The sequence below is a fragment of the Sturnira hondurensis genome, unplaced genomic scaffold, assembly GCF_014824575.4.
Source record: "Sturnira hondurensis isolate 20B ecotype Veracruz unplaced genomic scaffold, ASM1482457v3 Scaffold0002840, whole genome shotgun sequence".
NCBI classification, from domain to species: domain Eukaryota; kingdom Metazoa; phylum Chordata; class Mammalia; order Chiroptera; family Phyllostomidae; genus Sturnira; species Sturnira hondurensis.
The window spans coordinates 23,821,770-24,260,524 of record NW_028075471.1 but is presented as its reverse complement, the minus strand read 5'-3'; the positions used below and the strand labels follow the sequence as shown (position 1 = coordinate 24,260,524).

At 49.5% G+C, this 438,755-nt stretch overlaps 2 protein-coding genes and 1 long non-coding RNA gene across 5 annotated transcripts; 1 reads left to right on the top strand and 2 right to left on the bottom strand.

The window, feature by feature from the left end:
* Positions 1–6,933: 6,933 nt before the first annotated feature.
* DOCK4 (dedicator of cytokinesis 4) lies at positions 6,934–321,727 on the bottom strand. The gene is made up of 51 exons (XM_037041295.1): positions 321,365–321,727; positions 175,993–176,076; positions 173,936–173,976; positions 171,752–171,807; positions 167,819–167,915; positions 164,965–165,113; positions 159,569–159,653; positions 150,093–150,244; positions 137,199–137,280; positions 136,030–136,090; positions 132,431–132,563; positions 130,369–130,457; positions 120,780–120,905; positions 113,314–113,438; positions 112,395–112,557; positions 110,711–110,817; positions 102,235–102,391; positions 98,036–98,133; positions 97,834–97,917; positions 97,571–97,671; positions 95,552–95,633; positions 94,169–94,339; positions 89,934–90,126; positions 84,888–85,015; positions 82,660–82,794; positions 77,031–77,129; positions 71,617–71,711; positions 65,712–65,787; positions 63,570–63,670; positions 63,086–63,144; positions 56,297–56,445; positions 54,244–54,329; positions 49,558–49,653; positions 48,708–48,768; positions 44,892–44,985; positions 36,224–36,372; positions 35,802–35,888; positions 33,815–33,919; positions 30,226–30,367; positions 28,709–28,875; positions 26,533–26,619; positions 20,613–20,789; positions 19,849–19,932; positions 19,056–19,175; positions 18,657–18,778; positions 18,231–18,351; positions 17,303–17,384; positions 17,099–17,208; positions 15,621–15,693; positions 13,786–14,029; positions 6,934–9,632 (listed from the first exon to the last, which is right to left on the bottom strand). The coding sequence occupies exons 1-51, from the start codon at positions 321,399–321,401 to the stop codon at positions 9,125–9,127; spliced, it is 6,030 nt and encodes a 2,009-aa protein (XP_036897190.1). The 5' UTR covers positions 321,402–321,727; the 3' UTR covers positions 6,934–9,124.
* On the bottom strand, positions 52,612–54,219 carry LOC118983514 (uncharacterized). Its single transcript, XR_005065732.1, has 2 exons — positions 53,378–54,219; positions 52,612–53,071 (listed from the first exon to the last, which is right to left on the bottom strand). It is a non-coding gene; the product is annotated as an uncharacterized LOC118983514 (long non-coding RNA).
* A 237-nt stretch (positions 321,728–321,964) lies between the features above and the next one.
* ZNF277 (zinc finger protein 277) lies at positions 321,965–397,428 on the top strand. 3 transcript variants are annotated; one of them, XM_037041122.1, is made up of 13 exons: positions 321,965–322,087; positions 361,509–361,710; positions 368,855–368,943; positions 369,228–369,310; positions 383,193–383,284; positions 383,965–384,075; positions 385,877–386,009; positions 391,112–391,179; positions 392,197–392,293; positions 394,678–394,720; positions 395,547–395,721; positions 397,095–397,286; positions 397,322–397,428. In XM_037041122.1, exons 1-13 carry the CDS (start codon positions 321,997–321,999, stop codon positions 397,398–397,400), a joined length of 1,455 nt encoding a protein of 484 aa, XP_036897017.1. In that variant the 5' UTR covers positions 321,965–321,996; the 3' UTR covers positions 397,401–397,428. The 3 variants fall into 3 exon arrangements, with proteins under 3 accessions (XP_036897017.1, XP_036897015.1, XP_036897016.1); XM_037041120.1 differs by having other exon boundaries at positions 321,966–322,087; positions 397,095–397,428; XM_037041121.1 differs by having other exon boundaries at positions 322,003–322,087; positions 361,513–361,710; positions 397,095–397,428.
* Positions 397,429–438,755: the final 41,327 nt, after the last annotated feature.

The window sequence follows — 438,755 nt, the reverse complement described above, 5'->3', positions numbered from 1 at the left end:
CGTTTCAGCTCCTTGAGGTCTGAAGATTCGGATGGACCACACACATTCACGGAGAGGTGCACCACCCATGGGAGGTTCCATGACTGTCTCTCTCCTTGGCCTCAACTGCTGAGGTAGTTTTAAAGAAAAATTCGGTGGGCACACTCCTGAGCAATCTCACACTGTAATAGAGATAACTTAAAACATACTGACATGCATCTAAAATACTAGTGCCTTTCTAATGTAAGTCCGTGGCGCTGGTGGGACGAGCAGACGCGGGTGTCCCGTGCCCTCTCTACTACAAAGCATTCAATCTAGACTTTAAGGACTTGATGAGATACACCCATTGGTCCTTCCGATCCCCGTGAAATGAAACACACCCACTCTTCCTCACCTCCCTGAAGAGAGCAGGAACCAAGCTTTCTTCTCGGCAAGTTGAGGCTAAGTTTTATTCGACTTATGCAAATTGATGTTTTAGATGAAGATGTCTCAAGAAAGGCCCAAAGAAGGCCCCAAACTGAATTTGGCGTCAAAGGGCGTGTAGGAACCTCAGACTCATATACTTTCATCAATACTTTGCAGCGCCCATGATGCACTCGAGGTGATCGGACCCCATCGGAGCAGAGCAGCTGGCCCACGATCCTTGATGTCGTGGGGCCTGGCTGCAGGGTTGACGGTGGCTCACCCAACACACTTGCTGTCCCCCTGCCATCAGTCACCAGTTCATCCCAGTTTGGGAAAGTAAAGCAAAGCTCAGCTATGCCAGTTGTTAATGAATAATGCAGGTCATGTGATCGTAACTGAGTTTTGGGCCACTGAGGCTANCAGGTCATGCTTCTAGGCCCATTACCTGACCCGATCTTCTTTTGCCCATTTCAGCTCCTTGAGGTCTGAAGATTCGGACGGACCACACACATTCACGGAGAGGTGCACCGCCCATGGGAGGTTCCATGACCATCTCTCTCCTTGGCCTCAACTGCTGAGGTAGTTTTAAAGAAAAATTCGGTGGGCACACTCCTGAGCAATCTCACACTGTAATAGAGATAACTTAAAACATACCGACATGCATCTAAAATACTAGCGCCTTTCTAATGTAAGTCCGTGGTGCTGGTGGGACGAGCAGACGCTGGTGTCCTGTGCCCCCTCTGCTGCACCAGGAAAGCTCGTTCACTGCACGCGGGGTCGCACAAGAGGGTAGAGAAGCTACTGCAAAGCCTTCAATCTCGACTTTAAGGACTTGATGAGATACACCCATTGGTCCTTCCGATCCCCGTCAAATGAAACACACACACTCTTCCTCATCTCCCTGAAGAGAGCAGGAACCAAGCTTTCTTCTCGGCAAGTTGAGGCTAAGTTTTATTCGACTTATGCAAATTGATGTTTTAGATGAAGATGTCTCAAGAAAGGCCCAAAGAAGGCCCCAAACTGAATTTGGCGTCAAAGGGCGTGTAGGAACCTCAGACTCATATACTTTCATCAATACTTTGCAGCGCCCATGATGCACTCGAGGTGATCGGACCCCATCGGAGCAGAGCAGCTGGCCCACGATCCTTGATGTCGTGGGGCCTGGCTGCAGGGTTGACGGTGGCTCACCCAACACACTTGCTGTCCCCCTGCCATCAGTCACCAGTTCATCCCAGTTTGGGAAAGTAAAGCAAAGCTCAGCTATGCCAGTTGTTAATGAATAATGCAGGTCATGTGATAATAACTGAGTTTTGGGCCACTGAGGCTATAGAACAGGCTTACTAACGATGGTCCATCAGGACCAGGTAGATTTCTCGACAGCGGAATTTTCCCTGACAGTGTGTGTAAAGCCTTCAATCAGGTAAACAGCGCAAACAAGCTGCCCCCTGACCTGCTGGCACTGCTCTTCCTGGCTGGGACATTTCAGTCATTGTGCATGAAATTGGAGACTCTGTTCCACCGGCCCTGCACAGAAGTGACCGGTCACCTGTCGGGACAGCAGCCGGGTGGCTGGGTACCTGTCAACCCACCTACAGCCCCAGGACCAGACGTTTCCAAAACCATTGATAGGGATCTACGAGATTCCACCCTCACTCCAAACCAAAGGGAGAAAACCCACCCCTTTCCCTTTGGTCCCGTCAGTAACGAGCTTCCGAGCAGAGAATCCTGAGGCTTCAAGAGCTTCTTTGCTGACAGCTGCAATGACATGGTGTGATGATGGCAGTGATTCAGTGACACAGGCAGAGTAGTCAAGCTGCCACCCTTCCAGGGAGGACGGCATGGAGGCCTCGCAGGTGTGTCCCCCTGCACCCCCACCCCACCCGCAGGAGTTGCCCTTGGCCCAGGCCAGCAGCCCTCTCTCAGTTCCCTGACCGCTGCTCCGATCTCCCTGCAGATCCCCTGATGCCCTGGCCAGGGCAACTCAGCTCAGCTTCCCCTCTGCCCGCCTGCTTCCCCGTGGACTCAGCACTGTCCTGAGTTCCCCAGCATAATCCCTGGACCCAAGCCTCTGCCCATGCCTTAGAGTCTGCTTCCCGGACACAGGCATGACAACACACAGCAGTGACTTGGGGGCTGTCATTTGGTCCATGCAGCTCATTTCTAAGCCAGAAGTGCTCCTCCACTATTTTTTCTTTGATTAGTAGTTGCTTATTTTATATTTTTATGGTTTATCTTTTATAAATTACCTGTTTACTTGTCTATTAACATATCTCCTCCCTTCCTTTCTCGTGCTTATCCCTCTTTTAGAAAAAATAAAAAGGATTGCTTATTTAAAGATTTATCTATTTTTTTGGCCCTGGCTGGTGTAGCTCAGTGGATTGAGCACGGGCCTGCGAACCACATGATTGCGGTTCGATTCCCAGTCAGGGCACATGCCTGGGTTGCAGGACAGTTCCCAGTAGGGAACTCACGAGAGGCAACCATACATTGATATTTCTCTCCCTCTCTCCTTCCCTTCCCCTGTAAAGATAAATAAATAAAATCTTAAAAAATAAAAAAAGAGAAAAAAAAGATTTATCTATTTTTAGATAGGGCAAGGGAGGATGAACCAGAGGGAAACATCAACATGTGTGGTTAACTCTCGCACACCCCCTACTGGGGAACCAGCGCACAGCCCTGGCATGTGCCCTGACGGGAAATTGAACCTGCGACCCTTTGGTTTGCAGGCCCTCGCTCAATCCACTGAGGCACACCAGCCGGGGCTCCTATACTTATTCCTCTTAATAGTGCCTTATTATTTTTTCAAGCAATTCAGGGGAATTCTGTAAAATGATACTAACATTGTCATATTTGGTGCAAATGAGTTTTTTTGTCTGTTTACTTTTTTATTTTGGCTATATTTTTCTTTGACTTACAGAGGTTTTTGAAATGTAACACAGTGAATTTTGCTTACTTCTTAAATAAATTCTTAAGCTCAGAATGTTGCCTTACCAGAAGGAATAAAAAGCAGAGAAAGACAGGAAAGGAAACTCATCTGAAGTTGGCAGGTACCCAGTTGTATTCGCCCAGGTTTCAGGCCCCACCTCACAACCAATGTTGGATAAACCGGGTCAAGGGTCACAGATGCCCCTCCCCTGCTCCTCCCTCCGCCTTCCTCACTGGAGGAGGATGAGGCGGGATCCATCCACTGGGGAGAGCTGAATCCTGCTCACGGAGGAGAGTCCCTCTTCCTCTGGGTTAGGAAGGAACAAGGGTGTAGGGATGTTGTGGACGGGGAGACCAGAGACGGAGGTCCGGGGAGGGAACCGGCAGATTTCCAAGTTATGGACCCGAAGGCCACGTCATGCTCGATGTGCGGCACCCAGCCGTCTCCTCCCGGAGGGAGACCGCCCCCCAAGTGAGCCACACCAAGGCCTGTGTGTGTTCTTCCTCCAGTGAGAAAGCTCACGCATTGCCACCAGGAGCCTGAACAATGGTGACATTGCCGAGCCCCTTTCAGAGCCCTGTCTGGAAGTTGCCCCTGGCTGCTTCATGCTGCGACCCCAAAATGCAGAGGAGCTCGCCCCTCAAACCCGTTTGCCGAGCTCCCACCAACACTCCACTCCGGGCCGGGAGGGGGTGGTTTCAGATGCGCCCAGACTCCCCACCCTTCCCTGTTACCTGCCACACGCTTTGACTCGGACACTCAGCTGCAAATGTGGCTTCCCCAGGGGCTCCGGTCCCCATGGTCCTACAAAGGACAGAAATGCAGGCAAGAGGAGTGAAACGGGGGCGGGGGAGGATCTGACTGACAGGGAGACGTGATTCAGTCTCTTACCACACAGCCCAGCTGCGCATGTGCACAGGTCTGTACGGGGCCCCGCAGCGCCCCCCCGCCCCCCCCCGCCCCCCCCCTACACCGTTCCGCCCCAGAGGCAACTACTCTCAGCTTTGAAAGTTATTACTTGGTGTTTACCCTTATTTTGCTCAATGAAAAGTATCTTGAGATGCTTATTTAAAAAATGTTATTTATTTACTTATTTATATGGGAGGGAGGGGGGCGGAGAGAGAGGAACATGTATCAGTTGCCTCTTGCACGTCCGCAACTGGGGACTGAACCTGCAACTCATGGGTGTGCCATGACCAAGAATTGAACTGGTGACCTTTTGCTTTGTGGCAGGATGCTCAACCATCTAAACCTCACTGGTAAGGGCTTAAATTGCTACTTTAAATTTTAGGCATTATCTATTGCCATCTCTACAAGGAAGACGAGAATCTATTCTCCACACACACACATTCCTTCTTACACTCATCCTTTCAGTATAATTACGTTGTGATTAGAGTTGCTCCCATGCCCATGTAAACACTGTATGTCACTGACCCCACACAGTCCACTGTAACCACACTTACTTTCTCATATAAATGTGCCTTATTCTCTCTTGGGCTAACTTCTGTCACTTGTACAGCTGCGTAGGTGACTGCCTCATCCACCCCTCAGCTCTCTTACAGAAGTGGCATTTCCTTTCAGTAAGTCCGGCCACGCCCGGCATTCCCTCAGCCTCTTCTCTGGGCCAGTGCGCTCAGCAGACTGGCCTTCCTGCTGTTCGGCTCCTTCACTGTTTGTGCACGAGAGGGGGGCCCTGGGAATAGGTGAGCTTGTGCTTATGGTCCTGTCTCGTGCTCTGTGCAGTCAGAGCGCCTCAGGTGCCTTCCTATTGACTTGTTTCTCCACTACTTTCGACCATTGTGTGCTAAGTTCCGGTGCCTGTTACTTTGCTGTCTACTTACCTCCTTTCCATTTCCGTTAGCAGCACATCAATTTCCTTAGCACAAGATTTTGCAAAAACACTTCATTGGCTATTAACATTTTCTCAAACTTTGGGCAAGACAGCCACATTTGCTTCCCACGTAGTGAAAAACACTGCATCAATATCCACATCCAGTCTTGGAAAAAAAATTTGCTGGTGGCCCTAAAGTGGGTACAACACTTTTGGGAAATAGTTTGTAAATATGCAAGAGAACTACAAAAATCATCATTCCTTTGCCTTTGCAATTTTAGTCTAGGAATCCATTTTAAGGGAATAAGGCGAACCACAGAAAAAGCTGTATCTGAGTATAGTCACCAGGGTATCCTTGGTATTAGTGAAAAAATGGAAGCAATGTAATGTCCATTAATAGGGGAATGGCTAAAATGTGGAACACATCTCTACTGTTTACACACACATGCAACACTATGAAAGCCAGGAGTTACTGTAACAGTAAACGAAAAACAAGGGTAGGGCATCCGGGCGCCCTGCGACGCCGGCAACAGTGGAAAAGGCACCTGCTGAGAACTGAGGCACCTGCCCCCTCCAGTTCACCTGCACAGGAGTTCGACTCTCCAGGGCTCTCCTGGCCAGGCAAACCCCTTTCCTGTTGGTAACAGGAACTTCTCCCTAGACCCATCAAAATACCAATAAAAGCATCAATTAACAAACAGTCTAAGTCCTAAGATTCTTTGAACCCCTCAACTCGAAATTCCTGCCTTGCTCTTTCTACCCACCCTAAATCACATCATGATCTTTACCCAATCGTGAGGTCTGTTCATTACAACACCCATCTGAAACAAAACCTCTGCATTTCGATGAGACCTCGCCCTCTTGCCCGGCCAACCAGCTCCCCCAGACGCTGCCAAGCCGCGTGGACGGGAGCCCCTCCTGCAGCAGACAGCGGCGGGTGGCGGGTGCAGATGAAGACAAAAAGTGATAGTTACCCTAGGGAATTGGCATCCTGTCTTTCAAGCCCATTCCATGGTGTCCTCATGCAATGGGGGCGAGGTTCTATCTCCATCAGTAACAAAGAACCCACCTCGGCACAAGCCACCTCTGAATGTGTGAGGCTCAAATGAAGGCAGAATGGTGTGACTTGTCGTTCTCCCTGTTGACTTTTTGTCGTTGTTGCTGTTGAGCAGTCAGGATCCGTCTGGGGAGAAGACTACTCAGAGAGCAGGGAGTGCGGTCGGATTGCAGTTTTGCTGGTGAGCTCAGCTGTTATGAAAATGACCCGGGAATGCTCTACCACCACTTCTCGCGTGTTGGGAAGCTATCAGGAGGCCGCTGAGCATGGCCTTTGGGTGGGCTTTGGTATTTCATGGGACAGAGGCTTTAGAGAGTGGCTTGCATGGCACCGAGTTACATAAACGTCATAGACCCAACCCAGCAGAAGAGCATCACACCACAGCAAAAGCCAGGCTTTCGGAACAGACAGTGCGTCGTGCAGTGTTGCTCGAATACGGTTCTTCCCTTGGGCGGTTAATCTGCTGCAGACTTGGATGGTTTGGCTTGTTAAACTGGTTCTGGTTCGACCAATTCACGGCCAGCCCTCCTGGTAAAGTGTCACCTTCCCTACTGACATTAACCCCCACCATTACCTTTTCAACCTCTGTTCTCCCCACACAAACAAACTCTTCCCACAAGGAAGCGGGATCTACCCACAAGGACGTCTGAACGTTTCTCTGTGATGTGACCAAGGGACTTACACAGCTTCTGTTCCAGGTCCAGGGGTGCGATGACGGGAAGGAGGACAGAAGTATCAAGATTAATCAGGTAGTTTTATTTAAGATTTACCCTCCAGCAGCAACCAACAGGGACACCTGAGCTCACAGAATCTCCTGGCGTGTCCTGCTTTCCAGCTGCTTCAGCAGTGCACGCCCCTGAGCAGCTGCTCGGTGCAACAGTCTCTCTTAAAAAATGGCTTCGAGAGCGGATAACACTGATTTATGCTGCGCCCAAGCACTGTCCGCAAGTCTGTTAAATCACAGAGGGGAAGGAAAGCGGGGAAGCTTTGTTACCGTATGTGTGTCACCTTATGTAAAGGGAAGGCTTCGCTCCTTTAGAACAACAGGAACGCGGAGCTCCCTGTAGATAGCTCTCTCTGTTTTTTAAGGAGGTGATTACAAACACCAAGTGTTATCATCAAAAGCAAAAGCTAGTTCAAGAAATTTCTGACGGCAAAACTCGCAAGATACAAAGCTAAAATTTATAGGTTCCTTTTTCTCAATTGTGAATACCTTCACTAAACATAAATATTTTAACATATATTAATTTTTCTGACATTCAAAATTGTAAAGTCAATATGGCAGAATTATTGTTAAAAGCACATATGTACAAATATTCTTTTTCCATACATAAAGTATTTGGCATAATTATAACAATTATACTGCTTCCACAACTGTTTGCTTTTATTTTTTACTGTTTTTTTTACACATAATGGTATCTCTTATTAAAATTAACCAGTTATGTACAAAAATACTTGAACATTTATTATAGAAAACCTCTATAGCCAGCCTCAACAGCGTGTACCTGCTGAATGGTTTCATTGGGGGGTCTATATAAAAAATGGTCACTGCCTTCCGGGGGAACTATCAACAGCAACGCACACAGGTCAACTGAGAGGAGCTTCCCAACCACACAGGGAAGACATGTAACAGCATGATTTCAAATACAGCTCCAACCTACGGTCCATTGAGTGTTACAAACAGTAAGTAAAAGGAAAAACAAAGATACAAAATACATTACTACGTACAAGGTGCTTTGTTCATACTCCTATGGCGGTGGCATTTGCCTCCCTACCTATAGATCTAAGATGCGGTATGCTAGAACCTTCTACAGCCGTCCTCCTCCGAGGAAAGGGTGACGGGGACAGCCCGGAAGACAAGCTCCACTGGCAACCACGGGCAGTTGGGAGGAATCTTTTATTTTGTGCAGGATCGACCGTTAATGCCCTTGCCTTTTGAAAGTCCTTCTGCCATTTAATCATGCTAATATATTTTCTCTAAGGTTTTTTTTTTCATTTGCTCTATTGATTTAACACTGTCCTGTATTGATTCCTGAACTCCTGTTAATGGGACACATTAATTCGTCCCTGTTTACTACACGGGTACCTGCTCTTCTTCGATGACAGGTCTAGGGGAGGAAACGACCAAGTGGGGAAGCCCGAGCTTCAAGTAAACATTTCTCCTGGGGCTGCTACTAAATCTGCCGGATCTCGCCTCCTTTCTGCTCTGAAAGCAGGTTGCACCTTGAAGGGAAATACAGTAGATACCATGGTGTCAGAGAACGGAAGGGCTCACCGAGCAATTCACAAAGCGGGGTCGTGTGAATGCAGACAGCCACCGTGGGTCAAAGGCGACCTCCAAAGGGCATTCTCTCTCACGGACCAAACAACGTCTGGCCCCGTCCTGGCCGCCCCTGACATACATTGTCTGGACTGCCCGCTTTAACCTTTAATTCTGGTGATGCACCTGGGCACGTCTGCCTCCCCGGGGGGCCGGAGACCTCGCCTCGCTGCCAACAGTCTTCCAAAGGGCGGGCCCTGGAGCGCGGATGCGCGCCGACTTAATGAGCTTCCTCAGAGCATCAGGTATTCAGTAAAAAATAGGCAACACCATCACACGTCATGTTGCTCGACAATACTGGATTGGTTTGAACATTAAACCAAGTAAAAAAGGTGAACATAAAAAGATACAAAAGACGTCTCAACCGCCATTGACCACTGTCACATGAGAAGCGTGTGTAATGACATCCGGCCACTCTTCCCGTCACGCCTGGCGCTTCCGGTCAGTAACTGAAACGCTGTGCAACACGGTGTCAACAAGGTTTGAATTCCACCCAGGTAGAGACAGACCTAAGGTTTAAAGTGCCTACACTAAGTGTCTTCTCGTCATACTTCTTACTCTCCTGTAAACGGCAAAGAAGCCACCGCGGGTCAGTGTCACAGGGACTCACAGCTGGGAGACCTTCCTGGGCAGGGGCCTGGGCCTCGGGCCGGGCTCAGTCCTCCTGGTGCCATTCTCCAGGTGGCTGGAGCGCACGGCCAGTGGCTTGGGGGGCAAGGCGGGTGGCTCGGGGGCGACGGGGATGGAAAGGCTGTGAGGTAGCGGGATGGGACGTCGAAGAGTTCGCTCATAGACACTGTAGGGCGGCGGCGTCTTGCTGTCCTTGCGCATGGGCTCCTCGGGCCCGCCGTGGCCCGCCCCAGCCCCGGGTGCTGGTGGCTCCGTCACCTGGCTCTCGAAGCCTGAGGTCTCTGACGTGCTGCACCGGCTGAGCGATGAGATCCCACTGCTGCAGCTGCCCGACAGCGCAGGGGAGTTGGCGAGCAGCCCCGGTGAGTGGTACTCCACGGGGGAGGGCGTGAAGGACTGCCCAGGGCCCTGCACAAGGGGACAAGGAAACAGAAAGACAAGGGGACATAGAGCAGAGTCAAACCCTGGGATGGGCTGTCGGCCACCCCACCCAATTCAGAGGGTGAAGCCCCACCTGTACCTCCAATGGGGCTGTATTTGGGAACGGCCTTCGGAGAGCTGGTGACTTTAGCACGAGACCCCAGGGTGAGTCCTAATCTAGTTGGACTCTTGTCCTTACAGGGAGAGGTTGACTTGGGCACATAGATACCAAAGGCACAAGCACACTGGGAAGAGCCCAAGTCTCAAGGTGGGGCAAAGGCAGCCTGGAGAAGCCCGGCCAGACCTTGACCTTGGAGGTGGAGCCCCAAAACAGCAAGAAACTAAATATTGCTGTTTGAGCCAGATTCCTGGCATTTCATAAGGAACTGGAAGATCTAGCAAGGATGGCTTGGTTTCCCTCGGTCTTTTAGCAGGGTCTGTTCCCTTCAGTGGGTCGTGGGCTCTTCTCTCGGGCACCACAAAGACCCCCGCCTGCCTCTCACGCCGGCTGTGTGTCCTGCTGGCATCCAGACCTGCCCCTTCCCTGACTGATGTCTCCAGAGACGCACTGTGAACAGGTGCTCGCCCTGGGAGAGGCTGTGCACTGCGCACATCTCCATCAGCAGCTTCCGGTCTAACAGGGAAGGGGCCTCAGGGACTTTGGTGGGTGCCCCATTTTCTAGCCCTGGGGACCACAGACCTTTTTTCTCATTCATCATAAAATGGCCTATGAATCTAGCATCCTATGGAACACACACTGTATGTTGCCATATACAATGCGCACTTTTCGGCCCAAATTTTTTAGGGAGAAATAAGGATGTGCTTTATCCATGGGTAGTACCCATTCTGTATCTCTATAAATGTTCTTAATTCTTTTATTTGTGCTTACGAGTTAAAAGTATAACTCTAGAAAGTAATGATAATACCTGTGCAAAATAATACCATGGAATATGAAAACTGGTTTTGTTTCTAAATATAAATGGTTTAATTAAAAATGAAAATAATTTTCTCTTGAAAGTTTGGGCCAAAAGCATGAGTGTGCATTATACACAGCAAGATGGGGCACTTCCAGAACTCTTCCTGGACTCACCTCACCGTGGTCTCTCTTTGTAAACAAGTCAGTGCTGGCAGACACAAACCCCTGCACTGAGCGGGAGCCTAAAATTCCCCATGGCCAATTTGGAGATGCAAGTTCACTGCCGTTTTTGTCAAAAAATCAGACCCCATGTTCAAAAGGAGGCCGGCAGGCTCAGACTTTTCCACAGGGTTAACCCCGTCGTTCACTTGCTGAAACCAAAGGGTCTCAGTTTAAGGCGGAAAACTGCAGCCTGGTCACCACGGAGCGAGGACCCCATCGCAGGGCGGGCTCGCCTGCGACCCAGAGCCCACACAAACGATCGCCCCTCCCTCCCCCGCCAGTCTGGCCATGGCAAGAACCTGCACAGGTCTGCTGCACAGTAGGGCTCTTGGCAGCTAAACATCCGCATCGCTGTAGTTCCTGTTATGTCTACGAGCCGATCTCTTATCGTCTTATTACTACTCTGCAAAATCCAGTTGAACAAAGCAGGCATCACCCCAGAGCACCAGGTGGGAGCCTATGGTCGGCGAGGGCAAGTGGAAAGCTCGGGCAATGCTGCGGCCACATCACTGTCCCTCCCGTCCCACGAGGACGGCAGGCTCAGGCTGGGGAGCAACCCCAGGCCCAAGGACTTGCTCACAAGGCAGCAGCCCAGACTGACAACAATCCGCCAAGTACTTTGCACTCGCCGGCAAGTTGGTTCGTCAGACACATGGGCAGCGCAGATGGAATCACATGCCTTTGCCATTTCCTCCAGCTTTTCGGTTTTGTTTTTCAGAGGCTGGATTGCTGTGAGCAGCGGCTGCGTCACACGGCTGCGTCACACGGCTTGTGGCCTCCCGTGTTTGCAGACGCTAGGGCATGTTTTCCTCTCCTATGAGCCAGAGATACCTCAGCAACCAAAAGGACAGGGACCACATCACTCAGGTAGGAGGCCATGCTTTCGAGCTCACACTGGCCTCTGGCGGGGCGGCTCTGACCCTCACTGCCTGCATGGATGGACCGCCCTGCGGCCAGTGTGATTTGCTTTGGAAGGCGGCTCATTCCCTTCGAGAAGGGTTCTGTGTGTTCGGAGAGGGCAAACAGCCTGCCTCTATGGACCACGGGAGGCATCGGATAGTTATAGCTCTCCAGGTGGCTCCCTGCAAACTAAAACTCATTTCACTGCCTTGTTTTCCAGCCCAGGAGGGCTCCTCTAACAGCCAAGGGAAAGCTGGGTTCGGCGTTCGGCTTTGTCCACACCGGTGGGGCGGAGGGTGAAGGCATGAGGCACAGGGTGACAGCTGGCACATTGTGACCGATAAAGACCAGTTAAGGTTCTGTGCTTTTTATTTTTTTTAATGTCCCTGAAACCAAAAGGCCAGACCGGAAACGTCCTAGGAGAGAACACTGGGCCCCTATTTTCTCCCCTGGTACGTCTCACCCCCCCCCCCCCCCCCCCCCCCNGCCCAGGGAACCTGGGTGAGGGCGCTGGTGGGGAGGAGAGGGTCACCCGCCCCAGGGATGGCAGCACCAGGGCTGGGGCAGCGAATGACGTGTCACCCGCATGTGCCTAAGTGACAGGGCCCCGTACGGGACCACGCCCTTCTACATCCGCTTCTTCGCTGCTTCATCTCCCAAAAGGTGCTGTGAGGGGCGGGGTGCCCGGGAGCTGTCCTGGCAGTAGCTGCTGACCTCGGGTCCCCGGGCGTGTGAACTAGGCCCAGGGGCACACATTTGCTCCCGCCTCCTTCTGCATGTCCCCGACACAGCCCCACCCGGCAGAAAACCCTTGGCCACGTCCCCCCGAAAGGTGGGAGGTGAGAAGTTTTCCATGCAGCCCCTAAAGCCAGTACTTGGGGCACCCCTGTGTCCCAGGGGCGGGGGAGAAGGGACCTAGGGTTCATCATGATGGCAGACAAGTGCAGTTCCTCGGTTTCTCCCACCAGGTGGTCAAGCCCCACACCCAGGGCGCAGCGTTTGCGTGCCAGGGACCTGCTCTGGGAGCGCCTGCTGGGGCCAGGCCAGCTCTGGGGAGCACAACCCCACATGCTAACCGCCTGCGCCAGGGCGTCCTCACGGTGGGCGTGGCCACGCTTCCTAACCCCACCCACATGGGTTTCAGGCCCTCAGGGTTTGTCCCGGGCTACCAATCACCAATCTCCCACTGTCACTGGGAGGGTTGTCACTCACAAGGAAACCACAGAAAGGCCGAACCAAAAACAGACAGTGACCACAGATGAGGACAGGGGACAGACGGGGACAGCAATCAGTGCAGAAGGGCAGGCAGCCCGGCTGAGCAGCCTGGCGGCGGTGGGGTCACCTGTGTGCTCTGGGGTCTCTGGTTCTGCTGCAAGACCTCAGGGGCCTTTCACACCCACTGGTGCCTCATAGTTTGGGCCATTGTAAAACAAACTGGGTGGCACGTCGTTTATTTTAAAAAGAAAGTCACTTTTCTCTTCTTAAGAGAAAAGAAGATGGAGAAGATGCTCAAAGGCAGCAAATGAAACATGGTCACCCAGTAGAATCCACGAAGGAAGCTGTACCCTACTTTCTCCTGCCGCTCAGCCAGTGGTGTTTTCAAAGCTTTGAAACTACTCTTGACACGGGTAAGTGCCGAAAAGACCGTCCCCATTCCCAGGGCATGTAGAGTGGGCTCCGTCCCTGTTAGCCACTGACCACACCATCTGCAGGTCACCACGCGGGTGGCTCGGTCAGGAGGACAGGGGCCCTGTTACTGCTATAAACTCACAGAGGAAATTTCTTAGGAATAATTTTTAGTGGTTCTCAAAATCAAAGACAACCCTTTGAGAAATGACTTGAACGCAGCCCTCTCTCAGCGACCGTCGACCGTGGGTGGGCGGGCAGGGGTTCCCCACAAGCCTGCCGGAATCGTGGCATGGGGCTCCTATCTGGGGGCACCCCGCCGCCATGGCCTCAGCTCTCAGTTGGATGGAAAGCAGCAGCAGGTCGAGGAGGAGGAGGTGGTTTGAGGGGGACCACCTGGGCGGGGGTCAGCAAGGCCAGAGTGCCTGCCCGAGTCTGGGGGACAGTGCCCAGCAAGACACCCGACAGACCCTGTCTGTGGGGTCGAAGAGGCACGGAGCCCCGTTCGACTGGTGTTAGCGGGAGTTGGGCAAAGAGTGCGGACGCTGTCGACTAGTTAGGCAGCGGGGACAGTGTCCACCTCGGACAACAAAAGCCTACCTCGCTCCGAGGGGCCCCCAAGTTGGAGCAGTAAGTACACATTATTTTACCCAAGTGATGGTTCCAGTGCGCCAGATACCCACCGGTCTGCACGGGCCTTGGGGGGACCGGCGGGGAGAGCAGTTTGCTGCTCTCCGCCGCACTCCGAGCCTCCTTCCCACTGTCCAGGCTCCAGCTGCTAGGCGTGGGGTTCACAGCTGGAAGGGAGGGAGAGCAAGGCTGAGACACGCATGACCAGGGCCATGAGAAAGCCTGAGTCATCCAGGACAGAGGAGTGACCCAACAGGAGGGCTCCTGAATGTTGGCCCTTCATGGACTGTCTGCTTCCCGGTGACCGCTGACATTTAATTAGGTGACACCACGTCGGTTGCTCGCTCTCGAGCAGAAAGATGGGTCTCTGCATGCAGAGTGTGTGTAGACACTTGCTGAGAACAGCCATGTGTTGGGACGCTGGACAACAGATGGGAGACGCTGCCACTCGACTATGTTAAAACTTGGTTTTCGATGGAAATTTCTGGACACGTGGCACTGAAAAGGGGGAGGCGATGACAAGTTGACATTCCCACTGTCAGGCAGCCTTACAGGAAGGAACAGCCGTACCCCACGGTCCTGTCAACTGACTCGGGGAAAGGCCCCTTGCTCCTGAAATCAATGCGTTCTGCTGAGGTACATCCTCAAAAATAATTTAGAATGCGAACACGACATTCCTCTTCCATAATTTGCCTGTTGCACGCTTTAGAAAGAGGCAGAAATATGGCACAGCCCTGCCAGGTATTCGGGGCCTGAGGCAAAAGGATATAAATAGCTTCCAGGCAGCGAGGTTTACAAAGCCAGGCTTAGAGTTCCCAGGCTTGCAGCCTGCTCCCTGAACAGACACTGCCATCTGGCGGCCATGTCTAGGATTTCAACATTTTGCCACTAAATTACAGCGCTCACTTCATTTAATGGGATGAAATTACTGCTCTCAAAAATAACTTCTTTTGGTTCCTTTTACATTCCTAAATTCTGCAGACAGAGATCAATGTTTGACCTGTACCATCAAAGCAAAATTTGTGTTTTAAAATAATAGGGGCTACAAGCTCTCTGCTGTTGATCTGCCAAGGCAAGTATGAATGTCGATCGACGGGTCGGTCCTCCTCTACAACACAGTCGGTTTCCTAAAGGGGGCGATTTAGGTGCACCTGACGGGGAATTCCACGAGTGACTCCCAATTCGCTGGCTGTGGGACCGCAGGGATCCGTGAAGCCGGACCCGGAGAGAGGCCCATGGGTGACTGGCTAACCCCCCTGCCCCCAGGCCCCAGAGGAAGTTGTCTGCGAGCTACACCAGCTAACCAGAACTGGCTGCTCACGGAAATGCCTGTGAGTGCTTCCCCTGGTCTGCACACCTGGAGGTGGGCACAGTCCCTTCTGCGCTGGACTGCCATGCCAACACAGTGCCCGAGTCGCCACACACAGGGGGTGTGCTGACGGAGGGAGCTGTGTGAGGATGCGGGAGGTGGGGGGACAGGAACTCTCCTGGGACAGTGGCCCAGGGGGCTCGGCGAATGACGCCAGAAGCCGGTGAACAGAGGGGTGCTCAGGTTCAGCTGTGGAATCGATTCCACAAGACCACCATCTTTAAAGATGGAGTCCCAAAGGGCTGCCTTTCATTCACCCTTAAAGGGCAAGTGTGTCAGGAACGTCAAAGACCAGGAGGCCCAGCTTCCACTTGGACACACGGACACTGAGAAGACGAGGACGGGACACACCTCCCCGCTGCCCGGGCTGGGGGGAGCGGCTTCCCTACCTTTCTCAGGCGCAGACAGGTTCGGGTCGCTGCGCGGCAGGGCACCATCTCCAACGTGATTGAACAGCAACCTCTGAAAAAGGCGCAAGAACCTGTTTTCACGGCTCCACACCGGGACATGCGAAGCCTTCCAGAAAGTGAGATCATCACAGGACTGAAACTTTTGTTCAGAATAATGTTTCTAGGGCATCCGATGCCACTAGAAACAATTTAATTATACGTAAGGGAAAATGGAAGAAGAGCCTTAGATTTTGAGAAAGAAAACACAATGTTTCAAAAGTGCGCCTCGGATTTTAAGTAGAAACAGGAAATGACTTTCCATAATGAAGTGTAGGGGGGAAAGTAACCGGCAAGGGGTTGGGCTGTCGTGATGGGGGCGGGCTGAATGCAAATGAGAATGAGACAGAAACCTGGGCTCAACATCCCCAGGGCAGGGCCTGCACTTCCTAAACCCTGGGTTAGGTTAAAATGCGAAACCGATGGTCGAAGTTCCACAACGTTTAAGCCAAAAATTGTGCCCGTTGTACATGGTTCTACCTAATATAAGGAGAAAACAGGAGCAGGTCCTTCAAGGCAGATGCTCCACGGTGGCGCGTGTATTGCTGAAGTTTTAGCAACATGCACCTTGCTTCAGGTTCCACCCAGGGCTGGCTGCACGCTCTCCCAGAGCAGACCGGGACTGTCACGGTCCCTTACAACATCCCCTTGCCACATCAAGGGACAACGAAATCACACAGGTCAGCATGCGGAAACACCATCTGCTAGGGAGTAGTGCCATGCAGACCAGGTGTCCCGAGGCTTTCTGGCAGATCACACCCCCAGCAAAGGAGACCAGTCAAGTGCCAGCCACTAGCTCTCACCCTTTTCTGGAGCAGCCCCAGACCCCTGCCCAGATGTGCAAAAAAACAAAGTCTCTCCCAAAGGCAGAACGAGCCCTGGAAGTGCCCTGAGGGCCAAGCCCAGGCCAGCCCGCACTCTGACTTAGAGGGATCACTCCAAGTCCAAGTCCAGGGGGAGGTGAGGGCCCAGTCCCTGCCTCCCAGACCTCCTGAGGAGCAAGGAGCTCAGGAAAGCCCAAGACCCACACCACCGTCTCCCTCGGAGCATTAAAGAAGGACAGAGGCAGACAGAAGTGGCCCCGCCCTCTGGGGGCTGGGGAAGGCAGGGACCGCAGCTGCCTGGCCCAGGCACAGGCCAGAAGGAAAACCGCTGGGCGCCCCAGGCCGCTGCATGGGGGCTGCTGCACATGCGAGGGGCGTGTATTGGATTCCTGCACCCCCTTCTTCACCCACCTGCCACCCCCAGTGACGTTTGAGCGGCAGCCACGCCCATATGTCTGCCCCAGAAAATGGCTCAGGCAGAAAGCCCCCACAACAGCCCCCCGACCCCCGAGGGCCGTGCTGTCAACCCTGCACTGTTTCTGGGGAGACATGGAGTCCTCCCATCTGGCTTCCTAGGGTCCGTGCCATAGGGTTTACCTGCGAAGGTTCCACAGGGGTCGGGTAGATGGCGCTGCACGGCCTCTCCCTTGGGGACAGGCAGGCGTTTTCTCTGGAATGCTTGTGTTTGTCAGACAGCAGAGGAGAAGCTGCGAGGGGGAGGAGAAGGAGCGTGGGGGAGAGGAACCGTCAGCGTGGCCTCGGCTTTCGGCACCCTCAGCCGACCCCTCCCCTGGCACCGACCTCTGGCGCTGGAAGGAGCAGAACTGGTCACGTTGGGCGAAGCCGAGTGGGTGGAACTCAGGCTCGAGGAAGACGGGCTTGGCTGCAAAGACAGGACGCTGTCAGTGTGGCTGCCCAGAGCTCGCGGCTCGGACCCTCTGGGGACAACGTCACCCATGTGGTTTGGGGTTGTTTTTTTTTTCCCAAATTAGCCAAAACAGAAAAAAGGAAGGAAAAAGGTCATCTACAAATGCAGAGAAGCTCACTAACTCAGACTGGTAAGATCTGTCCGAATTAACCGGGAATCGGGGATTTCTCCGGCGGCTCCATGCTGTGTGCTGGTGCCCGGCCCAGCTGAGCAGAACGCCCCAGCCGGGGGCTACGGGGTGAGCGCCTCGAGGGGGCAGACGTGCTTTCCCATTGTCCCCGAAGATGAGCCCAAAGCCTGCACTCAGCAACAGGTACGAGGCCTCCTCTCCAGAGACAGTAGTGAGGAAAATTCAGCCATCTTCCTAAACTCTTATAAATGCCACATGAGCAGTGTCTAAAATTTTTTTGGTCCAAGAGACAGTGACTCTAAAATCCCATAAAACTATTATTTTTCTTTGGCAAAAAAAACCAATACACTCTTTATTACAGCGACTGCTTGACATGTCCCTAAACACAGAGACTTTACAAGGGACCCGAAACCATGGATTCATAAAGGAGGAAAAGCCACTGGGAGATGCTAAGAGGCAGCTGTGTGGTCCTGGGGGCCTCGGAGCAGCCCTGCCCTTGTCCCCGCTCTGTCACCTGCTCAGGGCGTCTTCTCTGACTCAGAGACCAATTGGGGCGCTTAAAGGTTGGCCCTCTGGTCAGACGCCCCCTCAGCACAGCTGAGCGGAAGCAAAGGCTCAGAGTGGAGGCAGAGCAGGCGCAGCCGTGGCCGGACAGGACAGCTCCCCAGTACCTGCATGTTGAAGACCTCGTCCGAGCTCTCCGACTGCCCCGTGAGGTTGCTGACTTCGGCAGAGGCCTGGGAGGACAGCGAGGAGGAGGAGTAGCGGTTGACAGCCGGGTAGCTCAGCGGGCTGTTTTGGGGGGACAGAGGATTGTTAACGCAGCCTGCGAGTGGCCCCTGGTCCCATGTGGGCTTGGTACAAAGCAAGGGAAAAACCCACCCATCCTGTTTGCCTCACTCCCATCGCACGCTTGCATTTATTTATTTCTCATGCCGCGGGTGCTTTGCCAGCGGCAGATGGAGGTGGCGGCCTCGTGGTTAACTATTTCATTAAAAATTAGCAATTTGACAAACTGTGCCATAAAGAACAAGAGGATGATCCCAGATCACCTCGTGGAGAAGCCGCGTGGTAAGGTAATGGAGAGTGTGCCTTACCTACGGCGGGGAACCACCCGGGCTCCCTCTGGGCTCATGGCAGCAGGCGCCGAGTTCCGGCAGACGCGGGGGCTCCCGTTGGGGAAGTGCACTGGGCTGGCTTGGAGGCAGGCAGACAGCTCCTGCAGAGGCGGCAGGGAAAACACGTGGCAGGGCGGTGGGCAGGCGTGCCCACAGGCTCGAGACATGTTCTAAGCTCCAGGAAATCTTTACAAAGGGCCATGCAGATTAAATCTCAGCGCTGTTAAGCTCTCTCTCCCTTACACTCTCGTTTTCACAGAAGCTGAGCACAGCGAAAAGAAGACTATGCCATCAGAACTTTCAGATGAAATGGTGAGAAGGTGCCGTTTGGCAGAAGAACCGAAAGATGTCACCGTGGCACACGTCAGGGACACGCACCTGAATCCCTAGGCTTGACTTCATCACGAAGAACTGGTCGACCAGCTTCTTGTGCAGCGGCCTCATGTCTTGAGGCACAAACTTCTCGTGCACAGCCAAACCGAACTCCAGAATCTGGGCCTTGAGGAGGACACACGGGAAAAAGCCACATCAGCGAGCATCTCCACGGAAGTCCCTCCATAATCCTAAAAACTAGATGACCTACACGGCTCACTTCTAGTATCTTCCTGGCCCCGAGGGTCACGGGGCGAACTTACCATGTTCTCCCTGCTCTTGCAGGTCAGTTTCTGGTCACTCCCTTCTCTGTTCCAGAAGCTGTAAACTGACCTTTCCAGCCCCCGACCCTTGGCTGCGGCCATTTCCTGTGCCCAGAACTAAGATCTGTGGACTAGGCCCACACAGCATATCAGCTATGGACCAACCCAGACACGGCCTCACCAATCTCTAATCTGAGAGGGCGTGATGCTTTCTGTCGCTGGCTTGTTATTCTGGTTCTATTGGGGCGGAGAGAGGCTTTGGTCACCCGGTCCCATTCACGTGGGTATACAAAGTCTGCATTGCCTATTTAGCCCTGCCTCCTGAACATCAGGTCTCCCCGCTCTGAGCAACCATATCCGGGCCACAAGCTGTCAGGTGACTTGAATAAACTGACCTTCCAGAGTTGAAAACGATGAGGCCGTGTCTAGTTCTGTCCAATCTACAGGCTTAGTCTGCAATACGTGGTACTGTTTTCCAGCAAAGTCTATCGACCGTTCACTCCCTTACTGTAACATTTAATAAGGAAGACCCTTACCTGGTCGAGCATCAGCTCCCGCAACCGCGCGATTTTCTCCCCATCTTCAGGGTGACTCAAGATATAGTCTTTGACGAAGAAGGCCTAGAGGGGGAGGGAGTGATCGGCTTACTTCAGGAGTCACAGAGGCTGTGGAGGCCACTGTGGTTTTCATACACCCAGCATCTTGAAAGAAATGACACGGTCGAAAGCCAGGTTTGAGTGGCACACAGACAGACTCCTAGTGTGGGCAGCTGGTTGGAGGGGGAATACAAGGAAGATCGGAGACTGTGTGAGTTTTTGGTGGAACGAGCGGCAAATCCAGGTGCACACGCTGCACAGGACCCCGATCTCAGATACCCCGCCACGCCTTTCGGTTCAGTAGGGCCAAGTGGGGCTTTGGCGTCCGAGCTGTTGTGCCTTTCTGTTCAGATCTGGGAGGGCCAACAAGCAGCCTGCTTCAAGCATGTCCTGGCCAAGGCCAGACTTTTCTGTGCCCATGAACCCTGTGTTCAGGGAAACGACTTTAGGTGCACGCTCACCAAACAGCACCTCACTGCTTGTGTTCCTGCAGGTGCGTGCACACACACTCCCTCACCCTCACAAGGGCGAGAGACCTGGAGCGGAGTGGGTTTGCACCACAAAGGATGACTGCACCACTTCACGAAGGTCCACGCCTGGGCCCGTGGTGGCCCCGTGTGAGTGTGCTCCCATGTGTGCATGTGACAAAGAACAGATTTCTGAAGCCCCGAGAAGCCACACCTGCCACAACACGGAGCCCTCACCTCCTGGTACCGGGCAACCCCGCCGTTCACGGCGGCGTCGATCACCCCGTTCAGGCACATGGTCAGGGGGTTGACGTTCTGCATCTGCCTGGCCTGGCACTGAGTGATCAGCGTCTTCAGCTGCTGGTTCTTGTTCTCCAGCACCTCGATGGCGTTCTCCAGAGGACTCATCTCCACCTGGGAAGCAGGGGAGGCGCACGGAGGCTGGTTATCACAACACTCAGGAAACAGAGTAGATCACCTGGTTCCGCGTTACCTGTGCCCCCTGCCTGCCCCCTGCCCATCGGTCTCTCTACTAGGGGCTGTCCAGCAGCACAGACAAGGATGCTCCTTCATGGGGTCTGCAAAGGGATGGTGGTGACAGCCATTGGCTGTATTGCGGTTTGGGTCGCAGGGACCCTTAATTATCTATTGGCCCCATGACAATCAGTGTATCCTTCGTGACTGCTGAAACATGTCCGTCTGTCCTTCACCTTTCTAGATGCTAACTGAACGCAACGTACACGGGGGACGCAAAGATGCCTTTATAGGTGCTCCGGTGCCAAGGCGCCTGCAGCCCCACTGGACAGACGGGACGGGGACATGTACTGACCACAGGTGCCTGTGTGCCATCGCCACAAGGCAGCACAGGATGACTGCCAACTCTGCAGGGCTGTGGGCTGGAGGACAGCCAACCGGAATCACGATGAGCACAAATGCAAGGCTCTGCGGAGCACCCCATTGTGAAAAATGCGTGGGCGCCTGTCATTGAAGTGCTCCTCCCAGACCAGGTCGGCCAAGCTGTTCCTTGCAGCAAAGTGATGCGAGCTCCCGTTAGGGAGACAAACAAGAGTTTTCCAAGGTCACGGACATAATTTTAAACCAACGGAAAACCACTAGAATAGCTGGACTGTGTCAAAATTAGGACTGCACCTCCATCAAAAGACGCTACAGAGAGAAGGAAAGAAACGCCAGAGAGCTGGAGATAATTTGCCAGAGGCGAGCACGGGGGAAACAGGAATCGTTCCACGGGTCCAGAGTTTCTGTTTTGCAAGACAAACACTTTGCGTGTGTTGCAGAGTGCAGGTAGTCACCCCAATGTGCCCTACACCTGAAAATGGTCAGCAGGGTAAATTTTATATTGTGTGTTCTTGAAAAAAATAAAAATAAAAACCTCATGCTCACTTTTACACATTCCAATGCCACCAATATGAAAAAAAATCGAGGTAAATAAAACAGCCACGGGGAAAAAGATAAATGACGACTTGCGAAATGTTTCCAACCTGTATTCCAGACAAATTATCAGTTTCTCCACATCGAAGAAAACCACGACCAGTGCCCCCCCCACCACATGAGATGGAAAGAACAGACACAAGAAAACATCTCTTCCCCATGGGCAGAGATGGTTGCCATGGGCAACAAAGGCCCCCAACCAGGTCTGGCAGGATCCCATTAGTCTGTTCTCTGGGAAGACTGAAATGACATATGACACCCCGTGCTAGAGAAGATGCTGGGGACACGGGTGTCCCCGAGAACAGCTATCCCTTCCAACGGATGCATGCCCCAGCTGGCCTGGGAACCACAGGTTGCACTGTGGACCCTCTGATAGGTCGATTTGCTTCCAGGAAAGTTATTCTGAGGAAACAGTCAAAGAAGCGTGCAAAGAGTGATGTGTAGAGTGTTCATCCAGCACTATTCCCCCCAGCCCTCTGGGCTGCGATCTTTAAGTACCGCTCACCCCTAAAAGAACTGGGAGTCCCCAGAGCCGGGGATGCTCAAGGGGCTGAGGCATGCGGGTGAGTTGGGACTACCCATCCTTCCAGGGAGCGGGGGGCAGCTGGGAAGAAGTGAAGCCAAGCAGCTGGCCTCTGACCCACCCTTTCCTGCAGCAGCGCCCTAGGGGAACGGCGGGAAGACCTGCTCTCCTTGTCAGCAGAGCTTCGGGCAAGCAGGCGGAGACTAGCTGCTACTGGGAAAAGATACTCTCTGTGGGTTGCCCTCCCGGGAAGCCCCCGGCTGAAGGGCTGCTGTGGTCAATGAGCCCAGAACCCAGGAGGAGGCAGACATCCCTGGAGAGCGTCCCAGAGAAGCTTCCCAGCCCTCCAAAGTACACCACGGGATGTTTCGTGACTTACACGCACTCCCTGCATGAGGGACCCTGTGAGGTCCACTTCGGGACTCCCGTATGTTATCCTGAATTACTAGTGCTGATGTGGGACCGAAGGAACAGGAGGACGGGCCGAGGTCTCAGATGTTTGCCTGCTTCAGCCGAGACCTGAGCCTGAGCAGACAGGGCGCTGTCAGAAACATAACCCAAGGTGACCTCACCGGGGTTGGGTGGGGGGTCTGATCACAGAGTCCTAACTGTGCAGGGCGTGGGGGGCCGTCACGCCCAGGCCTGTAACATCTTTACTAAAAGGCTCACCTTTGCCGGAAGCCAGCCCTGTCCATCCTTTCTGCGCATGTAGGTTAGCGCCCCTTTGAAATGAGCTCTGACCACCCTCAGGAAAGCAAAGGGTGGTCAACTCTGCTGTCTGATCCCCCCTTGCCTCCTCCAGCCTCCCAGTCTCCTTCCTTAGTTCCCTCCTTCATTCCAAATGCGTAAAACCAACTGCATTGCTTTGGTAAGTGTTCCTAGTCTTGTGATCTGGCTTCCAGGCACAGCCTCTGTTTGGCTCAAACACTAATCAACCCATTAAAACTCTGTACAAGTTTGGACGTGGTTAGGTGACAAGTCACGAGTAAAGCCTGCTGCTGACCTCGGTCTGAGCTGACACCCCGCCCGCCCTCTCTGTCAGCGCAGAGACAGACTGCGGAGGAGACACAGGAGCTGCTGCCAAGCGGCTGCCGATGGGCAATGTGGGGCCACTTGAGAACGAGGACGAGCAGTAGCTGTGAAGGATAGATGCGAGGCAGTCACGCTCAGATCCACGAGAGACTCAGCACCACAGACAAAACCAGCCCAACCAACCCGCTCCTGGCCACTGTTCTGAAAAAACTGGTCAGTACAGGGAAGGAGCAGAGGTGTCCCTCCTCTCCCACGCCCCAGGAGGCTGATGGTTCTGGGGGACAGCACGCTGTACAGAAGTATCCCCAGGAGGACACAGAAGAGTGACAGAGTGTCCCCGCCGTGCCGTCCCCAACAGATGCATCCCAGTGCCTGCCCACACCCCCCAAAAGAACCAGACACAAATAACACAGCCTATGAAGCCGTCTCGCAAAAAATAAATAAATACATAAAAGTACACATCTCATCACCCCTTTATAACTAACTGCCGGTTTATAGAAACTACAGGGACAAAGGCATGTGTTAAAATCGCCCCACCGGTCTTCCATGTGCAACTTCCAGAGTGGAGGCAACATTCCAGGGCAAACCACCTCGTTTCTTCAACAACAAAACACTCCAAGGAAAAGAGCGATGGGGGCGGGGCTGTGGATTGAGAGAGACTTAGGAGACCCCTCGGCCAATGCCAACAGAGGGCTCTTACTCGGGTCTGGATGCAAACAACAAACAACAAAATCCCAACAAACGAAACCCCTAAGGTGAACAGACCCTTGGTGAAGTGTGAATGAGCAGTGACTGGACACTGTGGATCAAGGGACGACTGTTAATTATTTTGATGGGACACTGGATGCTACTGTGGTTGTGTTTTTGTGTTAATAGACACACTGAAATATTTACGGACCACATCACGTGGTGCCTGAGACTTAACAGGCCTGCAGGCTGCATGCAGCCCAACACAAAACTGTAAATTCCCTGAAACATGATGAGATTTTTGTGATGATGTGTCATAATGTATCTTGTGTGTGGCCCAAGACAACTCATTCCAGTGTGGCCCAGAGACGCCAGAAGGCTGGACACCTTGGGAGCACAACAGAGAAAGGGCAAGGGTGCAGAAGAAGTAAAGCGCGCCTTTGGGATAGCTGTGGAAGTGCAGAGTGGATAAAACGAGTTACTGTCTTCCTACTTTNCTGAAACATGATGAGATTTTTGTGATGATGTGTCATAATGTATCTTGTGTGTGGCCCAAGACAACTCATTCCAGTGTGGCCCAGAAACGCCAGAAGGCTGGACACCTTGGGAGCACAACAGAGAAAGGGCAAGGGTGCAGAAGAAGTAAAGCGCGCCTTTGGGATAGCTGTGGAAGTGCAGAGTGGATAAAACGAGTTACTGTCTTCCTACTTTCTTGTCTGACCTAACGCAGGTTTCTCTGTACAGAGGGAGGGCAGGCACCTGCAGAATCCAGGCACTAGATGGCGCCAGCAGTGGGCCTGGTGAACAGCAGGAACTATTTTCAAAGTGGAGCCTCATGTTGTCCTGATGGACATGTAAGCGAATGCTCATGATCGTCAGGTGGAGCTTTAAAAAATCATGTATAAATTCTATTTTATAGGTTTTTTCCATCTCATACAAAATTTAAAGGTAGGGTTACTTTCTAATCAGAAAAACAGTGACTTTGGTTTTAAAGACAGAAAACGAAATCGATTCCCAAGGAGCGGCAGACAGGCTCAGACGCGCTGGCACCCAGACGGGAGGGCGGGCAGCAGGCCTGTGCGCCAGCCTGGGCCTCACAGAAGGATGAAGATGGAGGCTGCTGAGCTCTATGGCCAGCACCCACTGGCCTCCCTCGGGGAGCCCAGGGCACCTGCACCATGGTGCCAGCAGTGGCATGCGGACCCTGGCCTCAGACCCGACAAGAATACACGGCGCTGGATTTGTTCAGGGCGCCACACGCATTTGTGCCACTGCAAAATGAAAACGGCATTAAATCCTGAGCCTGACTGAACATGATACGCTGGGGGAGACTGGGAGGGGGACGCAGTTGACACTTAGGTTTCTGGCAGGACATGGCGTGCTCAGAAGACCACCCCACTGGGGTGGTCTTGGGCAGAGGCCACCCCACTGATCTACTGGCCGAGTGGGCCTGCTCGCCAAGTAAGCAAGAGGGTCGGCAATGTCGTCACGGCTGGCACGCTTCCTACCACGAGGGGGTGGGGGGCCCACAGGGCTGGCTGCGGCCTTTGTGATATGCTGGGGACAGAAGGGCTGCTGCAGATGGCGGGGCTGCATCTGACATCCAGGGGGTCCGAGGGGCAGCCAGGGCAGCGGGGTGGGCTCTCACCCAGATGTGACCACCGTCAGCAACTGCTCTCCCTATCCCTACCACTGGGGACCAGAGCTGGGGGGCATGATTTTCACCCCGAGAGTTCCTGGGTGCTGAGGTTTCAGGTTCTGTAACGACACCCCGAGCTTCAGGTGGTGTTCCCCTAGGATCACCCGGTGTGACTGACACACCGGCGTCCTGTCCCTGCAGCCTCTCACCTCATGGACCTACTGTGCACCCAACACTGTCCTGGGCCTTCCCACGAACCTCCGACTCCCCTCTCACTGTGTGGACCTACTGCATGCCCGACACTGTCCTGGGCCTTCCCGTGAGCCTCTGACTCCCCAGAAGGAAACTGAGGCTGCACGAGATGAACCCACTGGCTTTGGAGTCAGAAAAATCTGGGAGCAAGTCTGTCCTTTCTCGGTGTCTCACTGTGGGACCTCTGGCAAAAGCCTGTAAAAACACGGGCAGGAGGAGTGAGCGCACACAGCTTAGAGCTGGGGCATGGCCACAGCCTTCCCCGAGCAGGCCTGGCACACACCCATCACTGCTGGGCGCACGGCTGCAGCGATGGCGAGGGACGAACCCAAGCTCTCCAACTCTGGGCCTGCCCACTCAGGCCCAGGAGCTCCTGAGGACTCCCGCTGGCTGGCTGGACGAGGACACAGGAATGTCCTCCTTCAAGCTGTGGTCCTGTGGTCGGTACCACACACACGTGCCAACTCCCTCTGAGCGGCACTGTGGACCTGGGTCGAGGGCAGAGGCCAGTGACCGAGGGTGGGACTGCAGTGGGCAGCTGTGCTGAGGGAGCACTGGGAATAATAGGGCCTTACCACTTCGCGCTTGTCCACCTCGAACCAGCGGGAAATGCCGGGCAGGCTCTGCACCAGGGACAGCGACGTTCTCTCCACCCAGAGGCTCTGCGAGACACAAGACAAGTCAGACGACCCAGAGAGGCGACGCCACCTGCTCTAGGCAGAGCCCGGCCCGGCCACTGGAACCCCCCGACCTCTCCTGGCTCTGCTGGGGGTGCAGTGGTTCCTGGGCTGCGCTGTGGTCATGGGGCGAGTCTGTGTGTCAGGGCCGCTCTCTTGGGCCAGGCTCAGTGTCCCCAGGACACCTGGGACACGGCTGCCTTTGGTAAAAGCTAATGTACCTACGCCTCCTTCCTCTCATTTAAACATGGTCCTTTCCCAGGGGGATAACCAACTGTGTGACATTCCCGAAACAGTGCCATTTACTCAGCAGCAGCAGCAGCGGCAGTGGCAGCAGCAACAACAACAAAAAAGGGAGGGACTTCTGTGAGCCAGCGGAGGTGTGCTGAAATGAGCAGGGCGGTGTCCCTGTGAAGGGGGCTGGACGTGTCCTGGTGGTGACAAGGCTCAGCCCGTACATACACGGGCTCAGGGCTCAGAGAGAGGGCGGCTCCAAGGGCTGAGAGAAAAGGGGTGGGCAGGTTCTCAAAGCAGGTGACAGCAAGTGGGATTGGGAGGGAGGAGGCGGGAGTCTGCCAGGTGGGGGTGGCGGAGGCGCAGCAGGGCAGCAGGCCCAGAGAGGGGACTGGCCTGGGAAAAGGCTCGGGGAGACCTGCAGGGAGAAGTGGGGCGTTGCTGCAGCTGAGGAGGGGGTGGTTGTGATGCCGCGTGCCCAGGGATAAGGAGCCACACTGATGATGATGATGACATATTTAGGGGATCGGCTACACCACCGGCAAACATTTAAGGTGACGATGACGATGACAGTGGTGGAAAGAGCAGTGGAGCGGAGGTGTGGGTTCTGGGGCTGGGTCCCCGGTTGTCTGAATGGGACTCCAGGCAAGGCAGCAGCCTGACTCGCGTGGAGCAGGACTCCGTTCGCTGGAAGGTCCTGCAGTGGAACTATCGCATAAGCTCTCGATCTTTAAATGGTTTTGGAGGGCCAAAGGGAAAACGTGTGTCCCGAAGGACTAGGAAGGAATCGCAGCTCTTTGCAGCAACATCCCAGAGCCACTTCTCCAAAGATCTCCCAGCCTCACTATTTAACCCACCAGCTCCCCTGGCCCCCAGGGCTGGTCTTTGATCACAGCTCTGCGAGACGGTCCATCCCAGCCACCCCTTCCCTGCTTGGCTGTGACTAATCCCTGGGTTCTTGCCCAGAGCGCTGGGCATGGACACCTCGGCAGAGGTGACAGGGCGACTCAGCAGGAAACAGTCACTGGGACAGGGTTAGGTTTCGGCTCAAGCACAGACTCGCTGGGTGGGAAGCAGCTAAGCCAGGAGCCTACAGCAATACACTGGTTTTGCTTCATTCAGAAGAGAGAATACAGACGACCTGGGGACCTGTCTGGCCTCCCCACGTCCCTGCCGTCAGGACCATGCAGAGCAGATAGTAATTCATCTCCGCAGTGACCCTTTACCCCCAGCGGGGCTCTGAGAGGTCACGGTCCTCCCTGGCCGAGCGAGCTCTGACTTTGCAGGCATACCGAGACCTCCGAGAACAGAGGAGAACAGCCCGTGCAAAGGGTCCACAGCTTGCTGCTCACCTGGGCCCTCTCCGAAACCCTAACAACACGCCGTGCTGACAAGAAACAGCAGCAGAGGACAGGGCAGGGTTCCCCCCACCCCCGCTCACTGTGCTCTGCCCGGAAGTCCTCTCTGTTCAGCATCCTTCACTCATTGCCCTCAACTGCACCTGGGAACACTTGTCCTGAGCCTCCCAAGGTAGGCTCACCTCAAATGAGTAAGAGGACTGAGCTCAGAGACTGGGTGTGGCCTGTGGCCACAAGAACTGTGACAAGCAGCAGACGCCAGGGCTCGCTCTCAGATACACCGGGTTAGATTTCCTGGGCTGGGGGGCCAGGGTTCGTCCCCATCAGAAAGTGCCCCCTGCCGCTCTGGAGCCCAGCAGAGCTCGACCACCACCAGACTCCGGGATTCCCACACCCTCCCAGTCCTTTCACCTGAGCCCACACGCGGGGAGGGTCCAAGCCCAGCGCTCCCGGCCCGGAGGGGGAAACAGCACCCCACCTACCTTGAACTCATTCTCCTTGTCCTTGGCGCCTCTGTGAAAGGGGCGGTCATAGCGGAACTTCCAGATGTGGTTCACCCTGTAGAAGCTTTTGATGTTGTCCGGGACGCCCTCTCTCTGCAGCACCTCCTGGCTCTCCGGGATGGGGGTCACGGCGTAGATCTGCAGGTCTGGGAGGGAGGGTCAAGGAGGACACCAGACGTGCCAGATGCCACGCAAGTCTGGCTGCAAGTCTGGCTGCGGCTGAGCTGGGTGTGGCGGAGAGGAGGGGCTGGGCAACGGCGGGCATTCATCCCGCTCTGGCTCAAAGTCATTTAAAACATTCCCAAGGAAGTGCCCAGAACTCTGTTCATACCAATCACTTCTCCAATGACAGGTCTTGAGTTAGTTTTAGGTAGGCAATTCTAAAAATATATCATTTTAAAATTCCTATGACCCATGAACTTATCACTGATTTTTTTCTTTTTGGCGGGGTGTGGGAAGGGAGTGGGTAGGAACTGCTTGGATGGTAGGTACTCAGGATGGTATGAATTCTAACCCCTGTATCTTATCTTCAGTCACTGTAGGAGACGCACTTGTCTTTGGTCCATGTGCGCCCCTTTTTACATTTATCTGTTTAATAATGTATCAGTACTCACGCCTGGGACCAAAGACCTGAGACAGCCCTGAGGGTGACAGACATCGGCCTGTGCCAGGGTCCAAGTTGCAGCCTTCCCGCCTTTGTGCTGCCTGCTTTCCCGAGTCTTGGGCCGAGAAGCCGAGGTTTACTTGTAGCTGTTATTTTAAAAATTACAGGTACTATAATTGCATCTCTGCCTGCTTTTCTCATTCCAAGAAAGATGCAAAGTAGCTTTCTCTACGTTTCTCTACGTTAGCTTTCTCTCATTCCAATCAAGGATTACTGGCTTCTGATGCATTTTAGGTTCTACTTTGGAATGGCACCCACAGTTATCAGGGGTCTTTGGGGTCTGTAAGACCCACCCACCGTTTTGGGAAGAGACCGAGGGAGTCAGAAAATCCCAGCTGGGGAATGTCCTTTGTCTGTACCACCTACGTGACTCCCTCCGAGCTGCTCCTGTTTGGATGCTGTGGCCAAGGGCCCCCAAAGCCACTGGGGGACCTCTTTTTCATTCCAAAATAAAAGTGTCAAGGGGAAAGGGGGCGAACGATGCATTCTGGTAAACACGCAGCTGTGACTTCCTCAAACTGAGGCTGTTTCCATGGGGTATGACAAGAGAAAATTTCTCTAAGGGAAATCACTATAAAGGGCTTTGAAAGCAGAGCTAGAGACAGAAAAGTTTTAAAGAAAAGGAAAAAAAAAACTAAACAGGATCTTTAAGAGATTTCAACTGACATCAGGATCATAAACAGAACGAGTGTGCTCAGAAGAATGTGCGTGGAAATGAGCTGACAGGACAGAGGGAGAAAGAGGACCTGGCGAGGGACAGGACCCTGAGGCCCAGCGACCCGGCTGGGACGGACCGGCAGCCACGCATGCGCATGTGCCCAGGGGCGGATACACTGCGCCTCCGCCTGGAAGATGGTCTCGTCGGGCTGGTTGGCGTGCTGCATGGCGATGGCGTGCGGGAACTCGGTCAGCATCCGCTGCTGGAAGGCCTCCAGCCGCTCATAGTCGTGTCCACGGCACACGAACTCCTTGTTCTGCGGGCGGGTCGGAAACGGACAAGCTGAACGGATGGAGGAGGAACCGAAACAGGTTGACAGCTGTCAGCGGTGAGGGGACAATGGGGCTGGGTGAAAGGTGAAAAATTAAGTAAAAAAAAAAACCAAAAAACAAAAACCCCCCAAACCTCACAGATGCAGACAGCAGTGTGGTGATTTGCAGAGGGCGAAGGGGGGACAAGCGGTGATGGAGGGAGACCTGACTTGGGTTGGTGAGCACACAACACAGGTTATGGAACTGTACACCTGAAACCTGCATAATTTTATCAACCAATGTCACCCCGATAAAGTCAATGAAGAGGAAAAACAATCAGGGCTATAGAGCCGAGCGCATCAGTCACAGAGAGAAACCAAAAGGTACGGCAGCTCTGGCAATACGTGAGCCCATGACCCCATCCCTCGAACAGCCTGAGAAACGCACCCAAACACCAGCAATGCAGGGCAGTGTCCATGAACTTCTCACCCTGGGCTTTCGGTGAACCCCAGCAGCACACCCACCCTCCCGGTTCCCCTGCCTGAGGAGGCAGAGAGGGTCCTGCCTTCTCAAAGCAAGGCGATCATGCCTCTCCCCTCATTCACACGAACACAAGCTAAAGACGTGTGCTGTAAACCGATACCGAGTTTCTCCCAGAACGCGGAGGAAAAGAAGTAGTGCCATCTCTGAAGACACAGTGCGCCCCCTCGGAGAAGCTGCAGAGCTCAGCGGTCCTGCGTGAGACCCTCCGGGAGCAAGGCGGGCTGGGTCCGCCGCAGCTCCAGCGCCATTCGGCTTGTAAAGGTTGAGGGTGTTCAGGGGCTTTGGAAATGCTGCACCCCTTTTTGCTGTTTTCTGTTTTGTTCTACAACTGGTGTGTCTCCTGTGGGTCAGGGCTGCCTGGCACCAGGGAAGAAGGGAGAAGGTGGCCCTGGAGGTAGACTGAGATCTGGAAAGATGGGCTGTTTCCGAAGAGCACCTCTGTGACTGGGGTGGAAGCGAGGGCGCTGTCACAGGTGAAGGACGGTGCCACTATGACTGACCTGGCACTCTGCCCCCATCTTATTTAACTCCCAAAGGAAACGCATACTTAGGTGCGACCTAAAGAGCATGGGGTGTCACTGAGAAGTGACTCTGCCCCCCATCCTTGCCCCTAGTCATTCTCCTCGGTGAAATGGTTCTTCGGATTAACACACTGTCAAGGGAGAGGAACATTCTCCACGAGGGTTAAAAAAAAAAAGCTATTCAGATCGTTCAATGTAGTAATTCATCTGAGCTTTAAAAATTACCTTGAAATTGATCAAACAATGAGAGGAAAATTTAATGTTGTTATGTGTTTTTGAATCGAATAATAGACTACAATCTAGCCCAGTGATTCCAAAGGGTGCAGTGCCTTTAAAGACCAATAGAGGGCGACCCTTCTTCATTTTGAAAGAAATGCCATTCCTATCCAGAAAGGCTGTTTTTAAAAGCCTGATGGTGTAGAGAATTGTTTATTTTAATAGACTTTTTAAACAAAATTTATTTTATTAAATGCTAAATTCCATTTAAAATTATGGCTCTCCAATGACTTTGGTTCTTTTAACTTCACACCTTTAATTCACATCAATTGCGTATGTTAGGTGGCCATCTAGGATGCCTTACAGAGGGCTCGCTGGCTGAACTTGAACTTGCTCAGGACACATTATGACTTCTGTGAGTCCCTTAGCCATAAACATGTTAGAGATCTATTGTACGTCTGCTTTGGTATAGTACAGGCATGCATTTATCAGCAGTAACTGATGTGTAACACAATAGAATATATAACAACTTTTTAAACCTCAACGTTCACTTTTTTCTTCTGATTCCTTAGAAGAAATTAAAAACAGATTTGTGGACCACCTAAAATCATCCTGCCTCAAACCACTACCTACTGTACATAATGGGCCCGTGAGCCCTGAGTCTAACATGCAAGGAAATGCCATCTCTTACTTTGCATGATTCTGAGCTAACAGGAAGTGGGTCTGCTGTAGCAGGGTCACCTGGGAACCCTCGTGGGGGTCCCCCTGGGGCCTCAGACCCCTGTGCTGCTCACGGCCTTAGCATGCCCCACCGAGTGTCTCAGAGCCAGGTCCCAGCCAGGAGCGCTGTGCAGGGGTGCCAGCCACAGCCCAGGCCTGCAGCAGGCCCGCCCTGGGACTCGGTCCCATTCTGCAGCTGGCCATGGTTTCTGCTCCAGAATGAAGCTTCCCCTGTCCTCAGGCCACCTACCTTCAGGGTTAGCTTTGGGACCACCCCAACATCGCGTCTCAACCCAACAAGGAGAATTTACCTGTGTCTACGTGGCACAGGTAAAACCCAAACACACCATCACTGCAGTCGGTGAAAGAAGGGGCCAGCCTGTCATTTGATGTCTATGCCATGTGACGCTGGAGTGAGTCTGTGTCTGTGGTGTTTGGATATTCTAGAATATGTATACTGTACACTCGCCTGAACCAGAGAGAAAACAGTTGGTTCAGGGACACAGAATCTTAAGCTCTGTAAGCTCTCAAGCACTAACACCTTCTACCTGAAAGGCCGATGATTGTTTGCTGAGTGACCATGAACTAGTCAATGTTCTCCTCCCCCTGGCGTCCCAGCATCCCCCAACCTACATCTACTTCTGCGTGCTGAGGGCAAAGCAAGGTTTGGGGACACACAAATACAATCTTTGTTCTGTACGTTGAGACTTAAAGTTCGTAATGAAGTCATTCCATTTAAAAAATTATCCCAGGCATGTCTCTTTAGCTGCTTGGGGAGGCACGTGTCCTCTCCTGACCAAAGCTTTTGCGCAAGTAAGACGTTACACACTGGAGTGTTCGGCAAGCACCAAGCACATAAGGCACTACTTGGCACCACGTGAAAAGTGGAAGGAACGGAGCCAAGTACTTTATTATCCAGCAGGCACCTCAGAGCATCTGGAAACCTGCCTTCTGTAAAGAGAGTCTGTACTGGCAATGAGTGGGCTCCCTTTGCTGGGTGACGTCCACCTTTTCGCAAAGGCGTGCGCTGCCCCACCCCGCTGTCCCCCGGTTCTGCAGGTGGGTCTCCGGGGGCTGTGGAATCGCCACGTTGTGACAATGCAGAACCCCCACCCCTCTGCCCCCACACCTGGCCTGCCCTTTTCTCTGATGCTAACTCTGAAGAAGAGTGACTAGCAGTCACACGAAAGAAATACCTCTAATGACCAAAGACTGCTTGTCCATACGGCCAACTTCGAGACTTAGGAAACAAAATCAAAAGGTTGTTGGGTGTCTTGGGACATTGATCAGAACAAGGCCCTCCAGGTAAGTGTGGGGTTTGCAGGCTGAAACGTGAGAAGAGCGTCTCGTGACGTTCTTGTGTCTGAAAGGGCAAATGCCACGGGCATCTCCCCTGTTCGGATGGGACATCTGCTGGGACTGTGACAGCATATTACATAGCACATTACTTACTCTTAAGAAAAACGGAAACTTTTTCCCATAAAACCCGACTCTGAAGAACTCTGGTTCAAGCCGCTGCTGGTCCATAATTTTGTCGTACAAAGAGGCCTCCATCATCTGCAAAGGGAGAGACACCTGCTCAGTCCTCCGTCTCTCAGCTCTAAGAAGTATGAAGAGGGCGTCTCATCTTGGGAAAGGAGACCTTGCTCTCTTTCTCAGGTGGCTCGAGGGCCCCGGCCATAAAGGGTCAAGTGCATTCTTCCGTGTTCTTGCCAGAGAAAATGATTTTGATGTGCACCATGTACAGGCGAATATTTTCCTCCCAATTAAATAACATCAGCATGAAGTGTGAGAAGCAGCCCTTTCTGGAGAAGTCTCGGGCCAGGCGTGCACCCTTGTGGGTCCGCCTGCCCTCGGACCGGGCCACTCGGGGCAGAGGGCAGGTGCTTACTGGCTAGGGATGGACAGGGATAACCTGAGCAACCCCCCCAGGGAGGCCCATGGCGCCAAGTGCTGTCTGAGCTGGGTGCTCTGAAGTGTGCCTTTAACGATGGTGGACTTTAAATCACTGGACACTTATGGCTCCCATTGCTGGTATTATTGTCCCCAGGGGTTCCAGAAAAGGATTCCTATTGTACCAGAAATCTGCCCCCCCGACCCCCAGGCACAGCACCTGCAAGAGCAGTTGGCCTGAAGTGCGATGCCCCAAATCTGTAAAAATCTCAGTGACAATGGCACCCATGGGCTCTGCCAGGAAGCACCATAGCCTCCCCCTCTCACAGGACCAGGATGTCAAGGGCGGCAAGAGACGGTTTCATGTGAAACCGCAGGGCCTGTGAGAGCCAGTGTGGTGGATGGGAGTTTCAGTCGGGGGTGTCCTCGCCAGCTCCCAGGTTGGAAGAGAGAGATCAACACCCCACTGAGGAGAAGTACTGCCAGTGAACTGGGCCTGCTCCCGCCAGCTGAATGAGTTACAGTGGGAGGGGACGGGGGTGACGAGGGCCGTTACAGGTTGGGATAGCATCTCTCCAACTGCTACTGCAAAATCCCAAGGCAACATCAGCGCCTCTTTTCTTTCTAAGTGAACGCTGGTGACCCTGTTTTAGAAACATGGAAGAACTTAAGGACATGACTCACAACTCTAAAGAGCACGACTCGGAGAGCCCAAGGGACCGGGCTGAGCCTGAGAGAAGGGGAGGCGGCGGCCCTGGCCTCGCCGACACAGGACATGAAGCTTGAGCTCTTGGGTGGGCCCTGGTTTCAGATGGGCCAACACAGACGCGTTTCTGAAGCTAAAGATGGGCGGTGCCTGCAGAATTGAGCCCCCAAACATTTAAAAATGGGTCTGTGAGCCATTCCTGCTATTTTGCTGCTCAGACTACGGCACGAAGAATAAAACGTGGTTACACAGCTGTGTGTCCAAGTGGGAAGCCGCTCCAACAGTGTGGGGTTTTCCCTGATAAAGTAAAAGCACTGATCCCAGCTTTGACTGTGTGTTTCTGGTGGGGTTTTCAGCCTACACCAGCGATTTTTAACCAGTGGCCACAAGAGTGTCTAAAACACACAAGACCTGGCCATTTCGTCAGGGGCACTGACCGCGTCTCCCTGAGACTGTCAAGTAAAAAAGCAACAACAGCCAATCAATAGCTGTCTGGCGTGAGTGAATCAAAATCATACCTTTTATTTTTTGGTCAGATAGGCAAAAAATATATTTTTGGCGAGCCAGGGAGTTTTAGTAATGTGTTCACGTGTGTCGTGAGATGAAAAAAGTTGAAAGCCGCCAGCCCAGCTGAAGGGCTGGCTCACTTTTTGCATCCTCATCAAAAGCATCACGCAGAGCAGTTCGTTACTGCCTGGTATGACAGCCGAGCGGGCTCCCAGGGGGGCTCCTGGTCCCAAGCTTCCCCCTGCAGGACCCGCCTGGAGGCCCGCAGGGTTCATTTCCTACCGGGATGCTCCCCGGCCCGGGGTGCCACATAGCAGGCTGCAGGGGCCTTACCCTCATCTTGCTCAGGTTTCTGTAGTCGTAGAAGCTCTCGTACTGCTCTGCCATCTTCCGACAGAGGATGACGCCGTTCTCCCAGCACTGCGGGCCACGAGGGACACCAGTTAACAACCCCCCCACCACATTCCGCACTCCCGCCCAGAGGTCAGAGGGGGCTGCAGTTGGGTCACGGGACTCCCTTCTCCACCCCTACGACCTGCCTCTACGAGGACCCCCGCCACGCTGAGCATGAAGACAGCATGGAACCAATGTGGACATTAGGAAGTTGGAAATGACGACCCCCGCCCCCTGCAGACCCCTCGATCAGAATGCCTAGGATGGGCCTGGGAATCTACATGTTGACAGCCGCTTGGGTGCTTGGAATGCACATCAGCATGCGCAGGCCCTGCTGGGGGCGGTGCTTCGCGGACGCCCACCTTGCCCCTGTCGAAGTTCTGGATGACGGCCAGGTGCAGCTGCTCCTTGCGCTGGCCCTCGGTCTGCATGGGGTAGCCGAGGAACTCGCGCAGGGGCCGGTCCGACCACTCCAGCAGCTCGTCGTACAGCAGCAGGGTGTAGGCGGCCTCTGCAAGTCAAGGGGAGGCGGGTCGCACGGGGCCCCGCCCGGTTGCCCCTGCAGCAAGGCTGCTTCCTGACAACCAGCAGAGGGCAACTTCCTGCACCCAGGGGACTGCAGAGGATGCCCAGGACGCAGGCAACTGCAGGGAAACGGATGGCGACTTCCCGGAGAGAAGGGACCATCAGGGGCTTGCATCTAATCGTCTGGCCCCTTGTTTTCCTTTTTTTCATTCTCTCCCTGACTCCCCTTCCATTCTTTTTTTCTACAAGGCCCGAATGTGAACATTATCATAAAAATGTCGAGGGACCTGCGTTTCAGGAAGATGCACCTCTGTCTGCAAGGGAAGTTCATGATGAGCCCCACCTCGAGGTGGGACTAGGAGCATGTTCCCAGGGGCACGCGTAGGAAAGCCAAAGTGATAGCTCAATTCTCCTGGATGGTCAAGGGCTGCGAGATCGGGGAATGGTGCTGGGGAGAGTCAGGGCGCAGGCAGGGTGCGGGAGGGGCAAAGAGGCCGGAGAGCAGCTGAGAGCACAGGAGAAACCAAAAAAAACTCTAGGGATAAACGCAAAGTTAGAAAGCACAGTCGTGTTTGGTGAAGAGAGTGTGTGCACGTGTGTATAAACAAACTGTTGTGGGCTGAGTGACGCCACACCCTGGTTGTCCCACAAATCCTGTGACAGCAGCTGAAGCAGTCACGTGTCTGGTGTGGCTGGAATTTTGGGGGGAAACGGGTAAAGGGGTGATTTTCTGTACACACGTGTGGAAACGGTGACCTGTGCGCTTAAGCATGATTGGCAGACAGGGAGCATGCTTAGCACATGCATTCGGCAGCCTCTTCTCCATGAGCCATCACTGCAGCCAGGCAGCTCAAGAAGAGGAGGGCCCGGAGTTCATCATCGTGGATTAAAGACTGTCGCATCGGTCCTGGCTAACACTAACAGCCAACTCATTTGCTAAACTGCATACAAGGGAGAGACCCTTGTGTTAATTACCCATGGAACTACCGCCCCCGCTGTCTCTCCCTTTCACGTCTCCCCTGCAGCCCTGGACTCACAGACTTGGGCCTTCTTCCTCTTTAATGGCCCGTGGCAAGCCCAGTCTCCTGGCTTCTGGGACATGGTGAAGCGTTCACGGCCCGCCGGCAGTCCCTCCCCACTCCATCAGTCTGCGCAGTTACCAGGACGCCCTCTCAATGCGAATGGCTGTTTCTGCCCCCCGATTAAACGAGCCCACGAGGCTCAGCAGCTACCAAATACATTCAGGCTTCCTACAGGGATGGTGAAGGCTGGGTACAACCTGATCCCCACTGACTGCCCCACTCCCATTTCCCGCTGTCCCTCCCCAGAGAACAGGTAAGAAGGAGCCGCCGCTGCTGCTTCTAAGAAGCCTCCAGCCCCACAGTGAAGCCTCTGGACCCGTCGGCAGCTCTGGTGAATGAAGCCGATGTGCCCTCATCCAGAGGCAGCTGGGGACAGAGGCGCCTTCTGCCGCATGGGCACTGGCTAGCCCCATCCTTCAGGTGGATAGAGACTCCACTGGAGTGTGCTGGTTGACTGGTGGATGCAGAGCAGGGCTGACTGGCCACGATGTGGCGGGTGGCGGGGAAGACGCTCTGGCCTGGGCCGAGTGGGGCTGGTGACCAGTCCACAGGGTCCGTGCTCGTCGCCACAGCCTCCCAGTGTCTGTGGCCTCCTGAGTTGGCCTCCTGGTCTTCAGTTCCCCACCTACCCTCCTAATAATGCCAAGCATTCAAGAAAACTCCACGCGTGCCTCTGTAGCTCCAGCCGCACTCTGCTCCCACTGTGGGCCCCCTCACATGCCATGTGGACACGCCCACGGGCCCTCACACCTGCAGCCCTGGGCTGCGACTGGCTCCCACCTTCTCCTAATGAAGCAGCTCAGGAGTCACCACCGTGATCTCTCAAAAGTCTTTTGTGCACCTGTTCTTTCAAATCAGGGTCTCTCTGGATATATACCCAGAAGTGGGACTGCTGGGTTGTAAGGCAGTTCCAGTTCTAATTTACTTTTTACAAACCTCCACGCTATGTTCACAGCAGCATTGTTTGCAATAGCTAAGATATGGAAGCAACCCAAGGGCCCATCAATGGATAAATGGATAAAAAAGTTGTGGTACACTTTTTCAATGGGATATTACTGGCCATGAAAAAGATCGCCATCCTACCATCTGTGACAGCATGGATGGATCTCGAGGGTATGATGCTAAGTGAAATAAGTCAAACAGAGAAAGGCAAGTACCATATGAGCTCACTTATAAGTGGAATCTAAAGAACAACATAAATGCACATACAAAGCAGGCATAGACTCACAGTTGCCAGAGGGGAGGTCGGTGGGGAATTAGGTCAAAAAGGTGAAAGGAAGAGAAGTACAGACTGGTAGCTACAGAACAGTCATGGGGATGTGAAGTACAACACAGGGAATAAGGTCAACAACATTGTAACAACTATGGATGGGGCCTGGAGGGGACTGGATATTGGGGGGAACACTTTGTAAAATATATGACTGTCTAACCACTATACCATACACCCAAAACTTAATACAGAATAATATTGACTATAAAGTAAAATAAACGAACAAAAAATGTCTTTTGTGTCCTCTCCCACTCCACCCATCCACCTCCCACCCTCTCCCCACCAGCTCCCAAGCGCTCAGAAAACACCCCGGAGAGGGGCCACTTCACACAGAAAAAACGCGGAGGCCCAAGGGCAGTCTTTCCACAGAGGGAGCCCGCGGCTGTCCCAGGGAAGGACCGAGGGGGCACTGAAGGCCATGTCCATGGAGACAGGAGGGAGAACGGTGGTTCCAGGGACTGGGGGCTTAGGCGGGGTGGGGGTAAGTTATGGCTTCACAGGCATGGGGTTCAGTCTGGGAAGACAAATGGGCTGCAGCTGAAGATGGCAGTGTCTGAGAATGTCAGTGCACCTCGCGCCGCTGACCTACCCAATGAGCACCGGAGGGGACGGTCCACTTTCTGTCATGTACATGTTGCCACACAATAAAAAAGGCAGAGAAAAAAATGACAATAAAGGGTTTCTGGCCCCCAAACTGTTCTCCAAACCACGCTTGCCCTGAGTGATCCAGGGGACGGTTGAAAGGTGAAGTGTGAGTTACCCCCAGAAAAGTGTGGGAAACAGGTAGCTGCAGGTGGGCCGTCAGGGCAAGCCGACCGAGGACTGGGGGTGACATGGGGAAGGTGCGAAGACAAATCACACCTCTGTAAGAATTTAATTTGGCAAAATGAGGATGGCTACCTGGGGTAAACAGTGTTTGTAAAAAAAAATCATACAATTTTTCATTAACTGAAAAACACATATAGCTTTGAGGCACAAACAACAGAGCAGAAGATGGAGGAAGATTTTGAACTTATTAGCAAGTTGTAAATGTTTTATTGTAATATGTTGCATGTTTTTTCTGTATCTTTAGTAGATGATACTATGTATGAAAGACAGAAAAATGAACCGCATCCAAAATTTCCAACAGATAGTCTTTTAAAAAGCGTTTATGGTTTGAACCAAAGGCATCACCGCGCAAGGGGGTGTGGGCACCTCATTCCATCACGGGGAGAACCGTGCAGTGAGGCTGCCACTAGACAGAAGAAGTAATAACGCAGGGGGAGGCTAAAGGGGAATTAGGAACGAAGACCCTGTCATAACAGGCTACAGAGGCCTGTGCATTTCAACAGGATCCTATAAAGAAGAAGAGTTTCTCCATCAATTTCACTTCCTCTGAGGACACACAGAAATGAGAACAGAAGCAAGATGAATAAAATGTCATGTGGGGAAAGGACTTCTTTCTCAGGACTTTGGGGAACATAAAAACTGCAAACAAATAAAAGAAAAAAGATTTCCCGAGTACTATGAGATGGATTTGGACTCTGCTTTGGAGAATCAAAACAGAACAGCGGTGACATATTGGAAGAGCTGGTCCTCAGCTGCTCCTCTCATTTCTTTTTTGTCTTTCTTTTTTAATGAACTTTAAATAAAACAAGCCTGCCAGGTTTTTCCCCACAGATATAAAATGGTTTGGGGGGTCAAAGGACGGGGGGCAACTGGGACAATTGTAATAACATAAATGATAAAAAAAAATTAAAGCTAAAAGCGATGCATTTACTTAGACCTCCTACTACCAGGCACCACTCTAAGAACTGAGAAGACTAAGGAGAATACATAGTCTCTGTCCTCAAGGAATTCGCCCTTTAACTAGAGATAAAGCGATTTTCCTGTCTACCCACCTATCCACCTACCTAGGCACATGTGCATCCAGACCTTATGTAACTGTTAACAAAAACGGTATGAGGGTGGTGTGATTGAAACGTGGAAAGTGGCCACAGAAAAAGACTGGGAGACATCCGCTCGGCTCGTCAGAGACGGGTGGTGAGGGGGAGGGGAGGAGTCGTCCCGGGAAGGCGCAGCCTGCACGGATGACCACAGGGGCTGGCCCGGCAGGGTGGACAGGAGGAGGGCTATGCCAGTGGGTGGGCAAGGCTGCACAGACAGGGGCTGGTCCACGACCACTGGTCTGGAACAGAGAGCTGGGACTTTCTTTTGTATGAAGACATAGATTGGCAATGGAATTATATCGAGAGGCGAGGTTGGCAAAATTTTCTTAAAACCCAGATGGAAAATAATAGAGGCTTGCAGACCATATGGTCTCAGTTCGGCCACCGTGGCATGAAAGCAGCCACAGGCAATGTGAATCCAAGTGGGCCTGGCTTCTACAGACACACTCTTTCCAAAACCGGGCGCCTGGTCCAGCTGGGAGAAGGTGGTTGGCGTTGCTATAGGGAGTAATTTTGGCGATAGCAAAAAAACCAGTCCAGCTGAGAGATGAGAAAGGCTCGTTTAAGGCAAGAAGTAGGAACAATGGAAGGAAATTATTCTGAGAGAATTTTTAGGAAGCCACAGCAACAACCCCTCATGAATGATGACCCGAGGGAGGTGAAGAACCGGAATAGCCAAGATGAGCTCAGCTCTCCCGACTGAGCAGAGACTGATGCTCTCGGTGGACAGAGCGGAACTGCAGCTGGAGGCACACGTAGATCCTGGGGACGCGGGCACCATTTCAGAAAGGACCCCATGCCCTTGGAAAGGTGAGGGAGTGGCCACAAACTCAGGTGTTCCCTGGAAGAACAGTGTAACAAAAGACCAAGATCCCCAGGTCCAGTGAAAGGGTTCTGGTAAGATGCAGTACGCGCATTCCGCCCTATTTTTCCCAGTGATTGCAATGAAAAAGCCCTCAACGGAATATAGAAAGCAACCACTGAAGGAGCCAGAAACATTGGGTTGGCCAAAAAGTTCATTTATTTTTTCCATACGATGGCTCTAGTAGTGCTTACTTGTCATTAACTTCATCTAAAACAATTTTAGTAGACTGTAGTGTAACAGCTGTCATATCAGTGTGAATTTTTAAAAAGCTTACCAAAATTGGTCCATTTTTGCACAGCCATTTTAATATTGAAGATGGAAGAAGACATGTAACATTTTTGGCTTATTATGCTTTATTATTTCAAGAAAGGTAAAAATGCAATTGAAAAACAAAAAGGATTTGTGCAGTGTATGAGAAGGTGCTGACTGATCGAACATGTCAAAAGTGGTTTGCAAACTTTCTTGGTCCTATTGACTGACATTTTGGCCAAATGGCCAAATAATTCTTTGCCATGGGGCCGTCTTATGTATTAGAAGATGTTTAGCATCCCTCCTGGCCTTTACCCACTAGAAACCAATAGCAGGATATAGCTAAAATACTCAAAATATCCAAATCAATAAAGTTCTTGGTGAAAAATGAAAAATGCATCTTTTGTTTTATAGGGAAAAAAAACACGTGGACTTTTTGGCCAACCCAATAAATCAGAGTAGGAAAATCAATCTATGATGGCCACAGAGTAGAGAGTTGCCTGTTTTCATTTTTTGCCTCTTATATCTTCCAGCTTAGATGATCGTGTCTCCCGGAAATGCACACGGAAATGACAGGAAGCCCTCCCAGAAAAGCTCCACTAGGCAGAGGACAGCAAGGAGGACCGTCTGCGGGGTGGAGCACGTCGACTCCTCCGGGCCACTCTGTGCCCCAGTATCAAAACAGCAAACAAGCAGTGGTGACAATCATAAATGGCAGCAGTAGCTTCCGCATGCTCTTCGGTGTCATAGCTCCACCCCTCAGGGTGACCAAACATATGAGGTGCATCCCAGTGTGGAGAGAACCAAGCCTCAGCTCTGAGTATTTTGGCTTTGATCAAGCCAGATATGAGGAAAGGAGCCCTGTGAGAACTGAAGACTGCAGGGAGATCTCCAGGAGAAGGGAGCTGGAGAAAGGGTCTTTAAAATCCTCCAGGTGATGTCACGGGCTCATTCCCCAGCTGCACATGGGTAGGAGGGACCAGATTCAACAAAAAGTGGTTTAGAGAGATAACTATGGCATGGGTCTCTGCCTAGGTCCCAGAGTCCCCCTGGGTGACATCATGCCGGGCAGATGAGAACAGTACTGCAAAGGCTTTGAAAACTAAACCAACACTGGGGTCCCAATCTTCAGAAGGTGGTTCAGGACATGAGGTCTGAAACAAACTGGATTGTTTGCTAACATTAAAAAAACAAACAAAAGCAAACTAAGCAAACAACTACAACAGGAACAGAACCATAGAAATGGAGATCACATGGAAGGTTAGCAACAGGGGAGTGGGAGGAGGAGAAGGGGGAAAAGGTACAGAGAATAAGCAGCATAAATGGTAGGTAGAAAATAGACAGGGGGAGGGCAAGAGTAGTGTGGGAAATGTAGAAGCTAAAGAACTTATGATACATGGACATGAACTAAAGGGGGGAATGTGGGTAGAGGCGTGCAGGGTGGAGGGGAATGAAGGGGAGGAAATTGGACAACTGTAATAGCATAATCAATAAATATATATATATATTTAAAAAGTCATCATTCTCCAGGAGATTTTAAACAAAATCCAGAGTCTCATAAGATAATATTAAAAAATGTTCAGGATACAATTCAAAATTATTTGATAGTCAAAGAAACAGGAAAAACAAACAAATCTCAAAAGGAAAAGGCAATTAACAGATGCTAACTCCAAGATGATTCAGATGTTGGAATTATAGACAAATAATATGAAACAGCTATTATAACCATGTTCCATGGATTAAAAGTGAACACTTTTTTTCCTGCAAAGAAATTGAAGCTACGAGAGCCAAATGAAAATTTTAGAACGGAACAATACAGTAAACAGAGATGAGCATGTCACTAGACGGTCTGGACAGCTCAATGGCACTGACCGGGAGTCAATGGCCTAGGAAATGGATCAACAGAAATCATCCAGTATGAACGACGGAAAAAATAGAAATTGAAAAAAAAATGAACAGAGTCCCAGGAACTTATGTAACGATATCAAAAGGCCTAGCTCTCACTTCACTGGCGCCCTGGAAGGGAGGAGAAAGATACATGGTGCAGAAATGTATTGGAGTAAACAGTCCCTGAAAGCTCCCCAAAGTTGGTGAAGGAAATTAGCTTATTGATTCAAGAAGTTCCACACATCCAAGAGGATAAACTCAAAAAGGAAACCATGCCCTTTAAGTCATAATCAAACTGCTGGAAACCAAAGATAAGATCTTGAAAAATAACAAAGTAGAGGTCACACACAGGGGACCAATTTAAATGACGACAGATCTCATACCAGAAACCATGGAGGCCAGAAGAGAGTGGAACCACCGCTGCAACCAGAGCCCAGTCTGCCCGGGACTCTGTACCCGGCAAACGGACCCTGCGGGGTGAAGGGGGTACAGGCATTCTCGAGTGAAGCAGACTAAGGATTCTCCACCACTAGATCCGTTTTAAAAGACCTTTAGGTTGAAGGAGCACGGTAACAGAAAAACTGGGAACTTCATAAATGAAGGAAGAACAGTAGAAATGGTGAATACTATCAAAGTAACTATAATTTTCTCTTAATATTTTTATCCTTCTTTAAAAGAGGTATGACTGTTGAAAGCAAAAATTATGACAGTCTTGAATGGAGCCTTCGGTGCCCATCAATATAACACACATGGCGGCCACCACACAAAGCAGGGAGGGTCGAAGGGCCTCCACGGCTGCAGCTTCCACAGTCAACGTGAGGTGGTAAAATACAAACTCTCAGCAGACTGGGAAAAGTTAGGTATGCATTTTGTAACCCCACAGGCAACCTTTAAAAAATCATGCAAAGAGATATAGTAAAAAAATGAAATACAAAAGAATAAATCCAATTAAAAGTAACTTTCAAATTTTAAAAATAGGTGGTTCTTAATCTGATACGGAGGTTGGAAACAGAGAACAACCAAAGACGGATCCATCACACACACACACAAAAATTCATTCTAAAGTAGAAATGCTTGCGTTCCCAGCCCTAACAATACTAGAAAGCAGAGAGTGTGTCCTGGTGAATACATCAGAGGCCAGCCCCCCTCCCCGCCCTGCGCCAGAAGACAGGGTTACCTGTGAACCAGCCCCCCTCCTCGCCCTGCGCCAGAAGACAGGGTTACCTGTGAAGTTCTGAGCTTTGAGGTGCAGATCGTAGAGTTTGTGAATGTAGCGTATGTACATCTCTTCCTTGTTCAGTTCAGTCTTATAGAAGTTCTGGAAAAAAGAAAGTACAAGTGTGGATAGCTCCTCAACAGTCAGGCCTGCGAGTATCTTCCTTTTACTCCACTGAAGTTTCATAAAAAAGGAATGATACTTTTTTTTCATACAAACGTCTCTAAAAGCATGAAGTCAGGAGGCCCAGGGACATTTTTTGACTCAACATTGTCTGGGTTCACTCGGACCCAACAATCACTGGATGTGCCGGAAACTTTCACAGGTGTTACTACTGCTGATCAACATTTCTTTCTTGACTTTTTATTCCTCTGTTAGTTTAACTGTCAATAGACAATCAGCCTAGAGTGAAATATGTAAAAGAGTAACCTGCTTATCAAATTTAATTAGTGATTTCGAAGGAGTTTCTTTCAAGTTTCAGACACACGTTTACACTGAGGATGAATAAGAAACAGTGTAAAAACACTTCCGCCCGAAGAACCCTGTGAAGGGGGGAGACGGAAAACCCTTCGCCGACACGGTGTCATCTGGGATTCTCCCGTGTGCTGGAGTTTCAATATTTCTACTCTACATACAAAGCACAAAGGGATTAATAACATATTTTGCTTCAAATTATTATGAGAGAGGCAAGCTTATTGAAATATTGTATTTATTTATAAAAAAAGTATCTGGATCTTACCAAACTTCATTGACACATGTTAATGTCATCAAAACTCAACTTGGACTTAACCTGGGCGTGGGATCTCCGCATTCAGAGGTGTATTATCAGCATCCACCTCTAGTTCTTCACCACATTCAAAAGCACTTCAGCCCTCGCCCAACTCAGTAAACAGAGGAGACAACGGGCGTGACACTGGATTCTAGCGAAAGCATGATCGTGCAACTCCAGTGGGCACTTCCGGGAGTGGAGCCCCGGGTGCGTCACAGCCCTGGGGCTCCCGCCCTCCCCGCTGCTGTTGTTCTGACGTGTGCCACTTGGGATGAAGGAGGAGGAAAATGATGGGGGATCTGAGGACCTGAACAGGTGACAGGCTTTTCCAAGGGGGAAAAGCCACAGATTCTGCAAGTTTTTGAAGCCGATTTGAAGCTAGCGAGGGCTTTGGGAATGGACTAAATGAGCCAATGGGCTCCTTAAGTTGTACTTGAGCTTGAAGCCTGAGCACTCTGGATGCTAGCATGCTGAGTACGTCTGTCCAGGTCCTTTCCTGATACTTCCTCCTTGGTGTCCACTCCTCAACATGAGGATGCTTCTAACCTTGAGACACTAACATGGAGTCGAATATAAAAATGATTTTTTCCAACGTATACTATCACCCTCCCCCTTTTCCTCTTGGGTTCCATAGATCTTGGCGTTCTTTAAACAGCTAAGTAACAAATGCTCTCCACAGCTCTCATTATAACCTGAATCATTTTAATTAGCAAGAACTGCTGTACTTTAACCACAAATCTAACAACCTCCCCCCCCGCCCGGGTTTTTGCGTTACTGAAGGATGGTTTGCTCTAATAGCTTCCTGGTCAGGCGCAGCCCTCTCTGATAACAAAATAAGGGACCCCTTTGTAAGTCACGATTTTGAGAGAGAGAAAGAGAGCGCTCTCATCGGCACATGAGAATATTTCACGTATCTGGAAACACTTGTTACACAAAGAGCACTCCAATAACAACATCCCCCACATGAGCTGTGGCCAAGATTACGCACTTTTACCAATTTGACACTCGGGTTTAACTCTGATGGTGCCGAGCAAGCTGAGGCTCCCCTGAAGTCGAGCTGGAACCCATCTTTCAAGAGCGAGGAAGAGCCTCTGGGAGGAAGCAAGTGGCTGAAGAGAAGGACCATAGAGCACAGCAAGACACTGCCAGATGGGGCAGAACCGAGAAAGATCAGCTTCAGTGTTACATATCTGCTCCTTTAATGAGACATGTCTGTGTGCTAGTGGAAATCAGAACAGCTTTCCAAGTGGTAACATTTTCTAGAAGAGCTATTCTCGGTCACTGCCAGCTAACTGGATAAATTCTTCGTGGGCACGGATTTTATTAAGCATTTGTTCCTTCCTACGGGGAGATGAGAATAAACACATTTAGGGCAGAGTATTAATTCCTTCATCTGAGGAAATGATCTTTGCATTATTCCAGTTGAGGCAATGAACTTGGGGGAATGAACCTGTATTTGCCTCCCTCCAAGCAGAAGGCACTGGGAAAGAAGGTGGAGGCAACAGGAAGAGACTCTTCTAGAAAACAGCACAGGCTTTCCCGTGAGGTTACTCAGGAGACTTTGCCTGGAGCTGGGGCAGAGCAGGAGTAAGGAGACATACGGAGACTGGAAGCTTAAAGCCGGGCTTTCCTCCTCGAACATGCAAGCAGGGAGCTTCGCCTCAGGATATGGACTGTAGGGAAAACCCGAGGTGGCAGGCGGGTAATCCTGGTGAAACCCAAACAGGAGGTTTACAAGTGGGAATGAGCTTAGTCAAGTTCAAGGTTAGAAATGCATGTGAAGAGGGAGGGAAACGGGCTGGCCCAGGGAGCTTGGCCCTGTGACCTGAGGTTACTGCTGAGAGTGATGACAAGTTCTGGGAGAAAGTGCACAGCAAGGTGTGGCCCGAGGGAGGATGTCCGGGTCTCACTATTCTTAGAGACCGACGTCGGAGGTGGAGCTGTAACAATTAAATCTGAGGGGAGGAAGCAGTGGGTGTGGGAAAGAATTCAGGCAATCAGAGCTGAAGACAGTGCAGTGAGAATAAGTCAGGGAAACAGAGGCAGCCAGTCGTAAGGAAGTGAAAGCTCTGAGCCGTGGAGAGGGGCTGTGTGGGGAATAAACAAAACCTGAAGAAACACAACACGACCAAAGCCCATGAGGCAGGCCAGGCGGAATCGGAGTGGGGGCGGAACGGGCTACGCCCAGGCGAGTACCGAACGTCAGTGCAGGAATGAGGTACTGAGACTTCCCTTTACTCTGCAAAACGAGACCAGGAAAGCGCGATGCTCGCAAGTTTAGAGATGGAAACAGCCCCATAGTCCTGCCTTTCAGATCTGATTACGGGAAGTCACCAAAGCACCAACTCGTGTGTTTGAACACTGAAAGGGGGGGCTGCAAGGGTGATCATTGTTGTGCCCCATGGTGAGAACATCACCCAGTTTAATCATTAGTTACGAGACATTTAAACATAAACGTAGTTTCCCCAGGACAGTTCTGGGTTAGCCTGTTAGCCTTACATAATATTTCATTTTACTCTAAAAAATATCTTGTTTGGGTGGTAGAATACATACAATCATCCTACGTATAATCCAAACCTTAACTAGTAGTGGTCTTGGGGGGTTAATGGACAAGGAAGCTAGAGAGTAAAAATTAGTGTGTTTAACAGAAAACTGTCATTTAGTCCCAAAAGAAGAGATCCCTGACAACTATTAAAGAAGGTCGAAAAGAAAAGCACAAAGTTCTCCCTGGGGACACTATGCTCTTTGCTAGAGAGCAGCAGCAGACTCTGGGGGGGACAGGGCCCGGCCACGGGAACACGAGGGCACAGGGGTCCGTCGGGGCTGCTGGGACCCTAGGGGGTTCGGCAGTGCTTGGGGCAGGTCATTTTCTGGGATTTAACTCAACCCAAAGCTCGCTGGGCTTCTTTTAGACATACTTGTAAACTCGTCTAAGAAATGTCCAGGTAGAAACACACTGTGGATGGAAACCAAACAAAACACAGTATTTCTGTAAACAAAACAAAACCCCACGTTAGGCTACGGGCAGGGGTGGGAGGGGCAGTGGACTACCAACCAGAAGGCTGACTGTGCACCCGATCTTCTTGCCGTCCACCTCCCCCATTTTCATGCAGTCCCTGAAAACAAAAAGCAACAGTCAGAACTCAGAACTCCCTCCCTAGGGGTGAGCACAGAGGATACTTTTAGGGAAACAGAGGCAAGTGGCTGCTCAGATAAAGGCTGAGCAGCTGGAGGAAGCTCCCAGGCTTTAGGATCTCAGGTGGGGCAGGGGCTGACCCCCTGAGCACCCACTTCTGCAGAGAAGTTCACCTCCAGGGGGAGGCACCCCCTCCACAAGGCCAGGGCTTGGGAGGAGAATGAAGGGGTGATGTCGCACCTGCCAGTGTGGGTGAGAAGGGGCAGGTAAGCCCAGCCACCAGCAGTGGGAGTGGGGGCCTGGTTCTCAGAGTGAGACAAAAACACCACGCATCAAAGTGGACCAAACTGTTGTTAACCGTTTAGATCATTTAAACATTTTAAAAATGACAGTTGTAAAAAGTACCACATTGGTACAATTCTCTGTTCCACTGTCTTCACCCTAAAATTCACGGATCTACTTAACTGGCCTGCCCAGGTGAGCCCAGACAAAAAAACAAACAAAAATCCCTTTGATAATGGGATCTGAGAACCCTCTCCATTCACCGAGACTTCTGAAAGAACTGCTGACCAACACGAAATCGAAAGAAAGGGGGAAAACACACATAAACACTCTGCACTGGCGAGTTCCAAGCCCAGGATCTCCGTGCATCAGGCTCCCTGGCCCGACAGCCCACTGCGTGTGGAGGAGCCCATGTGCCTGACGGCCACCGCACCCAGACTGCCTCCCCGGAGTGCGCCACACCTGAAACCCACAATACGCGGCTTACCTGTAATCCAGCAACCTCTCCATCAGCCGCGTCACAGTGGCGATCAACGAAACCCCACTTTCCCTCCATGTTTCCCGCTCGATTTTCTTCAGCAGACTGGAAAAGAGAGAACCCAGGGCATCTTTAACATGTATTTTTATCAGTCACCATGACAACCATTTTACTTTCCTCAGTACCTTAAATGCCTTAGCAACCACCGCAACATCTTACAAGGAGCACAATTTGCAAACAGCGTCTTACCTAGGGTAGGGACCAAAGAGTGGAATTCTAATCCCGGAAGCATTGACAAAGCAAACGGATTTTCAGATTATCCAAGTCATCGACAGGAACACATGCACATGATCACATTTTCAAAACAGACGAGCACCTCACAGCCCACAGACCTTTCTGTCCTGGCTCCTCTCCAGTGGGAGCAGGCTTGCGCCTTACCCCATCAGGTCATGTCGTGGCAATGGAGCCTGGCAGCACCTGTGCGTTTGCCTCTGAGCACGACCTGGCAGTGTTCGGGGAAAACGTTTTCCTACCTCTCGGTGGAATGCATCCTCGTCCCACTGCGGTGCCACAGGAAGGTCCTCGCACAGACGGCGTGATGCTTGGAGTCTTCTCTCTCACTGAACATTTGCCCACTCAATACAGACTGTACTATCTGCGCGCTCGCTCCCCAGTTTCATTCACTGCGTCACCAGCCACAGAGGGTCTGGGTGTTGTGTGCGGCGCTTGCCGCAGACTGACGCCAGGCCCCCAACCACACGTGCCTCCTGCCTGCCCCTGATCTCAGCCCCTCGGCACAGAGGCACCATGCGAACACAAAGTAACGGCAGTCACGACAGTTAGCGTCTGCTTCCCTCTCTGTCTGTTTCCGGGCAAATTAACCGTATGGTGGGCAAATCCTGTGTGACTGAATGTGCCCCGGGGAGAGGGGTCAGAAACCGGCACAGCCACATGAAGACACTTCCCTGTCCCTCCGAACCGAGTGATCGTCCTTCTGTCTAAAATCTTGTGCCTCCCTCATCTCGGTCTCAGAAATAGCCTAGGAAACAGTTCTCCCAAGTGCAGCCTCAGCCTGTTGTTCGACACTGTGCTCAATGGGAAAAGACAGAGTACAGGGAAAGAGCTACTCTGTCTTCCTGGGTTATTCTGCGCTGGGTCCTAGCTGGGGGTGGAGGCGGGGGCGGGGAGAACACATGAAAAGATGCAGCTTTCACTGACGGATCCAGCCAGGGGAAGGTCCCCTGGTTTGATTTCAATGTGTCTTCTTTAAAAACAAACATACAAACAAAAACCCCTCGGAACAGCATCTCTTTCAAGCTTCAGTGCCAACTTGGTACTGAACCAAGAAATGAAATGAAAATGCGCCTGCCAAACCAGTGCAGGGTGCTACAGAAACTCCCCAAGTGGCAGCCCACACCTGCTGTACTTTAGAGGCTGAAAAACAAAGAACTCGAGTTAAGCGATCATTCTAAAAATACATGGAGACTTTTCAGGGGTGTGAGTGTGGTTCCTTTGCACAGCCTCCTGATGCCGGAAGAAGTCAGAGCTTCTTGCAAGAAGAGGCAGAGCTCTGCAGGGCCTGCTTCCCTGACGAACCCAGCACCCATGGGTGGGGCCCAACTCATGGGCTTTCACAGGTGGTTCGTGTCAAAGCTCACCCTCCATTTGTACCTGATACAAACCTCAGGCTACCAGCAAGAGGAGTGAGGTCTCTCTAGGTAAGCTGGGGCAGGTCGGGTATTTTCATTGGGTCCATAATCAAGCCCACGTGCCCCTGTGAGCACACAGGAGACTGGTCTAACGACTGCAAGACGCTAGCTACTTCCTGTGAAGAGACAGTCAGTGGGGAATCGGCAGCACTGGGCTGCAGAGTAACGCAGTGCTCAGCAGGCCTCCTTCACTCTATGAAGGAATCTTGTGGGGGGGGGGGGTTTGACCCTCAATTAACCTCCCTCTGTGTCCAGCTGGGTTGTGCCAGGACTGTTACTTGTGCACAAAGCACCTGCGTCTGCACAATCAATCTGCAGAAAAGCGTCAGATGCCTGAAGGGTGTATCATGGAGCTAATCCTCTGTCTCCCAATTATAATCTGCTGTGATTACCAAGTAAATCTCTAAAGTGATCTGGAGTCTCACTGAACTGCTCAGAGCAGCACATGGGCAAAAATCGAGATGGAGGTTACCTCTCCTGGAAGCTCCCTCAGGACCCCCAAGGCTGGGGGTCCCCTGCCATGTGCTCTGCCAGCACAGTCCCATCAGCGTCCTCAGCCCCTGGGGTCCTGGCATGGGTTGGGCTCAGTCAAGCCCAATGAGCGCATCAGGACCACCAGGGGAATCCGGGTTCACGCCTGACCCTCTGTTCTGAGAGCTCACACTGGCATCTGCGATCCGCAACGTCAGCCCTGACCCTCGCTTCAAATATACGCAGTATGGGTAGATTGAGATGGTGTCAGGGTTGCAGCAAGACACTCGAGTTCCTGGGAAGGCACCATAGGAATGGAAGGTCTTGTTTTAAGGCAACTGTGGGGTTTCAGGAAGCAGGGAGTTGCTATCGGTTCCTGAACAAGCTTGCAGAAGTCTTAGACACGAGTTCCAGAGAGCACGTGGGACTCCGTACTGTGACGACGTAACCGTGACTCACACGGTCACGGTTGAAACTGTACTCATTCACTGGGGTTCCCACGGCCAAACAACCACATGTTCCTGCCCCCCAAAATTCAGGTGGATTTTCATGTTCTTTTCTGGGCCCAGGTAGTGACGATGATGTACTGACCACTTTAGATGTTATTTATCCCACTATGCTGATCATCTAAGCACGAAAGAAAAATGTCTATTGTAACACATTTCTAGTAATGTGCTAAAAAAATCAACACAGAATAAAAATCCCCATTGAATAAATCAGGCCCTTTAAATAGTCCTAATTACAGATGCTTAATATTTTAAACATTGCTTTGATTTTAATGCCAAGGCCTATCTGCTATTTCCAAGTCATATTTACAGACAAGCAATCCAAGTTGCTCACTACCAGGCCTTTATTAGAGAGTTACGAAGCACCACAAACCATGTATTTCTTAAGCCTGTGAATTTATTATGAAAATTAATCACAAATCTCAAGAGACTCATTTCACTGAGTGCTTTCTCATTTAGTTCTTTGTTCAAACAAAGGCCTCGTAACTGGCACGAGAGCTGCTTTCAAGAGCAATTTATTACAGCGGATGAGGTTTTAATCAGCATTCTTGCTCAACTCCAGCTGCTGTGCGAGACACATGCTCTGCACACGAGAACGAGGGCAGGCTTGCTGAATACTTATTTCAAGCGCCAGCACAGCGCAGCATCAGAAGACAGTGGGGCTGTTCGGGATTCAGTGCAAAGGGTGCATTGTGGTCCCTCCTCCTCCTGCCACCCCAAGAAATTTGGACGCCCTTTCTTGGCTTGTCTTTTCAATAGAATCTTCTTAAAAACCTCAAGAATGATTTTGAATCAGGCAAGTTGAAGTCTACCAGTCGCTAGCAATACTTCTCAAACCTAAGTGTATTCTTACACCCAGGGCNTCCAGCTGCTGTGCGAGACACATGCTCTGCACACGAGAACGAGGGCAGGCTTGCTGAATACTTATTTCAAGTGCCAGCACAGCGCAGCATCAGAAGACAGTGGGGCTGTTCGGGATTCAGTGCAAAGGGTGCATTTTGGTCCCTCCTCCTCCTACCGCTCCAAGAAATTTGGACGCCCTTTCTTGGCTTGTCTTTTCAATAGAATTTTCTTAAAAACCTCAAGAATGATTTTGAATCAGGCAAGTTGAAGTCTACCAGTCGCTAGCAATACTTCTCAAACCTAAGTGTATTCTTACACCCAGGGCTCTCACTTGTGAGTGTGAAGCAAGTGACAGAATTTCGCACCTGCCTGTCAGGGCTAAGGCACTCCTGCTTAATTCGGGTGGGACCTGGGTGTAAGAAGCACTTGATAAGTGTGCAGGTTTGAAAATGACGAAGGTGCACAGAAAGCTGCAGAGAAAGCAAGTGCTGGCCTGAGCATCCTGAACATGCTTCCATGTCCCTGCGGCCACGTCCCACGGCGGACAGACACCTGGAATAGCACGCCTCCTGGGACGGGACCCTTTCTGCTGATGAGGACGATCTTGGTCCCTGGTACCCTCCCCATCCCTTCTCCATCCTCCACACCCACTCCCAATGCGAATTTACTAAGAATGATTTGCTTCTGTGAGTCTCTAACGGGAAACTGTCAGGGAGCAATGAACGCCACTGGGGCCATTGGCACAGCAGGATGACACCAAGGGTTGGAGAGCGATGGAGACTGGGTTCGCCTTCCCCACAGTGGGGCAGCCAGGCCACGTGGGCCGTGGACAGCACCTCGCACCAACACAAAAATCATGTGCTTTTGGTCTTCCCCCACTCTCAACCCGATTGCAAATCGTTCTCCTCCGAACACGTTTTGCAAGTTCCTGGAGAGGAAGAGAGCGAGGGCTGCCCTGGACCACATGACCTGTCCAGTCAGAGGTTAAAATAAGACGTGTCTAACCAACAGTAGAAGACGACCCACATGCTGGAGTCAGGCCAGACTCCCTGATCTCACCCTCTGCACAGACAAGGTGCACCCGTAAGACCCAAGCTGCCACCACGGCACTCAGCTGCGCAACGCCAACCCCCCACGGGAACCCACGGCGGAGAGACATTACTCACATACTGTTGAAGAGCTCGCGGTAGGTCTCGTCACCTTTGCCTTCAGACATCAGGCTGTCCAGTTTGTCAATGAGCCTGGTTTCCACCTGAAACACACCGAGAATGACCCTCCGCTCCCCTCCACAGGTAGCATTTCCCGGCAGATGGAGACAGAGGGACAGCGGCAGGAGGAGATGGCACAGATGGCTGCATGTGGAAGTGACACGCGCCCCTGTGGTTAACAGTAGTCTCCCCACCCCATCCGGTGCCTCGGCACCCTCGGGCTAACTCAGACAGAGCAGGCTGGCTTCCAGCAGCTCCCGGCAGCGGCCAAAGCATCTACTGGTTGAATGCAACCCAAACACCTGTGGCCCAGCTCCAACGTTTCAACCCTTTCAGGAGCTACAAAAACTGGCAAATCCTGTTTCTTTTCTCAAAGATCAATATATATACATATATACATATTTACGAACATTAGTTAACTAACAGATCCACAAACATTAACTTAAATCTTTGATGTGTTTTCTATTTTTTTTTTTTGTCCAAACAGGTGGAGGCTGCACAGAGCCCGACCAGCAAGTGAGAGGCGCCCATCCACGCGCAGGCACCCTGAGACACTGCACATCAGCAACAAGCGGGGANAAATCCTGTTTCTTTTCTTAAAGATCAATATATATACATATATACATATATACGAACATTAGTTAACTAACAGATCCACGAACATTAACTTAAATCTTTGATGTGTTTTCTATTTTTTTTTTTTGTCCAAACAGGTGGAGGCTGCACAGAGCCCGACCAGCAAGTGAGAGGCGCCCATCCACGCGCAGGCACCCTGAGACACTGCACATCAGCAACAAGCGGGGAGAGGGAGGGAGGACACGGCTCCTGAGCATGGTGGGCAGATGGCCCTGTTTCCCAGAAGGGCAGTCCTTCAGGCTCGATGTCACCCAGAGGGCAGAACTGGCACCCGAGCCAGCGGGAGGGACAGAAAACGAGAGACCTCTCCAGCCAGACACATCAACACACAGGGCCTGCGGAAGGGTCTGACTCTGTCCCAGGGCTCAGCCCAGATGTTCCTTGGAATCAAATGTCAACAAGGGGGTGAAGACCAAAGGCAGTCAGAGTGGGTCCCCCCCGCCCCACCAGTACAGCACTTCCATGGCCTTTCGGTCAGCTACTCGCTTCCTGGAAGGAAAGACAGACACAAACATGGGTGAAATGCCAGGCTTTCAGCCACGGGACAGGTCTGTGCAGGCTCCCGGCTTGCTGGTCAAGTGGGCGATGTGTTTTCTAAGATTTGAGCAAGGTGTCTTCACTGGGAGGAGACGAAGCATGTGGGTGAGTGCATGTGGGTGAGTGCACACAGGTGAGTGCATGCAGGTGAGTGCACACAGGTGAGTGCATGCAGGTGAGTGCAGTGCCTGTGAGCACAGAAAGGAGTCCTCGTATCTGCGACCTGGGTGACATGGCAGGGCAGAAGCAGCTGATTTCTGACACAGTCTGGCTTTGGAATAAGAATATGCATCTTTTCCAAAACTGGACCAGAGCTATGAGAACCTATACCCACAAAAAATGATAGGTTCCTCTCCTTACAATTTCCTCTGCAAGAATTTCCACCACTTTCCTCTTTAAATTAATTCTCAGCGCATCAGGCAAAGAGGCATCACATGTGCCGCGCAGCAAAGGCTCACAGCTGCCCCCAAGTACCATGCGCAGACCACAGCGAGCTCGATGGTTTTAAGGCTCGTTAACCTTCTGATTCCCCTGGTGTTGTGTCCAACTGGGAGCAAAGAAAGTCTCTGCCTGTTCTTAAACACGGACATGGGAAATCACACAATTTTTTAGCTGAAATGGAATGAAATGGCTTTTCAGGGCTTCCCGGAGGCTCAGGGCAACATAGGACCAGGGAGGTGTCCGAGGTCACGGGCCGGGAAGGGGCCGGCTGGGCTGGAACCTAGCTTGCTGATGGCTAGTCCAGGTTCACACCCCGCCCCCCAGAGTGGAATCTGGTAGCCCGGCGATGCTCAGCAAGAACGGCAAGTCCCCGAGCCCTCCGAGGGGCAACCCCTACCTGTTTGAAGCTGCCGCTGCGCCTCTGCTCCCAGTCCATCATGTCGTGGAAGATGGGGATCATGACGTTGCGCAGGTCTGGCTGCGGGATCAAGGTCACCTCCAGGAAGGGGCCGATCAGGGCGGGGATGAAGTGCAGCTTGTGTTCTCCTAAATTGAATAAGACGGTCACATTTCAGGCTCGTGTGTCTTAATAGGAGTTCAGAAAATTAATGTCATATTTGTTTAAAACTACTTTAAAAGTACTGTTGTCTTCATCATAATTGTCTCCCCAAGTGAGGATACATTTTTCAAAGCAGATATGTAAACAGTAAGTTTCAATGTGCTGGCTGATATTTCTCCATTTTCATTAAAACTAGAGAATTTGTTTTTTCATAGTTACAAAAAACCCTAAGAAACAATTAAAACGTATGTGAATCACCAGGGATCGGTTGTGTATTTGCCTGGACATTCGCCCATTGGAATCTTCACGCTGCCAATTCACAAATGAGGCTAAAGGACAATGCAGGTAACGGTCCTGGATACAATGAACTGGAGAGGTGAGGCACATCCCGTCGCTGTATGTCAGGCACGCCTTCCACACAGGGGCGTCACACTCATTTTCACCAGGCACCACGTCAGCCTCATGGCTGCCTTCAAAGGGCCGAATGTAACTCTACGGCTGTGTAAATGTAGCTGCTCCTTAACAGTGAAGTGAGAGTTCGGTGCTGCCGCTGGGTGGAAACAAGGTGTCGGGCCGGATAAAACAAGGTGGAGGGCCGGGTTCGGCCTGTGGGCCTTGTGTGTGCCACCTGTGCTTTAGAACAATATGTGACAGCCCAGATGACACTCCTGGGGGCTGACCCCAGAGTAGTCGTCTCCCAGTGGGGAGACTGCAGGAACTTATACACACAAAAAAGGTGGTTGCCACCTGTATGTGTATTTTTTACATAATAAACACAGCCTAAGTAAAAATCTAAAGGGTGGTCCCAAAGAAAAGAATGTATCGTAACAAATGTCTGAAAAGACTACACTGTAACAGCAGTGAACCCAAAGTGGTGTGTTAGCAAGCGCTCAGAGGTACAGGACTACTAAGCGAGAGGGAGGGGGTGGAGGGTGGGGTGGACACGGACAGTTCCATCTGGCAGGTGAGTGTTGAGTTTGGTCCATCACCCTCATCACCTGTGTTACATCTCACGGTTTCTATTTATATTGTAAGAAACCTGTGCACTGTGGAAAACGCACAGTTTCTCAAGAGCAAACCCTCAGCCTCCATTTACAACTGCACAGGATGGAGTGGGGAGCGGGCGGAAGTCAGCTGTGCTCACAAGACAGGACGGTCCACCCTTCTGTGTCCCGCCTTCGAGCTTTGGTAATGAGGGTCGAATACACACCAAAACCATACTGTGTGGAGTTTCCTGCCCACTTTGGAATGCCGTACCTTCTCACTGATTTGTTTTGCTCTGTTTGAACTAGAAGGCATTCAGGCGGCCATGGAGCTTGGACATACATGTAAATCCAGGTGCAAACAGAGTTTAATTTTCCATTGACTTGGGGGTGTGTTAGAGGAAAGAGAACATGAAGGGAAGCGTGTGAAAAGAGGGAGAGGTGTCGGATGCGATCAGATGGCAGGCCCACGTGGGTGTCGGGGAAGCCACTGCTTTTGCGACCAGCCTGCCCTCTCAGAAGGGGCCGCACCCTCGTCCCCAATGCTGTGAGCATGTCAGCAGAACACCACCAGCAGCCCTGCCCCTCCGAAAGCCCCCTGACCATAGTCACCAAGGTCACACAGTCCCCTCCTCTCCCTCGGAGGAGTCATCAAAGGCAACTTCACTGTCTCTCCCCATCTGTGAGTGGCGCGTCCCCACTTTAAGGTGGAGGCAGGACACTGGGTAGCGACTGCTCTCGCTTCCCACCCTGAGCTTTGACCCAGGACTGCGTAGCTGGCCTCACCACAAGAACACTTTCTTACTCATCGGAAGAAGCTTCCTTAGTAACAGCACCCGTTTTTATTTTCCTCCAAAACCAGGAGCACTCGCAGGACCGACAGACAATGGCAGAATCTACACCCGTGCACGTTCCTCCACCCACACCCCCATCACCCGGTGCACGTTTTGAGCAGGTGACTAGCACCTGTATTTGCCGCTCTTTTCCTCAGTTATTTTTGTCGGGGCAGAGAGCAGAGAGCCTGAGCTCAGTGACTTGCTGTCAGCTGCAAAAGCCAGATGTGCTCAGTGGTTGTCCAAGGGGTCCTGGGAGGCACAGGGAGGGAAGGGAAAGAGGGGTGGGGCAGGGGGGCGGGGCAGGGGGCGGGTCCTGTACAGACAGAGGCCAGCAGGTCCTGCAATGAGCCAGCCTGACTCCTGCTCCCTGGCCCAGCTCCAGGAGACGGCTGCAGGGGCTCAAGGTCTCCCACCAATGTCCTGGCACTGCCACCACTGGGGAGAACCACAGATGGAGGACAGAGGCCACCTCAGCAGGGACTAGTAACTAGGACGGCCTCCCAGGACACTGTGGAGGGGGGTGGGAGAGGCAAAGAATTCAGACTAACGTGGGACTCCTGCCAGCCAATGGTCCCGCCACACCTGCGTCAGTGGGATGACACTTAGGGCCACCACTGTGCCCTCCACTTGTGACCTTTCTGGAGCCTGCCAGCCTCTGGCTTCTCTAATGAACGTCATTGCCACAGGCTTCTTTTAGTTCCCACCAGTCTCTTAAGAGTACTTTTCAATCTTTAAGAAAAAAGATCTCTTCCATCTCTAGACAGTTTATGGCCTGATTTTCTTTTCAAAACATTTTTTTACTATGAAAAATCTCAATGTATACAAAATTGCAAAGAACATACAACAAACCCTCACCTGCCCATTATCTAGCTTCGATAGTTACCAACATTTTTGACCGATCTTGCTCACCTATCAGGGCACCTCTTTCCCCCTTAGGGCGTCTTGAGTCTCAGCCATTCTAGCTGTTACTTGGACATATGTTGGTTAGCACCCCTAACAGGTGGGATGTTTTATAAGTATGGAATCACAATGCCTTTATCGCTCTTAACGAAGGCCAATGGTAATTTCTTGAATCAATCCAAAAACATGGCATCTACAGTTGGTTTCTTCCAGTCACACCCCAGAGTCCTCAGGCCGCATCTTGCGGCAGCCTTCCCCACTGGCAGGAGAGGAGCCCTGCCTACCTGTGAGTCACTGCGCAGGAACGCCTCACTTCTGGCCCCGCCAAGAACACACAGGGGGACGTGGCACCCGCACCAGCCCGCCCCAGCTCTCCACCCCAGAAAACAGGGCTCCGACCCCATCAGCAAAGCAAAACCTTGAGCAGAGCATGCACGTCGAGAGCAAAAGCGACTTCATTGAAGAGACGTCCTCCGAGAGCGAGGGCGCAGGCTGAGGACACCTCCCCGTCTCTAACCACCAGCCATGTGGACTCGTTCGGAAGAATTTAGGGTGCCCACGGCTGGGGCAGCTGGGTTTTATACATGTGCACACGGAGCAGCTGCTGGGAAAAGTACTGATGTTCCTACAGCAGTTACAAGAGGCTGTGTTTGCAAATGTGGAAGAAAGAACCCATTTATATTTAGTAAGAATGTTAGTTCAACTAAAAATAGGGAGAAGAAAATGGAACCTGGCAGAAGGCTGGAAGCCAAACACAGGACAGAGTGGTGAGGATGAAACTGTCTCTCTGCAGACGGTCCTTGCGAGTGTCTGTAGAAACATGTAACAGTTCGGGCGGCAAACGCACACCTTCTCCCCTCTCCCGGGAGAACGTTTTTAGTCCTTCGACTTAAAGAATGAAAAGACCGAGGAGTAACATTGAAGAAAAGGTGCTCATGTGTCTCTACTAAGTCTTCACGCTCGAGAACTAAATGATATGACCAAAACCACCATGAGACGCCACCTCACACCCACGGGAGTGGCTGCTACCAAAACATAAAATAACAAGTGTTGGCAAGGATGTGGAAGGAGGTGCTGGGGCCCTTGTGCACGCTGGTGGGGAGGGAGACAAGGAGGGGCGGCCATTGTGGGAACAGCGAGGCCCACCTCCAGCCTTGGACACGGAGCTGCGGCTGCTGCGGGCAAAGTCAAACAACCTGTTTAAAAGCAGACTGACCACTGAATTATAAGTACCCTGATTTCCCAGTCCTCAGGGGACACCGAACAAAGCCAGTTTACTCCTAGCATGTGGAGAATCCCCAAACTTCTGCCGTAGACACCCATGGCTGAAATCGGGGGACGGTGGTGCCATTCGCGATGCTGGGCAGCTCCTGTCTGCATTTACTGTCTTAAACTTAGCGATTTCGGTTTCTACTAACCACTACTGAGGATCTTGATTTATGAACTCATGAAAGTTTATTTGCTTTACTAAAACACATGAATTTGTCTATATCAAGCTTTTCCCCCTTATAAATTGAAGGAAATTTCTAAAATATAAGGTTTAGTAACTAAGTTCTTAATAGGCATGGACCATTTTTTTCTCATCCCCCCCAAATCACTTGCATGTAGCCAGCACTTTATGAACTGCAGTGAATTGAATTTATTAGCCTGTTCCATTAAAAAAATAAAATCTATAATTATCTAAAATATTTTCCTTTCGTATTCAAAATACTATGATATATTCATAGGTAAACTGAATTATAACTAATGCATAACTAATGCATATTCATTGATATGCCCAAGTAACAAGTTCACTTAAGGTCTGTAAGGGATGAGCAAGTCCTACCTGAATGCTTACTTTTTCTGACCACTTTATAGAATTATATATTGGCAAAGAGGCTTCAGCTTCTCTGAACATTTTCCAGTTCTGGCTGCTGCACAATAGCAGTGACCTCTGAAATGCACCTGACGCTTTGGAAGTCTCAGAAAACTTAGGACACCACTCTGGGGAAATAATGCAGCAGCCATGGAATGAAGTGACAATTGCCACTCACCAGGCCCTGACCTCCATCCTGTGAAGTGCGAGGTGGGGATGAGTCGGGGACCAGCCTGTTCCAACAGAGTGTCTCCTGGGCTGGGAAAACCAGGGCAGGCCAGTGCCACCGAACGCAGTGCTTTTCCATCAGTGACCCCATGCCCGAGAGTGGGCTGCAGCGTGTGGAAGCTCAGGGCTTGGCCCCTCTAGTTCAGCAGGTCCGGGGTGCAACCCAGATCCGCGTCTTCTACAAGCTGCTGGGAACACTTGGGGTGGGTCCCCAAGCGTCCCTGTTCTGAGTTCTGACATGGCAGTGCATTAGGGGGCCAGCGTGCACACCGACTATTACAGTCTCTAGATTTCCCAGGAAAACAAAGAAGTTATTTAGCCTAGTTTTGTTTTAAAGACAAAACAGAGAAGGAAAGTTGATGACGTGCACAATGACATCTTCTGCTTCCAGCTTTATGGAGCAAGCCGGGGCTCCTGGACCCAAGTGCAGAGATACGTCAGGCTGGGATAGAGGCTGATGCAGAAATAACCATACGCAGCAATGCTAGGACTTCTAGAACATTCTGGTCACCCAGATGACTCTGTCCTGGCCTGCTCACTGAGCCTGGACAAGAGCCTAAGTCAACAGTCCCCCCAGAGCATTGTCACGCGGCATTCTTTGGAGACCACCTGCTAAATTAATGCCCGATGCCATACGGACACTCTGAGAGCCTTGATCTACTCCTGGAAAACGAGGACATGGAGAATGATCGAGACATGACCACAGGAAGGAGTGCTGTGCGAAGGGGACAAACGGCTGCTCCTCTTGAGCTGCACCTAGAGACACACCCTGGGCCTCCCGGACAGCTGGACGCTACTCTGCGGACACACGCTCTCTTGTCCCAATAGAACCAGCAGGCGGAGGACACGGAGCCCAGTCACCCACACAGCAAGCTTCCCTGGAATTGCTCTGCGTGTGTGTGCGTGTGTGGGAGAGCTGCGCACACCCTGGTCAAACATCATTCTGACATGAATGGAGGTCCAACGGTGATGCTTCTACTCTCACGCACAAACCACAACCTGCTGCCTCCAAACTGTGCTCAGCTGAGCCCAAGGGAAAAGACGCCTTCGGGTCACTGCACATTCAACTCAAAGAAGCTCATCGTTCTAATAAGTCGCGAAGAAGAACACCATGCAGCAGCGAATGAACACTACACACACATACAGGTAACACAGCAAACAAAGTAACACACGCACCAGTGAAATAACTAAATAATAGAAACACTCTGCCAATGAGATTTTACAACAGTCTCTTCTCCAAATCCTGTGATTTTCTACATAACCAGACCTGGGGCATCAAGTTGCTGGAATAATTTGCTCTGCCTGCTGTGGCTGGTTAGCAGAATTGACCTAATAGTTTCTTAGCAACTGTAGACGCTTTTAGATCCTTTAGCTACAATTCTCATGATATAGGTCAGTGGTTTTAACTTTTTAAAAGTCATGACACTCAACTCAATTTTCATGAAGTTTAACCTACATTTGTTATGATTCACAGCCTCAATTCAGAGTTCTGGAAATTTTGAGGTGTTACAATTCCAAATTCTGACAGGTTGGTGCATTGCTAAAATTGTGTGTATTAATGGAGTGCTGCTAGATCATAAAATGCAACATTCCCTAATCATGAAACAGATAAAGATAAGGTGGCTTTTTTCAGCCAGACACCAATTTGAAGAATTAGTCGCTACCCTCTCCAATGCCAAAGTGTCCTTACTTCCTCCAGATACCTTAATTGACTCAGACACTTGGTTTCCCGTGCTGTCATCGGTAAATTGCCCACCTCACGTGGGCTCTCAAGAGCACAGTGAGAAGCGGCCAGATGCAGGTGGCATCTCTCTTCCTCACTTACCCAGATTCTGCCACATGCTGAAAACCTCACAGCCCATGGTTACCCGCATGTCACCATACCTGCAAGAGAACAGAAATCACTCCTGACACCAAGCCCCCAGAACAAAAAAGCATTTGTGTCTCTTTAGTATACACTCTCGAATTCTGAGTTAAAAGACAGTATGTGTTTAATTAAAGATGTTTAATGTACATGACTTGATGCCTCTAATTCAAACCTTCATATAAGTCCTTTAGTAAAACAAATTTGTCTCATAATTTTCACTTTGACAGTAATCTTGAATCCCAAAAGACTCAGGACAGAAAAAAAAGTTTAAGTAAGTTCAAAATACTGAAATTTCCAGAAAAGCTTGCTTCTTGTCCTCTTGGTCATTATCATCTCTCCATCGCGGACATCTGATTTATGGATCATTTCAGCTGAACACCCTTCGAAAGGCACAGCACTTGGGTATGTCTCATACCCCACCTGATCAGACACCGGTACTTACTTTTCCAATACCTTTTTCTTTTTGGAAGGTGTGAACATCTCCAACTGCAGACACAACTGGTTTATAAAAATGACAGCGAGGTAAAAGTAGGAGTCCCAGATCTGAAACAAGAGCAACATGTTGAAGTACTATGGTGTTCCAGAAATATTCACAGGTGCAGTGCCATGGATCCTGGACTGGCTCCCAAAGCGGCAAGTGGACGGGGTGTGGTTGATAACTGTGGAGGCCGGGTTAGGGTGTCTGGGGCTCCTCACACTACTCCCCTACTATTCTGTGTGCTCCAGGTGTCCTTCCACGAAGAAGGGAAGGAAGGAACACTGCGTGTGTGTGTGTTGCTGCAGCGTGGTGACCCAGCTTCTTGAGCTCTCAGGCATGTGCTTTGTTTCTCTGACAACCTACGAGTCTCCATGGGGGGAGAGGTAAGAGGCGGATCCCAGTATTCCTGTGTGGATTCATGTTGGAACACCTTTCAATGTGGAGCTCAAATAAATGTACACGCTTCTTTGGAAGTGTTGATTTTCTTAAATTCAGACGGTATATAACAATTTCCTGCCCAGACCAAGCTTCTGAGTCAAGAGTTTCTTACCCCCAAAACAGCATCAGACAGAGGTCAGAATGAAACTCCTGGCAATAAGCTCAACCAAAAACACGTAGGATCTAACCAAAGGAAACCACTTCTCTACGGACACTATGCAAAGTTAAAAATAAACAGAGGAACTATTAAAAAGAATAACTACCTTTCATATAGAAAGAGCTCACAAATAACAAAAAAAAAGTATTGCTAGAACCCCCAGGATACTGAACAGAGGTCCTGAACAGACAGTTCACAAAATATGAGTTTTAGTCAACAACTGGTCAAAAACTAATAACTAGCAATTAATCTATAACTAATAACTAGTAAGAAATGCTAATTAGAGCAAAGAAGATTTTACCCTTAGCAAACTGTCAAAAAAAAGTTGTCTCTTCCAGTGCTGGTGCGGACACAAGGAATCAAATGATTGGTATGACAGGTAAACTCAACAGCTCTGCTTATAAATATTTGTCCAAAGAAATAATTAGGAACATATGCCAAGTTTTATTTTGTAAGACTGTACATAAAAAGAGTGATTTATAAGAACAAAATACTAGAAACAACCTAAGTATTAAAAAGGAGAGCTCTAATTATGCAATTTTGATATGCTAATTAAAGTATGAGATAAAGAAATATTAAGCAACCATTAAAATTCCACTGATTTTTTACTGTTTTTGCTTTTTTTTTTGGGGGGGGGGATTCTCTACTTATCCAATAAGGACATTTTATTAAATGTTTAATGTAAAAAATGTTATTTAAAAAAGAATAAGAGTCTTGGCTAGTGTGGCTCAGTGGACTGAGTGCCAGCCTGTGAACCAAAGGGTCACTGGTTTGATTCCCAGTCAGGGCACATGCCTGGGTTGCCAGCCAGGTCCCCAGTAGGGGGTGCACGAGAGACAACCACACACTGATGATTTCTCTCCCTTTCTCCCTCCCTTCCTCCCTTCCCCTCTCTCTAAAAATAAATAAGTAAAATCTTAAAAAAAGAAAAAAGAATAAGAACTAAAGATGGCAAAAACATAGGCTCTGCCCACATTTTCACCATTCGCCATCTGCCATTTAAAAACTAGGCTATCAAGAATTCACCCAGACACAGCACATCATATCACAGATGTCCAGAGTTCTGCTTGAAAGAATGTTACTGATCTTTTTTCCCATTAATATAGTCTAAAGAGGAGGAAGATGAAAAAATTAAAGGAAGTAATGGGATTACTTTGTACATTTTTTTCATAGAAACTGTCTTTTCAACCATGTCTTAAAAACATTATGTTCTCAGTCCCCTTTGTCATACTTGGGAATCACACAGAAAAGAATAAGAAAAATTACAGCAACAGTCAAGAACTATCTTCTCCTACGTACTATGACTTCCACCACGTCAATAAGTATGACTATAGCCCTGACTTACTCACAAATGTCATGAAAACCCTTCTAATGATATTCACAATTAAAACACGTATGGCCCAAGATTAATTTGAGGTAGCTGGAATACATTTATTTTCTTATTATTAAGAGAGAAAAAAAACCTATGAGGTAATTTCCTGAGTATGACCAGTTGCATAATTGACACCTACCTTATAGTCGAAATTTTCATTTAAGAAGTTCTTACGGAGTGCGTCAGACAGGTAGAGAACCGTTGTGATGATGACGCTGGGGATCAAAGACAGTACAGACGACGTTAGGATCTTCACACCAGCAAAAATCACTTATTAGACAGGAATAAAAAGCAACCCAGATAAAGAAAAACCTGTGGGAAAAAAGTAAGCCTGTGGAACAAGATTAGGTAACTTGCATTTCAAACAAAAAAAAAGAGAGAGGGAGCAATGCCAGGTGAAAGAAAGAAGGAAGGAAGGGAGGCAGGGAGGGAGGCAGGGTGGGAGGGAGATCTATCACAGAGGCCAGGTTCTTATAAGATTACACGGGAAGAGCTATGATTTCATGATTCAGGCAGGAATATGTGGGTCTCTTGATGTTTTCTAACATTTTTACTAATTTCTGAACAAAGTAATGATCTGACACAGATATAATATTTGATTAATTAACTTCTAAACGTAAGACTTGCACACGGCTAGAGAGAGGTTAAAATCACTCTACCTCAGGGGCAGCTCACTTGCTTACACTGTCACAGCCCCGGTCAGAGGCGGCCCCACGTGCTTCCTGGGAGCTCAGTCCTGAGTCAGTTTCCTGGCACACAGACCCCCGAGCCAGTTAAAAGCATTTCTGCAGATTGCTCCTTCTCTGTAGTGGACACCTGCATTTTAAAAGCATTTCTGCAGATTGCTCCTTCTCTGTAGTGGACACCTGCGGTGTTCAGGAATCTTTCTTTACTTGTTCCAATTTATCCAAAACCATGGGGCTCCTTTGGTTTCATTCTTTGACTCATGACTCAGCGCTCAAACTCAACAGCCCAAAAAGGGTGGCAACCTATTACTGTAAATGTCCAAATGACTGGAATCTGCCACAGAAGTGCAGGCACAAGTCAGCCTGGATGACCACGCTGTGTGGGCAGAGCGCGGTCAGACGAGCACATGAAAGGCACTGGAACCCAAAGTTGCTGCCCCAAGTTTCCCTGCTGCGCCCACGCTCTGGGATGCAGGACGTATCTTAAAACTATGCTGGTTTCGCCCTGCAGAAACCTCCTCTCCTACAATCTGTGTTTTTGAAAACCACTCCGGCCCGAGAACCCAGGCAGGCCCCCCTTCTCTGCTCTCTTTGACAGCAAACTTCTTCTGAGCAGCTGCCTGTCCTGGCTGGTTTCCGATCTGCCCTTCAGCTCAGCAGCTGTCAGCCCGCATCCTCCGGACCTCCCAGCCGCTCCGGCACTCCTTCCTGCAAGACAGACTTTCTCCGCCGGATCTCATGCTCTTCCCTTCTCACCTTCCAGCCTAGGCTGCTCCTTCCTGCCTGCTCTGCCAGACGCTTCTCTGCATCCTGACTTTTAAGTGCTGGCGTGCTCCACACGAGTCCTTAGTACTTCTGTCATGGCGATCTACACTTCCTTCCTGGGTGTTTTCAAGTGCAGTCCACATGCTGGTGACCCTCACATGTCCATCTCTTGCCCCATCTCTTCCCTAAGCTCCATGTGAGCATGTCTGGCTTCCTCCTCATCTCCACCTGGGTGTCACACATCATCTCACACATGGGACTCTTCCACATAGGAATCTTCACCTGCGCTCTCCCAAAGTAGTAACACCCCCACTCCTTCCCCCCTAAATGAATGGCAACACCATATGCCCTTCAGTTCAAGCCAACATCCTAAGGGCCAGTTTCTTTTTTTTCTTCTTCTACCCAGTAATCTGCGAGTCTTTTCATTTCTATCTTCAAAATCAACCTACATTCACTGACATCCACCTGCTCCGTCCACCATCATCTCTTACCTGGTTGCTACATTAACCACCTAACCGGTCCTTCCTGGCTTCCCTTTTCTCTCCCTCCCAGTGCCTGGGCCCTGTTTACTTCCTCTTACAGCCTCGTCTTTCTTTACTGTATGGCCTTTATTTCATACAGTAGGTGCTGAATAGTTGCTGAGTGAATGGGCAGCAAAGGAATGGATGACTTCCCCTTTGAGTCCATAAATCCTTGTTTGCTACACAGACGTAATCTGAAAGCTAAACTGGTTAAAGGTAATAGTCAACTAAATAATGCAGCGTTTGGTGTGTGGGGGGAAACGACAAAAGAACATGCACGGTACATATGAAATCAACATGTGCACAAGATAAACAAAATAAGGCCTAAAATTGCAACTGCAGAGCCAAAGACTTCCTGCTTTGCTCAGGAAGCCAGTCTGTTAAAGGAGTCACCTCCTTGAAAATGTCTGCGAAGCTGTGACTTTATTTTTGTGCTGTACTTTGCAGTGTGAGGGGAAGAGGGTGAAAAGAAGCCTGTCTCAAAGTGTCCTGTATTTTCGATTCCTAGTTTTCATCTCTCTTATGTTCTCCCCCCACCCTTGGATTCAGCACTTGTCCTCATCTGAAACGTCTACCATGAGCTGACCGTGGGTGCAGCGTAGCTTTGCAAGCAAGCAGGCCAGAGAAGTCCTGTTTCTTGTCCTTGTGAGATCCCACAATATTAGACAGTCAGGTGGCAATAAACAAAAGAGCACGCCAACACCGAGGGGTCTGGATCCCACAATATTAGACAGTCAGGTGGCAATAAACAAAAGAACACGCCAACACCGAGGGGTCTGGTCACAGCTCCTGGCTGGACTCAGACCAAGCAGGGAGGCAGAGGATTTGGGACGACACAGTTTATGGGTGAAAGTTAAGGGCATTTAACTTACTTGAAAATGCAGGAAGAACCATTCCATAAAATAATATATATTTTGAGGGATGAGCTATTCTGTGGAGTTCAAGGATAGGGCCAGGGTGACTTCTCTGCTAGTTGCCATTAACTCAGCATGGATGAGGCACACAGGCAGGCAGGCAGGCAGGCAGCGCGGGAGTTGGCATCAAAATGCCTCTTTGAGGGGCCCTGGCCGCGTATTTGTCTAAGAAAGTCAGTTCCAGGGGAGAAACGGTGGAGAAATTCAGAGATGGAGACTTAGCACCTGCAACTTGTGTCTACACAGTTTAGCAAAGTGGGAACTTTTTCTTTCTGTTGTGAGCTGGTCAACATATTTAGGGTATCTTTAACATCTTTCAGAAATTTATTTTCCTACCAATCTTATAGATGTGATAGTTTTTTTGCTGATTAAGCTCAAAGACTTGGAGGCTTACTTCTGGACTACCTTGCACTTATAAAGCAAGAAAACTCTCACGTGCTTTTGTAATTTAAGTGAGATATGGCGCAGGTGGGTAAGCGGGGAGAAGTGAGGGCAGGAGGGTGTGGGACAGCCGAGACAAGCTGCCTGCTCCACCCCGGCAGGCGCCTCCCAGGCCCTGGGGTTCTGTCTGTGGCAGAACTGGCCAAGCCCACAACCAAGTGAAAAGGGGACCCAGGCCCTGTGGGTTCAGACTGGGAGGCAATGGAATGAGATCACTGCCCTTAGCAAAGGCCGATGGCCTTGCTCTTGGCTTTGCCACAGGAGCCATCTCTGTCCTGATGTCTCGCACAGAAGCCGTCTCACAGGAGCCCACACTCCTTTTTGGTTAACACTGCAGATGAAAATTTTGACCATAACGTGCTCACTCAGAAGCAGGGTCCACACTTCTAGGTCTGTTACCCACTCACGTGACCATGATGCCTTCACAAACAGAGGAGAAATTTTTTTTCAGGGGGGCGGGTTGCAGAGAGAGATGGCATTTAATATCAAAAAGCCACATGGTTGTCATGGTTTCAGGAAGCTCAGGCACAGCCTGTGTACATGTAAAACAAAATGTCAAATTCACTTGTTTGAATTTCTGCCACTGAAAATTCTAATTTGAGTCAAACTGTCCTTCCTTGCACAGGGCAGGCAGGATGACCAAGTGATGACGCTGTGTGATGACGGTGGCAGCTGCCTGGACCCCCTCCCGCCTGGCTCCCTGGGTCACTGCATGGCCTGCCCCAGGTCCATCCCCAGGAGACATTGGTAATAAGCCCAGACATGTGACCAGCGGTTCTCACGTAAATCTATCGCATCTGGATGTCCAGAAGAAGAGAGATTTGATTCCACTCACAGCAAAAGAAACATGCCAAATTCTAGAGAGCCCTATTTGAGGAGGCTCAATCAGTCTTCATAATAAAAAGAAAAAAGCTGCTTCTGTACCTCTGTAAAGTGTAATTGGCCATATTATACTATCTGTTACGTCGCAAGGTTTAAACGCTTCCTTTTCACACCTCCACAGTGGCACACGCGTGCAGCAGCACATGCCAGAATCAGACCCTATATACCTGGGCGCCTGGGGAGACACAGAATGTCTCTGGCCTGTGGATGGGGACCTGCAGTGTCCAACCTGTGCCCCGAGTGTGAGGGGATGGGGACTGGAGAAGAAGAGAAAGGGGAAGCAGGCAAAGATGGGCTTGAAAGTAAGAATGCTTGTGAAATGCAGTGAATCACGAGTGTGGAAGTAGGCCCAGGCTGGCTTCCTGAAGAACTTCATCCTCAGTCTGGATCTCGAGATGATGGGGGCAGGAAATAAGCAGCAGGTAAATCACAACCCCATCCCCAGCTATGCCTGACCTTCTGGTTGCCCCCTCGTTGGCTCTCCTGGCTCCTGCAAGCATCGACCTCATATCATTTCGCATCTTTCACCGGATATGCCTAAGGCAAGCTCATTTGATCAATTCCTGGCAAAGATGCAACTTTACACTTCAACCCCTTCCCACGTGTCTCTCTCCAGGCTGAACTTCCCTCGGAACACTATTTTCAACTCTCCACTGGCCCTGGCACTTCGATGAATAGGAGGCACTTCAACAGTCATGTGCCCTACTCAAGGGTCAAGTGTAGTCCCAGTGCTCAGCACATGGGGACACTTAACGTCATCTGCTGTGTCAGAATGAATTACGACACATCAGAAATGCCCCAAGAGTCCAGCAGCAGGGCTGGTTAAACAAATTGTATGGCACATCCCTCCAACAGAATATTGTATCGCTGTAAAAGAAAAGAAACAGGAAAGAATGAGGGGCTCTGTATGTACTAACACGGAAGGACCACCAGGATTTTGAAGGAAAGAGCCAGGTACAGAAGGGTGTGTACAATCTGCTTCCTGTGAGGCTGCCACACGGAGACCCCGACATGGGGACTGTGGAAGGACAAGCTAGAAACTAACAATGTGGTCACCACAGGCTCAGCTGGGGATACACAAGGGAGGGACGTGCGGCTTCTCAGCGCAGCCTCGGTTCTATTGTTTGATTTGAGCACCATGTTAATATATCGCCTACTTAAAACAAACAGTAATGCATTTTTAAAAAGAATGAGAGTGGGGCTGGTGTGGCTCAGTGGATTGAGCACCAGCCTGCAAACCAAAGGGTCACTGGTTCAAATCCCAGTCAGGGCACATGCCTGGGTTGCAGGCCAGGTCCCCAGTGGGGAGCAAATGAGGGGCAGCCACACACTGATGTTTCTCTCCCTCTCTTCCTCTCTCCCTTTCCCTCTGTCTAGAAATAAATAAATAAAATCTTATATAAAAAAAAGAGTGAGAGTAGGTAAGTCAGGGGCCAAAAAAAAAAAAAAGAACCCAGAACTTGGTTTTGAATATGAGATCAGATTAAAAACATCATTTTGTCCTCTGCTCTGCCACCAGACCAGCGATTTTCAACCAATGTGCCACAAAAACTTCTAAAATCTAAAGCACGCAATTCCCGACTGTGTAGTCAGGGGCACTGACCTCTTTTCCCTTAGATGGTCAAATGACAAAGTGACAACAGCCAATACAATAACTGCCATCCAGTGTGAATGAACCAAAATTATACCTATTTTTGTAAGGTTGGCAAAAATGTGGTCATTTTTGGTGTGCTGCAGAATTTTAGTGATTAGTTTGTATGTGCCATGCGGTGAAAAGGTTGAAAACCACTGCTGTAGACAATGCACTTCAAGTCCCGCCATTGTCCTTGTCTTACTTGTTGGCCACCAGGCGCATCACGGTCCAGTCCTTCGGGAACATCTCTGGGCGGATCAGTATTCGGAACACAGTGAAGATCTGCAGCAGGAAGTCCTTCGGGGAGGAGGGAACAGACCGTCTGAGTTTGTGGTTATTTGCAACACATGTGCACACATGTGTGCATACACGTGTGGGCACACATGCACCCACAAGCGCTGCTGCTGTCCCCACCTCTACTGCAATGACAGAGAAGGGGGCTGCACGGCAGTACTTCACCCCAAACAAATCGTCCCCTCCCCATCCTTAGACCTAATCGGTTGGCTGCCCCTCCTACTTGTTCCCCCCTTCCTCTTCCTTGTGTATGGAGGAAATGATTTTCATTGATTTTCACGAGGTCTGAAAATTAAGGTCTCAAAGGTAAACTAGAAGACTAGTAACAGAAGATGAGCACGCAACTATTGTCTCTCCCCCCCATTCCAGGGCTCTGAAGACGCCGCGTCAACGGGACGCCTGCAGGTGGGTGTGCACTGGGTGTGCAGGACACGCACAACCAAGACTGGGAGCTCAGTGGAGTCCAGTAACCAGTCCTGAGAAGCCGCGAGAGTACCAAAGTGTTCTTTTTTGTTTGAAATTTACTTTTCCATTACAATGGAGTGTCAAGGCGTTCTTCACAGAGACATCATGGCAGAGGGCAGTGGTATTTCCTGAGATGCTATCTCTAAGCAGATCACTGAGAAACACTTCTGACAAGAAGCTACTGTCAGACACGGAAATGTTTCTTCTTAAAATCTCGCAGGAGACAGGCCCGGACGGCTGTGGCGCATCACACCTCATCACACCTCATCACACGCCCCGGGCGATGAGCGAAAGCAAGCTTGTCCAGCTCCGAAAGAAATGGGCTCCATCTGCTGATTTAGATTTATTAATTAAAAAGCTTAAAGAAGTTTTGTTGTAATCATAAGTGCTGCAAGGAAAACATCTAATAATCTGACTGCAGGCAACTGTATGGTGTTGCCTAAAATATTTCAAAAAACCCAAATACAAAAGTTGTTATTTATCAAACCCAACAGCAGATTGTGTTAAACATGTCAATTACTTGAATATAGGATTATGATTGTCATTCAAATCATCAGAAGATAGACTCTTAAACCTAAGATGGAAAAAAACCCTAAGAGGCACATGGTGACTGTGTGTCTGTGTGAGTATTTAGATGTTCTGAGAGCTTGTCAACATCTCAACAAGAATTTACTTTAGCTTCTTTGGCATCAACATGTATGTTAATATGTACATGCCACGTAGAAGGTGCCTACTAGGTCCTCTGATGGCTCTACCATGGCTAGACGCACCACGGACACTTTTGAGGCCGAGGACACCAAGTGGGGTGAGAGACAGGCTCTAATGCATTATGCACGAATACTGATGGTGTGCCTGTGACGTGCCACACCAGACGAAGCTGAACATCACCTTTTGCCCTCTTGCGGCTCACGCTTTGGGGGGAGAGATGAATGTGAATCTAAAAACCACACAGATCTGTGCATGCACCACCTACGAGGGTAAGTCTGAGGGTCAGGTACTCCACACAGAGGAAGAGCACCCAGCATGCCTCACGAAAGTCATAGCGCAGAGCAGCCCCAATGGCCAAGGGGAAGGGCGAGGAATGGAGCTGAAAGATGCACAAAGATAAAGGGTGGATGGATGATGGATGGACGATGATGATGGATGCATGATGGATGCATGATGGATGGATGGATGATAAGCAGGGACCAATCAATAAAAAACAAATTTTAAAAAGATAAATAAATCTCATACCATTTGTATGATAAGGAGTTGGGAAACTTATCCTGAGGGCCACGTGAGGACACTGAGGGGTTTTATGCAGATACACAAGAGGATCAGACTTGTGTTTTACAAAGATTTTCTGATGATAACATACAAAAAGTTATTTCATATTTACACATGATATTATGCTATCAGGATATCACAGATAGAAATTACGAATAGGAAACATGTAGACTCCTGAGACTATGAGACGTGAGTTAAGACACCCAGAAAAGAAAGCATCGTGGGGTAGGGGACAGACCAGGACATTGTCTCTCCATCAAGGGCAATGAGTGAGACAGAGCCTTCTACAATCACATGTCCTTGACTTACAATTTAGAGTTGAATATGATTTAAAAATTTGCCACTAATTTGATATGTGCGACACCCTTGATACTGGGTTTACAGTCAATGACAGGATGTTAATAATCATTATCACCCTGAGGTTCATATCCTTAACATGGAATGCTTAGGTACATTATGCAAAAATAACTCCTCAGTGGTCTTCGGTCTCCAAGAGCTATAGAACTATTTTTCTGTAATAAAATAGAGACTATGAGTCAAAATAATTGTATAGAAAAAAATGGCTTGTGAAGCAAGCAGACATTTATTAAGAGAGTTGATCAATCCATGATTTGCAGTTGTGTGAAGATTTGGGCTCTCCGCTTAGGGCACAGTGACAGTCCCTGCTCTCACAGGACCCAGAGTGATCAGGAACACGAGGGAGCAACAAATGATCACAACACACCGTTTCATGCCACCCCCGGGGGAGGGCTGCAGTTAATAAGGGTATGAATCAGGCAATAGCAGTGAGTTGGTGGTGGAACAGACTTTGTAAGTAGGAAAAAAAAAATGATTCCAATGAATTAAAGCTTATGCATATGGCCTGTTAGGAGTATACAAACAATTTTAAGGGGACTGGAGCAGAAGGGGTTGGAAAGTAGTGGAAGACAATGGGGATGGAAGGTAGACTGAGGAGAGGGAAAGCCTGACCAAGACCTTGGACTCTGTCCTGTAGAGAATGCTTAGTCCTCGTGGTTTAAAGTTGGCTAGAGCCTTGATCAGAGTTGATTTTTGAAAGCTAGTGGGCCAGCACACAAGAGGTAACGCAAGGCTACATTGACACTGTATGCAACGTGTCCTAAAGCAGACCCCACAGTTCTGCAGGAAGAGTCGCCATCATCACCGGAAGAGACTCACTGTATCCATCTGCACAAATGCCAGCGACGAGGACAAAATGTCAGCCCCCAGGAGAAGGTGGGCATGTAATAAAATGTTCCTGACGCAGAAGGAGGAAAAAACCCTCATCATGTCTTAGCTTTTGCCTTTGTTCATTTCTGAAATAATGCCACATTCTAGAGGAAAGAATCCAACAAGGAGGAGAGGTGGCCCTCAGGCATTTCTGCTGCCGCAGTGTGGAACGGCCCCACGCCTGCAAGTCCCTGAGGACTGCAAGAAGAAATGGCATGCTGTGAAAAGGCCATTTCGAAACCACTCCAACAGGGGCCCTGGGGCAGCCAGGCCCTCTGAGAGAGAAGGCAGTGCCCACTCCACTAGCCTCAGCAGGTACTTGAGAACGACATACTTTCTAAATGCACTGGGATTTCGAGAATTATTGGAAAATGCTGGGCCACATCTTTCTTTGAATTGTTAAGGGAAAAAGCAGTAACAGTAGGACTAAAAACAGTGAAATATGAGTCTGGAAATCACAGCATATAACTCGTCAGCCTGCTCCGACTGCCCTACTCCAGGAGTCCACTCTGCAGCGACAGGGTATAAATCCGCAGAGGAACAGGTCCCAAGATACGTGTGTGCACCCGTGTCCTCTTGACCGGTGAAGTCAGGAAATCCCCCATGTCCATCGTAAGGGGGATGGCCACATCACAGAGCATCACCAAATGAGGCCAAGAAGAACGAAAGGGATAGCAGACTACATAATATACCCATGATATAGCATGGTGTGAAGAAGTATGAGCCATGTGAATAGAAGGACCGCATTAAAAGCTGTGTGCGTGTCTCACGGCACAGAGAACAGCCTCTGAGGTCTTGTGCCTGTGTCAACAGAAGCTACCCCTGGGGACGAGAATACGAGAATACGCGTACAGGGAGGAGGGACTTAATCCTTCGAGCCCACCGGGTTGAGTGAGACTTTTAGTGTCTAATTGCAGTATCGGCTATAATTTTTCATTTCTAACATCTGTCAAGCTCTAGCTTTCCTTACTGATAGTTACCTTATTTATCCCATTTTTAACCTAAATGTAGATATACAAAACCCAAATAGCTCCCCCTCTACCCACTTCCCCTTCCCCAGACATCGGGGGGCACAGCCAGGAGGTTGTTTGCACGTGTCACACTCCATACTTAATGCGTTAGCTGCCCTGCCTCACACTGAGGCATGAACAGACTCCGAACTATGATGTCCCAGGCTTCTTACGTCACACCTCACGGTTGCTCCCTGTCAACACATGTTGAAAGTTAACAACTGCACAATTATCTTCCTCCTTAACCACATGGCTCTCGATCCAAAGGGTTTGAACGCTTTTTATCCACTTTAATTCTAAACTCAAGAATGGATATGAGCATGAAAAATGTGGTATTTGCAGGCTTGAGCATACGCATGCCAACCAGGGACCAGTGGGGAGACCTGGTCTGCCCACCCCATTCCTCGTCCCACGTGACGCCGCTTCACCACTGCTCCAAGGTCCCTGACAGGTTCGTCTGAGATCGTGCACCACCCCCCCCCCCCAGGCAGTTAGGAATCAAAGAAGAGAGACCCTCACGCACTACCTATATTTTTAAGGATGTACAAGTACCCCCTCCAAAGGCACCAGGGGGGCTTCCCATTATGTACCATCACAGTGGGCCTGCACCCGCTGTCCCAGCCGTTCCCCCACCCCCGCACTTTGGTAGCCTTTCCATAATGACGGCTGATGTGTGAAGTCCTCTGGAGAACTGGGGACATGGAGAAGAAGGCAAGTAGGTAGGGACAGAATGCAGGCCATCTTCCCGACTGAGGGCAATTGACTTCCAAGCTTTCAGTGAACGCTATGAAGGAAGCACACAAGTTCCCTAAAGTCCAGCGAGGACTGGAGGATATTTAGAAACCAGGCATCGGTCCTTTTAATTGAATGTCAGCACAGTATACTGATTAGCTGGTAGCTGACGAAGAACATCAAACACAGCTCTGGCCCCCCAGTCAGAACCAGGCAGCCAGGGTTTCCTCCGTGGTTTCGGAGGGGAGACATCAGCCCATACATTTCTGTGACCTGCGGTGTCTTCCGTGGAGGTGGCACTTCCAAGCCCACTTAACTAGAGTTACTCCATATGCTCTGGTCTCGTCGGTTCTGTTACTGTTTCTGGCTTATTGCACTTTGATGACAGGTGTTTTAAGCCCTATGTCCTTGTCCAAAGTGAGAGTGAGTTACTTTGCATGAGCACAGAAATCTTAAAAAGCCCATATGGGTGAGCAGCTGTGTGGATGAACCTGAGAAAAAGTAGCTTAGAATTTAACGGAAATGGGATAAGCAACTGTAAAGGAACTATCTGCATAACGACCAAGAAGACCAAGAGAAGGTAAAAAGAGATATTTAAAAAAAAATTTTAGATGTCACTTACCCTTAGTTCTTCCTTTGTATTGAAACTATCGAGAAGCTGTTGATAATGTCTGTCTGTCATTTGTCGCAGTAGGGACAGGAGACAAGCAACAAACTCCCCCTAATTAAAAAAGAAAAAAGAAAAGCAAGCATATTTTTCAGTAAGAACACAAAAGAACATCAGCAATTTACTTTGAACTACCCAAAAATAGAACACTTGAAAACAACAACAACAAAAAAACCAGTATGATCCAAACTCACCCAGTGAAGTCTTCATAATCTAAATTGACAATATCAAAGTCAGAATTTCTCCCGGGGGTGATTACCACTTCCTGGTTCTAAGTGAATTTTTAACTTCAGAGTGGATTTCTTGACTTGGGTGAAAGCTATCCACTGAAGGAACCCCGCCCACTTCCAAGAGGCGAGGCAATGAGGCCCCGACCATTGACTAAGCATTTGCTGCATCTTCGAGCATCACCTCATCCAAGCCTCACATCAACGCCGTGCGGTAGGCGGCACAACACTTATTTAAAGAAGGTAAAAGGCAGGGTCAGTGGACTAAAAAACTCGTCCTGAGTTACACAGCTAGAAATCAGCAGCAGGAGAGTCGGCCCCAGACCTTTCCGACCACAGCTCTTCCGGCAGCGTCATGCTCCGTTTCTGAGTCCACACGGCCCTCCTGGCTCAGCAGAGCGCTCGTCCATCAACAGCAGTGTGCGCAGAAAGCCCGAGAGTACACAAGCAGCGTTCAACCTCCTTTTAAAAATACGTGCCCTGCAACCCTTTTGTGCTTGGTGCTACGGGATGGACCCCTACAAAACCCCAAATCTTAAAAATCAATAATGGAAAAAAACATATACACAGCATCATAGAGTTGAAGACCCACAAAACTGCTGTCATGTTCACTTCCTAATGCTTTTCTAATTCAAAGTATTCCTGCCCAAGGCAACCTTTGTTTGCTTGGCAAAGAATTTATATGCTCTTAATCACATTTACACAATCTTAATTATATTTACAACCATACAAACACAACAGGAGAAGCAACTGGTGGTAACTGACTGTGAATTCATGGAAATGTAGTTTAATTAGGAATTGGTTTCTTTGATATTACAGGGAAAGAGACTGCAGGGTCGCAGGTAAAATCAGATGTGAACAGCCCCGAGGAGCGGGCTGTTCCAAGGGAGACAGCTCAGTCGGGACAGTCGAATACGCCCTCCCCTACCCGGCTGCCGAGGACACCTGAAGATGCTGCTTCACCGCCATGCCTGGGTAAGCGGAGGTGTGCCCTGCCCCCCTGTGTGTGAATATCATTTATACGCCCACAGGCACGCGGAAACAGAATGATCCCTGCAAACTTATCAGAGCAAATATTGGCGAAATTAACCAGGGTGGGCGAGCAGAAATATCCTCTAAGCTCAACACATTACTTGATTAACAAACAAGGACACCTTGACACCAAACACAAGAATTACAAAATTTGGGGGCACAATTATTCATATTTTAGAGCATGGGTACAGAGAATCAACCAGAAGCTAGGCAAGGACTACCCAGTGGGGTTGGGAGAAGAGCCCCCAGTGCTCACGCAGGACTGGGAAGGGGGTGCTGCCTCTTCCCACCATGGGTGGGACAAGCCTATCAAGAGGACTTCAGGTAGAGTGCCCAGCAGGGTCTTTCCTCAGGAGCAGGGAAAAATTACTGTCAGAATAAATGCTGCTCTGATCCTACCTAAGAAAGCTCAAAATCAAGATGTGAAATGAACAGTTCCCAAGAAATTTATCCTCGGTCCACAGCAAAGATCGGCTATATGTTTAGAAGTTGGAAAAATATACCCAACCCCCTCGAGGTAAAATTCACAATGTCTGGCATTCAATGAAAACCTACCAGGCACACACAGAATAAGTGACAACGATCATATAAACAAGAAGAAAAGATAATCCCTAGAAACAGACCCAGAAATGACACAGATAACAGAATCAGCAGTCGAGGACATTACCTATTATTACTGTATTCTGAATATTCAGGAAACCAGAGGAAAAATTTAATGTGTTAATTAGAGGCATGAAAGATATCAAAAGAACCCAAATTAAACTTCCAGAGATGAAGACTATAATGTATGACATAAAATTTTATTGAGTGGGACTAGTGGTAGATTAGACAATGCAGAAGAAAATATCATTAAACTTGAAGACAGAGTTATAGAAATTCTTCAAAATAAAAAAGAGAAAAAACAACAAAAAAAGAAAAGTACATCAATGAACCACAGGACAACTTCAAGTGGCAGAATATATATACATGGAGACTTCAGAGAAGAAGAGGAAAAGAAAAAGTAATTGAAGAAACAGGGGAAACAATTTCAAGGTCTTTGAAAATGATTAACCTGTGTATCAAAGAATTTCAACCAGCCCTAAGCACAAGAACAGGAAAAATGACACTGAGGCACATTATGAGATAGAAAAAAAAATATTTACACCAGTCACAGGGAAAAAAAAAAAGACATTATACAGGGAGAAGTAAAGATTTCACCTGGAAACAACACAGGCTGAAGACAGTGGAGAGACAGCGGGCCCCTAAGCTCGGCAGGCTCCCCGCATGTTGCCAATCCCACCGTCTACGCTGCAATGCCATGTTATTTAACCACCTATTTAGGAACTCCATGCACACTTAACGCTGAAGAGGCCTGGGTGTTCAGTAATCATCTTTGTTTTTTGAGAGATTTTAAGCGTCTATGGAAACCCTATCCTCACAATTTGTTAAAAAAAATAAATCTATAAAAACCCATCATTGCCCTACATTTACGTAGTTTCAATGAGGAATCCTTTACATATAAGTCACCTCTGCAACATCCCGTAAGTCAGTGGCTTGAGTCCATTTGATGCGCAGATCAAGAAAAATAGGCATTTCTATCAATAATTGTGAATGAGAAATCAGGTGGCCACAACATAGGTGGGCAAGAAACCTATTATCCACAGGCACAATTTTTTCCAGAAAGTTCTTACACAGACCCCTGGAATGCTTTCCCCTCTCCAAACCACAAGGCTGCTGTGCACAAAATCGTTAGAGAAGAGAAACACACCAAAGTGTGAAGTATGTCTTAGACGCAGCCCCTGCTGAGTCACCTGCTTCAGGCATGGTGCTGCACGGAATTAAATACAAAGAACAGAAGCATTTATGAAGTATAAAAATCACAGGAGTCCCATGAACAACTGGTGATCCATGCTACTTTTTAAAAGCTGCCTCCGTGTACAATTAGATTTTTGTAAGTAAATGGTTATAAGCGTGTTTTCCTTTTTTCCAGCGAGAGCGAGCATTTGAAAGTTCAAAGAACAGTTGGCGGAAGAACAAGAAGTACAATCCCTGTAAGTAGTAAAAATCGGGCTGCAGCTTTCTGGAGTTCTGGGAGGTGGGGAGCAAGCCAGGGTACTTGGAATGGGAACAGCCTCATATGACAAACTGTAGGAACCACTTTACCCACAGCATGGCCACCTCCAGGGGCACTTGTTCTGTGGCAACTGCAAAGCCCTCAAGGTCGAACCACATATAAAGACTTGCCAATCCACTGAGCCCTAGCTGGTATGGCTCAGTCAACTGATAGACTGCCGGCCTGCAAATCAAAGGGTCACCAGTTCAATTCCCAGTCATGGCACATGCCTGGGTTGCGAGCTAGGTCCCCAGTAGGGGGCGCATGAGAGGCAACCACACATGGATGTTTCTCTCCCTCTCTTTCTCCCTCCCTTTCTCTCTTAGAAATAAATAAAATCTTGAAAGAAAGAAAGAGAGAGAGAGAGAGAGAGGGAGGGAGGGAGGGAGGGAGGGAGGGAGGGAGGGAGGGAGGGAAGGAAGGAAGGAAGGAAGGAAGGAAGGAAGGAAGGAAAGACTTGCTATTCAGACAGCTATTCCCTGGGAGAAAATGATGGAGGAAGTAGACAGGTCTCCCTGCCCAGAGAGAATGACTTTGGGAATGACCAGAGCATATTTCTCACCATAGAATTCATTACAACACCCCCAAAACAATTATTGCTTTGCTGTAGAAATAATTATGGTGACTCCTGCGTCACAATTACCAGAGACTGAAATGACTGAGATTGTTCGAACATTTTTGAACAGATATGAGGAAATCCTAGCACAAACTTTGAGATACGCACAATTGCTTTCCCTGTTTTAAAGACAAAGGAACAGAAGCCTAGGTAGTACCTGGCCCAAGAAGCAGGATGGGATGCAAACCAGGTCTGCTGCGCATTCTCAAAACATGTCTCAAAACAATCAAAGGTCCCAAATAGTTTTAGTGTGTGTTTCCTTAGCAAATTTTATCTCACACCCTTTCAGAGTTGCTTTTTCCCACAGCAGAACGCATGGCATAGGTGCAGGGCAATGTTTCTCTTCATGTGATTTTCCCAAAATTTAGAACACCCGACAAACACCCCAAACCCATCCACAACCTGGACTCCCTGCCTTCCCCAGTCTCCTCACCTGCACTGATCACTGTGGGGTACGGAATGCACAGAAGGCCTCGCGCATCCCGGAGACCTTTGCACAGGGCAGCCCTACCTCTGGATATGAGGCAGTTAGAAAAACTGCCTCAGCTTTTGACTCAGGCTGCCTTCAAGTGCATGCAGGCTTCACTGTGTTTTGTTTGCCGGACCATCGTCACTTTAGAATTAGGTCCGAGCCGTGTTACCAGGAAGCAGTGAGAGCAATGCCACCAAAATCGTGACGAAGGAGACTGTCTTTCTTGTTTTGGGGGAGATGGTGTGGATGTACCTGTCCCCATTCCTCCTGCTAAGCACAACTCAAAATGGCTCAAGGGCTTAAATGTAAGATATACAAGTATGATACTTTGAGGGGAAAAAAGCAGAAGATAACCCTCAGGATATAGGGTCAGACAGAAAGAGTTCTTAGCCTTGATATCAAAGTCGGGTCCACAAACGGGGAAACTCATAAACTAGACTTGATCAAAACTTTTACATTTTGCTTTTAAAAAAGACCCTATCAAAAGAGTAAAAATAACAAAACAAGCTATAGGGTGGGTGAAAATATGTGTGAACCAAGTATTCGATAAAGGACTAACACCTGGAATATAGAAAGACCCCTTAGAGCTCAACGATAAAAAGTAATTCAATTAGAAACGGGGATGAGGACGCGAAGAGGCAGTCTCCTGAAGAGGAGACCCGGATGGCAGACAGGCACGTGGGGAGGTATTCACCTGGGGGGGAAATGCAAATTAAAACCACCACGATCCTCGCTGTCTTCTCTGAGGCATCAAAGGCCGATCAGGGCAGTGAGGAACGGGATTACCCGCCCACGTGGCTGGGAGAATGTACAGTGATACAGCCACTCCAGACAATAATTGGGCAGCTTCTTAAAAAACGAAACACGGAATGAGCGTGCCACCCGGCGGCCGTCCTCCTCGAGCTGGTCCCCGAGGGAGGGACACCAGCCTGCACTCACACTGCACACAGATGGGCAGAGCAGCTTGGTTTGCAACAGCCCACATCCGGGCGCTGCCCAGAGGCCTCCCAGGCAGGGGCGCATGGAGGACTCTCCCCAACTCTGTGCAGCAGCCCCCCGCCCAAAGCGACCGACACTCAGACCGGCACCCCGACCGGCACCCCGACTGGCGGTCCTCCCGCAGGCCGTGCGCTCTGTGACCGTACCGTGACGTCCTGGAACTGCAGCCGAGTGGAGGAGCCAGACGGCTGAGGGCGACTGGTGATCTCCAAGATGGTCCTCAGCAGGGTGTCCAGCAGGCTGGCCACTATCACATCTATTTCCTCCAGCACAGACTTTTCCTTCAGTGAAAAAGGAAACACAGGGTGTCCAGGAAGTACTGGTTGCATCGGCACATCGGTCTCTCTTGAAGGGAAAAGGGGGAAGCACACTTCCAGATGCAGGGTTGAAGAGTCAGACAACTCGAGAGCTCTGAGAGGCCGGGACCTCAGTGAAGTCACCAAAGTAAATGACCTCCTTTTACAGAAAACAAAGGCATGAAGACGTTAATAGCGTGCCCACAGACACCACCTGGCTGCGCATGGCGTCTAAGAGACACCCACACAGGGAAGGCCGGGGATGAGTACGGAGTGCAGCCCAGCCGAGAACACGGCGTGGTACGGCCTTGGACCAGGCAGCCCGCCTTTCTGGGCCTGACTCACCACCGAGTGCCCTCTGGGTCCATGGCTGTTTTTCTTTTTTTAATCTCAGATTGTGCTTACAATTATTCTTCTTAACACTTGGATTGGACAGGTCATTTTCCAAAACTCTATTTTAAGTGCAAATAACTATTCCTATAAAAATGCTTTTTTTAAAGCACCTTACATGGAAACAGTAGCAAAAGCATGGAGATCAGATAAATGCCATCAGCTACCAGTGGTGCCTAATGTCAGGACTGAGGTGGGGACTGCTTTCCTGGAAAGCACAGTGAGCCCTCTCCAGGCCTTGGCTGAGAGGAACCAGGCTGCTCTGTGCGCACTGTCTATGGTGAATTTGGGTTCCTTCACACCCGCTGCCCACGATGAAGTTCTGTACAAACAACTGCTCCCAACCAAGGAGATCGGCCCTGCAAAGAAAACACTTAGGAAGTGTGAGTTGGAAAGAGCTGGTTGGCTAGACTGTTATGATAAACCTCCTAACACTTGTAAGGAAACAACCAAGTTCCCTTCCCAGGGCAGAGCTCCTGCTCTGAACTCCTCACCAGCTCAACCCAAACTCGGACCGCGACACCCACGTGGAAGCAGACAGAAGAAACTGCCAACACCCCTCCCCGACCATGGCCGTTTGTTTTTAGTGCACTGCTCACACTGTGAGGGCGTGCTGCTAGGCACTGCACAGCGACAGGGCTGGGTGGGATGGAGGGAGCTTTAAGGCAAAGCTAATGCCTTCCCTTCATCACCACTCTTTCTTCCCCAGTCCCAGACCACTTGTGGGGCCTGGGACCCTGAGGCTGCCCACAAACCCCACCCACCCAGCCAGGACCCCTTACACCCACAGACATAGGGCTTCTCTGGTGCCAGCCCTGGTCCCACGTGGCTGGGGCCTCTGTCACTTTTCCAGAGTCCGATATCAGCTGACTGTGAAGACCTTCAATTGGCTGTCACGAGAGTGACAAAGACAGGGACACAGTAGCACAGCTGTTACACAGAAGCAGAGAGACAGATGTCTCAGCAGTTACCGTCACTGGGACAGATGAGCACAGGCTCAACAGACAGCTGCAGACGGCCCTGGAGCAGGATGTCCCCTGGGTGTGGATTTCACCGCAGGCCCCCAGGCCATGGCTGTGATGACCCCACCTTACCCCCATCTACAAGCAAGCATACGATTTTTCTCAATTTGCACTCAACCCCTTAGGCAATGGCACTGCATCAAGAGCCAGGAAGTGATGGGATTCTCAAACCCCAGCCAGTCAGTGAGCCCTGGGAGGGCTGAGCAGTCACAGGACAAGATGCCCCAGGCTCCTGGGCCTTCCCTGGGCTCCATGGCCTGTGGAGGCCGGGCTGCACTCCCAGCATCACCACCTGGCAGCCTTTCACAGACCCGGCCCCCAAACCTGTCCTGGAGCACACCGGCATTTGTTCTTGCTGCACCGCCTTCAACATGTCGAGATCAAGGCACTCGTGGGAGGCTTCAAGAATTCTAATTTTCCTAACTGGGGACTCAGTTTCTTCTTCAACTACAAGTTTAGGAAACCCAGGTTATTTGGGGTTACAGCAACCCCACAAGGTTAAAAAAAAACTTCCTTCGGGGGGGGGGGGGGAAGCACAAAGTCCCACCCAGCTGGAACATGAAAGAGGGAGTGTCGGGGGTGCGGTTTCTTTGAAGACATTGAATGCTTCACTTGCTCCCAGGAGCCCTTTGGTGAAATGATTCATGTCAATCGGCATTTACTTACGGAGCTGTTCTTCTTGATGAGACAAAACACATTGCTCAGGATGCGGGCACAGGCGATCAAGTCCTTCTGCTCCTGCAAGTGCATGTGCAGGTGGTGCAAGACCACGGGCAGCAGGATGCACCTGGAATCTGCAGAGAGAAACCCTGGCATCAGCCTGCACGGCCCATGCGCCCTTTTGTCTCACTGCCAGCATTCAGATGAGTGGAAGGACTGATGAGTCCTTAAAAAGGTATTTGTTCACCCTGGCTGGCACAGCTCAGTGGATTGAGCACGGACCTGCGAACCACACAATCGTGGTTCGATTCCCAGTCAGGGCACATGCCTGGGTTGCAGGCCAGTTCCTAGCAGGGGACTCACGAGAGGCAACCATACATTGATACTTCTCTCCTTCTCTCCTACCTTTCCCCTCAAATGATAAATTAATAAAATCTTAAAAAGAGGTATTTGTTCTACAAGGCTGATGTTAAAAAATGAACATACAAACAAACAAACAAACAGTCGGTCTTTTTCCCAACCCAGAATTCCTGAACTCAAGGCTTTTTTCACTTGTACTGAAACCAGGGTTTAAAAAAATACAGTTTTACCTACAAATTACCATGCTTTTCTTGCTGTTTCCTGATTTTCCCTTGAGATAGATCAGCAATTTTCAACCTATGCACCACAAGAATGTTTAAAACATGTTCAACACCTGACTATTTAGTCGGGGACTCTGACCTCTTTTCCCTTAGATTGTCAAATTAAAACATGCCAGCAGCCAGCAAAATAGGGGTCTGGTGTGAATGAACCAAAATTACACTTAATCATTTTTGTCACATCAGCGAAAAACGTGGTTTTTGTGGGCTGCAGAATTTCAGGAATTAATTTACATGGGCCATGAGGTGAAAAGGGTTGAAAATCGCTGAGGCAGGTCATCTACTGACTTCCTCCGTGTCGGGTAAGATTTCGTTGTTTCACTTTCTTCTGTTCCCAGCTTCTCAAGAGTCGCAACACAATTTCTGGCGAAGTGAACATTTGGGGTTTGCTGCCATTCTGATTTCCATCCAACCTTTTTACCTGATCAAATTCTTGCTGGGTTTTGTTCATTTCTTTTTGAAAGCTTTTGGGAACTATTCCTGGAAATTCAAAATTTCATCCTTATTGCTTGCCTTGGTTTTTTCAACCCATAAATGCATACTCTTCTGCTCGGGGAATTCTCCTTGAATTGTTTCTGCAATTATTTCCTTTCTTTTTTTTCTGTCCTGTGTTTGGAACTTCGTCCATATCCACATCACAAATCTCTTAAACTATCTTCTATTTTTCCTGGATTTTTAAAAAGTCTTTTTGTCCAACTTTCTGGGCAATTTCCTTATTTTAGCCTCTAAGCCTTCTATTCAGTTTTCCTGTTTCTATTATCACGTGGTTTATCTCCAAGGGTCCCTTCTTCCTTCGGAGGCCAGGGTCACAGGCATGCAACCCGGACAGGTACAGGGGCGTGTACTCGGAAGGGCCCCACTTGCACTAACACTGGGACGCCTTTGTGAAGGGCCTGCCTTAGGCTAATGTAACGCTTAACCGTGAGAGGCTGAAGGCTCTCTCCTTATGACCAAGAATGAGGCGAGGATGGCCAATTGCATCTGTTCGATTTAGCACCACACTGGCTTCCCGGGGAGCATAATAAGCTGTACCCACAGGGAAAGCATGTCTGAGACTGCACCCCGATAAAAACCAGAAGGGACGCAAACTCAGAGTTCACAGCTGGGGAAGTGCCTGTGACCCTGCTGCCTTCTTGGTCTCCATCGGCACTGAGGTTTGGAATCTATCCCTTTAATGCCTGGCACGGGGCTACCAGCCCAAAGAGACAAACCACACCAGGCAGACATACTCTTCCCTTTATGAAAACAAAGAATATTAAAATTCAAGATTGTGAAACAATCACGGCAGGCTTCCTTTAAAGTCAGCATGACTAAGGAACTTAACTACTTATTTATAAATCAATTGCTTGACAAAAAGAAGGAAAAGGGAAAAAGAAAGGGTCAGGAGCCACTGCCGAGTGATGCCGTATAACCGCAGAGGAAGACAGGAATTATCTGATCCGCGCCCACAGCAGTGAGATGGGGTTTCTAAAAATTCAATTTGCAACCAGCTGTTAAGAAAATAGCTACTGTGAAAAAAGCCAGTAAGGCAGACAAATAACGCATGTGTGGTATCTCTAAAAAGAGATACACAATGAGATGGCCTGTGGAGCTGACTTTTCTGCATTATGGGGCAATGCCCACCCGTGAAATGACAGAATCAGTGAGTCTATCCAAACATGCTGACTGGTGAAAATGCTAATTCTTACCTTTAAAAGCAGGAAGGACACAAGGGAGGGAGGGAGGAAACCCACAGTTGCGCAGACATGGGTTTAACAGCAGACGCTGCTATGCAGGTGGTGGCCCCGAGGGCCAGCACACTCACGGCCATGTCTCAGACAAAGACTGAGACATCGGGTGTCCCGCTGAGTGTACAAGGGAGTCACCCTCTGGTACTTTGGGTTTTGCCAAGACTCACTTGAGGGCATGAGGCTGGCTCCTGTGTATAATCCTCAGTGGGAATGGGACTGAGAAATCTGGGTAGGTTTCTTCCTCGAGGTTCATTTTGAGGCAAGTCATAATCTTTGCTGCCTCTGTCAACAAAGCTTTAGACTAGGATCCCCGGAGGAAGGGCCTGTCCCCCTGGGAACGACGTCTGTGAACCTGGGGTGGCATGCAGGGTCGCCAGCAGGGGCCTGTGGAAGCCTCAGGAGGTGGCGGTGTGAAGGGCCGCACTGGCGGCACACAGCACTGCACAGAGTGCCGCACCCAGTGCCACACACCGCACTGCACACGGCTGGGGCGCAGAGAGGGGCCAGCCCCGCAGAACACACCTGAATCAGAAATGGGCCGCTGGGGTCGAAGCCACCAGGAACTGAACTGTGATGTCGCAGAGAGCAGCAAAGCCTGCCAACAGGCCAACCAGCCATCAGATGCTGGAGGGCAGTTAGCACTGGGTGGGCGCGGGAAGGGGTGCCAGGGACTCCGCGGCTATCACAGCAAGCAGACCGCGTCAGAATCACAGTGAAAGGCCTCACGAAGGGCTGAGGAGGACCTCGGGCACTTCCCGATCTCACCCACTGGGGCTGATGCCCGCGATGACTCCACTGTGGAGTACCCTCCCCAGAGTAAAGCCAAAGGCTGAGTCATGCCCTCAAGTGGGAAAGAGTGTAAAGATACAGAGACACCGATGACCACGCAGGTGGGGAGCTCAGGAGAGAGACCTGGCCTAGGAAGAAACCTGAGTTCCATCAGCACACGGACCCCTGACCGAAGGTAAGGGGGTGGGATGGACCCCAAGGGTCACTCTGGCCTCCCTGTGGCACAGCCCCCTGCCCACGTCCCCTAGAACTATGAGTAATGATCACATCCCATTACATGACAATCACTCATTTAAAGTCCGCTACACACCAGGAAAAAGTGAATGAACTACAGCTATGCCTAGCAGCACAGGTAAATATGAGAGTAGAGTGTTAGTAAAAAAAATAAATAAATAAAAACTCTACATGGTGTCATAGAAACACTCAAAGATGAGAAATAATATATTTTTAATAATATATTATTATTAAAGGCACAGAAAGCAGGAAAGGGACTCTCAGATAGTGGGACTTTCTCTGAGGGAAGCGAGCCTGCTCAGCCGAGCCTGGGTCGACCGATAACGAGCAACTTCTTAACAAAAGGTCTAATACACAAATACCCAATATTGCTAAAGCCTGTTAGTGATTTGTTTGTATCATGCTCTATTCGTTTGTGTATGTCTACAATTTTTACGAGAAAAAATGTGAACAAAGACCCGTTCACTGTACTTAAAACCCCACTTCAAAAGCACTCTACACCTGTGCATCCGTGCGGAAGAGTAACCCTCCACAGACGCTTGTTTTCAAAGTTGGTCATACCCACAGAGGCTGACTGGGCTTTCTGATGAGGCGCACGCAACCTCAGGAAGAGCCAGGAGGGAACAAGAGGCAGGGGGACTTAATAATAGACACATGACAGAATAATTCAGTGACTGCTAAATCAGTCACTTGCTATTAAGATGAAATGAAAAACGACAATACATCTGAACTTCCACCCAGTGTCGGACCACAGACTGACGGAGACAGACAAACTAGGATCAAATCAGGTCCCTGTAAGCTTCCTGAAAGAAAAGGTTAAAATCTGGTGAATATTAAAGAAAAACTGTAATAAGAGAATATACCATATGCCACAAATAGAGATTAAAATCACCCATCAGAAGGGTTTCTTTTCCTTGTAGAAATGAAGTTGGAATAGCCATGCTTTTGTATGGGTTGGCCAAAAAGTCCTTTTTTGCTGTATTAGCGCTTAGTGGTCTTTAATGTCATGCGGAACAACTTTGTTAGATTATATTGCGACAGCTGTCGCATCAGTGTGCATTTAAAAAAACCTACCAAAATCGGTGAACTTTTGTGTAGGCATACAGACACTGAAGATGGAAGAAGAGATACAACATTTTTGGCGTACTATACTTTATTATTTCAAGAAAGGTAAAAATGCAACTGAAACACAGAAATAAAGATTTGTGCTATGTATGGGGAAGGTACTGTGACTGATTGAACGTGTCAAAAGTGATTTGCGTAGTTTCCTGGTCCTATGAACATTTTGGCCCAAATTTCTCTACTGTGGGGCTGTCTTCTGCATTGGAAGATGTTTAGCAGCATCCCTGGCCTCTACCCACTAGAAGCCAATAGCGGGAGAGAGAGGACAACCTCAAAATATCCAAATCAATAAAGTTATTGGTGAAAATGAAATAAAGTGTGTCTTTTCTTTTGTGGAAAAAAAAACTGCAGACTTTTTGGCCAACCCGATGTTCGGCTACTCAGTAAACATATTCTACCAACCACGCAAACACACAAGGCCTTGCAGAAAGAGGTTGCCCGGTTCCTTGTTCCGACTGCTTCTGCGGACTGCTGGCGGCTGGAGGCTGGCACGGCCCTTGGAGAAGCACCGCTCCCCCCACCCACGAGGCCACGCCCACCTGGGTTCGTGTACAGCTGGCTCTCCACAGTCTTGCCGATGCACTGCAGCTTCACTGCCTGCAGCGTCTCGTCCACGTGCACGACGGTGGGCAGGCTGCCCAGGGTGTCGTGGACCAAGTTGGCCACTTCCCGGATGTCGAAGAGCTTCAGCAGCTCGGAGTACACGGCGGGGAAGGAGCTCAGAAACACGGCCTTAAAAGAGAGAGACTGGAGTCAACCCGGACGCGCCCTCAGAAACTGGCTCTAGCGTTTAAGACTGCAACAATACTTCCATGTGGCAGGCAATCAATGTCAAATGTGTCTGGTATCAAAAGCTAGAAGGCTACTGTCAAAATTAAAAAGGGCAGAAAAATCAGACAATTTCTTTGAAATGTGCAAAGATGCAACAAAAACTAGGTAATTCTGGAAAATCACTGACACTAGCAAAGCGATTGGCAAAACCCCCACAGAATCAGAAAAATACCGCGTGACCAGAGGGAGAGAATGCTCCGCTGAGCCCTGGCGTGCCCTCACCAATACATCATTTCTTTCTGGAGAAGCTCTCTGAAGTGCTTATTTAAATCTCATTTGCCTTTCAGAAACCAAACACATGGATTCCCTAGTGTGCCCACTTTAAGATTAAAGGAAAACCAGGGCAAGGCATCAGAAGACCTAAAGTATATGATTGACTTCTAATCAACTGTGTGACCTTGGACAGGTCATGCCAGCCTCCTGGGTTTCGGTTCCACCACCTGTACAACAACAAAATCATCAGAAAAACCCTGCAGGCTGCTTCCCGATTTATTGTAAGCCCAGAAGTGTGTCTGACTACGAACAGTATTTTTTTATGTAAATAAAGAAATCTGATCATTGTCTTTTTAAGGAAAAAAAAGATAGTAATATCAAACCCAAAGGGCATACCTAAATCCCAAGCTAGGGCTGAACATCAAAACAGACAAGTTCAGCCTTTTAAAATTCCACAGAAGGCGGCGGTGAGTGCAGGGGCCGCCAGCCTCACCCCCACCTGGGGGAGCAGGCACGTTCCTAGCAGGCTACGAGCTAAAGGCCAGCTGGCTTCCCAGTGAGATCTGACATGGGCGGAAAGTAGGTCAGGTCTGCAAGTGCTGATGCTCCGAACTCAGCCTCAAATTCAAATTCATGGGCTATGGTATTCACCTATACAGCTGTACCAGAAATGCCTAGCAGACCCATTGAAAAACTAGGTTTTTCTCAACTCTTAATAACTACAGACTTAATTCAAATGAATTTAAAATAAATAATCTTGTATTCCCTGCTAAAAAGTACATTTATATAACCTTCATTTCACTCCGCAAAGAGCTGAGTCATGCAGATGAAGTTTAAAAATATGAAATAAAATGAGCCCAGCTTTCTGATTATCAAAAAGTCAGGTTGATTTGCCTCAGGGATCCTTTAATTTACTCATTCATTCTTCATGTATATCTCTTCACTTCAAAAAAGCATTCGAACAGACCTGCAGTGCAAGGTGCTTATAATGCAAAGGCTGCAGGAACAAGCAGCTCGTGATGAGGGCCAAAGGACAGCTATGCCTGTGTATCTAAGCTAAGGACTTTTACTGCAAAAATTAAGAAAAAAATTCAATTTCATTTTGACCTTCCCAAGAGCAAAAAAAAACATTTTGAGAAAGATAATGACTCTACATTTAAAGCTGGGTTTGGGGCCTCAACTCCCCCTATCATTCCTCTGAGATCCCCACCTGGGGTCCTCAGGGTCGAGGCCTACCCAGGGCAGGGCTCCCCCAGCAGAGTCTCCGGTGAGCTGGGCACAGGGCAGGAGGGCTGCGGAGCCTCTGACGAGGACCAGCACGGCCAGGGCTGCGGGGCTGCCATCTGCTGAGCAGCATGAGGGGCCGCCAGGGTAGCTGCTCTGCCTGCAGGAGAAGGAATGTGCCCTGGGCTGTAGCCCACATGGAAATAATGCAGGAGGGAGCAAGAGACCGGGGCTTTTGCCTCAAGGCGGCCTAGGAGTTGAATGCCAGCCAATGGATGTTCTCGGCTCCAGACATGGTGGGCAGGATTCTAGGATGATGCCCACACCTTCGTCCCGTGGGCTGTGCCCACGAGTGCATCATACTGTGTGGTGAGAGGGGTTCTGCAGACATAACCAAGTCACTAATGAGCTGATCTTAAAATACAGAGTCATCCCGATGAGCCTGACCCTGTGAGCCCTGAAAACAAGTTTTGTCTGGATCGGGGGGTGAGGGGAAATGTGGGAAAGACGGGAGATTCCACACAGTTGCTGGCTTTGAGGATGGAGGTGCCACATACCAAGGAGTGTGCATGGCCCCTGGAAGCTGAGAGCACCGTCTCCTCCCCCGTGCCTGGCTAAGAGCCAGCGAGGAAATGGAAGTCTTGATCCTACACACACAAGCAGACTGATTTCTTCCAAAAGCCTGAAAGACCTTGACAGTGAAGGGTTCTCCACAGCCCAGCGAGGTCCTTGGAGACCCTGAGCAAAAAATGTAGCCACTCCTTCTGACCTAGAGAACTGCAGGCTAATGAACAGGTGATGTTGAAAGCCATTACGCAGGGGCACCTGTTAGGTGCCAATGAACAAGTGACACACTGGCTCAAGCACAACGTGTGGGGCCAAAAGGGAACCCGGAACGGGAGGGGGTGTCCCACTCCCATTCCTCCCAAAATGCAGGGGGACAAACTCCCCACTGCATCATTTGATCTCAATTTTCTCATAGCATTGAACTAAACTAACACGATCAAAATTCATAAGCATAGATACTGCATGGAAGGCAGCGATTCCAATGGAGTTTACAGGGTGACTCAGAAACCGTATGTACATATTTTATGTATTTCCCCTTGACGAAAAGGGAAACGTATGGTTCTATGAAGGCACTAAAGTTGCCTCACTGAGCTGACTGAAGGCCAGAGCTTTGAGGAGCAAGTCAAGATGCTGAACGGATACAAGGAGACCTGCTCCATCCCGCAGGGCGGGGTGGCCACTGGCACCCATGGGAACAGGCCTAAGGTCAAAGGGTGTTTGTCTCCCTTTGAAGAAGAAAACACTCTCTGGCTGCCCTCGGAAGGCATGGCGTTGAGAAATCATGACTCAAGGATACTCTTCAAAGAGAGGGAATGTTTGTCAGAGGGAACGTTTGTCCCCGTGACCAGTAAAGATTTAAAAAGAAAAATGAAAAAAACAAAACAAAACAAGTCAATGGCCTTTGTAAAAGTGATGAACTTCGGAGAAACCCGATTGGAAGGGCACATGGCTGGCTGGCTGGACTGCCTTCTTCCAGCATCTGGAAGCGGGTTCACCTCGTGGGCCCTGGGCCATCAAGGTGTGTGGCAAGCCCCTAATGTGCAGGGAGTGACCATGGACAACCGAGGCCAAAGGGGTATTGAAGGAGCCAGAACTGTGTCCTTGTCCAGAGGGGAGACGAGTCCGCTTCTGCCAGGAAGACAAGCGCAGCTCCCAAACAGCGGGAAAAAGTCAGGCGTTATCGCCAGAGGGCTGGTCTGCCCCTGGTGCTTCGCCATTACAGAGAATGCCTCCCACACGCCAAAAGGCACAAATCACAACAATCCTCTGTGGGGCGGAGTTTTTCCCTCTGACAGGCTTATAAGCAAGTCATGAGAGTTGGGAGCCTGTGGGAAGGACTAAAAAACATGGAGGAAGATGCTCAGCATAGCCTGTCAGGACACGTTCAGGGCCGTGCTGCTTGCAGAGCGGATGGATCCTGTTCTGCACCAACACCATGGAGCTGCTCTCCAGACAACAGATTCTGACAGCAGCCCCTCAGCACTGGTCCTGTGAGACCGGTCCCAGGACGGCGAGGGTCAAGTTCAGTAAAACCAAACAGTGTGAAGTTCAGCTGGGTCTGACCCGATGAGTGCTATGTGGACAGATAAAAGCGCAGCACAAGGCCCGGGGAGAGAAATTCCCACAGCAGTGTTCTGTCTGCCCGGCTGCCGGGGACAGCGCTTCTCACCATCTGCCTGTGTCCTGGAAACTGGGGTCAGGCTGACATGAGCCACCAGGCCCTCCACCTGGACAGGATGGTCCAAGGAAACACAGCCCACTACCCACTCTGTGGGCCCTCAGAACCTGGGGGCTGGCCGGTTGGGGCTAATCCATGTCAGCAAGGCTGCAAATGCACGCCCGGCTCTGGATTCCCCCGGGAGCAAACGCCTTCACAGAGGCCTGGAAAAACAGACAGCTGGGCTCACTTCCCCCTCCAGCAGTGACAGGGGGACATTACCTGTGACTGGGACAGCGCCCCAGACCCCTTGCTCTCCTGGGACAAGAAGAAGCGCACGGACATGAGCAGCTCCTGGATGCAGCAGCGGAACTCGTCCTCGCTCTGCCCGCCCGTGGCCAGGGAGAACAGCCTCCGGGACTGCACGATGTACTTGAACAGGTACTCCTGTGCCTGGAACGACATTTCCAGAAAGTCTCTTCCCGTGCAGACCAGCAGCACTTATCTCACGGGGCAGACGCCAGAACCCCAGCACCACGCTCGATTTTCAGGGACTGGTCTCGACACGAAGGACGTGGAGCTTGTCCAACAGCTTGTATGTCGGAGGAGAGTTCTCCTCTGAAACTTACCGAGGGAAAATGCATGGATCATCTGGAAACGCCACTGATGGGGGGCAGAGGGAATGGGGGCTGGGGGGTGGGTGAAAAGGGGGACAGGGTTGTCACAGGGGCATGAAGGGCAGTTTAGGGAATACTGTCAATAATTTTGTAATGACAGTGTGTGGTGCCGGTGGGTACTAGGATTATAAGTGATATGCGTGCCGAACCACTATCTGCACACCCGAAACTCAGGTAATACTGAATGTCAGCTGTAACTGGAAAAAAATTAAAAAACATTAAAAATACAAATTCTATGTAATGCTCCAGAGGTATGAACATTCCTCAGGGGTTTTTTAATTCACCAAGAGAGTCTGTTTACAGAAATGATTTTGCTTTGCTTGTAAGTACTCTCGCCACTTAGTGTTTTCCCTTCAACCAAACCAAAGTGGTCAATTTATAATTAACAAACTGTTTGATTTATAAAATGCACACCTGTCCCCCTTTACCTGTGAAGAGGGAATGGGGGGTGTTCTCCAACAGCAGGGATCAGAAGGTGTCCCAGGCAGGTCCTGGACACCTTTGAACCTGCCTTCTTTCTGGAAGTGTTTGCAAGTACGGGATCAGCCTCTCCAGACGCAACTAAGTGTGCGGCCCAGAGAGGTGGACAGCATGAAACCAGGCAGCCCGGGCGGGACTCAGGCTCCCTCACTGGGATCCCTGCTGAGCTACCCACGCTCTGTGAAAATGTAACACCGATCACCCACAGACGGCCTCTGTCAGGGAGTCAGAGGCAAGAGCCAGGGGCCACCAAGTCCTCAGTCCTACCCCTCCCACCTGCCCACCCCAGAGGTCACTCCCGGTGCTCTGGAGCCCAGAGGAAGAAGGATACAGCCCTGAGTGGGTGTCTGGCAAAGTCCTGTTCCAACTTCACTTGCCCTGGCACGCCACAGAGCGAGCAAGGTCCTTGCACTGGAACGCCAGTGCCCACCACCACCCAGCTCCATCTGCGCAGGGAGCCTGCTCGAGGAGGCGTTGCCAGGTGTCCCGGCACCCCAAGGTGTGTTACCTTCAGCACCTCCTGGATGTGCTCCTGCCGCTCCGCTTCCGTGACCCTGTCCACGTACCACTTGAGCACCTTGATGAGGTCTCTGCAACACGGGGAGACAGGTGAGCGAGGCGCCGTGGGCCTGACTGCCAGTGCACACCCCCAGCCCAGCCCGTGCTCCTGTCCCGAGGAGGCCACTGCTCCCGTCGCTAGCCGTGGGTCCTTCCTACCGGGCTGCTCTCGCCCGTACTTTGACCAGTCTGCAGGCTGAGGAGCAGCAGCTTGCCTGCCGCTGAGGCCCCTCTCGGTCCGGACATATTCCCCCAATCTGGCGGCCTCTCAGAGCTTCCACACAGGTGACTGCCAGCCCCAAGGCAAAGGACTCTGGCCAAGGAAGTACAACTGTCACTGTCACCCCTGAACAACTGCTGACTGGGATTTCCCCCACGACAGGGAAAGGACTGGGTGCAAGATGCTGGGGGAGGCCCAAGGTGGGCTTTCCCACCTCACATCCCGCCCCAAGGACTCGTCAAGCCGGGCCTCTGACCATGGGAAGAACAAGTTTAAGTTAACTGTGTGCCTCAGCAGGAGAAAGTCTAGAAAAGCCAAGTTTTACTTTTTGAAGAAGCAGAAATTGAACTAACACCCTCCTCACTAATTCTCAAGACTGCAGCCTCACTGCCTGTAACTCCAGCCTGTGCTTGGTTTCTGGGGAACAGAGTGCTTTGTGCAGCGCTCCTTCTGCTCGTGGGCAGTGCAGGGTGCCAGCTGGGTGCCACCTTGGGGAGAGCAGCGCTGCCTGAGGTCAGCCAGTCTCTGAGGGCCTGTGGCCTGGCACGGGCCACCAGCATCCTGCTTCCCTGGCCAACTAGAAACACTGGAAATGACACTCGTGTTCTCCAGCCTCCATGGAGATTTCTGTCAGAAGCAGGGACCCCTCATGGGAGGCCCCAAATCGTACAATGAGTGGCAGACCCCAGCCCACATTTCCGAGCCACTTCGGCTGCCGCATTTCACTCTCTGCAAAAATCCGGTGGACAGAGGGTCAGATCTTGCAAAACTTGGGCGTCCGAGCAAATGTCAGAGGCAAACATCTTCATCCACCCTGGAGGGAGTACCCAAATTCTCAGCAGCAAGCACTCACCTGATTACTGCTAGCTTTCACACCCCACACAGATGGGCGGACAGGGCGAGCCCTTACCCCGTGCCCTGTCCACACACCTGGGTGTCAGTGACCTTGCACGTATGCACCCACAGGTGCTTAAGGCGTGAGCTGAAAATATAGCAAGAGAACAGGGGCAGCACTGGAATGGGGAGACAAGGGTAGGGCCTGAGACCAGACCACCTGCAGCCACAGACCAGGTCTTCATGCTACTGGCAGAGAGGGCAGTGCCCGGCACGCAGTGGGCACCACTAGGAGATGGAGGGGTGAATGACTTCACAAAGATCTGAAGGCAAAGGCTGTCCTCCCTTCATTATTGCATCTTAATGACACCCTGAGTTGTTCAGGAGTGTGGGGACTGCATGAGGCCCTTGGCAGCCAGAGGGAAAAATAAGTAGATACTGCAGACCAAAGACTCTCGGTGAAATGGAGATGGGAAGAGCGTGTTTTAGGAATAGAGTTCCATTTTATTCTTTTGATCAAAATGAATTCCAGCCATTAAGAAAAGGTGTGTGAGGCCCTGGCTGGTGCAGCTCAGTGGATTGAGCACGGGCCTGTGAACTACACGATTGTGGTTCGATTCCCAGTCAGGGCACATTGCCTGGGTTGTAGGCCAGTTCCCAGCAGGGGACTCACGAGAGGCAACCATACACTGATGTTTCTCTCTTCTCTCCTTCCCTTCCCTTCAAAAGATAAATAAATAAAATCTTTAAAAAAAAAGGTGTGTGAGGAAGGAGGATACTGTCTCAAGAGACAGCTCAGGGGCTGTGCTGGGCGTCTCTGCTCACCCCCTTTTCCACGTCCCCACCAGGCCGGCTCTGCTCAGAGAAGCTGCCCAGGAGCCGCTCCGAGACCACCCTCGGGAGACGGGGTCTCACCTGTGCGCGAGCGCCCCGGCGAAGTGGCTCTCTATGTACGTGTCCATGACAGGCTTGAAGTGGTGAAATTTGCTGTCTTGCAGCAAGTTGATTATGTGAACCTAAAAGGACAACAGAGCTTTATAAAACCGAAGGCAAACCAAGACGTTTTTATCCTTTCTAAGTGAACTCTCATGCTAGGAAGCATACATTTCTGAAACAGCCTCAGTCGAGACTTAAGAGACAACATCGTTAAGATGTAATTACAGTGAATGTAAACTCACCAAAGAGTCAAACACTTTCGACCCATACTTTTGGGAGTTTTCATCCAAAATTCCGAATAAGGTATCCAGTGTATCTTGCAGAAACTGTCAGGAAAAGAAGGAGATGAACCTGTTGGCCAGCATCTATCCCTCCCCTCCAGATGCCCCTCATCCCGTGAGCCTCTGGGGGTGGAGGAGGGGCGGGTGACGTGGCCACGTGTACCTTCACTATCTCTGAGCCGTCGATCTCTTTTAACTTCGAGAGGCAGCCTGTGATCTTGTCTGGGTGGGTTCTCCACTTCAAAAGATCGAGCATGTCACCTTCCCAAACAGAAAAGAAATTGTCTTCCTCGAGGCTGGTCTCTCACAGCCAAGGGTTCTGCTGGTTAAAGCGAACTCTTCCACAAGGTGCCTACTATCCCCGGTCACCGGAGCGGCAGGCTCCCCCACACCATGACCAGCTCTCTGAGGTGGCATTTACTAGCACATTCTAATGACATCTCTCTCCCCAGTGGTCTGTATTTACAAACTCCCACCCATCCTCCGGCTCCCAGGTGAGCGGTGGCTTCATCTAGAAAGTCTGTCCTAGAACATTCCAGACTGAGCCAGCAGCCACCCCCACACACTCCCAGGTCACAGCAGCATTTATTCCCCTCACAGCTGTTTGTCTGTCCCACCAGACTGCAAACCTGAGACGTCAGAACCACGCCAGGCCTGGCCCTGCTGTCCTCCCAGCCCCCTGCAGTGGGCCGTTTATAAGTATCTGTTGAATCATTTTCTGCCTCCTCCCAATAACATGGGAGTTTCTTTTCTTTCTTTTTTTGTTTATTTAATAAACACATCCTCCTCATGCAAGGACAGGTTTATTGAGTTTTTTGGAGAGAGAGGAAAGGACAGCAGGGGTTTGGGGGTGGAAAAGAGAGAGAAACATCAATGTGAGAAAGAAACATCCATTGGCTGCCTCCTGTTCAATGCCCTACGAAGTATCGAACCCGTAACCTAGGTATGTGCCCACAACCTTCTGGTGCACCAGACGATGCTCCAACCAACCGAGGCACCCAGCCTGGGCTACAGTGGGGATTTCTTGAGTGTTGGGAATGTACTTCATTCACACTTGTGACCCAAGCTCTGCCTGAACTGACCAGAGCCCCCGACACAACCTGCCCACAGGAACAAACGCCTTCTTGACAGTGGACTCAAACCTGGCAGAGTGCAAAGCCCCCTACAGGGGGACGACAGGACCAGCCAGCAGTCAGACCACCTGCAGACCCTCGGACCTGAGGGCCCAGCTCCTGGCCTCCATGGCCGACTCTGTCCCCGGTTCTGTGCCTGTTCCTTGTATATTCCCTGTTACAAACAGGCTGGCTTAGAAAGAAATGTAAGACAGTCCATTAGGGTGTGAACCTGCCACCTCCTTGGATGGCCAGCCATCTGAATAAAGCACCCAGAAAGATTCAACCCATCTCTGCTTATTGGGTTTGGTACGTGACAGCCAGCGCGAACACAGGTGTCTTTTCTGGTTTCACTTGTTCTGGAGCAAAAAGAGGTGTAAAGGAGCGAGTCTGTCTGGACATAATTCATCACATAGGCAAATTCCTCAGTTAAGTCAAAACTGTCAACTCCTGGCTCTGCAATTTAGCCATTTGAGGCTACATTGTTGCACAGTGGGAGCTATGACCTACTACTGAAAACGTGAATGTTATATATTCCATTGAATATGCACTTAATGCCTAGCCTGCCGGGAGCTGTAAAATAGGTAGACAACAGGATCCTCGCTCTAATTTTTTTTAAATCACAATCACAGAAGAGATGGGATGAACCATCCATCCATCGCTACAGGGGAGCAGGGCTCGTGGGGCAGCCAATAACTGAACAATCATCAGACAACATTTAAAGATTGCTTTTTTCCCCTAAACCATTTAAAAAGTTGTGTTTCATGGCCCAAGGAAGGTAACAAAGAAGTAAAATAACTTCTTCCCTGATCCCTACTCTTCAGAAGCTTGAAACACCCACCTGACCTGGCAATGACGGAGGTCCAGCCGCTGCAAACCAAGGATGCTAACACAGAGCGTGCAGACAGGCACACAGGGGGAACCTGAAATGCAAATGTGCCCTAGGAATCGGTGCCCAGAGACCACATTGCTTACTGAATGCCCAGTGGGAATGGGGATGGGATTTGCATATTTTCCGAGTGAAATGAATAGAAAGCAATTTCCGTTTGGATCTGGATTACTTAGGGCCAGAGATGCACGGAGCATGTGAATTTCAGAAAGACCAACTGACTTCCTTCCTCCTTGCCAGCTCTTTGAAACACGCAACCCGTTTTCCTGCCTCATTTTGAGCTGTCTTACGTTGACAAGGTTAATTACAACCAAAATGATAATTAAGCACTTATACGCCTTCCATGCTGTGAAATGTTTAATATAATGATTGCACAGACAGTTTATTTACCCACATCTACCTGAAAATGTTCTCTGCTTTTTACAAAATAGCAACCTCCAACAGTCAGGATTTGGTTCTGTCTTACGTTCACAATTCCGTCTGACACCCCAAACCCAAGAACCAGAGCAGCCGAGGAGGGTAGGACTAAACATTTTAATGGCAGATGATCTCCTTTTAGGGTTAGTTGTGTGGCTGGCAGAATAATGGCCCCGGAACGCCCCAGTCCCAGTCCCTGAAACCTGTGAATATGTTTACCTTACATGGCAAAAGAGGTGTTATAGGTGTGATTGAACTTGAGTACTTAAACTGGGGGGGCTACCCGGGATTAGCCAGTGGTCCAATGTAACCAGCCAGTGTAGGTCAGTAGGTTGGGTGTCTGTCTTCCCACAAACCAAAAGGTCATTGGTTCAATTCCCAGTCAGGGCACATGCCTGGGTTGCAGGTTCTGTCCCCAGCCAGAGTGAGTACGGATGGCAACCAATTGATGTTTCTCTCTCCCTCATCTCTCTCTCAACAAAAAGCAAAAAACCCATGGAAGATGGACAGAGTCAGAGAGGTCTGTGAAGATGGGGAAGGGTCACAGGCAAAGGAGGGCAGGTGAGCCCCAAAGGGGTATGCAGAAGGTTCCCCCTTGAGCTTCCGGAAGAAAAGTAGCCCAGTGGCTGGCTCCCAGGTTTCAGCCCCAGTGAAACTACTTTGGACTCTTGACAGAATTGTAAAGTAATAGATTTCTGTCATTTTCAGCAGTAAGTTTATAGTTATTGTTACAACAGAGAGCTAACTAGTGAATGTACAAATATTGCACCAGAGACCATCAATGAAACGTGTGCCTGGGCTCCACAACCGAGACAGAGACCGCAGAGGAGGAATCAAAGCTCCGGCTGCGGGAGGCGAGAACAGGTTGACTTTGGGATCTTCGTGCACCCCAGGGGGATAGACAGGCCCCCTAAAAATACCTGAGGTCTGGGGAATGCTTTATAATCATTATGGAATTATGCCAACGCAAGTCTTATTTAAGCACGATCATTAACCACCGAATTCTGATACCGTGTGGTGTAACTTGACATATCTCAACTTGGTGATAATGACCTTCAGTCACGCTTCCCAAAAATAGATCATGCAGTTGATTTTAAAAAATACTTCTCCAAACACACTTTGGAAGGGGAGAACCCAAAACCAACACAAACATGAACGAATCATTTGCCCAGGTCCCGGGCATGTAAACAGAAAATTGTGTGAGAAACTGAGAGGCACCCTGAAAGTGGTTGGAAGGGACACGCCACATTCTGCCCGATGCCTAAGAGGAGAAACACATTTCCAGCTGCACGCCCTGCTCTGAGCCTCAGAGGCAACCCAGCAGTGCACGTGGATGTTTGGGCACAGGAGCATGTACGAGACACAGTACCTTCCCAGGACGTGATCGCCCTCAAGGAAACCAATCTGACTTCCTAGCACGGCTTTCAGGATGCTGCCAGATGCTTTATGGGGCGAGCATGAGGAACTCAAAACCCATTCAATTTACTGCCTGCGTCAGACACTGTTCTCACGACAAGTCACCGAGAAGAACCTCCTGCGTTTTGAACTGTAACTTGCTAACCTGGCATAAAAAGGAATGCTAGACTAGAAAAGCCTACCACCCAACCAAACGAAGGCAGCCTTTCCTCTAGAGCCTGCAGTGAGCTCTGTTTATGGAGAGAGGAAGCGGTGGTATCTTTGTCTTGCATTTTATTCTTCTTTTCTGTTAAGCAGCTGGGTTTTAAGGGTCAATTTGAAGAGCCATGTGCTTGGGGGCTGATGCTGAGACACTCATGCAGCCCTTACAGGACGCGCCCTTGGCAGACCAGCGGGCCACACACAAGGGCCAACCGCCTCTCCCGTGCAAGGTTTAGGACGCCGACACGGGTGTGGATTGAACGTACCTGCCAAAACCCACCATCACGCTCTTACACAGCCTTTCAAAGGCAAGAGCATCGTACATACCGTTCTGTGTGAGCTTCGTGGAGCAGAGGGAAGAGGTGACCCAAAAAGACTCCTTCGTGGCCTTCATGGCCTGACTGCTGTTCCCCAGCAGGAGGCCCTTGGAGAAGGGCAGTTTGAGGTAGCGGGCAGCATCCTGGAGGTTCATGTGTTCTTCACACTGTGGGAGACACCGACACGGGGGTGGGGACGAAGAGACCTCATGAGAATTGTTAGGCATAATTTCCAGCCCTAGTGTTTACAAACTGGGGAATGTTGCAAACAGCGTCACAGACAGACACTGGCATTTAAGGGAAATGCAACGAGAAGGCGTAAAAGGAAGGAAGCTCGGCTGTTGGGCTGGGACCACCGACTGGGTTTGAATCCCAGCCCCGTAACTTCCCACATGAGTGACTGTGCCCAGTCACTTAACCCCTTGGGACTTCGTGTCTGTCTCCAAATCCCATGTTGTCATAAGCAGAATACAAAAAAGGCCTGAACGCCGTGCCTGACACTTAGGGAGTGCTCAAAAAATCTCACTTGCGGTGATCAGAGAAGTGGGAAAAACAATGCTTCCGGTCTTTCACTGTTTCATCTGAAGCAGCATCTAAACAACTCCTTACTCAGAAAACGGCGACAACAGAAAGAGTGCTTCGGGGTGGTCTGAGAGTCCCACTACGCAAGGGGAATCCCTCGGCCATAGAGAGCGCCAGCCAACAATGAGTGTAAAAGGAATTACAGATTCAAAAAGCAAAGCTTTTCATGCCTAATGTAATTCTTTCTTTAGCCAAGGACTGTCATTTAGTGTGAAAACCAGCAGGAAAACTGTTAAGGGACATGCATGATACCAGTGGAGCAGAAGGACCAGTGTCCCCACCCAGGGGCGGGGCTCTCATTACACCCAAGTTGGGTGCGGCAAAGAGCAACCTCACTGTCTCCTCCCAGAGATGCTGACCCGGCCCCGCCACCCCTCCAGGCTCCACGTCCACCTCACAGGAAACACAAGGGACAGAGCCACAGGCCAAGTGCCCCTGTGGGGAGCCACCACACAGGCCCAGGACGGGGCACATCCGCAGGGACCGGGCGCTGTCTCCTCAGGTCAAAGGGACTGAGCAAAGGGACTATCTAGACGACACATCAGAGACAGGCACCGAGCTGCTACTTTTTGTCCCAGATCTAAACACATCTGCCAAAAGGGTTGTTTTTTGAAATTTATACATTGACTAAGTTCTAGAGGAAATAACAATTTAGTGATTGGAGAACCATTAAATGAAAGACTAGATTTTATAATATATATATATGCAGTGAAGCAACTACGATGTCCTTCTGTTGATGAATGGATAAATTGTGGTCCATCCAGAAAGTGAACAGTGTTCGATACTAAAAAGAAGTTATCAAGTCATGAAAAGACATGGAGGACACGTAAAAGCATGTTACTAGAAGAAAGAAGCCGGTCTGCAAAGGCCACAAACCGCATGACACCAGCTCCATGATCTCCTGCAAAGGGCAAATTATCGGAGACAGTACAACAGTCAGTGGTGGCCAGGGGTTGGGGGGAGGGGGATGGTCAGGCGGAGCACAGAGGACTTTTAGAGCAGTGTGTGGGGTGCTGTGATGGACACATGTCATTATACATTTATTAACTTCATGAAATTCATTAATTTGTTACAAATTAGAAAGAAGAGAGACAGGAAGGAGCCCGCGGCTTCACTGCACCAGAGAGTGGGCTCAGACTGGACCAGAGATGGGGGCTCGCTGGCTCGGAGAGAAGGACGAAATGCGGTGGCCCTCAGTCCTTACGCTCTTTGAGATTCTAGAGCCATTACGCAAGGGGAATCCCTCGGCCATAGAGAGCGCCAGCCAACAATGAGTGTAAAAGGAATTACAGATTCAAAAAGCAAAGCTTTTCATGCCTAATGTAATTCTTTCTTTAGCCAAGGACTGTCATTTAGTGTGAAAACCAGCAGGAAAACTGTTAAGGGACATGCACCAGTAGTCTTTGCCCAGATTCACGACCATTCGGTACAGCAATGAAGGATGCATTGTGGTTCTGACCACTGTCCCAGACACATGACAGAGAACTGTGACATCCGGTAACAATGCTCCAGCAATGTAACATCTGCAATAATGCAAGCTCTGTGATTAAAAGGTAGACATCCACAATGTATTCAAAAATAAACTGGCACAGAGCCCTGGCTGCTGTGGCTCGGTGGGGTGGGAGTCGCCCCACAAGCCAAAAAGTCACAGCTCCATGCCCGGTCAGGGCACATGCCTGGGTTGTGGGCCAGGTCCCCAGTTCGGGGTGTGTGTGGGGCAGCTGATCAGTGTCTCTCTCCCTCTTTCTCTCTCCTTACCTGACAAGAAATTAATAAAACCTTTAACAAATACATAACTGGTACAGAAATTAATAGTATATTAATCAGATGAAGAGGTCTGTCATTTGCAGGGAGTAAAGAATTAAATGAAAAAATACAGTCAGTTCAACAATCCAGTTGGAACGAACGTTACCAGTTCATCAAAACCAGACTGAAACTGTTATAGCAGCAAAACACCTCCTTTTAGGGAGTCTCAATACAAGTGCCCATGCCTAATGTCATATTAAGCATGTATTCAGGGCCTACTGGTTGCCAGTCCTTGAGTTCAGGGTTAAGGTTACAAGTCCCGTGTCCTCCAGTGCACTACATGTCTGACCCCCCTCCCCTGTGAGCACCGAATACCAAGCTGTGAGCAAGACTGCTGGGCTGCAGCTCTGCCAGGGCGGGGCGGTTTCATTCCCATCCCCAACTATGGAAGGCTCACCCAGCAGGCCAGGGAGGCGAAGGCACAGGATGGAAAGCAGCCACACACAGGAAGGTGCCGGGGAGGTGCATGGGTGACGAGCTACGGAGACAGGGCAGCTCAATATCACTGGACTGGCTCCTCCGACAGAACAATGACAGTAGTGGAAAAACCTGTGAAACCCCAGTTTGGCGCTCACAGTCCTGAACCGAGGTGAGTTCAGTGTCAGTAAATGTGCTGTGGTTGTGCAAGACGTTAACATAAGGAGAAGCTGGTGAAGGGCACACAGGAATTTTCTGCGCTATTTCTGCCACACTTCTGGAAGTCAAATATATGTTCCAAAACAAGCACAGGTGTATTCAGATGACTGTGTGTAGCTGAGCGTGGCTGAAGCATGGGGACTCCCTGGACCTCTCATTTAAGAGTCCCGAGGTGACCCTGATGGCCGCCTCCGATTTCAGTTCCATGAATTACAGGACCATCCAGGAGGTGAGACGAGACTGACCTGTCACACAGCCAGCTGCTCAGATACGGAGAGTGAGGTGACAAGTCAAGACGAAGGGCTGTTGCCTGTCATAGCAGAGGTGTCGGACCGAGGAGGGATAAAAGGCTCTGTTTGGGACACACTGAGGTTGAGGTGTCTCTGGCTAATCCGACAGAAGGTGTTCAAGAGGCTGGTAAGAGATCTGGCCTGGAAATGCAGATCTGGCCGCTGTGAGCAGAGCTGTGGCAACGGAACCACGGCACAGATGAGATGGTTCCCAGGTATGGGCAAGACAACCACACCAGCCTGTACGGCATAGGTGAGAGAGAAAGCCCTCCCAGGAGAAAAAGGAGGGCTCACAGGAGGACACAGGCAGGCAGGACAAGGCGTGTGAGATGTCCCAGGAGGAGGGTAATCAACACGGTGACACACGACAGGGAAGTCGGGTAAGGGCTGACTTTGAAAGGGGCTTTAAGCCCTGAGTGAGTGCCGAGGACTTGGAGGGAGAAACTCCAGTTGAGCGGCAGGACAGAGGCAGCCTGGGGAACACACAGGACATAAAAAAGTGGAGACAGGGACTGAGCGGTGGCTTTTCACGCAGGCTGTTGGTGATGGAGAGCGGTCCCAGAGGGTGGATGCTACTGAGATTTTTTTATTTTTGCTTTAAAGAAAAAGACATGGGCATGTGTATAATCTGAGAGAAACTACAGGAGAGAGGAAGTGGTTATTGACACAGAAGGAAGAGGGCATGCTGGGAGGAGCAGGATTGGGGCAGGGGTGGGAGGGAGGAGGATCCTGAAGGAAGCAGGTGGGAGACTCAGCCTTAGGGAGAAGGAGTCTTGCCCCAGCCCCCAGGACAGGAAGCAGGAAGGAAGCGAAGGGTGCAGCCACGTTTGCAGGTGGCAAGGGAGAGCGCACAGGACATTACGGATGTTCCTGTCTGGTGGCTTCTGTTTTCTCTGTGAAGTAGACAGGAAGCAGTGGAGTAGGCAGGATGGTAAGGTCCTGTAAATGGCTCTCGTGGGGACAGAGAAGGAGGGAGCTGATTAGTTTGCCTGCAGTGTTGACAATCCTGCATCTACACCCATCAGGCTGATGCTGACGTGCACAACTGTACAATCTCCCCCAGTAATGCTCAACCGCCTGGGACAGGGGAGGGGACAGGGGAGGGGACAGGGGAGCGGACAGGGCAATGTCGACAGACTGACCTAGGGCTGGTTTTCATTCCCATGCAAGTGTAGCAGAACCAAGGATCAAGGGCTACCCGGGGTAAGAAAAAGGAGAAAGGAACATCAGATGGGTATACTGAGAAGACGGGAAAAACAGGTATGGACAAAAAACTGGAAGGTTGAAAGGTCATGTCAGAATATTGGGAATTTAAGACTTTTGATTAGAAGTGGTTCTGAATAATTGTATCCATCCACCCACTCAGCCTTCCATCTATCCATCCATCCAGTATTTATTTAGCACCTAAGTGGGGGGTCCTGTTGGTGGGGGATGAAGCAAGGCCCAAGGAAAAGCAAAACACAAAGAAAGGTCACTGGAGTTGAAGTGACCAAGAAAGAAGATGTGGCCCTGGACACGTCCACCAGCAGAAGACAGCCTTGACTCAGGGGCTAAGCTGAGTGTGGGGAAGGAAACATGGGCCCACAGACTCCTGTGGTGCAGGCCACGACATTAAATGAACCCCTCGCCTCCCCAACAGGAAACAGGGTCAGCCTCTGTTTGGCTGGTTTCTTACGTGGCCCTTCTGCCCAGATGCTCTAGGTTGGGAAGCCAATAAATTGCACTATAAGGAATCCATTCTCTCATAAGCAAGACCCCAACCTGGCCGAGCTGGGACACTATGGTGATGTCACTCAACAACGATAAATGTGCAAAACCCTAATGCCTCAGAGGTAGACTGTATTACTGTTGTTATTATCAGTATCTGTTTGCTTGTTCTGTTGTTTGTACGTGTATGGCACACACATATACTCATTCACTCATACACAAATACTGGACCTGGAAGAGTCCTGAATACATTTCCAATCAAAAAATCCTTCTGTGCAAGGGGTCAGAAGGGAGACCTGAGGACACAGCTCCTCGGTTCTGCCCTCCTTTTCTGGACCCTCCCACCATTCCCTGTAGGAGACTTGACTTTTGGAAAATGAATTCTCTTACGCTCATTATTTCAGTCTCTTTTCTTAACTTGTTTTCCAGCAGGTAGCTGGAGAGGGGTCGCCAAAAATACTCTTAAAAAGTGAAAGAAGATGATTCTACCAGAATGCCGTGAAATAACTTAATAAGATGACACAGTTTTTAGAGCATTTTTCCCATCTCTTACCACCCCTTGATTTTATAGACAGTATTTGTCAACAAACAACGCAGAATATGGTGTAAAAAGATCTAAGGCAATTGACATTTCTTCAAAATCTTAGTATAAACATTAAAGTCAAGATTATATGACCGAAGAATGGTCTGTAGTTAGATAAAATTCCAGAATATAGTGGTATAGAACTAACTTTCTGTCTCTTCCAATGTTTGTTTTTTCAAAATGAATAAAAGCTTTAAGGTTATACAATAATACTTGACCACTAACAAAAAATAAGCAATGTAAAAATAAAACTAAAGTTAGTGTTAATATTTTAGGACACCCTTGCAAGCATCTATCTGTGTAAATATGTACATATTGGTGTTATTCCAGGTTGCTTATTTATACACACAAATATATCCTGTGTGCATATTTATAAACATAAGTATATGCTTCTATAAAATGTGGTGTATCAGTATAGCATGAACATTTTTCTATGCACATAAAAACATCCACTAAACATTATCTCGATCGATATACAGCATTTGAATCATTGCGTGTCACTTAACCAGACTTACGTTATTAGTAACTTTCCATGTTTTAAGGAATTTGTGATAATCATATTTGAATCATCTTGGCCCACTGTGTTGGATTATCCTCTTCCTTTAAATACCAGGATGTGGGAGTACTGAGTCCAAGGATACACACATCGGAAATGACCTACGTGCCGCCAAACTGCCCCCCAGAAAGACAACACCATTCACGTTTCCTCTGGAAAGGCACGAGGTGTTCTGGTCCCTGTAATCTCCCTGTCCAATTGTGGGTTTTAAAAATCTTTACCATGTAACAGGCCAAAAGATTTCCTATTTTTTAATGCACATTTCTTTGATTATTCATGTATTTTATATATTTGCATTGATTATTTTTGAATAGCTTGTTTGTGGCACTTCCCAATTTTCCGTTCTCTTATGATCTGTGACACTTCGAGGTGAACTGGGAATCACCTCGGTCAACTGTCCTACACTTGCTCGTCCTGTGTCTCTCAGCCTCAATTATGATGGTTTTACCCACAAAAAGATTTAAATTTGATGTAACCCAATTCACAATTTTTTGCAGTTGTTTCTAATATTTGCACCACCCTGTACAAAGTACTATAACAACGTTCACTCGTATTTTTAAGGCTCTTCTGGTTTTACGTTTTTACACCGGATCCGGAATTGGAATCCAGCTCTTCTTCCACTCTCGATGCCCAACCGGTCCCCTCAACTCCTCAGCGAGTGGGCCACACGTTTCACCCATGATTCAAAATCCACTCCTCCCTCATCTTTTCTTCCCCTAGTTTTTGAAAACACAATGAAGTTCAAAGCTGCAATTATCAGCAGGTCGTATACCTTCCTGCCACGCAGAGGAAGGCTCCACACTATGCCCAAAATCCAGTTTCCTGATCACACACCGCCAGGCCTTACACTGAGACTGAGCTCACTGGCCCAGCTCTGCCTCGGCCGGACTTGGAACAAAAGTGTTATGGTTGGCGAGTGCCCTACACCTGTTTAAATGAGCCACACAGGACAGCCCTAACCATGAGACAACTTGGGCCTGCAGGGCTTTCCTGGGACGCTAAGGCCTCCCAGGGGCCAGCACCATGCAGCTCTGCCCCAGATGGGCCAGTCGGCGGACACCACCTCCAGCCCCCTTTGAGGTTGGGGGAGGTTATTGGGAACACCTGCCCTTTAAATTGTTCCAGCTCAACTAACGTTTCCTCTGCTTTAGGGATCAGAATTTGGATCCTTGGTGAAAATTCAGGCAAAAGCTTGAGAGGATTCAAAGCTGCGTTTCTGAGAAAAGTCTGGCCCTGCTCTCGGGCAGCCAGCCCACAGACCCCTGGTTACAGGAGCAGCACGGCCCTCCGTCTGGGAGCTCAGAGCAGCCGGCCTCCTCACTGTTCCCACGGAAAAGCAGGCTCCGCCCCTGCCCGCCTGGCATTCCAGTGCTCAGAGGTCTCGGGGCGGCAATAGGACGCACAGTCACTTAGAGGTGTGACCCTGAACTTGACTGGAGACTTAGCACCTGCCCCCAAATATCCCCCCCACCCCGACCCACAGGGAGTGAGCCCACCCCTGATGTGCCGTCAAGCAGGGACTCTTTGTCCCCTGTGACACCGGTCACCTGGGCTCCCAGGGGAAAGAGCTCAGCCCTGTGTTTTCTGAGTTACGGTCCATGTTCTACAGAGATGACGTCAGACCTGTAGACAGAGCATCGCCATGTCTTCCGGGAAACTGTTCCTGAAGATGCTGCCTGTCACTTCCTACATCTCACCAAAACAGCCTCTTACTTAACAGTGAGACGACCAACTTAGGTAGTCACTCTCCAAAGCAGACACACTGACCGGTATTCTCAGGTGACATTTCAGGACCCGAGCTTTGTAAATTTTCCTTCCATTGCCTACTGTGGTGTACTTCATTCCCAATGTTCTTAGGACAAATTTTGATGCAAACAATAGAAAGTAAGAACCGCTGAAGTTGTCATAACACAGTACAGCCACCCTCTGCTTGCTCAGGCAGAGCAGCAGACAGGAAAATACACCTCCGACCTTGGAATGTGACCTCTGGGGGATGCGCTCCAGATAAGGCTGGAGATGAATAGGCTGTGAGAACTTTCTGGTAAGGCTTACTCAATCCCATCGCAGCAATGGAAAGGACTCTGAGGTCAACCCGGAATCCCTACACTTAAATTTAGACAAAGGAACAGACTGCCTTTAAAATATGTTTTAGAATATGACAACATATAGAAATAATACTTTCAAAAAAGCACTCTGCCTGCCAGCACTTTTCCAAAGGAGTATTCTGTCCAGTCATCACTGTGTCTTGGGCGGAGAGACACTAAGACAGCGGGTTCGTCACTCCGCCTGTCCCTCCGCAGCCGGCCCATCACCTGACCGCCGTTACCTTATGCACGATGAGCTCGTGGGTGCCGTCGGGAAGCGTCCTGCCGTCCTCCTGCATCAGGGGGACGAAGGAGAAACCAAACAGCTTCTTCTCGCCCTTCTCCTTCGCTGTGGGGGGAAAGAGAAAAGAAGACTTGCTTGTTTAAGCACCTGCTTACACAACTCTCACAACTCTGTCCAGAGACCCAGGTTGTCAAGGAGCCTGATTATCAACCAAGAAATAAAACCCACCTCACCAGCTCTTTTGACCTCAATGGAGCTTTGACTACAGGAGCCTCCTGCCAGCCCCACGGGCCCGCCCCTGACTCTGCAAGTTACGTTTCTCAACTAACTTCCTTCAAGGGACTCAGTATCTGAAATTGTGTGTGTGTGTTTTAATTCGTGTATTGCTGGTTATCTTCTCACATCCCACCTCCACCTCTGGATGTAAGCTCTGTGGAGGGACGGGTTCTTATCTGTTATTTCACTCTAACCTTGGTATCTCAAAGAGTGCGGAGAACACAGTAGGCCCTCAATACACGCAGGTGAATGAATGCAGGAGCAAATGTGTGTGAAATGCGTTTGGTCACTGCTCGTGGAAAAGGAGACTCTAAGCTTCGCCCTGGGAACTTCCCTCCCTAGAGCCACAGGGGTGCAGACAGAGCGCCCGTGGGCCATGAGCTCTTCTGAGCATTTGGAAGAAAGCTAAGAGCCCATTAGTCACCTCCCTCCCTTCTGAAATACCCACAAAAGTTGATTTATGGAGCTCCCTGAGACAATTCTGACATGTGCTATAGTCCCAGGGCCAAAGTCCTTCTCTCCCAGAATCCTGCCTGAGTGACAGCTTGCAGGTGACGTCACCACATAGGTACCTGGCCATGCCTCCATCCCTTTGGGACTGCACAGGGGCTTGCTACTTATGGTCACATGTAAGAATAAGACACACTTCAGTGACACAGGGAATACCAGAGGGTCCCTAGACTCGGAGGTGGTGGGGGCAAGGAGGGGACTTAAGAAGGTGGTAGTGAGTACAAAAGAATGAAAACAGAGATGACAAGAAATGGTGATTGCATGAGCAGCAATGTTCACCCAGACAAATCTCGTCACATCTCTACACCTTGGGTTTCTCAGATCTGTAAAATATGGCCATAACCTCATATCACCCGGAAGAACCATTCAGACTGACTTTCCTTGATTCTCATCTGAATACTGCCTGAGGCTGCATGGTGATGCAGATATGTGCAAATCAGATATACATCTGAGCCAATCAGAGGCCTTCCTAGTGACTTCACACACCCAGGGAGGCCCTGCTGGGTCCCCTGAGAGCTGGATGAGCTCTTGGAAGGAGAGGTATCAGATAATGCATCAGGGCTGCCTAAGACCACCAGAGCCAGTCAAGTTTTTCATGCTGTGTCTTTTCTAACACTTCTAGACTATGAAAGTGATGGGCTGATTTTAATGAAAGTGATCAATTTAAGGAACACTGTAGGTTTCCACAGGCATTTTTCCCTCTATGTTTCCATGGAAGTTACTGGTTCTTCATGAATGAATGAGCCCCCTTGTCTCTCTAGACTCCTCCAGCTCCAGGTCCCCCCCCCTGGAGGTCTCTGGGTCATCACACACAGCCTGCACATCAGCCCACCCACATCACAGCTCAGCGAGCAGACCACCCCCACACGACAGCACCAACCGCACAGAGCACTCACTGGAACAATGCCGGAACTCGAAGCGGATGTGCGCGCCCCTGAACTTATCCACAGGGATGGGGAGTTTCAGCAACTCGGACCACCGGGGACTGTTGTTGTGATACAGGACGAAGGAGTGGTACTCGCTGGCGGGCGGCTCTCCGGAGCCGAAGGAGATAGTGTCCTGCCAGAGAAAATGGGCCGGTTCATGACAGCGCCACTGAAAGAGGATTTTGAGAGCAGATGAGCAATTGCGTTGCTGAGTCTGCCTGCTCCCTGAGTAGCATCCACTTCACGGGGTGTAACCCGCCAGCCAGCTGTGGACGTTTCATTCTGAGGCTGGTGTCCCAGGGACTTCTGTGCCAAGGGTGGCCCTCGGGGGGTGTGGGCAAGATGGGCAACTGCAAGCCCCATGTGAAGGTCAAGGCTGAAGCGGAGGTCTCAACCTCCTCAGTGAGAGCCCGTGCTGTGCCTCCCTGGCACACTCCATGGGCCCCAGGGTCACAGGGCACACATCCTCCGTGAAAGGCCCTGTGGCCGTCTCTCTCACTCTTCACACCCCAGGCCTTTGCCTGGTCAACAAGAAAATACGCAGGATTAAAAGTGTGATGGTTTGGGTTTTCATTTTCACTGGGTGCCAAAACAGAGCATTCACCCCCCAAACTACTGCAGATGGAAGGGAAAACATGAAATGGCATAAAATATTGTATTTACAGAATAACCGCTATGAGAAAATTGTTGACACGATTAATTCAACAAAATACAGGAGCCTTTCTGGTTTTTTTTACTTTCCTTTGTGAAAGGCATTTTAATGATTTTAAAAACACACAAGGGCAGAGGAGAAAAATATGGAAAATAACTCAGATCAGAAATTAGCTGACCTCATTTCTGTTGGACCCAGAGCAACGAGATGGAACGGTCTTACCCCCAACTGCCGTACCTTCAAGGTCTGGCCGCTGCTCTCCACGATGAACATCGTCACTTCCACATTCCTGGCCACACTCTTGCCTCCTTTCTCAAATTCTCCCCTTTCTATGGTGATGTATAAATCATTCCTCATTTCACCTAGTGGGAAAGGAAAATTAAAACCCTTTTATATACACTCAGACGGGCAATAAAGTACTCTATGAAGGAAACTTTAGTTCATAAAATACAGTGTTATAGCATGCACATAAAATTGAAATATATTCTATTTATACATTTATAAAAGGGTTTCCACCCTCACTGCTAATCTCCAAGAAAAGAAAAAGGCCCACCTCTGCTAGGCTGAATTAACATTACTTGAAATGTCCATTTGGAAGGCAAATACTGGGGTTGAATAGAAAGGTGTTGTCAAATGTCACCATTTTTCAGTATTTCTCGTTTCATTTATGAGGTGTGATGACAGGATGACAGCCTGGCAGGGTGGTGGCTCAGAGCGACCAGTCCTGACACTTTATAGTGGCAGCACTTAGAAGAGAAGGAACATCTAAAAGGAATAAAATGACAGGGCCGCCAAGGGTCCAGCTATATGGAAGTCTTTTCCCAAATGCCTGGACAAAATGATCTCACAGCCGGGAGAATCCGATTTGTGCTTTATGGGCGCAGATGGAGAATAACTCAGTCACACAGGCACACTTGCCGAGTATTTTTTGCCATCAAGCTATAAAACCAGTGAAAGAGGCCCTGGATTCAAACACACATTCTCCATGCACACATACCATCTATTTTTCCTCTATTGGTTATTTGTAAAGCTTGAATGCTTTTTCATACCGCCCTTTCCTTATTACTGCAAGAAAAAAGGAGAAATTCATCGCCAACCAGCGAACTCAGACAGGCATGCTGACAGCCTGCTTTCCCCAGAGCAAAGAGGGAGTAAGTGGTGAGTGCACAGGGGAGTGAGAAATGAAAGCAAAGTGCCACTAGAGAGTTCTGGAAGGTAAATGCTGGTGAGAGTGGCTAGGCTGAATTTACTTTTACTTAACACAGCTTTCAAAAGCAAGTCTCTCTTTTTTCTATTAAGAAAGCAAATTACCAGAAGCAGCAACCACCACACAAATATGCATGCAACTGGGAGATTTATAGAACTTTCTGACTTAAGTGCGCACAAGAAAAAACACTCGCGCTTTCTAACCCGTGGGGGAATGGCAGTGTGCCCAGTCACCATCCCCACAAGGACCAGCTTTTTATAATGTCATTGTTCACCAATGCCCTGGGCTGGCTGGGAAACACATAAAAGAGAAATGGAGCCCCCAACAGGATGAAAATTTTATTACTTTCCAATACATTTGTTGGGGTAATAGTAGTTAATCACACTGCATAGTTTTCAGGTGTAGAGCTTTATACTGTGGCATCCGTGTACTGTGCTGCGCCCACCACCCCAAGTCTGGTCTCCTCCCGTCACCATTTACCCCGCCTCTACCCTCTGCCACCTCCCCCATCCGCTTCCTCCACGGTCATCACCGTGCTGTTTGTTGTCGGTGTCTTTGTTTGTTGCCGGTGTCTTTGTTTGTTGCTTTTTGTTTCATACCCTGTATATAAATGAAATCATAGGGTTCTTGTCCTTTTCCATCTGACTTATTTCAGTTAGCATAACACCCTTAAGATCCATCCCTATTGTTGCAAATGGCAGTATTTCCACAGAAGGATGAAATAAATCTTAACTACCCTTTCCAAGGAGTGTTTAAAAGAGTACATTTGTAGACACAGTGATCTCCATCTTACAAATGTCTAGTACTTTCATACGTGGGAAGGCAATGAACTTGGAATTGCAGAAGAAAAGCAACATATTTCAATGCACTTAAAATGATATTTGAATGCTTTGAAAGGTTTTGGTTTTTACCCATTCCATTTTTTCCAAGTTTTGTAAATTTTACAAGTTTCCAAGATTTTTACAACCTAGTTTATTTTATTACTGTATATATGTATCATTACACACACATTTTTAACGCTGTGTATTTTAACATCTTCACTATAAGATGAAGAGCAAACTCACAAACTTTGTCCTCTGAATCCACCAATTTCAACCCAAAACAGGCCTGGCACAGTGAGGCCTGTGCATGTGCCATTCCAACAGCATGTCTGCAAGGAAACTCTTGACAATGGTTTTCCTGCTAATAGAGTTGGCAGGTAAACGAACACTCAAATCAAAGCACCTTAGACCAAAGATGTCAGCCAACAATAACAACACCCCCTGCGCCTGACAGAACACCCCGCGTATAGACCATGAGCCACTCGGAGGAATGGGGAGGGGGCCACGGGGCACTGAACCTGAGGAATGTCTCTTTGTGAGTCACAAGCTCATCCACACCACAGGGGGATTAATCACCCACAGAAGGAACGGTGTTCCGTGGGAGGGGACTTCCACACGCATCTGTCGTAAGGACAGGGTGATTCCGAGTGGAGCAGAGGCAGGAGGGTCGTCTGGGAGGCAGCCTGCTTTCCTGTTTGTGGGCTGGGCCCTAAGGAGGGATGGTGGTCAGGGAGAGCCATGCACGGCCAGCGGCACTGAATTCTTTCGCGTGTAATCAATTCAGCAAGTACAGCTTGAACACCTACTGTGTTACAAGTCCTCCCAAGCCAATTCTAGCAGGGGAGGTCTTGAACAAAGAAGGAAAGCACATGGAATGCTGAATAATGATACACCCTGTGGATACAGGCAGGGCAGAGAAGGAGGGGCATGCGGTCAAACAGGGGCGGCGGGTGTGACCGAGAAAGAAGCCTCTCCAAGAAGATGAGAGGTCTGAGTCAGCTGTGGTGTGTTTTGGAAAAGGAGCAAATTAAAGATGGCATTAGCTTCCCAAACCAGCCCCCACAGCCTGTTTAGCTTGTAACTTACCTGGATTCTTCTATTTCTTCTGAATGCAGAAGTTGTTCTGAGTTCAAAGAAACCCAATGTATATATAGGGTCAAAGGAATAAGGACATTTGGATTGGAGGCTCTCTCTGCTGTCATCTACTCTGTGGGACATTAGTCTAGACAGGGGGATACAAAGCTCTGAACCCCAAGTTTTTATGTCCTTAAGATGGGGGAGGGGAGGGTAAAGGCAGAGGCAGGGCTGGGAGAGAGGGAAGGTGGGACAAGATTACCCGTACATTATGCCATTTGTATGCCTTACAAAAGGACTGCTGGGATCGAACACAATTTTAAGTGAAAACTCCTTACACATATGCTTTACTTTTCTGTCCCTTGGTTGTCACGAAGCCTGTAACCCCTTTATCTCTGCAAATCTTTTAGGCCAAAGTAAGATTTTTCTGAAAGGAGAACCCAGGGCAGGAAGAACACGGCTCTGGAAGAACGCGTTCTTCTCGCTGCGTCTCCCAGGAGTGCTGCAGCTTGCTCTGCTCCAACGGAGCAGGGTGTCGTGTTTTGGCAAAATATACTGCAGGGCAAGTTTGGAACAAGTGCTAATTAACATTGATATGCTTGAGGCTGGCTCTGGAGAAGACTTATAAGCCCAATGGCGCTAAGAAAGCATCTTGGGGAACAAAGCGGGGAAACACAGAGCATGGAATGGATGCACAGCACCCGTGCGAAAAGCGCTTTTCCCAGCAATGTTTGCCTCAGATTTGTTACCCTGTGAATCTGACCTGCACCGCACTTTCCTCTGTTTAGTGGCCCCCTGATCCTCGGCTCTGTCCCACAAATGTCCTAGAGTCAGGCAGAGGGCACGTGGTCACCACACGAAGGAGTCCACAGCGCCCAGCCCCAGGGGCTGGCCCAAGGCCTTGGCTGTGCTGCATACTTGTGGATATCTATGGGGTGGAAAAGAAGAGTTCTTGTCCTTCCATAACAAACAAAAGAATTTGTGCCCTGGTTGGGTAGCTCAGTAGGTTAGAGCATTATTCTGATGTGCCAAGGTTGCACGTTCCCTTCCCAGTCAGGACACATGTTAAGAATCAACCAGTGAATGTATCCATAAGTGGAACAACAAATCGACATTTCTCTCTCTCCCTCCCTTTCCCTCTCCTCTTCTTTCTCTTTAAAAATCAGTGAATAGAAGTTAAAAAATACTGTGTAAAAGACTAAGTTGTTTTGTTTTGTCTGTGTGTGGACTTACATGATGATGGTGGTGGTAGCAGATGGCAGTGGGTGCACAGGAGTTAGGTCCTTGGCCAAGTGCTGTAACCAGAACATCTCCTTATACCCTCACAGCAACTTTGTAAGAAGGCCTTATTATTTTCATGTCACAGATGAGGAAACAGAAGTGTCGTGACTAGGAAGTGCATTGAATGTATTATCATTATCCTCACTCTACCCACAAAAATATAATTCAACAGGACGAGAACGGCCCGTTCTCAGGAACGGGAAGCTAGTGCAACGCAGCCTTTGTCACCAGAAGCCGTGTGCCTGAGCAAGAAACGCGTCAGGCTCCCTGTGCTCTGTACTGGCTGAACCAGGCCCGAAGCCCTGATTCCGGTTCTAGGGGCCATCTTTCCAGGACAGAGATGGGCAGGAATGATATCATCCAGACCGTAAATCGGGGGGATGGACTCAGGACCCCTGAGAGGAGGGATAAGGTGAGACAGAGTTCACTGAATTTTGAAGAGGTCATTTAACCGGCTGATAGGCGAGAGTAAGTGTCCAGGGGGACAGGGCACGGGCAGGAGGATGAAGTAGGGAGAGACGAAGAAGAGAACATGATGAGAACATGATGAGAACATGCCTAGAAAGAATCATCAGCTCAGAGTCAGAACAGACCCCCGGGTGCAGGAGGGCACAGCCTGACCTCCCAGGACATTCCTGACATTATCAGCCAGCTTCACTCCAAATGTCTGCAGGCTGGAAACACAGTCCTTCCTGACACTCAGCGCCAGCCCGGGTGCTGCTTTGCACTGCGCCTGCTGAGGCATTCACAGCTGGCCACCCAGTGCGGCCTCTGCTGCCGTGGGTGGCCACTGAGCCCCCAACAAGAGGCTGGGCTGAGCAGAGGGGCCGTGACTATACAACACAAGCAGCCTGTGGAGACTCAGGTTGAAACAGAGAGTATAAAATGGCTCATTAAGACCATTTCACATGAATTACTGGCTGAAATGATATTTTGGAGGTGTTGAATCAAACAGAATAAATTGTTAGGTTACCTCCACCTCCTTCTCCCCACTCTTTTGAATGTGGCAGGCAGCGCCTTCCTGCTGGAGAGCACTGATTGTGGGTGTTTGCTGCACCCCCTCTCACGGCCCCGGCGCCAGGCCGTGGAATTTTCTGCACTTATTTGGTTCACAGGAGGTATCACAGAAAGTGGCTTTTCTTCTTTGGAAACTGAACCCCCTAAGATGGCCAACCTTTAGCCACAGGAAGTGCTGGAAGGGCTTCACAGCAGGAAGGAAGCCAATGGGCAGGCTCCTCCTATACCAAGAGAGACCAAGGTGACAATTCGTTTCCCTGTTTGTCCCATTCTGTATCCTCAAGAAGAGTTTTGTGTGCCTTCTGTTCAGTGTCGGGGCCACCAATATTCTGCTCTGCAGAGAGGCGGCGACTGCTAATGCAACTTGTCCAGCTGGTATGAGATCCTGCCTCCCCTGGTCTGACCCCTAACGGAGCACAAACGAACCCTGAAGGTCAAGTCCAGCAAATGAAAAAAATGAAAGCATCGAGCTAGCCAACCATCAGTGTGACACCAGGATCAGAGATGCTGTTGACATGCATTTCCTCATGGAACAGTTTAGCTCGTCTTCCTTAGAGCTGCCAGCGACAATGAGCTGACGCAACCAAGTTCTAAAAATAACACTGGAAAACCCAGCAATGGCCGAGTGTTGGCCAGCGGAAAACATTTCATTCACTTTTAAAGTTATTTTCAGCTGTTTAAGGAAATGCATACATCTCTCTCTTCTCCATCTAATTTGGAAAATTAAGAAGCCAAAGAAGAAAAAGAATGTATTGCTTAAAAAAAAATCCCTTGTGTTTAACGGCATTGCAGACTTGCATCTGGAGGACAGACCCCCTGGACAGTGGGGGCCTCGCTGTTAGACTATAGTGCAGCCTAATTCCACGGCAAGTTCATTTCCGTTAAAGCCAGACCAAAGCTGCCCGAGCGAGCCCGTCCCAGACGATTACTCAGCCAGCGGAGTGTCACGTGGCTTCACGCTTTTCCATTGCTCAACGATGCTGCCCAAGACCAAGCTAAGGAATTCTTCCAGCAGCTGGCTGCATTCTGTGCTAAAATGTTTTTATATTCGATTTGCCCATCAATTTGCTTCCCAGCAGGATGACATTGTGTTTTCTTTTTTGTTAAAGAGGAAATACCAGTTATTTATAGCACCTGAAGGGAAGAGGGGCCGAATAACATGTGACCAAGTTCACAGACAGGTAAACAATGGTTTTGGACAATAGTGCATGGCATGGGCCCTCAGCTGGGTCAGATCCAGAACCTTCCCAGGCCATTCTAGTCCCTGGGCAAGAACAAACTCCATCAGGAGGCGACATGCTATTAGAAGGCTGCAGCGGCCCATGCCAGGCACGTCTGCACCAGGCGAGGTCTTTCCTCCCAGCAACTCTGAGCTGGCTGAGCCCCGCACAGGCAACCCCCCACCAGCTTTTGCACATGGGGTTGAAACAGCGACTGAGAGGATCTCCTCCCCACAAAGACGACAGCAACGGCAGATGTCTTCATCTGGACTTCCTGCTTTTTTCTCTGTGGGGAGGCGGGAACACGGAGCCCTGAGAAAATACTGTGACCTGACATTTGCCTTAGGAGCACAAATCTCCTCCCTGCCTCGCTCCTTAAAAGAAGTGAAGCATGGTTGGTACACAATATTATATTGGTTGTACTGGTTCTGGGTCCCAAGGGAAATCGACATTCGAATAACCTTGTAACGTGACAAGAGTGGGAATCTCCTGAACCCCCTACCTTCTCTGCTTGGAAACACAGACACACACACACACAACCTGGTGACAACTCCCCCCCTGCTCCCCACAAAGGGCTAACTATCGCTCAATAACTGTTCTTGTCAACACTGTATGGATTTCTTCTACGCAAGTGACTGCCACTTTCTGCCCAAGGGTAACCTTTTCCCTGGACACTACCTTAGTGTTCTTTCTGACCATGGCCACAATGACAGGCAGCCACGTCACCGCAAGTTCCCTGTCCTCATATAATCAAACCGGAAAGGTTCTAAACAAACTGTTGCTCATGATCACATATAGCGAGAAGGTCCCCGAGTCATGTCATTTCATTGTAACACCGACGAGATGCCACAGAAGCTGAACTCTCCTTTGCATCCATTAGCCTGTGGTAAAACTGGTTTCATTACGCATCATGTTACTTCAAGTCACAGAACTGATAGACGACAAGGACTGAGGACTTACTGTGTTCTGTTTCATTCTTTAGCACGGCACTTTGGAACTCTTCAAAATTCAAAAAATGTCCCAAATGTCAACAGCACACAGAATACCTGTATTTCATCCTGTGGTCCGTCACAAGCCACTTACCGGGCATGATGATGTTGGAAAAGCCCAGCTTCCTCGTTACGGACACGCCGTGGGAGAACACGGAGGAGCACTCACGCCGGATCTGCTCGATGTCCCCATGCAGCAGCTGGAGGGACACGGCCAGGCCTGCAACGGTGAGAGGGCGCAGTGGAAAGCAGAGGCTGGGGTCAGCAGGGGCAGAATGGAGCGGCTTCCCCAAGCCCCGTCGACGGCTCCATTATTTTAAACTAAGGGGTCCTACCTAGACAAAAGCAACAGAGTCTGTAGGATTATCTAGGTCAGACTGTTCCAGCCTGACTCCCTGAGTTTTCCCATTTCTCAGGAGGTTCATGCCAACTGGAACGCCCTACGGTGGGACTCTAACAAGAGGAAGGCTGGCTTCCAGCCCTGACGGTCTCTTCTCCAGCACCCGATGAAACCCGGCCTTCCCCGTTCACCACTCATAGTCCCACCACGCTGCCGGCAAACACAGAGGGCAAGAACGGTGCGATCAAGCAGGAGCAAGAAAGAGGAGCCAACGCACCTACACATGTGTAGATGAGGCTCTTCCTCTCATTCAACCATATAAACGAATAACCACAAAAGCAGGGTTTCTGAGTGTGTTTGCACATTTTTCAATGGAGTCATCGAAACATCAAGAAAACTTATTTTAAAGAAAGCACTAGACTCAGAGAGCAGGCGGACCTGACCTAAAGGAGGACAGGACGGGACTGCATTGTTGTGTCCTCCTGCTCCACGGCGCTGGTGTCCAAGTGCTATGAGAATGCAGTGAAGCTTCGAGGGGACTCAGGAACTTCCATGGAGTCCGCTGCCCATTTGTACCCAACTACCCTCTACCTTCCCCATCTGAGTAGGGTGAGTGACAGCAACTGACTGGACACACGTCTGTCCTCTGAGAGCCACACGGACTAAACTAGGGGACAAAAAGGGGCCCAGATAATCCAATGGTGACAGCTTTGGGGTCTTTGTGTGCGGTACTCTGGCTTCTGTTAAAACCCGGGGATGGGAGAGGGTAGACTCACTAATGTGTGTTTCAATCGCTCAATCCCAGAGCACAGTCTCTCCCTGACTCCCGCTCCCCAACTTCCTTCCCCCCATCACTGGTATCTCTGTTCCCCTCCCATTCTGTCCTCCGGCCTTCAAAATACCCACCCACACTGCCACATCGTCACCAGCATCATTGGGAGCTGGTGCTACGTGTGCCAGACACGGCGCCTCATCCCAGCACACGCGATGCAGCATGCGGGTGACGTGTTATACAAGTGTCCACCTGAACCTCCATTTTTTACTAACCAATGTCACCCCACGAATCCAATAAAAATAGGAAAAAGACAAGGAAGTAAGATGATACATATATACATAGAATATCAAGCAGAATGGGTCAGTCAGTGTATAACAGGGATATTAAAAAAAGGAGAAAGTAGTATTGATTAAGGGAATTTGGAAGTTCAGGGAAGATATGTTTCTTTAAACAGGGATATCCAACAACAAAGAAGCTGAAATTTTCAATTTCACAAAATAGAACCATTATGTCCCATAATCACCTTTTTTTCTGGCCCGTAATATAAGTACCCAAAAGAGAATAGGTATGGGAGGAATATTCCCCCTTTATCAAAAGAAACAATCATTCAACTGAACTTTTTTTTTAACACCCTAGATGTTTAACACCCAACTGGAATGACCTGGCAGCTAATTTTAAATAAAGGGGCAGTCACTGACTGATCCACAGTTTGTCATAAACAATGTGTGTTCCATGACTCAGCTCAGCTACGGAGGCAGGACGGGAAAGGGGCTTCGTATGTGTTACAGAAAAGGGGGCCTATTATTTGGCAGCTCTAATTTCCTAGGAATTGAAACGAACTCACTCTAGAAGAGGCATCCTTTGAAATTCAGGAAATTCTGCCCTTTTACATAAAAAATGGCAAGCACAGCATGATTTATAAGTAGCTGGCAAAACTAATTTCAGACTAGATCAGCCGTTTTGCCACCAATGAACAAATCACACACAGCTGGGAATAGCTACAGAAAGGCAAAAGTGGAAAACAGTGATAAATACATAGAGTCCGTGTGACAATGAGGCGTGCAGTCTGAAAAGCTTTTTCAAACAGCTGCATGACCCTGCCTCCACGTGACTGTGGTTTCCACATCTGTGAAGTGAAGATACACCTCGTCCCAACTCCACACAACACCGTGGGTGACACCTGGCAGGTGCGCTGAACGTTAGCTGCTGCTACAACTACACTGCCTCTTCTCTTGCTAGGTATCACCATTGTTCTGTGTCTCCCTGCGACATATACCAACAAATTAGCCTCCATCCAAAAGCATGCAATGCTCTGTAAGTGCCGTTCACAAAAGCAATACTCCTTTTCATAGGCTTGGTAGCCGCGAGATAAAGCCAGCTACTGCCAATCTCCTGGGTACTGAACGATGACGTTCCACGGAGGTTCTGAAGGCAAGTCTGTCTCTTGAGAATAGCACTCTAATCTGGGAGATTTGCCAGAGATGTAACTGATAAATACAAGTAGGTGCACAGGCAGATTCGGGGAGATGGTGTAATTCCGGGGACACGGGGATGCTGGTTTTGTGCCCATAGAGCCGTAAGCCAGAGTGGGAGATTCTGATACACCGTTGGGAGGAGAGTGGATGGAATTTGATGAAGGGAAATTTGTGTTTGTCGATTGTAATGCATTTCCTTTATTTGTTTTTTTTTTCCTTTTTCATTGCTATGCTCTACATAAAGTGTTTTCTTTAGCTTCCATCTTTCTCTCTACCTGTCTGGAATTTATATATTCTATGTCTGTTTTTTTTTAATCTTTAACTAGTTCTTTCAGTGAATGTGAGTGTGAAATTCACTCCACTTTTACCTGAAAATTTCTTTATTTGAATTTCATTTTTAAATAACTGTTGGGGAAACATGAAGCTCAAAGCTAGCCATTATCCCAACAGTTTTATGATATTGTCCCTTAACACTCTGACCTCTGTCACTGCTGCTGAGACTAGGATGTCGTTTTGGGCGATCAGATTCTTCTCTCTGGTTCTTACTTTTGTCTCAGGTGTCCTAGAGTTTCCCGCAATTTCTGTAGGCATCTCTGACTTTATGCATCCTGCCCACAGAGACATTTGCCTCTTTCATCCGAGGACTGACACCCTCTGCCAAGTTCTGCAGGTTCTCAAATGCCTCTATGCAAATGCTGCCATTTCCACGTGGACCTGGAAATCCTACAAGATGCCCGCTGATCTTTTTCATTCAATCCTTTCTCCTTTAAATGTTTATTTGGATTTTTCCATTGCACTTTCACTGTGGGTTGCTTTCTAATATGTCCAGCTATGATTTTAGTTTATTGAGTCTCTTTTCAACTGTACTTGTGTGGTATTTAAGCACTCCATTAATCCTTATATTCAATGACTCCCTTAAAAGAATTTGACATTTCATTTGGTTCTTCCTCACCATTAGAATCTAAGCACCACGGAGGACAAGGATTTCTATTGGCTTGTTCAAGCGCTGCATTCCCAGTGCCCTGAGCAACGCCAGATCTACAGATGCTCAAGTAATTCTTTTGATGCACGAATCTGAAAACTCCGCTCCTTCGTCTTTTCAGGATGTTTTCTTCTTCATCATGAGTCTGTTTCGCTCCCTCTTATTTAGTCATTTTGTGGAAGTTTATTACCTAAAATTCTGGGAGGCCATCACTCCTTCGGTTGCACCTGCTTCCTCGGCCTCGTGGCGGGTGGTTTCACGTTGACTGCTGCAGCCTGGTTGTACTGTGACCCATCTCCGGTGGACACCCTTTTGTCCCATGCACCACGGGCAGGGAAGTGGCAACACCCAGTGATTACACATTAACACTATTCCAGGCTACTCCACCCAGACCATTTTTTTTTTACTTTGAATTTTATGACTAGTAGTTTTCCTCAACTGCTGAGTCAGTATAAATTCAGACTAATGGCCAAACCTGGAATTTCCATGTCTACCAGGAGAAGCACGCAGATGCAGCGTCTTTTTAAGATAGAGACGGGAGAGACAAGCTCGAGCATCCCGGTGCTCTGACCGCCATGGCATTTGACGAGAAATCAGACAAGGCTCTCACTGGGGCTCCCACGTGCGCGGATCTCTTTTCATTCATCATTGAGCTTCTTGGATACGCAGATTGACGTCTGTCACCAGACTCCGTAAGTTTTCTGTCAGTGTTTCATCTGTGTTTCCCGCCCCTCCCCTCTCTGTCCTCTCATCCGGTACTCCCACAGTGTGTATGCTGGTGCACCAGATAGTAGCTCCCATTTTCCTGAGAGATGCTCCCATTTTCTGTGTCTATTCATTTTCCTTTACTCTTTTTCCAAAAATAAACCCCTTATTGTCCCCCAAATCTCCATTGTTTTCAAGGGTTTCTATAGGCTTAAATTTCCACCTACTCTGTTTCAGTAAGGCGAGTTCCTTTCGGGAGAGCGTCTGCGTTTTCTTCTTCTGAAGGATGACGGCCTCTGCCCCCCTCAGACTTCAGCGCTTTTCTAAAACGTGACCCCCGCCAGTTCTGGGTGTTCCTATTCGGAGCAGGTCCCTGCAGCCAGCGGCTCAGGCTGCCACCCCACGGTGAAATTCTGAAAGCGTCATTTCCTGATGGGGCTTGCATGCTGTGTCTACTTTGGGGAGGTGGGCATTAAGGGCAAAAACACCATCGTGGGGAATTTTGAACTTGAACAGCAATATTATAAACATAACACGTCAGCAAAACTTCCTAACAATGGTATTATTCTTTAAAAAATTTTCTTCAATAACATCTGTTCATTTCTGAAGTGTTTAGGACCTCATTATTATCAGAGCAAAAAATTTTTCTTCTACTCCCTCCTCTGTGCTTGATTTACAAACTCTCATACCAGAGTCTGTCTTCAGGTACTATTTTATGTTTTATGAATGTTGTATGTAGCATCTACAGGGTGAGATCGCTGACTTGTAAAATGAATATGCCATAGTATATGTGTGATTTGGGTCCCACTCAAAGCCAGAACTGGCAGGGCTACGCCTGGCTGCACGGGGCGGTTGAGCCTGTGGGGTCAGGCCGGGCATTTCCACAGGGAGGTCAAAGACAGGGTCTGCGGAGCCGAGGAGGGAAGGAGGCCAAGTGTCTCAAAGGAGGGGTGCTGAGTGAGGCAACACTGTGGGGAGCGAGTCAATGCAGCGAAGGCCAGAAGCATCAGGAGAGACCCGAGTGGAGACATGAGCCAGCACAGACGAAGGAATAAAATGGCCCGCCCTCCAAGCCTACTAAATCATGTGTTAGCTACGCAGTAGAGCAACTAGAGGGCAAAGGAATCCAGGCAGACAGCTGGGGGGGGCGGGGAGAGGGGTGTATGGATGGATGTGTGTATGTAATGCTTAAGGGTTATACCAAATCAGTAATGTTAAATGTGAACACACATACATACACACACAAACTATTTTAAACCCTGTGTGTATATATGAAAAGTATGTATATGTGTGTATATATGTACACACAGACAGAAAAAGGATAAAACAAATATAGAAAAATGTTCACCTTTGAAAAGCCAGAAATCCTTTGTACTATTCTCATAACATTTCTGCAAGTGAAATTAATTGGAAATAATAAAACTTCTAAAAAGCATGGTTTAATAATCAGAAAATTCCAAAGGTGAGTGACAAAAAAAAATCAAATACTGTATTTCTAGCCAACAGGTGGCGCCAAGAAGTCCCACTTTCAATAAGGTTAGAAAGCAAACTTTCTAAAAGGCAACATTCCAGCCTTGAGCATGGGTACAACCCTTAGGAATCATACCAATTCAATAACAGTGAATTAAAGGACTACATTGGTATGTGAAGATAGGTGCTCTAAGTCTCTCAAAAGCCTCCTTTCACCTCAAATAAAAAACACTACCTACTTCCTGCTTGGAGGTGGACTGTGGGCGGAACTAGGTAATCCCCTTGCCCTCCTGCTGAGAGTGGCAGGACTGGGGCCACATACACTCAGCTTGTTAGCGCAGAAGACACTGTCGAAATGGACCTACTTAGCAGATACTATTTCTTCTAGTTGTAAGGTACACGTGTCAACTACAGGAAATAGGATTTCATTTACGCAAAATTACATGAAAAAATTTTGAAGTTTCTCTTGGGGCACAATGAACCAGAGCCAACAATTTTCACGGAATTTATTTCAAGTCCCAGAACGGAATCTGCCTCAGTAAATCATACAGGCTTTGTCTTACTTTGCATTCCTAGAATTCCCTGCTAAAGTCTATCAGAGGTGATATTTACAACAACCACTTGCTCAAGAAACCTAATCAGGACCATTTTAATAAATATTATTAGATTTTGACATTCTTAAAATATTACTTTTAGAATTTAAAATTAACACAGAACAGAGCTTTGGAAATTTGGAGTTATTCAACTTAGCTAAATCTAACCATAGAGATATGTTAATTGGATGTTTTTGTTTTGTCTTTAAAACATAAGTGCATCACTGGCAATTTTCTCCCAGTTTCTAAACTCAATGAAAACAGTGGTTAATGGCCCTTTGCAACTTAGGTCTGCATTAGAGGAAAAACCATTTAACTGGATGAACCTCTTCATGGATCCAGCAGAGAAGCCTGCAGGTCCAAGAGGCAGCGGCATCAGGGGGTCACAAGGGTCTGGAGATCAAGAATTTTCTTCCAAACCTAATTTCAAGTGATCCTTTCTTCTTCTTTTTTTTTGTAGTACCAATGACCAAAGAACAGCAGGGGAAAGCAGTGAAAAACGATACTTTGCTGAGGGAACTCCATTCTCTTGAAATTGTTTAACTGGTTCACTTCTTTTTAATCAACAATTCCATGGTCCAAGGAGAAAACAGCGGAAGCCAACACCCACCACCACTGGGGTGGGTGGGACATTAGGCACCCCAATTTCCGACCTCAATTTCGTGGACCCTGCTTATTCCATTATTTTTAAGTAGGTCATTAGAAAGCCCCCCCTTCCTATGACGACAAAGCGCAGAAGCCCCTGAACAGCTCCCCACGGGCCGTTCTTGTCGCTGCCCTTCCTCTGGGAGGGGCAGAGCCAGAGCTCCCAGGACAGCGACCTGCCGAGACTGCAGGGAAGGAGGAAGGGGCTCAGTTATTTGTTTCTCAAAGCTTCTCCTTCAGCGCTGTCTCTCTGGAGCCGTACTTTGGAGAGAGGAGGCCTAGAGTTGGACTTGCCCTGGCTTCAGAAAGCCAGAAGGGGTCAAATGGTGGGAGGGGCAGGGGGCAGGCAGAGCCTCCAGCTGGGACTCAGGCTTGAGAGGACTGGGAAGGAGAGGGGCGGGGCCAGAAGGACAGCAGAGCAGACGGGGCTCTGTCTCAGAAGCCACATGCAGACAGCACACCTCTGGCTGCCTAGGAATCTAAGCACAATGAATGGAAGCTGGACTCTGCCACAGGTGGGAGGGCTCTGCAGCCCAGGGGTTTCTTTCCCTCTTCCCAAAGACCCAGTCGTCACCTTCCCGTTTCCCTACAGTGGCTGTCGACAGAAATGGTACCACTCAGAGCATAAACTGGTTTGAACCTCACTTCCTGGTAGTCTCCCCCAGAACTCTGGAGAGAATACCCAGCAGGCGGTCAGTAAAACTGACTAAGCACGTGGAACACGTCCAAGCACCTGGGGAACCTCCCAAGCAAACAGAAGGTTCTGCCCTTCCTTCCTGGAGTTCAGTGCCATCATCATCCTTTCACAGAGAAAGAGGAGACGAGGGTACAGGACAGTTCTAAAGTACATGTAAGACTTCACACTGAGTTCCACTGCCACCTCCTGCTGGTCCTCCAGCGACCCTGCCCACAGCAGTGAGTACACGCCTCTTGCTCATTCAGAGGGAATGCCGGGCTTTGCGAGAGCCAGATAACGCCCTTGCCCCCTCCCACCTCCAGGGAGAGGGTGGGGAAAGCTGACCTCACCCCTCACCACAGCCCGGGTGCTGCCCCACATGTGAGTGGTGAGTGCTTTCGACCCTGCCTGACCTGCTCACCACGTCTGTCTGCAGCCCCTGCTTCTCTGGGCCCTTCTGGACTAGCAGGATGGGCACAGGCGAGAAGAGCAGTGCTCTGAATCTAAATGTTGGTCCTTCTCACTGCCTGGCACGCTGGACTATACCACAAATTCCTACAAGGTCTGTCCAGAAAAAATCCGACCATTGTTAATGTAACAAGAATGGTTTGCACAACATCGATGTCACCTGAGGCCAAGGACAGTGGGCTGGAGTGCACATGTGTGATCAGCAATGACTTCACTATACTAGTCAGTGGGGGTGATAGGACGCCATTGAATGAGCACGTGTACTGTGTGGCCGTTGCATTCAAAATGACTGAGTGAGCAGAGCAACAAATTTGCATCAGATTTTGTGTTAAGTTTGAACATTCCTCCATGGAAAGCTATTGTGATGACTCAGAAGGCTGCAGCTATGGGCAGCTGGTGATGGGCAGCTTCATCAGGACAACAAACCCACTCATTCATCAAGTCTCATGCACAGTTTTTTGGCAAAACAGCAAATCACACAAGTGACTCAATCTCCTACAGCCCAGATTTGGTGCCGTGTGACTTCTGGCTTTTCCCAAACTAAAATCACCTTTGAAAGGGAAGAGATTTCAGACCACCAATGAGATTCAGGAAAATACAACAGGGCAGCTGATGGCATTTGGGAAAACTGTGTGAGGTCCCAAGGTGCCTACTTTGAAGGGGACTGAGATGTCATTGCCCTATGTACAATGTTTCCTGCATGTTCTTTAATGAATGCCTCTATTTTTCATAGTGCATGGCCTCGTATACATAAAGTACTTTAGAAATCAGTCTTAAACACCACACATTCAGTTCAAGTAAAAGCTTCCTTAATTTGAAGTCTGCTTACATTAAAGAAAGCACATGACTGCGTGTTTTTTTCCAGGGAGAGGAGGGGTGTGAAAAGGGGATAGAAAACGAACAATATTCACCAAGTTTTCATCTGCCGACCAAACTGAACGGCATCACCGCATACGCTGCATCGTCTAGATACGCTACATAATGGGATCCACCCCACAGTTCGTGACTCCCATGAGGCCGTGCAGGATCTGAAACCCATGATGCCACGCCCAGTTTTGGTTCCCTCTGAACCAGCGTGCACGCATTCCATCCAAACGACACGGCAGCCAACGTCCCTGTCCCGAGCCAGTTTCCAAGTGGGGCCCACGCGCCTGTTCTTGGGACAATGACGTGGCTTCCAGCCACAGGCAGCGAGGCACGTGGGCCCTGGACCTTCCAGCTGGGTTTCAGTCACCACACCTCTTCCACGCAGAGAGTCATGACCCCCCGTGTTGTTGTCATTTGGTTCTGAGGACTCAGTAACAGCTCAGAGGTCTGGAGACCTGGCACTGTTAAATAAATCCATCTGCCTTGTTCCAAAGCAGAACAGAATGCACTTTTTAGAGAGAGCTGCAGCACAAGCCCACCTGTCACAGCACAGGAAGATGGACGGACGAGGGTGTTGACGGCACAGTTTTTAAGTGAGGGGGTGCATACAGAGAACAACAAAGGGCAGGTCATTTCCTTTCTATGCAGACAAATAGGGGAGAGGAGCCCCCCAACCCCCACGCTCACCTGCGTTGGAGCCAGTCAGATTGTAACGCGCATTCAGCTTTTTGATGATGTTCTCATGGATTTGGTACCACTCGCTCTCTGTGTTACACCTGTGAGAATGTTAACACTCTGTTAGGCATGAATGTTGCATGAGATCAAGCAATGACCTTCACGGTGCGCCTGCTCTTTGTGGCAGAACCGCTATAAAGCACTTCCTTAAACCTCCTTAGCAATCCCAAGAACATATGGCACGTGACTGCCAGTTAGCAGGGTTACCCCAAGGTGAGCAGGAGCGGCCACTGGGTGATGCTTAACCCCCAGCACCATGCCAGAAGTGCCTGGAAAGAAAAACTCACAGAGTATCATGATCACATCGCTAATGGTGCGAAAGCACACCTGGACACGCTCAGCCTGATCACCTGAGAGCTCGGGTGTAGGAGTCAGGCAGTGCTGACTTCAGTCTGGTGCTCGTCCTTACCAGCTGGGTGTCTCCAGGCAAGTTGTTTGGCCTCCCTGGCCCTTCTGGGTAAATCTGAGCCAACAGTATCTGCTTTGTGCACACACGTGTGTGTGTGAAGATAAAGTCACAGGATACACACAAAGTGCTTAACCCAGTTCTCTGCACAGTAAGCACCAGGAAATGCTGGCCATTATTATCAGCATTGTTCCCAATAAATGATGCCTAATGACCACCAATAGAGTTTGGAAATCAGGTTGCCATGGATTCACAGCCACCCCTGACACTGAGGCCTGTGCTTGATTTAAAAAAAAAAAAAAAAAAAAAAGCAGGTTTTACCACCCACTACCAGATATTCTCAAGTTCCAAATCCAGGCCACAGATCTGACCCCTCTTGAAAGAGACCAAGCGCATTTCCCGCCCTACACTGCAGGCTCTAGACAAATCTTTGCCCGCTAATTAAAAATGTGTGGCACAGCTCCGGGGGCATGGGGTGGAGCACGAATAAATCTATGCAGCCCTGCAGCAGCGATCAGAAAGCAGTTGGAAGTTCATGTCCCACAGGCAGTGGGTCACTCACGTTACCTCCACATACAGGAAAACTATGAGCTTGGGGTGGATGTATTAACTCAACAGCCAGAAGGGAGAACTAAAGCAAGCTTGTTCCTGGAGGTGGTCAGTGGGAGGTCTCCACATCCAGAACTCGGACAGCCCCCGCCCCTGCGGGTCTGCTCTGAGCAAGCTGCAGTCTGCAACATCCAAGCCCATAGGGAGGTGCCCAAAGTGGGGGGGGGGCCCAAACCATGTGCATTTTTAAAATCACTTAATGTAGGATTTGAAAGAAAGCCAGCGATTTCTTAGTGCAGTTTATGTATTGAACTTGAACTGTGTTTCCCACACCCCCAAAAAGATAATGTTGAAGTCCTAACCCCGGCACCTCAGAATGCAACCTGATTTGGAAATAGGGTCGTTATACAAGTAATCGAGTTACATTGAGGTCATTGTGGGGGGGCCTAACCCAACACAACCATGTGCTTTGTCTTTATGAAAAGCAGACATTTGGACCCAAAGACAGATACACATACAGGGAGAAGTGTCTTGTGGAGGTGATGGCAGCGAGTAGGTGATGCATTCACAAGTCCCAGGATGCTGGAGATTGCCAGCAAACGTCCACAGGCTCGGAGAGGGAAGCATGGGGCAGGCCGTCCCTCAGACAAGGAGCAGACATGGACCTGGAACTCATGCCCTCCAGAACCGAAAGGCGAGCAACTGCTACCTTGTCCTGGCTTCCTGTCCCAACACTGGCAAATTTCTCTAAAAACCATCGCTAGAATTCCTGAAGAACAGATGAATGCTCTGAAGGTGCAGATGAGTTGGATTTTAAATTCACAGGTGCCCTGCCCACCCGTGATCCTGTCCTTCTCCTGCATTCTCGACTTCGAAATCCCTCCAAGGGGCAGACAGGGCTGTGCACACGCCCCCAGTGAGACAGCAGATTTCTGAGTCTGAGGGGTGAGGCAGAATGCCGGCCCATCCCTCGCTTGCCCACGGCCCCCATGAAGTGGCATGGACCAAGCAGCACCCATGTGTCCCCCGCGCCCTCCCCGCCGTGAGCGCGCCTCTTACATGTACACTTTGAGGATGAGGTCATCCTTCGTCTCTCCCGTCAACAGGTCGGCGATGCTGAGAACTGCACAGCCAAAGGGCCTCCGGTACTGCACGCTGCAGGCGTTCTTCTTTTCTCCGGCCCCCATTCGACCTGTCCATTACAAAGCCATTCGATTAGAGCCTCTTCCCCAGACGCACACAGCAGCTACCAGAGAGCCCCCAGGAAATTTGCCGGTGGCGGAAAGGGCGCAGGGTCCCGGCGCAGAAGGCGCCCTGGGAGAGCTGGGCTCTGGTCTGCTGCGGCCATCAGGAAACATGAGGGCTGAGCCGGACCCACCTTTGGGGAGCCTCCGGAAGAGTCAAGAAGGCACCCCAGGAGGCTCAGGACAGTGTTTCTATTTTAAAAAGTATCCGTATTTAAAAAGCTAGTTTAAAGATTTCCCCTTTGGAAGGAAGCAGCTTGAGAATCCCTGGAGGCACAGCAGGGAAGCCGCGCGCTGGAATGAGGGGGCCTCTCCTGAGGGGGCGGGGCTGAGGGTGACCCCGACTGGGCAGGTGGCGGACTCTGGGGTGGGGGGTTCACTCCTGGGATTTGCACTGGTGGGAACAGTGGCAGACCTTCCAGTGCGTGGGGGAGATGCTGTCCTCATACATTACTGTATTTATTCACCAGTGGACTATTTTGAGACACAAACCAGAAAGTCCACTGGAGCTGAACCACAGCAAGTTAATATGGGGAAAAATCATTTTTTTAACAATCTGCCCATAGGTTTCTGGATTCTTGGCATGGATCGAAGCACCAGTTGTTTCCCTCTAGGGTGAAGCCCCCCACTCCCACCCCTGCTCTGGCTCCTCCCACACCCGAGGTAGAAGGGGAAAGGGGCCGGCCTGGTCCCACCCGGGTTGGATTTGAGGGAGACACAAGAGAACTGCCCCTTCCACTTGGAACGCCCACGAACAGCAGCCCCCTGACCTTTCCTTCTCTCAGTTGGAATCAAAATTAAAACACGGTCCAAATAAGTCAGCTGCTTATTAGTTGTACAAAATGTAACATTTAAATACCATGTTTCCATGGCCTGATGCTGTCATATGGGACAGAATTTCAACCCACGGTTTCATATAAATTTCATCTGCAAATCCAATACTTCTCAAAGCCATCCTGGGATTTTCTCATCAGCAAATCATACTGTTTACTTACACAACTGATGTTAACAAATTTAAAACGTAGGTCACCCAAACAGAAAAAAAGTCTAGTTTATCTCTGTATGAAATATGGTTACAGACTGTACCAGGGTGAAATGTACACACCAGTGTTTATCAGTATAATTTTAAAAGTACTTTTTCTTACTTAATCATTTCTGTGCAAATGCAAGCTGACACAGTGATTAGGAGCTTTCTGAGTGAAGTATTTCAAAGTTAGGTAACTTCATCCGAGAAGTTTACTAGGAAAAACCCCAAACTCCCCAGAGTTCCCAGGGCTCTTCCGGCTCCAGTCTCAGGTGTCTCTCGGTCACACGCCTGTCAGTCTCATCTCCCACCCTCTTTGGCTAGAGCTGCGGACAAAGAAAACCTGCGTGGCTGGAGGAGAACCACAAAGGAGGGAGACCAGGAAGTGTTCCCTCGGGGCAAGCCGAGAAGGTGCTCCAGTGCAGTGTCCCTCACCGTCCCTCACTGTCCCTTGCCATCTCTGACCCTGAGCCTCCTCCACCCTCTCAGGTCTGCACACACTCGATTTTAACTCTTCTTTCCTGGCTCTGTGGGAGCCACAGCTCTGGGTACCAAACCTGTGGTCCCATTCCCATCCTGAAACCACCACCCTGGCGTTCCCAACTCTAGGAGGAATAACGGTTCCCAGTTCTGGACAGATTTCTAGGGACAGGTCGAAGCAGAAAGGCAGGCAGGAGCAGGGTGAGTGTGACCACTTAGCCACCAGCCAAAGCCACAGAGGGACGCAGGGAGCTGGAAGGAGGGCAGGGGGACAGAATCGGCAGCAATTGCTTTCTCGTCTTTCCCTGCCTCTTTTCCAACCCAAAGTCCTGGTTTAAATTCCAAGGCAGGTGCTACTGTCCTGGTCTCAGTAACCAGTGAGGGTCAGCATGCCCTCTTCCTGCTAAAGCAGCTAAAAGGAATGTTCTGGAAAAAGCAAGTGTTGGCTCCTGAGAGACAAGAATCCTCCACATCTTAATTTTATTGCAGCAACTCATTCCAGAGTCTGCAGTCAACTCAGGGAAGCATTCACCTCACCACAGCTGGAGGGGCGGGGGCGGGGGGAGTAATTTCTGATTGACACCCATTCTGACAGCCTAATGATCACAAAATCTCAGTGAAAATTGTCATCATTGATCAGGCACCATGGATGTGAAAGGCACCCTGTGTCGGGCAATGCCACTGAAGTGGTTTCCTTGGCAACAACCCTGTAAGTGAAGGACAGGGCTGCCTGATCTCTGTGGTTTTTCTCCACAGAAACCTGCAGATACTTTTTAAAAGTCCTGAAAGCAAAAGTGGCTTACTCTTCTCTCAGTGCTGGAAAGTGACGTTTGAGTTTTAGCAGCGTTCACGTAGGGGCACCCATACCCACACTTGGCATGAACAGCTGGTACTGCACATCTGGACTGGAAAACCGCTCGGGCCCGGAGAGTAGCCCCGTCTGACACACAGCAGCCAGCTCCTCCCCACCCCGCAAGTGTTGGGAGAGGCTCCCTCCCAATTGTGTTCCCACACCCTCATTCGTAAGGAGAAAATGAGAACAAAATAAAAAGTTTACTTTTTAAAATTTCTACTACCCCTCAAATACGAAAAGAGCATAAAATGAAAATGGATTTTCAGAATGAGAAAATCTAGCAACAACCCGACTCATGTCGTGTTGGAACAGCTACATGAGTCTCCATAATTGTGCGGAGCACAAAGCACAAGACGATGAAAATGAAAGATCAGGGTGTGATATCGGCAAGGTGCTCCTCTGTGGAGATGTCCCCAAGCCAGTGGTGTGGCCCCAAGGATGGCCCGTGGGAGCCATTCTCAGTACCAGCTGCTGAGTGTCATGGAAAACCTGTTTCGGCTCCATCACCCCTCACTTTACCCAGTTCCTCTGCCGTGAAATGCCTGCTGGCAACGGGCACTCGATGTGTGAAAACGACTGAACACCGAAGCACTTTCTACAAGGTGTGCCTGTCTCATTCCACAGGTGTTCGCAGGGGGAACTCAAGTGTGGACAGAGCAGGGGGCCAAGGCGCCTGTGCTTTGTGACACGCCAGCTCATGTCATGCTCATAGCCCTGCAGGAAACCCAGCCCAGGAAAATCTGATTTGTGCTGTGAACAGAAATGAGAGCTTGCAAAGACAAACACTAAATTTCTGGATCGAATGTGGTTAGGGAGCCAGACAGGACAAGAAGAGACACTAGGAGCCAGGGGAGGACACTGATGGGGAGGGAAAGGAGTCTCTGTGAGCTGGGTGAGTAGGAACTGCCTGTGAATTTGGGAGGCCAGGGAACAATGTCCAAACTCTGTGATCCTCGGGTCCTGCTTTGACTTCTTTCTGATTCAGACAGCACACAGATCATGAGACACAGACCTCCCGCCCAGGGGCTCCCAGCACAGTGTCTGTTGTGCCACCTACCGATTCGGATGATGTGCACCGTGATGTAGATGTCCCTCCGCAGCTCGCTGCTCCCCAAATCCTGCCACAGAGAGAGTCAGTTATTGGCAAACTCCTCACTCGAATGGAAGCTTAAAGGGCACAGCACATGATTTTTGCAAATAATAGACGAAAGAGAGCTGCCCTGTGATCCAGCAACTCCACATCTGGGTCTTTATCTGAAGAAAACAAAGACACTACTTTAAAGAGACACACACACCCCTCTGTCCCCTGCAGAATAACTAGTAAGAGCCAAGACAGCGGGGCCGCCTGGACGCGCACCACTAGAGGAGTGAGCACCCAGGGAAGGTGTGGGCACACACCAACGGAGCAAGAGGAAAGAGCTGCGTGCCACCGTTGCCGGCTGCGGCACCACGGATGGACCTACAGTGGATCCTGCTGAGGAAACTGAGTCAGAGGAAACGATTACAGTGGGATCTCACGCGTGGAATTAAAGGAAGAAAACACACTGATAAACAAAAGGAACCAGAAACAGGGCTACAGAGACAGAGCAGCAGCTGATGGCGGCCCAAGGGGCAGAGGCTGGGGGACGGGAATGACAAACTACACGAACAGGAACTTCCCCATAAGACTACTATTGCCCGTAAACAGAGAACACTTGAAACTCTTTTTAGAGGCCATCATTAAGAAAATGAGAGTTGGGTTTCATAACATGACTGCTGACTTTTTGAAGATTTCTTGAACTTTCTATAAGGTTGTCATATTACATTTCTAAATAAAATGTACATGTTTGTTGCAAAAAAATTCAACATAGACATTTTCAGTGGCATTTTTGTAGCAGACGCGTGTGGTTCAAGTCCTGTCCTCCGTGTACTGTATCGGACTTCACTGCAGTTTATTGATGTCAAATAACCATGAAAGGGAAACCCGTTCTTCTGCCGCTCATTCTTCAAACGTGTTAAGTAGCTGTTAAATGCCAAAGGCCACGCTGAGCTGGTCACCTCCAGCGCACACACGGCTGTGATTGTGGGTGCCGGTGTCAGAATCCTGGGCACTCCTGTAACTGGCGTGTCACTGACAAGAGTTTATGCAAGTGCCTCTGTCAGCTCTCAGCCATTCGCTTCTCCTAAATAACATGAAGTGCACCGGGCAGACTCAGCCTCCTGCAGGGGGCGCCAGCGCCCACTTACCACAAAGAGAGAGCAGTGGCGCTCCGGTTTGTCCGGCGCTTTGGGGAGCCCGTTCCTATTCAGCCTCAAGAAGAACCTCTCACTGCAAGGGAAAAAGTAAAGTTTCACGTCTTGAAAATAGATTCACGGTTCAGGACTTAGTGCTCCTCTAGGTGCCCTTCAGCCCAGGTTAAGCTCCAGACTTATTTAGGCTACTCATTGGACATCAAAAGCGCTACTGGAAAACGGAGGCATGGCTGAGACTGCCTTTGCCTCACCTCTGCTAAAACCGGCGAAGCAGGGACTGGCAAAGGCAGAAAATGTGAATATATAGGCAAACAAAAATTAACTTTTAATATTATAGAATTGTACATTTGAAACCTCTATGATTTTATTAACCAATGCCACCTAAATACACTTAATAAAATTTTAACTTTTAAAAAGGACAGGTTTCCAGATCAGTGATATCACTATTATTTGACAAATAGAAACGAAGGCTCTAAAAGAGAAAACATGGCCCGATGTGTTTCGTGTCTTTCCATCTAGGATTTTTTTCCACATCTGGGTCACATTATTGCATTAACATCACCCACGAGCGTCGCTCTGAGCACCATCTGCCCCCTGGAAGGCTTGGTGTTTTACGCTCTCATAAGTCTACAATCTAAAACACGGGAAGAAGGCCCAAGAAATGAAACTTAAATTTTCTTTGTTCCACAAAAGAACAGGAAATCTCAAACTCCCCACAGAACTTGCATTTCAAAACACAGCACCACCCAGATTTAGTGCCAACACAAAATGCTCAGGCATTAATTCAAGTCAAGAAAACCGCGAGGACACTGTTTTGCTACAACGTTATGTGTTCGACTATTTCTTTATGTTCAGAAAAGAAAATACCAACCCAAGAAAAATTAATCTACTAGCTACCAGCAACTTTTCAACTTCAGCATCCTGGCGTTTATGATGAAATCAAACGTCCCGCTGCCTCAGGCAAAAGCACGCAGTCCACACTCTGAACGCAGAGTTAGCACGTGTTCCGGCCCGGCCAGCACTGCCTCAGCCCAGGTGACAGGCAGGGACAGGGAGGGAGGACGCCAGCGAAAGGTCCAGGATGACCAAGTGCCTATCTGTGCTTACTCACCACTCGATCTTTGCCTTAAATAATGTCCCTGTGACCACTGGGAGAAGTGAGCACCACACTCAGACCTCCATGGAAACATATGGATTTGAACTCAATGCTGTTCCAGAACACTTTTATTGTCTTTTTTGATCTGAATCTAGATAGACTGACATTCGACTCCCTGGCTTACCCCATCCTTCTCTTACACTATGCCTGCTTTTTGACCTCGTCCATGAGAAAGGGCAACCAATACTACGGGCTCATTTCCACACCTATTACCTACGTTTTTCTCCACAGGGCAGGGGCCAAGGAGGTTTAAATGAAGAGAATATAAATCGCTGCAAGCACTCTCAAAGGAATCTAAGGTTCCCATATGGTGTGATTCCATAGCGGAGGTTAGAAGTGACAGACACAACTGAAGATGTGGAGCTAAATTAACGTCACCCAACCAACTGTCATTCACTGTGACTCCAGGAACGGGGCTGGCAGGCTGTTCGTGGGGAAAGAAACTTCCCTGTCATTTCGAAGTTAAGCTATGCTAAAAGGAAAGGTTCACACACTCATCTTGGGATGAATGACTTGTGCTTCAAAAATCATACTGTTTGGTAATACGATTTGGGGGGGAAGTCACCACTGGGTGGGCACTCTGCTAAAGACTTTACCTGGACCGAGCCATTTGGACAGCTGGTACATTGCACTTGCTTTATAGATGGGAAAACTGAGAAATGGTGAACAGTCTTGCCCTAGATCACAGAGCTGGTGCACAGCTAAGTAGGGAATTCTATCCCGTATATTAATCCAAAACCCTCCACTTCATTTGCATGCTCTAGGGCAAATTCTTTCCCTGTTCTGTAGAAATACTGAGCAACTGTTTCCAGAACACTGAGACAAGGGGGAAGTCCCTCATCAGCCCAGGACCCCCCTGCCCCAGGCAACCGCAGAGTTAGGGGCTCCCCCCCTCCGGGAGAATGAAAGGGGTGGGGATTTTGATTTAGCAAGTTTCACAGCAGTCCATGGCTTAACATTGTTCCTGGATAGTTTCTTCAACGAAAATGACTTAGGAGTAAATTATTTTACTCCCCAACAAAGAACTCCCAAAATATTTAAGAACTTGGCTTCAGCTAGTCAGAGCTCCTGAGCGTGACACTGGTCCTTGGTTTTGCTTCTTAGTCACCAGTCACCTACTAGTATACAATGTTTATTGATGCTATTTTAGCTCCAAACACAAGTGACCCTTTGCCCCTCTCCTGAATCTTGGACAGAGTGCTCTATGCTTTTTGAGATGTTCCTCTGAACACCCACTGAAACGCTGGAGCCCAGATTTGTGTCACCCCCTGACAGGGCAGTCTGAAACGCCAGACGACAGCGAGGCTCACACACAACAGTCCACAGCCAGCCTAGGCATTAGCACCTGAATGCTAACGGCGAGATAGAATACGATTCCGTATCTGCAGATCTCATCCATATTCTGGCTGAACAATGCTTCCTTACGTGTTCTGCTTCGGGGAGAAATCCCTGTGGCTCTGTCCCTATTTTCATCCCACCAGTCTAGACAGAATCCTGATTAGGCAAGTATTATCCTATATCATACCCTGCTTCAGAAAGAAAATCAGTATGTGCAGAGCCAACAACACAGCCCTCAGCTGAAGCATGCCTTTAGGGGGCATCAAAATAGGTTGGAGACAGGTATTAAGGGGAAAGAAGGCATGTGTAATATTTTTAAAACCAGACTTCCTTTAAAAGGAGAAAGAAAACTTTTGGGACCAATTTTTTAAAAGTCTTTTAATTTATTTGGTGGCAAGTTGTCATGCAAATTCGATCATTTTCTCTTCTTAATTTGGTGATGTAGAGACCACTTAATCGACAAATGGTTAAGAGAAAAAAATACAAACCTATAGCCATGCCTTTTGGAATCTTTGGATAACACACCTTTCCCCCACCCCCAACACACGTTTGGAGAACACCAGACTGTATGCCTTCAAGGCTGGGGAAAAACTGAACAAGTCAACGATAGTTTATTCTGACACATCTAAAATTCTCTCAAACATCTGTGGCCACACACAAAGGCATGTGTGGCTCTCAACTGCAAGTCAAAAGCGTAGCCTCGAAAAACAAAACCTGTTTCTGTGACTTCAGAAAGTGCCCTCTTATAATGGGCGCACACGTCCATTACTACATCAGTGGCACTTTCTCGCCCCACCTGAAAAGGTCTGTGTGTGCTTCCCCATTTCCCTGTGCGCCCCGGAGCCCCGGGGCCCAGGCCCAAGCCAGGCCTCCACCTCCCACCACAGCTGCTAACTGAGATCTGGGCCTTCCTTCGTGTTTGACGAGACTGGACAAACACAATCCTCAGGACAAAACGCAAACCATCAGGAAGTTTTAACTCCCTGCCAGCTTCCCCAATCTTGCCCATAATGCCCTTCACTTTATGTGAGAGAAATGTACGAAATTCTCCAAAGAGACATTTCAGGCGGTGGTTTCTCGACCAGACACAGGAGTCACCCCATTAACTTCACGGCACCTCGAGATTCCAAATGGTGCTGAGGAACCTGGCTCCCCTCACATTCTGTATCTGTATTAGAGTAAACACGTAGCAAGAGCAAAATCTCACACGACATAGTGCTTCCCAGTAAGGATGTGGCATCCTTCTTCAATGTCGACGAATGAGTAAGCAAACAGAACACTTCTAGAAACACTGAGAAGTAAGAGTTGATATTATTCCCAGCAGAGAAAAATCATCTGACTTCCGACATAATGCCAGCTTCCCCCACTGGAGATTTCCCAGCCAGAGAAATGTAGTGTCCACCTGCATTCTGTGTAATTCCATTATAATCCCTTATGTTATAAATCAACGATGGCAGATTATTTATTTAGAAACAAAGAACAGCAGACTACAATGATTATTTATGACCCATCTCCTTTTAACAAAGATGGGAGGAAACCCACATGATGACAGAAGAATGTAAATAATAAGCATGCCCAGCATTGTCCCTGGGGAAAAACAGTCCAAGTAACTACATGCCTGTGCCAGGCACTGGGACACACAGTTTGCACAGATCTTCTCATTACATTCTCACGAGCACCCCAAGCAGCAGGAACCACGTCATCCCCACATTGCGGGGGAGGGAGTGCCGGCCTGGAGGTTTTAGGTAAGCTGGCCATGACACTGTCAGTCCAGGAAGGAGCCAGGACGTTAGCATCCACCGTCAGACCCCAGAGTCTCAGCTCTTGCCCATAATGCTCTGCTGTCTGGGAAAGAACAGAGAACTTAGAAGACAGACGAGCAAGACTGAGCACCCATGTGAACCGAGGGGTTTGTAGTGTAAATATTTTCAATAAAACAAAAATGTAAAACTAATGAAACTGAAAGAAGAAAGGAAAAACCAAAGCCACAGGCCTGCTGGAGCCCGGTGCTCAGTCTCAGTGCTGCCCCGATGGTATCCCCACAACAGCATCCCACAGGGAAGGATGTGTCAGGAGCCAGTGGGTGAACAAGTTCTAACCAGAGACATAAACAACGGGGGAGGCAGGGTGGGGACCTGAAGACCCTCACCATTTCTCTCCCGAGTCTCGGCGGGACAGGGTGCTCCCAGCACCCCCTGCCACCCCGCCTCAGGAACCGCGCGGCTCCTCCGCAGGAAAAACCCTAGCCAGGGGCCTGGGGGCCTGGGGACAGGTATGGGACAGTCCCTCCAGCCTGCTGAGGGGTCATGTGGCTCTCCCACTGAGTGTTCCTAGTAGAAGCTGTTGCCTCCAAAGAGCAATTAGGAAGGTCAAGGACAAAGGGGGTTTGTACTTCTCTGTGTGGATTCTCGGTGATCACCCCACAGCTCACCTCCGGAAAGAAGGAAAACTGTCGCGTGACTTAACGTATGTGAGAGCTGCCCAACGTGTGCTCCACCCCAGACAGACGACTGGGTAGCAGTGCCCTGGGCTGAGACATGCAGTGTGAGAGGCTAGGAGTGTGATCTGCCTACGAAAAATGACAAAGAATGCCTCTAAAATTGCTCTGGACAGTTAGGTCATCGCCATAAATTCATGGTCTCCAAAAGCACCAGTAACCAGAAACAGCAAATGTGTGTTCGTAGATGGGCACGGTCTGCTGAACTCACTGGAAAAGTAACTGCACTGGCCAGCTCTCCTGTGCTCGTAGTTTATAACCCACCCTGAGCAGAGAGCAAAGGGAGACAGAGCAGCAGCCCAGAGCAGACGGGGCCAGAAGACAGACGGGGACCAGGGAGAAGAGGAGAAAGAAGGGCTCTGGAGCCGCCACCCAAAAGGCAGTAGATACAAAACCAGGGCATCTAAATGCTTCTCCTGCATTCTCTCAAATGGTTTCTGATTGGCTAATAGTGTAGGGTGCTTCCAACAATCGGTGTGGAACAGAGACCACGCTCTTTCCTGGAGCACGTGGCCAAGGACGACTCAAAGTGGGACCACTCACGCAGCATGATAAATGGTTGCTGTAACACCCCCAGGAGCTGGTGCAGCCCCAAGCCAGGCAAGATGCTCTTGGGAAACTGGGGGAGGTGAGCTGCCTACCCTGAGCTGGCTGCTGGCCCCAGGGTGTGGGCTCCCTGTGGCACAGAGAAAGAGGAAAGAAATGCTCCGTGGTACACAGAACAGGCCTCTGGCTTCTCACCCAGGGGATCCCAGCCTGGGCTGTCCAGCATTTTCCTGGCAGCTGCACAAAGCCTGTGCCTGACCCTGGAGGGTCTGACTTCCCGGGTCAGGACGGACCCCCTCCTTATGTTTAAAGGCCCAGGTGTGTTTAAGGATTGCTGGTTTGACCACCACGCCCAGGTCTGAGAAGCCAGAAGTGCTGCCTGTCCTTTATGACAGTCCTGCGTACCAGCAAACAGGCAACCAGCACCTCAGATCTTCAGGCCAAAGACTTCACCCCATCTAATATCACCCCATCTACTCTTGACCATGGGACAGGCAGGTGGCAGAGTCTTTCCTTGGCACCAGTGAAAGCAACCCCTCGAGCAAAAGTCTTCCTCGATAAGGCTGTGTAGGAGCCTCATAGTTTTAACCCTGAAGCAACAGCGGTGGGGGCGGGAGCCCCTCTGACGGAAAGAGGAGGACCCTGGAGACCTGGGTTCCTCAGCAGTTTGGTTTGTTTAAGGAACAGACAGACACCCAGTGTCCTTGTTAAAATATGGCCGTCCGAGCCCAGGCGCCCTTTACAAACAGTTGAGTAACCAACTAAGTAACCAGCTCGCAGGATGGCTTTGTCAGGACAGCAAAGCATTCAGTTTTCATGCAACGATACAACCAGAGACAATCGTTTAAGCTGTAGGCGACTCTACTGCCAACACCAGACTGGTTCCTTCTTACTACTTAGCATGATTTAAAAAACACTTCTTTTTCTTTTCTGAGACTAAAGTTACCTGGACCAGAACTTTCTGGAAGAAGAAAAAGCTCAAGGAAAAAAGGGATGCAGTGCTTTCTGAAGTTATAAATAAGTGCCATACAGGTGACCTGCTGTTTCGCATGGTCTGTGCTAATTAACCCCAGACCAAATGCCTGACCTGACCTGACTGCTGATTTGAGAAAAACAATAAAACAATGCTCAGAAAAGACCTGGGACCCTAGAAATCCCAAGGCTAAATTCAAGTACAGTCCTTAGAAACACCTACGCTGTTTAACTGGACATTCAGAAAAATACTTGCCTGCATCTCTGTCCAAAGAACTTATTTAAGAACTTCCCTGGAAAATGAGTTTCTCAGAGAAGCAGCAAAAAGTAGGCAATGATGACAGGATCCCTCCACATGAGGTCAGATCTGCACACAAGCAGCGGGGCTCCCGGGCAAACAGTCTCATTCTTGTGGGAATTTCCGTAATCTGATTATTGCAGACGTTACATCTTTCTGTTGGGGGGGGGGGGAATCACTCTGCTCTCTCCAGGGCACCTGTCCTGACCTTCCTAACCACGCCCCTGAGTTAGAGACNACAATAAAACAATGCTCAGAAAAGACCTGGGACCCTAGAAATCCCAAGGCTAAATTCAAGTACAGTCCTTAGAAACACCTACGCTGTTTAACTGGACATTCAGAAAAATACTTGCCTGCATCTCTGTCCAAAGAACTTATTTAAGAACTTCCCTGGAAAATGAGTTTCTCAGAGAAGCAGCAAAAAGTAGGCGATGATGACAGGATCCCTCCACACGAGGTCAGATCTGCACACAAGCAGGGGCTCCCGGGCAAACAGTCTCATTCTTGTGGGAATTTCCGTAATCTGATTATTGCAGACGTTACATCTTTCTGTTGGGGGGGCGGGGATCACTCTGCTCTCTCCAGGGCACCTGTCCTGACCTTCCTAACCACGCCCCTGAGTTAGAGACGGCTTCTGTGATGAGGAACAGCCAAAGTAAAGCAAACAACGTGGGGTCACTGCAAGTCCTCGGGGTTGCAGCACGAAGCTGTCTGTAAAGGCAGAGAAACCTTAAATAAAAACAGGCTAAGTAATGAAGATCTAAAGTGATCCAAGCCCTGCAAAAACAGTAAGTGTAATAAATCATGCATTTATTATCTCAAAAAGGTGTTCTGTTTTTAAAAAAGAAAGCCAAAATCCAATTTCCATTCCAACACCTTACTGAAAGTTTATTTCATCGCAACTTTGAAAATAAAAATTAAATCATCATTAAATAGCACTTACTACCTGGAAGACACATGGACTTATACAAGGTCAAATCCTTTTTGTAACCAGGAAGCTGCAAAGTCCCTGAGCTGTTGTGCAAATACGAATGTGTATAAGAATAGGAGCATTGTTTTTGCACAGGACTGCAGTTTTCATAGGTCTGGAAGGAGCTTTGGGCCCCGGACAGGTTAGGAAGCCTTGCTTCGCATACTGCAAATACGTTTGTGAAACGAGACTAGCCTATTGGTTACCATACAGAGAGATGGTGTGGAAATCTAACCTCTAAAAACATCTTTTGACTTAAAACTTAATAGGGTTTAACTAGGAGAAGGTAAATCCTGGGAGGGCAGATATTTTTTTTTCCCCTGTTCCATTCCTCGATGTTTCCTTCCCCAACACCCAGGTCCAGACCAGTACCCGAGGGCAGCGGTAATTATTTGCTGAATGAGTGAACATCAATGATTCAACAGCAAGAGTGAGAAATCAATGATGTTCAGCGGAAATGAAAAGAAGATGCGGTCTATTTAACGTGTAGGCCGAAACCCGTACACGGAAAGAGCTGGGAGGAGATGCTCTATATATATCTCCCGCTTCCATTGACTTTTTGTTTAGCGTGACGGTTTCTGCAAAAGGTGCTCCCCTGGAGACAGGTCTGAGAGCACAGTTCTGATAAACGTGGGCCACGGGAAACGACTCTGTAAGCAATTCTGGTGCACACTTGGCCCCCAGCTTCTCTTGTTCATTAGGAAGCATGTTCCCACCGGAGTGGGAGGAGAGATTGAGACAGTAACTTGCTCTTAGGTGCCTTGTCTCCACGAGGACAGGCCCCAGGCATCCCCTCACCTCACCTCCGCACACCTGGGTCAAGCGTTCTGCTCTGAAAGGTGCTGGGGACACGAGGGCAATGAAGAGGTTCGAGCTTTATTTTTAGAAAAGGGACTAACGTATCACCAACCACTCCTGTGTCAATGTTGACTCATCTTCCTGCATAAACTGAACACTGAAGAACTCCTTGTGGGTGGTTGGTATGTGCGACTGCAATGCATTCTGTAGGGAATCTATCCCTCCAGGCCCCAGACACAGGAGAGGAGGCGGCAGAGGTGACCAGAATCCTGCCAGAAAAAATAACAATCTGGTCATCTCCTAAGATGCAGGAAGGGAGGGGAAAGAGCCTCCTGGTCACCTTCTAAAACACAGCACTATTCACTATTTAAATAAAAAAGAGATGAGTGGCCTGAATGAGTGCGCAGAGCTAAAGGGGAAAATAAAGCCAGTTCTGAGCACATTTACTCTGGGAGTTTTCACTTTCTGCCACAAGAAATTTCCAGCCACTTATTATCATAATAAGGCAGTAATTTACAATTTCAAAAATAATTGGAACTGCGTGGCTCTTAAAATAACAAGAGAAAAGGGCTGGATTCGCTTCTACCCCGGGTGTTCTCCCCATGAATAAAGTTATTTCTTGCTTGTTTTTGTTTTAATTTGGACCTTCCTCCTGGGCCATTTCTTAAAATCTCTCCCATTAACGACACCACCACATCTCCAAAGCAATTATCTGCTTTTCTGCTGTGCGACACAGAAGTGTGACGGAGGGGGAATACACCAAGAAATGGAATTAACTTCCGAGTGACCACAGTCTAGGCTTTCAGGTACCTGCTGACAGAATGTAATGGAGAAGAAGGAGCCAAAAAGGACACGAGGGAAGGTCACTGGGGGTCACTGACGTAGCGACACCCACAGTGACCCCTGCCCAGCCAGATGGAGCAGAAAGCGCTCTGGGCCCCGTGGATGGGTGGTATAACCCCGATCCATGGAGAATCGCCGAGCGCCCACGTGGCTCTGTTGGTGTCTGTTCCTGCAGGTGAGGCCCCGCGGGAGTGGCCAGCCAGGCTCTCCCAGCAGCCAGGCTTTGCTGGGAGCAGCTGCAACTTCGAGTCAGTGACACAACATGACGCTATAAAAAGAGCTCCACGCCAACTCTCTTTCAATGTTGAAAGCAATCGGAAGGGACGCTGAACACGGGTGATGAAACCACTATAAACTGTCAGTGATGTACAAAATGAGAAACACTAGCACGGTACCCAGAGAATTAAACAATCACACTGGGTTACGGACTGTGATGTATACACAGAAATATCGGCAGTTTTCCTAGCCCAGTATGAATAACTCTTCCCTCCGACAGCTGCTTTCTGTAAGTTCTTAGAAAAAACAGTCCCAGTAAGAAACATGAGTTCTTTAATGTCCCTTAAAAAATGGAAAGGCCATTGGATGATGCTGGCCTCTGCTGAGACCTGGGGAAGCCATGGTTGTCATGCCTTTGAACTTCCTCACTGTTCCACCAGGTTACCGTCTGCTCGCTTTCCCAACAGTGAGCTTCCAGCCTCCAGCACCACCTGCCTCCTGCTTCTGACACCCACGCCCTGAGCAAAAGCATCTACAGAGCCGGGCTCACTCCAGTTCCATGGGCCCCTGGCCGGCAGGGCCCCCAAAGTACTCAGCAAGTCCATTCCTTGTCCCGGACCCACTCGTCCTATCGCGCTTTTGCTCAAAGCCCACGGCCGGTGCCCCTGCAACTCACTTTTCGCACCAAACTCTCTCGTCTCCCTCCAACAGCAGATGATCTGGCTCCCCACGTCGCTTACAGAAGGTCCAGCCTCCAACCCAGCCTCTCCTCCACACTAACATTTACGCCCATGCTGCTGTCCTCGTCTCCCTTCCCCAGGGCCCTTCCTCTGTTTCAGAGGCGATTCCTCACATGTGCCTGGATCCCTCCCGCCACACGCCCCAGGTCCATATCTCATCCCTGGCCAGGCCTCGCGCTGCAGACACGCAGCAGTTATCCTGATGCACCTGTGCCGTGAGGGCGGGAGTGAGGACGGGGGCGGGACGAGGGAACACACCCTTCACGTAAGGGGGACAATCGCCTCCCCTTTGGGGGTGATGAACCTGCACTGATTCAGAGTCTCTGGGACGGTGGTCCGTATGGAGGTGCAGGGCTTTGCTGAAGCATATCAGTCATTCCCTCCCACAGATTATTAATAACCTCCCAGTTTCCTATTTTGCTGTGAGTCAGAGCTTACACTGTAAAGGTAAATCATAATACTTGCACTTGTAATACTGAATGTCCTAGACCATTAGGGAAACATTCCTCTTCGGCTCTGCCCAATACATTATCAAAAGTACCACAGGGACCCGGCGGTGTCACCCTAGGTGGAACGGATGCCAGGCCATCCATGGGGGAGCGACCACCGGGCTAATAAACCGGTCTTCTTTAAAAGATTTAAAACATGCCTGTCCTCATCGCTTTGTTGCCCACATGCATTTTTATGGGCAACATTGACCAATGTTAGGCAGCTAATTCATTAGCCATTCAGACTATATCATAAAAGGAAAACCGAGAACCCATATACATAACCCAGGAGTCCAAAGCAATAAATTTTATATTTCTTCTGTCTTTGCTTTTAGTCTCTTTTGTTCTGATGCTGAAATATTACAAAGCAAATCACCTCCCTGAAGGCATTCCATCAGCATGCCTCTCCCCACCTTACATAACTGCACTAGCATGCACCTGAAACAGCAACGATGATTCCTTAGAGCACACCGTTTCTTTAAGAATCCTAGACCAAACACCACATGCCACCTCTGTTACGTTCAAGGTTAGTTCCTGTTTGGGTGTTTACAAAGCCATCACCCTGATAGCTGAGATCCACTCACCAATCAGCTGTGTCCTCCATGACACTGTGACATGTAGGTATTATCTCATTAACCCTCCAATAATCCCATGAGGAAAGTGCTATTATTATCCTCATTTGGCAGAGAAGTCAACAGCAATAGAGAAAATTAACTGGCCCAGCTACAGAACGGCCAAGGCAGGATTCAAACCCAGGCCCTGTGACTCCACTGCCCTGGCACGAGCACACTGTACAGCGGAGCCTGTGAGAGGGGAAGGGAGACATGTTGTGCCTTGAGGAGGGAGAGAAGTTCAAACACGTTCCACAGTTCGGTGTGAGTACACATTAAAAACTATCAGTACCTCACCAATAACATAGCACTAGTCATGATTCTCTTAGTGACAGAATTGAAAGATATACTCAAAAGAAGGTGATTATAGGCAATATAAAACTTATACAGCAATAAACCATTTCAAGCAAAACAGAGAGTTCAGCTGTAGGCTGGTAGAAAAATATGTAAAGCCAGAGAAGTCTATGAATAAGGCACCAGCAGAAAGTGACTTTAATGAAGTCGCCAGGACAAGGCTCCTGTACCCGGTCACCAGGAGCACGCCTTTCCCAGCAGGCCCCAGGTGCTAGTTTCTCAGATAAAAGCTGGAGCCCACAGTGGGGCGCACAGCAGCCCTGCACAGAGCTCAGTGGCCTCGGGCGCATGCAGGTCCCAGGAGACACATTTTCTGTGGAGAATGAAGTGCAGTCTTGGGTTAGCCCCGAAACAAATTTGTAATGGGAGTTAATGAGGCTTTGGAACACAGCAGGAAGCAAAGTATCGGTCAGCCAGTGAGCTGTGTTATTTCCACTGGCCCGACTAACTCCCAGTCTGTGGCCAATTCACTGACATACACCCACTCGGGGAGGATTAGAATGAACACACGCACCCACCACGGCCGGCCTGTGCACGGCCTAAACACTAAGACGAGTTCTCCCACCTGACAGTGCAATAGCCCCTTTGAAATGCAAGCCGAAGGAGACAGCTGCAGCACAGAATGTAAAGTGTTTTGATTTCTTTGTATGAAAAACTCCAACAACCCCAATCCTATACCTCAGTTGTGCACACACACGCTTTTCTCCCTCTCTCCCCGCCTACGAGCTCCAGTCTGGGCCCTGACTCCTCTCAGAGACCTTGACACAGGCATGGTACCCCTCTCCCTCGGGTGTAGCCTCTTCCTCATTCCAGATCCTTCCCGTCAGTTCTTAATAAGCTCAGATTTCTCTCGCTCTAGTTTTTGTGAGCACCTCGACACCTGTCATCCCATCTCACACCCAGGGAAGCCTCTGGGGGCAGGAAGCTCCGACAGGGCTCCCAAGTGAGAGCACTGAGGCTGACAGAGGACAGGTGTGCAGGTCCCCTCGTCCAAAGCCTGCCAACGACCCACGCCACTTCCGCCAGGCCAGCAAGCTGGCCGCAGCCCCGTGGGTGGTTACCTGATGGGCCGGTTCTCCTTGCTGTCGAAGAGCGAGAAGATGACCTCGAGCTCCTCGCCCAGGTTGGAACACATGAGGCTCTTCATCTGCACGAACAGGTGGTGGCTGCTGGCCTGTGCCGGTGCGTCCTTCTTCCGATGTCGGTGCTCCATCTGCACGATACCCCCCAACAGAAACGTGGTGAGAAGACAATGGGACCGGACCAACTCGTGAGCTGCGGTATGAGTGTGATGTCCCCTGCTACGCAGGTGCACCTCAGCCTCTGGTGGGGTCACCTCCAATACATTCATCATGAGCGGGAAGCATGCCACGTCAAGAACGCATCGGCCAAGTCTAACCTACAGAATGTCAAGTTCAGCCCCGCCCACCGTGCATGTGCTCAAAACAAATACATTGGCCTCCAGCTGGGCCACTCTTTCGAGTTTCGCCTCAAGAGCCATCGCCTTCCTCTTCCTCTTCCTCTCCCCAGAAGAAGGAGACACAGATGGGCACCGTGGGAGGCAAAAGCGAAAACAATATCCACAAAACGTGGGCAACAGAGCACGCTGCAGGGCATCAGTGGCTGACCCTCGTGATTGCAGGGCTGACAGGCGCTGTGCCCACCGCCGCCCAGTATCATGAGAGGTGATCGTACCACCTATGGCCAGCCCAGGAAAAGAGCAAAATTCAAAATCTGTGGTATGGTTTCTACTGAATGTGTATTGCTTTTCCACGTGCATATTGTAAAGTCGAAAAACCTTAAGTGGAACCTTTATAAGCTGAAGACTGTAATTTTTTTCCTGTGGATTTGGTATCTAGTTAGATGTTAAATTTCAAATGTTCTTCCAACTTCTGAAATAAGAAACTATCAAGTTGGCAAACCATCAAGGACTCTTGCTTTAAGAATGTGGGGTTTTTTTTTTTTAATTTCATGTTAAAAGGGCACCAATGCACTAAGTAGATTCCAGCATGAAGTTCAGAGGATTCGACTGCCCCCCAGCTCACTCCCGGGGTGAGAACAAACTATTAGTCATCTTTAAAACAGCCAGACTAACTTCCCATAGATCTGACTATCATTTCCCTGATGGCGGTAGCTAAACAATGCAGCTCCAACTTCACAACTTCTCATAAGTTCTTCTGAAGTGCACTAAATTGCACAATTACGGTAGTTTTCTGAGGCAGGCAGTGGGAAATGATACCCAATTACTGGAGCAAGAAAATGTTTCTAACTTCTTGGGGTCCTACGGACACGGACCTGTGAGCTCCAGTGAGGTGTCTAAAGGCAGGAGCAGTGCTTCTGTCCACCGGTCCATCTCTCATTTCTGTCCTCAACACAGTCAGTCTCCTAGGCTACCCCTGGGGGGGCAGGACCAGGAGGGAGGAGCCTGTGGGGCTGACCACTTACTCAGCATGTGTTTGTAGAGGGTCGAGCACTGGGAAGGCTCGGACAAGGAAAACTGGGAGCAGCCCACCAGCGGGTACAGACCTCAACAAAGCGGCCACTCACCCAAACGTAAGACTTTGAGGGCAACGCACAGGCGACAGGAAGAGCTAGCATGACGCTCACACGACTCTCCACTGGGGGGGAGTGGGGTCTGCCCTGCGTCTGGACGCTCCTAGAGGCCTCCTGGGGAAGTGCCACTCCAGCCCAGAGCTGCGTGTGGGCGGGAACTACGAACCACAGGGCAGCGCTTCTCCAACTGCTGGCAGCCAAGGAAGAGGCAGATTGTTTCTCCTCCTAATCAGTATTTTCATAAAACACTAGTTCTGGGGTTTTAACTACACAATAAAGGAGTCACATCCTTTCCTTGGGTCTGAGTTTCATAACCTACTTCCACACTGGCCGCCTTTCCATGCATCAAAACATCTTCGGTAAGTACTGACTGGCTGACCAGCACCTCAGGGCAGAAATAGATCGTCGAAATTTACATGTTCAAACTAAGTTTAAACCAAACATAGCTGGGAATGCAACAGCATAAAATCACCAGAATGTTTCCTGCTTTTATCTTTTAATTTGAACTACTCAAAGAGTAAATGGTTAAAACTATAACATGGACCAAACACACCCATAATCGTCTGTCAACAGGTGTGCTGCAGACATCCCCATAAAAGTACAGAAAAGGTACATTTTCTTCTAAAGTGGCCTCAGCTTTGTGGACTGTGCTGGCCATAATTACTGGAAAACAGTTCCTATGGGGAAAATTTCTCACTATAGGAGGAGGCATGACTCTGCCTTGTTTCCTACGAAGGTTGCTCTATGTTGCGTTTTTAAAGTTCTTTTCACCGGGGCAGAGGTGACATCAGCAGTCATAAAACTACATCTCTCTAACTCACAAATAAGCTCTTCCCCCCTGAAATCGCCAACTTCCTGATTTACTTGCAGGTTAGGGTAACACCGCACAAACTACTATGGAGACACGAATGACTACTACGGGCTGGAGCCAGGGGACTGTTTTTAAAACCTGAGGAAAGGAACGGACTTCCACCAGGTATCAGGTCTTTACTCGCTGCCAAGTTCCCCGATCAGTCCTGACCTTCACTGAAAACCGAGGGAAACGCTGGCTGTTCCTCATGCAAAGCACCAGCTACGTCTAGATCACAGCGTCCAGACTCCAATGCATGCGCCATCACCAAGGGGCCCATCACAAATCCTCACACCCAGGTCCAGTCTCACATTAAATGAGGATTTCTAGGGGACGGGGCGGCAGACAGTGGTACTTTGAAAAGCTCCCCAGGTGACTTTAAGGGCAGCCGGTTGGGAATCACATGCAGAGATGCAAATCACAGCTGAATGGAAACGGCTGTCACATCTTTTGCATGATGAACAGCACCTTGGAACTGCTGGTCTCTGCGTGCACACCAGCAGCCGCCCTGCCCGAGTCTACTGCCTGTGCACATGACTTGAGGCCTCCCACTGCCACACGCCGCCCTCATCCTCCCTTCCTCCAGGGCTGGAAAGGATTTGGACTTAAGGAGGTATGATTACTTGTTTACTTCTTGGTAATTTGCTACTTCGGGGAACTATGAAAAATATCTGTGAAAATATTGCTACCATAACAAAACTCAAAAGGCATGTTCACATTCTGTGAGCTATAATTTGGGAGTTGCAGCAGAGAGACAAAAGCCCATCTCGGAAATAATTTATGGTTGCAAAGCCACCTACCAGTGACTCAGAACGTACTTACAGCTCAGCTAGAGTGCTGATTAGGAACACAAACAGATTCATTCCAAAGAGTTAAGTGACACAAATGTGTCACCCTCGACTAATGCATCCATTACTTGGTGAGTCTTTGACATCACGCTTTCCATCTTCGGCGCTAGTGACTGTCAGGCTGCATACTTCTCTGCTATGGGGGTGCCCCGGGCTGTGGAGGGTGATCAGCAGCACATGGCCCCCACCCACCAGATGCCCGAAGCACCTCTCCCCACCCCCACCCCACCCCGTCCCAGTTGTCTCCAGACACCTTGGGGAAGGGCAGGGGGGACTGCCTGTTTGAGAAGCACGGGTCTACCCTCTAAGGACCACGAAACAAGCAGGTGATGGGATTTACAAAACCACAGAAGGTTTCCACACAGACCCTGGGTCTGCACAAATGGCCAGAGCATCCAGCGGCGGAGGTTCCCATTATTCACAGCAAAACCAGGGCCCAGCTGCTGGCAGGAAGCCAAACCTTCCACAGGACATATGTTGGCACCGTGGGGTTCAGCACTTCTCACTGCTCGGATGAGCACAATTAGGCGAGAGAGATCTGCTAACTGGGCGGTCGAGCGCCTAAACCGGAGTTCTTTTTTTTTAAATGATGCAGTATGGACATAGTGAGATGCTAACACCTGTGTCTGAAAGTGATACAGAGAAGGGGGGAAAGGCAGAAAACTGTACTTGAACGACAATAAAAAATGTTAAATCTAAATAAAAGAAAGTGACACGGAGAAGATGCCGTAAAAAGAGAAGTGGCAACATCCTCCGCGGGGGCCTTGGGCTCCATACCATGGAGTCACACTAAACCACCAAAGTGACAACAAGAGGTTGGCGCAGGGAGGCGCTGCCACCACTCCCTGGGAAGTCCAGGTTGTCCCTCACTTTGATGTCGCCCAGAGAAACAGACCCAGTGTCATGAACCACGTGAGTGTCCCAGGCCAGGGTGGAAACAGGCCCCGGAAGCTGCCTTGAGGGAGAAAACAGGCCCCTCGGAATGGAGTCACCTGGGTTTTCCTTGGGCTATTTCCTTTGCTTTGGACACACAACCATGACTCCGGGGAGATTCAGTGTTTGTATGAAATCACAGCGTTTTACTTCCCTCATCTGTGAATGAAGACTATGTACTAGGAGTTGAGCTACAAAATACAAAAACACAAACAAAACCCAAGCCCTGCCAAGGCCGTCATGGCTAATTGATGGCAGTTCCTCCCCACCAATCACAGTCACTGCCCGTCAGTCACAGCCCAGATGACAACCCCACCATATGGACACGGTACCTCCAGCGGCCACCACTAACACACGGGAAATGTTGACAGAGGAAATCAATTCGCCACTCCACAGGCACCGTGAAGTGAAAGAAACAGAGATAAAATGGCTGGCACACGAAATCAGACTAGGGAAAATACAAAGCACTTGTGCCAGACGCTGTTCGTTGTTGAATCAGATGTTTGACACCCCCACCTAAATGTGAGGACATGACTGTGCTGTGGCCAATGAGATGTAAGTGCAAGGGTTGTGCAGAACTGGCAGGAAGGTTCATTGAAGTAGCTGAATCAACTGAGAGGAAACTTTCTCCTCCTTACTGCAGGACAGCAGATGCAATGGCTAGTGTTCTTGCAGCTATTTTGTACTTTGAAGCATTCCTGATGGAAGCCACATTCTGCATAGCAGGAAGATAACAACTTGTATTCACTTTGACAATGGGACACCACAAACAAGCCCAGGACTCCTTGCTTCTGAAATTGCACATTGTGAGAGATAACTAAATTCCTATCACACCCAAGCTTTTATTATTTATTTCATAAACACAACAAAAATCTAATCTTAACCTTTATCATATAAGGTACCAATTATCCCGGACATCTTGCCTATCTAATGAGAATAAACTAAAAATGAGAAAAAAAAGAAAATCAAGCGAATGCTTAAGCACTTTGCAAATATAATGTCAAGGCAATGCCTTCTACCTGTGTTTCTTATTTAATCGTCATTTTAAAAATCATAGTAAGAATTACAATCCCAATTAGCAGATGAGGAAACTGAGGTTCTGAGAGATCAAGCAGCAAGTCCAGGACCACAGAGCTGGTAAAGAGAAGGGGTAGAAGTCACCCTTGTTATTTGGGTCTACAGCCACGGTTTGTTCATGACACCATAATGACCTCAGAAAAGCTGACTGCCTATTGAGTGCAGAGCACTGTACAAGGTGGTCTTGGGTGTAATGGGAGAAATATAAGGTGCAGTGCCCACTCTAAAGAAACTTCAAACTGAGAGATTTAAAAAGAAAAAATAGTGAGAGACAAAATATAATACTCAAAACAATGGCACCTTAAAGGCTAAGATCGACAACTAAATTACATGGATTTGATTTGTTATAAAAACTAAGAGGTAATGAGGGCTTTAACTTGGAACACTCTTATTTCATTCCATCCTCCTTCTCTGCCTCCCTGCAGATAACCTTGAACTGTGTTCTCACTACACACAAGACCCTCAGCACAGCAGCCGTAAATGCGAGCATGAAATGCCACTCTAGGAAGTTCAATGTAAAGGAAATCCTCTACAAAAACATAATTTATTTCAACTGGTACAAGGAGACAGAGATGATCCAAACAGATCAATGATTAAGGAAAAACTGAAAGGGGTATGAAGAACAGCTTTCTCAAATCAGACACAAGCCCTCATGAACTTCCAGATGACTGTTCCCAGTGTGTCTCAGATCCAGCAAGCCTCAGGTCAAGGACATCCCACGGTAAACACTGCAGGCTAGGAAAGCTACCTCCAAAGAGGCAGGGTCCTCAGAAAAGGAGTCTGGTATTTACTACGGGCGTCCCTTCTAGGGACATTATGGTAAGGCGCACCCCTGCTTCCACTGCAGCGTTATTTACAACCACAACTGTGAAGGTCTGGAAGCAGCCCAAGTGCAATGAACAGATGAGTGGGAAAAACAACTATGGAATATGGACACAATGGGATTCTACTTGGCCATAAAAAAGGAGAAAGTTTCACCCTTTGCGACAGCAAGGATGGACCTGGAGAGTATTATGCTAAGTGAAATAAGCCAGTGAGAGAAAGATAAACACCGTATTACCTCACTCATATGTGGAATCTAATGAAAAAAACTGAACTAACAAGCAAAATGGGACAGACTCACGGATAGAGAGATGAAAGTTAGTGGTGAGGGGGAGGTTAGGGAGTGGAGAGTCTTAACAAAAAGGACAAAGGACTCATGGACACGGACGACAGTGTGGTGTCTGCAGGGTGGGGCGGGGGTCTGAGGAGACTAAATGGTAGTGGGAAAAATAAAATTTAAAAAATTGAAAAAATACCTTTTAATACTTATAACTGCTTAGGGTAAACACCATTCAAATAACCAAGGTTTTATTTTCATTTAAAATATTTGTTTATTTTTTGGTCATGAAATGTTTCTTGTAGAAATTTGAAATATATTTAAACAATACAAAAAAGTCACCTCTACTCTCTTCAGAAAAATACATTTTGATGGTTATATATCCTTTTTGTGTATATATTATAGTTGAAAACCTTGTTTAAAAAAAAAAGCCAGACTTCCAGCCAAGATGGAGGCATAGGTAGACACACTGTGCCTCCTCGCACAACCAAAATTATGGGCAACAAAAATTTAGAAACAAAAAAACAACCAGAGCAGACAGAAAACTGAACTGTACAGAAGTCCGACAACCATTCATCCAGACCAGTAAGAGGGGCGGAGTTAGCAGCTGGCAGAGAGGGGTCGCAGCAGGAAAAGGCCTTGGTTGGCAGAACCCCAGCACAGGGTGGCAATGGGCAGACTCAGTGAGGTGCACAAGGTGGCTGGCTGACTTTGGTCACACATTCGCGCTCAGATAAACCAGACAAAAATGGGCAGCAAGACAGACCGCGCCACCAGGGCCGCAGCAACCGGAAATAAAGCCTAAAAGCACAGGTTGAAAACACTTATGGGAGTCGAGGTGCCAGGAGAGACTCCCAGCCTCACAGGAGAGTTCGTTGGAGAGACCCACAAGGGTCCTAGAACATACACAAGCCCACCCACTCGGGAACCTGCACCAGAAGGGCCCAATTTGAGTGTGGGTAGTGGGGGAAGTGACTGAAATCCAAGAGAGCGCAGAACAAGCGCCATTGCTCCCTCTCTGACCCCGCCCCCACATACAGCATCACAACCCACTGACGTGGGTTGACCCACCCTGGTAAACACCTAAGGCTCAGACCCTCATAAGTAACAGGTGCAACCAGACCAAAAAAAATTGGCTTAAATGGAAGAACAGATCAAAGCTCCAGAAATAATACTTCTAAGCGACCAAGAGACAGCCAACCTATCAGATGCACAGTTCAAAGCACTGGTGACCAGGATGTTCACAAAACTGGTTGATTTTGGTCGCAAATTAGATGAAAAAATGAAAGCTACACTAAGTGAAATGAAGGAAAATGCACAGGGAACCAATAGTGATGGGAAGGAAACTGGGACTCAAATCAATGGAGTGAACTAGAAGGAAGAAAGAAACAACCAAACAGAAAGGAATGAAAAAGCAAGAATTTTAAAAAATGAGGAGAGGCTTAGGAATTTCCAGGGCATCTTTAAATGTTCCAACATCCAAATTATAGGGATACCAGAAGGGGAAGAAGAGCAACAACAAATGGAAAACTTATTTGAACAAATAATAAAGGAGAACTTCCCCAGTCTGGCAAAGAAAATACACTTCCAGGAAATCCAGGAAGCTCAGAGAGTCCCAAAGAAGTTGGACCCAAGAAGGAACACACCAAGCCACATCATAATTACATTACCCAAAATTAAAATGAAGGAGAGAATTCTAGAAGCAGCAAAAGATAAGGGGGCAGTCACCTACAAAGGAGTTCCCATCAGGCTGTCAGCTGATTTCTCAAAAGAGACCTTACAGGAAAGAAGGGGCTGAAAAGAAGTATTCCAAGTCATGAAAGGCAAGGACCTACATCCAAGATTGCTCTATTCAGCAAAGCTTTCATTTAGAATGGAAGGGCAGATAAAGCGCTTCTCAGATAAGGGCAAGTTAAAGGAGTTAATCATCACCAAGCCCTTATTATATGAAATGTTAAAGGAACTTTTCTAAAAAAAAAGATAAAAAATATAAACAGTAAAAAGATAGCAAACTCACAGTTATTAACAACCACACCTAAAACAAAAGCAAACTAAGCAAACAACTAGAACAGGAACAGAGTCACAGAAATGGAGATCACATGGAGGGTTAGCAACAGGGGAGTGGGAGGAGGAGAGAGGGGGAGAAGGTACAGAGAATAAGTAGCATAGATGGTGGGGAGAAGATAGACAGGGGGAGGGCAAGAGTAGTGCGGGAATTGTACAAGCTAAAGAACTTACGACACATGGACATGAACTAAAGGGGGGAATGTGGGTGGGAGGGGGTGTGGAGAGGAATGAAGGGGGGAAATGGGACAACTGTAATAGCATAATCAATAAAATATAATTTTTTTAAAAAGCCATAGCATAACTAGAATCGCACCTGAGGACGTGGCTTTTGAAAGCCCTCCCCAATCACCTTCTCTGATTTCTGGTTTTTAGAGAGCTTCGGTCATGTGGAGAATTATGTCTATTTTACACAAGTATTGAGAACACAAAGCAGATTGGACCAGATGTGAGGAACCCAGATGCCTAGAAAATAACTGGAGTATTCCAAGTTGAAGGCCTCACTACTTCTTGGGGTTTTTTGTTTGTTTTAAAGATCTTATTTATTTGTTTTTAGAGAGTGGGGAAGAGTAGGAGAGAAATATCAGTGTGTAGTTGCCTCTCATGTGCCCCATACTGGGGACCTGGCCTGCAACCTAGGCATGTGCCCTGGCTGGGAATTGAACTGGTGACTATTTAGTTTGCAGCCTGTGCTCAATCCACTGAGCTACACCAGCCGGGGCCTTCTTGGTTTTTATAACAAACATGAAGTTGGGAGACACTATGCTGGGCAATATGTTTGAGTGTTTCAGGTTAGTCACAGGCCTCACCACTGAGAGCCAACTGGGGTGTGGGAGGGCCCGGCACCAGATGGAGGCCATGGGACAGGCTAGGGTGTGGGAGGGCCGGGCCCCAGATGGAGGCCAGGGAGGCACATTCTGGCATCTGGTGGGGGCGGGGGACCCGCACATTGAGGAGCCAAGACTGGACACAGCTAGTCACAGCCTTGTCATGAGTCACAGCAGACGAACATGCAGGGCCTGCAAGCATTCCACCAGGCCAGGCAAAAGCACGGAGAGGGCTGTGGAAACCACGGAATCACAGGGCGGCGGAGCCAGCACCACCTGCACCTACCAGGCGGTAGAGTTCAGTAACACTGACATCCTCCGGGTCCACCATGGCGTACTCCTTCCTGGGTACCAGGTCCAGGCCCAGCTGCCTGCAACACAAATGGCAAAGTTTGTGAAAACAGTCACCTTCAGGGACAGCATTAACCATCGTTATTGTTTACTACGTCACCTTGGAATGAGACACAGCTTTCCCACCCCTGCGTCTTCCACGGCGCTACTTGTTCCCATATTGGGGTGGCCCCATGACCAGGCTGGGCCCAGGGCAGGGGTGGAAAGACAGATGATGATGAGAGGCGGGCAAATATGTGGGGCAGACTGGCACTGTCAGCGGGGTGATTCTGCCCCTGGGGACCTCGGCATTACACAGAGGGAGTCCTGCGCACCCCACAGAGTCCCCCCACAGAAACACTTCCACAGTGGGCTGGGGGGAAATCAGAGCAAGACGTGACTCCGTCCCAGGGATGAGAGCTGCAGAGGGGAGGTAGGCCTGTAGGATTTAACTGGGCACCAAAATACCCAGTGCCGTTCGGAGCTATCGTAACTCATTTCTAATGGGACTCACAGGCAACGTGTGCACTGGCATCATTCACTCATGGCAAGTTCTGCCACCCGTCCCTTGGAGAAACTCAGGGGAGGCAGGGACAGTGTGAGGGCAGCCCAGGTCCGGGATAGGGTGGAGAAATGGTGGAGTCCCCGGGGTCAGGTTTCACTGTGGTTGATGTGCCTCTCCCTGTGCTGAGACATTTTCTAAGGCAGTTCTGTCCAGTCTCGGGAGGATGGAGTGGAGCGGCGGGTGTGGGATGTCTCACCTCCGACAGAGGAAAAACAGCCAACTCCCTCTGGGGCCTTGACTCCCCCCAGGACGCGCACACTGTGCCGCTGCTCTCACTTCTAGACCATTTTACTCATCTCCTTAACCACCCACGACCAGCCCACGGGGTTCATGACGCCNTGGAGAAATGGTGGAGTCCCCGGGTCAGGTTTCACTGTGGTTGATGTGCCTCTCCCTGTGCTGAGACATTTTCTAAGGCAGTTCTGTCCAGTCTCAGGAGGATGGAGTGGAGCAGCGGGTGTGGGATGTCTCACCTCCGACAGAGGAAAAACAGCCAACTCCCTCTGGGGCCTTGACTCCCCCCAGGACGCGCACACTGTGCCGCTGCTCTCACTTCTAGACCATTTTACTCATCTCCTTAACCACCCACGACCAGCCCACGGGGTTCGTGACGCCTTTGTCATGCCCTGCAGAGCGAGGCCAGGACACCGGCTCTCTGCGAGGCGACCCTCAACTTCCTGGGCCCCTCCTCTGCATCCCTTTGTACCGTAACTCCACCGGACACACGGCCACCCTTCCTCGCTTCTGCGTGTGTTTCTAGCTCCCGAAGTTCTCTGCTCGCAAGGCAACCTCATTAGAGAGGTATTGTAAATAGAACTGGTTGAGTCAGCGCCTGCGTCAGCCAAGCACTGCCCCAGCCACCCCAAGGAGTGTTTGTTCTTAAGAAGATGAGGAGACCATGGCCTCTCAATGGCAGAAACCATGGTTCAGATACCAAAATAGTCTCTAAATCTCCATCAATTACGATTCTGCTTGAGAAGCTTAACAACCATTCGTTTTCAAAATACCCACGTCTCCCAGGGATGGGCTCCTCTGTGTCCTCTGAAAAGTTACACATGGAAGCCCAAACCTGCATGACTGGAACGAGGGACCCGAAGGAGGTGATAAGGCTGGGTGAGGCTTAAGGGGCGGGGGGTGGTGAACGCCACAGTACGGGTGTCACAAGAAGTGACAGAGACATCAGTGATTCCCCCTCTCGGTGTGAGCGCAGAGAAGAGGCCACATGAGGACAGTGAGAAAATGGTCCCGGGCAAGCAGGCCCTCAGCGGACACCAGTCTTGTCGGCACCTTGGTCATGGACTTCCAGCCCCCAGACCTGTGGGGAACCAACTCCTGTTGTCTCAGCCACCCCGTCAGCAGGATGGTGTTACAGCAGCCTGAGCAGATCGGCCCGGCCCCAGGGGTCCTGAGGGGTCCAGTCCCCACACCCCTGTCCCTTCCAAGGGAAACCACTGGGCTGCCACATAAGGCACAACCGGACACGGGGTCAGTGCTGCTGAGGGAAAATTGCCTAGCAACGGAGAGAGGACACATAACCACACACGGTCACAGCCTCTGCCTTCCCCAGACGCCCCCTAAGGGGAGGGGCCTGCCCATGTTGCCTTCTGGTGGTGGGGGAGGGGGGTGTGACACAGCCTAGTCTCTGACCGTCTCCTTCCCCGGAGCCACACCTGGCTGCTCACTGGCCAGACCCTGACTGTGGACAGCTCATCCACGAAGTGGCCGGCAGCTCACAGGCAGTGGGCAAGAACCATGCAGTGCGGACAGCAACAGCAGACTGGCTCTCGTGAGCTGCTTGTAAATCTGGGGATTCAAACAGCATCAGCCTTGTAGCAAAAGGAAGCAAAGCTGTGCAGGGCAGCTGGCTCACATCACCGTGGAGTCCGTGGGTCAAGGCCACCTCCAGCTACAGAGGCCCCAAAAGAGGTATGGGCTCCAGAACCTTCCAGGGCTGTGGGGCCTCGGAGCAAGTACTTCCCTCCCCTATAGCCCCAACTGCTCGGCTGTCGGCTCCCGGGACTCTCGGCTGTGCGAAGGGAGTTTTATCTGCTTCCACTTCGTTAGTTCCCTGGTGTATCCTGAGGGTAACCTCCCGCTGTTGGAGGTCTCCAGGTTCCCAGAGCAGGAGCAGAGCAGTGCTTTAAAAAGACGAGGAAGAAATGGGGTGAACAGGGAGCGGGCAGGTGGATGGGGGCACACAGGATTTGGGAAGCCCCTGGGGAATGGAGGGGCGGGTCTCTGGGAAATGAGGCAGGAAGGAGGAACCAATTCTCTGTCCCACACACTCCCTGCGGGAAAGTCAAGGGACAGCAGAGAAGTCCAGGGAACAGACACAGGGACCACTCTGGGACTCCTGCTTGAGGCTCCCAGGACAGAAAACGTCTTCGCCCAGCCCCACCAGGGAACAGGTGGATCAATGACCCCTCCACGCATGCTTCCCTTCCCCAGAGGGCGTGGCTTCGCCACTCAGCAGTTTGCTGGACAACCTGAGGTTGAACACATTCCTAACTTACAGCGATCCACGGGTCCACATGCTGACGAGTCCTTTTAGGGCAACCAGACCTAGTTTAATATGTGAAAGAATGACCTGGACTGACTTCCCACTGAGCACTCTTCAGTAAGGAAACTAACACTTCAAGGAGGAGACCCATGTACCATCTGTGTGCGGCAAGTCATTTTTCAATAGAACGTCAAAGACATTCAGAGAAAACAGAGAGCGCAGGAAACGCATGACTTCGAGGATGATCCAAATACATTCTATTGCTCATGTTCATGCACCAACGTTTTACCAACTTACTCAGCCACAGAAACGCCCAAAGCACAGGCTAGAACTACCAGAGTCAAAACGGAGTCAGGATTCAGTCACAGTCATGTTTTTCCTGCCTGTCCTCCTGGGTCCCCCCTTTCCTGACACTGGAAAAGGACCGTGCTGCCTGCTCTCTGTTTCTTGGTGTTTTGATAAGCAAACTTTCTCCAACTTGAATTCTATTTACAAACAGAGTCTTCTAAACAGGGAGCAGCATCATGACTAAGAGCCAGTACAATTTGGTGGAAACTCAGTTTAAAAAAAAAAAGGAGCACATTGATGACAGAGCGACAGGGGCACACTCAGATTCCTTTAGACCCACCCCATGTCCCCCAGGAAGACTGGGGCTCCAGGCAGATGGCTGGCAGACCTTCTCTCCCGGGGCCGGGACAAGCCGCATGCGAATCACATGGTCCTGCAGCAAGCGGGCCCCGGGCCCACCAAGTCCAGCCCACTCCCCTCTACAGGAGAACACGCTGAAGTCCAGAGGGGCTNCACATTGATGACAGAGCCACAGGGGCACACTCAGATTCCTTCAGACCCACCCCATGTCCCCCAGGAAGACTGGGGCTCCAGGCAGATGGCTGGCAGACCTTCTCTCCCGGGGCCGGGACAAGCCGCATGCGAATCACATGGTCCTGCAGCAAGCGGGCCCCGGGCCCACCAAGTCCAGCCCACTCCCTTCTACAGGAGAACACGCTGAAGTCCAGAGGGGCTCAGGAAGGTGTCTCAAGGCCTAAAAGAGCCAGTTCCTAAAGAATCATCATGGGGCCCCCGCACACCTGGATATGTTTTTCATCCCCGCCCCCGACTCCAAGGAAGGAATCAGCCAGAGATAAACAAATGAGGGCCACTCTGCTGACCGTCTGCCAAAGGATGGCATGTCTCACTCCACAAAGCGCCAGGAGTAGTGGGGGTGCCATGGGGGGGTTACGAGGTCTGACAGGCCCAAAGAGGCAGACCTGTGTGCACGAGACCAGTCGTGGCTATGAGGAGGGCCTGCCGGTAAGGCACTCGTCTGCAGGAACCAGAGGTCCAGAGGTAGAGCACCTTCCCACGGTGGGGGGGGGGGGGGGGCTCTCTGCCCCCAACTGTCCTTTCCAGGTTCTAGAAGCAGCGAACTCCCCTGTGCTGTGCCTCCTGCCATGTCCCTCTGCTATCTGCGTTTCTTTGTCACTCTAAGACCTTTGAAGGACCAAATAGCAGGGGGAGGTTTGGGAGGGGAAAGGAGGGCAATATTGAGGGCCCTCTAACTCCCTTAAAGTTAGAGCCAGACAAGCTCAGGAACAGAGTCAGAGCTGGTGTTTTCGAGTTCCTCTCCCACATATTAGCAATCATCCTTACTTAGCGCAGGATCAGCCTCAATCAGAGCTTTAAGTGATTAGATTTACTATTTCACGCGCCTGTTACTATGGTCACTTAGTTTTATTTAAGAGTAAATCTCGGTCAAGAGCAGCTTCTGAGTTCTGCCAAGCAGCTCCTCCAAGAGGCTGATCCACGTGCACGAGAGCAGTCTCAGCTGTGAGGAGGCGCTCCGCGGGCAGACTTCCCCAGGAGCTGCAGATTTCGGCATCCCTTGCAGACTGCACAGGCGACCTCTGACCACAGCACGGAGAGGTGTATGTTTGAAGGAACTACATTCACCAAACCAAAAGCCCACCTGAAACCCAGACCAGTCTGGCGGGAGCCATGTCTCACGTGCCTGTGAACAGTTCATGTTCATGAGCAAGGGCCAGCAGCGGGCCACACAGGGGACCAGCGAGCAGACAGCAGCCCCGTCCCACCCTGACCAGTCCTAGGAGGTATGGTTCTCGGCTCCGTCAATGACAGTTTGTAACAAATCCCCCAAAACAGACGACTGCAAAAGCCCTATGAAGTGTCCCCTGGAGATAATGCCACATATCAGCTCATGCTCTGTCCTGGTGTTCACCCCTGCCCCCGCCCCCCTGAGAAGGCGGCCCCTGCAGGGGACAGTACTCACTCGTTGCCCCAATCGAGGCGGGCAGTGATGTGGCGCTTCACGTCCCTCATCCGGTCGTGGGTCAGATGGCCCACCAGCACCTGCCGCCGCAAGTCCAGGATCTCGTTCATGATGTGCCACAGCCGGTGGAAGAGGTCACCTTCATTTCTCTAGGAAATACAGCCAGACTCAGCAGCCGGTCCCCAGCATGGCCACGGAGGAAATGGAGGGGCACGTCCTATGCACTGGCATCTTTGGGGACAGATTCTTCCTTAGCAGATTCTGGCCCCGTGTCCGCAAACACACTTGCCGCTCTGTCCACTGTCACTCTGATGATACTGCCTCCCTCCCCAAGAGGCCAGCGTCCCCTCTGAGACTGCCCCACATGGGTGCTGCGTCCATGTGCCCCACACCTGCGGCTCCACCCGGTCCGGTCTCGGGCTGCCTCCTTCTCCACGCAGCAGAAATGCAGTGTGAGACTTGGAGTGTTTTAGAGAACGGGGAAGTTTTTACTTGCCTACATGAAAACGGCGTGAGTCTGACAGACCCACATTCACACTCAGGCCCCCACAGAGCACAGAGCACAGGGCCCAGGACAGACCGTCTCTGGTAAGATCTGAGGAGCAGACTGCATGGCGGAGATGAACAAACTCCCTGCCGAAGGCCCCACACAGATCACCCAGGAAAAGACGGCTGCTGTACTTCTCCTACGTTTTTTGTGGTTTTACCAGTGATATGTTAAGTGACATTTTAAACGACATTACTTAGGCCCTCACCAATGTTATTCGGTAGAGTAAGGCATTTTTCAAGCATTTACCACGTGCTTCAATGCTCAGTGTTCTCCTACCAAGTGCGTCTCTCGCACTGCTCAGGATTATGAGACACAACTGGCCTCGTCAAACACCTTCCAACGGCTGAAGAACAGCATGGGCAGCACCCCACTCCAGCACAGGTGCCTTAAACTAAAATGGGCACCACTGAACATGAGTATCAGGAAGACAGAACCCAGAAGGTCCAACGCAGCCAAGTCAGCCTCCTTCTCAAGGTCAAAAATCTGGCATCTCCTGGGTGAACTCTGAATTTGTTCCCAATGTATCTGACTACCATTTCAGTGCCCCAGGAAATGGTAAATAATTCCGTCTCCACCGCCCAGAGTAGTAGGTGGTAAGGAGGGTACTCCGAGAGCTCACAACACAGGACTTTCAAAGCCCATCTAGTATGTCCCCAGAATAGATGCCGGACACCTCAAAGGCAGGACAAAATAGCCAGAAAAGGCAGAACCGAGAGGCAATGCAGCTTTGCTCCCCACACCACACACAGGGAAGCGCCGGCCCAGGTCTCCGAGTGGAAAACGCACTGCCGTTATTTTTATCCATCTCATGCTGGGTGTCAGGAGGCAGTCATTTGAACATTTCGAATAGTTTCATTTTCCATGTCACCGGCATGCACAATGTTATTTTAAGTAAAATAATACCTGGATTTTATATTCACTCCAACATATTATTTTTTTTAATCTCCAAAGGAGGCCTTTGTCCCCTCAGCAGCGTCCCCACCCAGAGCTTGATGACCTTGACCTTGCATTTACCAGATTTCTGCCCAGCGGGGACTCGGGCATTTCCTCTGAGGCTGCCCTGTGGACTCTGCTCTTGAGTCCTAAAGCCACTGGGCCCAGTCAGATGAACCCAAAACCAAAAGGGTTTGTCTTGGGGACATTTTAAGACTCTCCTGCCTCAATCAAATACCCGACTGCATTTCATGGGGAACAAACAACAAACACTGTCCCCCTGTGCCCACATCCCTCACTGATTTGGACTGATTCTCTGGCAGGCTTTTCAAATCGCTTTGTCAGGATAAGAACACCTTCGTATTTTGAACACATCTCTCCAAATCATTAAGCTGTTCTATACCTTCCTTTGAAAATCAAAAAAGAACTTAGCACCCCCAAATTTCCAGGGGTTCCGAGTAGGGGCTCTACCACGTCAGAATCCAAGCCCAGACCACGCTCTCAGCTCCCGGCCTCCCGTCCCTCACAGTGAGCTGGGGCGGTCAAGGTCATTCTTGTCTCCAGTGGGTGTGGGGATTTGGGTGAGATACTGTAGACAGGGTGCTCCCACGGCACTCACTGAGTGTGGTTCGCTCTAGTGAGTAAATCAGTACCCACACAGGGGCCCCCCCGAACACCGCATTCCCTTTTTTAATTCAAGAAACATTCCTTTTTATGGTACCTTTAGCAAATTCTCATTGATTCTGGGTAAATAGTCTAACGCTCTCAGTACATGTGAATTATGTAGCAAATTAAAATACAATAAAATACCACCAATATGAAAATTATGTAGAAAATAAGTCTGTTTCTCCCTTAAATTTAAATATTTTCAGAAAGCTTTACATTAGTTTCCCGTAAAACACCCTCTTTGATCAGATGCCAGGGAAACGATCCCTGATGTTCTTATGGCCAGAAGAACTTCCAGGCCCATGCACGGTGCACACAGGGAGCAAGCACACGCAGGCTGTCCCTCACCCTCGGTGTCCTTGACTCCCGGAGGAGTGCTGGGGACACAGAGCAGCTGTTCCAACACTGGTCCCTGCTTCCGCTTATTCAGCTTTTTTAAAAAAAGATTTTATTTACTTATTTTTAGAGGGGAAGAGAGGGAGAAAGAAAGAAGCATCCACGTGTGGTTGCCTCTGACACGCCCCCTACTGGGAATCTTGCCTGCAACCCAGGCCTGTGCCCTGACTGGGAATTGAACCAGTGACCCTTTGGTTCAGTTCTCAGGCTGGCACTCAGGCCACTGAGCCACACCAGCCAGGGTCCCCTTCAGCTATTTGTTAAAGCAATTCTCTGTTAAAAGAATCATGCCATCGGGAGGGGACCTACCACATAGAGCTGTTTCCACATGGCTCCCCAGTCTCGCAGCGTCGATGTCATTTCTGTGATGACAGAGTCTTCGGTGGGAATGATCATTTCAAATTGCCTGTGAAATTAAAAAAGAAAAAAGAAGTGCATATGCAAATATCATGGACAACCACTTTCTCTGGAACTCCCTAAACAATAAACTAGGAAAGGAAGCTGCCACTCGACTCTGGGTTCTGCAGTGACCCGGGTGGGTTCTGAACTGGTGTTTGGCAAGCCCTGTGGGTGACAGCAGTGCCATCCCAAAGGGACCAGCCACGCCACCCAGAGTCGAGGAGGGTGGTGACAAAGAGGTAACATCAGAAAAGTTCTGCTTCAGCCCCAGATGGACCACGAAACAGCAGCTTGTTGAAGTTCTCCAGGCCCCCAAACCCTCACCTGTGACATGTGGCCACCAGGCTTACCTTCCTGGGACAGGGCCTTTGCATTCCACGGCCTGCAGCCCCAGGGCCCTGAGGGTGTGACTCGCTTGGTTCACTAACAAGGACCTGATGGCTGCAAACATCCCAACTCAGGAGATGCCAGGTACTGACTAACACTGCCTGGATGTCATTACCACTTCATTTTCATTGTCTGTAATCGGAGCCCTGGAAAATGATGTCACCTATCAGCAATGTTTTCACATGCTGTCATACTTATGCAGGGCTTAAGCCCACACAGGTTTTCGAGTATCCATTACAAAATGTCTCTCTCTATGATCAGGGCAATGTATTCTCCCTATTTCTTCTCTATAAATCAGCAATTATACTTGGAAAATACTCAGCCCAGTATCTAGTAAGGTGGGGTCCCACTGTTGAGCAGATAGATAAGAAGGTTTGGGGGTGGGGCACAAAAGGACTTAATTTGTTCTCTGCGCCTAACAATAACCTTTGTTCATGGCAAGTTTCTTTTCTCAGGTTCTTTCCACTTTTACGCAAGTTAAAATGGTTAAGTGGTTATTACTACCACTTCTCCAAAGAATGCTACCGACTACATTGATGAGGATTATTTTCTTCATTCGAGTTTTTTTCCCCAAGGACAACATCTAGTACTTAGAAGATAACAGCATATTAGGCTCTGAGCCAGGAAAATGACTTCTTAGCATGAGGTCCGTTGATGCTCTGCAGTTCCTTTTTCATTTATGTCCAAAGAGGGTGTAACTATCTTTTGTTGAGTCTTTATGGGAACTGAAGTCCTGCCTTGATTTCTTCCCCAGCAGAGCCTCATCTCCTCACTCCAAGCTGCTGCTAAAATACTTGCCCTGTGACTCCCTCCCTCCTGGAGCTTAAACACAGCTGAAAATGTAAAGCTAGAAGGAAAGTAAACACCGATACATGAACTGGGACATACACAGACTTGTCATAAAGCAGGCAGATGACATTTTCAAGTGGTTGTGCTCTCATTCACTCCGCTTTTGAAGTAACTGTTGCGATTTCACTGATGACTCTCGGGAGGTGGAGGTGATAAAATGATCAGATACAAGCTCGAGGAGGAAATAGCAAATTTCCTGGAACACGCCCCGGCTCACTTCACATTCCAAAGTGGCATGGCCCTCACTGGGATGAACAGTCCAGATGGGGCCTCGCTGTTCACAAACTCTAATGCCACGTGAGGACCCCCTCCGTCCTGCAGCCCTCCACGACCCAGGCAGGCAAGAGCATGAGGGCAATTCAGTCTGCGGGTAGCTAATTTGGGTTTGTTCAACCAAAATGTAAGTTTTCCAGAAACACAAAATTGCCATTTTTAGGGGAAGCAGCTGTTTCTGGTTAATTATACCAAAACCAAAATCAGGCTCCACAGAGCCCGTCCTAAGCAGCTGCCCCAGGGATGAGGCTCTGTCCGGTGGTTCCGAGAAGCTCTCCACGGCTGCTTCACCTGGGCGAGCCTTCAGGCTGCCAGTCCCTAAAAAAGGAGGGCAGGGGATGTCCACACCCCACAAGGGCCCTCTACAGGGAAGCCCCTGGGGAGACAGCTCCTCACTGTTTTCAGGCTCAAGTTTTGCTTCCTGTTGACGGTCCTAGAATCTAGGGTTTTGATGCCAGCATTTTTTTTAAGAAAATAAATTTTGGCCCTGGCTGGCGTAGCTCAGTGGATTGCACACAGGCCTGCGAACCAGAGGATCGAGGTTCACTTCCCAGTCAGGGCACATGCCTGGGTTGCAGGCCAGTTCCCCTGAAGGCCAACTCCCAGCAGGGGATGCACAAAAGGCAACCATACATTGATGTTTCTCTCCCTCTCTCCTTCCCCTCTAAAGATAAATAAATAAATAAAATCTTTAAAAAAAAAAAGAAAAAAGAAATTTTGAAGAAGAAGAAATAGAAGAAAATAGAAAGAAATAGAAGAAATTCTACCCCAAAGTTCTCTTGTATAATGTCTTCCATGGTCAGAGTGGACGGAGGGGCTGGGTGGCCCCTTGGCTCTGCAAAACTCTGGGGTCAGGGTGGGGTTTGAGACATAGGCAGCAAAGTGGCCTGGCTGTACAGGTCTGCCTGGGGGCCCCCATTGTGGGACCAGGTAGAGACCTTGGGGTTTCCATGTGGCCCAGCTCAGATGGCTGGGGTCACAGGTCAGAAGGAAGAGCAAGCCTATGGCTGACGTGTTCTGCATACTGTCCTCTGGTGACTGCAGGAGGGCTGGGCACTGTCCCCCCATGCCTGGCGGCGAATGCCCAAAGGACTAATCACTGGTCCGGACTCATTTCTGGTGGATATGGCTACACAACATTTCTGATGAACACGTTTATTACACGAGAAGTAGCTGTGGCAATTATTAGCACAGGGCACTAGAATTACGGTTTTCATCTACTGTGTCACGTGATGACTACTGCAACTCCACTAATAACAATAATACTGCTTCCAGTGGTGAAGACACCTAGTATAAGGATCTCCTATACTCCAAGTTCCATCCATCCAGGGAACACAACTATACCACAGACCCTCGGCCACGCGTGGAAGTTACTGCACCGAACTAACATTTAATACTCTGCCTTTATAGAGAGTGGATATCAGCATCATCCATTTGAATAGCATCCTTGGAATTCTTTTGGTAAACCTCAAGTTTAAAGATCTCATTTAGCATGCTCTATAATGTGCTTTCAAAATTCTGAAAACTTGCTATTTTTTGCTATTTGAAAGAAAATGTGATTTTTATGGCTGAACCTGTATTCTTTCTTTGGTCATAAAATAAAAAAATATTCAACAATCCAATGCATGTTTCTTGTGTCACTGGCAGCTAATGCTTTGGCCCAAATCCATGGTCCTTATACTGATCCGCTCACGTTAGCCACCTCAGTAAGCCAGCACTGTGGCTTTATTCTGAGGTATTTTATTTGACTGGTCTGTGATCCTGACACCTGCCTCGAGTCCTTTGAAAATAGACTGGAAAAACTTTTAAAATATATGAAAAATCCTAGGCCATCAATGAACTCGACTGAGAAAAATATCACAGAAATGATGTCCTCTGAAGTATAATAATGCCTTTGTGAAGGGGTCACCCAAGGATAGGGCATCACCGCCGAGCAGAGAGAGACAGACTACGCTGCTTACAATCAGTGGCGAACCCAAGACATTCCTGGGGTTTGGGACGTGACTCAGCATTCGATGGGTCTGACCACCACGCTTCCCTATAGCAGAAACCAATGAGAACCAACGCCGGCTTCAGGCTGGGCTGCTGCCATGCTGTGTGGGCAGTGAGGAGCCTCCACGGTGCCTTACACGCCCCGCCGTCCAGCGCACACCGACATGGCTCTTTCATTTCCTCTGGCAACTGCTGAGTGCAACCCGTATTTATCAAACAGCACAGACAATGGCATAATCTTTTACTGTTCACCAGTCAAGACAATTACCAAGATTTTCAAGTTTCAAAGGAAGCGATGGTTCTGCGACAATCCCCCAACTATTGATAAAACTCATTCCTTACCCTTTGTTCTTGACGAAGGCATTTTTCAAGTGGACGTAGCTGGAAGGAAAGATACCCTGGAAGAGAAAAACAGGGAGGCTGCAGTGCAGGCAGTCTGTCAAGGCCAAGTTTGGTTCGCAAGTCATATGTGTGAAACACAGCCTACAACATACCCATACCAGGCCTAGGTAGAAACATCATCTCTACCACATTCCAGAGGCTAAATCAACTACAGCTCAGGCTCATTCCTTTTCTTTTCTACTCTTTGCTAGCCTACAAGTTTAAGATTCTCAAATATAATTTTAAAAATTATGGAGTTAGCCAAAGAACATATATGTATAACCCACAGACACAGATAACAGAGTGGTGATGACCGGAGGGAAGCAGGGCAGGGGGCAAAGGCAAGGAAAATGGACATCTGTAATAGGGTGAACAATAAAAATGAAGTAAAAAAGTTTAACCTCAACAATATATTTTCATAAGACAGAAGTTTAAAATTTTCTTCAGGAATTCTGCCTAGAAAGCATATTACACTGAATAAGATTTTTAAAATAACACTGCATGGTTCTGAAAAGAGGTCATTCCTTTTGTTTGTTTTGGGTGTTTTCTCCAAAGCACTCATGTGTGTATTTAAATTATACACTAAAAAAACACCAATGTGAATTTGGAGACAACGTGTGTATTAAGTGCTACTGAAGATCTTTGATGAGAATGTAGCAGTAATCAATCACCAGGGTGCCACTCCCAGGCAGCAAAAATTAAATAAAAGCAGCCGCGCCGGCTTGAAGCTTTTCATTGTTGGGAAAAGACAGGACAAGAAAATTGCCCTTCTGTGCTCACTGGGACATTGAAAGAAACAACATTAAAAAGATGAGCATCGATTTTATTGTCCATTAAATGACAATACCCTCTGAATGATTTTTTATGTATAATCAAATGACAAATTCAATTAAATATTTAGAAAAACAAATGTCATTTGAATACATTATCACCATTGTGGATCCAAGGATAACATAAAATTTAATAAGCTAATTCTGTACAAACAAACCAATAGTAAAGAGGTACATAGATTACAAAAAGCTTTTTTCCTTCAAAATTTAAATTTGTCTCAATATGGTAAAATTAATAGAGTAATTACAATTAATTTAAAAATTCAGAATTTGGAAGTAGAAGAATGATAGAAATAACAAAAGTATAATAGGTTTTTTTCTCAAACAAGTTCTAAATGGCTAATTAGATACTGAAGCTATATTTGCATGTGAGTAGCAGATGTCCAAAAATAACTTTAAATGAGGGCTACGGTATTCAAAGAAATGAAATCTGCACACTCTTTGGTCCCTCAGGCTTTCCTTTAAAATGACCTAAAATAAATAAAGTAATTAAGCAAAGTCATATCATCCAAAAAAAGGTTAAAAGGCAGAAAGACAGGCAAAAGAAAAATTACACAATTTCTTACCTACAATCCCAACAACGTCAAAATTCAACCAAAAGAGGGAATGGCAGGCAGATAAGAAAATACTAGACAATGTGGGAAGTATGGGGGAAGGCTGGGGAGATTAGACTGAAGTGGAAACACATAGATAGAGGGAGAGACCAGTGTCAAAACCATTAGCTATACGATGAAGGGCAAAACAAAGACCATACTGCTGTGATTCCTAAATATTTACACCAGGAGGGAAAGCACAATGAGCCTCAGCTGCCTTCTGGGATGGAGAAAGGCAAGCCGGTCTACGGTGGTTGCCTGCCCGCCGCCCCCTCCCCCCCATCTCAGCTGTGAAAGCCCAAAGGACTGTTACCACAACGCTGAGATAATCCCCTCTCCCCAGCCCAGTACTCTGCAAATGATACCACAGAAAAGATTAAATACCTCAATTCAGTATTTCTTTTGAAATACGTTATTTCCCTTGCCTGAAGTTTAATTTTGCCCTCTACCAAACTAATGCTTCAAAAAGACTGTTTATGTATAATGAGCTTATTAAGGTCTTCTCAGTACAAATTTCCAGCACTACATAAGGATTACCATTTGAAGCAGCATATCTTAACTGTAATCCAAGTTCAAAGGAATTTCCAAAATTATGAAAATCCGTGTTGCCATTTGGCATTTCAACTAAGAGTCCCAACTGTAATTTCAACTGGATAATGAAATGAAGTAAAATAACTTTTTAAAAATCCCACAATGGCAGTTAGAAGTAATACTTTTTTTACCTTGAGATTTGGGTTTTTTAAGGCAAATCCTCTGTACCAGCCTGTGAAGACATAATCATAGTCATCTTTAAATAAACCATTGTGATATTTCAAAGAAAAGAAATGATTACAAACCAATGTATTCTTTGCTATGTCTCAGGGAAATTTGAGAATCTGCACAAGACTTAACACATTTCCAAAATCTCTGTGCCTGGATACAAAGCCCAGTCTCTGCCACGGAAGCCGAGCTTGGCCAACAGGCACCGAGTGCGTCTGTGCGTCCTTCAGGCCACTCGCTGCCTTGGGCTGGAGTCAGTCTCTGCACCAGGTGTTGAGAGAGGCACAGGGAACACAGTCGGTACTGCTGCAGGGACTGTGTATGGGGCCAGGAGGGTGCTGGAAACATCTTTGTGAAGTACACGACTATCTAACTATGATGCTGCACACCCGAAACCAATACAAAATAAAATCAAAAAAAGAAAAACAGAGGAAGAGTGAAGCCAAGTCTCATTCATGAAGCGAAGGCATGGGTTCTCTCTTTCATCGGCTCAGTGACCGACCAACCAAGCGCACCAGCACTTCCGTTCTGTAGAAGGCCTGTTCCAGAACCTCCCAGCAACGCTGACTCAGGGCCACAGCATGGCCCTTCAGGGAGCATGGCTTTTTTATAAAACAAGCACGGGGTATGTATATATGTAAATGTAGAGGGCTAATATACAGCCCCCTATAAATGTATTATTTTCAACTTACAGCTTCAAATAGAGAAAACATTTTATTTATTGGTAAGAAATTATTTTATCATGCAACAAATTTCTACTGATTTTTTTGATTAATTAAATTTTCAAAAAGAAATACTTGAGCTTTGTGTTTAAATATTTTTGTTCCTAAGTTTTTTTAAGGATATATTATAAAAAAAAATCAGGCCTAATAGTTTTAAATTCAGAAGAAAAAAGAGTGAATAGTGAATCAGAAATTTCTATATCTTAGGGTTTATTCAATCCCTTAAAGACATATTCAAGAGATACATCCATTCTTACGTAGTTATTCTAAGAGAAGCCAAACTTCTTGAAACTGCAGAAATGTCATAGAGAGATCTGTCCAATTAGACTGAATAGAAAGTTTTTAGATTACAAAGTAGCTCCCCGTAGTTGTGAAGCCCATTTTCAGGCACTAGTTCAAAACAGATTTTATATTTATCTGTATACAAAGTAGAAACAGACAAAATGCATCTGGCAAAGCCAGAAAAAAACATTACATTTTTAAAGGTGTCGATGGCAGTAGCCAAGACAAATGCCCACGCCCCCCAGGGTCTAACTCAACATAACAGCTCTGTTTGGGGGATGCACTTTAATCAACAATGAGTCTTGATACGACGGAATATCATCATACTATAAACTTCTAATGAACACAACAGGTGAGGGGGAAAATGAAAGTTTTATGATATACTGATGGGACTTTGTGCTCATTCCATTAACAAAGAACAGTCATTTCATCTAGGCTCTTTTCAAAAATTAAAGTATAAGGATGCTCTGCAGAGCAGAAATGGAAACATTTGGGAATATATTAGGCATGTTGATTTAAGGAGTAATATAAATTAATAATAATCATATGATTTCATACACTATATTCCACTAAGACATCAAATGCGTCAAATAATTTCAGTGCATATTTGACTGCAGCCAGAGAGCTGACTTCCCGGGGCTGCCCCCCCTCAGGGGAGCCACTTCTGGGCCCCCCGTCCTGGGGAATCCACCAGTCCCTCAAGGTTCTAAGAAAGGCCTTCGAGCCTGGTGCTGAGTCACAGACCCCAACATAGAAGTCTCGATCACTTTCTATGTTGGCACTAGTGAACATAAGGAAATAATATTAGGGAGAAAATACCATCAACTTTAAAAATACCAAATGATGCTTTCCCACACAGCAAACATCGAATATGTAAGAAACAAGGCTTGCCAAAAGTGGTTCATGGGGACCCCTGGAAGAATTCCAGATTCACGGAGAGGTGGACAGAGTATGTAAACTCTAAGAACCGCTGAGGGGCTGTTCACCCCGCCCAAAGAGTCACTGTCAGCCCTTACCGTCACACTTCTCCAGGATCTGGACTGTGTCTCCAATTTCCAGTGACAGCCCGTAGGGGACGGTGCCTCGGAAGCTGGCGATGACTGTAAGAAACGATACAGAGATGAAGACGGTTGTATCTGGGGCGGGCAGAGCCGTGGCTCACTGTGGAATATTAAGTGAGCAGGACAATGAGAGCGGACCTCAAGTCCATACCTTGGCAGCTAGGAGACACAGTCACATTTTAATTTTACATACTGTCAAAGAGTCAACTTTTTACAGTTTATATACTTTGCCAACTTCTTGGTCAAAGAGTGTTATGAACATGAATTTCCAGGATGATGAATTTACTACGTTACCATTTCCCACACAGTCACTGCTACGTCCACTCCCCACCCAGGTGCCGGCTTGGTTTGCCTTTCCGCTATACTGGTTGAAGATGTCTTCTCCTTAGGTGGTAAGCTCGCCAAGAGAAGGGACTGTGTCTCTGTGCTCACCACTGCACCCCCAGGACCCAGCCCAGTATGTGGCATAAAAGCAGTCTTCTGTGTAGTGATCAATGGTGACATTTGGTCATGGTGGGACCCCTCCTCCAGGACTACATGAAGAGCCACCATGACTGTGCCTGCCCACCTGAGCCGTCACTGCCTCTGCAGTGGGTGGGGACGAGACCACCACTTAGCCCTCCCTGCTGCTTATTGGTGGATGGGTTTCTGAACCACTTTGCAGGCTGGACAGGACCAGGATGTGACACCAGAAAGAATGTGTGCAGGTCAGTCAAGGGCAGGCAATTCAAGGGATTTTTAGAGAGAATGAGTACTGTGATTCTCCCAGAAATAATAATGCTCAACTCATGAACGAGACAAGATTGGAGACATAGCAAAAATGCACCTCCACACCTGGCATGAGAAGAGACGTCTCTTAAAGATGGTGTGCGCCGAAATCGACTTGCAGTTCACATCAAAGAACGTCGGTAAATGCTTTGAGCGCTTGACTTTGAAAAGACCACAGCTTTGGAAGTGAACTTCCGAATTCTGGTCCAGTAAAGGAGGTGTTGACACAGCCCCAACCCCCCCCCCAATAAATGACTCTAAATGCTGTGAACATATTTTAGAAGCCTGAAAGAACATACAAATCTGTCAAAAATAAAAATGTACCCATATGTAATGGGTTTTTAGATGTTTAAAGCACCTTTATGATCTTTAAACAAAATTAATAGCAGAAATCAAAACACAGGACAGAAAACATAACCCCGAGTCCATGAGATGGATGAAAATAACTACATGGTAACCAAGTTAGCACATCCAAGACCAGCACTGATTCACGATGTCATGTTCTAACTATGACCATAACTATGATCACGTGGCCGCATAGTGATGTGCCAGGCATTCGCTCAAAAAATAACCGAGGGTCTATATACACCCCAGATCACTTTGAGTCACTTCCAAGACCTCTTCTTACAAGGGACTGACCACTGAAGGGACAGACACAACACAAAAGACTTCCGAACAAGCCCACACCCAGCACTGCCTTGGACACTCAGGACGTGATCTTGTGAGGCCCACGGACTCCCCAGCAAGCTCCCCACACAGCTCTCAGCACGTCATAATCCCAACAGCTGCCCGCAGCCTGCCCCATAGCCAGCGGCCCCTCCGACCCCTTGCCACCTGCCTGAACACAGCAGCGCCATTCCTGGGGTCACCCCACTTCACACCTCACTCCACCCAAAACAGCCTTCTCTGGTTCAGAAGCCACTCCACCAAAGCCACCAGTTCCCACTCTGTGACCACATTCACACAGCCTTTCAGAAGCCTATCGACTCCAGATGCTGAGGTGCAAAGGCCGGGCGTAGGAAAACAGCAGCAAACTTGGTATCGTGAGATGTGCATATGAGCCGTATCTTACTACGTGGTCGCCATAAGGCCAAGGCCATGGCCATGGCCGAGATGCCAACCTCTCAGAAACTCCACCCCCTTGCAAGGGTACCTGCAAATGGTAGTGGGGGAGTAAATAATTTACGACATGGTCCAGAATGGTCTAGCCATAAACTGCCTAAACCAGACTTTTCCCCTCCCAGTCATATACAAAGGTCTGTCCAGAACGTATCCAGCCGTGTGATATGAAAACCAGAGACATTTATTGAAGAAGATACAAGAAACTTTGTACGTAGGATGATGACACCTCCATCTCCTTCAGACTGGGCACCTTAGGCCCTCACGGTTCCCCCAGCATCTCTTCCACTGTTCAAAATACTCTGCAAAATCCTTTGCTGGAACTGCCATCAACTGCCCCATTATACTGACCTGAATTTCATTGACAATCTGAAATCTCTTCCCTTCAAAGGTGATTTTTGTTTTGGGAAAAGCCAGAAGTCACAGGGAGCCAAATCTGGGCTATAATGGGGGCTGAGGCACCTGGGTGTTTGCAGGCCTTCCAGAATGTGGATCATTTTCATTCAGCAGATTCTCAACCATCTTTCAAGCGGATATGCCACACTTTCATTTGCGTTACACTCACTACACCCACCCTGAAAGCCTTCTGAATCATCCAAATAGTTTCCATGGAGGAATGTTCCAGCTTGACACAAAATTTGATACAGATCTGTTGCTCTGCTCACTCAGTCACTTTGAATGCAATGGCCACGCAGTACACATGCTCACTCAACGGTGTGTACCACCCCCACTGACTAGTACAGTGAAGTCATCATTGTTCATGCGTGCACATTCCAGTCCACTCTCCTTGGTTGCCAGGTTACACTGATGTCGTGCAAATTGTTCTCATTGTATTAACAATGGCTGGACTTTTTCAGGACACACCTCATGCATTCTACCTATCTGGAGGGAGATTTAAAAGTTCTAGAATTACCAGTTGATAAAAGTTTTGCCGAGTCTCTGTCTGGACTTAATTTCTTGAAATTAAGGCATGAAATTAACACCAGTACCACCGTAGGAACCCTTGAGATGGATCACATGACGATGGCCCACTCATCACACCACACGAAATAAAACAACTTCCACATTTCATTTGTTTCCTAAAATGAACAAAATTAACATTTTTGCCCAATCTTGGTATACTATATGATCTCTTTAGATACTAACTGCCTTCACCAAAGCATTTGTATATGTATGTTTGGTAGAAGACGGCTTTTGAGAACAGTAACACCGAGGGCCTCCCCTGGCTCTACAGTCACACGAGCTGCTTCCTTGTCGTAAAGCATCACACCTGTACATCCACACCCTACTGGCCCTGCTCCTCTGGAGAGGACTGACTGATACATCTTCCTAATAAACTTTTACAATAATACTTCTTTTTAACCAAGGTTTTAGGCCTTCNTGGCTGGACTTTTTCAGGACACACCTCATGCATTCTACCTATCTGGAGGGAGGTTTAAAGCTTCTAGAATTACCAGTTGATAAAAGTTTTGCCGAGTCTCTGTCTGGACTTAATTTCTTAAAATTAAGGCATGAAATTAACACCAGTACCACCGTAGGAACCCTTGAGATGGATCACATGACGATGGCCCACTCATCACACCACACGAAATAAAACCTCAACTTCCACATTTCATTTGTTTCCTAAAATGAACAAAATTAACATTTTTGCCCAATCTTGGTATACTATATGATCTCTTTAGATACTAACTGCCTTCACCAAAGCGTTTGTATATGTATGTTTGGTAGAAGACGGCTTTTGAGAACAGTAACACCGAGGGCCTCCCCTGGCTCTACAGTCACAGGAGCTGCTTCCTTGTCGTAAAGCATCACACCTGTACATCCACACCCTACTGGCCCTGCTCCTCTGGAGAGGACTGACTGATACATCTTCCTAATAAACTTTTACAATAATACTTCTTTTTAACCAAGGTTTTAGGCCTTCCTGATGTTCACAACAGCTCATGAGTTACAGTTTCTATTGTACCCTGTGTTAGAACTGATTATTAAAATCTTACAATAAAACTGACTATAAACTACAGTTCATCTCTAACTTACAAGTGATTTACATTTTGGAAATTTCATAAGGCTGGGTATTTAGAATCAATGAGTGGATTCTCGAGCTACTACATAATAGCCTCTTTAATCAATTAAGTAGCTGAAATAATAATTTCACATGCAGTGGAAATGAAGGATGAAAGGGAATCACAACAGAGGAGGTATGCCAGTGGGGAGGTGGAGGATACTGACAAATTTGGACAGCTAACAGGAAGGAGCTCACTTTTTCCAAATACCATGATTCCCACCCTTGTCTCCTAGGAAACCCTAGCCCCTCAAAGGGCCACCACCTCTGAACTGAGCCACGACCTGGTGACCTACCCAGTCTGCTCAGTACCCCCAACACAGACTGTATATCGGGTGTGTCTTGCTCGTCTTCCATCCCTCCCCCAACCGCCAGGGCAGACACAGCAGCTACCTGACCCACGGCGCTGAGGGAGTGAAGGCCCAAGTCCCCTGGCCCCTGCTGGGAGCCCAGTCCAGCTGTTCTTCAGACTCTGCAGAGCGTGGGGACTGCAAGGGCCTTAAGAGAATAATCACACCATGACTATCCCTATGGCACTTGTACACCTGGCACTCACGTGGCTCATTCTCCGAGAAGTTCACCTCACCCCGTAACTCCCACTGCACAAATTCTCCACGAAGCCTTTCTGCTTCCCCTCAATGACCGTTTCTAAAGTACAAGATGTTTGGGCAGGGGGCGGGGTAGAGGAGGGTTTATCTTTGAGATTTTAATGACAAGTTAAGGCAAGACTCGTGAAACTATAATAGCCAACTCAGAGAACCAGGATAAAAAGCAAGGTTACCAACTGGGCCCTTCTCAATGATGCATGACCTCTGAAACCCTTCCCCAGGACTTCTCCATGGCACCAAGCTCCTCAGGGACCTCGCCCCGTTCTCCCACCTCTAAGTTTATAAACTGAGGCAGCAGGCGCTTCCTCCACCTTTCTCCTCACTGTAAATCTCAGCTAAGGATTGGTCCCAGATGCTTTCTAAAATAACAACGATCTGGATTCTTTGTTAGCAAACTGCTACACTATTTAAAAGAAACTTTTAAAAACTACCCCCCCCAACACACCTCATTTTTTAAATAGAGATTAAAAATCACTGTGCTTGACTAGGGTTAAAAATCTCTGTAAATATTTATCCGTTCCCTCTTACAATGAAACTTGCCAAACAAATTAGATAACTTTTCCAAAATAGCTTCAAAAATGCACAACAGCTCTGATGTGAGGTCCCAAACCAGCCATTTATTTCACAATACGGTAATTAGGAACAATCCTTCTATTGCAGTTCTGGGACTTGAATGGCAATTGTGCATTTGTTTCTATTTTTCTGCGTATCAATGGAAGTGACTCAGTCTGCTCAGGAACCGAATCGGACAGTGTGAACGCCCTCAGGGATAACGAATTCAGCCTGGGACTCTAACAACTCTCCATTCAGCATCAGCGCGGAGTAGGATAGCCCAGGCCCCCAACAGCACAGAGTAGGATAGCCTGGGCCCCCATCAACACAGAGTAGGATAGCCCGGGCCCCAAGATATAGAGAGACAGAGACATTTCAAAGAACACAGAAAATTTTACTTTTGGAAGAGAATCTCAAACTCCCCAAAATAACTTCAACATGCACAAATTAAACGGAAAAAATAAAGAAGGATTAATACTAATACTTTAAAGACTTCAAAAAATTACACTAAAGATAAAGTATATTGTTCCCACAGGTGTGTGAGAATGTAATATAATTCTGCCTAACAAAAAGAGAAATTAGGAGCTGAAACTCCTAAGCATCACTAGAAGTTACATCTACATGAAATGCACATATAAGAAGACATGACTGCTCCTTCTTTTATTAATAATCATATTAGCTATGCCTTATGAAGCATTCACAACTTACTAAAAGTTTCACTGTTCGTAGTAAATATGGGTAAATGTGGTGAATTCTTAAAGTTAAAAAGCAAACAACATAAGTGAATAATTGAACTATTTCTAAATAACAAATGGATCAGAGAGAACCAACCACAGGCTATCAAGACTCCAAAATAATATGCTTTAAAATTCTGAATTTATCAACTTCTTGTAAAATTCAAAGACAAAAATATAAACAAATAAGTAAACATCAGAAAATGTCCCTACCATCTCTTCTAACTTTAGCTCTTACAGTTGAATGAAATATTAGGAAAAGATTAAGATACTTGTTGAACATTTTTTCAATCACTTATTTTTAAGGTATTTTAGTATATTAACATATTTGTGTATTTTTAACCTTTTCAATAAATATAGAGTATCTGGTTTGCCTGGTAGGGAATGTACTTTCTTTTTTTTTTTAAGATTTTATTTATTTATTTTTAGAGGGGAAAGGAAGGAGAGAGAGAGAAATATCAATGTATGGTTGCCTCTGGTGTGTCCTCCGCCAGAAACTGGCCTGCAACCCAGGTATGTGCCCTGACTGGGAATCGAACCGCGATCATGTGGTTCGTAGACCCGCACTTAATCCACTGAGCTACACCAGCCAGGGCGGGAATGTACTTTCAAAGAACAGTTCTTCCTTAGTCTGTAAGTTCTTCCTAAACACATGGGTGACCAGGAAGGTTTTGGGGGGGGGGGTTGTGGGGGGGTGGATTTTTGTCTACCTAGGAGATAAATGTAAAACTAAGTTCTATTATGCCAGGAAATTCTAATTTATATTTAGAGGTACACAGTTAAAAATACCAAAAATTGTCCTGGCTGGGTGGCTCAGCTGGTAGTCCTATACACCAAAAGGTTGTGGGTTCGATCCCACAACCTACACAGTAAGAGCACCTGTGTAGGTTGTGGGTTCAACCTCTGGTCAGGGCGCATATGTGAGGCAACCAATCTATGTTTCTGTCTCATAGATGTTTCTACTTCTCTGTCTCACTCTCTCCCCACACACCACACCCCCACTCTCTCTAAAATCAGTAACTACATCCTTGGATGAGGATTAAAAAAAATACCAACAATTTTAGGGAAGAATATTCCTACACCATGTTGGAAGCTGTGTGACAGAGAAAAGTTTCAGTGCTTCTCCTGCCCACCGCCCCGGTTCTGACAAACCCAGTAAGCAAACAGGACACTAACCAAGATTTTATCAACACAGTCAAAATGTACCCACTGTTCCTTCCACGACTCCTAGTTTTCTGTCTTTGACATGACATTAAACCTTGTTTAGCTCCCAACACATATGTCAGAACAGCAGATCATGAGCAGTTTTCCAGAGACAAGTAGGGTTGTGTCAAAAGTAACATGTGTTTGGCTACTAAATGGGCATCGACCCAACCCCCAAGGTGGGCACGTTCAGCTTCCAACAATTCCCTAGCTGAGGCAGGTCCTTCTGTTGGCTAAAAACAAAAATAAAAACAAAAGCAAAGACAAAAACAACAGCAGCATCTCGGTGGGAATTCCTGATGTCCTTCAAGGAGTCTGCAGCCTGCACCTATCAACTTTGTTAAAAACACACTTCTGAATTTACGTGTGTTTTGGGGGGATGAGTAAATGTCAATCAAGTCTTGAAGTCTCTGGCTTCAATGCTCAAAGCTTCTTTACCCCAAGCCTGAGGGTCATGTAAGAGGTTCAGGCCCAGAAAACAGGCAGGAATTGACCTTACTTTCTATGCCAAAGAGCCACTTGTACCCACAAGTAAAAATTTTTAAAAGAACTTTAAAGAATGTGTCAAAGCTGGGCTATGGCATTGGGGGGCCAGAACGTGAGGAAGAGCGCAGGAGCCACTTGCCCCCTCCAGCAGCCAGTGGGGGTGCTGAGGTGCCTGCTGCACAGGCTCTGGGCAGCCAGCAGGAACCCCGTGGAGAACCTGGAAGGCGTGGAGCACAGGGGTCTGCAGGCCTGGGCCGCCAAGGGACAGCGGCTGTTGTCACCGCCATCTGACAAGCAGTTAACCTCAGGGACCAGTTCCCTGCTGACACGCTGCCATCCTGGATTTCTAACTCCTGTGATTCACTGGCTGTCACTTCCTACTCATCACTGGAAGCCAGAGGTGTGCAACTTGGCCTCCCTCTCCCCCAAATTCACCCACTCCCAAATCCAAGCGCAACTGCCATCAAACAGAAGCCTTTCTAAGTGGCCTTCATCCCGGCATGTCCAGAGTTGCTCCCTGGAGCCAAAGGCGGAGCCCGGGGCTGAGAAGCGCAGCTGGCACTCTGACGGAGGCCTCTGTTTCCCCTGAGAGGCTGCAGTCACCCCCGGTCAAGTTGTACAGAACATTGGAGCAGATGCGGCCAAACAAAGGGCAGCGCCGGCCTCTCCTTTAGGGAGATGTGCATCGGCATCTCCGGGCAGAACCCCAGTGAGGACGGTATCAGGCAGCACCACACCTCCCAGTTGGAGACCAGGGCTTCAGGGAACATGCTCGCTGTCTGAGACTTTGCTCCCCTGAACTGGGTCCTGGGAAGCCCGACCATGAGAACCCTAGGGAAAGCCACTGGGCTTTGCACTCCCTCCCCGCTCCCCTGAGTAATGGGGGCCGGGCTTGGGAAGTGTTATTTCTGCCACTCAAAAACCCACCAGGAAAATCCCCGATGTACCAAATTCCCAGTATGTCTTTGAGGAATTAACAAAAATAATTGTCACAGACAGGCTCCCTCTTTCATCTATATTCTAGCTCTTTTTGTAACATCCCCCAAAAGTACAACTTTGAGATTAACTGGTGCTAACGGCTGGCCAGGAGACCGAGTAACACGGTACAGAAAAGTGGGTCTCTCTTGGTCTGTCAGTAACACGCTGATCAGTCACTCTGGTTCCTAAACTGCCTCCTTTCTGCAGTTCCGAGGCAAGAAAAGGTTTATCATGGACATGTTACTTCACCTTGACTTGTTTTTCGAGAACAATTACTTAGATGTATGCAACTTTGAAAAGACACAATCAAGGATACAACGCTTTTAGTATTTTAATAAAATTACTTCATAAGAATAATCGGTAGGCCTTAAACACTTAATGAGCATGTGATTCAAGTATTTCAGGAGACCTTTCTCAGCCACCTGGCTTTGTCATCTAACTGCTGACAGTCTCCAAATTGGTATGTCTAGTCGAGGCTTCTCCCTCAACTACAGTCAATGTGGGGTTTGCATCTGCCCTTAAACTGAACTCCTTCCTCATCTCTCTTCCTCCCCATCCTTGGCTCCACAGTCCAACACCTGTTCCTCCCTCAGCCTTCTACCCCAGGACGATACCACGCCCCGCCAGGCGCTCAGGCCAGAGCCTCAAAGCCATCCTGCCTCCTCTTACCCCTACAGTGCAGCCAGTGTGCCCCCTCCTACCCCCTCCACCAATGCCCACCGGTCACACCACCGTCACAAACCTGGATTATTGCCATCACCTTCTAGTGCTCACCCTTTTTCTGATACTTTGCTTCAGAAGTCACTTGTCCACACAGTCGCCAGAGTGATTCTTCTACACTTTAAGACAGATCACACCATGCCTCTGCTCAATTACCCGGTGCCTCGCCCCCACTGCACAGTGGCAGATGTTGGTCCTTTGCACGTGCTGGGCTCTCGAGAACACTGCTGCTAGCAAGACCCGGAGTTCTAAGCTATGCTTAATGAAAAACCAGCAGAGCACTGCGAAATCTCTCCCCAAATCAGCCAAGCGATACCACTCCCTCCTTGTGATTTCATGCTACTACGTGCATTTAGAAAATAACCACATTTCCCACTTGAGAGACTTAGTTTACAGAACACAGCTGGTCACTGAAGAAAGCACTCATCAGCAGAAATGCTGAAGGCCAAGCTCAAGTATCTGGTGACGCTGAGGACAGCAGAGCTGTCTCCCAACTGCAGATGGGAGCCCAACCCTCAGCCTGCACTCGGCACCTCCAGTCCACCGGCACCTCGCTGGATGCTAGGGATCCGCGGGTGGAGGACAGGCCGCCCTTCCGACTTCCCCTCCCTGAGCTCCCAACTCAGCTCTCTTCTGCATGTGTGGAACGATCGTGGGCACAAAGACATGCAGCTGAGGACAAGGAACCCCAGGGCCAGCTTCCAGGCTGTACTATGGACAGTGCACCACACTCACTGTCTGGGCTGTCTGGGGTATTTCTTGGCTTTTTCGTCTCAGTTATCAGACCAGCCACGGAGAAGAGAGCATCTTCCAACAGCCCAGACTGCTCCTGCCTCAGTCCCTCTGATCCTCCCCCTGCACAGGTTGCCTGCAAGGTCTTCCCCAAGCTGAGCTGATCATATTTTGCCCATAAAAAGCCCTTCAGTGAACACCAACACAGCTCAGAGGAAGTTCTCACCCTCTGTGGTCTAGCCTGGCTGCTTGCCTGCCTGCCTTAGGCCTTCTCTCTCAGCATTTTCCAACCTCATCAGCAACAGATCCTTGCAGTGCCATTCACTCACAATGCTGTTCTTAACTCCACATGGCTTATGGGGGCCCTACAGCTAAGAACCGCCCTCAGCCCCATTCATGGTTTGGTCTATTCTAAATCATGATGAATTCAACTAAGAGAATGTCACCTCCACCAGGCAGCCTTCCCTGCCCACTTCAGTACAAACACAAAGCTATCTCCCCATCCACAAGGCCAGTTACGTGCCTGGTCTTGCTACTCCCACGATCCCCAATGCAAATCCCTCTGTTTCTGTATGAGCATCAATCTTCCCCATTAACCTCCAAGTTCCCAAAACTTTGTCTAATACACAGAACATTGTCTAACACATTGAGATGCTCAATACTGGGTTGGCCAAAAAGTTCATTTACTTTTTTCCACAGGATGACTTTAGTCATGCTCAGCTGTCTTTAACTTCACTCAAAACAATTCTGTTATTTTGTATTGCAACAGCTATCATACCAGCACACATTTTTTAAAACTTACCAAAATTGGTGAATTTTTGTGCAGCCATTTTAATACTGAAGATGGAAGAAGGTAATCAACATTTTCAGCATATGATGCTTTATTATTTCAAGAAAGGTAAAACACAGCTGAAACACATACAAAGAAAAGATTTGTGCAGTGTATGGAGACGGTGCTGTGACTGATCAAACGTGTCATAAGTGGTTTGCAAAATTTCTTGTACTATTGACATTTTGGTCAAATAATCCCTGGCTGTGGGGCTGTTTGAAGCATTGAAAGATGTTTAGCTGCACCCCTGGCCTCTACCCACTAGAAGCCAATAGTGGGAGAGAGCTGACATACTCAGAATATCCAAATCAATAAAGTTATTGGTGAAAATAAAAAACATGCCTTCTAATTTAAGAAAAAAAATACCCACACACTTTTTGGCCAACCCAACAGGAGCCACCACCTTCCCAGCTGTCCCTAACAGAGGTCAGCAAGCAAAGGCCCACTGGCCACATAGCCGCCTCCTATTTTGTAAGGCCTATGAGGTAAACACGGTTTTCACATGTGTGAACGCTTAGACAAAAATCAGAAGAAAAGTAATGATTTGGGACACGTGGGAATTATAGGAAGTTCACGTGTCAGTGTCCATGAATAAAGGCCCCTGGTCCCCAGCCACGCTCACTCACACGCATGCTGTCTGCTTCCTGCTGCACCCGGTGGCAGAGCCAGGCAGCTGCCACCGAGACCATGGAGCCCGGAAATGTCCTGTGAACTGAAAGCCTAAACCAGCACCGATCGGGCCCCGTACACACAAAGCCCCCTTCTGCTCTCTGCTGGAGAGCCCATGCCTGGGCCCCTCCCAGTCGCCTCAGCCTAAGCACACCTGGAACTGATTTAAGACCTGCAACCAAAGTTCCGATGAAAGAGCATCCAAAGGAGCGTGCGTGACCGAGGGTGAGATCGGGCTCCGGCTAGTAAGAGAAGAGCTGCCCACAGCGAAGTTCTGCCACACAGACGGCTCGGCCGGACAGCCGAGGGTGTTGTGGGTCTGGATGGACTCAGCTGCTACTTACGGGCACTCTCTAACGTGGGGGCCACCACTGAAAATGATTAGTGATCAAATTCAACCCCACCAACGCATAGGAAAAACTGCATGCGCTCATAGAATTCTAAAGGTGGTGAGTCACGGCGTTTCCTCCAAACCCACAGCCCAGTGGACGACAGAGCCATGACACCCAGCAGCCATGCCACGGATCGAGAAGGACAGGACTGCAGGTGTGGACTGCACGGAACACAGAAGAGACTGCTGGCAGACCTGGGAGCTGGATGACGAAGCTTCCACCACAAAGACAACTCCCGACTCAAGTCTTAAATGATGACCAGGATTGCCAGAGAGAAAGGAAGAGAGCCGGTCAGCCCACCTGGGACCCACACTCGAGGACGTGGCACTACAGCAGGAAGAGCAGGTCCCCAGCAGAAGGGACGGAGGAGGTGGGGGCAGCGAGTCAACTTGTCTAAGGGTGAAACAGGAGTGTGTTCCAAGTCCAAGGCCTATGAGGACTGAGACTCAGGCCGAGACCCTCCCAGGGGACAGCCGAGCTAAAACCAAGTGGGAGAAATGTCAACCCGGAAGGGAAACTTCCTGAAAGAACCCAAATCAAGTGAAGTGGAAGCTTAGGGAGATGGGACATCCCTGAGCACGGTCTACACAGCAAGTCACAGCAGCCCTCCGTCCTTCGGCACAAAGAGACTCCAACTGCCAGGAGAACCGCACTCTCTTGGTCCATTTCTCCCTCTGCACGGATGACACGCATTCCACACTGAATCCTACTATGACTATGTCCAACTCTGTGGGCTGGTGAGTTTGTTTGTTTGTCTTTCAGATTTCTCTCCAATTATTTAAAAACAATAATGCTGGGGCTAGCATTTTCCAACTGACTGCCTAGAACACAAAGCAGACACACAGCAGGGCGGGTCCCACAGTATCACCACACAAGGTGCATCCTGAGATTTCCCTCCTCTGTCTCTCCGCGTCCTTCCAGCTGCCCTTGAAGAATCCGTCATGGAGCTGGTGGCACCGGGCTGGGAACTGTGCCTACCAGTTCTGTGTTCCATCACGGGGGGTCATGGGACCCAGAGCGAACGTGCTAATCGCCGAGCACGCACAGGCACAGAAAGGCGAATGGCCACTGTCAGGGAGCAACGGCATTTCAGCGACAGTCTTCTGTGTGAAGGCCACACCCGCACTCCTACCCGCCGACACCCATTCACTAGGTACCCACCGAGGAAGCAGGGCACTGTGACCCCAGACAGGCAGCAGAGGGCCGCTGATTTCATCAGAAGGCCCCAGATAAGAATCTGTTTTACAAAAATAAGGATCCAAAGAAGCTGCATGAAATGAAAGTAAACAGGGAAAAATAATTCGTAAACTGTCACCACTCACTGTCGGCATAGGACCGACACAACACGTGGTGTCTGCAACATCATTTTCAAAGTCAAATTGACATTGGGTGAGAGTTGTCATTAACCTGTGAACTTCTATGCTGATGAGAAGGACGGAACTTGTCACTTTGGTTTGGATAATCTAAAATGTCAACCGGCAGCCACTTTTGAACTCCCGTGGAAATTCATTAGTTCCAACAGACAGGGGTGCTAATGAAGATGGTAATTGCACTCACTGGGTGGCTTGATTGCTTGTGTCGACAGAAGGAGAGGCTGTTATAAACCCATCTGATCCCATTTAAGCCTCGGGAGTTCACGGGTAAGCTACCAGTGCATCACAGAAAGAACTTCTTTGTCAGAAAGTCAGCTAAAACTAAACAGCATCGTGATTCATGGTTTTTCTAAACATTCATGACAATAAATAGCTGTAATGTGTCAAAAAAGGTCTGAATGTCTAAATCATTGCACGGGTACCTTTCTGCTTCAATCTGGCTTAGGGACCAATCTTCTGAGTGTACTATGAGCAACACAGTTCACCTGTGGAAAAACAGCAAGGCTCACCGGTGTCAAGAACGTGTCTACAGCCCGTCACGTTACGAGTTCCAGTGCTGACGTCAGGTTCCTACTGACCCACACAGAGGACGGGGGTGCTACTTTCAGGGTGGCAAAGTGGTCCTTTCAAGATGACCCCAGCAGTGTGGAACAGCAAGTCCCCAGGTACCTGCTGCGAAGGAGAACAGCCGTCCGGACTGAGACGAGGGCGGGGGTGAGAGCTCAGGCCCGGTACGAACAGTGAATGCTCCACTCTCGAGACACACTCAGGGGCCTGGGTACTGTGCTGCCCTGTCCTCCGCCAACCACAGAACACCCACTGGCCCATGCTCATGCTGCCGATGTGCGGCTAAGTCACAGAGTCACATTTTCTAAGGGTTTTTAAATCACAACGGCACAACAAGTATCATGAAACGCTCACCACGTGGCTGAGTGAGGGTGCTGTGAGCAGTGGGCCTTCTCTCATGTCTAGCCAGTGCCCGCAGTTTGGAGGGAAGGTGGGACATGTTTTACACCCTGGTGGTCTGACAACAAACAGGGGTCTAACAGGGACCCCCCCGCCTGGGCTAGCCAGAGCCGATGACAGTGAGGCTCTTCCACTCTCTGGGGACTCTGAACCCTAGGAGGTGGGAGCGGCAGGGACTCCACAGACGGAGCGTGCCAGAAAAAGAAGGCTGCGCAGAGGGAAGACGGGCTCCTGCTGGCACTTGAACCCCGGGAGCTGGCAGCAGCTGTGGCAGGAGCCAGCACCTCTGATTTCTTGGTTGGTAAATTTTTTTTAGCTAGTTTATATTTGAGGGGATTGCCACATGTAACTAAAGGTGGTGACTACATTCTGTGAGAAATTCTCAGAAAGGGATGCAATGCAGGGCAAGGAATAGAGCTTTTAAGGCAGAAGTCACAGGCATGAGATTGAAGGTCATCACGGTGACCCTATGCCTGTCTGTCCCCTTCATTTAGTGTCAGCAAACCAAACTAGAGCAGAGGGAAAGAAACCCAGTGGGGATGTCATATGAACAGCAGAAGCATCGTACAACCAGAGCCATCCCCTACCAACGAGCCAGGCCTCGGAATCAAGGACACCAGCAACCACGAAAAAGCAAGTACAGATGACACTGAACCCGAGGATGAGGGACAAGGGGCTGGTTTGGGATGACACTGACCCTTATCCTAGTGAGCTCGAGCTGCAGCAACAGCTAGCTTGTGAACAACAGAAATTTCCTTCCCACACTTCTGGGACCTGGGAGTCTGAGTCAGGTGCCAGTATGGGAGGGCTCTGCTGAGAACCCCGGCTCCTGATGCACACAGGGCCAGCGTCTCCTTGGGCCCTCCCGTGGCAGGAAGAGACTGGCCTAGCTCTCCGGTTTCTTCTGATAGGGCCACTGATCTCATTCATGAGAGCTGCACCTTCCTGACCTAAATTACCTCCCCGCAGCCCCACCACCAAATACCATTATACTGGGGTGAGACCACAACAGATGAATTTGGGGGAACACAACATTCAGTCCACAACAGAGCCCCCCAAATAAGAGTGGTCTTCACCCCAGTCCAACTAAGACATCCCTCACCTGGTCAATCAACTCCTTTTCCTGTCTGCTGGTCTTCAGTGGGGTTGGGATACCACTGGCTCACTTACCTAAGGTAAGACACCAAAGGGTTTTTTCTTAGGACTCCTCAGTTCCATTCTCTTACTCTTCACAGTTCTCCCCCCCTTCCTCTTCTTTTCTTTTTTCTTTTCTTACCTTTTTCTTCTTTCCTCACTCTCCCTCACTTCCTTGCTTCTCTCTCTCTCTCTCTCATATCAGTGCTTCCTCGTATAAACTTTATATATTGTTAAAGATGGATTATATCTTCCTACCAACATCTCGGAAAGGAAGCCCACCCAGTTACTATAACTCTCCATGCTTTCTCACCTTTAGTCGAGTGGCAGCCTCTCGCCCACGCCCCCACACTCCTCCTTTCCTCTCTTGAGTTGTAATTCACGCACTGACTTCTTTTCAACGAGAATTTGCTATGTGTACTTCACCATTTGCAGCCTCTTCAAATTCATCTCATTCTACCAGGTGATTTCTTGCCTCGCTCCAAACTATTCGATTAACTCTTGGAAAATAGACTTAGAAGGGAAATGCTAACAAATGTGAATTAAAGTGAGGTGAACATATAATTAAAACGTCTCCTGCTACAGTACCAAAAGATACATGCAGTGCACATTAGAAACTCAGATAATTGAATGCTCCCTGAGAGTCACAACAATGAGCTTCTCTACCAAAACACCGATGCGGGTTCGCCTGACAAGGCCATAGGGATGACCTGGGGAAGGCCGAGTGCCCATGTGAACCCACCACAGTCTGTGGGCAAAACGTACCAAAAAGTCTCCTCTTGTCATAAAACCCTTAAGTAGGGCACAGCAAGCTAAAAATCTGACAGCCAGGAACATGTGATGGTGCCAACACGTACATCATCTTGGAGGAAAAGCCAGTATTTTGTTATTCTGACTGAAACTCCATTGCGCTCAAATTATGAAATATTTAGGAAGAGGGTGTGCAAAAATATCTACTCCGACAGAGAGACTAAAAGAAGTACTATACCATTCCAACTAGGTTATCGAATAACAAACCAGGCTTAAGATGCTGCTTACCTTAAACTGGAAATCCTAAACAGTGGCTATTAACATCAAATACAATTAAGAAATAATTGATACACACAAACTGATTAAATGTTAACAAAACAAATATTTCACAGATTACCACAGTGATGCCTCACATGAACGCTGTCCTTGGCTTCTACCTCTGGGGCTGCCCTCCTCATTTTCAAAAAGGGTCTTTTGGTATTTTGGTGTCCACTGCAAGACACTGCAGTGTCTCCAGGAAGCCTCCAGCAAGAGCTGTCTGGGGCCGGGCTCCTCCCCTGAATGCCTGTTCTCTTCTGGTCACATTCCTGCACATCGTGTGAACACTATACAATACTGCAGGCAAGGGAGGGGCCAGAAGGTCAACTAGATTTAATTTCCAGCCACCCATTGTGACCCTAAATTCCTTCCTTCTATTGTCTCATTCCCCCCAATCCCCACACTCACCTACAAAGGGGGATGGGTAGAGAGGGGGTGAAAACAACAGTATTGCCTTTTATTCATAACTTCAAGTGAACATTTAAGTATCAAATGAAAAAATTCCCTAGTATGTGTTACTTTCCGTGAGAAGAAAACATTCTAATCTCCACAAAAAAAAGTATTTTATTACAACATTGTCAACAAAAAGGCCAATAGAAGTGTTAAAGTACTCCTTTATTTAGCTAACAAAGATACATAACGCAAAATTCATTAGAATCAATTCTGACATCTCATTGGAATCATTTCTGACAATAAATGCATGTGGTTATTTTAGCTGTAATCAATCTGAGCACGCAAACAATCCAATAAAACAATCCAAATAACAATGTATGTTTAATTTTCCCCATTTTTATTCTGCATGTGTTTCTGGAAAGCTCAATATAAAGTAATTCCAAAAGACATACAATGCAACATAATTCAATTATAGGTCAACTCTCTTTATCTTTTTAAACTTAATAAAAGGGGGGGCTAATAAAATCAATTTAAAAAATGATCATTTCTCTTGTTAACTACTGTTTGAGGCTTAAAGAAGAGAAAGATGAAAAAGCATAAAACTTCAAATTTAGAAATGGATTTCTGAGTGCTCCCAAACTCATCCCCTGAAAGAAAGGAAAGCCAGACAACCCTCTCGGGGGGAGGAGAGGTAGGTGCCTCTACTGTGATGTGCCTGCCATGTGACATCTCAACCATGAATTACACTCAGCAATATGTTCCAAAGTGTGCCTGAAATTTCTTTTAGAAATTCACTTGCGAAATAAAGAACTGAACTATAGATCAAAAGGGCATTCTCATACCAGGGAAAACCTGGACATATTTTTTTTTAAAGTCAAGCAATAAATTGAAGCAAAGAATTAAAAAAAAAAACATTCACATTGACAGTGAAAAGCAAATCATCTTACTAGATGGAGAAAGACAAAGCAAGCTGACTGCAGACATCTTCGCAGCAACATTGGATGCTAGAAGACAGTGGACCCACTTCTTTAAAATAGGCAACACACAACACAAGAATATTAAATCCAGCTAGCTCATGATGAGAGTGTAAAAGCAAACGGCAGGCATCTGCAAACATTTGAAAATTCAGGAAATAAGGTACCCACAAGTCTTCTTCTAAAATACACAACCACTTGACCATGAAATCTGGATTAACAAAAGATGAGTCAAAACGAAGAACTCAGAAATAGGAAAACTACGGCAAAAAGACCCCTGGTGAGCACAGAGTCTGTTTAACTGGAGAACTAAGACTAAAAAACTGGGGGTAACAACTGCAGATCGGGTAGAAATGCTGTGAAACCTGCCAAAAGGAAAACAAATACAAGCAAGACAAAGGAAGGTGGGAGGAAGCTCAAATTCATTCATCTCTTCTCATTTCTTACCAGGGAGATAATCCATCCTATCTAAGATGCTTAAATCCAGTTTGTTCTTAAGTGATTGTAGGTATTCTAGATACTTAAGTGTATGGTGTGACGGCTCCTGAAATAGACATACTATTTCACTTGTTTAACCAACACCGAGATCATCCCAGAAAGTTCCCTTTTCTGTAGGTGTGCACTGTTGGGATTTCCGAGCTAAGGTTTGCCTGTTCCTGGACGTACTATAAACGGACTCACACAATACATGCTCTTTTGTGCCTGCCTTCTCTGCAAAGCAGTGTCCAGGAGAGTCCCCCACACTGCCGCCCGCCACACAGCCGCCCGCCACACAGCCCTGCCTCTTCCACCGCTGCACACTGTCCCGTGTGCAGCCGCCATAGTTTGTTCGAGTGAACCCTACACACTTGTGAATCGATCCGAAATGAACATGCTTGCGCAAAACTTTTTGTGGACACGGGTTTTCAGTTTGCACAGATAAAAGTTAGCAGAATCACTGGATTCTAAGATAGGGGTACATTTGATGTTACAAAAAAGAACATTTTTGCCTCTAAGGTCTCTATTATTTTTCCTTTTCACCAAGAGTGTATGGGAGTTCCAGCTGTCCCCCATCCTGGTAGAAACTTTGTATTTTCAGTGTTAAATTTCTGACATTCTAATGGAGGTGTACTGGTAATACCTTCCAATGATTCTTCAAGACTCTTTTCCTTACCTGAGAGGCATTACTTTAGATATTTCTGTTTTTATGATGAAAAGACTTAATCAGACTTCAAAAACTCCTCCAGTTTCCTTTCATTAAATGCAATGCTTTAAATCTTAAAGTAGCAGGCACCGCATGACCACACTGTGAAAAAATTACCCCTTCCCTCATGTACCTCTGTTCACTCCTCCTTCTATGGAGACACTTGCAGACCCGGAAACTCCCTGAATGAGAGCATTTTATTTCTGGCAGGTCAAACTCGGAGGTGATTGTACTTATCTTTGCATTTTTCTAGATTCCTTGAATTTTACAGAAGAAGCATGTCTCCTACTTTTAAAAAATTGCAAAGCCATTATTTGTTGTCTGGTTGGGGGTGGGAAGCCATAGAAATGCACATAAAGAGAAATACGGTGTAGCAATCAAAGTGCTGAAAAGTTAATTAGCAGAGCTGTTGACAGGCCATCACTACTGCAGGGAGAAGCCCTGGAAGAGGCTCCGTAGCGATGAACAGTCACATCACGCTGTCACATAACTGGATGAGGACAGAAGATCGATATGCCCAGAGAGGTCAGGAACTGCTCGGAGGGGGCAGAACTGTCACTCCAGTGCCACCAGGGGCTGCGGAGCCTCAAGTGAACTCAGGGCAAGCAACGCCCTGCACCGCCACTGAGTGTGCATCTGGAAAACTGACACCAGTGGGACCATATTTCCCCTCCAGGGGAACAAAGTGACAAACCCAAAAAAGCCAAGCAGAGGCTGCAAAAACCTCAGAGAAGTGAGACCCTGTCCAGTCCCACGCAAGGACATCATCTTTGCACCAGCCAGGGACCGTGTAAATGCCTGCTCCTTAGTTACCAACTCGAATGCGTATGATTGATAGAAAGGATCATGTCATTTCACTCAGAAGGAATTCTTTTTTAAAGCAGGATGTGAGACCAATGTCACTGCCTTCTGGGCCTAGGAAATCGTGCATAGCAACAAGTTCACCCACGCGGAGCGCTCACGTCCACTTCCGGCTGGTGCTTTGCTCTGGGAGGCGGTTTGGTCTCTCTGACAACAGAGTGAATGACAAGAAGGACACTGAGATGGAGAGGCAGAAGGGAGAGGCTGAGAGTTGGCGTCCGTGTACCACGTACCATAATATAGTGCAGTGTGTCAGGCTCGGTGAATTTCCAAGACCCCCCAGAACCATCACGCGTACGCACACATCCATGTCCAATGCACCCCACGCTGAGTCTCTGGCCCTACACTACTGCTTCAGAAGAAAGTACTTCCTGGCTGCCCACAGCGAGACCCCTGCCTCGCTTCCCACTGACGAGGTGGAAGAACGACACACGGGCTATATTGTGCAGGAAATGGAAGGTTTTCAAGAAGATTTCACTTCGGGGCCTTAGAAATCCATACACCTTGTTGTGAACTGTTATGCATTCTTTTTTTCCTGAAGCGACGGCCACTCTAGAGCTTCTGGGTTTGTATCCATCTTTAAAACGACCCTGGAAAACAGGGGTGGAAAGCAAAGCCTTCTCCTTCTGAAAGACTGACGTCCTCACTCCCAAAGAGCTGGAGACATTCCTGGGGCAACTGCCCTCTCGGCCTGTGGGCGAGGCTAGACCCACGGGTACCTCCCATCTCCCCTGCACTGCTTTAAAATGATTGCGGTTTCTGCCAAGTCAAGAATGAGAGGTTTTCCACAAATACACTGAATTTGCAGCTTCCACAGAAAATGCAGTCACGGTGGACCCTTATCTCCCGTGATAAAAACTCGGTGGGAGTCATGCAACAGCCAGCCCTTGGGAGGAAGAAGAGAGCTCCCTGACTTTGACAGCGGCCCTTCCCCTCCTCCTGTCTCCAGTGAGCACCTGAATTTCCAGCCCCTCCCCCTTATCAGGTGTGACCCACAGTAGCTGCCTTGCTCATTCTGCTGGCTTCAGGAGTACGATGTGAGGGGCTCCAGCCCCATCTTAGGCCATCTTGTGTGCAGCCCACCCTCTGGGGAAACAAACTCTCCACGGATGTCTGCTGACCCAATTGAAAGTGAGATCAAATGTGGCACAGAGAAAATTTACTGATGTGAATATGAAATAACAGCAAGTGATTAAATAAAAAAACCCAACAGGGTTCCGAGGTGACAGGGAGTAAATGTCCAGGTTCCGGGCCATCACATCTTCCCTGCTAACTGATTAGAATTCTGGAGAGAATGGTCTTCATGTTTCAGTGACACACGGAGGGGAAGTCGCGGCACAGGCAGACTCTGCACTTCTGTCTTCAAACGTCCAAGGCTGGGGGTAGGTGCCACCACGGTGCTCCACACAGAGGGACACCAGCACCGGGAAGGGGCTGGAGAAGGGACTCTAACCACACGAAAAAGTGGCGACGGAGTCCCATTCAGGGAAAGGAGCAGGTTCTAACACTGACGTGCAGTCGTACTCTTTTTAAAAACACGTACACAACTTTACATACATGCATTAAGTAGGTACATGTGTGTACACCAGATTCCACAGACATGCTTTAAAAAGAAAGTATTTACAGTATCTAAAGTAGTGATCTCTGAGTGGTGGATTTAGCAGTAATTATTGTTTTTCTCCTTTTTTACATTTTTAACTAAATATTATATTTTAGTGAGCGAATGATGCCACACCAGCTCAGGATGTGAGGCAGCCCCAGGTTGAAAACACCTCATGAACCATTTCCTCGGGTTTCAGAGGGAAACCCGGGTGAGCACTGCCCACAAAAATCCATCCAGAGTCTCGGATAGCCGTCTCTCGTGACAGGAGGCGACAGAGCACCCAATCATTATCATTCCTGTCAGTAGAGGTGAGGCCTCAAGGTGCAGCGGCAGGGTAGATAAGAAAATACAATAGTAAGAGTTACAAGCGTACTTCCTCTGACCTCAGGGAAGAGGGCGGGGGAAGAAGGGGGGTCAGAGACGACCACCCATCCATCACCACGTTTCATCAAACCACAGTCTCCAGTGAATTGTGAGCATCAAAATACGGCAAAAGTCAACGTACTGGGACAGACGACAATTTTGGATGAAAGCAGGGTTACTGACAAACCCACCATTCCATGGATAACGAACAGCTTCAAGAACAATGAAGGTGAATTGCTCTAAACCGAGCAGCCTTTAGGTAACAGCAGCCCGGGGACCACCACTGCAGACCCGGTGTGGCCTGCACTCCCCTCCGGCACTGCTTTCTGCTCCGCCTCACCGCTGGCCACCGGAAGCCGGAAGCCCTTTCCGTGGGATTCCTCTTCTACTGGGAACTTCCAAGTTGGCCAAGGCAGTTCCCATTTCTGAGTTTCCTTTCCTCATCAGTAACGTGAAGAACCAGAGCTATGTGTTTCCATGACTACCGCAGCCCCTGAATCTTGATTTGAGGGCAGAGAGGAGACATTTCCCTGGGCCCCTTTTTGCCCTGCATAGCCTACTTCTGGAGACCCCAGCTCTGGGCTAAGAGGGCTGGTCCCTAATGCATGGTGAGCAATAGCCAGGGGCAAGATGGCACAGAGCAGCGGTCTCTGAGGATGCACATCCACCACTGTAGTGACCACCCCCAGCGCCACACCCCAGAACAGACATGGCTGTGGGCCACAGCAACCGTGGTCAGGAGATGGCGCTGTGCTCCAAGCTCAGGCCTCACCTGCCTCAGGACAGAAGACCATGTCAAAAACGTGAAAGAAGAGGCTGGACCACCAACAATGGGAAAGAATCAAGGGGTTAGCAAACACTGCTGGTAAAACTCACATCCAAAATAGCAAAGATAATAGGTGCAGTTACATGGCAAAAAGGTAGAACACAGTATATGCAGAGTGAAAATTCCGTGAATGCCACGCTACAAAAAATTGGAGAAAAAATTTGGAGGAAAAAATCAGGTGGAGGGATGGTATTGAATTCATAATGTACCTTCCATCCAAAATTAATTCTTTGCTGTCCATCTGCTCTATGAATAAGCAGTCACCTATGGCAGTCACAGCTCTGTTAGCTCACCTTACAGGACAGCCTGCTGGGCAGAAAAGGAAAGCAGGTAGGCATTATCACGCACCCAATGGGACACAGAGGGACTTTCACAGGACTTGGCCAAAGTTAAATTTCCTTTACAATCAAAAAGATCCTATTCAACAACCTCATTATTGCTTCTGAAAAACTGGCCAGATCCACACTGAATTCTTCTTCCCTCAAGAAAACTGCCACCAATCACCTCTTCTCCACAAAGGACAGGGTGACACAACAGGAGCTTACCTGTTCTGGCCCACACACAAGACACACTGATAACGAGAACCACTCCAAGGAGAGGTTGCGGTATAAAGATGCAAGACAGCACCCAAGGCAGGATTAAGGTCTCTATTGAAAAGGCGCCCACAGAGCCAGCAACCAAGGGAATGAGTGTCAAAGAATCACAAGAACGTTGACTGTAAAGGCAGATAAGCTATTCTCACAGAACACAGGCAATTTGAAAAATAAAATAATGCAAAAGAACAGAGTTTGTCACCAACCAGTTATAACAATCAGCTGAGCCAAATGTCCGGGAGATAAGAGACAACCCTGGACCAAAGAGACATGAGAAAAAGTGACTTCAGTCTGGCTTACACAGAGTTTTTGAATCCCCCCATTGTCAAGCTAATTCTGGGATCCTCAAAATTCGTAATAAAAGCTCGTAGCTTTCTTCTCCCCACCTTTAGCTTTTTTTCTGTGATAAGAACTTTAAACAACATTTAGCAGCCTGTGTTCCTTTGCATTTGAGCCACAGACACCACTTTTCAGAAATTCCATCTCTGCATTGGCCTGGCTGGTGAAAGCAGATCCCAGGTCCAAAAGCTGCCTGGAGACTCCGTGGGCGCTGCCCTGGCGAGCACGGCCCTTTAAAAGACAACAGATTCTATGTCAATTGCCATTTGCCAAAATGTTTTTAAAAGCATATTACAATTCATGCCTCATAATGTGAAGCCAAGAGAATAACAGAACTTCCATGGACCGGAAAGCCAGTTCCCCCTGGCTATCATTTCTAAGCGTACATTCATGGCATGTGGAACTAACCACTGCTTAACAAAATCACTGTTCAACACGCTGTTCCTTGCATAACAGATGTACTTGAAGTAAATGGAAAAACCTGTCAACTGAAAACCGCTGGAGCTTGTTTCTCTGCTGGATCTACTTGCAATTTGCTGGATTCCGGCGTTTTTACTAGTAGTGGTGAAAAAAGCAATCCCAGCCCATTATACCTTAAAATCTATACAAGAAACATAAAAGGCCATTACCACCTACACCCGTACAAACTGTCTTCAACCCCATGGCTGTAGAATTAACAAAAACACCAGCATTTGCCAAGGAGCAAAGTTAGCCCCTGTTAGCCCCTGTTCAAGACTGGGGCTGGTCAGAGTCAAGAACCAGAGTCAAGAATCAAGTCCAAAAACAAAGGTCTGTCTTAATTGTCTCACCTTGAAACGTTTTTTAAAAATCACACAGTTAAAAAGTTAGATTTTGGGAAATTATATCTTGTAACAAAGGATCAAGGCCAGTATTAAAAAAAAAAAGTAAAAACCAAGATAAGGGGAAATAGTCTCCCAGGAAGCTGCCAGGGTAGAAAAGAAGAAAAACATCCTTCAGGGGAAATTTATCCCTAATACTTCTACTTCCAACCAGATGGAGTAGCAGGAGCTGGATTTAACACACTGCCCAAAACCACCCCCAAACTGGCTAAAATATATGTGATAGCGGCTTTCAAGACAGTGGACATGAGGTGCCCAAGGCCAATGACCCCTGGGGGGGGTACACAGGGGGTGGGCCCTACAATGGCCCCAGTTCACTTTCTTGAGTGAGTGTCCAGGCCACAGAGCACCAAGGAGCCCCATTGGAGCCCAGATGACTCCTGGGGTTGAGAACATAGATTTGAGAGTCTTTGAAGATCAAGGCAGCAGAGAGGAGAGGCTACTAAGAAAAAGAACTGCAGGCCTTGACCAGGCAGCTCAGCTGGCTGGAGCACTGTCCCATTACACCAAGGTTGCGGGTTTGATCTCTGGTCAGAGAGAATACAGGAATCAGCCAATGAACAGGAATCAGCCAATGAACATCAGGCAAGTGGAACAACGAATCAGTGTTTCTCTCTCCCTCTCTGTGTAAGCAATCAATCAATCACTCAATCAATCAATAAAAGAACTGTAAAGGCCTGCAGAACTTTTTCCTTGAGTCCTCAAAAGAATGCACACCCTCCAGGAAACCACCTGAGTGTGCTTGGAGAACTGCCCTAAAGGACTGGAGGGACTGAGTCCTGGACTCACGCAAAGCCTCGTCCAATAGCCAGATTAAACACCTCTCAGTTCACCAGGTACTAAGTAGAGGATGGCTCCGCCTCAGCAGCAGGTCAAAGAAGCTCCTACCCTTTGCTCTGTCCCGACCAACAAACCTCAAAAGCAAGGCTCAAAGGATCCAATTAACTGCATCTCAGAATGAAGGCTGAGAATATTGATTTACAGAAATTCACAATACCCTTCACCCCTAAAAGGTAAGATATCCAATCTGGCACTCTCCCCCAAGAACTCAGAGACTCCCCCCGGAACTCAGAGAGGCCTCTCCTAAAAGTTTTTAAAATATTGCTCATCTTTGGATGAGCTTTGCTTTTGTTCAGATTTAAAGGGAGACCACCCCCCCCACCCCCCCACCGATAAAGGGAAAGTAAACGGTGGTGGCAGTTCGGTTGCAATTCAATGGCTTTATTCCTTGACTTTCAATAAACTGTCCACAAAATGTTTTTTAATCCTAAACTTGGTGTTTATTTGCCTAAAGCCCTTTTTAGCATTCTGTTTAACCCACCTAAGTTATATAATGTTCCAGAAAGAGCCTTCCATGTTGTCAAACAGCTACTGGCACTTCTGCAGAATTTCACAGGCACTCCTTGGTGGGGGTGACTGAGAAAGGTGGTCCTCAGAACACCTTTTTAACCAGGTGCCAAACGGTGGAATTCACTGGGGACTCATTAAAAAAACGGTGAGCTCCGCTTCCGGGGCACACGCCCTCCATGGCCCTCCGCCACCCTCCTCGCTCCCTGTGAGAAAACTGCTAGTGTCCGTCCTGATTCCTCACTGACTCCAAGTCCACACAAGAGTTCATGTGGTCAACACAGACCGAGCCTGCCAAGTGTTCCTAGAATCCAAACTAGGAAACTAGACCGTCTGCGGGCTGTTTCTGTGTAGTTCAGATTTCAAGTCTACAATTTTTGGTGACAGCATCAGACAGGTGGATCAATGAATTGTGACAATGCCCATTTCCTCGCCTTGGTCTGGCAGGCACACAGTTCGAAGAGGGAAATAAGGCCACTGTCCACAGTTTTTAAAAAAATGCAGCATCAGGCAGGCCCATACTACTAAATTATACAGCACGATGCTCACATCTAGAATAATTGGTATAACAATGACAAATATGGTGTAATTTTTTTAAGGTTTAGGAAGGTAAGGCAATGGAGTAGCAAAATCAAGGTGACGGGGAGTTGTCACCAAAGCTGGAAATTCCTCCAGGCTTTGGGTTAGGGGGTGAGGGGTTAAAAAACCCCGGAGGGCCAGGCGGGATATCTCAGCAGCAGGATGTATTCATATCACTGAGGGTGAGTTCAGCAGCACAGTTACAAAAGGCCTGGAAGTTTCTGCATAGCCATTAGTTACACTCTTCTGATGGAGAATTATCAATGACAGTGAATTGAAGATTCTTTTTAATGACCTGGTTTATTGAGGACAAGAGCAAAAGAGAGGAGGAAGAGTCAGGAAAAGAATGTAGAGGCTTGACACCTGTGAATGTTAATTTCGGAAATGAGATATCTAAAAACGATTGCAATCACTTTTAGAGAAGCCATTAATAGGTCAGGAAAAGAGAAAAGAATGACATTTTCAAGCAATAAAAATTTTTAATTTGCACCTGGCTGCAAATATTTTTTCAATAAAAACTAGAGAACATGAAGGAAAGACCATCTGAGGCTTGCTCAAATTACATCATTGTATGAAATGATTTGATATCACTGTAAAGAACATTCAGGCCTTTTTTAAAAAGGATGAGAAATACCCTTACATCTCCCCAAGACTATTTCAATGTATTTCTCAAAAAACTTATTTGTAATTAAAACCTTACAAAGGTCTAGAAAGATACTTATAGGTCTCTTTTATATCTCTATGTGTTTATATGTGTGTGTATATAGACAACTAGTTTTATATATTTTAAGTCTTTTAACATCCAAATCCTAATAGTCCTCGTAAAGACAGCACTATAAATACAAGTAACGTTGCATTCAGGAGACAGCAGAGGCTGGACTTCCATCAGCATGCTTTATTTCCCCTTCCTTTCCCCCTTCTGGGCATAATCCTGTGCTGGAGTTCTTTGCCCTCCTTTCTAAGGTTATGCAATTTCATTGACGAAGCCCAGGCCCATGCTGGGTCAGATCGGGTATTCCCCACCCACCAGGTCAGCATCTGTGTCTCCACACTCTGTCCTAAGGCCCTAAACTCTGAAACCCAGGCCTGAAGCTCTCCACCGACTCCTCCCATCCCCCACCCCCGACACCCACCTTCATCTGTCCTTGAGTTGATCTCAAGCTCCCCAGCATCATGAGCTCTTAATTCTTCCTCTTAACATTCTCCTCTTACAGTTTTATGAATATGGGCCCAATGAAATTTGCCTGATTTGTACCACATATAAAGTCATCCTGTTTTAGAATCAATTGACAGAACCCACCCATACGATTCCAATTCCCTGTTCTGCTTTCCATATCTCCAAACTTAGAGGAGCTAAAAAGCCAGTTAAATGCTTCCATTCTCCTACCCAGGTTTTATTTCAATTATTGTTACTTCTAAGGTCTTGTATAATGAGACTCAATGCTCTTAACTGTGCAAAGCCTAGAGCTCATTAAAGTGCCAATTCTCACTGACCAGCCATCATTCTGTGAAGGCAATGGCTGGCCAGAAACCTTACTAATTATAGCACAACACTTGGCCACCTGCAAGACCCCAGGCCGCTATTTATATCCTACTCTTCAGATCAGGTTCAAAGGTTTGAAGTTTCAGGGAAGGACCAGCCTGGAGCCACAGTCCGGCTTCCGAGCTGGTGACCGTGCAGACGAAGCACCAGGTGAGAAAAGGCATCCTTACCCACCTCGTGTGGGTGAGGTGGTACAGGTGAGGCGGTGCACATGCCTGTCTTCAGGAGGGTTTTGCCACGCATTGCACTTCCTCCCACAGCGACCCCCGTTACTCAGAGGTCCAAGAACACATGCAGCCCTCTCGTGCAAAGCACCACTAACAAGTACACCCCAGCACACACCCCCTGGGTCCCGTACACAGTGCCCCAAACATCGGAATGATGAAGGAAGGGCTCCACTCTTTCCAAACGTTTGACAGTGCTCAACTTAAGCTGAAGTTATAAGAATTTATTTCAAGAGTCTGGTTAGAATGTTGCTTGCTTTCCCACTCAGAGCTATGCATGAGATCACCGATCTTGCAAAACCAGTTACGCCCATCAGAACTGGCGGGAGGCGGGTCCCAGAATCAGCACTGTCAGCAACAGCATCGTCACCCCAGCAGTAGCCCACCCTCTGGGGGCTGGAACCCACCGTGCACCTGGAGGTGGGGCAGGAAATACAGGTGGCGAACTGACAATGGAGCCAGTCGGGGCAGGGTCGGTGGGGGCTGGAGGGGAAAACAACCAACATCCTGGAGGTCGCCTTGGAGCTCCCAGGTCCCTCTGGTTGAAGGCTCCAGGCACTTTCTAGAAAGCTCTCCTCTGAGGAGAACAGGCACTGAAGAACAAATTAATGCATGCCAACAGTTCAGAAAACGAGTACCCCACTTCTGAGAGGGGCCACACAATGAGGATTCACCCAGTATTAGGTGTGAGGCTGCTAAACCTTAGGTCCTTGGATGGAAGTATTTCCCACTGTGTTGCCATCGAAAAAGGGTCGGGAGTGTGTGGAGAGGTCCATGTGTCCCCATGAAAACTGAACCCAATTTCCAGAGAAAAGAACCTCTTTTCTCCCAAGTAATCCCAGAATTAAGGCCTGACCTTTCGCCGAAAACAACCCACAAGTCATGACTCCGTTACTTGACTTCCAACATAGAACCACAGGGCCAGGATGTTTTTTCCTGAACTAACCTCTGAATGGGGAAAACTCACGAAAGCAATCTACAAAATAATGAAACACAACTGTGTGTTTTCCAGGGCTAGTGGGAGAAAGGAGACTTTTTTAGGTGACATCAGACTCACCCATCTCTGCTCTCAATTCTCTTAACTAAGCGTAAGTCATTCACTGCATTTTGAAGTCACTATTTTATATTTATTTAGAACTTTTCTTCCAAAAATCTGAAGGTCAATTTTTGACCAACAAGAAAACAGGTGATATTTTCCATGCACATGTACCTATTCCAAAAGAAATTAATGTAATCTACCCATATAACGGGAAGTTAAAATAAATATAAGTAGTCTAATATAAAAAGAAAATCTAAATTAAAGACACCTGAAGGGGTCGCAGGTGAGAAAGGAATGAGCAGGTGCGCGCAGACGAGACTGCAGCCCCTCCAAGCTGCTTCCAGAAGAGCAGCCCTGCAGACATTACGTGCTTGGCCTCTCTGTGAGGAGTCGTCTGAAAACGAAGGTGGGGTGGCTTCACTCGGAACAGCACACTGACAGTCACTGACTGAGTCAGGTCCCCGAGGTGAGCCTGGTGGCGTGGGAGTACAGGCTAGGGATTCTCTGGGTACATGTCCCTGTTTACCTTGAAAGTAAATAAATTAAGTTCCCCTGATGCCTAAACCACACAGAAATGGAGCAGGATCCCTGAGCCACAGGGGAGAAGCGGGGAAGGGGTCTCCCGCCCTGGGCCTGGCTAAGGGACCGGCAATGGACAAACAAGATTGTATCCGTTTCAGTGAGCTCATTCACCAAATGGGCAATGGCTGCAAAAGATTCCTGCAAGGACAACATAGATTTAAGATAGCACACACAAATAAACAACAACAAAAAAGATAAATTAGACACGTCTGTGGATTTACCATAATCAGCAATATGTTTAGGTAAGAATTAAAGGTCTAATCAGATTTGAATATAAGAGGGGGGAAATCAAACAATACAACACAAGGCTGAAATCGTCAGGAAAACTATTTGAAATACGGAGTTTATATTATCATTAATAATGATTGTGTCCTAACTGTATTTCATGTATTAAAATCAGCTGTTAAAGGCAATAAAAGACTTAATTCAAAACTCATCGAACACAAGCTTTAAATTGGCTGCAGTTTACTGTACATATAATAAAAATGGGGCAAAAGATAATAAGGTATTGATACTTAGAAACCAGCCTTCAAATGCTTGTATCACAAAGAAGTAGGCTAAGGTTAAAAATGACAAAGTGTACTTAAATTACATGGTTACTTTATATGACTAAGAGGGTTTATAGTAGTAATAAAAATTAAGTGATAAAGTTTATTGCACTTTTACCTTACCCTATAAATATGTGTTTTTGTAAGTGTTTAATAAGAGTGTATATATACATAGAGCATGTGTATATAATTTGTAAGTAAAAATACATATTTGGGAAGCAGAAGCTCAAATATTTGAGCAATGCAGATTCACTAACCTAGAAGGCGCTGTATGCATTATATAAAGTAGAAAGGTCTAGAAAACGTTTGGAAAGGTACTGGGAGAGAAAGACGTGCAGGGGCAGTGAGCGCCTTTGCTTCTTCCCTCCCTTCTTTCCGTGTTCCCCCACCTCCACCCCTCCCACGGTAAATGCTTTTTCATCATGCCTGCTCGAGGTCATTGCTTTCTAATGAATGGCGAAGGCCTCTCTTACAAGGTGTCGGAAGTCGCCTCCTCGAGTCCACGGAGGCTCCAGTACCAGCAGGGAGTGAGGCAGCGGTGCAACATGCCTATGTGATTTTGGTGACATGAACTGCCCAAGCCGAAGTCCATTTCAGCTACGCTTGTGGCTTTTGTGAGCCACCCAGCTGGACGGGAATCTCAGGGGTGCCCTTCCAGCCCTTTCCCACACGTGTGCTCCCGAGTGGGGCTTCCACAAACTCAGTCTGCCAGCCACTCCCTGTTTCAGGGATGCATCACCAGTCTCTTGTGCAAAGGCCCCAAGCAGCCAGTTCTGAGCGCTTTGGCCAGGCAAGGTCTTGGACTGTGGTGGGTCTGCTTTGTGTCTTGCAGAGACAGGGACAGATAAGAAGCAAGGAGACAATGAAGTAAGTTGGAGAGAAGATGGGGGAGAGGAGGGAAGGGAAGGGCACCAGATCTGGGACTGGGCTCCATGGGCATGTTGTGACAAAGGCCAAAGCCTACTTCCTCTTCCTGCATCTCCAAGACGACACTGTGGAGCTGTCCTGGAGACGAGGGAGGGAAGGCAGGGAGCAGCAGTTCAGGGAGCAGAGAGCAGCTCTTCCCAAGTGACAGCTCACAACTCTTGCCAAACAGGTGACTTGGGTGAACGAGGCTCCACTCTCAGGGCCCCAGGGGGCGCTCTAGTTGGATCGGGCCTAAACGTCAGAGGGCTCTGGACAACCCTGCTTCAAAGGCTGGGAAGTCAGGACAACGCTCCTGAACACAGACAACAACCCCTCGCCCAACACCACACCTCAGCGTCTCAGTGGCTGCAAGGTCATCACAGGGGAGCTGGAGAACTGACTCCCTCTCACGTGTTCGATCAAGGTGCGATGGTCCTTGTCACCACGCGTTTTCCTTCATTTTCACTTAGCAGCAAGGGCCACACACAATCAGCTCGTGGCGTAAAGTCAGCAAAGAGAATTCCAGACCCAGACCCCTGACCAGCAAGCCTGTCTCCACGAAGAAGTCTCTCCGCTAGACCGACAGGGAGAGTTGACTGACCCAATATTTTTTTTTGATTAGTATAAAAATTAAGATAAACCTGGACATGTCAGTGAAAATGACAAGATCCACGGGCCAGCAGACTGACAAGCAGGCACAGAGGGGGATGCGGGCGCTTCGCAGGGGCTGTGTCCAACACCCTGAGAAACCTACGGAGACCGGCCCTCACTCACCTCCCCTGAAGCGCCCGTCTCAGAACTAACCACTCACAACACCGTTCTCAGTCTATACCAACTCCGCCGGAGAGGAAAGAACACATTTAAGAGCTGATACATTTTTTAATGTTAAAAAAAAACAACTTTACAAACAGCCCTGGGTATAATGGGGAAAAAGTGTGATTCCACCCAAGGTGGTGGCCAGAAGGTCCAGCACCTCTGTTCAGAGCAAGCCCACCCAGGCCTGGTCGCAAGGCCGCCTGCCTGCTTCTCAGCTGCCAATGGTGGGGGGAGTGGGGGCAGGAAATGGCCCCACTTACCGCTCCTCCCAGGAGGCCTTGCCCAGAAAAAGAACAGATGAGTTAGTCCCATTTTTGATTTTTAAGCCATTGACATGTCAAAAGCAAAACAACAGAAGAGTGGTCGAGTCCCTGAGGTTCAGGTGTGGTGGCTGGGCTGTTAACAGCCCCTCGGCCCCACCTGACCAGGCTTTCCTTTCACGGGCCTTTTTTTCAGGCACACAAACACGTTCTGACACAGAAGGGCGGACACGGAGTTTAGACAGGAGGGCCCCCACCCACCCTCTAGTGCCTTCCGCTCAGCGTGAGGATAGCCGCACACATGTCTACTGGCACTGCCAGGAAGTGGCACTCTGGGAGGACGGAAGGTCCCAGCAGCAGGACAGGCAGGACCGCTGTGCACCCTCGGAAAATGGCTGCATCCTGCCCTACTGGCCTGCCTGATGTCCTTGGGGACGGCAGAGACAGGTCACACAGCCAGGCACTGCAGAATTAAACTACAGAGACGGTCACAGTCACAAAGAGGACCAAGGAGAAGCACACTGGACAACACGGGGCCTCGGAGGGAGTGTAAGACCAATGCCCAGGAGGGGAGACGCACCCCAGGCTCCCTTCCTTGGAGCCTTATCCTGGGCCGGCTCCTCCCCAGCCTCTACCACCCACCTGCCATCTGATGCCACACCTGGTGGCACACCCAGCAGGTGCTTTACACACTCTCTCAGGCCTTTTAAAATGCCTTAAAAATAAATACACACCAAAGTTGGCCTTTAGAGAGAACTGTAAATGTCACTGTGACCCACAGTAGGCATTTCCAAATTTTATTTTGTGGCCTATTATTCTGAGAAGATGTTAGTAACATGTGCACCCACAAAATGGTGCTCAGGATCGATGTCAACAGCTTCCCAGTGTCTATTTCTATGTCACTCTTCACCGAGAACCTCCCAGAGCGGGCGAGGGGTGGCGGGGGTGGAGACAGAAGCGCTTACTGAGCACTCAGAGCGGGGCCAGGCCAGCCTCGTCTCAAACTGTTTTACACTCAGTAGGGTACTCAGCCCTGCAAACCGTCCTGCATAGAGTAAGCACCACAACAGAGTACAAAGAGGAGGCAGCTGAGAGGCTTGGGGAGGTCCTGATAACCCAGCTCGTGGAGAGCAGAGCAGGAACTCGAACCCAGACTTGGCTCCAGGGCCCCACTTTCTTCATTCATTCACTCGCTGGGGGACCTGGTAAACATCCACCTGAGTTGGACACTCCCAACGAATGTGCTTTGTGTCCCGAGAACAAAGTGGACAACTATGACCGCTGTCCCTCCTCCGACCTACCACATAGTTTCACACACCCCAGACCTGCGTGAGTCGGAAGGCGAGCACAGCCAACACCATCCCTCCTGCACCCGGCGTTCACTCGGGGGGAGGCCACGTAAGTTTCCAAACAGGAAAAAAACAGGAAAGCCCTGGAGCTGGGAAAAGCACGGTGAACATTCCTAAGACACTCTGGAGACGGTTCTGTCTGCAGTGAAAACAGGCTACTTGCTCAAACCCTGCATTCCACCCCGAAGGCAGGCAGGTGTCAGCACGTGTGCACCCACCAAGTGCAGCACCAAGCACAGCCCAGTGCCCACCCTGTAACAACCGCCCAGATGCACGAGCTTGTCCTCATCTCCATGTGCCTGCAGCAGTAGCACCAGGGACACCAGGAGCTGAGGGCCGCCGTGAAACATTTCCACCACAAACGCATGTGTAAATGTGCAAATGCATCCGCTGATCCAGGCCTGCCCTCCCCGAGAGCACAAGGGCTCTCAGGCCTGCACGTCATGTGCAGATCTGGGTGTGGCCGTCACAGCCGCCCCTCCCCCTCCAGGAGAGAGAGAATAAGCAGAACACTAATTAACAGGGACAGTCCACCTAACAGACATAAAGCAGACAGACTTCACTGGTACAAGGTGAAGACAGCTGCAATACTTCCACAGACCCCACAGGAGAAGACGGCCCCAAAGACCGAAGCCGTGGGGTGAGAAGAGGCCCTTGCTATACACCAGGTGCTCCACCCCAGCCTCTGACCACACTCCCTCCTCCCATCACAGTCATTCAAACACACGAACCCACCCAAGAGCTCCTTCCTGCTTGTGTCTTCTTGCTCTTACACACTCACCTGCACCCTCTCAAAGACAGAGCAGACCACGCCCACAAACCTGCCCGTTTGTGTAGACTGTGCCCAGGTAGGGGTGGGAGATGTGAAATGTGAGCCTACCATGGAAGACCAGAGAGGACATCTGTCCTGGGATACTTGTAGGCACCTAAAATCTTGTTCTTGTCTTTTTTGTAAGAGAAAGGGGCTCTCTTGGACAGCGCCCCCTATTGAGAATCGTTGGGTGCAGCTGGAGTCCAGCTGAGAGACCAGGGTCTGTCACACAGATGTGAGCTTTTGATTTGGGAATGACGTCCGTGGGGCCAGCACGAGGGTGGGTAGGGTGAGGGGTGCTGGACTCAGACTTAGTCCCCTGGGCGTGGGGGGTATCCAGGAAATGTTCATGGAAATGCAGCCTGGAGCATGTTTCTGCATCCGGAAGCCTGTAAGCCAGCTAATACCCCACAATAAACCCCACTTGAACCAGGTGGATTCTATTGTCTGCATCAAAGAACCTTGGCAGATGTGCAGCGCTCTGGGAAGCAAAGGCTTTGGAACTGCCAACGATCCCCGAAGGTCCACAGACCTGCCACCCTCCGCCTGGATGAGAGGTGCCAGGACACAAGGCCAGCCTCTCTCTAGTTTAGGGTTATTTCACCCCAAACAACAGACACAAGACCTCCATCATGGTCCCAACAGAAGGAGGGAAACGGGCCCTTTGTCATGTTAGACTCACTCCGATGACACATGGGGTATTTCGTCAACTACAAAAAGGCAGCTCTTGTGAGCTGAATTGTGCCCCCCAAAAGTTCACAGGTTAAAGGCCTCACCTCGGTACTTCCGGATGTCACTGTATTTGGGGGTAGCCTTTAAAGAGATGGTTAAGGGAAGCTGAAGACTTTAGGGTGGGCCGTGGTTTTAATGATTACTTTTTGTTTACCTGGTATCTTGCTGTCTCCCCTAATAAAGCAAATCCACCAGGGAGGAAACCATGCCTGCCCTGGTCATCTCTGTATCCCCAACGCCTAGCCAAGGGCCTGCCCCCGAGCACGCTCTCAGCAGGGATCTGACGGGCAAATCAGTGGCCCGGATCTCAGACCCTAGTCCACTGAGAGGCTCTGGGTGGACAGTAGAGTCCGCGGGGTGACCTCATCCTCCCCCGGCACCAGCCCTGAGCGTCTGGCCTCAGACGGCAGCCAGCTGCTGCAGATGCTCTCCCTCAGAGCTGGACTAGGCGACCTCCGAGATCCACGTCAGAACTGATTCATCTCCATGACAATACTTTTCATCACAACACTCCCCCGTCTTCAACTTCTCATACAAGCTATTCGAAGGCAAAACAAACGCTGCTGGTGAATTTCCTCACAAAGAGCCACCAATACAACACCAGGCTCCAGAACAGAGGCTTGTGTCCAGGGATCAACGAACCAACGGCGTGCCCGGGCACTGCCACGTGAAAAGCCAGCAGGTGTCCAGAACAGAGCTTCTGTTCAAGGACAAAACACACACACAAAGGTGCACACACCTGAGACTAGAAGCAAACAGCACAGAATGTCAACACTGCTTGTCTCCAGCTGGTGAGGTCACAGGTGATTCCACATTCTTTCTTTTTATCTCCTTAAAAATGGTACACAATAAACATTATTACATTTACAACCAGGAATGACGATCGTGTTACTTTAAAAAAAAAAAAGAAGATTCTTATTCTTAGAACCAAACGAGATCCTGCCGTGACACCGACCACACAAAGCGCAGCAGCATCCCCCTGTCGAGGGGCCACTAGAAGGGCCACGAAGGCGCCATGGTGGTCTTCCCGAACACCTGGTGGAGCAGCGGACGGCACCCTGGCTCCTCAGGGGAGAGGGGTGTGGGTGTGAGCCAGTGGGAGGGAAGGCCCAACTTCAGCTAAGCCTTGGAGGAGAGGCACACACGTGGAGAGAGAAAATAGAGCCTTTCACTTGCTCACTGGGTGATAACCAGGGGGCTCGAAAGAAAACAAAAACATGCAAACGCCATGGTCAAGTTCTGGGACAGCCGCTGCCAGCAGTGGAGAGCCTCTGTTCCCTGCAGGAAGCAGGCGGGGACAGCTCCGGGGCCAGCCCTCCCAGAGCTGAGCACTCTAACTGGCCGGTGGCACCTGCAGGGGCCAGGAAGACCCCCTGGGGCCGAAAAGAGGAACTCTGAATGCCTTCCAGGCCGATGCTAGAAATCCGCAGGCACCCAGCCCCCTTGCCACGTTGCCACGGTGGAAACCGCAGCAGACACCCAGCGGCCAGCGCAGGTCGCCCATTAGCATTCCGGGTGAAAGGCTGAAACCACGTCCCGTCCAGCTCTCTCGTGCTGCACTCAGAGTGAGCGCCTATGAGCAGGGAACCAAGTGTACAGGGCCCAGACTCTGCACGTCCCACACAGTGAGGGGAAGGAAAACACAATGAACGCCAGCCTCCTTGCTCCTGCAGGCTATGCTGGTCATGTGCTTTGATGGGTCCCGGGGAGGCAGGTGTGCACAGAGCACTGGATGCTGCATTCACAACGCGGCACCGCCCACCAGGTAGAGATGGGCCAGGACCCTGGGCCAGTTTCTTCAGCCCAGCACTTGATAGGTGTTCACATGCTGGTTGAATCAGCAGTCCCAAGATGCCGGTGAGGGCTCCGAGGGCCCTCTGATAGCAGCAGGACGAGTGTCTCCATGGATCACACCCAAGTGGTTCACCAGGGAGCCCCCACATGACACCGTTAAAAGGCAATGACAAGAGGAACTGCAAGGAATGGTGTCACAGGGCGACTTCCCAGCTTCTATCACCAGCGCCTCCCTCCTACACACACTGCCTCCTTCAAAGCAGGCAATGCGTCTGACGTTCCAAATGTGCAGTCCCTGGGACGACATAGACCGGCCGTTCTGAGTGCCCAAGAGATCATCTGCAGCCTCGGGTGAGTACAGCCAGGCAATGAATAAAGCAATACACCTGCATCCACAGGTGAACAACGGCTCGACACATCTCTTCTGAGAAGACTGAGTTACCTCTTCTGTGTGGACTAAACACATTTATAACATTTGCACCTTTGCCTCTCGCCCAAGCAGTCATGTGGCCACCGAATCACAGAAGACACAATTCCTGCTTCCAAGGGGTCCTCAGTCAAGTGAGGGACACGGCTGAGTGGCCCTGTTAAAAGGGAAGGCTCCACAGTGGGAATAACTCACTTAAATCTCAACCCCACCCCTTCGCTGCGAGACTTAGAGACCATGGCTTACCTTTTCCAACTCCCAGTGTATACGTCTGGAGAGTGATAATGGCACGGACCGACCCCAAGGCCCCATGATGAGGGCTAGTGCCTTTGTGAGAGGGGTCCAGGGAGATGGGGTGCTCTTCCTCCTGGCCGGGGAGACTGAGAGTCGAGGGCCTCCCCACAGCCCAGGGTCAGGGTCCTCCCTCAGCCCCAAGCAGGCCAGCAGTGCCTGGGGCTTACATCCCCCAAACTGGAAGGAGTATCACCGCCCTGTTGATGGCAACTCATCGCTGCAAACCGCCGGAGACACTGCTGCCACCCGTGTGGTTGGGGATGTGCAGTGTCAGAGCAGCAAAGAGCTCTGGACTCTCCAGCAGGAGAGGGACCCCATGTCCGGGAACGGGAACCACTGGCTACAGGAGACCAGACAGGCAAAGCAGGGGAACAGGAGAGGCGGAGCTCCCACGGCAGGCCCACACCCCCTGGACTCAGCTTTGAGGGGCAGCGACTGCTTCCCAGGTGCAAACAAAGCCTGCGAGGGAACCCCTGAGTGGGAAGACAGGCCAGCACACAGAATTTCTCACAGCCGAACCAACGGGATTTGGGGTTACATAACAGAAGGACAAAATAATTTGTCCTGCACAGCCACTGGGTTTTTACAATAATAGCACTGGCTAAATGTGACTGCACCACAGCCCACAATGGGGCTGCCCTCCTCCCGAAACGGCTGGCGTTTTTGTTGCCATCCGACAATGGCAATGAACATCACAGCTCTTACACAACTTTTTCTACTCTTCTGAACCTTCATTATGTGGTTCTCCCTCGTTGTCTATCTTCCTCCCACCTTGCAGCTTCAAGTGCTTCCAGGTCAGAAACGGCTGTGTCCCCGCCTCACCCCGGCCTGGCAGAGTGCACCAAACATGTCAGAAGAATCAATAATTACAGAGTCAATAAAGCTTTACCATCAGTATGAAGGGCAGGCTGACATTGAACTGACCCTGCCAAATTTAAATGATAAACCTTTATCCGTCTACCACCTGAAGCCAAAAACACAAACATCTGTTTTCTCCAACTTTATTACTACCCTAACTGGAATGAGCTCAGGAATGCCTCTCTTTCGACGGGAATGTTCACAAGTGAGAGGAGGTCACTTCCTCAGGGCAGCAGCTTCTCCAGGGGACGCACGTGTGCCCATCTGAAGTACTTTCTGACCCTCACGTTTAGTCCCAATCACCTGCCAAATTCCTACCTTCTTGCTTGCATGTCCTCGCCCTTCGCACAGAGAGCTGAAAAAAGGCGCCAGCTGTGGAAAAACGTCCCTGGAACACGAGGTAGCACTGGCGGAAATAAAGCTCCTTGGGAGGTACCCTCGGAAGCTTGACTGAGGAACACTACACCCCTCGCTCATCTTTTCGATTAGAAAGATTAGACTAGACTGACAAAACCCCAAGCTACTCGTCTTTTTACCTGTTTACAATTTCGGTGGAATTTCGAGGAGTTGACGTAGAAGGAGTGGCCCTTCACCCTGCTGAACCCACTTTACTGTAAACACATGTGAAAACCAGTGCCCCAGCCCTAACCTGCTGCAACTGCGGGAACTGTGAACACCTGCTCTCCCACTAACAAAAGCACTCCGTTTCCATTCACAAAGCTCTAATCAACCATAACATTTCTAGTGCTCGGGAGCCACAGAGAGATCCACCACTTCTTTAGAAATGCTCACTGCCAAACCACCACCCATGACCAGATTATCGGCTCCAAGACGGCCTGACAATAGAAGTCCGTCAACAATCATTCTCAGCCCGTGAGCCTTCACTGAACACCCACCTGACACTGAGCGCTCCAGGCCCCCTGCCTCCGCATCCCGGATCTGAAGCCTCAGCACTGTGTAATTCAGCATTGTCCCGGATTTCAAAAAGTAAGGCATGTTCAATACGCAGCCTTCCCATGAAAAGGGGGGTCAGTGTCCGGTTGGGATGACTATTTTTGCACCGATATGTACCCACATCACATCAACAGGTTAGAATGAGTGTTTCCTGTCCCACAAGTTAGGAAAAGGTTTATATTTCAGACACCTGGGGATGGCAGATAAGTAACACACAGTCCCTGCCCCAAGACACTCATAGACAACAAACAGGAGGAAGACACACACAGACTGATTCATCCCTCTGAGTCCGTCAAAAAGCCTTTTTCCATCAGCTCCAAATTCACCGTGTGCGCTGCTCTGGGGGAACCAGGCTGGTGTTCCGCAAGCTGCATTTCTGCTCCGCCAACTGCTGGCTTCTCTGTCTGCCACAGGGGCGCCCACAGGAGAAGGGAAGGGGGAGGAAGGAGAAGGGAAGGGGGAGGAAGGAGAAGGGAAGGCGGAGGAAGGAGAAGGGAAGACGGAGGAAGGAGAAGGGAAGACGGAGGAAGGAGAAGGGACACCATCCTCTGCTCTGTGGACGTGCCCATGTCACCTCCGGTGTGTTGGCCGTCCCTGTGAGTGTCCCCCGGCAGTGCATCCTCCCCAGGGAGCAGATGGCTCCATGGCGAGTGGACCCAGCTGGTCGGTCCCCCATGCCCCCACACTTGCAGACCCAGCCTCACCCAGAGTCCTCAGCACCAGCTGGCTGGCTGCTGCCCCACAGGTGCCCGGGGATCCTCTTGGTATTAGCCAGAGTCACACCCTCCCTCCTGGTTGGTTCTAGTTCTGTACCCGCTGTAGCTCGCAGGTTCTAAGTTTTAATAACCCAACCTCCTCCATGTGGGTGCAACACGGAGCATTGAGCATTCTCTCCTCTACTTGTCAGTCTCCTAGGCGACTCCTGAATGCCTCCATCACAACCCTTCACTAAAGGGTCACCGTTCGACTAGCCAGTGTGATTACTGCCCCTCCCTGGCTCTGGCTGACACAGTGCCCACGACGTTATAATAAATATGAGAACACAAATTACCTAACAAAGTACTGTCACACAGGAGCCAACAAAGCCGTGCAGAAATTTCATTTCTTTAATCTGATTTTTTCTCCTTCCTCTCCTTTGGACTCAGGCCTCACGCAGCCCCCCAACTCACCCACCCCCTCTCCCTTGCAGGTCCACTCCCTTCATCATGAAGCCTCAGGATGACAGGGTTCTGGTTGGCACCAATGTCAGGAACAAAGCCTCGGGTCTGCTGCCCAGAGAGAGAGAGAGTTCAGTCAAACCAGAGATGACATGGAGGCCTTGGTTTTCAGATCCAGATCTAGAAAAGGAGAACAACCCCACTGACCACATCCTTGTGAAACCAGACAGAGGGCCACCATGGCTGACATCAGGACCAGAGGCAATGACCACGCACACCCCACCACAGTGCGGCCCAATCAGTAGAAACCGCAGCCCCAGCCCTTTAGTCCCCCGTACGGCCCAGCCCCAAGAAGCCCCGGAAAAGCCAGGTCTCTGAGCATCGCTACCCTGCGACCCCAGATTGAGCACCATCTCCCTAACAGTAACCCTCTACTTTCTTGACCGCAAACTCCTGTTCATGTCTGAGTGGGCACTGACCTCACAGGCAAGTGAGCCACCTTAGTTCAGTAATACCCGGGAAGGGTACGGGGGGGGGGGGGGGGGGGGGGGGGACGGTAATGGTGGTGCCAGACCCTCAGAGAACAAGAGGCATCCACCCCAGTAGAAAATGGGAAAGGGGAATCCTGGCAGAAAACACAGCAGAAGCGGCACCCCAGAATATGTGGGGCCTGCTCATACAATGGATTTTTGTGGGGAGGGAGAGGAGGCAAGGCTGAAGGATGCTTTGCCAGTACGAAGAACTCTTTTCTGTAGACCAAATGCAGAGTTATTAGAGGCGCCCATGCAGTTCCCCGCTTTGGAGGGCACAGCACTGACGTAAGTGCAGAGGACAGCACATTGGGGAAGAGCAGCATGGGGGACTCAGGGGTCAGTGAGAAAGCTGAACTCTAAGACAGAGTCTTTCCTCTAAAGGTTTATGATTTAGCAGGAAATCAAGACACAACTCACCAAATACTGTGTCACTAGATAGAGTGAGTTCCCAAACTGTGCGACACACTCAGGTGCCGCAAACAATGGGGTGTATCCAAGTAGCATGACAACGTTCATTTGAGGACTGAGGACTTTCATTACCGCGCGCCTCCACACAGGGGCAACCATTCACCCGCACACACACAAACAGAGCCATGGTGAAACCTGTGATTGTACAAATTGTCAGGGGGGCTAAACTCTGCGTGCATTTTTTTAAAGAAAAGTTCCCAGAGAAACAAGTAGTTCAACAGGGATAAACTCCTGCAGTCCAAAGAAGGAACTGCAGGGAGTCCTGATTTCTTAACTGGATTTTCTTTGGACTCCTGGAGCAGTCCAGGAGTTTCCATACGATTATCACTAACTTAGGTCCTGGTATCATCTGTTATTTTGTCTTCTCTCTTAAGCCAGATTGTCACAGTGAGTAAAATTTTGTAAATAAAATGTGTTGCATTGTATGCTAAAAAGTACAGTGTTTTCAGCTGTTCAGTTAAAGAACTCTGAAATAATTACTACTTGAAAGTATTTTGCTAGGACAGTTCCCAGTAACTTGAGATGAATATTACTTTTATATCCCCTGAAAACAAGTACAACGCTTTGTGCACAGTAGGCACGCAAAAAAGATGTGCTGGAGTGAGCTGACTGAGGAAGAGAACAGAGGTCCTCAAGAGTGTTTGAAATCAGATTTGCCATTAATTTAGGACCCAAACAATCCAAGTGAATAAAGAAAACTGAATTTGGCAAAAATAGTTTAAATTTTTGGAGCCCATTTTCATATTTAAAAGGTTTTTTTTAAAAAAACCAGATGAGGAAAGCTCAGGACACCCTGGCACACTTCCACACACTATTTGATGATCAAAGACATCTGGCTTTTTGGATTATTTATGGAATTCCACCCGAAGGCCCACTTGGTATTTTCAAAATATGTTTTGCAATATTTGGACATCCTCCAGGTGGCTGGTTAAATTCACATTTCCCCAAACACTCATTCTTATGGGGAAGATTGATTAGTTTTCCTCTGTGGTTACAAATAAGTCCTAAATTGTAAATAAAGTGCGTTCGGTGTTTAATGAAACAAAATGAAATTTTTTTCAAAATTCCTTTTTCATTTAAAATTAAAACTAAGCTTAGGAGCACATAATGTGTTCTCGTTTTGCCATATATAATATTGGTAAGAATTAAACACTGCACAGGATTTTCTTTTTTTCCTGGAATCTAGATTTAGTCAAGAGGTAACTAAATCTACTATTTCTTAAAGATTCACAAGTACAGTACTATTATTTCCAGTAGCATAAAACAAAGAGTATAATTGGAGATTCTCTTCTACAAGGGACCTGTTAAACATTAATGCCAAGGTGTGCATGGTAAGTAGATTATTTAGGCATATTTGATTTTATATGCGAAGCCAAAATGGGAAAAGGGGAGAGAAAGGGCAGTGGGAAGGGGACAAAGCAACCATACGCCATCCAATATTCAACAAACACGGTTAACATTCGCCTGTGGTCAGAAGTTCAAAAACCAAAAGCCACACATTCTTCTGACGGTAGTAACTTTTGGGATACATCTTTCCTCCATCCCCAACACGGGTGATTAAATAGTAAATCAAGTAGTAAATTACACAGCAAAATAAGGAAAAATGCTATGAAAGTTAAATGTCGTACTAGCAAAAAAATGCAGCCTGCCTGGCTCCTTCACGGCATTAACGATGAAAATGAAACCGTATTTCCATCTGCCCGACAGGGAAACCCAAATCCCCTGAAAGAAAACCAAGTCAAAGTAGTTTTCACTCCATGTTTCTTATGGTATAAAAACATTTATAGAAATAAACACGTCCTTTAAAAATGTTTTATTTATAAAACAAAATAATGAATTTACTCTGCCACGTGCTTAAGAATAATGAAAGAAGTATTTAGAAGAAGTCTTTCACTAATAAATCATGTATAAGCATTCGGTGTTGACTGTGTACCATGTATTATAAAGGTCATGCTTTGAAGTGCGGTGCATAACAAATCATCTTCAGAGAGTCCTGTAATGTATTTACATACGTGTATACGTCTGTTTTCTTCACATGCTGTTCGCAGTATCACTGCAACATTGTAGGTTGGAAAGCAGCAAGTAATAACTTACCATTTTCTTCATTAGTCTCTCACACTCATTTTTTAAAATATATTTCATTTCAATATCTTTGGGAAATAAAAAGTATGATCAGTAAACTCAATGTATCTTAAACATGTCAAAGCGTCCCGGAAAGAGAATAACAGAAAGCACTGATCACTTTCTGCTGTGTTTTCATTCAAAGTATAAGCCTAAGTGAGTGAAATTCTATTATACATATTGAGCACATTAGCATAGATGTAACACTAATTATTGATAACATTGACAAATACAGAAAATTGTTCTGTACTAAGTAGGGTATTAATAGATCAACTCAAGATATATACAGTTACCAAATTCTTAGAATTTTAGGGCTACCAGGTATACGAATATAATTTTATCTCTCCCCCAAGTTTTTGAAGAGAAGTTAGAAGATGCTGAATTAGTTGAGAACTAAATCTGAGATTTCCCTAAAAACAAACCAAACAGCCCTTCATCTCACAGTCTGCCCCATCTCCCCCAACGTGCTGCACCCCAGATGGACCCAACTCTGCCACGCTGTCTCATGCTCTGACACGCAACAGACAGACTGCCACTGACCAGGTCGGGGCCTGTCCCAGTAACTCCCCTCCTTTGCTCACCACGAGCAAAGCACCCCGAGCAGCAGGCTTACTGTTTCGGAAGAAACTGTGCGGCTGCAAGCAGGACCTGGAACAGCAGGGACTCTGGGGGGAAAGCATACTCCCTGACCTCTCAGATCACTGCGGGCTCTCGAAGAAAGGTCACGGAGAGCTTGTAGGGTGACAGGGGAGAAAAGCGCTGCAACCGACCTTGCACCTTCGTCCCCGAAGACGAGAAAGCAGAACGTCCATGCACACAATGCCACCGTACCACACGTCTACCTGGGAAACTGGGAAGAAGGCGAGGCCACAGAGTGTCTCGGTAAGGAAGTGCCCTCACAGGTGTGCCCGCTGAGCCAGGCCTCCGCTGTCCCACCGTGATGACAGATCGAGGAGCCTGGAGTGACAGGACATGGGGCGGGCAGAGTGCGGTGGTACAGCACCTTCCCAAATCTAGACAAACACAACTGCATTCCTCTTTGTGTTAGAGGAAATTGGCAACTATTTTAAAACATAGCACAGCACCCAGAGAATGACTTGTTTATGACTTGTTTTTTGCTTCTTGCTTGCCGCCTGCAAGCCAGAGATAACGCTTTGCTTCTTTTGCTTCTCTAAGCTGCTTCCTGCTTTCAAGCCAGAAGTAAAGGTCCAAGTGACAGACCGCCCCTCACCCTATGTAAGCAACTGCTCCCCCACTACTCGGGGCCCAGAATTTGGAGTCTGCCTCCTCTGGGTCCGCACGCGTACATAAAGGATCCACTTCACTTCCTCCAGTGTTCGGCCTGAGTTCTTTCTCCTGAGTTTGGCCTTCCCATAACACTTAGTCACTAAAAGACACAACCTGCCTGTGTGCAAACCGAGGGAAACCTGGTCCCTCACCTGCGTTTGGTGTAGACAGAGAACCTGGAAGTCTCACCGGATGAGAAGTTCCATCTGAGTCAATGTGTCACACAGCGGCACAGACACCACTGAAAAGACTAACGCCTCCTGTCGCCCTTGGGCCTCTGTCAGGACCACAGCATCCAAGCGAAAGGCCATTAAACACCCCACCGTACCCGGCTTATTAACTGGGTTCCCTGTGAAGTGCACTCTTCCTCTCCGGCCACAACACATGCAAGGGCGCTGACAGCGCCCTGAGTTCAGCAGAGACGTGGCAGCCCCAGAGACCACCCCGCCCAAGGTGGGGGAGATAACCGGATGCTGGCAGGCAGCGGAAGGGGTACCACGTCCAGAGCTGAAAGGAGGCCTGGCCTGGGTTGTGCTGAGAGCACACATCCTGAGAGCACCCATCTCGCAAGGCCCTGTGAGGTCCGACAAACTAAAACAAACACGAGAGCAGTACCCAGCCCGTGACAAGCCCCAGCAAGGGCCGGCTGCCCTCAGTAACCCCGCCCTCCCCACTCTCCGCAGCCCCCCAGGCGAGGGTCAGGAGCCACCGGGAAGCACCGAGGACTGAATAGTGGTAACCAGAAAGCCTGCTCCCAGGTTTCACTAATTCCTTATCTTTTCTAGTCTGATCTAGGTCAGCTCTGGAACTCCTATGCTTTCCTAGCTAATTAAAATTAATACTCTATCAGCAGATCTAAAGTTAGTACCATAGCTTTTGTACACATGATTTACAGTTAGAAAACAATAAACACTCTTAACTTACCCATTACATCAATATGGGTCATTAAACTTTCTTAAAAGTAAAATTTCCAGGCAGAAACAGGATGCACAACTAAATATAGATTTCAGGAAAAAAATAAGTTTTGAGTAAAAATAGTTCCCAAATGTTGTACAGGACGTCCTTATACTAAGCGTCATTATTGTTTGACTGAAATTCAAATTTAACTGGGGGTCCTGCACTGGCATTTGCTAAATCTGGCAACTCTACCTCAAGGGTAAATGTTAAGAAGACTCAAAAGAACGAAAAGTGACTTTATAAAAACATTTCTGAGGAGTTTTCATCTTTTGGACACCAGAAGGAGAGTGGAGCGCGCCAGGCCCGCCACGCCCGGCCCCTCCCGCCCCACTCGGCTCCTCCTGCCCCGCTCCTGCGGTCGCGTCACTCGGCTTTCCTGTGCCAGCTCCCACTGCTCCAGAGGCGGCTCCAACCAGCAGTGTCCCGGCAGCCGCTCAGAGAGACCTCACTTCCCATTTGGCTACAGGAAGACAGACCTGATGGGGCACTTTCGTTTTCACTTCTGTTGGGCACTGATGACACAGTTCCTCCTTTCCAGGAGTGTTTCCACAAGCAAAGCGCCCGGCAGCCTGAGATGCCCCCGTTCCCAGGCTCTGCAAGCCTGCCACCCTGCCCTGGACACGGTCCACTTGAAACTGGGTAGAGGCAGCAAGGGGCTCTGACGTTTCCGCAACACGGATATTTCCATCATGAAACGCCTACATGGTGCGATGTGTGGGGTGTGAGGTGTGAGAGAGCAGATTTAAGAAGCTGTTCTCGCTGCTCAACAATGAGAAATATTATGAAGGTGCCAGGGGCTGCTGGGTCTGTTTCTAGGGGGTCCCGTGGATGGGAGGGTGCCATCGGCAGGGGCAGAGTCCAGCCAGAAAGAGAGAAGCTGAGATGTGCAGGGGGTGGCAGGCTGGACAGGGCCTGAGAAAGAAGAACTGAAAGAGGAAGAAGGAACCCCAGTCTGAAGGAACACACGTCCCACGGCAGGTTCACGGGCGCAGGAGGCCTGCTGGGGCCCGGCGGCCATTCATGAGTCAGTTTCCATGGGGTGCCCACGTCTTGGGGTCACAGGGGACACACAGGGAAACCTGTGTAAAATACTCCACATTTGACGAAGTCTCATGAGATGCTGGCCGTCGTGGTCATGAAGGAGGATGGCTTGGACCCAGCGCCAGCAGGGAGGGCAGAGTCCCCAGGCAGGGTGAGGCGAGGAGCTGGACAAAAGGCACAGGGGTGGCCCTCAGATGAGTCTTCCAGGAAGCTGATGGCCTTTGAGACTTATTCTTACCCCTTTCTTATTTCAGGCATTTTATCAACTACCACAAATGTTTTGGAGGCTGTAGTAAAAACAAATCTCTGTAGCTACAGTTCCTAACCCCGTTCCGCTCACACAGCTGACAATTCATACATGTCTATTCCATGACACAAGTCCTTAACAGCTCCTTCCTCTAAGGGTCAGTGAGGAAAGACAGCAGTTGAACTTGGGACAGGAGAATGAAGGGAGGGACCATTGTCGAAGGTACCAGAGTCCACAATACCAAGTACAGGTAGGCAGGTCACAGAGGAACCTAGAGTATGGGTGCTCCCAAGGACAGGCTGCCCTGCAAGACGGGAGGGGGGCCTGCCGGGGCAGACCACTGAGCCTTCCCCGGCTTCGGAGTCCCCGCCTGTCAAACACATTTGGCAGGGGGATTATACCTGCCGCGTTCTCGACACAGCGCCGGCAGGAAATAAACACTCAATAAACACTACTAGGATTAGCAATAACAGCAGGAGTAACGAAATACTGAAACATGAAAAAACTTCTTTTAAAAAACCCATGTCCTGCCTGCGAGGGGAGAAAATCCATGCTTTGTGAGATGTCAAATATGTCATTTTTGCCTTGAAATTCTCATAAATGACAGTAATATCTGTAGTGGGGAGAGGCACTAGCTCACCCCCATCTGGGGTTCTGGACGATTCAGGCTGTGCCAGGCAGGTGACCGGTAATTCCACGGGGGAGTAAAGGCGAGAGGGAAAATGGCTGAGACAGGGGCGATGGGCTCGGGGGCTCCGCAGCCCCCTCTCCCTTCTCCTCAGGGAACATGGGGTGGAAACCCCAACGGGACCCAGACCCAGCCCCAACCACAGGCTGGGATTCCCCCTCGCCTCACAGGTCACGAGTGTGGTTTATTAGGAAATTCTTTTCTCCTCCCTGAAAGAAACTGAACAAGGCTACAGAGAATGTGTTGGTACACTGAGCCCTTAACTCAAGTGGCGAAGGGGGCGGGGCCTTCCAGAGAGTGGCAACTTCACTTTTCTTGTTCACTCACAGCACAGGTCAGGTACATGTGTGGGCTTCATAAGAACAAAAGGGGAAGTGACAGACCAGCCCACCGCACCCCTGCTCTTTGGATGCAGAGCAGCTACTGGGCACGGCCGTGGTCTTCACATCTCAAACAGATGTGATTCTGGAAACCTGGTAAACATCCCACTCAGGGGACCCAGTCACCGACATGGTCTGAATTAAGAACACATTGACTGCAGAACATATTTAGATGGAAACCACTTCATCACTTGTGATTTATTACGGAGATGGTCAATTTCAAGTCCATTGGGTCTGCTTTGTGAATAGATAAAGCCCATTTGAAATTAGCAGTAATTATAATTAGCATTGATCATCCCCCCCAAACAAATGCGTTAATTTTTATGACATACTTTTTTTCAGCAGGTTCCTAACACTAACTAATCTTTTCGATAAGCCCTTTCTCCAGCAATTACACTAAGGTACATTTCAGTCCAGCTTAGGCAGAATGATTACAAATTAGGAACTAGTAGAACTTTATATTAATTTGATTTCACAGCAGATAAAAACAATTCTACCGAAATGTGAACACTCCACACTGCCTCTGGCTCTCCTATCTCTCACCCGCCCTGGTTTCGCTTACGGGCGCCCGGAGACCAGGCAATCTGCCCCCGCTTGTTCGGGGGGTTGGAGATAAAAGATTAGAATCTGAAAATCTCGAGTTACTAGTCGAGTGCCTGACCCACTTACTGTAACAAAATGAATCAACCTCTGTTTTCCAGAGGTTTCTTGGCCCACTGAGGGAACTCCTCCCTTCCTCCCAAAGTCGAATTCCGGGTAACACGGGAGATTCTTCAGGGCACAGACTGTGTAGGGAAAAGAAAAGGAACAGGCCACCATACATCCAAGACGCCCCTGAAAATGCTCCAGCTCCCAGGCCGAGGCCTTAAGTCCTCACGCAGAATTCGTGTACCCTTGGCGAAACGCGATTTCCGAACAGCTCTGAGGCACAGGAGGAGCGAGGGGCGAGGTCGGGCGGATGGCAGGGTTTCTCAAGGCCCACTAACGGTGCACGACATAAAGTTGGGCCAGGTGATCCAGCAACAAGCCTGGTTATGGGGACAGGTCAGGTTACTGCTCCAAGCTTGCCTCCCCCTCCCTCATCGACCACAGGCTCTGTAATGGACTCACTCTGACACCGGGGTGGACTCAGATGTGACCCCTGTAGTGACTTGGAGCACGCTTGCACAGGTGGCCTAGCTCTCTGGCATCGCTCTGTCACCATAAGCAAAGGTGCCCTGGGTGGTCTGCCCCTTCAAGGTGGGTCCCAGAACAAACATGGGGGAAGACACCTAAGCTTAATCCACAGTGAGGACCCAGGCCCCAGTGGGCCTACACCCTGGCCTCAAATGCCCGCAGACAACCGGTGTCCTGGAGAATGACACGGAATAAGAACTATGTGCGGCCACTGTGCTGCCCATCCCATAGCACCAGCTGACCAATGCATAAAGGGAAGTCAAAGAGATACTTAATTGCCTCTGCTTTAGGCAGCTGCATTTCTAGTAACATTGCTATCAGAAGCTACTAAAACATGTTAAGGTTTAGCATTTGAAGAGTGTGACATCCAGCTGGCCAAAAACCTCATTTATACAGAAAGCACCCCAAATCCCCTACTGAACAGTGTGATACACCGTTCCCAGGAATTGCGCATCTAGACAGAGAGAACAAGCACTTTCTTTAAATCCAGTCTGCTCAGCTTTGCTGACGGCTGCACTAGACCCTGTGCTGACCCTGTTCGTCTGAGGTCTCACACTGCTGACTAGCAAGGGGAGACAGTCACAAGACGCCAGGCGTTGAGAAAATGTTTCCTTCAGCTCCCACAAATACACCAGTGCAGGCAATTTGGACACCAGAAGAACAAAAACAGAACCAAATCTTTGTTTTCCTAGAAAATCCCTCCTCACGCCTGCACAGAGTGAAATAACAGGCTCACACTTAACGCCCAATACCAGGGATGCTCCTCGTGGTGCACAGCAGGCTCCATCCGGTCGGAGTGCTGGGCTGGATCCTTGAGCCTCCCGCCGCCCCGAGGGTCTGCATTGTCACCACCTTGCTGTGGGGGATGGAAAGCCCGGAGGGTAAAGTGCACGAGGAGCTGGACCCGGCTGGAGACCTAGGACTCGGCCAGGCAGGAATTTGGAGCCACCTCGCTCCAGAGCGGGCCCTTCCCCACACCCTACACACGAGAAAGTTCCAGGAGCTTCCCTGGGACCCTGGAGACTGCACAGGGACCTCACAAAGCTGCCTTCTAGTTCTCCACACCTGAGGGAGAGCTTGGTCGTGGTAATATCTGGGGGGACACTGCATGGCTCCTTCTCAAACCCAAGTGCTTACCTGACCTCCAGCGCCACAGAGCAATGTCAAAAGGCCCTTCAGACACAATGAACAAGCCTAGAGATTAAAATCCACATCTGAGTGAAGACGGATGGGATTCTGCACAAAGACACAGGGCAAAGCCGCCTGACGGAGGACAGTGTGAGCCAAAGGGAAGACGGTGCAATGGACTGAGAGAGACCCTACGTACAAAAATGAACACATTTGTAGGAACATTTCTGGGAAACCTTCATTACTCCTTACTGGGGGTTACCGGGACAGGGATTTATTGCTCCAGAAATTTTAAACAGAGAGACAGAAGCAAGCGCTTGTCCCGTCTTTTCTGTACAAGCCTCACGTGGAGGCACTCGCAGTTCTTCCCCACAGAAGGTTGGCGGTCAGTAAATGCAGGGAAAATCACCTCTCCCTAACGCCCGAGAGAGAATGGGTCCAGGACGGTGCACCTAGGGGCACCGAACAGCCCCCCATGCTGGAGGGGGTGGGGGAACCTGAGGACGGAATCCAGCTGCCAGCCCTGAGCGGGGTCGGGGCAGGGGGCCACCAGACACCACATCTTGGTTTACGGTGAAGGTACGAGCGACACCTGTAATGTTAATCTATTTTTGCCATCTAATTATGGCCCTAGACCTCACAGCCAATTTACAGTTAATGCAGGCAAGAGAGGGACAAGTGAAAAGGCAGGACACACCACGAGAAGAGCACCTCCCAGGACCACAGGAAGGCCCCTCTGTGCCTGCCCTCAAGCTCCTTCCCCAACGTCCACAACTCAGTGGTTGGGGGGTGGGGAGGCACACAGCGCAGAAGGGGGCAGAGCAGCAGGAGAGGGGAGGGCAACGGTGGAAAAAAGAACTAAGCGGCTCCATGGCCCCTGCCCAGTACTAACACTGTTCAGGTCCTGACCGAGGGGGGAAGTGGGAAGAACACCTGCCCCCAAGACCACCAGCAACACAGACTGCTGTGTCAGCTCTTAAAACTGCAGTCCATCAAGTCAGGTACGATGATGGAAGGACAGTTTGTTTATAAACTGTCCTTCTCAATAGCTAGAAGGAAGAACTTGAGGAGAAGTGACATAATAGCTAGAGTTTGCCTTAAAAGCCTCTGGGAACAGAAATAAAAGTGGGGGGGGGCGCATGGTGTTGGATAGATAAGATTGGCAAAACATAAAAATTCTTGAAGTTCAGAAGATACTTGGAGCTATGGGATACTATTTTTGTGTGCATATGTGTATAATATCCATAATAAAACAAGACAGAACGGGAAATCGAGAAAAATTAGCCCACCATAGCTAATGTTCTTTTAGATATGGGGAAAATGAGTCATGTTTCGGCCAATGCCTACCTGCTCTTTTCTTTTTCTGTATTTTTAAAATTATAGTTTCCTATTAAATAAGTAAGCTCGGGGGAGGTGGTGCCCCTCTATAACATGAGTCAATGAAACAGAAATGTTTTCTTTTTAAATTGGAACTGAGAGCACCAAAAAATTGACTCATTAAATATTCTTTGAGCTCATCTTTTCTCCTCCCAGACGAAGCCCAAAGCTGTGGAGACAGACACTCGGCGTAAAGGACACAGGTCCCTCGTGTTGAAACAGTGTTGCTAAAACTCTGACAAAGGAAGCTGCCAGTGGGGTCAGAAATGAGGATGTGGTAACAGATGCGATTTCCCAAATCAACTTAGGCACGTAGCATGCCAATAAAACCCAGCTCCAGAGTCACCGCCAATGACCCTGCCAGGGTTGGGCTGCGCCGGCCTTGCTGCTCAGACTCAGTGAACTTGAACTGCGATGGGCATGCCGCGCAGTGAAACGGGACTCCCAGAGGAGAGCATGGTCCATCTCCGTTTCCAGGGTCAGCGCCAGAGATAAGGGAGCAACAGCCCTCTGGAGGGTTGGAAGCTCCCTCTGTCGCTGCGGCCTCCCTCCGACAAAACAGGAAAGGGCAGGATGTCTGCGAGCAGCAACACTGCAAGCGAACCCTGGGCAAAGGGAAGAGAAGGCACAGAAAGAAAGAGGGAACCCTCGGGGTTTCCCGGTTCTACATTCTGCCGGCAGACAGGGCCTCGCCCCGAACCAGCACCGTGGTTCCCGGGGGCGGGCTCAGGTGCCATCTCCAGGGGCGGGTTTCCACTCCCTCGGCCTCCTGCCCTGCACCGCGGAGGATCATGTTCCTGCAGGCCAGAGCACGGGCTAGGGATTCTCGCACAGGCGGGAGCTGGGCTCTTCCAGACGGCATCCAGACCACTGCCACTGGAGCTCGTGTCTCAGTGTCCTTGTCTATAAACTGGGGGAGATACCAGCACCTACTGCTTAGGGTGACGGCAGGATTAAGTCACTTAATGCACTCACAGAGCTGACCGTGACGTCTGTCTGGCAAGCGAGCTTGTGAATGTAAAAGACACATGGATTTTGAAGACTGGAGCCTAAAAAGTAATGCAGAATATCTCACTAAATTTTATATTGTTGCATATTGAGAGGATAACAGTTGGAATGTAAAGAGCGAAGTATTATCAGAAGTAATTTCACTTTTTTAAATTTGTTACTTTTTAAGCTTTTCAGTATGGTCACTAGAAATTTTGAAAGGGCGTGTGCGCCTGCCACTTTATTCTGACGGGCAGGGCCGTCTGCAAGGCGGGTCTTTGATGCCAGAGATCCAGGCCCCTGAGCCCTCTCCCAGATTCCGGAACTGGGTTCTGGAACCCAAGCTCAGAAAACCTCCAGCACACCCCAGCAACACCGCAGTCCCCCCCAAAAGCAGAGTTGCAAGGAGTCTCAGGTCTTCACCTGGACGGGCTCTCTACCCCCTTAAGACTCCAAGTGTCAACGCACGGGCTCCTAAGACCAGAAACGAATGGTGGGCCGTCGCTGAGCCCCAGACTCAGTCCGGCACCTTTGGCGAGCATCAGGAACTGAAGGGCATCCCACCTGTCAGGTTCCTTTGGTGAGCTTGCCATCACTTCCTGAGGGTCATCAGAGCAACCCAATCCATTTTGTCTTCCCCCCAGTTGTGAGCACCCCAGTCAGCCCCCTGCATTATGGCCTCGGTGTGGGGAATGCCCTCACTGCCTCACGGAGGGACCAGGCGAACCCTCAGCACACAGCCTGAGAGAGGCACGTGCATGGCTGACGTTCCGGCTCCTTGTCAGCTCTGCTCCTTGACACCCGCCCCTCCCCATGGCGGGCCTCACAGTCACTTTGTTTAATCAATGAAGATGGGCCCTGGCCTCTGGGCTTGGTTAGTTAGAGCGTCACCCTGATATGCTAAGGTTGCAGGTTCGATCCCGGTCAGGGCACACACAAAAATCGAGGAGCGAATGCATAAATAAGTGGAACAAGAGAGAATTAATCATTCTCTCTCCTTTCCTCTCTAATATCAATGAAAAAGAATAAATTTAAAAGAAAATAAATGTGCATGCCCGGGGTTGGCACGAATCATTCCCTGCCTGCCTGACACACGATGAACACTCACACTCTGCTTCGCGTGCACCCTCACGTACAACCATTGCCGTGGGTCATGTCTGCCATCCTGGTCTGGCATCCTTAAGACAGAAACAAACATTTACTGGCTATCTATCACCTACAGACCCTATTTTAGGGTTTATTTTTTAATCCCCTCAACAACCCTGTGAGATATTTTTACCTAACTTTCCAACAGATGAAGATGCTGCAATCCGATTATACGATCACAAAACAGCTTCCTGCAGACCTGACACATGCCCACTTTTGGTGCCAGAGAAGGCTGGCCAAGGTGTGGCAGCCTCTCCGCCCAGACAGGAAGCCCTGGGCTCGTGCGCGTCCTAGGCACCCGCACGAGGACACTGGGCCCCAAGCGTGAGTCTCTTCAAAGCTACACCTAAAGCACTCTCATGAAAACGCGGTTTCTTGGAGGCTCTGGCAACGTGACACAGCTAATGACGACCCTGCCTCAGACTGTGACGTGCATCACACGCCTCTTCCTTTGCTTCGTGGACATGCCCGACAGACGGCTATAAACCAGAGCGCCTTAATCGCTGTTCCAGTTTCAAAACCACCCTGTCCCCCTGGCCCAAGGAGGAATAAAGGGCAGTCAGCAGGCTCTGAGCCACAGTAACCCCAGCCCGCATGCCTCGGGGCATCTCCTTGAACCCTGGCCGCCACAGCATACCACGATCCCCACCCACTAAGGCTCTCAAGTGTCTGCAGGAATCCAGCTCCGACTTCACAGCAAAGAACTTGCCTTTTCTGTCTTCTGCATCTTAGCATTCATCTGGCCAATCAGACCACAGGTGGAGATCGTTACATCAGAAGGAAGCAAGGACAGGCCCCCAAACATGGCGAAGGCCTGTGGCCGCATTCTCAAATAGGTGGGGAACTAGAGGATTGGTTGAAAGGGTGTGAGTAAAATGTGGCCCGAAAACTGCCGAATGGTCACTTGCTCACAAAGAACACTCGGTGGTCCTGTCACAGGTGCTCCCCAGCCAATGCCCTCCCCGGCCCCTCCTCCCCTCACATCGCTGTTCTCATTAAAACCCCAGTTCTCTCTGAACACAAGTCCCCTTCAAGCTGCTCCACACACCATCTTAGTAACACATTCTTCACAAAACATGACAACGACTTACAACTGCAGGTCACATTAAAAGCTGCACATTTTCAAAGGGGGAAAGCAGGTACATGAATGTTACACATGACCCTGGGGCGTGCTGATGAGCAACCCCAGCCTGGCTCACGTGGGCCAGCAACTCGGAGCCACAGGGCGGTTTCCCGGCTTCAGGTACGTCTGCAGGGGGCCTGGGAGACAGCCGACATGTTGCGTCTTTCAAACGAGAAATGCTACACAAGCAAAGCTGCCTTTCTGTACAGACCCTCTTACTCCCGTAATACGTCATCTCCAAGACCAGTGCCAGGAAGTCCGGGGTTTTGATCCTGAAGTCTACGAAACAGAACGTCCTATTCCCCATCTAATCTGAAATTGGCGGTATCAGTTTGCCTTAAAGGAAAAAAAAAAGATTCTATTAAAAGTTTGAGATTAAAAAGAAAATGATCTGCCAGGACTTTGGGTCTTTATTTTTAAAAAATTAATGGCTCTCTGAAATGTGAGAAAAAAATTAAAAGAATAAACTGTTTAAAATGGCTATTTTTGAAATTTCAAAAATGTCTGTTCAGTTTCTATCTTAAAAAAATGTGGTGAGCCTGCATATTATAAGACCATCTAACTTACCGGAAGCAGGTAGAAAAACATACTGAACTATCAAGGCAACTGATTTGAAAACATTTATATCAAAATTTACATCAGTGTGTTCTTTCAAAAGCACAATCAGGCCACCTTTCTCTCAGAAGATGTTTGTAATTCACTTCACCCCACACGATATACTCCTTCAAGAGCACTGGCCCATCGTTGGTTAAATTAACAGTCATCACAAGAAAAAATGAAGTACTACCAGGTCAGGGCTCAGGGATGAGCCAGAGGGAACTTCCTGTGGCGACAGTGACACGCTGCAACTATGAAAGGGGAAGACGGGGAACGGGGCGTCTCAGCCACGCCCACACCCTCCCAGACAGGGATGGCTGTAAGTCAAACGTCTCCCCAGAGATTCTGCGCACTCGCTAGTGGCCAACTGGTACTGCCCCTTGGAAAAGCCCACTTTTCAAATGATGCCAGCTAGGTCGTCGCTCACTTGGAAGACAGAAAGCTGACAAGTGTCTACTACAAAGAAACACAGAGGGAGATCAAAATACGCGTGCTAGAAAACGACAGAACCGGCGACCATGTTCTGAAGTGGAAAACAGACCACCTCCTGACAACACTGCATCTCAATGACCACAGCACAGCCTCTCGGGAACTTCCATACAGCAAGAGGGTAATCTGTCATCCTGAAAACAAATCTCTACTTCGCTTACCACTGACCTGACTTTCAATGGAACGGGGTGAGTTCAGGCTGCTTTTACACAGAACCAGAACAAGCCAGGGGTGAAGATAGGTCAAAAAGAGAAAGCCATGCTGAATTATCCAGGAATGGACAAAGACTTGCTGTCACTAAAGGGAAATAAAAGGCTCAAGAGGAAAAAACTGGGGGAGGGTAAGGGAATTCAAATATGATAGGAATATGTAGTCTAGATTTACTGTAAAATCAAAGAAGAAATGATGACTGGAACACAAAGTTTTACTCTATAAAGAGACAGACATGTAATTAAGCGACCCAGGACTTCTAAGTTCACTGGCTCCATGAGTCCTACGGCCAGTGAATTCAGCAAACATTTCACAGAAGTCTCCTTTCTCCTAATTGTTGCAGTGGTAATGCCATCAACAAAAGGTTGCATTGTTTCTTTTTTGTTTAAGATTTTATTTATTTATCTTTAGAGGGGAAGGGAAGGAGAAAGGGAGAGAAATATCAATGTAGAAATATCAATGTATGGTTGCCTCTCATGAGTACCCTGCTGGGAACTGGCCTGCAACCCAGGCATGTGCCCTGACTGAGAATCAAACTGCGATCGTGTAGTTTGCAGGCCCATGCTCAATCCACTGAGCTACACCAGCCAGGGCTGCAGTTCCTAAAACACGCATAAAGTTCACTAATGCAAAAAGGGACAAAATAAAATCAAGAAACGTTAAGAAACAAACCATGAAATAAAATCATGTCACCAAGTTCCTGTAAGAAGTTTGAATAAGCGAGTTGCATGAATTGAGGTGTATCTACAAATGAATAGTGATGAGGTCTCTCCAAAGCAAGTTCTGCCACTGATTGAAGTTGTGTGTGTGTGTGTGTGTGTGTGTGTGTGTGTGTGTGTGAGAGAGAGAGAGAGAGAGAGAGAGAGAGATTTTTTAGGCCATTCTTTTGCCAATCATGTATCATGTGCTAATTTCATTCTGTTCTCTCGATGGATTACGAGGCTCCCCATGTTGGGAGCAGGTCTCACCATCACTTGGTCATGGCACAGAGCTGCCTTACACCCAGCTGGTGCTCAGTCCATGCTTGCTCAGCTGCAGAGGACTCCAACGTCTTTGAGTCCCACCCAGTGGCTCAGACAACCCTGGGTGCCCGAAAGCGAGATCTGGGGCTGGCCTGACCCAGAGGCCAAGACACAGCTGCTTAGTGAGGTCCCAGAGGGTTCAGGAAGGAGAAGAGCCAGAGTGGGGATGGGCACCTGGTCATCCCAGCAACCGGCCACGGAACACAGCCATGGGGAGTGCGGGAGCAGGAAGGCGACTGGTGTTGTGTCGCCCCAGAGGAGCAACCAGTCTGAGAAAGAGGTAGAGTGGCGGGGACTCAGGGTCAGGATGTCAGCCCCGGGGCGTTAGCGGGGCCCTGTCTGTAGAGAGCAAACACAAACACAGACTCCCTGGAAGGCATGTCAGATGAGCACACCGAAGCAAGGCATGAGCATGGAGCACGGGCCTGGTGGGCACAGCCAGCTGGCCAACTGCTGGCCAGCAGTGTGGAGAAGCCACTGAGCCCGTAGACCCCAAGTCGCCAACCAGGAGAGACGGTGCTGGAACTGAGTCACCAGACCATTAGCTTCAGAACTCTTACACTTCCCTGGGCAGGATCAGGGTTGGTTCCAGACCCCAAGAAAGCTTGAACATGCCGGAAGGTTTAAAAAGCTCTGGGGAGCCGAATACCCTTTGGGTCCTTCTGTGCTGTTGCAGATGGTAAAATGTCATTCTTTCCGAGGCTGAGCAGGAGTTTGCTGTGTACATGCACCGCATCTTCTTACCCCCCTCCCATCTAAGGAGGGGCGTACCTGGGCTGCCTCCCTATCTCGGCTGTGGTAAATAACACTGCAGTGAACACAGGGGCACACACGTTCTTCCACATTACTGTTTTACTGGAAATGCGTCCAGCAGAGGAAGACAAATACCATGTGGTCTCGCTTATATGTGGACTCTAAGGAACAAATCGAACAAAACAGACACAGACTCACAGATACGGAGAAGAGACTGATGGGTGCCACAGGGCAGGAGGGCTGGGGACCAGGTGACAAAGGGGAAGGGACTAAGAGGTGCCACTGGTAGTCACAAACAAAATAGTCACGGGGACATAAAGTACAGCACAAGGGACACAGTCAGTAACATTGTAATGACTGTGTACCCTACTGGGTGGGGACCAGAAACACCGGGGGCATCACTTTGAGAAGTGCAATGTATGATTGTCTAACCACCAAGTCGTACACCTGAGTCTAAAACAAAACAACACTGAATGTCAGCTGCAGATGAAAAGTAAAAAACACCATCACAAAACAAAATTAATTACCATGTAATATTTTCTTAAAGCTCGAGGCAAGGAAAGGAGAAGGGTTCAAGTTGTTTCACAGGCTCTCTGTGGATGAAACCTGTGTTTCTGACATCATTTTGACAGCAGCAGCTTAGCCAGCTCACGGCCACCACTCCCATCAGCACCGTTTGCAGGGATCCCACAGATGAACAGATGGACGGAACTTTAAAGCAGTCCAGGGCCTGGGCGTTCGAGGCCGGCCAGCACCACCCAAGCTCAGTCCGGCGTATCAGTGACTTTCCCTCACTTGGCTGAGATGCAGGAGGGAGGCCGCATCTCAGAACGCGGAGGACCTCCCAGTCCTGGAAGCTGGGACACCAGAGGTTCACCCACAGGACACCAAAGTGCCCTGGCAGGGTTGCAGGGAGTCCACTTTGCATCTCAGAGCTGAGGGTCGGTCCTGGCTCCAGGGCTTTAAACGTCACAGGGAGCACGCTCTCTCAGGACAGGCCTTCGCCCTCTGCCCCCAGGTGGGTGTCCCAGGGCCTCCCAGGTGCACGGCTACTGGCAACACCTTCCATGTAAGTAAAGGCCCAACTTAAAAGGTGTAAGCACTAAAAAACACAAAGATAATCCTCATCCCTCAGCTCAAATTCTCCAAAAATATTCACCACTAAAGGAAATTTCATACTGTTGTTGTACAAATTACATACAAAGTATATATATTCTATCAATTAGTTTATAATTTAAATTATATCTAGAATTTCCTTTAGCAGTGAACAGTTTTACACATATATATTGCATAATTTGAAAAAAGGTAAATACTAGACCAAAATTAATATACACCAAACTGAAAAACCTGAGAAACACTTTTACAACACAGATGCAAAAGTGCAGATGAGATTCAAACTCCTAAAACTTACTGCCATCATTCACTGTTTCGAAAACAGGAAGTAACAACAGCCGACAGACAGTGCAGCCGATGCGGCCCCAACGGCAGTGTCTGCAGCGGGACCCCACGCACACACCCTCTCTGACAGGACCCTTCTTCTCTGCGGCAGGAGGACCATGCACGGTGCACTGCCAAACAAGTGCTCATTGTGCACGCTCTTGTCCTCATTCAAGGCCCGTTCCCAGGGTGTCATTGTCAGCTCTAGAGGTCAGCGAAGGTGACAGTTCTGTCCACCACCAAGCAACCACCACAGCCGCACACACACAGACAGACGACTCACTGAGCCCACGAAGAAACACTGTCTTCTCGCAGGGCCACAGGCCTTCAACAGACACACCCGTTGGAGCAGCCTGCCCTCCGAATCAGCCAAGAATTGGGGTGGCCAAAAAGCCAGCTCGGTTTTTCCACACCTGGCTCTAGTAGCGCTTAGTTGTCTTATTCAAGTTCATTGGAAACAATTTTGTTAGATGGCATTGTGACAGCTGTCATATCATGTGTATTAAAAAAAAACATCAAATTGGTAAATTTTTGTGCAGCCATTTTAATATCGAAAATGGAAGAATATATGCAACATTTTCACTGTATTATACTTTATTATTTCAAAAATGGTAAAAAATGCAACTGAAACACAAAAGAAACACAACTGAAACACAAAAGAAAGATTTGTGCAGCGTATGGAGAAGGTACTGTGACTGATTGAATGTGTCAAAACTGGTTGGTTTAGTTTCTTGGTCCTGTTGACATTTTGCCCAAATAATTCTCTGCTGTGGGGCCATCTTATGCATCGGAAGGTGTTTAGCAGCACCCGTGGCCTCCACCCACTAGAAGCCAACAGTGAAACAGCCGACATACTCAAAATGTCCAAATCAATGAAGTTATTGGTGAAAATGAAAAATGGATGTTATTTTGTGGATAAAACACAATGGACTTTTGGGGCAACCCAAGAGAAAGCTGACCACAGAACTCCAGACTATGTGCACACAAAGAGGGAAGGGTCATGGGTGCGATTAATCCGAAACCCGCTGGGTGGACACAACCGAAGATGAGCTGCCCCTCGCTCACCCCTATAAATGTTTGGTGGCACTTGAGTCCATTAATCTGACGTCCATTATTACTGACGTAACTGCAGATAACACATAATAAACTGTACATCAACTAAAAAGTAATAAACAGGTTTTATGTTCATGGATTTATTGCACAGTTTAAATAGTGATAAATATTTGCTAAACAAGGACTCACAAATAATATTTTGTTTTAATTCTCTGTTATTATTATAACTTTACAATCATATCTTTATTTTTAGACTCCATGAAATATTTTAACAAAAATAAATTCTGGCAATGAAAACGAGCTGAGATTCCAAGCTACATGTGCCAACTCCCATACCTCCTTCCGACTGTGCAAAAGGAATATTCTATTATGTATGACGCATTTTGTATAGTGTTTTGATATAGCTATGATTCAGGTATCAGTAACTATGTAAATCAATTGTTAACATTAGGTGTCTCCAAGGAATAAAATTACATGTAATTTCACCCAAAGATGAGCGCTCTGGCACACCCCTGAGCCTCAGCGTGGGACGCACTTGGGTTTGGACACGGAGCTGGCGCAGTTCGCGGGGCTGCCGGTCCCCTTGGGGAAGCAGACAGAGCAGCTGCTGCAAGTCCACTGGCTCACCAGCAGGCACAGTGCGCGTTCAGGCTCCAGCTCTCTCATCTGAGCCTGAGAAGACCCCTAGCCTCCCCACCCAGCTAGCTGCCTGGACAGAGAGGCTTCCTTCTTCAGATTCAGCCTCAGGGCCCCGCCCTCACTCCCACCCATCAGGAAAGCTCCTCCCTCCACTGGACACCCTCTCATACACCGGAGACTGCAGACATCACAGTGCGCAGGAAAAATGTGTTCACATCTGTCTCCCTCCTTGGACTCAGAGCTCTGTGAATTCAAGAACATGCCATCATTACTCCCATCACCCCAGGTCCAGCACATGCTGGATGGTCAAAGGTCCACTGAAGGCAAAGATGAGGTCAGAAATTATGATTAGTGAAAGCTATCTCCAGATAGACAGATATAAAGAAAGTAAGCCCTGGCTGATGTGGCTCAGTGGACTGAATGATGGCCTGTGACACAAAAGGCCGCTGGTTCAATTCCCAGTCAGGGCACATGCCTGGGTTGCAGGCCAGGTCCCCATTTGGGGGCACGTGAGAGGCAACCACACATTGATGTTTGTCTCCCTCCCTTTCTTCCCCCTTCCCCTCTCTCTAAAAATAAATAAATAAAATCTTTAAAAAAATAAAGAAAGTGATATATAGGGATATCATCAAAATGTTATCAGGGCTGAGGGAAACATTTAAGATAAATTCTACCCTTAAAGAATGGTTTATATTCCAAACTCTGAGCTTTCAATCCTCAGGGCTGAGGATTTTCTTTGGAAAAGCCATTCGGATTTGTACGAGTCTCCGAGGAACCGACCCAAGGTGTGATCTTGGAAGGGGAGGGTGCAGCCAAGCGCAGTGAGATTTCCACTTTTGGCACTGCTTCTGAAGATGAGAATCATTATGGTCAACGACGCACCGTAACACTCAGAATGAACAAGCAACTTCACCACAGGCAGACAGTCCCTCTGCGTAAAGGCAGCTCCGGCCTCCAGTGCAAGGCCACTCTGACCCCCCGTGCATTTCTCACGCCAGGTAGGAGACTCGTCTACAATATCGCCCTCAAAATGTCTCTGCAACCAAAATGGTGGTGACCCTGCCGGCACCACAGCCGGGGCCCTAGAGGGGTGAGGTACGGGCCATAAATAAGAGAAGCCTGATTTTTACACACGGTTGCTTAGCATCAAGTACTTTTATGTCAAAAGACAAATGGCACCAATAAAACAGCTTATTACAAAGGCTACCAGTCAGCCCTAGAAAAGTCACGACCCACTGCCAACTTTCCAAAGCAGCTCTCTCAGCTGAGTTTGATATTTATTGCTGCTATGATTTTTTATACAATGAAACCGCTCAGAACCCCTCCCCCTGGGTATTTTGACTTTAACTCCAGTACCTCGCTTTCCACCCACAACTTGGTGTGCCTTTCCCACACTGGCGAAGACACTTGTTTCTCCTGTGGCCCTCAAATAAATCGGAGTTCATGCCTTACGCTCTCCATTTTATGCCTGCTGACCAGTTTTTCTTAGGCTCTTTTTGCCCCACCCTAGTCTTCGCCCTTTACATGCTGACACTCTCAGGCCCTTCCTGAGATTTGCATGCCCCCCTCCCACTTCCGTGGGTCTCTGCCCTCCTCTTCCCACCTCCCCATTGGTTTAGTATTCCTCCTGATGCAGCACGGGCCTCACTCTGTGGTTGTTTACCTGTCTCCCACCCCAGATGAGGGTGACCGGGGACAGGAAATACAGTCGAAGACAACCCCTAATTAAAAGCAGGTCTCAAAAAAGGTAAGACTAGTAAGCAAGTGAAAGAGAAAGTCCTAAGTAGGTGAGGAAGAAAGAGAAAGCTAGAGGTACTGAAGATTTGAAAGCAGGCATAGCCTAATGATTAAAAAGAAAGACTCCAGAGCAAAATGCCAGGGTTCAAATCCCACCCTGCTACTTCCTAGTCGTGTGGGCTGAGGAAAGGGACCTGAGGGCCACAAGGAATAACTGAGTCAACAGATGAGACACACCTACCCAAGGGCCTTACCACATTCTCAGCACTGAGAGTGTGGAAAATTAACATTTACACAATGGATTAGCCCTTTAAGAACTCTGGTTATGCTACACTAATCACTAATAAAACATAAGAAATTTTGACTTTGTTTTAGAGAGGCAGTTTTCTCACCGAAAGGCAGCGAACAAACAGACGCCCAGCCCTCTGTTCTGCCAATGCTGACTTGTGCACGCGTGTGAATTTACCTATCGCAACAAACAACTCACCCAAAAGAGCTACTAAAGCAACTCACGTCACATGAAACAGTTCTGTTTTTCAGGTTATGAATTATACCAGTTTCCCCCCGAATATCATAGAGAAATGCCCGACTGGTTTTTCACATTGTAAGATCACAGCTTCCAAAGTTTGGAGAGCAAAAGGAAAGTAAGAGCTCGGAGGGCTTTCGAACAGGACTGTGGGGGCAGAGAAACTGAAAAATACATGGAACTCAAGCCCAGGGAAGTCAGAGCATCGCCCTCCTCTCCTAGAAGCTCCAGGCTCCCGGGTGCCAAAGGGAGAGGCCGATGCGCCACCCCTGGTCGGGGCAGGGGGGTGTGTGCTCAAGGTGGTCACGGCCCCTGAAACCAAACATCTGGGGGAGGGGAGACGGATGGAGATGGTCTGTACAGGGCGTTTATTTTAATGACACAGCAGCAGTCGTTACCACACACAGAGCTGACCCGCAGCTCTCTGCCATCCCACCCCTCCTGTGAGAGACCGGGACCACAGTCCCTGCAGCACACCACCCAGGGCCGTCTCCCTGGGACCACCTTCCAGCCAGAGCTTTGTCCCAGCACCCCATCCTCCAGTCTTCTCCCAACAGGGCCAGTGTTGGCAGGGCAGGCTCTGCAGAGAAAAACAGTCTGCACCTTTTCTTAGCGCTGCAGGCACCAGAGAGCCGGGGTGGGAGGGGTTACCGTTCTCTGGGTCTTGTACTGGAACCTGCACAACAGATGCGTTATTGCTCCTGTATGCGCTGGGATGTGAATCCTGACATGCAGCAATTACCACAGAATTACTTTTAAGTACACCCCTGAAACAGAATGCCTCATTAACCAGCCGTGCTCCCTCCATTAGCAAACTAATTATTGGAGTAGGGCCCTCCTAGAGGAAGGTGGCAAGACCCCCAACTCCAAACCTGGACAGCCTCTCTAAACATAATTGCATACCATGGCCTGTGAGACTCGGCTGACGGCAAGGGAAGCGCCCAGACTCCAAGGACTAGTCCTCAGGTGGCATCTGCTCTCCGCCCCCTTCATTACACAGCCTGACTTCGAATGCACAGTACGGCTATCAGCTGTTACAGGAGGAGACACCCAGGGCCCTCCTCTGTCTTAAAGCCGTGCGAAGGAATAGAGACGAGATAAAAAAAAAAATGTACAGCAGACATTTCAAAATACTTATCTTCTGCTGGGGAGAAGAGACAATCACTGATGGGAAATAGAAACTGATGGAAAGAGAAACTGACAGCCCACTAACACAACTCTTGGTGGTGAAATGAGAATAAGCAGGGAGGGGTAACTTGGTCATGCCGGGGGCTGGTACGTTACGACTCAAGAACAGGAGTAGATCATCATTTCAGATTGTGCCCTAGAGCCTAAAATGCTGTCGAAGAACAGGGAGACGCCAGCCGCGGCCAGAAATGCATCCACGACCAAACCGAGGACATCGTGTTGCTTCTGCGTCCAAGGAGGAAAGCTCCTGGCCCCCGTCACCTTGGAGGGTGACTGGAAACGGGTTTAGGTTAACTCAGAGGGTGACAGACTCCTGTTATTTTTCTGATTTACCAGATTTCAGTTGGTTTCAGACTTTCTCTAAATAAGTGGTGGAAAATTATAATGAAGAACATGGCGATAAGCTTAGGGAAACAAACTTTGAGATCAGTGTGAAAAATCTAAAACCCTTCCAAAATAAAAAAAAGTTATCTAAAAACATTATATCACTGGCATGGATAATAGTGTGGTGATTGCTGAGAGGAGGGAATATAAGGGGACTAAATGGCATTGTAAAAAAATAAAGATTTTTTTTAAAGGAGACACCATGACGGGCAGCTGAATCCTGGGAACACAGGGTGTCCTCGAACTATTTTTACAACTTCTTACTCAGGTACAATCCTCTAAAAATAGTTTCAATCATCTTGGGGGCAAAATCAAAATGCAAACCTTGTAGTATATGAGTTAACTTGAATAACTGTGAGAAGTTTAAAATTTGGTTCTAAATTTCCTTGAAACAAAGGCATGCAACCATCCAAGTCTGAAAGAAACTTCTTACGGAGTGCTTTGTGTGCACAGGAAGGCTGTGGAGGCAAGTCACGGGAAGCAGGCTCCCTGTACTTCCTCTCGGGTGGCTCCTGATTGCTGCACTCTCAATGTTTGTGTCCCCCCCAGCCCACCCCAAATCCTCATGCTGAACAACTCTTGGCACGGGGAAGGTCGGACCGGCAGACAGCAGGTAGGGCCTTGGTGGCGACGCTGGGGCATTTAGCAGAGCTTCCTGGAGGAAACACACACAGAGGTGGGTGAGAAAGAGGCCACAGGCTGCACAGGACCTTTCCTGGGCGGCGCGGAGACCCTGCTCTGGCACGCGGGCACATACAGAGCACCCAGAGGTCCTCGCAAGGGGAGTTACCAACGTTCTAACCTGGCCGATGAGGACTTCAGAGAGTCCCAAGGAACACCTGAGCAGCATGGCTCCCTGAGCCAGCTGCTGCTGTCACCACATGGCTGAAGGAACGGGCTTGTTAAACCCCAGCGTTGTCCACCACTTGTCACCTGAACGCGGAGAAGGGAATGACCGCCTGTGGCCGTGGGGATTCCTGTGTGCGCGTGAAACGTAAATGCATCAAGGTCTGTCCTGACTTCTGTCTCCCCTTGAGTTTTTCAGAATGAGGGGCGATGTGTATGCAAAAGAACAATGAGCTCATATGCCTTAAGTCTGAAGGAGAAGGAAAAGGAAAGGGAAGAACGTTATTCTGGGCAACATCTTGTCTTATGTAAATTACTTGGCAGCATTTGGCCAAATCCATAAAGAAAGTGTAAGTACCGTGTTTTCACCATAGATCATTTCCATAAAAGTCTAATGGCCTCACTAAATTTCTCAAGAGCTAATTAAATTAAAATTAAATTCCACAGATATTTACTGACTATTTATTATGTACGAGGCAATATTCTAACACCCAATAAGTCCGTTTGTACCAGGCTCTGCCTTCAAACACTTCACAAGCTAATGAGAGGAAGAGAAGACACTAAGGTACCCTGATAGCAATGTTTTGGAATGAACTGTGTAGCGCGCCCCCCCCCCCCCACCNCAGCATTTGGCCAAATCCATAAAGAAAGTGTAAGTACCGTGTTTTCACCATAGATCATTTCCATAAAAGTCTAATGGCCTCACTAAATTTCTAAAGAGCTAATTAAATTAAAATTAAATTCCACAGATATTTACTGACTATTTATTATGTACGAGGCAATATTCTAACACCCAATAAGTCCATTTGTACCAGGCTCTGCCTTCAAACACTTCACAAGCTAATGAGAGGAAGAGAAGACACTAAGGTACCCTGATAGCAATGTTTTGGAATGAACTGTGTAGCGCCCCCCCCCCCCCCACCTAAATGTCATGTTGCAGCCTGGTACTTTAGAACGTGATTGTATTTGGAGACAGGACCATCAAAGAAGTAATTACAGGGGTGAGCCCTAATCCAGTTGGACTGGCATCCTTCTAAGAAGAGGAGGAGATACCAGGGAGGTGTGTCCCAGGAGAAAAAGCCACCTCAGGACACCAAGAGAAGTCTGCAAGTCAGAGAGAGAGAGGCCTGGGAGAAAGCATACCTGCCAACACCTGGGTCTGGACCTGGGCCTCCAGAACAGAGATTTTGTTGTAACCTAACAGACAAACACAGGCACTCTGAGGGGAAGTAATGATCACACCACTAGGCCAAAGAGCAGGAGAGATTTCATAGAAGTTGGGATGGTACCGGGTTGGCCAAAGAGTCCATTAGGTTTTTTCTATAAAATAAAAGGTATTTTCATTTTCACCAATAACTTTATTGATTTGGATGTTTTGAGCATGTACGTGATCTCTCACTATTGGCTTCTAGTGGGTAGAGGCCACGGGTGCTGCTAAACATCTTCCAGTGCATAAGACAGCCCACAGCAGATAATTCTTTGGCCAAAATGTCAACAGGACCAAGAAACTTCACAAACCACTTTGACACGTTCGATCAGTCACAGCACCTTCTCCACACACTGCACATATTCTTTTTCTTTGCATTTCAGTTGCATTTTTACATTTCTTGAAATAATAAAGCATAATATGCCAAAAATGTTGCCTATTTTGATTTTCAATATTAAAATGGCTGCACATAAATTCACCAATTTTGATACATTTTTTTTTATGCACGCTGATATGACAGCCGTCAGCATACAGTCTAACAAAACTGTTTCAGGCAGAAGCAGCAATGGGAGAGAGCCTGGGCAGGGCTGCTCCGGCTCACTGAAAACTCAGAGAAAAGGGGTCCTTGGGGGCGGGGCCAGGGGGTTGGCCCAGGACAAGCTGCTGCTGCCCACTGCTGCCCTGGTTGCAAGTCCCGTGAGGACACTCAGAGTTCAGGAGACGCAGCCAGAGAGGGAAGGCAGGGAGAGGGAAGACGTGGGCACATTCCCCAGAGGGAGAGCGAGTACTGGGTCCTTCGTCTTGAAGGTCGGTCTGTCTGTCTGTCTCTCTCTCTCTCTCTCTCTCTCTCTCTACCAGGCATGAATCTTAAGGGAGATCTCAGGGGAGGATCTCATCAGAAGAGTCATCAGCTTTTCCAGGTGAGCCCTCTCAAGGTCCTGGTCCCCACTACTCAGCCAGCACTGGATCCAGGGAGTCTTCAGTCACTGTGGCTGGTCCTGGGATCACCCACCTGGTTCTGCTGCTTTTCTGGGCCTGGAGCTGAAACTCCAGTGAGGCCTAGATGTCATCACCAGGGAGCAAAGGCCAGGGAGGTCTAACTGCACGACCAGCAATGTGATAGGTCAGGGGGAGGAAAGGCCACCCTGGGGGTGAGGGCCTTGTTTTCCCAGTTTTCCCTATTGCTAGGCACCCGGAGGTCTCGGCCCTGTGACCTTCTGTATCTGGCTGTCAATCATTCAGCCAGTGTGTTCAGCTTTCTGTCTCGGTTTCCCCGTTGCACTTGCCCAGGAGGTTCCTAGCTTCCCCCTCTCCTGCCTCGGACTCACACATGCAGAGAAATGGTCAGTTGTCCAGCCCTTAGGTGCAACGGGGATGACAACTTCAGAATGTGGAGAAGGGCCTTGTGAGAGCAATGAAGTTAATAAAGTGTCTGCTTTTTCTTTTTCCTTAAAAAAAAGAAGCACACACTGATATTCTAAGTATAAACCAATTATGAGATCGCAAGATTAACGTAACACAATTCTGAGATTACAGCCTTGGATGTCATGGTGATATCAACTCACCACAAGCTAGTCTGAATTCTGAAGCACTTGCAAAAATAAAAGCCGCTCTCTGAGACACTACCTTGAATTCTTACTTCATGTTCACTGCATGACCCACTGGTGGTCACCCACGACCCCGCAGGGGTACATGCCCCTGAGAGATACCACCCCCTCACTGTGTGCCTTTAAGTTTCCAGTACAAGTTGGGGAGACTCTGTCCCTCAGAACTGGAATTTACACCTCAGTTAATGAACGAGAAGGTATAATATTTCACATCATTAGTTACACTATTTATTATTGACCACTGAGGATACTGTTAGATCATCATCCCAGCAGTGAGACGTCTACTTATGTTCCACTGATGTGCAGAGACCCCAGTGAAACACAGATAATTAAAAGGGTACTTAAAACTTTCATCATTAAACCCACGATGACCAAACACGGTAAGTTTCCACAGACACCCAAATAAACAAAAAACCCAGGTCCGGACCCAACCTCTAATTATGTCGTTTCTGTTTATCACAGACAAAAGTCAAAATAGCCACATTACTACTGCATGTCGATGCCAGTGGAAACCCCACAACTGCTAAAGAAACCAGGAAAACGGATGTTGCAATCCTGCTTCTTACAGATATAATAGCAGAATAAAGAAAATTTTAATTTGCAGCAAATAAAGGCAGACGCCTTATTTCTGCCGGGGATGCTGGGTGTAAGGGTAACCAGTGAAGTGCAGTGTTTGGCCAGTTTTATTCACTGAGGACGGTGAAGGAAGGAGGGAGAAAGCAGCCCAACCCTAACCCATGTGCATGGTGAATGGGAAAGGAAGCGCCTGGTGTCTCCTGAAGAGTCCTTCTCTGTAAGAAGATACAGCTTCCTGTGGCAGAACGACACTAACCCCCCAGCCGCCAGGCGACATCCCTGGGTCACGGCCAGGAGGTTGGGGCTTCCCCAGCACAGCGCACAGGGCAGGCTGGGTGCCCATGGGCAAGGCACAGTGGCTCCGACAGCCCTCCTCCTCCGTCTGCGTCCCTCCCCACCAAAAAAAGCAAAAACAAAAATCAGGTGTGAACAACAGGGGCCCTTTCCCAATGGAAACATCTTTGCGGATCAGCAGGCCTCTCTTCCCTTCCAAGAGGCTGTGGAGCAGGCAGCAGGCCAGGGCCGAGCCCCAGCGAGAAACAAAGGCGGCAAAAAATAGACGGTCAGCTCCAAGGACAAAAAGCAAGACTGCTCTTTTGAGGAAAATGCTATTTTTAAAAAGTCAGGCAATCCGCCTCTCACATAAATGCAACTAGCTTTCATGATGGAAACTCCTGGCCACCTGCTCTCTCGAGGCACAACTATTGAACTAAAAATAAGAATGCATTGATTTCTAGGGATATTGTGTCTCAGCAGAAAGGGAAGGTGCTCCAGTGCGAGTCCGCAGGGCGGCGGGCTGTGGCAGCCACGCTGGGAGTGGGCGGGTGCCTTGCTATTTATAGCAGGATTCTTCTGTTCAGCTGCAGTCAAAACCCTCCAGGAACAAAGCCCGTCTCCAACAGCAAAGCCTCTGTGGGTGCTCCCAGCGTGGCCGAAGGACACCCGCTGCCCCTGAACACAAGCTCCAGGCCTTGTGATTTGGATTCGCGTTTTTCAGTCACCATGTCACATGTTAATTTAACAGGTAACTTTTCAATAAAGTGAAAAAAAACTGAAATACTAGGACATCTTGTCTTAGAACACTGTTAACACTTGCAGCACGGAATTATGATGAGGATGAAAGTCCCCGAAAGTAAGGGGTCCGAGCAGGTCACTGCAGTGCCAGACGGATAATCCACTGGCAGCCCTGACTCTGTGGGTGGGGTCCAGGCCAAGAGCGGCACCTGCCTGCCTCTCCCCCAGTCGGAATGCACCCGTACCTCAGCAAGCAGGAGTCCCAGCCAGGTCCTATTTCCATCCTGCACCCTCCATCCCCAGCCCTCCCACATCCACTGCCGGGTCTTCACAACACAGGTGGAGATGGAGGCGGTGCAGGTGACCCATATAAGAAAAAGGGTATTGTCATTCCTAAAAAGCATTTACAGCAGATGATGTCATCTAGATCCCTGACAGCTGGCCCTGTGGTCTCCTCACACCTGGGCCCCTGCTCCTGTCGCACCTCAATAGCTGTTTCTTGACAGCCTCCGAGTAGACCGGGCGACACGAAGAAGGGGCCGTGAGGACAGTGGAGAAGGAGGGAACCATCTCAAGGGTCCTGGGCAGGGAACTCTGGAGGTGTGAGCTGTGGATGGGAGGACCCCACCTGATGTGTGGCGGAAACATGCTACTGAATTAGACACAGTGGGGTCCTGGCCCCAGTGGTGTCTCTATCAGGCTGAGGAAGAAAACTTTAATCTTAAAACTACCAGTCTACGCCGACATCATTTACCGTGGATTGAGTTTCTACCTTCCTCTAGACATTTCCCCTCATCACCAGTTAACTCTTTTTAATTCTGGCTAGTCACTTCTATTTTACCTACTTAGCCATCTTTCGCAATTTTTCATGGCACTTTTTTAATGCCTGTGAACCTTTCATCAGAAAACACATCGCTTTGTGATACTCTGTTGCCATCCTTTGCTTCTGCTCCCAGATCTCAGGTCACAGTCCCCGGACCTGGACCTGGCTCCTGTGTAAGGGTCTGGAGTGGGGTCCCCGTTCAGGACAGAGGATGACCTGCCCGTCCAACCTGCGCTCACCAGACATTCGAATCATTACGGGCTTCGCCGTCCATGGGAAGGGGAAATGAATAGTGTCCACAAAACTCCTAAACCTCTCCAAAGAGATCCATGTGTCTCCTCTGCCTGGACCCAGAGGACTGTTCTGTGTTCTTCAAGAACATTCCTTCAGAGTAAACCATAAGTGAGCAACGATGATTTCTCTAAAGACTTCCCGGGGGTGGGGGGCAGCCACTGGGCTGTGGGGCCCACAGAATCACACCGCACTCTACAGACACAGGTCTTCTCCCCCCGTCTCCAACCAGCCTCCCGCCCACACTCCATTGGCCTGCCCCTGAGAAGCCTCCGTCCCTCACTGGCTTGTGCCCCGACCCTGAGATTTCAGTTTCTCAAACTCACCCATGTGCCTGTGCAGAAAAATTTAGTGCCATCCCAGTTTCAACTCATGTCCTGGATCAGACACTGGGCCCTGCACACTGCCTGCCCCTATGGACAGGAGGGGCTGTCCCTGCAAGACAGCTAACTCTGCACTCGGAAAAGCGCCCAGTCCCCACAGCCAGCACCCACGGGAGGCAGGGACAGAACAGCAGGAGGAAAGAAAAAACAGTGTACAAGGGCAGAGCCAATAAAAACGAGCTTGCAAACAAAACCCAACATTTACACACGAGGTCAGAGGCTTTGGTGAGAGCAGTCATTATTAGGGAATTCCTGAGGCAGAGCAGGGCGGTGGCCACCAAAGAGACCTATCTGGTCCCGCCTGGTCTGGAGTTAAACACAAAGACCAGGAAGGCAGCCTCAGGGGAGCAGGACCCGCAGACACTGAGGGACTGGGGCACAGCAGCAGGGTTGAGAGAAGGGCAGTGGTGTGAGTCCAGGGCTTCTGGCAACAGGCCAGCCACCCAGAACGGGCTGATTTTTGGCACCGGAGATGATAAACAAGGACAGGAAAGGGGGAAATTATGATTAGTGAGTTAAATGTGGAAAGGGAAAAAAATCTTTGAAAACTGATTTTTTTCTGTATCCAACTCCATAAAAGTCTTCCCTGAAAAGTTTAAACAGTAAGTTCAGCTTCTTTCCCAAAGATGTGATAAAGAACTAAGAAAGTTTCCTATCAGGAGGCAGCCAGATGCCAAAAAATCACTGTGCTCTCCCCCACTCCACCAAACAGCTCCCGCCCTTGACTTCTGTGTTTCATTGAACAGGGCCTCCGCTTTCCAAGTCTGTCAGGCCCCACGCTTCCCTGTGTGTGTTGGTTTTTTGCCAGACCATCCCCCCTGCAAGGGCCAACGCTGGAAATCTGACCTGACCGACTGCCTCATGCTCCCAGAATGAAGGTGCAAACAAAGCCACGTGGCTGCAACGCTCCTGCCAGGCTCCCTCCCACAGGCTAATAATGGAAAATACGGCCTCGCTGAGTAATGCGGGTCTGCCAAACACCGGTATACTTTGTTACATGGTAGCAAAGTTCCACAGAATCCCATCGGGAGAGTTTTCAAGTACTGGTTCCCTATGAGGCTCACGGTGGCAAACGCACATTTTCCCAAAGTCTCACTTTTGCTTGACAGGGCACATTTTATCATCGGCAATGAATGCTGTCAGATGCTTGGAAGGGACAGGCTTGCGTTGCTCGTTTCTGACAATGTCCATCAGGTACCCGAGTCTGCGTTACCTATAATGTCAGTTAGTTTTCCAAGTAAAGATGGAGTCTAGAGATTGACGAAAGCTGCTATTTCGGCTTACAAGTCCAAGGTTTACCGGACTGTCTTCGTCCTTGCCACCAGCATGGGCCAACAGGGTCCCCTTTGGTCCCACACACAATGTGAAAAGGACGTGAACCTGAGGGGTGAGCTTCTTACTGCTTCATCAAGGACACTCTGGAGCAAAACTGGCATTTTTTCCTGCGGGAGCCTGGGAGCAAAAAATCCAATGTCCACGGCTGGGTGCCGCAACCTTGCCGTGCCCGAAAGCTTTCCTAGCACTCTTTTTCAGCATTAATACAAATACCAAACTCAGGGAGAGGGGCGAATGACACCTTAGTATTATTGGGAAAACAGCTTTGACTTTGCAGCGCCCCCGCCCCAGGGGGGTCCAGAGAGACCCCATGGAGCCTGAGGTTTCCCTTTGAGAGCCTCAGGCCAGACCACTGGCTAACCTGCCTTCCTAATGGGTCTCCTGCCTCTGGCCATCTACGCAGCAGATAATTTTTATCATAAAATGCTGCCAGATTCACCTAAAACACAAGAAAGATATCTCTCTAGTCCCTTCAAAATGCCGGGCGTCCTCCCTACTGGTGACGGAGTTAACTGCAGCTGCCTTGAGATGCCCCAGAGGCGGCCAAGACTGCTCCCCGCCCCCGCCCCCTGTGCCCACCCACACACCCTGTCTGGCTGAGCAGAACTGAGGGTTTCTGGGCCGGGCATTTGCTGCTGTAACTTCCTCTGTCCAGAGTGCACCTGACACTACCCAACTGTTACTCAACCTGTGGCCGGCGCAAGCAGCATGTGAGAATTGGCCGGGCAGCTTTTAAAACTTCTTTCGAAGCTCTTGCTTCCAGAGACTTTGACTGGCTTTGAGCAGGGCCAGGCCTGGACTCGGTCTTCCTTCGCCCATCCTAAATGATGCTCAGCCAAGACCCAGCAAGTCCGTCTTACATGGGCTGCAGGAAGGGCAGGGGTCCCCGCAGCCCCCGGTCTCCCCTGCTTCCCTACCTTGCATTCTAGCTGCCGTTCCATCAACCTCACCCCCAACAAGCTGCGCGGCCCTTTGAGTCAGCACTGTGCTGTACTCCCTGCTGTGTCCCCCGTAGCATCCCATCGAGCTCCAACCAGGACACAGACTCAACATGTGTGTGCACGCACACGCGTGTAGTGAAATACACATCACGGCAGGTTTACCATTCCAACCATCGTAAGTGTCTAGTTCAGTAACATGAAGTACACTCACAATGTTGCCGCCACCGCCCCACAGTCTAGTTCCGGAACTTTTCCTCACCCCAAATGCAGACCTACAGTCCTAACAGCCCTTGCCCATACCCCACCCCTCAATGCCTCATAACCACTCGTCTGCTGTGTGATTACAATCTGTACATATGTGATGTATGTCAGCACGTGTGACATATATCTAGCTAAACATACTACGCACACATCTACCTATCTATGCGCCATATAAGCCAATCAATACACGCACTGATATACAAGCCACAGGCACCAATGGCATCCCTTGGAGTTCCCACAGCCCTCTGTCCACCACCTCATGGTGACTCACAAGCTGCCCCCTCTGAAGCTGACCCCCCTTCACAAGCCAACCTCAAGGCTTTTGCAAGTGAAACCGCCACATTTATGGTCATATTTATGTATTTCTTAACCATTTAACACACATAACACCATGCTATGATTTGCATTTGGTTCCTGTTTCGTTCTTTTAAGGTGTCACCGATGACGTTTTTCAATGTTGGGTCCCTAACCCCATTTTTCCCATAAGAGCTGTGGTTTTCATTGTGCAATTCTGTGCGGCAGGGTGAGTTTCGGGAACCCAGTAGCGGCCTCCGTGCCGAACTGAATGTGTGGTTCTTACTTCCAACCAGAAGCGCAGGACCAAGACCAAGCTTTCAGGATCTGCTTCTTCCTTTCTTTCCACTCAGTCCTGGACACTGAACAAAGATGTCCCCACATGATTGAAAGCCTCTCTCCACTCCACTCCCTGTAAAACGTATTCTCACATCACAGTAGCAGGAAGGGCCGCCTCCTCCTCTGCTGTTGGGAAAACCCAGGAAAGATTTCCTGCGCGAGACACAAAGGCAACCACATAAGCGAGCCCTGGCTGCACTTGGTCCAGTCACCCTCATTCCCACCAAAACCTGTGATCCTGCAGATACCACCTGAAAGGAACAGCTAGCTTCTCTAAAAATGCCCAGAGCTTGCTTACACCGCATTCACTTTTTCTCCTGCTTGCATTTCCAAGAATTTACGGGACTTACTACGTAATGTACTGCCATACTTAACAAGACTTAATTGGGCTGCTTCAAACGAAAATCATTCCGAGAAAGAGCCAAGACGATGATCAGAGTGAGGAAGTGAGAGTTCAGAATCGTCTGGGAAAAACAACTGCCCTCGCAGTGTGATCAAGGAATACCATAAAATAAAACTCACACTTCATATAAAAAGTGATAAATAATCAATCATGCTACATTATATATAGGAGTAACTGCAAAAAGAAAAAAGCCTTCCCCCCACGCCCGGCCCCTGGGGCGGGCACTCAGCCTTCTCGGATCACTTCCGACTCCCGCTCTGGAACGCAGTCTAAGACGACCAGACCACCTTCTCCTCTAACTCTGGACCTCAGCCCAGGCCTGTCCTCGCCCCCTGAACCCAACAGGCCTCTCTGGCAATACCAACGAGGAGGGAAGATAGCCCTGGGACTTGTCAGTCCTCCACCCACCCCACCCCGCACATTCGAGGTCCCCATGGCAGAGCCCCACTGCTGCACTGACCCCCGGAGGACACCCAGAGTCTTCACTTCCCCGGGAATGGAGTGTATCTCCCTCAACACACTGATGCTCCTTCCATGCCCACAGACGGCCTATAGATATCTTCCCCTTTTCTTAAGGAAACTGCGCCTCGCTGTGAGAAACAGGGACAGGGATGGAGCCAGACCCAGTCCCTGCCATTGGTATCCTGTCTCCAACAGTTAGGGGGGCAGTAAAAACATCCTTAGACAACAAACAAGGTCTTGTGTCATTCCATCAAGGATCCGGGGGCCACACAGGAGAGAGGAATTCCCCTTGGAGGCAGGAAGCAGAAACCACAACAGGAAAAGCTCAGGGGGGAATGGCAGGAGCAGAGAAGGGTGAAGGTTCCAGAGGCTCTGACAGCACCCCCTCAAACTCCCCACACAGCCCCAACCACCGCCAGCCCAGGCCACAGGTGGATGGGTGCAGGAGAGGGTTGCTCCTGGCCCCCCACAGTTAAAAGGCCAACATGGCCTCAGGCTTTCAGCATGGGTCAATAGCCTGGCAGGGGTGTCCAACCTTTTGGTGTCTCTGGGCCACAGTGAAAGAAGAATTGCCTTGGGCCACACATTAAATACACCGTGACATGTAACCACAAAAAAATCTCATAATGTTTTCAGTAAATTTACAGTTTTGTGTCAGGCCCCGGGCTGGACACCTCTGGAGAGTGTGATTGGCACTCAGACATCTCACACACCTAGGGCTGGCCCTCGAACCCAGCAGTGTTGGAACAGGGCGTCTACGGCCACATGTGCGCCAGATCCGAGCAACCACGTCCTAGAGGAGCTTTGCGAACACGCTCCTTTCATGAGGAAGCATTCAGGGTGGTGACGAAGAGTGGGCTCTCAAGCCAGACAACCTGCAGTGAAGGTCCCAGCCCCACCCCTCTGCAGCCTCAGCTTCAGACAGTCCCCTTTTGGAGGATATGTTTAAGAATGAGCAGCTGTCACTCACTGAATATCAGACACCATGCTCAACAGTTTCTACGGCACAGCCCCAAAATCCAACTGCAAGGTTCCGTGACTCGTGCACACCGCATGTACAGGAAATGGCAGAGGCGGGATCGGGACCGAGGCCAGCCTGACTCCAAGCCCCACACCCCGACCCTGCCTCAGACAGACGCTTTCTGGATCTCTCAGTCACGGGCCTCTAACTTCCGAGTGGTCCTCTGCCCTCTGGGGAGCAACAGGACTCAGCCCGTGACCAGAGTCCATGAAGGCACTTCTGTGCTCTGGGGGCCACAGGCTCCGGGTGCCCTTCCAGGGGTCCTCATCCGCTCTCCACCAGTAAAACATTGAGTGCAGTTTCCTGACAACCCACAGGGGCTGAGTTTCTTCTCCTTTTTGTCCACTTCAAGCTCAGAGTCGCTAACTTCTCATCTCAGCATCAGGTCTGGTCCCTTGAACTTTCGGAAGCTTCTCTCCCAGGCTTCCCTTCTCTATGATGCCATTGTCCTTGTTCCATGAGAACCCCTCACCCATTCTCGTGTGAGAGAGACCAGAAACGCACTGTTCAAAGACTTCTACCCTTTACAGATTAGACCGTGTGCGCCCACATCAGCAAAGACGACTCTAGGCAGGAAGGCCCACATAAAATACCAACGCAGGTATTTTAGGGGTCCCGGGCCCCCACCCACTGAGCCTGCTCACACCAAAGTTGCTGACGATGTTCCTGGTCGAGATGATAGCTGATCTCTCATCTAACACAGATGAAGTTCCCTTCTCTTTGAACACAGAGTATAAAAATTCTCCACTGCCTCACTCAGATCCGTTTCTCCGTAACTTCTATTAGTGTTTCCCTTACACTCACTTCTGAGAGCAAATATTTATTGCGAACAGTGTTAGCTGAATCCTGCTCTGATATCGATGTTGTCACACTTGACTGCCACCTGCCACTGCTGACAGAGCTTAGCCTGTCTTTTTATCTTTGCTTTTGTTGAGTCATTTTGGGGTGTTTTTTTTTAATTGTGGCAAAAGCAGGCACAACCATGGTTTACCACCTTAACCATTATTCAGCGCACAGGCCAGAAGTGTGAAGTGTGATTCTGTTGTTGTAACACAGCCGTCAGGACTTCACCTTGCAAAACTGAAGCTGCCTGTTGACCGGCAAGTCCCTGGTCGCCCTCCCACCCTGACTGAGCCCAGAAAGCAAGGCTCTGCTCCCTGTTTCTGTGAACCCGCCCCCTTCGGTGCTGGGTCATTACACTGTAAGCCTGTCTGTTACACACAGTGCTCAGCCCGGCTTTTCAAAACCCAGTCTGAGTTGCAATCCCCGTCTGGTGTGTCCCCCAAAAGCATTTGTTTTGATGGCAGATGTGTGCACTTATGTGTGACATTTTATTTAATCCCTTTTGCATGTTTATATGTCATATGCTTTATCTTCCACTTATTATAAAGGCTGGGTTTTTGTCTGCCTGTGATTGTGTTAGTATTTTGGAAGTTTAATCTTTTTATTTTACTGGCGGCATCTTTAAGTTGCTGAATACACACTAAACCCCCGTATTTCACCAATGACAGTGCCCAGAGCAAGATCCCCTGCCATTCTTCAATACTCGGAGATGAGGAATTCAGCACCTATCACAACAGATGGACATGAGGGGAAGGTTGGGAGTCTGTGAAAACTGCCACAAATGAACCTCGCCTCAGAGTCAAAATGAACGTCTAGGTACCCAGTCCCTTTGTCCAGCAATCATTTCTGTAATTCAAGCAAAGAATAGCATCTGGGATTTTAGCCACTAAGATAGAAAGCCCCTTACCCTGTATAGGTGAGAAAATGGTTTTCTAAATGATTCCACCCAATGTAGTCACTATTTACTCAATGAGTTTTCCACTAGCTCCCCATGGAATACTCACAGCAAATTTTACATACTGCTTCCAGTATGATCTTAAACTATTTTCTTACCATGTCCTCTTGTTAGAACCCATGGCAGGCAAACTAATTTCCATTCTTCCCTAAATCAGGGGTAACAAGGAAGGAAAATCTGCTTTAGAGACTAAAGAATACGTTCTAAACGCTACTGGAAAGGAAACACCTAAATAGAAGGAATCCACCCAAAAGCAACAGAAGGGCTGCCCTCAGCCAGCGGGTCCTGTACTCTGCATACTCGGGAGTGTGCGCGGGAACCAGACACAGTTTCCGGGTGGAGGAGAAAACAGGGTAATCGGCCTCCTAAACCGCCATTCGCCACAACTTGTTCTGTGTGTGACACATCAGGGACGTGAGAGGGTTGGCCTGGATGCACTCTGCCATTTACATGTACATGAGAAGGAACTTGGCCAGAGGGGACCGCCACTGACGCTCCTGCAGCCCCACCCCTCCCCTGGCCTGGCCGAGGACCAGCTCCAGCTCGGCTTCCGTCCCTAGTGCACCAGAGGGCAGGTCACGGCCGGAACAGAACAGCAACACGTGAGGAGTGGTCTGGCCACTGGCTGGCCGTGTGACCTGGGAAACCTCGTTTTCTCACTTACAAATGGGGATAATGTCCCCGACTACTCCAGAAGAGTAGTTGAAGGTTTAAAAACAACAATGTATCATCAACTGCCCAGCACAGTGCCTGGCCCGCAATAGGTACCCATCATAAATACTATTTTTAAAAATAACATACGGCCGATTTCCTTGCTTTCAATTCAAAGAACAAACCCTCAGTCATTAAAGCCATACGTTTATGGATACACTCCACGTATGATGCCGCTTCATTTTTTCATCACTTTCCTGACTACAACCTGCTGAAGCTTTGAAAACATACGCTGGGACTCTATTCATTTGCTGAACGGTGACAAGAATCTCAGATGAGACACGCGTTACCAAAAATGAGTTTGGTTTCCAAGTATCAGCGCGTGTTTTCCTAAGAAAACTGCACGTGTGAGCAGAGCCCGGAACGCCGAGTGACGCGGGCCCACCGGGAACGCAGCAAACCTGAGGGTCCGCAGCGCCGCCAAATCTGAAACTACAACAATGCTGGTTTATCCGCGGTAAAAGCCATGTCCTGAAGAAGGGATGCGTCAGTTTGCTCCGAGGTAACTGTGCTATCTATCGCTTCCTACAATGTCTTGATGAATTAAATTACAGCCTGCAGGGAAATCATATGTCTCAGAGACAATGCCTTCCCCCAGAAGGGCGACCCGAATGAAGCCTTCTCTATCATGTCATTTAGAGTCCTTATCTTGCCTCTCAAAAATCCAAACCAGCTATTTAAAAAAAAAAAAAAGTTTAGTCAGTCGTCCTTCTGCAATGTGTGGTGATTTTGTTAGCGTGGCCACTCCTCTGGCCTCCAGACAAAGCTCAGCAGGACTTCCTGGTAGGCCGGACCCAAGGAGGGCGGCGGGGGCACCGGCCCGTCCAGCACCGTTGCTACTTCACAGGGAACCGCGCGTGGGAAAGCCACGGACACCGAGTGATTGGAGCACTAGAGACAGGCCGTCTAATCCCAGCTTCCCGAGACGTGTGACCTTCCTCAAGTCCATTAGCCTCTAGGAGTCTCAGTGTCCATCACTGATACACAGGTGTGACCAGAGTCCCTGGCCCTGGGTCTGCCGAGGAGCTCCAATGAGACGGGTATGCGGGCTTATCAAACAGGGCAGGGCACTCAATGTGTCATCAGTAAACGGCAGGCGCCTTCTTTCTATTATTATTATTACAGAATTATGGCCCTGGCTGGGTGGCTAAGTTGGTTGGGGTGTCATCCTGTACACCAAAAGGTCTGTGGGTTCAATTCCTGGTCAGGGTACATACCCAGGTCGTGGGTGCAATCCACTGTTGGGGTACGTACGGGAGGCAACAATCAATGTGCCTCTCTATCGCCTCTTTCCCTCCTTCCCTCTCTCCCCCTTCCTCTCTCTCTAAAAATATCAATAAAAACATACCCTCAGTGGATAAAAAAAAAAGAAAAAGAATTGGAGGGCTTTTTTTTCTGTAAAACTAGAGCTAATGGAATATCAGCTATTTCTAATCGACATGAAAACTAATCAAAAAAGGCACGACACCGAAACCCGAAAGCCAAAGCATCCCGAAGCGCCCAGCACGATGCAGGAACCGCGCCGCTCTCCTCTCCGGCCCTCACGACAGCCCAGAGAACTAACTCCATCATCTCCAAATTAAAGGTGCAGCTGCGGCTCAGCTCTGTGCCCACGAAGCTTGAGTGAGACTCTGTCCCCTCACCCCAGGGCTATGTCTGCCCGTCAGAGCAGGCCGTTCCTCTCAGGGGCCGAGACCGGCAGCATCACGCCAAACATCTGCCACCGACACCACGGAACAGCCACAACAAAACAGAGCAAGGTTGCACCACCAGTAAGGGTGCAGAAAGGCAGTGACTCCGGAAAGGCAATCTGCACTTAGAATGGCATTTCAGTAAGAAAACAGCACCTTAAGCACAGAGCTCACGCCCGCTGGCAAGGGAAGACTCCGGCACAGCCCTCCTATCCCGGAGGACTCTGAATCCAGACCTGTGTCAAGTTACTCTCCCCTGAAACACGGACCTTCTCACACATCGCTGGAGAAAAAGCCAAGGAGCACGGTCCCTCCAGAAAACAGTTGATGGCTTTTTACAAAACTATACACGCACTTAACCTACACCCAGGACGTTCATCCCAGAGAAGTGTGAACTTACTTGCACGCCAAAACCTGTATACGAACATGTATAGCAGCCCGAGTTGTCACAGCCCCAATCTGGAAACCAGCAGATGTCCTTCACTGAATGAGTGGGTTAAGCCAACTCTGGTTCAACTAAACCACGAAACAATACTCTGCAATAAAGCCAGGAACTACCAACACACGCAACAACCTGAATGATCTCAGGCATTATGCTTAGCTGGTTTTTATTTTTAAAGGCAGTCACAAGAGGTTATAAACAGCATGATTCCATGCATATACCATTCTCAGAATGACAAAATGACAGAGGACAGAAAAGAGGAGGTACCAGGGGTCAGGATGATGGGGGGACAGAGGCACCGACCCCAAGGGTGGCACAGCAAGGGCCTTGGAGCTGGTGGAACAGTCTGCCTCCTGATGACGGTGGTGGTCACATGAACCCACACATGTAATTAGCAGAGACCCATTCGCATACACAGCATGAAGATTAAACAAGGCGTGACACCAGGTGAACAGTCCTGTGCCCACACCAGTGTTCTCGTGTTGACACTGTGTCACAGCCTTGTAAATGCTGGGGTGAAGGGGGAATGGGACTCTTCAGGTGCTAGGAACCTTCTATGACTCTATAATTATTATTATTTTGAGTAAAAATCAAAAATAAAAAGATGCCCAGCAGCTTTTTAGCTCATCCTTACATAGATGCCTGCAACCTGCCTGGGTAACAGGCATCCCTCCTTTTCTGAGGCGGTGATCTCCCCAGAGGTCCCGAAACCAGCAGCCGACCGGTGACCGGAATTGCATCGTCCGCCTCCCAACTCCATTTTCCCCACACCGTTTGGAATGGCAGACAATGGAAAGGCAAACACGCTGACAGAGCCACAGTCTCCGGCTTTCGGGGCAGCCGCATTCTCGGTGCCCGGTACACTTGGGAGCCCTCATCCAGGTGAACAAGGCCTTGACCATGCCTCACGTCTAGACTGGGAAGCACAGGACTCGGCCTGGAAAGGTCAGGTGAGGCTTCCTTCAGAAGTGAAACCAGAGCCGAGTTTGAAAACTGAGTAAGATGTCACCTGGCAGGCTTGGAAGGAAAGACTACGCCAGGAAGCCACAGGCTGGGGGCAGCACCCCAGGTCCACAGAACTGGGGGTAGGGGAGTGGCTGGTACAACAGACCCGTGGGAAAGCAGCAGGACCGGATCTTAAAGGTCCACAGTGCCGTGTTGCAGGTGCAAACACAGGTTGCAGGTGCAAAGCCTTGAACACACACCTGCGGTGCTCCACTGAGGAAAGAGGCTCCCCGAACACTCTCTTTGGTTTCCTTTATGATGATGACATTATACAGGGTCCTGCAGAAGTCAGGCCTGCTTGAGTGTGATTGGTAGGGAAATAATGTGGGTATAATAATTTCTACTTTTACTTTGAACATTTTACCTAAAATGTCACATGGTGTGCTTGAGTGTGTGTTATGTTACAGAATGACATGCTTGTGATTTTGTAATGAAACAGGGGCGTTATTTGCGTGGGACCGTGCTGTGTGTCTCTTCCTTACATGTGTATATTTTGCTAGTTAATATAAACAAGATAGCATAGTTCTAACAATTTTCCCAACAATTATGATAAAGTGATACTTTCTCCATTTGTTTTCTGTCCAAGCAGAGCAAGTAGATTCCTCTGGGGAAGTAAAACTGAACCAACAATGAATGATATCAACGTCACTAGCCCCCTTATACACAAGGTAAAGAAAGGAACCTCGTGTACCACCCTCCAAGCATTTCTATTTTTATTCAACGCTGCCCTTTCCCAAAGCTCCCTATATTCTCAAAATAATCTTGTCCTATTTTAAGTTAGCAATTATGGGAAAAGGGAAAAGGGAAAATGTCCAGGGTGAGCAGAAATACAGAGGCGCCCTACCAAAGGGACCCGTAATTCTTGATTCAAACGCAATAGCTCTGTTTCCTGTGCGGGTAAAACAGCAGCGACATGGCGACGTGGAATTCACTTGGGCAGCAATTCACCGTCTCCGGTTCAGAGTCTTTACTATGTCATCACCTCAGTGAAAAGGTACCAAAAATAAACCCATTTGACTTCCAGTATTCTAGACAATAAAGACAGCCATTTCTGCCAATGCCAAGTGGGCTTTGAAAGAAACATGCTTATAATAGCAAAAGCCCCCATGGTACCAAGAAAACAGCATGCTGTACCCCCACCTATACATCTAAGACCTGTGATTTTGTTTCATGGGCTTTTCAGGGTGGCGTCAGCTCTTCTGAATTAATCCAAACTGGAGATGCATGCTGTCCATGCACCAGGTGAGATCAGCCACCCTGGCTGCCTTCGGTACCTGGGCAGACCTCCAAATGTGACTGACGACCCACTCCACAATGACTGCAGCCCCAAGTATCTGCAGCGATGGGATGGCCTGTCCGCCCAGGGAGGGCGGGCAGGGATGGCACGAGACCTAGGAAGACACAGGATACCGACTTAGTGGACAAATGTCAGGCCAGGCCACTGACCTCCATGAGGAAGGTACATCAGTGCTCACAGCTTTCTAAGACAAGAAAGAAACCAGCTACCTTCACATCTAACAAACCACAGGCTCGGTGAGGGTGGCAACTACGTCTCACCCTCTTCGTGCCCTCGGCACTAGTACGATGCCTCTCAATAGATGTCTGACCAAATGAACGAATGTCAGAGTGATGCGCACCTGACACAATGCAAGGGACACTGCAAATGTGGTACATGCGTCATCACCAACTCCCTCGTTCCCTGCTCACAGTGAGCCGAGCACCACACCAGCTGGTGAGGAGGACGAGACCAAGACATCCTATGACACAGGCCCTGTGGCCCGAGAGAGGGGGAGATAAAGGACTGAGTAGGGCTGTCACAGACAGTGTGGACTCACACTGATCCACGGCTTTAGCGGGGAGGAGAAGGTGCTTTTATGTTCCGTCCCTCGAAAGAGGCTGATGCCCCGCGGGGAGAACATTCGGTGTCTGGAAGCAGAAGGCCAAATGTGAGACACAGGGGCCTCCACACGCTGCTCGTCACTGTGGGCCTGAAAGCTTTCAGCTCTCATTTCAGAAATAATTACTAATGTCTGCGCTGAGGGCACAGGGGGAAGGGCTGCGGGGAGGCAAGGCTGGTGCCACACCCACCACCCGAGAAACATTGCTGCGCCTGGCAGTCTCACTGTGGTGGGGCCCCTGGACACTGTGGAAATCAGCCCCCTACTCCAGAGCCAGCGGTCATTTCTCCGCAGTTGTTTTGTCCTGATGGCAGAGATCCTTGAAGAGGTTTAAGCCACACGGGCACACTTTCTTTTGAATTCATAGTTGCAGAACAGACTGCCACCTGAAAGGGTTTCTAGGTATCACGAACAAAAGAATGGAACTTTTTAAAAAAAATATTTTATTATTTATCTTTAGAGGGGAAGGGAAGGAGAGAGGGAGAGAAATATCAATGTATGGTTGCCTCTGCCGAGGACACACAATGTATCGTGTGTCCCCTGCCGGGAACTGGCCTGCAACCCAGGCATGTGCCCTGACTGGGAATCGAACCGCGATCCTCTGGTTCGCAGGCCCGTGCTCAATTCACTGAGCTACACCAGCCAGGGCAAAAGAATGGAACTTAACCAGGAAAAACCGAGGTGGGAGAACAGGACATTTGGTCGTCCCGGCCTGGGGGCAGCCCCCCCAGAGGATGCAATGTTAAAAATAGAATCAACAAATACTGGCAGAGAGATGGTATCTAGAAACTGCACGAAGAGGGATGTCTTTCCTCCCTGAAGGGACCTTCCAGGAGGAAGCGACAGAAAACAGGCCACATAGACACGGCAAGGCATCTGGATAAACACTTGCAAGAGGAAGAAGGAAAAACAATACATGAAAAACGCCTTCAGCCCTAGCTGGTGTAGCTCAGTGGACTAAGCGTGCGCTTGCGAACCAGATGATCGCGGTTCGATTCCCAGTCAGGGCACATGCCTGGGTTGCAGGCCAGCTCCCGGCAGGGGCCAGTTCCCAGCAGGGGATGCACGAGAAGCAACCATACATTGATGTTTCTCTTCCTCTCTCCTTCCCTTCCCCTCTAAATAGATAAATAAATAAAATATTTAAAAAAAAAAGAAAAGCGCCTTCAGTCTTACTATTTCCCCTACGTTCAATATCCTCGGTCACCCAGCAGAAGGGAGCAGGAGACACATGGAGAGAGGTTATTAAAGAGTATTCTCTGGCTTTGGGGAAATTCAATCCCAGTTGACACTTCTCTTTGGGCACTTGGCCCCATGGCCTTGCCAGACCCACTCGCCTTACAGGGCTCATGGAACAGGGAGGCCCACACACCAGCCCTCACGCTGTTCAGAGTTCTAGGTGTCACTGCTGAACTTGAAGTAAAAGTGATGACTCCACACACTCAGTAATTAGGGATCCTTGGAACCCAGAAGGACCACCTCCCTCCCAAATCCCAGAATTAGCTTCTGCTCTAATACTGAAGTTGCGCTGATATGCCTAGGGTCTTCGTTCCGACTAACTCCCAGAACAGGGGTGCAGGTCCTATCTCCTCTTGAGTGCTGGAGGAAGAGAAGGGGACAGGTGAGGAGGAGATGGCCAGGAGCGTCCCCGGGGGAGCCTCGGGTCTCCCAATGCAGAGGCACGTCCAGGTGCAGTACTTTCTAGCCAAACAGAAACCAAAACGGGGTCCAGGACTGACAGAGGGAGAAGGTACTTTGCCATTCCATGAATGCTTCTCTCATAAGCCTCCTTAAACTTTCTCAAATAAAGAAGCCAGGCCTTCCCATTTAATCTTATAATTAGGCCTTTAGATCATACCCCACCCCCCTTACCTCAGTGAAAAAGAACGTGTCAGATAAGGTCAAATTCAAGGAGTTCACCATCACCAAGCCCTTATTATATAAAATGTTAAAGGGACTTATCTAAGAAAAAGATAAAAATACAAACAGTGAAAGGACAGCAAACTCACAGTTATTAGCAACCACACCTAAAACAAAAACAAACCAAGAGGACAGCTAGATCAGGAGTGGAACCATAGAAATGCACATCACATGGAAGGTTAGATCATGGGGGAGTGGGAGGAGGAGAAGGGGGGAGAAGGTACAGAGAATAAGTAGCATAGACAGTAGGTAGAAAATAGATGGGAGGAGGGCAAGAATAGTATGGGAAATACAGAATCTAAAGAACTTGTGACACATGGACATGAACTAAAGGGGGCAATGGGGGGGAATGATGGGGGACAGGTATGCAGGGTGGAGGGGAGTGAAGGGGGAAATGGGACAACTATAACAGCATAATCAATAAATATATTTAAAAATATATAAAATAAAAATAAAAAAGAAAAAGAACATGGTATAAAAGGCTCCTGAGAAGTATGCAGACAAGGGACAAAGACATTTTCTTTGGAAAAGCATCACGCACCTACTAATGGGAGGCAGGCACCTACTAGTTCGTTGGGATCTGTCTAAAGGTGAGTTACAGCTCACGCGTGGTCCTCAATGTGGTTTGTGAAATCAATTTTTTAGTAGAATGAATCCGAATAGAGAAGAACATATTAGGGTATTTTGCTTCTTGTCAGGTTAACTACTGTTTGGGGAAGCCTGCACCACAGGGAGGCCAGGATTTAGTTTTTCAAGTAAAAAGCCACTGCTGTGGATGATGTCAACCTGACCTGTTGAAAAGTGTTCTCTTTGTATTACTTTTAACTCTTCGCCCCATTACAACGCTTCACAATCATCTCAATGGTAATTAGACTGGGTCCCTTCATAACTTAGTCTCAAGATTACAATTAATAAAACAGGCTGGACCTTTACAACCACCCTCCCCCCGAAGGTCTGCGGTGATACAAGAGCTTGAGGGAGAGGGACACCCGCCGTCCCAAGCCATCAAGCCCCACATCCATCCCACAGACGGTGAACTCGGACACGGCGGGCTCGTCGGTGCCCTGTAGGAGCCAATTCGTGAACAGGGCAGTGCTCGTACNAAAATATATAAAATAAAAATAAAAAAGAAAAAGAACGTGGTATAAAAGGCTCCTAAGAAGTATGCAGACAAGGGACAAAGACATCTTCTTTGGAAAAGCATCGCGCACCTACTAATGGGAGGCAGGCACCTACTAGTTCATTGGGATCTGTCTAAAGGTGAGTTACAGCTCACACGTGGTCCTCAACGTGGTTTGTGAAATCAAATTTTTAGTAGAATGAATCCGAATAGAGAAGAACATATTAGGGTATTTTACTTCTTGTCAGGTTAACTACTGTTTGGGGAAGCTTGCACCACAGGGAGGCCGGGATTTAGTTTTTCAAGTAAAAAGCCACTGCTATGGCTGATGTCAACCTGACCTGTTGAAAAGTGTTCTCTTTGTATTACTTTTAACTCTTCGCCCCATTACAACGCTTCACAATCATCTCAATGGTAATTAGACTGGGTCCCTTCATAACTTAGTCTCAAGATTACAATTAATAAAACAGGCTGGACCTTTACAACCACCCTCCCCCCGAAGGTCTGCGGTGATACAAGAGCTTGAGGGAGAGGGACACCCGCCGTCCCAAGCCATCAAGCCCCACATCCATCCCACAGACGGTGAACTCGGACACGGCGGGCTCGTCGGTGCCCTGTAGGAGCCAATTCGTGAACAGGGCAGTGCTCGTACCAATGTTGTAGAGTAACTTCTCATCGTTGTAAGAGAGAAAGTATCTAAGACCATAAAGCAAAGAAGTGGGTTCTGCAATGGTAAGTGTATCAAGGTGTTTTTGAAAACCCTCACAGGTGTTACTTTGTTTTTCAGTTACGGTTGACGTCCATTATTCCTGTATCAGTTTCCAGTGCACAGCACAGTAGTTAGGCAACCACGTGCTTCACAAAGTGCTCCACCACCCAGCCCTCCAATATGTCCAGGACCTACCTGGCACCATACACAGTTGTCACAATATTATTAACCAAATTCCCTGTGCCGTACTTTACATGTTCCTGACTATTTGGTAACCGCCAATCTGTACTTCTTAATCCGTCTCCTTTTTCATAAGAAAATGCCTGGCTTACGACTCCATGAGGCACATACTCCTTTTCTCGAAGTGGCATGTCATAAGGAGAAAACATTTCCTTCAGTAATTTTCTAAACCAGTGTTCACCCTTGATTTCTGTAAAGTTTATTTCACCCTTGAAACATATATACACACATAAATTTTAAATAAAAAATACAAGCTTTATTTACTTAACCAAAATTCTTTCTGTATAATGAACTCTTTCTAAATCCTCGGTCAATCAAGTTTGCCTTAAATAAGATATAATTATATGGTTGGAGTCTTTTAAATTGTTTCCTTTACATTGCTAAATTAAAAGTTAGCTTATTTTTCAAGGAAATACAACTCAAACTTATTGATAAAAACGGACTGATACCATGGAAGTCAATGGTTTTTTATTAATCAACTTAAGCTTTACTTTTCTCGTCATCTTTATGCTTTTGTCAAAGGTAAGACATGAAAATCAATCCATCCATCCATCCAACCAGCCAGCCATCCCCTCTACCCTGACACATTACCATACACATAGCAGGTACTTGAGAAAAAAAGTATTTTCCGAATGGAAAGATTACATAAGATACAATAAATTTATTCTAACGCCCAATTATAGCTCAATTTACTTATCAACTTTTATTCCCTAAAGCAAGTTTTCCCAGCTCCATAACCTCTGTTAATCAAAAGGAGGCCATCGATCTGAGCATTCAGCATGAAATCCACTCACCCGAGGGCTTGCGGCCTTGACTGAGCTATTTGCAGACTGTCCAACTGAAGAGCATGTGGAATAGAAGTTCGACATGAGAGACTACGCAGGCATGCATGCGCACGCGCACACACACGCACGCACACGCACGCACGCACACACACACACAAGCTTTTCCCAGTTCTCCTTTCCAAGGGTTACATACAATTCTAAGCATCCCTCTCTCCAGAAAATTGAACCACTCCAAAGTGCCCCAAAACATAACGATGGGAAACTGCAGTATGTTGCTATTTCTAGACTATCTGAAAGGCCAAATGGAAAGGCCAGCGGGTGCAGAAAATAATAAGAAACACACATGCCTTCCACAGTCTTCCTAATTCCAGGTCACCTGCCCCAAGATAATCATCTGAAGCTCTAGCTAGAAGGCGAAAACCAAGTATTAGGCAACAATCAAGAGCTACTCGGATGTTTTCCCCTCACCATACGCCACTGCCATGGGTCAAAAGGAGAATTCTTTGGGTCCATTTCCAAAGATGTCACTGTAAACTCGACACAATCACAGAAGCTTTCACCTCACTGTGGTGTAAAACCCACATCAAAAGCTTGCAAAATTTCAAAGCTGTGAGAAAACTGAGAAGAGGAGGAGGAAGAAGCTGGCTTCGTTTAGTGCCTAAAACCAAGGCTTTCATCGAAGAGATGCGGAAACTGGGAGAGACTAGCCACACACAGAAAGTCCCTGTCTGCTGGGGAACCTTTCTGCGGTTCCATCTACACCTGCTGTCCCAGGCTGGCTGGCAAGTGTCCAGCCTGAAGCACCCCACCACTCCCACCCCCCAGGACAAGCATGGGTCAATCAGGGACACACAGCACTCATTCACATGTGTTCGTAGCACCTGCCAGGTGTCAGCAAAGACAACGGGTCTCCAACCTCAGAGTTCCCAATCAGGTGGAGGATAAAAGACCTGACCCAAATAACTAGAGTTCAAGGTCAAATGCAAATGTCATCAGAATGGTATAAACAACATAGTCTAGGAGTCCAAAAGCAGCAGATCGTCACTGGTCTATGTGATCAGGAGGGTGTTTTTTGAAGGAGATCAAATTAAATTGTGTCTTAAAGGATAAACAGGATTTTACAAAGCAGAGATGGATGGATACTTTGACAAGTGAGGAGGGAGCACCAACATTCCCCAGAAGGCTCACGTGTCTGCTCACCCTGGGCTCCCAGTTTTCCTTTCCAATATCTCATGATTCCACCTCTGTGGGGAGGCCCCGTGGGATCCAGCTGCAGGCCTTGAGAAAGTCAGAAGCAGAAAGGCAGGAAAGCTGAGGTGAGTGTGAATGCCGAGCACTTCCAAAGCTGAGCCAAAAAGTCAGGACTTCCCCAGAGAGAACAGGAGACTGCTGATTATGCTTCTGAATGGGATAAAGAGAGGGGAGGGAAGGGAAAGAAGAAGGGAGGGAAAGAGAAAGAGAGAGGGAGAAAGGGCATGAAAGAAAGGGAGGGAGGGAAGAAGGCAGGCAGGCAGATACTGGGTCGTACACTGCTATGAATTAATTGGTAGAGGTCACTGCCCAGCACCTTTATTATTTTTTGTGATTCCTGACTGACATACTAAAACATGAAGATTTGGAAGGGGCCGGAAAGGTCACTTCTTTCACCTCCTGCCCAGCGGAGCGAGTCCCACCCCATCGTTCCAAGGGCCCCAGCGGCCCTCACCACTGCCAGGCAGTGAGCCTCCCTCGCTGGAGGCCATGCTCCTCAGTCAGCCACGGGGAGGGGTGGGGCAGGCTCCCCTCAAGCTAATATCTGCCCACAGCTTGGTCCTCGTGGCCCAAGGTCCAGATGAGCACAGAACAGCATTTCCCTGTCTATTCTGAGATGTGTTTCCTTCACATTTGAGCAACTATAAAAAAAGAAGGAGTCCTGCAATTAATTGTGGGTCCACATATTAACTGGTGGCAAGTTTTCATAGTGCTGAATGAAGTAAGGCTGCAGCTCACAGTCAGTGCTGTGTCGGCTGTGATGAGACCCCCAGTCCCTGTTTGGCCTAATTTCTCTTCAACGGCTAATCTCGTTTCCACGTCTGACAAATGTGCTCAGAAGTAGGGGTAATGCATCCGAGCCAGGAGCCAGGCACTCCGGGCCCCAGGGCAGCCCCCTTTAGGAGCCGACTGACCTTGACCTGGGTCACATTTCTTTGGACTCCGGTTCCCGCATCTGTAGAATGGGGCTCATGACAAAACCAGCCTGGCAGGCTGTTTGCATGTGCATGACACAGGTAATGTGTGTATGAGCCAACACACAGCGCTCGGCACATGACCCAAATGCCACCACTGTCCCCTCCCTGCAATCATCCCCCATATGACAGGGCTTCTAAGACGGTGGCCCACTTCTGGGTCCACTCCCATCTGTCTACATTCCTGCTAAACGACATTTTGCTGGGAAGCAACACCCCATTGTCTCCGTGCTTTGGCTTGGAGGCGACCCAGGAGCACAATTCTTGCTCTCACTCCTGGAACAACACACAGCGTGGGCTCCAGCGTCATGGGTGGAGCTGAGGGAGAGGGACCAAGAAAGGGTTTTCGGGAAGAATTACCTTCTTACAGTGGGTAGAGTCAGGTGTCGACGGGCAGAATATGTTACTGGAACGGGACAAGCGTGGACCAGATAGATTAGAAAGTCTCCCTACACGCCCCGCCCTGAGCCACTCCCTGCCCACCCCCAAGTTCACCACTGAAGCGCATGCAGGAAGTGGGAGCGGCGGGAGCTCCTGGGACCAATTTATCACATCCCACACCTGAGCCTCCAGCGCTCCGCACACCCGCTAACAGCACGGGGTCCGGCCACCTCCCACCTGTTCAGTAGCAAGTACAACATATGTGCCCAAGAAGAGGCGATTCCTTTGAAAAAAAAACATGAGTACATCCCAGAGCAAGGCAGACTGGCACAAGGAGAGAGACCTTCCACACCACATAACCGCTGATCCCAATAGCAGGCACTCCCGCTGGGCTCTCATGCTGCACTGCCACCCACAGTATCAACTTGAAACCTCTAAGTCTAGCCTTCAAAAGTGTGATCATAGAACTTCACTTTCTCTAACCCAAAATGAGAGAGCACAGAGCATGGGAGAGGTAGCAAAGTAACACATTCAGCAGCAGGCTGATACTTCTGCAGCCTGGTGTGACAAAACAGTGAGTGCTTTACAAATTAAAGACAATAATTAAAAGCTTTTCTGAAATAAATAAAGCCAAGGCCACATAACTAAGGGGACCAATACGGACAGGCTGAAAGGACAGTCAGGTCCTTACTGGCGAGGAACAGGGAGTCTGGGGCTTGAACAGACCTGAGGTATCATCAACAGGACAGCTGCTGAGACGGGTCACCATCGCCACTGGACATTAGTGGAGAAAACAGAGAAACCAAGGGACTTTAGAGGCTCCAACCAGAAGACAAGGTTCTGCCCAGGTGTAGGTTAGAGCAAGTCAAATACAGCATTTCTCTAGAATTTTCCTTACCATCGGCCGGGGACCTCAGGGGCACATGGTGGCTCCAGCAGCAAAGGCGTCTGGGAAAGGCCAGACTCTCGGTCTAACCTACTGCGACCATTTAACTCCCTGTAGCCCCAGGCTTGTCTGACCACCCAGAAAACCGATGCCGCCCAAAGATAAACGCCATGCCTTCAGGAAGGAGGTTAACGAGCGCACAGAGCTCGGATAACAGCCTGATGCTATCCGTTATCTCCAGAATGCTCTGTTCCTTCTGGTGGGCTCCCGGACTACCCGCCATAAGATGCGACTGTTAACCCCCTATGAACAGGGACCCTGTCCTGGCAGGGGGCGGATTCCTCCCCGCCGGCCACCGCAGGCAGCAGCTGCTCTGCCGGTACGTGCAAGTTCCTCCTATTAAAGCACTTCCGAATTCGAATAAGGTTATGTGCCAGTTCTACAGAGTCAATCCTGAATTTAGACGCTTGGGGCTTTTCCCCACTGCCGTCCCACTCAACCCCCTTCGGTTAAGATGAGGAAATCGAGGCCCACGTGACTTGCCTGCAGCTGCACAGCTGTGCCAAGTTCAACCATGCCAAGATCAGACACCAGAGATCCCAAGCACTGTCTCAGTCTCTTCCCTCCCAAAAACTTGTGAACTCATCCAAGAATGAAAACTAGCATCGCTGGAATTCTCCCAGGAAAAAGTCCACGCTAGTCTGCACAGTTCTAATAAGGAGGGAAGTAGAACAGTTTTAACAACAAGCCAACCAATAGCTCCATGCTCTTCTCCAGAACAGGGAGCTTGAAATGTAACCCGGCCTGTAGGACAGTGTCCGGCAGAGTGCAGACCACATCAGGGCCCATGAACTCGGCTCCTACACATCTGCCCTCAGTATGTTCCACACAGAACACACTTTCTGAGAGCACAACATGGAGGCTGAGCTGCCGAGATTTCTGTGTCGTCCCGAAGATCAGAGTGGATCCTCAGTCAGTCTGCTTTGCTCACGGACAGAAAACGCCCAGCATTTGCAGTTATCCTGAATTCTCCAAGGACACAGATCGAATCTTGAGGCTTTACTCAGACTCCCTGTTTACTCCCTGCCCCCAAATCTCACCCGCTGCCCCGAGAGAACAGGAACGCCGAGGCGCACGCCCAGGGGAGGCCCACGCCTGGCCTCTCCCTCGCCCTCTCCGCAGTGGCTCTGCACAGACCTCTGAGAAGTAAAGGCGGCTTGCGGAGAATTCCTTTCAAGGCCTGCCAGCAACCTTCCAAAACACAAGGCCATCTGCAGCCAACGGTGGAGACGCCTATTCAGAACCGCATCACTCTCCGACCCGGATCAGGGACGGCACACACCTGTACACCTGGAGAGCACGAGGCTCCACAGCTGGTGAAGAACCTAATTGTCCTCTCCTTTAATTCCTTGTCTGCCTCCAGAATTGCCCTGACAGTTCGCATAGGACTATTCTCTACCCTGAATGGTGGAGCCAGGGCCCCGAAACCCAGCATCCCTGTCGCCCCCCAACTGGCGGGAGCATCCTGCCCCATCCAGCACCAGCGTGCTGCCTCTCGGCTCAGACATGGCAGTGTTTCTGGCAAAGCTCAAGTCCTTCAGAAAACCTTCAGTGTCTCCACAGTCCTCCACCCTAAGGAACAGAAAGGCTACAGGCACCCCACACACAGCACACGACCATTCAAAACGATCCCAGCTGTGTCCACCTGGCAGGGCCACGGCACCCAGCTCCCACAGCGAGCACGGACCCAGCGCTGCTGTGTGGGTGGGCGCTCTGCAGGTGTGGTTCACGTCTGTAATTGGCACTTGGGGCGGGACTCACCCAGTCAGTTGGAAAGCCTCCACTGCAGTTTCCCTGAAGAAAACACTGCCTCAAGATTTCAGCATCTTCTGTCCAAGGGCGTCCTTACGTACATAAGGGATGTGGCATGATACATCTCATCATTTCATATACTGAGTTGGCCACAGAGTTCGTTTAGTTTTTTCCATAAAATAAGACACATTTTTTTCATTTTCACCAATAACTGTATCGACTTAGATACTTTGAGTATGTCAGCTACCCCCTGCAAGGTAGAGCATTGATCGTTCTCATTAATGTCTTGATTTGATTACTATCAAGTTCAACCAGTCTACCTGACTGTGGAGAATCATCCAGCAAGAAATCTCCAGCAAAAAACTTCACAAACCACTTTTGACACATTCGATCCATCACAGCACCTTCTGCATACATTGCACAAATCTGTATTTGCATTTCATTGAGTTTTTGCCTTCCTTGAAATGATAAAGCATAATACACTGCAAATGCTATGTAGGCACACTGATATGACAGCTGTCACCATACAGTCCAATGACGCTGTTCTGAATCTTACAGGAAAAAAACAAACTTTCTGACCAACCCAATAGTAGTCTGGGCTCCCACCGGCCCTGTTCCTCCGGAGAGCCCGACCACTGAAGCACAGCCCAGCGCCCTATCTGCATCACTACAGACCTTCAGCAACGCAAGCTGAGTTGCAGACTCAAATGCTGGAGGGGGCCAGGCAGGCAATGCCACTGGGGATACTGGCTGTTAGACAGCAGGCGGCAAACCTGGCTGCCTCGGGCTCCTGGAGATAGGAGGGAGTGGGGGGAGCCACACCGAACTGTGGGCCCTTCTGCCTACGGGGGACAGTCGGGTCCCCGTGCCTGGACATGTCCCACCTGCTCCAGAAAGGCCAGAGATCCATCATTTTCAATGTAACACCCTCCCCATCATACTCCACCCCCCATTCTTAAGTATAAGCAACTAATTCAAACTTAAAGCATCTAGCCATGCAATCCTATGGAGGTCAAGTAAAACAAGTCCGTGGGCCAGAGTGGGGAGAGAGAAGGAGCCCCAAAGCTCCAGGCACTCCACCTGCGCTCCCCCTTTTCCGCCTGGAAACAGCCCCCCTGGCCGGTGCTACCATTCCGCCCCTTCTGTGGAGCAGGAGGCCACAGCATGGCAGGCGGCCTGGTTGGGCAAGGTCCCACGACGGCAGCACGCGGGGCCACCAAAATGCGGACCCTCAGCAGCACAAGCCACACACACAGCTCTGCTTCCCTATCCAGCCTCTGCACCAAAGAGCAGGAAGCTCCTCACTTCCATCTTGTGGTATCCTCACGGGTGTGAAAAGGCAGCACCAAAAGCTCCACGGGTGGAGGACTTGCAACGACAAGGACAACGGAAGGCCTGGCTCAGGTAGATGGGCCAGGGACCCCCCCACCCCGAGACCTCTCTGCTCCACCCCATGGGTCAGCAGGTACCCTGCTATCTCAGGGCGGGGGTGGGGAGAACCCATCACTAGTGCGTTTCTAATGAATGGCCCAGCTGGGCTTTGGTGCTATTTTAACTAAGTTTCAAACTAAACATTTTCGTCACAGAAATAGTTCACACAATAACATAGTGAATTGCAGCGTGCCAGCCATTCAGTTTCAAAACTTAAAGATCACACAAAAAAAGAAGAAAAGAAATGAAAGATTATAGATAAACACATACATACGTACACATGGAAACTTAAGAATCACAACAGGAAGCCTCCACAGTTCTTTACCCCTGGTAGAAGGAGCCTGGACTGAACCTCCCGGCCACACTCACATGTGCGGGCCAGGTTTGCACCGCCGTTTCTCACTCGGCCGGAGCGCATGGCCGCTCTGCATGCTCTCAGGCCTGAAGTAAATGGTACCGGAAGGTGTGCACACCCTTTGCCACTAGCTTCTGCTTTCTCAGTGTAAGGCACTAGCTATCCACTTATTACTGCTCTTGCCTCACAGCCCATTGTGTGACCACGACACTCTCCACTGGTTAATGGATGCCAGGTGTGCACTGTGCCCACTGCAGCAAAGCACGCTCTCACACGTGACTCCTTGTGGATAGCGTGAGGCCGTCCCTGAGGGGGGATGAGCTGCAGCAACAAGGACACTATGGTTGTGTAAGATGCTACAATGAGGGGAAAGAGGGGATGGGGTGAGGAGATTCCACACAATTTCTGCACATTTTCTATAATTTTTAAATTACTTCAAAATTATTTTTTTTCTTTTCTTTTCTTTTTTTTTTTTTAAGAAAACACCTCTGACTATTCAGAGCAACTCCCTGCAGGGATGCAAAGCTTGGGACTAAATGCCAGGTCCCGAGAGGCAGCACCGGGGCGGGGCTGGCCCCAGGCACCGGATGCAGGGAATGTCACCAAGCTGCCACGTGAGCTCATCTGCTGGGAACACCTCCAACAGCGAGCTGACATATGGCCACGCGTGGTTAAAAAATCAAAGCCAACCTCTGACTATTTATAAACCAAGGCAGCAAGAAGTCATTTAAATTAAAAAGACAGCACAGCCCTGGCCACCGGTGTGGCTCACTTGGTTGGGCAACTTTCCACAAAACAAAAGGTCGCCAGTTCAACTCCCGGTCAGGGTGCAAGCCTGGGTTGCGTGCCAAGTGCCCCGCTGGGGTGAGTGTGAGAGGCAGCCCATCAATGTTTCTCTCTTGCATTAATGTTTCTCTCCTTCTCTTCCTCTCTCTCTAGAAATAAATGAAATCTTTTTGAAATTGTTAAAAATAATAATAAGACAGCAAGATCCATTAGATTCAATAATTCTCTAGCTATAATACCTTTCTATCCAATATGAAATGACTTGCCTTCTTCATAGGTTTACGCTGAATCTGATATATTTAATTTGATACATGTAAGGGCACATTTTGAAATTTCAGAACTGCTAAAGTATGGGGGGGGGAACCTTCTTTGAGTTCAGACATCTCTTCTTTTTCCTTCTGCTCTTTCCAACCAAGCAGACGCCCTGTGCTACAAGCAAACTGTTTATGTGAAGGCCCAGAGAAGGGGACTGAGACAAGCCTCATGGGCCAAACCCAAACCCGGCCACCTCCTCTAGGAAGCCTGCCAGAACTAACCTCATCTGAACCACAACACTCATCTCCTCCCCTCTCCCTCTGGCCTTCCACATTCCCTCTGGCCTCAATCACTTAGCACTTGTACATATTTTGATTGGGATCATCTGCAAGTCTCTGTTAGGTTTTCTCTTCCTACCCAGAGTGTAAACTTCTCAGGCAGCACGTCAATGCATCGCCAAGACCAAGGGCCAGAACACAACAGAAAAGAGCTGCGCTGGAGACAAAACCGATGCCAGACCTCTGCAGCCACAACCTAAGGCTATTACAGCCTTCCGGGGGCTTAGCTTCCTCCTGCTAAACCCTGCTGGTGAGCCAGACATTCATTTCGCCTTCCTCTACTGACACTTCGTTATATCCAAGGCTCATGAACCCTGAGAGCTGTAATCCTCCAGCAATAAGAAACATCTGAGTGGTATATTTTATTTTTGCTGCCTCCCACAATATAAGTAGCACACTAGTGACCTAACAGTGCTGAATAAACGTTGTCACCAGTGACAAGGCCGGTGACTGGGGACTGAGGGCCCTGGGGGCGGGGGGGGGCGGGGTCCGTCATCTAAAGTCTGTTTCCCCTATCTGGCCTCCCAGTCCCGGCTCGCACTCAGGAACAGCCTGATGTGTCCGCACTAGATGGGCCGGCGAGGGCCCAAAGGCCACACTGAAACCTGCCAGGCCTTTGCCTTTTGGCATTTCCCACATTTGCCCGTGCGGGTGGCACCAGGGCCCAGCCTGCAGCTGCAGCCTGACTCGGGGACAGGAGGGCCAAGGTCTCTCCAGGGTGCCAGGTCAGCAGGCAGCTGGGGCAGCAGCCCCAGAGCCGTGTGGCTAAGAGCCACCAAGCCAAAACTCATCATCTCCTGCTCACTGGCCCAGATTTCTGGCACAGCTGAAAAAACACCCTGGTGATTGTGCAACCAACTGTCTCCGCATCCAAGGTATTTCCGAATCGCACCCCTTGCTGAACGCCAGAACTCTGGAGTAGGCTGTGCTCTGCCCCTCACCTTGGGATGCTCAGGACCTCCAAGGAGCCTGGTGAGCCTGGCGAGCCTGGCGGGGCAGAGAGAGCAGGCAGGTGTGAAAAGACAGACCCCTCCCAAGGCCCCGCTCCCATAGGTCTGGATGTCATCGTCAGGGATCTTTCTCCAACTGGGTTACAAAACACCTCTTGCTTGTTAACATTTTTGAAGGGCTTCACTTTATAAGCTACAAACTCAGAACTTCCCTTGAGTCTCCGTAAGGGCAGGTCCCGGAGTGAAGCAATGGTATTTCTGCTGTGGAAGGGTGGAAAGTGAAGGGGCCGTGGCAGGAACGGGGCACCCCGGGGTAGGAGAGAGGGAGTAGGTGTCAGAGAAAGGAGGGAGCCAGCAGCAGGAGAACCCGCAGAAAAGAGACCAGGTGTGAACCAAAGGCCCTGGTCCCCAAGGTCTGTGATGAGGGTATTTCATACACATGAGTGTTCCGGGTTAGGCGGTGATCACCAAACCCATTGCTAAGCAACGCTTTGCTGCAACTGGCCCTCTCTCGTGACTCTGGGCCCTACAAGTCTCTTCTAAACGACACACACACACACACTCTGATACTCTCCCACACTAAACCTAAGACGGGTTTGGCTGGCGTAAAACTGAGCCCCACTCAGGTCCAAGCAGTGCAGGAAGAGGGCCTTGGGGCTCGCCAGGCCACCCGGTTACCATTCTCAGGGAAGCAGAACTCTCCCTGGTTGAGTGCCCACACAGGCCATTCAGGGGGCGAGAAACTCCCGGCGGCCTTCCCATGCCGCACTTGGCCTACGTAAAACTCCAGCAGGGTGAACAGACAGAACTTTCATACCCCCAGCAGGCTCTCAGAGTGTCACCCTTCCTCTAGAGAGCATGGCAGCCACCTGCTGTGGCAGCACCGCAGGGTAGTTTCAGAACCATGGTTTGCATGGAAATGCTTATTGTCATCCGAGTTCTCCTCTAAGGCCAGCCGTCCAGGTCACAGAACCTAGTCCCTGGAGGAAGAAATAACAAGGGGCAGGGGTGGGCCCAAGAGGGGGAATGGAAAAATGTGCTTATGACAATGTGTCACTCAGCTGGAAGTCATCTAACTTCTCAACTGCCTTCTGTACTGGCATGCACCCAACTGCTTATTGGATGACATAGAAAAGGCCCGCCATCTAAAACCACAGTAGGACAACATTTATCACACACTTGCAGTGTTGCTCAGTTTGTCTAGCAGGAACGCAGGGTGACTTTCCAGAGGGACACAGCCTGGGGACAAGGCGGGTACCCAATGCCTCGCCAGAAAGATCTGGTTTTCAGGAACCAGCCTTCCTGAGGCTGGCATGGGGACAGGTCTCGAATCTCCCACGTAAGGTCACAGAGGTCCCAAGAACTTGGTCATTCTGCAGGGGACTTACCACGGCTTTCCCGACTAAATTGGCAAAGCTCGATCCCTCCTCCTTCCCAGTCACCTGATTCAGGTGTGACAGCGATGTCACAGCCCTGTAGCTGTTGCTGTCAGTGTAAATGAAAGAACTTTGGACCAGAAATGCTACTTGACGACCGAAACTCTGGACAGGCTTGGGTACACCTTCACCCCACCTAATTTTCTCATTTATTGGTGGTGACAAATTTGTGATAATGTAGATAAATTTAACATTTTCTCTAAAGAAAGGATATGATAGGGAAAACAGATATTCAAATAAATTATATTTTTAGTATTTAAAGTCTTTCCAAATAGCCCCAAAGCATTTTGTGAACACATCTACCTACAACTGGTATGTGACTGAGATCACATCTATTTATTAAAGCAGAACCTTAGTAACAAGTGCTAGACAGCAGTTTGTTATATTTGATCCAAGTATTAAAACCCACTTGAAGGGAATGTACTTCTTGCCTAATAGCATGTGTAGGTACTATCCTGTCCCTAATTTAGGTTAGCTTCCATCTGAATTCAGTGTTGGCATTGGAAACATACACAGGCTGACAGTAAGATATATGTTTTAGACACTATGATCCACATAAATCTAGGTATTCATTAAAACTATTTTCCCCAAATTTTAAGTAAAATGTGCTTTGGGGGTTTGAATTCAAGGAGAGACAAACCTAGGTTCTACAATTACCAAAATAAACTATTTTTTTAACTCCCTGGAATGAATCTTTAAGCATCGCCGTTCATAGGCACATCACCCACTGGTGACTTTAAACTCAGTCTCGTGCTCCCTCTACCTGGAAGGCGTCCACTCTGGCTTCGCACAGACGCAGCAGTCTTGCTCTTCTTGGCTACTCGGCCTGAAGCTATTTTCTTTTGAACTGGTTTCTACCCCTTGCCCAATGCCTCCAAATACTCTCAAAAGTAGATGATATTTCCTCCAAGTCGACAGCTTGCCTATTTTCATCCATTTAGTATAAAATATGGTAAGACCACAGCAGAAGATTCTAGCAACAACCTGAGGGAAAATGAGGGAGTTATCGGGGAAGGAGGAAGCTCCCAAATTTCAGTAATTAACCACAGGGTGATGAGTGTGTCTTAAGTACACAGGAGGGCTTCTGGGGGTCATCGCAGATTCTAATAAGGAACAGCCTGTAGGGAGTCTCTGTGTAATTACCACTCCATCTCCAACCTCTTCCTCTCACCACCTCTCCCAGCTCACCCCCAAGGCCCCTACCGTCCCTATTAGCCATGGTGCCAGCACCCTCTCCTGCCTCCCCCTCCGTGGCTCAATGCTCCCTGTGTCCCGCCCCCACAGCAGTCAGCTTTCCCATAAACTGCCCTGAGTCAACACCCACCCCCCTCCGGAAGTCTGTGCAGACAGTGCTGTGCTGCAGAGGCAGAAAAGCCAAGCAGAGTCTCCTCATTTAAGACATGAAAACCATACACAAAAATGGCCAGCTGATTTTCGTGGCTGGAGAATACAGACCAAACCCAATGACACAACCAATGCCGAATCCTTCAGAGTCCACATCTCTACTGCCCAGAGCACAGGCAGTGGGACGAGGCTGAGAGTGGGGATCAGACAGACGACATGTCGGACGACAGGGCTCTCCACGGTTTCAGCCCATACCCCTTTGGCAACCTGGGGAAGCCAGTGGACTTCTTCTCAGAACATGTTTTTTAAAGCAAAAAAAAAAAAAAAAAAAAAACCCAACACATACAGAAAACAGGATTACAAAGAAACACAATTATATTGACATGGTGTTATGGAAATACTAAAAAACAAATCACAGATTCCAATCCAGTTGTGTGTATGCTTGTTTATGAACACACTGAACAACAGGATCTAGCAGCAGCTGTCCCGAGAACTGTCATTTCCAACACTAACCACCACCATCATTGCTGCCTGCATGCATAATTGAAGGAAGCGCCCCACTGGTCCAGGGTGAGTGAAAATGAGGACTATTCTTTCACCCAAGTTCAGAGACCCTGGAATTCTTGCCAGTTATCTTCCCAGATCCTAAAATGGTTCTGATTTCTTAATGAAATTACCCCCGAGTTCATGTCTATACAAATCCAGTTCATTGGTATTGGGGCCCACAACCAGTGGGCCCAAGGGGGACACGGGCCCCCGTGCCATGTGGACACGACGAAGCCACTGCAGCCCTCGGGCTGATGCTCTTGAACTTGGGGCGGGGCTCTGCCCCGGCGTCTGCTGTGCCTAGTTAACTCCCAGGTGGTGATTTTCCACTTCCTCAACGGAAGACACACCAGCACATGGTGCGGACCCAGGAATCACCATTTCCTTATTCAACAACAACATTGATCCCCTAAACACTGAGACATTAATTAAGCAAAAGCTTCACGGGGAGAGACACGACATTAACTACAGCCATCGATTTCCAGACATGCACAGTTTTCCGATAGTAAAGTGTGTAGAAGAAGGCAGAATACCTCAGACCGAAGACTGAGTAAAAATATAAGGGATTCCATGTTAGGAGGAGCATGTGAAATACTGTGCTTAGATCGGAGGTATTTGAGAAGCCAAATGCTATGTCAAGTTTCCACCTAGGAGCCCCTAGACTTTATACATTCATGGAATCTATTAAACCAATGCCTGACTGTATTTTGGTCTTTGGCAGAAACATGCTAGCCGTCAGCTCAGCAAACAGCCATTGTCGTCAATTTTCAGTACTTAATTATGTAACAAGCACTTCAATGCTGCCCAGCATTGTTCTAAATACTGTGTAAATGTTAACTCCCAAGGCTGGCCTCTGAGAGAGTAGCTAATATCCCCTTATATCCCCTTTTTTACAGATGAGGAAACTGAGGCACACAAAGAGTCAACAGCGAGTGCAGGCAGGGTCTCTTGACTCCTGAGTCTCAGAGCAGGGTCAGCCCAGGCTGTGGGCAGCAGCAGGGCCTGGTGCCCCGCCGCACTACATTGCTGTGCCTCGCTCTCTTCCTGATTCTCAGAAGAGCACTTTCTAATTTTCTTCTCACGGTTTGAAGAAGTGCTATTTGCTGACACACCTCTCTGGTACACAGGACAGAGACTCTGCGAGGAAAAGTTTCATGTCAGTTGACAGGGACTTACTCAGGGCTCATCAGTGTCCCCGGAGTAAGCGCTGAGGCAGCTGCAAGGACACCGCCAGGCTCTGCGGAGGAGGGCCCCTGCTGCCTGCCAGTCATCAGGATGGGTCAGCTCCCCCTGGAACACACCACTGTTTCTGGGTCCCATCACAGAGCCCCAGCACATGGGGTGGGGGGAGCAGGGGGAAAGGGTGAAACGACCCTGTCTTCAGCAAAGGGGCCTTTCAGAGCGCAGATCCAGAGCACACAAGGGAACTCCCTGCCCCCACGCCGGCTCAGCCTGAGAGCCTCTCTGTGTAGGACAGCACAGGGTCTTCTTGAAGAGCCCATCGAAGAGACATTTTATAAAGAAAACTTTTTGAAAAGGAGGAGAGGACAGCATTATAAGAGGTATACAATGGGTCCGTATGTTGTAGCACATGAGGGCTATCCAAGGAGAGACGGCCAGCCATCCCCTCCAGCCAGGAGTGGGAAGCTCACACGTGGTGAGCACACTTGCCCCGTGAACATGCTGTTTCCCACATGCCCACTTCCTGGACTCAGCATGTTGGGAAGAAGAATCCTGGCGGGGGGAAAAGGGGACAAGCTGCTACTCCCAGCCCCTGACCCGCTAGTCTGATCCACACGTCCTCAGGACAGTCCCACGGAGCCCCAGGGAGCCCCAGGGAGCCCCGGGCCAGGGTCCATGGCCACCACTCCAAGCATGCGCAGGAGGGCCACAGGCAGCTGCAGGAATTCCCTGCACATTCACGACCCACCAGGCAAGACCCCACCTGCTCCACAGGCACTATCTAGCCCTCGCAAAAGCTTGCCATCTATTATTGCTGTCTGCATTTTAGAAAAGATGGAGACTTAGAGTTAAGTAACTTGCCTAGTAAAAGCCTGGGCCTGGATTTGGGCCCAGGGGGACTCAGAGCTCTGAAACACTTCCCTGCATGAGAAATCTCTCCTCTGGAGGCCCTGACACCACGTGTCTAACCAGGCACCTCCCAGGTGAATACATCTTGTTTTACTACGGTCGCAGGAGCCCTTGGGGTACACACTGCCCAGTGAGCAGGTAGTCCTGGGCCCACAGTCCTGTGGCACTCAAGCATCATTACCTCGAGAATGAGCCCTCCGCTGCTGACCCCCTCTGCACACTTTGCTCCCAGCCTTTGCCCCTCGTCCTTACAGATAACCTCATTTGTCTTGCTTGACCCCCTCAGAGAGTCCAGTGTTGAATTATCTCCTTCAAAAATAGAAATGAAGTCCACTATTTCAATAGCAAGCCGACCCTGCTCCCCTTGCAAACTTCCCGATGTGGGACTGTTCCAAATCCCAGCTGCCAATCCCAGGGAGCCCCCTCGGTGGCCAGTCCCACATCCTTCTGTCCAGCTCACCTCTGCTCACCCCTGCCCCTGAAGTCCATCAGAGCTCCTAGTCTCCTGGGCCCCGGCACACCTCACAGGTGTGCAACACGGCAACCGTCCCAGAGCTTCTCAAGTCCCCGCGTGGGATGGGATGGCAGTCCCCTCTAGGGGCTTCCAGACAACCTCCCCAGCCACCCTGTTCTGAGGCATTAGCATGACTGACAGCATCTTCATAACTTAATTACAAGGCATGGCGTGGCCCCAGCCAGACTGGGGACGCTGAGGACACAGGAAGGCGTGTTCGAGGAGCCGTCTGGACTCCCAGAATTATTAAGTGCAGGGTGGGACGCGCCTTCCTATCTCACAGGCCCAGCGCACACGCAGTGAGCAGCGCTCCGCTCCGGGGCAGGAACGCAGTCCCATGTGCTGTACCAGGGATGCTGATTTCTCAAGTGCTCTATTTCCATAAAGCCCATGCTCAACTGTAATTTTAGAAAAGCTAAAGAAAAAATAACCCTCCCATTGACTATGTCAATAACAAGCTTGGAAAATGGACAATAAGACCCTTCCGTGGCACAACCCAGCCAAACTCTTCTATAAATGTAAGTGACAGACACGCTCAGCACAGCTGGCTCCTAAGGACTTCAATATCAACAAACAGACTTAATATTCTTGATTTGCCACAGATTTTTCCATCAAGTGCAACAGTCATGGTGATGATAATCGAGCCCACATGCCACCCTGCAGGCCTCCTGAGGTCACAGCTCCCTGGTGTGACAAGGTGCAAGTCACAGGGTCTGGAGGAGACAATGTGGAGGGTGAGTCCACATTCCCAGCATTGGAGGCCCTGTTTCCTCGAGTCAACGACAAGTAAACAAACAGGACAAACGCTTTCCTAACATCCTTGTCACAGACACCAAGTCACAAAAACAAACCCGTCCACCAGTCAGAACACACCAGAGATGGACTCTCAGGAATACATTTACTTCCCTCCTCCGTTTCAATGGCAAAAATGAAGCTGAAAAAATGTTATTCTTGGGAGCATTTGATTCAAATAAACTTAGGAAAAGTCTAAAAAAAAAAAGACTACATCTACAGTTTACACCCAGCAAACTAAAGGACATGTCTTAAGGAGTAAAATATACAAACATCATTTATTTAAACGAAGATCCTGTGAGGGTGAGTGTAGAAAGACTATGATGTACTAAGAATTTAAACACAGTTAGCACTTTAAACATAAGTCACGAATGAGATCTGTAATTTCATTACACAGGACACCGATAGCACTTAGTAATTTAAAGACTACTGAGTTTGGAATGGCAAATGGGACGTATTATATTATAGTCTTTACACTTCAACATTATTCTACAATAAATTGTACTGACCTTTGCCGAATGTAGCACAATAAAGTCTTAGATTTATGCCTTTGTTACTATAACTGTGTACCAACTGGCTGGGTTTTTAAGGAATTCTCTTTACAACAACAACAAAGTGTAAATCAATGAAATGAGACCATTTCCAAATTGCATTTAATCAAAATAAAGAAAAAATCTAAAAACCACAGTGGTACACCGTCTTTGCCATGTATAATGTACACTTGCATGCTCAAATTTTTGAGGGAAGATAAAAATGCACGTCATACACGGACAGCACTAAAATGTGGGTGTGTGTTATACACGGGAGCACACTACGCACAGCAAAACATAGTAATCTTTAGAACTTTGGCAAATAAGAGACAGCATTAAGTTTAGTTCAGCTTCACCAGTTGCTAAATTTTGATTTGTTTCAGATGTAAGCTTAAAGCTCCTATGAAGGGAGGAGGTTCATACACTAAGAAATCAGAAACAACTTAAAATTCCACAGATATGATAGTTATTTGGAATTTATACTATCTAAATAAATAGGCCATGCCTAACTTACCAACTTATGTTATTAGCTATATAACACTTCACTCTGAGTCAGTTTTTCAGAGCATCTTCAGACTCTGGCAAATACGTTTCTCCATCAGCAAAGCCACGTTACGGGTTAACTTAGTTTGGTGGACCATCCTGGGAACCGACCCATTATTTATAACGTCACTCCAACTGGAAAATTAATTGCCAGTGCCAACACTGGGAACGTGGGATGTGTGTGAAGAACACATTGTCCTGGCAGAACAAAGTGATCACCCTCGATTTCTGCCCACCCCAGCCGCCGAGTCAGCGAGCAGTGTGTTCAGGACACCGGGCTGGGATCTTTGCAGGGATCTTTGCTGAGCATTAGCTCAGCAGCATCTGCCTCCAGTTTAAAAGCTAGCAACAATGAAAATAAACCACTGCACTAGCAAGGGCAAACTGCCAGTCAAAACAACCTAGTGAAGTAGCAAATTCTATTTTCTTTAGGTGAAAAGAGTAAGTGACCTTCGAGGGACAGCATGCCTGAACCAAGTATGGCTTTGAGAGTGACAACCCTAGTCACTAACAACAGTCCGCTGTATTCCCAACTGAGTGACGCCTCCGTGCCACTTACACAGGGTTTGGTATGTTTTCTCTGCCCTGGCTTTCTGAAAAACAGATGAACGTGAAATTCTACGATGGTCTACATGTGTCACAACGTCCCTCTAGGCTACACTAGAGGGAAGCATTAGAGAACTTTACCTTTCACGAACAGAGGTGGCCTCTGATACACAGATATGGTCTGCTACAGCGACTTTCCACCCATGTGCCTCAAGAATTTTAGTAACTCATCAGGGGCACTATGTAGTCCAGGGTACTGACCTCTTTCCCCGTCAAGTGCCAAGTAAAAATGACAACAACCAACACAAGAGTGGCCATCCCATATGAGTGAATCAAAAGTACACCTCTTTTTTTTCTTGTCAGATTGGCAAAAAATATTTTTTTGGTGTGCCACAGAACTTAAGTAATCCATTTGTGTGCGCCATGAGACACAAAGGATTGAAAATCTCTGGCGCACTCTCAGGACCTCTGGTCTACTGTTCTGCGCTCCAGACAGGGATGGAGATGGTGCTGCAAGGGGGAAGGGCATCCACTCCTCAGTGAGAGAAAGACTCCAGTCCAGGAACACAGGCTCAGGGAGAATGCGCTCACCTCATCAGGACCCCTGCTCCCCAAACAAAGTGCTCCAAGCATGGCAGCCCCACCACTGGGGACTCACGCCAGTGCTCACCAGACCCACTCGCAGCACAGGGCGAGCTTCTAGACAGGTGAGCCTGAACCCAGACCTCGCTGTTCAGACTGTCGAAAGGGTCAGGTCAGGGAGGGGGATCCACACGCCGCTGCCCTCTGACCTGGCAGGGCGCCGGCAGTTTCCTACGCACGACCACACACGCACTTCCACTAGTCTCCAAAGACCCAACAGGCTGGGAGCTGAGACCATCCCAATATCCTGGGGAAGGAATGGACACAATGGACACTGAAGAAGTCCAGGGGCTATATGAGTTCTGGGCAACCCCACAACCAAGCGCCGCTTCTTTTACGTGACATGGCCTCACTGGCCAAAACAACCTCTTTGACCCAACCATGTTTAAGTGCCATAATAATAAAACATAGCAGGTTAAAACCCCTTTGATGTACTCCTGCCAAAGTCCTTCTAACAGTTTATTTCCTGTGCCATAAAGATTCCCTGAGAATACAAAGGATTTTAATTTAATAGGTTCAAAACTCACCAGAGTACACTCTGAATCCCAATCTCATTAATTCCTCCTCTTTTTGGTTTATCCCTCCCAACTGAGTTAAGGCCCCGTGTTGAAGCCACACTACACAAATGTAAAAGAATAATCTGTATGTGCAAGATACACAGTTGAAGAGCTATCCTGCAAAAGAGAAATTGCTCCTCTTCTCAGTCTGGCCTATCCTCTGGGCAGTAGCCCATCCCGACTAGTATGATACTGGTACACTGTAGTCACTGACCAACAGGTGACGCAAGTCCTCCCCGGCTTCAGCCCAGAGTGCACAGAGGAGTGTGGTGAGGAGCGGCGAAGAGCGAGTGTAGGTCCGCGTCCCCAGCGAGTCCTTCAGGGCTTCCCAGGGAGTCTGCTCCTGCAGATCATGGGCAGCAGCCTCCAGACCCGCAGGGTCCCATGGCACTTTCCGTGACAGTGACAATGCTCTCTACCCGCGCCATTCAATGTGGTCATGCCCAGCGACACGTGACTCCTGAGCCCTTCCAGTGTGGTAAGTGTGGCAGAGAAACTGAATTTCTCACTTTACGGAAATGGACTTAAACTTAGATATAATGAGCTACACATGGACAGCCCTGTTCTAGGGCACGGATGCTATACCCTAGCCTCATGGACCCCGAGGCCCCTGGATGTGACAGGAGGAGCATGGGATTTGGACCCCAGCAGACCAGCGCCTGGCACAGGCTGCAACACCCCGAAAGTCAACACTGTTGTACCCCAGCTTCTCCATCCCTGTGACGGGGCTCTCCACGCCACTGCTCAGGACCGAAGGGAAAAGGCGCTCCCCAGCCCTGTCCCCAGCCCAAGACACCCTGAAGACTTTCATTCTTTCTCCCCTTCCATCCTCTGCACCCCTCTCTGTCTAGAGAACCCCACTCTTGGAAGTGTGGTTCCACTTTCAAGGTGACTAACTTGCCAGGCAATGATGAGAGGGAATTTCATGAACAATCTATAAACATGGCTGAGTTTCTTAGAAGGGAATGAAGAAAACTAGATCACATCTGGGTTTTCCATGTGGTGCAAAGTTTTATGGCACAGAAGAACTAGAAACTGAATTTATGTTTTATATTTGCTCAGTTACAACTATGCTTTATTATTAGTGAGCCAGAAAGCATGCTTTTCTCACAGCTTACAAAGCAGAGCTTTCTGGGAGCGAGGCATAGAGACCACTGTGTCGTGTCACTTCGTGGGACGGAGTCTGTGCAAGTAGCAGAAGTGGACTCTCCGCATGCAGTCTCCAGCAGAGGGGATGAGCCCGCCAGAGGGGTGCCGGCGTTCGGCAGACATTCTGCAGACGGGAAAGTCGACGGAGTTCCAGAAAAATTACTGACATCCTCACTTCTCTCAACTGGGCATGGAGGTCATTACACCACCACATGCACATGCGTGCACGCATGCGCACGCACACACACACACCTTGAGATAACTGATGACAGTTTTAGTTACAAAGAAGGAGCACGGACAACAACCTGGATGGCCCAGAACAGAGGGATCCTGGAAGGCAGCATGAATTCAGTGGTGTTTCACGTAGTCATTAAAATATGTATGAAGAGTTTACGATGGAAAGTTCATAGCACTGACAAGAAGTATACTAATTAAGAGTATACATGGAAATGGGTTTCAAAAACTAACAGCTACTTTCAGGGGAGGCAGTACAACATGTCATTTTTCCCCTCGCACTCTCCTCCTATCTTGCTAGATTGTGAGAACGAGTGTGTGTCAGTCAGTCCCTTCCCCACGGGCAGGCGGGGCACGGGGTTCTCGTGTTACTCACCGTGGTGGAGCCCCAGCCGCCGTGGCTCCCCACCGTGTGAAAGCAGCTCGCATTGCTGGGAGGATGAGGGCTCAAGCCACAGTAAGTTGGCCGGGCAGGCGGGGTGCTCGCCCCTCCCCACTGCGGCCACCGGAGATGCCAGAGATGCCACCTCCGTCCTGCCCTGGGGCCTCATCCCTCCAGGGCTCTGCTCACCAGAGGTGTGGACACATTAAGGATGAAGGCACACCCTCCTACAGCAACCACACACCCGTAAAACCTGCTTAAAGGGTCTTTACTGGGTCCCAAAGACCATTTTTGGAGTGATCATTTGTAGGAAAAACACCACAACAGCTCAAAGAATGGGGCCCCCAGTGTAGCTGGTGAAGAGTGCCTGGCTGCAAAAGTGAGGTGTAGGGAGTAGGGGACCAGGCAAGGAAGACAGGGAGGGACATTGCAGGGTGGGGACACCCAGTGCAAAGGTGGAGGAGGCCAAGATACAGGCAGTGAGCTGGGGATCACTTCTGCTGTGAGGCTCAAGTACCCAGTACGTGCTGAGGAGCTGACCCGGGATCTCAGAAACGCAGGCCTGGAAACTCTTTGCAAGCCCCTTACAGCACTGGGCCCTCATCCCATGTGACTAATGGCAATGACGTAGGGAGTTTCTGGGCTCACACCCACGAGGGGTCCCCTGTCTTCCATGAGGAGAATAGGCTGAGGAGAGCTGAGCCTGCTGAGAGGCAGGACATGAAGCTTGTGTTTGCAAGCAGTTAAAAAGTAAATGAGTCTGAAGCTAAATTAGTAACATTGGGATAGAAAAGAGACAGAGAGAGAGAGAGACAGAGAGAGAGAGAGAGAGAGAGAGAGACAGACAGAGAGAGACAGAGAGACAGAGAGACAGAGACAGAGAGAGAGACAGAGAGACAGAGAGAGAGAGACAGAGAGAGAGAGAGAGACAGAGAGAGAGAGAGAGACAGAGAGAGAGAGAGAGACAGAGAGAGAGAGAGAGAGACAGACAGACAGAGAGAGACAGAGAGAGACAGAGAGAGAGACAGAGAGACAGAGACAAGAGAGACAGAGACAGAGAGACAGAGAGAGAGAGACCTCAGCAGAAGAACCCATGGGATTTGGTGAAATGATGGATAAGAGAGAAAAGGACAAGGAGGGCAGGGAGACAAGAAGACCACCAAGGTTCCTCCCTCAGATTTCCTGGGTCCTGGGCCCTTTTTGTAGTCCAGCGAGGCCTAGAAAGGTTTCTCCGAATGTATTTAACAGCATAACTAAAACACCAGAATTAAAAGGAAGCCAGTAACACTGGAATACAGCTCTCCCCGTGGAAGCTCTGATTAACAGCCTGTGGCTGTCAGCCTCCAGCTGGTATCAGAATCACTAGGAGGGCGCAGCAAAGCAGAGAGCTGGCCCTGCCCCAAGGTCCCAGAGGGCACTGCTGTGGCTGCTGCTGCTGCTGCTGCTGCCATCACCCACCCCACCAACCCCAGGGAACACAGCAAACCCTGGGATGGGGTGATGCCCAGCGTTCTGGCTGGAGCCTAGCTGACCTCGGTACCCACGAGCTTGCATGCCTCTGCGTCCCCCACACCTACAGCTTGGTACAGAGTGTGACTTCAGAAACTGTTCTGTGATGTCATGAAGAAGGAATACGGACCCAAATGCTGGACGTAGCACTTCCACCCTTGGATAAGTTAAGCCTTTGTCTGGGCTTGCTTTCTGTGTGTGTTTGTGCATGTGTGTGTGCTTTTTTGGTAAGCCAGGGAGTCCTAAGACAATGTTTGGATTTAATTTACGAGTCTTTGTAAGATTCAGAAAGTGACCTTCGAGTCACCAATTATATTCCTCTATATGAATAAAGACCTACAGTGTGCATTTACATCTCAAAATAATACTTGAACCATCGTTAACACACCAAACCCCTATACATAAGTGAGAAATCTCTCTCCTATTAAGGCTAAATGTCAAATACTGAAAATTTCAAAGAAACTATCCTTTTAATGAAGTCAGCCAAGTTCAGACGCTTGTCCAGTAAACGTCTTCAGGGACTCTTCTGCAGTAAGTGGCTGAAAATGACTTGTAATTAGCCTCTCAATCATTAGTTATAACTGGATATTTCTTGAGATCCTGACAGGGCTTTAAACCCATTTATTTCCATAAGCACTTCAAATATTTCTGGTCTGTTCTCATTTACTCTAACAGCGATGTCAGGCTGAGACAAGGTAAGACTCAGCTTCATCTCAGCGACCACAAGCCAATGGAAAGAATCCCGCCACTGAGATCAGGCTGGGCCGGAGCTGTGGCTGGCACTGTGCTGCTTGCTGCGGAGGAAGTCCCAGAAGCCGAAGAGGAAGTGGCCACCATGGATACCAGAGGCCCTCGGTATCCTAGCCACTGGGACGTCCCTTCTCTGAAATGTGTTTTCTTTGCTTGGCACGAAGGGCCAGCCCCTTTTCAAGTCCACCACTCTTTAAATCACAAGCCGCTGCCACCACCCGCCACTCGACTGGGGGTGGTCTTTCCTCCCCTCCAGCGCCCACCACCCCGATCAGGTACTTCCAGGCACACCTCCGTGCAGCCCTCAGCCCCTCTCCTTGTGCCTGGTGGCTCCCGCCTGCATTTCTGACACATCTTTTTATACTGTGTCACTCCCTCCACAAACATGTGTTTCAGTCCCATCAAAGTCCTCTGATCATCTTCCCCCAACCCAAGTTTCCAACCTTCCTCTCCCTGCCTCTCCAAGCCAACTCCTCCCTCTGGGCAACTTGGCTACCCTCTTCTTATCAAAACCTGGCTTGCGCGTCGTTTTTTGCCCTCTCCTATCTTGGTCAAAGCTGTCCCCATATGTTGAGATCCAGCACGTGTCTGAGCCCCATGCCCCCCGGAAGCCTTCCTGGTCCCCACAACAACCCCCCTGCCCACATTGTACAGAAGAGGCTGCCACCTGCACCAGCCGGTTTTGCACTTCTCTGCTTGGCCCACCTGGAAGCTTCCCCAACACAGGGGTGGTGCGTCCCAACCACGTGTCCACCAACCACAGCGCCTTCCCAAATGACAGCAACTGCTCCTGGGGCGTCACACTCTGGGACCTGCGTCTCGGCCTCCATGCCTGTGTACTGGGACGTTCCTGCTGTGCCTCCCTCAGGGTTTTTGTCACCTCCAGATGAGATCACGAACACCCCGTGGAAAACACTACACATGGACGTGGCAGGACCATGTGACTGGGGAAGCAAATGCACACACATGCGATGCCGGGGAACCAAACAAGACAGTCCAACCTTGGCCATCACAGGACTAGGAAGGAGGACATTGCTGGAATTCAGAGAGCAGAGGCCGTGCGGGCTCCTGAAGGCTCTGGGGGACCTGGGGACGTTCTCCCCCGGGGAAGGGCGCAGGCAGGCCCAGAGGATGGTGGTGGATCTACACCAGCAAACCTTGAGCAGCCGCAGCCAGGGCAAAGGGAACCGGGCAAGTCTGCGCATCTCTCTGAAAAGCCTCATCTCCGAGCATCGCAGTCAGAGGTTATTGGAAACCTCGGGACAGCACTGGGTGGTCTCCTTGAACAGTTTCCCCAGCCAGAGGTCTGTGGCCAGAACAGGAAGGAACAGAATGGTTCCTTCAGCAGGGAACGACCATAAATTTGTTCGGTGCTATCTTTCTATACACTTATCTCCCTAAATGACTTACTTGTGCTTGGCTACAGCCTCTATTCAAGAACCTGTCACTGCTTGCTGGCTCCCATTTCCCCAGTTTTCCAGAGAAGGTGGGCTCAGCACATACTCTCATGGGCCAGCCTGGCTGAGAGACGCAACTGAAACCCAACATGCCTGTCCCCCAGTGCCTCCACTCTGCACCTGCCACGTGCACGGGGTGGGGGTCACAACAGAAAGGTGCTTTTAACCATTAAACCTAAGCCTGGAAAGCAGATGTGCCAGAAAGGCAGGTCAGTGGCTCTTCCCAGCGTTCTCCTCCCTGTTTTGATGGGCACCTAGGACAGCCAGTCCTCACATGCACCCCAGAAACATCTTTCTGGAACAGTGCTCCTTGAAGAAAAGGCTGAGGAAACATTCTGCGGACCGGTGAACTTACTAGACTTTTGTAGAGACCTGAGTAAGACACACACACGCCTGCTGCAGAGCCCAAGCGAGACAATTTCTTCCGCTTCATCTCGAAAGCTGGCAGCTAACAGTGTGCGGCTACCTGGTGGGCACAGTGACAGGAGGGCAACCCACAGGCAGGCTGCCTCTCCCGTGAATTCGGATCAGACTAAAAGGGTAATCGGAGGATTCTGCTTTGATCCCGGATCTACCTTTATCGTAGTATCAACCTGGGAAACGCAAAATGGCTTGTTAACTAGCTCTGTGTTCCAACAGCACGCAGCAAAGCCTTCGCAGGGCCGAGGAGGGGGGCATAATGAGCAGCCCCGCCGAAGGTCTGGTCCTGCTGGCGGGAGAGAGGCTGCGGTGATGGAAGGCTGTGGCTGAACAGCCTCTCTCTGGACCACTGAGGCAGCACCAGCAGCTCACAACGCTCACACAACCTAGTCCGTGTGACATCGAAGAACGTGAGGGCCTTCATGCCTCAGTCGTGTTATCCACAGTGACTGCGGGCAGAGGTGGCAAAGGCCTGCACCCTGAGAACACCGAGAAAGCACTGCGCCAAGCCCCAGGGGCTGCTCCGCCTCCGGAGTGAGTCCAATGCCCCGAGGTCTTCCGATTAGGAGGGGTGAGGGGCACATCGTCACTATCGTGGGGGCTAAACAGTGGAAAGGAAAAGGTTCCCTGTCTATGCCACATAAGTGTAAAAATATTGCTTACAAATTGATAGTGTAAGCCATTTTTTAATGCATCACAATTTTTATTCTGTGTGTTTCCTAAGGAGTAACTCCCAATAGTGTGAAACCTCATTTATCTGGCATCAGAGAGGAGAGGCTGGAGGGGTGGTTTCCTGAATAACAAGCACTCCGTCTGTCCCTCTGCCAGCACTAACCCCCCACCATGTACCACCCCTCCCCCATGCACCCCGCTCGGCAGGACTGGCTGGGCTGTCAGTCAGGGTAGCCCAGCCCCCTGGCCTCAGAGGTAGCATGTGACTCAGATGGGACCAATCACAGCTGATACCCCCTGGGAATGGTGGTGCATTAGAAGTAGGCACCTGACCCAAGCAGGACCTGTGTTCTTTCACTTAATTGTGGATGAACTTGGGGAAGGAGATCTCTTTTCTTTTTTACCCAAAAGCCTCAACCACATAAACTTGGAGCAAAAACAACAGAGCCCTAAGAAATTCAACGTCACCTTCTGGGTTCTGCTGTGCCCGCCCTGCCTTTGAACTACTGGTCATGTGAGGCAACACTGTCAGGGTGGGTGCATGCAACACCCAAATTTCACCTGATTAAAGTGTGCCTCTGGTTAAAGGAGACCTGCCCAAAATGAACTGCATGCCTCTCTACAGTCTTTTTTCCAGTTTTTAGTTTTTTTAAAAAAAAAGCAAGCCAAACCTTCTCTTATTGATCGAGACACATGGTAACACACGTTCTCAAGCACTATTGATTATCCGGGGCACTTGACTCCTACTCCAGTTACACGACCAACAAGCAAGCAAGCAACAAGCGAACAGGCTGTGAGATGAGAGGGAAGAAAGTGGTGGTCCCACACAGGGCCTTGCCCCCGGCCAGCTCAGCGCCCTGCTCCCTGCCCTCTGCACTCCCTCTGTTTCCCCCTGCACAACCTGCTCCCCTCCGGCCACTGCCCGGGCCAAGGGCACCTCTCATTGCAAACATTGCCGGTGGCCACTGGGCTTGCAAATGGCCTTTCTTCGGGGCCAACTGGCTTGATTCCTGCACATCCCCCACCCTAATGGTAACCCTGGGTCAACGCCATGCTAGTTTCAGTCAAGGTCAGCTGGCAAATGCCTCTCTGGGCCATGTGTCCGCTCTGGGCACAATCCAGTGGGAGCCAGAGAGAAGTCCCTCGGCTCTCCTTGCTCACAGTTTACTTACTCACGCAGTTAACAAGCATTCAGAGAGTTCAGGAGAGGCGAGGCAGACGCTGTGAGTGCTCTAACATGTCCATTCCTCCTGTAACACTTGTGATAAACCAAGGAGGGAGGTGCCATTGTCACCCCATCATGCAGCCGAGGACGCAGAGGCAAAGAGAAGCAAAACCCTGCCCGGAGCCCACAGGCCCTGGAAGGGTATGAGCTGAGGTTGCATGGGGCCAGAATCCCCCCTTCACCACCGTGGGGAAGCTCTGCCAGCGAGGACACCTGGCGGCAGGCGCGCACACGTCGGTGAGCAGAGGGCCCAGCACCCGTCCCTTCACACACTCCCAGTTCATGCCTCGTGCCACACGACTTCTCATCTCTGAGGAGACGGCAGGCAACAACCTGCTCAGAGACCCTGCCTGCCTCTAATAAGGAGACTGTATTCTGACCATGTGAAGACTACCACACAAACCTGTGCTGGTTATACAGCACACTTAGTGTCCTCTAAATACCACCTCACATCGTTGTTTCATAGACTCCATACAGCTGCATTAATGAGCTGGGCATCTGGAAATGCTTCTGGAAACCGCATGAACAACTGGCGTTGTTCTCTGATGTGTCTAACCCGCAGCTATCCACCAAGTGCGCACAAGTGCATTTGTGCACAGGAGGGGGGCTCAAAGCAGGTTTGCAGCTGCCAGAGTGCGAACCAGAGTCTGTCCTTGTACTGCTCACCGATCATTGTATTCTTTTTCCACATGAACAACCTCAAGCCTGCGTGTGCCCAGCCTGCATATATTCCAAGACCAAGCACTCGGTCTGAAACTTAACAGAGGGAGAGCCACCTCACTTGGCTGGCCTTAGGACAGTGCAGACAGTGTCCCCTCCTCCAAGTTTACAACTAGCTGAAGAAACCTTTCGGAGCATTCCGTGTGCCAAGCGCCGTGCCAAGCGCACCGTGTGCTGCGGCTCATTTGTATGCACAGCCATCCCAAGGCGGGCACCGCTCCTCCCCCGCCCAGAGGCAGAGGCTTGGGCTCAAACACCTCGCCGGCAGCAGAGCCGGAATATAAACCAGGGGCTGCCAGAGCTCCCTGGGCACTGCTGGGGAAATGATCATCGCCGGTCATAGACCTGGTATTACCTCCTAGCACACAGGCATTGGTTACGGAGCAAAGAAATCTTCATCTTTGTAAGTACTCACATCAGCAGAAAATGTCTAATATTAATATGGAGTGGAGTACCACCTTAGGCTTCTACCTAGGACTACAAATAAAAACTGTCCACTACGTGTCTATAACGTGAGTTTCTCTCCCTGGGATAGAAACTCATATATGAGAATTACTACTACGTTCTCTCATCTGTGTATTTACATAGCAAGTACCTTTCTTAAAGTGATGGGAGGAAAAATAAATTCAAGAATTCTTCACATTCCTTATCCTCTTGCGAGGATACCCCTCCTTGAAGTGACAGCCACCTCTGGGTACCTGCGGCACTGTCCCAAACTATAGTATCATACACTCCGGGGGAGTGAGTACACAGATCAATTCTGTCACAGCTTTTCTCTCTTTCCTGGATGAAAGTCACGCATGGGCTGCGTTTTCTTCGATGTCAGATCTAAAAGATGCAAAGACAGTGAGGGGCCTTGAAGCTCCACTGCCCACCAGACAATCTTAACGAGGGGTCTTGTAAAAGGCACGTTTGCAATATGAAATAATCTAGCTAAAAAAGCGTGCCACTAAACAAAACCAACCAACACAAAACACTGTCAGGAATAAGTGTTTTGTTCTCCCAGGCTAGCACTCTGGAAAACCTAAACAGCAACTTTGGTCCTGTCTTGTCACTGAAGATGGCTCATTGCAAATCCAATCCTCTAAGAGTAGATTAGACTTTAAATTCAAATCTCAATTCTTTCAAGAGAGTAGTGATCCAGCTACAACCCTTCAAGTGAAAGAATAAAAGGTGTGAAATTATCGAACTCTAATAAATTCCTGATTTCAATAATGGCAAATTCACTGAAAAACAGATTAAATGTTTAAAGTAACTTCTCTTAGGTCATAATAGTTGCTTGGAATGATAAATTCTGATAATTAGAACTGTTTTTAAAATCTTATTACTTTATTGAGACCCACAGCATAATTGTTGGCGGCGGGGGGGGGGGGCCTAGGAAAAACACAGGTGAAATGATGTATAATTGTCAAGGTTCCCATCAAACACATCTCCAATAGTTCTCAACTACAAAAGAATTCCTTAGTGCACAAAATTCCATTCAGCCGAATGGCTATGGCTGGACCAATGCCCCAGGATCTCAATTAAAGTTGTCATTCTTTAGGGAACAAAACCAACAACCTTGGATGTTCCTTTGCCCCCTCCCTTTCAAGTTCTTCTAAGGAGTTTGTGAAGCTGACATTAATGCCAGAAGAACAAACCACCTCTACGTGCGTGGGGAGCAGAGAAACAGAAGCAGGTGGCCAAGCTGCTAAGTGGACAAAGCATCTGGCCAGGAGCCGATGGCCTGAATTCTGCCTGGGCCAAGGTCCCCAGAGACTCCTCAACGCCCAGCTGTGGGGTGGCCCATCCCACCATTACAAGAAAATGCTTGTGAAAGACAAGAAAATGCAAGGCCGAGAAAAATAACACAGCTGATTAGAGAATCTGCTAATGGCACAAGGAACGTTACAAAGTCAGCCCATGAACGTAAAAGACTGGTGGCAAAAGGGAGAACAGCACAGACAGACAAACTCCTGGTGGGGACGCACGGCAGGTACTCAGTGTATCGCCACCAGCACTGCCCATCTCTCACCAGCTGTGAGCTAGTTCCGTTCAAATGCCTTCGGGCCTGTGCACGGCTTGCTGAATTGCAGTTCAAGCACAACCTACAGAAAACTAAGAAATTCAATCAACCACTTTGGGTGGTTAATTGTTCCTTCTGGGGAAACAAGTGAGACGCTATGCTACATAACCTCTAAGACCTTATTAAGCCATTTGATTTTGTAGGGGTTCAGAATGAGTCACCCTACGGTGCACCTCCATGAAGGTGCATCACCTTGAGCTAAGGACAAACTGAGGCCCTCCCACCCGCCTAGAGGATCTGAAAGCAGGGTCCTGCCCAGAGTCGGAGGTTGTCAGGGATGCCCTCCCTGACCACTGCATAGGGCAGGGCAAACATCCACCTGCTGACCATCACCCTCCCACGGCCCCTCCCCTCTGCAGCCACAGGAACCTCCTTACCAGATGGACCCTTAGCTCGGGATGTGACAAGGACCTCAGTTTAACTTTCCACCCCTGAACCTTTTGCGTATATGGGGTCACTGACGCCCTTAAACATGTGGGGGTTCCCATATGCACACACGTAAGGAAATGTTTTTTGCCTATTAATCTGCCTCACGTGATCTGGTTACTAGAGCAGCTGAGAGAACTGTGAAGGCAACGTCTCTTCCTTCCTCACAACTACATCATCACAAAAGGAAAACTTCTCAGTGTCCCCTCCTCCCCTCCTGACCTCGCAGTAACAGCCGTCCCACACCTTTGTAAGAATCACCTGGATGTACCGCACGGTCAGCACGTGACTCACGGCGACGAGAACTGGGCAACCGCGTCCCTTCGTGAATCACTGGATATGCAGCACCTCTTGCTTTCCGGCAGAAAACTACTCCTCCTCCTCGGTACCGAAAACACTCTCTCATTTTAGAATCAAAGCTTCCTGGTACCGACCAGTGAAAAATCCAGTGCTAATGGAGAAAGTGACTGTTTGGGGCAACATGCCAGCCCACACGCAGGAAGTTCCTTCACAAACACAATACGGGGCGTGGGCGGGGTACGCACGGGCCCCGGCCCCGAGGAGGAGGAGCCTGAATTCCACGCACAGCTCCACGTGCAAACCACGGAGGGAGAGGACAGGTACCTCTGTTGTCACAGGTGGGTCAGAAGTCCGTGACAACTGTAAGTTAAGGGCAGCAATCCTAAAAACAAAACCTTAGCACCCTGGGTGGTCCTTTTCAGAGAGTCAGACAGACACTTGTTTTATCCCTATCGCTCCAAAGCTATGATTTTCCAAGAAAAAGCAGCTTTCAGGACGAAATGTTGTGCATGGAAACCCAAGTGCCGCTGAGAACAACTCACTTAGGTCTTGGAAGGGTTCAGCTGAGGATTTTACGCCCACGTGCCTGATCTTTGACGGAAAGCCCTTTCTACTGGGGAGGGGGTTTTCAATGACTCCGTGGCTGAGTCCATGAAGAAGCTTTTTGAAACACATTATGCTGACAGCACAGGGACGCAGGAGGGGGCGCATGAGTCCCAATTATGCATCTGTGATCCATCCAAGCCTTTCTCTGCGGCCTTTGTTGACACTTTTGGCCTCTACGCCAAAGTAGAAATCAAGGCTGAGAACAGCAAAACCTTTTCTTTCTCAACCCTAACAATGGTCACCACTGACGAGAGAGGAGGGAGAAGAATCACCTGTGTGTGTGCCCCCCCCCCCACCGCCCCGAGCCATGGAGCTGAGCAGTGGTGGCACAAGGGGGGGGCGGCGCTCATTGACAGTGGGCACCCGGGAGAAGGGCTGGTCATCTGCACAGTCGTGAGCCCTGAGCCACATGCCACAAACTCCATTCACACTCTCCTGAAGAGGAGTGTCTCAGGCCACTGGTTCACACACAAAAGTTCAATTACTAGAAGCTCCATTCCCAGGAGCAAAGCAGACAGAGAAAGCACAGTGAGGAAAAGGGCTCCAGAAACCAGCAAAGAAAATTATAGGCAATGATCTGACAACAAAATAGGTGAGAAAAGGGTGTCAAAGGCCAGGAAAACATTAAAAGATCATTTACATTTCAGGTGTTTTTTGTATGAGCAAACTACATTCATCCCAACAGCTCGGGACATCATTCCACTGCAGAGCAAGAAACGCTTGCAAAGTGATGCCTCGGTCAGCAACACAGAAGGTGAAGCTATGCCCACAATAGTCCAGGAGGGAAAGGGTATTTAACACATTTGACAAAAATTTTCTTTAAAAACAGGTCTAATTGGGGTGTTAAAAGGGGAATCTTAGTTACCCAGAAAACCTGATAAAGTACCCAAGTAATCTAAAAAACACAGAGCCAAAATTCAAAAGCCCCTATAAATAATTACCAATATAGTGAGATACACAGAAATATTGCCAGCTACCTCCTCCACAATAGCATACTCAGTAGAACACCATATGTGCTTAAAAATAGTGTTTCTGTAGCATGATGATCCACTCACATTCTACCTGGCAACCAGTCACAGGCTGAAAAAAAAGGGGGCAGGCCAAACTTACACGAACATATTGAAAGACTGAAGCCACTTCCACGGACCGTCCACCATGTCCTCTCCAGCTCACGGTCAATACTGCCGATTCTGGGTGTTGGAGAAACGCACAGCACGGCCCCCACCCTCCCGTAAAGTGCGGGTGTTCTAGGCTCCCACTGCAGCGGCCCAAGCTCCTGCACTTTCATGTCCTACTGGCGAGGCCAAATGGCTCCCTTCTCATATTAATGCGCCCAATAAACACAAAAATAATTAAGCTGTTCCCCATAAAGAAATAACTAATGAATGCAATTACAACGTGCTTCTCGGGATACACCAGCTGTTGAAAAGAAAAACTATGTAATGATAGGAATGAGAAAGCATTCTGACTAGGTCATATTTCAGTTCACTAAATATAATTCCATGTAGACAAGTACGTTTTCCCTTTTTTTATACTGAGTGGGGGTTTTTTGTACCTTCAATGTAATATTTAGTCCACAGACCGCCACATAATGTTAAATAGATGTAAGTGACAGAGTGCAGCAATGGAACGAAGAGCAACAAACAGACCACACGATGCAGCAGCCAGCCCCTCTCCTGGCCAGCCCCCCACCCAAGGTGATTCTTCACACCCACTTGAACACATTCATCCTACAACTATAGCTGGGAAATATATTTCCAGATATAGCAAATCATTCTGCTACCTCAGTAGTGCGTGAGGGCTGCCGCAACAGAATTCCCCAGAGAGAGGGGCTTAAGCAGCAAGTTTTATTTTCTCGTAGTTATGGAGGCTAGCAGTCCAAGATCAAGGTGTTGGTGGAGTTGGTTTCCTCTGGGGTCTCTTCTCCTTGGCTTGCACTCAGCCGCCTTCTTGCTGTATCTTCACATGGTTGTCTCTCTGTGCACACACACCACTGGTGTCTCTTGGTGAGTCCAAATTTCTTCTTCTCATAAGGACACCAGTCAGATAGGACTAGGGCCCACCCTAAAGGCCCCATTTTCACATAACCGCTGTTGTAAGGTGCTGAAGGCTAGGGCTTCAATGCAGGAATTTCAGGGGCACACACTTCAGCCCACAGCCCTGCCCAAACAGAATGTACAGCAAATATTCCAGTAAGCTCCCAGTGCTGCGCATTCTGCAATTCTTTGCAGCAATTCAAGGCCATGTCCTCAATCTAAAGAGCTGATATTCATTTGTCCAAAGAGGAAATGCCCACACAAAAAATGAGAAGAACATTTCTAGAGAGAGTGAACCCAGAGGCTTTCTCTCTTCTCCATGACCACACTGTAACACGCCAGCTTCTCTCTTCAGGCCCCTACTGTCTTCCCAAGCAGGAAGAGAGTTGGACCAATCTCCAAGAGGCCTGGCCCTCTATCTCCAGGGAAAGGGAGCTGTAAGAAGCACCTGCTCTCCATTCAAGGCTAGGTAACCTCCACTTCCCACAAAGGAACAAGTGACTGAGGTGCTCACCACCACTGTTAGACACAGAGGCAAAATCAGGCTGACTGCTTCCTCCAAAGGCAGGCATGCTAATTACCTAAAATCACAGTGATTTGCATTTCAAAGTGTCTATTTCCTGCAATAGAAATAAATTCATTAGCTTACAATCTGTCATTAAATGGAAAAACCTTCATATCCAATGGTAGATACAATATCATCCTGCCATTAGAAAAACATCATCAAATACATGAATAAAAAATGTAAAGCCACAAAGGAAACACCCTCAAGAATAAGAGTAAGGGTATTTCTGGTATTGGGATTACAGACAGATTTTGATCCTTCTTCTTTTACTGTTTCGCTCTTTCCACAGTTCAACCATGAGGCATTAGATCCCATTGTCTGCTCTATGGAGGAGGAGGCACAGGTGAAAAGACAGCCAAGTCTCCTATCTGAACCCAACCCGGGAACTAGGAAGAAGCTTAACTGCCCTCTGCGAGCACCCCACGACCCCGTCTGACCACAGGGACATCTGGCATGTCAACGGCTTAAGGAAAACCAGTGATACCGAGAATCCCATGGAATCCCTGGGACTCCCTCCACACTTGCCTGATTAACTTAGTGTCAGGTTTTATACGTGTTCTGCCCCAACACCAGTCAGGAAACACACCTCCTCAAAGCACGACAGCCCTTGGGCACGGTGTGAGAAAGAAAGCGCAAAAGAAACAGCCCCCTCCACCCGACTTAGAATTGCCTGCCCTGGTTGCATCAGCGCTGACTGAACTCAGAGGAAGACTGGAACTGGCACTTCTGGGCGACAGCCCTTGGCATGCTCAATGCCTCTGCATCGCCTGCCCATGAAGACTGGGTGGCCAGGCAGCTGTCTGGTAGGCAGCGGTCCCCTTATCCTGCTCCCTGAGGACTCATTTCCTAACAGGATCAGTAACGGAGCCAAAGGCAAGTGGCTGGGAAGCCCGCACTGCTCTCTCCAAGGCAGCCGCAGCTCCTTCGGAAGGGCTCCACTGGGACGTAGTCTGGCTTTCCAGATGGCTATTAGTTGGGCAATACCTGGGAATCACCTGCTCCCAGAGGCCAGTGCATACTCTGAACACACCACAGAGACCTGCTGGAAACGCTGGTCACGGCTCTGCCACTGAGAGCAAGTGCTGGTCCACCGAGCCCCACAGCAAGGCATCTTCCTGGGCAATTCCAAGTGGAAAATGGCCCCGAAGAAAGGCTACGGAAGCACTAGGATGCCCAGCAGCACAGGGACCAGAATGGGAGAGTGGACAAGGGCACCTGTGCAGCCTGACAACAGCTGCCCCCAGCAGGGGTGCCGCACGGACGCCTCAGGGTAGCTCTGGCCTCCAGTACAGGCTTCCCCTTCCTCTCGGCCTGTCCGCCCCCCTCCCCAACACACCTGTTCCCTCCTCATTCTCCACCTGTGTTCCGTCAGGTACAACCATGGCGTGGACCATCTCACCTGCCCCTCCCACCCTCACCAGCTGCAAACCTTCAACTTTGCAGATGGCTGTGAGTCTGTGACATCCCAGCAGACGTCAGTGCACAACCTGAGAACCCTGCCATCCGCTATGAGCAAAAGTTGCCCACACAGGCATGCGTGATCCTGAAACACAGTCCTTTCTAGCTTGATCTGTTCTCTCCCCATGACTTTACGGCCCAGAAACTCCTGCTCGACTTAAGGGTCAGCTGCCAACACTTCATGAGGGAAAGGCATGTGGCTGCCCCCTTGTACAAAATTACAAGCTGTTTTGGGGTTTTTTTTACCTTTGTCTAATCAAGGGACCCTATAACCTTCTCTTTATCATCACACCAGAACAAGCACACACACATGAAAAAAATCCTGATTATAGGGAATAAAGGCAGCCTTTTCAACAACAACAATCATCATCATTTTAATTAAAAGCCACCACCCTAGGAGAATAGAACAGGCTCTCCCAGCCCCTCTCTTCATGTGACCCCCAAAGGGCTCCACATACCTTCTGATTTTAGGGCCCTCTGGCCCTTCCAAACTGAATCCCCGGTGACTGGCGCCCGGTTCCCATTAGATGACGCTTTAGCTCGGTATTTTCCAAAGCGGTTTTGCTCTCCTGCCTTCAAAAACAACCACGCCAACTACACTTCCCCTGTACAAGTTTGACATCCACATGCCTTCCTCTCCAATTTGAAGTTACAAAAATCTAATTTTTCATTAGAGAAGGTATCGCATGATAACACGTGAAAAGTACATTGCAACGTGATTCTCCAAAATGCATCCGACCAAATTAAAACATGAGAGCCATTTGCCATGTGTCATTACTCATTAAAAAAAAAACCAAAGCTCCCATACAACAGAAATTTTGCACTGCGCCTTGTTCTCTGTGCATTAGATCCCAGTACCCCCACAGAATTTTATCCTATCGCAAAATATCTTATGTTTGAAAGTCCCATCAGTCATTCTACTGTATCTTGGCAAATTATGTATAATTTATAGAAAAATGTTATAAATATGTATATATGATCACAGAGAACTAGAAATGCATATATAAAAATATTTTATGATCACAGGATCTTTTTAAATGTACACACATAAAAACATAAATGTGAATTTTTAAGTTTCCTAGGACCATAAGTCCCACTGTTTTTTGTTCTGGATTCACCTGCATTAGTTATCGATTGTGTACAACTGATAAGAACAAATATTACATATTTTATAAGCGGTTATGAAAAATAAAGACTAGTCCCTTTAGAAATGCATCACTGAAGGAGACGAATGAGACAAAACTCAGCCTCAATTTGATTCCTGTCTGCCCCGCCCCCCACATTAATTAATCTGAAGGTTGAGAGAACCCGTTTACGCAAATAACTACATGGAAATTTAAATTTGTTGTAAAAATTTTCCTCAGCAGTTTAAGTTCCTTTTGGGACACATGCCAAAAACAGTCTCAAGATGATCTATCATCAAATTTTTGCGATGAGACTTGGCTGGTGTAGCTCAGTGGATTGAGTGCAGACCTGCAAACCAGACAATCGTGGTTCAATTCCCAATCAGGGCACATGCCTGGGTTGCAGGCCAGTTCCTAGCAGGGGACACACCAGAGGCAACCATACATTGATATTTCTCTCCCTCTCTCCTCCCCTTCCCCTCCAAAGATAAATAAATAAAATCTTTAAAAAAAATTTTTTTGCAATGATCAACTGACAACTCAATCAGGTCTCCTCTCAATTTGTGCAAAATGAAGAATTGGAGGCCACCTGATCTGCAAAAGTACTTGTTCCCACGTCATTAGAGTCATTCATGCTGGTCAACAGCAGCCCCACTAGCTCCGCCGTCCCTGTGTGTGGAGCCAGGGGTCTGCCTGCCAGGGTCTGAAGAGCAAGCACCCCAGCAAGACCGGAGATGTAGAGGGGGCTGGCCTCTCTCTTGCAGAGTGAGAGGTGACCAAGTGGGCACGGGCAGTTGCACAAGAAGACTACAGAGACGACAGAAAGAAATGTATCCAGGTTCAAACCTGAAAACAGATACCCGGAGTGCACTCTCACCCCTCGCCACCACCACCCCATGCTCATCAGGGGTCCATGGGTCTGTGAACCCCTGTCTGAAAGTCTCCACGAGACCCCACAATGCCATGCTTGGTCCCGGGGCCAAAGACAGCAGAGGGCCAGCACCTCTGGTCCTCCTCCAGCAGTGAGGCAGCCCTGCCTCCAGGACCCTCCTTTTAACCTCCCATTATTCACAACAATACAGAATTTTTTTAATGGCCTCATTTGTTGACACTGAAAAATGTATTGGGGGGAAAAACATCTCATACACGCACGCACTTACTTGGCTTTTCCAGAATCAAAACAGAAAAACCTGTATTTTACAGAAACCTGCCAATTACCGCCTTTTAATTACAGCCCTTTTTACCCGCCCACCCCCACCCACCCCCCAGCGTCTGGAACCGCCCAGCCGCTCAGCAGCAGTGTGGGAACTGACTCACTGCAGCGAGCCCCCAGGAGCTGCTGCTTCCAGCCAACGCGTTTGCTCGGGGAGCAGGGCATTCCGGGCTGAGGCTGCACGTGCGGAGGCCGCTGGCAGGTGGGGTTGTTTGCGCAGACACTTAACGAGGTGGAGGCGCAGCTGCTGGTCATCTGGGTGGGAGCAGCCTCTTCATCAAGAGCTTGGAGAAGGTCACCCTTTCCTGACCTAGGGTGCCCCAGGTCACAGGAATGGCACTGTAGGGTCAGAGGAGCAAGGACAACAGTTCTCCTGCCAGCCAGTTCCCAAGTCACTGTCCCCCAGTTCAGCTCCAGGGTACAGAAGCACAGCCAGACCAAGGGGTTAGGCAGAGACACTGGAAACTTCCGTTGTCCCTGAAAGTGCCTGCCCAGAGGTTACAGACATCAGACCCCCACCAGTGCAGGCTGAGGACTTTGTAAGCATGTGTGCTCAGGAATCAGACAGGTTTGGGCACAGACCCTCCTCTCAGCCCTCGCTATACGGGCGCACCCTGGGCAGGCACCCTATCCGAACCTCAGACAGCCCCGCTGCGATGCGGCTTACTGGGAGAAGCAGACAGGCTAACAATGTCCTGAAATGCGCTTGACCAGCTGCCTGGCAAACACAACTGTCCATTTAACAGTAGCTGTTGATCACAAAATATCCACTGGGGAACTACTTTCTTTGGAAATCAATTCATGGATGCTATGTCAGATGCAATAGGGGAATACTGGTTTCTTTCCTCACAGAAATTTGAAATAAGCCCTTTAACAAGATTAAAAAAAACAAAGTCGCTCTTTTGGGCACAGATGGCAAACACAAGGCCCTCGGGCCAAATCCAGCCCTTTGCCTTGTTTCAACCAGCCCGGCACCTTGTTTCTACCCGGTGGCAGCACCAAGCTCCTTGCCCCTAGTTATGGGTAGTTAGTTACATTTATGCAAGCCTAAAATTACATTTGGCCCTTTGAAGGCAACCATGATGCTGATGTGGCCCCCCATGAAATGAGTTTGACATCCCTGCTTTTGGGGAAAGCGAGATCTTGAAAGCGATTGCAGCATTCGGAGAGGACCCCTGCCTTGCAGGGGGCACGACGTGACTGCCCACCAGCCGTGATCTGCTTAGCACAAGCTGCCCGTGTGCATGTGTGTCCACATGCATGCATGTCTATGTGCATACATGCATGCACGCACCACACCCTAAGACACCCTCCCACCCCGGGACTTCCTGGATGACAGTGAAAGGCCCGGCATCAGGGTCAGGAGAACTCGAACGTGCTCGCCGACACCAGGAGCACCGTCTCGTCCCTGAGGCCGGTCTGAGTTCGGCCTCGTGCTCCTTCGTCGCAGCCACAGGGGAACTGCGTGCTTTTAACGTGGCAGGGCTCCCGCGGCAGGTGGAAGTAGTTTGGCTGATCCCTCGCCTCTGCACTTGGAGAGCAAGGCCTATGGTAAGCCTCTGCTCTTATTTAACTTTTAATGGTCCTAAGTCATTCTCTAATTTAAATGAATAAAGAGCTTGCCCAAAAGAGAGTGGGGAAGGGAGCCCGGAGAGAGAACATCAACAGCGGCACCTGTCTCCCAGCCACACCTGTTGTACAGGCTCCCTCTGGGAAACCCCCACCGCGTCTGCTGCCAGCCTCCAGAGCTCAGCCAGGAGCAGCGGCCCCCAGAAGGCACCCGCAGAGAAGCCCAGGGAAGAAGAGCTGGGTGGGGAAGAGGCCGAATCCTCCTATCACTCCTCCGGTCCCCACACACTCTCAGCAGACACTGTCCCTGCGATGGCCAGGACATGACTCGGGAGCACCTCGTCACGTGGAATGACTGGTTTTGAGTGTTTTCTGAAAAATAATCCAAAAAATAAAACTAACTTCCCACCCAGCTTCCTCCACACTTCCCTTTGACGAGCTCTGTCACTGGGAGCTGGGAACCACAAGGCAGAGTCCCCGCACAATGTGCGTGCACACACACCAGGTGGCCCAATTGAAGCTTCCGGAAACCTCTCCATGGGCTAACCATCGAGAAATCGGGACAGCACCCATTATAAAGGTTTCCTGGAGGATGCAGTGGCTTCTGACATAAGAAGGATGGGAACACTGAGTCCAAGACTCTGAAATGGAACACGACTAGAAAACAAAACTCCAGAGCAAAAGCCAAAACGTGACAGTGTCAGAGCCGACAGCGAAGCACTCGTCAGCCCCACATGCCCACAGCCCAAGAGGCGGAAAGCTGGCTGCCCAGGAGGAAGGGTGAGCCTGCAAGTGGGCCCAGGAAGCTGCCCACCTCCGCACCTGCTACTCTGTGTGGATGCAAAGCCGGCAGGAGCACCTTGCTCTCCCACACCCCTCACAGGGCCAGAGGCCTCCGGGAAATGAGGTGCAGCACCCCTGACACACACACGTGCACACACACATGTGCACACACATGCGCACACACACCAGGTTCCTCCAATCACAGCCTCTACCACCGGGCCCACACAACGCAGGCTAGACCCGCCAGGCAGATGGGAAGGACGTCTCTTCTCAGGCACTTCTAGCCTGAGAGTCCGTGAGAGTCGCTCCTGCGGAGCCAAAGCACTGGGAAAGGAAATCTGTGGGCGGGTCACTAGAGGTGCTGGCTTGTCCCCAGAAAGGCTCAGAACAGCACCCATGATCAGAGCACAAGCTGCAGAGTCACTACGGAGCGTCCTCAATTCCGCGATGACAGCAGCAGCTTCCTGCTCGCTTGTGCAACCCAAGTCCCAACAACGGCATTGTGCTTGAGTTCTGAGGGTCCCAATGGGCACCCTGGCACTCTGTGGCTGTGACCGCCTCCCCACCCCTGGGAAAGGGTGGGCAGAGTGGGCTGCCTCATGTCCAGATGCCTCAGCCTCCGGTGGGGACACCCCCAGACACACCCGTCGTAAGTTGAAAACACTGTAGGTCAAAAACACACTGACCACACCTAACCTAGTGGGACTCACCCACCTTTGCCGTGGTAAGGACACTGACTTAGCTGCCAGCTGGGCCATGGCTTTGAGTTTCATCTCAGAAATCATCACCTCTACCTACTTCTTACCGGAAGCAGGAGAAACAGATGGGCATTTTGTAGACACTTAGGGAAGTGAAAACACAAAACACAGTGTCCAAAAAACACTGGCCACACAGTACCCTGTAGGGCACCGGTCTTGACCCTCATGACCACTGGGCTGACAGGGAGCTGTGGCCACTGCTGCCCAACATCACATACCATAGTCCAGGACAAGGCCAAAATTTTAACTTTCCCATTATTTGAAAGTCAAAAACATTATAAGCTGACCATCAAAGGTGCGGACCATGTGTATGAGAAGGCAATAAAGACAAACCCCCGAATCGGACACCATGCACACCTCGGGGAAGAATCCCCCGGCTGGTGACACAGCAAATGTCACTTTCCTGAAGTAGGCAGAAGTGGCACGTGAGAGCTGCATTTTAAAGGCAAATAGGTAGAAGGTGTTTCTTAAGCAAGAGAGCCTGTGTAACCAGCACGTAACTCTTCTTCTTGAGAAGTGAATGAGTCCTAGTGAAAAAGGGTGGATGGGCCAAAAGATAACCAACTCCAAATGCTGCCGATTTGGCTCATTTGGCGCAGTGACCTCACTTTACTGAGTAATAAAATATTAGAGGTGATACCCAGTGTTGGCTGGCAATGGAGGAAATAAGTGTGTTGGTGGGAGTGTACAATGGTAGACTTTTGGCAAGACACTTTGTCAAGATCTATAAAAAATGCAAATGTGCATACCTTTTGACTCAGCGATTACACTTCCAAGAATTCTTCCTCCAGAGATACTCACGCATATATAATTACATGACTGAGTGTAATTGCATACAATAGTAAACGCAGACGTCTTCAAGGTAGCATTGCTTAGAATAGCATGGTACTGGAAACCACGAAGAGAGGTGTTTGAATAAATTATGATGCATTCCTCCTGTGGAACCGCATGCCAACTACTACAAAGTCATCATCCACAACAGCCAAGACATGGAAACACCTGAACACACATGGAGGGAGGGAGGGAGGGAGGGAGGGAGGGAGGGATAAATGAATGGATGGATGAGATGGATACTATATGTAATGGAACATTATCCAGCCCTACAAGAAAGGAAATCCTGCCGTCGGTAACAATACAGATGGCTCTGGAAGACATTATGCTCAGTAAAATAAGCTAGACACAGAAGGAAAAAACACATAATTTCATGTATATTTGAAATCTGAAACATTCTAACACCTAGGGCAAGGAGGAGAATGGTGGCCTCCAGGGACGAAAAATAAACAAAGGGGAACAGAAAGCCAGATTACAGGGCTACACGGAATGGGGCAGTAGATGGGTCTCAGTAGGACAAGGTGGTCATGCGCACACGCACACCCAGCGTCCTGAGCACCCTGTGCTAATGGGCCAACCCTGCACCCTGGGCACTGGGACACACAGGGTCACCAGAACCTGACACAGGGCTGCCCTGGGAAGAGAATCTGAGCAAAGGGCAGGAGCCTCAACCTTCACCACATCACTCGGTTTTTGCACCGATTGAATCGTACGCCACACGCTGACAAGTGTGTTCCCAAGCATGCGTTCTGAAGCCACGTCACCTGGCTCCAAACCTCAAGGAGGTTCCAGCCCTTCCCTGCACAACCGTAGGCAGTGGTCTGACCTCCGTACCCCAGTCCCTTGAGCTGAGAAATGGGACTGACAGTGCACACGCCAGCGGCCTGTTGGGACCGAGTTCAGGGCTCAAAGCGGGGCAGACAGGGAGCCTCGAACTGAAGCGCTCTGGTTTTCACTATTATTACAATAGATAAGTGCTCAGGTAAACAGATTTTGAAATAGTTTTCCAAAGACAGGTAGATTTGTAATATATTTACATGGGAAAACATGACTTCAAACAGCTGCAGAGCACACAGAACAGGGCCACAGGTTGAAGAGACACAACAGAGCAGCAGAGGCGCGCGGGGGGGGGGGGGGGGGGGGGGCTCCACCCGCCACATCCCAACGGCAACTCCTAAAAAGGGAGTGGGGCAGTGGCCAAAAGAAACCGCAACCCCACATGCTCCACCCTTCCACGCTGTTTGCACTGGCCGTCAGGACACGTGAACTCGCCGTGAGAGAACAAGGCACAACACAGAGCTCCCGGGGCCCCACAGCCCTGCTTCCCCACAGGAGCCAGAGCCCCAGAGGGTCATACCCAGCACCCCTGCAGACCCTGGGGGAGCAGAGGTCGCAGGTCAAACAGAGGGGGTCCACTGGTCCCCGCAGGAGCAGGGGGCTACATGCATACGGCTGGCTCGTGACCCGGGGAGAGCACACAAAAGCAGGGACAGTGGACTGGAACACAAAGGGCCCCTGGATGCTGGGCAGCACCTCGGCCCCTGGGTGACACAATGCCCTTGTTCACAAGAGCAGAGGGGACGGTCGGGTCCCGGCCCAGCTGGGTGGCCCAGGGGCACGCTGGCAGGCGTCCAGCATCCACATGCTCCCTTCTGCCGGGCACAACCACATCTCTATACACAGGGCCCGGCTTACACTCCCTCCCACCGACTTCAGGTCACAGACAAGCAGGCCTCCTCCCCTCCACTGAGCTCCCCAATCAGAAGGCAGCCTCTCGGCCCAGAGCAGGTCCCCATGCCAGGGCTAGGCCAGCCCACAGTGCAGAAGCCAGGGACAGGGTGGAGAGAAGGTGCAGAGGCAGGGCCTTGGCATGGGTCCCAAGTCCCTCTACTTGGGGCAGGATGGTATTTTAGTGCTTCCTCTCAAAGACACTATCCAGATGAAGCGCTTTCTAGGTTTCTATGAGGCAGAACAGCACTGGGAAGACATGGAAACCAGCAACAGCCGAAGACATTTCAAACCAAAGACACTAATGATGGCAGGCATCTCACCACCCACCACTCTACCAGGGTTATGCCTACCACAGTTTTGCAAAGAGGATGTCACAGGCATTTGGGACAGGAGAGTTGGCCCTTCCACAGGCACAGGGCACCCCAGTCCCTAACCAGTGAACCCCACTAGAGCTCCCCAATCACTCTGCTCATCAAAATCGAGGATTTCAAAACCCTCGTGGGAGCAGGGGTGCCGGCAGGGTGGGCCGGCCAGGCTGTGCGCCGCCCACCTACACCATGGGAGGTCAGGTGCCGGCTGCGTGCAGCAGTGGAGTGACCAAGGCACTGTCCTGCAAGGCAGGGCAGACCGGCCCGCAGCCCCCAGCCATTCCACAGACACCTTCAGGCTTACCTGCCTTTACACGTCCTCTTTCTGCACCCAGGAAAGGGCTCCCCCACATCTTTCCTGGTTAACTCCCCAGTTCCTCCCTCCTCCTCAGGGAGCCCCTCCCCCAGGAAGCTCTTGCTTGCCCAGATAAACGCACCCCTTGCTCTGTGCACACCTGCCTCCCCAGGACCATAATCAGGGGTTTCTCCCTGTCTCCTCCATGCAGGTCTGGGCTCCTTGGAATTGGCCATTCATCTCTGTGCCCACAGCACACCACACACGCCCAACGCATGTTTAAGTAAGGGGTGAATTTCTGAGCTTCCTGAGGCCCCAAACCCTCTCGAGTGTTCATCCCACCCCACACATACAGCCTGGTTCACGCTGAGTCACAGGGGGCACACCGGGGAGGACCCAGTGAATCAGGAAGCAGTTCGTGGACGAAGCCGCCTGGGCACCGCCCCTCGCTCTCACACCTGGGCAGGGTCCGTTCCCCGGAACCCGGGCCCCAGAGGCTGGCAGGTCCCTCTGATCCTGTATCCTACTTTCTTAGCCTGCCTGTCCTAGGTGGCGGCCACCTGACAAGCGAGGCTGCCCAAAGTGGGACGGTACCCGCAAGCTGCAGCTGAGGGAAGAAGTTACTCTGGGGGAGCGGTTGTCATGGATGCACACCCAGGGGTGCTCTGCCCCAGCTCCCCCGAAAGCACACCAGCCTGGCTGAGCCTCAGCCACACACCCTGTGATGAGCCCAGCAGCAGGGCTGGGCTGAGCTGGGTTGGGGACTCTCTGGGACATCAGGGCTCGGTAGGGAGCAGGCGGTGTGTACATCCCAGGCCATCTTGCCATTTGCCTGGGCTCCGGGCAGTAGTCACCTTCACCCCAGTGCACTTGCCTGGCCTCCCGGGAAGCCGCATGCACTAGGGGGGAACCACAGATTTCGTGAACAGTGCAACTTCAGGAGGATGGACACCCCCACTCCCTCACCTCCTCCTCCAACCCAGCACAAAGCAGCAAGCAACACACACGCGACCCCAAAACACGGCGGCATGAATGGGGGGCACTGGCCCTGGAACCAGCCAGACAGTCACGGCTCCACCACTCACCAGCCGCGAACTGCTGGGCAGGCTCTGTGACACTCCTGTTTCTTGTGTGTGAAATCACAGACCGTAAGAACAGCACCCACACTGTGCAGGGGTCGGGAGCATCCGATGCAGCCACGCGCACATGCACAAGCCCAGCCAGTGCCAGACGCGCAGTAAAGACGTGTCTACGTTGTTCTAAGGGCCCGGTGCTGACTTGGCTGGTCAATGGCATCACGAAGCACGTCTGCGCTGACAGTGTGACGCCAGCAGAAACGGAAACGCAATCAGCCCCTCACTGTGCTCAGGGAGACACCCCCGGAGAAACCACAGGATTTGCGTCGAATGTTCGCCAGATACATTATGATAGTTTTTTTTTGAAAATATTGAAAACACAAAAACTGCCACCCCAGAGGGACAGAAGAGCTCTGGGGGGTGACCATTTCAGGGACATATAAACGAAGTCGCTCATTTATTACAGAGACAAACGTCACCCAACAAAAGTGCCAGGGCGATCCAAAAGAAAGACATGGTGCTCACACTTACATGTGTTTCTCATTATTTATAAGCAGTTCAAACTGATGCCTGAGGGCAGGGGCAGGATATATATATTTTTAAAGCCAACCTTGGGACAGACTAGCATTTGTCAGTTACCTTTTCCTTTTAAATTCTACTTAAAACTGCCCAAACAAATGCTATATATGCCGACACACTAAGGAATTATAAAACTCAATACCAAAATAATTCATGGGTTACAACCGTAATTACTTCTCTAGTCGGAAAATTATTATCCTCATAAAAAAATCCTGGCAAACTGCTTCACAGATTTCCCTTCTGAGTGAACCCAGGAGGAACACAATGGAAATTCAGAGTTTCAGTCATTCCAACATCCCGTGAAACTTTTTCTCCACCGATTACCGGCATGCAAGTAACTTTAAATGTCTCTGCAATAGCCCACCCCCTTGGTGGGTGAAGGCTTCCCTCTGCCCCCACGCACTTTCATTTTCACAGTTGTCTCTGTGGGGTGACTGTGCAGGACCGCTCTCCTCCTCTGTCTCCGTGCCCTTCACTTTTTGGAGGTTCTCCCATGATCTGCTCCGGAGAACTTCATGCAGCCCGAGTGGAAAGGGGAGGGAGACCCAGCCAGTGGGTGGGTGGGCTGGTGTGTCCTCCCCTACGCTGGAGGGAGGCAGGTCTGCCGCCTGGTCAGGGCACATACCCAGTTGCAGGTTCCATCCCCAGTCCGGGTGTGTGCAGAAGGCAACCGATCCACGTTCCTCTCTCTCAAATAAACAAACAAACTCTCTGGTGAGGACTGAAAAAAGAGAGAAAGGGAAGGCAGAGTGGAGGAAGGAAGGTTTGGTTCTGCCCATGGAAGCCACCATTTCTCGGGTGGAAAATAAGGACGTCATGCCGTGGTGACATTTTGCCTTTTGTCACAACGGCTCATAGTCCTCATTTTTTCCAATTAGGGAAGTAATTATGGCCAGCCAGTGGAATCCAACCAGCCCCGCACGGTGTGGTCTGTGAGTGCGACCAATTGGATGTGGAGTGAGATCGCAGGAGACGCTTTGTCTCCTCTGACAGTTCAGTGTGCGACTGTGCACCGGCACCTGGGGGCTCCTCTAGGACGTAAACGGAAGCCTTTCAGAAATAACAGAGTCGTTCCCAGTCGGACCCCTTTCACCAGCTGTTTCCTTTGAGTCGGTTCAGTATGACTCAAAAAGAGAATGTGAGGTTTAGTCCGTTCATTGGAATATATTAATAACTCTGGCTATGCCTTATTAGGGGTAGAAAGACGTAGAAAAACAGAGTGGGATTGTACGTTATCCATCAAGCACCAAAATCCACAGACCCAGATTCTAGAGGGAAGTGCCCCCGAGCTTCAAGGTGACCCAGAGCTACAGATGCAGAGAACTGTGCAGTGCAGACCCCCGAGACTTACTCTCTCAGACCCTCCCCACCAATTACCTACCCAAAGATGAACTGAAACTCTGCATACACAGACCATTCCAGAAAGGCCACAGACGTCTAGTCAGAGCGCCCAAGGAACCTCCCACTTACGATGGGTTTGGGGGTATCAGGAAAACCTGAAAATCATCCCCTCCAACCCCCTCGTTTCACTGAGAGGCCTCAGGGAGAGACACTTCGGTTCACAGTTTTTACGGAGAACGTAGGTGAGCACACGGACTCCCACTCGCACGAGAGGAACTCACGCCGACCCTTTCCCATGGGCGCTGTCTGGCACGACCGTGGCAAACAAATGGCTTTCCCAGAGACGGACAGCTTCACTGCCTCGGTGTGAACAGCGCCTTCCACACCGCCCGGCCCATGTGTGCTCTGGAAAACGCAACAGTTCTATGGTGACTCGCAGCCCCCAACCAGGAGACATCCCCACTGCCACTAGAGCAGACAGGCTTTCAGAACCTGTGACATCCCAGCCTCGTGTGAAGTATTCTACCAGGTCGGTGACTTCAGACTCTGGCACTCATGGTCAAGGGTTCTTGTTGGGGGTTTCGTTGTGGTTGTTGTTAATGAACTCTTAGAAGCTCAACATATAAAAGCAGCACTTTATCCTAACACATTTATTTCCTATTTTCACCTATTTGTTATCTGCTCAGAATCTGGTCAGTCCGTCAGAGCAACTGCCAGGCTTCCTGTTGTCCCAGACCACACCCCCCCACAACCCAGGCTGATGACAGAGAGGGCATCCCCTCCTTACACACCCCATGCTCTGCACTACCCCTCCCCAGTCAGAGCACAGGAGGGGGCTGGCCGTGACCCCTGGAGAACAATGCTGGAGCAAAAACACAACACCGGGACTTGTTTCACATGTTAATACCAGAGTCCTATCTTCAAAGTACAGTACGGTGAGCAACTTCTTCACCACCGTCCCTGGACCCCCAAATCCCAGGCCAGGCTTCCCCATCCTGCCTGCAGACCTCAGCCCTGGCATGTACCAGCCGAGTAACCCTGGCGACGGATCACGCCCCCTCTCCAGGCCGGCAGGGAGGCCCACCGGACACTCAGGGACGGGCAGTCACGCAGGCCCAGCCCCACAGCGTTCGTCTTGAAGGCAGTTTTTCCTCTTAGTTTTCAGTACCTTAAACATATATATACTCATGGTTTTTATTAATCGCTCCAAAAGTCTCTTGGAGAATAATAAATATGGAATCCATCTTTCTTTCTCTGCTCAATCTCAGAAGGAAACCACAAAAAAAAGACAAACCATTGTCTAAGATACTTAACACCGGTCCAGGACAGGGATGGAGGTGGGGAGGAAATGGCCTCGTAGGAAGGGGAAGGAGGTCTTCCAGCTACTCAAAGTACAAATCCACTCAGGGTCATAACGGACACCTCAGCAGCTGGTGACTCACTTCTGTGGGGAGGACCTTAAAATGAAACTTTGGTTCTTTTGTACAAGTTCTGAGGTTTCCAGGATATGAGACACTCCCACCTCAGGGCCACTTCCTCGGGCTCACGGGGAGGGGACTAAGGTCACCCCCTCGAATCTGTACCTTCCTGTCAAAGCTGGAGCACAGGCAGCTGCATGAACCATGCTCACGCTGACTTCTCTGTGCTATGGGCGGGCCCTGCCTCACTATGGGAATATTTTTAACAAAACAGAGAACATCTACCTTGAAAATCTGTGAGTTAAATGAAATAAAACTACAACATAGGTCTAGCTTCTCCATTGGTCCGTGGGTCTAGTCCTCCACCCCTTGTAGGTCCTCACCAAACCAGCACAGGGCTCTATACACACAGTAGATCTACTCAATACATAATCAGCTGACATGAGTTTCTCTATCAATGTTTTTCCATCAATTACCACGAAGAAAAACATCAACATGCAGCAACTTAAACTCAGAGGCATACACTACCTGCTATCAGGAAGCACCTCTTTAAGGATAGAAAACAGAGAAGAAAAATTCCCCAAATATTGCTGTATTCTCCTCAAGGACATGGCATTCAATGTCCAGGCCAAACAGCACCAGAGAAATGTCTCTAACCAAGTTTCCATGTGGCAAAACTCCCTCTTCCTGTTTTAAAGGCCAACCTAGATGGTCCAACCTGTCTCCCCACAGTTTTTATAAATAATTGTAGTGTGAAGAAACTCAGCATTTCAAGACCCTGCTTCTGCAGGGGGCTCTGGAGGCACCCAAAGTGATTTGACAACTTAAGACAATGGAGTGACTTTGCAGAAATCTAATTATTCAAGTTGCTATTGATGCAGCTGCACAGACTGGTGGAGCAACTTTGGACACCTTGGGATGGTGGCCAACGGGCTCTCTCCTCTCCAGGACAGTGAGTGAGGTTCCATCCACAGCCCAGGCGAGGCTGTTTCTGGTTGCCTCGTACACATGGGTGTCCATGTTCCCAAACATGCCCACGCACCCCCCTCACCCACAGCACACGGGACCCTTCCATTTAGAGGGGAGAGGACATAGAAGCAAACCTCCACATTTCTGTGCAAAGATTTCAAGGGAGACGCGTAGGTTAAGGTCCGATCAATAACCTCCTAAAACAGAACAAATGACTCTTTATAAAAACAGTTAGCAACTTGGGGGCAGAGTGGTTACCGAATTTAAAAATGATTTGCAGATTTCGCATCCAAACTTCTCTCTCTGGGATGCCCCCCAGGGACACAAGGGGTGGAGAACAAGCACACTTGTGACAACGGGAGTTTCCTGAAGCCGCCCATGTGATGCCCTCGGGCCCCTCGTCTTCCCCCACAGACTGGCAGCCCCGCTTTATTTCCTCACAGAGCAGCAGGTGTGTCTCCAGATTCAGTCACTTTCTTCTTTGGGGGGCTGCAGGCATGGCCGCTGGCTGGTGCAGCCCAGGGCTCAAACCCCCTGCAGCGCTGAGGGCTGAAAGGAGGGTGGGGGTCTGGTGCCACGCACAGGGACACAGCTCCCAACCAAGTTCTTTGTGATTTCCCTGGCTGGGGCGATTTGGATGAGATCATCTCCTGTCCCACCACTTCCTTCTCTGTCACCCAGAGACGGCTAGCAAAACGACAACACCCTCCAGGCTGCTGCTGCAGGACGTCAAGGCCCCCACGGAGTCTTACAAAGACCACAGTGCGCGGCTCAAAGACAGAGCGCGTCCCCGGCAGGCCCCTTTCCGCCCACCGCCCACCTTCCTGTCCCAGTCATCTTTGGAAGTGGCCACCTCTCCACGGCAGCACAAAGATGAGTGGAAAGAGAAGCACCACAGCTGCCCTGGGCCAGGAAGGACACACTTGGGGCTGAATGTGCTGGCCCGGCCTCCACACTGCTGGACAGCAGGGAGGGGAAACAGGGCTTCCTGACCAGGTCCCTGAAGTCAACGCTGCTGTCCTGGCTCATTACGGAAAACAGAGAACAGCCACAACTGATTTCCTCGGTCCAGCTCCACCTGCCGTGGAGAAATGCCTCTGAATTTTGTCAACAGGCTTTCTCTCCAACTTAACTTTTAACACTATCAACATTCACCTCTCGGTGTGCATGTACTGATACTCCAGACGGGGGTCATGAGGCCACATTAGGCTCTCCCTAATGCATAAAATCTCCCTTCAGGATTTTATCTGAAGGTGAAAACCCTTCCCTCAGAGCACATATTTATCAGGTGTGCAGTGTTACAACTTGAAGAATTCCAAAATCAGCCCAGTGGTTCCTAAGAGGTACTGCGTATTTACCACACACGCAAAATGTCTGCATGTACAGATACACTGCATTGGAAAGCTGAGCATTTTCCCACTTTGGGATGTGGGTACATATTTATATGCTGTTGAGGGATATATAAATCTTGTTTATTGAAATATTAGTTGCGCACTTTTCAACACCCTGGTGGGGAAATCTCGAAGGCAGGCACTATCTGGCATGAGATATTTGCTTGTGAGAGAACTATGGCAGAAATGGAAATAACTAATGCCTCAGCCAGGCGGTGCTTTCACAGGAAGCAAGAAAAGACCATAAAATGTAGCTTACTACCCACTCGACATGGACAGCTAGTATTTCCTCCTTTAGCGTGTCTGGTATCCACTCTGATAAAGTGCTTCCAGACGACTGCTCGCAGGGAACCTGGGGCCTGTCCACTGTAAAACTTAGCACGGACCAGCAGGCCACATAATCAAAGACTACACAGCTCATCGGATCTCATCCAGGATGGTCACTTCAGTCATCGCACACGAATCGAATGGCTGTCTAACACAGATCCTCGGTCCCTGGCTCCAGACCAACTTCCCACTGGCCAGGGCCACCTAAACGTTTGAAAGGTATGGCAAAACCTCTGGGACCCAACAAAACTCTTCCTTTACACCGTAAACCTGCCCTGTCTACAAAGACGCCTGCTGTTGAACAGCAGCTGCATCTACCCAGTCATTCAAGCAGGCCACCAGGAGGACACCCTAAACCCCTGCCTCTCCCAAGGTTGTCACAATGGACCTGGTGGGGACACGCATGTGCACTTACAGGGACAACGTCCACAATACAGGTGGTGGCTTTGGATATGCGTTCCATCTTTAATTAGAAATATTACATGAAAAGACAGACATCGACTTGCACTGAAGGAAAAATGTGTGATTACTAAATTCTCTAGCCATCATAAATGCAAATGTCTGACTGCATTTGGGGCCAGGGCAGACCACTGTTGTGAATAAACTTGACGAGAAACCTAACAAAGGTCTGATTCCAGTCCTTTCTGTACCACAAATGCAAAATCCAGAGTGGTGCTTTCCAAACTGTGTGTCATAACCCATTACGAATCATTAAGTAAAGTTAATGATGAGCTTCTGTTTTTTGGGGTTTTTTTAATAGAGAAAGAACAGAACATCAGAGAACAAGCAGATACTGTTTTACTTAGGGGGCGGACTGGTGCGTGGTGCTGGTGGTGTTTGTGTATATATCAGGTCAAGAAATTAAACATATTTCCTGTTGTGGAAATAGGGATTAGAAGTCACTGATCCAGAGTAAATTGCTTAGCCTCTATGAAGTTGCTTCTTATCTTTTAAATGGACATTATCATTCTACTTCAGAGAACAGACACAAGTAAGATAACTTCACAACATCTTTTCAGCTATGAAACATGGTATCATTGTTTTAGTTACAGCATTTGGCTTGAGTTTCCTCAGAGTTGGCTGACTCTCGGCCTACCAGCTCATAGCCTAAACTCCCTGCCCTAGCAACTTGGACACACTGTACCAAAGGCAAGTCTGAGATCACAGTCTCCTAAAGAGAGCTACAGACAGGAGAAGCCCGAGTTTCCTGAAATGTTTAGTCTCCTTGGTAGTACCTCCCATACAGCCTCTGGGGGAAAGCCACAACTAGATTGGAAAGACAGCATTTTTGTGCTACTGTGGGGACCCCATGAAAGAATCACCGCTACTGTGGAGACCCCGTGAAAGAATCACCGCTTAGGAGAAATGAGCCAGAGAAGGAAACCTGAGCAGAGGCCATGGCTGCAGGGGGGCGGAACGAGGTCATCCCAGCCCTCCAAGTCCACACCGCCCTCCGATGGCACTTTACTTGGAGACACCATCCCTCCTCTTCCCACTCACAGCTCGGAACCCCTGTGTCAGGCTCCCAATGCCACCAACACTTCCAGACAGCACATCACTGTTTAGTTACACGTGTTACCAGGGCACATCATGGTATCCCAGGAGGAGCTGCAGTGAGACACTGCCAGCCAGGAAAATGACAACGGCTAGGTGGAAAGACATCCGCCCCCCTACGCGCTCTCACACACTGCCCTTAGCAGGCCCCCCTGGAGGAGAGTGGATCTAAAGACCCTGCAGCAGTACCCGGTCCCAGAAACCAGAGAGGGGCTCTAAAGAGAGAGACAGAGACTTCCAGCAGGAGCAGGGGGAGTCTCAGAGGACTCAGTGGCACCAGGATGAAAACACTTCCTTTCCAACACGACACCCACGATCTTCAGGCCAGCGTGCTGTGAGTTTTGTGCCATGCAAGGCTCAGCCAGGCTGGCACAGGCGCAACGCCTGGCTGGGCTTCGAGGTGCAGCCTGCAGCCAGTGAGAGTCTGGCCCACCTGGGAACACGGAGCCCAGAGACACGTCTGCCATGGTCCTCACTGCTCTGTGACAAACTCCTGCCCTGCTCACGAAGGGGAGAGGCCTGACAGATGAGGGTAAGAAGGGGGGGGGCAGGCAGTGATGGGGCGGAAACTGTGAGGGGCCATTAAAACTGCAGTCCCTGCACTCCCCTCTCCGCCCCCCACCCCAGTGGCTGCTGCAAAGAGTCAAACAGATTGACAAAGTGAGTGGCCATCACCTGCCTACGTTTGGGAATCTCGCCAAGCAGCTTTTGCTCACCTCTGACCTCCTAAAAAGGAAGCGGGGTGTGTCACGGTGCAAGTGTTTTTCTCTAACAATCTTTACACAACAGGAGTGTTTTCTAACCACAACACACATTTGTTTGGCAGAGCTCTACAGAATTGGGGCTGGGAAGGACCGTGGATATCATTTGACCCAGAGACTAGGGCCCAGAAAGGTTAAGTGATTTGGCAAAGGCCATACAGCTGACGGTATGGTCTAGACGAGGAGCAAGACTAACCAGAATCTCCCAAGATAAAAGATGCTGATCATGGTGCCTCCGAATGTAAGGTTCCCTCTCCCCCAGGACTAAACCTTTGTCACTGTGCCTTTCAGAGTCCCCAGAATCGAGCAATTGGGTATAGAACTGCATGTACATTGCCCAAAGGCTGTTCACCAATTAAATGGAGGAAACAGCACCCACATACCAGCATTGAAGAGGAATTTCAGTCCCTGACAGAATGTAAGTCATTTTATGCACATTTACAGTATGTTGTTTGAAACCAGAACACAAATGCTAATATATAAAGACATGATTACTTCATGCATAATTGATAGTAAATAAGAAGTACCATTGCAGAAACACACAACCTGCGTTGGAAGTTCAGGTATTCCGAGTTACAAAGGCTGATTCATTCCAAATTACTACTACACCTGATACCAGCCCAAGATGTTTGCCCACTAGATACCATCTCTTCAGTATTTATAAAAACTAGATGTGAAAAACACACACACAAACCAAGGTTCAGAAAACTAACCTACAGTGTGGGCAGCTACAAATCGGCTCTCCGGGGTGAGAACAAAGTCTGCATGCCAGTCTGCCGGCACAATTTTCCCGTACGCAACACGCACACTCAGGCATCTGACAGATCGGTTCCAAAAAGCAGCGCAACATCCCATAAGCCAAACGAACAAAAATTAATAGTAAAAGGTGCTTAACGTTCCTGAATGTGTGACGCTGTGTCAGTGAGCACAGCAGACGGCTCTGCTTCACCTCCCTCAGCCGCCTCGGCCCAAACACGAGCTCCCCAGGCCGCTGCCCCCCGCCCTGACGCCCAACCACAGCCACCCTGCCGCGGGAGCCTGCTGAGGCCCCCAACGCTCCACTGATAACATCCGGTCTGCCGTCAGGAAACCCAGAGGGCTTGCAGCCTCTGCCCGCCGCTGGTAAAGGCCAGAACGGAGCTCATCCATACCAGTACCCCACCCGTGACCCTGTATGGATAGGAATCAAAAAAAAATAAATTCCAGCAATAGTCGGTGCAATTTAGCCCTTGGAGGAGAGCAAAGTCCGGGACGGGTTCCAAGCGGGGCAGTGCTGCTGGAGGGTCTGTGCTTCCTATATGGTTACACCCAGTGACAAGGGGACACTCCTGCTCCCCGCCAGTTCAGCAAAGGCACAGTCTTCTCCTAGTAAGAGTTAATCTACCCCCAAAGAGGGGTAGGGGCAGGGTGGAATGACCACCAGCGCCTACTCCCTAAGCTCCGAAGAGAGGAAGCTGGAACTCCTTCCCAAAAGGTGGGCCGGGGACAAACTATTGTCTTGCTAAGAGTCACGACCCAGACTGGAAGCTAATGCAAAAATCGGAAATGGCTGTGTTCTGCCACGCAGCCCTCTCAGCGGCCCCGAAGTCCTACATACCTAGGCAAGATCGGAAAAATTCCCCTATGACTCCCTGGAAAGGCCTTCCAGGTTTTTTTAATTACAGGCAAATGAATCCAGAACATAAGCAAATACCTACCCATCTTCTAAATCACTTCATCTGTACCCATTTTTTTTTCTAAAAAAAAAAAAAAGAAAGCCCATCAGCAGGACGGGGCATTAGAAGCAATAAAGGTCGCTGGTAAAATCCACAATGCTTTCTCCCTGTGAAATCTTCTGAGACGTTCTAATCGCCTTCGACTGCGACGGGCTGGTCCGAGTCACAACCCTAAAAGGAGTAACTGCCAAGGGGCGACTCAGCTGAAATCAAACAACAGAAACGGGAACTGCAATCGGGCCGAAATGGGAGGAGGGAAAGGAAGGGAGACTCCCGTGTTCATCCGTCAACATTAATGCCCTTTGTTGTTCACCTTTGCGCAGAACGGCGCGCGCTACCCCGTTCCTTTCCCCGAGAACGCCAGCGCCTGGGTAACCCCGTCCGGAAAGCGCTGTCCTTGCCTCGAAGACCCAGGCTTTCCGAGCCTGTCCCCGGCGTAGCTCCACAGCCGTCCCCCTCATCACCACCCTCGCCGCGCTCGCTCCGGGCCTCAGGGTGGCCCGAAGTAAAAGCATCGTGAAATGCCCGTTACCCTCCAAAGAGCAGAGCGGAGCCGCCCAGATGTTGACAAACACCAGCGCCCCCGCCCCTCGGGATACAGAGCCCTGAACCCCGGGACCGGAGGGAGGAGGGTGAGGAGGATCCGGCCGGCTCCGGCTGTCACAACGGCTACTGAGCGCGGAGCCACATCCCGCACTCTGGGGACGATGACGGGCGCCAGAGGGAAGGTCTGCGCCTCCCTCTGTTTTGGGGGTGTTGTCTCTGCGCGGAGGTTCTTATCTCCCTCTCCAATCTGGGAAATCGTCGCAGCCCACAGCCGTCGTGGGGAAGGGGAAGGAAAAAGAGAAACGCCGTCCACCCTCCTCTTCCAAGTTGACACACACACCCTGTCGCCACTCCAAACTCCGCAGGCAGAGCCCTCAGCGGGCGACTCCGCGCGCTCCCCCCGCTGACCCGGGAACCCGAGCCCCTTTAAGGCGGTGGGGGGCGAGACGCCGGCGCGCACCCCTCGGCCTGGGGCAGCTTCCCCAAAGCCCGACCCCGCAGCGCGAAGCACCGAAGAGGCAATTGCAACCGGGCAGAGCGCTAGGGGCGCGGGGACAAGGACGCGAAATGCGCACCCGCTCGACCCGAGCGGAATAAAAGTTGGCCCCGCGGAGACTCACCCACGCCGTATTTCTCGTGCTCCGTAGGTATCCACATGGTTAAGCAGGGCTCCGGGTCTTCGGGCTGGACAGCCCCGCGCCCCTTCTCCGGCTCACAACAATGCTCAGCTGCTAAGGAGCGGCTGCAGCTCTGGAGCCCGGCGGCTCCGCGCGGGCTGCGGAGGCTTGTCTGCGCTGCGGGCTCCCGAGCCCGGCGTTGACACCGCGCGGCCCACGCTGCGCCGCCCGCCGCTCTCCTGGCGGCGGCTGCTCACAGTCCTCCGACGCGCTCCCAGGGACCCGGCGGCGTAGTCATTGTTCTGATTCACTGAACTGAGTGAACACGCCGGGGCACTCTCAGGCGCACCCCCGCCCTCCAGCGCCTGCTCCGGCCCTCCCTGCCTGGCGTCCCCGAGGCACACTGGGAATTGTAGTTCTGGGCCGCCCCATCCCGGGAAGGGGCGGGGCGGGAGCTCCTAGGGGAGGGGTTTAGGTTTCGCTTCCCAAGTCCTATTGGCCCAGAGCGTGACCGCACTACGAGGGCGGGGAGGAAGTGTCGCGTGGATGAGGAGTGCGCCTCCAGTCGCGTTTGCATTGGTTCCTGTCGTCGCCTGCCCCGCCCCGCCGCCCTCCCTTTTCCTCTGGGCGCCGTCATGGCTGCTCCCTTGACCCTGGGTGCTGCTACCCGAGGCGAGGAGGACGACGACTGCAATCGCCCCGGAGCTGGGGCTGTCAGTAACGAGGGTGAGTACGGCGCCCCCGAGGTGCAGGTGGTCTGCGCTTTTTCTGCTTTCTCTCGGGCCAGGATGCAGCTAGCCGGCGGGCGGACCCAAGGTCCTGCCGGCTCTGAGATCACCTGGGAGGGAGGTGGCCAGTGGTGGGACCCAGACGTACCGGCGGGTCGGTCGCGGCTGGTTCGTGCGGGCTGTCTGGGGAGGGAAGAGAAAACGGGATGGCACGGCCTTCCGGGCAGCCACGGAGGCTCTCTGGGCGTTGGGAGTTCCCAGCTTAACTGTGGAGTGGGTGTGGGTCAAATCAGGCTCGCTCCAGGGCAGTGATCACGCAGGGATGAGAGCCCTTTTTCTTCGCCGGCACCCTGCCTCCAGACTAGGCCACTGCTGTCCAGTCTGCAGACACGCCTAGTGGTTGGTTCGCTGGTGGGAGCGGCCCCTGAGGGGTGTGTGTGCCCCTCCCAGACTTCGGAGTCGCTCTTCCACCGCCCATGGAGTTTAGGATTGAACGTGGAGCCTGGGGTCCATAGGGAAAAAAGAAAGGAAGTGGTAATCGGCTCTCCTGACTTCAGAGAATATTTGAAGATGGTTATGAAAATCACAGCAACTTCGGCTCTATTTGACTTCCAAGTTGTTCTCTAATCCACTGTAGAGATGAAATCCAAACTTTGAAATCTGCAGGGGGCGTGTCTTTAGGCTTCCTAGCCCCGTTCTTTTACCTTTGGTCCTTCCCTTGCCCCTTCCCCGCCCCTTCTTTGTCCCTGTTAGGTAATTTAGCACAGCAAGGTACCTTTTTATGATGGACCTGACTTGGAGCTTAAGTTTGGTTCACAGCCCGTGTTGAGGGTTTTTTGTTGTTGTTGTTCTTTCGTTATTACTGCTTTCGCTGTTAAACTGACATTTAGTCTTAAGTTTTTGAGCAGAGATAAAGTGCAATAATTACTTCCCATCAGTGGAACCACCGGGCCCTGCAATTATTTCAGTACCTCTACCAAAGAAATCTCTGTTGGCTCCTGTGTTGCATATCGAGTTATACCCACACCCTACACAGTTCATCGTGGAGTCAGCTATACAGTCAGCTATTAATGTGATAGTAACAGAGTATGAACACTTTCCAGATTCTTCACAAATTCCACAGTGCTATCTATCACATTACAATCCAAGAATGGAATCCTCAAGGAATGTCTCTCACAGATTAACTCATAAAAACAAAAATAGGGTATGCCTTTCACAAACATTGAAGAACAATAAAAAATCATTAGTTATTTTAAAATTATAAAAATTCTCGTTATAAACATTTCCAACTGCTCAAAAATGCGTGCAGTACAAAATGAAAATTCCTCCGCCACACAGTCCCAGAGTAGCAGGCACTGGTGGTTTGGTGTGTGTTCTTTCCAACATATTCCTCAGTGACAACATGTCTCAATGGCTTTGAGTTTTTAAAAATGAAAAGGGATCATTCTATATAAGATTGAAGAGCTGCAGTCTTCCTTCTCCCTATGATCTCTTTTAGACACTCTTCCTATTGGTGCACTGATTGCTTCCTTTTTTTAAAGATTTTTTATTTATTTATCTTTAGAGAGGAAGGGAAGGACAGAAGGAGAGAAACATCAGTGTATGGTTGCCTCTCGTGAGTCCCCTGCTGGGAACTGGCCTGCAACCCAGGCATGTGCCCTGACTGGGAATCAAACCGCAATCCTGTGGTTTGCAGGCCCACGCTCAATCCCCTGAGCCACACCAGCCAGGGCCCTAAAAGCACTTTAAATCCTCCCTTGAGGGGATATGAATTTAAATCAAGAGACTTTTTAAGAATATAATAGCTCTTATACCATTTGACTTGNCCTCTCGTGAGTCCCCTGCTGGGAACTGGCCTGCAACCCAGGCATGTGCCCTGACTGGGAATCAAACCGCAATCCTGTGGTTTGCAGGCCCGTGCTCAATCCCCTGAGCCACACCAGCCAGGGCCCTAAAAGCACTTTAAATCCTCCCTTGAGGGGATATGAATTTAAATCAAGAGACTTTTTAAGAATATAATAGCTCTTATACCATTTGACTTGATTTTGTTGTGGGGAATGAAGGAACTAAGGATCAAAGTTGCTGAAAGGCTTCACCTGGACAGCAACCCTTTTTTTAAAGGACTGCTCTCACCCTATTCCATAACATGGGCATGCCTTACCTGAACCATTCCCCTATTCCTGAGCACATAGTAGGACTTTAGTTTTTCAGTAATGACGTAGTGAATAGCTTTACATACATGTCCTTGGGCACTGTGTATGCGTTTCTTAACAAATTGCTGGGTCGGAAGTTACACATGTTGAGAATTACGCCTAGTCAGCATTGGATCTTCCCTGTGTCAGGCATCAGTGCACCCTCCCTCCAGTGTCTGGGACTAGCCTCTCCCCGTGTCCTCACCAGCTGTGAGGGGACCAATCCAGGACCAGTGTTTACATGACTAGTAGGTAGAACCACGTACTGATGGAAACCTTAACTTAGATTCCAGTTTATTTTCAACAAAAGTACTGGGCAGCTACAATGAATCTGCAGCATCTGTAGCATAAAAATAATCCCTCAGCTTGGCTCAGAACTGCTCTGAGTTTTCACTAATTTGTACAAGTCTGCGGGAGAGTTTAATGGTTGATTTTTATGTTGTTCTTATGAAGTGGTCATTAAAGATCCCATTTATAACCCATGTGTCGTTCTAAGACTTTATCCAATTCTTTTCCAGCCCTGCAATGGGATACCCATTTGGGGCAGAAATAATGACTTTGAAAGTATATTCATACTTTTTGTTAGGCAAGCACTTAAGTTATCAAATATGCTTTTTCCCATAAAATCATTACGTTTTTTGAAAACTGCCTTTTTAGAGAGGTTTTCATCTAGCTTTAATTAAAATGTCAATCTGTGTGTTTCATCCCCCGGGACAGGTGGGCCTAGGAGTCTTTCATAGAAATCCTTACAGTTCTACACGATCTCTACCACTCAGTGTCACTGGGTGGTGTGCAGGCAGGCACGGCACCTCCTGTGTCGCCAGGCCTCTGAGGCTCCGCCCTCTGCAGGAAGGTCCCTGGCCCTGCAAGACGCTGCTGCCCATCCATAGGAACAGTGACTAGGATTTCATATTGTCCCCCAAATGAAGAACAGATAGTAAATCAATAGACTCAACATTCCTCACACTGGGGAGGTGTCATTGGTAGTTTTCTTCTGCCGTTTTTAATTAGGAGGCGGTAAGGGAGCACACCTGTAGTTTGGCAATGAACCACGCGCTGAGGACACTTTTTGAACGAGGTCTGTGCCTCCCTGTTGTGACATCCTGACCGTCAGCTGCCCCCCTGCGGATGCTCACCCAGTAGGTGATGCCGTGGTAATGCCTTGCCGTGGGGACCTCATTAACTCCTGTGTGCTGTCCCTGGAAGAAAGGGGGCCCTGCTGGAGCCCAGTGCTGGTCAACGTGGATGAAACGCTGATGGTTGGGACTTGGTTTGGGTCCCAAGAGCACCATTTGGAGGGTGCATGTTGCAAGGAATTCAGCAGAGGTGTGAAAGGGTTACAAACAGAATAGTGGCTAAAGAGAGGGTCACAAAGAACAGATTCAAAAGATTATTTGAATAATAATAATTTGTACAAGTCAGTGGGAGAGCTTAATGGTTGATTTTTATGTTGATTTTTATGTTGTTCTTCTTTCTGTTGAAGAACATGGGAGAACGTGGAGAATTTCAGGCACAGGAAAAAGAGACACGGTATCTGATCTGATCAGATTCGGGACCTGAGGGCAAGATAGGAATCAAAGATGCTCCAAGGCTTCTAACTAAGGTTTGATGCTGTTCACTGAAACAGGAACCACAAGACTGAGGCGCTGACACCTCCTGCAGCCCCCTTTCTTCCAGGGACAGCACACAGGAGTTAATGAGGTCCCCAAGGCACGGCATTACCACGGCATCACCTACTGGGTGAGCATCCGCAGGGGGGCAGCTGACAGTCAGGATGTCACAACAGGGAGGCACAGACGTCGTTCAGAAAGTGTCCTCAGCGCGTGGTTCATTGCCAAACTACAGGTGCGCTCCCTTACCGCCTCCTAATTAAAAACGGCAGAAGAAAACTACCAATGACACCTCCCCAGTGTGAGGAATGTTGAGTCTGTTGATTTACTATCTGTTCTTCATTTGGGGGACAATATGAAATCCTAGTCACTGTTCCTATGGATGGGCAGCAGCGTCTTGCAGGGCCAGGGACCTTCCTGCAGAGGGTGGAGCCTCAGAGGCCTGGCGACACAGGAGGTGCCGTGCCTGCCTGCACACAAGGCAGGGGCCCCATCTTCAGTCACCCTGCTTTCCCTCCCTCATCTCCGTTATCACACTGATGTTCTCAGGCTGTGGGAATTTGTCGGCAGCTTTGTCTACCCCAGTAGACCATGAACTTCTTGGGGGCCAGAGTTGTCTTGTTTTACTTTTATGCACTAAGGGCCGATCAGAGCTGCATGGAGCAAACTGTACCAGCTCAGGGGTTAGAATCTCTTTGAAATTTATCCAGAACCTATAATGGGAGCCATTTTAAGCAGAGGAACTGAAATAGAACTGAAAAACCGAGGAGATATTGTATGTTTGTGAAAGTTGTGCGTGCCAACTAATACATAATATCCTCATGAAGACGGTTCTTGTCGGAGGGAATCAAAGTTAGAATTTTTGCATAGTTTTCAGCCCTTTTTTAAGTGAAGTTTTAGTGTTGTTCAGGTGACGATGAGAAGTTTTGCAGGCCCCCGGGAACCGCTATGCAAGCCCTCACGTCAGCCTCCGGCCCTGTCTGGCTGTCACCCAGTGTCCCGCAGCATCATCTCATTTCCAGCATTGATGCTTATGTCCACTCTCGCCTACCTGCCGGGACAGTGGAAAGAGGAGCAGACCCTGTCTTGGAAAAGCCGTCTCTAAATTTCAGCTCTGCCGTTCGGTAGCTGTGACGTCAGTGTATGGCACAGGCTGTTACACTGATGCAAACACAGTTATAACACCTACTTGGCAGAGTTACTGCGGTTATGAAAGCCCAGCGTGTTCCCCTCGGTAAAGCTGGACCTCAGTCAATTTTAGTTGCTTTCAATATAAAGAGCGGCCTCCTTGAACTGCCTGCCCCCGGACTCTGTGTTCACTCAGGAAGCTGTCTGAGTGGTGGTGTAACCCAGGGCAGGCTCAGGAATGCGCTGCTGATAGCTGCTTTGGTTTGCGTGCACTCATGGAATTTGGGGGTTGTCCGTGTGTCTGCTGGCGCTGCATACTGGAATTGCAACTATGTGCTCCAAAAGCCTTTTTATAGTCTCTTCTAGACCCCTTCCCACTTTTCCCCAGCGCCTCCCCCTCACACCGGCCTTCAGCTCCCCACACGGGCATGCACTCTCCAAGTCAGCAAGAAGCTTGGGCGGTCTTGCATGTTGGGATGGGCTCGCAGGGTGCAGGCTGGAGGATGGCACGAAAGGAAAAGAGTTGGAGAATCCAAGTCTGGTGGCGTTGGCGTGAGGCTCTGAGGGGCCTCCTCCGCAGCACCCTTTAAAAGTAAGCAGGTCCCAGCTTGTAGGCTATTAAGAGGGGATATTAAAAAAGGAGGTATTATAATAAGGGTGATGCTGGTGGGAGATGACATTTGATGAGCAGTAACTGGTGCCAAGTACTGTATCCAGTGCCGTTCTGAGTCCTCTTCCACTGTGTCCTCACAGCAGCCCTGAGGGAACCAGTGCAAAGAGTAGCTTGCAGAAGGTCACACGGCATCTATGACAGGACTTTAATCCTATTTACTGGTATCATGATATCTCTGAGCTCTATCGGATGATGTCCGAAACAGACTTTTTTTAGCCATCACATGTTCTAAAGCTACTGTTGCTATAGAAAGGCAGAATGGCATAGAGGAAAGAGTACATGTACAGACTGAGGTCAGAACAGTTTAGGACCAAATCGTGGTCACTTCCCAGGCACGGCCGGGGGATGAGCCCCCGAGCCTCGGTTTCCCCCTGTGAGACAGGCAGGGATCCTCTGTCCTCTGGACTGTTGAGAGGGCCGCTGAGATGGCAGAGCCGCCGGGTCTCCAGCCAACGTGCGTGCTGTTCCAGCCACACTTAGAGCCGTGCCGCAGAGCCGCCGGGTCTCCAGCCAACGTGCGTGCTGTTCCAGCCACACTTAGAGCCGTGCCCACGGCACGTGTCATGTGCTAGAGGCGACACGAGTGGTGGCTTTGAGTGCTGCAGCCACGCTGTGTCCCGTCCGCCTCACAGCAGGTTTCTGTTGAAGAACGTGGGAGAACTGGTGCTCTCGGCCGCCGCAGTCACAGCCCCCTCTCTGTGTGGACGCAGACCTGCATCCTGCGCAGCCAGGCGCCGCCCTCCACGACACAGGCTCCCTCGCTGACCGTCGTGACCACTCTGAGGCTGATTTGTTCACGTTCATAAGTGACGATGGTGCTGATCAGATTCAGATAAAAATTGTTCTTTCTTCCAAACATAAGTCCGTGGGCATGTAGAGATAAGCAGCATACATTAACTGCCCTCTCCAGCACCAGAAACTGTATATGCTTCTATTGACTGTTCTTGAAGAACTTTGCCACAAAGTTAGGGTTCATTTCTGCTACAGTTTGTGTAAGAAACTTTTCAGACTGAATGGGCTCGTATGTCACCCACAGTTCCTCAAAGAATTGCGATACGCGCTGAAACGGGTGTGTTATACCGAGTGAAGCAGCTTTTCCCGGAAACTGTGGTGCATTTGCTATCAGTCTCCTGCCTCAGTTTACATCTCAGCCCGTACTCTTTGTGGCCCATGGGGGGACTTGTCAGATAACTAACAATCTGGGTGCTATCTTTAGCTCCAGGAACGAAGCAGAGTTTTCTAGAATTAGACCTTTGCTCTTTATTCTCACTGCTGGTCAACAGTCAAGAAGTGGTAGAATATTTTAAGTGGTCCAAGCTAATGTTGGAAACGATTAGACTTTCTCCATGTGTAGTAATTTAAATTAAGCAAGACATCACGTAAGAATGTGTGGAAGAGAAAACTGGACTAGGGGTCAGGAAATGCGAATGCTGATCATGAATTGGCTGCTCTGTAGCCGTGTGAACTTGGGAAGAATAATTTCATCCCCCTGAGCCTCGGTCCCACCGTGAAAATGCACAGCGGGTGGTCTGGCTCGCGTCAGTGGGAGGCTGAGCGAGGTGGCCTGTGCGAAAGCAGTCCCTGAGCCTGAGCGCTGTGGAAATGTCGGGGTGGGCGTCACCGGTGAGGAGGGGCTAGCACAAGAAGCAGACGTGGTCTCTGGAATCGGACAGGCTGGCTCAGGCGTCACCATCAGTTAAAACTTGTGTGACCCGAGCGAGTCCTGTGACCTCACTGTTGTTATTTATGACAACTGCCGCCGTCACTGCTCCAGAAGTTTGGGTGTGACTTCAGACTGACCCACATTAGAGTCTGAACTGAGCGTGTGCTGATGTTACAGTGTGTCGGCCCTCTCAGGACGGGGCTGTCACACACGCTGTGTGTCACCTCATCTTCTGGGACAGTGCCCTGCTGGGATGGCATTTCATGTTGGTGAGGGGGCAACAGGGAATCTGCTCCCTGCTGGGTGCTGTATGGGGCACGAGGAAAGCACCCCTGGCCCTCCCCTTGAGGGCTCTTCCGTGCGGCTGGTGGGCTCAGCATCCGTGTTTGACCAGAGCTAATCGGAGTCCTTTCTGGCTGCATGTCACGCCACGGGCAGAAGTGGCACATTTGACTCTGTAATCGGCCTGCACTGACTGAGGAGTCTAGCACAACACAGCTTTTGAATGCATTTATTTTTCAAAGACAGGAAATGCATGCTCAGTCTCCTGGTTTCCCTAGTACTGTCCTTGTTCCGTGCCTTTTCTTAACCGAAAGGTAAACCCTTCCCCAAGTGATTAGACAGGGCCTAAGTTGCGTTAGTGTTTTTTTATCCAAAAACTGAGATTTGTTTTTTAAGAGGAAGCCCTCAGAATTGTAATTGTGGTTATTTTTTTAACACAATTTCCTGTTACATAACAAGCTGCTATTCACCAGCAATAGCCAATTAGGAAAGAAAATATCTTGTATCCACTCATCGTAATTACCATTATAAAGCAATTAATAGCAGTAACTGTTGCTAAACAGTAACAGCATCAGTCTTTGCTTTAGCATCGCACAGCTGATTCCCACCGGGGGAGGGGGGGGAGGAGACCCTGAAAGCTTGTGGGGCTTCATACATGCCAGCTGGTGACCGACCTCTGAAAGCTCTGTGCTGCGGTGCGCCCACAGGAGGAGACGCCACACTGATTCCCTCCTGCTCTGGCAGTTCCTTTTCCAGTGTGTCGATCGGGTTTTTATCTGGGTTTGATCTCACTTGGGCTTCTGACTGACTCTGTGATTTTACAGAAGTTATGTACACATGTGGTAAGGTTTCCTGGTTTGTAAAGGAGAGAATTCACTTACATTAACACCCTCTGACTGCATTTCCCCAGTATCAATAAGAGAAAGTGGACTTGGGGAGCCCACAGCATGCATATCTATCGCAGAGTCGGTGTGGGGAAAAAAGCATCTCTGGGGGTGCTGTTAAGAATTAGTTGCATGTTGGGACATCACTAATCAGGGACATGGAGTCGGAAGACTGGTGGAGAACTCCAGCAGCGGATGGCTTCTGGGGCCTCTCAACCCAGGAGAGTGTGGACAGGCTATTCGGGGGTCTCCCACCCGACCCTGTTCCTTCTCCTCTCCATTCTTCAGTAAACAGTGCAGGTCTGAGAGAGCTATCAATAGAACTGAGACTCAGTTCATCAGAACCTGTTGTTCCCCACCTGCCCCCTGAGGCCGTCTACCGTAGACCACAAAGATGGAAACCAGGTCCCTCTGGCCGCCCAGGGTCAGATGCCTAGCAGGGAAGGTGTAAGGAATACGTGAGTAGCTGTCTTATGGGGTAGGAAGGATTGAGGAGCACCAAGTGATCAAGACAGAGTTGATCACGGCACAGAGCAAGAAGAGATCATCTGTGCACAACCAATCAATCAGTCAGTCAGTCTGTGCTGTGCGGTTAGAGAGAGAGAGAGAAACTTGTGTGGCGAGGGAGTCATGTTTTAAGAATAGCCATAGTAAAGGGGCAGGGGATAGAGCAGGAAGGTAAACCAAAAGCTAATAAAACTTGAGGAAGGGAAGGGAGAGATTATGCCCAGCGAGTTATACCAGGCAAGTTGAGTAGGATTTGGCTGTGCAGAAATAAGGCAAGGCCACTCGGGCGGATGGGGGGAGCAGGGCAACAGAAAAACTGGGGGCCTGTCCCAAAAGGCACGGGGCAGCCCCTCTGCCAGGAGAGAAGCAGGAAAGCAGGAGTGGTGCGGAGAGGCCTGGAAAGGCCATTCGAAGCTCGCCTACAGGTCTCACACATTAGACCCCAACTCTGCCGAGTGGGGCTTGGAGGCTGGAAGGAGGAGACTCAAGAGATGGAGGTCGAATCAGGTGGCAACGCGCTGAAGAGGGGCAGTTGAGTAGGAGGCCTGGGTAGTTTCCAAAGCAAGGATTCTTGCTGAGACTGGGCTGCATGGGTCTGGCAAGGCCTGGGCATAAACAAGGTTAGCCCGACTCAGGTGTGGTCAGGGAGAGTCTTCGTCAGCAGTGGGAACACGACCGCAGGTAAACTGGACTTAAGGGCAGGACCCGAGTCCTGGAAAAGCTTGGAGACTTGACTTAGCAGGAACTGGGGGCTGGGCGAGGTGTGAAGTCAGAGAGCTGACGGAGTTGGGTGACACGTCACGGGCTTGGACACTAGCAAAGGAACACAAGTGAGTGAGGCATGGTTCCCAGGGCTCAGTCACATGCCCAGGGATGAGCCTCTGGGACCCAGGTGGAGATGGGGCCAAGAAGACTGGGTTGATGCAGAGCCACTGGCTGAGGGGGCTCCTCCTGGAGTGGAGCCAAACCGCTGGTGTGCATGGAGACCCCCACTGGGCCGACTGGCCTCTGTGGCGGGGCTGAGCTCCAGGCAGCTCATTACAGTTGCCCACAGGGCCGCTGCACTCCTGACCCCGAGCTCGTTAGCCTCGCACAATCTGCTGGTTGCAGCTTGATTCTCAAGTGTAAAGTGATAATGCCCTTTCTTTTCCATGACCCCCAGACTACATGGGATTTGGGGCCTCGGAGAAAGATTTCTGTTCTTGATCTTTTTCCTTTTGAAACATTTCAGAGTTTATTGAAAGAGCAAATTAAATTATAATGTTAATTTCCCTCCTGTCAATATGATATTCTTAGATATCCTTAGTTATAGTTCTTTCTATCAAGCACAACAATCCTGTTTCCCTTTCAGTGAATGAAACCCAGAATACTTCCAACCGTTCAAATTTCCATGTTCTGAAAGCCTAAATGAATGAAAAATGAACGAAGCCTTTAAGCAATGGACTGAAAAAAAATTCATGTCTTTCCTGTCATGCTTTGAGACCTTCTCATAGCGACTGGGGTTCTCATTGGTTTTGTTCGCCTCGGTGGTTGAAGTGGGTGGGCTGATACAATTTAGTAAGCTATCCATGTTTTTCAAGGTGGTACTCCAGGGCTCCTTGGAACTAAAGGACAGAAAAGTGTTATAGTATCTTCTAACACAAAGATGATTTCATGATCAAATAATTTTCAAATACTGAGTTCAATAAAATTTTATAACTTCCTTACTTCAGGACTTTAGTGTGCTAGTTTTGTGAATGTCCAAGAGATTCATATTAAGTTGCAATTTTCCAACTATTCTAACCCTTTTCTCAAATCACCCCCATGAACATTTCATGGGCTGCAGGTGTTCCATGGAAATTGTCTTCCCATGAGACAAACCTTGTTTATCAAGAGCAGAGCCTGTCCCAGCAGTTCCACCTGTAAACACCTTCAAGAAGAGACCGGTCACCCTGTGACTGTCATAGTAACCGTTGTCTCTCTGCATTCAAGTGCTCCTGTTTCAGTGCAGGGTGAAAACAGCAGACATCACTGTTTGTTCTGCCTCAGGGAGGCGGGGTATCCTCCAACTTGCACCCCACCCCCTGCCCTGTTTTGTCCACAAAGCCAGAGTTCTTTTGAAGATGCCCAAGGTAACACTGAAATAAATATTCGTATAAACAAACCTAGCACTTAGGCAAAGCAGAAGAAATTTTACTCTTCAAATCGGTTTCTTTTGATTTGAAAATTGAACAGTGAAAAGGAGCGGCGTTCCTGAGTGTCCAGCCCCTGGCTGACTACTCCCGATCACTGGAGCCTGTGCCAGTCAGGTTACGGTAGCTGTTTCATGCATTATTTAAGGTTATCAAAATTTAATTTGCATTCTTCTATCAGCTTTCATCGGACTCAGGAATGTGGGTTCTAATTGCCTGTGTGTGGTGGCAGCGTCAGAAATATCAGAGTTTCTGAATGACTTTATTAATGAAATGATAAATCCAGGCATCTCTTTGATGTAAAATCTGTAACTCCTGTGATGCAGAGGAATTCCTTAGTGAAGGTTTGTTCAAACAGCTTAGAAATGATTCATGGGACCATTGTTATTCACTCCTGGTCAGCAGGGTTCAGAGCCAACTGGCTGATCTCCATTTCTTTGGGATTCTCACATTAAGTGAGGTTTTACTGTTAGAGTAGCTATTATCAAAAATGCAAGAAATACCAAGTGTTGGAGAGGATGTGGAGAAAGCGGAACCCTCGTGCACCGTTGGCAGGGTTATGAGTTGATGCAGCCACTGTGGAAAACAGCATGGAGGTTTCTCAAAAAGTTAAGACTAGAACTGCCGTATGATCTGCCAGCCATGCCACTTCCGGGTGCACACCCACAGAACGTGAACACACTCACTCGAGACGCACATGCACCCCCACGTGCACTGCGGCATACTCACAGTAGCCAGGGGATGGCAGCATCCTAAACGTCCATTGACTGATGAGTGGCCAAAGAAGATACGACATACGGTCCTGGCTGGTGTGGCTCAGTGGATTGAGTGCCGGCCTCTGAATCAAAGGGTTGCTGGTTCAATTCCCAGTCTAAGGCACATGCCTGGGTTGTGGGCCAGGTCCCCAGTGGGGGACGCACAAGAGGCAACCACCCATTGATGTTTCCCTCCCTTCCCCTCTCTAATAATAAATCTTTTTTAAAAAGAAGAAGAAAATACGATATATGTATCCACAATGTTAAACTACTTGGCCATAAAAAGATGAAATACAGTCATTGTGCCAGCATGGGTGGGCCTGAGGGTGTTATGCTGAGTGAACTCAGTCAGACAGAAGAGGACAAAAATGGTATGATTTCACTCATATGTGGAATATAAAATGAAGAAAAGAAAGAAACAAACAAATCAGGAGCAAACTCATAGGCGTGGACAAGAGATTGGTGGCTACCGGAAGGGAAGGGGGTGCAGGAGGGCGAAGTGGGCACAGGGGTCACATGTATGGTGACGGACGCACTAGGCGTTGGGTGGCGAGCACACGGTATTGTGGACGGGTGCCGGATTATAATGCTGTGCAGCTGAAATTCATGCAATGTTATACCCCTTATGTAATGTCACCTCAATTAAAAAGAAAAAATGTGATCTCAAAGTAGACTGATTTAGGCAAGTAGGCTCTTTGTCTTCTCACCCGTCCCTGAAATTATAACAGTACATTAATGAATTAATTCCAAATCTATCGTACTTATGGGTAGTTATCAAAAATCATTCTAATGCTATTGACATCAGTGGATCTTAGACCCAGCTGTGAAATTCACACATACTTGTGGAAACTCAAACATATTTTCATGTAATGTGGACATTTTTTTTAGTTACATCCTTCATAGGTTACACTTTGTAAAATGCTGTAATCCTCCTTAAAAATAGACACATCCTTCCTTTTTCTTGCTGTTTGAGTCATATTCGTAGTTCAAACCTTAGCCTACATGCCCCCCTTTCTGGGTGAAGCCACCCCCAGCCCTACTTGGATTAGCTCCGCACTTCTCTGCAGCCCTCATCGCAGACTGTAATGTAGGAGAATCCTGTCACTTGCTGTAGAGGGAGACATTTGTTCTAACAGTGTGATTAATGTATATGCACTCACTGCCAAAGACTGCCCATAACAGAGTCCCACAGGCTGGGCGGCTTCCGACAGCGGAAGCTCACTCTCACCCTCCTGAAGGCCGGAAGTCCAGAGTGAAGCTGTCAGCACCGCCACCCCCTCTCCGGGCTCCAGGGAGGACCCTTCCCTGCTCCTCCAGCTCCCGGTGGTGCCGAGCGTTCCTTGACTTGTGGTCCCCATGCAACCCACCACATGTATTGAGGCCATTCCCTTATTTCCGGATACAGCCATGGTTCGGGTCTGGCCAAAGGGTGTGTACATGGGTAAGTGCATGTTTTTATATGAGTGGGGTGGGGAGGGATCCAGTCTTTTTATTTTTATTTTTATTTCCTTTTTTGTGTTCCTTAAACTCTCTGTAGCCGATGGTGCCTGCTGCTTGACTTGATGGACATGGGACTTGGGCAGTGACCTGATTGCTCTCACGCATCTGAAACTCTAGAAAGTCCCCCGCCTGAGGTTTCGGGCAGGGCTTATTAAAACAGGTAGTCCTTTTATGCTGGTCACCCTGCTTTTCCCTCACTGTCACCTCCTGCTTTCCTTTCATTGTCTCGGGCGCTTGGATCAGGTGGGCTTGCACAGTACATGCCAGTCCTTCTGCTTGTTGACTGAGAGCTGCAAGGTTGCCCTGTGAGCTCACAGCCCCCCAAATTTGGGCTTGTCCCCAGACTGCAAGCATAATGTAGGACACAGGACACTGACCCTCGGGGACAGAAGATTGCGCTTCCCATAGTAGCTGTGTGACCTTAGATACACTCACTCCCTGGGCCTCGGGTTTTCCCATAGCTAAGACAGAAATCCTCCTCTTTCCCGCCTTGCACGGTAGCGATGAGATGAGTAGAAGATGATTTTATAAAATGTAAAGGGTTATATAAATTGGGCTGTGATATGTTAATATCCTGCAGGAAGAGTCCACCCTCAGATTTAACTATCTGTGGCTTTCTAGCCCATGTGCAATAAATAATATAACCAGCCTCTTCCCCCTTTAAACTGTCAGTCACTTATCACTTAACCTAAATGTTACAGAATATTTGATCTGTGAGTGGCATAGGGAAATATTTCAAAATGCCAAGACATAGCTTCTGTCTTTTTTGAGTGAGACGATACACTTACGTATGACAAGGTGAAGCTCTGAGTAAATGAACAGAGGAAATATTTGCCTGAAAGGGGTGTCTGTAGTCAGCTCTGTGGGAGAAGTGGGAGAGAACCCTGCAGGCTGGTGAGCAGCTGCCCAGCCCCTGAGCCTGGAGTGCCAGCCACGTCAGGACACCAGGCAGCACGAGAGCCAGGCGTCAGAGGGAAGAAGATGGAATGGAAGACGACCCCCGAGAACCGTCCCCGGAGCGCCCAGGCTTCGTCCAGCACACAGCCCTTACTTTCGTGGAGGCAGGGGTCCACAGGTTGGATCTCCGGGAGCCACTGGCAGGGGTGAATAGGGCATCCCTGGCTGAAAGCAAGAGAGCACACAGACACTTCTGCTTGGAGATCAGAAAGGACACTGTGACCTTCTCAGGCTCTTCGGTTTCAGCAAGTCTTTACTGAGCAGTAATTACGTGCCAGGGCCCAAGGGCACCAAAAAGAACCGGAGTTGCTTCCCCGAGGGGCCACAAGTCTGGCAGCAGAGATGAACTCATGAAAGGAGGGCACTGAGGCAGCCAGGCAGCCATCCTCTGGGCTGCTGGCCTGCCTGGGAGGTCAGGGCAGGTGCCCGGGGAGCAGCCCTGGGCAGAGGCCTTGCCAGGTGGTCACGGGCAGAGCAGGCATTCTCAGCAGAGAACCTGTGGGAGGAACAGCTCCAAGCTGCCCCACTCCCGCCCCTTGTCAGAGTCTCAAATGGTGGGGGAGGGCGCTGGGCCAGAGACAGGGTCAGGGAAGCAGAGCGTGGGCCATGAAGAAAGGCTTTGTGCATTGTCTCCCAGGGCAACTGCCTGCCCCCCCCCCCCCGCGGGGTGCTGCAAGGAGAGAGGGAGGAGACACTAGGAGGCGCAGGTGGGCAGTTACACCTGTTTGCCAGAGCTCACTGGACTCTGTCAGGTGCAAATTTGCACTTTTATGTTTTATTTTTTAGATGAAAGTGCATTTTTAAATGTACATTTTTCTTAATTCTCACAAATTTCATAATTGATACCTTTTCCATAATTAAAAGTGGTCATATACCCCTGCAGTTCAGTGGGATATTCAGTATTCTATCCATGGTAGGTTTTACCAGATACTCCTAATTAGGTTGCAGATTTTGTGCTGATCTATGAACTTTCAGACAAGGAGCGAGAGTGGTCGTGTGTCTTTAAAATTGTCTGTGTGTGTGTGTGTGTGTGTGTGTGTGTGTGAGACAAACTGTTTTCAAATGTTGATGTGTTAATTGGACTGATGTGTAATCTGATAAACCAGAAAGAGACATGCCAGTGTGTTGCTATACTTTTTTCTCAGACTGAAAACTTACATGCATGACTACTGCAAATGCTTTATGCTGGTTTATTACAACTGATAAGTCCAAGGTCATCCTTCAGCAACTTTCAGAGGAATTTAATCCTCTGCTGCAGCACTTCTTCTTAATGATAAACCGCATTTTTTCCTGAGTAGCTCAGTTAACTTCGAAGTCTCCGATGAACGCCATCTGGTCCTAATTGCAGTTTTTCGTATAATTTTTTGGCTCCTTCCCATCTCACCATTACCCTGGGTGGGTTGCTGGGGTTTTTTTTCTTCCATTTCGATAGTTTATTATCACAGTAGATTGCTTCATGCCTATGAGTGTTTGTACCGTTTCTCTACATTTTCTGTAACACGTGTGACTCTCCTTTTATTTCCAAAGTGAGCAAACATCAGTAGGGCACAGTTTTATACCATGCACTGGGGTCAAGACAACAGAACCTTTCTACTTCCAAGAATTTTTCAGTTGCTCAATGCGCAATGTGTGGATTCCTTCCTAGTATCAAGTGTATTTGCTTGAAATAGGTAGTAGTGCAGTTGGGGGGTGTAGACTGTTATTTCAGAAAACAGACGAAATAGTAGTTTCCACTTCATTAGGAAAGAAGATTGGTATCAATTTAAAGTCGTCTGCTGTGTTCTCCAATCAACCCCCTTGGTGAAAGGCAGCAGTATCCAGGGATTACCACCAAAAAATGTTGCTGCTCCTCCTCCCGAAGTGATTGCAAAGCCTCTGCACACAAGTGTCACCCGCCCTCTGAAGCCTGGATGGATGGTTTACAGTGAGTGAATAGTGAGACCCGGGATTAAGACAGGGATTAGGAGTCTGTGTAATTGGGATTAAAGTCTGGAGAAGACAAACAGCATGAACGGGGGGGGGGGGGGGGGGCAGGGCACCCACTAGACAACGGAGGAAACCTTGTGAACTCAGACAGAATGCATTCACTTGGAGAATCTGAACAGAGCAGTCTGTCTGAAACAGTCAGTGGCTTTACACCTAAATCCATGTACACTAATGCTCTGAATTATTATCAGGTGTTCCTCTCCAGGGCCTCCTCTGAGTTAGTGTACCTACTTTGAAATCATTTGAAAGCCCGATTCCTGATGAAGAACCGAGATGGGAGGCCACTTCCTGAGGTCACTGGAGAGCTCAAGTGGGTCTGTGCAGACAGCTCCATCGCCAGCTGAGGATAAGCAAGGACCCCCTTGAAAGGGGTGGGCAAGACGCCTGCTCTCGGGGGTGGCCTTTCCTCCAGATCTCCTTGACCCCGAACCTGAATAGCAGGTGACGGCACGTCTGTTGTTGGATCAGTCACTTGCCCCAGGTGTCACGCTGTGTCCAAAGCAAGAGTTGAGGCGGGCAGCCCTTACCCAACCCAGTCACTGGAGCCCTCACAGTCCTCAGTGATGGCCGCTGGTGCCAAATGCCTCATGCTACTGGCATAACCCGTTTTCCTTCCCTCTGCCTGTTTGGAGAAAGTTTATCATTTTCTAACCACTCTAGCCCTAATCATATATTCTCCATGCCTAGAATATCTTTTCTCTAGTTAGTCCTCAAAAGTTAGTCTTGGTGTGACCTTCACCTTCCCTGTGAGTATTCTTGCTGACATCTTCCCTCCACCCGAAAGGCACCATCAGTTTGTGATATGGCTCCCATGTTAGGGGTGTGACCACAGTGCACTTTGCTGTTGTATCCATGTTCAATCACTCAGTAAGGAAGGGATGTGGACGTTACTCCTGACCTGACACTGGCCACCAGCTGGGGTTAGACATCTGTGCGCTGTCTGTCCAGGGCTGACCCAACGGCGCCCAGTTTTTCCTTCTCTCCCTGCCCCCTCCCCCGACATCCTCACAGGTCATGGTTCCAGCGTGCCGTCTGTGCTCTGCTCATTTTCCCCCCTCCACCACATTTAACTGATGAGCACACAGCAAGGCCAAAAGCATAGCCACACAACTAGTTCCACACAGCAGCATGGCCACGGGACCCTGCACCCACTCACCCTTCATGCTGAAGGGTGACCCCACCCCACAGCTCCAAAAGAGCAGCACCCGTAGTTCATTTGGTGGGTGGCACAAGGAAGCAGCTGGTCTTGACCCTTTTGCGTAGACCTTCGTTGTCCAGGTCCGTCTGTTACAAAGACTTGCTGTTCCCCCAGCTGAGTTGTCTCAGCACCCTTGTCAGAATCAACTGACTGGAAGACTGAGGATTTGCCTCGGGACTCTCGCTTCTCTTCCATCGATCTATAACAGTCTTTTCCTAAGCCAGTACCACTGGGTCTTACTTATGGTAGCTTTCTAGGAATTTTGAAGTCACTTAAGTGTGGGTTCTCCAACTCTGTTCTTCTATTTCGAAACTTTTTTCCCTTACCTGATGACTTTCCCAGCATCAAGACCACATCAAAAAAAAAAAAGACAAACACCAGCAGTTACCCTTTGTGTTAGTATATAAGTAATCTGTTGAAATCTGTTCTAATGGGCTATTTTCAGGCTATTTCTTCAATTACAGTCAATCTAGGTACTAACCTGAGCAAACAGTTTCTCAACTTTTCTTGGTGTTGGTTTTTTTCTGGTGTTTAGAGGTTGTGTTTGTTAGAAACCGTCCAGGTCCCCGATAGCCTTTAAAAAGTTGGGCGCAGGGCTCTCTGCTTCCTTCCTTCAGCAGTTGAACACGTGAGTGTAGGGGAAATGGAGCTTCCTGGTGTCGGTCGGCAGTAATGAGGCATCTGTGTTGCCGATCTGGCATTAAGTTCTCGGGTGAAAAGCTAAAATGGTTGTGAATGCTGTGTGAACAGCTTAAGTGTGGTGACCCTAAAAACTCTACAGATCTCCTTTCACTGACAGTCGTTCGTGCTTCATGATCGAAATTAAGCACAAACTCACACTTTAGATTGGGACCCAGAGAGCGATTTTAGAAACACTCACACTGTAACAAAGGGCCTCTCTGTGCAAGTGAGATCTGTGATAGCCTATGATAGCGAGTGAGGAGTTCCACCTGATGGGAAGAGGTGGCTATTTGTATTTCTGTTTCCCCACGTTTCTCGTAAAAAGCATTCTTCCCTCTAGGCTCTCCATTTATGATGCCTGTTGAGGTTCGAAGTTGTTTTTTCTCCCGTTGTAATTTTAGATCACAGTGCACTTCTGTTCATGAAGTCAGGCCCACTGTATTCTGGGTAGCAGTGACCTCCACCTCTTTAGAATTAAAGCAGAAAATGACTAGACACAAATTTGTTATGTATAGGGAGATAGAGCAGTGGGGGAAGATGGGTTTTCCCTAACCAAGTACGTGTGTAGAATATGTACATGGTTTTCCTGGTCACCTGTTTCTGGTAAGATACCTGATGACCTGTTTATGATGTCACTTAGCTGCCTAATAGATTTTATGATTAGGTGATTGGGTGATGTTTCTTAAACCATTGACCTACACTTTCTGTTTATAATCTCAATATGTGCATGAAATGTAAGTTTTGTAACGTAGTCATTTAAAACGTTATAATATGCCATTATTTGTGTGATTAGAAAAGAATTTCAAAATGCAGTTATGAATAATTTTCACAAATCCTGTTATTTTATTTCTACCTTGAATACCTAGTTATTGGCACAGAAGAGTTCAGATTATGTCTTTTGAATAAATTATTCTATTTACAGTGTCCAGGACAGTCTTTTCAGCAGCCTCCTCTTTCCTGGCCTCCTCTCCAGGAATTGGGTCCTCTTCCTGGGTCTTCAGTGCTGGTGGCCGTTCCTCCTCCAGCCATTGGGCTCGTGGTTCTTCGGGTCCTCGTTCCGCTTGTCTGACAGCCGTCCACCCATCCCCCGGCTCCCAGGGCCAGTGTGGAGGGGCGGATGGGAGGGAGACCACAGCAGTGGCTCCAGCCCTTCTCCCTTACTGAGCTTCTCACACAGGCTGAAAGTAGCGAAGGAAGCGTAGAGGAGGAGGAGCAGTCCCTGGGGGGGGGGGGGGAGGACCTGCTGCACCCTGTGAGATCTCGGCCCCTGAGGCCCTGGTCTGCCATCCCCTCCAGCACATCACAGGGGAGGCCTGGATCCCACAGTCATGGGCGTCTTTGCTGCCGTGGCTGCCGTGACAGGCCCACAGCCTGGGGAACTCAGAACAGAGAGGCACTGTGCCAGAGTTCTGCAGGGGCTATTGGAGTGCAAGGTGTCTGCACAGTCCCTTTTGAGGTCTTGGGGTGAGAATCTGAGCCTTCCTTTCTAGCTTCTGGGGGTGCGCTGGCCATATCTGCATTCTTCAGCTTGTGGGAGCATCAGCCTGATCTCTGCGGCCACTGTCACGTGGTGTCCTGCATGTCTGTCTCAGCATCCAGACGGCCCCTTTGCTCTAAGGATGCCAGACATGTTGGATCAGGACCTCCGATGACCTTATTTTGACTTAATTAACTCTGCAAAGACCCTGTTTCCAAATAAGGTCATATTCGGAGGTTCTAGGTCCTCTTGCATCTCAAATGTGGTTGTAGTCAGGGAAAATACCCACTTTGGTGATGCACAGCCCATTCTCAGCGTATTTCCTAAATAATGCGTCTTTTTGTGGGGACACAATTTAGCCCCAATGTCCTCACACTGGACCTCTTCTAGCAGCCAGTGCCCAGGGCACCCAAACCTGAGACACTCACCTCCCCTGACAGGCCTGTTCCCACGGCTGAAGGAGGTCAGGGGCAAGTATCGCCACAAACTGCCTTCAGTGGCACTCAGTTGTGTGCACCGTGGTTTGCTTCTGGTTTAGAAGGAGGCTTGTATTTTAAAAAGAGAACAAAATCTCATGGACACAGACGACAGTGGGGTGATTGCTGGGGAGTGGAGAGAGGAGGTGCAGGGGGACAAACGGTGGTGGACGGACACTTCACTTGCGGAGGTGAGCACACAGTACAGTATGGAGATGATGTGTGATAGACCTGCACACCTGAGACCTGTTCAGTTCTGTTAACCAGTCTCACCCCAACAGACACGGTAACAAGGAAAGAAAGACAAATCTAGACCCCACCCAATTTTAGCAAACAGGAATGCCTATTGTCTCCATGCAGGTGCTCCACGTTTCCCGTTTCAGGTTTTAATTATTTGATTTTAGAAGAAATCTACCTGCAACATTCTCGATTATATGTATGCAGCAGGGAACCAAGCTTTATTATCCCTGAAATTTGACGTGGAATGCCTGGCAATGTAGCCTTCCAGAGCGCCTTCTGTCTGCCCCCTCTGCAAACACATCTACCCACCCCGAGAGTGCTGCCCGTCAGACACCTGCCTGTCCACTCCACTCTCGAGACAGCTTCGTGACCAGGGAAGGTCACGCATTGCCTGTGGGAAGGAGGGCTTCCTCAAGGATAAAAACAGTGTCCTTGCTCCACCCCCATGAGCTGGCCCAGTCCCTGGGACACTATTTAGGTGCGCAGGAATGCTCTTCCATTCAGTTCTCTGTCCTGCGCTGGTGCTGGCTCCCAGGGCCACGGGGCTGCAGACCTTCCCACCTTGCTGGGTGGGGCTCAGGCTCGGGCCTTCGTCCTCGCTGTCACAGCACTCAAGTCCGAGGCCACGCCCCTCCCTGGGGGGAGTGCTGTCTGTCCCCAGTCAGGCATCAAATGTATCATCTGAGGTCCGAGTGTCTCCTTGGCAGGGAACATGGCAGGCCCTCGTGTCCTAGGTCTGTGGTTCTCCCCGAGCAGACTTCAGGGACCTGGCAGAGTGGTTTCTAATGGACATTTTTGCCGGAAGAGCTTTGTTTGGTTTCTCTCGTTGACTCCAGGGAGGCACAGGGCGGCTGTTCCCAACGCAGGGACAAGGTCACCGCGCTGTCCTGCTCCGCTCACTCGCCCTTTCAAGGAAACGCTGATTCAAGGGCAGCCGGGCTCTGTGGTGACAGAGGGACTTTGTTCTCGGCGCAGTGCTCCACTCAGGGACCTTGTCTTTCTTCTCCTTAGTGGCAGTGAGCTAACCTCTTGCATCTCAAATGTGGTTGTAGTCAGGGGAAATAGCCACTTCAGTGATGCACAGCCCATTCTCTGCGTATTTCCTAAATAATGAGAAAAGAAAGACATAAATAACGGGTGTGTGCAATGTGTGTAGTCAGCAGAATGTCCCAAGTCATTGATTTGGGCGTGAAGGTACGGAAAGCTACGTAAACCCAACCTGTTGTGCATGGGATGAAGGTGTCAGCTGTGTGCCCCACCCAGGCCACTGGCACAGGCTCTTGCTCGGTTGGAGGCCTGTTCTGAGGGATGTCAAAAAGCCACCCTCCCCCCTCAATACCCTTCCCTCTGCTGTGCTGAGTGGAAGGAAGCCCTGTCTTCATCCAGCCGCCCCTTTGTGGGACTCACCACCCACAGCTCGCATCACCAGCAGCTCGGTGAAGAGCTGTTTTTCAGAGTGAGAGGCAGTGTCGCAGAGAGGCGTTGTGTCCCTCACCTCAGTGCGGACGCCACCAGGTCATTTGCACAATGCATTCAGGAGTGAGTCAGTCCTTGAGTGTGCTCTTTGTGAACACTAAGCTGGGAACAATGGAGAAGAGAAAGGGGAGTTACTTTCAAGGCACTTCCAGTGTCATTTACGAGACAAAACTTATACACAGAAGGCAAAATTGCCAGTAACAATAGTCTGAGTGACAAATAATTTGGTATGCTAGAGAGCAGTATTTCTCAAACTTTTTTTTAAGCAATGGAACTATTTTCCAAATTATCTCACACAAAGTCTCAATATATAAAACCTGTAGGAGCCAGGCCTCTTGGGTTAAAGATGACAGGGGAGGCCCAGGGTGCCCTCTGCTCTGGTCCCCTCTTCCCCAGTGGGACTCCTGGGGATCGGAGGCATCTGGGATTGCAGGTGAAAATCTCTGAGTTCAGCCCATAAACACGGGGTGGACGGAGGGCAGGAAGAGTCCACCGTGGCTCCAGCAAGGAGGAGAAAGCTCCAAGTGGAAATTCCTCATGAGCTGGGGGAAGGAGGCTGGGCAGGACTGGAATAGATGGGGGGTGGGGAGGAAGTGAGAAATGCCCAGGGAAAAGAACACAGGTGACGGAAACACAGAGAAGTCAGGTCACAAAAGGAAGGTAGGTAAACAGGAAGCAGGAGCTGGCAGAGCAGGCAGAAAGGTAGGGATGAGCTGAGAAAATACAAGGAGACACTGGGCTTCCATCTGGGGGACTGAGGGGGCGGAAGTTGGCCTGAAGAAGGCAGAGAACTGATGTTTATGCTCAAGTTACCCCTTCTTCTCTGGCTCTTCCTCGCTTCATTAGGAAGGCCAGGAAGTCACCCCTCCCTTTCTTGGTCTGCAGAGGTGCCGGTCACCCCTGCTGCCTGTGCTGGGCCAGACACTTGTCCCCTCCACGCAGCCTGGGCTGGGGTACTCCTGCCTCACTGTGTGCAGCCAAGCCCATAATGCCACTTTTCTCTCCTTTTAAAAAGGTTTGGTTTTGCTTCCCTCCCTGAATTGCAGAGGGATCATTCATCATGTAGAGAGGGAGAGGGCTCTGTGTAGCTGAATCTCATTGTTAAAGGAGAGTCTATACCTTCATTTATATAAACCCCAGAAAATGGGCAATACGGCTTGGCTTTATATTCTCAGAAATGTTAAGTTTTTTTTTTAATTCATCAATTCCCCTCTCTTCATTTTGTGTACTGATGATCCCTCTTCAGTTGGTCCCCATGGCAACACTGGATAATGCTAATGAGGCTGCAACATCCTAAGCTCTCCCACAGAGCATCTCTGTTAAAATAGCCATGAAACCACAGTTGCATTTATTATTTTCTTTCTTGAAAAGAAATCAATATTTTGGGATTCTTTTCATGATCGGACTCAGCTTCCCAAACTGTCTGACTAGAATCGGGGTCTCTAATTTAAAGACACTTTCTGGAAGATGACAAATCACCCTTGGGGTGCCTCCTCCCCCCTGCCCCCCGCATTCACACCCTGTGTCAGTGTACACGTTCTCAAACATGGCTCCCTGGCAGCACCTGGGAGCTCATCCAACGTGCAGACCCACGCGCACACCCAGCCCCTGAAACAGCAGCTCGGGGTAGGGCCCGCAGTCCTGGCTGGAATGAGTCCTCTCAGGGCAGCGATGCTCCCGGAAGTTTGGGGCGGCTCGTGCTCAGGGTGGGGGATGTGCTGCAGTGGACAAGACTGTCCAGTTTGGGATGGAGTCTGTGACGAGATAAGGAGTCATCTTACTGTTTTTTCCATTTCCTAATTTGCTTACACTGTGACATAGCAGCAGAATACCACTCCATGCTGAGATAGTGTCTAGCAATGAGTGTCAGATTGATTTTAGCTACTGAAAAGGAATGTTTTCTAATCCTTATTTATCAATTACTAACAAGCATAATAAAAAGCTGAGTAATTGTCATTAAGTCTATAATAAGTAATAACACAGACTACTGAGGTTTTTTCAAAGTATTTTTTCTAGGTTTCTTTGTTTCTTATGTTTTTATGTGCAGACGCTGACAAGTATTCACCTTTTTGAAAGGTGTTTTAAATAGTGCCTTTCCTGTTTATAGTAACTCATCCTTATGTCCTGAAATACATCAACACCAAGCAGTAAAAGCAAGGAACTTTTGGAGGCCGTGACTTAGAGAGCAAAAGCAAGAAGCAGATGTAGCAAGAATTGCATAAAGGCCAAGTTTACCTGGTCATGTGCAGCGTCAAGAGGCAGGAAGTCCCCAGAACTTGGAGCCAGCAGAAACTGGAGTGGACAGAGGCAGGTGAATGTAAGGCATTTGAAGGCACTGGTTGTCACAGAAACAGCCCCTGTGCACACAGGACTTTGGGACAGAACCTAAGGAAGTGGTGTTCAGTGGTGGGCAGACCCAACCCAAGAGCCAGGCTCTTGAGCATCACAGCAGAGTCAAACAGCATCCAGACTTCAGATCAGGCTCACCTGCTGGGGAACACAAAGGCCGGTGAGTCCCAGGGAGTAGCCGCGGAGCGGCTCTGACAGTCTTCCACACCCTGGGAAGTACCTGGCACGGCTGCTTCCTCTCCATCACCACTGCCCCAGTGTGACCCTCGCTGGGCCTCGCCAGGCCATTGCTCTCATCTCCTCCCTGGGGTCAGACCCCCAAGGCTGCTCACACCCCTGGTTCCCTGAATGTGCCACCCTGCACAGTGTGGAGGGCACCTGCTGTCCCAACAGCCTACTCCTGTCACTTTCTCCTGCCTGCCCGCCAGGTCTTGGGGTGCACAGGAGCCTTCCTAGGCTGCAGTGGGCCAACCTGGGGCAGTCCCCCCTGGCTCTCCCTGGGCCTGCGCAGCCCTCCTGTATAACGAACGCCGTCTCCCTCCTGTGTGGCGTGTGTCCCCACGTGCGCTCTGGGAGCAGGGCCCATGTGTCTGCTCAGCCCTGTCCCCTCAAGCAGGGCCTCACACACTGGGTTCTCGGTACGGAATATTTCTGGACTGGGTGGGCAAGAGACGTTTACACATGGTAGTCACGGTAATAACAGGCATCACGGTTCTTCAGAAGTAGTTCTGATTCGAAATGTTTTGTCTTTTCCCCTCAATTACCAGAAACTTGAGCTCCTCACAGCCCAACACTTAACTCTTCAGTGTGTTGTAGATGTGCAGAAACGTTAAAATCCTGTAAATAGAGTGACCATTTACCAGGGGTCTGGGAAGAGGACGAGTGTGTCCTCCAGTGGGCAAGGGTGCGCTGCCCTTTAAGAAGACCTCCTGGGGGGCCGGGAGTGGGGTCTGAAGCTTGTGGGTGGGCAGAGCATTTCTGTGCTTGTTTGAGATGCTCACGTACCGTGCTTCCCGGACCGAATCACTTAGACCTTAGGGAAAACCTCTTCTGCTCCTCCCTCTCTCTGCATCTCCACCCGCCCCCAGAGTTCAGTGGACTAGGGGAATGCGGTTGGGATTGGGAATTATTTTCAATTCTAGTTTCCTTCCACAGGTTTAAATGTGCTTTGATCGATCTGGCTGCATCTCAGAAAACAGTGGGATGCTCTGTGTGGGGAGCACACAGGGTTCAGAGGCCTGTGCTGGGCGCTGAGTTCTCAGAAAGCTACGTTGTCGCCGACGACACCCCTGTGGCTCTATGACTGTCAACGTGACACACGCGGTTTCACTTCCCGATAATGCAGCAAACATTCCAAAGCTGCTCTGCTGCTTTGATTTTTGTGTTCATAGTTTTTCTCGCTTCTCCCTGTTGGGTGACCATTCGTTTCATCTACTAGCCAAACAGGTCTTTGCCCGGCCCCTGCTGCATGCGGGGCTCTGGGCTGGGGGCCAGGCCAATGTGCGAAGCAGAGCAACCCCCTGCCTTCCTCAGACTTCCACACTTGTCAGAGCCACAAGCACCATAGCATCTCCTCCCCCAACATCACGCTTTGTGGCCCCGTCTCTGGTGCAGAGAACCGGCCATAAAGTGAACGTGCTGAGTAGCAGAACCCAGGCCCCAAACTCACAGCCCGAGGGCGACCTGACAGGTGACAGGAGGGGTGGAAGTGGGGTAGAGATGGGACCCAATGACACCTTGTGGCAGCAGGGGCTGGACTTTGTTAGTAATGACCACTTCGGATTAATTTACCTTTCATTGTTGTTGGCGGAGCTCGTGGTAAAGGCACACACCTGCCCTGCCTGCAGAGCAGCGGTCCGGAGCTGCCCTGCTGACCCGTGGAACCGGGCTCCTGGTGTTATCAGAACCTGGACCCTGTTTAAATGTGTGCTAGTTTAATGTTGATGACGGTCGCTAATTAATGAAAGTACTGTGTAGAGCAAATAAGATATATCTCGGGGATGGGTTTGGTGTGAGGGTTGCCGACTGCAGCCTCTGAGACACAGTTCGAGGCCCAGGAGGTGCGTGTGTGCCTTCCGGCATCTAACTGGAATGAGAAGCCTTTCCCGAGTCCTCCTCGTTAGCATTACCCATCCATCCAAGGAAAACAGAGGAGGAGACCCGGTTACATCATCACTCCAATTACCTCCCTGTAATTTCACCATCGACCAAAGGTACTATTAATTCACAATGGTCATTAGTAATGAAGTCTAGTTTGTATTTGAGATAAACAACTAATCATTTTTATAGTATGTGTCCCAAATAAGGCACAGGACATACTGACACTGTGCTTGCCATGCAGTACTTGGGACAGGCTCACACTAAAAATGACACGTGCTGTCTCTCTGAAACTCATATCTGACTGGCACCCTGTGACGTACCTGGCAACCCGTCCCCCGTCCTGGCTTCTGTTTCGAAGTTTGCCAGATAAGTGGCCATGACCAAGTGAAGGCATTAATCATTTTTCCTATTTATTAATATCGATAATTTAAATTGGAATTTAATCTTAATTGAGTGATGGCTGTATCCCAAGCTGGGTAAACCCTCAAATACAGGTTTTTTAAAAATCTGGCTATCTATGGGGACCTTATTTAGCCTTTATGTATAAACTCCTAAAAATCATTTTACCACGTTTTATTTGGGCACAAAAAGTATTTTTTCTGTGAACTAATGAACTTTTTCATGTACATATTTATCTCTTTGCCACCAACCTGCCTTTGTGGTATTTGGAGAAAAAAACACATGTCTTGATAAATGTCCCCCTCTCCATGTGAACCAGAGATTAATCGAAATCAAAGTTCTTAGCACTTTTGCTTCAAATAGCGTTTTTCCTGATGCCCGTGTCCCTTTGCAACCAGTTTTGTACATTTGAGATTCTCTTGCGCTTTCCTTCCTGATATTAGCCTTCATATTAATGAGACAACAAGCCAGCCTTGTGGCTAATGAATTGATTTATTCAACTGCTGGGGAATTAGAAGGACATTTAACCCATGAGCAGATGTTCTGATTTTGTTTCATTATCCCCAAGTATAATAAAATAAGATAGAGCAAATTTTTGAATTTTTCGCACAAATTAAACTGAATCAAGATTAGCTATTCTATCACATTAGAAGAGCTAAGTGAGTTTTGTTAGCTTTGTTTTCCAGGTAGTAGAAGGGAGTCCGTTTCCTTCTTAAAAGACCTGCCTCAGTCCCATTGCCCTGAGAAGTGGTCGTAAAGGCATCTGGAGCAGCTAAGGATGAAAAAAAGGAGGAAGGAGACAAAAGTAATTCCTTCCCCCCCGTGTGGCTTAGCTTTCTTTGGGTTTCTTTGATTGGTACTTCCTTTGGTTTGAAAATGTGACACATTGCCCTGACTGGTGTGGCTCAGTTGGTTGGGCGTCATCCCGCAGAGCAAAAGGTCACCAGTTCGATTCCTGGTCAGGGCGCATGTCTGGGTTGTAGGCCGGTACTGGTCAGGGGCATGTGCCAGAGGCAACCCAGCAGTGTTCTTGCTCACATCGATGTTTCTCTTCCTCTCTTTCTCCCTCCCTTCCCCTGTCCCTAAAAATAAATAAATAAAATGTTTTTGTTTAATGTTACATATTTTTATCAGGGATCATAGTATAAATATTATTTTATATAATTTTTCCCTGAATACTTTCCCATGCCACTAAATCTCTCGAAACACATTTTGAGTGATTTGCCTAATTTCCAGAATTCATTCAGTCCTTCTCATGTTGTGGGACATGAGGTCATGTGTGTTGTGTTCTGTCACTAAATCAACTCCAGTAGACAGGTAGTTGTGAGGAAGCCCCTCAGTCTTGCTTCCCTTGGGCCGTTGTTTCTGGGAGGGGTTAGACTTAATTACCAGTCAAACTAACTTCCAGACCTCATTTCAGAGTCTGAGGACTGATCAGTCTCATCCATGCAGGGCAAGGAGAGAAGTGCAGTCGGGAGCAAGGCTCCACGGAGGGATGGGCCAGCTGGTGGGGCCTGCCCTGCAGCTGCACCCTCCTGACATGTGCAGAGAACAGGGACAGCCCGAGGTGCCCTGCAGGGGGTTCCTTCTGGTCTGAACCATTCCTTCAGATCGTGGCCACATTAGCAATGACATTTCATGGCCTCAGGAACCTGAGGTTGGAGCTTGCATGGCCCCAGGTCCTGGGCACTCGTGGAACTTGCCTAGTGGTTTCCCGAGCCCAGGTTCGCTCAGGCAGCTGGGGAAGATTCCAGCCGCTGGGCCAGCTTCAGACCATAAGTAACCTCAGAGATTCTAAAGGCACCTTTCTGGGCACTGCATTAATGTCTTTGACTTCCCTTCTGGGCTTCCTCTGTACCGTAGGCTACCAGGTGCCATCAGCTTCAACCAGGTGTATGGGTGATTGGCGTGAAGTTCCAGCTGTGACAGTTATCTTTGGAACTAGTAATAACGTATCTAGAGACCAGCTGTGTCTCATCTCACTAGCTGTAAAGTCTGTTCTACCTCATAGCCAACCATTTGATTTTGGGGCTTTAAAAAGAGAGGGGGGGGATGCAAAAGAAATTTTATAAGTCCCACAAGGAGCTGGTGGCTGGAGCTGGTGCCGATGGCTTTCTGGTTGTGTTTCTGATTTTCAGATTAAGGAAAGTGATTACTTCACCTGGGCCCTTATCAATAACCATTTCTTGGAAGAATGATAACTCTCATATTGAAGATAGTCACCAAATCTCATTTTAGGAGTTCCCCTCTCCCCTCATTTATTTTCATGCTTCTTGTCTGAATATTATCATATGTAACATTTTGTCCCAAATCCTTCTACTTTGTGACGGACATGGACCCTCTAGAATTGCGTCTGTTTTTACGAGTGTCTTTATTATCATTTCTCCATTGAAATATGCCAGTGCTCATTTGTTTAATACGTTTGCATATCATACTCTCTAGTCAGAGTTCTTGTGTCATTCGGCTTGTTTTTACTTGCAGTTTTTGTAACAGAAAACTTTTTTAAAGCAAGGTGACCTGAACTTCACTTTGTTCCAAATAAAGTCAGTGTGTTCTTTTTTTAATAGCATCCTTTGATTTATACCATGGCAATAAATGGCTTCGAATTGTATGTAGTTTTTTAAGGCCTGTGCTGAAACTTTAGTCTCATCTCTGCTGACACTGATTCTTCTGGTTAAGCATTTATTCCTCAGTGTCTGGTGGCACACGGGAACCAGGGGCGCACGCGTTTCCTGCACACCGATGTGTCTGTAACTCTCAGGACTGTCTGTCTGTTCACTGTGAGTGTGAGTTTGCATTCCAGAGACATTCCATCTCCCTCCCTGATGTCTTCCAAGTCACTGAGATGTTTTAAAAAGCAATAAAGTTTTTAAAAAGATTATTATTGAGCCACGTGTGCAGACCACTTGCCCAGATTGGGGTCTAAAATGGCCAAGCTGCTGGCCGAGAACCCCCAGCCACACGTGAGAGCTCAGCGAGCAAGCCCACGGACGGTAAGCGGGGGTGTCTGGACTTCGAGGACCCTTCACAAAAGGTGTCTTCATGCTCCATTTTTTTAGGTTATTTTATTTGCTATAGATGTCTGTTTATGTAAAGTATATGGCACACGATAATTTTCTGTATTAATACAATAAAAGCTAAAAAGTTCATTCTTTGGATAGAGAAAATTTAACAGCAAACACTTTGTTCTGGGGGGTTTCTCGGACGGTGTTTTGTAAACATGGAGAAGGCTACATGTTCATTCAAAGGGAATTTGTCTCATTAGTACAAAAATGTGCTGTTACTCATGTTTAGAAACTTCACAGCTTAGCATTTTAGAGATTATTATATTTTAAATTTGTTTCAATTTTTAAAAATGGATACTTCTCAAGCCCTGGCTGGTGTAGCTCAGTGGATTGGGCGCGGGCCTGTGAACCAGACAATCGCGGTTCGATTCCCAGTCAGGGCACATGCCTGGGTTGCAGGCCAGTTCCCAGCAGGGGATGCACGAGAAGCAACCATACATTGATGTTTCTCTTCTTCCCTTCCCTCTCTCCTTCCCTTCCCCTCTAAAGATAAATAAATAAAATATTTTTTTAAAAAATGGATACTTCTCGTCATAAAATTTGACGAGTAATACTGTTTCACTTTATAGGGACTTACTCATTCATGATGTCCATAAAATAGTTCTAATAAAATTAGAAAAGAGAAATAATGAGTTACCATATACTGTGTTTAAAGAACAGTCAAGAAAGGGAGAGGGAAACCAAGGTCTCTGATCATAATCCAAATGTTAAGATACTTGCTCAGGGAAAAGATAGGAACCTGAGAGCTTAGTACTTAGGTCCAGGTTTCTGAGGGACCCTCACTTCAAGGGCTCCGTGCAAGTCCGTGCCGGCAGGATTTCATCCCTGAGGTGACACCCCACCTCTCACACACAGGGACCCTTGAGTGACACTGTATGACCTTTTTCCCTACTTCCTTGTATGACGTTTTCATATATGGGTTTTGGGGAATAAATCCATTTCAGTTAAACTGGTTATAAAGATATTTTGGTAAAACAAGTGCTGTTTATTCACTGTTTTGCAGAATAACACTGTCACAGCCTTGGGGAAGGACAGAGTCCCCTGTTGGCTGGGTTGTACCTCAGTGCAGAAACAGTTGAGGTGACAGGTCCTGGGCAGAGTGAGCTTTGGCCTGTCCATGAACGCGTGTTGTGATGCCTTCCTAAGCGTGCCACACACCAGGAGAAAAAGCCTGTAGGTCAGAGTCTTCATGTCTCCGAAGTGAGGTTTCGACACTAGCCCCTGGCCAGCCGTGAGCTACGAGACGCTGCGTCAGAGGTGCTTTCAGTCTGTGGGGCACCCCGACGCCTTCATCCCATCTCCTTTCTCTGGTAGAGGCCTAAAAGCAGAGCCATGCCAGCTGGTGTGCACTTAGTCTGCGCCGGTGCGTGCACCCCAAAAGTGTGTGCACCCCAAAAGTGCATCATCATGAACTGGCGCTTCTTCCCTCATAACCCCATGCACACTCCTGAGAACTGCGTTCCACAGTCACAGTGACAGGGTCGTGGGGAAGGCGGGGGTTGAGGACAGCCACCCCGAACCAGCAGAGCAGCCCAGCGTCCAGAGCAGCCCCGGCAGCAGGAGCAGCGGGGCTGAGTCTCCACTGCCTGCAGCGCAGTCCACAGCCCCAGGCGTTCTTTGAACTGGGGGGCTCACGCTGCCTCCTTCAGAATAGATTCCCTGGGGGGGTTGTTCCCAATAAAGACCAGTTTCATCACTGCTGAACGTCAGACTCGGTCTGTAGACCTCCATCAGCCTGTTTGGTTGGTTTTTCAGACTTTCACTTTTTCAGAGCAGTTTTAAGTTTACAACAAAACGGAGAGGGAGATAGACTTCCCATGTACACTGTGCCCTCGCACTGGAGTAATCCCCCCCATTGTCAATCGCACTCACCAGAACGGGACCCATTCTGCCGAGGATGACCCTACCCTACAGGGACACATCGTATCACCCGAAGTCCATCACATACCTCGGGATTCACTCTTGGGTATTTATCCCAGAAAATGTAAAAGGAGGGTAATGAAGAGAATGTTCAGGCATTTTGATAAATTCTCCCAGTTCTTAAAATAGTGCAAAAGCTTGCCCTAGTTGCTTCAAACCAGTGTCTTGCTGAGGAAAAAAAAATGCATATGAACCTGTGCAACTTACATTTACACTGGCATTACTCTTCAGTTTAGCAAATGTATGTTAGCAAACTCATATTAAAGAAACATATCGTGCCCTGACGGGTGCAGTTCAGTTGGTTGGGCGTTGTTCCACAAATAAGAGGTCACTGGTTCGATTCCCAGTCAGGGCACATGCCCAGGGTTCGGACTCATCCATCTGGGCTCTTGTGGGAGGCAGTCGCTATTTCTCTCACATCGATGTTTCTCTTTCTCCCTTCCCCTCTCTGCAAAAAGAAAGAAAGAAAAAAATAAAGAAACATTATTTCTTTTATTATTTAAAAAATAAATAAAAAAAGAAACTGTCACTAAAGATTAATTTTGTTACATTTCATAAATAAAGTCAGTTTTATTTTTGGTCTGCTTACTATTTACAAAATATAAACAAAGCGATTGTACTAAAAAAATGCTCATATTGATGAATTAAGACATCAAACACCAAGATAAAAACGGGACCTAGCTACTTAATTTTGTAAATAGAGAAATATTAGTCCCACAACTCAGAAATTTATGAGTCTGTCCAAAACACCAATTAATCTAAATAGGGCATATTAGATAGGTAATTTACAATTTTCTAGTTGCCAACCCATTTCATTACAAGACTGACTAGAATACTACTTTCCACATAATTGCCTGTCCAGTCAAATCAGTCGAAGGAGGTTGAGCCCAGCCTCTGCGGTGGACTGTGAAATTCCCACAGGACAGCACTCATTGGGAAAGCAGGAGACGGGCCCTCAAGCAACCAGACCTCCCCAGTCAGGGTTTCCCTCCCCCCTGCCCACCGCCCCCCTCTCGGAGTCCAGTAGTAAGAGCCATCCGTGGTCCCCTGGGTTCCCCACTCCTGCCCGCTCTCGCAGCCAGCCCCTCAGCGCCTTTCCGCCCGAGCTCTCTGTCCCCTCCTCGGCAGCATGTGGACGCGAGTGCGGGGTGATTGTGTGACACAGTGCAGGCCTCGCCTGCACTCCAACTCCTTTTGTGTTCTGCACCTCCCCTTGGTAATGAACATGAAAGCTAGAGAAAATATTTCTTGAAAAACTAAATATACTTAATTGTGTTTTCAAGCATTCTTGAACGGTTGAAATCTTGCCTGATTTAAATGCACAAACCGAGCAGGCGTTGACCTGTTGGGGCCGCAGGATGCGCCCTGAATTAACGCACAGGAACGCTGGATGCCCGTCAGAGCAGCAGGGTCCGTGTCCCTCCGCCCCCGAACCTACAGACACTGGTGGTCGTGGTGCGGAGGACAGGCGCTCGGCCGCACCGAGCTCACACAACAGCCACGCGTGTGTTTACCTTCCTCAGTTAACCCTCAGACCTCTGCCATTCAGTGAACCTGAGAATGAGCCACCGCTCTGCGAGGGAAACGCAGCGGGAGGGGCCGAGCCCTTGCCCAGGACCGGGCGATGGGCGTCATAGGGCCCCGGGGTCCTGCACAGCCATGTCGGGATGCCCTCGCCCGCTGCAGAGCACACCCCAGAACTCGCCGAGCGCCGGGCTCAGTAACGCGCGCTCCCCGCGCCCCCTTACCCACCCGCTGACAGCCATTGCTCCAGACACCCCCTACGTGGGGTCCGCTGAGCCTAGCGCATTTCACTTAGCATGCTGTGTGTCCTCCAGGCTCATCCATGCTGTTGCGTGACAGATACTCAGCCTCTTTAAGGCTGAGTATCCCCCATTGTCCGTCTCTACCAGATTTCCATCACTCACTCCTCCATCAGTGGACGCGCAGGCCGTCTCCACCGCTTGGCTCTTGTGTGCGGCACTTCAGTGAACATGGGCTTGCACGGGCTTCTCTGTACTCCCCTTTCATGTTTCCTTGGATAAATACCCACAAATGGTGTGGCTGGACCATATGATAGTTCAGTTTTTATTTTCTAGGGATCTCCAGTCTGTTCCCATAGCGGCAACACCAATTCATGTTCCCTCCAGCAGGGCCCATGTTAAACAGAGTGCCAGTCTCTTCCTCCGAGCCTTGGGGCTAGTTAGGAAGAGGGAGTCTTTCCCGCTGCCCAGCACATAAGCGGGGCCTACTCTCAGAGATCACAAAATGACTTGTTCAGGGAGGGGAAAGGCCATTTTATAGTGTGAGAGAAAAATACCCTCAAGCACTTAGAAATAAAGGTGCATTCCTGGAGCTTAATTATCACAATAAAATCGACACATGGCCAATCGCTGGGATCGACTGGGAGTCCCGTGGAAAGGTGCGGTCCATGGCTGGCGGATCGAACACTTAGAGAACACGCTTGAACGTGCCATCCGAGCTTGACAACACACTTGAGGAAGCTGTGCCCGGATAAACTGCACTAAAATAAATGAAGAATAAATGCAAAGGAAATGTCTACTTTGAAAACTAGGTGTTTGTTTACATCATTTTCCAGCTCAAACAGCAAAAACAAACAACACCCGGCCAATCTTGATGTTCCTGTTACTATGATGGTCATCGGTTAATTGGGGGATCCGCATGTGCTGAGAGCAGCTGATAAACCAATGTGGTCTGAGTGGAGGAAGGCACCAATCACTGCTGGGGTGTTGGCTTGTTTGTTTTGGTTTGGTTTTCAGCCTTTCAGCAGTGACACTGCAGAGCTGGCCGCAGGCGCTTCTTGAAGGAGCAGTGAAGATGGGGGGTGCCACATTCTGTAGTTCCCAGGGTGCGTGGGGTAAGCCCCTCACACATTCTCTGTCTGCATGGGCTTTCCTTCTCCCATTTGATTTACAGGGCTCAGAAACTTCAAAGCCTTCATGCTGTTCCCTCAACACCAGCACCCTTGAACCCACTTGTGAGAGTCACTCTTGAAGCCACAGTGACTCCTTGCAAGTATAGGGTTGCCTGTGTTAGCCTGTGGAAATGTCACAAATTCATGGTCGGTCTGTCCCCTAGACCCTTTCTCCCTAAGCATGGCTGTGCACAGTCTGGCCACTGGAGCTGCAGACTCGACTCGGCGTGCAGCGTGCCAGGCCTCACTGCCTCCTGGACCGACTGGGTTAGCTCCTGGCCACCAAGAAGCAACCACCAAGGTGGGGTTTGTTGTGTAAGAGATTTGTTGGGAAGACACTCGAGGAGGGCGTGCGAGGAGGGTCTGACCCTTGCAGCGTGGAGGACAGAGGGCCAAGTTGGCTGTAGGTCCTAGCTGGTTTCTGGCCAGCCCACATGGAGTCCTACAGCCCTTGGTCCATGTCACTCAAGTTCTCTGTCTTGCGAGAAGGAGGCTGTCTTACCGTTTTTGCGGCCTCCGGTCATGGACTTGGGAGCAGCACCAACCACTGGGCCTCAGTGCAGGGAGGTGTACAAGCCAATCCCGGCGCAGCTGGAGACGGTGCAATTCCCCGAGCACCACTCCTCTGTGCTAGCATCTGCCTTTTGACCAAGTCTCAGGGTTTCTGTGCATGTTGAACCTCGAGAAGCACCACCCTGAAGTAGCAACTAGACGCTTTGGGGGGCCTTACCCGGAGTCAGTAAAGTGGCTCCTAATCATCATAGACTCTCCGCAACAAGTCAGCCCTCCCGGGATGGTACTCTATGGTTCACTTGGATGGAATTGGCTGTTCAAGTGAGAACAGGTGCGGCTAGTTTGTTGTTAATATGTAACAAATGTGTTAGCGGCCAAAGCAGAATTTCCACCATGCTTCACCTCTTTGCTGGGGGAAGCTGGGTATGGTGTTTTCTTCCTCTGCCCATTAGAGTTTCAGGTCCCTGCAGTGAACACCATGCAGGTGCACACCCATCGTCTTTTCACCTGCAGTAAGCAGTAGGCATGATTCTCCTGGGCACAGCTGGGAACACCCACCTGCTAGGCCAGTCTTGCTGAGTGACATCTGCTGGCCTCATGCCGAGTATCGGGGCTTCCTTTAGGACAGAGTAGACCACAAAGTAAGCTTGGTCACAAAGCCTTGTCCCCTCTTTTGTGGACTTTCCGCAAGTTCAAGATATGCACAGGCTCCTGCATAGGATGTCCTGCAGTCCCCACGTGATCGCATTGCCCACAGTCTTCACTGTCCAGGGGCTCCATTTCGGTCTTGCATCTCCTCCCTCTCCAGTCAGGGCTGGAAATCAGGATGTCTAAAAAGGGCTCCAGGCAATGGAATTCCAACAGATTTGGAAACCACTGCTCTGAAGTAAAGTACATGTTTAGGATTCAGCTCTGCCCCACAGAAGCAGTCTCTGTGGAGTAGTATGACTCACTCTCTGTTCCAAATAACATTGGGTTTTTGGTTACTGAAGAAGAACATGAAAAGCTAAAAAAAAAAGTAAATCCCTAATTAAATGTAACGAACTTTTGTTACACTCAATAATACTTACTGTTATCTTAGAACCCCTGTAATTTGTACAGCACAGAAATTCCAGGGGTCAGGGAGGCTGCTACACCAAGGCCCACAGCACTAACTATCTGGCCGGACTTATAGTTGGATTCTCAGTGCTGGGCAGAGGAAATTCTCCTAACGACGGCCAGCCTCTGGTGACCCTTGCAGTAGGACTTTCCTGGAAACTGAGTTAAAGGTGTAGTTCCAGTGGGAAGCACCTCTGGGTCATCATTCTTTCTCTCATGTAGCTACGTCACAGATTGGGAAGTAAGTGCAACTCTGTCCTCTACCTCAAGCAGCTCACAGATGCCCCTAGTGGTGGCGACAATGTGAATAGTTCATTAGAACTGAGGTGTCTGCTGTTGCTGGGCCGGAGAGGTGGACCAGGTCAGACTCACAAGAGGACCCAGGATGGGGCGGACGGTGCAAAATCAGGGAGTGTGTGCAGACAAGCCCCACTTCGTGTGTTTGGGCCACTTACCAGCACTGTTAATTTGGAAAATTATTTAACTCTTCTAATTCTCAATTCTCTCATCCGGAAGATGGGGGTTATATTAGTACTCACCAAATAAGGCAGTGAGAATTAATTGAGAAAGTCTCCTAAAGCATTTTGCTGACAATTTACAAATAGCAAAAACCTAGTAAAGTGAGTTCTTGTATTAATGGTGCCTGTTAATACATTATTTTCTGCAGGCAAGCAAAATTAATTTGCAGATATCTCAGTCCACTGTGAGGGAAAGGCTAGATAATACACTGCTCATTAACTCCTAGAAGGCAGGTTTATTAACATTACCTTCACTTAGAACATTAGGACGTAGCTGCCCACTGTTGTCCTAGTGAATGTAAAATATCATTACGGAGTTTCATGAGTATATTGCTTATGTCTCTTTCCTCCATCCTATTTTTTCACTTGTGGGTTTAAATTCCTACAGAATTTAACCTACAACCGAAGAACTATAGAATTCCAGAACTCCTTGATTTCAGTGCCTACTTTAATCAATAATTGGTAACATACCAATTTTGTTAATAGTGCCAAAGTGCTTGTACGTTTTAAATATTCTCTCTGTTATGCATACCCTGTTTTAACCTCTTCTGGTAGGAATTTATTTTATGGAACTGAGGTAAGCAGTTTGGTTCAGCATACTTCCATGTCACAGATCACCGCAAGTGGTGTGTCAGAGGACATCTGTCGTGCCTCACCTGCCCTCTCTAGCGCCGTTAGGGGTCCCCTGTCCCCACAAACGCTGCACCTTCTCCGCGTCTGTGTCAGTGGAACTCATCTGTGCCTTCAGACAATGTGAGCACTGCAGCCCGCTGGCCTGGACCCGGGCAGGCTGTGCCGAGCAGGACAGGCCAGCACTCAGCACCCACCCGGCTGACTTCAGTGAGGGTGCGCGGGAATGCCGCTGCCCTCTCACGCACATCGCTCATCCCGCTCCTCGGCCGCAATCCGCATGAGCCAGTTCTGGTTAAGGGAGGTATTCTGCTACACAGCCCTTCAGAAATAAGGCACAATACGATAAAATAAGCCATCAGATTTAACAGTAGATTTAATAGGAACCTACAGACGAAGACGTTTCTCTGTAGAATAGCTGTCGTTTCTGAAGAAGTCTCTCTCCCCTTCCTCAGATGCCACACGCCTCACCCTGTGGCCTGGTGACTAACCCCCCCATAGCCCTCACCCGGTGACTGGCCTCCCCCAGATGACTGACTGCGCAGGGCACAGCTGATTGCAGTTCGGGGCCCTGAATTCAGAGCTGTGTGCACTCATTTCAACGCTGAAAGATGCCGTTAGTGATGTTAGGGAAAGGAAACGTACAGACAGAAAAAAAGTTTAGCATATATGAGGTCTGTCCGGGAGAAGTCCAGCCATTGAGAATATAACAAGAATGGTTTGCACAACATTGATGTAACCTGTCAGCCAAGGAGAGTGGACTGGAATGCACATGTGTGAACAATGACGACTTCACTGTACTAGTCAGTGGGGGTGGTAGATGTCATTGAGCGAGCCTGTGTACCGTGTGGCTGTCACATTCCAGATGACTGAGCGAGCAGAGTAAGGAATCTGCATCAAATTTTGTGTTAAGCTTGAACATTCCTCCGCAGAAACTATTCGGATGATTCAGAAGGTCTCAGCTGTGAGGAATAGGCAGCTTCATCACGACAACACGCCTGCTCATGCTTCACGTCTTATGTAGAATTTTGGGGGGAAACATCAAATCACCCAGATGACTCAGCACCCTTACAGCCCGGATTTGGCACCCTGTGACTTCTGGCTTTTCCCAAAACTAAAATCACCTTGGAAAGGGAAGAGATTTCAGACTGTTGACGAGCTTTGGGGAGCTACAGCGGGGCAGCTGATGGCGATTGAGGGAACTGTGTGAGGTCCCAAAGTGCCTACTTTGAAGGGAAATGAGGCATCATTGTCCTATATACAATGTTTTTTGTTATCTTGTGTCTTCAATAAATGTCTCTATTTTTCATTGTACATGACTGGATACCTTCTGGACAGACCTCGTATGTCTAGTGATTGAGCATTCGTCTCTTTTCACAAGAACCCAGATTATGATACATAATTGCACAACAAGCAAATGGTAGATATAAATCAACTTTGAAAACTGCCAACTGGGCCACCCAGTCAGCTTATGCTATGTCAACTTAATGTGAAAGCTGTCTTCTTCACACATGACAAGTAATCAGAAACAGGAAAGATTTGCAGGCGCAACAGGGGACAGCTGAAAAGACTGCTGTAGCCTCAGTACGTGCCCTTTACTTCCCATTGAGTGGTGACTCTCAGCCAGAGGTCACAGTGGGGCCTCAGAGCCTTAACCCGGCGTGCTGGGGCCTCCCCTCTGGGTGTCTCCCAAGTTATTGCTGCTGGCCAGAGTCCACGAAGGTTCAAACAGCCGCCCAACACACACAGCAATTCCTCCTTCACGCCTGAAAATAGGGAGTTTGAGCTGGTTTGCCAACTCCTTGCCTCTGGGTTGCAGAAGCTGTTTAAAAGGGTCCTACCATAAGACTATACTTTCAGGGATCATTTCTATAGTTCCTTAAAATGGTCCTACCGTATCCTGCTGTCTGGCACTGTGCATTGTTTTTGAAGATTTGTGATGTCTTTAGGGTCCTTTTAGTGCAGGGGTTGAAAAATTATCCTCGTACAGAGTTGGCTTCAGCTTTTCTGTCTTTTCTCCTCCTTGTCCCTCCCAGACAGGAAGGATTGCATCCTGGAGCCGCTGTCCCTGCCGGAGCGCCCAGACGACTCCCCCACGCTGGGAGAGCCTCCATTCGTGCCTTGTGCTTTCTGCGAGGAGAACTTTCCTGCAGCGGAGCAAGACCAGCTTCTGAAGCACATGGTTATTGAGCACAAGATGGTCATAGCGGATGTCAAGTTGGTTGCTGACTTCCGAAGGTAAAGACGGTTTTTGTCAATAGAGGAATTAAGTGTATCATTCCTTGGAGGAAAGGCAAGACGTGTACATAACGTTATTCCTCTACAGTTATGAGAATTGTTTTCTTTTATAAGTTTCTCCCTAGACTTTTGAAAAAAAAATCTTTGCACTCCTCTGTCTTCTGGAGTGTGTAAGTCGTGTTTGCGAATGTCACATGCTGTTGCCAGTCCTACAAATTCTGGAAACAGACCAGCTCTCCAAAGAGTGGGTAATATTCCCTTTGTCACAGTCCACAAGACTGTTGACATTGTTGACCTCTATCAGACTGATTTTACATACGTGTGTGTGTGTGTGTGTGTGTGTGTGTGTGTGTGTATTTGAGGCCATAGACATTCTCTAGCTGAGCAAGTCCTTCCAGAAAGTCCAGAGTAGACGTGGTAAAAGGCCACCAAGGGTTTGGCAACCGGGAACCTAGGCACCTTTCAGTCCAGAAGGGTGTTCTCCAAAGAACTCCCTCTTAAGCGATGTGAGGCTGTTGGAAACCAGAGAAGAAGCCAGGCCACCCAACAGACCAACAGGCCTGAGAGTGCGAGCCGATGGGAGACAAGCGCAGGGAGGGGACGGGTTTGGGAGTCACCGACATCAGGCATATGTGAGCCGTGGGAACCTGGCCTGTACCCCTGGGGCCCAGAGTGACCAATGCAACTGCCAGCCCCTGACTCACAGCGAGCCACTCACCACACACGGGTAGCGAGGGCAGGGGTTGCTCTGTCCCAGCCCACAGTTCCGGGAAGGGCTGGCCCAGAGAGCGCCGGCTGCTCAGCGGCTGCAGTGGGGTATTGTGTGCTGTCGCTGTCCAGCCGCAGCGGGGTCCAGGGATTCCTGAAAGGTGGGTAAGGCGTCAGCGATGGGTAACAGATGACAACACGCCTCAAGGGACAGTGAAGCTCTGTTCCGTTTATTTCAAGTACAAGCAGGGTTTTATATTTTCATTTTTGGTAGTGATTAACATTTGCAGGTGCATAGCATGATCGGTTAAGCAGAAAAAATCAATACAAAGGTAACCAGGAAAAGTATGAAAGTTCCCATAGATTCAGTTACATTGAACAAAAGTTGTTTTGACCAGGAGAACCATTAATCAGACAATTTGAAATAGCTGTATGTACAGAGTTTGAATGTCTTATTGTTTATTAAAGTTTCTCAGAATTTGTCATGGGGCAAAAGGATACGCTAGATTGAGTAGAGGTAATAGGAAATTTATTATAAGGCCTTTGTGATGTCTAACTTAGCTATCCGTTCTTTTCTATAAAATGTTTCTCTGTGTACTATAAACTCTGACTCCCTAATAACTGTTTCTACATGCTTAATAGCTAACCAGCTTCTCTTATTTCTTAGCCTGTCTAATTCTAATTGATATATATCCCTATTCAAGGTAAAGGAGGGGCTGTTATTCCAACTTTTAGACATTCAGGGGCTATTTCATCAGAGGGGATTTTTTCCATCCTTTCAGGCAGTTCCGTGGGGAATACTAATGTTTTCCCCTGAACTGTCCCTTCCTCTTGGGTGATTTTCTCAGGAATAAGTAAGTACAGTACAATGCCTATATTCAGTAGCAAGAGTAAAATAGTTAAAATAAAACAGCCAATTGTTAACCCATTTTGGATGCCACGTTCTCTTCCGTGGAGACGAATTCCTTGAACTCGAGTCCTCCGTGCCCAGACCCTGTCAGACAACATGGTTGGAAGAGGCCGTGGCAGCGCGTGTGCCGGTGTGAGCTGGAACTGGACAAGCATTTTCCTTAGAAACGGTGTCGTGGTGTAGTCACTGGCTTACACGGTCACTGAAAGCACACGTGTTGATGGAGCTGACAAGGTTCCATTTGGAGGTGTCCTGTCCTTATTTCCCTGCAAAACAGAGTAGCCCAGACACTGTCATGCCCCCGCGTCCACACTCAGTGTTCCCAAGACTGCACCTTTTCTAGCAAGCCTCTGCTTCCCCGTGGCGGGCCTCCCAGAGCCACGGGCTGTGTGCCTGGGGCGGGCCAAGGGCCGAGGGCGGACCCGTGACTCCAGCACCCTCCCGAGCGCTGTGAGCACGTCCCCACATCCGTAAAATGGGGCGACACCAGCCCTCAGAGACTGTTGACCGTCACAAAGAGGAGGGCGTGGGTAGCACCCACTGTGTTACTGTGTCAGTCTCATTCCGGGGGTGGGGGGGGGGGAAAGTCCCTATTTACCAGGGCTCGGGGCTTCAGAGGCAGTAATGAAATGTGGGGATCCATCACCCCAGAAAGGCGATTGTGTAAGAAAGTGGGCACTTGGATCAAAAAGAAAGAGATGCATTTCTGATGTGTTTTATAAATAAGGTGCAGTTAACAGGTACTTTAAATTTGGAAACCTAAATTCTCCTTGTCATCTGTCCTCCTAAGTAATGTTTTTACTCTCAGGAAGTAGATGTGTGATTAATTCAAATCAAGCAGAAATATTCGTGAGTAAACTCTGTTCCTTTTAAATACCTTTTAATGTCTCTAGTCTCCTCCAGGTAACACCCTCCCACTGTTCAGGGAAACCTAGGCTGTGTCTCCCAAACAACACACATGCGCTGTGTGGTCGGAGGTATTTCGGAATCTTTTCACTGCTACCTGCCATTTCCCGACCTCAGAACGGCAGTTGAAGGGAGAGGTGGGGGTGGAGGGAACAGTGAAGGGTTCTGTCGGCATGAGTTAGTTTACTCAGAACTTCTTCACAGGTTGAATAATTCATATATATGCACACACATATAATTCATGTACATACAAACTTGCACACACAGCTTCTCAGCACTTGTTGCTTCAGAGCAGAATAAGTAATAAAAATGATAAATGATAAATAATAGATAAGAGATGGACTTACCATGTGCTTTATAACAAATAAGCTGTAAGCGTTCATGTTAAATATATTGGACATTTTATTCATTGGAACAAAATAACAGTACTCAGGTAAAGGAAATAAAACAAAAATAAAAATTCTTTCCTTTGAGCCATTTAACACAGTTATTTGTACTGAGCTGTTTGCTAGCTTCACTCAGTAGATAACATTTTTCCAGCAGATAAACATTAACCCCTTGATTCTTGGCCCTTTCTGTAGTAACTTCCTCGCACTCGGTGCTACTTAATTAACAGCATATTTCAAATCCTCATGCCCTTGTCAGTGAACGCATCAGCAGGGGGCTGGGCAGGCAGGATATTATAACAGAAAAATTTTTTGTAAGATAGTTTTGTGAAACATGGTTGAGGTTCTTCCATAAGATAAAAAGTATTTGCTGATAACCTAATAATTACTTTTATGGCTTTTTAATAAAGTATGAAATGCTTTCATAACTTGTCCAAATAAAGAGTTCATACGACGGTATCTCTCGGCTGCCTTTATATACTGAGTGGCTGCGACTGCAATTTAGATAAGGTGGAGCGGTAGAAAGAAATGCAGAAGGGATGTACTGCAAGATTCCGTAATGTGAACAAGTGCGTTTCGGGGGGGTGGGGACCACGCCACAGGAAGCGTAGGTTGGAGCTCTAACACCTTCAAGCCATCCTTCAGTTGAATCTGATTTATCTGGATGCTTCTACCAACCACAGGGAAATGCATATATTGACACCTCTTCATTAGAATTATAAGCTTAAAAAGTACTGATAGGTGTTTAACAAGGATGCATATTAAATTTAGACTTAGGTCAAATGCACATTGCAATGCAGACCTACTTGTGTAGTATGCTACAGTATTTCATACATTTCGGTGGTATGGGAATTGATGGTTATAGTTTGCTTTGCAACGTGGTTTTGTCCCCCTGATGTTGTTGTCACCCAACCTTTGGCCAGGGCAGAAACATTCAGATGGCAGCGTTGTGCAGGACCTGTAACCTGCCACACCCAGAACCCGCAGCTCCCTGCTCTCGGAGGGAAGGCTGCCAGACAAAGGCGCCCTTCAGTGTCCTCCTCTCCCTTCCTCCCACGGGAGGTCCTCCCCCCCCACCCCACCCCGGAGGCAGCTGCGGTCTGGCAGGGCATTTCACATGAGTGATGCTAGCCATCGCTTCCCAGTGCCTGCCACCCGGAAGTAAACTTGGATGTGGAGTGAGCCTGTGATGGGTGCTGTCTGTTCAGTACCCTGGGAGGCAGTGCCCGAGCTTGGAGTCCTTGGAGACTAAGCCCCATGGACTGTTGGGATCAGGACACCATCCCCTCTGTAGGGCTCTCGCTTCTTGCCATGTCTTGCCTAGACAAGCAGTTCCAGATCCACAGCCCCAGACAGTTCGCGTCACCCTTCACTGTGGAAGCAGGAGGTTGGGGGCAGGTCAGACCAAGGGCTCATATTAGGCCACATGCTGTTTGGAAAAGGGAAAAAAATGCTTTCTTCCTTCAGATCTTCCTTTTTGTGGTTTAGTGTTGTCTTGTCAAATGCATTCTCATTGGTCTTTAAGAGAAAAAAACACTTCACGTATCCACTGGAACTCTAAGTCTGGGGGCTCTTGTCTTTGCTGTAGTCCTGGTATAGCTTGGTCCTCCTGTGGCCCTGCAGGCACTGTGATATCAGTGGCCTGGATTTGCATTTGAAGCTGGAGAGGCCAAGTTCAGATCCCAGCTCTGACATTCTCACCGTGCAGCCAAGGGCAGGAGAGCTATCAGTCAATGGGGACCGCTAATAACCGTCATCCTTACCATCACCATCATCTCCTTCACGCTGCTCTTCCGCCACCTCAGTCGCCCATGTCTGCCCACTGCTACTATTACTCCCACTGTTTTAATTTTCTCATTAAATGTTCGATGAAACATTATCATTGTTTTAGTTGTTTAGATGCCAGTATTTTCTGGAATAAGCTTTTTCTTTACTATAATCATTGTTCCCTTTTTTTTTAATAAAAACTATCACTAACCCAGAATGTTGGACACTACTTTGCATGTTGTCATCTTATTTAATTATCAATAATTTATTTTGTAAATGAATAAACTAAGTTTCAGAGAGATTTAAAAACTGCAAGTTCAGGTTCATAACTCACAGTGTGACGTCCCTGCTTCCCTGCCCACTGTGGCCGGCAGGGCTGGTGGAGCCAGCAGTTGAAACACCGGCTTTGAGGGCCAAGCAGAGCCTGAGTTGGAGAAGCAGGACTTTCTCTAGCCCGAGATCCGGGCACACAAGAGTCTCTCATTGCATTGACTCCTCATTACCAAGTAACTCAATGCCAATTCAAAGGAGAAGTCCAGTCCTGCATACCGGCTCTGACCTGGCCCTTGTTCGTGTAGTTTCTCATACACGTGTCACTAAGCCGGTGAACATCGGTCAGAGGTCAGCAGGCTGCGTGTCAAGGACTCATTACCGCCTAGAACACCCTGCAGACTACAGTGGCACTAACATTATAAGGGGCTGACCACTGTCCTCCGTTTTGTGTGGACGTGTCACCCAGATGGCCCTCAGTAGACTGGCACTCAGGATGGGCCCTCCTGTGTTTAAGTCCGCTGTCACGGCACCTGGTTCTGCCGTACAGATCGGAGGACTGACAACAGATATCCGTGAGTCTCAGTCAGGAAGAACAATCCGTCTTCCCCCCCTGGCATCGCTCACCAGGGGTCTCCTTCGTTCCTTCACCCCCGTCACTGCCCTGCAATGGGAAACCTGCAGAGGGAGGATGAGAACAGCAGCTGGAATCTGAAGGCTTCTCTCGCCTTCTCTCCCTTCTCTCTCCCTTCTCTGTCCTTCCTGTTGGGGGTAGGGAACGGAGGGGAGAAGCATGCTGACGCTGGCCTGGGGTGGCCGAGAGAACAGTGCTGTGGCCCTTCGTAGGCACCTTCCCTCTTTTTTGTGTACTTCGACTGTCGGCAATGCGCTGGCCTTCAGCCTCTGCTGCACCCAAGGGGAAGCCAGGGAGCTGGCCTTGCACGGTGTGTGTCGTTTGTGACGGCTTCGAGGCCGAGTGGGCACCGCAGCTAGCTCCCTGCAGACCTGTGAGGTGCGACCTCTGCCTGCTCTGTAAGGGTCGAGGCCTCCCCCACTTACCCGTGCGGGTCAAGGTGCAGTCGGACAGAAGAAGGAATTTAACCAGGGGGCTCCATTTGTGTGTGTTACTCTTTCCTTCATTCCCTTATCTTCCCTGCACTCCATGTTGTCATCCATTCATATTTTATACCAGTCCCTGTCGCAGTTCTCTCTGTCAGACCTCTCTCGAGGCACATACGTTTTTCTAATACATAAACACTTCCTCTAGAACACCGTGGAGCTGCAGCCCCTGAGGGGGGCGGCCCCGCCAGGTTGGAAGGGAGCTATAACGCCACCGCCCTGACCCCAAGGCCTCCTCACCGGGCCACCTCGCAGCTGTGCTGTCCCACCATTGGGCTATCTGCACTGAATACTGCCTCTGCCTCCGCCGCACCCCAGATCGGGGTTCCTGGTGGTGTGCAGTTGGCACCACCGCCATCAGCTGACACTGTCAACTGTGCAGTCAGCCTTTCCGTTCTTTCTCCCCGTGAAGCAGGCCGAATTCTCTGGGTACCACTTGATACATGAGACTCGAGTTGCCAATGTAAACCTTGGACAAATGGAGAGAAGGACAGCCTATTGCATCCTGTCATCTCTCCCGCATTCACCAGATATGCAGGTCTGGGTGACATGCACATAAGTAAAACTTGACCACTTTTCCAAAGGCTAAGTTTGCGTCACATCAGACATGTGGAATTCTTTGGGAACTTTTTTCTCTTGTTATATAGAAATCGGATTTAGAAAGGCATTGACTTCATTGCATTATTATTATGACCTCTGTTATTTTAATGTATAAGATAACCACCTTTCATTTTATTGAAAAATGTATACATTTTAAATTTATATAAACTTAGATGTGATTTCAGAAAAATTTCATTATCACATAAAATAATTCATTTTAGTTTTCCCAAATGTCTTTTCTGAATTAGGTGGTAGTAAAGTTTAATCATTTCCATGCCTTTACAGGATGATTTCATTTTATTAAATACTTCATATTTCTGCAATACTCTTCTGCCTTTCTATTTATAAATTTTCTAGCAGTGTTTTATCAGCATTTGGTTTGTTACTTTGGGATAATTAAGTGCTGTTATAAAATGTATCCTTCTAAAGGAAGTACTGTATTGAGCCAGTCACCATTTTTTGTCGTTGTTGTTCCCAGGTATATTTTATACTGGCGGAAAAGGTTCAGCGAGCAGCCCGTCACGGATTTCTGTAGTGTGATAAGAATCAACTCCACAGCCCCACTTGGTAAGTACACATCTTGGCACCTTCTTTTGCCTACAACCCCAACATTCAAAGAAATAATCTCACTTTCTTAAATTAGAATTCTCTCACTTCTGTGACAGCTAAAATTAAATTGCTCTGTTTATATTGCCTAACTTCAATAAAGCAAAAGGAGACCCATATTCCAGAAGAGAGATCTTAATAAATAGAAAGACCGACAGATAGAAGGATAGATCATTTTTTTAAGGAATAAGTCCTGGAAAACAATGGTAATTTGTTTCTCATTTGTTTTTCTAATCTCTCAACAGAAGAGCAGGACAATTACTTTTTGCTATGTGACGTTTTACCAGAAGACAGAGTACTTAGGGAAGAGCTTCAGAAGCAGAAACTGGTAAGAGCTGTTTTAAAGGATGAGCAGTATGTTGGAAATATGCACAGAAATCATTGCTGTTCCTCTTTGTTGCTGTTTTTGCTTTTTATTTTAGAAACTTTCAAACATACACAAAAGAGGAGACAATACATCAAAATCCTAAAACAGAAAAAAGTGTACACTTGACTGAAGATTAAAGCACTTCATGTTAAAAATGCAGAAGGGATTTGGGGCTTTGTTTTGCTTCCTGGGTTCTCTCTAAAATAACAACAGAGCTTGCACGTTTACGTGTAATTTTAACTGCCTGACACATGGTGAACACCCTGGGCTAAAACGGAGTTGAATTGATGAAGGTTTTTTCTCCTCTTCACTGGAATGCGCTCTGCACCAGCTCGGCTTTTGTCCCATGTGTGCATTAGGCACGAGGCTTGGTTAACACAGTAGCCTTCCTCCTCCACAGCCTGTACCCTAAGAACACTGGTTTCAAAATCTTAGCATCTGTCATCTTTGAAAAAGGTAGCAGCGTATGCAAGTGCTGAAATTTCATTTTCATGACGTGAACAGACATTAATTTCTGAAGTTATTAATTTTGTTTTAAAGTGTGGTTTTTCTTTACTATTTGTGGTTAATCTCAATTATTAGATTGATTGAAATCGACTTGTTCTTCCTTTAGGGGTTGTTTATGAGTATTCCTAGTGTCTTTGGACTTGACTAGATAACACATTATGAGAGAGCGCTGTGGTTTCACTGTTTCTGCTGAATCCTCAGGAGATCGAGGCGGAAAATAAATCCAATCTACCACAGTCGTGTGATCTGAGAAAGTCCCTGAAGCACATTCTATGTTGTAAACCTCCCAGATGATTATTTCTCCTCTAAGAAGGGACGATATTTTAGGATGTTGATTTATATGTAAGAAAACAATATGCTTTTTCTGTAGCAGCAAAGCCAATGAGGTAACAGGGCTCCCTGAGTTCCTCTTATTTTTCTATTGCAATGTCTTAAAAATCTGCAAAAGAGGAATGAATTTACTGTGACATTTTATGGATTTTGTTTGCTTGGACTTAATCATAAGTCTTACTTTCTGTGAGTTTTTTTCTCACTCTTATTCACAACAGCCTTAACCAGGAGTGATACGGCCGTCATGACCCTGGCGCCCACAAGGGTTTCCTTTAAGAACTCACACCCCGGCCTCAGCCACTGCCGTTCCTCAGTACCCAGACTCTTTATCATATGCCCACAGATAGACCCAGGCCCCTAGAAATAGCTACTCCATAAAATGTAGATGCCCCTGGAAGATTCCATGGCTTCTCCCCCCCTTCATCAAGCAATCCCCCGACACCAGGTAGATGCCCCGCCGTCCATCCCCTTCTGATGCTGTCTGCCTGGAGAAAGCCGCAGGTCCCACAGGGCGAGGGCTCACTCCCACCCAACGGCCCCCACTCCAGGTGCCAAACCCAAGTCCAGGTTGTCGCCTCTACTTCTGACCAACTGGCTATAAATCAGAAATTCCCACGACCCCTCCATGGGTTTGATTTGCTAGAGCAGCTCACAGAACTTAGGAATCCCAGTTACTAAGTAGATTTATGTGCATATTACAAAGATATTAAAGAATATGAATGGACAACGGCCAGATAAAGAGATACACGGGGTGAAGGCCCAAACGGAGGACTCTCTGTCCCTGCAGAGCTTGAGGCCCGAGAGACAGCACGTGGACTGGTCCCGGTCCATCCACACGGGAGCCCTCCAAACCCCCTCCTTCTGGGACTGTATGGAGGCTGGGGCACGATGGACTCAGTCAGTGGCCGTTGGTGATTGAACTCAGTCTCCAGCCTGTCTCCCCTCCAAGGAGGTGGGGCTCAGGCTGGGCAGTTCCAGCCCTCTAATGGTTGACGCCCCAGGCAACCAGCCTGTAACCTGGGTGCTCCCCAAAAGTCACTTCAGTGACATAGCAAGGGCACCTGTATGGCTCTCAATAGGCAGGGAATCCCGAGGATTTTAGGGGCTATCATGCCAGAAATCCAGACAAAGGCCAAGTATATGCTTCTTATTGTAAGTGACAACATCACCCTTTTCCCAACTTCATAGTCTGACCGATCCTTAGGTCTGATGAATGTGAGCAGCACGGCGGCTTAAAGAAGCAAAACGTGACAAAACTGTAGCCAATCTGTTCCCAGACATTGACTTCCTGTTTAGCTAGGTGATCATATGGAGAAGTTTGAGACGTGGCATGCTGTGTGTCCTTAAAGCATGTTAATAGCTTTTAATAAACTCTTATAAGGTCTGACTAGCTTTTACACTTTCCTCCCTTTAGCTTCCTTTTTTGAAAGCGTTCCTTTGGTCACATCATTCCACCTTAATCCTCTCCGATGGTGCTTTTCACCTACATAGGTATTTGTGAGTTTGTCAGGGTCTCATCCCCCACCCAGGATGTCACCCTGTAACTGCCACCACTGTGCTGCTGCCACACAGTAGGTGGTCAGGTTGTGTTCACCCTGGCTCACCTCAACCCCAATGCTAACTTCCCTTACATTAATCTTTTCCATATGGGTTTTCAATCAGCTCCACAAATTTTATTTGCCTAAAGCCAAACTCACTTTTTTTCTATCCAAACTTGCAATTTGCCTCTTTTCCTTTGCTTCCCATGCTCCTAGTCGCTCAGTTTAGACATTTCTAGAGGCATTTTGAACTCATGCCTTTCCTCACCCACCCAAGTCATTTGTCCAGTCCTGTGGGTTCCTCTTCTGAGCCCTGTGCCCACTCCCTTCTGTGCAGTCCTAGCACCTCAGCTTAGCTTGTCTACACACTCACCCGCCAATCGATTGATCAGCTCGCGAGTCTTAAAACATATCCGGAACACTGTAGTCTCTTCCAAAGCCTGCCATGGACGTTACATCGGTATAGTCTTGAGCTTTCCTGGGCTCAAACTGCCTTTCCAGGGCCTCCCTGCGATCTTTCTTTGCGTTACCCAGTGTGCAGTTCGTCATTTGTTCCCCAAGTCCATGTGCGTTCTCGGCGCTGCTGCAGCGGCGGACACGCAGCCCACCCCCCCTGTCCCGGCAGAGCCTGCTGGACGGGGAGAGCGTTGGTGCAGCTCCGGTGGGCTGACCACACCCAGCGCTCCGCCCCGCCCCGCCAGCCCGCGGGTCCGCTGTGCACATGTCACGTCTGCCTGAAACTCTGCCGCCCATCCGAATCAATAGCCCTCTTCTGAACCTGATTTTTTTTGGCTTTTCAATTAGCATTAGTGTTTAAAAGTCTGTCTTCCTTATTGGATTAGATGCCTCGTAAGTGTTGAATTTGGACATTCACGTCTCTATCTTCTCTGAGCCTTGTTCACAAAGTAGTAACTTAAATTTAATCCTGAATATTGGCTTGGTGTTTCTATAAAGTCTTATAATCAGATCTCCCTGATATGAGAAGGAGATAGGAGGCAGATGTCCTCAGTCACTGGGTCACACTTTTCACGTAAGCGTTAACCAGTCCTCGGTTTCCTTTGTCTGCAGAAGACATGGGACATTGATAACTTCTCAGTAGCAAGATGTAACTTTTAATTAAGTTGAGATGAAGGGAAATATCCACTTAGCTGCATGGAGATTTTTTTATTTGTAGTCACTATTATAAATGTCAGCTTGAGAGGTCATTTATGACAACTATAAATACTTTATGAAAATTTTAACCTATGTAGCAAATTCATCCTCTGGATAGGAACCAAGTTTCTTTGTTTTTAATGCTACTTCATATCTCCCAACTCCCCCAACAATAAAACAAAAATAAAATGAAATATATATGTCTTTCTCTATGATTTTCCATCTTTCTTTTATTTTTTTAAGGTTTTATTTATTTATTTGTAAACAGTGGGGAGGGGATGGAGAAAGACCCGGATAGAAACATCAATGTGTGGTGGCCTCTCATGCACCCCTTACTGGGGACGTGGCCTGCAACCCAGGCATGTGCCCTGACTGGGAGTCAAACCAACAACTGTTTGGTTCACAGGTCAGCACTCAGTCTACTGAGCCACATCAACCAGGGTTCATGCCACTTTCTTATAGATTTTAGTGGCTTCTAGTGAAGGATCAGATTATTTACTATCAGTGACTTCAAAGTAACAGTCATTTTACATTTACACCTTTCTTGCATAATTCCTAAGCACAGATTCATTAATTGCTTCTAGCACAACTGTCCCAAATAGAGATGCTGTTGCCCACTGAATGTGACATTATTGTTAATGAGGCAACAGAGATCAAGGGAGCTGCAGTGACCACTGAATCATTTTAACCTTCAGGTTCATTAATGTTTTCATTTAGGAAATGAACGTAAATCTAGTCGGACCCAGCACGAAACTGAATCTTGCAGTGTACCAACTGAATTTGAATTTCACATGGCATTTTTTAATATACATTGGCTCTGTGAGATCAGGAAGGCAATATCGTGTTCTCCACTGACACAGAAAGTCAAGGTCGAAGATAAGAGGAGATATGCTCAGAGCCCCGTGAGATCATCTATTAAAGGAAGGAAGCAGCTCCCGCTCTTTCTGCCCCCAGGCCCCCCCCCATTCCCGCTGCACCCAGGTCCTTTGTCAAATGTCGTCTCCCTCTGTAAGCAAATGTGACATTTTCTAAGTTGACATTTGTACGAATGAATAAAAATGAATGAACAGGACATCAATGCATGCGTGAATAAATAAGTGTCTTGTTCCCAATGCTAAGAACTTTTTTGGGAGAAAATCTAGTATCAGTTTTTACCACTATTATTTTAGGTCAGTGGTCAGTGGGAATTTCTTTTTCCTGTGAGCCTAAGTTTCTCAGGTTTTCTTTTACACCTTGAAGATAGTGTGTTTTAAGGGTCTCCTCTATCTTCAGAGAAACACAGGGCTGTTGTGCCTGATCCTGAGTTTATCCTAGAAGAGACCGGGCAGGTGGCACTGGGCTGGGCTGGCCTGGCCACCCCAGCAGCTCTGGGCGTCGGTGTGGAAGGCAGGGTGCTGTGAGTCTCCCACGGCCACCACTCAGCGGGTAAGAGGCTGCCTCCTCTCACCGGGCTGGATTCCCTTATTCCTTTAATATAGACAGAAATGCAGCTGCTCTAGTTCTCATGTGTTTGCCCTTTGCCTGTTTTTTTTTCTGTATTTATACTTTTTTCCTATTGTGATGAGCTATTGTATGTAAATGGTTACATTTATGTTATTTTTTCCCCTGCTAGTTATTTTTTTAGGTGTCCTCTATATCCTGTCTTTACCTTTCCCTTCAGAAGCCACCTCAGAAAGGCTCACAGTAGAAGGGAAATACTGCCTGTCCACCCTGGGTCACGAGCAGGTGGCTGTTGCCTCACCACCACAGTCTCGGGGACGGGGGGTGGGGGGTGGCTGGGGTCTTTTGGCAAGGTGAGGTGTCACATCAGAGCCTATGGGTTCAGAAGAGTGTATCATCCAGGTAAGAAATCCCTCCCTGTCTCTTTGTTTGTTTCATTGTCTTTCTTTAGTTGTTGGCATATCTTCTCTCATTTATTTAGTAAGATCTTTGATATTGTCAAAGTTAACTTTCCTTTATCTCTCATACAGAGCAGAAACCAGTTGATTTTATGATTTTTTTTAAACTATATAACATCACTGATAATGTCTGTTTTAATACCGTTATTCCTGCCTCTACATGCAGAAGTGTGTTTTTGTATAAGTGTACTAACTGTTCCGTGTGAATATCATAAACTCACATGCTCAAGTCATCAGACCCTGGCAAACAGCTTAGCCTTTCTTGGGGCTACCTAGCATTTTTTTTCTTGACACTTAAAATGGAATTCTTTGGAGGAAAAGTAGCTTTTTATTTGACCCTAGTCAGAGAGAGCACTTCTCAAATATTTATGTAAGTTGCAAGCAGATTCTCTTTTGTAAGTGGTTGAAACTGTATATCAACATTTGTACACAAAATTAATTCATGTTTCTGTTTTACTTTGTCAATCACACTTGTCCCTTAATCTTTAAATCAGTGGAAATTTACTGAGTTTTTTACACTTTAATTCCCTCATCCCTCATCCCCCATCAGATGGGATAGACAGAGGGGCAGGAATATAAGCCTTCAGCGAGTCTCTCGAGGGAGACTAGCATGGAAACACCACACTGCCGTCGGAAGGAAGGACAGCAGGGGGTGGTGCACCTGCAGGGGTGTGTTCTCATTGTTTCTCATCTTCCATTTGCACCCATCCTACCCGGTTTTTTCTTTCTTCACTCCCATCTTTATGGTACACTGTTTGATAGCAGCGTGACACACTCAGTAGGCGGAGGTGGGTGGGAAGGCAATCCTCCCACATGCCTCGGGGACTCGGGGCGGGAGGCCGGGAGCCGCTCCCACCTGCCTGCCTACAGCCCTCAGGCGCCTCTCTGACTGTGGTGGGTTGGTTGTGCTACATCGGAACAGGGCACAGGGATCCTGGCTCCTGACCCCTTACTAGAGAGGTCCCAGCAGGCTCTGCTGCGCCATTTTCTGTCCCCGCAGCTGCACGAGTGAATGGCCTGTGCCAGCACCTGTTGGGCGTTTCTGACAGCGATAACTGAAGACATCAGCCTTGGGTTTACTTCCTTATGTCAGTGCACGCCGTTCCCACGGGGTTTGTCATTCTAAACATCAGGTTTTATTTTCCTGTGTACTTACCGAAATTGACATTTTCTAAATTGCTTTTTCCTNTGCTGCGCCATTTTCTGTCCTGGCCCCGCAGCTGCACGAGTGAATGGCCTGTGCCAGCACCTGTTGGGCGTTTCTGACAGCGATAACTGAAGACATCAGCCTTGGGTTTACTTCCTTATGTCAGTGCACACCGTTCCCACGGGGTTTGTCATTCTAAACATCAGGTTTTATTTTCCTGTGTACTTACCGAAATTGACATTTTCTAAATTGCTTTTTCCTACACTGGCTGATTTTTGTAACTTTCCGCCTAACGCGCATTGTCATTTCCTACGCCTGTGTCGTCCCCTGTGACTGGTGAGTGCCGTCTGCCGCACCTGCCTTCCCATTAATGTCCCTGCTCCCCTCATGCATAAAGATGAGGACAGGCGCTGACCCCTTGCTACTGCACTTGACATTTTAAACCAATTAGAGCAGCGTGCAGCTTGTTATTAGGACTCTTTGCCTAACACATGAGCTGATCTTGCATTCTTACAACTGTGGTTTGCATCCAAGTCTAGTTTGCAATGAAAATATTATCTGATTTTGTCAACCCCTTTGTGAAGTTCAAACATATAACATCTGTGACGCCATCTTCATCCTTCTATTCTACTAATCCATGAATAAAATGTAGGCTATCCAGCCAGCGTTAGATTTCTTTAGGAAAATAAAACCACAGGACTGGCAGGCTCTGATCTGTGCCTCTGTGTGAGGCTTTATAGGGACTGTCTCCTAACGTTGTATTTTTTGTTCACAATGGACTTTCGAATTTATGCCACCGGTCATCCTACCAGATACCAAGCTTTGCAGAGGAGGAGAGGAGGGAAGGGGGAAGAGGGTGGAGAGGAGGCAGGGAGAGGGGAAGAGAAAGAGAATGTGTTCCCTGGTGGCCTGGGCGGCTCCTCCCCGTGTGCCCCTCACCAATACCCAGTCAGCAGCCGTCAGCATGGGCCCCACAGAGGGACACCCAGCGCCATTAAAGCTCAGCGCCATCTTCTCCATCACAGCAAGTGAACGGCAATGGGAACTAGGGTGTCGGGGATGGGAATGATGAGGCTGACTTCCACCCTGAGTCCTACCCAGTCAGGGGACATGGAGGACATGAGGACTACAGGAAGCAGCAGCCCCGTCGAACAGGGACAATGGCAACTGCCTGGGCACCGTGGGGACCCCAGATGAATACAGCACTTCTGCCTTGGCGAGCTCACACTCCGGCGGGGAACTCTTGGAGTTGATGGTGTAAAAATAGTGGCACCAGTGAGGTCTTCCTGGCGGTTGACCAAGTACTGTGGAAGGCCGCTAGTGAGTTATCCTGTGGTTTAAGACTTAGGGGCAGGGCACTTAAAACAAAATGAAATGTGTGAGCCCAGGGCAGCCTTGGTGGGAGGTGGCGGGGAGAGGAGCGCAGAAAGACATTCCTGGGACAAGTACAGAAGGTTAGCCCTGGCTGGTGCAGTTCAGTGGGTTGGAGCATCATCCTGTAACCAGGAGGTTGTGGGTTACAGGATGGGTCAATTCCTGGTCAGGGCACATGCCTGGGTTGCAGGTTCAATCCCCGTTCCAGGCACGTAGGGTCCCTGGTCCACATGCATACAGGAGGCAACCAATCAGTGTTTCCATCTTCCATCGATGTTTCTTTATGAAAAAATGTCCTCAGGTGAGGATTAGAAAAAGTAAAAAATAGAGAGACTTTTTTAGAAATAAAGAAATTAAAATATTTTTTATAATAAGATATTGGTGAGAAGGTAAGTGTCAGTGATAGACATAAGGAGGAGCTACTGGACTTGAATAGTTTCCAGGTTCACTGAGTTACTTGCACATCATGACGTAGCTATGAATAACCTGATTCATCTAAATCCAATCTCAAGAAGTATGTGAGGACTTCTTAGTTCACCAAATTGGTTACAATTGGATAATGAAAGCTGCTCCAGGTATAATAGTCGCAGAATTAAAATAATTTTCATCTTAATGGTTTAAGTGAAATTTGATCAACAATGTATGATATTTATTTGATGTTCCTATTTTAAGAAGTGAGGGAATTTTCCTCTTTGTTTTTAAGGCATGGGCACTTACGAAAAATAATAAGCAGACCATTTATTAAAAATGAGTAGACTTTATTAGAGTGAATAAGTGGAAAAGTAGTTTGCTATCATTTTATTTCAAAATACTTTTAAATGATAAAACAAAACTAATATCTACTTTAATGTACTTAGTTTTCTTAATTACTGGATTCAGTAATTATCGCTCTAGTTCATTTCTGTACCTTCACTTGCATCTCCTGTATTTCTTAAATAATGGTCTTAGTAACACACATAGAGTTATTCTTTTAAGATTACATACTTATTAAAAGTATATATACAGTATTACAAGTAAAAATAAAAATTAAAAACTTTAGAACTTTTAAAGTCACAACCATATTAAGTTCCTTTTATTGGGATACGTTACGTATACAGTGGGTGCGTGTATATAGATGTGGATCTCAGCAACTGTCACCATGGCTGTGGAAAGCGCTCTGCTCAGCGTGGAGCAGGAGGGACCCCTCCCAGAGCTAAGCCCCGCCCCTGCCAGCCGGAGAAGCTGGGGTCGGGTGCCAAGTGAGCTGCCAGCACTTACCGAGCGCCTTCTATAACACACTGTGCGCTCATGGCCTGACGAAGTCTGTGCTGTTAGTAGAGGGGTCGGGACTTGCCCTTCTTGAAAACCAATCAGCATAGGTGCCAATGGAATGTACACACTGTGGCCCAAGGACAGGTGTCGTCCAGCAGAGTGGTCAGGGACAGTCACCGCTGTGGTTTGTAGACTGTTTCTAAAGCAGTTCAGACATCACCAGAAACTAAGTCCTGGAGAAGTGGCATGCCCAAGGCCGCGTGAAGAATCGGTCATAAAAACAGGACAGGCGTATAGTTCTCCTGAGTCCCAGTCAGCTTCCACTGCCCACAGAGAGGTAGCACTGGGACTGAGCCCTGAGGGAGTCGGAGGCAAAACCCCAGTAGACGGAGACTGGTGGAAGAAAAAAGGGAACAGCCTTGGGGGCTTGAGAAATGAGAACAGGGCTTTGAAAATGACTGTGGAGAGTAACACCAGGGTTCGTGCAGGGAAGCAGGGCGAGAGGAGGTTGGGATCGGGTGCATGGCACCATGAGTGCCGTTCTAAATAAGGACTGTGGGCTTTCTTTCAAAGAAGTCAGAGAATCACTTAGTATCACCTTCGTCTAAGTCAGGTACCAGTTCTAAGTGTTTCACATCCGATGTAGATGTTATGGATTTGTAGGCTGAGTTTCCGAGGCCCAGCTACATCCCTCTAGGCGAGCGTCAGATTGGCATACTGATTAAATGTGGGCACCAGGAAAATCTTTCCTATAAATCTCTCCATCTGGTTACCAGGTCGTCAGTAGATGCAAATAGCAGAGACCCTAGAAGGAAGAAACAAAGCACCCCCATCAGATGAGAATAACGGCCACAAAGCCCACCCAGACACAAGAGTGGGGGCCATTCTTCCTCAGGTTCCAAACATCGGACTTAGTTGTCTTCATAGGATCTGATTATCTGGGTTTTGTTTAGCTGGATTTTAAGAAATTCTGTAGCTTTGCTCTCAGCTCTCAGGAGAACAGGAGGCTGAACAGAGAACAGCAAGTGGAGAGGAGGTGTCATCAGGGAGCCAGTTGGTGGGCACAGAGTAGACGCACTGGCGATGAAGGAAAGGTTTGGTGAGCAAAGGAGACAAACCCAGACGGCCACGGAAGAGAAGAGGATCAGACCCAAAGGGCACGGCCACTGAGAGCCGTTTGCGAGGGCAGCACGGTCCTGGGGGTTGGACAGAAGGTGTCTGTTTCAGTGCAGCAATGTGCTGCTGGTCTCAGCCAGAGCCCCGCCCCGCACAAGCAGGTACACTGCACCTGGGGTTCAGAGAGCAGAGACAACGTGGGCGGTCCCTCAGAGACCGTCCTGTGCAAAGTCATTAACCCCTGAACCACTCAATTACAATTTCTGCACCCTAGAAAAGCTGCTCATCCCAAACACCTTGTTCTAATTAAGTCAGAAACAAGCATAATTATAATTGTGTATGTTGTCTCTCCGGTCACCTTAGTATGTCGTACAGCCTGCAACACCAAGAAGCTAGTCTGTATCAGACCCACTCAAATGAAACTTTCCTTGTAGGAAGGACTCAATGCTGCCTGCCTTCCCAGCTCTCCGTGCCCTGGATTCTGAACTCATTTGTTCACTAAACAGAACAGTCGGGGTTGTATGTTATGTGCCTGCACATGCTCCAGTGGGTACCTTCTGGGGAAAAAAAAGCAATGTGGTGCCTGACAATAACACCATCTTTGGCACCAAATAGCTATGTGGCTTTACACAGTCATCCCGAGATCTCTTTATAGGGAATCACTCTCCAATTCTAAAAGGCCGGTGCTGAGCAGTGCTGGTCAGAGATCTTACTGGAGTGGACTAGTGTAGCTAGCCGGACTAGAATAGGTCCAAGGGGGAAGCATTAGGAAGATGGCCAAGAAGGAACAGGCAGAGTGCTCCTCACATTGTTGCAGTCACAAGTGAGGTGTGGCCGGGGTGCAGCTGGAGCCCAGCAGTTGGGTGGAGAATGCAACCAAAGCAGAGCTCCCTGGCCACCAGGTCCCTTCTCCCCGGCCACAGGGCTCTTCCATGCACTGGTGGCATTAAAGTGGAAAAACTCTTATGCCCATGAAATGAACAGAAAACAAAACGTGGTCTCGGTGGCCCCCCCTTCCCCGAAGGAGGGTCTGGGGAAGAGTTTAAACAGAGTTCGCACGGGGCAAGACAGATCCTGACAGAACCCATGCAGGTAAGAATGAGGAGTGAAGGAGGTACCTGAGCCGGCAAGGTGAGGGCTGACCCGGACTCTGGCCGCCTGTCTTCCCGTGGTTGTGGGCAGTGCAGGTGAAGCGACTGGGAGTCGCCCATGGCGTCATCACTGTCAGGGGCTCCAGACCATGGAACAGAATAGCCCTGTGCCAGGTCCACACCCTGAAAGCAGCCTGCGGCGCTGCCCTCACTTCCCAGCGTGGCGCGCAGGCCCTCAAGGTGCGCCGGTGTAACACGTTCGGCCAGAGAAGGCTGTGGTGGTTTGATGTCCCTCTGGTTTGACTCACGGATCTTTTCTGTTTGTGTTGAGTCAAAACTAAGAAAATGTTGAGTGAGATCTTCCTCCAACCCCATCTGGGCTGTGTGGTCTCGAGCCTGTGAACCAGAACCCAGCGGTGGCTGCCACTGATGTGGACAGAGTCCTGGATGCAGGGCTCTGGAACAGGTGTTCTTTCTTAGGTCACACCAAGAATGCTTGTAAAGGTTGTTTTCCTTTTCCAGTGCCTCTTTCATGTGATGTTTGCTGTCCATTGTAGTCTTTAAAGAGCAATAATCAAAATCGTCTGATATGTGAACCTTACCCCTTATATTTCTCCTGCTTTTATCCCATTCTGCTGTGCATCTGAGGAGTTCAGCTGGGTTTTCCCATCATGCACACTGGGGCTGCAGCATCTTCTGGTGCCGTGGTTTCCGGGATCTCCCCCGGAAGCCCCTCCACCCAGCTCCCAGATCCCTGCCCCGCACATGTGCAGCTCAGGGTCTGGTCAGAGGCCGAAAGCCCCGCACAGTTTCCTGAGCCCTTCTCTGAAGCTCTGCTCTCTAGTCCCTCATCCCACAAGTCCCACCAGTCCGGCGTCCTACACACTCATCTTTTCTTCTCTACCTAGCATTTGGGTTCAATTTGTCTATGTTGCAATTGGGAAAACACCACCCAAGAGAAGATGGGCCATGCACATGTTACTCTTTGGTCCTCAGGATCATGGCCCTGTTACCCCGTGTCTGAAACAGAGCAGATACACGGAGCAGTTTGTTTTGTAGTTTACAGGGGAAGTGCAATATCCACTCTTCCGTTATGGCTGAAAGCAAAAGGTCATGAATTCATTTTTGTTAATGGTAGCTTTTTATTTTTTCTTCAGTGGATTAGTATTTCTAGATGTTTGGGCGGTACATGTCCAGAAAGGCCACATGGAATGTATTAAGCTTCTGGACCCTCATTCTTTTTTGTGCAGTTCCATAAATACTTACAGAATCAGCAATAAACTTCACAGCGTTCCTATTTTGAGCCCCATGCTATGAGAGAAGCATGGGGAACAGCATGCCAGGGTAACATAAGACCAGCAGAGAGACTTTTTTATAGCTTCAAAGAGTCGCCTGACCCTTTTGGAAGAGGAGGCAAGCGGCGGCTCCCGAAGGGGCGGTGGGTGAGGAGTGCAGGGGACGGATGCTGGCCGATAACAACCCGATCCAGCCCCTCAGGGCCCTTTATACACCGAGTTATCTGACTCAGCCCTGCAACAGTGCCATGGGACAGTTTCCTTAACTCTTGCAAGTGAGAAAACGGAGGACTGAGGAGGCTGAATCGAGTCCAGGGGAGAGCCAGGTTTCAAACCTGGGGCTGCTCAGTGTGCCAGGGCTGAAGCGCAGACGTGTTTACCGTTGTCTAGAAATGGCTGCCCACTAGCGACAAGAATCAGGGTGGATCTTAAGGAACAGATCAGATTTGCAAGAGTGAAAAAGCAGAGGTAAATCAAATGACCTCAAGGAAAGGTGGAGGGAGGTGGAGTCACCCTCATTAGAGCAGGGCGTTACCAAAGCATAGTTAAAATTATCGCAGAGAATAACCAGGTAGCCAGCTCTGCGTGTATACGGTGGGTAAGAAAAGTGTTTCTAGCAGCCAGAGAGAAGACGGCCTGGTGGAGGGGGGGGAGAAGGTGGGCGGCCTCTGGAGACACACTTACAACAATCCTGTAGTGACTGATTTGAAGGGGGATTGGTGACATTGTTGGCAAGGGGGAGAGAAGGAATAAGAAAGTTAGTTCAAGTGAAAAATAGATCAGAACTTGATTACAAAGTAAACGGAGAATTACAGAAGGGACTGCAGCAAAGACCCGACCACAGTTTTGGTTTTAAATGAGAGTGAGCACACGAAAGGCGGAAGAAGCGTGTGTCGGGGAAGGGTGGTGAGCGCTGCTGGCTCCGCGTTCCCTGCACCGTGCCCCAGTGGAGCATCACGGGCACTGACCAGGATAGACTCCCAATTCCAGTGCAAGGGAAACAGAGGAACGTGAAATCTCGTCAGCGCCCCAGGACTGTGCCCGCTTTGTGCTCCGACCCCGGGTCCCTCCTATTCGGCCCAGACTCGGTCTCTGGCTACCTGCATTTATTGAAGGCCATTCCGACGCTTTTTCTCCTCCACAGAGGGGGATTCTGGAGCAGCAGCAGCGGGAACGGAGCGATGACAGTTTCCGTGGCGTCTGTATGTTTTGCAATGAGGAATTCCTCGGAAACAGGTTTGCCACTGTGCATGTCTTGTAATGCGACTGTTTTTCCTGTGAAAAGCCATCCGGACACCTGCCCTGCTTGTATGAGCTGAGTTCGGGGGTCCGCTCAGGTCCCTTCCGTGGCGTCAGCAGTGATTTTTCAGTCTGCCTGCCGTCAGAGATGGACTGCAGTTGCTCTAAGCAGAGCAGAGAAACGAATTTCTTAAATGCCAAAAGTAGATTTATGTTTAACATTGTAAAACTTTTAAAATCGGCTGGCAGGCAAGACTGTGTGAACAAACCACTACAGACACACTGTCCTATATGAACTTGTTACCTAAACTTTTAGCACTTGGGCTGGTTTACTTTTGTTTAAAACAAAACAAACCAGCACTGAATCGCTGCAATCCCAGGTTGAAGCAGGTCTCGGGCAGCTTTCTTTTCCCTGTGTCCGTGACGAATCAGAAAAGTGGTACAGCACAGTTTCTGTGACAGGTCAAAGGCCAGACACCCGACTCCCCTGTGGAGTGTGGCCCTGCCCAGTGGTCGACAGGCCAGAACCCACCCACACGGCCCCGCGCCTGTTTCGGGGTGGAAACCCCTGTGTCACCCTCCTCAGCACTGTTGGTCACCGCTCCCCGGGCACGGTGGCTGACCCTTTGTCTCCAGGCAGGTCGCACCTCATGCACGTCACTCCACTTTCTTCCTAGATCGATCCTCCTGAACCACATGTCCAGAGAACACGCTTTCAACATCGGACTGCCCGATAACATCGTCAACTGCAGTGAGTTTCTGCGTACGTTACAGGAGAAGCTTGACAAGTAAGTCCTTGACGCACTGCAACCTGGATCTATGGCTCTTGTGAACCATTACAAGTTCGTAGTCAGAAGTAACTGCAGAAATGGACTTTTTCCATGGTTCATGTTGGAGGACTTCACGTCTTGTGTGATAGTCTTCACTTTGTACAGATATCATTTGGTCTGGTCTTTAAATGAAAGCATCCCATACATCAAACAATGCCCACACCGCATCAGTGTGTTAAATGCGGTGTGATGAAGACGCTCACCGTCCAGCTCAGAAGCAGAACGCTAGTCATTGCTTTGTCCCCCCGGGTGCTCTGTCTCATGAGTATTCCCCAGAAACCCCTGTTCTCAGTTTTGGATTCATAACTTCTTTACTTTTCACTATAACTACCTTACATATTTAGTAAGGCAAACGTACTATCGAGTTGAGGTCTGTCACTCAACTGGATGTGAGAGAGAAGATGCCGCACGGGTTCTTCTGCCCTTTCCTGTTTCTCTGCACTTGTGAACCATGACACTCCACCTGTCCCCAGGTGACATCCTGTGACCTTGGGTCCTGGAGCCCAGCCTGTAGAAACGAAGAAGGAAAGTCTCAAGGTTGTCCAAATGCCTTTTAGAAATCTAGCCAACTTTACTTTCTGGGAAAGGGTCCAAGACTGCTTTTTTCTCAAAACCTGTTTTTCTTTATTTAAATATAATCCTAAAGAATGTGGTATCTCAGCCTACAGCGTGTAGAGCAGTGACATTAAAAAGATGTATCGAGGGATGTAGATTAATTATAAAAACTTCTGAATTCGTATTCTGGTATCAACACCACATTAAAACAAATCCCTTCATTCTCTTACTGGAGAACCCTTTGTTTGTAAAGCAGTGCCAGAATATCAATCATCATCAGCTTATCGCTCGTAAACTTACTTATAAAACACCACAGTTGGTTCAATGGCATGAGAAATTTCTGAAAGGTATTTAGTAGAGATGAAAAGAATTCAAAATGGCAACACCTGATTTCAGTCATTTGCAAGATTTCATGTAGAAGGCAGATTAATTCTGTGTGACTCCACAGAGTGGAGCTCCAGGGACCATTGGGTAGAAGTCACAGGGTGTCAACTGTCAGACTTAGCCTGAGAAGGACATTTCCTTTGTGATTGGTTGGAAACTGGCCATCACTGAGTGGTCAGGTAATGAATTCCTCCTCAGTGGAAGTATTCAAGTAGAAGGTTCATGAGAATGATAGGATGGTAACTACCATTTATTGAGCACTTACTGTGTGCTGGGTATTTTATTTATAATATATGTACATGATGCACATATGCACATGTTTCTCTTCAGATATGTATAAATTATATAGACATAAGTGTGTATAAGTTTTAAAAATTCTCTAAGATTAGGTATCGTCTTCAGTTTAGAGGTCAGGCGAGAGGAGTGAATCCACTGAGTCGCCCAGCCTGTAGGTGCCGGAGCTGGGCGTCGTACCCTGCAGATCAGCTCCCGGGAGACACCAAGCCATGGACCCCTCGTCACACGTGGCAGACGCAGCCGGTGCTTGCTATCATCACAATTCTGTGAGAACACGCCTGCATTTGCGGTTTTAGCATAGGCAGTTTGATTAGTAAACCATCAAATTAACGTGGGCTGTCTTTGCCACAGTTCAAACTAAACAGCTGACTTAGCCAACTTGAAAACACACATGCGTCCCACAAAGCCAGGGAAGCACAGTGGGCGGGGCTCCTTGACAAAGCTGCCCCAACCGCTGGAAGGCTCTGCGTGACCTAGGGCTCCATAAGGACAGAGCCGACCGAGCGCTGTGTCCCCACCCCAGCCTGCAGTGCCTCTACTGCGAGAAGGTCTTCCGGGACAAGAACGCCCTGCGAGACCACATGAGGAAGAGGCGGCATCGGAGGGTCAACCCGAAGAACCGGGAGTACGACCGCTTTTACGTCATCAACTACTTGGTGAGCCTTTCTCCTCTCCAGGAGGAACAGGGCGCATCCCGCAGACCACACCCTGTCTGGGGGGCAGCCTGTGGGGCGCACAGGCCGGAAGGCCCCGGGGGTGGGGGTGGGGGTGCTCCACACAACAGCTGCCCTTGAAATGGTCTTTTGCAAACACAACTGCTCTGGGTTTGCTCTGCTTTGCCTGTTGTTCGCAGAGTGAAATTGTCTGTAGAACCCACAGTCACCCCGACTGAAAAAGTCCCCACGCACTGTCACCTCGAGGCTAGAGACGCCTATATTCCAGTCGAAAGCCATGCGTCTGCCTCCGGCTATGCGAGGTGCTATACTGGGTAATTCTTTTAAAAAGGCAAACCAGTCTCTTCATTCCTCTCCTCTTTTCCAAGTAAAATATCATCCTCTTCCCCACCCCCCCAAAATCATCTATACCATCCTCTTGTGCCAGTTTATTTTTAATGGACACTTTAGAGAAACAAAGCCACATAGGTCATTGCCCGAGGCAAGAGGACCTGCGTATGTTTGGTCCTGTGATGGAAGGACAAAGTCAGAGGTTAAGGACTTTTGATGCACTGAATGCTCTCCTTGCTCAGAAGCCGCAGGCTTCTGGGTGGCAGTCTCTGCCAGGGAGAGAGGCGTCCAGTTGGAGGCATGTGTTGTGAGGGGGCGGTTGGAAACCTACAAGGGGATCTGCAATGGACATCGTGACGACTGTCTCTGCCCCATCTGTAGGTTTTCGGGGGGTTTGCATAACAAACTAGGAAAGCTGCTACTTGTATAAAGAGAAGGGTGAGTCACTGCAGTGGGGTTGGGAGACAGATGCGGAGCTCTCTTTCTGACACTTTGCTTAGCAAATGGAAACTGTTTCTTTCTTCTCACTGTAAATGAATTGGAACTCAAACCCATTGGCACAGAAGGTGTGATTGATTATAATCAGCCATTTTATCTATTGGGCAGAAACAAGCACATCCTAAATTACATGGAAATCTCTGCTCGAAGGTACAGTTTCTGTTTGTGCTAACTAGTCCGTGCAGGGTTGGAATAAAACCGCCCTTAAAGCAAGTTGCGCATGTGTTTGAAGACGGACACAGAGGAAGCCACGGCAGGCTGAGGATTCTCCGCAGTTCGCTGAAGGCAAAGGCTCCCTCGAGCCCCTCCATGGTCCTTTCAGGCCCCTCCGTCAGTCATTCCTGGACCCCGGGACTTTCCGGGTTCCTAGTCTGTTGATGGGGATGAGTCCCTAATGACCTGTTCGCCGCCCCTCGCCCACTCTCTTGTCACAAACTGGTATGGGAGCCAAGGCCCACACGAGGCTGCCTCTCACCAGCTCTGCAAGAGCTCAGACCCACAGCCTTCACTTTCTCAGCCCTGTGTGCTTTCCGCCGAGGTAACTAGCCAGCAGTAAGAGTGATATTTCTAAAAACCTACAGTGTATTAATGATGCGTGAGCACCTTGGAAATGATGGGAACTTCCCTTTGAAAGGGATTGAAGACGCTAATAAAGTCTCTCTAGAGGGTAAGTGTCCTAAGTGAGAGCAGTGCGTGCCAGAGGCACTGCCCTGAGAACAGCCTGGGACCCTGCTGTAGGGGACAGACGGAACAACTCCTGGAACGAGCCTGCGAAAGACTGTTCCAAATATTGATGGCATGGTGTCGGAGGAAAGTGGGGGCCCAGCGTTGCCCAGCACCATTTCAGTTTCACCTCATATCCCATTAATGACAGTCTTTAATTGGAAGAATAACTGCTTCTAAAAGTTTACTTAAGCAATGAGTTTTTAAAATGAGAAAAGGCTGGCACGCATGCATGACTATGGGTGGACAGCAGGGCACCGCGGCCTGCCCCAGCGTCGGTGACTGTGCCCCCGCGCCTCCAGGTCTCTCCTCCACAGCAGCATTCTGCAGGCATTTGAGTGCCGTCCAGGTACCAGATGCCGGCGGGACACAAAGGGAAGCGCTGCCGGCCAGGTGGCGGATCTGAGTCACCGCTCTCGGAGTGTGTCGTAGGCTGGGTGGGAGATGGGCACAGGAGCGTGCTCGTGTGCACACCTGGCGCGGGGGTGCAGCGCCAGTGCTCAGGCCTCCACTGCCACAGCAGGCCCCTCACCCCCTTGCCTCTGCTTCAGACAGGGTCTGCAGACCCGCGGTGGGGTGGGTGATGGGGGGAAATCCAGATGCTCCTGCAAGAGGCACTCTGATGGTCACCACACAGACTGACAGACAGACAGACAGACGTGGGGCCAAAGGGCCAAGGCTGCTCTGGGCTCTCCTCTGCGATCAGCAAGCCGACTGGTTCCCTCTCCTTCTCAGGCAGGGCCATTTCCGTGTTTAACCACACACACCAGCTTTTGAACACTGACAGGCGTTGACTCCACTCAAGGCCCTTTGCACAGTCTCAGGGGTGTCCAACCATTTGGCGTCTCTGGCCCCACTGGAAGAATAAGAGCTGTCTTGGGACATTGTGACATGTAATCACCCAAAAATCTCATGTTTTAGGTAAATTTACGATTTTGTGTTGGGCCACATTCATAGCCATCCTCGGACCCACGCAGCCCATGGGCCGCTGGTTGGACACCCCTGCGAGGTCATGTCCTTTGAGTGCTGGCTGTAGTCTCAGACGGGAGGTGCAGGCAGCAGCAGTGGTAGCAATGGGGACGGTCACCAGCAGCCTCACAATCACACGCTCTGACACCCCTACTTCTGAGAGCAACCCACCACTTAGCATCCTCGTTGCAGCTTCGGTGCGTGTTCCCTGGGTGTGGTGTCGCAGCCCTGAGCTTTCTAAAGGGAGTTCTTTTATAGTGGTTTTATCATTCTTTAATTTTTTTATTCTTAAAGTACATATAGCCATTTTAACAAGTAGGCCCTTAACCTTTCGTTCTTAGCTTGGTGATAGTTCTCTCTAATGAGATGATTTCCATCCCAAACACTCTCTCTGACGGGTTTTCGCATAAGTGCATGTGTTTGGGGGCGAGGGAGCTGGGAGAGAGGATCTCGTTTTCCCGTGTTTTTCCACCCACCCGTGGATCACAGCCATCTGACGCAGGGGCTTGAGGGGGCGCTCTGCACATCCCCACTGACGGGCCTTCCAGGCTGTTTTCTTGTGGTTGCTGCTTTCCTGATGTGACTCATTAGCAGGCGTGGTGTCTTAATTAGAGAGTCCTGTGCTTTGCTTCTCTTCCCTCTAGGACTGGTTCCCATGACGAGTCGTACACTTAACTGCACCAAAGCGGGTGCTCTGGGAAAGTGGGGGCTGCCGTCACTCACAGGCCACGTGTTTCCTGGTACACCGAGAACACAGAGTTCCATCTCCCTCTCACATGGTGCATGGCTACAGCCGCACGGCCTGGGCGTGCGCCTCCCTGTGGCACTGAAACTGAACACCGAGAAAGGTGCAGAACAAAGCTTTGAGTTTGGAACGTGGACGGTGGTACTTCTTGGTGCTTTCAGCTACAAACATTTATTGACAACCGCTATTGCCCATGGCCTTGAGAACAGTGATATCACCAATGGCCCGCCCTTAAGTAATACCTTACCATCGCAGTCCAGTGAGACCAAGTAATGCATGAAGGATTTAATCCATCGCCAAGAGGGTCAACTGATGAGGGATGTGTTGGCCGTGTGGGGGCCATTCTTGGGGTGCATGGTGAGGTGCGGACGCTTCATGACTCTGGGGAGGATGTAACCAAGTCCGAATTAACTGTGTCTGACAATGTCAGGAGAAATCTCTGCACATCTGGGTGATGTGACACTTAGCTGGTAGATAATGACAGCTCACAGACCTCTTAGGAAGTTGATGATAGATTTTCTTTTTTCCTCAAAATCAAAATGGCACTTGTAGCTCTTTTAATTAAATAATACCTTTGAGAAAAAATGTTCCCAACGGCAAGTGCATTTGGTTGTGTTTTCAGAAGAATGGAGGGGAACAGGACATGTGCCTTTATGGCAGAGTGTGTGGGCCGTGGCCATGGTCAAGCTGCCCAGAAGGGCGTCTGTCCGTGTCCCCAGGCCCATTTGCCTCTGGTGCTCCGTGCGCTTCCGCCGGCGCAGTGGGGAGGCCGAGGGAGAGGGGCAACCCACCCAGTCAACTCACAAAATCCTTCTGAGGTGGGGTCTAAATCGGCCTCAAATGTATAGACTTACTTTGTTACAATTCAATTTTAAAAAATACCCTCCAGAGCCCACTGTGTGCCAGGCTCCAGAATGTGCCAGTGAGCCGAGGCCCTGTCCTCAGGGACACTGTAGGGGAGGGGACAGGTGGCACGAGAGAAAAGTGATGCCAGCAGTGGTCAGCACTTGGAAGAAAAATCAGACATCACAGAGGAGTGGAGAGAGACGTGAAGGGGACTGTGGTTCTGGGCATGTCGTCGTGATGTGCCAGCAGGGCATGTGATGCCCCCGGCCAGGCCATGCAGGCACGTGAGTGAGCATGTTCCTGGCAGGTGATGCCATGGGCTGGGCCTTGCAGTCACGTAAGCGAGCGTGTTATGGGTGGGCGATGCCACCAGGGTCGGGGAGCAGGTGGGTGTGAGCTTGCTGCGTTCTCGGGCCTGCAGCAGGACCAGTGTGGCTGCCACGCCCTGAGCAGAGGTGGTGAGGTATAGGGAAGAGGTGTGGAGGCCATGCGAAGGTCCCAGGACCTTACCCAGCACATGTGACATGCCACAGGTGGGTTCACACTAACAGGGGAGGGACGTGTCCTAGAGAAGGGTCACTGTGGCCGCTGCCTGGGAAACAGACGGCCAGGACCCCCAAGAGTCCAATGGGGAGAATGTCTCAAAATCTCTATTGAGAAATATTGGTTTGTTTGTTTTTTAAAAAGATCCCCAGCAGATTCTCATGGGCATCCAGGGTTCAGAAGCACTGACTTACTTAAGTTTAAGAGACTGGGCCTTGAGAGGCCCCGGCTGCTCCTCCGAGCAGAAGAGCACACTGGGGGCATCTCGGGCTGCACACACCCATCCTCCTGCTCCGGCAGCACTTTCGGCGCACCTTCTAGTGTTGTCTGTATCTGTGGCTGCGGGCCTGTTGGTTTGTCCTGTCTGTTCTCTCTCCTCCCCGCCCTGCCCTGCACTCCCATCTCTAACCTCCCTGTTTGTCCCACAAAGGAACTTGGAAAATCCTGGGAAGAAGTTCAGTCCGAAGACGATCGGGAGCTGCTGGACCATCAAGAAGAGTAAGACTTGCCGATGCTGCTAATCGTTTAGTGCTTGAGGGCAGGGAACCAGTCCTTTAGTTCAGGGTCAGACGTCATTCTGAGGAACCAGGGAGAGGGACGCAGAGCTGCTCTGTGTGTGGGCTACTTCTCCCTGCGGGTAACATGGCCAGGACTGCCGCTCATGCTAACCGGTGCGTGGTCAGCCCTGGGAGCCATTACGTGAACAGGCAGGTAACACGTCACTCAGAGAAAAGTACCTTCCAGGGTGCCTTGCTGACCCGGTTAATCCCCGGACCTTGGAGTGACATTACCTTTGTCCTCTGCCTGCTGCCTGTCACAAGGACAGGGAAGATGACTGAGCTGAAGCTAACCTTGTCCTGTGTTTACCCCAGTGACAACCAACTTAAAGCATCTCGGCTCCTTGGCTGGGAACCACATGCCGGAGGAGGGCTCCCCCACCGAAAAGGGCTCCCTGTTTCCCGTCCTCTCATTCTCTCCCAGGACTTGGATTCTCCTGTTCAGGAACCACAAGCAGTTGTCGCTATCTCAAAAAGTAAATGCAAGGAGAGGAAGAGATGGTTGATAATGCTTTTTGAGTTCTCTACCCGCCAGTCTGCCACCAGGTTTAACACTTGCCCGTTCACAATGACCAGCTCTCCCACGCGAGGGGCGCCGAGTGCCTTTGTGGGACATGCTGCCTGCCGTGCGCCGTGCCTTTCCTGACAGCCTCCTGCCCCGCCCCACCCCCCGGCCTGTCCCCTCTGCACGACCGACCTGCTCAGCTCAGAGACACTGCGCCGACCCCACAGCACAGGGGCTGCTCGGAAGGAGCAGAGGCAGGAGGGGACAGCAGCACCCGATCACTCTTGCTGTTGACCCCATGGCACTACTGTGACGCTGCTGTCTCGGCCAAAGCATTGGCACAGGGGGAGATCAGCAGGGTTTCCTCGGAGGGGAGGCTATGAGTCACACGAGGCAGGGTGTACCCGCTTCAACGAAGGAACCCCCACGTCTGCCGCTTTCTGCCTGACACAGGGACTGGTCTGACTGGGAGGAACACCCTGTCTCGGCTGTCTGTCTGTTTTGTGAAAAGCAAGCGGAAACCACCGAGAAATTATGTGTCCACATGAAGGTGAGATGCTTCTCTTCATTTGAAGTTTGTTCAGTTCTGACAGGAAAGCCAATCATTGTTGCAGCCCCTGTCCCATTACACTTCCAGTCCCTCCAGCACACCCCATTCCTGAGAGTCCCACAGGCTCCAGGCCGCGGGCTGGGCCTGAGGGAGCTGCTGGGTGGGGTCTCGCAGACCACTCTGCTGCCACCCACCTTCGAGATGCTCCCAAGGTCCTTCCCTGCCGAGGTCCGGCCGCAGCTTATCTAAGGGTCCCTCAGGTGAGAGTAGGCGTCGGCACTGGGTAACAGGCAACTACACAGCTCAAAGGCAGGTGAAGCACTGTTCCGTTTATTGCAAGTACAAGCTGATTTTTTATATTTTCATTTTTGGCATAGATTAACATTTACAGGTGTACAGCATGATCAGTTAAGCAGAAAAAATCAATACAAAGGTAACCAGGAAAAGTACGAAAGTTCCCATAGTTTCAGTTATGTTAAACAAAAGTTATTTTGACCAGGAAAACCATTAATCAGACAATTTGAAATAGTTCTATGTATACAGTTTGAATGTCTTATTGTTTATTAAAGTTCTCAGAAATTGTCATGGGCAACAAGTATGCTTAGACCAAGCAGAGGTTAGGAAATTCATTATAAGCCTTTGTAATATCTAACTTAGCTATCTATCTTGCTGTCTAAAATGTTTTTTGTATACTGAGGACTCTAACTCCTTGGTAGTTGTTTCTAAGTGCTTAGTTTGTAATAGCTAACCAGCTTCTTCTGTTTTTATGCCTGTCTAATTCTAATTGATATATATTCCTATTCAAGGTAAAGGAGGGGCTGTTACTCTAACAACTCTTTGACAATCAGGGGCTATTTTCTAAAGGGGTTTTTGCTATTCTATGAGGCAGTTCTGTGGGAATACATATTTTTCCCTGAACTGTTCTTTCTTGGGTGGCTTTCACAGGAACAAATAAGTAAAGTACGATGCCTTAATTCAGCCAGGGTGATATTGCTTAGGACTTGAGCCAACTGTTGTTTTTTCTCTGAGAGTGGTCATTAATTCTAGGAGATTCCAAATTATCAGAAGTGTAAAGGTTAGAATACTAAGAAACAGTAAGAATAAAAGCAACACCATATATCCACTAATGCCACGTCCGTCCTGCTGGAAAACGCTTCTGTGAAGCCATCATCTCCAAGTTGTGACTGTCAACCAACCTGGTTAGCATTGGACGTGACACTTCCCTGCAGGGAAGGGGGGCCCTGCAGCCAGGGGCGGCGCTTCTGTGCTGCTGACTCCGGAGAGCCGGGACAGGCTGCCCTCCACACAGCCTGGGGAATGGGGGCGTGCAGAAGGAGTGGGCACAGGGTGAGGTCTCCCTCCTTCAGTGACATGGACTTGGAGAGAAGACATCTGAGAGGGTTCCCAGTGTGTGCCCCTCTCTGGATGCACTGGGGTGCTGCGATGGAGCTGGAAGTGAGCAATGGGGGACCTGCTGTCATGCTGGTATCTGTGCAGGGCACTGTCACTCCCTACGACCCCTGGGGAAGGGGCGGGACTGGTGGCTCTGGACACTTGCAGCTCAGGGCTGGAGGGCTGATGACCGACATGCGCCCCGCCCCCCTGTGCCCCATGGGGCCCGCTGCTGCATGAGCCCCATCTCTGCGCATCAGAGACTGTGCTCTCCTGCGGTGGGCGTGGGCGGCGGCCCTGTGGAAGCAAAGGCTCAGGCTCCCTGAGCCAGGCTGCCCCGAGCGCATGTGTGGTGTCCAGGGTGGAAATCTAGTTCCCAGCATCCTCGTGTCTGTGAAGCGGAGGGAGACCCGGTACACGCCCAGTGCAGGGGCCCCCTCCGCCACGCCCTCAATGGCACCCTCAGCCTCTGCTCAGTCACATCCCCTGACGGCTGCCGTGCGTCCTGGTGATCCCACCCGAGGGGCCACACAGACAGCAGTCTGTTCTCTGGGAGCCTGCAAGGTGTCCAGGGGACTGTCACAGGGAGGAAGGGACGAAACGAGCCTCTGCAGCGTGAAACACGTTTCATTTGGCGTGTGGGAAGGTGCAAGAAGAGAAACCTGCCAGCTGGCACAGTGCGGTCGGCGGCCTCAAAGCAGTTTGTGAAGTGGCCTGTGCCGTGCAGCTCAGACCCTCCGGCCCAGACACAGGCCCATGGGGCTGCACGTCCCCACAGACAGAACGCTGCGGTCAGCCCACCATGGGCATGCACACACGGTGAACGGCAGCTCCAGGCCCACAAAACTTGGAGGCTCAGCGGGTGGACTTGGGGGGAACGGTCAGGCTGCGGGGGTTTCTGAAGTAGGAGATGGTGAACCGGGACTATGCTCACACTCCAGTGAAAGATCCAACATGTGTGTGCTCACAGGTACCTCCATTCCTCCTTTTAGGACACACACGAGTTCGATCTCCTCAAGATCAAGTCAGAACTTGGTAAGTCGGCGCGGGGGCTGCGCTTCTGTCCACCGTCCTGAAAGCATGCCCATGTTCTGGGTGCCTGGGGCTCGCAGCCACCACAAGCTCAATTTCAAGTGCAGGCTTTGGTTTCATGCGGTCCTTCTTCCCTCCCCAACACACACACACACTTCAAACCACATGCAAGTCGATGGCTACAGTCCACCAGAAAGGCAGACTGGCCACCCGGGCCTCAGGCAAACTGCGCATTCTGGGGCATGGGCGACGCAGACAGAACTCCTGCATTAGCTCCTGCAGAGGCGTTCTCACTGTCCCGATGGAGGGGAGACTCGGGGCCACTACAGCACAAAGCACAGACTTGCTGATGAACCCAAGGCCACCCAAAGCCTGCTGTCCCCGCATCAGTGCAGACACAGCGTGTGCCCCGTGCTTTGCTGCTCTTACAGATGTGTTTCTGTGTCGCCATGTGACGAGCTCAGCCGTCCAGAGCACGTGCTGTGGAGCCACCAGGCCCATGCCACCTCCCACCTCCCGCTCACTTGCCTCCTGCTTGACCCTGAACGGTGTCCTGATGCATGATGGGGGCGGGCAGTGATGCTACTACCTGTGCAACAGGGCGAGTGGGGACGAAACCTGGTCGTGGCGGGAAGCGGTTAGAGCCGTGCTGCCACGGGAGCCCTGCCGCTGCCGGCTGGTACTGCTTGTGTCTGTCATCACACTCCGTGACCAGCTGCGTCCTCGGGCTGGTGGTCAAAGGGAAGTGGCTCTTGATAAAAATTGTAACAGCGCAAAAACGGGCCTGACCAGTTTGGGGCTGATTCTGTGCACTTCTGTTTTTATTTAGGATTAAATTTCTATCAGCAAGTGAAGCTGGTCAACTTCATTCGGAGGCAGGTCCACCAGGGTCGCTGTTATGGCTGCCACGCGAGGTTTCCCTCCAGAGCCGACCTGCAGGCCCACCTGGAGGCGGCGAGGCACGCTGCCCTGCTTCCGGACATGGTGACGTGGGACCAGCCAGAGTAAGTGCTGCCCGCACATGCACACGCACAGCTGCGCCCCGGCCCGCGTTTCCCCGCCTTGATGGCAGTTACGTGAGCATAAATGAAAAAGAATCACGTGCTGATGGGAAACAGTGGAAACCTTCTAAACCTATTTTTGAAGTCATTCCCTGCCTCATAAATGTATCCAGCAGTTTCAGGTTTTGTGATTTAGAGATATGTACGTAAAGGGAGATAGAGAGGTTTTTAGGTTATATGTTATTAAGAAAATATTGTAAGCATCTTTCCATATCTGATACACACCCATTGGGTCAGTTTTAGCAGGTGTCAGATATCCCAGTCTCTGAGTATACCCCAGCTTGTTAGGTGCTTTTTGCTCCAATAAGTAGGGACACAGTGAATCGCCACATGCCTGCACATTTCTGCACGCCTGTCTACTTACTGATGCAGGTAAACTCCTAGATAAACTGTGTCAGAGAGGGTGTGACTAGCAGGGCTTTTGGCATGTATTTCACATGTTGGCACACCACACGTTAAGCAGCTGGTCCACAGGTGCCCTTGCCAGCCCAGCCTTCGGGGCTGGTTCTCATGTCACTCTGGACAACCTCAGTTAGGCAACCCCTGGGGCTACTTGGAGGTCCCTCTGTTCTCAAGGAATGTTACGTCCAGTCCCCCAAAAACTCTAGCTGAAAACCTTCTGTTTTTCCTCTTTAAAACAAAAGGCTTTAGTTTTTCCACAAACCCCAGGTTTGAGAGAGGCCGTCAGCCCTGCCTTGATCTGCTGCCTTGCTCCTTTATTCTTCCTTCGTGGGCTGAAATATTTGGAGGCCCCCAGCACAAACCACAAAGTGTGTCCGGACAAGGCACCAGAATAGCATGCCGGAAGTCTCTGGAGAGCTGTCTTTGTGTGTTTGGTCTGCTAGAATGAAGAACCAGCGATGGTTAGGTTGGGAGAGAAGACGCAGAGAGCAGGGGTCTTCACCAGACACGAAAGGAGTGGATGTGAGGAAGGACGTGCAATTGAGCTTCGTTAGCCGGGGGAGGGGGGACCTGTTACGGGGCCAGTGAGAACTAGTGAGAGGGACGTGATTCCCAGCTTCGGGTGGGGAGGTGTTCTCTCGACAGAGCTGCCCAGGACCGGAGCCGGCTCTTTTCCAGACAGGGAGTCTCTTATTACGGTAGATAACTAGCGGGGACACCAGCAAGACCAGTGTCAGCCAGTAAAGGTCGCACCGAAAGTCACCAGCAGCAGTCCCCTTACAGCCTCTGCAAACTGCCGCTGGCTGGTCGGCAGGGAGACCTGGTAAAAGCACGGCGGAGGTCACCTTCAGCTGCTGGAGCGTTGCCAGGTGATGGACACTGTGGTCATGCAGCCACTCTGTGGTTGTTTTCAGGTACTACTTTCCCACCTACGAAAATGACAGTCTGCTGTGCACGCTGTCCGACAGTGACAGCGACCTGCAGGCCCAGGAGCAGAAGGGAAGCGTCCCCGTCATCAGTGAGGACACGTCCGGACTGCAGGCCCTGAGACAGAGCAGTGTCTTGAACCAGCTGCTGCTCCCCAGGGGCATGAAGGGCTCGAGGGAGCCGCCACCAGGCGGGCCTCCGGGGCTTCTCACAGGAGACAGTCGGGAAGGGGCGGTGCAGGTGTGACCACCAGCACAGGAGCAGTCCTCGGTGAAATACACTTTAAAAAATAAAGTTTGGTTTGTTTTTTCAGAAAATAAATGAGGACCTCTTGTGTTTTGGCTTTAAAGTTTTATTACGTAATCCTCATAACTGAGCATTTCATGGGACTCAGTGGTCTGTGACAGGGTGTGCAAATCACAAAGGGGGGAAACTTCCCAGCTGTTTCCGAAGCAGACTTCCACCAGTACGTGGGTCTCTTCCCCATAGGCTTTCTTCACCAAGTAAGTCGCAGAATTTGACAGATGTGTGCTTTGTGCAGGACACCAGGGAAGCTGGGGACACAGTGACGCAGCATGGGGAGGAGCCTGGCCGGAGTTCCGGGCAGTGCACAGAGGAGGCGCTGTGGCAGCGCAGTCGGGACCGGCGGTGCCAGCCTCAGGGTTTTCTGCCTGGAGTTTCGGGCTTCCCGCCGAAATGGATGTGACACCAAATAACTTCACTTCCCCCAGGACACGTATACATATGTACACCTTGCTAACAGATAACCCCGTTTTACATTATGACATCTAACAGAATTCCCAGGTTCTTAATATCCTGCTCTCAGTTTTCCATACTCCCAAGAATGTCTTTTTACAACATTATCAGTTATAAGAGAAATACTCTATGCCTCCTGATAAGATACGGTGAGGAAGGTAATACATCACTTCTGAGGATTTCTCCCGGAAGTGTATAATGTGCACATAATGAGAGAATGGCAGTCTAAGGTCCTGACCAGGCAAAGACTGAAATGCCGTTCCAGACTACAGAGGCGCCACAGCGTGTACTCCTGGGCTGGACCCCAGACTCGGGGAGCAGTGTTTTCCTTCTGGTGTAGCCAGCATTCAAGGGGCGGCCACAAAACCTGAGTCAGGCCTACAGTAAATGGTACGGAGTTGGTGTTAATTTACCTGCAGCAGTAACACCAATCCTCTCCCGCCAAGGGCATCCAACTGCTTAGTCTGCAGAAAGAGTCTGCCCACTCCTCTGAGGTTCAATCCGACTCCCTCCTGGAGCTGCAGATAATGAAAAGCCGCAGGATTAAACCGGGAGCCAAGATGAACTCTTAGGCCTTCTAACTGATACTTCAGAAAACTCAAGCATGTCTAATCCCTACTGGTAACAATTTGCAAGATTGAGTGACATCACAAGAATACTAATTCAAACTGAAAGCACTCAAATTGTGAGAGGGTGCAGCCAGGGCCCACCCACCTCCCACTCCCCTGCCAAAGAAGGATTTGTAATGGGGTCCAGAACTTAGGGTGTCCAGGAAATATTAAAAATATGGGATGTCCTCACCCTCGCAAGTGTGAACTGGGGGATGGGACACAGGTAGCAGGGCCATTGAGAGTTGTTCTGCATAGCAACAGTTTTGCAAATAACCTCAGGCATGGTCATTTAATACATCTATAACTTTTAACGGTTTCATGGATTTGTTAAGTAGCTGTGGCCATGGGGGATGGGAGTGACTGCCACCCAGGATGTAACTGGGAGGCTCCAGCACCTGTGTGAGAGCTGGGAGAGGACTGGCTCCATGCCATGGGGCCACACCATGGGGCCACGCCTGCCCGGACTTACTACGGCAGCCCAGAAAGGCTCTGAGCAGCAGCCGTGCCACCTGGGCACGGAGAAGGTCCTGGCAGAGTAAGAACTCCAGTGAGGAGACGGGGCTGTGCAGACAGACGTGTGGAGCAAGTCCACGCCCGCCCGAATGGGATCAGGTCAGTAAGTGGCCCAAAGGGGAGGAATGACGTAGCCAAGATGCAGTAGGCTCTCCCTTTCCTTGTAAAAAAAGCCATGACGCCGATGCCTCCAGCCCCGAGATATGTTTATTTCCCTGTGTAACCCATGCCCTGAGGACATGGGGAGCCTGGTCTTTGAGCATTAACCCACCCATGACTCCAGGCTTGATGACATTTCCCCCAAAAATAAACCTTTACTCTGCTGCAAAACGAAAGGAGCGCATACCACCATGGCTGCCAAAGCCATCCTGCCCCCGATGAAGGAGGAAACGAGCCCCAGGGCTCCCAGAGCAGCGAAAAGGCGAGAGAACATCTGAGAAAGGAGGCCGGAGCCCTCGCCTCCACACGGCCCCCTCTAGACCCTCTGGCCACTCGAGCCATGGCTGTGTAAACTCTGTAAATGGGCTTTTCTCTTACACACAGCGAACGCTTCCCGGCTAATACCAACGGCTTCCCAGTGGATGCAGAAGCAGGGCCCTCACGGACCGGCCCCAGCCACACCTGCACACCTGTCCCACATCACTGCCCTGTGTGCCTGTGACTCCCGGGACCTCCTTCCCTTCCTGACACAGGCTGCACCGTGCCCCCCTCTGTGTTTTCACATGTGTTGTTCTCTGTTTATTCTTACCCTGCCCTGCACATCAATGCCTCCTTGCCATCCAGGCCTCAGTTTAACTATCTCCACTGAACAGTTCTGTTGTTCACTGCCTGGCTCTAAACTAGTTTGATTGCTACTACTGAGAGTGAGGACACACTGAGAAAACGTACTCTAAAACATTTCACAGATTAGAGGTGGAGAATCGAAGTTCAGAGAAGCTCTGATGGGGACTGTGGCTCAACAATGCATCACGGGAAGTAGATACACTTGAAAAATGTGTTTCAGCCCTGGCTGTGGTTGGTTGCTTGGAGCATCGTCCCACAGACCAAGGGGTTGTGGGCTTGACAGGCCAGGGTCAGGGCGTGTACGAAAAAGCAATCCATGCTTCTCTCTCATACTGGTCCAGACTCAGTAAACAAAGGCATTTTGTTAGGAGTAGAGACTTTAGAGTCAAAAGGTCCTGGGTTCAAATCTTCACTCTAACATTTATTAGCGATGAGACTTAGAGTAAGTTAACTTCAACTTAAAGCTATAATTTTCTGATTGGCAGAATAAGACTAGTAATAGCTGCCTCATATGTTCGTAAAACACTGCTCAGCACATAGTAAAGGTTTGTTTTTTTTTAATCCTCACTAGAGGATATGTTTTTATTAACTTTAGAGAGAGAAACATCATGTGAGAGAGAAAGATCCATCACTTGCCTCCCAGATGCGACCTGACCAGGGACTGAACCCAAAACCTAGGTGCGAGCTCTGACCCGGAATTGAATCTGCCACCCACTGTGCAACCCAGCCAGGGCAGGAGACTTTTAATGAAAATGGAAGCAGAGTGATTTACTCTGGCAGCCTGTGGGCAGTATCAGGAATGTCCCCAGGACAAGCTGAGCTGTCCCCACGTCATCTTATAAAGCGATCTGTCCGAGACTGACCCGCCCTTTTACCGTGCCCTCCCCGTCCGTCCCTTCTCAAACTCCACCTCTTCAGAGCCACCCTTGGTATTCTTTCTAATTTGATGTTGTCTGCATGAGAACATTCACAGACGTGGAACTCATCATACAAATCTCTATGAATATGTCCAAAATCTTTCTGAATAAAGTCTTTTAAAGAACCCTACTCAAGCTGCTCCCAATGTGTTCAGTGATGAGCTATCCTGGATCGACTCAGTGACGAGCTATCCCTGGATCCCACCAGGTTTGGGGCCACTTGGAGATTAAGTCATAGCCCTGGATGACCACCCATCCTGGGATTTCTCGGCCCGGGAGAAGGCTTTCAAACTTTTGCTGAGGATTTGTAGTGAGTCCCCAGGTGTCCAGAGCACCTGGGGTCACTCCAGAAGACTGACCCCCAGCTGAAATGATCAGGGATTTTTTCTGGTCATAGTTCGGTGCCAAGATCTTCCAGTGTTGTTTAGGGAAGCGGCATGTGTCATGTGTCACACCTAGGGCTGCCACCAGGACAATGATGCACATTGGTAAAATGTTAAGTGCTCCTTGCCAGTTGCTACGTAGGCACTGGCTGAGCTCCCTGAATACCTTCACTCCGCCCCAGACACTCGGCCCCGGGAAGCCCCGGTGGCCACCGAGGGGACAGCCCTGGAACTGGCCAAGTCTCCTACATGTCTAAGACAGTCCTGCATGTCCCCACCTCCTCCCTCAACTGCTACCAGAGCAGGCTTAGCCACCAGTGCTGCTGGGAGAGGACTGTCTCCTGGCTGCCTGGCCCCAGGGATCACTTTGCATGACTCCCCCCTTGGTCATAGCCAGGCTCCTTGGTCCCTATGTCTCTGCCACTTTCCAAGGGAGATACCAAGAGTTTGGACTTGCTGAGATGGTCAGCAAGGGACTCCAGCATCACTTCACATTTTCACAAAAATGCTGCCACCAGGTGAACTGGAATTCACAAAGATGGACAGTGTTGCATCAGAAGGGAGGCAGCCCATGGGAGCTTTCATCTACCCCATCGGCTGTCACTCACTGCCCGGGACCTGCCCAACGCTCTGGGCCTTGGAGGCCTGAGACCCTGGCTTCCTCCTTCCCTCTGAGCTTCCTTAAGATCTGGACCTAAATTCCAGAGTAAAAGTGGTCTCCCTCACTGAGTGTGGCACCTCCCACTCCCAAACAGGGCCTTTTCCCTAAGAGCATGCATACCTGTTAGTGGCTTCATTATAGCTCTAAAGCTTTAAACTAAGAAAATGGGAATTTTCTTTAAACTGAGAAAAATGGGAATTTTTGTCAGGATCCAAGAATGAAAAATTCTGTAAACTTCTCTCTTGGTCCAAGAGTGTCCCCCGCTCGAATGTCATCTAGGCGGTGTAGAATCTTTTCACAGACCCTGGATGGTGATGGATACCTTTGGAGCATCCTCAGCGATAAGCTGCCCCATGACTGCGCTGTGGCATTGTTGCTAATGGCAGCCGGCCGTGCGCCAGCGGGCTGGCCCTCCTTCGCTGCCAGGGGCTGGGCACTGGAAGTCAGAATCACTGAGAGGCATTTCAGTCCTGCACTTCCAAGCAGCGCAAGCCCTGGGGAGCCACTCAAGCGTTCCAAGCCACAGCTATTTCTCCAAATGAAGTTGGTGTCCGCCCAGCCCAGTGGCGAGCCTGTAAAAAGGACACCGCCATTTGTTATTTTGGTTGTTTTAACACTCTTTGGTATTTCAGCGAGCCTAGGGGAAAGGGAAAGGAGCAGGGTGTTTGGAAGAATACAGGGAGGGCGCCATCCTGTTCTTACATAACTTTGCCAAAAATCTCCATTACAGAGTCACTCTGTGGATGAATCACTTTTTTAAAGCACAAATAATCGTGGGGGGGGGGGTTATGTTATCATACTATTGGCACCAACTGACACTGTATGAAATGTGTGATTGAGACAAAAATGCAACCGGTGTGAACCCAGAGCTCCTCTGCCCTGGGGCCTGGCAGTGAACCTGGGCTCTAGGAGCACGTGGTTCTCTGCCCTGTGGGCGTGGCCCGAGGAGAAAGGAATGTCTGGGGAAGCCCTGGACTAGGAACACTGGAACCAGTGAAGTTCAGGAAGAAAGTTGAAGGCACAGGGGAGAAAACAAGGCATTTGGAACGATCATTGCTGAGGGTGACGTCACCCTCGTCTCCAGCTGGAGCTGAACGACCACGGAGTTCCAGCTACAAAAGGTGTACAGTCGTCCCCTTTCTCCCTGGGGGTCGGGGCGAACATTGTCCCAAGATCCCCAGTGGGTGCCCGAAACCGCAGATAGCACTCTAGGCCTCTCGATACTACTTTTTCCCTATACACACATATGGCAATACCGTTGCTAAAGTTTAATTTCTAAATTACGCCCCATAAGAAAGTAACAAAAACCAATAATAATATAGAACAATTATGACAACATATGCAATGAAAGTTGCGTGAGTGTGGTCTCTGAATACCTTATAGCACTGAACGCACCTTCCTGCAGCGATGACGTGAAATGACTGCGTGCCGAGGAGCAGCGAGAAGCCAGGTGAGTGACGGGGGCGTCGTGATGCAGCCTGATGTCCGGAAGAGACACATCCGCCTGCCTGCGGTGACTCTGGATCTCGGAGCCGTGCTCCTGCGGGTGCTTGGAGGTCAGGAGCAGACGACGTCCATGGTTGGGAAATTTTGATATTTTCCAGCGGTGGTTGACCTGGCATAGCTGAAACCACAGAACCCGCGCACCTGCTGATAACAGAGACTGTGGCGTCATAGAGTCACACCTGGGGAGGGAAGTGATTGTAAGAGAATGGAGAGCAGCCTGCGAGCCTCAGCCAATGGGCGCGGCTCTGGCTGGAGTCCCGCCTCTCCACGGGAATTGTGGGGGGCGGGGGCAGGCCGCATGGGACAGGACCTGGCTGCAGGGGCGGGGCCTTCACGAGCTGGGGACCTGAGGCCTAACCCGTCTGCAGGCCCTGCAGACCCAGCCAGATTCTGAGCGCACTGGCAACGCCGCTGCCCCCTGGCCTCTCTGCTGAGGGAGGTGAATGGACAAACTCGCCTTCATTAACTCGATTTTCACTGGCCCTTCTGAGAACCTGTCACCCTCGACAGGTCTCTGTGGCGGACTTCTCAGTGCCGTGACCCCTCCAGACCTTTATCCTCCAGGTCTCAGGAGCTGGCCACCACACCCTTCCTAGGCTGGGATCCCAGGAATGCCCGCGTGGGCTGCAGCCACATTGCCCCCTGTCCCCCTGCATGACAGCAGGCCCGCGTCTTCCTGGAGCTCAGGGGCAGCATGGCCAAGATGGTCGTATCTCTTCTCCCTGCTGGTCCCTGGACACAGCAGCCCAAAAGGCCCAGGTGGAAGCCATAGCTTTTACAGTTGACCCTTGAGCCCCACAGCGTTAGGGGCCCAGTTTAAAATCCACTTACAACTTTTGACCCTACAGCCTGCCCTTTGCATCTGTGGATTCAACCAACCTTGGCTTGGAAACAGTATTTTCCGTGGACGGTTAGGAATGTAAAAAAACACTGTTTTTAATCTGAGGCTGGATGAACTCCAGTATGCAAACCGCACAGATACGAAGGACCAGCTCTACAAAAACTTGTACGTGAATGCTTATAGCAGCATTATCCACGATAGCCAAAAAATGGAACAAGCCAAATGTCAATGATTTGATAGGTGGTTAAAGAAAATGTGATGTGTTCATGCAGTAGAATATTATTCAGCAATAAAAAGAAATGAAGTACTGGTCCATGCTACAACATGGATGAACCTTGAACTCATAATGATCATTGAAATATCAGTGACAAAACACCATGTTATGATTCCATACATATGAAACACCTGGAATAGGGAATCTATAGAAACAGAAAGTAGATTTGTGGTTTCCAGTTGCTAGGGAAATGAGATAAAATGGGAAGAGACTGCTAATGGGTTTGGGGCAATGAAAATGTCCTAAAAATTTTTGTTGTAAAATTCTGTGAATATACTAAGACCCATTGGGTTGTTTGCTTTAAATAAGTAAATCATATGGAATGTGAATTATTTCTCAATGAAGCTAAATAATAAAAAGATTTCACCCCCCAAAAAACTTCACTTGGCATTGAGCTGTCTCCGAGAGGTGTTGCCAGTTGCAAGAAGGTGGTACTGTTTCTACCGCTTATTAGGTTGGGGCTTCTAAGGTTTCTCTTACGATGTTTGGAATTTCTTTTAGGTGAACCTCAGCAATTTGAGCAAACTGCTGTGGAGAAGTGAAGGAGATATCTATGGCTGTGGCCTTGGCAGTCAGGGTTCCCATAGGTAGGAGGGAACATTTCTATTTACTGTAGCCAAGGAATGCACAGCTCCCCACCACTGCCAGTGTGTGAGCTGATCTATCCCGCCACCCATCCGCCCAGCCATCCACCTATCCACCCATTCACCCACCCATCCACTCACCCACTCATCCACACTCATCCATCTACCCACCACCCACCCATTCATCCACCTATCCAGTTAACATTCACCAGTACCAGCTCTGTGTTAGACTCTATATAATTGCTTGAAATACAGTAGAAAGAAAAAAAACACAGTATAGTGGTGAGGCAATCACATAAGAGGCCATTGCAACACGATGTGCTTTACCTGCTATGAGAGGTGAGCGCAGGGCTCATGAATGAACAGAAGTCAACCCACTCAGTGCTCCCCACCCAGTCCTCTCTCTACACAGAGACCTCGCTCAGTTTTCTGTCTTCCTCTTGCTCCCCAATAACCATTGTCCCTGTTCCAGATAATTTTAAGATATATACCTTTAGTGAATAATCAGAATATCAAATTCTTACCCTGCACAAAGATTGTAATAAAGTGCTCTTGGGACACTATCATTTTGTATCAGTTCCTTGTTACTGTATTATAGACAGATGGCCATACAGTCAAGGTGATAGTCACATGAATGCTCTAGAAACATTGTAGCAGGTAGATCAAGTTCATTGAAATAATTGAACTAATTACTATCTCATGTGAGAAGGGATTTTCCCCCCCTCGTAACTGTTTAGAGAAAGTTTGGTTGCCTAGCGCTGTGCATCTGTCTCCGCCACATGGCTGTTTCAGGTTTTCCTATGCTGTTCTGGCGGTTGGGGGAGTTGTCGGCTGTTCCTCCTCCACCGAGTTCGGTTCTGTTTGGAGACACTTGGAAGGAAGAGCGTCCCGCTGCTGGCCATGTTACATTGGCCGCACCCTCACCTGTGGTGGCACAGTTCTGTGTTCCTTCTTACCATGTTTCAATCTCTGTAGTAACAATTCAGTTTTTAAGTATTACATGTGCTTTTTTTTTTTTTTTACCATTTACTTTGTTGTTGGGAACCGCTCTGTCTGGTGTCAGGAATTGTAACTCTACCCCCTGTGGCTGGGGATGTGTGAGTGACCTCTGGAATTCGAGCCACAGGAGACAAAGCTTGTCTCTGATAGAAAACGCTGCCTCAGCTTCCTCCCCTGCCCCCAAATGCATGGTCGATGTCCATGACAGGTAAGACCCCTCACAGCGGGGGGGCAACCTAAGCCAGAAACGATCACTTGGGAGGCCATCATGGAAGGACTTAGGGGGCTGCAACAAAGAGGGAGCAATGGACCCTTGCCCTCCCAGCTATTCTGACATAGCCTGAGTCCCCATGTCCTCTGGGAGAAGCGCTTCCTGGCTCTAATCCACTTAAGCCTGAAAACACGTGTAGGGAGGCGGTGCAGCTCCTTGCCTTGCTAGAGCATGTCCTGGGGTAAATCTGGCATAAGAAATAATTCTTAAAAATCCTGTGAAACCTGCTTTGCCAAGACTGCTTTCATTCATATAAGGGTCCGAGCAGGAAATGAGTATGTCTCCCAAAGTTTCTGCAACCCCCTTACCTGACAGACTCTGACTCAGACTAAGCCCTCAGATTTCTTTGAAATGTTATCTACTGTCTGATCCTTGCCTCCTGTATTCCTGTGTATTACAACCCAATAAAAGCCTCTGGAGGAAGGGGCTCCTGGCCTTTCTGAGAAACTGGCCACCTCTCCTCTCCATGCAGATCACATCTTGGATGGGGGCACTTGAGTGCAAAGTCACCCCCACGTTTTTTGTTGACTTACATAGTCTTCCAATTAAAAGAATATCTGAAATTTAATTCATACATCAGGAAAACCTGGGTAAGTTCTGCGAGTGCGAGCCCTTCGAAGTGGGAGGTGAGCTAGTTCTAGTTTTCTTTGTCGTAGCTCAGCACTGAACATTTTGAAATGAGGAGAATTTAAGAAATGCTGTATAAATGTAGACGCTGCTTTGAGAGAAGACGGAAAGAGCAATTGAGTGCCATTGATTTATAGGAAAGAATTTGTATTAATTTCTGCCAAAAGACACCATTATAATGTTGGAACACATCTAAATTTCGTGGTTTCTTTTCAATCCGTGTGTTTTTCTAACTTTGTTTTTCAATTATAGCTTGCATTCAGTACTGTCCCAATCTCTGCATTGTTTTAAAAAGGTATTGAGAATTCCAGTTGCTTCTGCCTCAGCAGAGCTGTCTCCTTATATTGAAACTAATTAGAGCCAAACAACACCCTAAAAACCTTAATTACTCAAGAAAGATTGTCTAATTTGATATTGCCGTCAATAGAACTCAAATTATGTGACAATCCTGATTATAACGACAGTGTTCTTATTGAAATGAAAGCAAGGAGGAGAAATGTGTGGGACAAATTTAGAATGTGTTGTGCGTTATGCAAATCTTTATTTCATTTCTCTTCCAAACGTCGCCAAACCATCAAGTGGACCAAATAGTAATAATTTAGTTCTGCGGTGCTTGATGTGTTGCCAGCGTTCAAATTTTGCAGTTATGTTTTGTCATTAAGGAAGTGTCTTTGTCGGTGAACGTATTTTATTTAACAGTTTTCGAGTTTGATGTGTGGCGTTCACACGTTCAGACTTACAGAATGTGAGCCTCCGTTGGACTCTGACCCCAGGTTCCAAAGTGCTTCCAGAAAGCCTATCTCATTTCTTAGATGAAACAAAAAAATGCAGGCCTTATTTTAATTTAGAAAAAGGCAATTATTGAAAAGTCTACTTGCCACCCTAGTCCCACCCACTGCATTCCAACCTCAGCCTGCAAACACTTCCCCAGGTAACTGTATTTATTAATTTCTTATTATCTTATCCATAAATAAAACCATATATGAATATGGCTTCTTATCTACCTCCATGTTTCCTTCTCTCTACAGAAATGCTGCTCGCTGTGTCTATCACATTGAACTTTTCTTTGTTCGTTTTACACGTTTCGGAAATATTTCCGTATCATCAGTGGCATGTGGGGAAGCTTCCCAGTCCTTAAAAAGAGCTGCAGAGCATCCCATTGCATGAACTAGCCCCATGTCAATAGAACCACTGGTTATTTCCAATCTGTTACTATTACAAACAAACGTCATCGAATCACCTTCCACATTTATCATTTTGCTTGGCTGCAAGTAAGCTTGTGGGGAAAATCACAAGAAGTGAGAACATGGCATGAAAGGTAGGGCAGTGTTTCTCTGCTAACAATCAGTCATCCCTGTTAGTCTCATTTTAACTTTTTCTTTAAGAGTAAAATTAGGATTTCTGGGGCTGTGGGGCGCTCCAGGGCTATAACATTCGGTGGCAGGCTCGGCCCCAGACCTGAGTCCACATCACTTCCATTTCGGGGATGGCAACCTTGCCTTCAATGGCAGGAAGTACAGACCACGTCACCCATGTCCTTTCCTCCTCATCACACCCTCCCTCACCGTGGGGACCCGCTCCGGCTCTCTGTCCCACTCATCTCTCTTCCCTTTCGTCTCTCTTCCCCCAGGCTTCACCTGTGCCTCTCACTTGGAGCACCATCAGGCCAACTATGACCCTGATGGGTGACCAGTCACAGGCAGAGGGCTCCCAACAGGGGCTAAGTTAGTCCTTGTACTCCTCAAAATGCTCCAACGACTCCCAGTTCTACCCGGGGCCTCCCAAGGTCCTGCAGGCCCCACCGAACTGGGCCCTGTGGCCTCGTTCTCCTGGCTGTCTCTGTGTTGCCCACTCTGACCTGCTGGCTGTGCCAGCGTGCTCCCGCTCAGGGCCTGGGCAGGTGCTCCTCCTCCCCCCTCCTCTGGGAGGGATGGGCCTCCCTTCCCTCCCTGAACTCTGCTCTGGAGCAGCCTATTCACAGCAGAACCTTTCCTGAGCCCCTCAGTCCCTGTGCCCCACCCTGGGTGCCCACCCCAGCAGGGACCGCGTGTCTTTCACGCACAGGTGAGTCTCCAGCACCTTGCTCAGTGTGCACGTTAACTGTTCTAGGAGTAGATTGACTGCATTTTTTTAGGATCATGGGGTCTTCAGATTGGCTAAGCTGTTTTCAAGCAATGTGGTCTCTGAGACATTGTTATCACAGGTCTGTTCCTCGAATTGGGAAGAGGCGCATTCCAGGGTTGACTGAACCCTACATGTGGATGACTGTAAGGGACTCAGAGTGGATGGCCCTGCCCCTGTCTCCATGGGAAAAAAAAAAACACTTTCTGGTTTCTGGGAAACCTTCGCTCTGTGTGTGTCTGCACACGTGCACTGAGCAGATTCCCCAGTCTCTGTCCATCCATGTGGATCGTGGGCCTTGGGTGCAAACACCCAAGGTACCACTGGTCAGAGGAAGACCTGTGGAATTCTGTCACCCCCACAGGCCCGTGGCTGTGTGTCTGTCAAGGACAGGCCATGTCCCTGACACACAACCCTCCAGGGTGGGGTTGGCTAGCATTTCATGAACAGTGCTCACTTTGTGCTTGAAGCAAAGAGAAAAAGGTTTAATGGTTGCAATTACTGATGAAAATTAATAAAAAGATCGCATGGAGAAGTTGCTGTTTATGCATATAAACGTGAGCCAGGAGGCAGAGCCAATAAGAAGAAGGCTCTGAAGATCAGCTAATTCCAGGACCCAATACCTGGGATAGTGTCTTTTGCATTCTCTCTGTTCTCCTCCTCTTTCTCTCTCTTTCTCCTTCTCTCTCTCTCTCTCTTTCTCAGTTGCAAAGGGTTTTTTTTGCTGATTGACAATATATCAGTACTTTCATCAAGCAGGGAAATATTTGGTTGGTTTGCCTGTTATTGTGAGTCCATTCAATCATGTCATACTTTCTAGACTGTGCTCGTAAACTACAGTGTGCACGCGGTTTCCTTGTGGGGCACACTGCGGGGTTCACCGCTTCTTAACGCTGGTATGCCTGTTGGTGCAATTCACTCATTACGTGTGATATTTTGCCTTTATTACCGTAGAAACGATAACCAAAATTGTAATTAAAACAGTGAACTGAATACTGGGTGAAATGTATAACATAATAATCTCATACTTAGCTATAACTAATTATAACTCAGTGTCATGGGCTCTTTTTAAATCGTCTGCTGTTGTTATTTATTGGGGCCAAAAGAAAGCCTTTTGGCTGTCTGCCTAAGCAGTTCACTATGGGTGATTAACAACGCCAAGTTCTATAGGAATATATGTGTATATACACACACACACTATTTTCTCCGTGCATCAGGCTAATGTTCAACCTTATCAATTAAAACCTATTAGCGAAACTGCTCATTTGGGCAGGGAAGTGCTGTAATGTCCTGAGGTTTAATAAGCAGTTTCTGGAAAGCTGCATTGCTAGTGTATGTAACCATTACTACAAGGTTGTTATTATTTGATTAGCTCACTACAGAGGAGCCTTCTGCTGAGATTTTGCCAGGAATCACTGTCTGCATTTGAGGTTTCTCTCCTTAGCTTTGGGAGGAACCCAGCAGCGCCCCCTGGAGGCCGACGCGGGGATGTTGTCCTGGTGCGCTCCTAGGAAGAGGCTCGCATATGCTTAACCCCTTGGCGGCTGCTTAAAAGTGAAGTTCCACAGCCCAATTTGGGAAGATAAAACATGCTTTTCTTCCTTGATAACCTCAGGACTATCTATTAAACACGCAGAAGACATGTAATCCGTTTCTTGAATAGTTAGAATAGTCAGCACGTCCCTTTGGTGCCAGATTGTCAGGACGAGTACCTCCTCTTGTCTGTCATCTCCGTCCCAGCCCAGATGTGCCTGAGAAGGGACCCCCAGAAGAACAAGAGAGGCGTCGAGGAGGATGCCTGGACCCCCTTCACTGAGTGGAGTTTGTGAGAAATGGCATTTATTTCGAATTGCTTAAATGACATAAAGGAACCATTGAAGATTTGGAAAATACCAACCAGCACAAAGATGTGAGGATGCAAAGCCTTCGGTAACCATTTTAATCAACAGCACGGTGGTGCACATCTTTGTGCGTTCATGTTGTGTGATGCCAATTATTTCCCCAGGACGAATTCTCAGAGCTGACACCGTGGGGTTGACGTCTTTCGAAACTTACTCTCTACCTCCCCCTCCGAAGGGGCCTCGCCAATTTGTCCTCATGCCTGCAGTGTGGGACAGGCCAGCGCCCCTGCATCTTCAGTCAGGTGCTGGGGAGGCCTGCGGGGCCGCCTCAGCAGTCACGTGACAGCCACACCCACGTGAACAAGGCTCCTGCTTCTCCAGAGTCTTGGGGGACAAGTCTTTGGAAAGTGATGATAGTCAAACTATGCGCCAATCAGAACGTCTTCTCTACTTCACTCTGAGATAAGGGTAGCTCCTAGCCCCTAAAGGGAAGTCAGAATCGTATTGAAATGGGGGAACAGGTGCTGGGCAGCTGCACCCAACACCTAAACACACACATGTATGCGAATGCACCACATAATTTTATTAAAATGAGATACCAGTATTCCTGCTTTGATTCCTGCAAGATTCATTCTGCTCTGAATGATGCAAATCCAAAGTGGTAGTGGCATAAACATGACAGCAATTTGTTTCTCTGTCATGTGCATGAAGTTTGGAGACAGTTCACAGCTGGTATAGACGGCACTCATTGTGTCAGGGATCAAGGCTCCTCTACCTTGTTGCTACACCGTGCTCATGCTCAGCACACACGAGTTGGACCTCATGGTTCAGGGTGGCTGCTTGGGTTCCAGCTATCTTGTCTACATTCCAGCCAACAGGACATTTCCCCAATGTGGCGCGTGATTCTCATGCTTTTGTTTCATTGGCCAGAACTTAAGACATATGACTGTATGTACTGGTAAGTCCCTGAGAAATACCTGCATTTCAGATGGCCAGGTATCTGGCTTAAAATCGGGAATTCTAGTATAAAGGAGAGTGGAAACTGAGACAATACTCCTGGTCTTTTCCAAGCATGGTATTTTGGAACCTGTTTTTTTGTTGTTGTTGAAATATTCCCTCTTTCTCAAGTGATTTTGATGACCCCTTGGTGGCCATAGCTATGTTATCATCGCCTTCCATGTGTCTGTGTCTCTTGACCCCAACGCACAAGGATAGACCTCGGATGGCATGAAGGACCCAGCACGTGCCTACACAGCCTAGCGGGACCCCACTGGTCGTCTGGTACACAGACCTTCCAACTTGAGAGTCGAAAGAACTCGCAGCCACACATTTCAGCAGAGTGCCGCCTCGAAGCCCACGGCGGCTCCTTGCAGCCAGTTCTGACTTTCTGTGATTTAAAATCCGAGAGGATCTGTGATTCATGGGAACATTTTACACCCGGCTTTAGGCAGATGTGAATGTGTGCACGTTACCCCTGCCTGCAAATCCATGGCAATGGGAATAAACTACCCATTGCTGCTTTTTCCAGCTGGCATGTGACGCAGTGGTGAATGGGGCCGTAAATTTTGGCAGGAGATGAAAATTCCACAGTAGGCAGTCACCACACCCTGCCACTGGGCTGCCTTCTCTGTAACAAACACCGTCAATTTTGTTTATGGGGCTGGTGGGGAAGGTAGTCGTTGGCTCAAAGAATTTGGCTCATTAAGCCAGAGTAAAGCAATCGAGAAATTTAAAAAAAGGCTTAAGCACTGTGGATTAGAAACAATTTCTAAGCCTAGCCAAGGGTACGTTGGGAAGGCAGTAGGGTAGTATAATTTATTTCATTATGATGGATCTATTTACTTTTTGTGCAGGCATTTTGTGTTTTAAGGGATCATTGATCATTCCGTGGCAAACTGTCCTTGAACTCTAGAGTCTACAAACCCTGCCCTAGATACACAGCAAAGAACGCAGCAGGGGAAAGGGGCGTGTAATAAAAACAGCACCTAGCACACACACTTTGTCATGAGAAACAGATGAAATGGTGAGTGACAAGTGATATTACAAGCCTTGAACTGCTCCACCCACACTATTTTATCTCCTTTTTCCCATGTCTCCAGCCCAGATGTTATTATTTAGACAGCAGGAATCATATGTGTTAGTCTGATATAATTCTTGGGTCCCAGGGAGTCCTGGACTAGCAGTCCGAACCTGCTCTCTTCGCCAGAGGGCCAGGGGCTGTTGCAGCCCTGTTCAGAGGGAGCATCGGTGAGTCATTGTGTAATTCCACCCGTGTGCGTGGGTAGAAAGTTGTTGAGCTTGAACCTAGCACCAGCAATCAAGGGCATCTCCTGGGATACCTTTTCTCTAAGATTATAAAAGGGTAACAAGCGTTGGGCCATGGACGTGTGACTTTGGTGCCTGGTAAACTCAATCCTCCTTGGCAACAGTAGTTGAGTATATCGTAGTGCCAAATGGCTACAGATTTTGAACCCCCCTGTGGTTGGTGGCCACCTGGGGCTTGTTGGCTGACCCAGGAAAACACTGTGGTCCACAAAGCAGCCAGAAGAATCCTTTCCCCCCTAGTACAGAGAAAGGGGGTGCAGAATTCCTTCCCAAATCAGCTACTTACACTGCTGAGTAACGGCTCCGTTGGCAACCTACTGCTATGTCAGAAACTAACTGCTACAACCACAGGGGCTCCAGGGGCTCCTGGGGGCCGCAAGTCCCAGCACGGCCTCCTTGGCAGCCTCCCACTCTTAGGACACAGTTTCAGCTATCGCTTCAAGATGTCAAACAGAATTGTGCACGTGCAGAAATGTTGCTCGACATCTTCATGAACTCAGACCCACCTGGCTCTGCTGAGTCGCTTTCAAAAGGCTCCCTGCTTGCCAGGAGACGCAGGTGTTTGGGGAAATGTTAGAAGTGCATACATCGGAGCAGACGGGTTGTGTCCAGAAAGTGCTCTTGTTGGGAGCATGGAATTGTGATGTTATTGTGCGAATAAATACAAAGTAACAGGCCAGTCTGGGCGGCATCCAGGAGGTGGCCCTTACAAGCCATTTGGCTTTGCAGAGTCACTAACCTCTCTGTGTCTCATCTGGAGCAAAGAGGGATAATGACATTTCTTATCAAGTCAGACTCCGGTGATGACTAAGTGAGATGATGCGTGTGAACGACACACTAGAATGGCACCTGGCACATACCAAGCACTCAATAAATGTTATTTATGTGCATAATTATTATTTCTTCATTGTGTGTCTTCACTCCACTCTGTGGGTTGATTCCACTTCCGCTTAGATGGCTTCCTTGCAACATGTGCCTGTTAGGGGAGGGTTGAGTGGATCGGTCTAAACCAGGGGTGTCAGGCTCATCTCCACTGGGGGCCTCATCAGCCTGTGGTTGCCTTCAAAGGGCCGAATGTAACTTTAGGACTGTATGAATGTTACTACTCCTTAACAGCTCAGCCGGAGCTCGGTGCTGCGGGCAGGTAGAAACAAGGTGCTGGGCGGATAAAACAAGGTGGAGGGCTGGCCGGATTCAGCCCACGGGCCTTGTGTTTGCCACCTGAGCTCTCAACTCATCACTGCTACAAAGTTTTAAAATAAAAGAGCAGAGGGATCCTGTGGCAATGGCGGTGGGTCATCCTGGCCCCGAGGACCAGGACTAGAGTGGGGTAGCTGTTTTGCTCACAGCCACTGCCGTAACTCCACGAGGCAGTTTGTAAAATGATTCTTGTAAACTGCGTAAGAGGAGCTTATTTCTCACGGCTGCCCTTGAAATGTGCCACAAATGCTGTGGACGGCCAGGACAAGGAGAGGGAGGCGGGAGTTCTTAGATGAAGGTGAGGTTTCAGATGTTACTTGACCAACCAGTCTGGGTCTTATTTTCTTCCGTTTCAAAACCTCGTCCTGCAGGTCACAGGAGCGCCATCCTGAATCGGGGAGGGGCCTGGTGAGAAGAGCAGAGGTTCTTTCTCACCAGCCTGGAGTCTGCCTGGCTCCTGTCCCCCCTGCACCTCAAAGGCCAGGGGGCCCTGGATCCAGGGACCCACTTATCCCTTGGGAAGTCCGAACTGGTGATGCCAACAGGGAACATGGGGAGGGGAGGGGGCTGGAAAAACACTGGTTAGCATCAGAGGGAATTCCAGTTGACCTGTTTTGATTTGCTAAGCTCATCCACTGGCCACAGGTGTACAGGCTGACGTCAGTAACCAGTTCATGAGGTGAGCGGTGCCCAAACCCACGGTGTGGCATTTTCTTCGGGCTCCGTGGACATCTTGGGCGAGTGCCATCCGTTCTGGTCTGTTTACTTATTGGGAAAGCATTGATTTCAGGTTTAAAAATCCTGTCCCGATTACGTCCAAGGATCCCTCCTACCCTGTGCCCAGGCCCGGCCTGTGTCCCTGGGGCAGCAGGATGGAGAGCCTGTCCTTCTCCCACCTGTCCCCTCCAGGGTCTGGCCATAGAAGAGGATGGCTAGAGGATGCGTCCTGCTCCACACCTGTGCCATTGCAAAGGCCCGTTGACATGGGGACGGTGCATACCCTGGGCTCTCTCTCCTGGTGCCTTTCTGAGGACCCCACCCCCTGCCATTCAAGGGCCTGCTACCTCACTGGCTCGAGTACTCTACTTGCTGCTGGATTTCTTGCGCCTGCCTGTTAGGCCCTATCGCAGACTCCTTCCTGGGTTCTCTTCATCCCAGCAGGTGTCCCTTGGGGCCTCTGTGATGTTAGTGTCGCCCCTGTGAGTGGAAGTGCTGCCTGCTTTCCTCGCCCTTCTCCTCCTGCCCTGGCAACTCCACCCTGTCCCCTCCACGCTCCCTTCCGACTTCTGCATTCTTCAAACTCTGGGGGACATAGGTCGGGCCCCTGCACTGGCCTCTCCTCCCCCCAAATCCTCACTCTAGGCTGACAGCACCCCAGTTACATTCTCTCTAAGCAGTCTCCTCGAGAGTAACACTGGGCTGAGCTGCACTCTGGATGCTTCTGTGATTTCTGCATGCATGATAAACTCTGTAGAGAGGGAGATCTTCACATTCATCCTGCAGACGCTGGCATGGGGCCTGGGAGGCTTTGGCGGTAGCCCTTCCCTGGGACCAGGGAGCCCTGCCTGTCTGCGTGAACGGAGGGGGCTGGCAGGTGGCAGGCGGTTCTCCGGGGCAGGAGGCTGCGTGCCAAAGAACTCTGGTAATTTGATCTCCTGGAGAGTGCGGTATTTGTTTCTCTGTTTTGAAATTTCAGACTTGTAGAAGAGGTTTTTAAAAAACTGGGACATATATGAATTCTTGCTGAAGTCAGGAAGTGTCACTTGGACTGAAGAGGAAGCTGGGTGGTGGAAGGGCACTCGGCTGACTCAAATAAGTGTGTGTATATGTCTATTTTTGTTTTACTGCTGAAATACTAGAAATAGTGACAAGTGCCTAACACCTTTTGTGTCTTGCCACTCGTGGATCACGCCTTTGGAGGTGTCTCACCCGGGAGACAAAGAACACGTCCCTGTGGGAGAGGAATCTGCATTTCTAGATACTACCAGTTATCGTAGCAAGGGCCCTGGGGGTGCTCTGGCCGCCCTGCTGTCCTGGGTCCTGGGCGGTGCTCCTCCGCACAGCTTCTCTTTATCTCACTAGATGATCTTGATAGTCAGGCCACGTCCTCAAGCTCTCTGTGAGAGAAGGTGACCTTCAGGTACAGCTCTGCGAGGTCTAGCAGGCGGCGCAGCAGCTGTGCCCTGCAGGATAAGCGGCTTTGCAAACAATGGTCCTGATTCATCGTTAAGTTTTTCACAAGGAGGTAAAAACTGCCACTTCAAGCTAAGAAGAAGAGGGTAGCCAAACTTGCAGGCCACTGGTCTTAGTGCCTGGCGTGGCTGAGCATTCCCAGAGGTGGGAAGACACCGTCGGATGGCTTCTGGAGGGGAGGAGTATCAGATGTTGCTCACTGACTGAAGAGTCGATGAGTCACAAAATGCACTTCACTCATAGGGGCAAATCTCTCTAGTGAAACGGGAGGCGTTGTTTGAAGAGAAACACACAGGTACTTAATGCACAATAATTACCACATTTGATCAGCCTGCCGTTAACTTCCCTTTGTCTAAGGTTCTGGCTGTAAATTCTTGAACAGGTGCAAGCCTGGAATGAACGGTGCAATAGGATTTGGGAGGAAGAGATGAATGGGACAACGTGGGAGGAGTCTGGCCCCGGGAGGGAGGGAGCAGTGAAGTGCTGCCCTCTGTCGGGAGGCCGCAAAACACACAGGGTGCATTCGGTTTGTCTGCCAAGAAGGGCTTCTCCAGTAAACGTCTCCACTGCCTCTCGGGGTATAATCTGGCTGCTTGTTCAATGCGGAGACTTCTTTCAACAGAAGAGCAAGAGAAACACAATAAGCTAAGCAGTGAAGCCAAAAACAAAGTATATTAAAGCTCCTTTGGTATTTGCCCTTATAGGGGTTAATGCCCTATAAAAGAGGGTTAATGCCCTTATAAAAGAGGTGCTTTTTCTGGATCTTTGGAGATCCTCATACAATTTTTTAAAGATTTTACTTATTTATCTTTAGAGGGGAAGGGAAGGAGAGAGGGAGAGAAATATCAATGTATGGTTGCCTCTTGTGCCTCCCCCACTGGGAACCGGCCTGCAACCCAGGCATGTGCCCTGACTGGGAAGTGAACTTCGATCCTTTGGTTCGAAGGCCTGCGCTCAATCCACAGAGCTATGCCAGCCAGGGCCAAGATCCTCATACAATTTTTATCCTCAGTTTTGTTGATGTGGTGTATCACATTGACCTGGGTGGACTGAACAATCCTTGCATCCCAGAGATAAATGCCTCTCGATCGTGGTTTGGGACCCTTTTACTATGCTGTTGAATTTGGTTTGCTACTGTATGGTTGAGGATTTTTGCATTTAGCTGACACCTTGTCCTTAAACTTCCCAGCCTGCAGAACTGTGAGGCATAAATGTGATCTAGTTCTGACCAATGAAATAAGCGCAGACCAGCTGGGGAAAATACTTACCTCCCTGATAGAAGCCCAACCTGCAGGAGAAATGTCCCATTAGCCTCATCCCTCCCAGCTGATGCAGCTGGTATGGGTGGCTGGGTTGCCTTGAACCTAGCAGACACCTAATAACCATCAGGTGCGAATTCTGCGGAGGGAATGGCTGAATGCTGCTGACCGCCCATGGAAGAAGCTAGCTCTGAACCTCTCATTCCTCATGGTTTCTGCTTCTGTGCTTGAATATTCTGTTGCTTCTAGCTGAATGTGTTTGGCACTACAGATGGCTTCAAGTCTGGGTAGGAGGTAAACCCTTCTTCACGCCAACCCCGAAGGCAGCATAGGAACTGGCCCTCCTGGTTTCCTTTCCTTCTCCGAGCTGCTGCTGCAATTGCCCAGTGACCTAACCGCTGTAAGGCTTAAGGGTCAGTAGGACTCGGGGCTGAGTCACAGCTGCCTGTATTTCCACCCTGGCGCTAGCTGCTAAGCATGTGGTTTCAACTGGCGCAGAATCCTCCACACCAGCGTATAAAGTAAAATAATTTTCTTAGGCCCTGCTTTCAGGCATAACACTCTACTAGAAGAGATTAACTTCCTCTGAGTCTTCATGAGTACTTTCTTAAATGGTATACAGTCAGCGCCCTGCATCCACAGGTTCCACATTCTCGGGTCAAACATATTTTTGCTACTGACATGCCCTGTGTAGTTAGGTTCCATCGCTCCTGAACACGTCCAGGCTTTTTTCTTGTCATTATTCCCTAAACAGAGTGTTGCAACAACTATTTACATGGCGTTCACCATGTATCCCGTGTTGTAAGTAACCTAGAGATGATGTAAAGTACACAGGTGGCCCGTAAATACAGTGCCACCTTGTAGAAGGGGCTTGAGCATCCTCGGACGTTGGCACCTGTGGGGGCCCCAGAACCAACCCCCACAGACACGGAGGGGCGGCCATGTTTTCTTGCACAGAGACCAGCATCTCATCCTCTCGTGAACCCCCGTGTTAACTGAGATGGAAAACCACAAGATGGGGACAAGGAACAGAGTCTCAGGCCCCGTGCGCTGGGAGGGATCCAAGAGGTGGCTGATGCGTAGATAGAAGATCCGTGCACCAGAGAGGGCCGTGGTTTACCCCGAACCTCAGTTTCCAGACTTCCAGCCCAGCGGGTTTTACACTCCATGCCATCCCCAAATTCAGTGCGTGAACAGCTCACTTTAAACACCTGCAGGGACCTTCCCCCAATCGCTCTGTCTGTGGGCTTGAAGCTTCATTTGAATGGTAGGCTTAAGTTTTGCAGTTGGGTGGGGGTGGGTCGAGCAGGAGGGGTTGAAGGGCTGGAGCTGAAGCCTGAGCCTGCTCCCGCTTCTGTGGACCAGAGAGGGCCCTCCTTCCCTCCCCCTCCCACCTCCCAGCTTCCTCACCCAGCAGGCAGAGGAGAGGTCAGTTTCTGATCAACAAGGACATGTGGACATTTGTTCGTCCATTTGTCCAATGTCTGTGCATGTTGTGTTTCCAATAACATCATCCTCTAAAAGAATCTATCTCTGAGTTTTATAAACTTGATCACTGCTATATACGTGCATTACAGTTTCAGAGACTTTGTTGCTGTGGGGTCTTCAAGTACAAGCGTTTGTTAAAGTGTCAGGTTACACTTTCCCGACGCACACCCACACTTCTGTCAAGCACATAGGGGTGTATAAAGAAATGCAGGCACCATTGGAAGAAACTGACTTTTTATTAAAAGCAAGAGTTTGTTGCAACGTCCACAGTCACCAGTCTGCTTTAGACACGCAGTTGTAAATACTGTCTGTCAAAAGAGCCACTGTCTTCATGGTTAATTTTTTTTGAAGATTTTATTTATGTTTATTTTTAGACAGAGGGGAAAGGAGGGAGAAAGAGAAACAGAAACATCAATGTGTGGCTGCCTCCCAGGTGGCCCCCACTGGGGACCTGGCCCACAACCCAGGCATGTGCCCTAACTGGGAATTGAACCAGTGACCCTTTGCTTCACAGCCCGAGCTCAATCCACTGAGTGACCTCAGCCAGGGCTTCATGGTTAATTTTGCAGACCTGCTGCCTCACACATTCCTGGGCCATCAGCCGTGGAGTGGCCTCTGTGTCCTCTTGCCCTCTGCTGGCAGAACTAAGACCTTCCTAAGGAACACACCCACTAGGCACCTTACAGTCACCAGCGTACGCCCTCTGTCCTGCTAATTCTGGGCGTCACTTGGCAAAAGCCTCCTTAACAATTGAAGGGGCTCATGACAGGCCTCCCCAAGATGTGCCATTTTGGCATGAAAATTACTCTCAGCTGAAGGTGATCGAGACAGGAGACGTGAGAAACCCTTACCTCTCCCGAAGAAAGAATTTAAATTAGAGACTTGGCCCATAAGCGTTATCACCAGAAACAGAAATAACTTTATAACCTCTCTCCAGGGCAAGGCAAACATCTGATTACTGAACATCCACCATTCTTATCATCCTGAGAATGACTCCCTCCCTCTGAAGCCCCAGGGCCTTCTTACCTTGCCCTTGGCTCAGAGCATCAGGTGGCTATATTTTAAATTTCTCTCTCTCCTGTACATAGGGCCCCAACCTGCACGTCTGTAAGTACATCTGGTCACTTTCTTCATTCATTTGTCTTGGGTGGATTTGATGGAGACCAGCAGGAAGGGCAGAGGAAAGTGTCTGCCTCCTGCGTGCAGTGTTTAAGTCGCTGATAAACATCTCTCTTGAGTCTCAGCTGTCCTCGGGATCCTGTGACCCGAAGGCCCCAGCTCTGAGGTCTGTCCGTTCTCAGGTGTCTCTTGCGTTGGCTCCTTTTATTGGCACCCATTATTAGCACTAGTTCCCGGCTGTGCCATTTTGCAAGGGACTCACTGTACCATTCAGTGGGCCCATTGGTATGCACACACAAGGTTCTGTTTGAGTTGTTACCTGCTTGGTATTTGCCTCGTTTTCCGGGGGGCCCCTCAGCTCTGCCAGGCCTCCCACCTCTCCGGTGGGATTCAGACAAGGCCTTGGGCTTGGACATGATGCCCTCACACCTCCCCCAGACTTTCATGGGGTGACGAGGGGCTCCCCAGTCCACCTGCAGTGGCCAGGAAGGAGCACACACAAGGGTGACCTCAGCCCTTCCTGGGGGGGCCCAGTGGAGGAGAGTGAACCAGCCCATCATCTCAGCTGTGTCCCCATTCTCCTGCTGGCTGTGGCCTCCAGGTGGACGTGATTAGGGTCCCTGACTGCTGACACCCCCTGCTCTCTCCTCTCTTCCCACGCAGTTCTCTGAGGCCTGGGGTCGCCTCTGGAGTGACTGGATTTCTGCTTCCTCTGTTACACCTAAACTGAAAGTGGCGTGGTTGTCTCCTCCTTATTCTGAAGGCAGGCGCCTCAGAGAGAAAGGGTCTGACTAGCCCTCTGCGGGGGCAGCCGAGACCGCGGGCCGGGAAACGGGGCTCCCGGGAGCAGGGAGGCGCTGCTGTGGTTCGTGGTGGCACTTTGAAAGGAAGGCCCGTCAGCATGATCCCGGGCTGTGCTCCTGCCCTGTCGCGCTGCATCCTGTTGTGGTCCCAGAGAATGACCACGCAGAAACGTGCAAGCAGATAGGAGCAGCCAGCGAGCCCCTCAGGGGACCAAGGGGGCAGGCAGGCGCGCACCCTGGAGCAGACAGCGGGCACGCAGAGGCGTGCTTCTCCCCTCCGTGACTGGGCATTTCCCGTGGTCACATTAAAAATGGCCTTGTTTCTGGAGTCCCTGAGGTCGATTCTAAAGTGCGTAAGAAAGATGAACAAGCACACAGTGGACAAAAGGTACAGACAGGCCATGCAAAATAGAAAAAGGTTTTTTTTTTTAATTAAAATGGCCCTTACACATCTGAGAAGGGACCCAATATTGCTTGTATTAAAAGTGAGTTAGAAAGTATTTGAAAATGCCACTGCTGACCGGCTGATTGGCAAAACTCAAGAAGTTCGGGACAGTCCTTTTTTCGGGGGGGGGGCAGTGGGCTACAGGGTGGAGGGGGCAGCCCCCGGGGAGCGTCCTCTGAGATTCACCAGCGAGGTTACATGGGCAAACCCCTGTTGCTTAGTGGTTCTACCTTTATGGATCTCTAGATATTCGAAACATTGTGCAATGTTTATTGTGGTATTTGTAAGAACCAAATAATATAAACAATCCAAATATTCATCAACAAGGACTTGTCACATAAAATCAAACAGATGGGGATGGCCTGAGGGGGGGGGGGTGCTGGGTGGAGGAGAGCAAAGGAGGGAAATTGGGGAAAACTGCAATTGCATACTCAATAAAATATAATTAAAAATAACAGAAAATAGGAACCAGAGCAGCTGTTTTTTAAAAAAAAAACAAACAAAAGAAAAAAAGGAACACTCTAAAAATAAGACTGAGAACCAGAGGTTGGGTAGATAGATGGAAAGAAAGAAGGTGTGTGTAGGGTACAATCTTTTGTGTCATAAAGGCGGAGAGAGAAGACTGTTGGCTTATTTTTGCCAAAAACAAAAGCCTTAGAAGGGTAAGTGAAAACTTAGTAAACTTTTTAAAACTACTAAGGGTTATACAAATTGTTATTTATCTTAGGGCGAGAAGAAGGGGCTGGGGGCTAGAGAGGCAGGTGGCCCTTCTCTAAAGATGCTGAACAATGTACACGTCTTATAAAATTAAAAAGTAATACCAAAATAAAATGGAGAAGGAAAGTAAAAGCAACCCCTGACAATGGAAACAAAAGAATTTCAAATGAGTCACAGCCGACTGAGGGGCCACATGCCTCCTCCTTTTGACCTCCCTCACCGCCCCCCACCCCTGGCCCCCAGTTCTCCATCCCAAACTGCAGGGGCGGCCTGCGATGGGTGCAGCTTGCCTCGATTGTCTCTGTCTCCTGCCTGCCTTTTCCACTGAGCGGTCAGCTCCACAGGGTGGCCACTGGGTTTGTTTTGTTTGCTGAGGCGCCCAGACAACGTAGCAGGGGTGTCCAACCCTTTGGCATCTCTGGGCCGCACTGGAAGAAGAGGAGTTGCCCTGGGCCACCCATGAAATCACAAAAAAAATCTGGTAATATTTGAAGTCAATTGACGATTTTGTGTCAGGCCACATTCACAGCCATCCTGGGCTACCTGTGGCCCTCGGGACACAGGTTGGACTCCCCTGGGTTTTGCACACTCTAGCCAGTCATTTGCACACTCTAGGTGGTCATGCATAGCTGTCCGGTGAATGCAGCTCCTGGTGGGCAAGGAGCCTTGGTCGTTTCTGTTTATCTCCATGCCCCAGAGCTAGTACCTGATGGGCGCGGGAACCGCTTACTATATACGTTCACCTGCGCCCAGCTGTGCTTAGCAGAACTGCAGCCGCTTGTCTGTCCTTACTGTCATTTACTCACGCCTGGCCAGTTGCCCTGGTCCCTGCTGCAGGTACTTATCTGCAGCTGGCCGACGAAGCAGCCAGGACACCTCCCGGTTCCTGCCGAGTTCGCTGCCCAGTATTCACTCACTTCTCCTCTGCAGTGGACTTCCTGCCAAGCTGCCTGTGGATGTTCCTGAGCTCTCGCTCTGCATTTCTCTGTAGTCCGCTTAAAAGGCAAGCAGTGATATTTTGGATTTGTGGAGGGATAAGTCTCTCTTTCGCAATGGCTGTACACAGCCCCGGCTGGTGTGGCTCCGTGGGCGGGAGCATCATCCTGTACACCAAAAGGTTGCAGGTTCAGTTCTGGGTCAGGGCACAGACCTAGGCTGCTGGTTTGATCCTCAGTTGGGGGGTGTATGGGAGGCAACCCATCAATGTTTCTCTCTCACATCAATGTCCCTCTCTCTCTCCCCCTCACCCCTTTCTCCCTCTCTTAACATCAATAAACAAACCCTTGGGTGAGGATTTAAAAAAAAAAAGAAATGCCTGTGCACAGGCGAAGAATCGGTGGGCCGGATGTAACAATGAACCCAGCGGGCCTGACTCCCACTAAGAACAGCGTTAACCCTCCCACATTCCTCTCCCATCATCTCATTTCTCCGTGAAATGCACTGATTTCAGGCTTCCGCTTGGAGTCCGCCTCTTCACCCTGAGAGTGAGGCATGTGGATGTCAATCTTTGCTCAGACTGGTTCCTAACACTCCTTCCTGGGACTCAGTTTCCACAGTTTCAGAGACACCCATCTTTCCAAGCTGTTGGAAGCGCCAGCTAAGACAGGTATGACACACTGGTGGCACAGGGCCAGTTGTGTGCCATTGGTAAAAATATGATCACTATTCCTACAGAAAATTGTAGGAAAACATTGGAAAGAAACATACAAAGATGTGGACAGTCAAGTCGTTGCCCTGAGGTGGCCGGATTACTGGGCTTTTTATCTTGGTGATGTAACTTCCCCGAACTTCTCCTATCGTGCAAAATAATGGCACAGTACTTTTTAGAATCAGAGGGACTTTTGACAGCTAATCATGTGTATAACCTGTCACAGTTAAAAAATTACCAGCAATCCTTCCCTGATTCTGCCCCGCTGCTCCTGGACAGCTCATGACAAAAATCCAGCTGAACGAAATGAGTCGTGTCGATTCATTTTGTTAACAACCAGGAGAATTAACATGAGCACACAGACCCAGGCCTGGAAAAGAGCAGCCTGCAAATGAACAAAAACTAAGGAGTAAGAATACAAACTGGGGACTCGACCTTAGCACAGAAGTGGAGGTCAGCACCTTTAGCACCTGCTAAGCAGGTGACACGTCCTTTAAAGTGATGCACGGAGAACCACGTCGAGGGGAGGGCACAGCTCAACAGAGAGCCCTCCATGAACCTGCAGGAGCAGAGTGGGGGTGCCATCTCCTATGGAGAGCAGCCCCCTCTCTCCATGGGGGAGGCATCCTCTTCAGGGGGCCTTCGGGCTGGTCAAGGGTGCAGTAGCAAAGCAGGAAGCACATGGCAGTACCCAGGCCAGGACGGAGGAGTGGGCCACTGTCGAGCCGTGCCTGCCACCACCAGGGCACAGGGGTGCTCGCAGCACCTGGCGGCGAAGGGCATTATCAGAGCTTGGAGCCCAGCAGGAAGGAAGTGGCAGAGACGGTGGCTGCCGCTGAGCCCTGACAGCTGCCTGTCCCTTGCAGGGACTGTGGTCAGGGTTGCATGAGGAGCAGTGGGGACAGAGGAGGCCTTTCTGACCTCCTGGGTATTTTGCAACCAGGGCAGCAGGAAGTGGGGGTTGGCAGAGAACAGGGGGCTGGCAGCCATGTATGCACACAGACTTCCCATCTTTTTGCCAGCGCAGGGCCCCCAGTGAGCGATGATGCTGAAATGTGCTTCTCCTGCTGTTTCTTCTATAGTGTCTGCCCTCCAGCTCTGTAACTCAGCATGTCGCTCGAATCAGGGCCAGCCCTTGGTCAGCACAGAGCAGGGCTGGTCAGGTCCTGAACTGACCTGGCGCTTCCCCTCGGGGGAGGATTTGTAATGGTGCAAGGAGGCAGGGGTTTTACCTTGCTGGCCATGCCCCCAGATTCCCCAGCCAGACTGGGAGTAAATGGAAGCAACATGGAGCTGAGCTCCATGGATCTTCTGGAAAACGCTTCTGAAGGTGTTTCCTTTGCTTCCCCTTCACCCATTTCTGTGACCAGCAAGCCATCCTGTCCCCCTCACTCTCACTGAACTCTGAAGAAAGGTCCCAGAGTCCCACACTGGGGAGGAAGCCCAGACCTTCCCTGCTCCAGGCACGCCCAGCTCTGCAGGTGGAGAGGCCCAGGTGTAAGCAAGAGCGGCACCTCAAGAACCGAGGTCAGGAGGCCGGTGCCCAGAGAAGGGACATTCCAGCTGGATCAGTGGGCATGAAAAGGGCTGAGATGGGAAGTCGGCCGAGAGTGGGTTGAGAGTGGGTCGGGAGAGCAGGGTGGACCCGAGGCCCTGCAAGGCCCTGCTGAGAGCTTGCCAGGGAGGATTCCAGGCCCCACCCGCCCCAGGGGCAGCGTGACTCAGCACTTCCTGTACGTATTATTGGGGCCACTGGGAGAGGCCCCACCCAGCGAGGCCGAGGGCTGTCCGAGGGGGCTGCTCTCCTTCTGGCCCCTGGTTCATCCTAAGTCCATGTGGTTCGAGCTGTTCCAGAAGGGATGTGTCACTTCATCCCAGCATTTAGTGCTTTTTCATTTGATGCCTTAGTTTTTTCACCTTGGGCCAACGGCAGCTTTGGTCTGGTGCCAGCTGCTTTTATCTGAGATCACCTTGTCACAGTCGGGAACCTCCCTGGGCGATTGCTAGGTGCTGAGCGTGTGTGAAGACCTTTGCTTGGACGTCCACGGGAATTCTCAGAAGCGGGCCGCAAGGTAGGTATTTGTCTCCATTTGCAGGTGGGAAAACTGAGACCCGGAGATGTCACTCAGCGATCCCAGGAGACTCTAACTCAAGCCCGTTTGTACAAGTGTCCGAGCCCTGGCCCTGCACCCTCTGCCACCCAGCAGGGCCAGGAACAGTTTGCTGAGCTTGGACAAAACCTGCAAGGCGGTCACATGCCGGAGAAAGCGAGAAGCAGACAGTGGGCCAAGAATGTGGTAGGAAGGGAAACGTGGAGGCATCAGCATTCAGAACGGAGAAGAAAAGAAGTCTGAGACCTATGTAGGGGGCAAAGTGGGGACGCAGTGGGGACTGAAGAGGACTTAAGAGGAAGGCTTACGGTGACTCCTGGGGTGCCTGGCTGGGTGGACAGGAGAGAGTAGCCACGGGCAGTGTACCGCACAGCTTCACCTTCGGCCCCTTCCTTGCACGGGTGGGCGTCTGAGGCCCTGGGATGCACCTTCTTGATTTGCATCCTTAAATCTGGATTATTTTTCCTAAGGGGGACCCACACCCTCTTCAAGTTGCTGACACAAAACCTGAACCTGCCCCGCCCACCCCTTCAGTTCATTCGCCTTCTCACTGCTAGAGAAACCTTCTTGAAAAGAACCTCTGACAGCTTGTCACGCCCCCTCGAGCGCTATTGTCACCTTGTCACAGCCTTTCAGCAGCACCTTGGCCGTTTTACCTTGGGACTGCCTTGCACGCCCTCTCTCTAGAACCATCTCCCAGTCCAGGCACACAGTTTCAGAAGGCTGGGTGGGGCCCGTCTGTCAACGCGCAGGGAAGTCACGCACGCAGGTGCGGCCTCCGGTCCTCCCAGGCCAGCAGGCAGGGCTGCTTCAGGTGTGACGGCTGTTACACTGCGTCGTTTGCCACCGGTCTTCTGGCTGTGTTTCTATCCCCACTGTGGCTTTTCTGCATCAATCCCCCACTGGTCTCAGACTGGGCCAGGCGGTGGCCGCTGGCATGTGGGATGTCTCCTTACCCACAGACCACCTCTGGGGCCACAGCGTGTGGCCGGCGCCACGACGCGTCCACATTCTCTTTCTGACCACAATGAGCCAAGGGTGGTGTGCTCTCAAATGTTCATTCTGGGCGGCACTGCTCTGAGCACGGGTCAGTCGAGAGTTCCGCTGTCTGGAATGGAACACGCAGTCGCCTGTGGTCCCAGGTGGTCCCGGGCCACCCCCTCATCCAAAGGAAGGGCTGTCTTCCTGATCAGTGGCTGCAGCACCACCTGATGAGAGTCCCTTCGGGGGCTGTTCCAGCTGCCTGAGCAGCCGCGACTCTGGTGTGAAAAGATCCAATTTCAGCCCCTCTGTTCTTCCCCTGTAAGGTCCCTCCTGCTTGACAGACTCTCCCTCAGATATGCCCAAATGGGGCTCATCGGTACCGAGTTAGGGCTGCAGCAGTCTCAGTAAACTCGGTGGCTCCCCGGGCCCTACCCCTCTGGGATGAGCAGGCTGGGCCTCTTCGGTGCAGGGACACACTGCGCGTGACCTCCTGCTGCAGGAATGCCAGTGGGTTTGCCTTGTGAGACGGTGGCTTGTGGGAAACAGCTGCTATGTCACTGAAACAGAGACCGTTACCCCCAGGAGGTGGTTCTGGGCTGTGGAACAGACAGAACCCAGAACTGAGGTCTCAGACCAGGGCTTTCTGGCCACACCCTCTTTTCAGCTTTGAGTGGCCTGTCTTTTTACAACCCCAAGCCACACGGAACAGACACAACCTGGGGCAGGTGCAGGACTGGGAGCCTAATTCCTTCTGGTGGAAAAAGACTCCGTCCGACAGCATAGTTCTCTTCTGTTCGCCCTGGCACTCCAACCTTTGTGGGGACTCCGGGATGGGTGTGTGCCACCGGTGTCCTGGGCACTCTCAGCAGGAGCACCTGGATGGAGAGCTTGGTCAAAGGTGAACTCCCTTCCTGTCCCAGGAGCCGCACCCTGTTGCCTGGGGAAATATGGCTCGGCCACTTCCCCACCACCCCTCTGCTCACACTCACTCCACCCTGCCTGCCAGGTCACTGCCATTTGTGGCGCCCAAGCGGGAGGGGAGATGAAAGGTGTTTAGTACAAACTGAGTGAGGAGGGTGTCAAAGATTCATTGCCTGTTTGCTGCTTGGGGCTCCGGGAGCAGTCTGGGCACCTGTGTAGCTGGGTGTCTGAAACGGAGTCTCTCCCAGCTGCCCGTCTCCTATAGGTTGGCACCCCATTCCTCAGCTAATCGAACAGATGTGTCACCCCCACCCCGCAGTCGGGGTGGGGGAAGGGCCCTTTCTCTGAGCCCCTGCAACTCAGTGTTTTCCTGAGATGGTGCAATCGGTTAGGGTCACCAGGTCTTCCCTCTGTCCCTCTTTCTTCTCTCTTCCTCTGGCTCCCTCCTTCCCACCTTCTCCCTGCCCCTCCTCACCTGCCCCCTCGTTCCTGGGGGCTCCCTGCTGCTCCCAGAATCCTGTGTTCCTGGTGGTGACCAGAAACCAGCCCTCATCATTCATGGCCTTGTGAGCGGGGCAAGTTTGCATCTGAGCCTGAAGCTCGCAGCCTAGGCCTCGTCGCCTAGAGATGCCGCTCAGAGACCTGGGGCACGGCTTCAATGCCGGGTGCCGTCGTGTGTTCCGAATGCAGAGTCTCAGTCCGTTAAGGGCGGGACTGGCACCACAACCCAGGTCCCACTCCCCAGCTGCTACAAAAGCCAGTGGGTGAGAGGCAGGTGCTAATGGAAAGGAAAGCGGTTTTATTGAGATGCCGGCACCTGGAAGGTGGGGGACTCATGTCACAAAGCCCGTCTCCCCATCTCAGTGGAGGCAGATGTTTTTATAAGAAGGGAGTGGGGAACAGAATAAAGAGATCGGGGAGGGGGAATGGAAAGATCTCTGTACAGACAACGCGCATAGTCCATTCTGCTAAGAAAAGTGACAGTGAGGTGTGTGTCGTCCTGCTTTAGCCACCTGGCTTCCTGTCATCCTGGCTCCATGGTCGAAGGTCAGCAACTCTCCCAGAGCTGGGAGGTCTGAAGGGCCAGGCCTGTCTCTTTTGAGGTTAGTTCCTAGGATTCTTGCACAAACATGCTGTTTATCCACCAGCCACACGTTAGTCAGAGTCAGCATATACAGAAACAACGTCAAAAGAATGGTGGGGTGAGTTCCAATCCCCCACGGTTACAATCTTCCTCTGTCTCGTGACAACAATATCCAAACTGAGACCTCAGCCTAGCGGCCCTGCCTCCCCAGAGGTGCCACCAGGCCACAGAGAGGGTGTGAGTGGTCATCTCTGGACTCCCAGCTCTGGTTCGCCCGCCCACCACCTTGTTGGGTTGCCATGATGGGAGGTCGTATCTGGGGCGGCAGGGGATGCCAGGGTCCTGGCCTCCTGACCTGCGTCTCCGAGCTGGGTGTCATCCTGACCACGGCCACAGGGGCTGCCTCCCTCCAACTAACTGGCCAGGAGCAGAAGGTCCCAGTCGTGAAGGCAGTGTTGGAACTGAAGACAGAAAAGGGGCTGCCTGGCATTCCGTCTGGGCACTGAGATCTCCTAACTGCCCTGCACAGGAGAACCCCGGTGGTCAGGGCTCTAGACCCTTGGGGGGCAAGCGCTTCCCTGGTCTGCTCCCGACACAGGGGCACTTGTTCACAGATATTTACCCACGTTGGGGCCCTCCGCCCCCTCAATGCTCAATAAATAGGACCAAACAAACAAGAGATTCTTGCTCCCTGGAACAGCATTGTGTGGGAGGGACGAGCACAGGCTTGTCGAAGAAGGAATTAGTCACCAGGCCAGCCCTGTACCCCAGTCTCCTGACTGGCTAAATCCACGGGCAGAGCTGCCTTGGCATTTCGGGCATCCTGTTTTCTATATTCATCGATTCTTACCACCAAACACCAGGGACTGTGCGGCCTGTGATGTGCCAGGGCCCGTAACTGTGACCCCTCTTCTCTGTGTTCTTGGTCAGTCTCACCACAGTGCTGGAAGGAACTGACCTCCATCTGCACTCACTCCTCGGCCTACCCCAAACTGCCAAGCTCTGGGCCAGCTGTCAAGGACACAGCCATGAGCGAGACACACACCCCTGACCTTCGTGGTGCACAGAGGCAGTGGCTTGAAGAGGTAGCTGTAGTTAGGGACTCACTGCATGACAGTCTGATTCCAAAGCACAGGCTGTCTCCAAACACAGTGACAGCAAGAACCCGCCACGTGCCGGCCCTGTACCGCTTCGCTCACGGGTACAGGTGACATGACTCACTCGTGATCACACCACGCGTGGACAGCCAGGCCCTGATAGGACTCGGGGGGACCGGGCTCAGAGCCCAGGCTGCCTCCACGGAACCACACTGCCCACAGGACAGCAGGCGAGGATTGCAAAATTCAATGGCCATGCACCGCAGAATCGGACGAGGCCACAGCAGAGGAAACACGAGGTGCACTGGGGTTGATGAGGGGTAATTTCAGCCAAAGGTCTTTGGGGACAGAGGCCAAGGCAAAGCACTCTGCTTGATGGACCCACAGGGTGTCATCTTTCAAGCAGGAAATGATCAGCTACTCTGAGCAAAACCATAATAACAAATAAAAGTTAAGAATATTTCACTTCCTTTTTTGCTTATCAAAGGTGTACAATTTATTGAGTAACTGGGGATAGCACTGTAAGAAACCCTTCAGTTCCAGGAATGGTGAGTTGTGTAACACTGTGAATCTTAGACTCAAGTAAATACGGTTACTTGTTTTGTTAAGTAAGAGTGCAGCTTGGCCCCTGCTCGGGGCTCATATCCCATGCCAAACGCTGCCCCCATTGAGGATCATCTTCCCCTGGGGCAGGGGCAGGTGGGTTCCTTTGAAAATTTTGCTGGAGCCAGAAACTATTCTCTGTGGGCCCAAGTGGCCCAGGGCGCCCCCCCCCAACTCCCATAGCGTGGCACCCAGGGAGGCGTGCTTAGTAGTACTTGTTTTTTATACGTCTACCACCGACCTTGGATACTGTAGGACTTCATTAAATTCTAAATTACATTTAAGCCCTGGCTGGTGTAGCTCAATGGATTGAGCACGGGCCTGTGAAATCACACGAGCGAGGTTTGATTCCCAGTCAGGGTACATGCCTGGGTTGCAGGCCAGTTCCCAGCAGGGGATGCACCAGAAGCAACCATACATTGATATTTCTCTCCTCTCCTTCCCTTCCCTTCTAAAGATAAATAAATTTTTTAAAATTCTAAATTACATTTATAATTACTCAGTAATTAATCACTGACATCCCTGTAAAATCTGTCTATGAACATTTTTGTCGATGCCATGTTATTACATACAGACAAATTTAACATGGTATAAAATCGAGTCACTTCCACTGTCAAATGCACAATATGTTTGCGTGTGATTTCAGGGGTCTCACTGACCAGCTGAGTCCCATTGTGGACCTCCAGTTATGCGCCCGTGGCGTCGTACAGAGTGGTTCAGATAGAGTGGACGGATGTCGCATGTGTTCATAACATCGGTTTATGGCAGATGTAAACCTGGGGTCAAAACCCAGCCCTTCCCCTCTGGTCAGACCCTTCAAAGGTCCACACAGCTCAGTCCGAACGGCCTGGCCCGCCCTGGTTTTATGTTCACCGCTTACGGGGTAGCCCCATCCGAAAGTGGTCAAGTGTTTCTGAATCCCCCCACTTACCAGCTTTTGCCAGGACGGCTTAAATGCCCACTGGCCCACCCAGCCTGGGGTGCTGCAGTGCCCTGAGAATGTATTTATCAGGGCTTGCTCTGCAAGGTGCCTTTCACAGGCGGGGTGGGTGGTAAACAGGGGAGCCCTCCACTGGCTGGCCACATGTGGGTGGTGGCACAGGCTCCCTACCACGGTGCACCCCCCAGACCAGACCCAACAGAGAAACCCCCACAGGCCCGGGTCTCCCGACCCTTTGCAATGGTTGTGGCAACATCAGGAGCCACTCACTCCAGGGCTCGTCCTCGCAGGAAGAGATGTCCCCAGGACCCAAGTCAGCAGGACAGCAGAGCCTTGGACAGGCTCCCTCGTGACAGCGGCCAGCTGTGACTGCACGTGTGTCTGGTGCAGTGGTGACCACCACCAGCTGGGGGCCATCTGACACGTCACACACTCTGCAATGGCATTGCCCCTGGGGGTTTTGTTTTTCTGGCCTGACACCATCTTTGAGAAATGTGTAAATCTGCAGCGGGTCTGGGGGTCCCTGGTGGGAAAGGCTGCACAATCTGACCACAGCCACAGACAGAAGCCCCACCAGCCAATAGAGATTAAACTTGACCTTGGCAGTGATATAGTCTTTATCTGGTCAGTTTCCAGAACAGCTCTTTATAAAGTTGTGATGGACTCATGAATACAAACACTTACCCTTGAATTTGCCATGCCTCTTGAAATGTTTTATTTTATCTTTATCAATGTTTTCCTTTGGGAAGGTATCAAACAATGGTGACTCATGAAGTCTCCTCCATAAAAAAAAGGGAGTGTGAGCTCACCAAGGCGTGTCTTCACCGTGAGTGGCAGCTGAAAGCGAGAATTGCATTCACGTGCCCCAGCCCCAGGGCACGTGCCAGCCTCCTGCCTCGCTGTCCGAGCAGCAGGGAGGAGAACCAACTGGGTGTTAGCGACGTTCACCAGCCACAACTCAGAGAGGGCAGTTTCCCTTGCCTCACACAGGGGGTTCGTAAATACCTGTCAGGATTATTCATAGCAAAGGTTTGCTGAGTGACTCATTGATCGTGGAGCGGGGATGGATAAGGTGGAGTATCTGAGTGCTGCATCCTGTGGATCAGAGCCGTGGGGAAAGTTTCCAGGGTGGGGGGGCACAGAGCTGGGAGGGGACTCTTCTGGCTACAAGGTGGCTCCGAAGTCTGAAATGTAGCCCTGGTATTTCATCCTGCATTGTAATACGACACCAGCGAACCACTTATTACGCACTCGCCCATGTTCCTGAACTTGAGGGCCACCTGGAAAAGGCTCAGGAAGGGCTTTTCAGGAAAAGATGCCTGGCTTGAGTCTCAAATATGGAAGGCAGCTGGGCAGGTTGGAGGAAAGGGCCTGAGAGAGGGGTCGGTCTGGGGACCGGCAGCGATGCCGCTCGGCCTGCCTAGGTGCTCAGAAGAGGGGTTGGCGGGGCCGGCAGGCGCCAGATCTGAGAGGCATTGGGAACCATGCAACAGAGTACGGTTTTCTATCACAGGCAGGCAGGAGCCCATAGAGGGTCACAAGCCAGGTGGTTACATGGTCGTTTGGTCAGCAAGCATTTAGGGAGTGTCTGCTGCTGCGTTTCTGGCCTGAGCTGCCAAGATAAAGTGGACGCCAGGAAGCCTAGCAAAGAACAATCTAAACAAGCGAGGGCAGTGGAAGTCACAGGTTTTCTGTAGCGATAACAGTACCGATACCTTACACGTATTGAGCACCATGTGCAGGCCTGTGCACCCTGAGGAACAGAACCAGACGGCAAAGGCAACTTTGTTTCAGCAGCTGCGTAAGTGGAAACAGCTTGAGACTGAAGACACATCCTTGACAAAAACAACTAGGCTGTGGAAACCAAGCCAACAAACCACTTTCAAAGACATAAGAGGCACAGCCTACATATTTAGAAACAAATTAGCCCGTCAGCATGAGGGTTGAGCACGTTTTTGTGCCCCCTTCCTTGACAGAGGGTGCTGTCAGCGGCCCATGTTTGGAGGGGGTCCGGCATTCGTGAGCCACCACCTTGGGGTCGCCAGGGTCACCACCAGGGTCACCAGGGACAGGAAAAGCGATGCTCCTCATTAGAAGACGTTCCAGTTACCCAAACTCTGATGCCAATTAATGATCACAGACAACCCTGTTAAAGACCATTAAGGGAAATAAAAACTCGTCATCAGAAATGCCAAAGATGGAGAAAGAAAAAGAGGCTGGAAAAGAAAAAAAAAGCCCACGAATACTTGGTGGGAGTGGAAGGCAGGAAAGTCTGCGGGAGATTCCCCAGGTGTTCTTGGGCAGCGGTGGCAGTGGCAGTGGCGGTGGTGTGACAGGGGCAGCGGCACCCTACTGGGACGGTCTATGCACTGAGCAGCAAATGACAGGACTGAGGACTTCGAAGGCATTTTCTTTCTGGGAACATGTGGGGGGACGTTTGAGGGTTGTAGGGGAATAGTTGGGGGATTGGTTTGGCTCAAGTCGCTTTTGAACACATAGGAACGGTAGAAATTGCCAAGTGCTAGCCCCACCTGAAGGGCTTGTGACACAGAACAGCTCTGTGGGGGATGCTCTCAGCCCCCAGGTCACAGGCCTCCGGTCACAGCTGACCTCCACGCTTAGAGCCGAGCCTTCATCCCTTCCCATAGCGAGTAGTCTACAGGGAGGTGGTGCCATGTGTTAATTATGCAATTCAGAAATCTCACCCATGTCCTTTTTAAAAATATATATATATTTATTTTTAGAGAGAGGGGAAGGGAGGGAGAAAGAAAGGGAGAGAAACATCAGTGCGAGAGAAATATCAATCGGTTGTTTCTCGTATGTGCCCCAACTCTAGACCAAATCTACAACCCACGCACGTGCCCTGACGGGGCATCAAACTGGTGACTTTTGCTTTGGGAGTGCCGCCCAGCCCACTGAGCCACACTGGTCAGGGCTCACCCAGGTTCTTGAATACTCTTGCCATTCCTGGTGTGGTGGCTTTGTCTGCCCTCAGGGCCACATCCAGAGGAAGCAAAAGACCATCTCTTCACTTGTTTTTCTCTTGGGAAGGAGAAATGCCCCTGTGGAACCCTCAGCTCTCACACCTGGCTGGCCAGGATTGTGCTGCATGCCCGGGACCAGGCCAGCTGTTACTGAGAGGAACCATCCTGCAATGGAGTGTGAGCCAGCCCTCGCGGAGGGGGCTGGAAGTCTGGGCGGGACTGGAGCTCTGTGACTGAGGAAGCGGGACAGTCAGATGGCTTCGGGGGGGTAGGCATTCAGTGGCATCTGCCATAAATTAAGTACAAAAGTACTTAAATGGAATGAAATGGAATGAAAAAAATGTCTTGAATGGAATTTCCCTGTCTTGAATGGAATGAAAAAAATTTGCTGAATGTTATTTTAGTAAGTTTTCAGCCCTTCAGCAATATGTTCGATGGCCAGTTGTCTCTCCCTCTTTTAATAAAGATTATAATTTTAAAGCTATTTAGTATAAATAGTTCACTTTGCTAAACCTGGTAGGTGTGGTCAGTTCAGCATGGCTCAGGTTTTTTAAGTGTCTTCTCAGAATTCTCTTGGCCAGGATGGTTTTCAGTAAGCATCACTGATGGTGAATGAAATTTAGCAGCTCGCTTCGTCTCCGTCATTTAGAGAAACGCTGACACGCCTCCACAGTGCCGGAGAATCTGCTGCCACTTCCCACTTCCTGCCTGTCCCATAAAGGACAGCCTGTGCCTCCCCGTCAGGAGCTGCCTGGACGGTGGGCTGGGTCTCCGAGACCTGCCAGAGCAGGGCAGTGCCAGCAAGGAATGTAAGAAGCAGAGACTGGCTAGCTGGACTTAAGCACTGAGAAAGGGCTGATTGCTTTTTACATCGGGGTGTCTCTCTTGGAACCTCCGGGCACGACTTCAGTGGGGTCTTAGGAAGTTCTCCTCCCAGAAGCAGAAGCCCCCAGGGTGGGGCCACCCACACCCAAGTCTCCACTCCCACAGCCCCAAGTCATTCTGTGGTCTCCACCCACTGGCTTTCTCCCTTGTTCAAGTCCTCGGGAGGCAGATGGCATCTTCTTTTTGTTCATCTATGCAATACGTCTTCTCTCTTCAAAAGAAAGTCCGGACTCCGGACATCTCCGGGTTCTAATTGAGAGGGTCTGATTTACAAACGAGTCAACTCTGGCTCAGATGAAGAGTTTCATACAAGGTTGCCCAGGGAGGAAGGGTCAGAGGCGGCCCCTCGAGTCTCCGTCTGTCTGGGTCTAAAACCTAGTGACCTTCCAACAAAACACATGGCCACTGGTGAGATCTCTAGGGGCCACACTGATGTCTGGGTGACTCCATCCAGACTTGGTCTCCTAGGGGAGCCTGGTGGGGCCTTGCCCCCGCCCCTCTCACCGACTATCGGCTCCCGGCTGAAACAGCTCCCCTTGCTGACCAATGTCTAAAGTGCCATCATTTCTTTCTCTGGCTTTTACACGAGGTGTGTCACATCATCAGACAGCACCTTACGGGTTACTCAGGCCCTTCACGTAATGATCTCATTTTATTTTCATGACAGCCCAGTGACATAATGGGGCAGGGATATTTCCCCCAGGGACAGATAAGGAAATGGGGGTTCACAAGAGCGAGGGGACTTGCTCCAGAGAAGAGGGCTGAACTTTTTGAGGAGCCCGAGGACTGGTCTCATCTCTGGGGGACTCCAGTATCATCTCCAAGTGGCCTGAGAGGGCAGGACAGCCACGGGCAGCCCGGCGCTGAGCTTGCTTGCTGGTCTGGGGCCTTCGTGAGGCCAGCTACTGACCTCATCCAGCTTTCCGCCTCGAGGTCGGTGGCATGTAGCCTGATGCGTGCTTGTCAGAGGGACACAAGAGTGTCCGATACTGGGACGCCCTGCCCTGGGAAGCTGTGTGGACACTAGAGTCTAAGACGACACAGAGAAACCGCTGCTCACCAGGGTTAGAGGCTAACACATGGGTATTACTATGTGCTGGGTTCTGTCCTCACCCTCATTGAAACCAGGGCTCCGAGAGAAATGAAGACCATTCCAGCAATCCATTGTAAGTTGTGTGTCCGGGATGTGACTCTGACGTTGGAGTCATGCTGTCCAAGGGTTTCCTGGGCAAGATGGGAGTTTGGAGCACATCACCTCTCAAGACTTCCTCAGCCCTGAGCTTCTCTGGTTGTTGGCCAGAAGACCGGCGCTCCCTCCTGGAGAAAGCTGGGGAGGAGGGTAGCTGTGGGAGGCGGGAAGCCGGTCGGGGAAGAGCCACTTGAAAAGGGCTAGTGATAATCTCCTTCTGCAGGGAAGAGATCTTCCGTATGTGCGTTGTTGCCGTGAGAAGCTTCACGAACCTCATTGTCTGTGCGCGAGGCGGTGTTTATGGCTGGCGGTCCTCGCCCACCGCAGCCTCGGTCTGCGGTGCCGGCAGTGCCGCAGCTCTTTGGGACAAGCAACAGCCGCTTTTAAAAGACACTCCTGGCTTTGATCTGTCAAAAACTTCCTTAGAGCAAGTGTTTGTGATTTCAAAACTGGACACCACAAAGAAATGTCTCCTATACAGCAAAAAGAAAAGGATAGACCAGACATATTTTAAGACTTCAGGAGTTCTAATTAAATTTGCCACCGACGCCTTTATTAGAAAGAACTGACCAACAGGGATCTCAACTTTAGCATATTGCATCGTTGTCATTCCTGGCAATAAAACAAAATTTACAAACATGCTAAGAAATCAAAGTAACCTTAAACATAACAAGTGATCATCCGTTTAAAAGGTTGTTTGATTCAGTAACATTGCTAGCTGATAATACAGTTCTGCTACAGCCTCAGAAATAGCAGAGAAGTCTAAGTCTACTAACAACCACCAGGCAGCCAAAAACCTCGAGGTCAAGGGACACTGGAAAACACAACCCGTGACTCCTGGGAACAAGCAGTCATGTTCCCTGTGGCCAAGGTCAGCCAGGGACAGCCCTGAAATCAGATGGGCCTGTGTTTCAGTCACGGGCTGTTTACCAACAGCACGGCCTTGGGGAAGTTGCAGAACCACTGCGGGCCCATTGCTTCCTCCGTGAAGCGGCCAGAGCAATCTGTCCTCCATGTGGTCATGTGAGAAACACCGAGAGGTGTGGCAGGAACCTTGAGTTAAGTGTTAAGACACATAAACACACACACACACAGGAAGGTAGGAGGAAGCTTGGAGGGGGTGGGTACATTTATGGGGTATATTGTGGGTATATTTACAGCAGTTAAAACACACACACAATAACCTGGAACAGTGCCAGTGACAGAGTACAATTACAATAACTCAGTCTTGTTCTTCCTCCCGAAGCTGCTTTGTAGCCTGTAAGAAAACTGCTCAGTTACAGAGGGAATTCGCTCCCTCATTGAATGGAAGTCCCCCATGGAATTGTCTGCCAGGGCCCCCCCTGGACAGGTGTGGGGGTGGTTCCCTGCTGAAGAGAGGGGTGGGGGATCCCCAGCCCACAACCGCTCATCAAGCTTTCTAATTTGCACGAAGGCATTACCTGTGCTGGTGAAGACCTGGTGTCTGATTCAGAGAGGACGAACTTGAACTTGGCCCCCTTTATGTCTGATGGGGAAGCAGACAAGTAATCAAGAATCACAATGCACTTGATGGATGCCCTTTTAGGGGAGGCACTACGGCAACACAGGAGACAGGCATTTAAACCAGATGGGCAGGGGGCCTGCGTCTTAAAGGAGGGGGTTATGGAAAAGGGTCTACCAGGCAGACGGATGGCCTTCAATTATTTACTCATTCATTCATTCATTCATTCAGGAGACATGACCACTGCTGTGTTCCAGGACTGAAGCTACAGCAGTGAGTAAGATGAAATCTCCTCTAATAATTCTAACCGCGAGACAGTAACAACTGAGCTGGAAAAACACAAGCTAGTGTGGTGAGCTGTCAGGGAGCAGCACAGGCGTGCTGGTGGTGGTGGGTGGGGTGGGGAGGCCCTGCCATGCAGTGTGGGGGAGACCTCCTCAGGGAGGTGTCATTTAAGCTAAGAGCTGAAGGGTGGTGTGGGA

Excerpts from the sequence above, each read along its gene's own strand:
- DOCK4 (XM_037041295.1), bottom strand. The coding sequence starts at position 321,401 with ATGTGGATACCTACGGAGCACGAGAAATACGGCGTGG. Across the intron at positions 159,654-164,964 it reads CGCCTCGATTGGGGCAACGA|GCAGCTGGGCCTGGACCTGG; the intron begins GTGAGTACTGTC and ends TTTGTGTTGCAG. Across the intron at positions 65,788-71,616 it reads ATGCGCCTGGTGGCCAACAA|CGTCATCATCACAACGGTTC; the intron begins GTAAGACAAGGA and ends TTTGATCCCCAG.
- ZNF277 (XM_037041122.1), top strand. The coding sequence starts at position 321,997 with ATGGCTGCTCCCTTGACCCTGGGTGCTGCTACCCGAGGCGAGGAGGAC. Across the intron at positions 383,285-383,964 it reads GAGGAATTCCTCGGAAACAG|ATCGATCCTCCTGAACCACA; the intron begins GTTTGCCACTGT and ends CTTTCTTCCTAG. Across the intron at positions 384,076-385,876 it reads TTACAGGAGAAGCTTGACAA|CCTGCAGTGCCTCTACTGCG; the intron begins GTAAGTCCTTGA and ends TCCCCACCCCAG.